Genomic DNA, 512850 nt, shown 5'->3' with positions numbered 1-512850 from the left:
GTGTTTAGGACATCCAGGAATTGAAACACGATACTGAATATCACAATAGCGTATACATATAAATGTGTACAGTTGTATATGGACTTATACTTCTGCTTGTGTTTGAGTAGGTGTGCGTATCTATTGTCTTCTCTGTATCTCTGCACACACACATGCACACACACACACACACACATACACACACACACACACACACACACACACACACACACACGTTGATGCCCTGCAAGTATCCAAGGCCAAACTTAGTGTCTTCCCCTAGGACCTCACATATATTTTATCCTGGCTAATGACACCATTCAGAGACCTAAGCCGGAAGCCTCCCCTCCAACCTCTCCCATTCCCCGGCCACCTCAGTGGTCAAGTCTTATAGCTTTGCTTCTGTCATGTTTCATCATCTCGTCCCTCTTTCCATCCCCACCTTGTCACCCATCTCACAATTCATTCAGCAAATAATTACTGAGCACACCATGTGCCAGGCTCTCCTCTACGGTCTGAGGATACTGCGGTGAACAAACAGACAAAAATCCTTTTCCTAATGGATTTTACAATAAACAAGTAAATGAGTATATAGCATGCTACACGAAGATAAATGCTTTGGGGGAAATTAAATAGGAAGGAAGACTAGAGATCGTGCAGCAGTGGCGGTAGGTGCTTCTGACTTTAAATAGGATGTTATCTGAACAAAAACTTAAGGAATTAGAGAGTTAGCTATTCAGTATCTGGAGGAAAGCTTTCCAGGCAGAGGGAATAGCGAGTGCAAAGGCCCTGAGGTGAGAGCAGCAAGTGATAGGGACTGGAGACACCATGTGGTGAAGAACTGAAAAACGGACACATAACTCCCAATGGAGGCTTAAGAGGGGTTAGAGTCAAAGCAATATAACCCAATAGGGAATTAATAATAAATTTTAATCATTAATACATTTATTATTAATAAATTATTACCCAATAGGGAAGAGAGCAACAGATTTTGGCATCAGAACACTTGGGTCTGAAACTGGGCTCCATCGCTTACTGCTGTCTCGATTTCCTATCGTTGCTCTAAGAAACTACTACGAATTTGGTGTAGTCTTTTCTGGAAACTCTAGGAAGAATCCATTTCCTTGCCTTTTTCAGCTTCAAGAGGCCACCTGCATTCCTTGGCTTGTAGCCCTTCTTCCGTCCTAAAGCTGGTAACATTGCCCCTGCTTCTGGCCTCACATCTCTCTCTGACTCCACATCTGCCTCCCTCTTTCACTTTTAAGGACTTTGGCAATCACATCAGGCCCACCCAGGTAATCCAGGATAATCTCCCTATCTTTAGATCAATTGATTAGTACCCATCATTCTATGCGTGACCCACCCCCTGGATCGAGGTTACCACTTACCTTACCATATTCACAGGTTACAGAGATTAGGATGTGGACATCTTTGGGGAGTCCTTACTCACCATGGGCATGTCACTTCCCTGTCTGTGCCTCAGTTTCCCCATATGTTCAAGAGGATAATATTAGTACCTCAGATCCATTCCTTTCCCTCTCCGGGCCACCGTGTCAGCCAGGTCACGTCAATGAGCAGCTCTCCGGTGGGAGACTGGAAGGGAGTAGACGGAGGAGTCAGAAATGTCTCTCTCTCTCTTTCAGCCTCCAGTGGCGGGGGCAGCGGCTGCCTGGCCACGGTGGCTTCAGTGCTCACCTGTCAGGACAACCATAGCTCCGGCTCCCACAGAGTGACAGGGCCCTGGGCCTGAAGTTTCCTTTGTCCTTCCGCCCCAGTGCCCACAGGGACTTCCTGCTGTTGCTAATTTCCAAGATGCCTCCTTATCTGTGTTGGTTATTTTACAGAAAGAGAGCATGTGGGAACGGGGGCGGGGGCAGAGAGAGAGAAAGAGAGAGAGAGAGGGAGAGGGAGAGGGAGAGAGAGAGAGAGTGTGTCTTCAACAGGCTTCACACTCAGCGCAGAGCCCGAGGAGGGGCTCGATCCCACAACCCTGGGACGATGACCTGAGCCAAAATCAAGAGTGAGGCAGTCAACCAACTGAGCCACCCAGGTGTCCCTAAACTTCTTAATATGTAACGCAGGGATATTCTTTGCAAAAACTGCTGAGATATGAATTATAGACTGTATCTGGTAAGAAGTGATCAAAGGCAGTTAACATCAATTTGGAACAATGTGTCCATTTTTTCACAATTTGTCTTGTTTCAAAACAAGGTAAATTAATCTTTGTTTCTCTTTGATTTTCAATAATGCAATGTAACAGAACTAAAACTAAAAGTTCTCCGTGAAGCAAGGATTATGAGAAAATGTATGGCATTCCTTTGGTAAACGTGTGTATGTGTGCATTTTTCAAATTTTCTGGCACATAGAATTTCAGAAATAGGAAGCAGAAAATAGAAAACATTTTAAAAGAAGGTGAGGCTTGACTATGACTATAGTCGGAATCAATATTTCATATGACTAGATAAATTGGTTTCCATAACCTCATAAAAGAACATCCACTGAATCTGAAAGAAACCATGTTAAAATTCGATCTGTGGGTTTTTGTTTTTATCTAAAGTATCTTGCAATATTGAGTAGTCTCAGAAAACATTGTAACTACACTGAAAAGAGAGTCATAAACCAATCTTACTTTAGCTGTTCTAAGTTATGTTTCATCCTAGGAGCAAGTATTGAGATTAACTGGAAAAATTGCTAATATTTAAACACATTTTAAAGAGCTGTTTTCAGCTTCGGCATCTCTTACCACTGTTGGTTTGCTTTATTCTCCAGGGACACTCTGTCAGGAGCGATACATTTTATGTCTAACGTGTTTTATGACAGGGGACAGGCGATCAAATGAGACTTCTCCTCACTCCCACTTGGCCACCATCCCTGATGGTCTGTGGGGCCTCCTTCCTAATGCCAAACTTCACCCCCTGCAGAAATAGGTATATGATGGGGAAACCCTAAGCCCCAAGTATTTATGGTGCTTTGATTTTAGTCCTCAAAGGAGCTTTCCCCAAAGCCGTGTTCTCAGTCATTTCTGTGTGGGTCCCCCTGCCCAAGACACGGCAAGATACAGGTGGGTGAATGGGGTGGGCTTCCTTCTGTTAGGAGGGAGAAGAACTTTGGGAATGCAGGTTCAGCCTCGGAGAGAGCAGATTTTAGCCTGGAGAAAACATGGCACTAGGGAACAAGAAACAGATTCCCAAATCCTAGCGGTTTGCATACCTCGCTTTGAAGACCTCTGCATGTGTATATAATAGATAAATACATGTATGGGGATTTGTTTACAAAAATAAATAAACACACAAATAGGACTTGATGCTCAACTCTTTTTCAAAAATCTTTACTGATGGCCGAGCCAGCAAGAAAGTTTGGAGAGGTGGCCTGCAGAAGAGAGGACGTAGGTGCAGCATCTAAGGCAGCGACACCACCAGCCTCCAAATTTGTTTCTCTACCCACCTCTCCTCTTCCCTCCAGGCCCCTCGGCCTCCCTCTCCTCCCCTCTGCCCTCTCCTTTCTTCCATGCCTGCATTCGCTGAGTGCCTGGGGCACTGTGCTAGGCACTGGGGCTGCAAGGATGGGCGCGTTTCCTGCAGGGTTTCCTTCTGGGTGAAGTCCACTTCGTGGACTGAGAACACCTGTCCGCCACACTGGCTGCCTTTGCTCTTGGTTCACGCGGCTCGCCCTGGAGGTGGCGCGGTGGGAGAACAGTCTGGAAACGGTTCTTGAGTTTTACGAGCAAGCTTCAAGGGGTCAGGAAAGATCTTAGGATATAGAACGTAGATTTGGAAATGCAGCGAGCAAGATAGAGTCACTTGCCAAGCAGGCAGCCAAGGGTGTTGCCCCTAAGACCTGATCCCTGATGCATTTCTGTACCTGCAGGGGCTCTCGTGTGCGCTCCGTCAGCGCACGCGCGGAGTAATCGGTCTACATCAGACAGACTTTGTTGACGGAAATCTGCCCTAAGTTGTTGAAGCTCAGCACAAGTATATTCTCCATCTTCTGTTACTTCGCGGGTTAACCTTGACTGTGATTAAATTGAACATTCTTTCTTGTGATAATAGGTCTGCTTTGATAATCCTCCCGGCCACACCCCTCCCTGGGTTACTATATAGTTTCCTGGATCCTCAGGATGGAAGGTCCCAAGGGTGTTTTGTCCTTTACATTTGAATTATTCATTGATTGGAACGTCCTCATTCGTCTATTAGGAATAGAGGACTACTTTTTACCCCTTTGTTGGTCCTGGTCTGGCTGCAAGATGGGTTTTGGGTTGTTTTGTTTTGTTTTTTTTTAGAGAGAGAGCAGAGGAGAGGGGCGGAGGGAAAGAGAAGCCCAAGCAGGCTCCATCCACGCTGAGCGTGGAGCCCACCTCGGGGCTCGATCCCACGGCCCTGGGGTCATGACCTGAGCCAAAATCAAGAATCGGCTGCTCAACCGACTGAGCCACCCCGGCGCTCCTGCCAGATGGCTTTCACTGGTAAGATGGTGAAGTCTGCAGTAGACGCTCTTGACTGTAAGGGCTTTATGTTTTTAGGATCCGGGGTCCTGGTAGTGAGTTTCTTTCTGACTTCTAACTCTGTGGCTACCACGGGTCTTCTACACCAAGTATGGTGTCCAACATCTGGGCCCTTCCCGCTTTCGTAAGGCATTTACCTAGTGCCCACACATTCCTTCCATTTTTGTACCCTCGCAGCTGCGATACACAATTTCTTAACTATGTAGAACTCCATGCCCCACTTATACCTGGGATATGTGTACACATTTTTCCACGGTTTTTGTTCACGTCTTTCTGCCAAGCTATAGATTATTTTGGCCACTAGTGGCATGTATTTTTGCAATGTTTCCAAACGGCTTCATTTTTCTTAACCCTCCACCTGCCCTTCTGAAGTGGTGTCTCTTGGGTTCAGCTTTGGCTAGTTCCGCCTCCCACCCTGCTTGCAAAGCGGTAAAGCCCAGGATAAGCTTTCACTGCCGGCTGCCCCCTGCATAGAACCGGTTTTGGTTTCCTCTGCCTTTGCTGATACCTTAGGATCTCACCCCAAGCAAGATGCCCGGAAAGTCTATATTCACACAAATCTACTCCCCAATTTATTATTGATTACTTCTGCTAGAGTCAATTCAAGCAGTACTCAAGGAGCCTTTTCTGATTCTTCTAAATTGTCTAACACGCAGTGAGTCAAGGGCACAGAATCCTGCCTACTGTGCAAACTGTCGTGAGCACGCTACGAGGGCGCACACACGAGTGTGTCTTTCCACAATGTCAAGTTGATTCCATCCTAAAGCAAGGCTGTCATACTTGTAAAGCGGGTCCAGGATTCCAAATTCAATGACATTTCACTATGCATTTAAGTTGACGTCATACGTGTCACACAAAGCAAAGCACAAGACAAAGTCACATAGCACACAAGATACAAGAGGTAAGAAGTTAATGAACCCAATGCGCTCAGTCTGCGAGCATGCGGTTGTTGGGGTGAGGCCTCCGTCTGGCCCAGGGCCGCTCTTTGGCCCCCGCTGCTTTTTATGTCGAAGCAGTGGAGGATCTCCGGTATGTTCGGAGATCAATGGACAGGGCCTTTGGTGGCCGTCGTCTTTTTGATGTGGTCAGATGTGAAAACTCACCCTCTGGAGAGTATGACAGTTTGCTCCAAAGTCTTCTCTTTTAAAAGACGTTTAATTTGTCTTGGGGCGCCTGGGTGGCTCAGTCGGTTAAGCGTCCGACTTCGGCTCAGGTCACGATCTCACGGTCCGTAGGTTCGAGCCCACGTCGGGCTCTGGGCCGACGGCTCAGAGCCTGGAGCCTGTTTCAGATTCTGTGTCTCCCTCTCTCTCTGCCCCTCCCCCGTTCATGCTCTGTCTCTCTCTGTCTCAAAAATAAATAAACGTTAAAAAAAAATTTAAAAAAATAATAAAAGATGTTTAATTTGTCTTGAGCCTTTCCAGGTCTTCTCTGGTTCTGCTGGTCATCATTTCTGGCTGTTGTCACCTGTGCTGGTCTGGGCGCTATCTGGTCTCAGCTGCAACGCCCGTGGCTGCAGACGTCACTGCTTGACATGAGCGAGACCATCTTGGTCTCCGCAGTAGCGTGATGGTTTAAGGGCACAGACTGAAGTCAGGTCGCTCGGATTTGACCCCAGCTTGCCACTCACATAGGACATCAGTGTGTGGCCCCAGGCATGACTTTTCCCATCTGTAAAATGGGTGTACTAACACACCCTATCCACAAAACGACTTGACATTTGTATTTACAACAGTACCTGCCCCATGTGTTAAGTACGACATATGTTTGTTAAATACTTTTTTAAATGAAGCGTTTGGGCAAAATGACCTGAGGTTTGATCATCTGTCACCAAAAACACCCCCCAGCTTTAGTGCCCAGGCTGCTTGTCACCGTGGGTATGTCTTCTGTGCTTGGTCACTGAAGGAGAAATGAACAGCGGCCAGTTGACTGAGAGGCCCGTGGGTGCATGCAGTTCAGAGAGTCGCCGGCAGATGGAGCCATGCAACCAAATTCTGCGCAGCGGCCGGTTTCTCCTGTCCAGACTAGAAGTTCCTTCGGGAGCTGGTCTCAGGTGCTGGGCTTCCAAATGACCCTGGGCGCTCCCCCGCTGCACCCTCTATTCACTCACTCTCTCCCCCTCCGCCCCCTGGGCTGGCCAGTCCTCTTTCCTACGATGGCCTTTTTGGCCTGGCTGGGAAGCCTGCTAATTGGCCTCTATCTGGCTAAACCCTGGCCCCCGAAGGGGAGCAGAATTTGTCACCCTGAAACATGCCCCTCTGGCATAAGAATTATTTAAAGCTGGTTAATTTAAAAAAAACGTTAAAGTTTATATTTATTTTGAGAGACAGGGAGGGAGAGCACAAGGTGGGGAGGAACAGAGAGAGGGCATCCGAAGCAGGCCCCACATGGTCAGTGCAAAGCCCGCCGTGGGGCTCAAACTCACAAACTGTGAGATCATGACCTGAGCCGAAATCAAGAGTCAGACACTTAACAGCTTAACGGACTGAGCCACCCGGGCGCCCCCAAAGCTGGTTATTTTTAAGAAACCGCAGACACAGGAGCAACTCTGATAAGTGGGTAGAAGTTACCCTTTTGTAAGAGACGTTTACAAATACAAGAGAAATCTCCATTCGTAAGGGCATCTCCCTCATACCCAGAAGAGCTACAGAGCAAATCTCTGGGAACTCTTGTCAAACGAGAAGGCAAAGGCTTAGATCTGCGTAACAAGCATGCCCTTGCTTTCTGTGCTTCCCTGCTAACCTCCCATTTTGTCTTTAGCTGAAGATGATATCTAAGGGGGTGGCTTGGGCCACTTCAGCGAGATACTCGGTTTTCTCCCCAGTATATAGGAGGTACACATGTTATTAAACTTATGTTTATTTTTCTCCTGTTAATCAGTCTTTTTATTACAGGGGCATCTCAGCCAAGAACCTAGAAGGGTATAGGGAAAATTATTTTCTCTTCCCCACACCCTTTAGGCACTTCTGGAATCTACTTCAGTGGCATCACTGTGCCACCCTCTGTCCCTCTCTGTTCAGGCTCCATCAGGCTGACCCCCCACACCAGAGGAAGGCCTGCCTGAGCTCCTCTTGGTGTTGGAACCAAGTCACCACATTGTCACTGGACCCCCGGTCCCACCCCCCCTCCTCCCCCCCTCCTCAACTTCATTTCTATCTTGAGCTCTGGATCATCAGAGATGAACTAAAGCTGAAGACTTCAGATTCCACCTGCACTTTTACTGGGAGCCCAGACTTGTGCCCAGATGATGCACAGCGATGCTTTGACTTCCATGTGTCACCGAAACAGGACTCAGTTGTTGCCTTAACTACCTTCATTTTGACCTCGGTCTGTGTTTTCTAACTGTTTAAGTTCTTCCCAGCTTACCTTTTAACTCAGGCAGAAGACCAGGCGGGCAAAGCATCCCATGGTGGGAACCGAAACTACCCCCTCCAGCAATAACAACTGTCCTCACGCCAGCAAGACCCCGCGTGATTGACCCCAAGACAATGACCAACCTGACCTCTACTGCCCAGCTGCATGGACCCACCGACCTTGGCCCCACAGTTTTCTTACATAACCCAACGAGTATTTTCAGCACTCTGGAGACATCGGGACACTAGTCTACTGTCTTCCCAGCGTCGGCCTCACCGAAATCAATCCCTTTCTTGTTTTGCCACCGTTTGTCTCTCTGCTTCTGGATTTTATCCTCGGCAAGTGGATGAACCTGGTCTGTCTGGGCCCCACTAACAACACTGCACTCAGTTGTGCAAGTGCAAGTTACCACTGGCAGAAGCTGGCAAAGCACCTGCAAAGTCTCTCGGTTTGATTTCTAACAGGTGCACGTGAATTCCTAATTATTTCAAAATTAAAAGTTTAATTTTTAGAAAAGTAGATCACTACCACTGATCAAGTCATTACTATGTGAATCCACTTCGCACACTTCCATCTCAAGTCTGAGATCTGAGGAAAAGGTATCGTCACCCCTATTTTATGAGGACACTGAGGTTCAGAGAAGTTAGGCAGACTTGCCTAGGAAGTGGAGCGGGTCGAGATTGGAATCGCTCAAAAGCCCAAGCACCTCCCTAGGTGGGTTCAGTGGGTCGGAGAAAGAACCCACATATTTAAAGAAAGATGAATAGAAACAAACAATCCAGAGGACAGGAAAGAGTGAAAAAATAAAAGGAACAGAGCCTCAGAGGCCTGGGATAGAATCTAGTGTTACAACATACACAGAAATGCAGTCCTACAAGGAAAGGGGGATAAAAGAGGCCAAAAAATTGTGGAAATGAATTGTCAATAACACCTCCAGCTTGGCGAAAAACATTAACTCAGAGGTCCAAGAAGTTCGATGAACTCCAGGTAAGATGGTCGCAAATTAAGAGACAAGGGGGAAGCGGCCGTGGACGCGTCTTCACGGAGGTGCTGGCCGCAGTCACGGGATCTTCCAAGGCGGGGGACGTGGAGGAAGGAGTCAGTCAGCCCAGGACTGACTCTGGGGAATGGCTGTCAGTAGAGAGGTGTCAGGGGGGCATGAGGAGGGGCAGCGAGAGGGCAAGAGGGGAGTCCTGGTAGTGTATATGTCAAGGAAGCGATGGGAAGAGAATTCTCAAGGGGGTCAATGGTGTCAGGTGCACAGGGCAGCATTGAGGAATAGGACAGGGAACCCAAAGGCCACCGGATATGGCCCTTAAGGAGATCCCTGGGGCACGGTCCACCAATGCCTCCGACCCTACCAATGGGAGTGTCAACTTCCTTGGGGCAATTTGGCAATATGTCAATGTTTTACAAATGCTAACTTCGACCCACCTCATTCTAATTCTAGGAGTTTATCCTGCAAAAATTACTGAGCATGGGCACATGGATTTCTGTTCCTTTGTTGCAATAAAAATAACAGCTGACTTGTGTTAAGTGATTACCAGGTGCTGAGTGCTTTGCAGGCAGTATCTCATCTACCTCAGTGAGGAAATGCTAGTTTTACACCCATTTTACAGATGAGGAAACTGACACAGGAAGAGGTTAAGTAACTTATCAAAGGCACAAAGGTAAAGCTCAGATCTTTCTGACACGGAACCCCTGCTCCTGAATGTGAAAGCAGCATAAAGTCTAAAAATAAAGGCTCGTATACATAATGGCATAGCTAACAACCAAAATATCACCTTGTCATAGCTTTTTTCCCTCCCGAAGTTCAGCTCCATGAGAGTGGAGACTTCATCTGACTTGTTTCAGTGCCTAAAACAGTGCTTGGCACATAATAGATGTTCAGTAAATACTCGTCGGATGAGGGAAATAAACCTATATAATAGAATGTTATAGATTATGAAAATTCATCTCTTTCAAAGAATAGTTAATGACATGAGAAAAATATTCATGATCAATGATTGTGATACTATTTTACATAGAGAAGGAAAATATAACACTAAATATATTGTATGGTCTCAATTTTGCTCACTTACTTATTATACATTAAAAAAAGAAAAGCTTGGGGCACCTGGGTGGGTCAGTCGGTTGAGCGTCTGGGTTGAGCATCCGACTTTGGCTCAGGTCATGACCTCGCGGTTTGTGAGTTCGAGCCCCGCATCAGGCTCTGTGCTGACAGCTCGGAGCCTGGAGCCTGTTTCAGATTCTGTGTCTCCCTCTCTCTCTGCCCCTCCCCTGCTCATGCTCTGTCTCTCTCTGTCTCAAAAATACATAAAACATTAAAAAAATTTTATATATATAAAAAAAAGCTTAAAAAAAAACACCAAACTTTTAACTGGGGTTGTATCTATCTGGTGGTAGAAAAATGGCATGCTTATATTTTCTTCTTTATATTTTTTTCGCTACTTTTTAATTTCCTATAATGAACATGTTACTTTCAGAGGTAGAAAAAAAGAAACATTATGTATGATGAGCGGGGGTAGGAGAATGGAGGGCATGGAAGTCACAGCAGGATGGAACGTTCTGGAGAAATAAAGTCTGGGGACGTGGAGTAGTGGCTGATTCAGCAGTCCTGCTGCAAAAATGAGATGAGTCAGACAGGAACAGAAACAGAAGCTGGGTCAGATGATGAGGCTTTTTCAAGGCGATGAGGATCCTGTGAACCTAAGAGTAAGAGGGAAAGAAGCCTGAAGAGCCAAGTCTGAAAACCCTGGAGGGGTGCGGAAGCGATTGCAGTTTAGATGTCTCTGCACTTGGCCAGACACAGTGGAGAACGGCTGAGCTGTTCACAGCTGAGCAGGACACCCCACTCCTTCAACCAGTAAACGGGGAGGCCCCAGCAGGCACCTGAGGCAGGGATGCAGTGATACAGGGGGTGAGTAGTAGATGTGGCAACCAAAAGACAGTGTCTGGGCATTATAAACCTCTGTCCCCAATAATAACCATCTAACTCTTGTGGGATAAGTGCTGAGAGAATAGGGTGAATAGATATGGCCAGGGTAGAGATCAGATAGGAGGGTCAGGGGCAAGATGTCCTGGGGCGGATGCTGTTGTGGGAGGGGAAGAACTTTTCCTCTACCCTCTTAGATTCAGTCAGTGGGGGCATGCAAATTAAACTGCGATAGTAACAGGAGACAAAAGGCTTATTTGTATGCATACCAAAAGGAGCTAACAAAAGAAATAGGTGGCTCAATAAATATGTAAAGTTAGAGGCTTATAGACCTAACTTAGTGGGACAAAAGTGGGGGGAGAACAAACAGATTTCTTTGGGAAAGACAAATGGATTTTTAGGAAAACAAATGGGAGATGATGTTTCTATACAGGTATGTGTAGCCTTTCCATCTTCTTCAGGACTGTGAAACTCCCCCCCCCCCCAGAGGGGTTTAGTGTAGGTTTATCTTCGGTCTCTCTCCTGGAAGTAGACTTGTCCCAAAGAGGGAATTCATGGAAGCCTCATTTCCTAGAAGTTGCTGCTGTTCATCAGATAAGTGAGGCTGAGAAGGCTTCTTTCTGCCATCTGTTGAATGTTAAATGTTTTCAGCTTAAAATAATCTTTACCCTAACTCTGGGGTTCTGAGTGGGGCCCGATAGTGTTTTTAAGACAAGATTTGAAAGTAGGTGGGAGCCAGGCAGAGATGTCTCCAAGCAAAAGTGGTGGGGTCCCCAGCAGCTAGTGGAGGTGCACAACAGCTGGATGGAAAGTTGTAGAATGTGGACTTAGGGTGCATCCCAACCCAAAGGCTCTCTGAATTTTCTGGGGATAAAAAGGCAAAGAAAATACAGGTTGGGAGCCAGAATGTCTAAGTTGGACTGACTGCCCATCAGCTGTATGGTTTCTGAGCCCCAATTTCTCATCTTTAGTTGGGGGTGATTTACCAAAGACCAAGAGCACCTGGGTCCAGGGGTCCCAAACAGACCAGGTTTGGTCACTTGCCCTAGTAAATCTAGGGGCAGAGGGAGAGAAAGAGAGGGAGAGAGAGGAGAGAGAGAGAGAGAGAGAGAGAGAGAGAGAGAGAGATTGGGGGCAGTGGTAAAACAAGACAGGGGTTTATTTCAGTGGGTCCATCATGTGGAAGACAGTGGACTAGTGTCCTAAAGCCTGTCTCCAGAGTGCTGAAAATACTTGTTAGGTTATGTAAGAAAACTGTGGGGCCAAGGTTTGTGGGTCCATGCAGCTGGGCAGTAGAGGTCAGGATGGTCATTGTCTTGGGGTCAATCACGCTGGGTCTTGGTGGCATGAGGACAGTTGTTATTGCTAGAGGGGGTAGTTTTGGTTCCCACCATGGGATGCTTTGCCCGCCTGGTCTTCTGCCCGAGTTAAAAGATAAACTGGGATGTAATCAGTTCAAAAGTATAGACTGAGGTCAAGACGGAGGTCTTTCAGTATCACGACCAGGATACTGGCATTGATGGAGGCGACACACAGGACATGCCCATCACCACCAGCATCCTGTTTACAGCCACACTCATTTTGTGCTCAGCCCCACCCCCTCCTCAACCCCTAGCAATCACGAATCTGTTCTGATTTCCATAATTTTGTCATTTCAAGAGTGCTAATAGAATTATACAGACTGTAACCTTGGGGATTTTTTTTCACTCAGCATATGATTAGCTTCCTAGGACTACTGTGGAAACCAGGTACCACAAACTGGGTGGCTTAACATACCAGAAATGTACTGCCTCACAATTTTGAAGGTGAGAAGTCCAAACTCAAGGTGTTGGAGGGACCTCACTCTCAGAAAAGCTTTGGGAGAATCTGTTCCACGCCCGCCACCCCTCCCCCCGCCCCATCGTCCTCTGGTGTGTCTCTTGGCTGTGGCTATACAACTTCTGTCTCTGTGTCTCTGTCTTCCTGGGGCCATCTTTTTATAAGGACACCAGTCATATTGGATTAGAGGCCCACCCTAGTCCAGCATGACCTCATTTTAATTATATCTGCAATGACTATTTCCAAGTAAGACCACATCCCAAGGTACTGGGAGTTAAGGCTTAAACATATCTTTCAAGGAAGGGAACACAATTCAACCTGTAACAACATAATTCCCTAGAGACTCATTATTAGCTTTTCTTAAAAAAAGAAACAACTCCCCGCCCCTGCCAATATAGAATTACCTGTTCATACATGTCTTTCTTCTAACACATTGTGAGCTATAGGTCTTTCCTGTCTCTGTGCCCCAGCACTATTTCTGGTATACAGTAGGCACTCAGTAAATATCTGTGGATGAGGCATGGCTGAGGCCCCCCGGATCTATCATGTCTGTATCATGCTCACCAAGTTCGGTAATGCCCTTCATCAGCTGCCAATCCCAATGTCACTGCTGGTGGTGGCATTAGCGATGTGTGCAGGTGTGAGCTCCTTTGTCCCTCCCTCCTTCTTTCCATTTCCCCTTTGACTGCCTCCAGGCCTCTGTCTTTCCTCTCCTCTCCAGTCTGACCAGTCTCTGAAAGCAAGGACTGGAATGGAATAGAAAGTAGAAAGAAAAAAAAATATGGGCAAGAATCCATTTTTTAGAAATATAATGAATAATTATGAAAATGATCAGAAATTTACGGCATAATGGCATTCTGCACCCGTTTTACAAGTGAAGCAAGCATGAATCTGATGTTGATTGTTTGGAGGTGTCTCTTTCGAGTAATTACTGTGGCAGGCTATACGAGAGTTTGATACTAAATCTCTCACTTCTCAGTTGGTTTTCATGGCACAATCAGGTCATTCTTGTCAAAGCTCTGGACCTGGGGTGTTCACTGGGCACATCCTCAGCACATCCTCCAGGGGCCAGGCATTTGCAGGAGGTGTGAGCAGCTCCCTGGAGCCCTGGTCATCAACTTCCCAAAGTCCTGCACTGTTGGCACGATTTGCGGTTCTGCTGGTGCCTCTGGATGGCAGCATCTGACAATCAGACATCAGCAAGAGACTGAGGACAGACCTAATGACCCAACATACCAGGAAGAGGCTACAGGGGAACAATGGTTGAGTGGGGACTGGTTCTATAAAGGCTGAACTCATTAGTAAAATGGTAGCATGACTTCCTGCAGCCTGGGACTGGTGGCTGCTGGGATAACAAACACGGGCATAATGAGGACCCCTCTGAGCCCCTCCTCAGGGCTTTGTGGTCCAGGCTGCTGGCAGGATGGATCTTCCTGGGACTTCACTCAACAAGAACGGAGGTTCAGAGCATGGCATTCCTGAGCCACCTTGGTTCACAGCCCAGCCCCTCGACCTCACAGCTGGGTGAACTTGGGCAAGTCCCCTGACCTCTTTGAGCTTCAATTTCCTTCTCTGTAAAATTAGGTTTTAACCGAGATGACGTATTGGAAGCCCATACTGTAGAGTTTAGCACATAAACGTCACTTACTACACATATTCCAGGATTCCACCTGACTCATTTACTCTCATCTACTCTACATACAACCTGATTTCTGGGCTCAGAGATCTACTTACTGTTTCCCAAAGGACTGTGCTTGTTCATTCGTTTGTAAAGGGAAGTGGAATAAGATATTAGTAGCAGTTCCAGAAGTTGGGAGGAACCCTAAAATGGAAGGGAGATGAGTTCTTCCACCTGCTAAGAGAGATGTCAGATACATCCCTTAGGGCTCAATCCTATAAACTCCCACCAGCAGCCATAATGGCACCTATCATGGAAGAGTAGACATTGGAAAGAGGAGGGCACCCGTGGAAGCCGGAAGCACTCTAGATTTTCCCTTCCACCTTCCAAGTGAAGTGAGCAAAACTCAAGTAGATAGAGACAGGTGGTTCCTGTGAAAACAGGGACTGTGTCTTATTCCCTGGCCACAGGTCTGCTAAATTGCAGACATGTCTGGGCACCAGGTTGTAGCATGGGAGAGAGTAATTTTGGTGGGAACTTGACATGTGTGCCTGGAGTTGGGGGACCCACATGGGAGCATGACTGGGGCAGCTCACTATGGCAATTGGAAAGAGATGACAGTCACGGGCAGCCTGTATACCTCTGGCCCAGAAAGTAGCTGGCTTGATCCTTCAGTGGATCCTGACCGAGAAGCTGTGTGCCAGCATGAGGAAGCCCTGGCAGGAACAGTCTTCATGGCAGACTCCCAGGGGGGGTCATGAGAGGTCAGCTGGAGAATGCAAAGCCAGAGTCAGGGGACAGGGCATGGTGGAGGTATCCACAGGGAGCCTCAGCAGAAGCCCAGTGTGCTTCATGGAATAGCTGGCATTTTGACCAGTGGATGTCAGCCAAAAGAGGATGACAAATAGCCCCAGCTAAGGCTCACTTCTCGAAATAAGATAATATCACTCCCTAGGGGACCATCTGTAAGCATGAAGATGCTTACAGTCATTGTCACAATGACTGGGTGGGGTTGCCCTGGCATTTAGTGGGCAGGGATTCTGGACATCTTGTGTGGCATGACACAGTCCAGCTTAAAGAAGAATGGCCCTTCTAAAATGCAGCACACTCTGGAATCACAAAAGACCCCAAAGAGCCGAAGCAATCATGGGAAAGAGGGACAAAGCTGGAGGGAATCACTCTTCCTGATTTCAAAGTATATTACAAAGCTATACTATTCAAAACAGCATGGTGTTGGCATAAAAGCAGACACATGGGTCAATGGAGCAGAATAGAAAGCCCAGAAATTAACCCACACATATATGGTCTATTAGCTTTGATTTGGCAAAGCAACCAGGAATACACAATGGGGAAAGACAATCTCTTTAATAAATGGTGTTGGGAAAACTGGACAGTCACATGCAAAAGAAAATTCACTAAAAATGGAGTAAAGATTTGAATGCAAAAGAAAAACAAAAAGGATTTGAATGCAAGACCTGAAACCTGAAACTCCTAGAAGAAATGATTGAGGGTAAGCTCCTTGAAACTGGTCTTAGAGATGATTATTTGGATTTGACACCAAAAACAAAGGCCATAAAGCAAAACTAAGCAAGTAAAAGGACTACATCAAACAAAAAAGTTTCTGCACAGTGAAGAAAACCATCAACAAAATGAAAAGGCAGCCTACTGAATGGGAGAAAATATTTGCAAACAATCTCTGATTAAAAGGCTAATATCTAAAATATATAAAGAACTTATATATAACACTCAGTAGCAAAAAAACAAAACCAAACAAAACAAAAACAAGCAATCCAATTAAAAATGAACAAATTATCTGAACAGACATTTTTCCAAAGAAGACACACAGAGGGCCACAAACAGATGCTCAACATCACGCATCATCAGGGAAATGAAAATCAAAACCACAATGAGGTATCACGGCTAAAAGGGATAGTATCAAAAAGACAAGAGGTAACAAATGCTGGTGAGGATGTGGAGAAAAGGGAAGCCTCGTGCACCGCTGGTGGGAACATAAACTGGTGCAGCCGCTATAGAGAACAGCACAGAGGTTCCTCAAAAATTTAAAAATAGAGCTACCATATGATCTGGCAATCCTACTTCTGGGTATTTGTCTGAAGGAAATGAAAACACTAACTTAAAAAGATATCTGCCCCCCTCCCAGCCAAGACACAGAAGCAACCTAAGTGTCCGTTGATGGATGAGGAGGTAAAGAAAATGTGTTTATAGTATGATGTGCGCACACACACACACACACACACACGGGAATATTATTCAGCCATAAAAAAGAAGGAAATCTTGCCATTTGGGATAACATGGATAGACTTGGAGGGTATTATGCTGAGTGAAATAAGTCAGACAGAAAGAGACAAATGCAATATGCTCTCACTTATATGTGGAATCTTAAAAATAAGAAACCACCTGAACCCATACATACAGAGAAAAGCTTAGGGGTTGCCAGAGGCAGGGGGTGGGTAAGGGGGGCTGTGAAAAGGGTGAAGGGGGTCAAAGGTACAAACTTCAGTTATAAAATAAGTAAGTCCTAAGGAGGTAATGCACAGCATGGTGATTCTAGTCAACAATACCGTATTTATATCGGAAAGTTGCTAAGAGAATAGATCCTAAAAGTTCTCATCACAAGAAAACAATTTTGTCTTTACTGTGTGATCATTTCATAATATATACAAATAGAGACTCATTATGTTGCACACCTGAAACTGATGTTATATGTCAACTCTGTCTCCATAGAAGAATAATATGCAACACACGCCCTTGAGGAGCTCAGATTTGATAACAGACTTTTGCGGCATCCCTGTAATCCCCCCTCCCAGGTGGTGTCAGCAGCAGAGTGGGAGGAGGGACGGCAAAAAAGGAAAGGCCCTGCCCCTTCCCACTGCTGGGGCGGAGGGGTCTTGAGCTGTGAACTGGGTCTGAGTTAGGGGAATGGGGGGTGCTTTAGACTGGAGCACGCTTTTTAATCAGAGTGACTCTTCCGAAAATAGGACCGTTCTTAATACCAGAAATGACCAAAAATGCTGGGATCTGCCTAAGATATCCAGGGGTGGGAAGGAGGCTTTTTCAAGGCATGGGCCAAAGCACAGGTTTGGAGGAAATTAAAACCATTTCTGGTTTGAACTCTCCCTGAATTTTAGTAAACTAGCTGTTCATTCACTCACTCATTTGGTATGCACTGAGCAGTTACTATGGGCTGGGCACTGGGCCTGGGGATGGGTGGACACAGTTCCTATTCTTGTGGAACATACGTTCTAGTTGATTTGCTTTTCATTCCTCTGTGCCTTTGCACAGGCTGTTCCCTCTGCCCAGAGTTCCTGGCTCTTTTCATCCGGATGAGATCCGATGAGATTCTTCCAGACTCAGGTCAGGCTTCACTGCCAGAGTGGCATCAGGAGCCCCTCCTTCCCATTCCCTCAGGACAAGTACCAGCTGCTCCAGTCACTCTCATGTGCCAGCTCCTCTCCCAGCCTCGTTACCCCCGGCACCTCAATGAAAACGCGCTCTGGATGATGGAAGAAAACTCTGCAATGACTGTGAGGTCATTGGGAAAAATCTACCTCCCTTTAGTTACTAAGCATGCCATTCTCTACTTCGAAACCCTGGGCCTCACCTTTCCCATCTGTGAAGTGGGTTTACAACCCTTGCGTTCTCAGGTGCAGTGAGGATGGAAGGAATGGAACTGGCTGCATGGGCAGCCCGTTCTGGGGGCTAGGCTGCTGGGCGCTTCACCCCAGGGGGTGCAGGATGCAAGGGCCTCGACGGGCCCTTCCTAAACAATGACGATGGCTTCTGAACTAGCCATCACATTGCAAACTCAGGACTCTGATGAGCTTGTAGGCATTTTCTAGAGCTTGCAGATTTCTGGAGTGACTCCTCAGAGGGGATTATTATCATTATTACTATTTATCACCTCGCTAGTTGCTTCTGCCATAATTTCCTGCTTTTCAGCCAAATTGGACCAGTTCTTGTTTCTTGCACCTGCCCTGGGCTTCTCACCTCCTTGACTTTACTCATACTTCTAACTCCGCCACTAGCTGTTGAACTCTTACTCAACCTGCAAGACCCACCTAGATGCCACCTGCCAATAAAGCTTTTCCTGATACCCTCCCCCTGCCCCCAAAGCTGTGCTCCTGCGCTCCTCTCTTAGGACTTTTTTATTCGTTGACTTAATTAGGGAGGTTGTACACGTCACATCTCTTTTCTGCGCCTGGAAGCTCCTGGAGTAGGGACCATAACTGTTTTGTGTGTGCATCCTGCGACCTGTACCTGACCCAGTGGCTTGTGTACAGGGGAAATTTGCACTTTCCAGAGAATGAAGCTGAGATCATGGGGGACACGGGTGAGTCCTGGGGCAGAAGCCAAGCTGACCACTGCCCCAAGTCTGCTTGGGTCTGGCTTTACCTGAACTTACCCACATCATGGCAGCAAAGCCACCCACCAATGCATGCCCATCCATTCCCATAGGCTCCCCCACAAATCGCAGGAGAAATCAGCTGTGTGCCTGGGGAAGCCCTCGTGGAGGTAAGATTAGCTACAATTTGTTAACAACAGCGTTCCCCCAAATGTCAAAACTGGGCTTTCTCTGTCTCAGCAAAGCCTTCTTGACAGAGCAAAGTCCCTGGGAAGGCAGCAGTCCCTGCGGCTTTGCAACAGCTGAAAAGCCAGCTGCTGGAAGAATTCCAGCCAAACGGCAGCCCGCGGCGGATTGACTAATTCGTGGAATCCAATTTGCAATATTAATGGTAAACATCCTTCCCCAGGTGTGTCGGTTCAACCCACTAGACAGAGAGCAGTGGAATTAGGAGCTGATTTCAAAGACAGCTGAGAGGCTGGGAGCCAGCTTGCAGGGTGGAGGTGGAAGTGGAGGTGCGGCGGGGCGGGGGGGCGCTGCCCCGGCAGGGGGCTCAGGCTTCAGGCCCTTCTGGTTCCATCTCCTTCATGCTGGAGTGGTCACAGGGCTCCACGGCTTGGTTTGTGCCCACTGGATTTCAAGTTGTTGTCATGGAGCATTTATTGGGCACCTACTGTATGCATGGCACACTGGCTCAGGAATTAAAGAACCTGGCTCTGCCATGTATGAGATGGCAACCAATTTTGCCTGTCTGGACTTTGTTTCCCTCACTGTAAAGTGGGGATGATGGTGACAGTGACATGAAAGCTTCTGTTTGATGAGCACTTTTAATGTGCCAGGCTCTGTGCCAAAAGTTTTCCGGCTATACCTTACCCAGTCCTCCTAAGATAGAACTCACTAACAGCGCCATTTTATAGATGGAAAAGAAAAAACAAGGCTTTGAGTGTGGACTGGTTTGGGTAGTGTCTCCTCTGTCCCCCGCCCCCCATTCATGTTCTTCCTGGAACTTCAGAACATGACCTTATTTGGTTATTTGGAAATAGGTGCTTTGCAGATGTCATTAGTTAAATTGTGTGTGTTAAGACTGGAGTTTATATTGGAGTAAGGTTGGCCCTTACTCCAGTATGACTAGTGTCCTTATAAAAAGAGGATTTTTAGCCTCACAGATCTGGAGGTTAGATTTTGGTTGTTTTAAGCCATCCAGTTTGTGGTAATTTGTTATGGCATCTTTAGGAAACCAACACAGAGACGCAGAGAGGTTAAATAAGTTGCCCAAGGGCACACAGCTGGGAAACAGAAACCCTGGGATTCCAAAGCAGACTCTGATTCCAGAGCCCCTGTGAGGAGCAATGAGTCTTTCTTAAATGAGTCGTTGTGTAAATCTACTCCTGGAATACAGCAAGAGCTAAGGAAATTCTAGTTGTTATTAGAGTTGTTGCTATTAGTTATAAGTTATCATGGGCTCTTTCCCTCCTCTGCACACTTCACGGGGTTGAGGGAGGGTCAGGAAGATAATGAACGCTTGGAAATCTTTCAAGATCCAGACAACTGTAAATTATATTATTGTTTTGTTTTGTTTTTAGTTCTGTTTGTAATTTTTTTAAATATGAAATTTATTGTCAAATTGGTTTCCATACAACACCCAGTGCTTATCACAACAGGTGCCCTCCTCAATACCCATCACCCACCCTCCTCTCCCTCCCACCCCCCATCAACCCTCAGTTTGTTCTCAGTTTTTAAGAGTCTCTTATGTTTTGGCTCCCTCCCTCTCTAACCTTTTTTTTTTTTCCTTCCCCTCTCCCATGATCTTCTGTTAAGTTTCTCAGGATCCACATAAGAGTGAAAACATATGGTATCTGTCTTTCCTGTATCACTTATTTCACTTAGCATAACACTCTCCAGTTCCATCCACGTTGCTACAAAAGGCCATATTTCATTCTTTCTCATTGCCATGTAGTATTCCATTGTGTATATAAACCACAATTTCTTTATCCATTCACCAGTTGATGGACATTTAGGCTCTTTCCATAATTTGGCTATTGTTGAAAGTGCCGTTATTACATTAGGGTACAAGTGCCCCTCTGCATCAGTACTCCTGTATCCCTTGGGTAAATTTCTAGCAGTGCTATTGCTGGGTCATACTGTAGATCTATTTTTAATTTTTCAAGCAACCTCCACACTGTTTTCCAGAGGGGCTGCACCAGTTTGCATTCCCACCAATGGTACAAGAGGGTTCCTGTTTCTCCACATCCTCTCCAGCATCTATAGTTTCCTGATTTGTTCATTTTAGCCACTCCAACTGGCATGAGGTGGTATCTCAGTGTGGTTTTGATTTGTATTTTCCTGATGAGGAGCGACGTTGAGCATCTTTTCATGTGCCTGTTGGCCATCCGGATGTCTTCTTTAGAGAAATGTCTATTCATGTTTTCTGTCCATTTCTTCACTGGATTATTTGTTTTTCGGGTATGGAGTTTGGTGAGCTCTTTATAGATTTTGGATACGTCTGATATGTATCTGACGTCATTTGTCTGATATGTCATTTGCAAATATCTTTTCCTATTCCATTGGTTGCCTTTTAGTTTTGTTGATTGTTTCCTTTGCAGTGCAGAAGCTTTTTATCTTCATGAGGTCCCAATAGTTCATTTTTGCTTTTAATTCCCTTGCCTTTGGGGATGTGTCAAGTAAGAAATTGCTGTGGCTGAGGTCAGAGAGGTTTTTTCCTGCTTTCTCCTCTAGGGTTTTGATGGTTTCCTGTCTCACATTCAGGCCCATTATCCATTTTGAGTTTATTTTTGTGAATGGTGTAAGAAAGTGGTCTAGTTTCATTCTTCTGTATGTTGCTGTCCAGTTCTCCCAGCACCATTTGTTAAAGAGACTGTTTTTTTTTTTTCCATTGGATATTCTTTCCTGCTTTGTCAAAGATGAGTTGGCCATACTTTTGTGGGTCTAGTTCTGGGGTTCCTATTCTATTCCATTGGTCTATGTGTCTGTTTTTGTGCCAATACCATGCTGTCTTGATGATTACAGCTTTGTAGTAGAGGCTAAAATCTGGGATTGTGATGCCTCCCACTTTGGTCTTCTTCTTCAATATTACTTTGGCTGTTCGGGGCCTTTTGTGGTTCCATATGAATTTTAGGATTGCTTGTTCTAGCTTTGAGAAGAATGCTGGTGCAATTTTGATTGGGATTGCATTGAATGTGTAGATAGCTTTGGGTAGTATTGACATTTTGACAATATTCTTCCAATCCATGAGCAGAGAATGTTTTTCCTTTTCTTTATATCTTCTTCAATTTCCTTCATAAGCTTTCTATAGTTTTCAGCATACAGATCTTTTACATCTTTGGTTAGGTTTATTCCTAGGTATTTTATGCTTCTTGGTGCAATGATGAATGGGATCAGTTTCTTTATTTGTTTTTCTGTTGCTTCATTATTCGTGTATAAGAATGCAACTGATTTCTGTACATTGATTTTGTATCCTGCGACTTTGCTGAATTCATGTATTAGTTCTAGCAGACTTTTGGTGGAGTCTATCGGGTTTTCCATGTATAATATCATGTCATCTGCAAAAAGGGAAAGATTGACTTTATCTTTGCCAATTTTGATGCCTTTGATTTCCTTTTGTTGTCTGATGGCTGATGCTAGCACTTCCAACACTATGTTAAACAACAGTGGTGAGAGTGGACATTCCTGTCGTGTTCCTGATCTCAGGGGGAAAGCTCTCAGTTTTTCCCCATTGAGGTATATTATTGTTAATATTATCAGAGACAATGAGGTCCAGAAATTCACAGCCCACCCAAGCATGTTTCGTCAAAGCGACACCAGTTCGTTGCAATGGGAGAGAGGTGGGCGACAAACCACACACTGTTGTCTTCTAGAGAGAACTTGAGCTTCTCCTCATCTATCTGCCCAAATGCTGCCACCTGCAGGGACAGAGGGGGAGGGAATGGCTCCCCAAGGCCACCCCTTCTGCCACATGACCATGTAGTTCTTCTCACCTCCGTGGGTGGTGCATGCTTCCCTGGCCTTTGGGTTGGCGGTGTCACTTGCTACCCAGTGGAATGAGACGGAATGACGGTGTGCTGAATCTTTCGCATTTCTACCTGCTCGCTTGTGCCTCTGTCATCAGCACAGGAAGAGTGTCCTGGGGAAGCTTGCTGATTCCAGGAGGACGATGAGAGACACCTGGACCACAGCCACTGCCAGGGAGCACAGCCTGGCTCAGCCAACCCCCAGCCGTGCACGCCTGAGGGAAATCAGTGCTCATCGTTGTACGCCATTGAAGTTTTGAGGTTGTTTGTTATGTAGCGTTATTACAGCCAAAGCAAACTGATACAACCTCCCATCCCCCCAGGGACTTCCTCCTTTATAAATCTAGGTGTGCAAATGATGGTCACCTGGAGCTTTGACACACGGTGAGACTCAGATAGCAGTGATGGTGTGCCCTTGAGCTTCCCTGGGGATTTGAGGATTAACAATATGGTCACGTGAATGACACCTAATGACTGTATGACCTTAGCTTCCTTAAACTCCCTGACTCAGATTTCCATCTGTAAAATGGCAATGGAAGTCTGTAGGATTGCTTGGAGTATTAAATGAAATAAAATAGGGATAGCACAGCACCTGACACACAGTAGGTCTCAGTAGTTCTGTAGCAAGTGAAATGGTTAGACCTCACACTGATTAGGCTTCAGTATGGGGGTGTGGACGTGTGTCTGTCTGTCTGTCTGCCAGCTGCCTGCCGCAACTGCACAAGGGCTCGGGGCCTGAGGGAGGCTTATTTGCCTATGAACCTGGACGCCCTTCATTCATGTCCTTGGAGAGTCTGGGCCCTTCCCCTTGCCCATGCTTCATGATGCAGCTTGTTCTGTGTGACACTGAGAGGTTAAAGAACAGTTAGGCATTGGGGGTGGGGGCTGGATTTGAGACCCTGATGCAGCACCGGGGAAAGGCATGATCTCAGGCAAGTTAAACTCTTAGGGCCTCTGTTTCCTCATCTGGGAAGTATAGGCCATTATTCCTGCCACACCATTCAGTACAGGGGAGGGTCAGACGTCCTCATGTCCTCACCTGTGGCAGCGTTTAGGACGGCGCCTCCTATCACTAACATCTGTGAGCTAGGCCAGACCAGGCGCCCTCATCCTGGGGTCTTACCTAACTAACCCCATGCGCCTGAACTCACCTACCGGTCCCCCCCACGGAAGCACATCCCTCTGGTGGCTCCATGTGGCAAGAAGGAAGAGGGAGTGTGAACCACTTTTTGCTTCAAACACCCACCCTCCTCAACAGAGGGTTCTCTCTGAAATGCCTCTGGCACAGAAACAGCCCATCACCACCTCCGTTCTCTCCCGTTTGTGCCTCCCTCCCTCCCCACACTGACCCTATGACCCCTGTTGGGATTCATCCAGAGTTGATTCCAGAGCTCAGCGCCTGACCTCAAAACTCACAATGAAATAGAGGGAATTAGGTGCAAACACAGAAATAAGAAATAAGAAATTATAAGAAATAAGAAATAAGAAAACAGTTGTCTGACTGCCATTTTACCAAACACTATGGGCCTGACATCAGGCTAAGCAATTTCTCTGCTTCATCTCACTGAATCCCCCCCAACAGCCCATGAGACGGGGACATGGGTGGTGTCATATCTACTTCTACAGATGAGGAAACAGAGGCTCTGTGCAAAGCCCTTCAGAGGACTGACGGAAGTGGGGAGGGAGCAGATGGTAGATGGTGGTAGTGGTGGGGCTGGGAAGCCCTCAGAAAGAGAGCATGCTTAAAGTGCCTTTGAGGATGACGAGTTAGGAGGGGCGGAAGAGAGAAACAGGGAGACAGAGACAGACAGAGAGATACAGAGGTACAGACAGAGAGATGAGAGACAGAGAGACAGATGGAGAGATAGAGACAGACAAGAGACAGAGAGAGGGACAGAGAGGGGACCAGGAAAAAGCAGAATGGCACACAGATGATTCTCACAGGCCACAGCCCTAAGTGGCTTTCCATCTGAAGGGGAATTCAGCAGCTGAGGTAGGAGCAGTTGTCTTTATGCCATTCAGCTCAAACAAAAGATTCTTTGGGGCTGTAGTAATAATGATAACAGTTCATAAAGTGCCTTTTTATTATTAATGATATGATAATTTTAACAGTAGTAATAACAGCAGCCACCTCTGCTGGGTGCCCGCTTCATGCCAGGCACTGTGTCAGGTGCTCTCATTATGTTCAGTGCTCACAGCAATTTAGAGGGTAGGTCTTTTCATCCCCTGCCCACCCCGGCCACAAATGAGGAAATTGAAGCCTAGATGGTCACACAAATGGCCTAAGTGACACAGCAATGAGCGACAGAATCAGGACTTGAGCACAGGTTTCCTAATGCTCAGAAAAGGGTGACAAAGGGTAGTCAGAGTTTGAGCAGGTGCAGAGACAATGCCCCCCACCTCCGCTGCTTCCCACTCCTCCTTGGGGCTCCAGGTCAGGGCTGGCAGGCTGCCTGGGCCAGAGACTGGGGCTGGCAGTGATCCCCTTGAAGGTCCAGCTGACTCTGCACTTGTGTTCAGGAGCTGGCTATGTTCCGTCTCTGCCCACTTCTCCCACCCACCTCCCAGGGCTCCCACCTGCCTCCTCCCAGCTCCATCCTCCAGGGACCACTACTGGGAGCCTTTATTGAACCTTTAACAGCATCTGGAATGGGGCCATACTCATAGCTCTGCTCTGAGTCCTCCCTGCAATGGGCCTGTGATTTTCCCCAACCATCCATCCATCCAACCATCCATCCAACCATCCATCCATCCATCCATCCATCCAACCATCCATCCAACCATCCATCCATTCATCCATCCATCCATCCATCCATCCATCCATCCATCCAACCATCCATCCAACCATCCATCCATCCATCCACCCACCCTAAATATGTTTATGGAGTACATACTGTGTGTCAGGTGCTCTGCTAGATACTGGCTTCACTGCAGTGAACAAGACAAAGAGCCCACCCTCACCAGACCTCATGTTCTAGTGGGGAGACACGCTGGAGAGGTAAGCCAATCGATAAATACCGTTAGTGTATGTGCAGGGCCAGATAAGATCAGTTGGTTCTCAGTGCCATTCTCTCACTTCCTCTTCCCAGTAATGACAGAAAGAATAAGGATGATGACAGCAGAAATAATAGCCACCACTTACTGATGGCTCATGGTGTGCTGGGCATTTCGCATGCATTAGCTCATTGTACCATCATGACAGCCGTACATGGTGGTGCTGTTATTATCCCCACTTTATAGTTGCAGAGAAGCTTTATAACTAGTCCAGTATCACACTGTTGGCAAGTCAAGGATGGGAAGAAATTCAAACTCAGGGTCTTTGGACCCCCAAAACCTTCCAACACATCCTCTCCCCAACCTTTGTGTGACTCATCCCTCCAACATATTTTTATAAATACCCTTAAATTCCTTTTTTTTTGAGGGGGGTTGGGGGGAAGGGCAGAGGGAGAGGGAGAGGGAGAGGGAGAGAGAAAATCTTAAGAAGGCTCCATGCCCAGGGCGGAGCCCCACATGGGGTTCAATCTTACGACTGTGAGACCACAACCTGAGCCAAAATCAAGAGTTGGACATTAACTGATGAGCCACCCAGGCATCCTATATACCCTCAACTTCTAATGCACCCACTATTTACAAGAAGCCTAGTGAGTGCTGGGCAGCTCCTGGATACTATATGTACCAAGGATGTCTCATGTTAGGTATCTTATAGGCAGGGGAGCTGAGTCTCAGAGGCTAAATAACTTGTCTCTGGTTACACTAATAGTAAAGAATGGAGCTGGGATTTTAGTTTTGGTCTTCTTAGCTCCAAAACCCTTGCTCTTTCACCATTTCACAGTGATCTGTTACCCAACAAACTCCTACACATCCATCAAGACCCAGTCTAAGTGTAAGCTCTTTGTGAAATCATTCTTGACTCTCTGAGGCATGGTTTTTCCACTTCTGTATTCTCATAATCCCTTTAATGTAATGTTAGTTTGTGGTTATTTGTTTACTTCTGTGTCTTTTTCCCTAGGCAGGGGGCTCCCAAAGGTATGGCATGCCTGGCTGTGCTCTATTAACAATAATCTTGCCTCTTCCTCCAGAGACTGGGGCTCTGTGCATTTAATTTCACTTCTGATTTTAAACTAATTTAACCTGTTAGCTAATTGTCTATTTGTTTCTGCCATTTACCACTAATCTAGTTCGTGTGGAACAGGAATTCAGTCCCAGTGGAGCTAATGGAACAAGCGTTCTCAAGGTCAAGCCCAGCCCTTAGAAGTATTGTGGACTCTGCCTTTAATTGCTTCTTCTCCCCTTCTCTGTGGGCACCTCAGTCTCTCTGGCTGTATCTTTCCCTTCTTATTAGAGACACTGGCTGATAAACATTCACCCCAAGTTAAAGTCCCTGGAACTCTGTTCTTCAGGGGCCTGTATTCAATCCAGGAATACCAAAGAGTGGAATTTCACTTGCCTGCACTTGGAGTAGCATTGCAGTGTGACTTTTGGGACCTCTCCTCTGTAAAACATATTAAAAATCATATTTTATGCGGTGCCTGGGTGGCTCAGTCAGTTAAGCATCTGACTTCGGCTCAGGTCATGATTGCACAGTTCATGAATTTGAGCCCCACATCGGGCTCTCTGCTGTCAGCACAGAGCCCACTTCGGATCCTCTGTCTCCCTCTCTCTCTGCCCCTCCCCTGCGCACTCTCTGTCTGTCAAAAATAAATAAACATTAAAGTTTTTAAAAAAATTATATGGTATAAAGTCAAATATAGTCCAGGGTGATTTATATTTTTTTCCTTCCCTCCCTCTTTCCTTCTTCCCTCCCTTCCACCCTCCCTCCCTCCCTTCCCCCCCTTCCTTCCATCCTTCCTGCCTCCCTTCCTTCCTTTTTTTTTTTTTTTGACATGAGATGCATCCTTATTGTAGAAGATCTGAGTTGGCAGAAGTCTCTAACCAGAATGTTTGGCCTCTCTCTCTCTTCTTTTTTAATGTTTACTTATTTTTGAGACAGAGAGAAAGCATGAACGGGGGAGGGGCAGAGAGAGAGGGAGACACAGAACCTGAAGCAGGCTCCAGGCTCCGAGCTGTCTGCACGGAGCCTGACGTGGGGCTCGAACTCACGGACCGGGAGATCATGACCTAAGTCAAAGCCAGATGTTTAACCGACTGAACTACCAGGCGTCCCTGGCCTCTCTATTTACTCTGTGTGTACAGGGGCTGTGGTTTCCCACATACAGCTAGCCATGTCCTCCCTCAGCCTCAGACATATGTATCTCCTTCAGCAATGATCCACTCCTTCCTCTGGCCCTGGGACTGCCACTGGCCACAAAACAGACACAGGTCTTCAGGATGACATCCCATCATGTAGTTCCTGGTACTGTCTCCTAATCCCCCCAGGCTCCCTTCCCAGTCTATGGCTCCTGCAGAGCCCTCTGGGGGTCCTCCCACTTGGTGGAGGTGTCATTGGGACACCTCAGACATTGACTATTCCCCCAAACCCACAACCTCTGTCTAATTGTGACAAAACATCAGACAAGCCCAGGCTGACGGACATTCTGCAAAATACCTGACCAGTATTCTTCAAAACGGTCAAGGACCTAAAAAGCAAGGAAAGACTGAGAGACTGTCATAGATCAGAGCAGACTAGGGAGACACGACGACCACAGGCAGTGTGATTTCCTGGCTGGATTCTGGAACAGAGAAAGAACATCAGGGGAAAAGCTAGTGAAACCCGAATAGGATGGTTTAGTTAACAGTAAAGTACCAATGTTAATGTCTTAGTTTTGACACTTGTACCAGGGTTGGGTAAGAGGTTGCCACTCAAGGAAGCTGGCTGAGGGGTATATGGGAACTCTGAACTATCTGGGCAACTTTTCTTTTCTTTTTTTTTTTTTTAAATTTTTTAATGTTTATTTACCTTTGAGACATAGAGGGACAGAGCATGAACGGGGGAGGGTCAGAGAGAGAGGGAGACACAGAATCTGAAACAGGCTCCAGGCTCTGAGCAGTCAGCACAGAGCCCGACTCGGGGCTTGAACCCACGGACAGCGAGATCGTGACCTGAGCCGAAGTCGGACGCTCAACCGGCTGAGCCACCCAGGCGCCTCTCTGGGCAACTTTTCTTTCTTTCTTTCTTTTTAAAAATTTTTAAAATGTTTATTTATTTGTTTTGAGAGAGACAGATAGAGCGTGAGCAGGGGAGGGGCAGAGAGAGAGGGAGACACAGAATCCGAAGCAGGCTCCAGGCTCTGAGCTGTCAGCACAGAGCCCGACGTGGGGCTCGAATCCATGAACTACGAGATCATGACCTGAGCTGAAGTTGGACGCTTAACCGACTGAGCCACCCAGGCGCCCCTGGGCAACTTTTCTATAAATCTAAAATTATTCCTAAGTAGAACATTTATTTTTAAAAATATCACAAAACATCCACAGGTAGGACATTTTTTTTTTGACCTTGGATTCTATCCTTTCCAAAGGGAGTATTGTATACCAAAAGCTAATCTTGTATTCATTGAATGTCAGGTCCTTTTGATGACTCTGGGCAGCTTGTGGTGTTTGGGGGCAGGGAGGAGCCCTATGACCCCATTCACACAACCCCTATGGGCGGGTATGTGACCATGAAAGCAAGTCTCACGCCAAATTCTGCCAAGCATGCAGGCCTTTATTAGTAAACTACCTAGATCGTGTCACAAATGGTTGGAATTTCAGGAAAAGTGTCTCTTTTTCAGGGACACAGATCTACCCCAGACACAAAAACTTTGAGCAACAAATATGCTTATGGCAGGGTAGGCAAGCCCTGTGGTCAAACCAGAGGTCCAGAGGTTTCGTGATCATAAGGGCTGGCCAGCGTTCACCCTTTAATCACCAAAGGGGTCCCGGTACCCCACCTATAACTCCATTAACCGAAGTATGCTTCTGTCATCGCTTATGCAAGTCAGGTAACCCTAAGGAGTTGTTACAGGTTTGGATGAACTTGTGGATGTAGCCTTGTCCACTACACTTCTCATCCCATAGCGTTTACAATATTACAGGGAGACAGTGTCTGCATAGAAAGCATCCCTGGGGAGCCTGGGTGGCTTAGTCGGTTAAGCCTCTGACTTCGGCTCAGGTCTCTGTCTCTGTCTCTCTCTCTCAACAATACATAAACAAACAAACAAAATTTTTTTAATGTCTCTTAAAAAAAAAAGAAAAAGAAAGCATCCCTTACTTACACAGGTTGAAACCTACTTTGCTTCTTTTTTTGTTCCACAACCCTGAGGACAAGTTAATAATATCAACGGAGCTCTAGAGTTCCGCAGGGCGGAAGTGAAAGCCACTTGGGTGCACGTGAGCAAACCCTGGAGAATGTTTACAGGATGGATGAGGAAAAGGTGTCTTGAGGAGGCACCATGCCCAGAGAAGTAGGGGCAAAATGGCAGACACAATCTCAGGGAGCCTGGGGCCCACAGAATCGATACTTCCAGGAGACGGAGTAAGTTCTGTGCAGAAGCGTCCCTCGGATCTGGTGATATGGAGGCTGTCGGTGAGCATATCTCATTGGTGACTACAGTGGTGTGCCGGAGGCAAAGCCTGAGCGTGGTAGGATGGGAGGGGACAGGTAGAGAAAGGAATGGCCACGCCAGACCTTGCTTGGGCAAGAGTGGCTCTGAAGGGAAGGAGAGAGACAAGGTGGCCAATCAAAGGGATTTCTTTTGTTTCTTGTTTCTTGTTTACTTTGTTTTATGGGAACTGGGCTTGCACGTGGTGCAGGTTAAATACGGTGTGTGGTTAAGTGTTTAAAGCTTTGGACTCAGCCAGACCTACCTCTTTGGTCCTCTCACTTTGGGCACCTTTATTTCTGTAACCTGGCACACATCACCCCTCTGAGTCACCCCAACTGAGTTCCTTGGTTGTAAAACAGGAATCCTAAGTGTCTCTATGGCACATGCCCCCAGTGTTTACAGCAGCGCTATCGACAATGGCCAAAGTATGGCAAGAGCCCAAATGTCCATTGGCTGAAGAATGGATAAAGAAGGTGTGCTATATAGATACAATGGAATATTACTCAGCAATCAAAAAGAATGAACTTGCCATTTGCAACAACATGGATGGAGCTAGAATGTATGATGCTAAGCAAAATAAGTCGGCCAGAGAAAGACAAATACCATATGATTTCACTCACATGTGGAATTTAAGAAACAAAACAGATGAACACGGGGAATGGAAGGGAAAAAAAGATAAAAACAAAGAGGGAGGCAAACCATAAGAGACTATTCAATACAGAGAACAAACTGAGGGCTGCTGGAGGGGTGTTAGGTCGGGGAATGGGCTAAATGGGAGATGGGCATTAAGAAGGGCACTTGTTGGGATGAGCAGTGGCCGTTATAGGTAAGTGGTGAATCACTAAGTTTGACTCCTGAAACCATTATTACACCATATGGTAACTAACTTGGATTTAAATGAAATAAGAAAAAAACAGTTCCTACGTCATATGGTTATTATGGAGACTGCATAAAATGATGTACATAATACACTTAGCACAATGCCTGGCACACAGCAAGAACTCAGTGTCGGCGGTCATCCCAGACAGAGCCAATCAAAGAAACCAAATGTGCACGACAGAAAGGGATAATGATGAAGCCCAGTCCTCAGCCAAGCCCCTAGACAGCCTCGCATCTAACACAGAGGGCCTGACTACCTCGTGCTGACTGTTGGTCTATCTGTCTTGTTGAATGTTTGATGAGGAGTGTGGTCAGAGAATGTGAAGGGCAGAAGCTGGGACTTCATCGAGCTCACGGAACAGGCAGGTTTGGGACCAGCACGCTACTAAGTAGTTATTTAATAAATGTCTATTTGTAGGGTGGCATCTGGTCTAAGAGAGGTGGAAAGGTTATAACATCTGCCAATCTCTTCCTTTACTTGGCAGTGGAGTCAAAGGGCGCTTTGTGGCGGAAATGCCCCCAACCGACTGCACTAACAGTGACACTGGGAACTGCCCTGCAGTGAGCCTGTCAATGCTGCTTAGGCTAAGACACTTATCAAGTAACTGGATTATGATTGTCCAGTGAGTGGCATCCACTCCCCACCCCCAGCCCACCCATTATAGCTTCTACTCATGGAATAATTGAGGGCTCTAACTAAGAGTCCTCTTATGTAAGGCTTTGAAGATGGAACTGGTTGGGGGAACGTTTCTTTAATTTTTCCTGGAGAGCTTCTGGGTAAGAGGCGATTTCTCTAGAAATGAAGAACAATTGTCTCTACAACTTTCGGCACAGAGAATGGATACTTGAAACGTCCAACAAGAAGCTGTCTGTCACTTTACACAAGGGGTTGTGAATCAACTCCCACCACCAATCTGAGAAGAAAGTAAAATAGGAAACAGGAAAATTTTTAAAATGTTTATTTATTTTGAGACAGAGAGCGTGCAGAAGTGGGAGAGAGGGAAAGAGAGAGAGAGAATCCCAAGCAGGCTCCACACTCAGCAGAGTCCAACGCGGGGCTTGACCTCATGACCTTGGGATCACGACCTGAGCTGAAATCAAGAGTCAGACGCTCAACTGACTGAGCCACCCAGGTGCCCCAAGGAAATGTTTTGAATCAACACACGTGGTTGTAACTGGATATTCCCACCCCCAATAACTCCGTATTTGAGAAATGTCTTTGACTTTTAATATATAATGGCATCCTTACTAGGAGTAATTTGAAGAACTCTCTTCCTTTGTGAAGCTAACTAGAGATATTTATTAGATTCAGCGATGGTGGGAGGGAGGGGAGGGTGGGTGATGGGTATTGAAGAGGGCATCTTTTGGGAAGAGCACTGGGTGTTGTATGGAAACCAATTTGACAATAAATGTCATATATTTTAAAAAAATAGATTCAGCGATAGGCTGAGTCTCATTGAAGGGGTATCGTTCAAAAGGGAAGGACAAGGAAGAAAACTTTGGGTTGTAAGTAACTTGTTCTGTGAGTGTTCTGCAAGACAAGCAAACATTTCTTTTCTCTTTTTTTACAATTTTTAAAATATTTTATTTATTTTTGAGAGAGTGAGCGAGCGAGCAGGGGAGGATCAGAGAGAGAGGGAGACGCAGAATCCGAAGCGGGCTCCAGGCTCTGAGCTGTCAGCACAGAGCCCGACACGGGGCTCGAACCCACGAACCGTGAGATCAGGACCTGAGCCAAAGCTGGACGCTTAACCAACTGAGCCACCCAGACACCCCAAAGAGGAAACATTTCTCATACATTTTAACTTGATAAACAAGTGATGTCTTGCCATACACATAGTACGCGACGCCGAATGTCACACGATCACAACTGAGCCAATGGTTCTTGAAGTTCACTTTGGTACACAAGTGCTTTGGGTTACAAGCATGTTTCTGGAATGAATTATGCTTGCAAATTTTTGCAAGGTTTTACTGTACTACAACTCACAAAATTTACAATTTTACTGTATTACAATTCACAGAAGGTTAGAGAAACTGATAGTTCCCCAGAATAATCCAGGAGAGGATGAGAATATGAGGTGGGAAGGTGTATTAGTCAGGGTGTCCAGAGAAACAGAACCCATAGGAGATAGATGGATGAATGATAGACATAATACAAAGAGATTTAGTATGAGGAACTGACACATGTGATTCTGGAGGCTGAGAAGTCCCCCAGCCTGTCGTCTGCAAGCTGGAGAACCAGCTAGAAGGCTAGAGAACCAGGGACTCTGAGGGGAGGAGACTGACGCCCCAGCTCCAGTAGCCAGGCAGACAGCAAATTCCACCTTCCTCCACCTTTTTGTTCTACTGGGACCTTCAAGGGATAGGATGATGCCCACCCACACGCGGGAGGTCAATCTGCTTTACTCAGTCTGTGGATTCAAATGCTAACCTCTTCCAGGGACACCCTCACAGACACACCTGGAAAGGTTGTTTAACCAGATATCGGGGCATCTGGTGGCCCCATCAAGCTGACACATAAAATTAACCATCACAGAAGGCAGGAGGGAGAGAGAAGACAGAAAAAATAGTATTATGTGCTTTTGGGTGGGGGGACACATATCAGGAATCACAAACGCATTCATTCACACAGGAAGGCATTTAAGGAGCCGTTAAAAAAAAGAGAATTCTGGGGCACCTGGGTGTCTCAGTCAGCTGAGTGTCCGACCCTTGATTTTGGCTCAGATCATGATCCCAGGGTCATGGGGTCGAACCCTACATTGGGCTCCACGCTGAGCATGGAACCTGCTTAAGATTCTCCCTCTCTCTCCTTTTCCCCCCCCCCCCCCCGCCCTTCTCCCCTGCTTGTGCTCTCTCCCTCTAAAAAAAGAAGAAGAAAAAGAAAGAGAGAGAATGCTAATTAGATTACTAAGAATCTCAGAGCCAGATGACTACAAACATTAGTCCCTCTAGAATTCACAGCAACCTTGGGAGTAAGGAGGGGAGAGCTTTGAACTGATCTCATCTAGATCTTAAGAGGCCAGAGGAATTCACATTAACATTGATCTAAGCATCTGAGGCCAAGTTTTTGACAAGTTCCATAGTGTAGAATAAAGTCTAAAGTCCACGAATCTCAAAAGAGTGGACTACGCCTCATTCATCTTTCTACCTCTAATGCCCAGGACAGTAGCTGACAGGTGGTAGAACTCACTAAATGTTTTCTAAATGAGTGAGTGATTGCATGAACACAGCATTGCACAGATCCGGCGCAAAAATGCTTGGATGAGCCGCCATAAAACCCCAACAGTAAAGCTGGCATCCCTGTTTAGAGCCTCTTTCAGTTCCATTAACTCATACTTAATAAATAATTTAAAATACACTGGATACCCTGGATACTTGGAGAGGCATCCATTTTACGAGCACTAATTAGGAGAGGCAGTGGAGAGTGGCTGGTCCAATAGGTAGAGTGACAGCTCAGAAAGTTTCCAGGGTCGCCTGGGTGGCTCAGTTGGTTAAGCGTCTGACTCTTGATTTCCGCTCAAGTCATGATCTCACAGTTTGTGAGTTTGAGCCCCACGTCAGGCTTGGGATTCTCTCTCTCTCCCTCTCTCTCTGCCCCTCCCCTGCTCTCTCTCTCTCTCCCTCAAAATAAATGAATAAAACTTAAAAAAAGAGAGAGAGACAGAGAGCTTTCAGGATGACTGTTAAGGCAAGAGGGAGACAGTCAAATGTCCATAAACACAGCATGGAGTCTTCAAGAACAGAGCAAAAGTTAATCCTTTCATTGTGTGCTTACTCCGAGTCAGGAACTTCTGGTCATATTACAGTCTTTAAGCTGCGAGGCTCAGCTGTAAGGTTAGGTTCACTATTCTGTTTCACTGATGGGGACGCTAAAAGTCAGGGAAATTAACAGACTTGCCAATATTCAAATCCGAATCTGTCTGATTTTTCCACCCCTTAGTACTGAACCTGTTTTATTTTATATCTTTATTTTAATTGTTGAATATTTAAAAACAACAAATAACTACAAAGAAGCAACTGAGAGTGAACCATATTGCAACTCAGAATTAATTACCGTTAGCATCGTAGTATATTTGTTTCCAGGGATGGTTGGTCTGTTTGTTTGTGTTTTGGTCTCTTAAGGAAAATCCCTCTACTGGATTTATAAAAATGAGCCGTTAGCATTCACCAGTTTTGTATCTAATTTACCAATCTTGTTCTGGAAGCCTTTCCTTCTCGGTGTGTGTGAGTGTGTGTGTACACGCACGATATATCTCCTATTGTCTCTTCAGGCAGGTTTGTTGTCCTCCATTGTCTGTCTCCTCTTGTTTGTTTTCACTGAGTTAAAGACATCTTTGGGGAGCCTGGTGGCTCAGTCAGTTAAGCGACCGACTCTTGATTTCGGCTCAGGTCAGGATCTCACGGTTCGTGGGTTCGAGCCCCGCACCAGGCTCTGCGCTGTCAGCACGGAACCTGCTTGGGATTCTCTCTCTTCCTCTCTTTCTACCTCTCCCTCTCGCTTTCTGTCTCAAAAAATAAACTAAAAAAAAAGAAATCTAATATTTTTGCGCACTGTATGTTTGTAGGAGACATAGGATTTTCCTGTTTTGAAAATTATGTTTCAACACATGGGCCACACCAAGAAGAGCGTGTAGGAGACAATGTAGGAGCTGCGGTAGGAGACAATGGACGGGTGTCTGATCTGAATCTTGTACTCACACTGTTCCCTCTAGGTGGGGAGGACAAATCCACCTCTCTCCTCAGCCAGGCTAAAATTTTCCAAACCAATCTTGCAAAATATAGTAGCTCAGGGTAAATTTAAAAATATATAAAAAACACACTATATAGTAAGTTATAGAGGATACATGTAGAGCTTCATGAAAATCTCTCTTGTAACAATTATGGAAGCTGTTAAAAAATACTCATGACCGAGTGTCATCCGAGACCAACTAAGCCAGAATCTCTGGAGACAGGAATGGGGCATCATGTTCTTTTAAAGCTCTCAAATGATTCTGGAGAATGCCCTGTTCCAGGGGAAAGACTGGACGGGGGAGCTGTAGACAGCAGCTTCCCTCTCCACAGAGGACAGAGTTTTCTCTCTTCTTTCCTTCCCCTCAGCCTCCCCCCTCAGGCTGTGTTAAGGAAGGGAAGGATCAGAGGCCATCTCCTTAGGGCTCTCCTCCGATTTACTTGGAGTCCATTTGGAGACAGAAACCACACTGGCAGTTTGAACGGGGAAAATTGAACAGAAATCATTGTTACGTGATGAAAGGTGGTTAACTACTCAAGGCAGGGAAAGAGGGCTCTCGGGTGTGGAGGCAGTGGCTGAACCCCTAGAGCTGAGGGGGTGGTCAAGGGAGGTCCCTGGAAACTGGGAGGAGTGCTCATCCCTCCCTCAAAGCTGACATCGAGTCCTCCCAAGCGAGAGTATGCCATTTGGTGAGCCCAAAGTAGAGAGGGATTTCAGGGCTTAGGATGGTTTCTGATTTTTTTTTCTTTAGGCTCTGAGGGGTTTAATGCATGAGATGATTAATTTAGTGTGTGAACTTGGCCAGGCCAAGGTACCCCCAATATTTGGTCAAACACCAGTCTGGATGTTTCTATGAAAGTATTTTAAAGAGGAGATTAACATTTATTTATGTATTTATTTTTATTTATTTATTTTTGAATGTTTATTTATTTTATTTTGAGAAAGAGTGTGAGTGGGGTAAGAGCAGAGAGGGAGAGAGGGAGAGAGGAAGAGAGAGAGAATCCTAAGCAGGCTTCATGCTGTCAGCATAGAGCCTGACACAGGACTCGATCTCAAGAACCATCAGATCATGACCTGAGCCGAAATCAAGAGTTGGGCCCTTAACCGACTGAGTCATCCAGGTGCCCCAATGAGATGAACATTTAAATGGGTGGACTTTGAGTAAAGCAGATTTCCCTCTAGGGTGTGGGTGGGCCTCATCTAATCAGTTGAAGACACAGAGAAAGTAACTGGTGTCACTGGAGGAAGAGGCAATTCTGTCTCTGGACTGTCTTCGGACAAGAGCTCCAACCTCATCTCCTCCCTGGGTCTCTAGACTGCTGGTCTAACCGTGCAGATCTGAACGTGTCAGCCCCCACAACTGCGTGAAACAATCCCTTAAGATAAATCTCTGTCTTGTGTATCTACCATGCCACTGGTTCCTTCTCTGCAGGTCCCTGGCTGACACAATGGGCCGCTGCCTGTCCATCTTGCCCAGGTTGGCTCTCAGCTCAGCACTCCTCTGTCCCACTCTTTCTCCTCTGGCAGTATGAGGCATCGATGCTGGTTACTGCTCTCTACCCCACTAGGTACAGCGTAAGTAGCTCCGTGGAAGTTTAAAGAGCCCTTGCGGTTAGTGAATATCCCGGAGGGGCCAGGGTAACCGGGAAGAAAAGAGCCAGAGACTCCAGTAAAGGGAGAAGAGTGGGAGCAGATGGTCCTTAGAGGAGGGAGAATTAGGAACAAGCAGTTTCCCCTAGCTCTTGCCTCTCACTCCTGACTTCCCTTGCACAGGGGGAGATGCTCACAAACAGTCTCTCTCCTTGGAATCCTTGATCTCCCTTCTTCCTTTCTTACCTCCTTATGCCTTCAGCAGAGAGCTTTTTGCTTCTTGTATCCATTCTCCCAGTCCTAGCCCTCATCTACCTCTTCCATGCAGACCTCCCTGACTTTCCCAGTCTACGTGGACTCCCACCCCTTCCTGATCACCCTGGGAATTTGTTTTTATAGTTTGTTTCAGCCCTTAGTTATGTAATGTGTTCTCGCAGTGTTCACTGTGTTCCTGAAGTCAGGGACTGCCCTGGGATTTGTTCCGCACTTTCAAACGGCGCACACAGGGCAGGCTTTGATATTTATTGAATATTGAACTGACTTAAAGAGCCTGTGAGACAGCAGGGGTGAATGCTGGGACAAGTGGGTGGGGTGGTGCCCAAGTTCACACACGGGTCAGAGAATGCCAGGAATCAATCATGGGGACAGATGCACCATGCAGGTTTTCGGGCATCTCAGTGGCCATCAGCCTAACCAGCCTGGATGCAAAAATCTCTGCTGTAGTTATCTCCGGTGTCCATAAATCCTTCTCACCACATCTGAGGCTGGTCCTGTATCCTCTTTAAGTCTATGCCTTTCTTCAGCCCCCTCCCCCCATCCCCCAAAGCAGTGGTTCTCAAATGTTAATACGCAGAAAAACTGATTTTCATTGGGGGAAGGCAGGAAATGCATATTAAAAATGCAGATTCCCTGGCCTATAGAAATTCTGATTGAGAAGGTCTGGGAATAGCCTGAAAATCTGCATTTAAAAAAATCTCCCATGGCGATTCTGAGGATTTTGAGGAAGGTGGTACATATTGGATGGACAGCTTCTGCTGCTGGTAGGTCATTCTGTAATGACTTAAATCCAAGGGCAGCTTCTGGGAAGACTAAACAAAATTCACTCATCAAATGCCCTAGGAATACACAGAAATCTACCAAGGACAGCTATGAGGTGATTAAAAAAAAAAATCCCTTAAAAAAAGTGCTACCTTTTGCATAAATCCGGGATGCTAAATCATTACCTTCATCTAATAGCTTACTGGAAGCATAGTTTTCAGCGTAGTTATTTTGCATCCGGGCAATTCAAAGTAATTAGAAATGGCTCTGAGATGCAGAAAAGAGATTCAGGGCTGGGAGGCATTGGGATCTGGCCACAGCGGTATAGCCTGATGGGGATACAGGCAGGACCCCGGGGGGTGGTGGGGAGTCTCCTACCTGTCCTTCCGAGCTCATGCTCAGGACAGCACTCTTCACTGGAAAAAACTGCCTGGAGGACTTGTTAAAACACAGATGGCCTCTGCATTTCCAACAACTTCCCAGGTGCAGGGGCTGCTGGTGCCCTTGAGGGGGCACTCTCAGAACCACTGATTTACTTTTACAAACTTGTTTTTAATGCTTATTTATTTTTGAGAGAGACAGAGCTGAGCAGGGGAAGGGCAGAGAGAGAGGGAGACACAGAATCCAAAGCAGGCTCCAGGCTCTGAGCTATCAGCTCAGAACCTGATGCGGGGCTTGAACTCACAAACCAGGAGATCATGACCTGAGCCGAAGCTTAACCGGCTGAGTGACCCAGGTGCCCCAGAGAGAGAGAGAGAATCTTAAGCAGGTTCGACACTCAGCATGGAGTCCAATGTGAGGCCTGAACTAACGACCTTGAGATCATGACCTGAGCCTGAAATCAAGAGTCGGACGCTTAACCAACTGAGCCACCCGGGCGTCCCTTGTTTTGTTTCTTTTTAACTTTTTACTTTGAGATAATTTTACACTTCCAGTCCAGTTGTAAAAATAGTACAAGGGTTTCCATATATACCTTTCACCCAACTTCTCCTCCTGTTAACTTCGTAACCACAGGACCATTGTCAATACTAAGACGTTCACCTTAGTACAATACTATGAACTAGACTACAAAATTTACTGGGTTCCACAAATGTCCTTGTCAGGTGCTAGAATCTGGGGTCCTATTTTGTTGTCATGACTCCTTACGCTTCCCTGTAATCTGTAACAGTTCTTTTTTACTTCTCTTTCATGAGCTTCAGACTTTTGAAGAATTCTCGTCCCTGTTTTGTAGAACGTCCCTCGGTTTGGGTCTGTCTGATGTTTTCTTTTGATTAGACTGCAGTTGGTGTGACGGATGCCTCAGAGATGCCGTGCCCTTCACGATGCGTCATTTCCGTGGCACATGGCGTTGGTATGTACTATTGTGGTTGCTCATTCTGTTCACTTGATTCATCTGGTGTCTGCCAGAATTCTCCACTGCAAAGTTCCTATTGCTTCTTTTTGTAATTGCTAAATATTTGGTGGAGATCCTTTTAGACTATAAATATCCTGATTCTGCTTCAACTCTTACCTCATTAATTTTAGCATCAACAGTCGATCTTGTCTGTGGCAGTGCTTACTTTCGTGTTCTTTGTTTTAGGTCTTTTTTAAAAGTTTTTATTTATTTTTGAGAGAGAGAGAGAGAGAGAGAGCATGAGCAGGGGAGGGACAAACAGAGAGGGAGACAGAGGATCCGAAGCGGGCTCTGTGCTGACAGCAGACAGCCTGATGCGGGGCTCAAACTCACAAACCGCGAGATCATGACCCGAGCCGAAGTCAGATGCTTAGCCGACTGAGCTACCCAGGTGCCCCTCTCCTTCATTTTTGAAAGATATGTTTGATGGATATAGAACTCTGGATTGAAAGACTTCCTTTTTTAAAATTTCAGCATTTTGAAGTTGTCACACTATAGTCTTCTGACTTGCATGGTTTCTGATGAGAGATCTGCTACAATTCTTACGTTGTTCTTGTGAGCGTAATGTCCTTTTTTTCTCCAGCTGTGCTTTTTTACTTTCTTTTCCTTTTGTTTCTGTAATTTGAATGTGGTGTGTGTCTGTGTGTGTGTGTGGGGTATATTTACATAAATCACCTGCTAGGCATTCTGGGAGTGTCTTGGATCTTAGTTTCTGTCATTAATTTGGGGGAAATTCTCAGCTATTATTTCTTTGCATATTTCTTCTGCTCTGTTCTCTTTTCTCCTTCTTGGATTCCAGTTACTTGTGTGCAAGTCCATTTTTTTTTAATTAAAAAAAATTTTTTTTTTTAATTTTTTTTTTTTTCAACGTTTATTTATTTTTGGGACAGAGAGAGACAGAGCATGAACGGGGGAGGGGCAGAGAGAGAGGGAGACACAGAATCGGAAACAGGCTCCAGGCTCTGAGCCATCAGCCCAGAGCCTGACGCGGGGCTTGAACTCACGGACCGCGAGATCGTGACCTGGCTGAAGTCGGACGCTTAACCGACTGCGCCACCCAGGCGCCCCTAAAAATTTTTTTAAAAAAATATTTATTTATATTTGAAAGAGAGAGAGAGAGTGGGGGAGGGGTACTGAGAGAAGGAGACAGAATCTGAAGCAGGCTCCAGGCTGTGAGCCATCAGCACAGAACCCAACGCGGGGCTTGAACTCACGAACTATGAGGTCATGACCTGAGCCGAAGTCAGACGCTCAACCGACTGAGCCACCCGGACACCCCAGTCATGGTTATTTAAGATTTCCTACCAGGGTATTTCCAACATCTGTTTCAAGTCTGAGTCTGGGTCCAATTATTGCTTTGTTTCTAGAGAATGTTTTTGAATTGTGTGTCTCATAATTTTTTGTCATTGAAAGCTGACATCTTGTCAGCAGAGACTGGGGTAAAGAGTCTGTATGCCTACATATGAGCATGCCTTTCCTACTAATAAACAGTGTGGATATTCGAATTCATCTACTCAGGACTTGGGCCGGATTTGAGGTTTATTGATGCTGTTATTACCCTCTGTGCTTCATGTTCCTGCAGCTATATCTTTTTTTTTTAAGTTTACTTAATTATTTTGAGAGAGAGAGAGAGAGCAAGAGTGCAGGAGCAGGGGAGGGGCAGAGAGAGAGAGAGAGAGAGAGAGAGAACGAACCCTGAGCAGGCCCCAAGCTGACAGTCTTGGGCCCGATGCAGAACATGAACCCACGAACCATGAGATCATGACCTGAGCCAAATCAACAGTCAGACACCTAACTGTCAGAGCCACCCAGGTGCCACCTACCCCCCGCCCCCAGCAGCAATGTCTTAGGCGTGGGTGTAACCGGATTTGCCAAAGCCATGTCCGTTGGCGTGAGCTTTAGGTCCTGCACTGTGTCTCAGAGAGGGTTTCTCTCATCTTCTCAGCTGTATTCTGTTAATTGTTTCAGTTTTGTTTGTTTGTTTTTGTTTTTGTTTTTGAGAGAGAACAGAAGTGGGGGAGAGGGGCCAACAGAGAGAGAATCTTAAGTAGGCTTCATGCTCAGCTCAGAGCCCATCTCGGGGCTTGATCCCATGATCCTGGGATCATGACCTGAGCTGCAATCGAGGGTTGAACACTCAACCCACTGAGCCACCCTGCTGTTAATGTTAATTGTTACCTGCACTGGTTAGCTCGGTAGGGAGGATGCGGGGAGTGTTTCTGTGGTCCTGATTCAGCCTCAGTTTTGGGTGGACACTGTGTCCTTGGCTGTCAGGGGTGTGGTCTTCTCCCCTCTCCTGCCTGTTCCCTGGCTGTAGCTGTTGGTGCTGCATAGTCCTGCCTTTCCCCCCAGGAGTAGGGATTCTTGACCCCTGCCTCAGTGATTTTTCACCAGTGCCCAAAATAAGCAGATCTCGTTGCCCTCCCTTCCCCTCATTGATGTTTTTGTTCCTTAGAAAAGACATGAGAGCAAAGTCCTGGTAGACTTTCTTCTCCCACATGGCTGCCGTGCCCCTCCCCCAGGATTGCACCATAGTGGACATTTTCTTGGAGCTCAGGCTGGACTTTTCTGTGAGCACCCCGTGAAGTCTAGGAGGAGAAGACCTACAAGAAATGGTGTGTTCCCAATTTCTGTGGCTGTCAGAGGCTTCACGCTATCCCCCCCACCCCAGGCTGCACTCATCAATTCACAATTATCCACAATTCATACTTGCTCTAAACTCTTCCGCCCCAGGTAAGTGAGCCCTTGTGATTCCTCCCTCTCTGTAGATGCCTGTTTCTCCTCATACTTTGGGCCAGCCGGTTGCCCTGCAACCTCAGTTCACAGATGGTTTCCCCCAAAGATGGTGAATATGAAACTAATACAGCTCTTTTTCATTGTTTGTCCAGGAGTGACGCTCCCTCTAGCTCTCCCCATCTAGGAACAGAGGGAACACAAGTCATCAAGCCATTAAATTTTCCTGAGCCTCGCTCTCCTCACCAGCAAAATGGAAATGGTGATGCCTCCTTCACAGGACTGTTGTCACAATTAACGGACTCATGGAACACATGGAAAGTCTTCAGGAAGTATGAAAGATTATGTCAGGTAAAGTACTGTTCTCATTAGATCCTCATTATTAATAAGATATAGTAATTTCTTGAACCCGAGATAATAAGCTCCCAAGTGGGGGGGGGAGTCTCAACCTTGGCTGCACGTCAAAATCACTAATGAAAATTGTGCAAAGTGTACTTCTGGGGTTCCAGTATCAGAATATTTTTTGGTTAGGTTTGGGATAGGACCTGGGGATCTGTCATGTTAATAGAGGTCCCCACATGATGCTGATGTTCTCAGGGGTGAGAACTCCCATCTCATCTGGCATGCTTCCTTCCCACATCATTAGCAACCAGTGTGTACCCAGGAAGCAGTAGCTAAATGTTTTTGAGAAGATGCCAAGATAATCTATCAAAGTAATTGGGTCACTTTTCTGTATCAGAAAACTGAATATTCCAGTACACTCTTCTGTTTAAATGAGGGGTGGGAATGTCCTCGTTGTGCCCCATGTGTTAGGTACATGGCTACAGATAACGCCGTTCCTGTGGGATCATGGAGAGTATGGCTTGTTTTGGAGGAAACTCCAAGAGGGCTGATCTTCAGTTGTAGTGGGGAGTCTGAGAAAATAAGGGAAAAGTCCACGTCCTGTGCTATGCCTTTCCAGAGAAACGTTCTTGTCCAACCATGCTAGCCCAGGAATGGAGACTTCTGTTGCAGGCAGCCTGGATCCACTGATCCCTGAGAGAGGGGTCAGACCTGTAAATCAGAAGAAATGATGTGACTCCAAGGGCAATGTTCTCTGGCCTCCTCCTTTTAACGTTCAAAATTCATCTGGAAATGGGTGGAAGTTTAAGATTGGGTGTTCTTTCTTCAGGTCTAGAATCAAGAGCCTGAAATGCAGAAGAGGTAGGCTGTAATCTTCCTTCCACTATGTCCTGGTGTGATTTTGAGATCACTTAATAAAAACAAGAACCACCATACGGAGCCATTCACTATGGCTCAGGGAGTATCTTAAGCCCTTTATCTATAAGGATGCCTCTCACATATTTCCATCAAAGTACCCTAAGGTGGGAAAACAGTAGATTAACTTCCAGGAGGCTGGCAGTTCAGTCCAATGCAGCCTTAAAATTTCCTAGAGGTCTTCTGTTTTATCACAAAAATTAATGTGAATTACATATTTTGTTCTGTATTTTTTTAATGTTTAAGCAAAAAAATGTCCTAGCTTTACGAGATACAACTGATGTATAACATTGTGTGAGTTTAAGGCGTACAACGTGATCATTTGCTCCATGTATATATTATGAACTGATCACTGCAATAGAATTAGTTAACTCCTCCACCCCCTCACATAATTACCATCCTTTTTTGTGTGGTGAAAACATTTAAGATCTCCTGTTTTAACACCTTTTAAGTATATAACACTTGTAAACTATAGTCACCGTGGTGTATGTCAGATCCCCAGAACTTATCCACTTTATTCTTGGAAGTTTGCCCTTTAACCAACATCCTCCTATTCCCCTCACCCCTCAGCCTCTGGAAACCACCAATCTACTTTTCTGTTTTTGAGTTTGGCTTTTTCGGGTTCCACCTGTAAGTGAAATCATATAATATTTGTCTTTCTCTGACGTATTTCACTAGTTTAATGTCCACCCACATTGTCACAAACGGAGGGATTTCCTTCTTTCTCATGGCTGAATAATATTCCATTTATCGATAGATCTAATATATATAAACTATATATATGTAAACTATATATATATATATGCTATATATAAGGTAGTTATTGTAAATAATGCTGCAATGAACATGGGCTTCAGACATCTCTTCATGAAAATGACTTTGTTTCCTTTGGATATATATAATCAGAAATGGAATTGTTGGATCCCATGGTAATTCTATTTTAAAAATTTTTTGAGGAACCTCTGTACCGTTTTCCATAGTGGCTGTACCAATTTATATTCACACCAGAAGTGCATAAGGGTTTCCCTTTCTCCACATCCTGTCCAGCATTTGTTATCTCTTGTCTTTTTGATAATAGATATTGTAGCAGGTAGGATATCTCATTGTGGTTTTGAGTTGCATTTCCCTAGTGATTAGTGATGGTGAGCACCTTCCCATATGTTGGCCATCTGTATGTCTTCTTTGAAAACATGTTTTCTCATGGTCCTTTGCCCACTTTTATTTTTTTAAGTAACCTTTACACCCAACATGGGGCTCAAACCATGATCAAGAGTCGCATGCTGCACCAACCGAGCCAGCCAGGTGCCCCCCTTTGCCCATTTTTAAATCAGATTGTTTGCCTCTTTGCTAGTGAGTTGTATGAATTCCTTATATTTTTGGGGCAGATGGATGGCAAATGTTTTTTCCCATTATGCATGTTGCCTTTTCATTTCGTTGTTTCCTTTGCTGTGCAGAAGCTTTTTAGTTTGACGTAGTCCCACTTGTTTATTTGTAGTTTTGTGGCTTGTCCTGTTGGTGTCATACCCCCCAAAATTGTTGCCAAGACCAATGTCAAGGAGCTTTTCCCCTATGTCTCCTTCTGGGAGTTTTGTGGGTTCAGGTCTTACATTTAAGCTTTTCATCCCTTTTGAGTTAATTTTTGTGAGTGGTGTAAGACAGGAATCTAATTTCATTATTTTACATGTGAATATCTAATTGTCCCAGTGTCATTAAAGACTGTCCTTTCTCCCTTGAGTATTCTTTGCACGTTATCAAAGGATTATATATGCACAGGTTTATTTCTGGGCTCCCTATTCTGCTCCATTGTTCTATGTGTTTAATGCCATTAGCATACTGTTGATTACTACAACTTTGTAATATAGTTTGAACTCAGAAGTGTGATGTTCTTTGTTCTTTCTTTCTCAGGATTGCTTTGGCTATTTGGAATCTTTTGTGGTTTCCTACAAATTTTAGGGTTGTTATTTTCTATTTCAGTGAAAAATGCCATCAGAAATTCAATAGGGGAGCATTGAATCTATAGGCAGCTTTGGGTAGTAAGGACATTTTTAGCAGTATTAATTCTTCTATTCGATCAACACGGAATATTTTTCCATTTGTGTCTTATTCAATTTCTATCATCAGAGTCTCATAGTTTCCAATGCACAGATCTTTCACCTCTTTGGCTAAATTCATTCCTAAGTATTTTATTGTTTTCGATGTTCTTGTAAATGGAATTTTATTTCTTTTTCAGACATTTCATTGTTTACGTACAGAAACACAGTTGATTTCTATGTTAATTTTGTATCCTGCAGCCTTAGTGAATTCACTGACTAGTTGTGTGTGTGTGTGTGTGTGTGTGTGTGTGTGTGGTCTTGGATTTTCTACATATAAGATTGTATAATTTTCCATCTTCCTTTCTGATTGGGATGCTTTTTTTGTCTTGCCGGATTGTTCTGGCTAAGACTTCCAGGACTATGTCAAATAACAACAGTGAGAATGGGCATCCTTGTCTTGCTTCTGGTCTTAGAGGATTAGCTTTCAACCTTTCACTGTTGAGTACGATGTTAGCTGAGGGTTTATCATATGTGGCCTTTATTATGTTGAGGTATATTTCTTCCAGTCCCAATTTGTTAAGGTGTCTTTACAAGGAAAGGATGTTGTATTTTGTCAGGTGTTTTTCCTACAGCTATTGGGAAGATCTTTGATTTTTATCTTTTATTCTCTTAATAGGGTGTATCACATTTATTGATTTGCGAATGCTGAACCATCCTTGCATCTCAGGGATAAATGCCACTTGATCATAAAAGAATGTATTAAATTAATTAAAATAAACTTCCTTTTCTTCCCAAATCTTGGAATAAAATGGGCTCTTCTAGAAGCCAATCTTGTTTATTCTTTGGCTTCCGGAGTGCCGTAATACATCACGTTCACCTTCAGGGACTTAGGTACCACACGAGAGCCCAGACCCAGATCATGCCATTTATCTGCTGATGCTGTAATGCACATACAACTATTCCCACACTGCACATGAAGAGAGACTAGGCTTTGAAACACGACGTTACTTTAAAGTTCTTAGAGCTGAAACTCAAACCCAGTCTGTGTAATTTTAAAGCTTATTCTCCAATCCACTGTCAATCTGAACCTCAGTTACTTTTTATGTAAAGTGTGATTATTTATTACTCTTATTTCAGAAAAGGCTAACGGTCGTTTGAAGGTAAGTGCCCTGCTTACTTCACAACGTGATAATGAAGGTAAAAATATTACCATTGTAGATGGATAAACCTTAAAAGCCATGAAGTTCTAGCAATATACAAGATACTATAGCTTTCCCCAAACATTTTACCATGTTGAATTGTACAAGCTAACTCAGGTAATCCTGAGGTGAAAGGACTCAGTGGAACAGAAATGAAGTTATTGTAGTCTTTTGGTTTAATATAAAACCATCACCAAGAGTGATGCCATTTAATAACCGAGAACCACTAATAAAGCACAGTGTGGTAAGCACTGGATGTCGGGGCAGGAACAAAACAAAATCCTTCACTGTTGGATTTAATGTCCTCCTCACCCTCGTCCCCAGCCCCCCAGCATGTGGACAGCCAGTGCCTGCTGCCTGGGCAGCTCCTTAGGGGCCACAGAGCCCTGCTCTGAGCATCACCCCGTTTGATCTGATGTTCTTACCATTTGCACATCACAGGTGCAGGGGAACTGGGGCACAGGGAGACTTGCCCACCCTGTGTCATACTGGAACTGGTATTCGTGGGCTGGTGTTCAAGCCCAAGAACTATTCTTCCCCAGGTGGCTAGCCTGACCTCAGAAACTACTGCACTTTGTTACTTTTTTTATATAAAAAATTTTTAAGATTAAAAAGTTTACTTCATTAAAAAAAATTTTTAATGTTTATTTATGAGAGAGAGAGGGAGGGACAGAACGAGCAGGGGAGGGGCAGAGAGAGAGGGAGACAGAATCTGAAACAGGTCCAGCTGAGCTGTCAGCACAGAGCCTGATGCGGGGCTCAAAGCCACAAACCACAAGATCATAACCTGAGCCGGAGTTGGACGCTTAACTGACTGAGCCACCCAGGCGCCCTATGTACTTTGTTACTTTTATGTAGCCCCCAGTGTGGGATGTGCACCAATGATCTAGGTGAATGTGGAATGATTTTAGGGGCCCTCAGAGGTGGGATGCATTCACACAGAAGCACAGAATGAGGAAGTTATCCCCTTTTCCATTGTCTCCTAGTCATCGTTCCATCACAACGCCTGTCTGGTGCTGGCATCTTTCACACCTCTCCCACACATGCCAATCTGCGCTTCTAACCGAGGGAAAAGGTCCCAGGGTTCGAGTCTTCGCTAGGATACAGGATCTGGATAGAATCTAATGATAATTTTATCTTCACTTTATTGGTTTTTACAAAGACTGTATTTTCTATTTATAACAAGTGACATGAGCCCTCCATTTAGTAAGACAAATTTCTTCTTAAAACAAAACTGGTCAAAACACAGTTGATTAAAAATATTAAGAAGATATTACTTCAGGTGGTACGGGAATATGGGAAAGCTTGTGCAAGTAGTGTAGGATGAGGGTCCCCTGAGACACCACATGTCTTGTGTCCATGGCCTCCCATGAAAGGCCAGTTCACGATCACAGCACCACAGACAACTGGGGATAGGCTAGCGGCGAGCCCAGCCACGGATGAAGTCCGAGAGCTTCATGGACGTCGAGTCAGTGGGTCCCTTCATCACCTTGGGGAGTCTCTGGGTTCCCGGACAGAGGCGTCCAGGCCAACCTTCTGCCGATGGTCACTCTCCTCCTGGCCAGTAAACTGCCAGGGCAGCCGAGCATGACTTCTGATGACGAGGCCACATGACACAGTCCAGAGAGAAGGGGACAGAGAGAATCGGTGAGGAGGCTAGAGACGTGCAGAGTGGGGACAGAGGTGACAAGAGAAAACAGCAATAAACATTCTAAGTGAGGACGGAAGGACCGCCTTGGAAACGTGAAGAAAAACCCATGAAGCTCATTACGCCCACGGACGTCCACGTGTGTACTCCCTCTCACACCTGCGTGTGCAGCCACGCCTCATTTTATTGCGCCACACTGCTCTTCGCAGGTACTGTGGTTTTCAGAAATTACAGGTTTGTGGCAACGCTGCATCGAGCACGTCTGTCAACGTCATCGTCCCAACAGCGTTTGCTCACTGGCCCTGGGTCACATTTTGGCGATTTTCACAATATTTCAAACTTTTCCATCATTAGTAGATTTTTAATGATGATCTGTGATCAGCGCTCTTGGAAGTTACTACTGTGATTGTCTCGGGGTGCCACGGACCACGCCCATGTAAGATGGCGAACTCTATGGATAGATGTTGTATGTGTTCTGACTGCAGATGCGGAAATAGCAAGAGAACGAGAATTAGAAGGGGAGCCCGAGGATGGGACTGATTTGCTGGAATCTCATGATAAAAACCTAATGGATGAGGGGCACCTGGCTGACTCAGTCAGTGGAGCATGTGACTCTTGATCTCAGGGCCACGAGTTCAAGCCCCACGTCGGGTATAGAGTTTGCTTAAAAATAAACAAAATCTTGGGGCACCTGGTTGGTTAAGCGGCCGACTTCAGCCCAGGTCATGATCTCACGGTTCATGAGTTCGAGCCTCGCTTTGGGCTCTGTGCTGACAGCTCAGAGCCTGGAGGCTGCTTCGAATTCTGTGTCTCCCTCTCTCTCTCGGCCCTTCCCCTGCTTGCACTCTGTCCCTCTCTCAAAAATAAATAAACATTAAAAAAATGATGAAAACTTTTTCACTTTAAAAAATAAAATCTTTAAGAAATATTAATGGATGAAGAGTTGCTTATTACGGATGAACCAAGACAGTGGTTTCTTCAGATGGACTCTTCCTGGTGAAGATGCCGTGAAGATTATTAAAATGACAACAAAGGACTTAGAAACGTAGTTGATAAAGCAGCAGCAGGGTTCGAGAGGCTCGACTCCAGTTTGGAAAGAAGTTTTACTGTGGGTAAAACGCTATCAAACAGCCTCACACACCGTGGAGAAAAATCCGTGAAAGAAAGAGTCACCCCATGCAGCAAACTTTATTGCTGTCTTATTTTAGGAAATTGTCACAGCACCCCCAACCTTCAGCAACCGTCACCCCTCTCCGTCAGCTGCCGTCGACACGGAGGCAAGACCTTGCAGCAGCAAAAAGGTTACAACTCATGAAAGCTCAGATGATGGTCAGTGGTTTTTAGCAGTCAAGTATTTCTAAATTGACGTAGTTTAAAAAAAATTTTTTTTTAACGTTTATTTTTGAGAGAGCAAGACGGAGCGTGAGTGGGGAAGGGGCAGAGAGAGAAGGAGACACAGATTCCGAAGCAGGCTCCGGGCCCCGAGCTGTCAGCACAGAGCCCGACGCGGGGCCCGAACTCACGGACTGTGAGATCGTGACCTGAGCCGAAGTCGGACACCCAACCGACGGAGCCACCCGGGCTCCACAAATTGATGTACTTTCAAAAAGACACAATGCGTCGCATACTTAATATACTATAGTACGTGGCAAACATAACTTCCATCTGCACTGGGAGGCCAAAAGTTGATCTGATTGGCTTTACTGCGATATTCACCATACTGCAGTGGTCTGGGACCTCACCCATCGCACCTCTGAGGTGTGCCCGTACCTACACCACAATGTTAGAGGATTTGTGGGCTCCAGATTTTGAACTCCAGCTTTACATTCATACCTAGAAATTCCCTCGTTGAACCAATTCGTGCCAAAGAGTAACTACAGAGACACCTAGTTTTGCCATTTTGGGGACATACGTTATTCCCACTCATCCATCGTGAATGTACCACACTTCTCTCCTTCCGCCGGTGCTCAGATGTTTCCATCAGGGAACCTCAACCCAGAGCAAAACAAACGCATTCTCCAGGACCCTGAGAGGACTCCTCCGGAGTCCTCCAAGGAGCATTTGTATCAGCAGGCGTCATCTTCCCAGAAGGTCACTGTACTGGATTGGAGAAGAAAGGACCTGCTTTGTGCCAGTCCCTGTCCCAGGCACGTGGTGATTAAGAAATCTCCTAGGGCAGGGACCCAGCTCCTCTCCCTATGCCCATGGTGCCTTCCCCCAGAGCAGAGCCCCCGGGGAGCTTGGTTTTGCAGTAGCTACAGGATGCTTCCTTTGAGAGCAACACAAAGTAAGACTTGAAGATCTCTGACTTTGGAGCCGCACAGCCCTTAGTTCGAAGCCCAGGCTGCTGTTTATAGGACTCCTGCCATTGAGTACTTTCAGCATTGTAAAAAAAAAAAAAGGGGGGGGGTAGGGTGCCAGCTGGAAGGAAAAGGCAACTCAGCTTAGGAGGGAGCAGTTGAGGGAGGTTCTAAAGCTGTGGGGAGCACGGGTGATGAGCCCAGATGTCGCCATCAGGACACCTGGGTTCTCCTAGCTGTATGCTGTCAGCCTTGAGAGTTCGGATAGGGAGCATTCCCTTCACGCCTCTGTGTCTTTCTTGTGTTTCTTTCTTGTGTATGGGATGGTCCCTAAGGTCCTCCCAGCTCTGATGAGTTCCGCTCAACATTTCAGTTTCACTGGGTATCGTTCTCGGCTTTATTGTCTTTACGATGCCGACTTTCTTCATCGTTTCTAAAAGTGCCGCGTGTACACCATCCCCATCTTATAAAAATAACAGCTATCTCTTATTAATGCTGCTCTCAGGTCTCAAAATGTTCTCTCCTGAATATACGAAGATCCAGAGTCCCTGTTCCCAGCACGGATGTTTTAACTGCTCAGGAGGTTATGTAACTAGACTTGTTACACTCCCAGGAGGCAGAGCCGAAACAAATTACACAAAGAGAAGCCATTCCTTATCTGGCCTAGAATGTTTCTCTAGCCAAGAATCCAAGATGATGCTCATATCCCCAAGGGTTGATTTCTTGTTTCTCTTTTCACTGTGCACAATAAATGCCTGTTTAGCTAGGCACTGCCCCCAGCCCCACTGTCCATAATGAGCACTCATGTAATCTTAGTTAATAAAGTGAGGATTTATTCAGTTTTCAGTTCTAATAAATAGTCAGCCATTATCTTTGCAATGGGCTCCATGCCCTGGTTAAAAAAAAAAAAAAAATGAAACGGTCTCTGTGACCACTGGAAGGAAGAACGTTAAGCTATATTCTTTCCTTGCAAAAAAAAAAAAAAAAAAAAAAAAAAAAAAAAAAAAAAAAAAAAAAGAGCCTGTCCACTACTCCACTACTCTTGGCTGCAGTTTAAAGGCCTGAAGCTTTCTTCTTACCACACCGAGGTCCCACAGACACCTTAGCCCAGCATTAGGATCTTAAAAATAAAAGAAAGGAAAAACAAAACGCAGAGAAGCAGACACAGAGCAGACCAGGTGATTTCCCCATCTGTCGCACCGTGGACATATCTGCTCTGAAGGAAGCCCAGGGCCCAGGCACCTTCTGAAGCATCCCCCCCCCCCTCTTTTCTGAAGGGGCTGGGAAGGGCAGTGGGTCCAGCCATTCAGGGTTCCAGGGGGTAAAAATGAGGATTTCCGTTCAGGATTTTTATTTCCAAACGAAGACCAGAGCAGCAGGGAAATAGAGACTCACTTAAACCCCCTTCCCTTAGGCAGTTAAAGCCCTGGAGGAAGGGGAGTAAGACAACCGTGCAATGTCTTAGGCTGCCTCTGGGATTCATTCTCAAGACTGAATTCAGACCTCACAGAATAAAGACAAGGAGAAGGGCCTCGGGCCTCGGTCTGCAGCCCTAGAAGGTGGCTGGCTGCCCGAGGAGAAGAGCTTTCTAAGGCTGGGCCTGCAGAGGGTGACAGGACAACTCCAGAGGGAACCCGCCCCGGCACAGAGCTGAGCCGGTGCCAATCCCCCCATCGCCCACCCTCCTGGCCTCCACGCCCAGCGGCCGCTCCTCGCTCCTACCTGTCCCCACTGGTCTCCGCCAACCTGTTGTTCATTATGGCAAAGGCCCCCACCCCCCCTGAGAACTCGTTGTCCCGGGACGGCGCGCTGGCCTGGGGCGGGCAGCCGTTGGCCGTCTCAGACAGCTGCTTCTGGAGGATGGCCAGCGAGACCTTGTTGGCGGCCAAGAAGTCCTTCATGGAGATCATCTCCCCCGAGAGACGCCGCCCGTCCGTGTCGCTGTCCATCACCCCATCCGTGTCTATGGAGAGGTTGCCCCGGTCCTGGATGTTGCCCGGCATGACCACGTTCCTCCGGGACCTCAGGAACCTCCTTTGGCATCGTCGGCAGCACCCGCCATCCATTTTCCTCAGGATCCAGTTCACGGACTGTTTGATGAGGATGGAGATGACATTGAACAAGGAGTAGATGCAGCAGACGCCCATGAGGATGAACATGAAGTTGGCAAAGCGGTAGAGGCCTTGGCTGTCATACTGGGCGTTCTGGCTGCTGACGAGGTCCCCGAAGCCAATGGTGCTGAAGGCCACAAAGCAGAAGTAGAGCGAGTCGAAGTAGCTCCAGCCTTCGACGGAGGTGTACATGGCCGATGCGCAGCAGGAGATGAGCAGGGAGGCCAGGCACAGGATCAGCATCACGTAGTACACGGAGGGCTTCCAGCCGGCCGAGCTGTCCCCCTCGCACCTGCCCGGGGGCCTCAGGCTCTCCCGGGACAGGGCCCCTCGTCTCCGGAGCCGTCGCTGGTGGCACGACTTCATGATGTAGGCAATGACGGTGATGAGGCGCTCCAGGAAGAGGTTGAAGAACAGGATGGTGCTCGCGCACCCAATGAGGCCGTAGAAGATCAGAAAGATTTTTCCTCCCACCGTCGCCGGAGTGGTCATCCCAAACCCTGCGGGAGACAAAAATCAGAGGAGAGAAGAGTGAGGGAGGCCTTTGCTGGGAGTGCGGCCAGGGTCTCGGCATAGATGACCGGCCAAGGACCCGAAGAAAGAGTTTCGTAAAAGCACTCGGTCCTAGCCGTTCTAGGAACAGAGGAGAGGACGCTCCCTTCCTTTTGAAGACGCTACGTGTTTCTCTGGAGCCGCCCGGCTGAAAGCGCGTATGGTGCCATCGTACAGATCAGAAAAAGGCATCTCTTCCTCCGGGTGGATACAGTCAGCGAAAAATGGCCGGGCGATGAGAATGCGAGCTGGATTTCAGCCTCCCCTCCTGACCGGGCTGGACGTCCTGTACAGTGCACAGCCTGAGCCACCATACTCAGCAGACACTGTTCAGACAAACAACAAACAGCTCATACGAAGAAAAGGCTCACACAGACTCCTCAGAATTCATTTATTCTACAAATACTTATTCAGTGCCATTCCAGGAACGGGGGATTGAACTCTAAGAAAGCCAGATCTGGTCCCTGCCCTCATGGAGCTCTAGCCTAGTGAGGGGATTACTACATCGTATAGGTGTTGTGCTGAAGGAGGTGCAGGGTCCTATGGGAGCGGCTAAGAGGGGGAACCCAGCTCAGGCTTGGGATTCTGAGAAGACTAAGCAGGGATACTTGAAAGCTAAAGAGGAGTGAGGCAGGCAGGGAGGAGTGTGTGCGTGTGCATGTGTGTGTGCGTGTGCATGTGTGTGTGCGTGTGCATGTGTGTGTGCATGCGTGTGTGGTGGTGCTCCAGGCAGAGGAACAGCAAATGCCAGCATACGTAGAAATGACAAATTTGCTCAAGATTTTCCCATCTTTTATTTTTATTATTTTTTTATGCTTATTTATTTTTAAAGGGGAGAGAGAGTGAGCAAGCGAGCATGAGCAGGGGAGGGGCAGAGAGAGAGAGAGAGAGAGAGAGAGAGAGAGGGAGACACAGAATCCGAAGCAGGCTCCAGCCTCCGAGCTGTCAGCACACAGTCCGACACGGGGCCATGAGATCATGAGATCATGGCCTAAGCCGAAGTCAAAAGCTCAACCAACTGAGCCACCCAGGCGCCCCTGTTTTTCCCGTCTTTTAAACAAAATCCTTCAAACACACACCTTATGCTTCGGGAGTGGAAACCGAGGTGTTGGTTTTTATAGTTTGATAAAATAGCAAATGTCTTTCTTGCCTTTGCCTCTGACTGTTCACAATTTCCACCTTCTTGATCTTTCTACCTAAGCACAGACATGTTACTAAGAATACCAGCTGTAGGACAACGGACATCACTAAGAACAAGGAGAACAAGAAAGGAGCAGTGATACATTCAGTATTTCTCACTGAGGGGTACCAAGGGTCAGCCCACTTGGAGGGACGTGGAATCCTTCCAAGCAAATGATTCAGTAACCATGAGAAGTCTGATCTGTTTGAAGGGAAGGGCATCAAAGTCTCGGAACACAAATGCCCTTCAAAAAGTAAGTACTGAACATGCCTCCCTGGGTGCAGCCTTGTATTTGAACCAAACCTTCTTGTTTCCATTTTTTCTTTATTAGCAGGTTCAGGTTCCTGACCTGAGCCCCATCATTGGGATCTTGAGGACTCATCCCTTATCCTCTTTACGATGACACCCTGCTTGTCCCCAAGCCAGCACTTTTCTTTGTTGCCCCAGCTCACCGTGGCTGCCTCCCAGGGCACTCTGGGAAGGGGTCAGATCAGACCTTGCCATGTGTGGGCTTCTGGGGTGATGACCTCCTCCTCTCCTCAGGCAGAGCCAAGGGGGCACCCCTCCCAAACACCTAGCCACACATACTGTGTAACCATCTAGTTTTCCAATTAAATTTGATCTTCCTTCCACAGTATACAAACATCTACAGGAGGGTAGTGTGTTAACAGCCTATAGCCAAGAGACCAGCAGAAGACAGTAAATCTAGCTTTTGAGCTGGATGGGACAGGATGATCTGGTAAGGAAGGATCAAGGGGCCAGGGATACTTTCGTGGGGAGTTACAGTTGTGGACCTTAACGGTAGAGAGAAAATTAGACCCTCGTCTCTTCTCTGGGAACTCCTGTTTTCAAAATGAAAGGCCGCTGGCAACTCTTGGTAGTATCGATTTCATTTATTAGATAGCTTCCTTATGTAAAAAGAAATACTTTGCCTTTGCTGTGTGTTCTCTTGTTAGTACCTTTAATTCTTTTGTTTTTAATGTTTATTTTTTTTTAATTTTTTTTCAACGTTTATTTATTTTTGGGACAGAGAGAGACAGAGCATGAACGGGGGAGGGGCAGAGAGAGAGGGAGACACAGAATCGGAAACAGGCTCCAGGCTCTGAGCTGTCAGCACAGAGCCCGACGCGGGGCTCGAACTCACGGACCGCGAGATCGTGACCTGGCTGAAGTCGGACGCTTAACCGACTGCGCCACCCAGGCGCCCCAATGTTTGTTTATTTTTGAGAAAGAGAGAGAGAGGGAGAGAGAGACAGAGTGTGAGTGGGGGAGGGGCAGAGAGCGAGCGAGACACAGAATTGGAAGCAGGCTCCGGGCTCTGAGCTGTCAGCACAGAGCCTGACGCGGGGCTCACAGACCTCGAGATCATGACCTGAGCCGAAGTCAGACACTTAACCAACTGAGCCACTAAAGGCGCCCCTTTACTACCTTTAATTCTTATCCCTAAGCTCAAATGAGGTGGTTGTAATAGTGGAAAATTAAGAAAAAAAACTTACTGAGTTTAATTTTTTTTAATGTTTATCTTAGAGACAGAGAAAACTTCCTGAGTTTAATGACTGAGCTGAGAGCGATATCCTTCTCTGCCCAGTGCAGAGAACACTGAGGAGTCACTGAGGTGTCGAGTAATTAGTTCCTGGTGATCTGAGGGTGTTGGGGCACCTCCTCTGGCCCAGTGAATTCCCAGAAGCAGTAAAGCTTACAAATCTTTCTGTGCTAAGAAGTGAAAATTGAGGGGCGCCCGGGTGGCTCAGTCGGTTAAGCGTCTGACTTGATCTCAGCACAGGTCTTAATCTCAGGGTCGTGAGTTCAAGGTCTGCATTGAGCTCTGTGCTGGTGTGAAGCCTACTTAAGAGGAGGAGGAGGAGGAGGAGGAGGAGGAGGAGGAGGAGGAGGAGGAGGAGGAGGAGAAGGAGAAGAAAGAAAGAAAGAAAGAAAGAAAGAAAGAAAGAAAGAAAGAAAGAAAGAAAGAAAGAAAGAAAGAAAGAAAGAAAGAAAGAAAGATGAAATGAAAAATGAAAGCTGGAGCCCCTGCCCCAAAGCTGTAAGGCCAGAGGAGTCTTCGGGATTTCTTCATTGGAGACAGAACTGAAGCAACAAGCAGAAAAAAGAGAAACATTTATCTGGGGGCCTTTTATTGACCCAACAATATTCCAGGAACTGGATAAAGGTATTGAAAATGGGGAAAGCCCAGGAATAACAAGGGAGAGGGAAGTGCTTGCCTCCCTCTGATTATTAATCAGAGAACGTGAGATTTAAATGGGCAAATGTTTGCTTCTCCAAAATCTTCCTTTCTGACCCCAGAGGTGGCTTAATTATTTTAGTCTTTGAGAGTAGAGAAGTTAAGAGTAGCTCTCAAAGTTTACAGCAGTAATTTATTAAGCACCTGTTAAGTGCAAGGGCCTGCACTAACTGTCTGGGCCACGCAGTGGTGAACTGGAGAAGGTCCTCGACCTCAAGGAGCCTAGCCTCCAGGCTGGGACAAATCCACGGCTATCTACAAAACAAGGCACAGCGAGTCAACGGCCAAAATAAGGCACGACGGAGTTATTATCCCGGCCTTAGGGTCTCGAACGCCACCTCACTTGGGCTGAGTGACGATAATCAGGGGCGTGACTGAAGCCAGGCTAGCAAGCTCGGTAAACTGACTTTTCCAATAAATGACATGTCTAGACATGTTCCAGGGCTTTAAAATCTCTAGAGTCTATCTTGTTTTTTTTTTTTTTAATCATTCGATTTTATTAAAGAATTGATAAGCCATGAGTTTTGATTACCTGCTGTATTGGCTTGATCACTGCCATCTTTTCAATCAGCAAAAGTAACAGAAAATGGCATAAGAGGTTGTGTGGGGGAAGCACCAGGAGGCAGCGTCCTATGGTTCGCAGTTAAGAGGTGTTTCCACAGCTTCTACTACTGTCAGAGCTTAGAAGTGTGGAAGCTAATAACACAGGCTTTTTCATAGGAAGCCTTCCCCTTTTTTGAGCCCCATAAGGCTGACCATTAGGGATGCCTTGGATTGGGAATAAGAAGCCTCACGGTCCTCCCTGGTGGAGGGAAAAGATAGGAGAATCACCAAAGACCTGCCCTCTGCCAGGTATCACCGGCCCCTTGCACCCTTGCCGGGAGTTGATTATTAGTCTACTCTTCCCATTTGACAGATGAGAAAAAGAATAGAGAAGCTGAGTAACTTGCCGAAAGGTGCAGAGCTGGAATTAGAACCTAGATCTGTTTTGTCTCCCAGGCCTGCGCTCTTTCCACCTGACTGTGCTAAGTGAGTGCAAGCCGCTGTCAGATGTGTGCATCAGGGGTAGCCTTGAGGGAGGGAAATTAACCAAGCGTCTATAGTTCCATGCTTTACGTAGACACCCAGACCACAGTGGCTGCCAAATCTGGTACCCAAATCAGGGGATCGGCTTGCATCAGAAACTGAAACCCTACAATTTTCATTTACTAAAACACATGTTTCTGAATGTTATGTGTGCCTCTTCCAACAAGTGATGTAATTAAGTTGGTTTTAAAAATGTGCTACACCCCATGCATTTTGGTCTCCTTGTATTTCATAGGCACACAAAGGAAACTGATTGTCACAGGTGGTGCTTTTCAATATATAATTTATTCTCTGTGCTTCACGTCTGAGGTCTTCTGATTCAGGTCCAACCCCTGAGTCTGGGAGCACATGAGCTAGCTGACGGGAGGACCAAGGGCTCATGAATTTGGTTTGGAGTCCGAGGAAGCTTGCCTGGAATCTACTTTGGTCTAGCTCCCCTGAACCATTTCAGATCTGCTTTACTGTGACTATAACCCCTAGGGCATCTGCTGGGCATCTGGTGTCCTTGGGGCCAGGAATGAAGCAGCTAGAGACTTCCCGGGTCCCAGTCAACCCCAACAGAGCCCTTCATTTAGACCATGAAGAGAGGAGGGCAGGCCTGCAGTCTCCCAGCCTTCTACATATATTCTGTTGACCACCATTCCTTAAAAAAGTTAATCAAGGTAAAAAAGTGAAAAGCTTTGCATTATGATATTTTTCAAACATGCACAAAGGTAGGGAGAATTCTAGAATAAACCCTCATTTCCAACTTTGAGCAATTGTCAACATTTTGCCAGGCATGGTTCTCCTATCCCACCCTACCTCCTTTCTCTGTGGGAGTATTTTCAAGGAAATCTCATCACGCCATTTCATGCATTAATAATGAAGCATCTGTAACTGACAAGGACTTTATTTTCCCAACATAACCACTATGACATTGTCACACCTGATAAAACTAACACTAATTCCTTAAAACCAAATAATACCCAGGCTATTTTCAAATTTCTCAAAAATATCTTCTTACAGATCTGTATGAATCAGGATGCTAATAAGATCCAAGCATCGTATCTTTTAAGCCTCCTTTATTCATTGACAGCATCCCTTCCCATTTTTTTTATGCCATTGATTTTTTGGGTACATGTGTCCTGTAGATTTGAATCACAATTCTTTCTAGAAACATTTTTTTTAATGTGTATTATGAGAGTGCCCTCACATGCAGCAGAGAATATCAAACACTGCATGGGGATATATAAATTGGCATAAACTGTCTAGAAAGCAATCTGGGAATGTCTCAGATATCTTAAAAATATTTGCGTCTTTTTCTGTTTTTTTTTTTTTTTTAGGAGTATGTCCCAAAAAATATCAGAAATGTGACTCATCATGTACATTGATATTCACCATGGCTTTGCTTTTAATAATGAATATTCTTAGCAATCTAAATGTCAGATAATAGGGAAATGACTAAATAAAGTAGCTATTAAAATGAAGCCATTAAAATGACATATACAAAGAGTTTTTAATGACTGGAGAAAATGTTAAGTGGAAAAATGCAGAGCCAAAGTGTGTCTGATGAATGACTCAAGCCTAGTGCATGGGGCATCCTCATTAAATATTTGTTGGATGAGGGAATAAACTTTCTAAACTACTTTTAACTACCTACATATATTACAACGGTGAAGAGACTCTGGTTGACAGTAATAGCAAATCATAAATAGAAGTGGCTTAAACATGAAGGGGACATATTATCTCATAGAACATGAAATTTGGAGATGGGAAGCTCCAGGGATTAACTGGGTGTCTTTCCAAATGATCTATGAACCAAGACCATTTCACTTTTCTGGTTCTGGCCCCATCAACATGTTAGCTAGTTCCTCCCCACCCCCACCCCATGCCAACAGCTTCAGGCATTAACTCCTCACACACTAATGTCCAGAGCCAGAAAATGTTGTGTTCCTGCCTTGTGTATGTCTTTATAATAGCAGTGAATCCTTTCCAGAAACCCCCTGGCGAAATTCCCATTATATATCATTAATCAGTACAAACCCACTTCTCAAACCAATTATCCACAAGAGGAACGATTTCCTCTTAGACTGGTCAGGGTTTACCAGAGTTCTCGGGAAAGAGATGGACCCCAGAACCGACAAGGTCCTGCCACAAACATACACAGAAAAAAACAACATAAAGAGAAAGAGACAAAAATTTTAATCAGGATATTTTGAGGTGGTGATAATTTGGGTGATTCAATTTTTCCTAATCCTTTACATCTTTCATTACTTTTAAACTCAGAAAAATACATTCAATATTCTGGATGTTTCCCTTGAAAGGGAGGCAAACATCTGCCCAAAACCATCATCTCTCTTGATTCATTTTTCTCAATACACTGAGAAAGCAAAGTTTGACTTGCATAAACTTTTCATAATCTTTTTGACTTGGAAATTTTAAGCCTTTTTTTGTGTGTGAGATGAAACTACATAGGGGTTTGTGGGTGTTTTTTAAAAAACACCTTCTGGTTTCAATTGGGATGGAAAGAGGAGGCAAGAACATACCCCATGGATAATGCTTAGGGGGGTGTGGGGGATGGGAACGGGGTTCCAGTGATGGAAGACTTGGGGTTCTTACCAGGCACAGTCTTTATGCGGATTGGGGAACCACAAGTGTTAGAGCTGAGAGGAACTTCACAGCCTTCTAGTCTAAGCTTTCTGTGTTATAGGTGGGGAAACTGAGGCACCAATAAACCAGGTAATCTTCATGAGGGGTGGAGGCTTGGCTTGAATCCAGGTTCCCCATCCAGATTGCCCTCCCTTACTCTTATTGCCTGTGGTAAACTGTTTTCTCCAAAGATGATTTTGAGCAAACTGCTCCCATCTCTGTAGACGTGAAGCTTATTTCCCTTCCCCTTGAATTTTGGATGACCTTGAGGTTTGTTCTGGCCAATCATATGGGGTGGAAGTCATGCTGCGCCAGTTCCAGGCTTAGATGCTAAGGAGTCTAGCAGTTTTCTCTTTCTCTCTCTGGACCCCTGAGCCACTGTGTAAAAAATGTGACCACTTAGCTGGAGAGAAGGCCCAGCCCTCCCCAGCCACTCTAGTCTCCTCAGATATTGGGTAAACCCATCTTGGGCATTCCAGCCCCAGGCAAGCATGAGATATATCATATCAGCTGGTACCTCATGGAGCCAGAGAACCACCAGTTGAGCCCAGGAGATCCACAGAACCGTGAAAAATGTCCATGGGTGCTGTGTAAGCCATTAATTTGGGGAAGTTATACATAGCAACAGATAATGAAATGTGCTCTCTCTGGGACTTGTGATTTTTTTCAATAAGGCATCTTCTCCCCACTATTTCCAGGCCACTCCAGCTTCTCCCTTCATGTTTCATTGATAATTAGGCATAAGGGATTTCAAGGAGTGTCCCAGCCCTGCAGCCCAGGAATGAATCCCACCTGATCATGGTGAATAATTCTTTTTATATGCTGTTGAAATCGATTTGCTAGTATCTTATTGAGAATTTTTGCATCCATATTCATCAGGGATATTGGCCTGTAGTTCTCTTTTTTTGCTGGGTCTCTGTCTGGTTTGGGAATCAAAGTAATGCTGGCTTCATAGAATGAGTCTGGAAGTTTTCCTTCCCTTTCTATTTTTTGGAACAGCTTGAGGAGGATAGGTATTATCTCTGTTTTAAATGTCTGGTAGAATTCCCCTGGGAAGCCATCTGGTCCTGTACTCTTATTTGTTGGGAGATTTTTGATAACTGATTCAATTTCTTTTCTGGTTATGGGTCTGTTCAAGTTTTCTATTTCTTCCTGTTTGAGTTTTGGAAGTGTGTGGGTGCTTAGGAATTTGTCCATTTCTTCCAGGTTGTCCAGTTTGTTGGCATATAATTTTTCATAGTATTCCCTGATAACTGCTTGTGTTTCTGAGGGACTGGTTGTAATAATTCCATTTTCATTCATGATTTTATCTATTTGGGTCCTCTCCCTTTTTTTTTTGAGAAGCCTGGCTAGAGGTTTATCAATTTTATTTTTTCAAAAAACCAACTTTTGGTTTCATCGATCTGCTGTACAGTTTTTTTTCAGATTCTACATTATTTCTGCTCTGATATTTATTATTTCTCTTCTTCTGTTGGGTTTGAGGTGTCTTTGCTGTTCTGCTTCTATTTCCTTTCGGTGTGCTGTTAGATTTTGTATTTGGGATTTCTCTTGTTTCTTGAGATAGGCCCGGATTGCAATGTATTTTCCTCTCAGGACTGCCTTCACTGCATCCCAATCCCACTGTTTGGATTGTTGTATTTTCATCTTCATTTGTTTCCATATATTTTTAAATTTCTTCTATAATTGCCTGGTTGACCCATTCATTCTTTAGTAGGGTGTTCTTTAAGCCCCATGCTTTTGGAAGTTTTCCAGACTTTTTCCTGTGGTTGATTTCAAGTTTCATAGCCTTGTGGTCTGAAAGTGTGCATGGTATGATCTCAATTCTTTTATACTTATGAAGGGCTGTTTTGTGACCCAGTATGTGATCTATCTTGGAGAATGTTCCATGTGCACTCGAGAAGAAAGTATATTCTGTTGCTTTGGGATGCAGAGTTCTAAATATATCTGTTAAGTCCATTTGATCCAATGTATCATTCAGGGCCCTTGTTTCTTTATTGATCCTGTGTCTAGATGATCTATCCATTGTTGTAAGTGGAGTATTAAAGTCCCCTGCAATTACCACATTCTTATCAATAAGGTTGCTTATGTTTGTGATTGTTTTATATATTTGGGGGCTCTCGTATTCGGTGCATAGACATTTATAATTGTTAGCTCTTCCTGATGGATAGACCCTGTAATTATTATATAACGCCCTTCTTCATCTCTTGTTACAGCCTTTAATTTAAAGTCTAGTTTGTCTGATATAAGTACGGATACTCCATCCTTCTTTTGACTTCCAGTAGCAAGGAGTGTCAAGAGGAGGTCTGCACGGGGTTTGGAATTTAATGGAAATTCCACTTGCAAATGGAGTAAGCTATTGAGCCTGTGTGATATGAAGGAACAGACACCAGCTGAGGGCACTGGAGGGGTGGGATAAAGAGGGCACTGTACCGTTGATACATATTTGGATGTTTTCCAGCTTGGGGCTATTATGAGTAGTATTTCTACAAACACTCTGGTGCATGTCTTTTGGTGAAATATGTACACATTTGTCTTGGATACCTATAATCAGGTGTGGGAGTGAGGACTCACAGGATATCATATGTTCAGCAAAGTGGATGCCCCGATTTACCCTGCCTTCATCAAGATTTGAAGGTCCAAGTTTCTTCATATTCTTGCCAATATTCTTGTGGGTACATAGTGGTCTTAATTAGCATTTCCTTGACATCTATTAAGTTGAGCCTCTTTTCATATGTTTTGTGGTCATTTGGGCATCCTTTTTAGTGCCTGTTCAATTATTTTGCCCATTTCCTTTTTTCTTGTTGAATTTTAGGTGACAGAAACAATGAAGGTCTAGGCCTTGAGCACTGCCTAAAGGGTTCCAGATTTGGTTGATGAATTTACTGCCCCATCTAAGCAAGAGCGCTGGTTCACACAACCTGTCTGGCCAACCTTATCTTGCACAGCACCCATTTCTCCAGTGGAGAATTATTTCTAATGTTTCCTGTGCTAGCCAATATTCCCTATGGCGCAGATTTTGATAACAATATTTATAGTGCTTAATAGTGACTTCTGGAATAGATACTCCCATTGATGGCTAACTGCTGCCAGGGTATACGCTGAAGTTAACTTACACAAACACACACTTACCTGTTTATAATGAAGTGTTTTATGGTAAGTGACCATGCAGACAATATAACAGCAGAAAATACTCATGTTAACACCCTGTGAAAATTTTCATCTGACAAAACCAGGGTTGGGACCCTAAATTGGAAACTCTGGCTGTGCACCAGATGCTGACACACTCTGTGCAAAATAAACAATTTCCATTCACCTCACACTTGAGGAACCCCTTACACACTGGTAAATCTAAGGCAAAGGTACTAGCTAATCAACTCAGAATCCTTTTTCAAGACCTTCTACAACTTTTTTCTTTTCTTTTTTTTTAAGTAGGCTTCATACCCAGCACTGAGCCCATGCAGGGCCCAAAGTGGCGCCCAACACAGAACCCAGCACAGGGCTTGAACTCATGACCCTGAGATCAAGACCAGGGCTGAGATCAAGAGTTGGATGCTTAACCAACTGAGCTACCCAGGCACCTGTAGACCTTCTACAACTTTTAAAAGTCACTCCTTTTCCATCCCAAATACCATTGTGGAGTTCCTCAAGATTGAATTCTGCCAAGAGACAGAATTTCATTTTGGCTTGATAGGATTTCACACTGGATCATGTTTGGGTTCACCATAACCTCTCTTACACAAACCAAAAAAAGCAGTCCCTACTAATTATTAAAATCATGCTAAGAATGTTTCTCCTTTGGCCTGATTCTTTCTTCACAAACCACCACTGGAAAATTACTCAGAACAAACAATGGGATGTAAAACTAGCTTTGTCTGTCCTGTATGAGTTTTCCTCCATAGTCCAGTAATATGCCCTGTGGATCCCATGTGCATAATGAATCAGGTCTGCTCAGTACAGCTTCAGGTCTGCAGGAGAAAAGCTTCCCCCAGGAGGGGCATGGAGGCCCTTCGATTCCATCCAGGTGCAGGTACCCAAGCCCTGATTCTCTCACCTAGTTGGAAATGAGCTGGAGGAGTAAGTGAAAAGATCAGGTAAGTGAACAGATACTTACTGGATGGTCAGATGGGTAAAACCTTGTCTTAGCAACTTATACTGAATGTTGAGAAGATTGGACCCCATCCCTTTAGAGAAAGAAAGTACTGCATACTAGTAATTTTTTAAAGAACACTTGAGGGAGGGGCGCCTGTCTCACTCAGTGGGTAGAGCATGTGACTCTTGATCTCAGGGTTGTGAGTTCAAGCCCCACAATGGGCATGGAGCCTACTTAAAAACAGAATAAAACAAAGCAAAACAAAACAAAACAAAAAAAAACAAAAACACTTCAGGGAGTACCAGAGTGGTGATGGATGTCCCTTCAAAGAAACTTGGGGTAATGAGAAACTGAGACAAACAAGTATGGTAGGATGCGTGTACAAGGACACGTGGAGGGAGAGGCACGTACACTGTGTGAAGAGATGGTGGTCATCCATATGTCACAGGTTATCAAAAGTGTGCATCAAGTTTTATGAGTCTTTTTTTCCCTTTTCTATTTTTTTATTTGTGGGAGGAAGGGCGGAGATGGGGAGAGAGAGAGAATCCCAAGCAGGCTCCACACTCAGTGAGGAGCCCGACACAGGGCTCTATCTCACGACCCTGGGATCATGACCTGAGCCAAAAATCAAGAGTTGGAGGCTCAACCCAGGTGCTCCCAGTTTTATGAGTCTTCTAAAGAAAATGCTTAAAGCAGGGGTTTATGAGGGTCAAGTGTTCACAATCATTACTTCCTCTTGGACTATTTCTAGATGTTGAGGAAAGGACCATTGGAGGCAAGGGCTGACATGACAGTCAAATAAGGCAATACTGCCATATTTTATCAGGTAGTGCACACTGAGCCAAGAACGTGGGAAGGGGGGTGGGTGCTTAGAAGATAGTTTCTGCCCTCCAGGAGCATCAAACCTGGTCCAGGAGATTAAGTACTAAAAGAACACACAAGACGGAAACCTGCACTAGGTTGTTTATCAAATCAAGTAAACTCCTTTTCTGAGCCACCTGCAAACAACATAAAAGTCAAATGGAAAACTTCCATCAAGCTTCAGGGAGGTTGGAGGGTCTAATCACACCTTTATTTACAGTGTAAAAATTAACTGAGGGGTGAATAAGGCAGAAGCAAACCACAGTCACTTTGGACAAAAGTCGTGAACTTTCAGTACACGTGAAAATTCACTGAGGAGCTTGTTAAAAACTGGGGATTTTCAGGCCTCACCCTCAGAGATTCTGATTCAGGAGGTTGAATGGGGGGAGAAAACCTGCATTTTAAGCTAGTTCCCAGGGTGATTTTGGTACAAGGACCACAGACACCTCTCAGGGAGACACCACTAGCTGGGGTCAGAACACAGGGCCATAAGGGTTGGAAACAAAGGTCATGTCTGCTTGGGGAAGATTCTAAGGTAGGGCCCCCCCACCCCGGCCGCCGCAAATCAGTGAAGTATTGGTATGATACTTCCAGGGTCCTAGAGGCAAAGGCAACTCTTAATTTCTTTGGTGTATCAATCAATATATGATGCAGAAAACATTTCAGATGGTACACTATAGCAGAATGAGCTGTCTTCATAAGACACAGCTCCTGTGGGATAACTGTGGTGCCAGGACCACAGCAGACATGAAGACAGCTCTCTCCTTCCCTTGGATGAGAAGGGCTTCCAAAATAATCAAGGACTTTCTACTTCCTACATTACCTATGGTGACGAATGCAACAAAGAGAAGGGAGAGAGAGGTACTTCCTTCCCAGGAAATCCATTTCTGGAACGGAACCAGGTGGGTGCTGGCTTATTTTTGTGAAGTGAGGTTTTGGGTTATTTGGGTTGGAGAGTGGGGGACGAGGAGATGCTGGAGGGCGACTGAGGGCCGAGGTGGGCATTGGTTCTAGATCAGCTTTCTGCCTGGCCATTTGCTGAGCACCTGCTGGCATGGGGTCCACCTGGGTAAAGGAACAAGAGGGTTCTAGGCAGTGCATCTTGACTGTGGCATTGAGCCATTGGTACCAGAACTACTCAAGGAGCTTGTGAGATAAGGAACCCCTGAGCCTTACCTACTGGGTCAGCATCCCAGTTTCCTGTCTGGATAGCGATGATTACCCTAGAGCTAGAGAATCACTTTCTACAGTTTTCCACTCAAGACAGGATCGCTCAGTGATGTAACAGGACCAAAGGAGGCCTAGCAATAATGTGCTGCTTTGGGAAGTTGATAACTGCACTTCTCATTTCCAGTTACACAGTTCATAGCTCCACCGTCCGCGGTGAGAAAAGCAATGGAAATACTGATTTTAGGAACTGCCTCCTTTGTTCTACGACCTAGTGGTTCATGAGTGCTGCATGAGGGTTAACCCCTCTGGGTCCTTAAGAACAAGGCCATCTGACTGTTTATTCCAGCTCCTCGAGTAGGCAGATTAATGTCATATGAGGATGATGGTGATGATGGTGGTTTACATGTCTGAAGCAACCCATTCTGAGCCAGGCACTATGCTTAGTGCTTTACATGAACTCATTTCCCCCATCCTCATGCCAACCTTGAGAAGTAGGAATATTACATACCCCTCTTTTAAATTTATTTATTTTTCTTTCTTATTTTATTTATTTATATATTTATTTTGAGAGAGCAAGCGAGCAAGCGAGCTGGGGAGGGGCAGAGAGAGAGAGGAAGAGAGAATCCCTCTGTCAGCACAGAGCCCGACATGGGGCTTGATCTCATGAACCATGAGGTCATGACCTGAGCCGAAATCCAGAGTCAGATGCTTAAGTGACTGAGCCACCCAGGTGCCCCTATGTCCCCCCTCTTGCACACGAAAATCTGAAGTACACGGAGATGACAAAACTCATTTGCAGTCATGGAGCTGGCTAGTTAGGGCCCTGGGTTCTAGTCCAGACTATTAATAAGTGTGTGATGGTACAACTTATTCTGGTTGTCCCTTTGGTAAAACGAGGACGGGGTGGCCCAGATGAACTCTAGGGACATTGAGATTCCAATATTCTGTGACTCGGGTGCGCAGAGCATGAATCAGGGCTCATTCTGTGTATCTGATCATCCCAGGAATCTGGGGAGAGCCCACCACGTATGTCCCAGGCCCTCCTTCTACAGGCCAGGCAGGTGAAGCTCTCATCTGCGTGAAATACATCTCTCTCTGCAACATTTCTCAACTACAAAGACATCACAGGCTAATTTAAAGCATTTTGCAAAGGGCATCCTGGGTGGCTCAGTCCGTTAAGTGACTCTTGATTTTGGCTCAGGTCATGGTCTCACGGTTCATGAGATCGAGCCCCTGCGTCAGGCTCTGCGATGACAGCATGGAGCCCGCTTGGGACACTCACTCTCTCTCTCTCTCTCTATGCCCCTCCCCCACTCATTTTCTCTCTTTTCTCTCTCTCTCTCTCAAAAATAAACATTAAAAAAAATTAAAGCATTTTGCAAAGCAGCCAGGGAACTGAAGGGAAACAACATTTCGGCAGCCAGTTACTGCTATGGATGCAAAAGTTAGGGGTTCTCAGGTTCAGAATATATTTGGAATTTGCTATTTTTAGGGCTACTCCTCTCTCACTTCGTTAACAGGAAAGCATCTTTGACAAAAGATGGTATCATCTGTAGTAAAGATTAAACTATTTTCCAGGTAATTTCTGAACTAGGGGATGTTTCTAGCCTCCTGGACCATAAGTAGCTTACAAGTCAAAAATGAGTGACTACCCTCCTGCCTATAAAAGCTGAAAACTGGGATGTGACACGTATGGATTCTTTAAATCATTTGCATTATTACCAACCACAGCAATTTCTGTGCTCAGAAGGTAACAGAAATTAGCCTCACGGGAATCAGAAGACGTCAGCGCCTGAAGAGGAATCTGACGAATTTCGTTTCTCTGAGAGAACATTGAGTCATGGGGGCAATCAGCTCTGTGTTTTATGCTTTCTCGAGCCCTTTTCCTCCTCTCAAACACTGAGCTAGTATGAAGGCTGGAATAAATGCTGTCACTAATTCTGAGTCTGCCCTCATTTAAAAGGGGGGGGATCATTTGATTTACTCATTTCAGGTAGGTGTCCTAATTCCAGTGCTTAACTTTTAAATTATGAAACTGCTCCTTAAAAGCAAGTGCCTATAATCACGTTCTCTCTTGAACAAAACTGTCCTCCCCCAGACTCTGAAGAAATGGTTCAATTAAGCAGAATGTTACTACAATGAGGGCACGGAACTAATCACAGGTCCCTCTTCTTCGGCATGAACGAGAGGATCTGGACATTTTGAGGGATTATGAAATATCTGCATTTTAATGGGCATCTGGAGGAAGCACAGGTCAATCTGACTGCCTTTTTGAATTGCTTGCTGCAGACGAGAGGGAGGTCAGGCTTCTCCAGAGAGGTGGCAGTGGGGATACATCACGGACGAAGCTCACGTCTTCTGCCTAACCCGAGAGGCTCCCAGCTCCCCTTCTCAACTTTGTGGGATCCCAGTGCTTCCGGAAATCCAGTCTGAAAGCCAAAGACCTACAGAATATTGGTGGCTCTCTCATCTGTTATGGTTTTACTAAGATGAATGAAACAATAAGGACGAAGCACGGCCTGGGCATACTACATCATATGAGATTGAAGAAATATATGTGTTATTCATAATATCGGGACATGCTCTCCCTAGTCTGGAACTCGCTACAAACTCTTGAAACTTCCTGCGTGTTATGGACCGATGTTCATGGACCCGCCAATTCATATGTCGAAACCCTCCTCCCCAGTGGCATGTACTAGGAGGTGGGGCTTGGGGGAGGTGAACAGGATTAGACAGGGTCATGACAGTGGAGTCCTTACGATGGGATCAGTGCTCTTCTACGAGTCACCAGGGAGAGACTGCCTGCTTTCTCTGTGCTCGGCCGTGTGAGGGTACACCCAGAAGTCAGCAGTCTGAAAACCAAAAGAGGGCTCTCACCCCAAACCCAACCTGATCTCAACTTCTGGCCTCCAAACCTGTGTGAAATAAATTTCTGACGATTATCAGTCACCCAGTCTACGGTATTTGTTACAGCAGCCTACGACAGCATGTTACTCTTTTTCTTTTTAATTTTTAATGTTTATTTATTTTTGAGACAGAGACAAAGCGCGAGTGGGGGAGGCGCAGAGAGAGAGGGAGACACAGAATCTGAAACTGGCTCCAGGCTCTGAGCTGTCAGCACAGAGACCGATGAGGGGCTCAAACCCACGAACCGTGAGATCATCACCTGAGCCGAAGTCGAATGCTTAACCGACTGAGCTACCCAGGCGCCCCAACAGCATGTTACTCTTACGCCACCTTGCATTACCTAGAATCTCCTAGAAATGTTAGGCAAACATCCTCATATTTGCTATGAGAATTAGCTCTCGCTCTAGGGAACCAAAGCTCCCTACAGAAAATGGAAGTGCTTCTTTCCTTGTCTCCTTTCTTTCTCTTCTGGCCTTCTTCGTCCCTTCCTCCCTCCCCTCCTTTCTTCCATTTCTTTAAAAGAGTCTTTGGAGACACTCAAACCTCATTCTTTTTAGAGGCACCTTCCTGGCTGTATCTACATGATACAATCATTTTTCTGTAATAAACTATTCTCTGAGGGGGCTCGATGGAGGCCTTTTCTTAAAAACATCTCATTCTGATATTATTAATTCCAGAAAGCAGTTATAACTTTCTTTTGCCCAAAGCTAGTAGAGAACCCATTTCAGAAAGCATTGTGGCATTTGCGGCACAAATGGAATTGGCATAATAATTCAACTGCCAGAAGAAATGTTTGAAAATACTGTTACACAATGGTATTTTAGCTAGTCATCGGGAAAGAAAGGGCTGATTCATTAGGATTTATTTTTCCATTGAAGGGACAACACCGAAGACAGACACCTCCCATGAACTCCCGGCTATAAAGCCCAAACATGAGGGTCTTTTTAGGAAGTTAAAAAATGGAAGTATGAAGATGGGGGCTCCTGGATGGCTCGGTCGGTTAAGCATCTGACTCTTGGTTTCAGCTCAGGTCACAATCTCACCTTTTGTGAGTTCTAGCCCCCCACTGGGCTCTGTCTGACAGTGCAGAGCATGCTTGGGATTTTCTCTCTCTCTCTCTCTCTCTCTGCCCTTCCCCGCCTCTCTCTCTCTCTCTCTCAAAATAAATAAATGAACTTAAAAATTTTTTAATTAAAGTATTTTTAAAAATGGAAGTATGAAGAGTTAGCAAGTCTGAGATGCCCAGTGCAAACCAGAACTCAGGTTCACCCCGGATCTGCTGTGTTGCCTGTCAACCACACTGTTAATGCTGAAGTGGGATCTGGTGGCAAAAACCTGTGGCTGGAGAAGGACCAAGTCGTCATCCACTGGGGAATGGTGTAAGGGATGAGCAGAAACATATTCAGACAGAAAGCATTTAGGGAACGTTTAAAGCCTACACTTTATCTCAGTGACCCTCCTGAGTATACTCTCACTGGAAGCTTTCACGAGGTAACGCGGAAGGATTTTCTTCTGATGACGTCGTATCTAGTTTTAGGCAGAATAGGCTCTACAATGAATGTTGACCTAATCTGCCCCTTTCCCCCTTAAAATGTTTTTTTTTTCCCTCTACCTTTCTCTTCTCTCCAGTGTGCATCCGAAGTGTTCCTTCTCCTTGATAGGTCATCTGTGTTCTTCGTCTCTACTGACTTATTCGTTGGACAAACCACAACTAAGCAGCATGTGCTACGCACTCAGCTAATTGTTATCCATAAATGAGACATCAGCTCCCAGTTTCCTTCAACTGTATTTCTTCCAGAGGTTAACGCTTTCTTTCTTCACCAGCTTCTGCTTTCTTGCCATTTTTTTCACATGTTTATTGGCCTCTTATTTTTCTTCACTGGTAAATTCCTATTCATGTCTAGTCCGTTTTCTGATGATAATACTTGTTCTTTTTCCTATTGATTTGTAAGAGCTCTTTATGTATTTTGAGAAAATTAACTTGTCATCTTGTATATATGCTGAAATATTTTCCCCAATTTATGCCTTTTAGTTTTACATAAATATTTTGTTGCTTTGCCAAAGTTTAATATTTATGTAGACAAAGCCATTGGTTTCCACCAATTTTCTTTTGTGGCTTTTGTCTTTGGGAGTCATGGAGGGAAAAGTCCTCCAGAAATATACTAGTATTCACTTATGGCTCTAATTTTTAAAAGCAATTTAATAATTAACGCCTTTCCAACTGCAGGGATCTAAAATTTTAAAAATAGTTTTTCTCAGCACCATTTATAGATGAAATTTGTATTGAGATAATTAGAGATTTATAAGCAATTATAAGAAATAACACAGAGTCTAGTTACACTTTACCCAGTTTCCCCCAATGCTAATATTTTGTATAACTACAGTAAATATCATGAGCAGGATGCTGACATTGATTCAATCCACTGGTCTTATATTCTCCCCCATTTACGTGTGTGTGTGTGTGTGTGTGTGTGTGTGTGTTTAGTTCTATAAAACTTTGTCACATGTGTAGATTCTTCAGAACCATTTTTAAATAGTCTTTTCTTTCTCTACTCTCTTGAAATGCCATTCAAAAAATTTATTATTATTTTTTAAGTAGGCTCCATACCCAACATGGGGCTTGAACTCCTGACCCTGAGATAAAGAGTCGCACGCTCTACCAACTGAGCCAATCAGGTGCCCTTTGACATGCCACTTTTATCAAAGGCAAATTTGTTATATTTGGCTCTGGATTCTGTATTTTTGTCCCATTGATCTGTCTGTTCCTGCTGGGACTGGTACCAAAAATCTAAACAGTTCCTTTTGAATATCTGTGAAAACTGCTTTCTTCTCTTCCTGCTCCTTTCTCCTTTTTCTTTTCAAAACTTCCCAGCTTATTTATGTTCCAATTTTCCTGATGAGCTTTAGAATAATTTGGTTAAGTTCCAGAAAAGATCTTTGGATTTTGATTGGAGTCGCCTTATATTTAGAGACTAATTTGTGGAGAAATGACATCCTTACCAAATTGAGTTTTTCCACCAGGAACACAGTGTATCTCTCTCCATTTATAGAAATCTTATAAAAGTGAGCCTTAGAATTTTGTCATTGCTTCATATGAATCCTGTCCAAATCTTGTCACACTGATTCCCGTTTCACAGCCTTTTGTAGATGATATGAATGAGTCTTTCCCTCTACCATACATATTTTTTGGTTGTTTATATTGATTTTTTAATTATGATAAAACATATATAACAGAAAACTTGCTATCTTAACCATTTTAAAGTGTACAAATGAGTGATACTGAATCCATTCACAATGTTGTACAACCATCACTGCTACCAATTTCCAGGACTGTGTTATCATCCCAAAGAGAAACTCCGCACCCACGAAACAATAACTTCCTGTTCTCCCTTTCTTCCAAGCCTCTGGCAACCTCTATTCTGCTTTCTGTCTCTATGATTCTAGCATCAGACAGGATATGTCCTTTTGTGTCTGGTTCCTTTCACTTAGCATCATGTCCTCAAGGTTCATCTGTGTTGCAGCAGCTGCCAGAACTTAATTCTTTTTTATGGCTGCATAATACTCCACTGTATGGATGTGCCACAGGTGGTTCACCCATTCGTTTTCAGCAGACATTTGGGTTGTTTCTATCTTTTGGCTCTCGAGAGTAATGCTATGAATACTGGTGTACAAGTATCTGTTTGAGTCCTTGCTTTCAATTCTTTCGGGTATATACCAAAAAGAAAACTAGAAAACTTAACATATCTCACAACTTATTATTAGGAGCATACAGCAGGGGGAAGGTATTGCATTTTTGGTTAGAAAAAATATTACCATCTCCCTCCCCAAGAAAAACCCCCAAACAAAACCAAAATATATGCACTCATCCTGCCAGGCCCTGGCAAAAGGCCTTTCCTGCTTCTGTGAGGCCCTGACCTCACTGTGACCATGGTTGATGAACTCCTGTCCATTCCTAGACCATGAGCTCAGCATGCCCCAGATAATCAAAACTTTAACATGTAATTGTTCATAAAAAAGCTGGTTCTCTGTGTTTTTGAATCTTCTGGATAAGTTTCTTTGCAAAAGGGATTGGTTAGAGTAGGCACGATAGATTTTTTCAACCTCGCCCAAGTGATGTGAGGCCCGAAGGCAAGAGAATTTATCTGAAGTGGCAGGTGGCCCCATCAATGTCTAGGTACTTGTCGGAGACCTGGTGGCTCACTTAGAGCATACTGCACTTCTCTTCTGCCTTCCTACAAATCAATTTTCTTTCTTTAAGTTTATTATTCGGAGAGAGAGAAAGCGCAAGTCAGGGAGGGGCAGAGAGAGAGGGAGAGAGAGGATCCCAAGTAGGTTCCGCACTGTCAGAACAGAGCCCAATACGGGACTTGAACTCACGAATCCTGAGATCATGACCCGAGCAGAAGTCAGATGCTTCACTGACTGAGACACCCAGACGCCCTTCGTTTTTCTTTCTAAAATGGGTGTTCTTGTTGTGTCATGGCCTACAGGTCTGGGGTGGGTTCCTGATCAGCCATTCTTGTATCCTGGTAGGTTTTAAGTCCCTTATAAGCAATCTTGTCCTGCAGTCCCCACCCCCACACGCCTACGCAAAGACACCTGACAGCTAAGAACACCAAATCTGGAACCAGACTGTCTGGGTCAGATCTGGGCCCCATCACCGTCCCAAGGACACTCAGCTAGAAAGGGCTGCAGGGAGGATGTGATCAAAAAAGCAGTTTTTGATCATTACCTTCATACTGACCAAATTACTTAACCTATGCTTCAAGCTTCTTCATCTGTAAAATAGATTCATAACAACACCTTCCTCATAGGACTTTTGTGAGGACTGAATGGCCTAATGTAGGGAAGACCTGGAATAGTGCCCTGGAGTTTGAGGAGCTCGCCCTTTCTAAGGGGCAGCTGTTACTGATGTGTGTGGTACCACCCAGTTGCACACGGTGTTGGCTAAGTAATGCTTTCTGCGGACCTGCATTTTCAGTGGGCACCTTGGGAAAATTTCTTATATCATTGCAACAGCCTAATCACATGGAACCCATGACACTCTGCCCTCCTGCCTTGGCCACGGGATCTGGAATAACATTTCCACTTGTATTTGACAAGGCCAGCCCCTAGTAATAGACAGCATGCAGTGGCCCAAAGCATCCACTGACTCTCTGGGCACATGGCCCTGGGAGCAGCAGGTGCCTGGAAGGAGAGGGGGGCCAGGCACGGAGTCCTCAGGCTCCATTTCTGATTTCTAACCTGAGCAAAAAGCCCATCCATGGCTGTGCTGGTTGGGGGCTCCAGGGGCTCCTTTATAGACACTCCCGTGATGAGGGGCCCGCTGACTCCCACAGGCCCAGTTGGAACAGCTCCAAAGTCAAGGGCTCAAAGAGGCCTTCCTTGTATGGCCTGGCCCAGTCTATGGTTGTCTTGCTTATTAGGCTGTTTGCATGTCTTCCCCCGATAGAACATAAGCTTCATGAGGGCAAGCACTTGTCTGTTGTGCTCACCACTCTGTCCTCAGCACCTAGCCCAGAGCAGGCAGGAGGTAGATGTTTGCTGAATACTCGGAGAGGAAGAAGGCAGGCGGGCAGGCAAATCCCCTTCTTCCTCTTCGAAGCCACCCATTCAGCCACTCCTGCCTCAGACACTGCGCTCCAAGAAGCCTTTCCTGATTCTTCAACCTGCTGGAAAAGTCCTACCTACCACTTCACAGAGCTCTGGTCTGACCCTACATTCCTACAGAGCAAACAGCCCGCATTTCTCGAGGTACCCAGCCTTTCCTTCCCCACAGTCTCGTTTTTCTTTTCTCTAGTTGCTGAGAGCCATGAAAACAAGACTGTAAACTATTCAAAAGTGGAACTGTGCCCATTTTTGAGTTCTATCTCTGCCCCTCCGGCCCCCCAGTGGCCAGCCCAGCTCTGGCCACATTCACAGGCCAAGGCGTGAGTCAATTCATGAATGCTTCCTTTTAGGAACGTGGACTTTTCTCACTTTCTGCCTCCCCATCAAGGACAGAAAATAAACAAATAATCTTTGCTCTCCCACTTCTCTCCCTGATAAACACCAGCTGGGAAGGCATGTTCGTGGGGGCAGATGGAACACTTTCAGCCCTGGTATCTTAGCGCAGCCTCTCACAGGGGCCCCTGGTGCTCTGGGCCACCTTCTCCCTGGGCCACTTACAGCTCTGCTTTGACTGTGGCTGTTCACTTCCCTTCTGACCTGCTTGTTTACCTCAGTCCAGGACATGGGACTAAACCTCACTAGGGGATTTCCGGGTGAAGGGGGCTGGTTTACCACTGTGACCATCTGATGCGTGGGGTGGGGGCGGGAGATGACATTTTTGTTGGTTACAGTGATCCTGAATCCTAAGACAGAATAAGTCTAATGGGATAAAAACTTCCAGCACAAGCGTAGCAGCCTATTTATGGAGAACGAGACTTAGCTCAATTAATATTCTGGTTAACTGAGAATTACAATAGATAGTAGAAACACACATGCAAATATCAGAGGCCATCAAAATGTGTTTATTACACAAATTCTGCCAGATTATATTTAAAACTATCCTCAATGGTACAGATGGAGTTTCAGAGTCTTGCAGTACATCATCAGCATCACTAAAATGAGCACAAATTCTTTTGGAATAGCACCGGTGGGGGTGTCTAATTATATGAGATTTTTCACCGCTTGATATCCAGTAAATGCGTTTCTGCACATTTATTTGTACGTAGAATAGCTCCGGTTTATCCGCCATCCAAACGTACTCATTAGGCAACATGAAAAGGTACAGCCACTGGAGTGGAGTCACATACAGCCGGCCGGGAAGGTGCCCCAGAGACGCAAGGATCCCACATGTGGATAGAGGGGAGGGGGAACGCCCCTGCCACTCATGCGTGGGTGACCTTGAACATGGTATTTAACCTCCATGTGCCTCAGTCTCTTCGTCTGTGAAATGGGATGACGATCATACTACCTACCAGTCATATCAACTGAAATGGGGTGTACCACACACCCACTGCCCTTCCCTCAGGTTTCTCCCTGACATTCCCTGAACATTTTCATCCCTGGCTCACAGTCGCCAGTCTCGCCAACTTATGTCAGAATTCTAGGCTATGTCAGTGTTCATACAGAATAGATGCTCCTTACGGACACCCTGGCGTGGCCTCTCCGGTCCCGGGCCTTCCCCCCCACCTCCCCGCCCCGGGCGTATTTGGTTTCTAGGATATAAGTCTTCTAGTTTTCTTCCTAACTCCGTGGCTTCTTCTTCTCAGTCTCCTTTTCTGGCTCTGCTGAATCTTTCTGTCTTTTAAGTGTCAGAGTGCCTGAGCCCTCAATCCTTGGGGCTCTTGTCCAGTCTGTATTAATTCCCTTGATGATTTCATCCGATGTCACAATTTTAAGTTCCGTCTAAATGCTGATGTCTTCCAGGTGGCATCTCTAGTTTGAACTTGTCTCCAGAACTCTAGGACTCCTCTATCCAACTCCCTCTTTTACTTTGCCACTTGGGTATGTGATAGTAATTTTCTAAACTGACAAGTGCAAATGGAGCACTCGACTTTCCTCTCCAACATGGCGCACTACCCTCTTCCCTAATTCAATAAATAGCAACCTTATCCTTCCGGTTGCTCAGGCCCCAAATGGTCACCCTGGACTCCTCTCTTCCTCTGACACCTCCCGTCCAATCTGTCAAGAAATCTTGTTGACTCTGCCTTTCAAAATCGAGTCCCAACCCAACCATTTCTCACCACCTTCCCTGGGCCAAGATATTCTTATGTCTTCCATAGATTCTTGTAGTAGCCTCCAACTGGTCTCCCTGCTGCTTGTCCTTACACATCCTACAACACCAGAGTCATCCTTCTGAAATATGTCACATGCTCTGCGGCCCCAAGCCCTCCAGTGGCCCCCATTCAACTGGTATGAAAACCAAAATCCATACAAGAACCTACAAAGCAGATCCAACCTGCCTCCTCCTCCCTAATCACACCTCTGACTTCTCCAGTCCCCACTGTCCCTCCCTCTGCTCCAGCCACAATGGCTTATGTTGCTCCTTCTATATCCCAAATCCACTCCTGTACCTCCTGCTCCCTCTGTTTTCCCCGTAGATAGCTGCAAGGTCCACCCCTTCACCTCTTGCAAGTCTTTGCTCAAATGCCAACCACTCTGTTCTAGTGATAACCCCTTCCCAGAACTCCCATCCCTCCTTCCTGCTTAATTTTTCCCATGGCACTTATCACCATGTAATATACTGTGTGTTTTCCATCTTTGTTTATTGTCAGTCTCTCCCCATGTGAATGCTAGCTCCACGAAGATAGGGGTTTTATTTTAATTATTGTGGTAAAAAACACGTAACATGAAATCTACCATCCCAATAAACTTTCAGTGTACATTACAGTGCTAGCCATGGGCACAGTGTTGTGCAGCAGATCCCTAGAGTTTGTTCATCTTGCATGGCTGAAACTCTATACCCACTGAGTAGCCACTCCCCATTTCCCCCCTACCCCCACTAGTCCCTGGCAACAACTCTTCTACTTTCTGCTTCTAGGAGTCTGGCCACTTTAGATACCTCCTATAAGTGGAGTCATACCGTACTTGCCTTCTTGGGGCTGGCTTATTTCACTTAGCCTAATGTCCTCAAGGTTCATCCATGTAGCATATGACAGGATTTCCTTCTTTTTTAAGGCTGAATCTTATTCCACTGTATGGATATGCCATATTTTCTGTACCCATTCATCTACCAATGGACGTTTAGGTTGCTATTGTGAATAATGTTTCTTTGAACATGGGAGTGCAAATATCTCTCTGAGATGCTGATTTCAATTTTTTTGGCATAAATTCCCAGAAGTGGGATTGCCGGATCATATGGTAGTCTTAGAGGTCAGGGATTTTTTTCCTATCTTGTTCATTGCTGTATCCCCAGGGCCTGGGACAATGCCTAAAACATGGTAGGTGTTCAATAAACATTATCACTTTATCTGCAACACTGTAAGTAGCCTGTTTACCTTCAACCCCCCCAGTACAACTTCCGCAACCATTCCCACGATAACTTTTCCAATGCAGCCTCTTGCAGAAAAAGGGTTTGCTAAGTGACTTAATAGGGTGAAGTGTTCAAGGAAAAGTAGTGAAATTACCTAAGAGAATAAGTAATTTTCAAATATCTTCAAACTAGAAATAACCATTTATATAAAGTGTTAACATTTTTCTTGTAAACCATCCTTATTGGTGACTCTGGCAGTCTAAACATTTGAACGGTCCTATTAACCATTTTTATGGTTATTATGTCTATCAGCACAACAACAGCTGAACAGGGATGACCGAGAACCAACCAGACTGTAGGCTTGGCTAGGCTAGTGGGCAGAGAGCATGGCATTATGGGTAGCAGAGGAAGCACAGTGGGTAGGGGAGCCGGTATTATGGGTAGAAGAGAGAATATTATGGGGAGGACAGCATGGCATTGTGGGTAGGAGAGTGTGGCATTGTGGGTAGGAGAGCAAGCACAGTGGTATTATGGGTAGAAGAGAAAGCACTGTGGGGAGGAGAGCCCAGCATTGTGGGTAAGCGAACACGGCTACTGTGGTAGGAAATCCTACCTGCAGCGTTGACAGAAATCATTCAGTACTGGTCACATTAAGTTGGCAACGTCAGGAGATACCAATGGTTTCAGACCAAAGCAAAGCAAACATGTGCTACCTAATTATAGACAGGTAGGAGCAAAGTACAAGAGTACTGACAGAAGTCAGGGCACAGGGTCAAACTGGAGACGAGTGACCAGCTAGAGGCCAGAATCCAAATGAAACCATGTGCTGCACACTGAGGTCATAAGGAAGTAGGCATGGATCCTGCCTGCAAGTGTAGGTGGGGGGGTGGGGGGGGGGAGACGGAAACTCACCAGCTATGAGTGGATGATGATGATGACGGTGATGGGGGGGCATTAATATTTATAAAACACTAGGGGCGCCTGGATGGCTCAGTTGGTTAAATATCAGACTTCGGCTCAGGTCACGATCTCACAGTTTGTGGGTTCGAGCCCCGTGTCGGACTCTGCTGACAGCTCAGAGCCTGGAGCTTGCTTGGGATTCTGTGTCTCCCTCTCTCTCTGCCCCTCCCTGGCTCATGCTCTGTCTCTCTCTCAAAAATAAACACACATTAAAAAAATAAAAATAAAACATGAGGTGCCGACTCTGCTCTGCGCTTTACATGCATTGTGTAATTTTAAGAGCCCATGAGGGAGGTACTACTGGGATTATTATTCCCATTTACACAGGGGATTTACGGAAGTAAAGTCAGTTGCCCGGAGCCGCACAGTTCATAAGAGGCAGAGCCAGTCTGAGAAATACAGTCTTTCTGACTCCAAAGTCCATGCACTAACCAATAAGCCCCACTGACTCTTGAGGTGTTAGGGGTACAGTAGGGGGGCACCTAGCTCTGACTGGGCTCTGGGGAAGGTCAGGGGAGGCCAGGCAGGTGCATCAGAGAAGGCTTCCCCTGGGAGGCGATGGATGCCTGAGCTGGGCTGTCCAGGTAAAAAGTGACAGGTGAAATGTTCCAGGGCAGGGAACTTCGAGAGCCAAGCAAGGAGCAAGTGAACTGTGCTGTACTCCTCACTCAGCTGGACAACCCAGCTTCCTCCATGGAAGAGCTTCACCAGCTCTAATATGAACTCGCCTTCTTGTTCTCCTTAGTGCTGTCCTCTCCTTCCACCCCTTCAATGTCAGTTTTCCTCAGAACTCTCTGTGTTCTGTCCTTTTCCCGTTTTCAATACACCGGACAGAGCTAACACATTCTCTAAGCTTTGGTTATCCTGGTGTCATTAAAGTTCTATCTCAACCCAGATTTTTCCAGTAAGCTCCAAACCTGCCAGACATTTCCATATTTTTAAATATTTATTTATTTTTGAGAGAGGGACAGAGACAGAGTGTGAGCAGGAGAGGTGCAGACAGAGAGGGAGACACAGAATCCGAAGCAGGCTCCAGGCTCTGAGCTGTCAGCACAGAGTCTAATGCAGGGCTCGAACCCACGAGCCTGAGATCATGACCCGAGCTGAAGTTGGACACTTAATTGACTGAGCCACCCAGATGCCCCTGGACATTTCCATTTTTAAATGTCTAGACACCTCAAACTGAAGTCATCCCCTTCAACCCCCACACCTGTCCCTCCCATTTGGGTGAAGAGTTATCACCATTCATCCAAACCAGAACCCCTGAGGTTAGCATAACCCCACGTCCTTCATCTGGTCAAACTTCACGTCCTATCAATCCCGGCACTGGAATATTTCTCCAGTCCCTCAATGCCATGTCCCCGGGCCAGCAGGGTGGCACCACTCTTGCCCCCCGCCACCCCAACATTCTCTGTGCTGCGAACCACGAACCCAGCGAGCTTCCTAAAACGTGACTCTACCGTGTTCCAGTGCTGCTTCACACTCTCCAGTAGTTTCCCAGTGCCCTCGGGAGAGAGTTCCAATTCCTCCCCTCATCTGGCCCGCCTCTGCCTCCTGGATCAGACCTCTTGCTCAGCCGTCTCATACCCTACATCCTGACGCACTGATCCCCAAGCAAGTCACGTTCTCACCGACTTCCTCATTCTAGCCTAGGACTCTCTTTTACTTACCCACTTATCTCTCTGGCTGAGTAATGTCTACAGGGTATTTCAAATCTCAGCTTAGACATCACGATTCAATGAAATCTCTGATAAGCGGGTTAGGTGTCCCTCCCGTGAGCTCCTGTGTACGGCCTCGGGAGCGACTTGTGCATGTCCCTGTGGCAGTCCTCCCTCTGTGCTGTAACTGCCGGTTTTCTCGTGTGTTTCACCCACTGGACTCCAAGCAGCTCGAGGGCTGGGGAGGGCTTGACCACTGTTATGTCACCAGCCCCTAGCCCCAATCTGGCATAGGGCAGGTGCTCTGTATGCAGTTGCGAATAAAGTTAGAAACCTCAATCATCCTCTGTCCTCTCCCAATTCCCAGAATCCGTGTGTACCTAAATTCTCACAAATGCCTCCTGAATTCTTCTTTCCATTACCATCACTCAGTTCAGGCCTTCCTCGGGCCTTACGAGGCCTCCTTGGGTCACCTCGTTGCCTCTCTTCCTGCCGAGCGACAGACAAATGAGGCAAAGCCTTTCTGGACCTCATCTCTAGGGGAGATGCAACTACTAACACATCTCTATCACTGCACTTTCAGTGTGCATTTGCAATTACATGCAAAATGCCTGTCTTCTGGATGTGGGAAATACATACAACAGAGTATTACTCGGCGATCAAAAAGAATGAAATCTTGCCATTTGCAACATCGTGGATAGAACTAGAGTGTGTTGTGCTTGGGCAGGAAGATGGCGGCGTAGGAGGACGCTGGGCTCACCGCGCGTCCTGCTGATCACTTAGATTCCACCTACACCTGCCTAAATAACCCAGAAAACCGCCAGAGGATTAGCAGAACGGAGTCACCGGACCCAAGTGCAGACGAGAGGCCCACGGAAGAGGGTAGGAAGGGCGGCGAGGCGGTGCGCGCTCCACGGACTGGCGGGAGGGAGCCGGGGCGGAGGGGCTGCTCGCCGGCCAAGCAGAGCCCCCGAGTCCGGCTTGCAAAAGCGGAGGGGCCTGACGGACTGTGTTCCGACAGCAAGCGCGACTTAGCGTCTGGGAGGTCATAAGTTAACAGCTCTGCTCGGAAAGCGGGAAGGCTGGAGGACAAAGGGAGGGTGAGCTGCGGAGCCCCCGGACGACAGAGCTCAGTTTGGCGGGGAACAAAGGCGCTCGCCAGCGCCAACTCCCCTGCCCATCCCCCAGCCAAAATCCCAAAGGGAACCGGTTCCGGCCAGCGAAATTGCTCGCTCCGCGCAAACACCCAACTCTGTGCTTCTGCGGAGCCAAACCTCCGGCAGCGGATCTGACTCCCTCCGGCTGCCACAGGGCCCCTCCTGAAGTGGATCACCTAAGGAGAAGCGAGCTAAGCCTGCCCCCCCCGCCGCCGTGCACCTTGCCTTCCCACCCCAGCTAATACGCCAGATCCCCAGCATCACAAGCCTGGCAGTGTGCAAGTAGCCCAGACGGGCCACGCCACCGACAGTGAATCCCGCCCCTAGGAGAGGGGAAGAGAAGGCACACACCAGTCTGACTGTGGCCCCAGCGGTGGGCTGGGGGCAGACATCAGGACTGACTGCGGCCCCGCCCACCAACTCCAGTTATACACCACAGCACAGGGGAAGTGCCCTGCAGGTCCTCACCACACCAGGGACTATCCAAAATGACCAAGCGGAAGAATTCCCCTCAGAAGAATCTCCAGGAAATAACAACAGCTAATGAGCTGATCAAAAAGGATTTAAATAATATAACAGAAAGTGAATTTAGAATAATAGTCATAAAATTAATCGCTGGGCTGGAAAACAGTATACAGGACAGCAGAGAATCTCTTGCTACAGAGATCAAGGGACTAAGGAACAGTCACGAGGAGCTGAAAAACGCTTTAAAGGAAATGCAAAACAAAATGCAAACCACCACAGCTCGGATGGAAGAGGCAGAGGAGAGAATAGGTGAACTAGAAGATAAAGTTATGGAAAAAGAGGAAGCTGAGAAAAAGAGAGATAAAAAAATCCAGGAGTATGAGGGGAAAATTAGAGAACTAAGTGATACACTAAAAAGAAATAATATACGCATAATTGGTATCCCAGAGGAGGAAGAGAGAGGGAAAGGTGCTGAAGGGGTACTTGAAGAAATCATAGCTGAGAACTTCCCTGAACTGGGGAAGGAAGAAGGCATTGAAATCCAAGAGGCACAGAGAACTCCCTTCAGACGTAACTTGAATCGATCTTCTGCACGACATATCATAGTGAAACTGGCAAAATACAAGGATAAAGAGAAAATTCTGAAAGCAGCAAGGGGTAAACGTGCCCTCACATATAAAGGGAGACCTATAAGACTCGTGACTGATCTCTCTTTTGAAACTTGGCAGGCCAGAAAGAATTGGCACGAGATTTTCAGGGTGCTAGACAGAAAAAATATGCAGCCGAGAATCCTTTATCCAGCAAGTCTGTCATTTAGAATAGAAGGAGAGATAAAGGTCTTCCCAAACAAACAAAAACTGAAGGAATTTGTCACCACTAAACCAGCCCTACAAGAGATCCTAAGGGGGACCCTGTGAGACAAAGTACCAGAGACATCACTACAAGCGTAAAACATACAGACATCACAATGACTCTAAACCCGTATCTTTCTATAATAACACTGAATGTAAACGGATTAAATGCGCCAACCAAAAGACATAGGGTATCAGAATGGATAAAAAAACAAGACCCATCTATTTGCTGTCTACAAGAGACTCATTTTAGACCTGAGGACACCTTTAGATTCAGAGTGAGGGGATGGAGAACTATTTATCATGCTACTGGAAGCCAAAAGAAAGCTGGAGTAGCCATACTTATATCAGACAAACTAGACTTTAAATTAAAGGCTGTAACAAGAGATGAAGAAGGACATTATATAATAGTTACAGGGTCTATCCATCAGGAAGAGCTAACAATTATAAATGTCTATGCGCCGAATACCGGAGCCTCCAAGTATATAAAACAATTACTCATAAACAGAAGCAACCTTATTGATAAGAATGTGGTAATTGCAGGGGACTTTAACACCCCACTTACAGAAATGGATAGATCATCTAGACACACAGTCAATAAAGAAACAAGGGCCCTGAATGAGACATTGGATCAGATGGACTTGACAGATATATTTAGAACTCTGCATCCCAAAGCAACAGAATATACTTTCTTCTCGAGTGCACATGGAACATTCTCCAAGATAGATCATATACTGGGTCACAAAACAGCCCTTCATAAGTTTACAAGAATTGAAATTATACCATGCATACTTTCAGACCACAATGCTATGAAGCTTGAAATCAACCACAGGAAAAAGTCTGGAAAACCTCCAAAAGCATGGAGGTTAAAGAACACCCTACTAACGAATGAGTGGGTCAACCAGGCAATTAGAGAAGAAATCAAAAAATATATGGAAACAAACGAAAATGAAAATACAACAATCCAAACGCTTTGGGACGCAGCGAAGGCAGTCCTGAGAGGAAAATACATTGCAATCCAGGCCTATCTCAAGAAACAAGAAAAATCCCAAATACAAAATCTAACAGCACACCTAAAGGAAATAGAAGCAGAACAGCAAAGGCAGCCTAAACCCAGCAGAAGAAGAGAAATAATAAAGATCAGAGCAGAAATAAACAATATAGAATCTAAAAAATCTGTAGAGCAGATCAACGAAACCAAGAGTTGGTTTTTTGAAAAAATAAACAAAATTGACAAACCTCTAGCCAGGCTTCTCAAAAAGAAAAGGGAGATGACCCAAATAGATAAAATCATGAATGAAAATGGAATTATTACAACCAATCCCTCAGAGATACAAACAATTATCAGGAAATACTATGAAAAATTATATGCCAACAAATTGGACAACCTGGAAGAAATGAACACATTCCTGAACACCCACACTCTTCCAAAACTCAATCAGGAGGAAATAGAAAGCTTGAACAGACCCATAACCAGTGAAGAAATTGAATCGGTTATCAAAAATCTCCCAACAAATAAGAGTCCAGGACCAGATGGCTTCCCAGGGGAGTTCTACCAGACATTTAAAGCAGAGATAATACCTATCCTTCTCAAGCTATTCCAAGAAATAGAAAGGGAAGGAAAACTTCCAGACTCATTCTATGAAGCCAGTATTACTTTGATTCCTAAACCAGACAGAGACCCAGTAAAAAAAGAGAACTACAGGCCAATATCCCTGATGAATATGGATGCAAAAATTCTCAATAAGATACTAGCAAATCGAATTCAACAGCATATAAAAAGAATTATTCACCATGATCAAGTGGGATTCATTCCTGGGATGCAGGGCTGGTTCAACATTCGCAAATCAATCAACGTGATACATCACATTAACAAAAAAAAAGAGAAGAACCATATGATCCTGTCAATCGATGCAGAAAAGGCCTTTGACAAAATCCAGCACCCCTTCTTAATAAAAACCCTTGAGAAAGTCGGGATAGAAGGAACATACTTAAAGATCATCAAAGCCATTTATGAAAAGCCCACAGCTAACATCATCCTCAACGGGGAAAAACTGAGAGCTTTTTCCCTGAGATCAGGAACACGACAGGGATGCCCACTCTCACCGCTGTTGTTTAACATAGTGCTGGAAGTTCTAGCATCAGCAATCAGGCAACAAAAGGAAATCAAAGGCATCAAAATTGGCAAAGATGAAGTCAAGCTTTCGCTTTTTGCAGATGACATGATATTATACATGGAAAATCCGATAGACTCCACCAAAAGTCTGCTAGAACTGATACATGAATTCAGCAAAGTTGCAGGATACAAAATCAATGTCCAGAAATCAGTTGCATTCTTATACACTAACAATGAAGCAACAGAAAGACAAATAAAGAAAATGATCCCATTCACAATTGCACCAAGAAGCATAAAATACCTAGGAATAAATCTAACCAAAGATGTAAAGGATCTGTATGCTGAAAACTATAGAAAGCTTATGAAGGTAATTGAAGAAGACTTAAAGAAATGGAAAGACATTCCCTGTTCATGGATTGGAAAAATAAATATTGTCAAAATGTCAATACTACCCAAAGCTATCTACACATTCAATGCAATCCCAATCAAAATTGCACCAGCATTCTTCTCGAAATTAGAACAAGCAATCCTAAAATTCATATGGAACCACAAAAGGCCCCGAATAGCCAAAGGAATTTTGAAGAAGAAGACCAAAGCAGGAGGCATCACAATCCCAGACTTTAGCCTCTACTACAAAGCTGTCATCATCAAGACAGCATGGTATTGGCACAAAAACAGACGCACAGACCAATGGAATAGAATAGAAACCCCAGAACTAGACCCACAAACGTATGGCCAACTCATCTTTGACAAAGCAGGAAAGAACATCCAATGGAAAAAAGACAGTCTCTTTAACAAATGGTGCTGGGAGAACTGGACAGCAACATGCAGAAGGTTGAAACTAGACCACTTTCTCACACCATTTACAAAAATAAACTCAAAATGGATAAAGGACCTAAATGTGAGACAGGAAACCATCAGAACCTTAGAGGAGAAAGCAGGAAAAGACCTCTCTGACCTCAGCCGTAGCAATCTCTTACTCGACACATCCCCAAAGGCAAGGGAATTAAAAGCAAAAGTGAATTACTGGGACCTTATGAAGATAAAAAGCTTCTGCACAGCAAAGGAAACAACCAACAAAACTAAAAGGCAACCAACGGAATGGGAAAAGATATTTGCAAATGACATATCGGACAAAGGGCTAGTATCTAAAATCTATAAAGAGCTCACCAAACTCCACACCCGAAAAACAAATAACCCAGTGAAGAAATGGGCAGAAAACATGAATAGACACTTCTCGAAAGAAGACATCCAGATGGCCAACAGGCACATGAAAAGATGTTCAGCGTCGCTCCTTATCAGGGAAATACAAATCAAAACCACACTCAGATATCACCTCACGCCAGTCAGAGTGGCCAAAATGAACAAATCAGGAGACTATAGATGCTGGAGAGGATGTGGAGAAACGGGAACCCTCTTGCACTGTTGGTGGGAATGCAAATTGGTGCAGCCGCTCTGGAAAGCAGTGTGGAGGTTCCTCAGAAAATTAAAAATAGACCTACCCTATGACCCAGCAATAGCACTGCTAGGAATTTATCCAAGGGATACAGGAGTACTGATGCAGAGGGGCACTTGTACCCCAATGTTCATAGCAGCACTCTCAACAATAGCCAAATTATGGAAAGAGCCTAAATGTCCATCAACTGATGAATGGATAAAGAAATTGTGGTTTATATACACAATGGAATACTATGTGGCAATGAGAAAAAATGAAATATGGCCCTTTGTAGCAACGTGGATGGAACTGGAGAGTGTAATGCTAAGTGAAATAAGCCATACAGAGAAAGACAGATACCATATGGTTTCACTCTTATGTGGATCCTGAGAAACTTAACAGGAACCCATGGGGGAGGGGAAGGAAAAAAAAAAAAAAAAGAGGTTAGAGTGGGAGAGAGCCAAAGCATAAGAGACTGTTAAAAACTGAGAACAAACTGAGGGTTGATGGGGGGTGGGAGGGAGGGGAGGGTGGGTGATGGGTATTGAGGAGGGCACCTTTTGGGATGAGAACTGGGTGTTGTATGGAAACCAATTTGTCAATAAATTTCAAAAAAAAAAAAAAAAATTAAAAAAAAAAAAAAGAACTAGAGTGTGTTATGCTCAGCACAGTAAGTCAATCAGAGAAAGAAATATCATATGATTTCACTCATATGTGAAATTTAAGAAACAAAATAGATAAATGGGGCACCTGGGTGGCTCGGTCGGTTGAGCGTCCGACTTCGGCTCAGGTCATGATCTTACAGTTTGTGGGTTCGAGCCCCGCATCAGGCTCTGTGCTGACTGCTTGCTCAGAGCCTTCAGCCTGTTTCAGGTTCTGTGTCTCCTTCTCTCTCTGCCCCTCCCCCGCTCACGCCTTGTCTCACTCTGTTTCTCAAAAATAAATAAATGTAAAAAAAATTTTTTTTAATAAAAAATAAATAAATAAAAAGAAACAAAACGGATAAATCAAATCGGGGAAGGGAAAGAAAAATAAAATAAGATAAAAACAGAGAGGGAGGCAAACCAGAAGAGACTCTTAAATATAGAGAACTGAGGGTTGCTGATGGGGTGTTGGGTGGGGGAATGGGCTAAACGGGGGATGGGCATTAAGGAGGGCACTTGTTGGGATGAGCATGGGGTGCTGTATGTAAGTGATGAATCACTAAACTCTCCTCCTGAAACCAATGCGACACTATATGTTAACTTGGATCTAAATTAGAAAAAAAGAATGCCTGTCTTCTGTGTCCAACTGGGAACTCTGGGAGGGCAAGGCCTATATGGCTATTGCCCGTTCATTTGCGTGTCTCACAAGATGAGTGATAACTACTAAGGCAAATATGATGTATGGATTACTCCCTGTGTAAAAACCTCCGTGAACTCCTGCTGCTTGTAGGATAAAATGTAAATCCTGACAGAGGAGGGCCTGCCAGAATCCAGCCTCTCCGAGCTCTCCCGCCACCTCCTGCTCCCCTCCCTGCCGCAGGGTGTGGGCCCTCCCCAAAGGCAGGCGTCGCTCTGCACCCCCAGCCAGTTGTGCCCTTCTCCTTGGTGTTCAAGACCACGTTCAAAGGCCACCTTGTCTGTGAAGCCTGGCTCAGCTTCTCCTGAAAGAGCCACTTCTCCTCTCCTGTTCCTGGAAGCATTTGATATTCACGTGGAATGATCTGTTTACAGGTTCCTCTCTTCTCCTTGGACCTGATGGGCCTAAAGGCCCTTGAACACGGGTTGATGATCTCGTTCACAGCCTCACAACTTACAGCAGCCCCTATAAGGGAGAGGGTGTCCTGGAAAGGGCTCCTGACTGAATGATGTGTGCTCTGTGGACTAATCCTGTGGTACTGGGGTGGAAATGTGAAGGCACATCCATAAAGAAATTAGAGTTCCAAAGGAGACCCCTAGAAGCTGTGATTTATGTGTGGAAAAGGTGGTGTTACAAACCAGAGGAGAAAGGAAGGCTTATTCAACCAGTGAGACTGGGAAAAGTAGATATATATTTTTTACAGAATCAAGTTACAACTTAACCACCCAGCATGGAATTAAATCATGAGTAGACCAAATTGTTAAATATAAAAATATCAAGCTTTAAAAATACTGAAGATAAATAAACACAAATACCTCAGTGACATACATTTGGAGAGATCTCTCTAAGCCAGAAATCTCAGAAGAAATATTGTAGCAGCCATGACTACATATCAGTTTTAAAACACCTTATATGTTGGGGCGCCTGGGTGGCTCAGTCAGTTAAGCGTCCGACTTCGGCTCAGGTCACTATCTCACTGTTCGTGAGTTCGAGCCCCGCGTCGGGCTCTGTGCTTACTGCTCAGAACCTGGAGCCTGTTTCAGATTCTGTGTCTCCCTCTCTCTCTGACCCTCCCCCGTTCATGCTCTGTCTCTCCCTGTCTCAAAAATAAATAAAACGTTAAAAAAAAATTAAAACACCTTATATGTTAAAAAATAAAAGGCAAGCAACAGTCTAAGAAAAGTTATTTATCATAAATGTTATAAAGTGCTAATACCTTTCCAATATTAAGTGTATGTAAATGGATAATAAAAACATGATTGCTTCCATGTTTATAGCAGCACTATCAAAAATAGCCAAAGTATGGAAAGAGCCCAAATGTCCATCGATGGATGAATGGATAAAGAAGATGTGGTATATATATACAATGGAGTATTACTCGGCAATCAAAAAGAATGAAATCTTGCCATTTGCGACTACATGGACGGAACTGGAGGGTATTATGCTAAGTGAAATTAGTCAGAGAAAGACAAAAATCATATGACTTCATTCATACTTTCAGAGACAAAACAGATGAACATAAGGGAAGGGAAACAAAAATAATATAAAAACAGGGAGGGGGACAAAATAGAAGAAACTCATAAATATGGAGAACAAACTGAGGGTTACTGGAGGGGTTGTGGGAGGGGGATGGGCTAAATGGGTAAGGGGCATTAAGGAATCTACTCCTGAAATCATTGTTTCACTAGATGCTAACTAACTTGGATGTAAATTAAAAAAAATAAAAATAAATAAAAATTCCACAGTTAAGTAAAAAGAAAAAAAACCATGATTGCTCTAGGATATAGGAAAGGATGTGTAAAATCAAAAAATTTTAATGTTTTATTTATTTTTGAGAGAGAAAGAGAGACAATTCCAAGCTGTCTCTATGCTGACAGCAGAGAGCCCAACACGGGGCTTGAACTCAGGAACCGTGAGATCATGGTGTAGGCTAAAGTCAGATGCTTAACCAACTGAGCCACCCAGGTACCCATAAAAATACTTTAAAAAAGAAATATAGGGGTGCTTGGGTAGCTCAGTCAGCTGAGCATCCACTCTTGATTTCAGCTCAGGTCATGATCTCATGGTTAGTGGGTTCTGCACTGACAGCATGGAGCCTGCTTGGGATTCTCTGTCTCCCGCTTTCTCTGCCCCTCCCCTACTCGTGCTCTCTCTCAAAATAAATAAATGTTAAAAAAAAGAAAAAAGAAAAGAAATACAAATGCTTTAAAACGTAGGAAAGAATTAACTTTCCTTTAGTGAAGAAATGGGAATTGAACCAATGTGTCATTTTTGCCTGTCACACTAGTGATTTTTTTCAATGCCAAGAATTAGTCACCTGTATACACTGTTAAGTGTTAATGAGAACCACATTGCTAGAAAGCAATCAGGCAACATGTGTACATCAAGAGCCTCAAAAACAGCCATTCCCTTGGGACCTTCAGGATCTGTTCTAGAGAAATGAGAAAATCAGACAGTGATTGCAAAAATGTTCAATACAACACTATTCATAATAGGAAATGATAATATCAACAGAAGTAACCAGACTAGGGCAATACTATATAAGTAAACAGGCAAGAAATGACGGATTAGGAGGCAGCCAATGCTTGATGTCTTGGTGAAGAGTTTTTAATGTTTTAAGAAAATGTCCCTCCTCCCCATCATTATGAGACTATCCATAGGCTCAATTATGTGAAAATGTAAAAAAAAAAATGATGTAAGGGAAATATGGTAAAATACTAATAACAAACTGTGGCTGAAAAACTCTTAGTAGGACTTCTGCTTCTGAGTGTGATGGCTAACAGGGCTGATGTCTACCCTCCTGCCTTAAACAACTAAAAATGTTGGAGAAAATACATGAAACAACAGTTTGGGGACATTGGACAGCAGGCAGCACATATGTGGAAGTAAAATGACAGCTTTAGAATAGAAAAAAAGTTGGGGAGGGGAGAAATGCAAATGCAAACATTTTAAGGTAATTATACCATATGCAAAGTGGAATAATACTTACAGACTGTGATAGGTTAAACATGTATATCATAAGCTTTAAGTAACCATGAAAATAACACATCAAAGAATTCTGGCTGGCAAGCCAACAGAGAAGATACAATGGAATCATAAAAAAACAACAACACTCAATCCAAAAAGAGGCAGAAAAAGAGGAAAAATACAACAAAAACTAGATGGGATAGATAGAAAACAAATAGCAAAATGGTAGAATTAAATTTAGTCATACCAACAATCACACTACATGTTTAAACATCTAATTAGACAGCACTGATTGCCACAGTAGAAAAAAAGACAAGAAAGATCCAACTATAGGCATACGCCTATAAAAGACCCACTTTAAATATAAAGACACAAAGAGGTTAGAAGTGACTGACTTTAGCTCAGGTCATGATTTCAGGATTTGTGTGTTTGAGCCCCACGTAGGGCTCTGTGCTGACAGCTCAGAGCCTGGAGCCTGCTTCAGATTCTGTATCTCCCTCTCTCTCTCTCTCTGCCCTTCCCCTGCTCACGAGCTCTCTCTCAAAAATAAATAAACATTAAAAATTTAAAAAAAGAGGGGCACCTGGGTGGCTTGGTCGGTTAAGCGTCCGACTTCGGCTCAGGTCATGATCTCACGGTCCGTGAGTTCGAGCCCCGCATCGGGCTCTGTGCTGACAGCTCAGAGCCTGGAGCCTGTTTCAGATTGTGTGTCTTCCTCTCTCTCTGCCCCTCTCCTGTTCATGCTCTGTCTCTCTCTGTCTCAAAAATAAATAAACGTTAAAAAAAAATTTAAAAAAAGAAAGAAGTGAAAGGGCGGAAAAAGATATTTCACATTTATACTAACCGAAAGAAAGGTAGAGTAGTTATATTCATGAAGATAAGTATAAGTTAGAGAAAGGAATATTACCAGGGGAATGAAGATCATTTCTAAGGGGAAGAAGTGTAATGCATAAAGGCACCAATTCATCAAGATGACATAAAAACCCTAACTCTTTATGGAACTAATAACAGAGATTCAAAATACATGAAGCAAAAATTGCTAGAACTGTAAGTAGAAATAAACAAATCTTTGATTATGGTTGAAGATCTGAACATACAGCTCTCCATAAATGACAGAACATCTAGAATATAGAAGACTTGAACAATATTATTGACCAAGTAGACCTAACTGATGTTTATAGAAAACTCCTCCCAACAAGAGGAGGATAGCCAGTCTTTTCAAGTACAAGGTAACCTTTACCAAGATAGAGAGTATTCTTGGCCATAAAACAAACTCAATAAATTTAAAAGTAAATCATAAAGTCATGATGAGCACCACATGATGTATGGAATTGTTGAATCACTCTACTATATACCTGAAACTAACATAACACTGTATGTTATCTACACTGGAACTAAAACAAAATAAGCAAGTCGTAACAAGCATTATTGGAAAATAAAAAGCATGTTGAAGACCACAATGGGCTTAAATAAGACAACAGAAAGAGAAATATAGGTGCAAAATCTACAATTATTTGAAAATTAAACAACATACTTCAAAATAACTTATACATTAAAGAAGAAATAGAAATTAGAAAGTATTTCAAATGGAATGAAAGTCAAAATATAGAAAATTAAAAGTTGGATGCATGTGAAACAGTTCTGAGAAGGAAATTTATGGCTCTCAATGCTTATATTAGAAAAGAGGAAGGGTCTCTAATCAACATTAGCTACGCCTTACAAAATGGGGGAAATAAGTACAATTTAAACTCAAGGTATGAAGAAGAAAGAACACAAAAAGAGAAGGTATTTAAAATAATTAAAAAGGGAAAATAGACAAAAATCAATGAAGCCAGTTTGATTTGTTGATAAACTTCTAGACAAGCTGACAGGAAAAAAAGAAAATAGACACAAATTACCCATATCAGGGGTCCTGACCCATATCACTGTCCTGTCAGTTCTAGTGCAATAAGGCAAGAAAAAGAGAAAAAAGACAGATTGCAAAGAAAGAAGTAAAACTGCCTTTACTCACAGAAAACATGACTGATTTTGTAGAAAATTCAACAGAATCTAAAAAAAAAAAAAAAAAAAAAAAAAAAAAAAAAAAAAAAATCAAGGACTAAAATATGAGTGTAGCAAAGTTGCAGGATACAAATACAATCATCATCATCTATACACGAGCTAAGAACAATAGGGGCGCCTGGGTGGCGCAGTCGGTTAAGCGTCCGACTTCACCAGGTCACGATCTCGCGGTCCGTGAGTTCGAGCCCCGCGTCAGGCTCTGGGCTGATGGCTTGGAGCCTGGAGCCTGTTTCCGATTCTGTGTCTCCCTCTCTCTCTGCCCCTCCCCCGTTCATGCTCTGTCTCTCTCTGTCCCAAAAATAAATAAACGTTGAAAAAAAAAAATTAAAAAAAAAAAATTAAAAAAAAAAAGAACAATAAGCAAATTGAATAAAATATCATTTGCCATTCTCTGCCCCTCCCCCGTTCATGCTCTGTCTCTCTCTGTCCCAAAAATAAATAAAAACGTTGGAAAAAAAAAAAATTAAAAAAAAAAAAAAAAAGGGGCGCCTGGGTGGCGCAGTCGGTTAAGCGTCCGACTTCAGCCAGGTCACGATCTCGCGGTCCGGGAGTTCGAGCCCCGCGTCAGGCTCTGGGCTGATGGCTCGGAGCCTGGAGCCTGTTTCCGATTCTGTGTCTCCCTCTCTCTCTGCCCCTCCCCCGCTCATGCTCTGTCTCTCTCTGTCCCCAAAATAAATAAAAACGTTGGAAAAAAAAATTTAAAAAAAAAATATCATTTGCCATAGCATCAAAAATATAAAATTTGACAAAAGATGTGTAAGATCTATACAGTGAAAACTACAAAACATTACTGAGGTATTAAAGAAGATCTAAGTCAGTGGAGAAACAGGTGCCATGGTTATGGATCAGAAGACTTGGTATTGTTAAAATGTCAATTCCCCCCAGACTGATTCATAGATTTGATACAATCCTCATCACAAGTTCAGCAGCACTGTTTTTGGTAGCAACTGATAAATTAATTAAAAAATTTGTATAGACATGCAAAGGGCCTGGAAGAGCCAAAGAAACTTTGAAAAAGAACAATGTTAGAGACTTGTACTACCTGATTTCGAGATGTATGATATAGTTACGATAACCTAAATGATGTGGTACTCGTGTAAAGATACATGCAAGGATGGATGAAACTCAATAGTGTCTAGAAATAGACCCACACATACATGTTCAAGTGCCTTTTTTTTTTTTAGAGAAAGCACATGCATGAGTGGGGGAGGGGCAGAGGGAGGGAGAAAGAGGGAGAGAGATAGAGACACAGAGAGAAAGAGAGAGAATCTTAAATAGGCTTCCACACTCAGCACAGAACCTGATGTGGGGCTCAATCCCACAACCCTGGGATCATGACCTGAGCCGAAATCAAGAGTCAGACACTCAACTGACAGAGCCACCCAGGTGCCCCTCAATTGATTTTTTACAAAGGTACCCAGGCAATTCAATTGAGAATTAAGATTGTTTTCAACAAATGATGCTAGGAAAACTGGACAGCCAATAAAAAGGAATAAATTATTGATACATGCAACAATACAGCTAAATCTCAAAATGGCTATCCTGAGAGAAAAAAAGTCATTCAAAAAAAAAAAAAAAAAAGAGCACATACTATATAATTCCAGTCATATACTATTCCAGAAAGTGCAAACTAATTCACAGGGACAGAGAGCAGAAGGTGGTTACCTGGTGAAGGGAGAGGGAGAGAGAAATGAATGACAAAGGAGCATAAGGAAACTTCTGGAAATGATGGGTATGTTCATTATCTTAATTGTTTAGATGATCTCACAAAAGTATAACATACATCAAACCCATCAAACTCTACATCTTGAATATTGTGTAGATGACTGTGTGTCAATTTCATGTCGATGCAGCCGTCAAAGACAAAATCTATGGCAAACAGTTCTCTGGTTATGCGATGGAGCCTTGAAATGTAGTGTTGTATCCTTGTATGTGTTTCCCCGGGGGCAAACGCTTCTGGGAATGTAGTTCATGTTAGAGTCACCTCCTGGACAAGAGGCAGGGGCTGCGAGGGAAGGTGGGCCGCTGGCAAGGGCCAGCTATCTTAGCTTTGACCTAGAGAAACTGTTAAGCTGTCCACCCCACCTCTGGGGGCAGGGGCACCAGGCTGGTGGAGTTATGTCCTCCCTCTCATTCACTCTTGGTGTGGGAGCTTAAATCGGCTCACTGAGAAACAGCAGACCTTCCTCTAACGAGAGAGGTGGTAGCTGTCAGCTGTGAGAGGCTCCACAACACCCCCCCACACCACATGCTGCTTTTAAGTTGCCATTATTTACTTCTTCCCCAGGAAATGTCAGCACTCTGCCAAAAGTGGCCAGAGGAATCTGCCCCCTTTGCTGATTCACTTTTCGTTACAGAACCTAAAACCTATGAAAGTCACTGGCAAATTTATCTTCAGTTCTGTTCCAATATCCTTAACCCTCAAACCCTACTGGACATAATCAATCTTCCTCAGATACTTCAGAGGCTCCATCAGGATCTTACAGGGAGTCCTGTGGGATTTTTAGAGGAGCAGCATTGAAATGAAATGGGTTTCCATGTATCTCTGTGCTTGTCCCGTTTTAGTACTGGATTTACCTCTTCAGGGAGAGGAGACGGGCATGGAGGGGACAGTGACTCATGGTCCCAGCGTCTCCACCAACGTGTAACAGTTAATAATACCATTCCCTGGCTCTATTTCCCCAGGATCTAGATGACTGGCTTCATTTGTTAGAAACGTTTAAATTCATTGCTTCTTAATGGGCTTTCAAGACCCAGAATGCTTTTTTGTTTTTGTTTTTGTTTTTGAGAGAGAGAGAGAGAGAGAGAGAGAGAGAGAGAGAGCGCGAGTGAGCACGAGCGAACAGAGGAGGGGCAGAGGGAGGGAGAGAGAGAATCCCAAGCAGGACCCATGCCCAGCATAGAGCCCAACCTGGGCCTTGATCTCACGACTGTGAGATCATGACCTGAGCCAAAATCAAGAGTCAAATGCTGAACTAAGCCACCCAGGTGCCCCAAGACCCAGAATGTTCTTAATAGGGGGTAGGTCTTCAAAAACCAGAAAAAATGAACAAGCCCCTCAGTCTTACACTATGTAAACGAGACCAGGTACTGGGAGAATCTAACTCTTACTTAAGGAGCCCTGCATGATGGCTCAGAGGCTCTGGGGTATGGCTTCCTGCCTGTCCTGGTAATTAACCTCTAACCTCACACCCCAAATCAGGGAGCCGTCTTGACCTTCACCGCCCTAGCGTCTCTCATGACGGCTTCTGAGGCTCCCCGGAGACTGTGGGTCCCGTGTCCCTGACATCTCAAATCTGACAACTCCCCATCTGTGCAGCCACCCCACACGGAAGACCTCACTGCTGTCCCGGATCACCGCAGACACTCTTAATGGACCCTCCGCTTCTGCCCTTGCCCACCTCCAGCACCATTTCCTTCCAGCGCCCAGAGTTCATGGTTAATTTTTCATGATGAGAGAGCATTTAAAAACAGAAATTGGAGGGGCCCCAGGGTGGCTCGGCCGGTTAAGCGCCGACTTTGGCTCAGGTCATGCTCTCACAGCTTGTGGGTTCGAGCCCCACGTCGGGCTCTGGGCTGACAGCTCGGAGCCTGGAGCCTGCTTTGGATCCTGTGTCTCCTCTCTCTGCCCCTCCCCTGCTCGTGCTGTCTCTCTCAAAAATAAACAAACATTAAAAGTAGAAATTGGATCTTGTCACCCCCTTGCTTAAAACCCTGCAGTGGCACCGCACTGCACCAAAGGAGGTAGCCGTAAGCCCCTCACCATGGCTTCCAGGGCCCCGCAGGCTCTAAATCTTACCCTGTCTCTCTCCTCCCTTGTTCGGTTTTTCTATCTCCCTTGCTCCCTGTTCTGGCTACGCTGATCTGCCACAGGGCCTTGGTATCTGCTATCCCCTCTGCCCAGAAGGATCGTCCTCAGGTCTTCATTCACACTACTAATTTCAGGTCTCCGTTTCAATATCCCCTCCCCAGGCCCTTGGCCACCTAGATAATAGCCTGCCCCTCCCCCCACTTGCAGACTGTCATCTCAGCCAGTGGCTTTTTTTTTTGTTTGTTTTTTACAGCACTTTCTTCTATCTCAAATGACCTCTTTATGCACTTGTTGCAGTGGAATGAAAGCTCCAGGAGCCCACGGAGCTCCTGGTCTTACTCTCTGCTCTCTCCAGGGCTAGGCAGATGCCTAGACCATCCTGGCTCCCATGTGGTCTTGTCCTTCTCGAGTCCTCTGAGCTACACGCTGTGTGATTAATGGACCCGAGACTTTATGCCTTGCTGGGCCTCGCCGACCTCCCTGGAGCCCCACTGTGGCTAAGTACCGCCTGCCTAGGCTGTGCTCCTTTCAGGCCATCCTTCTTCCCCTTCTTCCCCAGCACGTCCAGAATGCAGGAGCCCCAGGCCCTCGCCACCTAGGCCTCGCCATGGCATAGACGGTGCCCAGCCGCACCCTGGGGCACCCCATTTAGGGGAGCTCAAAGTTCCAAACCAACTTCTTTGGGGTGGTAATTGTGCTGGGCCATAGCACATAACAGAAACTTTGCCCCATAAGGAGCAACCACTTAGTAGTAATCAAGAGGATGCCACTAGCTGGTGTGGGAATTTATGTGCAGATGAGAAAGAGGCTCCCCTCCAGGCAGATAAAGCCCCCAGGGTGCAAGATGTGGAGTGCACGTTGGTTGGGTTTAGCTCTCTACTCAACTCTGCTGGGGGGGGGGGGGTCTTTGTTCAGTGCGCACACCACACAGCCGTACTTAGCATCTTTGAGTGGTCATCTCAGAGATCCCATGTCAAGCCCCATAGGATGGATTTTTAGCTTCCTTCCTTTTTTTTAAACCATTTTATTGATTTTAATAATTTAAGTTTGTTATTATTATTATTATTTGACAGAGAGAGAGAGAGAAAATGCACGAGCAGGGGAGGGGGATAGAAAGGGGGGAGAGAGAGAATACCAAGCAGTCTCCACACTGGTAGCATGGAGCCAGACACGGGGCTTGAACCCACGAAACGTGAGATCATGAGCTGAGTCGAAACCAAGAGTCAGATGCTTAACCAACTGAGCCACCCAGGCGCCCCAACAGAACACTTTTAATAGGCTTACTCTGGGGGAAGAGGAACAATGGTACTTACAGTTGATAAATTTCTGAATTGTCTAACTCGGTTTTGTTTACAATGAGCCTACGATTACTTTTATAAGCAGAAAATAATAATAAAGACATTTCTATTGGGGAAGAATCAGCGTGGACTCAAAAAACAGGTAAATACAAAGTCAGATCCATTGGTTTGAATTTCAGGCTCTTTTATAGGGAAAAGTAACTGTACGTAAAAACCTTTGTTTTTACTTCCTGTGATGGGTACTGACAAACGGGGAAATGACCCCGAGTGACTCAGGGCGGAGGACGAGTTACAGCCAAGGGCTGAATAACGAGGTGCAGAACATCTCCGCACCTCAACGCTGTCAGCGGCCACGCCGGGCAGACCCTGTCCTGTCTCACACTAACAGCTAAACCGCTTGCCAGGTACCAGTGAAACCAGTCTCTAATTATAAGGAGCCACAGGCCTTTCAGATGCACCATCGTGTGTCTAAGCAGTTCGTTACCACCGTGTCAGGCTGCTGCATGGAAAAGTGAATTCTGACCCCGGCTGACAGTCAGTCACACTGTTCACATTTTTACAGCTCATTTATTTCCTCCATTTTTAGGAATAACTTCACAGTAGTTTTCTTGCATGGGTTCCCAGTGTGGCATTGGGACGAGCTGGGGCACCTGGGTGGCTCAGTCGGTTAGCGATCCGACTTCGGCCGGGTCGTGATCTCGCGGTTCGTGAGTTCGAGCCCTGAGTCAGGCTCTGTGCTGACCGCTCAGAGCCTGGAGCCTACTTTGGATTGTGTCTCCCTCTCTCTCTCTGCCCCTCCCCCACTTGTTCTCTGTCTCTCTCTCTCTCTCTCAAAAATAAACAAACACTAAAAAAAAAAAAAAGAATACGAGCACTGGCCTTAGTGCAGAAAAGCAGGGGAAAGAATTTCGACAGCTAAGGTGAGGGTGTCCTTTGTTACTGGCCGGAAAAGGCAAGTGGACTGGAGCCCCCGAGTGTCCCCAGGGCAGCAAGGAGGAAGGAAGCCAAGGGCCACGAAGGCAGAAGAAGGTTCGCCACGACTTTGTGTGTTTGCTTCGGCTCTTCTTCTTTTTTTTTTTTTTTTTTTAAATTTTTTTTTTTCAACGTTTATTTATTTTTGGGACAGAGAGAGACAGAGCATGAACGGGGGAGGGGCAGAGAGAGAGGGAGACACAGAATCGGAAACAGGCTCCAGGCTCTGAGCCATCAGCCCAGAGCCCGACGCGGGGCTCGAACTCCCGGACCGCGAGATCGTGACCTGAGCTGAAGTCGGACGCTTAACCGACTGCGCCACCCAGGCGCCCCTACTTCGGCTCTTCTTAAACGGGCACAAACATAAAAAGAAGCAACATGAATCAGGAAAGACTCCCGCACTGCTCCTGACCCGTGGGCAACGCGTGATACAAACTGTACGTTCGCGGCCAGTTTTGCTGTTTTGTGACTCCTGCTTTGTTCTTTTTGTTTCCCTCTCACTGCCTGTCGGAGCCAGAAAAATACACACGCAGGTGCTAATGTAAGTAGCCTGGCGACTTGAAAACCCCACCCGGTAATAGCCGTTCGCCACCCCAAGTGCCGCCTAAGATCAGACTGGTCTGATGCACCCTCAGTTTGGCCTGGAGGGAGGGGAGCCTTCCCTCTCTCTCCGGTCTCCCCGCCACGACCCCAGTCCACTCCGGAGCCTACATTCAGCATCTATGCCTGCGAGCACGGAGGGTGGGGATGAAAGGCGCCCACTTCCAAATAGCTCAAAACACCTCTTTGGGGAGACCGGAGGAAGAAATCGTTTTGTTTTACTACATGATGCCATGTGCTGTTTATTAGAGTGATCACCATTGGTACAGACTATTCGTTTTCAGTAAGACTTTAGACAATTCAGATTTTAGTAAAAACAAAACAAAACAAAAATGGGTGAGGGGAGCGGGCGCTTGGATGGCTCAGTTGGGTGAGTGTTCGACTCTTGATTTTAGCTCAGGTCACGATCTCAAGGTTTCGTGAGTTTGAGCTCCGGGTCGGGCTCTGTGCTGACCGTGCAGAGCCTGCTTGGGATTCTCTCTCTCTCTCTGTCTGCCCTTCCCCCACTCACGCTGCCTCTGTCTCTCTCAAAATAAGTAAATAAACTTAAACAACAACAACAACCCTATAATCAATTAGTAAGCTTGTGTCCCTGTGCTAAGAGGCTTATGTTTTCTACTGGGTCCTTGTTAAAGGTTACTCTGTCCTGAGATCAGGAATCGCTTGGTGAGTCTCCAGATTCCCTGTCGCCAGACGCCCCACCTCAATCAGCAACCGCCTGCTCCCAGCCGCCTGTTTCCACGTAGAAGTGACCTGCTGTGTGGGAGACAAAGGAGCTGAAGCAAAGCTCTGTGATGGGCAAATGCGGGACCTGGAAAGTAGATCAGGGACCACCTACTCCATCCGGTTCATTCTGCAGGAAATGAGGGAAACGGCAGGCCAGAGATACGGCGCGTGCACAACTAACACACACACACACATTTCCTTGAGGGTCAGCCTTCTGCTTGTCCCTGTCCCATTTGCTCTCTCGCCCATGTTCTGGTTACTTTTCGCGACCCTCAGACCAACCTCCCTCTTGGGTAACACATTTCTATTTCCCAGCCGCACTGGGCTTGTCCGCCCACCCCACCGCTGCCCCGGGCCAGGTGTGTGTGCTCTGGGGGTGGCCTGTGTGGGCAGCAGGTGGCCTGAGGCCTGCCTCTGTGTTTCTGGCACCTGTGGAGTGGTTCCATTCATGCCGGGCGAGTCACGACAGCAGGATGCGTGTTCTCGTCTCTCCTGGGGGAAGGAGAGTGGCTTATCAGCATCCCTGGCTGTGAACGTGGACCCCTCCGAAGAGTCCTTTCAAGCACTCTGGGAAACTTCTCTAACACTCCACGAGCAATGCCATGGCCCTGCACTCAATCAGAAGTAAAAACTTAAACACAGGCCAGAAAAGCTTCCTTTTCGTGAAGAGGCCATCAGCACAATCTAGAGCTGAAAAGCAAACCAAGCGCTCCCCAACCTTCCCCACAAGGCCAGACATTTCTCACGCCCACACATGACGCAGGAACCACATCCTACCGATGACATTCCAGGCCATCTTCTGTCGAACGCCGGTGAGTTGGTGAAAATCACCGCCCTGTGTCGACGAAGGTGAGAAAGGTCTTCTCATACCTGGCAGTCATCAGCACACAGAAAACAATGGACCCTTGACATCTTTACGTTTTCATAATCTGCACAATCACTGACGTAGCACCCTTTATCAGCCTTGAAACAGTCTGAGATATGGGTGAACCTCTGTACCTTCCTGCCCTCGGTTCTCAGCGCGATAAATGTCGAGCACACGCCACGGCTGGTGAGACAGGCCCTGAGGCGGCCCAAGGAGAGGCTGGCCGCCAACACACTTCCCGTCTTTCCTTTGCCAAGAAGTCATCAAGCACATGGAGTGTTTTCTTTCATGAAACCCACTTTATCCTTATCTTTGTTTTCCCTTCGAATGCGTCCCAGTTGTGGGATTAGGCACAGATTTGTGTGTTTTTATTGGAAGCCCTGGGTCAGCGGCATGGAGGCAAGTGTCCCCCACATGAGCCACGAGGCCCAATCCCTCTCCTATCTAACAACGTGAAGACTTTAAAGTAAGTCACAGATGACTTTCAAAGTAAGCTGGGAGGTTTTAGTAAGCGTTGCAGCCAGGGTAAAACTCTCAAATCAGTCCTGGGCACGACTGATAGGCAGTCTCGAGTCCTACAATTCACACTGCGGGGAGCAGGGAGTACCCGCATATGTGCAAATGTCTTTCCTCGGCCATTGCTACATTCTCTAATTTGCTTTAATAACCTTTTGTTTATGGTAACAGTTACTATGTCATTCCTGTTTAAAAAATGTTTATTTATTCTGAGAAGAGAGAGAGAGAGAGCGAGCAGGTGAGGGCACATGAGCAGGGGAGGGGCAGACAGAGAGGCAGAGAGAATCCCAAGCAGGCTGCGCACTGTCAGCATAGAGCCCAACGTGGGGCTCGATCCCATGAACCACGAGATCATGACCTGAGCTGAAGTCAAGAGTCAGAGGCTTACCCGATGGAGCCACCCAGGTGCCCCTGACAGGTGTTATTCCTAACAAGACATATTTGTTGTAGAAGATTCAGAACATGCAGAAAAGCAGAGCAGTTAAAAAACGCTCACAATCCTACCATCCCGGAAGAGAGGGGACACATCTGTCTGCAGTTTGGAGTCCCATCAGTAAAGCGGGGGACAAACAGTCGTATAGCAGAATGAGGATTATATGAGTTTATCGAGAATTGAGCACGACATAAGGGCTAAAGCATGAGTTGCTATTATGGCTAATACCTTGATGTATTTCCTCTCAGTCTTTGTACACACTTGAGTGTTTACACACATCCATATTTCATAAGCTTTGAAACTTTCCTATGGAGAAATTTAATTTTTCTTAAACTTCCTACGTATGTCCAATTTCAGTTGGGTTCTAATATTCTGGGGCGATGGCCCATAAACTATAATGGGAAGAAAAGATCGGGAGTCAAAATTCAAGCCGTGTTATCTCTGTATATAAGGGAATAATGTTGGGGTGCCTGGGTGGCTCAGTCAGTTGAGTGTCCGACTTCAGCTCAGGTCACGATCTCGCGGTCCGTGAGTTCGAGCCCCGCGTCGGGCTCTGGGCTGACGGCTCAGAGCCTGGAGCCCGTTTCAGATTCTGTGTCTCCCTCTCTCTCTGACCCTCCCCTGTTCATGTTCTGTCTCTGTCTCAAAAATAAACATTAAAAAAATTTTTTTTAAAAAATATAAGGGAATAATGTTTATTCCTACCACCTGGACACAAGCTTACTGATGATTTTTCCAGAGGCAATAACGTGTTTTTCCCAAATTGTACACATTCTCGCCTAGTCTCCTATCTTATTAACTGCACAGGCTTTACAAGAAAGCTCTCTGAGGTGGGGTTTCAAGCTGCAGCCACAGGAAAGAAAGCAAAGCTCTGTGACCTCCAATGGAGATCAGATTGGCCTCCTTAGCCTCATCAGGTGTGAGGTTCACCAAACCCAACCGTGTACATAAAAGTGTCCCACGTGGGGTCATTTCATTCGTGAGTCTTCTGTGACGCTGGCACCAAAGGATGCTCTGTGGGAGGGACTGGCCCGGGAGCCATGATTCCAGCCAGAGTCAGGAGTTGGCATATCTAATCATGCCAGACATGAGCTGGACGCTGGGGATCGCACGGTGGCGAGGACCCAATATCTCTTTTCGAGAAGCATATGGAGTTACACTGAGGCAGCAAAGAGGTGGCCCGCCTTACGGGACATGGTGAAAAGTACTCTAGGGAAGGTGCTTTTAGGACGGCGATGTAAGGAAGTGCAGGAAGCCTGGTGGAAGACGCAGACTTGAGCTGAGTCTTGAAGCAGCAGGTGGAGTTTGCTGGGCAGACAGAGGGGGAGAGAGGAACCCAGAAGCATCACGTGTGGGCTTGGAAGGCAACCTGCCTGGGTCAAGCTCCAGCTCAGCTACTGGCTAGCTCTGTCATCGTGGGCAAGCCCCTTGACCGCTCTATGCTTGTTTTGCGTTGATTCTAAAATAAGATTTTTTTTTAAATCAGTTTTACTGAGATACGAGATATAATTCACAACCCATGAAGCTCACCCATTTAAAGTGTACACTTTATTTTTTTTTAATGTTTACTTATTTATTTTGAGAGAGAGAGCACGAGCATGAGCACGAGTGGGGGAGGGACAGAGAGAAGGGGAGAGAGAATCCCACACAGGCTCCACGCTGTCAGCGCAGGGCCCGATGCGGGGCTCAAACTCTCAAACTCATGAGATCATGACCCGATCTCACGAATCAGACCAAGACTTGGACGCCTAACCGACCGAGCCACCCAGGTGCCCCAAACAACAGCCATATTTTCATGAGAGAACAGTCAACAAGGACTACTGATGGATTCAGCTCTCAGGCGAGGACCTTCTCCAGCTTTGTCCCGGCTCCTTGGAGTGAGCCTCAACGAGCAAACCATCCAGTTCTCTGACTCCGGTAACAGACATTCCCCGCAAGTTCTAGGAGTCATTCACCGTGTACTTTCCTTGATAAACCTGCTAGAATACATTCCTTTTCTTGTTAAGCTCAGGAAAATATACCCAAACAGTGGAAAGAGCTCTGTCTTCAACACACTTATCTCAGGGTACAAATCCTTTCCTACGGTTTCAGTCATGTTGAGTACAGAGAAAGAACGTGAATAAAACCAAGGACAATGAAAGCACGGCTCAATGGAACTTTTCTTTCTTTTTCCCCCCAATGGAAGTTTTCTAAAGTGTCATGAAAAAACAAAATGCCACGGCCATGTAAGAAAACAGCTGGGCATTCTCAGAATAGGTGCACACCCTGTGGCCCAACCCCGCCCCACCCCCCACCCCCAGGTATTCACCCTAGGATAGTGGTTCCCAAAGTGTGGCCACAGACCAGCAGCACCAGCATTCCCTGGGACCTTATCAGAAATACACAATCTCTGGCCCTTCCCCAGACCCACTGAACCAGAAGGTCCAGGAATGGGGCCTGGCAATCTGTTTTAACAAGTTTCCGGGGGGATTCTCATGCACACTCGGGGGGGGGGGGTTGGGGGGAAACTACCAATCCAGTGAATGTCACATGGATACACCTGAGAACATTCACCAAGAATGTTACCAGTGCCACTGCTCATAATGGCAAAAGTCTGGAAAATAAACCCTCAAATGCCCCGAGTCAGGAGAATGGAGAAGTAGCTTGTGGGATAGGTATATGATAGCATATCACACAGAACCAAAAATAAATGCACTACAGTTATAGGCTCAGTGCACTACAGACAAGTCTTGGAAACGTAATATCGAGGGGGCGGAGAACGTTGCAGTCAACTGTATTCGGTGTGATGCTTCTTTTGTAACTCTCAAAGCCAAAAAAATGAAACAATATATTACTTAGGGTCATCTACGTAGGCGAGGAAAGTATACATTTTGAAAAACCAGAGGAACGATCGCGGGAGCCTGGCTAGTGGTCGTCTGCGGGAAGGGGTGGGGGAAGGGAGGTGGGGACGGGTAGGGAGATGATATCGTGTAGGTGTCACAGGGGTGGGGTTCACGGGGATCCATCCTATCCGAAGGATTTGGGAGCTAGGATAGAACAGGCAGTTGGGAGGCAAAGGCGATGATACACGGGGGACACGTTAGAAGCCTGAGGGCTCAGCATCCTGACTTTGTCATTTTTAACATCCTGGCCTGAAGGCCTTCCATCAGCTGGGGGCTGACAGACCAAGGGCCACAGGCACGGCACACTCGCTCGCCTCTTCAACCTCTGCCCCAGGGTAACCTACAGCTTCCTTAGAATTTACACTGCAGTTTCGCACCGCAAGATGCTCATGACAGTTCTGAAAAAAAAAAAAAAAAAGTATCCAGTTTCTTCTAGAAAGCTCTCCAAGATTCTACCTAACCCAAATCATTATTTCTTTCAAGAACCCCCCCCCCAAAAAGAACCTTATAGGACCAGAAGCTCCCCCTCCCGCCCAGTAGGAGTCCCTTAGGTGACAGGAAGCAACCTCGGTAAGAGACCGCCCTGGCCATGACCTGTAATCTGTGCCAATATGAAAACAAAAGACACCCTAACCCCAGGGCAGGTGCTGCCCCTGGGCCGGCCTGCTCCCTGTTCTGGAGAGCGTACAGTCCTTAATACACGGCTCTGTTCTTCGGGCTCCTGGGTGGCTCACTTGGTTTGAGCGACCGGCTCTTGATTTCAGCTCAGGTCATGGATCTCACGGTTCGTGGGATCGAGCCCCACGTCAGACACAGTGCAGAGCCTGCTTGGGATTCTCGCTCGCTCTCTCTGCCCCTCTCCCACTCTTTCTCTCTTTCTCTCTCTCAAAATAAATTAAACATTAAAAAAATAAACTGCTTTGTGCTTGCTGCCTTCCTCCCTTCTATTTGAGTGTGGATCCTCACATAAATCTTTTGGGGGACTCCAAGGGCCAAGACGTCCATTCACACGGCTGCAGCCTCTCTTACTGGTTAGTGACGTGGATGTTACACATGGCGTTCCCTCTGTGTCAACTATTAAGTTAAAAGGGGGCACGGGAAGCGGATGAATTCTGCCAAGTACCACACCATCTCTTGCCTGATTAGGACAATGATGCTCAGGAAAGGTATTTTGCAAGAGAAAGAATGAGAAAAATCTCCAGAGGGGAGCCAGGCTGGAAGGATTACTACCCTCCGGGGAACCGGTGGAGAGTTGGAGGCTGACACACGCAGAGAATCCCCCCTTTTCTCCTCCCCTTCAACCTCTGGGTCCAGAAGGGTAGGTCACGTGCTGGCATTGGCTCCTTTTCTGCCACCCTGTCTTGTCTGGATACCGCGTCCACGGGACCCGTGAGAGCCCACGATGTGCCGGGCAGCGGGGGTCAGTGACGAGGAGTGAGCAGACCGGCAGTGCGGAGAGGAATCAAGAGGAGACCCAGGTCCCCGAAACAGCAGGAACTAGACACAGAGGGGCTTTTCTGACTTAAGAACATTGTTTTAACCGCCAATTGAATCCTCCCTGGGACTGCAACTAAACTGCTGCTTGGAAAACTGTCAATCTTTCCTCGAATGAAAGAGTACGTTTCCTTTGAAGACAGGACCTAACCGGCTCACAAAGCACTTAAGTGTTCGTGCCATTAAGTCCACGGTTAAAGAGAAGATGCACCATTCCGGTTCCTAGGGAATAAATAGGAGAAAGCACCTGTTTTTACATCCCTGGGCTGACTGATTTAAAACTGTGGAAAGCGACTCTAAATGATAAGGGCTCCAGGTGGGTCTCCACAGGCCCAGGGTTGGGCCGGGTTCGCCTTCACCTCGGGCAAGCCCCAGAGCCCCATCTGTGTTCTGGGCCGCGTATTCTCCTTATTTCCATATTTTCTCCTCAGATGGTCACAGGCTGTACTTTGTTAAACGAAACAGGCTCTTGGAACACCAAATAGCTTTAATATACTATGATGAGTGAATCGTATGCGAAGCAGAGAAAGCAGCGTACAAAAAATAAAGCATGATGAGTGCTTTTGCTTTTAGACTCGCCGAGGAACAAATGTCTCCTCCCCCAGACAGAATCGCTCCGGGGGCTGTGCCCAGATCCACGCACGTAGGCCTCCTTTTTTCCCCCCTCCCCTTCAGCAAATGCAGAAAGGTGCGTCCTACTCTACAGAACATATATGGTACCGGAGAAGAAACACGTGTGAGGTACATATGATTTTCTTTCCACTTAAAAAACGAGAATTTTAGAACAGTTTTAGACTCCCAGAAACATTGTGAGGTTTCAGAGTTCCCCTATACCCTGCACCTGACTTCCCCTATGAGTAACAGCTTCTGGGAGCATGGCATATTTGTGAGCATTTACGAACCCCTACTGGCACATTCTTAAGTCATTAAAATCCACAGCGTATTCAGAGTTCCTTTGTTTTTATCTAATGTCCTTTTCCTACTGAAGGGTTCCATCCAGGACACCACCTTCTACTCAGGTGCCACGTTCTCCATCCATTGGCACCGCTGGGTCTGTGACACCTCCTCAGACTCTCCTTGTTTTTGGTGACCTTGAGATGTTGAAGGAGCGCTGGCTAGGTATCGTGTAGAATGTTCCTGCAGTGAGATCGGTCTGATGCTGTCTCAAGACGAGGCTGGAGTGACAGGGCTAAGATCCCATCTTTGGGGAGGAAGACCACAGAGGGGAAGGGCTATTCTTACCATATGACGTCAAAGGAACTCACTATCCACACGACTTCCCCCAGATGATGCTAGAACCTTGGTCACCCGGCTGAGGGAGAGCGTGCCAGCTTCCTTCACTATAAAGTTCCCACACCCCCAGCCAGCCTCTTGCATCCGGTGCTCTTGGGGCGAAGTCACTGGGCACCCCGACATAAGTGGGGGTAGCTGTGTTCATTCATCTTTGTCAGGGAGGGCATCTGCACACATTATTTGGAATTCTTCTAGTCTTCCCCATTTATTTGCCGAATCCTTTACTTAAATTAATATGGACTTCTGGATATTTACTTTATATCTGGGTTACTATCCAAATACTCATTTTTACTTCATTTTATTGCTCAACTACTTAATCTTATTTTCAAATTGTTCCAGCTCTGGGCATTAAAAGCTCTTTCAGTTGCTTCCTTTGTTTCTCTTCCCTTCCGAGCCTTGCCTTACTTGGTGCCGAGGATATCACCATAAACTTTCATCCTAAAATTAAGCAGGTTTGGGGGCTGACAGCGGGAGAGAATAGGAATTCGTTTGAAATCTGAGGAGCTACTGTTACGACATTTCCTTTATAAAAAGCCAACCCTTTCTAAGTGATCCGTCCTTTCTATATTTTATCTACAAAAACTCCCCTTTTCCTTCAATAGACAGCGACAGGTTCTTACTTCTTTTTAGCAGAAAATTTCTGCTAATAAATGCAGAATTTGGGCATCACACATCACCTACCACCTGGAGCCCTGGAATAAAAGAAGAAAAAAAAAAAACTTCTTGAGCCCAAGACTTGAGTTCCTCACAACTTGATTTGTTTCTCCCCTTATCAATTCTGCAAACTTGAGTTGCCAAGCTCCATGGCAACGGGGAGAATGTACTGTTAGTTTATTTTTCGGAGTTCAGCTGTGTTCATCCTCGACTGCTTCTGTAAACATGTTGCCACAAATCTACTGGCTTAAAGCAACATAACTTTATCACCTGAGAGTTGTAGAGGTCCGAAGTCCGACCTGGGTCTCACGGAGCAAAACCAAGGTGTCCGCAGGGCCACATTCCTTTCTGCAGCTGCGGGGGGGAGACAGGTTTCCTTGCTCAGTCAGCTTGTGGACAGAATTCAATTCCCTGTGGCTGTAGAAGTGGGGGGGCCCATTTCCTTGCTGGCCGAAAGCTGAAGGCTCTTCCCGGCTGCCCAGTTTCCCAGTTCATTGAGGCCGCCTGCACTCCCTGGTTGGTGACCCCCTTTTCCATCTTCAAAGGCAGCCATGGTGGATGGAGTCCCTCTCGTGTTTTCAATCTCTCCTGCTCTTACGTCCTCTTTCTCTGACTTCTTCTAGGAAAGCTTCTCTGCTTTTTTTTTTTTTCAACGTTTATTTATTTTTGGGACAGAGAGAGACAGAGCATGAACGGGGGAGGGGCAGAGAGAGGGAGACACAGAATCGGAAACAGGCTCCAGGCTCTGAGCCATCAGCCCAGAGCCCGACGCGGGGCTCGAACTCACGGACCGCGAGATCGTGACCTGGCTGAAGTCGGACGCTTAACCGACTGCGCCACCCAGGCGCCCCAGCTTCTCTGCTTTTAAGAGCTCGTATGATTGAACTGAGCCCAGGTGGATAATCCAGAATAATCTCCCCATTCAAGGTTCCGGGGATTAGCGTAGGGACATCTTTGGGGGGGCGCTGTTTGGTTTATCACGTCGCCACGGCGTCTAGTCTCTCAGAGGCCTTCACCCAATGACGATGCACGTTGATGAAGGAATGAGCGAGACAACGCCGCCAGCTGACTGCGTGCAGTTGAGGCCGGGGACCCGGGTGCCGCGCTATGGTGCTGACTGGAAGGTATTCCGGGTATAGCGCAAAGCGTCTGCTGGGCAGACAGCCTGATGGTTGGGAATAATGACAGCAACTCAGGTCTCACTTGAGTATTTCAGTTAAACAGGGTTCTCGGTCCTGGGTATACGCTGGAATGCCCGAGGGGCCTTTAAAAACCACCTCTGCCAGGGCATTCCCCGGGCCGGTCAACGGAGATTCTGGGGGCAATGCGTTGTTCAAACCAAACGAAACCCCTCCCAAGTGAGTCTAAGTGCAGCCGGGGCTGAAGGCCCCTGGCTCAGAATTAGCCATGTTTCATAACGGAGGACTTGCAATCTTTCAGATTCTATTACCTTTTGTCATCGGCTGAACTGTGTCCCACAAATCCCTATGTTGAGGTCCTAAGCCCCAGCATCTCAGAAAGTGACTGTATTTTGAGAGAGGGTCTTTTTCTCTTTTTCTTTTTTTGAGGATGAGATAATGAGAGAGCGTGTGAGCGGGGGAGGGAGGAAGAGGGAGAGCGAGAGGGAAAATCCCAAGCAGGCTCCACACCCAGCAAAAAGCATGACACGGGGCTCGATCTCACGACCTGAGCTGGAATCAAGAGTCCAGCGCTTAACTGACTGAGCCACCCAGGCACCCCGGAGATAGACTCTTTAATAAGGTAATTAGGTTAAAATGAGGTCATGTGGGTGGGCCCTCATCCAACATGAGTATCCTCATAAGAAGAAGTGACTGGGGCTCAGTCAGTTGAGCGTCCGCCTTTGGCTCAGGCCATGATCTCATGGTTCATGGGTTTGAGCCCCGCATCGGGCTCTGTGCTGACAGCTTGGAGCCTGGAGCCTGCTTCAGATCCTGTGTCTCCCTCTCTCTCCGACCCTACCCTGCTCACAGTCTTTCTCTCTCTCTCTCTCATTCTCTCTCAAAACTAAATAATATTTAAAAAAATTTTTAGGGGCGCCTGGGTGGTTCAGCCGGTTAAGCATCCGACTTCGGCTCAGGTCTGCTCTCACCGTTCGTGAGTTCGAGCCCCGCGTCGGGCTCCGTGCTGACAGCTCAGAGCGTGGAGTCTGCTTCGGATTCTGTGTCTCCCTCTCTCTGTGCCCCTCCCCCACTCACGCTCCGTCTCTGTCTCTCTCAAAAATGAATAAACGTTAAAAAAATAAAGAAATTTCTGTTGCTCCAGTCACCCAGTCTGTGGTGCTGTTTTGTAGCAACCCTAGCAAACTAACACAACTTGTAAGCATCTGGCGCCTCCGCTTTCTTACTAAGTGTAGGCGCCTGCGGCCGGCAGGGGTGAGGGGTGAGGGGTTGGGGGGTGCGGGGGTTGCCTTTCCATCTTTGTTTCTCCTAATGTTCATCATGCAGTTTTGAATACAGCAGTACTTTGGGAAATACAATCGAAGCAGCCACACCCTGGGTCTGCCCCAGCTCTCCCACTCGTCAGCGTGTGTGTGATTGTTGACTACGTCCCCAAGCTTCACGGTCTTCACCTGTAAAATGCCATGACCTCCTGTGATTGCAGAGATAACGTGGGATGGAAAACCTACCCAGCTCTTTCCACGGTGCGTGTGGTTTTGATCTTGACGGAGGGCTGGTTGGGTATGTGTTGAGAGAGTGCACCGAGTGTCACGGGGCAAAGTCCGTGCCAACTTTTTTCTGCTATCATCCCGGCTGCCATTTTAAAAATCAGTTCTCACACTGATCTCCTCCAAGTTACAGCTTTCTCCTTTTTTTTCACGTTTACTGAACGCCTCGGGCCGGGCTGGGAATATCACATTCCAAATAAGACCCCACGATTTCACACACGATCCTTAAAATATAAATGGCTTACAGCCCTTTTGGAAAACCACGTCAAATGATGGGTAAAAAGCAATGAAAATATTCATATCCCATTGCCCAGCAATTTCACTTCTGGTACTCAATTCTGAGGAAAAATACTAAACAGAGAAATAAGTCTATTCGTAAGTCCAGTACTCACAGCGTCATATATACTAGTGAAAAATCAGCAACGATCTAAGTGCCCAGTAGGAGAGGATAAATAAAATACAGTACGTGCTCAACACAGACTGTTATGAAACTATCAAAGTGTGAAAAATGCTTATATTTTAGAGCTTACTTAAGAAAAAGATGCAGAATACGTATGTTAGAAAAATGCATACAGATAAGGCTGAAAGAAAATCCAACGAGGTGCTAATAAAGTGGGTGCCTGAGCCGGTGGGATTTATGTGATTTCCCTCTTTCCTTCTAGTTCTCTGGAGTTTCTGATTTTTTTTTTCCTACGATGTGTATATACTACATTCATTATGGGAAAAAATAAAAACGGAGTTAATCTAAAACAACCAACAACAAAAAGAAACAGGGCCCAGGAGACCCCATTTGCTTGGGGACTCAGCTAGCCCGTGAGGCTGCACACAGCAATGGGACGCCAGTTAGCTAACCACGGGGCTCTGGCACGATGACGTCCCTCCCTGGACGTTTTCCTGGAGTGGGTGTAAAACACATCCTAAGGAAGTCCCAGCGCTTAAAGGGAGGCAAAGGGCAGACACTGCCAAGTGCTGCTTCGGCAACTTCTCTCCTATCCCCGTAACAAAACGTTCTCCTTAATTAATTTAACAGAAACCTGTCGACGAAAGTCAATATTTACATAAACCTGTGGCTCTGATAAGGCACGTATATTATTCGTACACTTTGCAGCACTCTCTGCAGAGTGGTCCCCACCCCTGTAGTGAGCGACACGGCCACCCGTTCTGGTCCATGAGCCAGAAGTCTAAGCGTTGACTCGCTGCCTCTGTCTTCAGTGCCACCTCAGTCCCTCAAGCCCTGCGGCTGAAGGACTCTGAATCTCTCTCCCTCGGCCCGCTTCTCTCTGTGGCCATCTCTCCCTCGACAAGTGCAATCATCTTCCAAGCCAGAGACTGGTTTTCCTTCCAAATACCTCCTCTCCTCTTTGTACAGCAACAGAGCCTCCTAACGAGCTGGTACGTAGCATTAAGGGGAAAACGACACATCCCTGTTTCCTTGCAATTCGCTGAGTGTATGCGGCAACAAGAAGTGATGTGGCAACTTCTGGATTACGTGTGTCCTCATCTTCCCCTGTCCCTTTCCCACGAGGGGGAATGAGGACAGGGCGGTCGTGATGTCCGGTTCCTTGCAGATTAGGAGGACACCACTGAGCCCCCAGCTGATAGGCTGGTGTATGAGATTCCTTTGGCTGCAGTAACAAAACACCACAAACTTAGTGACTTAAAACAAGACAAATTTATTGCCTTATATAGTTCTGGAGGTCAGAAGCCTGAAAACAGACACTGAGCTAACGTCAAACTAAGGGCAGAGCTTGTCCCTTCTGGATGATCTGAGGGGAGAAAGCTTTCCCTCGTCTTTTTCGGCATCTAGAGCCGTGTTCCCTGTATGCCTTGGCTCACGACCCCTGCCTCCACTTCAGAGCCAGTGGAGCGCCATCTTCGAAACCTTCCATTGTCACATCACCTTCCCCCGCTCACGAGGCTCCTCCTGTGTCCCTCATGCATGGATTCTTGTGATTACAACAGGCCCACTCAGACAATCCAGGATTCTCTCCCCACTTGAAGATCCTCAACGCCATCACATCTGTCCAGTCCCTTTTCCAATATAAGGCACTCTTCACAGGTTCCAGGGGTTAGGATATGGAGCTACGTGGGGCTGGGGGGAGGCATTATGCAGCCTACCACAGTCATTAATTTCTGATGAAAATGCACATGCGATTTTGGCGTATGACCCAGAAGGCATTCAAAGAATCGAGTGGCAATGCTTCACAAAATTCCTTCCATCCTCATTTGCCTATTCGTATAAACAAGGCGTCCTGGATATTCACATACAAATGAAAAAATAGGAATAGAATTTATACTAAACCCATCTTTTTCTAGCATGAAGCAACATTCATTCACTGATACATCAATTGCAAGAGAATTATAAAGCCCCGTTCATCTCATTTAGAAATGTGTTTCCAATAAAATCTCACTTTTTATGTTTAATGGTTATGTGTCCAAGTATGCTATACCTTCATGCGGTCTTGATCAATTGTGTAGGCTAATAATTGAATAATTCAATCAGAAAGAAGTTGAAAAAAATTTAAGCCTGATGGTCACTGGTAATGAGAAACATCACATTTCAACTTACGTATGTGCTTGTGTTGTAGAAGGGTGATTAAGACAGACTTACATATGAAATGTATTTATCAGTATAAATTTCTTTGGGGAAGTGGAATGGATATGCAGGTTCCACGAGAAAATGAAACGCTAGAAAATCTCGGACAGCTAAGGAACATCTTGTTCATAGGTTTTTTAAATAAATGCTCGTTGGTGGATATCAAATTGCTATGGTGGTTAGATTCCATCAGGTACATTTACAAGACAAACATGAGAGTTTTAAGTATCCATATAATGGATCAAAAAAGCCATCTCTACTATTTCTATTTCAGAAGAAATTCTAAAATGTTTCTTTTTGAGAGAGAGCACGAGCAGGGGAGGGGCAGAGAGAGAGGGAGACACAGAATCCGAAGCAGGCTCCAGGCTCCGAGCTCTCAGCACAGAGCCCAATCCAGGGCTCCAACACATGAACTGTGAGATCATGACCTGAGCTGAAGTTGGACGCTCAACCAACTGAGCCATCCAGGAGCCCCCATATTTATGAAGAAATTGTAGATGACATCTTAAAAAGGTGTTAGCTGTGGGTGCCTGGGTAGCTCGGTCAGTTAAGCGTCCGACTCTTGACTTCAGGTCATGATCTCACAGTTCGCGGGTTCGAGCCTCACGTCAGGCTCTGTGCTGACAGCATGGGAAGCATCCTTAATGCTTGGGATTTTCTCTCTCCCTCTCTCTCTGTCCGTCTTCCCACTTGTGTGTGTTCTCTCTCTCTCAAAATAAACATTTAAAAAAAGTGTTAGTTTTCTAAAATTCTTATAGAAAGTATGTGAACAAAAAGTTTGAAGAGAAGTGCTTATGGGGTCAGCCCGTTAAGAGAGCAACACCCACTCCAGCTGAGGTTTGTGTTTCACTTGAACCCCAGAGCTGAGAAGTCTCCTTGGGCCCTTAGACAGGTGGGTATCTCCATGGCTACGGCAGCTTGATCAACATGACGAGGGAAAATACCCAGACTCTTCTGTTCCTCGGCTCCTGTGCTCTTCCCTTACCCTGCTCAGCCAGAGACATTTGCATTTGTCTGCGGTTCATCAGACTCAAGGACTTAACACCCTGGTCACCAACGCTGTGCCTGGTGGTAAGAAGAGACCTCTTAATGGTTCCAAATATTAAGTTCTGACCATAAGTTGCCACACAGCTAAATACAGAATTGCGAACTCCACCATCAGAAAAACAAAGCAAGATTCCAGTGACCCGTATTCACAGCTTGTTACGAGACTACTTTTATGAGTAAAATATATACAAGGCGATTCTTTTGGGTAAACAGATAAAATTCGAAGTGAACTCTTTGAGATTACTTGTTTATCTTTGCTGGAATGGCACAAGCGCACACACGCACACACACACACACACACCCATCTGAAGAATGAATAGACTAGAAGCCAAGAATCAAAGTGTACTCAGCTTGAGAGCACTGGGCACACACTGGGAACACGGTGCATACTTGGTTGATTCAAATATCATGTACCAAAAACTAATAAAAGAAAAATGGATGGCTAGTTACTTCAGTAAGAATAAAAAGGAAAAAAGGAAAAAAGAAAAAGGGTATGAAATTTCTAAGCAAAGGTGAACTTCCGGAATCAAAGTAGATTTCATCGTCGTTTCATTTGGGCTGTGGGACTCTAAGCCATCCTGTTTAGGCCTGTATCTCCGCTCTATCATTTGCAACTTCTGTGACCTTGGACCAGAAACCAAATTTCCCTCTGCCTCAGTTTCTTCCAATGTAAAAGAGTTACGCTATCTCCCGAGGCTGTGAGGATTGAATGAAGGGGCCCTTCAGACAACGCGAACGATTATTAGCTATTATTCTTAAAAGTGAACGTTTCTCGAACACTGTATTCCCATCAGTGAGTCGGTCTTGGGATATAGTTGCCACTTCGTACTTCAGGTTGACCATCCAGCCCAGATGGGTTTGTTCTAAAGGGCTTTCCTTTAGAACAAAGGGCGCCTGGGCGGCTCAGTCCGTTAAGCGGCTGACTCTTGGCTTCTGCTCAGGTCACGATCTCATGGTTTCATGAGTTCGAGCCCTGTGTTGTGCTCTGCGCTGGGAGCACAGAGCCTGCTTGGGATTCTCTCTCTCTGCCCCTCCCCCACTCTCACTTGTCTCTGTCTCTCTCAAACAAATAAACAAACCTTAAAAAAAAATAAAGGGCTTTTGTGGGGAAGCCTCAGATTCCTCAGCATGGAAGCACAGCCAGGGACACAGAGAACACTCATTAAGGGGCAGGATCCAGGGGTGACTTAGGGTGACCAAACCCACCTGGCCAGGTAAGGCGTGCACCCGGGGCAGGCAATTCAGATGCCCTGTAAGAAATCTTAAATCAAAGACGGAAATTTAAGTGTAGCAGTGAGCTGGCTAAATGAGACTGTCAGGGGATTATTTTGGTGGTTCTCTGACACCAGTTACGAGCCACTTGTGGTTACCGGATTTACGAAAACTTAGGGGAAGAGAAGACCACTGTGGTGCACAGACCACATGGCCCAGGACTCAATCACTTGCAAGAAAGGGCCTCCTGATTTAAGCCCGTTTAAGCTGAAAAGGGGGGGAATGGCTTATATGACCAAACCACGAGAAAATAGTCCTTCTTTGGGATAGCTGGCCCCAGCCCCTGAACCGGTATAAAGACTATTTTCATCTTTCTCATTTCTGTTTTCTTTGCATGGTAGCTTGTTGGGAGATAATTCTAGTGTTTCTGCATATCTCCCGAGCTTTGTTCAAGGACGTTTCTAAAACTGCTCCGAGGCAGGGGGCAGACGTGCTTACATTCTGGGATTCGGCAATGCCGCCTTAGGTATGATACCAAAACCACAAGCAAAAAAGAAAGAACAGATACACTGAACTCCATCACAATTTAAGACTTTGGTGCATCAAAGGACATTATCAAGAAAGGGAGAGGACAGCCTGCAAAGTGGGAGAAAATATTTACAAGTCATATATCTGATAAGGGTCTAGTGATTAGGGTTGTGTATCCATAACACATAAGGAATTCTTACAACTCACCAATAAAAAGACAAACAACCCAATTCAAAAAATGGGCTATGGAATTGAACAGACATTCTACAAAGAAGATATAGAAGGAGCCAGAAAATACATGAGAAGATATTCTACATCATTAGTTAATAGGAAAATTCCAATTAAATCCACCATGAGATATCCGTTCACACCCACTATAATGGAGAACTGGGGCTGGGGATGGCTATAATAAAAAACAGGGGTGGGGGGAAGTAAGTATTGGGGAGGGGTGTAAGGAAACTGGAACCCTTGTACATTAAGGTGGGTCATAAAATGTTGCAGCTGCTATAGAAAACAGTACAGTGGTTTTCAAAAAGTTAAACACAGAATTACCCTATGACCCAGCAATTCCTCTTCTAGATATATACCCCCAGAACTGAAAACAAGTACTCAAATATTTATATGTGGATGTTCACTGTAGCAATATTTATAATAGCCCCGAAGTTGGGGCGCCTGGGTGGCTCAGTTGGCTAAGCGTCCAACTTTGGCTCATGTCATGAACTCGCGGTTTGTGAGTTCAAGCCCCGCGTCGGGCTCCATGCTGGCAGCTTGGAGCCTTGAGCCTGCTTCGGATTCTGTGTCTCCCTCTCTCTGCCCCTCCCCTGCTCATGCTCTGTCTCTCTGTCTCAGGAATAAATAAACATTAAAAAAAAATTTTTTTTTAAATAATAGCCCCGAAGTAGAAACAACCCAAACGTCCATCAAATACGAAGCACTGATATGTGCTCCCATGCGGGTGAACCTTGAAAACATTAGCTGAAAGCAGCCAGACCCAAAATGCCACATTTTGTATGAGTTCATTTCTATGCAACATCCTGGACAGATAAACCCACAGAGTCAGAAGGCAGATTGGTGGGTGCCAGGGGCTAAGAGGATGGAAAGATGGGAGAGTGACTCTTAATGGGTACAGTTTTCCTTCAGGGAGATGAAAATGTTTCAGAACTATATAGAGGTGGTTGCACAACATTGTGAATGGACTAAATGCCACTGAATTATACACTTCGCGATGCTTAATGTTATGTAAATTTCATCTCAATTTATTTATTTTTTTAACGTTTATTTATTTTTGAGACAGAGAGAGACAGCATGAATGGGGGAGGGTCAGAGAGAGAGGGAGACACAGAATCCGAAACAGGTTCCAGGCTCTGAGCTGTCAGCACAGAGCCCGACTCGGGGCTCGAACTCACGGACCGCGAGATCATGACCTGGCTGAGTCGGACGCTTAACCGACCGAGCCACCTAGGCGCCCCTTCAGTTTAAAGAAAATAAAGTTAATGTCTCCCCCTGGGAGAAAAGTTGAGCTTGTTGGCTTGTAGCCCCTTATAAGATGGGGGGGTTCCTGCGCTCAGGGCTCCCCAGTTGTGACACAGACCCACGAGGTGTGCAGCATTGACCTGGGCCTGCCATGCACTGCTTCTGCAGGATGTGTGTGTGCAGGGGGAGGGGCAAGGGAACCTGTGTGAACCCAAAGCTTATGCTCCCTGTAGGCTGAAATAAGCCATCTGAATCCACCTGGGTTTGTTGCTTCCTTTCTGGCAGGATCTACAGAAGTGTAGTAAGCTGACCTAGCAGAGCCCTGCTCCTGACAACCTCCTTGCTGCCTGAAAGGCGTCACTGTCCCCTGATGAACTCGGACCAACAGGGCCCGCGAAACATCCTTCCCAAGGGCGCAGGGTGCCAAAGCAACGAAACGTGCGATAGAAAATTCCAGTCACACCCTGTGCTTGCTTTCACCCACATAATGCCAAGAAAATCCGTGGGCAAGGAAAGTGCCAAATACTTAGTGACTTGGTGACACCGATTCCACGAATACAGATTTAAAAGCAAATTTCCAAAAGACATCAGGAGGTTCTTACCTGGAAGGGGAACAAGGGCTTCTTTAAGTGTCTTATATTTTTCATCTGAACTGTGGTTACACGGATATGTGGGAAGTGTGCAAACAATAAATGTAAAAACCCATCAAGCCATATACCTAAGATTTGTACACTTGGCTGCATATATGTCTTATCTCATTAAAAAATGGGGGGAGTGCAGGGATAGCACAACATACTTGGGGGTGCCTGGGTGGCTCAGTCGGTTAAGTGTCCAACTCTTGATTTTGGCTCAGGTCATGATCTCACGGTTTGCAGGTTCCAGCCCCACATCGGGGCTTTGCCCTGTCAGCGCAGAGCCTGCTTGGGATTCTCTCCCTCTCTCTCTCAAAAAAAATAAACTTTAAAAACATTTTTAAAAAGAATATACTTGGAATCCTTCCATTTACACAAATAAAAACTCTTGCAGAGCAAGCTAAACATTGTATCAGAGCAAGACACTGCTCTTCAGAATCTGTGCAATGATAGTGTGTGTTACAGCTCAGTTTCCTAATCCTGCTGATTGAAAACTCACCTGCAGTTTTCTAAAGATACCAGTGCCTGGGCACCACCCATGGAGAATCCAATTGGCCTGGGACGAGACGATCATTTTGTAGTTCCAGGTGGTTCTATCGGGGTGGACAAACTACGATCTGCGGGCTAAACCAGCCTGTTGCCTCTTTTTGTAAATAAAGTGTTACTAGAAACAAACACGGCACATTCATTTATGTAACATCCATGGCTGCTTTCACACTACGGTGGCAAAACTGAGCAGTTGTACCAGAGACCATTAGGAATTCCAGCTTAAAATATTTATTTACTAGCTGACCCTTTAAAATATTTACTAGTCTGCCGTAGGGCACCTGGGTGGCTAAGTCGGTTAAGCATCCAACTTCAGTTCAGGTCATGATCTCATAGTCCGTGGGTTCAAGCCCCACATCAGGCTCTGTGCTGAAAGCTCGGAGCCTGGAGCCTGCTTCGGATTCTGTGTCTCCCTCTCTCTCTCTCTCTCAAAAATAAATAAACATTAAAAAAAAAGTCTGCCGATCCCCAAATCAGACCAGACCCACACACCTGAATCACCTGGGGCGTTTATAAATCACCCAAATGTTCAGTGCCACCTGGAACCTCTGATGCCTACCCTCTAGGGATGGGGCTTGGGCAAGGTTTCTTTGCAAACTCCTGGAGATTTTCAGGAGGAACCCTGAGATCTGAACCATCGCCCTTGATGCTTTGGGGGTAATGCATTTCCTAGCGAAACTTAAGAACCAGCAACAGTGGGATGGCTCCCCCAGAAGCATGTGAGGAACTTCATGAAACTCAAATTCCCAGCCATCACCCTTTAGAGATTCTGAGTCAGTGAGTCTGGGGGAGGGTCCATCAACTGCAATCAAGACAGTAGCTTCTGCCCAGGCCATGCTTGGAGGGCACCTGAGTCCCCGCTCTGCACGGGAAACGATCGAAGGAGGACCACCAACGGCATGGAGAGGTAAGGGCCACCTCGCAGAAAAGGAAACCGGCAGTTTGGGGTCGCTAACAGCGAGGCCGGTGATCACCTAGCGATGAACTCCCTCAGGATGGTCGTGGCCGTCTGCTTCCAGAAAAGAAACTAGCAAACTCACTCAGGAGGATGACTCCCATCAGGAGCAGGCACCTCCTGGCAGCGGGGACACAAAGAAATACGCCATAAGACCCTGCCCGCAGGGTGATTAACGTACATGAGAGGAGAGTGGGTACGATGTACAAATGCAGGCATCTGTGTTAGAACACGTGTTATCTCCACCGTCCTGAGGACGGGAAGGGCTGCTGTAACTAAGGCAGGGCTTAGCTGGGCTTTTTAGGGGCCCACAGGATTCACAGTTAGGCGACATCAGTCGTTCTCGAACTTGGCTGTACTTAAACTCACCTGGAGAGGCTGTGGCCAAGTTTGGGTGCCCTGGTCCACACTTCGGGAGGTCCAAGGGAGCCAGTTTGAGGTGTGATGGATAGAGAATACTCTCTGAAACTTGGAGAAAGAATCGTGGGGAGAGGTCAGCGGCTGGCAGTGCACAGTCTCTAAAGGGGTGCTGGAGGGCAGGCATGGCATCAGATGGGATTCCCTAGAAATACACTGATATGGCACAACCCAGGGGGTCCACTGGGAAGTGAGCCACGGTGGTCACACGAGAGCTGCAGTGGGAATTCTGGTTTGCGTTTTCCTTTGGTCTGGGGTATTTTGACCCCATGGTATCTTGGGGAATAATTTTAGACCTACAGAAAAGTTGTGAAGATAATACAGAAAGTTCCTGAATACCCCTCACCCAGTTTCCCCTAATGTGAACATTTTACCTTACCATAATATATTTTTCAAAATGAAAAATACTAACATTGGTACATTCGTTGAAACCCAGACTTCACCAATTTTTCCACCAATGTCTTTGTCTGTTCCAGGATCCAATCTAAAAGGGCATCAGGTCATGTCTCATTTGGACCCTAGTGCTTTGGAAGGAAGACTTCCAGTGCTTTGCCTTTAAACTCATTTATCATTCTCTCTTTATGAATATATAGACTTTGATCTAAATTTTACCAAGACTGCAGAAATCACCTTGGGAAAATATTTTCCTCAATGAATTCCATTATAAACCACTTTCATTCTTCAACAATTTTTCTATTCTGTGCTGTTAAACTATTACCATGTTTCGCCCGTAAATTTTTTTATCAACAGGATTTTTTTTCTCATCTAAAAAAATTGCCAAAAATTATGGTTCATCAGTCCCTTTTTCTCTGTTGAGAGCTGTCTATCACTGCTTCTCTCAATCTGAGTTTTTCCTGATGACCATATTTCTACCAAGATCAACTTTCCTGGATCAAATTGTGCATATCTAGATTTTGCCAACATTATAGATTCCTCAAAAAATCAATTTTACATGTGCAAGTTTTCTTCTGTAGGTTTTATTTTTCACAGGTTTTTTCTTTCATGTCTCCATTTTTCCCAGTTCAATTGTTGCACTTTTAAGCCTTGCCAATAAATTTATATTTAAAAAAATTTTTTAATGTGTATTTATTTTTGAGAGAGAAAGAGACAGAGCGCGAGCAGGGGAGGGGCACGGAGAAAGGGAGACACATAATCCGAAGCAGGCGCCAGGCTCCGAGCTGTCAGCGCAGAGCCCGACGCAAGGCTCGAACTCATGAACCACGAGATCATGACCTGAGAAGTCGGATGCCTAACCGACTGAGCCACCTGAGCGCCCAACAAATTTATATTCTTTAGTTTCTCATTTGTGATGAATTTCATGATGCGCTAACTGCTGCCAGTTTCATTTTGCACTGGTTATTTCTACCAATAATATTTACTGATAACTTGGATTCAAGACAGATAATTCATATTTTTTTTAGGTAAGCCATGGAATCGAGTGGCACTTCTCAAATATTCCAGGAACTCCCTACTGTCCAGGATGAATCTATTGAAGCACTCACTCATCCAGTTCTGAATGCTGGAGCTCACTTGACATGCCACGGACCGGCAGAACACGGACAAATGGCGGGTGAAAAAGGTCAAATGGCCCACTTCATAAAAAATGTTTTCTCTTCCTTTTGATGCCTGTGCATCAGTAGCACCTCCTTCCCCGTGGAACAGAGTCCATGGCACCCTTGGAGTTGTGCCAGATGGCAGACTGTTGTATACCCAGCCATGGAAGATGAGCTAAAGATATCAGAACGAGGAGAGTAGGATGTTGGGCTGAATACTGAGCAGAGACAAAGGACCAGAAATGGGGCCAAGGCAGAGGCTAGTTATTGAAATCAGGGTCCAAGATCCAAGGATGATTTACTGAACTACTGATGTAGGGTTCCTTAAACTCCCTCAAGATGGAGTCTATTTCAGTCTGAAGCATGGCCTAGTAGCCCATGTGTGAAGGCTGCATAGACAAAGGTGCAGCTGGGAAATTACTAGAGAAAGTGATTCATCTGGGGGAAATCAGAAGCCTTATTGATTTCAGTAAAAATGTTGTCAGAAGGTTTAACTACAACGCCCTCGTGGTGGCCAACTGCCTGGACAGAGGGAAGGTGGCTTCACTGCTGGGGCTGCGTCACCCAGGGCCACGCTGCTACACTGGGGAAGAAGGGGAACATTCTGCATCCAGAGAAACAAAGACTCGACCCTTCTCTAGATGCCCCTTTTCCAAAGCAGTGCAGGTCAACATCTCTCTGCTTGGCCTCAGGACAACAAAACAAAACATTTCACCATTCTTTCACGCTGTCCTCTCCCACTGGCAGATTAGAATAAACGAAACCGTCAGAAAAAGGGCACAGCTGGGAAATAAAGAATAGTTGGGCTTGAGTAGTAAATAACAATTCCCCTAATGCTCTCCCTGGGCTAATCGAGCACATCCACTAAAGCCAATGAAGGCAAGGTCTTCTTACTTGAATGACAGATGGAACATTGAGACAAAAGCGAATAAATGCACAAGTGGCTTGAACATCTATTCAGCAACCACCCAGTCAAGAAAGTGAAAATCTCCAGAGCGCCAGATGAATGGTTGACTTTCCAACCTCTAGCTGATGTCCCAGGACAGTTTCGTGACTTGCATAGCATCTGATATTTGGATGCAGAAACATGGCTTTGTTCCATAAAGATCCTTAAGATCTAGAGACATCTAGATATGTGCTCAGGAGTTTTAAGCCTTGGTAGTTTAATTTTTTTTTAATGTTTATTTATTTTTGAGAGAGAGAGAGAGAGAGAGAGAGAGAGAGAGAGAACAGGGGAAGGCAAGAGAGAGAGGAAGACACAGAATCCAAAGCAAGTTTTGGTGGTTTTAAGGCAATACTGAGGAATTAATTATTACAATGTAGGTGCTGGAAGTTCTTGATCCAAGGCATCTGGGGTGGGGCTTGGGGGTACACGTTTTTGATAAGCACCCCAGAAGATTGGATAGCAGGTGGTTCTCAAAGATGCCCTACCTTGGAGGGAGACACGTGGAATCTACAGAAGTTTAGCCAAAGGAGGTGCCACAGAAATGCTTCAGGTCCTTGCTACTCAAAATGTGGTCGTGGACTCTTGACGGGAACGTAGAATCGTGAGCCCAATCCAGAGCACCTGAATCAAATGCATTTAAATGCAATCTTCCGGGTAATTCGTGTGCAACATTAAAGTTTTAGCAGTACATCTCTGGGTTCATTGAAGACCAAGTTGTCAGTAGGAGCGGTGCTGCCCCTGCAGGCCATTTTGGAAACATGTGTTTGTCAGAAGGATCTGGCATTCAGTGGGCAGGGGCCAGGGATGCTAGATGTCCTGTAGCGTGTGGTTAGCACATTAAAGAACTGTCCTACATCCTGCACGACTTTCAAACATCCCGCTGGACATTCATGTATATAAAACACCTGTATTTATCTGAGCTTAGAACTTAATTCTCGTTTTACAAATAAACATACCTTGGATTTTTTTTTTTTTGCATAATTTTAAAGACACAGAAATTTCCAGGAATGCAACTGGCATGGAAATTGAGGGAAGATTCAACAAATGTTGAGTTTTAAGTGTTACCAAGAGCTATTCACCATCTGTGATGGTTAATTTTATTTGCCAACTCTACTGTGCTAAGAAATGCACAGAGAGCTGGTAAACCCTTATTTTTAGGTGTATCTATGAGCATGACTCTGGAAGAGATTAGCATTTGAATCAGCAGACTGATGAAAGATAGCCCTTCCCAATGCGGGTGGGTATTGTCTAATCAGTTGAAGGCCTGAATAGGGGGGACGAAAGGTGAGAAAGGGCGAGTTTGCGCTCTCTGAGCTGAAAGAGCTGTCTTCTCCTGTCTTTAGACATCAATGTTCCTGGTTCTTAGTCTTTGGGACTCAGATTGGGACTTCTATCATCAGACTCCCAATATTCAGGCCTCTGGACTCCAGTTGAATCACATTACTGGCTTCCTTGGTTCTCCAGTTTGCAGACAGCAGACTGTGGGGCTTGCTGACCTTCATAACCACCTGAGCCAGTTCCTACCTGTAGGTGCAGCACCTCGCTGCCTCCTCAGATTCAGACCCTAGCATTTATTCACTAACACACATATTATTTTATTATAAAATATTTCCTTTGTTTCTTCTATTATCATTAGGTCTGTGTACTGTCTTTTTAAAATTATGCATATCAATAGCTTATTTTACCTATCACATTTCATCTCAAAATAGTGAAGAAATATTTTACTTATAAAGTTTCATTGCAGTATCATAAAAAAATTTGATATAAAAAGGAAGTTGTTGGGGTGCCTGGGTGGCTCAGTCTTAGGCTAAGCGTCCAACTTCGGCTCAGGTCATGATCTCACCATCCATGGGTTAGAGCCCTGCGTGGGGCTCTGTGCTGACAGCTCAGAGCCTGGAGCCTGCTTCAGATCCTGTGTCTCCCTCTCTCTCTGACCCTCCCCCATTCATGCTCTTTCTCTCTCTGTTTCAAAAATAAATAAACATTAGAAAAAAAAAAAAAAGAAACCAGGACTGGCCTCCTGCCCCTGTAACTGCCCTCCCCATCTGCCCAGCTATCTGGGGAGCTCCCTGTCTCCACTGCAAACTTTTTTTCCCCTGCTCTTGCCAAGGCCCTGGGATGATTTATAACATCATGCAGCCTCACAAGGAAGCACAAAACCTTTTCTGGACTCTCAATTATTATAATTTTTTTACCCAGGATCTTTTCCTTAGAAACGAATTATAAATTACAAAATAAACGGAGCCCTGGCTCTCTCTGGACACAAAATGCTGCCTGTCCTTGTCTGTTTGGAGTTGGACTCATGGGTCTTCAAGAAAGATGGCAAGAAGAAAAACAACTCCTTCCTTGAACTTGGAAGGCAATGGATTTTGTAGCCAAAGACACAAAGCCTAGGACTTTAAGCTTATTAATATACCACTGCTCTCAACAACAACCCAGGACCACAGGATGGGTGGCACCTAATCTGCATATACAGAGTGTCCCCAGAAATGTACAAGGGCTTACGTTGCTTGGGGGGCCTGGGTGGCTTGGTCGGTTGAGCATCGCCCCTTGATTTTGGCTTAGGTCGTGATCTCAGGGCCATGGGATCACGCCCTGCAAGATTCTCTCTCTCTCCCTCTCCCTTTTCCCCTCTGTCCTGCTTGTGCTCTCTCCCTCTCTCTCTAAAATAAAAAAAAAAAGAAGAAAGAAATTGTGTGCTCAAACATTGGTTGCTCTGCCACTTGCTTTATTCTGAATATGAACATCAAGTGACATCTTTTGCCTCTAACATTCATCATTTCAGGCAAGAGCTACACAGGAGATAAATTCGGCAGGGGGCCACTTCCCCACAGGTGGTAAGAGAAGATCTTGTGTCTTCAGGTGAGGCTGAAGGATGGTGAACCAGTTGCATAAAGAGCCAAGAGAAGAAAAGGGAAATCCAAAGGTGCTGAAGTTGGAAGGAGCTTAGGGGATTTGGAACAGAAAGAAGACACTGTGGGTGGGAGACACCATTGTTGAAGGTCTTGGAGGTACAGATGGATCCCCTCCCACCCCCAAGACTGTAAATGGCAAAATGGAGCTGGAAAGTAGTCAGTGCTCAAACTTAAGATGACAACATCTCACCAGGCAAAGGATTCCCTGGGGCTCTCCCACATTCCTTGCCAAACCTCAGTGGAGCAAAGCTTCCCTTGGGATTTTCTGGTCATCCTATGAGGACACACGGCTAGGGAGAGAAACTGAGAATGGATATGAACCTCGTGAGACAATTCTGCAAGAACTCTTCAGAGTATCACACAGAGGCTTCAAAGAAATTTTCAAAAGAGAAAATTACCAAGAAAATTATGAAGGACATGTCGTGACAAGGACAATGTGTCTTGTTGCCAGCTGGGTGCTCGTCATGGGAAGGGAGGAAACTGGCTTCAGAGAACTTGTGTTCTTAGTGAGGCTGCAACTCATCAAAGGCTGACCCATAGAATAATGGATTTGAACTAGCATCTATTAAAGATAATGTTATTGGGGCACCTGGGTGGCTAGCCAGTTGAGTGTCTTGACTCTTGATTTCAGCTCAGGTCATGATCTTACGATTAGTGAATTTGAGCCCCATGTCAGGCTCTTTGCTGACAGCGTGGAGTCTGCTTGGGATTCCCTCTCTCTCCCTCTCTCTGCCCTTTTCCTTCTCATGCTCTCCCTCAAAAGTAAGTAAATAAGCATATATTTTTAAAACAGATAATGTTATTGCTCTAAAGGAGGAAAGTGTCCAGAGAGAAAGCCTCAAATGACTCAGTTCCTGACACCTAAGAAGAACATAGGGAGGGGACAGACGACACAAAAAGAAGGCATGAGGGGTTGAGTGAGGCACTTAAAGGCTTTTATTCCATGGCGTCCTTGAATAGGAACAAGATTGCAAGGTTCAACTAAGCAGGAGAAAAGATGTTGAAGGGAAACTGGACAGAGGAGAGAGGAATGCGAGCTGTCAGCAAAGAGAAAGATCAGGAGAGAAAGTGTTTAGGATGACACTGGACAAAAGAAGATGAGTCCTGCCCACCAATGTGCAAAGACGGGGGCTTTAGGAAGCTGGGAGGTTGAGGTTCAACCATTTGGATAAAATCCATACTTCATTTAAGCTATAGCAGAAGAAAAGGAGAGTCTTCAGAGATAGGAGACACACTTCTAGATCTCTCTGGCCCAAGAGAGGGAAAGGGACTCCATTCTCTCCTTGGGGGGAAGAGGATGGGCTAGTCTCCATGTACTTTTCAATCTCCAAAACCACCTGCATTATTTTTCACGGGAAAAACCCCCTGGATAAAATAATTCATGTTGCCTTTGGAATTCCCTAAATGTTGACAAAAAGAAAATTCCTCAAACTCATATGTCTAACATCTTAGACTAAAGCTTTCCAATTCAACTGGAAAAGAGCAACCAAAGAAAGAGATAGAAGCTTAGTGTGAACATCCAAGGGAACACATACTGATTTAGAAGCTCCATGGAAAGGCTCCAGTTTCCAAGGACTATGTGTAGATAAGGGGAAGAATTTTACAGGAGGACACGGGAAAGAATATACCGGCCATGTCACTGACCGCCAACAACCAGGAAGAGGGCAAGAACAAAGACGACATTCCGATCGTGTCTGTCAGTGTAGGAGTTGAGTTTACGGGTTCTGGGGTACGACCATCCAGGACCGAGTCCTGCCTTTGCTACCAGGCATTTGAGCACATTAAGAGTTTTGCTTCACTCCTTTGAGATACTCTAGTGAACGGAAGAGATGTGTGCTGAGTCTGGCATCCGTGAGCTTTCTTTATGTTGACGGTCATTGTTAGCAGTACCACACCAAGACGTGCATCTCTGCCTTTAACCTGAATTAATGGGGCACCCACATATCCGGAGTCCACTTCGATGGGCCATTCCTGAATAGGAGACCCTGACCCCTTGTCTCAGTACTGGTTTTGACAAACGAGGCTAGGACACACTCACTGGAATCACTGATCCAGAACAAGATATCAGAGCCGAGACATGCTGGGGCTTCTGATCAGGATTCCAGAAAAACAGCCTCCTGCCCATTCTGTACTGGCTGTGATTTTAGCAAGAAAGAGCGATCAGAGCTAATACCGGCTGAGTGCCCGCTGCATAGCGGACGCGGCTCTAAATGCCTTACCTATGTCATTCCCTTCCGCCTCGGTACAACTCTGAGCTGTTATTATCGCCCACCTTGTTTCAGATGGGGAAACCAAGGCACAGAGGATCAAAGCACCTTGCAGGAGTAATCCTCTCAGTAAGCTGAAGCCCACGTCATTGTCAAGAATGTAGAGTCAAATGTACAGTCTGCTTGAGTCATATAGCCGAGGCTCGGGTGTAAATGTGATTTTAAAAGTGGCAGCTGTTCAGAATATTTTTCAAAATCATTGCACCGTTTCATGTATACAAATGAAAGCTATGAAAAAAGCCACTACTAATTTGGCAAAATTACTGTTTTCCTTTGTTCAATCTGCTGCTTCATACTTAGTGGCCTGCCTAATAACCTTGGGGCTGATTAGGCCTTTGTCATTCAGGAGGCAGGCAATTTTCTCTCCAGGAAATGGAAAAGCCTATGTCTGGAGGTCACCAGCACCAGCTAGAAAGTGGTTTATTAAGTGTAATTTCATTATGCAGAATCTCTTTCCAGTTCAGATTTCATTAGGGATCAAATATCACTGAGGCTTGAGAATTGGCCAATGACAAAAAAATTAAGTCACAAAAGCACAGCCATGGCGCCTATCACAGAGTTTTAAAGCAAACTCATTTCTTTGCGTCAGGGTTCCTATGCAAAAGATCCTTTTAGTTGCATTTATTATTATTTTTTTTTACTATGGTTAATACCTAACTATCCACGTGAGATTATCTACACTATTTACGCCAAAATGGGGTTAACTCCAAAGAAACTTCATCCAAGCCCTTAGGTACTTCCTAACATAGAAAAAGCAAATTAATTTTAATATTGAGTTGTGAAGAGAAAGGCAGGAGAAACCGGAGCCTTAGGTAAAATGCTAATAAAACAACAGCTCAAGGAAATCCCAAGCTGTGCCATTAGTCAAGTTGTCCATACCGATCAGGGCAGGGTGTATGCTGGGGGCGGGCGGGGAACCATTCTGTATGTCAAAGCCAAATACACACAAGTTTTGGGACTGTTTACACTGCTTGCCTCCTCCTGGAAGGAAGAAGCACGTTCGTTTGGTAGGAGAAAGAATGTGCTCCTGGGACTTTCTCCCTTAAGCAGATGTTCCAAACCCTTCTGAATAATTCTGTGAACATCACGCCCACCCGTATTTTACTTTTCTGCTCCGTGGCCAGGTTTTTTCACAAATGCTGGCTTGCTGCTTTGGTCACACAGAGTTCACTTTGCCTGTGATAGCAATGTCTTTCATCCAGAGTCTTCGAAACTTGCCTGAACAATCAGCACCTTTCTCCCAGTTGGGCCAGACAGAAAACACAATGATACAAAACCAATCGTTCAGCCAGAAACAACCCTTCTAAAAATTCATCGAAATAAACCAATCCTCACTCTCCTGGAACCCAAAGAACGGGCATTCTATTTTTCCTGGGACTTCTCATACCCTCCACTTTTAGGAAAAAGGAGGCCATTAAAACAAGAAACAGGGTGTCTCAGATTTATTTGGGACGTTGACTGAAGTCACCAAGGGCGTGGCTTGAAAATGCATTGGAGAGAGTTCCATTTCTGATCCTATGTACACTTGCTGTTGTTCATTACAGCGCTGGAGGCAACACAGAATCCCAAACAAAACTCTAGTTACCGAGACAGGAGACTGGACTAACATAGTTTAGAAATATTTCGTCTCAACTACGCGAAAACCGTACAGAGTGTTTGGAAGGAAACACACAAAGATGGAAGCCATCAGTCTGCTTAATGAGATAATGGGTGATTTTTATTCTTTAATCTCAAAGGTGAATACAAACTTGTCTTCTAAAGATCTGGAGCGGGATTCTAGTACTTTTCGATGGCAAGAGAAGCTGATCAATGAAACCAACTATGTTCCCAAAGCAATTCGGATGAGACTTTTATGGTCTCCAGAGGGTTCTCTCTGTGATGTAGCCATTTGACCTTCAGTACGTGTGGTCACGGACCTAGTATTGTTATATAAACTGCTGTATTAAAAAAATTTTTTTAATGTTTATTTTTTGAGAGAGAGAGACAGAGACAGTGTGTGAGTAGGGAAGGATCAGAGAGAGAGGGAGACACAGAATCTGAAGCAGACTCCAGACTCTGAGCTGTCAGCACAGAGCCCAATGCGGGGCTCGAACCCACGAACCATGAGATCATGACCTGAGCTGAAGCTGCTTAACCAACTGAACCACCCAGGAGCCCCTAAACTGCTGCATTTTAAAACCGTAACTAAATTTCATCCTAAGCAATGAGAGCGAGAACCACAGAGGTTTTTTTTTGTATGTATGCCTTTTCAATAAATAAAAATTAAATAAATGCCAATTAAATACCCATTAAAAATACGTTTTCCATATGGTATTATCTAAAATTGTGTGTGGCCCCAGTGGTACTTGGATAGCTCTGCAAAAGTAATGCTGGGTCCTCTGAATTTGTGTTTTAAACCTAATGAGGCACCTCGAAGTTAGAGCCTGACACATGCAGAAGTAAAGAGGGAAAGTGAAGCAGACACAAGAGGCCAAGAGAGACACCGAGTGATCCTCTCCTGGGGATCCTCCAAATTTTTCACCCTGGGACATCAAGAGAGGGCTTGGATCTTTGTGATGAATTCTCCCTGTCTGCTTAAGTCAGTCTGAATGGGTTTTGATAGGCATGTTTTTTCACCTTCTCTCTGGCGTTCAGGACGCTGCACAGGCTCTGCACCGATGGGTGATAACTGAACGTGACATGGTAGGGTTTCCCACCCCCCATTCCTTTTTCCAAAGGGGAGTCTGTGCGGCAATTTTGTCTGTTTTCCTGCCAGTGTTACATACTGGGTCTCTTGCGGTGGTTTAACCTGATTGCTTACACATATGGCAGCCTGGGGACCGGAAGCCTCTGCCTGCTGCAGCTCAACAGGGCTTTGAATAGTCTCCCATGGCCGGGGGAGGGGTGGGGGATTTGTAGCTGCCAATCAGATGGCTGGTTATAGGAGGCAGAGGTGTGTCTGGGTATATAAGAAGCGGGATTTATGCTAGGAGATAAAATATAGAAGATTTAGGGTTTCATCCCACCCCACCCCCTTTTCTTCCTGTGACATCCACATTTATTCCGCCTGAGCCAACCCCCCACCACCAAGACTCAGCTGATTGGATGAGGGATACACATGTGACCCACGCTTGGCCAATCAGATTCTCTAAAGGAAGTAGACGCAGGACTGAGAAAGAGGAGGCAGCCATTGCGCCTTGTTTCAACTGAGGAGGTTTGTAAACTGCACAGGCTGAGGGGTGGCCATAACGCAGCCAACAGTGGGGAGAAGGGGAAAGCAGAAGTGAAAAGCGAGAGGAAAGAATGAAGCAGACATGAAGAGAGAAGCAAAGGCAAGGGAGCGAGAAAATGGCTGCCCATTCCATCTGGCTTTCTCCCTCTGGTTTCAGGGCTCCTGTGCTCCCTGCCCCACGGTTCCATGAACCACCCCCAGATCCTTACAGTACATTCTGCGTTTTGTCTTGAGCGAATCCAAGTGAGTTCCTAAGTACTTGCAAGCAAAAGAGGCTTGACGGAGGCCACACACAACACGTGCTCCTGCCTACTGCTAATAAACTTGTGCCTAGTGTTTAAAGAGAATTATGTGTCGAAGCGTTTCACTGCATCCTGCCAGGAGGACTAAGACTTTAGGTGTCGCATCATCTGAACAAGTTTCAGAATAACTGCTCGGACTTGTTGGAGAAGCAAGAAGCCCTTCTCGGGTCCTCACCCCAACACATCTGAGAAAAACCAGGCTGATTAACAGCAGCAGAAGATAGGGGGATGGTAACACTGGCCCTCAAGGAAGGGCAAGGGTCACAGTCACCTAAGGAAGCCTTGGTGTTTATTTTAAATAGAGCCACCAAAGCTCCACCTCAGACCTACTGAATCAAAAACTCCCGTCCAGGGGTCAAGCCCGTTATACATTTTTAAAAAGTTTCCTAGGGGATTTTAACGTGCACCCCTATTGGGAAGGGTCACTTGATGCCAGGACAGAGGGACATCTGAAAAAAGAAAGGGCTCCAGAGCTCACAGGTTAATATAGGTACAAATAACATTAACCACAGTGGTTCCTTGACAGCCTTTCTGTACAGTGATAAAATTCCTCTCTAGCTGGGAAACGGTGACTTTCTTGCCCACAATAAGGACATTTAAACATCAAAAATGGCTTCATTTATGCTCAGTACCTGCTTCTTGGAGAGGCGGGGGAACGCGTAATCCATTTTTTAAACAATAGGACTTAAGTTGGCAATGTGCGTAAAATTTTAAAGTAACTTCTACGTTGCAGAAAATCGAAAGATAAAGATAAGCATAAAGAAAAAAGGTACATCTTAAAATCACATCACCCACTGTTTTGTAATTTCTATCACGCTGTTTAGATTCGTATCTTTATTTACCTTGTCAGACTATGTATGTATTTTTTCCTTTTGGAAATGGGACCACATTGTTTTATAACATTTTCCATTCTGTATATTATTTACATATATTTATGTCAAAAATACTTCATATATACTTCAATAAAAAATATATATGGGGGGCGCCTGGGTGGCGCAGTCGGTTAAGCGTCCGACTTCAGCCAGGTCACGATCTCGCGGTCCGTGAGTTCGAGCCCCGCGTCAGGCTCTGGGCTGATGGCTCAGAGCCTGGAGCCTGCTTCCGATTCTGTGTCTCCCTCTCTCTCTGCCCCTCCCCCGTTCATGCTCTGTCTCTCTCTGTCCCAAAAATAAATAAACGTTGGAAAAAAAATTAAAAAAATATATATATGGGTTGCCTGGATGGTCAATTAAATGTCTGACTCTTGATACCGGCTCAGATTGTGATCTCCTGGTGGTGAGATCAAGCCCCCAGTCAGGCTCCACGCTCAGGATTCTCTCTCTCCCTCTCTCTCTGCCTCTCTTCAAAATAAATATTTAAAATAAATATTTTAAAAATAACAAAAACATGTATATACTTCTTATAGTTTCATAGTATTCCATTTATGGATGGATTTGTGAGGATGACATGAGACAACGGATATGAGGGAGGTGATAGGTACTCCATAAAATGGTAGCACTTAGTACTGTTCCTATAATGTGCTGATAGTGTCCCTATTGATGGAATTATTAAGTTGTTCCCAGGGGTGGGGGTATTAATTTTTACTTTATTACATACATAATAGATACTTAAATGATTCTTTTCATTATCTGAAAACATTTTTCTCATCTGATTGTTTTTTCTTTTTATTTAAGTGTTAAGTATATAGAAGTTTTACGTTTTCACTGGTCACATCTGTCAATCTTATCCTTTGTGAATTCTAGGCTTACAAAACTAAATTCTCACTATGACACCATAATAAATCTCGATACATGATAAACATCAGTGTAAAAAATAATTAATAATTTAAATGCTTTCACCAAAATGGTTTAATTAAACCCAAGTTTGGGACAAACACGTTTCTAGACAAAACCTTAATTTCTAGAAAAATTCTCACTAATGAAGCACATCATCCCCAACAGGGACGATAAACTCCACATGCTGTAGCACATGCGCTATGTGGATGGAGTCCTGCCTCCTTCCAGCTGACTTGGGAAGAGGACTCCATCACGTTAAGACACAGGAAAAGGAAGTTAAGCAAGAACTCTGGTGTTTCCTCTCACAGATTACAAGAAAGAGAGTCCATTTTATTATGAAGATAAGGCACTTTGTACTTGCCTCACCGCTGATAATTGAGTGACAACTATACAGTGCTGCCAGAAGAAACAGTCATTTTGAGAGGTCCTATGAATGCCTAGTTCCCATCTGGTGGCAATGAAGGAAGGGTATAAGGATATCACAGTCAAAGCACATGGAAGGTTGTTTCCAGTTATTAATTACTTGACAAACATCTACTGAGGGCCTACTGTGTGCCAGGCACAGTGAAGACATACAGAAGTGAGTGAGAAAGACCTGGGGCTCATGGTTCCATGCAGGCAGTGAGACTGAAGTACCTGAGAGATTACCCACCCTTTTCCACAGAGGGAAGACTGATGCAGAAGTTAGGAGATGTGATGTAGCAAGAGAAAGAAGCCAGAGGGAAAAGTGGCACCCACCGAATCCGATTAAAACAAGTCCCAGGACAGCCAAGCTAATCTTACAATAAATCAGTATTCCTAAAAGTTCAGTTATAGAATAAGCACATTCAGAATATCAAGGAAGATTTAGGACTGTATCTCCAAGTTCTATTACTGAAGATTTGCCATAAATCTCCACCCATGGGCAAGGGGACCATCCCAGTCTTCTGGGAGAGGGAATGGGAGGAATCCAACCCTATAGAACTAGACGGCTCATAATGTTCTCCACGGGTGAATGGGAGGCAGAGAATGGAAAGCTCAAACAACCCCAGTCCTGTCCTCTCTCCACGGGGCCCTTCAGCCCTTTAGTGACATTCACACCACATCTGGTTTAGGCTGGGCACACTGGAGTGGAACAGGGGTTCCCTGGAAGGTAGCACTAAAAGCATCCACCATTCTCCTTGACTCAACTTTGATTTGTTGAAAATCAAGAGTGGCAAAGAGAAAACAGGTTCTATTTAAAAAACAAACAAACAAACAAACCAAACTATTGAGGAAGAATAAAATTAAGTGGAAATGGGCCTGAATCCACCTTCACGGATGTTTTGAATGAATCTTTCTTCATCAGTGCTTGGTGAACAACAGTAATACGACAGCATGTTTTGGGGAGTAGTGTGCTCAAGTAATTAACTAGTTCACAGTACAGTCAGATGCTTGTGAAGGTGACACAGCAGTCTAGAAGCACGGGCTTTTCTAGAAAAGAGCCAGATGGACCTGCTCCATCTGGGGCTGTGGGGCAAAGACCAAGTTCCTGAAGTTTCCATTATTTCTTCGTCTGTGAAATGGTGATGCCCTCCCTCATCTCTCAGACAGTTGCTCTGAGGTCCAAACGTAAATCAGCACTTAGGACAGCGCCTGGCGCACTGAAGATCTCAACAGATTTAATTATTATAATTGGGGTGCCTACTGGGAGTGTGTGCCCAGGGCCCAGAAGAGACTCAGCAGCTGGTACAAAGTAGGTCCCTAATAAATGGTGGCTGTGTGGTCTCCTTCTCTTTCAGGACATTACGATGATTCTTTAAAGACAAAGAAATGAAATGTCTGTTTTCTATATCTTGCATCCTACCCGTCTTTTTTTCTTTTTAATGTTTGTTTATTTTTGAGAGTGTGAGCAGGGGAGGGGCAGAGAGAGAGAGAGAGAGGGAGACAGAGGATCTGAATCAGGTTCTGATTCAGGGCCCCAAACTCATGAACTGTGAGATCATGACCTGAGCCGAAGAGAACATTTAACCGACTGAGCCACCCAGGCACCCTATATACCCATCTTTATTCCCTTGCAGGTTTTCCTGCTACTTCAAAATGCTCCTTTTGACATCTGTCCACCATGTTTCCTTATCTTCTGCCTGCAAACCACAGTATTTTTCTTTCCTCTTAACTGGCTTCAAGTGTTTAATAGGCTCCATTCATCAGTTAAAGACCCTCTCCCCTCTTCATTTAATACTAATTGTTGGAAAGAATGTGAATGGATGAATGTCTTTTAGCACTGGGTCCCTCTCTCCCTCCCAAACACATATCAGCTTATAAAAACAGAGAGGGTTTTTACAGAGGAGACATTAAAAACGTTTCACTAGGTTAATATTTGCAAAATGTATCTTTAAAACTGGAGCTCCCTTTCCAAAATGAAATTGGTTTTATTTGTAAATACCACTCTTGTCAATATTTAAGTAAGTACATAAGTAATGTGATTCTTTTTTAAAATGTTTATTTATTTTTGAGAGACAGAGAGAGATAGTGGGAGAGGGGCATAGAGAGAGGGAGACAGAGGATCCAAAGCGGGCTCTGCACTGACAGTAGGGAGCCTGATGCAGGGCTCAAACTCACGAACCACAAGATCCTGACCTGAGCTGAAGTCAGACGTTTAACTGACTGAGCCACCCAGGTGTCCCCATAAATGCAATTCTTAACCCCACTGCCTTTCTTCTTTTTTTAAATTTCAATTTTAGTTAACATACAGTGCAATATTGATTTCAGGAGTAGAATTCAATGATTCATCACTTACATACAACACCCAGTGCTCATCACAGCAAGTGCCCTCCTTAATACCCATTACCATCTAGCCCATCTCCCTCCCACCTCCCTCCATCAACCCACAGTTTGTTCTCTATCATTAAGTCTCTTGTGGTTTGTTTCCCTCTCTTCTCTCCCCCCTTCCCATATGTTCATCTGTTTTGTTTCTTAAATTCCACGTTTAATTGAGATCATATGATATTTGTCTTTCTCTGACGGACTTCTTTCACTTAGCATAATACATTTCAGCTCCATCCACATCATTGCAAATGGCAAGATTTCATTCTTTTTGATGGCTGAGTAATATTCCTGTGTGTGTGTGTGTGTGTGTGTGTGTGTGTGTGTGTACATATCATATCTTTTTTATCCATTCATCAGTCAGTGGATATTTGGGCTCTCTCCATAATTTGGCTGTTGTTGATACTGCTGCTATAAACACTGGGATGCATATACCCCTTCAAATCTGTATTTTTGTATCCTTTGGGTAAATACCTAATAGTGCAATTACTGGGTCATAGGGTAGTTCTATTTTTAGTTTTTTGGGGAATCTCCATACTGTTCTCCAGAGTGGCTGCACCAGTTTGCGTTCCCACTGACAGTGCAAGAGGGTTCCCCTTTCTCTGCATCCTCGCCAACACCTGTTTCTTGTGTTGTTAATTTTAGCCATTCTGACAGGTGTAAGGTGGTATCTCACTGAGGTCTTGATTTGTGTTTCCCTGATGATGAGTAATATTGAACATTTTTTCATGTGTCTGTTGGCCATCTGGATGTCTTCTTTGGAAAAGTGTCTACTCATGTCTTCTGCTCATTTCTTAACTGGGTTATTTGGTTTTTGGGTGTTGAGTTTGATAAGTTCTTTATAGATTTTTAGATACTAACCCCTTTATCAGATATGTTGCTTGCAAATATCTTCTTCCATTGCCCGAGCTGCCTTTTAGTTTTGTTGGTTATTTCCCTTGCTGTGCAGCAGCTTTTTATCTAGATCAAGTCCCAATAGTTCATATTTGCTTTTGTTTCCCTTCCCTTTGGCAACATGTCTAGTTAAGAAGTTGCTCTGGCCGAGGTCAAAGAGGTTGGTGCCTGTGTTCTCCTGTAGGATTTTGATGGTTTCCTGTCTCACATTAGGTCTCTCATCCATTTTGAATTTATTTTATTTTTGTGTATGGCATAAGAAAATGGTCCAGTTTCATTCTTCTGCATGTCGCCGTCCAGTTTTCCCAACACCTTGTTGAAGAGACTAGCTTTTTTCCATTGGATATTCTTTCTTGCTTTGTTGAAGATTATTTGGCCATACAGTTGTAGGTCCACTTCTGGATTTTCTATTCTGTTCCGTTGATCTATGTGTCTGTTTTTGTGGCCAGTACCATACTGTCTAGATGAAATCCAGAGTGGTGATACCTCCAGTTTTGTTTTCCCTTTTAGGACTGCTTTGGCTAGTCAGGATCTTTTGTGGTTCCATACAAATTTTATGATTGTTTATTCTGGTTTTGTGGAAAACGCTGGTGCTATTTTGATAGGGATTGCATTTAAATGTGTAGATTGCTTTGGGTAGTATCGACATTTTAACAATGTTTGTTCTTCTGATCCATTAGCATGGAATGTCTTCCCATTTGTTTGTGTTCTCTTCAATTTCTTTCATGTTAACCCCACTCCTTTCTGATTGACTTCCCACATCCCCTGACACTGGAAACTCCAAGACTTTCCCTGAGCCCCTTGTTCTAAATCTCATATTCCTAAATCACCTGTAGAAGCACCCCATCCCACCCAAGAACAGGGTATTAAAATGTTCAATACCCTTTAGGGATCCCTTAATACTCACAAATAATGAGGTATTTATGGTATAATCACTCTGGCAGGGCTGACATCTCTAGATGTTCTACGTTTCTGGTTTAAGAGCAGTTTTTCCCCCAGACACCGGGACACTATCCAAAATCAACATGGACGGTATCCAACAAGACCTCAGAGATGTTATTTTTCTTTTACTATGCTGTGTCAACTGCCTACTGTACAGGGCTTGATACATTCTTAATTACTCAACTGAGTTTCCTCTGAGCTTGTCACTTTTCACCATTTCCAGTTAATAGGTCTTAATTTCCCATAGGAAGACCTTTAGCCTGTCACAAAGTTCATGCTTTTCTGGTTCAATTCTCATTTATTAACTATGCTAAGGAGAAAAGCTCTTTTGTCTGCTGATTTGAGATGACCAGAGGGAGATCAACAAGAATGGAATAAAAACTTCACGCACCCCATCAGGAGAAACTTGATGGCTCTGTGATCAAACTGGAAGGAATTAAAAAATATATATCGTAGAGGACTCAATTTCACAACTCTTTTTTGATAAAAAGCCCAGAGACAAGATCACTTGGTTCTTAATCTCAAAAAGCCAAGAGGAACTTCAGCATTTACACGAAGGGAAAGGAAAGAAGTCAAATATAGAGATGAACGGCAGGTGACAGTCAGCCTAGGTGTGGTGGGACCAGGGTACCAGTGGGCTCCCCAACAGGAGAGGAGCTCATCTTCAGTGAGTGGTTGGCATATAGGGAGGGTTGTCTGGCGTAGTCAGATTTCCCAATTTTCCAGGAGAAATCAGAAATCAAGATTTTTACTAGAAATCTAATTTTAGGGGTGCCTGGGTGGCTCAGTCGGTTAAATGTCCGACTTCAGCTCAGGTCATGATCTTGCAGTTCGTGAGTTGAGCCCTGCATTGTGCTGTCTGCTGTCAGCACACAGCCCACTTCAGATCCTTTGCCTCCCTCTCTCTCTGCCTCTCCCCTGCTCATGTGCATTCTCTCTCTCTCTCTCTCTTTCTCTAAAAAATACATAAACATTACAAAGAAAGAAATCTAATTTTAAAAGTTGACAACAAATTCACATTTTCTCAAACACCATATCCTGGAACTGGCTGTTACAGACTCATAAAGAGCCAATTATGCAGATCTTTTCCCCACTCTAGCCTTCACGGACTTCACATTCATAGCTTGAAGCCAGCCACTTGGGGAATATTTACACCACACAAATAAGACGAATGCTGCAAATCAGGGCTTTGTTTGTTTTAAGCTGATTCTTACACATTGCCAGCACATTACCATCTACAGGTCAAATAGACCATGTTGTGTTCGGCCAAAGTTGCAACTCCTAATTTAAATATTAAGTAAGAAGTAGTATTAAATAACCATGAGGAAGTGTTACATATTCTAAGGCCAGTATTTACAACAAAGAGTACGTGTGCCACTGCAGCCATAGGGGAGGTGTGGACGAAGAGTCGGAGGCACATCCCAATCAGTTGAGGACACAGAGATAAAGACACAGGGAGGCATCTGAATCAAGCCCACCACCCTATACAAAGAGAACTCTATAAATAGGACATTTCCAAATGCTTGCTTCTTCCCCACTTCTCTGAGGGTGAGTGGTAATCTGTCCTCCCAACGATGGCCCACAAGACACTGCAACATCCTGAAAGGTTTTCTGAATCATCGGGAAAAGCTGAGACTATGCATAATGACTGAGCAATGCAAGCATCCAAGTCCATGTTCAAACAACTACAAATGGATTAACGCCCTTCACTCACCATGTATGGAGCAGGGATGGGAGGAGTTGCAAGTTCCCCTTTTCCCTGCATTCAAAATAGGCCTAACTTCGGTCCGGTTCTCAATTCCTGTTTTCTGTTACATGGAGCCTCCAGCGGTCTATGGAAGCCTATGAGTCCCTTCTCAGAATGATTTTTAATTTTTTTATATTTTTTAAAAAATTTATTTATTTATTCTTGAGAGAGAGAGAGAGGGAGGGAGGAAGGGAGGGAGCATGTGTGGGGGAAGGGCAGAAAGAGAGATGGGGAGAGAGAGAAAAAATCCTAAGCATTCTCTGCATTAGCAACACAGAGCCCAACTCAGGACTTGAACTCTCGAACAATGAGATCACGACCTGAGCCAAAATCAAGAGGGGATGCTTAACTGACTGAGCCACCCAGGGATCCCTCAGAATGATTTTTTTAAATGAATGAAATACAGTGCATAGGATTACAAAAGCAACCATATGAAAACACAGTGATTAAACTATGAAATGTGCATGTGATAGAGTGCATGTACTTCTTTATTAAATCATTAAACAACAATGACCATGATTTTGAGGTAGTGGTGAAGGGGCCATGGGGGCATATGCTGCATTACGAAGTAACAGGAATACATCTGGTTTCTACTGGAGACAAGGCTATGGGGGCTGTTCATGTGAGTCCTGCATTGTTGTCTGTATTCCTTCTTGAAGGAAATGCTAGAGGTTGCTTGGTTAGAGGTTAGTAAACATAAAGACAGAATTCTTTTCCCACCCAAATTTACAGACCCTCTGACTTGTATCCATGGTCCCAGGTTAAGAACCCCTGCAGTCAAATTGGGCACACAGCAGAAGCTCCATAAATTTTGACTGGACTAAACTGAATTTTATGTTAGATATGGGAGGGGTGCTGGGTGTCATTCTAAGGGGCTAAGAAGGGAGAGAAGACACTGTTCAAACCTAGTGTGGGACATCCAGATAGCCTCCTGACTATATACAGCCTGACAACTGCAGCTTCTTCAAAACAAGAGTGTGCAGAAAATATTCATCAGTAGCATCAAATTCAAATCCATTACTGACAAAAATAAATACAGAACCAGGACCATGGGTTTTATTTCAGTTTCCAGTAGAATTCGATCTCAGATGAACTTCTCCAAAATTTAAATCATGGCTGGACAAAGTCTGAATCAAAGTTCCACCACTTTCTAACTGTGTGGCTTTATGCAAGCTCTTGAACCCTCTGTGCTTCAGTTTTCTCGTCCAAAGAACGAGGAAAATGATAGCGCTACCTAAATACTATGTATCTATAGTATTTAGTGCAGTACCAAGGAAGGGGAAAACTACACGGTAGTTCTGGGACTAACAAGATTCTTGCAAACTGGTTAAGAGAATATTTCAATTTAAAGATTGTCCAAAATTTGGCAGTCTCTATACATGTTTAAAATAAAAACATCTTTGTAAAGCTGTTATACTAGCAAATAATTAGAAATCAATGACATGTCTTACAACAGGAGGGACAGAGCATATCCAGGGAAACTGCAGAATATAAGAACCACACATTCTATAGGCCAACATTATCCTGATGCCAAAATAGGACAAAGATCTCACAAGGAAGGAAAAAAAATAGGTGACTGTCTTTTTTGCATATAGATGCAAAAACCCTCAACAAAATACTAGCAAACCAAATGCAGCAACATATGAAAAGGACCAAGTGTGATTTATCCCCAGAATCCAAGGCTGGTTTGGTACCTAAAAATGTACTAATTCAATATGAAATATCAATAACAGAAGAGAGAAAACCACATGATCACTTCAGGTGTAGAAAAAGAATGTGACAAAAATCCAACACACCTTTGTGATAAAAAACATTCAACAAACTAGGAAGAGAAGGGAACTTCCTCAACCCAATAAAGGCCATCTACCAACAAACCAGAACTAACATCATACGTAATGTTGAAAGACTGAAGCATTCCCCCTAAGATCAGGTCCAAGGCAAGGATGTCCACCCTCCTCATTACTTCTACGCAATACTGTCCTGGAGATTCCAGCCAGGTATGAATTAAGAGAAAGAAAAGGTATCCAGATTGGAAAGGGAGAATGAAAACTATCTCTATTCATAAATGACAGGATCTTGTGTACAGAAAATCCTAAGGGACCCTCTAAAAAACTATTAGAACTAATATATGAGTGTAGCAAGGTCACAGGATACAAGACAATCTACAAAAATCAATTGTATCCTACATACTTGCAATGAACAACCCCAAATAAAATCTCATTTACAATAGTGCTAAATACTTAGGAATCTGTTTAACATAAGAAGTGAAAACCTTATACCTTGAAAATTATAAACCACTGGGGAAGAAAATTAAATGATCCCATGTTCCTGGATTAGAACCCCTGATATTTTTAAGATGGCAATATCTCCCCAGTTGATCTACAGAGTCAATGCAAGGCTTCATTGCAGAAACTGACAAACTGCTCTTAAAATTCACATGGACATTCAAGGGACTCATAACAGCCAAAACAATCTTGAAAAAGAAGAACCACGCTGAAGGACTCACACTTTCTGATTTCAAAATTTACTACAAAGCTACAGTCATCCAGACACCGTGGTCCTGGCATAAGGACAGACATGGAGATCAATGAACTAGAACTGAGAATTCAAAAATCAACCCTCTGGTTTATGGTCAACTGCTTTTTGACAAGGGTGCTAAAACAATTCAATGGGGGGAAAGAATAGTTTTTTTCAACCAGTGGTGCTGTAAATGGATATCCATGTGCAAAAGAATTACATTGGACTGGTAGCTCACATAAAAATTAACTCAGAGTGGATTGACAACCTAATTTTAAGAGCAAAACTACAAAACTCTGAGAAGAAAACATAGGTATGAATCTTTGTGGTGCTGGATTAGGCAGTGGTCTTAGCTAGGACATGGAAAACATCAGCAACAAAAAGAAACAGAAAAACTGGATTTCACGAAAATTTACAAACTTCTGTGCTTTGAAAGACACCATGAAGAAAATGAGAAGAAAACTCACAGAGAGGGGGAAAGTATTTTCAAATCATCTGATAAAGGACTTGAATCTAGACTATATAAAGAACACCTATAATTCAATAATAAAAAGACAACCCAATTAAAAATGGACAAAGGATCTGAATGACAGTTCTTTCAAGAAAGTAGACAAATGGCCAACACATGAAGAGTGTTCAACATCATTTGTCAATGGAGAAATGCAAATCAAAACCATAGAAGATACCACTTCATATCCACTAGAATGGCTATAATCAAAGAAACAATCATAAAAAAGTGTTGGTGGGGATGCAGAGAAAATAAAACTCTCAGACATTTTAGGTGGGAATATAAAATGGTACGGCCACTGTGGAAAACAGTTTGGCAGTTCATCCATACATTAAGAACAGAGTCTCTAGGGGCACCTGGGTGTCTTAGCCGGTTGAGCGTCTGACTCTTGATTTTGGCTCAGGTCATGATCCCAGGGTTGTGGGATTAAGCCCTGGGCTGGGCTCCGAGCTGAGTATGGAGCCTGCTTAAGATTCTCTCTCTCTCTCTCTCTCTCTCTCTCTCTCTCTCTCTCTCTCCCTCTCTCTCTCTCTCTGGGCACCTGGGTGGCTCAGTCGGTTAAGTGTCCGACATTGGCTCAGGTCATGATCTCACAGCTTGTGGGTTCAAGCCCCACATCGGGATCTGTGCTGACAGTTCAAAGCCTGGAGCCTGCTTCGGATTCTGTGTCTCCCTCTCTCTCTGCCTCTCCCGCACTCACACTCTGTCTCTCCATCTCTAGAAAATAAATAAACATTAAAAAAAAAAGATGCTCTCTCTCCTTCTGCCCCTCTCCCCCACTCGTACTCTCTCTCTCTCTCAAAAACAAAAGAATGGAATCATATAGAGATATGATCCAGCAATTCCAAACATAGGTATATACCCAAGATAAATGAAAACATGTGTCCACACAAAAACCTGCACTCTTATTCACCATTGTAAACCATTATTCACAAAAGCTAAAAAATGAAAACAACCCAAATGCCTGATTAACCAACAAGTAAAATGTGGTATATACATCTATATAACAGCACATTATTTGGCAATTAAGAAGGAGTGAAGTATTGATCCATATTACGTGAATGATTTGAAAATATTATAGTAAGTGAAAGAAGCCAGGCATCAAAGACTACATTTTATTCTTCCATTTATTAGAAATGTTCAAATCTACAGAGATGGGGGTAGACAAGTGGTTTCCAGGAGCTTGAGGGGAGAGTGGGGGTGATTGCTAAAGAGTACGGGGTTTCTTGGGGGGATGATGGAATGTCCTAAAATTAATTGTGATGATAGTTTAAAACTCTGTGAAATACTAAAAATCACTGAATTGTATGCTTTAAATAGGTGCATTTTGGGGCACCTGGGTGGCTCAATCAGTTAAGAATCTGACTCTCGATTTGGGCTCAGGTCATGATCTCATGATTTGTGGGATGGACCCCTGCATCAGGCTCTGTGTTGACAGCATGGAGCCAGCTTGGGATTCTTTCTCTCTCTGCTCCTCCCCCCACCCCTCAGGCTCTCGCACACACACTCTCTCTCTCAAAATAAATAAACTTAAAAAAAATAAATAGGTGGATTTTATGGTATGTGAATTTCAGCTCAATAAACTTGTTACCAAAAAACAAAAACAAAAACACCCACCAACAAGTATTAAAAAAGCAGTGGTTCCCTCTGGAGAGTAAGACAGGGGAGTAAAGGGAGCTTTGATTTTTCACTTTAAATACTTTGGAATTGGGGCTCCTGGGTGGCTCAGTCGGTTGGGCGTCCGACTTCAGCTCAGGTCACGATCTCGCGGTCCGTGAGTTCGAGCCCCGAGTCGGGCTCTGGGCTGATGGCTCGGAGCCTGGAGCCTGCTTCCGATTCTGTGTCTCCCTCTCTCTCTGCCCCTCCCCCGTTCATGCTCTGTCTCTCTCTGTCTCAATAATAAATAAACGTTAAAAAAATTAAAAAAAACACTTTGGAATAATGTGAAAATTTATTTAAATACGCATGTATTACTTTAGGAATTTTTTTTTTTTTTAAATTTTTTTTTTTTAATGTTTATTTATTTTTGAGACAGAGAGAGACAGAGCATGAATGGGGGAGGGGCAGAGAGAGAGGGAGACACAGAATCGGAAGCAGGCTCCAGGCTCTGAGCCATCAGCCCAGAGCACGACGCGGGGCTCGAACTCACGGACCGTGAGATCGTGACCTGAGCTGAAGTCGGATGCTCAACCGACTGAGCCACCCAGGCGCCCCACTTTAGGAATTTTTAAGAACAGAAAAAATAATTGTAAAAAAGAAAAAAAAGGCCACTTTGCCATTAATGCCATTAAGGGTGGGGTGTGGGTGTGTGGGTGAGTCATGGAAAAGGGGCAAACAAACACCCAAAAAAAAAAAAAAGAAAAGAAAAAAACTTTCAAACTTTTGTCTTTGGCCTGAAACTCCTCTATTAATGGAAATCGTCATGTACTTTCACTTTCTAGAACTCAGGTCTGGCTTGCTCCTCTCTGTGGTCTCAGCACCCCTCACCCAGCCCACGCCCTGCAAGGCAGGAGGAGATGAAAACCACAGAGGCTCTCCCTCCTTAAAGACTCCTTGTCTTCTTGTTCCTCTTAGGGCAGTTGTTGGATTTTGACCCCAAGTCAAAGGGGTCAAGGCATTTGGCAGGGGCTGGAGACAGTTTGGGGGCCCTCCAGGCAGAGGCCAGGGAGGCTGCTAACTATCTTCTAACAGGACAGCTCCACAGCAAAAGGTCATCTGGCCCAAAATGTCATAGTGACAAGGTGGAGAAATGCTATTCTGGGGTCACTGAGATTTTTAAGGAACTAGGCACGGGCAGCTTAGGTTTTCTGGGTGGGGACAGAACAAAGAGTTTCCTCTTAGCCCCAGGGGAATGCAGAACTGGACATCTCAGGGGTAGGGATGGGGGGAAGGGCTCAGGCCGGGGAGCCCAGGGGCTGGGGATGCAAAGAAGACAGAGACATAGGAGAGCGTTCTTGAACTTGCTGTTGTTAAAAGGATGAAGGCTGAAACATCAAAGGGGAGTCTGACAACAGGACTCCTGACCGCCCTGCTGCCCCACCGCCACCCCCCCCAACTCTTGACACAAAGAATTTTATTTTTGACATCAGAATCTCTAGTCCTAACCTCTTTCCTGACTTCAGGCTCTTCCCCTCCCCTCACCCCAACTGGTTACTGAACGTTTCCCTTCCAGGATCCCAAAGGCTCCCTGAGGTCAGGGACTTGCAAAGCTCAACCCAGGGTCCCTTCCACTGTCACCACTTTGGAATTCCGTTTCTGCCTCACACTGGTTCGTGTCCGGGTGCCATCCTGCCTTCCCTGTCTACCAAGAATCTTGGGAATCTGGGAATTGTTCCCTTTTTTACTTTCAATTGCATGCCACCCAGACCCTCCCCCATTCTTGCCTACACCAGAGGTAGCTATGTGACCCCGACCTCAAGAGTGTGGTCATGCCAAGAGTGTGTCATGCAAACAGGACCCAGGCAGGGCCCCCTGCAGAGCTCTGTTCAGGAACTCTGGAAAGATGGGGTCTTTTTCCTTCTGAGTTCTTGGAAGCTAAAGACAATGTCAACCTGCTGCTCTTGGTGCCAATTTCGCTGCTCTGAAGGCCCTGAGACCTACCCTCGTAAGAAAAATGAGAAGCTAAGACAGAGAGAGAGAGAGACAGAGACAGACAGACAGACAAAAAGACACCTGGTGACATTATTTAAACCCACAGACCTAGCCTGTGGATATTTTGGTTAATCAATTATCTTTTCATTTTCATTAACTACGTTCTTTTTATCAGAGAATATCAACAGCCTTAGTTTAACAAGAAGTGAAAAATTAAATATTCCTTTTCACCTGCATTATTTTTTTCCTTTGGAGACTAACATTATTGTTTTTTTTAATTTTTGAGAGACAGAGAGTGAGCAGGGGAGGGGGCAGAGAGAGGGGGAGACACAGGATCGGAAGCAGGCTCCAGGCTCCGAGCTGTCAGCACGAACTCGAACCGTGCTGCACGGGCTCGAACTCGAACCGTGAGATCATGACCTGAGCTGAAGTCGGATGTTCAACTGACTGAGCCGCCCAGGCGCCCCTGGAGACTAACATGACTAACGAGCTTGGTTAAGAAGAGAAGGAAGGGGGATGGAAAGAGGGGTGGAGAAGGAAGGCCTGCCAGCAGCCCAGGTTGGAGCCACGGCATCTGCCGGCCCTGAAGGCCCCAGGCCAACTCTGCAGCCAGTTCTGCTCCCCGCCTGCCTGGGCGGCTCCCCTGCATCCTGCCCTCACCAAACTCTACCCCATTCCCTGTGCGAGGCAAAGAGGCACCTGGTTCTGAGGGCCGCACCCAGGCTGTCCCCAGTGGACCTCCCACCTGCCCTTGGTCAGCCCCCTTCGCTGCTTCCTCACTGTCCCAGTCTGGCCTTTGGACCCTGTGGGCACAGGCCTGGGGGCTCCCTCACTGCTCTCCCTGCCTCTTCTCTCTCCTTGCAAGAGATCCGCGATGAGACTTCTGCCAGATTAATCTCTCTTTTTACTACGCGGTCCTTCCCCCGTCTCTAACAGCAGGCGGGCCTCACTGTGCAGAGTTCCTACCCTTTGGCCTGACAGTCAAGGCTCTCTGTGACTCACTCATTGATTACACTCCTGTGGCAAGCATGTTAGGTGCCTCCGACATTCCTTCCCTCATCGTTCTTTAGCAATTATTCTCTGCCAGATTACTAACTGGAACAATGATTTTGTTTCCCGGCCACGATTGCAGCTGGGCATGACCACGTGACAAAGTTCTGGACAGTGAAATGTAAGGGAAGGATTATCTGAGATTTCTTGGAACCCCCTGTAGTGGACACTGTTGTTTGTGCCCCACCCAGATACCCCGAACCCCTTGACCAGCTCCGTGTGCCCATCCCCAGGCTGCTGCGGGACTTACTGCTAACAGCTTATATCAGTGACTGCAGATGGCCACGTGCCTGTGACTGGGTCCCTCCCACCCCCAGCTATAACCAGTGCCTGCTGTGGGCATATAAAAGCCCAGTTCCCTTGCCTCAAGGTGGGACAGATTCCAGGGCATGATTTGTGTTCCAGAGCTCCATAAAATAGCCTCCTACTTGGCTTCTCCTTCCACATCCTTACTTCCCTTACCCACCCACTAGTCTCTTCTGAGAGCACTACCTTGACAAATCACTTCCACCTAAATCCTTAACCCAAAGTCTGCTTATCAGGAAAAGTCACCTAAGACATCTCTTTGTCTCTGCCTCTCCTTTCCTTCATCCTACTACCTGGGGGTGTAGATGTGATGGCCAGAGTTCCAGCAGCCACACTGAGCCCTGAGGACGAAGGTAACACCCTAGGGTTAGCTGAGCTGAAGAGGCCTGACCCCCTGATAACACCATACAGCCACGGTGCCAGCCCTGAACTGCCTCCATGCCGCGCAGACGTCTTTCCCGCATCAAGGGAAACTTCCTGTGCTTTACCACTGTTTTTGTGTCTTGCAACGTGAGGCTAAACAAAACTCCTAACTGATAAATTCCCTTACTTCCCCGTTGTGTGTGTACTTCAGAAAATGTCTCTTTTTCTCTCTCTCCCTCTCTGAGACTTAGATTTCCCAATTCCAAAGAGAGCTGGGAGAATGAGCAGGCCATCAGCTCTTTCCAAACAGCCCCAAGACCCCACCTTCTCCAGGAAATTTGTCTTAGTTGAAGCAACGGTGATGGTGGTTCCTTTAAGGGATCAATTCCCTGAATTCCGTTTCCATCGTCATCTCACGACATGCAACACAGCATATCCCTGCGTGGTCAAAGCAGGCCTTGAACACCTTTCTTCTCACAGGTGTTGGGTATTAGGTCACGGGCTGTTCAATGAAAGAAACTAAGTCTAAAAATACAGCAGGCCAAGAAATGGGATAGCATACTTCCCTGCCAAACACCAGAGACAGAACATCTGGAGCAGAAAATACCCACAGCCCCAAATTAATAAAACAGGCCTTAGTGAGGACAATGCTAGGAGTAGCACAAAACTCGGTTTTTAAGTGTTAGGTCCCAAAGAAAGGTTTCAAGATTCTGTTGGGACTGAAAGTGGCTTATAGGAAATACCCAGGGAAAGTAAGAAAACAAGAACCCCACAAATGAGTAACACTGGATGAAGAAAACCTACCTTGGGAGAAAAGAGAGAATAGAGTTAGCAACCAACCAAAGCAAAAGCCAGAAAAACAAAACTAAAAAAGTGGGACTGGATGAAACTGTAAACAGCCTGGGCACAGTGAAAGCGACCAGGAAAAGGCAGCCTCCTGGGTGGGAGAAGGGATTTGCGAGTCACAGAGCTGACAAGGGATTAATATCCACAATATATAGGGAATGCATACGACTCAATAGCAAACAAACAATGACAAGAGATTAATATCCACAATATATAAGGAATGCATACGACTCAATAGCAAACAAACAATCTGATTTAAAAATGGGCAGAGGAACTGAACAGACATTTTTCCAAAGACAAACATACGGATGGCCAACAGGTGCATGAACAGGGGCTCCACATCACTGGCCACGGGGCAAATACAAACCAAAACCACAACAAGACATCACCTTATACGCTTTCAGAAGGGCTATTCTCAAAACAAGAAAGAACGACTGGTGGCAAGGACATGGAGAAAGGGGAACCTCTGTGCACTGCCGGTGGGAATGTGAATCCGTACAGGCAGAATGGAAAACGGAACAACAGAGGTTCTCAAACAATTAGACATCTTGCCTTCGCTCTCTGTTTGGAAGCAGAAGCAAGGCTTAAGAATGCGCCATGGTGTCACGTACATGATCATCCAAAGCCTAAAAGGTCCAGAGGCAGGAGAAGAAAGAATTGACTGGACCAAGAGGAAGAGATCGGAAAGTCAGAAAGAGATGCGCTAAGGATCACTAAGGAGAAAAAGATTATGGCGGCGCTGCGCTCTCAGCTATCAGAGGCCATGACACAAGGCAGGTTCCCAGGTTTAAAAAAAAAAAAAGTAATCTTAAAAAGTGTTTCCAGAGAACAAGATACCAAAACAGGGAACCTGGGAGACAAGGCGGTTGAGGGACTAGAGCTGAACTCGAGCGCACAAGACTCAACATTCAATATCATTCAGAGAAAAGGGTCTTAAATTTATTTAGAAACATGAAAAATAATGGCAGAAATTGTTTTTACCCCTAGGAAGTTTAGATAAGGTTTCATTCTGATCACACTTAAAAATGACGAAAAGAATACGCGGGATGTCTGGGTGGCTTAGTCAGTTAAGCTTCTGACTCTTGATTTTGGCTTAAGTCATGATCTCATCGTTTGTGAGTTGAGCCTCGAACCAGGCTCTGCACTGACAGTGTGGAGTCTGCTTGGGATTCTCTCTCTCTCTTTCAAAAAAAAATATATAAACATTAAAAAAAAAAAAAGAATACCCAATCCACTGTAATAGAAAGGTATAGCATTGAAAACAACAGGGGCACCTGCGTGGCTCAGTCAGTTAAGCGTCTGACTTCGGCTCAGGTCATGATCTCATGGTTTGTGGGTTCAAGCCCCACGTAGGGATCTGTGCTGACAGTGCGGAGCCTGGAGCCTGCTTCAGATTCTGTCTCCCTCTCTATCTGCCCCTCCCCTGCTCACGCACTCTCTCTCGCTCACTTTCTCTCTCTCTCTCTCAAAAATAAACATTAAAAAAAAATTAAAACAATAAATAAAAGAGAACAGGGGTGCCTGGGTAGCTTAGTCAGTTAAGTGACCAACTTCAGCTCAGGTTATGATCTCAGAGCTTGTGAGTTTGAGCCCTACATCAGGTTCCATGCTGACAGGGGGGAGCCTACTTGGGATTCTCTCTCTCCCTCTCTCTCTGTCCCTTCTGCATGTGGTGTCTCTCTTTTTCTCTAAGTAAATAAGCTTTAAAAAAAGAGAGAACAGAAAAATAAGAGAAAAAAAGAACAAAAAAAAAAAAGGATAATTACATATGAGACCAAATACTAAATGTGCCAAATTCCCCTGCAAAAAGAAAAATCTAAAACTGGTTAAAAAAAAAACGTATTAAGTACTTTACTTAAAAATATATTAAAAATCACAACTAAAGAGATGGTCTAAAAGTCAGCAAATATCTGCTAACATAATACAGGAACTTAATCATATCTATGTTTAAAAATAGATATTAGCATAGAAAGCATGAAGAGCTAAACAAAGATATGAGTAATAACAAAAGTTATGTGAGTGATGACATCAATAATTCTGAATTTATATGCCCGAAACACACACTGAAATGTTATTTTGGGTGTGTTTACTAGGTCTGGAGGGTGTTCGGGGATGATGTTCCCTCCTGCTCCGAAATTCTGTAACCTAAGAGCAAAGCCAGCTGAAACACATACAGATACCAGGATACAAAGAAACACTCAAAACAGAAAAGAGAATTCTGGAAAATGCACATTCTCAAATCATTGTGTGATAATTTTAGAAATAAATCAAATCATAATTATATAGTCAACCACACAAAACCATTTAAAAAGCAATCTTTTTGAATAACATTTGAAATGAGTTAGAGCTAAACAAAGAATGGAGAAGAATATTTATCTCAACCACAGAGAGGATCTGACTTGATGAAAAACCATAGAAAAAGTTGCCAGTCAAACTGAGCACACATATTTGGCTATATAAAAATCTTTTTCTGCATGCCCCAATGTAATAGTCAATAAAAAGATAGCAGATCAAGATAAATATTTGGGGCATATATAAATAAATATATACAACAGAGATAAAAACTTGAGGGGTCCCCTCCGATCTCAGGATAGCTCTTAAGATACCGCGGAGAACCCTATGGGCCCCTTGGAACACAGCGTGAAAACCACAGCCTTGTAATGTAAGATCGATGTGATGTAAGATCAATGCCTTGTGATCTTCATCAGATGCTTAACACGAGGGAGACCCAAGACACAGAAAAGCTTGCTGTGAACTGGCCAAGAGCTCACAGGCAGAGTCAGGAAGTGACTCCTGGATCAAATACAGAAGAATTGGAGATGAGAGTCCTGGGGGCAGGAACATTCAAGGCACATCGGTTGTCAAGGTGATGGACTGAACAAGGTCACAAGTTCCAGAGAAGCATGAACTGCAGCAGGAGGTAGAAATCTCCACTTACGTGGACTCCTGGGAGGCACGATGGGCATTACCCAAACCTTTTACCCATGGAACCACAGATATTCTCCCGAGATTCTGCTAGCCAGACCATTTCTGTCTTCCTATATTATCCTAAGTCAACCCAAGGACCATCACAACTGAAAAAAGAGGTCACAGGATCTTTGGCCGGCAATTCTTCCCACAACAAGGGCCCGAAAGAAAGAAATGGCAAAGCAGTAGTGGTTCAAAGTGGAACCTTTGAAGGGAGCCTCCAGACCTCTTCCAGCTGGGCAACTTCAGACGCTACACAGAAGCTCTCTGGGGGCCTCAGCATCATGGTCAATCACATGAGAATATTAATAGCACTCACCCTCCTGGGGCTGTTATAAGAAATAAACATATATAGGGGCGCCTGGGTGGCTCAGCCAGTTGAGCGTCCGACTTCGGCTCAGGTCACGATCTCACAGTTTGTGGGTTCGAGCCCCACGTCGGGCTCTGTGCTGACGGCTCAGAGCCTGGAGCCTGCTTCGGATTCTGTGTCTCCCTCTCTCTGTGTCCCTCCCCCACTCATGCTCTGTCTCTCTCTCTCTCTCTCTCAAAAATAAACATTAAAAAAATTTTTTTAAAAGAAATAAAACATATATAAAGACGTGTGCTGTGTTTAACCGATGGTAAGCACTCAATACATTTCATAAATCTTATGATACACAAGATTAAAAACCCTATATCACCCCAAATCCGCCAATTTGAGGATCGTTAAATAAACCATTCTACATCAATCAGAACACAGGAAATTCTTGAGAAAGTGTATAGTAAATAATGTAAAAGAAAGAAAACAGAATAGTATGTACTTCTAGATTACAACACTTCAGTGTAGACATGAGGATCACAGGAGAATATAACTGCCCCAAGTCCTTTTAGAAATTAGAGGGCACATGATGAAACAGCTAATATGCTAGGCTCACCGTCACTGCTGATCAAGCGTCCTACACAAACAGGTACTCAAGTGAACTGTGAAATCCAGACATCACTATTGACTAAAAAGGGTTCAGAGCTTCTTGTCTGTCTTGCTTCCAAAGGGAAAGAAGCCAGAACTCACAGATGGCCAAAATTCCACCTGGGAGGCTCAAACTCTTGAGTTAAGCCATCATCAGACCTGCCTGGCCAGGCCAAGTCTGTTTCACAGTGAGAATCCAAATGCCTTTGAGAACACAGGCCCCGCTGTCCCCTGATGGCCCACACTCCAAGTGACACTCGTTTTCATTCGTGGCCTGGCCCCTGGGTTCACTGACCACAGGGTTTCCCTTTAAGGAGAGGTGATCAATAGAAGAGATACGGACGGAAAGTCTCGCTCTTTTCCGTCCTCCCTTCTTGCCACTTGCCGCGAGTGTCTCTTGGGCACTGCCTGCCACACGCTCGCAAAGCTGAAGAAATCAAGGACTTTCTGCTCACGGCCGGGCAGAAGGACGCCAAGTCCGTCAAGATCAAGAAAAATAAGGATAACGTGAAGTTTAAAGCCCGATGCAGCAGATACCTTTACACTTTGGTCATCTCAGACAAAGAGAAGGCAGAGAAACCGAAGCAGTCCCTGCCCCCAGGTTTGGCAGTAAAGGAGCTGAAATGAACCCGGCCCACTGATGTGAACCGTATTCAAGTTTTAAAAATTCTTAAAAAAAAAAAAACAAAAAACAAGAGAGATGGAGGGCAGGCGTGGTGACCAGAGAATGGGGACAACAGAATTTGAGCACTTAAGCTTCTACAGATGCAGGGGGTATGCTAACGGTGCGACCCTTCAGAAAAGTGATTCGATCTAGGAATCCAGATACGCTGAACTGAAGGAGGCGGAAGACTGGAGGGTAAAAGGAGAGCCACTTCGTGATGGAGACACCGCTTGACGAGGTGCGTCCCCCGCTGTCCTCAGTGAACTGTGTGCTTCTGGCTACGGTAATGTCCTCCTGTGCAAGCTGAGAGTGTCCCCATGTGTAAAGTCACTAATGCACGGTGGACCACAGTCTTGCCCTGCTCTTCTCGCCAGCCGCCTAAGGGATGGAATGCTGCTCGCTGGGCCGGCCCCCGGGCCATTTCTCCCTGTGGCGAGACCCGGTAACAGGCTGAATGAGAAAAAGCTACAACACGTTGGAGAGGTGAAGTCACTGGTGATGACAGAGGACAGAGAGAGATGGAGGAGGGGTGTGCGGGGGGGCAGGCCGGCTGAGAGAATCCGAGATGAGACGCCGCAGAACTCCTGTGACATATGGGAGACTATGAGAGAAGAGAAAGAACATTCCTCTGTTATAAGTACTGTTTTTTTTTTAAATTTACGTTTATTTCTTTTTGAGAGACAGAGACAGAGCACAAGAAGGGGAGAGAAAGAGAGAGAAGGAGACACAGAATCCGAAGCAGGCTCCGGGCTCCGAGCTGTCAGCACAGAGCCCGACGCGGGGCTCGAACCCACAGACCGTGAGATCATGATCTGAGCCAAAGTCGGACACTTCTTCGACTAAGCCACCCAGGCGCCCCAAACATTCCTCTGTTATAAATGGGAGACTCTAAGATTCTTTGGAGAGGGGCCCCTGGGTGGCTCAGTCGGTTAAATGTCCGACTTTGGCTCAGGCCATGATCTCAGGGTTTGTGAGCTCGAGCCCCGCGTTGGGCTCTCAGTGCAGAGCTCGCTTCAGATACTTCTTCAGAGCCAGCTTCAGACGCTCCGTCCCCTTCTCTCCTACCCCTCCCCCACTTGTGGGTGGGTGTGTGCCAGGGTGTGCGTGCGCACGCATGCACGCATCCGTGCTCGCTCGCTCTCTCTCTCAAAAGTAAACATTTTTTTATTTTTTTTTATTTTTTTTTTCAACGTTTTTTATTTATTTTTGGGACAGAGAGAGACAGAGCATGAACGGGGGAGGGGCAGAGAGAGAGGGAGACACAGAATCGGAAACAGGCTCCAGGCTCTGAGCCATCAGCCCAGAGCCTGACGCGGGGCTCGAACTCACGGACCGCGAGATCGTGACCTGGCTGAAGTCGGACGCTTAACCGACTGCGCCACCCAGGCGCCCCGTAAACATTTTTTTAAAAAAAGATTCTTTGGAGATATGCAAGCAAAAACTGAATTTACTTTCTCATTACTTTGGGCTAGTTGACCATGCTTCTTTGAATGGCACACCACCGTTGGGGCCCCAAGGGGCGCAAGAATTATTCGGGTTACATTCACGCCAGATCTGTCTCTCTCTTGCGGAGAAAAGTATGGGGGGGAGGGGGTGGCGGGGAAAGAACAGGATGGCATCCAGGACAAAAGATGGAGAAGGCACCATGCTCCATAGGAGAAGAATTTGGTGAAACCAGCTGAGATTAGCCCGTCTGTGGACGAGCCAGCGTGTGCACAGCGGAGACTGAGAGGGTTGTCCTGCAACAGAGCTCCCATTCCAAGATCCTGAAGTTTTCCAAGAAGGAAACAAATAACTGAAACAGCCCAGCGTTCGCAGGATGGACAGCGTTCACAGGTGAGCTTCTTCATGAAGTTTTAGAAGCTAGCTCCCGAGAGAGATGATCCTCTCATCAATCCCGGGTGAATGCAATCGCCTAAGCCACGCCCCCCGCTCCCTCCTTCCCCGTCACCAGGCACCACCACTCCTTAAACAAGGTGTCACCATGCACCGTCACTGTTCAATGGGACGATACAGTAAAACGCTTCGAAAGCTACTGCTATGGCGTGGGGTGGGGAGCACTTGGGAAAGTACCGAACAGAAACTAGCCCTCTTATACGATCCGGATGGAAAGGTATTTTCTAAGCACAACCACAATGGAAGACACCTCAAGGAAGTATAAAACTGCACAGAAATTAAAAGTTTCTAAATCTAATAGATGCTGAACAGAAAACAGAAGTGGGTGGAAAGTATGGCACAAACACCACAAAGGGCCAAAATCCTAAAAATCTAAAGCACACATATACGATGATTAACATGACACCACCCCCCTCGCTCCCGATGGCAACACAAGGGAAGAATTCGCTGGCTCATTCAGGGAAGATGAACGATAAGTGTTTTTAATAAGCACTTAAAACTAATCATCTTTAGTGTACATCAAAGAAACTCTAATTATGAGATACATTTTTACCAAATTACAACAATATGCTCAAGTCATATGGGAAAAAATGGCTATATGGAAAATAATCAGATACAAAATATGATCTATTTCCGTGACCTTAAGACGTACCTTTCCCCAACATTTTAATTTTTTACTGTTTTTGTTTTATTTTTTTGAAGTTTATTTATTTTGAAAGAGAGAGACAAAGAGCGAGTGGGGGAGGGGCAAAGATAGGGAGAGGGAGAATCCTAAACAGGCTCCATGCTCCGCACAGAGCCTGACACGGGGCTCAATCCCACAACCCTGGGATCACGACCTGAGCTGAAATCAAGAGTCAGACACCTAACCAACGGAGCCACCCAGGTGCCCCTCCCCAACGTTTTAATGTTGATTTATTTTTGAGGCTGGGGGGTGGGGGTGGGGAGGGACAGAGAGAGGGGGACAGAGGATCCAAAGCAGGTTCTGCGCCGACAGCAGAGAGCCTGACGCTGGGCTCAATCCCGAGATCACGACCTGAGCCGAAGTCAGATGCTTAACCGACTGAGCCACCCAGGCGCCCCGAGATGTTTTTATTCTTGCTGAGTGCCTGTTCGTGACGTCAGTTTATAGCTTTATACTGCAGAATGGTGTTTCTCAATATTTTGTTTGAACCGGATATAATTTGATTGCAAAAGCTCTTTCTTCAACTTTGTTCCCATGAAGGGAAAAAAAAAAAACAGATCCCAGAAACAAAATTCAGTTCAGCACCACGTAGCTTTGCATACTGACCAGGCCACATCACAAACTTGTCAGCCCAGCTCCTGAGCCCCACGAGCCTTGTGGGATGCTGCTATAGGAGCGCCTGTCACAAGCCACAGCCAGGGCCAGAAAGGGGTGCCAGCGTAATTATTTCTGTTAGACTAAAATGAATACGACCGTTGTTGCAAATCTGGAAATCTACCTTGAGTGTTACACCCCGGAAGCGGGGCTTGGCCGGTCTCTGCCAGAGCCTCCCAGATGGGCACAAGCCATGTTCCCCTTCTTAGCCCAAGCCAGAGCATCCTTGCATCTGGACAGGCTGCTCTGGGCTAAATCAGCTTGCTCCTCGAGTACTTAACTACCAGCTGGTGAGGAGGTCCACCAAGACAAGAACCGAGCACATCTCACCTCCTCTCCACTCCAGCCCGGCCACCAGTTTGCCTATGCTCTGAAGCACAGGGGGCCTTGCCCTAGTCAGCAACATCCCCAAGCCACAGCCGTCCGGACCTCAGAGCTCTCAAACTTTCATGTGCACTTCTAACAAGGTCCGGGATGATGCCGATACCACGGGTTCCATCAACCACTCTCAGAACAGCAAGGATCCCCGGAGGGAAGTGTCAGTCTTCAACCGTATGCCCACTCCCATCAAACGTGCCTCAAGTGCTCCCTGTACCGCCTACATCACAGCCATCTGGGGAAGTTTCTTAAAATGCAGACCCACTGCACGAGCAGCTCCGAGAGAGGGGCCCAAACACCTACATTTTAACATGCACCATACTCCCCTCACGTGAGTTCTTGTAGACGGCAAAGCTTGGGAACTGCCAGTAGAGAATTCTAAACGTCCTTACTGGGCCACACCACGGGGAGCTGCTGTGCCTGCCTTGCGTGGCTTCTGAGTTTGGCAGAAGGGCTTTTGCTGAATTGCACTTTGCCTTGAGGGGTCCTATGCCACGCAGGAGCACACACTTCTCTTTCATATTTACAGGCTAAAAGCTGTGGAGAGGATGACTCATCACAATACCTACTCCCATTCATGACCATCTGCGAGAAAAATTTCATTCGCGGCTAAAAAAATGTTGGGTGTTTTCCAAACAGCCAGCCTGGAGAAGAGGAACCATTTAACGGTTGTCTTTGTCTCTTTATTTTGACAACTGGAAGCTCAGAGCCAAACGTGGGGCTCCCTTCTGGCAATTACGCAGGTCCTTTTGACCTAAACCTCTGCGTATTAACAATACGGCTCAGCTCGACTCTCCCACTCACGTGTTCTCATCTCCCCAGTGTCTTAAATCCATCACCCTCCATTGCTAGTGCGCTGTACATATGGATGGGTGGTAGGCATCTGGGCTGTCCACCAATATCGAGTCCTACCCACTGCCAGACTCAGGGGAGTAGTGTGGTTCCCCAAGTCCTTGAAGTTGGGTGTGGCCCTGTGATTTGATTTGGTCAATGAAATGTGTGTGGAGGGGACTTGTGTCACTTCCAGGTGGTGGCCACTGAGTTGCTGGTACTCCACACTTCAGCCTTTCCCTCCCCTTCCTGGGCAGTCCTGCAAGCATGAGCTAATGAAGAAGAGTCACGACATAAAGGAAACCTGGACCACGGGGCGCACAGAGGACCAGTCTGGGCAGTCACCACACCCCAGAGAGCCTGGTGAGGGTAAGAAGTAAACTCCCATTGTGCTAAGTTGCTGAGATTTGGGGATAACCTAAAACCTAAACCTACCCTGACCATATCATAGGCAAATGACCTCAAGTCCTTTCTGGAGAGAAGCTGAGTTATAAATACACAGCAAATATAGACACAAACTCCTAACAAAAGCCTGTTCGAGAGAAAAGATATTTATAGAAGATTATGTTGAGGATACACGGTCACCCTACTTCTCTGAGTACTTCGGATTTGTTCTTGTTTCAATCTGATCACCAGCCTCTTTCAGAATCAACATCCCCGAGTTGTGTTTTCATAGTCTGCTCTTTTTAAACATACATACATAATATTTACCTATTCATTTAAGTGTATAATCCAATGGCATTAAATATATTCACTCTGTTTTTTAGCCATCATGGTCCCCAACAGAAAGGCCCTCTCCATAAAAAACCCTTCCCTTCTTCCCCCAGCCTCTGGTAACTTCTGTCCTACCTTCCATTCCTATGGAATTTCCCTACTCCAGGTACCTCATATGAATGGAATTATACAATATGTGTCTGTCTGTGTCTGGCTTATTTCACTAAGTATAACGTTTTCAAGGTCCAAATGTGTTGTAGCATACATCAAAATTCCATTCCTTTTCCTGGCTGAATAGTATTCCATCGTGTGTTCCTACCACATTGTGTTTATCCATTCATCTGTTGACAAACACTTGGGTTGTTTCCACCTTTTGGCTATAATAAATAATTCTTTTAAAAAATTTTTTTTAACGTTTATTTATTTTTGAGACAGAGAGAGACAGAGCATGAACGGGGGAGGGTCACAGAGAGGGAGACACAGAATCTGAAACAGGGTCCAGGCTCTGAGCTGTCAGCACAGAGCCCGACGCGGGGCTCGAACTCACATACCACAAGATCATGACCTGAGCCACCCAGGCGCCCCTACTCTGACTTTTAAATCAAAGGTCTCAGACAATTGGTGCATGAAATCCTCTGTTGCATTTTCAGGAAAACGTTGCTTGCTTGTGAACATCACCCACTATCCTATGCAATGTTGCCTATATAAAATCCCCAGGGGAAACATTTTTGAGGATTAGGTGTTGGGATAAGGTTGATGCTTCCTGTTTTTTGATAAGAATTCCAGAATGGATCATGATGCCACCGGGGAGCTTATAGCCAGATTTCAAACTTGAACAGTCACTGTTGATGCCCCGACCACACCTCTTGGGACCCCCTTTACCACTTCTGGGCACTCAGGCCTGACTTCAAATGGGCAGCGCCTGTATCTTTGTCAGAGGACTGCCCTTGGGCTGCCCACGAAGGAAAAAAAAAAGGCCAAAAGTACAGGTTTTCCCCATTATCTGTAAGTCTGCCTTATGCCGCTTTGCTTTTATGAAAGCCCTACGTTAGTATTTGTCATTGCTAACTGAAAGAAACCAGAGTGTTTTTACTTTAGGAAATGCTAATTGTTTCATCTTTTTACGCCAGTTCAGTAAAAAAAAAACATAAAAAAAAAACAAAAAACAAAAAAACAAAAACCACTCCACTTTGGGATGGTGGGGAAATCCCTACCTGGGAATTATTCTTGTGCTCTCCCTGCTCTCCAAGCCACTTTAACCAATTCCCGACAGGTGTGGGTATAGAGATACCCTGGTACCCTTACCTAGGGTCATTCTGGGCCACGAGCTTTGCATTGTTTCAAGCTTCCACTTGGGATTGAGTGCCAGTAGCCAACTACGGTTCCTGCCCTAACAGCAGACCCCACGGTGACTTACTTCCCTTTCTGGGTCACTTCCTCCTTCACCTGCCTGTGTCCCCTGCACCTGCCGATCCTCTCAAATTCTTGACTCAGTGTCTGCTTCTGAAAGGAACCTACATGAAGACAAAGCTCCCCTGTAGCAACTTTCCTAGATCCGTTTGCTTTCCACATTTCTGTTCTTCTTTACCCTGGTTCTGAAGTTTTATTTACATTTTTTAAAAAATTCTTCCACTGTATGCTTTCTTGCATACTTCAAAGTCTTTGCAGAATAAAGCATGGTGGAACTATTTTAGCCCAAGAAAAAAAAACAAACAAAAAACCCCCCAAAAAACCCCATCATGTAATGTTACACTTAAATACAAGATAAAAGATTTACTGAATAGAATCCCAATTTTTTTTTTAATTTTTTTTTCAACGTTTTTATTTATTTTTGGGACAGAGAGAGACAGAGCATGAACGGGGGAGGGGCAGAGAGAGAGGGAGACACAGAATCGGAAACAGGCTCCAGGCTCTGAGCCATCAGCCCAGAGCCTGACGCGGGGCTCGAACTCACGGACCGCGAGATCGTGACCTGGCTGAAGTCGGATGCTTAACCGACTGCGCCACCCAGGCGCCCCTAGAATCCCAATTTTAAAAAATACCTACGTACATATGTGTATGCACTGGACAAACGAAAAGCAAGAAATGCGCCAGTTAACAATGATTAACTTGGGGTGATGTCACTGCAGATGGTTTCACTTTTTTTCTTCTTTATGTTACAAGGAACGTGAAGCCTCCTTGTCTGTAAAACGAGGACACAGTCATACTTGCCTCACGGAGTTGTGTCGATCGAAATTAAGCGTAAGTGTAAAGCAGTAATTAGCTGTATCACATATTCACATAATAATCACAGTATGTGCCTAATATGTACCCTAATAAAGGGTAGCAGGTGCCGTAATTACGAAAGCAATTAATGAAACAATCTAAGAGGAAATGTTAGAATTGAGAAAGTAAAAAAAAAAAACAACAACCCATACTTCAGGCTTTGTAAAGAACATTCGCTTACATGAGCTCATTCTCCCTTGAGAACCCTTGCAGGAGGATCAGGGTTAGGGAGAGGGAGTGGGCAGGCGATGGAAACTAATATTTACTCAATGGCTAACATGTGCCAATGCCAAGGTGGCCACTTTGTAGATGTCTCAGGTGAGAAGCATGGGGCTCAGAATGGGTAAGAAACTTGCCCAAGAGGCGGGACCCATGGCTCCAACTCCAGACTCCTGGTCCAGTTTTCCTTCTGCTCCAACAGGCTCCATTGTGTCATTGCCCCTCAAGAGCCTGTGTCCGTACCTGCCCACCTGTCCGTGACATTCTCAGTTTCGAAGGCACCAACGTTCACCAGCCTATACATACAAGCTGCTCCTTCCTATCTCTATGTCCCCGGGGAGCGCCAAGGGGTGGCTTGTGGTGCGTGCGGTGGATTTAGCTCCCCAATCTCTCCCCAAGCCATCCCAAATGAATAGTCAGTCTGAATAAAAACACCGCACTAGCTATGCGGACACAGAGTCAAGGTCAGCTCCACAGTAATACTTCTCGGCCGGGTTGTTCACCCCAAGTCCTCTCTACGCAGAAATTCTGGAACCATCTTCAGAGACAAAGGAGTTGACACACTGGGGGATTTAGGGAATTCTGCGACGGGAGCCCGGCAGAGATTGCGGGCTGGGACAGGGAGCCGTGATGACTTGTACTCTCTATCCCCCCCCCCGCCCCCGCCCTGGAGGCACGTGTTCTAATCATCACAGAGAATGCTACCAGAGTATGTCTTGCTACCCTGTAGCTGTTGTGTCATACGTCCTTGCTGATGGGCAGGGGCCCGGTGTGGAAGGGGCCTGGGATTATGAGCGGGCCAGTGTAGCACAAAGTGCTTCAGAGAGAGCCCGTGTGTCCCTCACCCTGCCAATCCTCCCCGGCCTGCCTCCTACTCCCCAGCTGAAACCCTGGGCTTTTCTAGACTAACCCTGGGAAATCTTTCTGGACTAATCAGGGCTGAGGCTGATCTGTTATACTTTGTGCTCCCGCTCCTGGCAGAACATCGACCTAAGACAACCATGCGTGGGAGCTCCCAGCAAGTTTGCCTTATCACCCCGCCTCACTGACAAGCTCTCCTCCCCGGCACAGGGTCCAGAGCCACAGAGCACTCAACGCACCCTGCTGCTGTTCCCCAGGCTCTGGTGGCTGGCGGCTACCACCTTTGCGGGTCATTTTTCAAAGCCCCTCATCCGCTTCAGCTCCCTCCTTTCCTCAGAATTTCGATACTATCTTCCCCAACCCCCTTCGCGCTCGATTATGCTTCAAAGGTGAACAGTCTTCAGAGATGCGATACAAAGACGCCCAACGTTTTCCTTCTGCTGAGAATAAAGGCATAACCCACCATAGCCCTGTCACACTCTTGCTCAAAAACTCTCAATGGCTCCCAATTGCCTCTAGATAAGTTCTAGCTCCTCAGTTTGGCAGTCAAGGTCCCCCTTCATGCCTGTAGCCAGGAGACCTTCCTTCCACTACTCCATATAGATCAGGTAGCTCATGGGGCAACCCCCGAATGCAATTCTCTTCTCCTCTAGAGTGCAAAAACGCTTCAGTCTCCAAGCCATACCTAACACTAACTGGTTCAACCCGAAGGTCACCCCGCCCCCTTCCTTCCCATCGTCATTAGCACTTTTGCCTCCCTGGTTCCCATTTGGTAGTCAGTCCCATTCTTCTCTCTGTAGGTGTGAAGCCACGGACAATCTTTTTAATTTCGTGCGCCCCCCCCCCCCAACTAACCCTTGCCTCACGCAGAGTCCTCAGGCAATACATGTTGCTAGGTTCCTGTTCCGATTTGTAAGCTTTCCCCCTAAAGTCACAGGGACTCAAGCTCTGTCTCCTCACCTAGGCTGAAAACCCTTCAGAGCAATTCAAGAATCATTCAACCTCCCCCACCCCGCGAACTGTGCTAACAAGCAGGCCCCGACTCAGGAGGTCTGGGGAGGGGCTGACACCGCATTTCTAACCATCTCCCAGGTGATGCGGCTGCAGGTGCTCTGGGGAGCACATTCGGAGAAGCGGGGAGGCAACACCACCTGTTGATCAGGCAACAGCTCACATCTATGCAGCCCGGCTGAGCGCGGAGGCGGAAGACGCCAAGACCGCGAAGCGGCCAGCCGGGGAAATGCCAGCGGGGCCGGCCGCCCCTCCGCCCCCAGCGACGCCCACTTACCTATGGTGGACACGACGGTGCCCACGAAGTAGAAGGCGCCGGTGAAGTCCCAGCGCGGCCGGGCGCTGTCCACGCGGATGCCGGCCTCGGTGGCCTCCTCGTAGTGGCGGAGGAAGCCGCGCAGCTCCTCGCGGCTCAGGTTGTGGCGGCGGCTGAAGTTGGCCAGGCGCTCCTCCCAGCGCTGCTTGGCCTGGCGCTCGTGCGCCAGCTCCAACGCCGAGAAGACCGCGGCGCCGCCCAGCAGGTAGAGCACGATGAGCGCGGCGAGCAGCAGGAAGCGCGCGTTGTCCTCGTTCAGGTGGCCCGGGCCGCAGCTGCAGCCGCAACCCCGGCCGGCCATGGCCGGGCCCCCGGGGGCAGTCCCGCGCTGGGCGGCCGTGGCCGCGGGCCGACTCTCGCCCGGGCCGCCCGGGAGCTCGCGGCTCAGCCCGCCCCCGGACGCCCGACGGCCGGCTCGCCCATGACCGCTGGGCGCTCCCCCAGGCCGCCGCCTCGTCGGCCGCTGCTGCTGCACCAGCTCCCCACGTCCGCCTCGACTCCTGGTTTCAAATCCGCTTTGTCGCCTCCGTCCCCACACGCCTTGGAGTTCTAAACGCTCAAGGTCCGAGCGACCCGGGGCACAGTCCGCTTCTTCTTGGCACGAGGACGCGGGCGCTGTTTCCACTCGACGCGCGCCCAGCTCGGCTCGGATTGGGGAGGGGGCGTGGCGCGTCCTCAGCGCAAGTTGGGGCGGACTTGCATATCTCCCGAGGCGAAGGTCTCGGGGCCGGCGGTCTCCGTCGCTTCAACCATCGCTTCTCTAGCCGCCGACGGCCAGGGCGCGGGGTGTCAGTGTGCCGGCGCCGGTGGTGCCTCCCCAGATGGATCCGTGGTGCTGCGTGCCAGTCGCTGCGTGGCGCGGGGACTCAGGCCTCTGGGTAGTTACCCACCGGCTGCCGGGGCTTAGAGACCGGAGCAGGTTCCCGTTGGGCGCACCCCCAGGGACTGCGCGGAGCGGGGTCCGCGGGTTCCTACGCCGCGCCGGGCCCCCACGCTGCGCGGCATCCGGCGGGCGGACGGGCTGGAGGAGGAGACCAGAAAGGGAGGTTGGAATGAGCGGACCAGGGAAGTTAGGGGCATCTCCCCCGGGCAGCCTCCCTCTCCTTGCCCGGGCCACGCGCCCTTGGGTCCGGCGCGGGGGCGTCTTCCAATCCCACGTGTCCGCTCCGCCGGTGTGAAGCGCGCGTCCCTAGCCAGCCCCAGCTCCCGGAGAGGGGGCCGAGGACCGGGGGCTGGAGAGTTCCAGCCTCTCCATCCGGCCTTGGCCGCCTCAGTGAGCGCCAGAGATTTTGTGCTGCCGGGGCGCAGCGCAGAGCGTTCTCCCCCCACCCCATGCAGAGCAGCGGCGAGGCTCCCCAGCAAACGGGCCAGGGGCTCCCTCCCCGAGACCTCGCCTTTCAGGGGACGCCGGCGCAGCCTCTGCGCTGGACTCTCACCTCCCGGGGAGAGCCCCCTCCGCGCCGCTCTGTCGGGACTGTCCTCAGGTCCCCTCTTCGGCGCGGCTCTGCTCTGCAGAACGGCGCTGGGAGCAGAGGTCCACGCCGGGCACTGCCCTGCCTGGCTGGCTCGCTCCGACGCTGCAACAGGTGGAGCCACGCGGCTGCGGGCGGCAGCGTCTCCACCCCGGCCTCCGCCTCTCGGCCGCGCCGGGCCTCTCCCTTCCCTGGTCTCCGACCGCAGGTGCGGGCTCTGGGCGGGCCCACCCACCCGGGGGCTGCAGCGCTCCCACCCCGGGCGCGCAGATCCGGGGAGTGGGTGTTGAAGAGGTACGTTGGGTGCTTTGCGGGCTTGAGTGGGCCCCTTTTGGGCCAGAAGGGGGCGCTCCGTCTCCTCCAGACACGTCTCGCCCACACCTGTGTACTCAGCCACACACTGCCCCTCCGGAAACACCAGCCCTTGGCATGTGGGAGTGAATACGGATACAGAGAGGAATGGACGCGTGGGCATCTTCAAACTAAGTAGAAGTTCCCTGCCTCCCGAGAAAGTAGTCCCAAGCTCAGAGCCCGCCCATCACCCACTTAAACTCTCCAGGAGCGGAGAATAAACACAGAGCTCCGGATTCCAATACATCTGCCATCCCCTCAGTTCCGTTACCGACTCCTGAATGCCCCTGTTTTATTTAACTTATTGGGGGCAAGAGCTTTAGGTGGTAGTGAGTATGGAGACATGTATACAACCAGGTGTAAAGTCCGGCAATTACTCCCCTCCCTATTTTACTATGAAAAATTTCAATTTCAATTTCATTTATCCATTCCTCTTTCTATCCTTCAACCCACCTCGTTCGGATGCATTTCAAAGTAAGTTGTAGACGTCCGTGCAACCACCTCCCCACGCTGGCCAGTACCTTTCCCTACATATCATTAAGGAGAGTTCAATATTTACAGATTTTTTTTTTCTCGTGGGGTAAAACTTACATACAGTGAAATGCACAGATCTTAAGTGTACTGTTAGATGAGTTCTGACAAATGCATACACCTGCTCAGATTAAACAGCTGTCTATCCAACCTATCAACCAAGTGTCACCAACAGGTCAGTGTTCCCCATATGCTCTTTCTCAGCAAATCCCCACCCACATTCCTCCAGAAGAAATCACTGTTCTTTTTTTCTTTTTTTCCCTACCATGGACTGGTTTTGCCTTCATGGAGCTCAGTTTTGCTTGTTCTAGATCTTCATATAAATGGAATCCTACCGGAGTGCCTGGGTGGCTCAGTCTGTTGAGCGTCCGACTTTGGACAGTTCGTGAGCTCGAGCCCCTCGTCGGGCTCTGTGCTGACAGCTCAGAGCTTGGAGCCTGCCTTAGATTCTGTGTCTCCCTTTCTTTCTGCCCCTTCCCCGCTCATGCTCTGTCTCTCTCGGTCTCTCAAAAATGAATAAACAGGGGCGCCTGGGTGGCGCAGTCGTTAAGCGTCCGACTTCAGCCAGGTCACGATCTTGCGGTCCGGGAGTTCGAGCCCCGCGTCAGGCTCTGGGCTGATGGCTCAGAGCCTGGAGCCTGTTTCCATTCTGTGTCTCCCTCTCTCTCTGCCCCTCCCCCGTTCATGCTCTGTCTCTCTCTGTCCCAAAAATAAATAAACGTTGAAAAAAAATGAATAAACATTAAAAGAAAATTTATAAATGGAATCCTACCTTTCCATACTTTTACGTAAAGCATTATTATTATTTTTGAGATCTTCCCATGATATATGTCTCGGTCATTTATTCCTTTTTCTTGCTAGTATTTTTATTGTTTGAATATTCATACCCCTATTGATAGAAACCGGGGCTATTAGAATTTCTTGGCTATCCTAAAACTGTTAGGAACATTCTGGTACAAATTTTTGTGGATCCGTTTTCGTAACTCTTAGGTAAATACCTAGGAGTGGAACTGCTGGGTCATAGGGGAGGTGTGTCGTTTTATATGAAACTGCTTAACATTTTTCCAAAGTAGCTGTACTAACCAACAATGCACAATAGTTCCATATCCTTGTAAACATTTGGCAGTATCAGTTATTGTGATTTTAAACATACTGGTGGGTGTGCAGTGCTCTCTCATTGTGGTGTAATTTGCATTTGCCTGCTCTCTTAATGTGTTTATGGCCATTTGCATATCTGCCTTTGTAAATTATCTGTTGAATATTAATGCTGAAAATATTTCTTGAAATATTGTACGTTATCTGTTGAATATCTGTTTAAAAATGGATTTCTCTTTTTTATTATTGAGGTGTAGGGATTCCTTATATATATGTAGGAGATCAGTCTTTTCTCAGACACCTTTTTTTTTTTTTTTTTTTTTAGTAGCTTCACATCCAGTGAGGAGCCCAACGTGGGTCTTGAACTCAAGACCCTAAGATTAAGACCTGGTCAACCCACTGAGCCACCCAGGTGCTCCTCAGATACCTATCTTGCAAATATTTTGTCAGTCCATGGCTTGCCTGTTTATTTCCTTAATGATGTTTTCTGATGGTATGTTTTTAATTTTGGTGGAATCCAATTTATCAATCATTTCTTTTATGTTTGGTGCTCTTTTTATATTAAGAAATCATCACTTCCCTCCAGGGTGTATAGGTTTCATGGATTTTTCCTCCCAGAAATATTATAGTTTTAGCTTTTATAATCAGATTATGATCCATTTTGTTTCTATATTGTGTGAGGCAAGAATTAAGGTTCATTCTATCTATATGGATATCCAGTTATTCAGTGCCATTTGCTGAAAAAAACAAGTGTGAATTTATTTCAGAAATCTGCATCTTGTTCATTTTTCATCCCTCTTTATGCTAATGCTACAGTATTTAGATTGCTTGTAGCTTTACAGTAGGTCATAAAGTCAGGAAGTGTGAACCCTCCAACTGTGTTCTTTATTAAGATTTTCTTCGGATATTACAAGACCTCTACATTTTTGTAAAAATTATAGAACCAGCCTCTTAATTTCATCAGAAAAAGCCTTGTGGGATCTTCATTAGAATTGTGTTGAAACTATCCTGGGGAGTACTGACCTTTTAATTAATGAATGAGGTTTATTCCTCTATTTACTTCAGTCTTTTGGGTAGTTTTCATGTAGAAGTCTTGCACACTTTTTGTAAATTCACTGTAAAGTATTTTTAGGTGTTTTCATGCTATCGTAAATACCAAGATTTCATTTTCCAGCTGTCTGCTGTAGTATATAAACATTTAATGCAAATTAACTTGGTTCCTGCAACCTTAGTGAATTCACTTATAGTTAATTCCTTTAGGATTTTCCATATAATCATGCCATTTGAAATAGTTTTGTGGGGCGCCTGGGTGGCGCAGTCGGTTAAGCGTCCGACTTCAGCCACGTCACGATCTCGCGGTCCATGAGTTCGAGCCCCGCGTCGGGCTCTGGGCTGATGGCTCAGAGCCTGGAGCCTGTTTCCGATTCTGTGTCTCCCTCTCTCTCTGCCCCTCCCCCGTTCATGCTCTGTCTCTCTCTGTCCCAAAAATAAATAAACGTTGAAAAAAAAAAAAAAGAAATAGAGTTTTGCTTCTTCTTTTCTGAGATTTATTTTTCTTGTCTTACTGCAATGGTTAGGACCTAAGTATAACGGTGAAGAGGAGAGGTGGAAGGAGATATCCTTATCTTGTTCATGATCTTAAGGGAACGCCTTCAGTTTTTCACTGTTAAATAGAATGTTAACTGTGGGTTTTTCATAGATATTCTTTATCAGGTTAAGTTTCCTTTTATTTCTAGTTTTCTGGGAGTTTTTTTTTTTTTTTATCATAAATGAGGGCTGAATTTTGCCCAATGTTTTCTCTGCATCTTTTGCAATGATCATATAGTCTTCTTTATTCTGTTAATGTGTAATTTCATTAATTACTTTTCTAATGTTAAGCCAAGCTTGCATTTCTGGGATAACTTCCACTTGGGGTTCCTACTCTTATTTTCACTCTTCTACTTGTTCTGGGTTCACTTTGCTGCTTTTTCCTAGCTTTTTATGGTAGATGCTTAAGTCACTGATTTTAGATCTTTCCTCTTTTGTATTATTAGCATTTTAAAGTTATATTTTCCTGTTAGCCCTGTGCTAGCTGCACCCTAAAATTTTTGGTATGTTGTATTTTCATATAAATTTGTTCAAAATATTTTCTAATATTTCTTCTTTGACCCATGAGTTATTTAGAAGTGTGTTGCTTAATTTCCAAATATCTGGGTGTGTTTTTTTTTAAGACAAATCATTTATTTCTAATATTTTCACTGTGGTCAGAGAATCATATTCAACATGTTTCAATCTTTTTAAACTTATTGCTTTATGGTCCAACATATGATCTATCTTAGTGAACATACCATATGCACTTGAAAAGAATATGTATTCTACAGTTGTTGGGTATAGTGTAGATTCTATAAATGTCAATTAGGTCTAGGTAGTTGACAGTGTTTTTCAGATCTTCAGTCTTTACTGATGTTTGTTCTAGTTATTCTATTGATTGGTGAGAGACGAGTATTAAAATCACCAACCCATGATTGTGGAATTGTCTATTTCTCCCTCTAATTATGCCAGTTTTTTTATATACTTCGAAGCTCTGTTATTAAGTATAAGCATTTATAATTATCACATCTTACCGAAATAGTAACCCTTTTATTTTTATGAAATGTCTCTATCTCTGGTAATACCCTTTACATTCAAATTTACTTTATCTGATATTAATCTGTCACCAGAGGCTTTTTGTACTTAGCATTTGTGTGGTATCTTTTCCATTTACTTTTATCCTGTTTCTTTATGTATTTAAAGTGGATTAGTTGTGAACAGCATATCGTTGAGGTTTGTTTGATTGGTCTGGTTTTATTTTTGGTTAGGTCTGACAATCTACACTTTTGAACTGGATTGATTAGATCAATGATGTTCAAAAGAATTTCTGTAATGATGGAAATATTTTGTAAATATTTGTGCTGTTCAATATAGTAGTCTGATATGGTGGTGACTATTGAGCATTTGAGTGCCACTGAGGAACTACATTTTTAATGTTAATAATTTAAGTTGAAATATTACATGTGGGTAGTGGCTATCATCTTAGACAACACAGGTTGAGCCCATTTATATTAATGTCGTGATTTGTGGGACTGGATTCAAGTCTACCATTTACTATTAGTTTTGTTTGTCCCCACTGGTTTTTGATCCTCCTTTCCCATCTTCTTTTGGATTAACTGAATATTTTTTAGAATTCCATTTTATCTCTTGACTTTTTAGCTCTCTGCCTTGGCATTATTTTTAAGTGTTTACTCTAGGAAGTAGCTTTTCTTGGTCCTCTAAGAGTTACTATTGTACAACTTAGTGTAAGATATAGAAACCTTGCAACTGTACAGGTTCATATCCCACCCTCTTCCCAACGTTTACTGTGGTTGTTATTCAAATCACATCTCCATATGCTAAAACCTCACAATACAATTTTTTGCTTAAATAGCAATATACATTTTTATGCAAAAATTCAGATTTTATATTTATTCATTCTTACATTGGTCGAAATTGACGTCAGGAATTTATAGGCAAACAATAACTTATTTTCTACCTCCTAGCTGAACAAAAAATACACACAATGTGGCTTTATTGTTAGACAAGACTTGCAGTTTTTACATTTCTCACCAAGAGTGCAATATTGTCCTTGAACAAAATACCCAGATTACCAAGGAAACCATCTTTGGAGGAAGTGTTTAATAAGCATATTTTATTTAAATAAATCCTCTGTGCAGCTCACCAGCAGTGCCTTATTGGAAACATCAGTATTTCCATATCACAGTTCCCAAGAGGACTTTAAAGGCTCAAAATTCAGTGTCTCCTTTGGCGTGCTTCTCTCTTGATTCTACCCATCTCCATCTTCATACATTTTCTGGAGAATGTTCATCAGTCCCTCACCAGGATCTGTTTCAGTGTCACAGGAGGGCTTTTCTTTTTCTTTGTGTCCTTTCTCAGCCCGAGTCAAGTAGGCCCACTGCATGCTTTGTGCTTTCTTTATACAGAAGGTGAGGACTGTACAGTCTTGACTTTTTTTGAAGCACCTTCCACAGAGATGGGTTTCAAGAGATTATTCACAGTCATGGAGTAACTCTTCTCATTTAGATTCTTTACCAAAAGATCAAATGGCCTCTCTGTGAAATGCACCCGCACATTCTCAATGATGAGCTGGTGAACTCTGGTGACGTCTGTGAAAATCTACATTACCTTATCTGCCCGATCTCATCAGTCATTGCCGATTTTCACCGTATATCCCCTTGTAATGGGAGCAACCACGGCAGCTGGCTTTCCATTGTCAAGAAGTTCTGCTTTTCTCTGATTCCTACTGCATCATGTTCTTTGTTTCTTTCTCAATCTTGGATTTTTCAGTTGTAAGGGTAGCACGTACTCTTTTTCTAGTGGCCTTTTTCAGCAGTACCTTCACCTCTTCTAGATCTTTCTGAAGCTTCCAACTTCCATCTGCAATGGAGTGACCCTCGGTTTCTGCAATCAGCATTGATTTAAAGAAGCTTCCTGTCCTCTGGCTGGTATAGCGGGGCGGGGTGGGGGAGGAGGGAGAGTGGTCGGAATCTCTTTGGAAGCTGAAACTGTGGTCCCACAAGGCCAGTGCTGCAGCTGCACAGGGGAGAGAAGTGGGGGTGGGATGCAGAGCACACTCACCGGGTGCAGACCCACCTAGTGTGAGGCCCAGCCTGCCTCCTCAATGTAGATTTCTTAAGAGGAAAAAAAAGTCTTTTATATTTGTGCAGATATTTGCTCTTTTCTTTTTTTAATGTTTTTATTTTTAAGAGAGATTGGGAGGAGGGGAGGGGCAGGGAGACAGGGAGACACAGAATCCGAAGCAGGTTCCAGGCTCCGAGCTGTCAGCACAGAGCCCAAGGCGGGGCTCGAACTCTCCAATAGTGAGATCATGACCTGAGCCCAAGCCGGCCGCTTAACCGACTGAGCCACCCAGGCGCCCTGATATTTGTTCTTTCTGATGATTTTCCGTCACTCCTGAATACTTGAGCTTCTCTATGGTATGTTCTTCCTTCAGCCTGGAGAATGAACCATAGCATTTCTTGCAGTGCAGGTCTGCTAATTCTCTTAATTTTCTTTCATCTGATAATGTGGTTGTTTGTCTTCATTCCTGAAGGATATTTCCTCTGGATAGGATATACATTGCCAAGGTTACCTTTCCTTCTGCGCGTTGGAAACATTTCATGTTGTCTTCTGACCTCCTGTGCCTGAGGAGAGCTCGGCTGTCAGGTCACCGTTCCTGTTCCTGCTGGCTGCTTTCAAGATTTTGTCTTTGTTTGTCTTCACTAGTTTCAGTAGGAGGCACCCAGTGGGGTTTTCTGTTACCTTGTTGCTTATGCACTGAACTTCTTGAATCTGTACATTTGTGTCTCACCAAATTTTTAGCCATTATTGCTTTAAATAGCTTCTCTGCCCCATACTTCACCTCCTAGGATTCCAGCCCCATCGAAGTTAAACCGTTAGATGTTATCCCACAAGTGTCTAATTCCCACCTGCCCCGATTTTCAGCTTTTATTTATTTTTTTGGTTCTTCAGATTGGGTAATTTCTGTCTTCAAGTTCCCTGACCCCTCTGTCATCTCCATTCTGCTTTTAAGCCCATCTACTGAAACTTTTAATTTCAGATTGTGAGAAAACAGAAAATGCACAGATTGGTTCATGCCCCCAGTTCCTGAAACCCTTGTAAATTCCTAAGTGGTCACGGCACTAGGAACATCTTATGTTCTAATGGGGTGGCTCTGTGTGGGTTCGTGGACTGGGGCTGGTCACCAGAAAGACCAAATTGTGATTAGAAACTTGGAACTTTCAGCACCGCACCCCCCCCACCCCCGCCATTCTACAGGGTGGGGGAGTGGGGCTGGAAATGGAATTTATGATTGATCGTGCCTCTGTGAGGCAGCCTCCATAAAACCCCAATAGTCCTGGGTTTGGGGAGCTTCCAGGTTGGTGAACACATCACACAGGGAGGGTGATGCACCCAAACTGCACAGGGACAGGTACTCCTGCGCTCAGGACCCTTCCAGATCTCACCCTAGATACGGCTTCACCTGGCTGTGCACCTGTGTCCTTTATCATTCCTTTAACAAACTTGCAGGAAGTGTTCCCTTGAGCCCTGTGAGCTGCTCTAGAAAATTAATTAAACCTGAGGAAGGGTAATGGGAACCTCAGATTTATAACAGAGGACAGAGGAGCCAGAAGTACAGTTGACAACCTGGACTTGCACCTGGCATTGGAGGGGGGTGGGCAGCCTTGTGGGACTGAGCCCTGTCCCTGTGAGATCTGACGGCACATCCAGTAGACAGGGTCAGAATTTCAGCCGGAGGACCCCTGGCTGGCATCTCAGAATTGCTTGACATGGGAAACACCTGCACACATCTGCTGAGCACAAGTGTTTTGAGTGTGGTAGTCATGTGAGCGCACAGGGGGGAACCGCTCCCCTCCCCCCACTACACAGATATGATAGTTTCCAGTTCTAAAGTTTCCATCCAATTCTCTAAAAATGATCACTCTGCTGAGATTTGCTATCTTTTCATTCAACGTGTTGTTTTTTTTTTTTTACACTCCTGAACACAATTTTATTAGGTGTTTTAAAAATCTTTGACTACAATTTCTGGGTAGGTCTCCTTTGCCTGTCTTCTGAGAATGAGCCATGTGTTTTTATTATGTATTGATTTGGATCATATGCTAAGAATTGTTAACTGATATATAATTTATGATAAGCTGAAGAAACTCTGAATTCTGTTATGTTCCTCTGAAAATAATAATTATTCAGTTAACTTGGCTGAACTCAATTGCAAAATGTCTCCCCTTGCGATGGGAAATAGCTCAAGTTTTGGTTCAGTTATTTTAGCCTTGGCTGTGCATGAACAGTTCACTGGTCAGCCAGAGATTTGGTCAGCCAGATACACAGAATTTGGGAATCCTCTCTCTGGCTCTTTTCTGTTGTTTCCCTCTTCCTGCTCAGAGACTATGGTTGCTCCAAGCCCTGTACTCTGGGTCTTCCAGGCAGCAAGACTATAGATTTCCACTGGATGTTTACATGCCTTGCATGGTGCAGACTGAGAGCTGACCTCAGGCCCAAAGTGGTTAAAAAATAAATAAAAACAAACAGAAACAGGAAACTCACCTCGTGTGGTGCCTTTCTTCCAGTTGTTGACTCGCCATCAGTTTCTGCCTGCTTTCAGTCCCTTGAGCTGCTGGTTTTTAAAGACTTTTTTCCCCCCAGAGCTTATGTTGTTTACTTCTGAAAGAGGTGGTTCAACTGGAGATACTCGGCCCTGCCAAAAACCTGAAGTTATCTGTTTTCTCCCACAACATTTTTATTTTTGTTTTTTTTTAGAGAGAGCACAAGTGGGGGAGAGGGGCAGAAGGAGAGAGCGAGGGCTTCTTAAGCAGATTCCACGCTCAGCACGGAGCCTGACTCAGGGCTCAATCACAGGACCCTGTGATCATGACCTGAGCCGATATCAAGAATCAGACACTTGACTGACTGAGCCACCCAGGTACAACCACCCAGCCCAAAACATTTTTTTAATGAAATTTTCAAGCACACGCCAAAAGTACAAGAAATTTATAGTGGTAACCTAAATTGTACAATTAAAATTTCCTAGGCTTTATCATAACTGTATCCATAAATACACCGTATTTCTATGCATTTCAAAGTAAACTTCAGCCATTAGTACTTGCCCCTAAATCCTTCAGCCATAGGTATTATTAACTAGAATTCAGTTTAGTTTTTTTTAATGTAAAATTTATATACAATGAATGGATATCTGAACTGTGCATTCTCTGAGTTTTAAAAATCCATTTTAATGAGCTGTAACTTACAAGAAAAGTTACCAATTTGGTGTATAAATTCAAGGGGTTTTGTAAAATGTAACCAATGCCACAATCATGATAGAAGTATTTCTGTTGCTCCAAAAGTTCTGTCATGCAGCCAATCCTCTCTCCTCATTCCTGCACTTTTTTTAATATTTACTTATTTTTGAGAGAGAGCACATGCGTGCAAAGGGGGGAGGGGCGGGGGGGGGCAGAAAGAGAAGGGGACTGAGGATCCAAAGCGGGCACAGTGCAGACAGGGGAGAGCCCAATGCAGGGCTCCAACTCATGAACTGTGAAATCATGACCTGAGATGCAGTAGGGCACTTAACAGACTGAGACACCGAGGCGCCCTTCCTACTCTCATTTTTAAGGCCACCCACTTCTGCTCTGAGTGGGAACCAGGGTTCCACTCCAAGAATACGAATTAGCAGGAAGAGAGGCCATCCGTGGCCATACATGTCCGGGAGGACCAGAGAAGAAAATAATGGAAAAGTGGAGCCGGGGCTCAGGCTGGGGCTCTTCACAAGTGTTCCCAGTCTATCTCTAGAAAGGTGTTGAGTGGCTCAATGAGACCACACAATCCATTCTCCTACCTAAAGGTGGATTCTACCAGTCCAAGCACAATTGATGATGCCCATCTCTTGAGCCTGTTATGGTATCAGAGGAGTTCAGGGGGCAGGAGCCCATACCTGTCAGAACCTGTTTCTTCATTTTAAAATGTACTTCCTCCATGGGTGAAGTGTCAACTCACCCTTGGGGTTCACATTAACATGGACTCCTCAGTGACACCCTCAGTCCACACAACAGGCAGCAGGCCACATGGATACAGTACTTTTAGGGCAGAAGTACACAGATCAGTTCTGTGGAGTTGTTTAGGGTGTTTGAGAGACTAGGTCCAGGGATGCAGATTTCCTTGTGAACAGAGTCCCCTTCCTGTGGAATCCAGAGGCCTGATGGTGACCCTGCTGCAGCCAAGACCCAAATCTACTTGTCTTCCAGAAATAACTTGCATTTAGTAGTTGAGAAGCAGTATTTGGGCACCTAGGTGGCCCAGTGGGTTACGCATCAGACTCTTGAGATTGTGCCCCCCCCCCAACCCCGCGCTGAGCACAGAGCCTACTTAGGACTCCCACTTTCCTTCTCTCTCTGCCCCAACCCCGCTCGCATGCACACTCCCTCTCAAAATAAACATGAAAAAAAATCAGTATTTGTGGGAAAATGCTAATTTTCCCAAGGGCGTGGTTTTTGTTTTCTACACTTGAATTACCATCCTCTAAATGCTCCGGAGAGAGATCGCCAGTTCTCAGCACTTTTGAGAATAAGAATCATTACAACTTAGATATGTGGGGTTCTTGCCGGTGTTTAAGAGCACCGTCTCATTTGATTCTTAAAACAATCCCACGAGGCAGGAAGGGTAGGTATTAGCCCCCACTTAACAGATGAGAAAATGAAGACTTAAAGGCATCTCGTGACTTGCCTACGGTTTCATGGCGTGGAGGGAGCGGAGCTGGGATCAGACAGTTCTGAGTCCCGAGTGCCTTGGAGCTGAGTCCCCTCTCAGGCTTGTCAATCTCAAGCCATTACCCACGAAACCGTCTTCACTCAGGGTGGTAGAACTAGCAACCTGGGAAGGAATACATTTTATATTATAACCCTGAGCCCTGAAGAACAGAGATCTTCTACTATATTTAAAACTGCTAGTCATGACTCCCTAAATTGATTTCATGATTCACAAAAAGGTTGTGACTGACAGTATGAAAAACCACTGTTTCAGAAAACTCTGATTATAAAGATTTACTTATTTGTGCAGACTTCAAGAGAAACGTAGACTTGAAAATTTCCTTTGTGGTTTACCTCGCTTTTAAGCAAAATCTGCACACTTGTACACACTACTTAAGGATGGGACATAGAAAGGTTCTCCAGGCACAATATTGACACTTCACCTGGAGATACTTGTTGCTCTGGAGTGGACTTCAGGCATCTTCCACTGGTCTTTGGAGAACTCCACACCTGCACCCTTCTCGCCAGGGGCTGTCCCCTAATCTGGAGTGCTTGAGTGAGGTGTGTCAGGTGACTTCTGCCAGAGCTATTGGGAAAGAAGTGTTTTCTTTTTTTAAATAACTACCTGGAAGTAATGGGGGATCCTGGAGTGGGGTGGGGGCAGAGGGTATTTCAGCCTCCAGGTGGATAAGGCTTACTTGAGAATGACGTTCATATTCCTGAAAGCAGATGTTCTGGACTTGGAGATAGACTGTTAACATTATGATCATCTGGCTCCAGCATTTGTTAGACACTGTTAAAGTCTTTCATCATTTAAGCTTAATGAATCTGGTTTCTGTAACTATAAAAGCATCGTATTCTTTCATAAATATACCGATAAATTATTGAATAGACTCTTAAATTTTCATGTCAATTACCTTAAGAAAACACAATCAGCATTCAGCTACCATGTTAATTTCCAAAGCACCTATGAACAAAGAGCTACCAGAGCATGCACAGTGGCATCATCTGTGTCCTCAGGGCCACAAAGGAACACATACTAGCTGTGACCTTGACTCTTTCACCCTATCAAATGAGGTTAGTATCACCTGCCCCACAGTGCGATGTATATAGTTACCTTTGATTGGTTATACCTGTAATAAATTCCCTATGGATGCCAATTTCTCCCTTGCCTTTCCCTTCTGAGTTTCTCTTTATGTGTATTAAAAAGACTAGTCTGGATGCCTTCCGGTTGTTAATAAATCCAAGTGGAACGCTCTGAAAGACTAGCTACAAAGGGAACAGGGTCCAGTGTCTTAGAATGATTAATGTTGGTTAGACGAGTTTTGGCGGGGCTTCTGGTAGGCCTAAGAGAACAGCGTGTACTTGAGACGCAGCAGTTGGATTCTGCTTTGAGATGGACTTGATCGGAACTCTGTACAGAATACAGGCTTTACTGTGACTTGCGTTGCTTTGGCCCTGTACCTGTTTGTGCCACCCTCGTTACTGCATGAGGCACCCTCCTTTCATATCCTGGGCTGACTCTTGCCCTCCTCCTCCCCCCCCCGGCGTTTTCTTTGCTGCCTTCTCTTTTGACACTTGGCATAGCCCTTTCTGCTCTGTGCTTTAGATCTAATCCGTGGAAACACCAGGTTTCAGTCAGAGAAGTTAACAGAACGTACTTAACATGGCAAAGTTTTCAGCCCTCAATGCTCTCAGTTGAAAGGAACCAGTTCCACAGTCAGGTTCTTGCTTTAATTCAGTGGCTCAGCCCTGAATACTAATGCAGCGTTTCCTGGCTGGTTTTACACACCGATGGCTGGTTCTGTCACGCCAACTATGATTTATTACAGTGCATGAAAGCGTACTTGGTTTTGTAGTTACAATTACGTATCCCATAGATGAGGCCTGCTCCTTGGCTGGAGCTTGGGAACATCTGCCACGCTTACTGCCTGGGTTCAAATCCCAGCTTTGCCCCTTGCCAGCTGTGTGACTTTGGACCAATAATCGGTTTCCCCATCTGTAAAGTGGGGGTGGTAATAGTTCTGGGTTACTATGAAGATTCACCAATACAAATATAGCACAGTATTTGGCACACATAAGTGCTGGTCTAGGTTACCACTCGGGGACCAGCACGCCTCCATGTTGGGTCCTGGTTGTGGGCACTGCCGCTCTTCTCCCAGGAACACATAGCTGCACATCACCCCTTCCCTGCTCTCTCTCATCTTCTTTGGATTCTGTATCTCCCTCTCTTTCAAAAACAAATACATTAAAAAAAATAAAAATAAGAAATTGTAGTTTTGTTTATAGTACTTTGTCCTGGATATTGCTTGAAAAAAAGCGGGCTACTAAATTTGGAAAACTTGTCAAAAATTTTATAATGGTATCTAGGCATGTGTAGTTATAGCACACTGTCAACAGAATTTTAGATTTAATCCTATACAACAGGCTATTTTAGTTTTGCCAGTTTGAGTTCCTGCAGACTTTTTTTTATGCTGAAGACTTTTGCCACCATACTTTGTCATATCATTCATCAATTGTTACATTTTGTGAACGTAAATAAAGAATGCCTAATTTTTTGAGGTATCCATCAGTTAATAAAAGCAAGCATTTTCAAGGAATTCCCTTCCTTGAATTGTCAAGGAGTTACAGCTGATTTTTCAGTTATGAGAAACTAAAATGTCCTAAGATTTGAATCAAACACCCAGATCATCCAAAAACGGTTTCACACGGACTACTGTCATTTCCGTAGAGAGTAAACTTTTTATCTTATGTGGAAAAAAGTTGTGACAAAATCACATAGAGGATCCTTGTTTTCACATACTGAATCTGATGCAGAAACCATATTCATTGGAAGTCACAGAAGTTCTGTTAAGGATAACTACAGAACTTCTACACAAGAACCCAGGATAACAAAGCTGGGCTCCACTGCACTGCGGGACCTTATGGATGTCATTTAACAGAAGGATTAAATGTAAGGACGTGAGGATTAAATATAAAGCAAGCATAGGAGTGGAGGCAGGAAGAGCTCAGGAAACATCGGCTATTATGTGGAAAAATGACAGCCTTCAAATACATGAACTTTAAAAAAAATTTTGTAATATTTTTGAGAGAGTGTATGTGAACGGGGGAGGGGCAGAGAGGAGACACAGAATCTGAAGCAGGCTCCAGGCTGTCAGCACAGAGCCCAATGCGGGGCTCAAACTCACAAACGGTGAGATCGGGACCTGAGCCAAAGTCGGATGCTTAACCGACTGAGCCACCCAGGTGCCCCCCCCCCCCATCAGTGAACTGTAAGCCTGATTTATATCAACTATAGTTAAACGCAGGCAGCCTTTTCCAGAAGTGTGAGGACTTAAAAACCTTCTCCCTCTGTCACCCCATGAAAGCAGCTGGTGGAAGACCATTCTTTTCTTCCTAAAGGACTACATCGGAGGTGAAGGGGACACGGAACCCTCCTGCCAAAATGGCAAGTGACTTCTCCTAAGTTGCTATGTGTAGGAACTATTTTCTGCCTCAAAATTTTTTTAGGTCTCTTTAAATGCTCAAGCATTCAGAATATTCTGTTGACATTCATCATCGGGAATCAAAATCTCGTTTAGACCTTTAGGCTACATCTCCACCTTTGTAAAAGGAGAAGCCAAAATCAAGAGTCGGATGCTCAACTGAGCCACCCTGGTGCCCTGAGGAACTCTTTGATAAGTCAATAAATCTATAGAAGTTTATGAAAAGACAGGAAGTTGCATTTTGATGTGGATGTTTGCCCTCAGCAGATATATAGTCACCGGAGAGTGTTGCCATGCGATCTGAAGGAGGTTGGAGGAGGTGGGGGAAAAGGATAAAGGCAGCAGGCAGCTACAGGCAGGCACTAGGGGTGAGGGTTGGTTCCTCGAGGCAGGGAGAAAGGACTGTTAAACCCCGACGTGCGTTTCCTCAAACATTAACAGGCATGTTTGATGCTTTTTTGTAGCACTGTGGGCAATTCGGTCAGTCCCATTTAAAAAAAGGAACAGATGGGATAGAACTTGTTTTTTGTGTTCCCATGTTGATTACTCTTGAGGCATTATTTTCCATGTGTGCCATCAACTGTGCCCAGAAAGCTCATGTTACTGACCCTATACTGGCCTGCCTTCCCTGAGCCCATGCTGACCAGGACAAGGGGCACAGGAGGCTGCTGTTAGCAGTCAGGCCTGGACACCCGGAGTGCATAACCCTTGACTATGGACTTCCCCTAATGTTACCTTGATGTACCTACCCACCTGTTCTATAGAACTTATTTCCATTGGGCTCTTCTGGGTCCCCATGGGGTGTGGAGGAATGTTACCTTAAGTATGGCCCATGAACCAAAAACACATATACAGAACGATATATATATATATACATACACATATGTATACATACACATATACACATATACGTATATACATACATATGTATATATACGTATATGTATATATATGTGTATATATACATACGTATACACACACACAGAAAATGAGCATTTAGAAACTTTCATCAGAATCTGACATGCCGTACCAGCTGGTTGTGCTCTGTAAGAGGATCTGTCTACAACACCCTGGGGGGTAAAGGTTGCCCATCTCCTCAGACGCCACGTTACCTGGAAGCCTGAACCACCTGGCAGAAAAGAGGACTTGGATCCTGCCAGCCCCGGGTTCAAATACTGGTAAGAGCACTTTCTGGAAGTGTGACCTTGCACAAACACTTCACCTTTTTGAATGAGTCCCTTATCAGGAAAATGAGGATAATGCTAACGACTCAACTATGGCAGCCGCAGTAGCAATCCCTGGACAGTTCTCGCTCTGTGCGGGCACCAAGCACCTTCACATAGTAACTCCCCACTCTCAACCATCTGCAAGGAGGACTGACACCACTCCCATTTTACAGCTGAGGGGCCCAAGGCACAGAGAAGTTAAACAGCCTGGTGTAGGTCGCACGGCAAGTGGCAGGGCTGGGATTCAAACTTCGGCAGTCCCAGCCCAGCTCTGAGCTCCCACACACCTTGCAGTTACACGGAGCAGACGAGCGACGTGCCTGCGTGTCTGACTCCACACAGCGCCTCCTAGCAGGGGGCTGTGACCGCTGTCCATCTGCTGCCCTCTTGATGGGCTGAACCCACCCCGCACAGCCCAGGCTGAATCCCGCTGTAGAACAGGCTGATTCTTCAGTCCTGGGGACACCGCTCCTGTTGACAGAGGCCTGCTCGGTGCTGCCACCACCCCCACCCAGGATGGGACCACCATGCTGGTGAGAATCCTGGGGTACTTTGCCCATCCTTTTTTTTTTTTTTTTTTTTGCTTGTAAGTTTTATTTAGGTAATCTGTACAACCAACATGGAACTTGAACTCATGACTCCAAGACCAAGAGCCCCACGCTCCTCTGAGCCAGCCAGGCGCCCCAGCCAGTCCTCTGGACACACAGACCGCCGGCCACCCACGCCGGGCCAGCCCCGGGTGCCTTCCCAATGCCTTCCGGCTCACGTGATGTAGGGTTTGCATGTTCTGGGAAGTAGAAGGCATGGTCAGAAAAGGGTTAAGCCTTCGTCTTCTTACCTGGGTAATGAACTGGTTAAACTAACCAATGGCTTCTCAACTTTTTAAAAAGCAGAACACGTGCACACACACACCCGTCGATAATATCCTTGACAGAATCCCACAATCTAAAATAGGTGAAGCAGAGCTGCTCTGACAGGACGAGGGTGGAGGCCCGCAGCTGTCTTCTCTGTCAACGCACCCCCGCCCACCCTGCTGGCTCCTAAAGGTGAAAATCGTAGGCCTCTGAGGAACGGTCTGAAAAGCTATCTTCAAAAATCTTTCAAAATTAACATTCAACACGCTTCAAAGATGAAGGTGGTGACAAAATGAAATCAGCCTCATGTAGAAAAAAAATAAAAGAGGGTCTACATCTTAGGAGAACTTGATTTCTAAGTATGAAGGACATAGGAACATAAAGCAGAGAGAGACCCTCAGAGCTTTGACCCAAACCAGCTATGTGATGGGGGGCGTGGTGTGGAGGGGGTGGTCATCCTGAACCTTTCTGGGCCTCAGTTTCCTCACTTGTGAATCAAAGGCACCAAGTTAGGTCATCTTTCAGGGTTTCTTCCAAGTACAATACTTGTACTTTTGTATGGTTGTGTGTGTCTTTTCTGGAATTTTGTGGGGATCAAAGAGACACCGCTCCACTCGGAGGAATGGGCGAGGAAAGGGCAGGTGGTAAGGGGCAGCGCGACCCGCCCGTGCGCAGAGAGGGGGCCGGCACAGCACCGGGAGCAGGACAAGCCCCGTGAGGCTGCGGGGAGACGAGAGGCAGCAGGACCCAGGCGTCTCAACAGCTGCCGCCCCAACCTCCGCCAACCACGGACACCCGCAGACGCACATCCGGCAGCCCTGAGACACACAGCTGCGGGCTGGGTAATAAGCGGACAATCACATTCCTCCCCTGACAAGTTGCGTTTGAATCCAGAGCGCCTTTCCCGATGGAGCGCGACACAGAGTCCATCTTCAGAAGAGCTGGCACCACCGTGAGATCCCACATCGCTCGGAGGATGGTTTTACGTGTATTCTCTTAACGCTGTCCAGTTTTCATTCCAAAGTTTAGAAAAGTGAGTTTTTTTTTTTTTTTAGTGACACTGTTAATGACCATTAAAAGTATAACCAGCATCCATGTTCACAGGAGTGACTTGCAGTTTTGTAGGGGTGTAGATAAAACTTAAGGGTGAACGTCCAGTACAAACAACATCTAATATTTGGGGCTTGATGCCTTAAACCTAAATTCCACAGTACTTTAAGATTCTCAGGAGGGAACCCACATATTCCCGTGTGTATCTGGTGCTTTGGTATAAGGAATATTCCAAATCCATGGCCGATCTGGGGGGCAGGGCAGAAAAAACATATTACATATGTATAACACTTATTTGAACAGGATTAAAAAAATTCACTTACCTGGTAGGATAAAACCACCCATGTGCTGGAGTCTACGAACTGTTAAAAAGCTTTTCTGAACCAACCCCAGACAATAGTCCATTTCAGACAAAGGCTGTCGGTAAAGGTTTGTGCTAAGACCCAGGCAAGTGAATGTGGAAACAGGCAAGCAGAAGCCAGGAGGTACATTCCGGCTTGTCACTTACACTGACAAGTGACCTCACCTCCCTCAGCCCCAGAGTCCTTATCTGTGCCTACACCGTGGGACTGTCACGAGAGTTAAAGGAGATAAAGCCATGTAGTGTCCAGCAGAGAAAGAACCTTAACAAGGGCAGTTATTATTTTCTCCTTTTATGAAGCTGGAGAAACCAACAGTAACAGATGGCATGGTCATGGTCACATATAACCAAGGGGCTCATTTTCACATCCGTGAAATGGTTTCGTTCTGCTCCTTAGGTTAGGAACTGATGAGGCAGGAGGGTCTCTGTAATGACTGCAGGGCAATGTTGAAGAAGACAACACACCTTGATACGACACGATGGAAAGAACCCTGATGACCTATGTTCAAATTTGGCCTCAGGTTCCTCGTCTGTGAAATGGGAATTAGCTGCACAAGCAACCTCCCAGGATTACTGTGAAACATAAATGGGAGAACACCTGTAGAAGTTCCTGACATGTTGCAGGTGCTCCAAAATGCAAACTTTCCCCCCTTTAACTGAGGTTTCAGAAATTGAAAAAATCTGAACAAATCACTTCTACCATGCTTCACTGCTGCTAGAATCAAACCAATTCAAAAGAACCATATATGCCTAGGGTGTAAATACGCTGCGAGGGTGAAAAATAAATCCCCATGGAATCTCCCCGCTGAGTCTCAAATACACAACTCCAGAAGGTTGAGTGCTTACAGGGAACCAACCACTCGGCAGGTGAGCTGAAACTACCATCCACACGAGCAGCTGCTCAGCCCTGCCAGCCCGCTCTTAGGGGAAGCTCTCCCTTCCTCCCGAACAGAGAGGTAACACGGTAGCTCAGAGGATGGCCTGGCAAACAATGCGAGGCTCTCCTCACAGTTCAGTGTCGAATCACCTGTGGAATAACTGCAGAGCCAGCATGCGCACAGCAGCACCCAGCAGGACGTGCAGGTAAAGGATGCCAAAGATGGCAACAAGCCATCAGGACTCTGTTCTCCAATTTGACCTTGAGAGAGTGTAAAAGCCCGAAACCACACACAGTTAAACCAGCTTGTTAGAAAGCCAGAAGCCCGGCCCGTGTGGAACTGTGTTGCAAGCTCGCTTCCTACGAGGTGAGGGTTTGGCAGGGCTGGAGTCCCGGGAAGATGCTGCTGGAGACTCCCCGCAGCTACACCGGCCTCAACAGGGCACCAACTCTCTCCCACTGGGAGCACCTCTTCTGCGGCTACACTTCGCCCGTCTTTTCTGCAAACTGCTCTGTTGGTAACACGGGCTCTACTTCATCCCCAAGGCAGAGCACCCCAGGATCCTTGCTGTAAGAGCGGCTATTAGATTCACCACCGATGCAGGGTTTGTGATGCACACATCTGCCAGTCAGCCAGTAACTTCGAGACCACCATTGCATTTCCTCCTCTCCCTGTTGGCCAACAATGATCGAATAAGGTGACCGTGCTACTGGCAAATCTCTGGACACTCTGCTTTGTAAATGAGCAAATGTCTGTATCTGTGAGCTGATCACCTGCCATGCTGGCTGTCTCTCTGCTGGGTCTTTTTGCCCATTATTCCTGGAAATCAGTGTTAATACTTGCGGGCTTAGAGGAAAGCCTGTTTTAAGCAGCCCTCCAAAATTGTCCCGTGGGAGAAAAACGTGCCTCATCATATAGGCATGTGCAGATCTGAGGGATCTGTTGAGTGTTGGCTGGGAGCCAGGCACAAGGCTGTGGTCCCCGGGGGTGCAGTCCTGTGGGGCAGACACACAAGCAGGCAGGCCACGGTCCTGGAATTCTGAACTTCACGTCTGCGCTGTGGTTCCCAAAGCTGGCTGACGTGACAACTGCTGGTGCACTTCTCCACAACCCACCTCGAGGGACCTTGTTTCAGTCGGTCTGGGCGGGGCCCTGGCAATACACGCTTTTACCAAGTTCTAAAGGTGATCTTAACACAATCAGTCTGGGATCTGACAGTCTGGGATGAGAAGCTGTCTTTTTCCTGGGATACAATGAAACAATTTAAAACAGGAGTGTGATAGAAGATATGCATGGCAGCCTTGTAGAAGACAATGTCCAGTGGGAAGGGGCCCAAACCAGGGAGATGAACAGGTCATGATCTCATGGTTTGTGAATTAAACCCTGCGTCAGGTTCCGCGCTTATAGCGTGGAGCCTGCTTAGGATTCTCTCCCTCCCCGTCTCTAAATATATAAATATTTAAAAAAAAAAAAAAAAAAAAAAAGCTAAGCTAGAAGTTTGGTGTCAGCCTTCTGTTTGTACTATGAAACAAAAATAGATTTTATTAACAGAGATGATCAAAATCATGTCTAAAAACCTTTCCTGGTTCTATTTAAAAAAAAAGTCCTCATTTCCAAAGAGCTTTCAAAAACAGGTCTTTAAAAGTGTATCAACGATTTTATATGACTTCTTTTGCATTTTCTTTGGATTAGAAAGTTCAATCAGCTGTTTCCCTTTCAAAAACAGTTTATGAATCTGCCTCTACTATTTAGCAATAATTCTGATAGGTCTAGACTGAAGTTTCTGAATTCAAGAAATTATTGCAAGTGAATCAAGCAGTAGGGGGAGTGGCTAAACTCTATGGGAACCAATGGTTTAAAGCACTTGAGAGAAATAATCATACACTACGTATGTGCTTAATCTAGACCATGTGCATCACATGTGCCAAGGTTTTAATGACCTCTTCAAATGAGCAATTACATACACAGCTAATCAGCTTAGTTCCACACACTTAAAACTTAAATCTGAAATATACTAAACCTGCAAAAGATATATACAACTTGGCAAATACCACCTTAACCAAATGATCAATATTGACTTCATCAGTAATCAGGTAATTATCACGTGGCTCCTTATATGATGCACCAAGAAAAACACATTTCTTGCGTGGTATTCTTGGCAAGAGTACACAACCTGGATCTACTTGTGAAGAAACAGTGGACAAACCAAATGTATAACGTCCCTCACCGACTATAAAATAACTGGCCTGTGAAGGGTGCCTGGGTGACTCAGTCTGTTAAATGTCTGACTTCGGCTCAGGTCATACTCTTGTGGTTTGTGGGTTCGCGCCCCGCGTCGGGCTCTGTGCTGACAGCTCAGAGCCTGGAGCCTGCCTTGGGTTCTGTGTCTCCCTCTCTCTCTCTGACCCTCTCCTGCTCAGGCTCTGTTTCTGTCTCTCAGAAATGAATAAACATTAATTTTTTTTAATAAATGTTAAAAAATAAAATAAAATAACTGTCCTGTGCTCAGCAAAGTGTCACTATCATAAAACAAAAAGCTTCTGGAACTGTTCCAAGTTAATGGAGACTAAAGAGACATGATGGCCAAATGTGACACGTAACCTGGAACTTCCCTTTTGCTATAAAGGACATTATTGGGGCAACTGATGAAATACGAATAAATTCTGTAGATGATAGTACTGACTCAATTCCTTTTGATAACTGTACTGTAGTTATGTAAGAGTATTTTTAAGAAATATATACTGAAGTATTTGCTTGCAATTTTCTCTTAAATGGATCAGAAAAAAGTTAACATGAGAAAGGAGATATGCAAATATTCTAAAACACTGACATTTGGGGACCCTGGGTGAAGAGAACATGGGAATTCTTTGTACTTGTAACTTTTTTCTGAATCTAAAATTATGTCAGAAATTCAAAGAAAAGAATATTGTAGTTGACTCTTGAACAACATGGGTTTGAACTGCATGGGTCCACTTACACGTGGACTCTTTTCGATAAATATATACAGTACTCTAAGTGTATTTTCTCTTCCTTATGATTTCCTTCACATTTTCTTTTCTCTAGCTTACTTTATTCTAAGAATGCAGTATATAATACATATACAAAGTATGTGTTAATCGACTTTTCATGCTATCAGTAAAGCTTCTGGCCAACAGTAGGTTATTAGTAGTTAAGTTTTGGGGGAGTCAAAAGTTATATGTGGATTTTCAACTGCACTGGGAGTCGGTGCCTCTAACCCCTGCACTGTGCAAGGGCAAACTGCATACATATACTGTATGTATTTAAAAAAAAGGGGGGGATAGATCACTTAATAGAATATAACCAAAGCCTCTGAAGTTCTGTATGTTCCATTATTTTTTAATTTTTAAGTTTATTTTGAGAGAGCGCATGTGCACATGTGTGTGCATGCATGCAAGCAGGGGAGGGGCAGAGAGAGGGAGGACAGAGAATCCCAAGCAAGCTCTGAGCTGTCAGCACAGAGCTCAGCTCAAGGCTTGATTCCACCAACCATGAGATCATGACCTGAGTGGAAATCAAGAGTCAGATGCCCAACTGCCTGAGTTACCCAGGCACCCCTGGGGAATGCTTTTTCTACTGGAACTGAAGAAACTCTGGGATATTTTTAAGGCTCCTTGATCTCTTTCATTCTTGCTTTAGAAGTCCTTTGGAGATTAGGATTAAGTGGAGGAGGTGGAATTCTACCCAAGGTTCTGGGCTGGGGGTGGCAAGTACATAGCCCAAGGCCAGACTAAGGGAAGTCAAGCTTAAGTCAGTCAGTCCCCACCTCCGCTAAGCTTATTCAGAATTCAGGTTTAAGGCAAAAAAAAAAAAAGGAGCATGAAGAACAGACAGGGGAGAAAAGACGAAGTCACAGCGTAAAGCCAGAAGGTGGAAGGAGAGGTCTTCACGCTCATGTCCTGAGACATTGGGCAATTCAGGGACTGCCCTGCACAGGCCTTAGGCTCTTTTCATCATCAGCTCACCAAGGGGAAGGAGAGAAAATGAACACTGATCCACCATTATGGGCCAGGAACTGACCTGGATATTTTAAATAACAGCAACAATAGCTAACGTTTATGAACTGCTAACTCTGCACTAGATAGGGTGTTAGGTGCTTGACTGGTAAGATAGCATCTTGGTTACTCTTTTCAACAACTCTCTGAAGTAGACACTCTTATTTTCCCATTTTATAGATAGAGACACTAAGGCCTAGAGGAAGCAAACAACTGCCCAAGGTCACTTAATAAGTTGCACAGCTGGCAACACAGAAACACAGCCTGGTTCTCTAGCAGTAGTTTTCATTTGCGTGTGCAGGGGGTGGGGGTAGATTTTCTGGAATTGTGACAAAACCGATATAATCTTGCTAGTGAAAAATGAAAATGCATGAATATACAACAAATTTAGAGGATTTAACAAATTTAGAGAATTCAAACATACACAGCTTAGAAAAAAGGAAAAAGAAAAGCCTTCTGAAATTTACTATCAACACAACTGTTTATAGCTGTAAGTCACCCGCCAGAGGCAGCCGGCACACTAACAGCAGGAGACAGTACAAACTGGGTCAGATGTGTCAGTACAATCTAAGAAACAGGTCCATCGGCAGGGGCAGGTTTGGTGTGGTTACCATGAAAAAGCCAGAAAGGGTGAGTGAGGCTGGGGCAGTATCTAGAACCCAGCGAGCACCGTCCAGGGAAGAAAGGGACCCACTGTGCTGGCTGACTCTGTTAGGGAATTAGAGATTTTGAATCTTAATGGCGTGAGGTCATTAAAACTTTCCAATCAAGAACAAAGATCTTCCCACTCAGATTCAGCATTCACTCAAAAACGGTCGACTGTGGTCTGGCTCTCTGCGTAGGCACCTACCTTCCAGGAGAAATACGCTGGTTGTAATAGGACCTTTCGCCATTTTAAATTAACAAGCACATCCTGATTATACATCCGCTCTGTGTGAGTCTAGTAAGTGTGAACTCGCTTCAAAGACAGACATTCTGGGCCCGAGGAAAGTGGCCCTGCAGCCTGTGGGGCTGGGTCAGAACCGGACGCCATTCATGCCAGCCAGCTTGCCTCCAAAAACACCACGAACCTGAACCAACATTCCAATGACCTTCTATGACGGAAAATACTTGGTCACTGCCTTTAAGAAAGTCACAGCCTTGGGCAGCCAGGGCATCTCCCTTTTAAGAGGATGGGAGGTATCTGTGAAGTCAAAATTATTTTCATCAAAATATTAAGCCATTATTTATTTTCACTTTTTCACGAGTGTACAGATGCTTTGTTACATCATATCACAACAGAGCAGTTATGAGAATTTAACTATCTTTCATTAACCCAGCTAGTAAAGAGGTTTGCAAAAATTGTAGATAATGCCATTTTCCTCACTTTCTTTTTTTTGGGGGGGGGAGGGGAAATTATATATATATGTGTGTGTATATATATAATTAGGTCTATTACTATTACTTTAAAACTAACCAAAATTCTTGGTTTTAATTTCTAATATAGTAAACATCAAGAGATCTAAAAACCCATGTAAATAAAAGCTCTTTGTGGTCCTTAATAATAAGAGTGCAGACGGATCCTGGGGACCAACCGTTTCAAGAACTACAGCACTTGCGGCCCCAGACAGGGCAGCAAAGGGGCCTCCTCAAACCTGCGTTTCCAAAGTTTTCCATGAGCCAACCTCCCACTGGGAGACCAACGGCTCTCTCCTCGGCACTGTTTCTCTTTTGGTGTAAAACACGGACACTTTCCCTTCACCTGTGTCCTACCTTTACTTCCATACAGTTCTGGAGGAAGATCATATGGCACAGGAAAGGAGGATGTTGGCTCCTTGCTCCCTGAGAAGAATTTCTGTTTTACTCTGAAGCTGTCCAGGCCCTGCAGACACACAGAAGGAATCTATGATTGCACCGTATTTGCTGAAAAAGACAGATTTCATGCAGCAATTATATCTTGATGGTACTCACAACAAAATTCAAATTATTTCAGAGCTATTTTTTGATGTTTCACAGGTCAGATATATTCACGACTCCCCTAAATTAATCTTTCCGAAAATAAAAGGCTCACATTTTAAAAACTAAATTATAACCAAGTTCACAGAAGTTTAATAGAGAAAAGAGAGGGAAAAACAATTTTGGATATTATAGCCTATTTCTACTGACTGCTATGTACAGTTTGAAGGAGTGTGTAGAAGATGCTGCATATAAATACCTCAAAATACTTTCAATATTGCTATAGTAACAGGCTGCTCACTCTGGTGTAAGAATAAAAGTTGCCTTCATGTATAACGAAAGTGTTCCAATATGATATGATAGGAATATGAAAACAAAAACTCTTCAAGACTCACCAAAATGGAAGGTTTATTCCAAGAACTCCAGAATAGGGTATTATTTTTGGATCTTATCAGGGTACAAGTTAACGTGCTGTACTTAGGCTGATGTTTCTAACCACCACTGCCTTCCAGCACTGGGCCTGTGCAGCAGGGCAGGCGCTCAATACGTTAGACTCATTCTCCTCTTGCCTCCACACATTATCATCCTCTTCTGGTTTCCTTTATGGATTATCCTGGCACCTTGCTTGCAAGGCAGTCTGTCTGTCTGTCTCTCGTCCCTTCTGTCCACACAACCAAACAGGTACCTACCATTCATAATCTAAATACCCACATATTCAACAGGGTTAATGTCTTTGGAACCCATACAAAGAACTCGAATAGTTCTTAGTCTTGGGGATCACATAACTTAGTAGGGGAGGCTGCTCGTGGGCACAGAGTAGGACATGGTAAGAGTCGGGAGTTATGCTAACCGGGGCTTCAGGCAACCTGAGCTCTAACATTGCTCTGGCATTTACTGAGCTGTGAAAACGGCTGATATTTGCATTTGTTCGTTCAACACATTTTAAGTGTTATTTAGAGAAAGTGAGAAAGTGCGCACACTCGAGTGCACATGAGCAGGGGAGAGGCTCAGGGAGGGGGGACAGAGAGAGAATCCCAAGCAGGCTCCACGCTGAGTGCAGAGCCCGACGCAGGCCTTGGTCCCATGTACTGTGAGATCATGACCTGAGCCAAAGTCAAGAGTCAGATGCTTAACGGACTGAGCCACCCAGGGGCCCCTCGACACAGTATTTCTTGAGTGCCGCCTCTGTGTCAGGCATCAGTGCCAGGCACTGAGTGCTTAAGAGTTAAAGATGTCACTGTCCCCGTCTTCATGGGGGTACACAGTCTAGTGGGGAGGCATCAAACATACGCATTTATCAAAGTAAAGTAACTACAATTTGTGATGAGCACTGTGAGGAAAAACAGAGGAGTACTGGGAGAGAACAGGAGACTTTAGACTTGGGGGAAGGAAATGATCAACAAAAGTCTCCCTAAAAAAGTGACTATTTTAATCAGGATCTGGAAGAGGAGTAGGGTTAGGAGAGGTGAGAGTGGAAAGAATATTCCAGGCAGAAGGAATAGCTTCTGAAAAGTCGCAGAGGCAGCAAAGAGTTTGCATGTTCCAGGAGCTAAAAACAATGGTCAGTGGTACACCTGACCACTTACTTACTTGGGCTCAATTTTCTCATTTGTAAAATCTGAATAAAACATCTGGATGTCATCATGGTAAAATGTCTTTCATGTCAACACCCAGTCTTGGTGCGCAGCTGGTGTTCAAGCAACGCTGAACTGCAAAATTAGGATAGAGGTACCTTGCTTGCTTACTCTACAGGCTTTTGCAGAGAGAAAATCAATGCCTAAGTGCTCTGTACCCACGAAGGCCTATAGAAAGGTAAGTGCAATGAAGAAAGGTCCAGAATGATGAAGGTGGAGACTATTAACACAGTGAAAGGCAGTAAGTGATAGCCTGCTGAACTCTAGACAGAAAAGGAAGAAATGCCTTTTGCCAGTAGTAGGATAAGGAAAGGCTTTGTAGCAAAGATTACAGCTGGGCCTTCAGAAATTGGTCTAATTTTGATAAACAAAGAGATGGCAAGAAAGAACATCAAGGGAGACCGGCATAACTCAAGGCAGAGCTGGAAAAGCATACAGCAGCCACGTGAGGGGGATGGGGAGTGAATAACCTAATGCACAGGGAGAAGACTGAGGAACACTGGAGAGAACCAGATTCGTCAATGTTTTGAACGGGAAGCAGTATGGACATCTGTGGCTCGTACCTATTTAACTGGGCCCAACCCCATGCCATGGTGACTCAGGATATCCGGGCATGTGGGCCAAGTCTGAGCCATTGGCGGGGAGACCATCCTTCTGTTGGGGAGCTCATCTGGTAAGATGGGAGCCTTGAGCTGCTGGGGGCTCTCACGTATTTCAAAATTAACTCTGATAATATGGCCCCAAACCCCTGGATTCAGCTGTGCCTGAAGCAACGGACTCACTCTCTGTGTTTGCCTTTTTTCTTACACTGTTTTAGTCGATTATCTGTCACTTACAAACCAAAGCATCACAGGACCCCAGTTAAAGAGCGTGGTCCTTACTCTAACATACAGTGAGGAGTTGCAGGGTTTTGAACTGTGAAGTTCCAATATAAATGCAGCCGGGCACAGATGAGAACAGACCCAACTGGGAACTGTGAGAGCCAGAAGACAGAGCGGCTGCTACGCCACCGGGAGATGGATTAGTGCACGGTGATGTGGATACAAATATCAAGCATCGTAACAAAAGCTGAGACACAAACGAGGGGAGTTCGGGAGAGTGAGGTCAGTGGAAAGAGAAGGAAATGGATTTGAAAGAGACTGAAGGAAAACCCAATAAAAAATCAGGGACATACGAGGGCAGAGGAGGAAGCGGGCAGGGAGACCAAGGACACTTGGAAAGGGACACTGCAGCCTGCCCCTCACCCACACTTCCACCCTGCAGAGGGCTGCTGGGCCATCTGCACAACAGTCACACTGGCATCCCTCTTCACAGCTTACCTTCAACAAGTTCTGGACCTTAATCTATTCTTCCGCATTATCACTTACTTGCTGTGTGACTCTAGGTAAATTACTTAACCTTTCTGGGCATGAGTTTCCTCAGCCATTAAATGGTATGTTGAGAGTAAGTCAGTTATTCAGAACAGTGACTGGCACATGGATATAAATTAGTATAGGAAGTATATTCAGGGTGCTCTTGTGATGAAATTACTCCTATTTTACAGGGGAGGAAGTACATTTGGAGGTTAAATAGTCGCCCAAGGCCATTCATCTATTAAGTCGTAAGGCTAGAAATCAAACCCTGACTTACTGATTCTTAGTCTTCTGTTCTTCAACTAAGCAAACAAATGGTCTCACATTCCCCACCAGGAGCCACAACAAAAGAATTCCTTGAAAATTTACGAGGTTATATTAAAGCAGGCCAAATCAGGATGCACCAAATTCTGGAAACTCTGGTTCTTGACATTTTTGAAAAGAGGCCAGAGTTTGGGAAATGAGGTCAATTTAATGACTATGAAGTACTTTACGTGGAGTTTTACATAAAACAACTTCCCTCTTCTCTGGCTCCTGGTCTATTTCTGTTATTTTCAAACAAATCATGGCAAAGCACTGAGAATCTTTATGGTCTGGCCCAGATCTGATGCCCCAACAGGTTTTGGCACATGCTTCCATCCGTGGTGTCTTACTTCACATAGAAGAAGCTTTGAGCCATCCATGTCTGACAGGGAGCAATATGTTTTTTTCCTGAATGCCATTTCTGATCCAAATTCTAGGGTATTACAGGGGAAAAAAAAAAAAAAGAAGTACCACTTTTCCCTTCAATCTGGATGTCAAATAATTTGAGGCTGTCTTCTAATTATCATTATTTATATATCAGAGTGATATCACTTGGCGTTTTATAAAACAGAGGAAGGCACCCTCCCAGGCACAGATACTTAAAAGACACTTAAGACAATATATTTATAAAACACCAGGTGAGAGGGTGGACATCTATCACACTGGAGAAATTACTGGCTTTTGCCTTCAGCTCCGGGAGGAAAAGAACTGTTATCACCATGACGGATTAGGTTTAGAGGCTTAGCTCAATCACAGAGAACAATAAACACGCTCAAATTTCATCTAGAGATGTCGTTTACTTTTTAGCTGCATCCAACTAGCATCCTCAAACAGTAAAACCCTATACAAGGCATCAAGTTTTCCTGGGTAAAAGAGCAAGAAGAGTGAACCTTCTAGAAGGTTCTTAATCAAAGACGGACTAATTGACCAGGAAGCGAGTTACAGGAAGGTAGCTGTCTTGTCCTTCCTATAACGCAGTATATGACCAAGTGCAAGTGTTTCCAGGTGGGAGCTTAGAAAAGTCTTCACGGAGGACAGTGAACCCAACAGGCCCGAGAAGGGTGGGGTTTTGACAAGCAAAGGGCTACGTCCCTGTGGTGGGGGGCAGTACAGAAGGAGGAAAGGAAGAGCGTCCCGTCACCATGGCTACGATGTCAAGATGTGGATTCACTGCATTCACCTCTGCCTTCCACCTTCCGCTGAACTGCTTGGGCTACATGCTGACACGGCTACTGCTGACTGCCAGGCACTGTTTCAACAGGTTACGGGCAATTAGCTCTCGATTCTCAAACGATGCTACAAGTTCGTTACTGCACTGTCCCCACCTCACACGGAGGAAAAGGAGGCCTATGGAAGTAACGGGTCCAAAGCCTCTCCACTGTCACTCTGGCTCCTCTAACACCGTGCGCTCCTAGAGAGTTCCTCTGCTCGATCCTTGGGATTTCTCCAACCTGTTCTTCTTTGCTCTCTTTCCACATTATTTCAGTTTCTAATGGAGGCAAACAGTGGCGCGGGATCAGTCAACTCGTAAGTGGCAGTGTGCCACCAGTGCCACAGCTCATCTCACGCATCCGCCAACAAGCACTCACGGGTGCCCGGAGCCCTGGGTGTGTGGGGGGGAGGGGGGGAGGGGGGAAGGGGAGAGAACAGAGGCCGGGAGGCATGCTGCTCCAGGTGACAGGGGGCCGTGGTGTCACACAAAGGATTCTGGATGTCGTCTCGTGGGCCAAGAGGAGACGCTGCAGATTTAACGTCAGAGGAACACAGACCCCGGCAGGGGCACAAGGAGCTTCAGAAGTGAAGCCGTAGCCAAGATAGGGAGCAAGGGGACAGACGGAATCAGTCCAGAGAAGACGACAAGGACCTGTAGCAGCAGGCGGCAAAACTCTTGCTAGGGCAGAAGGGACAGGCTGTGGCAACCGGGCAAGGACAGGAGAGGAGGAGAAGAATGCCAGAATGGGGCTTTCCCGGCTCAGTGGGAGAACACTAAAGCTCAGGAAAAAACTCCACCTGAGACGGTGTTGACCAGCTGTGGCCCCTTGGGAAACCCTTAGTCCCAGCCTCAACAGACAGCAGGAGGGCAGAAGCGGTGCGGGAGGGGAGGAAGCTAAGAAGGTGGCTCCTGTGCATTTCATTAGTTCTTCCAGCCAGGCCACAGTCCTAGGAGAGCAAATACTTGTGGCATTTACCAATTCTGGCAACAAAAAGACAATAAAATAGTTTAACCAGAACAGGAAAGAGAGACTTGAAGACAAAGTTCCTGTGGATTTGACTGAAGCATTTTTGACTCAGATGACAGAAAAGAGAACCTGCCATCTTGGGGGCAAATGAATCTAGGGCTCAGGAGGGGCCGGGGTGCCCCTCAGCGCTAAGGCAAGTGCAGGAAAGCTCAGGCTACCTTTGTCTGGAGGAAACCAACTTGGATATTGATCTGGGGTTCTCAGATGGTCATGGACATTATTTGCAGAGATCAGGAGCAGGTTGCTGCAGTCACAAAGTGTCAGGCAGGTTCAAGCCCAGGACAAGTCAGCGCCTGACAAAGTAGGTGCTTAATAAACACCAAAATGTATGAAGTCCGTAACAGAAAACTTGGATCTCCTGGATGTACTCAAGGATGCCTTAAGATCTGGAACACAGCTACCAATCTTGGAAATTATCGGATCTTTCCTATATTCTAATTTTCTTGGACCTAAATGAATTAGTCTAATAGTTAGATACATTTAAAGGGACAACCCCCCCTGCCAAATTATATACTTGATAAGTTAATATTAGATCCAAAAGAACAGTCTTTAACCACCTACTGTGTAACAACAATAGCTGAGTGCCAGGTACACAGTCAAATGTACCCTTGACATTAATCCCTAAAGCTCCTGAAAGTGTTCACAAAGGAAAAGCTGTCGACTACCTGGCTCTAATGGCAAGTTAGGTTCATCCTGAAATGATGTGTTTACTAACTCATTCATTTAAAAGCAGGAAAAAAAAAATGTGAACAAATCAATGTTTGGTTACCAGAGACTTAGCTTTCAGATCAAGCCCAGAGATTTCAAATAGCATCTTTATTTTGATGAATGAAAAATGGTGGCTCTCCATCCACTACTTTGAGGCCACAGAAAATGTCCCTTCACTCAGCCAATGACTAGTTCCTGAGTGACAGGTCCTTATTTTGTGGGAAAGTGCAGAGCTGAGGTTCCTTCTAGGTGACTGCCTCAGCAGTGTCTGAGACCCTTCATTCTGTACCCAAAACTTGCCTGTTTGCAATGCTAACCTCAAGGCAGTGTTCTGGAACACAAGGATCAGGATGCCCTACTAAACAAGGACAAAAGTGGCAACTCCAGTTGCTGATAACTCAGAGACGTGGGTGTTTTGGACGTGGAGCTCTGCCTAAGAAGCACAAAGATGGGCTGACCTCAAGAAACCGGATTCTGGATGATGTCCAGTTAGAGAAATGATTACAGAACTGGGTATTAAGTCTATTTGGCAAACTTGTAACGGAAAACGTTAAAAGGCAGGTCCTGCTAGTACTAAAGAGGGAAACATAAGGCCTCATTTTACAACAACCTGCATTCTCATCAGGAACCATTCTGACATTAATGGCTACAGAAATTCTGAGAACATCTATTAAATATATAGGCATCGGCATTTGTAAGTACCGCAAGGGACTCTTAAGTGTACGTATGCACATGAGCTTTAATTAGGTGAGTGATTCTACGGTGCGTATTACTTATGAACATACCTGAACACCTATGACACACAACAGCCACTGTGCTAAATTATGTGGTTTCCGGAGCTACTGACTTCCATGTTTGTTCTCCTCACAGAAAGGACAGTGTGCCCTCCAGGAACTTAAAGGAAGTGACATCAACTAACAGATGCGCCAAGCTCTACGAGAAAGCGGCTCAGAGTCTAGTCAAGGAGACACTCAAGTAAACAGTAACACGGGGGATATGTGATGAGCCAAGGTTCTAGAAAGCTGTGGGGTGGGGGCACCTGGGGTGGAGACTACGGAGGCAGGGGGTGTGGGGGGGTGTAGGGGTGCTGTTCCTGACACAGATTAAGGCTGGTGAATGAGGACATGGTGATTATCAGGTGTCTACTTGACTAGGCCACTGGATACCAGAAGACCAGTTAAACATCACTCTGGGTGTCTCTGCGGGTGTTTCTAGATGAGATTAACATCTGAATCAGTGGACTGAATAAAGAAGACTGCCCCCCCACCCCGCAGTGTGAGGGGGGCATCGTCCAATGTGTTGAGTGCCTGAGTAAACAAAAAGGTCACGGAAGGGTGAATTTGCTCTGTTGGCTGGGACACAGGTCTTCCGAACACAGTCTGGGATCGAAAGCATTAGCTCTCCTGACCCTCAGGCTTCCACACTCAGACTGAACCATATCAACAGCTCTCCTGGGTCTCTGGCTGGCAGATGGCTGAGGCTGGGCCTTCTTAGTCTTCAAAATCATGTGAACTAATCCCTCACAATTCATCTCTTTCTATATGTATCTACACATCCTTTCGGGTCTGTTTCTCCGGAGAACCCCAACACAGACTGGCTCGACCCATAACGGAAACTCGTAGTTCCACATGGCTGGAACATGAAGGGCCAGAGACGAGAGAAGTGGTCAGGCCTGAGTAGTCAGGAGTCAGGGCCTGAAGAGAAAAGGAGACCATGCTAAGGAATCTGGCTTCTATCTTACAAGATTTGAAGGTAGGTGACACAATCTGATGTGTGGTCCACAAAGATATTCTGGCAGCCGGGTGGAGAGCAGCCTGGAAGCAGCCTTGGGAAGGATGATGGGAGGGTACTATGGCAGGGACTGACAGTCTCTGGTCACGGTAGCAGCAGGAATGCCAGAAGTGACCCATTATCAAGCAGCATTAAGGAAGTTAAGTAGCATTAAGCACTAAGCTTGGGTGTAAAAGAGGAGTCAGAAATGACTTTGCACACTTTGAGCTAGGATGATGGGGTGAGGGTAATAGTAATCATTAATCAGTTGTTTTAATAACGTAGCTTAAGTGATCAAGGGGATTTGAGGAGATCTACAAGGCCCTTATTATTCTCAGGCATCTTTTGAATAATATAATTTAAATTATCATGATTGGAGGTGTATTTTATAAGCTTCAAATTCTCTGAGAAATGGCCTGATGAGATCACTAATAATGCTGCTTAAAAAAGTGGCAGCTTTCTATTGTCTGTATGGGACAAAGTACAATTCCAGTGGGTCCTGCCTGCCAGTCTCCTTCCAAACAGGAGTCCAACCTCAAGGCCTTGGCCCACATCCCAGCCCCTTCCCAGGCACACGGAATGGCCTGCTGCTTCTCGAACATAACATGCACTGCTCTTTCTGGCTAGAAGCATCCTCTCTCCTGACGGCAGGCTAAGCTCATACTCACTTTTCAAGACCCAGGTCAAATATGATCTTAAAGAAGCCTTCCCCGGGGCCCCCAGGTCTTTTCTCAGAGTCTTTGTATTCTGAACCCCACACACTATAGCTGTCGTCATGTACTATAATAACTTGTCTGCTTCCTGAAATTCTCCAGGAGCTTTCATGAGAATGAAGACTCCAACTTGTTCCTCCTCCTATCCCCAGGGCTACTGAACTGTAGGCATGGGGAGCTGGTGGAGCTGAACCAAGTGACTGAATGGTCCTTCCAGGCAGCCAGAATGTTCAGTTATGAGCCTGGGATACATCCTGAGGAGGGGGCCGTGGAGTTGTTGTACTAGACAGTCTCTCTTTCAGAAGCTGAGTGTCTCGTTCTGTGTTCGAATTACCCCAGCAAAATGACAAATCACCTCATGGCAGGGATCTCTGGGTTACCCTCAGAGTCAAAACCGTACATGTTAATTCTGTGAAGGCCAAGCAAAGGTCCACTGGCTTTCCAGAAACTTCACACACCGGTAAGTGACATCGATGCTGTGATAGAGTAGCTTAAGGACAAAGGCTCCTATGCTGCAAAATCCCGACACGGTTTTATGCAGACTGATAAAACACACATCAACTCACTTCCGGGGGAAACCCTCTGGCAGTAGCTATCTCTGGGGTGGCTTCCTAACTCACAACATCGGCCCTTCTCTGGAAACAGGCCCACTATTGGGACAGGGTCAGGACAGTCGAGAGGTGTGAAAGGCAGACCTAAACTTGAGCTATCTGTACATGCGGAACGGCCGGCAAATGAGTGGAGAAGCCACAGGGGAGGAGTCACCAAGGGCAGCGACCCAGACAGGCAGCGTACCGCAGGCGTCCCTGGTGCTGGACCGGCTCCACCCTCCCAAGTCTCCGCTAGGCCACCGATTCCATGACCTTCCCCTTCACATCTCTTCAGGAAACTGCCCCCTTCTGTGGGCTTGTGTAAGCTCAAGCTGGATGCTGTCAAGAGCAAAGAAAAAGACCCAAATATCCACATGCAGCCCTTTGGGTTCTGCTCACTCAGGCCAGTTACTTCTCTCACCGGTCGTAGCACCTAGGCCACACATGGACATTTCTCAACAGAAGCGCCTTTTCAAAATGCCCTGATAGCTCAACTTGACCAGGAAGCTCCTTGGGAGGGTGAGGTCAAGCACTTCTGTGTACTGTCCACATGCCTCATTTTGGCACCTTGCCCAAATAATTTATGGTTCAGTGAAGGACACAGACAATACACCCAGAAACGTCTGATGACAAGACAGGGACAGTCTGGGGTCCTTACGAGTGTTATGTAAGAAGCCTGCTATAAAGCACTGTACTAGGATCTGTATCTCCAGACAAGCCAAGGAACTTGGACTGCTGGATAAAACCCTATCTATTTAGTCACTACATTAATTATATGGTCATCCTGCTTGGGGCCTCACTCTTGAATCTGTCGGCCTAGCATAGTAGGGGTGGAATCCATTTTTTTCTATTCTTGCCTGATAGTCTTTGTAAATAACTGAATCTATTCTACCTAAGATGTGCTATAATGGGGGCTCTTTCTTATTCCAACAGTATAGAAGAAAGAATCTAATTTGGGGATTCTAAATGACTGTGCCCAGTTTTTCCTCTATTAGCTGGGTCTAATGTACAGTCAGAAACTGAATCAGAAGTAAAATTAGAAGCTTAGAAGGGTCTAGAGGACCTAAAGCACAATATACTTCTTTCCCACTACCATTTTCATGATGAGGAATTGAGTCAGAATAGTTAGAAACAACTACAATTTTCCAAATGCGGACAACAAAAGCCAAACAAAAGGGACCTGGAACTTATTCCATTGCTTAAATTATTACTGGGAGATAATCTTGGTCTTAGTTCAAAGCTACAGTCACTAAGTCACACCAAATTACTGCCTATTATCACTCTAGTGTTGTGAATTTACTACTTCCTGTGATAATGCTGAAACATCACAGGAGGGATCAGTGAGAGACTGTGGTTTGAGGGCTGGAATCCGGACAGCTGTGGAACCCTTGGGAAGTCACATCCTTGTCTACAGAAAAAGGGGAACCATCTGCCTCCAGGGATACGGAGGGGAGTCTTCAGTTGTAAGTGCTGTCAGGATCTGCTCTGACTCTGTAGGAAAGCAACAAGATGTGCTAGAATCTTATATTACCCTCTGGAGAGGCCTATTTGACCGTCTTGTAGCAAAACCCCTCTGAGCTGGAGAAGAAAAGGATGGATAAAGACTGACGAAGGAGGAGAGAGGGAGAAAAGAACTTCACTACAGCGGGGAGGGGATAGTGAGGACGCTTGGGCAGGGTGGAGTGGGGATGCTTGTTCTCTGGCATGCCGTGTCACATAGATCTGGATTGAAGCCTGAGAACAAGCAGGCAGTGCTCCTTCACTGAATCTTCTGGTCTAGTCACGTGGTTTACGATGGCGCTGCATCATATGTATGTTTATCGTAAGCTCAAGTATAGCAGGTGCCGAAAAAAGAAAACAAGCATTGGCCATCTTGTCATGTGGGCAGTTCCGACTGCATTCCACCAAGTATGTGAGGGGTGAGACGGTGGTCTTGGGGTCTGTATGCCCCTTAGAGTGAGAAGGTCTCTCTGGGCCAAAGGTGATTTTAATATTTAGAAATCAGGGCCCGTGCGACCAGTTCTGACGTGAAAACCAGCCACCTGTCTGGTGTTCAGCTGCAGAAACAGAGCTGTTCCAAGCTGGGAGATAAGCTGGCTGTGCCGGACACCTTGAGAGAGTCACAGCTTCCAACACGGTGTGTTTCCAGGGGGCTTACCAGTTAGTCTGATTGCACAGGTCCTGTGACCCCCTGAATTCCTACTCGAGTAGCTGTTGTGAGCCTCCTAGCCTCCCGACTCGGGCTCTTGACACTCCCCTAACCTGGGATACCCTGCCTGCTCCTCTCCCTAAGTATCCGTCAACCTTCCTCAAGCCTTCCAGCTTCCAAAGACCTCCTCCAAAGGAACGTCTTGTTCTTGGCTGAGTCATCCCTTTGGTGACCTGTCACTACCGCCTTGTGACACATCTTCACGTTATGGTTTGCAATATTTAAATATTGTGATTAACTGGGGCGCCTGGATGGCTCAGTTGGTTAGGCGACCGATTTCGGCTCAGGTCATGATCTCACAGTTTGTGAATTCGAGCCCCACGTCGGGCTCTGTGCTGACAGCTCAGAGCCTGGAGCCTGCTTCGGATTCTGTGCCTTCCCCTTTCTCTACCCCTCCCCTGCTCATGCTGTGTGTCTCTCGGCCTCTCAATAACAAATAAACATTTTTAAAAAGTTTAAAAATAAAATACATACATACATACATACTGTGATTAACTTTACCCAAACCAATTACCCTCAGTCTCTCACCAGGTACACTCCGCGAGAGCAGCAATCGTGCTGCACCCAGAACAGTGAATGCTAAACGTATCTGTCAGCACAGGCTTAGGTTAGAACCCCGGCCTCAGGTCACCGGGACCAAAGGAAGAGAACATACACACCCGACCTGTTCCACATGCGACCACTCAGGCAGTTTCAAGCGTGAACTTACAAATGCTGATGGCAAGAAAAGGACCCCAAGCTCATAGGAACGGATCATCAGCTGGGCACCATTCTTCTCTAATGCTCCCCAGGCGGCCTTGGACAGATTCGCGCTGCAGGGACAAAGACACAGAAAGGGCTGACTCGATGAGGTATTCCAGTGCAGGTCAAACTTTCGCAGCTGCAAGACCCTGGTCAAAAACACAGATAGCTGCAATCACATTCACTCAGTGTTTGGCAGAATAATGCGTTTTTTAGAAATGGAATGTTAAATCCTGCCGTGCTATAATCCCCAAGATGTATCTAATCAATTTGGGATAGCTTCATCCTCCCTGCATTTTCCCCCGAGGACAGCTATTAAAATGATCAGCCTTTCTTAGATTATTTTTTCCCCTGTCCAAAGGCCTTTCTTTCCATGACTCTGGTGTAGCCAGGGTGCCTGACTGTGTTACATAACAAAGTAGCATGTAAGAAAAAATCACGTCAATATAATCTTACATAACATCTTACGCTTCACACTCCTTTTTTCTGCCTTTAGTTTGGGGCAGGAAGTGCTCATTTCTACTTTCAATCTAAAGAAAACAACTGAGGGTACCTGATTGGCATCTGTATCCATATAGTAATGGTGTGTTCAGAATCATGTTTTATACGGGCAGAGAGTGGTGGGTATGCCTAAAAATGACAGGATGCAGCGGAAGGGAGCCTTGGAAATGACCAGAGAGAAGGTGCCAAGATGCCATCAGGATGCTCGGAACAGACCTAAGCTCTGCAGCATCTTCCCTAGAAACATGCTCTCCTGCACCAAACCAGGCCGAGGACTCTCACTTACCACTCACTGTAAACTCATCATCAACGGGTTTTTCCTCAACAAGGCTCACCCAAATTCTACTTTGTTTTAAGAACATGGACTATTCTCAGCTATTCAGACCCTTAGAGCCTGACTTCATGGAAAACAGAATTATTTCAAGATTCATTCACTGGGGCATCAAGTATTCTTCTAAAGCAAGCCATAATAGGAAATCAGAGAGTCAAAGAGAAACAGTTACCAAGTAAGGTGAAAAGTGTCATCTCTGTTGAAGGTCCTATGGGAACAGAGAAGGACTACGGAAATCAGAGCTAAGAAAACCGTTAAAACAATTAAGCTAACAAAGTAGATGGACAGACATCCCTACCTTCTTTAATGGACCATACTGAGAACAAGAAACTATACTTTGATGCTCAAGGGCCACGATCATGAATACCATGGTCTATGATGGATCATAAAGATGGAAAATGCAGGGGTCATAGGACCCTAGGAAAATGGTTTACTTTCCAAGTCCAAGATGATAGCCTGCTTTTAGGTCTCTCACCCATTAGTAAGACATGGTGACCTCCTGGGCAAAGCCACAGGTCTAATGGCACAACCAACTAGTGAGTGTGAAGTAGGAGCAGTCTCCTTTGGAATATCTCCCCCACTTTCTATGTTAGTGCCTGACTGCTCCCTTGACTTGTAGCATCTAACCATCACAGGCCAGAGGTACTTTCTAGCAGGCCGGTTTTCATTCTTTACTAGTCACATTTTCTTCTTGAGGGCTTATTCCCAGGTAAAGATCAATGGAGGGGCTCAGTTGGTTAAGTGGCCAAATTCGGGTCAGATCATGATCTCACAGTTCGTGAGTTCAAGCCCCTCGTCAAGCTCTGTGCTGAGCCTGGAGCCTGCTTCAGATTCTGTGTCTCCCTCTCTCTGCCCCTCCTCTGGTCATGCTCTGCCTCTCTCTCAAAAACAAAGAAACACAAAAAAGGTCAAAGGAGACTATGAAGATCCCTCTTCAGATGGTTTCTTCCAATCCCTCCTTTGTATTTAGCTTCTAATAGAATTCTAAGCATCCGGAGCCTTAAACTATATCCTTTATAATTGGACTGAAAGTCACTTGTAAGCTCTTGAGGTGATAAATCAATATTCCTTGAAAGAACATCTCTAATGATTTTTTTTTTTTTTTAAATATCTAAATACACTCTGGATCACTGGTACCCAGGGCAGCCAGGACAAGGGGTATTTTTCCCAAACTCTAACCCTGCCTGCAGTGTGTGTGGTGTAGACAGGTACCTCTAAGTGTCCAGCAGAAACCCAGGTATCTTGTGGGTGTCACAGGGACACCATGAGGTTGCCTATGACAAACTCTTTTGTTCCCAAAACTCCAAAGGAGTTATAACTTTTCTCTTCCATTCAGGATCTATGCCCACAGCAGGTCTTGGCTTCTTGCTGTGGCCACTGCCATTACTCAAGTTCATTTCTACCTTGTTCTCTGTCCTTGTTCTTTCAGTTTTCTTCTGACTCCTACTGGATGGAGCTGCCCTCTCCCTTGCCAATGCTCAGGTTTATTTTGTTGTTGCTGGGGGTCAAATGATGCTTCATCAAAGAGGGTTGGGTTTTTCATTTACTTATATTCTTGAGGGTATGGAAGGATTCTGAAAGTTGAGGATTCTAAAGGACAGCCAAAGTTGTACTGCCCAACAGAAACTTTGCCCAAGCTGCTAAGTAAAGGTGAATCAAACTGGCTTCTGGGGGACAGGTGGGTGGCAGTCACAGTTCAACCAGAGAAGCAGAACCACTAGAGTGTGTACAAAATACATATAATTTACAGAAATTTGACTTAAGTAATTGCAGGAGCTTTTAAAGCAGTCTCTAAAGGCCATCTTTGCCCTGATGCTGGAGTTTGAAGTCTGTAGGGCTGACAGAAGTCAGGGAAGGATGGATACACAGGAAGGATGGATACACAAGCTAGAACCACAGGCAAGGAGCTAAAGCCACGAGTAGAGACTAAAACCATGCCTATTCATGTTGCCTCTGGCACTGGGGGTGTAGGTGTCCTGCAGAAGCTGGGCCCTTCACCACGGAGCTAAATACACCAGATGAGACCCAGGTGTTAGAGAAGCTGAAGCAGGATCCTGCAGAGGGTGCAAAAGTCACAAGTCCTGCCGTTGCTTCTTGCCAACAGAGTGAGCTGGCTCAAAGGGACAACGTGTGGGTTATAAAAAGGGCTGCTACTTCCCATCTGCCCTCCAAATCTCCAACAACAATCTCATCGGGGGCCCACCCCAACCAGAAACATACAAGGGAATTCTGGAAAAACGAAGTTCAGCCTAAGCTGAACAGACACATTGCAAACCCACGACAGGATTTGCTGCCGAGTCCCCAACTAAGTTACTCAATGGTCAGTTATTCAACTCGGCAATTTATAGACCCCTTAATGACAGAGCCCATCTGGCAGATGACCCTGCCACAGCTCATAGAACATGCCTGCTAATTAGGGACCTGATCTCAGTCCCCAATATGGAAATTTTGCCCAACACTTAAACCTTTAAGAGTATGTTTAAACTGACTGACAATGTGTAACAAAGTTCCTAAAGGAAAGCTCAGGAAAGCATCGGATTCCACCCAAGATGCATGGAGAAGGCAGGCAGGCCAATGTTGAGAAAAGATCCGGGGACCCCCAATCAGGAGAGAGGATTTCTGTCCGGCTTCCCCACTAACAGCAACATGCCAAGGCGCTCTTCTTCCCAGACATTCATTTCTTGTCTCTAGAATGAGGGGGTTTTGGTCCATGAGGCCATAATCCCTTCCTGGACAACAGTCTACAATGACTAGACATGTTCACATCTAACTAGACAGCTGCCCTCCCCCTATGTATTCCAGCCAGAAAGAATCCATGATTTTCACTGGGAGTTCACTGCTGGGAGCCTTATCTCCATGTTCAGGGGAACATGCTGGGGAAACAGCCATGCAACAACGGAGAAGGGAGCAATGAAGGTGACCTCTGAGACAATCTTTAAAAGCTTAAAATTTGGTATCTCCAGTAGTATCATCTGCCACCTCCAAGCCCGGCCTCCCCACCTCCCCACCTCCAAGCATTTGGTTTGAGCGGCTCATTGAGTTTACTTTCGAGATTCAGAACTTTACTTACATATTTTCATTTTTACTTGAAGTATTGTTGACATATCAATTTTGAGTAGACAACAGTGATTTGACAATTACATACATTACAAAATGCTCACCACAAGAAGTAGGAGTTCAGATTTTGTTAGAAGGTGTACAAAAACGTAAGGATGACTGTTATGGGAACATGTGTCCACTGAAAACATTTCTTTCATCATTAGCCCTCAATCTAGGCAGCAGCTGCAAAGAGTGCAGACAAAGCTAGCAGACTGAGCTTTTAGCAAGACATCTTAGACGACCAGGGCTGGGGGATGGGATACTTTCACAGACAGATGCAAAAAACAGAATGTTGGCAGCAGATGTAAGAGGAGATGTGGACAGAAAGGCTGTGTGACAAGGAGAGAAAATCACAAACTCTAGCTAATGGTGCTGTCACTCCTATCCTAAAACTCCGCAGGCAGTATGCATGTCCCCCCACCCCACCCCGGTTACCTTCTGTTTTGCATTTGTATTGCATTTTTTTTCTTGTATTGCCCTTGGGCTCTGTTGCTTTCTATCTATTGAAAGAAAGTTTCACGAGTGATGTGGGAAGATACTCACCGTGAAGATTCAAGCTGTACATAGATATACATAAGGAAATAAGGCTTAATTTTGATGGACTCGGTCACATTTCCTTCTAAAAAGTCTTTCCAATTTAGACTGTCACCAACAATGTAGAAGACACTCTTTTCTTAGATCCTTGAGAACACTGGATGGGTATCTATGAAAATTTTTGCTAAATAATAGGCAAAATAGATCTCATTTCAATCTGATTTCGGATTACTAGTGGTGGTCAGTATTTTTAACCATATTTATTGGACATCTAGGTTTAATTCTATGAAGTGACCATTTTAAAATTATGTTACTTGTCTTTTTTATTAGTACACAGGTATGCATTAGCTTCCTATAGCTGCCCTGCCATAAATTTAGTGACCGAAAAACAGCACAGATTTACTATCTTATACTTGTGGAGATTACAAGTCTGAAATGGGACGTGCTGGACTAAAATCAGGGCGCTGGGTTGTATTTCTTCCGGAGGCTCTAGGGAAGAATTCATTTCCTCGTTTTTTCCAGTTCTTAGAGGCCACCTACATTCTCTGTGTCTCCAATTCCTCCACCCTCAAAGGCCAACAAGGTCAGCGGTCATACTGTCTTCACTCTGGACTTCTCCCTCTTCTGCATTGGGCGCCTCTGTGATTACACTGAGCCCTTTCAGGTCACCTCCCACATGATAAGGTCAGTTGATTAGCAAACTTAATTCCATCTGCTACCTTCACAGGGTCTGGGAATTAGGACATCTTTGAGGAGCCATTACTTTGCCTCCCAGGGCTTTTCATGTATTATAACTATGCTGCAAATGTTCTCCCAGTTTGTTATTTATGAAAATTCTTTATATTTCAGAAGATCTTGCTTGCTTTTTTTCCTTTTTGAGGAGGAGTTATCCAAGTTGGAATTTTTTCCTTTACATCTTCTGAGGATGAGGTCTTGTGTAGAAAACCTCATCCATCCTCAAAGGGTGCCTTCTGATGAAATCAATTTCTAAAATATTTTTGAAGTCCAAAAGCCCATCAATTTTTTAATGGCCAAGTGCATTTTTTGTGCCAACTACTAAATCTTTGCCTACTACAATGGCATGAGAATATCCTTCAGTTTTCACAGCATAGTTTTAGCTTTCTTACTTAAGTCTATCATCTATCTGTAATTAATCAGTTTATGGCCTAAGTTAGGCCATGCCTTGATTATTCTGCATCAATATCCAAATGCCTTACCACCATTTACTGAAAACAACAACCTTCCTCCAGGTGCCTTTATCAAAAGTCTCTGATTACATCTATTTCTGGAGTCTATTCCATTGATAAGAATATCTAATCTTATATTAATACCAGTCTTATTCCCATTTTATGCCAAATCTTCAAATCAAGTACTGTAAGTATGCTTCTTTAAAACCATCCTGGCTATTTTAGATCCTTTGTATATATGTGTAAGTTTTTTTTTTTTAGTGTTTATTTTTGAGAGAGAGAGAGAGACAGAGTGCAAGCAGGGGAGGAGAGGAAAGAGAGGGAGACACAGAATCTGAAGCAGGCTCCAGGTTCTGAGCTGTGAGCATAGAGCCCAATGTGAGGCTTGAACCCACAAACCGTGAGATCATGACCTGAGCCGAAGTTGGATGCTTAACTGACTGAACCACCCAGTTGCCCCAATATACATGTAAATTTTGTATCAGCTTGTTCTTCTCTAAAATTCTTCTGCCACTTATAAACACCTTGCATATTCAAATTTTAGAATCAGCTTGTTGAATTTTTACAAAAACTCTGCTGGGATTTTGATCAGGATTGTAATGAAATCTATCAAAGAAGCTGGGAGCAACTGATGTCAATATTGACTCTTTTAATCCATGAACAGGTTATATCTCCATACATTTAAATTCTTATTTATTTATTTATTTATTTATTCATTATTTATTTCTGTTTGAAAGTTTTTTTTTAATATATGAAATTTATTGTCAAATTGGTTTCCATACAACACCCAGTGCTCATCCCAAAAGATGCCCTCTTCAATGCCCATCACCTACCCTTCCCTCCCCCCCCCCCCCCCAATCAACCCTCAGTTTGTTCTCAGTTTTTAAAAATCTCTTATGCTTTGGCTCTCTCCCACTCTGACCTCATTTTTTCCCCCCTTCCCCTCCCCCATGGGTTTCTGTTAAGTTTCTCAGGATCCACATAAAAGTGAAAACATACGGTATCTGTCTTTCTCTGTATGGCTTATTTCACTTAGCATAACACTCTCCAGTTCCATCCATGTTGCTACAAAGGGCCATATTTCATGCTTTCTCATTGCCACGTAGTACTCCATTGTGTATATAAACCACAATTTCTTTATCCATTCATCAGTTGATGGACATTTAGGCTCTTTCCACAATTTGGCTATTGTTGAGAGTGCTGCTATAAACATTGGGGTACAAGTGCCCCTATGCATCAGTACTCCTGTGTCCCTTGGGTAAATTCCTAGCAGTGCTATTGCTGGGTCATAGGGTAGGTCTATTTTTAATTTTTTGAGGAACCTCCACAGTATTTTCCAGAGTGGCTGCACCAGTTTGCATTCCCACCAACAGTGCAAGAGGGTTCCCATTTCTCCACATCCTCTCCAGCATCTGTAGTCTCCTGATTTGTTCATTTTGGCCACTCTGACTGGCGTGAGGTGATATCTGAGTGTGGTTTTGATTTGTATTTCCCTGATGAGGAGTGATGTTGAGCATCTTTTCATGTGCCTGTTGGCCATCCGGATGTCTTCTTTAGACAAATGTCTATTCATGTTTTCTGCCCATTTCTTCACTGGATTGTTTTTTGGGTGTGGAGTTTGGTGAGCTCTTTATAGATTTTGGATACCAGCCCTTTGTCTGATATGTCATTTGCAAATATCTTTTCCCATTCCACTGGTTGCCTTTTAGTTTTGTTGATTGCTTCCTTTGCTGTGCAGAAGCTTTTTATCTTCATGAGGTCCCAATAGTTCATTTTTGCTTTTAATTCCCTTGCCTTTGGGGATGTCAAGTAAGAAATTCCTACGGCTGAGATCAGAGAGGTCTTTTTCTGCTTTCTCCTCTAGGGTTTTGATGGTTTCCTGTCTCACATTCAGGTCCTTTATCCATTTTGAGTTTATTTTTGTGAATGGTGTAAGAAAGTGGTCTAGTTTCATTCTTCTGTATGTTGCTGTGCAGTTCTCCCAGCACCATTTGTTAAAGAGACTGTTTTTTTTCCATTGGATATTCTTTCCTGCTTTGTCAAAGATGAGTTGGCCATACTTTTGTGGGTCTAGTTCCGGGGTTTGTATTCTATTCCATTGGTCTATGTGTCAGTTTTTGTGCCAATACCATGCTGTCTTGATGATTATAGCTTTGTAGTAGAGGCTAAAGTCTGGGATTGTGATGCCTCCTGCTTTGGTCTTCTTCAAAATTACTTTGACTATTCGGGGCCTTTTGTGGTTCCATATGAATTTTAGGATTGTTTGTTCTAGCTTCAAGAAGAATGCTGCTGCAATTTTGATTGGGATTGCATTGAATGTGTAGATAGCTTTGAGTAGTATTGACATTTTAACAATATTTATTCTTCCAACCCATGAGCACAGAATGTTTTTCCATTTCTTTATATCTTCTTCAATTTCCTTCATAAGCTTTCCATACTTTTCAGCATACAGATCTTGTACATCTTTGGTTAGATTTATTCCTAGGTATTTTATGCTTCTTGGTGCAATTGTGAATGGGATCAGTTTCTTTGTCTTTCTGTTGCTTCATTATTAGTGTATAAGAATGCAACTGATTTCTGTACATTGATTTTGTATCCTGCGACTTTGCTGAATTCATGTATCAGTTCTAGCAGACTTTTGGTGGAGTCTATCAGGTTCTCCATGTATATTATCATGTCATCTGCAAAAAGGGAAAGCTTGACTTCATCTTTGCCAATTTTGATGCCTTTGATTTCCTTCTGTTGTCTGATGGCTGATGTTAGCACTTCCAACACTATGTTAAACAACAATGGTGAGAGTGGGCATCCCTGTCGTGTTCCTGATCTCAGGGGGAAAGCTCTCAGTTTTTCCCCATTGAGGATGATATTAGCTGTGGGCTTTTCATAGATAGCTTTTATGATGTTTAAGTATGTTCCTTCTATCCCGACTTTCTCGAGGGTTTTTATTAAGAAACGATGCTGAATTTTGTCAAATGCTTTTTCTGCATCCATTGACAGGATCATATGGTTCTTATCTTTTCTTTATTAATGTGATGTATCACGTTGATTGATTTGTGAATGTTGAACCAGCCCTGTATCCCAGGAATGATTCCCACTTGATCATGGTGAATAATTCTTTTTATATGCTGTTGAATTCGATTTGCTAGTATCTTATTGAGAATTTTTGCATCCATATTCATCAGGGATATTGGCCTGTAGTTCTCTTTTTTTACTGGGTCTCTGTCTGGTTTAGGAATCAAAGTAATACTGGCTTCATAGAATGAGTCTGGAAGTTTTCCTTCCCTTTTTATTTTTTGGAATAGCTTGAGAAGGATAGGTTTTATCTCTGCTTTAAATGTCTGGTAGAATTCCCCAGGGAAGCCATCTGGTCCTGGACTCTTACTTGTTGGGAGATTTTTGATAACTGATTCAATTTCTTTGCTGGTTATGGGTCTGTTCAAGCTTTCTATTTCCTCCTGATTGAGTTTTGGAAGTGTGTGGGTATTTAGGAATTTGTCCATTTCTTCCAGGTTGTCCAGTTTGTTGGCATATAATTTTTCATAGTATTCCCTGATAACTGCTTGTATCTCTGAGGGACTGGTTGTAATAATTCCATTTTCATTCATGATTTTATCTATTTGGGTCATCTCACTTTTCTTTTTGAGAAGCCTGGCTAGAGGTTTATCAATTTTATTTTTTCAAAAAACCAACTCTTGGTTTCATTGATCTGCTCTACAGTTTTTTTAGATTCTATATTGTTTATTTCTGCTCTGATCTTTATTATTTCTCTTCTTCTGCTGGGTTTAGGCTGCCTTTGCTGTTCTGCTTCTATTTCCTTTAGGTGTGCTGTTAGATTTTGTATTTGGGATTTTTCTTGTTTCTGGAGATAGGCCTGGATTGCAATGTATTTTCCTCTCAGGACTGCCTTTGCTGCATCCCAAAGCATTTGGATTGTTGTATTTTCATTTTCGTTTGTTTCCATATATTTTTTAATTTCTTCCCTAATTGCCTGGTTGACCCATTCATTCTTTAGTAGGGTATTCTTTAACCTCCATGCTTTTGGAGGTTTCCAGACTTTTTCCTGTGGTTGATTTCAAGTTTCATAGCATTGTGGTCCAAAAGTATGCATGGTATGATCTCAATTCTTGTATACTTATGAAGGGCTGTTTTGTGACCCAGTATGTGATCTATCTTGGAGAATGTTCCATGTGCACTCGAGAAGAAAGTATATTCTGTTGCTTTGACATGCAGAGTTCTAAATATATCTGTCAAGTCCATCTGATCCAATGTATCATTCAGGGCCCTTGTTTCTTTATTGACCATGTGTCTATATTATCTATCTATTGTTGTAAGTTGAGTATTAAAGTCCCCTGCAATTACCACATTCTTGTCAATAACATTGTTTATGTTTGTAATTGTTTTATATATTTGGGGGCTCCTGTATTCGGCACATAGACATTTATAATTGTTAGTTCTAGATGGATAGATCCTGTAATTATTATACAATGCCCTTCTTTATCTCTTGTTACAGCCTTTGATTTAAAGTTTAGTTTGTCTGATATAAGTATGGCTACTCCAGCTCTCTTTTGACTTCTAGTAGCATGATAAATAGTTCTCCATTCCCTCACTTTCAATCTGAAGGTGTCCTCAGGTCTAAAATGAGTCTCTTGTAGACAGCAAATAGATGGGTCTTGTTTTTTTATCCATTCTGATACCCTATGTCTTTTGGTTGGCGCATTTAGTCCATTTACACTCAGTGTTATTATAGAAAGATATGGGTTTAGAGTCATTGTGATGTCCGTAGGTTTCATGCTGGTAGCGATGTCTCTGGTACTTTGTCTCACAGGATCCCCCTTAGGATCTCTTGTAGGGCTGGTTTAGTGGTGACGAATTCCTTCAGTTTTTGTTTGTTTGGGAAGACCTTTATCTCTCCTTCTATTCTAAATGACAGACTTGCTGGATAAAGGATTCTCGGCTGCATATTTTTTCTGTTCGTCACATTGAAGATTTCCTGCCATTCCTTTCTGGCCTGCCAAGTTTCAGTAGAGAGATCAGTCATGAGTCTTATAGGTCTCCCTTTATATGTGAGGGCACGTTTATCCCTTGCTGCTTTCAGAATTTTCTCCTTATCCTTGTATTTTGCCAGTTTCACTATGATATGTCGTGCAGAAGATCGATTCAAGTTACGTCTGAAGGGAGTTCTCTGTGCCTCTTGGATTTCAATGCCTTTTTCCTTCCCCAGATCAGGGAAGTTCTCAGCTATTATTTCTTCAAGTACACCTTCAGCACCTTTCCCTCTCTCTTCCTCCTCTGGAATACCAATTATGCGTAGATTATTTCTCTTTAGTGCATCACAAGTTCTTTAATTTTCCTCTCATACTCCTGGATTTTTTTTCTCTTTTTCTCAGCTTCTTTTTCCATAATTTTATCTTCTAGTTCACCTATTCTCTCCTCTGCCTCTTCAATCCGAGCTGTAGTCGTCTCCATTTTATTTTGCAGCTCGTTAATAGCATTTTTTAGCTCCTCCTGGCTGTTCCTTAGTCCCTTGATCTCTGTAGCAATAGATTCTCTGCTGTCCTTTATACTGTTTTCAAGCCCAGCGATTAATTTTATGACTATTATTCTAAATTCACTTTCTGTTATATTATTTAAATCATCTTTGATCAGTTCGTTAGCTGTCGTTATTTCCTGGAGATTTTTTTGAGGGGAATTCTTCCGTTTCATCATTTTGGATAGTCCCTGGAGTGGTGCAGGACTGCGGGGCACTTCCCCTGTGCTGTCTTGAATAACTTGCGTTGGTGGGCGGGGCCGCAGTCCGACCTGATGTCTGCCCCCAGCCCACCGCTGGGGCCACAGTCAGACTGGTGTGTGCCTTCTCTTCCCCTCTCCTAGGGGCGGGATTCACTGTGGGGTGGCGTGGCCCGTCTGGGCTACTTGCACACTGCCAGGCTTGTGGTGCTGGGGATCTGGCGTATTAGCTGGGGTGGGTAGGCAAGGTGCACGGGGGCAGGAGGGGAAGGCTCAGCTCGCTTTTCCTTCGGAGATCTGCTTTGGGAGGGGCCCTGTGGCACCGGGAGGGAGTCAGACCCGCCGGAGGGATGGATCCGCAGAAGCACAGCGTTGGGTGTTTGCGCGGTGCAAGCGAGTTCCGTGACGGGAACCGGTTCCCTTTGGGATTTTGGCTGGGGGATGGGTGAGGGAGATGGTGCTGGCGAGCGCCTTTGTTCCCCGCCAAGCTGAGCTCTGTCGGCCTAGGCTCAACAACTCTCCCTCCCGTTGTCCTCCAGCCCCCCTGCTGTCCTCCAGCCCTCCCGCTCTCCGAGAACTGTTAGCTTGTAACCTTCCAGATGTTAAGTCCCACTTGCTGTCCGAACATACTCCGTCCGGCCCCTCAGCTTTTGCCATCCAGACTCGGGGGCTCTGCTTGGCAGGCGGGCTGCCCCTCTGCCCCGGCTCCCTCCCGCCAGTCCGTGCAGCGCGCACCGCCTCGCCGCCCTTCCTACCCTCTTCCGTGGGCCTCTCGTCTGCGCTTGGCTCCGGAGACTCCGTTCTGCTAGTCTTCTGGCGGTTTTCTGGGTTATTTAGGCAGGTGTAGGTGGAATCTGAGTGATCAGCAGAATGTGCGGTGAGCCCAGCGTCCTCCTACGCCGCCATCTTCCCAGAAGCCTCTCTAAATTCTTTCAACAGTGTTTTATGTAGTTTTCAGTGTAGATGTCTTCCACAGCTTTTGTTAATTTTTAGCTATTTGATGCTTTTGATGGTTTTTAACTCCTTATTTACAACCTACAAATAAAGATACTTCTACTTCCTTTATGATCTTTGTGCCTTCAAATATCTCATCTTATTATACTAGCTATATTACAAAACAAATTTCATTTAGTCTTCAATCTATTATATCCATTCATAAAGCTTCTCCCCATACTACTATACTGCAATCATTCAAAGACACAGAAATCCTCCACATTATCAAATCCAATGGAAATTTCTTTTACCTCATCTTATTCGATCTCTTAGCAGCATGAAACTTTCACACCCCATCCAGAATCCTCCCTTAAAAAGGAAGCATTTTTCCTTGAGTTTCCAAAGGTAAACTTTGGTTTTCTACTTTCAATCTAATCTCTCTGGTCACCTGTACCCGATCTCTAAATACTGGAGTGCCAGGAATGTGTCTTACCCCATGTCAAAATACTAAAAAACATTGGTTCCGGGCTCTTGAAAAGATGGGCAGAGACAGACCACAGAAGATTCTTAACGTCTCAATGAAGAGACACTTAAAACCCCAAGTTTCACAACAATAAGAAAATAATCTCAATTTATCATGAGCAAAAGCCAATAGAAAATAGTATTAGATTTCCAAGCGCTTCAGGTAATTGGTTAGATGGAAATTTAAAGTTAAATGTATTTAAAATGATTTGAGTAAAATAAAAAATGATACAAAAATGCAAACGTGACAACAGCAGTTAATACCCAGCACATACTACATACCACCCACTGTTTCATCTGTTTTTTATCTTTTAATTTATTAATTCTCATTCTAAACTATTAGATGTCTATACTTATAGTATATCTATAATATTATCCTAATTTAACTGAGGAGAAAAATCAAAGTTAAATAATTTGCCCATGGATTCACAGGTAGTAGGTGATGAAGCACGAATGTGAACCCTGCAGCCTGACTCTAAGTTATAAACCACAAAGCACAGTGTATTTTTACAAAGTCCCAAAGTGAAAAACATAGCCACTGAAATCAGAAACTCAATTGATACATAAAATAACACACCAGTTGCAGCTACAAACAAAATTAATGGACTAGAAGAGAGATCTTAAAGATGTTATGTAGACAGCAACCCAGAGGCAAAGCACTGAAAAATAAATTGCTAAAGATTGGAAAGGTTTAACATGCATTTAGTAAGAGTTGCAAAAGTAAAAAAAGGTAAGTTATGCTCCGAGTAATCTTGGAGAAGTATTGAAAAACCAGATTTTTAGACTAAAGTACGACACACGCTGCCGAGACTAGGTAAAAAGAAAACCCCATCTATTGATCTGTTGTTGTAAAATACAGAACCCCAAAGATAAAGAAAAATCTTAAAAGTAGGCAGAGGCAAAAGACAGATGTCCCATAAAGGAATAGTAATTCAATAGTAATTTCTCAACAGCAACAAATGAATTCAAAGCCAAAGAAAAAGAAAGTGGGAGAATGTAACGGTCAACTTAGCATTTTAAATCCAGTTAAATTATCAAAGATGAGGGCAAAAATAAAGGTAGTTTTACAAAAACAACTCAGAGCTTATTACCAGTGGAAAGATTTTAATGAATTTCAGGATATAGTTCAGGAAAGAAAACTAGATTCAGAGGGGCTAGAGGGGAGGGGTGTCAAGGGCTGGGTAAGATAGGTGAGAAGATTAAGAGTACAAACTTCTAGTTATAAGGAAGTCATGGGGATGCAAAGTACAGCATAAGGAATATAATCAATAGTATTTAATAACTTTGGTAACAGATGATAACTACACTGATGGTAAGCATCTTGCAATGTGTATAACTGGTGAATCACTGACTTTGTCCACCTGAAAATATTGTATTTCAACTACACTTCAATAAAAAAAAAATTTATTGCGAATTCCGGGTGTGATGAAATAACTTGATTTAAAAATTGGCAAAGGATCTGAACAGATGCCTCGCTAAGAGATATACAGACGGCAAATAAGCTTAAAAGATGGTCCACATCCTTTGTCATTAGGAAACTGCAACCTAAAAGGAAATACCCATACACACCTGTTAGAATGGCCTAAAATCAAAAAACACACTGACAACAAATATTGGCAACAAGAACTATCATTTTCTGCCAGTGACTATGCACAGTGATAGAGCCATTTTGGAAGACAGTTTGGCCGTTTCTTCCAATTAAACATAAAGTTGCACCATACAACCCGGCAATCCTGCTCCTTAATATTTACTTAAAGGAGTTGAAAGCTTATGTCCACACAAAACCTGCACATGGGTGTTTCTAGTAGCTTTAGTCTTAATTGCCACAACTTGGAAGCCACCAAGATGTCCTTCAGCAGGAATGGACAGCAAGCTGTGATACATATCCAGATAATGGACTCTTATACAGCACTAAAAAGAAATTAGCTATCAAAGTCATGAAGGAACCTTAAATGCATATTGCTAAGTGAAAGGAAGCAATCTGAAAAGACCATATCCTGTGTGATTCCAGCATTAGATGGCATTCTAGAAAAGGCCAACTATACAGAGTAAAAAGATCAGCAGTTGCCAGAGCATGAGGCAACTGAGTAAGTAGTTAGGGAGAGATGAATGGGTGAGGTGCAGAGGAATTTTGGACAGTGGACTAGCCCACTATAACGTAATGGTGGATACCTCTCCTCACACTTTTGTTAACCTCCACAGAATGTACAGCACCAAGAATGAACCCTAATGTAAACTCTGGAATCTAGTTAATAATGATGTGTCAACAGTGGCTCATCAACTGTAACAAAGCTCTCACACCAATCCAACTGTGTTAACAATGGAGGAAAGGGAGATGATAAAGGGTACTTTCTGCTCAATTTTTCATTAAACTACTTAAAAAAGATAGTCTGTTAATTCTGAAAAGCAACGAACTAGTTACGTACATGAAGAGACAAGGGACTAAATTATTTGTAATTTCAATTTAATCCCAATAAAAATCCATTGCTTTACTTCCCTAGAGCAAGATGAGACTGTTGAGTTTCTACAAAAGAACAAATAGCCAGGGCAACCTATCAAAAGAGAACAGGGTACGAGAGCTGACTCTACCACACAAAACCATCGCCAAGTTTGGAGCTCAAGTGTCTGCTGTAGGTAGAACACAGCTTTTTATCTCCTCTCTGATGTACTAGGTGAACTGTCCTCATCCTTAGTCTCCTTTTCTTCTCTTTCTCCCTCTTCAAGTCTCTGTAGTCTGACTTCCACTCAGTATCTTTAACTGCCAAATCCAGTGGTCTTTTCATACTCCTTATTCTTCTTCTAGACTGGCAGTTCTCACCTACGAGCAGTTTTGCTGCTAAGGGCACATTTGGCAAGGTCTGGAGCCATTTTCCGTCGTCACAACTGTCGACTGCTACTAGCATCTAGTGAACAATGCACAAAGCAACCACCGTAACAAAAGTCATCTGGTCCCAAAAGTCAACAGGGCCATGACTGAGAAACTGCTTTAGACTTCTCTGCAGGATGGATAGTTTTCTCCACCTCCTTTCCATCTCTCTTCCTTGGCTTTCTCTTGACTCTTCAGCTTTTTATTTAGTGCCCGTCCTACCGCGAACCCTCTAAATTCATGCTCTGCTCTTGGCTCGTTCTAGTGTCTTCTATTCCTTGGGGACTTTCCCCGCTCACCAACTGCAACCCATTATGTTGACAAGTATGACTTCCAGACTTCATCAGCTTTGACCTCTCATCAAATTAAACTGACATCTCCATCCGTAAGCTGGATTTCTCTACTGGGAGGTCACATCGTCACCCCGAACCCAACACTCCAAAAATAGAACCCATCAGCACCCCTTTCCCCTCTGAAAAGCAGCTCCTCTCCCGCATTCCCCTCTATCCATAGTCTCATTCAGTCAGGCTCAGAAATCTCATGCATTTTGGACTTTTCTGCTCCAGAGTGACTACGTACAGCAAGTCACCAAGCTATTTCACTCTTGTAACATCCTCTATGTCCAGTGATCTTAGTCCTGCCCCTTTTACCCTAGAGTCTGGATCCAGATGGATTGCCCGCTCCCTGGTTTCTCATTCTACACCCTCCTCCAGGAGCTCTCCAAGTATCGATGTGTCCTTTTTACTTAAGCATAAATATATGGCCTGGCATTTAGGGCCCTCCTCAGTCAGACCAAATTTATGTTTTTCAATCTTATTTCCTATTATGCCTTTTCCTGACTCCCCTACTCTTAACTGAATTTAATGACTGCATCCACATGTGCAAAAACATTTCCTAGTCCGTGATGCCTACCACCCTACCCACTCCTGTGGCTGAGCCCCTTCCTCCCCCACAAACCCCATCTCTTTCAAGAAGCTGTCTGTGGCTACTGAAGTCCACAGATGTCTCCCAACTGAATCCTGCAGATGTTACACAGGCAAGAAACATCTAATTAACTCAAGAAAAGAGACGACTATACAAAGGCCTAGAAGACAGAGATTATCAAGACTATTTTATTCATTATGGTCATAGAATTAAAACTTCTAAATCACAAAATAGAGAAAAAAAGTCTGTTGAAAATTAAGCACAAAGGCAGAGTCGGGTGGTGGGTAAGAGTGGAATCTGAGCTTGCATGCATTTCTATCACAATTAGTGCCAAGTGTCAATCTTTAATTTCTGTCCCTGGAAAACGTGGTAATGTACTTGCCTCATGAAGGTACTGTGTGGATCCAGAGGTGTGTAAAATGTCTCTGGCACATAAATGATGCATAATAGATGTTAGCTATTACCATCACCAATACCTTGCTAAATTTACGGGAGGCTGATTCTGGTCATCCTCTCTGTTGTGACTAAGCAATAGAATTCTCCAGAAGGCAGGTCCATCCAGGACTCCTAAATCCTAGATTTCAGTTGCAGATAGGTCTAAAGTTTCTTCACTGGACTGCTTTACTGATCTCTTAATCCTAGCCCCAGTCCCAGGACAGAAATCTAGTAAGCTCCTATTTTATTCTGTCAAAGTAATCAAGAGGATTTTGTTCCCCTTGATATAGATATGTTCCCCAATTTAAAAAAATTGTTTTAACGTTTATTTATTGAGACAGAGACACACAGAGCATGAACATGGGGGGGGGGGTGCAGAGAAGAGGGGGAGACACAGAATCTGAAGCAGGTTCCAGGCTCTGAGCCATCAGCACAGAGCCTGACACGGGGCTTGAACTCACAAACTGCGAGATCATGACCTGAGCCGAAGTCGGTCGCTTTACCAACTGAGCCACCCGGGTGCCCCTGTTCCCCAATTTTTAACGTACATCTGAGTGACCAGGAATTTAATGGTGTGGTTAAAACTAAACCAATTCTGCACATGTCCACCAATCTTGTGAGATTAAGTACCAAGTGGGGCACAAAAGGTCAACTGTCTTGGGGGTTGATATGTTGTCATATAGATACAGGGCATTAACAAAGAAACGCCCAAGGAAAAGACAAATGAAAAGTGATTATGACCCACGTTTTCCCACAGATAAGCAAGAGCAGGACACCAAAGGAGACCTGATACTTGGGTGTGGGCTTTAAAGTCACAGTCTGACAAGTCACCGAGTACTGTGAGAAATCTATTCGCAACCTCGTTTTGTTCCTCACACAGGCATATTACGTCCTCAAGCAAATGCTTCCACATCCATGCTGAATTCAGAAGGCTAGCTTTCATTCCACTGCATAGCTCAGCTCAGCTGTCAACTTGGTCTTTAAAAGGATCCGTCTACCCTTGATCCCACAAATGGAATTACATGGGCTTTAGAAGTCATCACATCAGTATCCAGAATCCAAAAGGACAAAAAATACTGTCAAAAAGAATCAAAAGTTGCTTTGCAAATCTAGGTCAAAATTGGTATTCGGAACATCCTATCAAAGAGTTTCAATGTGTGTTTATCACAGTAACCACTATGATAACCAAAAACTGCTTACTATTTCATTTCCTATAGACATGTTCCATTATTTTGGTCCATCTCCTATGGTGGAAAGCGAATACAAAGAATTGAAAAGAGCAACGGATTCGTAAGATTTGAGTTCTGGTTTTATCCAGTTATCCCCTTGGGGTTATGTCCTTTGGATGCCACCTTTTCATCTGTGATATGGGTTTAACGCTGTTTGTTCACTTCCCTGGTTAATAATGAGGAATGAATGAAGTAATCTAGGTCAAAGTCCTTAGTAAATTGTGAAAACACAAAGGTAAGGTTTGTAAACTATTCATAATTAAGAAGAACTATGAAATAGGAGACTGGGCCCAGGAGATTATTATAATGGCTTTTCAATCTTTAAAAAAAAGAAAAATCTGGAGAGTCCTTTGTCCAAAGGACACATTTAATGCAGACAAAAGGCAAATGTCCCTAGGTGCACCCGGAATTACCTGCATTCCCCTCCCACTACCCTCTGTGGTAGTGAGCTCTGAAAGGGGTTTCCAGAATCCTTAGGGCTCCAAGGAACATGGCGCGAAAATCCCTGGTTTAGTCCCATCTCTGGTTTTACTCATAGGGAAACAGCCCAGAGGGCTGAAGCAAACAACAGTGGTTGCAGACAGTAGACTGTTATAGACAGGTAACACTACAAGTCCAATGTACAGTCACTTTTTGTTCAATTACCCTAGTGGCCTTCAAAAGCTTTCTGAAGAGCAGTCTCTCCCTCATGTCCCAACAAAGTCTGTGTAGGCAGGTCCTTGCCTTTGTTTGCCCGGGTCCCACAGCCGTGCGGCCTGCTGGGAACCCTTCTCATCCTTTTCAGAGTCTCCCAGAGAACAGCACAAAGTAGTGGTGCTGCTGAGCAGATGGATGGTTTGTACTAGCACCTTCTGAGATGGCCTAAGGAGCAGCCTCCTTGGGGTCAGTGACCAGCCCCACAAAGCTTGATGGGGTCTCTCTCTTCTAGAGAGCTATGCTCACAACCCTGCAGGCAACCCAATTTCTCCTGCTCTCTCAACCTGATCCGAGTCTTTCAGAGGCTTCTGTAATTAGGTCTCTGGGTGAAGACCCCTCAGTTTTTCTTTTCCACTGGCATCTTTACCATGTTTGGAATTCCGCATCAATTGCTCAGATTTTTCTGCCTCTATGCTTTATTGCCTTTAACCCATCCCATAAACTAATTCCAGAAAGAGCATGACTTAGAAGAAACTAAAGATCTGGGTTCAACTTCTAGTTCAACCATTTACTAGATGAGCAGCCTCAACTCTCGTACCTGTTTCTACTTCCATAAAATAGCTAGGATAAGATCTGCTCCATTTAGATCCCAGAGCACATGACAACATTATGATGAGAACAGTGTGTCAATCATAAAGCCTTGAACGACAGGCTTTACCAGTAATATTGTCATTAACAGTGTGGGTTGTCTCACCCTTGTTCAAAAACATTCAGTGATCCTTATCCGCAAAGTCTGAAGTCCTCTGCCTGTCACACAAGATCCACAAGCCTGGCCCCATCCACCATCAGGCTTCTCTCTCGTCCTTCCCACCCAAGGCTTCATGCCAACCCAGATGATCTCTACCTCCCCCAGCACATCTGGTCTCAGGACTCAAGAACAGGATTTCTTCTACCTCAAGTACCCCTTTCTGAAGCTTCATCTAGTTATTTAATGCAGGAGAGGTCTCTTTCCTCTGAAAGACACCGCACCTTATTAGTAACACCCTGGATGCATTTAACTGCTACAGTGTAAGAAATTCCCAGGAACCCTTGCACGCACACACACAACACCTACCTGTCTCTCACTAGGGACTGATCAAGCTCTCAGTACCTCAGCAGATCTAGCTACTGACATACCAAGCTGAGGGACACCTACAGGCTCACAGGCCCAGCACAGTCATCAGGAAGAAGTACTGAATACGTATTTGCAAATGGCAAAAAAGAGGAGTAAAAGAGGTCAATGGTTTAACCCGTCCCCCCACCCACCTCTCCTCTGGTAACCATCAGTTTGCTCTCTACAGTTAAGAACCGGTTTCTTTTAAAGGAAAAAAAAAATGTTTCTTGGTTTAAGTTTATTTTGAGAGCGTGCATGCACAAGTGGGGTGAGGCAGGAGAGGAAGGGAGAATCCCAAGCAGGCTCCATGCTGCCAGCCCAGAGCCTGACATGGGGCTCAGTCTCCGTAACTGTGACATCATGACCTGAGCCGAATCCAAGAGTTGGCTGCCTAACAGACTTAGCCACTCAGGCACTCCTGCCTCTTTTTTTCCCCGTTTGTTTGTTTTGTTTCTTACACTCTGTATGTGAGTGAAATCATATGGTATTGGTCTTTCTCTGACTTGTTTCACTTAGAATAAGTGCATTACATACAGTACGATAATATACTGTAATAAGTAACCTCCACATCTATTTTCCATCATCTTCACAACATTCCCCAAATGAGATAAAACCCAGTTTAGAAAATTCACTAGCTCCATCCACTCGCTGGGGAGTGCACTTGTGATGAGCACTAGGTGTTCTACGGAAGTGTTGAATCACTATACTGTACACCTGAAACTAACATTACACTGTATGTTCACTGGAATTTGAATAAAAACTTAAAGACATGACACAGAAATGGTGGAGACCACATACACACAGATTTAGCAAACAGCCATCTACAACCTGTAAGTCAGGAGAAACCAATCCTGACACCCTGATTTCAAACTTCTACCCTCCATAAGTGTGAAAAAATAAATGTTGTTTACACACATACATACACATACACACACACACAGTGAATCGTAACAGGAACAGAAACATCCCAAAGGCAGACGCCGTGGGTGGCATTAACGACTATGCAACATGGCTCAGTTTGGTATAAACAGATTAGATGAGAAGTTAGAGGATTAGGTACTCAAGACATCTGTCAGCTGCCTGGAGGTTGACCAGTAAATGGGAATTGGATGGCCAGTTTGGAGGAGTGTTTTCAAAAAGCACTGAAGCTTTAGCTGCTATCCGCCACCGAAGCCTGGCACAAAATGAAGGCTCAGTGAGCACTTGGTCAACGAACTAAGAGGCAGGACACACAGAGGCTGAGAAAAAGCAACCAGGCACTTACTGCCAGCCCACAGTTCTCTGCACTCACTCAGCAAGGGCCACAAATGATTGCTATGGCAGAAACTAAAACCTTTACAGGTTGGGAAAGCTGTGGCAAAGCAATGGGTAGGAAGGTCCAGCATTCTGAAGGGCAGGGTAAGAGAAGTCAGGGCAAGACCTGGTACAACAGCACTAAAAGATGTCAGCAGGGAAGAGGGAAGGCTTGGCAGGTACTTAAAGAAAAGGGGGCTGCAGTCCGTTTCTAAGCTGTGTGTTCTCCCCACCATCTTAGCCAGCAGTGCTGATCCCAAAGCAGAAGGACAACAGAACTACACGAACCAGAATACGAGTTCCTTGTGGGCAGGGATCATGCCTGGCTCGCTATCCATAACCAAAGCCTAGCGCAGTGCCTCGGACACAGACAAGAAATTGTCCCGCTAGACTATCTGGGTTTGAATCCTATTCTACCACCTTACCAACTGGGACACTTCAGACATGTTATTCAAACTCTTCAGGCTTTAGTTTTCACATCTCTAAAACGGGAACGTTACTATTATCTAGCTAATTGAGAGGATTAGAGGAGTTAGAATAAAAAAGTACTTGGTGAACACAGCACAAGGTCTAAACTTGAACTGTTGTACACCTGAAACTAACTTAACAATCTAAAACAAGAACAAAACTAAAACAAAAACCACTTGGTCGGCTTATAGTAAGCACCAAACAAGTATCTGGTATTACTTATGATGGGTTTCCTTCGGGGGCTAGAACCCGGTGAAGGACGCCCAGATAGAACGTCCTCCTCTCAAGCCACAGGGATACTTCGTGACTAGCAGTGCCCTTGTACCCGGATCTAAAGGTCCTAGGTCAGGGGGGTCTCACACTTTTTCCTCCTCAGGGATAATGCTCCATCAGACATGCTTCCGTTAGCATGAAAAGGGGCATGCTCTGTCTCTGGTCTACTTGTACCAGAATCCAAGAAAGTAAGGGTGGGGATATGACCTCAAATCATCATTAACGCGTAAAGGAAGTCAGCCACAGGCTTTCATACTGATACCATTATTTTTAATAAAGGACATGAGGCATAGCAACTAACCCCAATATCTTGGAGCCACAGTGCCAGGCAACCAAGTCGACCCAATGACATCTGCAGAGATTTTTTTGTGTGTGACCCAATTTGATTCTCACTGGAAAAAAAAAAAATAATCAAAGGAAGAAATAAGACTGTTCCAGATCCAAAGGAACAGACGATAGAGAAGTACTGCACGGCAATGCCGAAAATCAGAGCAGGGTACAACGTCTTATGTTTCCTCAAAAAGTCACAGTGGTTTTACAGTTAAGCACTTGTCTCATTTCCCCCCAGAGTGGCAGCACCAACATTTCTGCTTATCCCCAACCAACCCGCAATGCCTGTCGGTTGCTAGGCAACCGTAACTGCGATTGCTTTCTGCCCACCCACAATGCACAGCTTTCATAATTGTTCTCGTCGGGTTTGCCAATTACTCCTAGGAACTATCTTTTTAGCCAAGGCTGCTTCTCAAGTTCGTCTTCTTGCCTGCTTGGTCCTATGGTGAAATTTTAACACTGATTTGTCATCATGTCTCAGTAATTTCAAGAACAGGCTGCCCAAACATGGGATGATTTCATGGTAGGATCAAAAACTATAAATAGCTTGACATAAAAGCAACCAGACAAAAGAGAAAATTGCCAGCCAACATAACATTTTAATATGTTCAAGCTAAAGTACCAGTTTTAAGGTTATTTGAATAATATACTTCTGGCTGAAGGTACTGGTTTTGATTTCATAGAATAATTTTCAACAATTTGTAAATTAATCACATATACAACTTAGAAAAGGCTCTAACTATGGACAAGTCTTTAAATCAACATATCCTTCCACACATATCCTTTCAAACAGAAAAGCTTTTTAAAAGCTGCTTTCTTTTAAAAAAATTTTTTTTTTTAAGTTTATTTATTTATTTTGAGAAAGAGACAGTTTGGGCAGGGGAGGGGCAGAGAGAAAGAATCCCAAAAGCAGGCTCCACACTGCGAGTGCAGAGCCGATGGGCTTGTACTCACATTGAGATCACGACCTGAGCCAAAAATCGAGTCGAACACTTAACTAAGACACCCAGGTGTCCCTTACACGGTTTTCTTGAATCCTTAGGGAACTTATGAACAACGACCTAACACAGAGTTGTTAACACAGGCCCTAAAAACCAAGCAGTTACATACAGTATAATCATATAGAATAACAGGAAACCTCCACATCTATCTTCCATCATCATCTTTGCAACATTCCTGAAGTGAGAGAAAACCCAGGTTATAAATGGCATTCCCCAAATTTAAGTGGCAAGGCTAGTAAGTGGCAGTCCCAAATAGGAATGCGGATCTTTAGATTCCATCTCGGTATTGTTTCCTCAACAGTAGGTTGGCTGTCTGGGTAACATCAGCCATCCTCTGAGGTACCTAGGTTTGACGGTTCATGGGGTTAAAAGCTATTAAATCCAAGACACTAGTAGTGATTTGAGGCTGAGGAGCAGGACGGCTGGGGAACAGGAGTGGGAAGACAAACTTTTTCCACCTGCCCTTTTCTCGTTATGTGCATATATACACCTATGTGAACAACATTTTGTGAAGGGCTCTCATTCAAGTACATATAGGTCACTAACAATACGCTGTGCACAGTGTTAGATGCTGAGGATGTGAAGGTAAAACCTGGCAGCTGTCTTCAAACAGTTCATAATATATCAAGGCAAAGGAACCCACAAAGAACCAAGAAGGAATACGTAAAAAAGACCAAGCAAAAAGTGCTATAGGGGCATCCAGATGGTTCAGGCGGTTCGGTGTCCGACTCTTGATTTTGGCTGAGATCATGATCTCACAGTTCATGAGTCTGAGCCCCACATCAGGCTCCACGCTGACAGTGCAGAGCCTGCTTGGGATTCTCTCTGCCCCTCCGGTGCTCATGCTTGTGCTCTCTCAAGATAAATTAAAAAAAAAAAAAAAAAAAAGTGCCATAAAAACACAATAGAAAACAATGAATTATGTCTGCTGAGCTAGAAAAATTTTCAAAGGGGAACACCTGAAATAGACCTTAAGGATAAGCACAACCATTCTAGATAGTACAAAAAGAAAAACTTAGAACCTGAGAATCAGTGAGCAAATGAATAGCAGTTTGATTATAGGGATTATCACCCTCTCAAAAACTTCTGGGTCACTATAGACCAGGCACTGTATGAAAACGTAAGACATTACACAAAATTACCAATAGGATGAGTTTTTTAGCTGGACAAGTATAGATAGGAACTACAAACTCACTTTCTTTTAGAGTAGGACAAAAACTTTTCAAGTATCCAGTCCAATCAAATAGAAACTTCATTAAAAATGGTTTCAGTGCAGATATTAGAATTCTCAGTGGCAACCATATACTAAAACCTAACCCAGGATCTATGCAAAAGGCTATCAGTGAGAACACATAATCAAAGAGAGGCTATTAAAACTTTGAGATTCACGTATATTTAAAAGAATAAATGGAAGACGAAAGCCACAGTAAGGCTAGCCAAGCGTTTTTATGATTTCAATACCGGATCTTCAGTAGACACTTTCCGTATCTGTGAAATGTCATCTGAGTAAAACAAAGTCTCCATGACCAAGAAACCTCTACTTACAAAACGTGTGGAGAAATGACAGGTAATGGGATATGATGAATACACTATATGCAATGAGTGAAGTTCACTCATAAGGTGGTAAGGTTTGTTTTGGTTTTTTTTTTTTCTTTAGACTAGGAAATTAGATCTTTTGGGATTCTACTGATCTTTCATAAGACTTACTTTGAACGATTCTACATAGCCAAGTCAATGTAGTTCTCTAAAGCAATTACGCTGCAGGGTTACTCCCTCACTCTAATAAAGCAGTCTCTTTTGGCTCCAAATAATTATAGAATTTCATTTTTCAAATAGTCTTTGGATGCTGAGGTTCAGTCTTTTGAGTAGGTTCAACGGTAGTTTTGCCTATGAGAAAGAAACCTCAATTTTGAGAATAGTAAGAAATTATTGCAAGTCAAGGCTGGGGAATAGTATAGAGAGATCCACCTGGGTAATAAGTACCAATGAGACCTATGGAAGGCAGGATTGGAAGATGGCCCCCAGAATTCCTGCTCTTGCTCCCGATGTCACATCTGGTATAAACCTCTCCCTTGGAGCATGAGCAAAACTGTGAATATGATGGCATTTCATTCCCGTGATCAGCTTAAGAGTAAGTTGGGTTTACCAAAAAGTTTGGGAGGACAATGGGTGAGCCTGACTTTATCAGATAAAGCCTTGAGAGAGGAAGAAGGTCCTTCCTAAGGACCGAGATTCTCCTACTGGCTTCAGAGAAGCAAACAGCTATATTGCGACCTGTCCATTGCAGACAGCAATGGCACAGGCACCAGAGGAAGCACTCTGGAGCCAAGAATGCCCCCTGGACTGTCACCAGGAAAGCAGGACCCTCAGAATTCTGCCAAGAACCTATAAGCTTGGAAGAGCTGATGCCAGGCCGTCAAGGAGATCATAACCTGGTTCACACCTTGATCCAGCGCAGAGATCGTGTCCAGACTCCTGACCCATAGGAACTGCAGGATAATAAAGTTTGTTGGTAGCTCATTAGACATCAACAGAAAATATGAAATACAAGGCCAAAAACAATGTGCCTTAAATTCACTCTGAAGGAAATTCTCAAGACTGCCAGGAAGATCTGAACAATGACAGTATTTTTGGTAAAAGTACTTAGTGTCAATGGGTGACCACCTTGAAAGGCAATACTTTGATGTATGAATCTCGATTAAGAAAAATTTTCATTATCATGTCAGTCAAGATTCATATTGGTTATCATCCATCTTTATTACTTTTTTTTTGGGTGAACTTGTTTTAATTTTGTGGCACTTAAGAAGGAATTATTCATCCCAAATATGAACATTAATATGGACTGATAATACATCAAAGCAGAAAAATGGCAAAAAAATTTAGATTTATGTAGCTTTTGATGTATTTATCTTTTGCTAAAATCCAATTCATAAAACATAATCCATCTGCCACTTTGTTGATGGACTGTTAGATTTGCTAGACATTATCACTTCATTTGGACAAGAACCCACGGTTGTCTGTATAACTATGTCTCATCTCTCTCAAGTAGGAAAATGTATTAAATGAAAGGGAAGCAGCATTCATAGATCAGTTATTCATCAAGTTCTGAGTTTATTTTCAAAGACAATACCATCCACCAGGAGAGAATCTAGGGAATATTTACAAATACAGAAGGTTTTTTTTTTTTTTTTTTTTTTTTTGCTTTCACCATGATGTGCCATTTGGTATGGGAGGGCCACATTATTAAATATCCTATAATACACAGGACAAGTCACATGACAAAATGATCTTGACCAAAATGCCAACAGTGCCCTGCTGAGAAACCCGTTGAGTATAAGCTAAATCCAACTACATTAAAACCATGTCTTATTCCAGAAAGCCTAATGGAACAACACCTTTAACAAGATATTTTTTTTTGTTTTTGAGAGAGAGAGAGAGAGAGAGAGAGAGAGAGAGAATGAGAACCCGTGCTTGTGAGGATGGGAGGGAGATCTTAAGACCCCATGTGCAACGTGGAGCCTGACACGGGGCTTGATCTCACAATTGTGACATGGTGACCTGAGCTGAAATCAAGAGCTGGATACCCAACTGACTGAGCCACCCAGGTGCCCCAAAAGATATATATTTTAAGGGGCCCTTATTTGTTTTAATCAATTCAAATGGTAAGTATATGGACATAGAACTCCCTCCATAGACCCAGGACTAAAAGTTCCAGGAAACCCAGGTGACATCAAGACAACACCAATTCTACCTCTCAAGCAGGTAAAAGGTAGTTTGGCGGCCTGCTACTGCTCTGACTTCACCTGCCCTCCCACCCCATTCACTCCAGCAACACCACTTTGGTTTAACTCAAAGGCAATGACCATAGCAGTGTATAAATTCCTACCTCTACCCCTCTGCTCAGAATGCTTTCCCCCAGCTATATCCATCCACATGGCACCCTCCCTTCCTAAATATCACTGTCAGTGAGGCCTTCCCTGACCATCCTATGTAATGAGCAGACTCCCTCCTCAACCCAAGCGCTCACTACCCGACAGTACCATGTTTGGGGGTGTGCCTGGGTTCTTGGGCCCTTGTTTAACCTCCCTGTGCTTCAGTTCCCCTATCCACAGACAGGACGGATACCTACATGTAGAAGTGGTGAGGATTACAGGAGATGTGGGTAGGGGAAGAAAAGTGTGTGTGTTTAAAGTAAGTCTACAACAGTGCCTGGATCTGATAGCGAGGATTAAATGTTGGCTCTGAACCTAAAAACAACCATAGCCAACTTCGAAGTTACACTTTTACTTAACTCTTTTCCTTTAGTGGCGAAACAAAACAAAAAACCTTCTCAGCTCATTTGCTGGCAAAAGTTGACCTAAACAGACATGAGGCTACTTGCAATGCCATCTATTAACATCCTTAGTGTTATATATACCATGTTATCATCCTAAATTCCAAATACCAAAATATATCTAGTCCAAAGTATTGAGTAAAAGACTATGACCCTGAATTATTCTACTTTGTTCTTCTCTATAGCATCTACCACCATTCGATACAGGTAATTATACTTGTTAACTTGGGGGAACTCCCAGCACAACAAAGCCAAGGGCTATTTTATATAATTCTAGCACCTGGAAGAGTGCTTGGTCCATAATAAGTGCTTAATATATACTGAGTGAAGGTTTTGTTTTTTTGGGAAGGTTAACTTCTATGATGTCATACAGAACATGTAACATTTCTCTTAGGTAGAAGAAAGATTATTTCCAGAGAATGGTGACCAGTTGCTCTTTAACTCGGGAGGTAAAATTTGATCTGATCTGTTTGGCAGTGGAACAGTGGTAAATGTGAAAAGCCCACTTGGTATGTATTTCTGGTATTTCTCTCAACTCCCAGAAATCAACCTTTTGTTACACTCTCCCCCTGAAAACGCCACAAAGGCTCGGGGTATTGATAATTAGTTCTAAAGAAAACGCCGAAACGTCCTATCTGCACACCAAGCTTCTGAGTACAGCTCCAACAGACCATTCCACATGACATCCCCACTGTAGGTCAATTTGCACTCCAAGTGAACCATCCTCCCACTGAAACCAGTTCCATTTTCTGACTTCCGTACTGATGAATTGACCGCTTTCATCTCCCTACCACCATACTCCAAGCACAGGAATCACATGTGAAGCCTCTCCCATATTCAACTATGGGCGAAGTCTAGGCAGCTCTTTCACTGTTGCAGCCTCAGCGTTGGGCTTCAGTAGCTTCCCTGTTCACAAATCCGTACCGAGGGCCCTCACGTGCCAAGTGTGGGGGCAGGTCAGTCAAGACATGGACTTGACTCTGAGTCTGGAGTGGAAGCCAATGATTACATAGGCAACCACACCGAAAGAGAAAGGAAACTGGCCAGCCAGGAAGCTCAAGACATTATGGAAAGCCCCGGGCTAACTGAGGAAAACAAGGGAAGTCTCAAGTCGTGTTGAACCGAGAAATGAAAGACAGTTAAGGCCTTGCTGGGTGAAAGTCTATTTACTCACAATACTCAGAAAATTGTTACAGCTGCACTTAAATAATGTGCACGAGTTGTTTGATAAAACCTTTTTTGTTCTACTGTAAATACCCAGAGAGCAGATACAGCATTTTTGGGAATCCCTTTATCCCTGTGCCTAGAGTTGGCAACTTTGCCACCGTGGACAGAGACTTGCTGGGTAATAGAGGGAGGCCTCAGCTCTATGGTCCTGTATCTCACCCGTGGAAGGGGACACTTCCACCTCACAGGCTCCTGTGACGACTGAAACAACGCAGCTAAAGCGCTAGAACTTTCTCCCACAGGGCAACTGCTCAAAGAAGATCAAGTGTCGGCCACCTGGGTGGCTCACTCGGTTAAGCATCTGACTTCGGCTCAGGTCATGGTATCTCGGTCCGCGGGTTCGAGTCCCGCATCCAGCTCTGTGCTGACAGCTAGGAGCCTGGAGCCCTGCTTTGGATTCTGTGTCTTCCTCTCTCTCTCTGCCCCTCTCCTGCTTGTACTCTCTCTCTCACTCCTCAAAATAAATATTAAAAAAAAAAAAAAAAAAGTCAGGTGTCTCCCTCGACCATTTCTTTACCCCACAGAGCAGAAAGGCTTTTTAAACATCTCCTGACCGGTGCCCGACATTTTATCAGTGATTCTCCAGGTGACTAAAAGTCTCAGGACCACCTTGTGATTGGTGTGAGTGCCTGATGGCGGATTCTGAGGGTCCCATAGTTATGTGATTTCATAGGTTGAACTGCTACTGTAAAGTATTACTATCCCATACTTGTTACAGTGGGTTCACGTGCTTTCAATGAAATATTACAAATATCGTTACTTGTAATGTTCAAAATTAAACCTAAGTAGGGAAGGTAAGTATCATTCGTTCAACATCTACCATTCCCTGATGATAGCTGTTCTATGTGACCTGCTCCAAGCCTCTGAACAAAACTTACAGTTAAAGGTCATAACCTACTTTGGTTGAGGAGGAAACTGGCGCTTGGCAAGGTTTACTAATTCACAAATGTTAAGTGGTTGCACCGAAATTTGGACGTGGGTCTTTTTAATTCCAAACCCATGTTTTTCCCACCATCCTGACTGCCTTTCTTCAAAGGAGATTGTGGGGTATTTTCTATATAGATAGTACCCACACACACAACACAGTCCACATCTGCATGCTGTTCCCCAGGAACACTCACCTCTGCCATTTAAGCAACCATAATCTCTCCATGCTTCCCAGCTGGCCCATTCACCTCTATTCTTATTTCTAATAATCCACTCTCCTTGCAGCAGCTTGGGTTACAAGACACACAGCAGATCTACTGTTAAAGTGTTTCCAGGGCACTTTGGATAAGATTCTTACTCTGGCCGTCAAGGCCCTCTCGATCTGGCATGGCCTGTGCATAGCCACGCTGGACCACTCCAACATCCCACAGACTCTACAATGGAGGGCCCACTCCCACCTTTTATCAATCAACTCAGCACAAACATCACTTCCTGCAGGAGACCTTGACCCCTCCAGACAGGCTCCAACATCACCCCATTTTGTTTCTAATCCTCATGTGAGATTTCATGCTAACTCCTGTGTATACAGTCTGCCTCTCTCTCCTACCTCACTCTGGCTAAAATGAAAGCTGTTAGGATAGGTTGGCTGTCTCTTGTTCCACATGGTATATACAGTGCCTGACACAGGGCAGCAGCATGAAGCTGGTTTCCCTGGGCACATCCTTCATGCTTTCAAGCAGTTAGTGAAAATATAGGGTCTTGAGCTCTATATGGCTTTACTAGTGTCTCTGAGGGCCAACAACTGCGTCCCTTTAATTCTTGATACCCAGAACCCCGATTTCTTGAAGAAATGGAAGTCATGCTATACCACCCTTGTGTCCTCTCTGCCTGGCATACCACTGGCATTCAAGAAATGCATATTGAATATTATGGGCTACTCAAGATGATGACTTGGTCCCAGATCCGCACGAGCCGATTACTTGATCTTCCTCTGTTCCAGTAACCAGTTCACAACACTGGCACACGAACTACGGGGAGGGAGGTTATTTCGAAGGCACTTCGAAGCAGGGACACTACTGTTACAAGCAGTGCCAGATAGTAGTTGCTGGCTATATATTTTAATCTGGGTCTTTAAGGAAACAATTAGGATTCTTGGAGACAGGAAGGCAGCATGTGTGAGGCAAATGGCCATCATTAGCAGAGGCATTGCAGTGGAGCAAACATGATGCGGGGACACAGAGACCACCCTGCCTGGAACACAGTGTCTCAAAGGAGAAACAGAGGATGTGCGTACAAGGAGCTGTTTGGTAAAGATGCTTTCATCCTAACGGCTGAGAAGGCAATGCACAGTGGTCACACTACACTGTCACTAGTAACTCCGGAGCTTGTATTTTACTTCCACTTCTAGTCTTTCGTTATACCCTGTCAGTGTATCACGTTTAACTTCTAACTGTAGAGACTAACTTTCTTTGGTCTGTGGGTCATGTCACGGAGTATGTCCCTTCATCCATACAGCTGTTGTGCAAATAAGAGATCTGAGGCTCAATGAGGTTAAGAAACTTGTTCCAGGAAAAAGACCTGTTCAATAGTAGGCATGATCACACAGTACTATTTGGCAACATTAAAGCTCATGGTCACTCTTCTCTACAAGGAGACAAGACAATGATGTAGGAGCTACAAGCTCCAATGGCAGTACCTGCATAAATGCTCTAAGGCTCTGGGGAAGGCAGCAGGAGGCTGGCAGAGCCCCCCCAAGAGAAGGACATCAGGCCTGAACACATTTTTTAGTGTTTGTTTATAGTTGAGGGGGGTGGGGTGGGTCAGAGTGCGAGCAGGGGAGGAGCAGAACGAGAGGGAGACTCGGAATCTGAAGCAGGCTCTAGGCTTTGAGCTATCAGCACAGAGCCCAATGCGGGGCTCGAACCACGAACCGTGAGATCATGACCTTTGAACCAAAGTCAGCCGCCTAACTGACACCACCCAGATGCCCCGTGAGCACATTTTAAAATATTTTTGAGACAGAGAAAGCAGAGGAGGGGCAGAGAGAAGGAGAGAGAATCCCAAGCAGGCTCCACAACTGTCAGCACAGAACCCGACGTGGGCTTGAACTCATGTCCCTGAAATCATGACCAGAGCCGAAATCAAGAGTCTGACACTTAACCCACTAAGCCACCAAGGCTCGCCCCACTGAGCATAATTCTTAGGAGAGGGGTAGCAAACAGAAAAGCAGAGAAAAAGAACAGAGGCAGTGCGAGGGAGCTGATGGAAGGTTGATTACAGGGGCACAGGCAGCCAGGTTGGTTGCTTCTGACAGTTGAGGTTGGGAAGGGCAGGACAAGGTGAAAATGGTATGGTGAGGGTCTGAGTGCCAAGGACGAAAATTCATCTTTCTGCAAGATGCTGGGTCACTGACAACCAGGAAACGAAAGGTGGCCTGGGAAGCAGACCATTTGCGTGATGGGACGGCAAAGAGGCAATCACCTCACAAGTCCAGGTGGTGAGTATCTGAGTTGGTAGTTTCAGGGACCAGAACAATAAAGCGAGACCATTTTAAGGATGAATGGGCTTTGACAGTCCTATACAAAGCATCCACATGCCCACCTCAAGCACAGAATCGATCTCTTCCTATTTTAACTATTTCTGTGTCTGTCATCTGAGAAAAGCATCTTAAAGGACTGCTTCAGTCTTACTGTTTTTGTCCTGAGGGCTCAGCATCCACAGGAGGAAGGACCCCAGTGAACGTTGCAGAACGTGCAAAGGCAGAAACAGCAAGAGGATGGCTGGGCTGTAAACTGGAGGATAAAGGAATGGGCAGGTGCCACCAGGGCCAGGAGGGAAAGACATATTCTTCTTGAAAAGAAGAGCTCAGTTTGGGATGTTCTGACTTGGGGATAAGGTGGCAAACCAAGAAACAAAAATTGAAGCGAGTTCCTGATACAGGTCACTTGTATTGTGGATCTACACCCTTGTTATTGTAGAAGGGCTGAGAGTGGGCTCCAAGTATTTTATTTTCAGGTGTCTCTCAGACATCCTTTAATACTGAAATGCCAGGTGGTATTTTATTTATTTATTTGATGTTTTTTATTTATTTTTGAAAGAGCGAGCGAGCAAGCAGGGGAGGGGCAGAGAGAGAGGGAGACACAGAATCCGAAGCAGGCTCCAGGCTCTGAGCTGTCAGCAGAGCCTGACGTGGGGCTTGAACCCACGAATTGCGAGATCATGACCTGAGCTGAAGTCGGACGCTTAACTGACTGAGCCACCCAAGTAACCCCCTCCCTTTCTTCTTTTTTTAAATACCACAGAGTGTGATGCAGTTCTTGACTTAACTGGTCTTCACAGAAAACAGGTACACTTCCACTGTTGACGAGGAGAGGCATCCGAAGGCTGGGGTGAGGAGTGCCAGCTGAGGAGTCCAATTTCTTGGGTTCAAATCTTGCTGCCACAAGGTAACTACTGTGTGACCATGGACGGGCAGCCTACCTAACCGCTCTTTTGCCATATCCTCATGGAGCAGTTGTGAAAATTAAATGAATACGAAAAGTGCTTAGAACAGTGTCTGGTATATGAAAATCAAATAGTTGTTGCAATTCTTCCTTATACATTTTGGTAAGTAGACAGTTTTTAGCCTCGCTATTCTGGAACAAAAGTATAAGCCACAAATCCGTGACAAATTTCAAATTCTTAACAAATTAACTTCTAAGTTAGAGTTTAGTAATATCTAGTCAACATGAAAGCACACATTCACATAATACAAACTAATATTCAATAAATTTACAGTTGATGCTTTTTGGACTTATGGCTAAGAACATATGGTGCCATAGCTTGAGAAAATCCATTCTGGAGGTATGGGAGTATCTTCTTTCGCCTAATTGCAGACTCCCTCAGATTTGCCCTGAAAAGCCCGTGCACTTTTCCAGCTCCATGGCCTTCGCACCCCTTCCTCTGCTCAGATTTCCCTTCCAATCCATCTGGTTTTCTGAGGCGTACTTCCAGGCCTACTTGAAATATCACTGCCTTACCTTCAGCTGGTCTCTGACCCACCCCGACCCCACCCCAACTGGATAATACATTTTTTAAAACATTTTTGAGAGGAGAGAGAGCACATGTGTGTGCATGCGCACACACGGCAGGGGGGGGGGGGGGGGGGGCGGGTGGCAGAGAAAGAGGGAAACAATCTGAAGAAGGCTCCAAGATCTGAGCTGTCAGCACAGGGCCCGATGTGGGGCTCGAACTCACGAACCGTGAGATCATGACCTGAACCAAAGTCAGATGCTTAACCGACTGAGCCACCTAGGCATCCCCCCTCCCCACAATAATACACTTCTAAGGGTGCTTCCACCAGATCGTTACACAGGTAAACAACTAGCATACAATCAGTGTTCTATCTCTTTCTGCAGCCCCCGCATGGCATGGGTCATGTCTTGTTCTACTCCTGGAGCTGAATGAACACCATCATTAAACTCAACTACAAAAACTTTGCCTTCAGAAAAGGGTTCCTCAGTGTTACTCTCAACCCCCCTTCATACCCTTAACACAGGATCAATAAATACCCAACTTCAGTGAAGCACAACCATCTTTTAACTCCACCCTGAGGAAAAGAAAATCCCCAAATAGACGGTAAATTCAATTTTCCAATGAAGCAGACACTCGAGATTCCAACAGCTACACCAGGGCGCAGGCCTGCCCTCCGGGTTTTGTATTTTCAAGCTCCCACGATCAATCACAGGTCAATTCCTTAAAAGTAAATCCGTGTGTTTATCTCACTTGCTAGTTCTGTTTCTTTGGAGAACCATGACTAACTACAGAAATGTACGAGGGAACTGTCCCTGCTTTCTCTGGACTCAACCTTCCCATTTTCACGTGAAGGCCAGCACTTCAAACATCATCTCCTCTTCTTTATCCATGGATCCCCAGCACCAGGATTTCCATCTCTAACGTCAAAGACCCACATTGAGGACTCTTACACAAAGGAGTCCTATCCATTTACATCTTGGAGGCAACGTTTGACCAATGGAGGAAGGAACAAAAACACTTCTGGTCACTGTGTGCTTTTCGGAGAGTTCTCCAGGCAACAGGTTTCCCAGCAGGATAACATGATGCTGCCAGCTAGATAAGACTAATTTTACCAAACAATGTTTGTGTTTCTTTATGCATCTTTTCCTACATGGAGGAAAATCAGGTAAGATTTTAACCAAAGTTCAAAGTATAGCCTTCAAATTCAATTAGACATTCAAAGTGGTATGACTTCAGAAAGAACCTTGACTAGTACAAATAAGTATTATAATGGACGGGATCACTAATCAGAGAATTGTCAGACCACACTGAGAAAACTGTTCCGTCATTTAAGGTATTCTGCACAAAACAAAATAACAAGAGCTGTATAATAAAGTAGCCCTTGGGATGAACGATGGCTCACTAGTCAGGAATATTTCCAGTGGTAGCCATGTTAGAATTGGAAGCAGGTAGAGATTTCATCTGGTCTCCCCAACTTATCACCAGGAAGTGACAGTCACACACAGCATCAGGATAGGAAAAGCCAGGCTTTTCATATTACAACTTAATAACATGGTTTACTTTTTACTACTTGAAACTTAATAACTTAGCTTAAAAGATAATTACTGAACAGGTGAGCTGACATTAAAATGTGAGCTCTCTCAATATCTAATTTCTCTGAATCATGTTCAAGGGTCCATAATATATCCAAATTTATTTCCTTATTGGTTAGCTTTGTAGAAGGCTAGGTAGCATATTGATAACTTCTCTTAACTGAGGAATATTTGAACAGTTTACCTTTTAGGGTGTTATGTAAAATACAAGTGTGGGAGGGATTAATAAAAATCTCATACTCACTTACCCAGAGGACACACACATTTCAGATCTCTGTTCTCCCTGGCACTATCCATCTCAGGCACTGGCCTCTCTACCCAGGAAGAGCACAACCAAGAAACCTACTTCTTTTAAAAAAAGTTTTTCAGTTTATTTATTTTGAGAGAGAGAGTGCACACAAGGAAGGGAGGGGCAGAGAGGAGAGACAGAATCTCAAGCAGACTCCGCACTGTTAGCACAGAGCCCGATGCGGGGCTCGAACTCAGGGACTGCGAGATCATGACCCGAGGTGAGATCAAGAGTCAGATGCTTAACTGAGTCACCCAGGCGCCCCATCAAGAAGCCTACTTCTTCAGAAGCTACAGTTTCTCTTTGGGGGAACCTAGGTGGCTCAGTTGGTTAAGTGTCTGACTTCGGCTCAGGTCATGATCTCCGGGTTCGTGAGTTCGAGCCCCACAGTTCGGCTCTGTGCTGACAGCTCAGAGCCTACAGCCTGCTTTGGATTCTGTGTCTCCCTCTCTGTCCCTCCCCCACTCACACTCTGCCTCTCTCTCAAAAAAAAACAAACATTAAAAAAATTAAAGAAAAAAAAGTTTCTCTTTAAAGACCCACAGCAAAGAAATGCATACTAATTCCCCTTGGCCATCCTTCAGTCTCGATGGTGAAGCTTGGACAAGCATAACCACGGCTGTCGTGTCCTGGGGCCTATTAGGTCATATGCACTGAGCCTCTAGCATATCTCATTTCACTTAACCGCCCCAGGAGGCACCCATTACTTTGCCCATTTTATATAATAGGAAATGGACACAGCTTAAGTAAATTTCCCAAATTCACAGAGCTAATAAATGATAGAAAAGCATCTTAAATTTTTAGGAGCCATATTTTCATTACCCTACGGTGCCTCACAAACTGTCCAGAGGCCCACTCTTGCATCTAATGCATACCACTAAACACAGTTCAGGTCACTGTTCCTGATCCTGAGCCAGGAAGGCCACTAATTTCCAGAAAGTAGGAAGGGAACTTGGTTCTGCTTGTAACTGGCTCTTTTGTTTCAAAGTTTCTTCTTGAGTATTCTTAAACCTTTGTTTCAAAGTCTGTTCATTAAAGAAATTATTCTACTTAGTCATACCTTAATTATTCGCATTGACATCATTGGGTCACTGAATCATTAAGAGATGCCTAATGGCCTTTGGTCAGACTAGGAGTCAGGAACTAAAGTTCTAGTCCAGTTCTCTTTTTCTGAGAGCACAACAATCTACCTTGCTATAAAAATGAACATAAAAAAAGCTTAATAACGAGTTTCTTATAGAGGGTAATGAAAATTGTGAAATTAGATTATGGTGATGATTGCACAATTCTAGGAATATACTAACTCAGAATTTAAATAAGTGAATCTTAAAGAAAATTATATCTTAATAAAGACGTTTTAAAAAATTAAAAAAAAACGCATTGGAAGAGACTGGATTGGTCAAGTGTCAATTTTCTGAGAGAAAGTAACTAAGGAACACTAGTTTTACCGCATCGTTTTTGTTCTGGATTTACCTCAATTGTTAACTTGCCTAATTCCTACTATTGAAGTATTAAAAAACAGGAGTAAACACAAATTTTGTGCAAACCTTAAAAACTTCAAGACTCCTAAAGTCAGGCAATGATTACAGGCTTTGTGAAGGGGAAGTCACAGGCCTCTTAATAAGGCTCAGAAGACATACACACACTTTGAAAACTAACCATTTACAACACCACCTTTTGGAAACCTAATGGAAACCTATTCGGTATTCACAGCAGGAGTTACAAACACATTTAAAAAATTCTTCCCATCAAGAATATAAGGCCTACTTACCTTGTGACAAGGAACCAGGCAATTTGACTGAAGTCTGGAGATAGTCTCATGTAAGTTTTAATATGGGGCATAGCATTGCTGCGGCCAGATGTCTCAGCCGACCATTTGCTAGTGACAGGAAAAATATATTACTAAGAAGAAAATATAAACCCATCATAATCCTATTAGGACACTTCATGAAAAGCAAAATCCCGTAATCTAAAAAGTGAGTACACAGTTCTGTGCTAGAACCTGTGGTGTTTTATTAAACTGTTTAAAGAACAGAAAAAAGCACTGTGACCTCTTGGTATACAGCCTTCCAATCTCTTTTCTGCCACTAAGACTCATATATTCACACACGTATTTACTTCAGTTGTGACTTCAACTGCCCATCTGCATGTCTTGTCTCTTAGGTGGACTGGGAGCTCTTCCAAAGCAGGAATCATGCTCCCACAGCGTATTACTAAGTACAGGCTCAGTACAAGCTTTTTGAAATAAAGTACAAAATGGGAAAAAAGCCAACAAGATGAATATTAGAGCAATGTTGAAAAGCCGGAGGATAATTCAGAAACACTGGAGTCCAAGGATGACGATCATGTAACTGAGTTTGGTTTCTAGGTGTGCAATACTGCAGGACTGAGGTTCTGTGGGGGAAAAAGGACCTACGTCGTGAGGTGACCATCTCTGCTTACAAATTTAAAGAGGATGGTTCCTCATGAGAAGAGACTGAGGCCAGAATTGGGATCAGGTAGACTGTTCTCTGGATCATTAAATTCACCTGAATGAACAGTGAAAAGAACTCAACATAAGGGAATGTCCTCTGTAGGGAATAACCTCCCAAGAGACCCACAAGGGGACACCAAGTTAGACTGTGAGCTACCGAGATGCAATCTGCCTTTGTTTCCAACTGTGTGGTGTGGTGTAATTAACACCCGTTGAAGCAAGAAACTGGGCCAAGAACACACAGAACAAGTGTCCTGGATGGGCCAAGAACACGCAGAGCAAGTGCAACCCTGGAACAAGAGAGGGACGAAAGACCTTCCCTTCACCTGGCCATTCAACCACTGAGCAAACCAAATACTATCCTACATCCTGGAGAAAGCAGTGTGGGTTTCACCCTATGCAAGCTGCAGTCACAGTACGTGCATGTGCCAACAGAAGAATTACATTCTGGAAATACGAGCTACAATGCTGCCAAATCACTAGGTTTTACGCCCGTAACTCATGTACCATTGACAGTTATACTCAAATAACTTTTTTTAAAAAGGTGCTTATGGGGCACCTGGGTGGCTCAGTCAGTTAAGCGTCCGACTTTGGCTCAGGTCATGATCCCGTAATTTGTGAGTTCAAGCTCCACACAGGGCTCTGTGCTTGACAGCTCGAAGCCTGGAGCCTGCTTTAGATTCTGTGTCTCTCTCCCTATCTGTCCCTCCCCTGCTCACACTCACTCTCTCTCAAAAATAAATAAACATTAGAAAAAAAAAATGCTGCTTACATAAATTCTAAACTACCCAACATTATCTTTTTTTTTTTTTTTTTTTTGAGTTCCAGTATTTAAATAGAAACTTCACAGGGATAAATTTTACTCTTTGGTATTAAAAACCTATTCCAAATAGTGTTCAAGATCTTGTTTAAATTATTTCTATCACTAACATATGTAGATGAAAAAAAAAACATAGCTACATTATGTAAGGTTCTTTTTTAAAACATTAGACTGATGATAAATAACGTTCTTATTCCTAAAGAAACAATAGCAGCATTCTAAACCAATTACTTACTGCAAATAGGAGTGGAGCCAATTCTGCTTTTCAGCTGTCTGGATGCTATAGGGAAGAGAGCCACCAGCTTTTAAAAGAAAACAAAGTAAGAATTACAGAAAACAACTTGAGGATCCTTCATTAAGAATCTATAGTAAATACTGGAAAAAAAAAAAACCCCAAAACAAAAAACAAACCACTTCCTATTTCATCTCATGGAACAGTACTTGGAAAAAAAAGGTCTATACTTGTCTTTTTTTATTATTAAAAAAAAAAAACCTTTAACTTTTTTTTTTTTTTTTTTTAATATTTATTGACAGAGCAGGAGTATGCTGGGGGGGTGGGGGGAGTGGGCAGGGAGAAAGGGAGACACAGAATCCAAAGCGGACTCCAGGCTATGAGCTGTCAGCACAGAGCCTGACACGGGACTCGAACCAACAAACCGCGAGATCATGACCTGAGCCTAAGGCGGATGCTTAACCGACTGAGCCACCCAGGAACCCCAAAAAGGTCTATACTTGTATTAGGTATGCTCCCTCAGTGGGGTTTCCTTTCTTAGGGATACATATAAACGTTTATGACCTGAAAAGAGAAAGGTATTATTTAATCGCTCAGGGGTGGTAATTTAACATCTCTAACAGCACAGATTTGAAGTGTTACAAAAACTATATAAAAAATCCCGGCCTATCCTGCAGTCCTCACGAAGGTGAGAAATCCTTGCCCCCACTCTGGTCTGGAGCATCTCCGTTTTGGCCCAAGAACAGGTCAGCTGGGGAGGTAGACTAGGACAAAACGCGGTCCTCCTGCCTCCTTCACCTTTTACCCTCTGCCCTTTCTAAGCAGAGTTTGTATTAACATTCTCACAAATGTAATGGAATCATCAATAAAATTAACATGTTCAGTCAACAGTGAAGTTTTTAAAAAGGAATTCTAAAAGCCCTATTCTTGCATAGGAAATAAAGATACAGTTCCAGTGGCACCTGGGTGGCCCATCGGTTAAGTTCCCAACTCTTGGTTTCAGCTCAGGTCATGATCTCACGGTTCGTGAGTTTGAGCCCTGCATGTTGGGCTCCATGCTGACAGCATGGAGCCTGTTTGGGATGGTGTCTCTCTCTCTCTCTCTCTCTCTCTCTCTCTGCCCCTCCCCTGATTGTACACACTCTCTCAAAATAAACTTAAAAAAAAAAAAAAAAAAAGATACAGTTCCAAATGGAAACACAATTAGTAGACTATTTTTGTTCATGTTTTAAAGGCAGAAAGTACCATTGTAGATCCACCAGTGACTTTGCAAACACATATTAGAACTTCCCCATAAGTGGGGCGCCTGGGTGGCGCAGTCGGTTGAGCGTCCGACTTCAGCCAGGTCACGATCTCGCGGTCCGTGAGTTCGAGCCCCGCGTCAGGCTCTGGGCTGATGGCTCAGAGCCTGGAGCCTGTTTCCGATTCTGTGTCTCCCTTTCTCTCTGCCCCTCCCCCGTTCATGCTCTGTCTCTCTCTGTCCCAAAAATAAATAAAAACGTTGAGGAAAAAAAAAAAAAAGAACTTCCCCATAAGTAATCTATCTCCAAAGAAAGCTTTAAATTTCTCTTGACTCATCAAATAAGACATGTCGATTCCTCTACTGCACAAAACTAAAAACCTATTCAGGACCAGTTATGAAATAGCTTTATTGGAAATACCATGTTTTCCCCCATTAAGAAGTACATTTTGAATGGATCCAACGTATTAGAAGCTGACAAAGGACAAGACAAACCGACACATCACCATGTCTTTGAGTCCTGTTATAATAATTTTGGTTTGGCCATTACGCAAAGCTGATACACTCCAAACCTTACCAAGCCTTTTCTGGCGGAGTTGTATCTAGTATTACAAGCAATAAACGGACTAAATTAGTCTAATTCTGAGCATTCTGCTTCCAGCCAATGCAAGCAAATGCCAATCAGGTTTCCTTTTTCCAGAGGCAAACACTGCTTGGGTTTTTCGTTATCACCTCCTGAATGTGCTATCTGAAGGGCTTCGGATTCCACATAAAAGCTCGCTGTCCAGCACTATGCAAGAGAAGTCGCAAACAAGGTTGAAAGTTGCCTACAAAATCATCCAGACACTTACAGATGAAGTGCTTTAGAAAGTACAGATATCAACTATGTGACAACAAAGGTGCATCCCAAGATTAAGCAGAAGTTTTGGACCTTAAATAGATCTGTATCTGGGATTCAAAACTGGAAGAACCACACAGAGCCACAGATACAAGCAGGGAAGATATGGAGAGAGAGCTCAGAGAAAGGCATGTTAGAATTTCTCTGGAAAGGCAGGATGCAGCAGGGAAAGGTGGTTTTATTTGTCAGGACAAGCCCCCCACTGCTGGCAGAAGTGACCACCTTATTGTAGAAACGAGAACAGAAAGTACTCCGAGAGTTACTGTTAACCTACCCAAATGGCCCAACTGCATGGTACCATCTTTGGAACATGGCAGCACCTAGTAGTACGCATTTCTATGATCCTTAGCCAGTTCGGAGAAAATATTCTCTAAATTTCTTATCAGTACTTTTCTCCAGAAGAATGGCATTTTTATTACCTGTGTTAAAAAGTTTACCAGGGCATTTATGAAATAAACACAAAAATTTCAACTCAGACGGTTTCCATTAATTACCGGGATAGCCTTCTAAGCTGGTCCGCACATTTTCCACAGAAGGGTAGATCTAAAAACAAAGGAAAGACAAAACAAACTCATAATGTACGTCAGAGAAACTTTCTTAAAAGGAATGTTTCTAAGAAAATGAAAGTCTCCATTAGAAATATTTCTTTTACAAAATTTGAAAAAGTACTTTAAATTTTAAAAAGTTTCATCTTATGAAAAAATTGAACTTCTAGTCAACTACAGGAAGTATATATATTTGACGGAAAAAAACCACTTCGGTTTGAGTACTCTTCCCTCAAAAATACCAAGTTCACGCAGAGTTCAGTGCAAAATTGTGTATTCAAAAGTCTCTAATACTCATTCTGTTGGCAATGCTTTAGCAACTATATTTTCTTTTGCTTGAAAACCTGAAGGAATGAAAAATCACAGGTTCATCTGTGGCTGAAGCAGCACACTCCCAGCACCAGATGACGCCAGGGCCACCTGATCACCAGTGCTGGTGCTAACGTGCTGCCATTTCCACCCCAGACTCATGGAAGAAAACCTGCATGAGGAGGACGGATTCTCGTTCTTCTCCTGGACTAGCGCGCGCGCGCGCGCGCACACACACACACACACACACACACACACCCCCCCCCCCCCCCCTGAAGCGGGAAAAGCACTCACCAGATGGAGGGGAGCAGCACTTTTCCCTGGGGTCCTGCTCTCCTTCCCCTGAGTCACCAAGCTTTCTTTAAACTCCGAACACAACCATTTTGATTCATCAGCTCCCATAGAGCCAATGCTTGAAAACTGACCTACTATTGGCCAAGACTCTCCTTTAGGTATGGATGAGGCATGCTCTTTCAGAAGCTGTCAACAGAAAAGGTTTAACAACTCAGAACACAGCTTTCTGTCCTTGGAACGCAATCAATAGAAAAATGCTGAAAATATTAGAGATCAATTTCATCCTCACACTTTTTCTTCTTTGGAAAATACTCTTTCAGTACTAAAAATATTTTAATGGAGTAGGTGGATAGAAGCATTCTTCCAAAACTCCATGACTTTATTAAAGTAAAACCATTTTTTTTTTAAAGAAAAATGTAGAAATGTCAGATAAATCACTAGCCTGCCATATGAAATGGGATCTTGCTTTGAAATAACTGTTTAATACTTAAAAAATAAAAGCTATTGGGTATTTTGACTCCTATCAATTGAAAGAGATTTAATTTAACACTTGGGCTCCACATGGTGATGCTGTAAAAAAAAAATATGTTTACGTATATACAGACCACCTTAAGCACTGCAGGTGTGTGATCTGCAAAGCTACAGAAACAGTTCAAAAACATTTGGAAATTTTAACTACTTAAACACATACAGAGTTATTACCTAGAGGCTGAAGAAAAATGAGGCCCATATTCTGATTGCTTAGTTTAATATGTAGTATTTTAACACAGCTTAGACGTTAATATTTATAAACACACTTGCCCTAAAGCCTAGGTCTCAATTTCCACCCTAAGGCAGCATGGTGTAAGCAACAGGCCCGAACGGTAAGCTCCAGGACCCACTTTCTGTTCTGGTGCTCAGCCCCTCATTGGCTACATAGCCCTGGACGTGTCCCTGCACATCCACTTACAGGTCAGTGGAACCGAAGTCTGATCATTCCCGTCTTCCCTGGAAGGCAGCTGTGATGCAACATGAGCTTGTGTGTGAGAAATGGTCTGAAAACTCTAAGATGCTCTTTATCTTCCAGGAAGACTGTGATCCTTGACAATGTGTACAAGAATCTAGCCTGTCGCAACCATCAGTCCACAAACTGGTAACCACTAACCAGCACAGTGAACGTTCAACGCGGGCCTTGCGTTCTCTATTTCGTCTAACCCTTGCGAAATTCTGTGTGAGGTATTATTATACCCATTTTATAGACGAGAGTCAGGTCACAGGACTTGTTCATAGGTGAGGATTTGAGCCCAGGTATAGGGATCTACCTCAAAGCTATGGACTTAGTAGGCTCTAATGCCTTCTCTAGGCTTCTCTTGGCTTCAAGACCTCACCTGCTTGCAGCTGTGGTCTCATTTCAAAAAAGCAAATTACAGTGTCATTAACCAAGGCTAATTCTCACATGACAAACAGTTCACGGAAAAAGGTGAAGCTTTTAAGAAAGCCACTTCAGGTTCATTAATGTCAGTACTACATCTCCTAAACAGAGATGAAGAAAACCTTAATGTTTAACTTGCTTGTGGTTTTAATTTGGTGAAGACTTTTCTTTGTTCATTTTCATAGCAGCAGCAAATGCCACTTTTGTCGTTAACTCTTACAGGGACTGGTTAGTAAACAAAATACACGCTAGCACAGCTGTAGGCTTTACTCAATAGTATTTTTCTGTTCTTGGTTGAATTTGTCATGTTAAAAATCCTTTACATGCTGACAACAATCCAAAACTACAATAGCTGAATAAACGAGAGGTCTCTTTATGAAATAAAAACTAACAAAGTCCTTATGCTTTTGCCATTTAGAGCAGTCTACACTTCTAAAAGAGGCGGCAAGACATTAAGGAGCAAGTAATCACCGAGAACTACAATCAACTGATCAAGTTCACTCAGAATTGTGCTATTATGAAGCTGCCATCAAAATGTAATTATAAAGGAAAAATGTAAGTTAAAAGAACAAGTTAAAATAGTAAAAATTCTGTTACCTTCCTAAGCCTAAAATGTCCCCAATTATCTTTTTGACTTCCTTGAAAGCGTCCTGGGGTTGATCCAATAAGATAAACACTAAAAGGATATAAAATGCAAGTTAATAGAGCACAGTGATGGGATTTGTAGACCCCCAAATCACAAAATACACATAAAACTAATGTAATCACGAAATGTTCTGAGAGACCACCTATTTTCTTCAGATGCCTTCTCAGAATAGTAACTGATACTCAAATGGATCTTCAAGAACATCAAATCATGGTGGAACGTTCACAAGGTTTAAGGTACCAGGCAAAGAAATAAGTGACTTTCAGATACTCCAGAGGGAGGCTGATGGTGAGCATGAAGATTTACTGGCATCCACTTCAGTGCCTCAGATCTAGGAGACACAGACACGGAGACAATCTGCTCTCATATTATTAAAGGACAGCCAAATACCATTCTACCTCTTTCCAAGGCCCTTGCAGTACAGACACCATGTGGCTCTCAAGGTATTCACCTACTTTAAGAACCCCAAATTGCTAAACGATACGTACTTGGTTTCAGAGAGATCATGCTCGTGGATAACATCTATCCACTCCTTGAGAGAAGGAGCATTATAAGCCATTAAGTAGCTGATAAGATCGGCTTTAAAATGTGTTGTCGAGTCTCCAGATCTGTGGGTTCCGTGGACAACTCGTGGGTATAAGGGGCTCAACCATATTCTGGAACAGAAAAAAACAACAGGAATGCAACTGAACACAATGGTATCGCGTGCTGACTGCACATTCACCCTAAGGAAGAGGCAAATCTCATCGGCTGTGTCCACACGGTAAGTAGATGGATCCTGAGGAAACAGGAAGCACAGATCCCCTCACACCCACTCCAGTGGCTTCCATCGTATTCAGAATGCTTCTCAATTTAACACCTCACCATGAACTTAGGAACCCAGAATATTTGGCCTCTGCCCACATCTCACAACTGAATGCTCTATGCTTCCTCTCGCACCACACCGTTATTCTTTGCCCCCAGCCCCACCTCTGTACTGCTAAGGCCTGGTGACAACACAGGTGATAGCTCTTCTAGTTGCTGTAGTAAATCCACACCACCTGTGGTGACCCAGCAAGCTACACCAATGCAGCTCTTCAGCCAAACGGAAAAGTCATCTACACGAAGAAAAATGTGTATACAAATCCGATTTTAGTAAGGAAACTCCTTTTCATGATGTATATGCTACAGCAGTTGGAGGTATTTTCATATCCTGTACTCTCCTGGTGTCTGGAAGGAGTGACACCACATTTAATGATACTACGTTTACACTGACCTCAGACTTTCAAATTATCTAGTGAGCAAAATATTAAACACATCTTTCATCAATTCTCTTCAAAAGGAAAACAATGCCCTTCTCCCAAACTTTTACATTACACCCACAAGTGGGAAAAGCGTATCTAAACCCCACCCTTCTGTGAAGTGCTCCAGGACAGATCACAGACAAGTATGGCTTCAAACCTCTTGTGCTCAGTTTCAACTGCAAAACCACGTCAGCCATTCTGCCTCACAGGACACGTGTGCTTCACACCGGAGGTTATGACCAACGTCAGGCTTACCCAAGTACTGAGGATCTATTTGCTGTCCCTGCTTTTCCCCTCCAGCAGCTATCCCACTGAGCCATATTTAATCCCATTTATTATCCCATTAAGCCCAAAGAGAAACTACCCGATTCCTTTCACTGGCAGCCCTCAAAGGAGACTGGCGAGACGAAGGCCCCCAGGGCAGGAAGCATCCAGAACCGCAAGGACCCTGGCTGCATGTCTTCTGAACTCTGCACGTGTTTCTGGCAGGGTAGCAGGTCATACCTTCCCTTCCCACTTCAAGAAGACCCCTTGTACAAGGGGTAACACGTGTGACAAGGACTGTAGCCCAGGTTCTGGGGCCAGATCTGGGTCATTTGGGGTCAGGCCAAGGCCTTCCGGGAGCACCTGCCTCTCTGTGTAAAATGAGCCCACTGGGCTGGATGAAGAAGTCTCTCCGTCACAAATAGCAATTCAGAGCCCACAACCTGGTGGGCTCCTCCCAGATTAGAGGTTCACTCTCTGGTGTCTGGGTGGATGAGGAACTTGACAGATGACAACTTACTAACCCAGGATACTGAGATGCAAAGTGTTTTTAGCACTTTACCAAGTAAGATGTGAAATCATTATGGCCAAATAATTTTAAATGTGAGAAATTAACAGGCAGACCAAGCAGCAGCTGAAAGGGTGGTTGGAACACCTGTATAGCAGAAAAGGATCAGCGGAGTGTTACTAGAACCATCAAGAAGGTTACACAAAAGGACTGCTTTTAAATGTCTTACAAAAATTACAACCCACAACACAAAAATGCAAGTTTGAGAGACCAGAACCTAGACTAAACATGAGGTAACATTACCCTACTCAGAGGTGGTGGGCAGAGGGAAGTTGAAAGATTTCATACTCTTGGTACTTTAACTTTTAAACAATAGAAACTATCACCTGGTCAATTTAAAAAGTTAAATGAAAATAAAACTATTTTTTTAGAGAAAATTTTATTGTCTTTAATGTTTATTTTTAGAGCGGGAATCCTCTATATATCCAATATTTTGGAGAGACACAGGATCTGAAGCAGGCTCCAGGCTCTGAGCTGTTAGCACAGAGCCCAATGTGGGGCTCGAACCCACAAACTGTGAGATCACAACCTGAGCAGAGTCAGACGCTCAACCTACTGAGCCACCCAGGTGCCCCCAAAAAATTTTAAAGGAAAAAAATCCGAATACCCAAATCCTTACCCTTAATCCATTTCCCCAGAGCAGCCATCCTGGAGAGACCTAAAGAACATGGCTCAAGCTTCTCACTCCAAAATAAGCTGGAGGCCACAGGTAGGATTATTTGAGCCACACAGGCCAACTTCACAAACTCCGTATGACTCATGGGTTCAAAAACCCAACCCAGCAGCTCAGAAGCTCTAGGAGTGGCAAAGGCATAGTTGACCTCAAACCCAGTGGCTGAGGCTTTTACAGACCATGGGGATGCCCTCCACCCTGAACCAGTTGGAATTAAAATATGCTTCTCAAGATGCAATTGAGTGGGACACTCAGAAATTAGAACACGCTTACAAGAGAACTATCAGGCACTGGTGATGGGGCTCTAAGCCACTTGCCGTGGCGGGGAAAGAGTGAAGAGAGAGAACTAGGGATGTCGGGCTCAGGGAAAAGCCTGTCTTTCCAACTTGAAGGCAGTGAAGGGAGAGAGGGTACTATTGTTCTACATGGCACTGGGGTTGAAGCAAACCCATAGGATGGAGGCTGGAAGGTCCTGTGTTTCAGTTCAACCTACAGTGTGACTTGGGCTCTGCCAGAGCTAAGAGCTCTAGCCCAGCCTGGGCGGTGACAGGGAGGACGAGAAGGCAGAGGAGGAGAGTGAAGGACACGCAGACCCTGGAAGAGGCCAGATGAATCCTGGACTTTCTTCTAACCCCAGAGAAAGCAGAGATGTACAAAATGACGTAAACAAATGGAAATCAAAGCCAGCCACAATCAAGAGTTTACCAAGAGGGAGAATAGTTAGAACTTGATTTGGGCAAGTTACTAAGTAACAGAAAAAAAACCAAGCTCCTCTTTTAAAAAGAACTCAAAAGACCAGATCTAGCCTGAGTATACCAAGAACAGAGTTGGTAACAAAAACACAAAAACCAAAGAACAACAAAAAAGTCAGTTTTTCCTCTTGGAGATTCACAACTATATGAACCTATTAAAGGCTCTAAAAAGATATCAATTTAGCTTTCTTTTATGGAAAAATAAACTGGGGATGAGGAGAAGTTTTCAGCATATGATTAACCATGAAGTTTCCCTTCAATACCATTTGGGAAATGACAAGCCAGAGTACAAGTGGGGAAAAGGGTTAATGGAAACCAAGGAAGTTACTGATAGGTCTCACCAGAAAAATAATGGGTTCAGACCTTCCATTTTATACCATCTTTCCTGCCTCAGATCCTTTGCACAGGCTTGCTCCCTGTGCTTGGCTGTTGAGTGTGTAATCCCATTTAAAAGTACATTTACATATATATTCATCATGGATGTGTATGTACTAAACTGTTAACACCCGTTACCTCAAGAGAGTGGAGCTGAGGAGAGGTAGTAAAATACTATTTCTGTGTAGGTCTCTTTTTTATTCCACATGTGTGGGTGTTTTTTTGTTTTTTTTTGTTAAACACAATAGCAGAATAAAGTGAATGCCACCCACAGCCACTGCCGTGAAATAAACAGAAGCCCACAAACCCCTGAGTCTTCTGATGCCAGTCAGCATGGATGAGGTTAGAGGTATGTATGACAACCCGGAGGCCTTCTTCGTACAGCAGTAACATCATTTTCCTTTAAAAACAGAAGAGAACAAAAGCATTAACGCTACTTTCAAAACACGTACTATTTTTCAGTGCAAATATCATGGCTAAAGGAATTTTTAAACTCTTCTATTACTGAAGCTTCTAATACTTATAATCTTCATTTCTTCTACACATCAAAATCCAAGTCTACTTAAGTGATGGGTAGAAAACCACCTTCCAAAATGCTCTGAGTATTGAGAAGTGAACCTTTGCTATGTCCCACCCACATGGCCAATCCTGAGACTTTGAGCCCTTCCCCTCCAGTCTGGCTCTTTATCTATTCAGCATTATCTGCTACTATCTGGGACAATGGGAATCTTCTTGTCCGGTGGTTTTCAAAGTATGGTCACCATCTCCCACTACATCATGGCTAGCATTTTTTAAGAAAAATGGTAATCAAGTTAGAAATTCTAAAATACACCGTAGATATTTAAGTAACTCTTGTTTCAGCACAGGAGTATGGACACGTGTAATAGACTGAAATGTACATGGTCTTTTCTAATGTGGGATGGACTTTAAATGCTTCACTGTCCTAGGACTGACATTTTCTCACACTCCACAGATGCCACACTTCTTCACCAATGTGTCTAGCCTGAAATAAGGCTTTCCTGTTCTTCATTTACTCAAGTCAGACCCAGGTGAGTCCTCCCTTTGCCGTGGGCCTTCCTTCCCCAGGCCTCCAGTCATCAGAGTTCTCTTAATTCCAGCAAGAGAAGGAACAGGAAACAAACCGCTTTCTATTTGAAACTGGGAGACTTTAGCTCCATTCATCAGTTGGAGACTGTATGACCCTAGGAAATCATTCAGTGTACCTCAGTTTTTCACTTACAAAGTGAAGGATCAACCCCTTCCTTGCTGTGGTGTTGTTGCGAGAAGAAAATGTAACTAACATGCATTCTTGAAACCAACTCTCCCACAAGTGTATTTCCACGACTCCTTCGTTGCTTTATTATGTCATCTACTACTACTTCAGGAGGGTTCCTGGCTTCCCAATGGTTTCCTAATTATTTCAGGAACCTAAGTTCTCTCAATATAACTAGAGACTCCTCAAGGCAGTAGCTCCACCTTCTATGCATTGGGGCCAAAATGCTACTCAATACCTACTGATGTCAGTTCAGGCACGGGGGGCAAAATGGACCACTGGTTCTCTCCAAATAACGTGAATACTTGGACAGGATAGGGTCAGCATAAGAAGGTATGGCAAAGAAAAGAGGAGATACATAGCTCTGGCCAAAATGAGAATTTAACCCAAGCCAGCAAACAGTAAGTTAATGCAAAGCTGGAGAACTGACAGCTGCTGAACCAATCTTTCCTCCATTTATGAAACGTGCTCCCCGAAATCTGGGCAGATTTACATACACAGTTGCCAAGTTAGCAGCTGACTGTAATTAAGACGACGACCAGTTATGAATTCAAGATGGAAGTTTCACAAATATTTCCATTAATCAAGGCATCAATTATCAGGAAAATCATGTACTGCTGTCAGCGAATCCCACCCAACAGAATCCTGAACTAATCTGAGGGGCCCCAGATCCTCCTCAGACAAAATGGCATAAACTAACAAAATCACGAAAATGGATAAGGTAGAAGAAATGAAAGCACCCTTGGAGAAATGCTGACCTACATACTATCTGGTAAGTTGTGGGGGAAGCAAAAGGGACAATTCCCCAATCTGAAACCATTCCTGTAAAGGGGCGAGACGACAGAGCTACGCAGAGCCTGTGTGCCAGGCCTTCCAGAGGCTCCATAGCACAGTCCTCACACCCGTCCTGGAGGCCCTTGCAGTCTCCGCTTGCAACCGCACAGTCTATGGCTAGAAGGTAATGGGAATGATCAAGGTTCCCCAATGAGTCCTAAGAGCCTGTCTGGATCCCCTGTGCCTGGATCATCTCACTGGGCGCGGCTTCAACAGGGAAGAACGGGCCACAGATCCTTCACACAACCGGTGTGTGAACGGACGGCTGGCTGGGACAGTGTGGTCTAGGCAAGATGAAGCAGGAAGTCACGTGTGCTGGGAGGCCTGGCTACAGCTGCCAGCAGAGAGAGGTGCCCTGCCCACCCCACAATCTGCCACTGGCTCCCAGTTAGGTGGAGACATTCACTGGCCAGCTGCTTTGGCTGCCCTCCTTCCCTGCTATGGATTCTCAGGGCCAGAGGCATTTTTCCTCCCAGCTCTGGGGGTCATTGAAAACTTCCGAATTCTAAAGCACTGGGTGACAGGCCCTGGGACTGCATGGCATCCTACAGAAACCTGGAGCAAGCATGTTTATTGTACCTAACAGGACTACGACAGGGGCTACATTGTGGTCCTCCCTCTCCAGATGCCTTGTGCACAGTACATGGTCAATGCATGCTTGCTGAAGTGAATGTCATCTCAAAGACTATTTCCTGTTTACTGTGGTAACCACACACTGTCAAGTTGGGGAGGCACTTTATACCCAGCACCACACAAGCCGGAAGGTTTCCTCTATTTCTAAATCCTAGGTTTGCCCCTCTCACCAAAACACTACGAGCTGCGAGAACTATTAAGTCCCAAGACATGAGAACCATATTTCAGTATAACAGGTATTTAATGAATGCCTGAAAAACTTTTTCTTAAAGTTTATTCATTTTGAAAGACAAAGTGAACACACAAGCAGATAAGGGGCAGAAAGGAGGAGACACAGAATCCGGAGCAGACTCTGCGCCAGGAGGGCAGAGCCCGATGCAGGGCTTAACTCATGAACGGTGAGATCACAGCCTTAGCCAAGATCAAGCATCACATGCTTCACTGACTGGGCAACCCTGGCACCCCTCTTTAGAATTTTTTAAATGAGCCACTGAAAGTCACTAAGACCTGAGTTAAAAAAAAAAAAAAAAAAAAAGACAATTTTAATCTCCTAGAGATACTGGCATCTTAATATAAACTACACAGACCATGTGTCTGGGAAGGGCTCTGTTGTCATTACTTCTCTAGGCATTTACAACTCCAAGTGAGCAACTCTGTGGAGTGTAACCTGCTAAGTGTGTATGTGTGTAGCGGGGTGGGGGGGGGAGGGATGAGGAAGGAAAAGACCAAAGAAAAAAATGAGGTCAATTTTAGCAGTGAACAAATGAGAATTAAAACTTAAAATGGGTTTGGGACACCTGGGTGGCTTCGTCAGTTAAGCTGCCAGCTTGGAGCCTGCCTGGGATTCTCCTCTGCCTCTCCCCTGCTCACTCTCTCAAACTTACAAAAAAAAAAAAAAAAAAAAAAGGAAAGAAAAGAAAGGAAGATGGAATTCGCAGGCTCCCCGCCTCCTCAGCGTGCAGGTGCATTGTGGTGATGCCCCTGAAATGCCAACTGCTGGCAGAGAACATGTGGCCAGGGCAGAAAGCTGGCACTAAAGATCTAGTAAACCACGTCCAGGGCCCGAGTGAGTAACAGTATTTTAGAATCTGTGTTTAATGCTAGGGTTCCAGCTAGGGCAACGGACTAGGATCCATTTGGCGCAGTCCATTACTGGTAGAATTGTCTACCCATGACAGGGCGACAACTGCCATCCACCACTTGGGTCCCTCGTGATGCAGGGTGGGGAGCCTAAGATGCCTATTCAGTCTATTCAAGGCTATTGTCTATCTTTTGCTGAAATTAGCACTGAGCTCACAGGATGCTATATGAGTAAATTTATACCTGAGCTAAATGCTTAAGTTCACAATAATCCTCAAACCCTGTCCTGTTAGAGGCTACTGATTAGGGATAGTTGGTAAATAACATTTATCCAAGGGCATCTAAGAGCAGATAATGTAGGGCCGATATGTACCCTCTTAAAAAACGGCTCCATTCTTCCTGCTATGGTTCCATTTTAAGATAGACTGTACGCTTCAAACTGTATTTTGCCAAAGAATGGTGAACAGACGTCCTTATTTCAAGTCACCATAACATCAAGAAAACAATGGCCATACCAAGACTGAGGGCTAATTCCTCTTAGGAGATTGCTTGCCGCCCTAGAGACTGATACCTGAAGGAATACATCTGCAACACCAACCCATTTCCACTGCTGGTCTAGAAGAGGCGGCTCTGTCCTGTTCTTTTGAAAACGCTTTCTAGCAAAATGTGATTTATACAAACAGGGACAACCATATCTTTTTCTTATTTATAGAATATGTAAAAAGTCTCAGCAAAACAGGAGTCAAACTGATCATTAGACACATTATGTCAGGTAGGAAGTAACAGAAGTTTTTCTTGTCTAGTTTACAAAGTCTCAAAATTATTCCAAAACAAGTTTCTGATAGCGCTTGAGCAGAGACGGCATCAGCTTCTCCCGTCAACTCTGTAGAATAGTTTTTCTTGACATCACAGCTGACCTAACAATATTCTATTGAACGCAACTCAGCATCTTAAGCAATCACCAGACCTTTTGTAAGTTGTGGAATCCACAGGAACATGACTGACACGTACAGTCATCCATAACCACGGACCACACAACCATAATCTATTCCCCACCCCCCAGTTGGCTGTAAGAAATGCCCTAAACAGAAAGAAAGCAGAGACCGCATCATGGATTCAGACTTTCATGTTGAGAGCCAGAATCCAAGGACTTTGTCTTGAGACAGTGAACAGTTCCACTGTCTCTACTTCCTTATTGATAGCTTTTTTCCCCCCTGGCAAAACTGTCAGCCCTAAGTTCCTTTAAGGGCACTTTTAGAAAAGCATCCTTTGCTCTACTAAAATCATACCCTCCCCATTTCAAAAAAAATTTGCTTACGTGTGGTGTGTTCCAAATGCAATATCCAACTTTGCCTAGGATAAAAAAAAGAAGTTGAGTCACTTTTAATAAACTCAATATCCCTATCTACTGGAAATTAAGTTAGAAAAGATTCAGGACAACTTTGTTTTTACTGCCCTCTAGTGGAAAGGCCCTGGATTGACAATACAACTTTGAATAATCCTATCCAGTGAGGCTCATTAAAGTTAGCCAGAATGATTTTATACATACTGCATTTTAACAAAGTATTTTGAGACAGAGCATGAATGCACAAGAGATGGGGTGAGAGAGGGGGAGGGGGTGGGAGGCAGGGAGAGAGAGGGAGGGAGGGAGGGAGGCAGGGAATCCCAAGCAGGTTCCATACTGTCGGCACAGAACCCAACGCAGGGCTTGAACTCATGACCAATGAGATCATGACCTGAGCCCAAACCAGACACTTTCACTGAGCCACCCACCTGCCCTGATACATACCACACTTTTAATTACAATAATCAGAAACAAGAAGCCTAATTTCTTTAGTTGAAAACAAAAAAACAAAAAAACAGGCAAAACAAATGAGAACCTATGCAAAGTTTTACAATTAGATATCTGGTTTATACAGAAATTAAAGTTATCAGAGTTTCCAGAGTATATTTAAAAGAACTCATGTGGTAGCAGCACACATTATCATGTTAAAAGTTGTCTTCTATTGGTAACATAGCAAGTGCTGAAAAGAGGTAACAATTTTCCTATTACAAAATGGTACCTTCACAAATAGGGGTATTAAATTTAAGTTTAAAACATTTTAACACCCAGTATAGCAAGACCTTAGTTAAGCAGAATATGCCCCGAGATGTAGGCCATGAAAGAGTTAAACAGAAAGGCCCCAACAGTGAGGAATGTAGGTGGGACACAGATTGCATCTTCACAACTTTGCAAGACTTAAATCTCTAAGCCTCATCTTTTAAGTCTTTCTTCTCCTCTTTAAAATAAGGATACTGTTAGGGGATTCAGAATTTTAGGAATAAATGACAATAACATGAAGTGTCTGGAAGAGAGGGCCTGAATGGGGGAAGCACTCTACAAATGGAAGAAAATACTATTAAAATCAAGCCCTCCACCCCAATAGGGCAGATGTGTGGACCTGTTTGCTGGAGGCAGAAATGGGCAACTGGAACACACAAGTGAGTAGGACACAGCCTGTCTTGGGGTTGCTCAGACAGGTGGCCCTGCTCCGTACACTTTTAAACTCCGTGTTTAGGGATGCTCACAGACCAGAACCCATTTGTGTGGTCTGCCAAAGATGACAGGGTAAACAATAGGTCTTTAAAATTACAAAATTAGAATGAGGACTGCTTCTCTGTAAACTGATGATTAGCTCAGAAAGAGCAATGGTCGGGAGACTTGGCTTTTGAGTTTAGTTTTGCTGTAAGTTGTTGCCTCTCTGGCAAAATTTCAGTACAAGCACATGGATGATAATTTCAACAGGTAATAGTTAATGGGGCAAATGCACCAAATCCTTGGCTCAACAACCTAGTAAAGAAGACTATTAGCAATCCATCCTAAAGATGAACAAGTTAGGCTTGAAGAGGTTAAGTGATGGACTCCATGACGGTAGGTGGAGAACTGGGATAGAACCCAGGGGATATGACCTTGACCACCATAAGGCCTCAACCTCTGGCCCAGGCCCCACATATGCAAAATGTGAGTATCTGTTGATTCTGTGCCTGGTATGCCTCCATTTCATCAAATGACACTATGTTGCCAAAAAAAACAAAATAGCCAAGAATTCATCTTATAGACAAGGTATAACGGTATTTTAACAAGTTATGATGGGGCCACAATCCTACACTTCAGACTAGAGCTGGGTGGGACCTTCTGAACAGCTCTTTGCAAGAGGTAAAGAACACAGTGGGTCGTCATGCCCTCTAGTGGCCGGCCTGGTACAGGCCACCAGACATGCCCCACACCTGAACTTTCGTGATTAGGTACCTCGTATTTGAAAAACTTTCTATGTCCACTGATTTCATCACTGGTTTTTAGGATTCCTTTGTTATTTTCTGTCCACTATTAATCTGATGAGAACTATCCTACTACAATTTAACCTCTTCTTGTTTTGGAAGCATAAGCACAACAATGGGATTTTACGCAACTTCGTAGCAGAGGCTTATCTATGTAGAAGGTGAGCCACAAACATGTTGGGTAAAGGAATGCCGGTTTTAAAATTCCAGCTGTAGAAAGTACTGTGGGTTATATCACAGGAAAAATGAGACAGGTTCCAGATTGATCAGAATGAGATTTCTCACTTTCAATGTTTAAAAATAACCACATATGCACAGGTAACATTTTGTAGTTGAAACATTAAAAGGAATTGGAACTCTTACATTTTATACGGACGGGAGAAAAGACACTGGAAAGAAAATGGGAAAAAAAAAATAGGTTCTATGTAGTTCACTCTGGTCAGTGCACTCCAAGAGCAGAAATCTTGAGGCAATTTTACCATGGCAGGGAGACAAAGGGGCTTATGGGAGGGTCTTATCACGGCTGTTCACAAACGGACTGATGAGCCTCCTGAACAGCAAAGGTCAACATCACACCAGCCACTTCAGAACCACTATTTCCACAAGAAGGAAATCCTACTATGAAAAATGCTTGCTTCTCTCTCCCCAGTTTGCCTGCTTCTTGCATGAAGTGCCACACGTAATATTCTTTCAGGCAATGGCATCAAAAGCAACCAGTTATGATCAAAGTCCAAGACTTACATTATATTTTTACGTACTGGCTGAAAAGCATTAGGACAGAATTAGGGAACTGTATCAAGAACCTGGCCAACTTTTTGGCCTTGTCTGCTTTGCTTTGGTCCCAGCGAACCAAACAGATATACCTGTTACAAGACCACTTAGGGTCCCCTCATTAAGTTTGGATCATTTCCATCACGACTCACACAGCTAGTTTTTTAACAGGCTTAATTTGTTCATCTGTCCAGTGTAGACCTTGGATGCAATTCAGGTGGAAAATTTGAGAGGACTACAGGTCAACTGTCAGCAGCAGCTAATACCAGTCAGATAAGTCGTCAAAATAACAAGTTTCAAGTTGCACTCACAGAAAACAACAGCCACTGAATTGCATCCAGATAACCTGGTCAGGTTCGAGGACACTGGCAAACTAGATGCAAACAGGAGTACCAGCAGGTTGGGGAAAGATTGGGATTGTTACAACTAAAGAATGCTTGAACCTGAAAGAAAACTAAGGTACAATGGAGAACTTTAAATACAAACATCAGTCACCTCTGCAAGAAGATTTCTTTTATGTGGCTCCAGAGATGGGAAGTCAGGACCCACGTACAAAAAGTAAAAGGAAATGCTGAGGATTAAATTTTCTGTGTCAACTTGGCTAGGTCACAATACCCACGCATTTGGTCACATGTTGCCATGAAGGTATTTTAGATGAGGTTAACAGCTTTAATATTTTGAAGTTTTTGTGAGAGAGAGAGACAGAGTGCAAGTGGGGGAGAGGCAAAGAGAGAGCACATGAGAGAGAGAGAGAGAGAGAGAGAGAGAGAGAGAGAGAGAATCCGAAGCAGGTTCCAGGCTCAGGGCTGTTGGCACAGAGCCCAAAGTGAGGCTCTAACCCACAAACTGCGAGATCATGACCTGAGCCAAAGTCAGACACTCAACTAACTGAGCCACCCAGGCGCCCCTAGATGAGGTTAACATTTAAGTTAATAGACCAAATGCAACAGATTACTCTTTGTTTGGGACCTCAACCAGTCCGTTGAAGGCCTAAGTGAAGGACCAACTCCCTCAAGGCAGAGAGAATTCAGTCTCCAGACTGTCTTTGGACTTAAGCTGTGGCATCTACTTTTCTCAGTCTCCAGCCTGCAGGCTTACCCTTACAAGATTTGGGCTTGCCAGGCCCCACAATCATGCGAGCCAGTTCTAAAATAAGTCTTTCTGCACAAACATACCCTATGGGTTCTGTTCCTCTGGAGAACCTAATACTGAGATACCAGGTCAACATAAAGAAATATCCTTCCAACACAGGGCTACCCACACACAAGACAGGTCATCCCAGGAAGGCTTTAAGCCAAGGCTAGACAAGTATCCGTTGGTGATGGAGAAAAGATTCTTGCCCTTAGATGGGTGGACAGACTCCATGTCTACATGTCCTTCTAACAGAGTAAGCATGATTGCAAACAGAAGTAGCTCACCTGGCAGAGGGAAATGTTTTCGTAAGGCTTGGCCTGGGCATGTAAGTGAGCCTTGGCTTCTCGTTTATCTCCATGCACAAGCAGGATTGGTTTCTTCCTGAAAGGAGATCAGAAATATTTAGAATACATCTTTTCTAAAGCTGGACTCTTGGCCAGTTAAGGAATGCTAGTTTCCTTACCACACGTGTTTCTGGCCTTAGTGGTAGCTGAGTACGGAGCTAACTGAGGACAGAGCTAACAGAGTACTACTAATGAGTTAATCTTCACTAACCAGTTACCTTTACAATGGGGTCATGTGGCCTGATCCCGAAAGTCTGTTGTGACCCAGAAAATTCCTAATTATCATCTTTGGTCCAAAAGAACACAGTTTGCTCTGTATTCATGGGTTCAGGCTTAGACAGATTAAAAGATAAACAATTATTGTTATCTAGTATGATGCTCTTTTCTTTCCCTTCCTTTGGACCAAGTCAAAGAGCATTTCCTCATTAGACTTATATTTACTCAACTCCTGTGTACTAGGTACTATCCTAGTCCCGGGAGATACAACAGTGAACAAGCCCAGGCCCACGGCATGATGCAGACTCATTAAGAGGTGATTATGTTTCAGTGAAACAAGGCATCATCTTGTGGCCAAATGCAGCTCAATGAAATTTAAGCGTTGTGTGGGACTTCTAGGAGGCTGCTCAGAGGGAGCAGAGCTGGGATGTGGCCCTTTTGTCCTTTTTCCTTCCTGCCACTTGGAACACAGACCGGTGACCTGAAGCTCTGGGTGCCATCCTGGACCATGGAGGCATCTGAAGACATGCACCAGGATGGTGGGACAGAAAGACAGAATGGGTGGCTAAGTCCCTGAGAACCACGGCAGCCCCCAATCCAGACCACGAATGTCTACCATCTAGACTTGTTAGGCTGGAGAAGTTATTTCCTCTCATTTAAGCCACAGTTATTTTTGCTTTTCTGTGACATCCAGCTAAAACTAATTCTTTGTGTCACAGGTCAAATACAAGCTTTTGATGGTCCAAGCCGCTTGGGAAATTTCAATAGCATTTTATCTACTATTACTAGAAGTCTCCAGAATCTAATGTCCTAAATGCACCAAGGACTTTGAGGACCCTTACAGTCATTTTCCTGTAGGAAAATTCCTACATTCCTCCATTCCACCTGCTGCTATGGGACTCTGCTAGGTGAATGTCAGAAACAAGACAGGTGGCAGGTCACTGTGTGATGCTATCTTTATTTTGTTTGCACTAACACCAGGCTAAGGAACTGTGAACAACACTGAAAAATCCATCACTTCCATAATCTGGATAAAGGAAGGTTCTAAGACTCCCTTCATTAGCTCCTCAACTACAGGAATCATCATTTGCAAAGCAAAGATTCTTCGAACACTGCTGTGCTAAGTGCAGCATGGCATGCTTCCAAGTCTAGAAAGCAGGTCGCAATGATCTTTTCCTTCCCACTAATGTCAAAGTTCTCTTATTTAGGTTGGCATTTGTCCTTCTGTGCTTCTGGACACAACAAGACAAATGCAAAAATTTGTATTAGGAATGCATGTGATTAGTTAGAAGAGCTCAACAAATGCTGTTTTCCCTACGTAACTCTGATTTTGTATGCTTAATAGTTTCAAAAGATACTCTAAGATGAACAGCAGTTGCTTGAGAAATGCTAATCTTGTGTTTTAATGTCCCATTACAGTTACGATCTTATCAGTCATATTGTGGTACTCACCTGAACTGTGGTGGATACTGTTTTACGAGCCAGTCCACATCAAAGCAGTAGTTAAACTAGGCAGGGAAAGAAAAGGAATGGAGTTATGGGTAATTCAGCCAAGCAATCTGTAATGAGAATAGTTTGGCAACTGAATTGAAGGCAACTCTAGACTAATAAACTCAAAGTATTTACAAACCTGGACATTGATGCTGGAGTACTCAAACCTAAAATACATCTTGAAGGCAATAATACCCGATGCAAGGGATCTGAATCAGTGGAGTAGTGCGTGAGAAAACAGGGTCTGAGGCAAGGATCCCGCATGCTTTGGCAGTATTTGTATTTCTAAATAGTCTTACTATGTATTTTCAACAGCCTCAGATTAATTTAAGTAAAAGGGCTTACAGATTTATCCTTTTTCCCCTAGGTAATTATAAACGAGGCCTTTTACAAAGGAGCATTTCCTTTAAGCCTAACTTATGAGCTAGCTTTGTGAATAGGCCTCTGGGACTGGACACTCACTAGGCTTCTAACAATTCTATCTTGACTCCAAGTTCTGCACTGAACTTACCTGTGGGGACTCCTCCCCATGCCTTGGTAATCCTTGGCCCTCTACCTGGACATAGCACCTCAGTCTAGCTAAGAGAACACAAATTCACCCCATGTTCCATCTGGAGACTAGGATTTCAGAGGTCAAGCTGAACAGAAACCATTCAGACAGCTTTGCTTTCTTCATGGATGTGACTGGTTTTCTATTTGAGAGCCTGGAATCATGAACGTAATTCATCAACACAAGGGGACCAGCTCTATAAAGGAGGAACAATCAAACATGCCGAAGTAACTGTAACTTCTACTCCATTCTTTTTGGTAGGTGTAGGAAACCCTTTTCTAAATTGAATCAAACGACTTGGCCTTCACCCACCTACCCAAACCTCCCCAGGAGTTTGGTCCCTGGTCTCCCAGGGACCAGAGTCCCAGGAGATTAACTGTATCCCCAAAAGTCTCTCAGGCTGGAATTTCCAAAGTGACTTCTTGTCCAGTCAGTCCTTGTAACCCTTGTATCAGGACAGCGAGAAGCTCTCCTGATAGAGGCATCCTTGCTCCATGCTGATGGCTGGATACCAAAACTGTGGCTCTTGGTGCCAGGCTCCTGGTATATGCCATCTTGGGGACCCTGCACAGGACTGAGATAGGACCTCATATTTTCCCGTAAAGTTCTTTATCCCTTTTCATCCAAAGAAAAAGCTTCACCATAAACTCACCTGAGCTGAAGACAGAAGTGTCCCAAATAGAGGGGATAAAATATCTGAGAAGACAAAATGTTTATGTCTAATAAATGATAAAAATCTGGTAAAAATCACAATTGATTTAGTCATGGACAGTCAAAATTTGGCTGAGAGAACAGGGAACTGAGCAATGACTACAAAACTAGACTTTAATGCTCCCTAAAACTCAAGAGAAAATTTCTGAGCTATTTATTGAGTTTTAACAAAATACAACGTAAAACTAAAACCTCCAACTTCAGAACACAATGACTGGTCAATTCTAGAAATTGCCAATAACGACAATAATGATATGTGTTGTTCTTTCCAGATTCTAGTTTTTATCTCCTTCAATATTCAAGTCCCTCTCTGAGAGACCTCCCAACCCACGACTAGCAAGACCGTCTTCTGCAGCCTGAGAGCACCTACTTCCTCACCTACAACTCCAAGCTCTCATTTCTAGCATTCCAGCTCATCTCTAAGGGGGTCCCACCTCAATCTTTCCAACTAGACTTCAAGTAAGATCAAAAAGGTCACTTCTCATAAACTGTACCAGGAGAGGAATTACACGGTCATTACCACCAACTGCCGCATTTGTACAGGACCTATTAGGTGCCAAGTACTGTTCTTATGTCCGTGGTGTTGACAGTGGATTTTGTGGAGGTGGAGTTGGTCATTCCCCTTTCGTGGAGGGGTCATCTCTGCTTAGAAGGCTGTCCACAGCCACAGAGCTAGGAAGGGCCAGTCAGAATCTGAAGCCAGGCTGCTATCTGGCTTCAGCACTTGTACTCTTAACCATCAAACTGCCTGAGGATTAAAAGTAGGCTCATTTATTTGACCCATGCTTATTGAGCCCTTCCTATCTGTCACGTGTCAGCAACATGCTGGGGTACAAAGATTTCAGCAGTACCCTTAAGGAAGCTATCTTTACGAAAGAGGTATACACAAGGAATGTACTGCAATTTCTTGATGGCATCCCATATTTCACCCCTCCTCGACTTTGAGAATTTGCTAGAATGCCTCAGAGAACTCAGGAAAGCGTGTTACTTACTAGACTACTAGGTCAGTATAAAAGGATACAACTCAGGAACAGCCAGATGAAAGATGCATAGAGCAAAGTATGGGGCAAGGGGTGTGTCCCGTCCACCTCCATGTGTTCACCAACCTGGAAGCTCTCCAAACCTCTTCACAGGTTTTTTTTAAGATGGTGGCTTCATTAGACAGGCACGACCGATGAAATCATTGGCCATTAGTGATTAACGCCCGCCAGCCTCTCCCCAATTCCTTGGAGATAAGGGGCAGGACTCAAAGTTCCAACTTTAATGACACAGTTGGTTCCCCTTGGCAATCAGTCCTCTATTCTTAGGGCTTTCCAAAAGTCACCTCATTGACCCAGGAGTGATTGAAAGGGGCTTGTTATGAGTAACTGAAGACCCTTCCTTGACCTTTATTACTTTAGAGCTATTGGAGGAGCCTGGGACAAAAACCAAGTACAACCAGGAACGAAGACCAAATACATACACATCACAACATCACATAGAGACACCCTGGGAAATAAGCAAACCAAGCAAAAACTATCTTTGGATTCAGAACTGCAATCTATTTGCATGCTGGTCTTCTTTTTAATTCTTCACCAGGAACCAAGACCTGGCTTCCAAGCAGTGGTTCTCAGACCTGACTGGGTATTAGAATCCCCTGAAAAGCTTCTTAAAAACACATCGCAGGTCCTGCTCCCAGAGTGGGACTCAATGAACCTGGGTGAAGCCCGAATTTGCATTAACTTTTAGGAGATTCTACCACTGCTCACCCATGGACCAAAGAACTGCTGCCAAGCATTTGCTATTGCATTAAAGTAGTAAGTTTCATCTTTACAAGTTCACACAATGTTTAGAATTGTCTAAATATTCCAACTGGATTGAGCAACACCCTGATTTCCTGACCCAAGGAAACAGCTTACAGTCAAACTAACGCATTTGCTTGTCAAAATGCTTTTTTCCCCTGAAAGTAGCTAAGACTGCTAACGAGGGTTCTTGGAGACCATTCTGGGTTACCCTCCTTGTTTTGCCATGGGGGACCCTCTTAAGTGCAGTTTGACAGCTCCTGGACACCCAGCATCCACTTACCCTTGATGTGGAGGGCTCCAGAGTTATCCTTTGGCTCAATGCCCGAGACTCTAGTGAGATAAAATCGGAAGGGGTTCCCTTTATCCAACATGTCCCAAATGTCTTGGCCTTCCCCTGAAGTTTCATACTCCTCTTCCTCCTCCTCGAGCCTGTGGTGTGCAGGAGGGGTGGGATTTCCAGGTCTTTGGGCAGCACTGTCTTTAGGAGAAGAGATGCCTCTCTCCTCTCTGACCACAATGTTCTTAGCCTGCTTCTGCCGGGTTTCTGGTTGCAGCTCATCATCGCTGCTAGAGAGACACCAACCTAGGTCTTCCTGGGAACCACTCCTTTGCCTTTTGGGAGGTGAAACTTCTGAAACTGAATCTGTGTTGCTGAATTTCACGGGTGATCTCTTCCTTCTATGGGCAGCTTTCCTAGCCTCGGAACAGGTGTATCTTGGCTCATTTGCTGCTCCCTGCCCAGCATGAGGGAGGGAAAAAGTAGAGGGCTCGTCTAGTTTTGGCTTTTCGTCTTCACTTTCATCACTACTGGATATTGTCCATTTTCCATAATCGCCTTCCTGAGACATAGTTCTGGAAATAAAAGACAAATACTGTTTTTCCATTCTCTAGGCCACTGACAAACTTGCTCTCAAATTCCTGTCAGTATAAGTTTCTGCAACACGCACAGCACACTTGACACTTAGATGCTGAACCACATAACTAACATCAGCTGTTTTACAGGTGTTCAGACACACATTACCAGATTTTGCTACAGGACTTTGGCAAATAAAGTGACAGCAAAAATCCTACTCACCTTCTCCTTTCAACCCAGACCTTGTCCTTGGAAGCCTGAGGAAAAGAGTGGGGGCCAAACTTCAAAAATCAAAATGTTCATTCTTGACCCTAAATCTTTTAAACTGGTGGGTACTTGAGGTTAAGATAATTTAATGAATTTCAAGAGTAATTCTGACTATTCAAATTTTTGAGGTTAAATTGGAGTTTACAAATTTATCCTTCACCCAAGCATGGAGCCCACAGGACTTTAGCAATTCCTACTCCCCTAAAGCTACTTACCATTATGCTTAACAAAATTCTCAAGACCATGTCAAATGATCAATTCTGTATATACATTATATAGAATTACTACCATGAGGACCCAGCCATCATATTGGCATTGACCTACATCAAACTATTAAAATCTACAGAGAACTTATGCTGAAGCAAAACACTCCTTTACTCGACCAGAGTCGAATTTCTACTTTTTAAAAAATGTTTATTTTGAAAGAGAAAGGGGGAGAGACAGAAAGTGCACACACGTTGGGGAGGGGCAGAGAGGGAGGGAGAATCCCAAGCAGGCTTCGCTGTCAGCATAAAGCCCAACTCCAGGCAGGCTCGATCTCACCAACCATGAGATCACGACCTGAGTCGAAATTAAGAGCCAGATGCTTAACTGACTGAGCCACCCAGGTGTCCCCAATTTCTATTTTAAGAGGAAAACATATGAACTACTTTTGGTCTCGTTACCTACACAAAATCTCACCAATTCATGTGTAAAGACCTATCTAAGTACATTTTCCAGATAGCTCAAGGACAGCTCCTTAGTGGGTTCTTTTAAGAAAAACAAAAAACAAAAAACAAAACCATTCTCATACAAGACCCAAAGGAAAACTGAACCTAAGAGTCTGTGCTCAAATTGTCAACATTTCTCCTTTTAAGAAACTGAGGTCACATATCCAAGTAGAGTACACCAACATGGACTGTAGCACTCTGTTCACAGGACCGCCAGCCCTCCCCGCAAAATCCCCAAAACCTTAATTCTACACCAAAAAATTTGCAAATGAATACACTTTCAGGTTTCAAGCTAAAAAGGTTTAAGTAGGCCCTTAACCAAGGTGGGGCCTGAATCCATGACCCCAAGATCAAGAGTTGAGTGCTCTACCAAATGAGTCAGCCAGGTGGCTATCAAGCTGATATATTTAAGGTACTTATCACCTATCACAATTTCTTTTTAAAATTTTTTGAGTGCACATGCACTCACATACACACGTGAGCAAGAGAGCAGCACAGAGAAGGGGACAGAGGATCTGAAAAGGATTCAGCACTGATAGGCGAGAGCCCAATGTGGGGTTCAAACCCACGTGAGAACATGACCTGAGCTGAAGTCAATGCTCAACCCAACAAGCCACCCAGGTGCCTCTCATTTTTTCAATTAATGACCAGTTAAGCTAGGTTTCTCCTATAAGTTACCTATTTCTGAGGTGTTTTTAAAGCAGAGTGCATTTGGGGTGCCTGGGTGGCTCAGTCCAGTGAGCGTCCGACTTCGGCTCAGGTCATGATCTCGCAGTCTGTGAGTTCAAGCCCCACATCGGGCTCTGGGCTGACAGCTCAGAGCCTGGAGCCTGCTTCATATTCTGGGTCTCCCTCTCTCTCTCTCTCTGCCCTCTCCCGCTCATGCTGTCTCTCAAAAATAAATAAACACTAAAAAAAATAAATAAATAAAGCAGAGTGCATTTACACAATGATCTGACCTGTTCTTCAGGGCTCAGGGTACCTATTAATATCGCCTGCCATGGCTGTTTTACAAAGCCCCAGGGACCGTAGACCTCGCTTTGCTCTTGTACTAGTGGCCCTAGACTCCGAGTCTAAATCTTTTGCTTTCTCAAAGTGTTCTGTCCAGCCTACTTCTACATTGTTAGAACTGAGAATAGGCTTTGCCCCTAAATGGTTTCTAGTCTGCTAAGAGTTAAGAAACCAGGGGCGCCTGGGTGGCTCAGTCGGTTAAGCATCTGACTTCAACTTAGGTCATGATCTCACAGTTCGTGAGTTCAAGCCCTGCATGGGGCTCTGTGCTGTCAGCTGACAGCCCGGAGCCTGCTTCAGATTCCGTGTCTCCTTCTCTCTCTGCTCCTCCCTCCGCTCATGCTATGTCTCTTTCTCCTTCAAAAATTAAAAAAAAGAAAGAAATCAGATAACCAAACTTGTTAGAACTATTCGAGTTAACAGGATCTTAGCCATGTTTTCCTCATGAAAGCTATTTAGACACTTACTACCAAACACATTTAACCAGTTCAGATTTTTAAAATCTTGTTTTCATTTTTTTTAAACTTTGGTTTCTCTTGTGTTCTAGACTCTTGGAGGCTGCTGGATAGAGGTATTTATGCTCTCACAATTCACTCTGAACTGAAGGAACTTTGAAGGAATGACTGTTGTGCCCAGTTTTGTGACTTTAACAAATTTAAGAATAGGACCACCTCCTTAGGAAGAACCGTTAGCTCTAGCTTTCAATGAATTCTCAAACAGCAGTAAAGCTAGGCACTTAGTAATAAAATCTTCAATTAAGAGTCCTCAGAGGCTGTTCTTTTTCAATTCCTTCTTATTCTAGAACAGTTTTTAGGTGAGAAAGGGTTCAGCTTCCAGCCTAAGTTGTATGCAGACACCTTAGAGCCTACAACTATTCCTCTCCCAGATGAATTACATCTAAATTAAGTGGAATTTAAGAGTCCAGAGAACTCTGTAGGAGTCCAGATACTCCTCTTTAGTGACCCAGCTATTTTGAATCCTGAAGTGTTCTAGAAAAAGTAGCTAAAACTGCAAACTTCAGGATTATTCTGATCTACTTTTTCTAGAACACGTGGAGGAAGGAGAAAGACCATTCCCCCAAAAGTAGGAGGAGTAGATAAAAAAGTTTTGAAAAAGACATTTCCTAAAGAAAAAAAAAGTTTTTATCTGCTGTACACATGGTTTAAGTTTTGAATTGGCTCACACTCAAAAGTAGGAGCTGTTTATGGGGCACCTGGGTGGCTCAGTTGATTGAGCGTCCGACTGCAGCTCAGGTCATGATCTCGCGGCCTATGAGTTCCAGCCCGCGTCAGACTCTGTGCTGACAGCTCAGAACCTGGAGCCTTATTCGGATTCTGTGTCTACCTCTCTCTCTGCCCCTCCCCCGTTCGTGCTCCGTCTCTCTGTCAAAAATAAAATAAACATTAAAAAAACTTTTTTTTTTTTTAAAGTAGAGCTGTTTAGTCATTAAAGGCAAAACACCTTTGGAATTAAAAAAAAAAAACACACGAAACATAACAAGTCATTACATCCAGCAGGTTACCAAGCTCTTCATGAAATCAAGGTGTTTAGCCTGATGATGGTTGAAACTTCAAGATCAAGAATTTACTTTGGAGGACTCGGTCTGGTTCCAGTATCAGAATTTTACTTCTCTGCCACACAGGCATTCTCCGAGCCATTTTTTATCAAGTTATAGTGTTACAAAGATAGAACTCAAGAGGAATCCTTCAATTGTTTATCGTTGGTCTTCCCTGGGCAGTGACCGGCACAGGTCTGACATCACAATTCGGGTAAATGGTGTCGCAGAAATGAGACAACTGCAATACAGATGGGCCAATTCTGAGACCCAACATTCACTCGGGTCTGCAAAGAGCAGGGTTTCCCGAAGTGAAGGTGACTTGGATGGACACGAACAACAGTAACATCACGTTATAAAAGTACTTCCTTTGGGGGCACCTGAGTGGTCCTTGTTACCCATCCTACTCTGGACTTCGGCTCAGGTCATCCCACAGTTTGAGAGTTCGAACCCCTGGGCTCTGCATAGACAGTGCAGAGCCTGCCCGGGTTTCTTTCTCTCCCTCTCTGACCCTTCCCCTCTGCTCATGCACGCATGTGCTCGCTCTCAAAAACGAACATTAAATCAAAATAACTCAAACAATAAAGAAGTACCTCCCTTTTCCATTCCTGTCTCTTTGACAGAGTTGCAGTGTTGTAGAAATGCCTCAAGAGACTTTGGGCTCTTCTGCCCAGGACTTTTTTTTTTTTTTTAATCACAAAGTACCTTCTAACTTCATTTCATTTACACCAAAATAAAGCTTAGTTTTAAACATTCACGTGAAATTGTATTCTAATGCACACTTTTTTTTTTTTTAATTATTTTTTTTTTCAACATCTATTTATTTTTGGGACAGAGAGAGACAGAGCATGAACGGGGGAGGGGCAGAGAGAGAGGGAGACACAGAATCGGAAACAGGCTCCAGGCTCTGAGCCATCAGCCCAGAGCCTGACGCGGGGCTCGAACTCAGGGACCGCGAGATCGTGACCTGGCTGAAGTCGGACGCTTAACCGACTGCGCCACCCAGGCGCCCCTAATGCACACTTTCAACAACAGTGCTGGTAGGTATTACAAGGGAGACAAAAACTGGGGAGGGTGCAGGCAAACGTGTGACCAAAATACTGACAGAAATAGGGCAAACAGCATTAGGCTACATTGCCAAGGAGGATGAAAATCGCACATTCTCCCACCCAATGCTAACTGCGAACACTAGAGATTCTTATGGGGGGTGGGGAGGGCTGTGGACGCAAATGCATACTCCTCTCAAAGCTGCTAGCTCCTCCTCCCCCCCCCCCCCCGAACCCCAGCACACCAGACCCAACTGGGGCATATCTTTTCTGCACTCCAGCAGCTCCTTGCAGAATGTGCAGACCCTCAGGAGAGTATAGGGGTCAGGCTTCTCAACAAAGGCCCTGTGTGGCCACCCTTGGGCAAACATGGACCCTTATCTCAAATCCAGTCATTACTAGGTGGTCAATGTGCAATTGGGCAAGTTACTTTACTGCTAAGACAGTTTCCTCCTCCATAAAGTGTGTGCCCATAAAGTGAGTATCATACAGACCTCCCAGAATTCACTCGTACAACAGATCTTTATCGAACAGCTACTATAGGCCAAGCACTGGGAATGACGAGTTAACACAGAAACTCTTTTTGCCCTACAAGGACTAATATTTGGGCGGGGGGGGGGGGGGGAAGAACCCAGAAAAAACAAGCTGTCTTTCCAGACACTCACAGCATTTTTCAAGTAGCAGAGAATAACAGGGACATAATTACTTTGGAATACTTTCTGGATAAATAACACTTAAGTGAGATCTGGAGCATGAAAAAAACCCCAGCGGAACAAAGGTGGTATTCCAAGTAGAGGGAATCCAACTTGACAAAGCCTGGAGGTGGAAACAAAGCTGTAATAGCTCCTAAAGCAGACAAAAGGATTTGGGCAAAGCAGGCAGTAGTTCTGGATGAAGGGAGTGGGGAATTAAATCAAGTGTTAAAGATTCTAGATTTCAGTCTAAAGGGGGAGGGCCCATTGAAATGCTTTGATAAGCAGGGGGAGTACCCTGGTACACCTTTTTTTTTTTTTTTTTAACATTTATTTTTGAAAGAGACACCAAGTGCAAGCGGGAGAGGGAGAGGGGGAGAGGAGAGGGGGGAGAGAGAAAAGAAAGTATCAGAAGCAGGCTCAGGCTCCGAGCTGTCAGCACAGAGCCCGACGCGGGCAAGATCACGACCCGAGCCGAAGTCGGACGCTTAACCGACTGAGCCACCCAGACGCCCCTCGACTTAGCCTTTTAGTACACGACGTTCCCTAATTGGGGGTGAACAATTTGGAGACGAACCCCGGAGTGAGGCGGCCGAGGCGGTGGGGATGCAGTGAAACGGACTGATTCGGGGGACGCCGCGGCAGTAACGACAGAGGCTACCCCCTCCGTGCGCCGACCTCGGGCCAAGCACCCTTAGAAGCGCTCTGCCGGGAATAAACTCCTTTCGCGCTCGCACCAAGCCTCTGCGAAGTCCCGCGACTAACTGGCTCCATGGAGGGGGCAGCCGAGCCCAGGAAGGTTCAGGGCCTGACACAAGGTCAGAGCCCCCACGCACGCCAGCATCACCACCTGCGGACACCACCCACCTACCGCGGGGAGAAGCCGAAGTGAGAACCCGAGCGCTGGGACCCCTCACACCCACACTCCCCGCCGGACCCTGCTCTCCGCGGCGCCCAACAGGTTCTCGGATTGAGGAAGCCGAGGCCCGAGAGGGGACGTTCCCCAGGGTCTTGCCCAGCTACCCCCGCTTCTCCCAGATTCCACCTCCCGCCCCGCCGGGCCCCAGAATTCCCGGGACCAGAGCAGCCCCAGCACCGCGACCAGGCCGGAAGGAGCAGGGTCTCGCCGACCCGGCTCCCGCAGCAGTCGAACACGAACCTGAAACTTCCACTGCCCACAGCCACCAAGATCCGCGCCTCCTCAACCGCGGCGCGCGCCTGCGCGCGGTTTAAACCCTCCCGGCCGAGGCTAGCACCTCTCGGCCCTGCCCCTTCCCGTTCCGGGACGCCGGCCGCTGGGTCCTAAAGACCGCCGTGTCCTAAGGGACTACCGGGGCTTCCTGCAGGAAGGGGTGCAAGGGAGCCCCCCCTCCCCCCCGCAGCCTCCAGCTCTCGTCTCACCACTTGACCACTTGTCCTAAAAGGAAGAGAGAGAAAATTAAGTCTTCTCTCTCCTCTCTTAATTAACAAAACGCATCCCCTTTACAGGGGTTTTCATAGAGAGCTTCAGGCTGCCTGGAGCTCGAGGCAGGGGGTATTTACTTAAAGGTACAGGATCAGCTGAGGGCTGAGACCTGTGTCCTCGTAGGAGCGGGGGCTCGCTGGGACGCAAGCTTGTAAAACTTGCTGTAAAGGAAAAGGTTAAATGAGCTCCCATCACACTCAACCGCGAATGCCTGTTTCTTTGAAACAGGTGTGTGTTTAATCTTACTGGTTTGCCAGAACCGAGGTCTGAAACAAACTTTTGCAAAACGGAACATTCCCCATATTCCTTGAATATCATGTTTATGATAACTATTTTCAGAGTTGTTTTTTTTTTTTCTTCTTTCAAACTAGGCACCGCTCCCAGAGGACTGAGTGAAAAACTCTGTGGAAACGTCCCAAGGACTTGGTTCGTTTACTCAACGTCTGCTTTGTGCCCGGCATCGTGCTAGGTGCGGGTTATTGGGAGGACAAAACAGACATAGTGACTACCCTGGAGGGCTCGACCCCAATGAATAGCCGATCCACACGTGAATCATGGACTTGTTTCTCTTTGGTTGCTTTTATGCTTTGTTCACATTTTTGTGTTTCCTATAATGCTATAATGTTATCCACAGTGCCATAGATAAAAATTACCAAAGTTACTTACTGCAAGGTGTGGGGGGCAGAAACATGGGAGGAATCCTGCAAGAGACTTTGAAGCAGGACCTAGGTGCGCGGGAGGCCATCCGCGCGCGAGGAGTTAAGGGGGAAAGAATGGCGGAGCCAAGGCTGGGGGCGGGCTCCGGAGCCTCTCTGCCATAGGCTGTTCCAAGGAAACAGGCCTAAAGCCTCTGGCCAATAGGATTGCTGGATCAACGTCAATGGCTAGCAGGTCGCCCAATGGGAGAGGACATTGGGGGTGTCCGGCCAAGTTCGGCTTCCTTAGCTGCGGGGAGCTTGGCCAGAGGTCTGCAGCTGCCGGGTTCTGGCCTCGGAGGTCGCGGGTTCTGCTATCCCGATTCGGTTGTGGCGGTCGCGATGTTTTTCTCTGAGGCTGGGACCCGACCACGGACGTGGGAAGCCAGCCCCTCAGAACACAAGAAGTGGGTGAAAGTAGGTGTCCGGAGAGCTGGTGCTCGGATTCTAACTTGACCAAGAACTCTCATTTCCGTCACCTGCCTGGGTCTTACTCAGCTCGGTTGCACTGACAAGGAGTGAACTGGCCTTCTAAAGTGTCATAGTTAATGACTGAGCCTAGACCTGCAAGGCTTCTCGCTCCCTGTCCAGTGTTCTGGCTTTTCCAAGTTCCTTCTTTTCCCCGCTACGTAGTCTATTAATAATAACCTCTACCCTGTATCTATCTCACCTTCCTAATTCTAGAACAGAATTTTAGGTAGAATTTACCCCAGTGGTTTAAATGAATTAATTTGCGTCAGTCTAGCGATTGATTAAGTCGTTTGCACTTTTGGGGGGTAAATTTTAGCACATTAAGAATTTTGGAAAAGTAAAATTAGAATAATCAAACTCCATTTCCGAGCCCTCCTGCTCAGCTGAGTTTTAGATTTTGGAGATCTACATAAACTAGTAATAAAGATAATAGAACAGACGGTTTCCATCTAACTGAAGATATTTAATGTTCTTTAGGTGTTTAAAGCATGCGATGAAGATAACAAAGGCTATCTAAGCAGAGAGGACTTTAAAGTGGCTGTTGTAATGCTGTTTGGGTACAAGCCCACCAAGGTAGAGCTTTCTTCCTATATTTGGGAATGGGTAGACAATACAGTTGGGGTAGTTTGTAAGTAAAGCGCAGTGGCTAGTTTAGGATGTTTATAAGGAAATCCCTGCCTTTCAGAGCAATTTCAGAGATATGTCCAGTGCTGACTTTTAAGAACCTAACTCTGGGATGAGAGATGCCTGGCTGGTTCAGTCCAGTAAGTGTCCAACTTCCACTCAGGTCACGATCTCAGGGCTAGTGAGTTTGAGCCCCACGTCAGCTCTGTGCTGACAGCTGAGCAGAGCCTGGAGCCTGCTTCAGATTGTGTCCCTCTCTTGCTCTGCCCTTCCCCTGCTTATGCTCCAACAAACATTAAACAAAAATAAAAAAAATAAAGAACCTAACACAGGGATGAATTCAAGTTCATGAAGCCAACGCACCACTGGTTACTAATAATAAGTACAAGATGCTAGGAAGGTGTCAAGACGGAAGGCTGGGGGAGGGCATTGGTAACAGGAAGAATTCATTTAAATTATAAGACATATATTTATATGGTCAAAAAATTCAAACTATCCAGGCAAAGTATGAAGTTGAATATAAAATCTCTTTGCTACCAAAGAGTCCCACTCCTCAGGGGTTATCATTTACAATTTTTTATGCATCATTCAAAATTTCCAGTGCATAACATGCTTGGCATTCTATTGAAAAAGTGGATGCATTGTATGCCTGTTTTATTTTGTTTATTTTCACTTAAGAGCACACACCACCATGTTTTACTGTGTTTTTTTTTAACTTTAATTTTTTTTAAGTTTATTTATTTTGAGGGAGGGAGAGAGAATACCAAGCAGGCCACTCACCGTCAGCATGGAGCCCAACACAGGGCTCAAACCCACGAAGTATGAGATCATGACCTGAGCCGAAGCCAAGAGTCTGACACTTAACCAACTGAGCCACCCAGGCACCCCACACATCACCATGTTTTAAAAAGTAGTTGCATAGTATTCTTTTTAGCCAGTTTCCTGTTTTTGGTCACTTAGATTGCCCCATTATTTTTCATTCCTACAAACGTTGTGATGGGCATCCTTTTATATGGCTATTGTGGATGTATATCTGTGGAATAAATTCCCGGAAGTACAATTGCTAGGTAATTTGAAGTTTTGTTGGATATTATTCTTCAGGAAAGTTTGCCCTCATTCACTAATAATGAGAGTTGAACTGAGCTTCAAGGAACGTCCTGCCTTAGGAGGGCAAATTTCCTGTTCCCCTTTGTCTTTGTGCTGCTCCCTTTGTTACATTCATTCTAAAGATGGATCCGTCTTGTTAAGGTGCTGAACTGAAATTCATCAGAGACAAGAGCTTGTCCAGGTTTAAGAAATTCATTTGCAGCCATCAAACAGAGGGCTCTGGAATGCCCTCCCTCATGCCCTCCTTAAACCAAACAGCTTGGCAATCACTTTGGCCCAGCTGTTCCTCATGAGTGGGCTCTGCCTGTCAGATTACCAGCCCAGCAAAGCCAGGGACCAGTGATGTCTCACCTCTCCGTGCTTCATTATGCTTGAATGTATCACCACTTCACGGTAAATAAGTTCTGCTGATACAAATATGTCCCGTGAATGGATCAGGTGGGCTCAAGGTGGTTCACCTACTAGCAGATGCTTGGTTACTGAGAAGCTGATCACGGAGCTCGGAGTGGTAGTCAGGGCTGACTCCCAGAAATTGCAGCTCTCCTGTTAACCTGCAGGTATTTCAGCTAGAATTCCAAAGCAGGTCAGCTTAATGGGCCCAGCCTTTGAAGCATTGTATTTAACCTTGCTGGAAAGATAACTGGTTTCATTTTGCTTTGATCAACCTTGAGCCTACTTAATTGGCTTTAACTTTAGACTATAAGTGAGGAATTGAATGACAAGTACAGTGATGCGCTCACATACATATATATGTACAGTTCATGAGATTTAACAGATTTTTACTTGTATTTTCATGCGTGGTTGAGGTTTGGTGGTTTTGTTGTTTTATTTTGTTTTTAAGAGTACTTGAGAAGGTGGGAGAAGGATAGGGGGAAGGAGAGAGAGAAATTCAAGCAGGGTCCATACCCAGAGTGGAGCACAACGGGGGGCTCAAACCCAGGACTCTTAGATCATGACCTGAGCCGAAATCAAGAGATGGACCCTCAATCCACTGAGCCACCCAGGTGCCCCTTGGCTTTTATTTTTTAATCAAATGTCTTTTGACTGCAAATGACTAAGCAGTAAAGTGATAGCAAGTCACCGGTACACCTGTCAATCGTTTGTATGTGTCAATCATTTTGTTAAATGACAATGTACACCCTCTGTGAAATGTAGCAGATTTTTACCTTTATAGTGGGTTGAGGTTTGGGGTTTAATTTTATTTAATTTTAAAGATCTTATTTTTAAGTAATCCCTACATCCGACATTGGGCTTGAACTCACAACCTTGAGATCAAGAGCCGCACGCTCCTGACTGAGCCAGCTAGGCACCCCTAGGGTTTTATTTTTGAATATTGCTTTTGAGCAAATGAAATATTTATTGAATGCATGGAATGTAATAAATCATTTATACACTCACGCAGTTGTTTACACAATGAAATCTATTAAGTGTTCCTGTTTAATAAAATGAACACTTGCTAGTTGCTGGAGATATAAAGACGAATAAAATATAGTCCCTGTTGTGAAGCAGTTCACGGTTTAGTGTAGAGAGACTTATAAAACTCTGTAATAAATACTGAGATGGAGAAGAACAGAAAGAACCCAAAGTGAAAGGGACAAGGAAGAGGGTCTTGAAATCCTAGTATAAAGTAGGAGTCTAGGCATCACTTAGACTGGAAGAGCTACCTAGACTCTTCTGATATGAGGTGTCCAGAAGCACTTTGTGGTGTTGGGAGATGATCTGCCCTGATGACTTGATGTGGTTGGTGGTTAAGAGAGGGGTGTGAAACCAGGACTATAGCAATAGTGATGCCACCAAGTAGGAAAATTAAGGAGTAGGCTTAGAGGAAAGTCAATGACTTCAGTTTGGGGCACATTAAGTTTGAGGAGGCTCTGAGCATCCTCAGTGAAGTCACTCATTAAATATTATGCTGGTGTTGAGATCATGGTGGTAAAGATCGGCTCTCAGATTGTGCCACTGCTTGTAAATGTAGGAGTCTGGAACTGGGTGAGGAATTGAGAGGTAAGGGCTGGAGACAGTTTGTGGACTCCTCAGTTTACAGGTGCTTGATCATGAGCCTGGGTGGCATTGCCCCAAAACGGTGTTACACAGCGTGAAAGACAGTGGATCACTGGGGGTACCGACAGTTAAGGGTAGGCAGGGGCAGGAGGAACCAGGAAAGTGCAGGGCATGGAATCCAAGGTAGAGAAACTGTGTCAGGTATTGCCAACTTTCTCATTCCATAATGTTTATAATGCCCTTGTAACAGTAAAGGGAAGTGCTTATATTTTAATATATAGCGAAAGCAGTTTCCTGACACTTATATAGGGTATGTTCTGAAACATGTTTAAAAAGCCATAGGAGGGGCGCCTGGGTGGCTCAGTCGGTTAAGCGTCCGACTTCGGCTCAGGTCATGATCTCACGGTCCGTGAGTTTGAGCCCCGCGTCGGGCTCTGTGCTGACAGTGCGGAGCCTGGAGCCTGTTTCGGATTCTGTGTCTCCCTGTCTCTCTCTGACCCTCCCCCACTCATGCTCTGTCTCTCTCTGTCTCAAAAATAAATAAACGTTAAAAAAAAAAAATTTTAAAGCCATAGGAAAAGAAAAATGTGCACTAGGCCAAATGTTAATAGTGGTTCTCATTGGACGGCTGTTTTTAAAAATGTTCTTCATAAAAAAAAAGAATAAATAAAATTAAAAAAATGTTCTTCACAATCTTATATATTTTTTGTGGTTTCTACATATTACTTTCATAATCAGGAAAAAAGAGGTAAAAAACAAAGCCATAGAGCTCATTGCAACAATTGCTTTTATTTGTCTAAAATTGAAAAGTTACCTTTTAGATCATGTGACAGCCAAGTTGATGGTATATGCTTAAACTATGTTGGTCAATGGAATAGTATTGGGGCCATTAGGGTCTGTAGCAGATTAGCATATTGTGTCAAATAGGTATATAGATATTTCTTCCTTTAATGCCACTTAATTTTTTATTGATTTTTTTAAAGATTTTTTTTTTAAATTCCAGTTCGTTAGCATAGAGTGTAATATTAGTTTCAAGTGTACAATATAATGATTCAACACTTCCCTACAACACCCGGTGCTCATCACAAGTGCCCTCCTTAATCCCCAGTCACCTGTTTCACCCATACCCCCCCCCCCAACCCTAGATACAGATGGAAGAATAAAATGACTATTACAGCTGTCTTGTCCTGTGATATTAGTTGTCTGCTGGACTCAACACAGTTTGTTTCTCATAAAATAGAATCCTTCTCCACACCCCAGGAATTAAGAACTCCCACTGTGAAAACATTTGATGAAATTATATGTGCTTTTCTTTCTTCTTTTCTAGATAGAAGCTGATTCTGTGATGTCTTCAGTAAATCCAAACACTTCTGGTAATATGAAAGTTAATATTAATTTTTAGACTTCATAAAATCAAAATTAAGAACAAAAATAGAGACTATAAAGCACATCTTTGTCTTGTTCTGTTTCAAAGAAAGATTTTGGTTCTTTAATGTATTCATAAGTGTAATAGGATGTTTATTGTAGGGAAGTTTGAAACCATTGAAAAGCATAAAGAAAAAAGTGTTGCTTGTAATGTGAACATCCAACTGTTGATCAGTATTTTCTGACTTAGATGAGCAGAAGTGGCACTTTACTGAAATGGAAAGACTTGAGGAGAAGGTTTGGGGTTGGGGGAGAGCCAGAGTTCACGTCTGAAAATGCTACGTTTGAGAAATTTCAATCTGTGATATCCGGGCATTCAGGCTGCGTGAATACGGAATTCAGAGGAAAGCTGTGGGCTGGAGAAATAAATTCGGGAGCCGTTCGCATGTAGATGGTGTTTGAAGCCCTGGGGATGGATGAGATGACCTAGCAAGACAGAGTGGAAGGAGAACCTTCAGGAACCGCCATCATTTGAAGTCAGGGAGAGAGTTAGGAAATGGCAGAGGAAGTTAGAGGTGGGGAGGGGCGGGAGGAAAGTCAAAGGTATCTGATCCGAAACAAGGAGAAGGGGATTATTTCCAGGAAGAGGGTGTGGTCAACACCTTGGAAAGGTCAGGTAGGTTGTAACTGAAGTGTCCCTTGGAGTTGGTGACCTGCAAGACCGGTTTCGGTACCTGGTGACGGCAGAGGCCAGGCTGGAGTGGTCAAAGGCAAACCAAACCTTGAGAAAGTGTGACAGTGTAAGTAGAAGTCTTTCAGTAAGTCCAGAGTGCCTGGGGATCAGGAGTGGTTTTTTTGTTTTTGGTTTTTGGTTTTTTGCACATGAAGATGTTTCTGAGCTTAGCAGAATGCTCTAGTGAAGAGGGAAAAGGAATATGAGACAGACAGAGGAGTACCTGTTGTTTTGGAGATAGGGGCCAGAACATGTTGGATTGGCTTTTTAAAAATTACCTTTTTGGGGAAATAATTTAGCACTTACAAAAAACTGCAAAATAAAAATAACACCGAGAACTGTATACTCTTTACCTCGATGCACTTACTTGTTGACATTTTAACCCTTTGGCCCTTTCTACCACTATCCCTTCCTCTCACTGCTCTGAACCTAAAACCACAGCACACTTACCGTAAACTTAGACCGATACTATATTTTTGTCTCATTTACTGTTTATATTCCGGTACTGTCATTTGATCTGATAATGTCCTTAAACACATCATCCCTCATCTAATACAGGAATTAGTCTTGGGTGCCATGTCTCTTTAGACTCCTTTCATCTGGAACATTTCTGTAGACTTTTTTTTTTTTTCTTGGCTTTTTATAACATGGAAATTTTGAGGAACTAGCCCAGCCCTCACTATTAGTTTTTTTTTTCAATATATGAAGTTTATTGTCAAATTGGTTTCCATACAACACCCAGTGCTCACCCCAAAAGGTGCCCTCCTCAATAACCATCACCCACCCTCTCCTCCCCCCCACCCCCCATCAACCCTCAGTTTGTTCTCAGTTTTTAACAGTCTCTTATGCTTTGGCTCTCTCCCACTCTAACCTCTTTTTTTTTTTTTTCCTTCCCCTCCCCCATGGGTTTCTGTTAAGTTTCTCAGGATCCACATAAAAGTGAAAACATACGGTATCTGTCTTTCTCTGTATGGCTTATTTCACTTAGCATAACACTCTCCAGTTCCATCCATGTTGCTACAAAGGGCCATATTTCATGCTTTCTCATTGCCACGTAGTACTCCATTGTGTATATAAACCACAATTTCTTTATCCATTCATCAGTTGATGGACATTTAGGCTCTTTCCACAATTTGGCTATTGTTGAGAGTGCTGCTATAAACATTGGGGTACAAGTGCCCCTATGCATCAGTACTCCTGTATCCCTTGGGTAAATTCCTAGTAGTGCTACTGCTGGGTCATAGGGTAGGTCTATTTTTAATTTTTTGAGGAACCTCCACAGTATTTTCCAGAGTGGCTGCACCAGTTTGCATTCCCACCAACAGTGCAAGAGGGTTCCCGTTTCTCCACATCCTTGCCAGCACCTATAGTCTCCTGATTTGTTCATTTTGGCCACTCTGGCGTGAGGTGCTATCTGAGTGTGGTTTTGATTTGTATTTCTCTGATGAGGAGTGATGTTGAGCATCTTTTCATGTGCCTGTTGGCCATCCAGATGTCTTCTTTAGAGAAGTGTCTATTCATGTTTTCTGCCCATTTCTTCACTGGGTTATTTGTTTTTCGGGTGTGGAGTTTGGTGAGCTCTTTATAGATTTTGGATACTAGCCCTTTGTCTGATATGTCATTTGCAAATATCTTTTCCCATTCCGTTGGTTGCCTTTTAGTTTTGTTGGTTGTTTCCTTTGCTGTGCAGAAGCTTTTTATCTTCATAAGGTCCCAGTAGTTCATTTTTGCTTTTAACTCCCTTGCCTTTGGGGATATGTCAAGTAAGAAATTGTTACGGCTGAGGTCAGAGAGGTCTTTTCCTGCTTTCTCCTCTAGGGTTTTGATGGTTTCCTGTCTCACATTCAGGTCCTTTATCCATTTTGAGTTTATTTTTGTGAATGGTGTGAGAAAGTGGTCTAGTTTCAACCTTCTGCATGTTGCTGTGCAGTTCTCCCAGCACCATTTGTTAAAGAGACTGTCTTTTTTCCATTGGATGTTCTTTCCTGCTTTGTCAAAGATGAGTTGGCCATACATTTGTGGGTCTAGTTCTGGGGTTTCTATTCTATTCCATTGGTCTATGTGTCTGTTTTTGTGCCAATACCATGCTGTCTTGATGATTACAGCTTTGTAGTAGAGGCTAAAGTCTGGGATTGTGATGCCTCCTGCTTTGGTCTTCTTCTTCAAAATTACTTTGGCTATTCAGGGCCTTTTGTGATTCCATATGAATTTTAGGATTGCTTGTTCTAGTTTCAAGAAGAATGCTGGTGCAATTTTGATTGGGATTGCATTGAACGTGTAGATAGCTTTGGGTAGTATTGACATTTTGACAATATTTATTCTTCCAGTCCATGAGCACAGAATGTTTTTCCATTTCTTTATATCTTCTTCAATTTCCTTCATAAGCTTTCTATACTTTTCAGCATACAGATCTTGTACATCTTTGGTTAGATTTATTCCTAGGTATTTTATGCTTCTTGGTGCAATTGTGAATGGGATCAGTTTCTTTATTTGTCTTTCTGTTGCTTCATTATTAGTGTATAAGAATGCAACTGATTTCTGTACATTGATTTTGTATCCTGCAACTTTGCTAAATTCATGTATCAGTTCTAGTAGACTTCTGGTGGGGTCTATCGGATTTTCCATGAATAATATCATGTCATCTGCAAAATGAAAGCTTGACTTCATCTTTGCCAATTTTGATGCCTTTGATTTCCTTTTGTTGTCTGATTGCTGATTCTAGAACTTCCAACACTATGTTAAACAACAGCGGTGAGAGTGGACATCCCTGTCATGTTCCTGATCTTAGGGAAAAAGCTCTCAGTTTTTCCCCATTGAGGATGATGTTAGCTGTGGGCTTTTCATAAATGGCTTTTATGATCTTTAAGTATGTTCCTTCTATCCTGACTTTCTCAAGGGTTTTTATTAAGAAAGATTGCTGAATTTTGTCAAAGGCCTTCACTATTAATTTTTTAAGAATGGTCCTTGTTTTGTGTTTGCCTGATGTTGGGGTTAAGCATTCTGAGCCAGAATACCGTTTAGGTGGCCTGTCCCTCGTTGGGAGCCACATCTGGAGGCCCACAATGACCATCTGTCTCTCATAGATGGTATTAATTTTTGCCACTAGGGAAGACATTGTCCAGTTTCTCCAGTGTATTCTGTTTATCTTTTCTTCCCTTGCAACTAACAAGCGGTGTGTGGAGAGACACATTGAAGACATTGCAAATATTTTCCTTCTCATCAAAATTTGCCCCTAGATTTGGTAACTGTTCATGATTCTCGTCTGACCCAGTTTTTGTCATAACAGTTGCAAAATAAGGATTTTCTAATCCTAGTGCTTCAGTTAAACCTTGGCTATAAGCAGGAGACCTCCCTTTTTCTTGATCAATCCATCTGTTTATTATCAGCACAGACTCATGAATTGCATGTTTTTTAATGATTTATACTCCATTAATTATCGTTAATTATTTTAGTTTTCACCTTGTCACAGACTTGGGCATTGAATGCCTCCTCAAGTTGACTCCTGTGTCCTTTTGACTGGTTTGGCTTTTTCTTTCTTTTAACAAATCTTTTTATTTATAAATGGTAGATTTACAAAAGAGTTTCCTGGATTCGTTTTTTGTATGCAAGGTTCAGTACCCCATATGGACCATGACTCTTAGAACAATATTATTGTTAGGAGAACGTGTTTTTGACAAACTCCCTAACTTGATGGAATTTCCCTTTTAATTTCACGTAAAAATTTTTGCACACTCAAAATGCTCAAATCTTGTGTCTGTAATGTTCAATTCATTGTAACTTCTCTTTTTTTTTGAAGGAGTTTATTTATTTATTTTGAGAGAGAGAGAGAGAATGAGGGCACGAGCGAGCAGGGGAGGGGCAAAGAGAGAGGGAGAGAATCCCAAGCAGGCTCCACACCCAGCCCAGTTCACAGCCTGGCTTGAGGGTCGATCCCACAACCGTGAGACTATGACCTAAACCAAAATCAAAAGCAGATGCTCAACTGACTGAGCCACCCAGGCGCCCCAGTTGTAACTTTTTTTTTAACATTTATTTATTTTTGAGAGACAGAGACAGAGCACGAGTGGGGGAGGGGCAGAGAGAGAGAGAGAGAGAGAGAGAGAGAGAGAGAGAGAGGGAGGGAGGGAGGCACAGAATCTGAAGCAGGCTTCAGGCTCTGAGCTGTCAGCACCAAGCGCAATGCGGGGCTTGAACTCATGAACTGTGAGATCATGACCTGAGATGAAGTCGGATGCTTAACTGACTTAGCCACCCAGGTGCCCCTGTAACTTCTTCATGATGCCTTCCCTACATATTTTCCTCTGGATTGCTATATGAATTTTTGAATCTAAACTGATTTCTGTCTTCTGGCAGAAGAATTTCCCACATTTTTTGCATTGGTAGCATTTCTCCCTATTAGCAGTCCCCTAAATGGTGAGTGATTTTCTCGATTCTGTCTGGGTGAAGGTCTTCCCCACATGTTACATATATAGCGCTTCTCCATTTTGCAACTTTTCTGATAAAGCCAGTGGTATTGCTGCTGAAGGCACTCTCAGATCATTCATTATTTTCATGGACTTTCTTCCTAATGTGTGTTCTCTGAATTAAGGATTTGCCTTTACACAGAAGGTTTTCTTTCCCCAGCCATTCTTTGATGTAGAAAGAGGTGTCCTTCTGGAAGAAAAATTTACCATGTTCTTTTTTTTATTTTTTAATTTTTTTAACGTTTACTTATTTTGAGAGAGAGAGAGAAATTACATAAGCCGGGGAGGGGCAGAAAGAGAAGGAGAGAGAGAATCCCAAGCAGGCTCCAGAGAGAGAGGGAGGCACAGAATCTGAAGTAGGCTCCAGGCTCTGAGCTGTCAGCACAGAGCCTGATGTGGGGCTTGAACCCACAAACCGTGAGATCATGACCTGAGCCGAAATCAAGAATCAGATGTTTAACCAACTGAGCCACTGAGGCACCCCAAGACTTCCCATGTTCTTTACAGCTGGAGTGAATTGTCTAATGTAGAGCCAAGATTGACTTCTGACAGAACTTTTCCCCATATTCAATATCAGAAGATTACCCCCAAATGTATTATCTCATGTTTAACAAGATCTGACTTCAGAAAAAGCTTTCCTTGTCTATGTTACATTCATGTAATATGAATAATATCTCTCCCGTATGGAGAATTTGAAGGGTAAATTATCCTTCATATCCTTCAATTATCCTAAATGAAGGCAGGTTTTCTACCTTCATTACCTTCTAAAGGTTTCTCATGTGTGCATATACTCTGATACAAAGTGAGGACTGATTCATGTGTGTGTGTGTGTGTGTGTGTGTGTGTGTGTGTGTATGTGTTTCCTTGACGTTTGAGAGAGGTTTGACTTTGACTTGTGGCTGAAGATATGTTCGTGAAAGTTACAAAATTTCCTTTATGAATTCTCTAATTTTTGAGTTCTGACTTCAGGCAGAAATATTTCTCACGTTTGTTGCAGTCACAGAGCTTCCATTTGAAACTAGTTCTGATGGCCACTGGAGGTTTATGCTTTGGAAAAGAGTTTCTTTCCATTCACTATGTTCGCATGGTCTCTTCCAGGCCTGAGCTGTCTCATATATAATGAAGAGTACCTGGATATGGAACATTTTCTCAAACTCCTTATGGCCCAAGGATTGCTTCAAAACTGGAATATTTCAATAGTGAACACAGTCTTCCCTATGAGGCCTTTCTGACTTTAACGATATGCTCCTGCCCCTGCCCCTGCCCCTGTATGCATTTTCTTGCATTTAATATCAAGGATATTACATCTGTTCTCACATCCACTTCTCAGTCAGTTCATGAGGATGCTTCTTTTCACATGTGTCTTTTCCTAATAATTAACTTTAAGATATATTTCAGGGGCACCTGGGTGGCTCAGTCGGTTGGGCGTCTGACTTCATCTCGGGCCATGATCTCACGGTTCGTGGGTTCAAGCCCTGCGTCGGGGTCTGTGCTGATGGCTCAGAGCCTGGAGCCTGCTTCGGATTCTGTGTCTCCCTCTCTCTCTACCTCTCCCCCGCTTATGCTCTGTCTCTCTCACTCTCAAAAATGAATAAATGTTAAAAAAATTTTTTTAAAAAGATAAATTTCAGAAGGTCACAAAGTAATCTAGCCATCTGAGAAATTCAGGGGAAGGTCTGGGGGGGGAAAGAGATCAAAGTGCAGATGTTTAGCAACTGGCTCCAAAATTAGTGTGAAGGGACCCTCCTCAGTCTACAGATTTCCAGTCTTTTCCCCTCATCTTCTTTTTTCTTTCTTTTTTTTTTTCTCTTTTTCTCCCCCAGTTCCTCTCCTGGTCTTGGTATCAATGGCAAATGAACCTTCTCAGAGCATCATATCCTTCTTGTTAAAGGAAATAGACTTAAAGTCAGGGTGCTACCTTTCCAACTAGCTTTAATTCATGTTTATTTGAAAGGGAGACTCAAGACCACAAATACTCAAAAGAAAGAATAAAGTCATCCTAGCAAGAAATCACTGCTGAACTCTGATTGCTAACATAACTTTTTTTTCTGTTAGAACTCTTCACAACTGAACAAATTTCAGGCCATCAGCTCCATCTTTTGTCCCTTTCCATACGTGAGTCACCTTTTACATGTTATTTTTCTTGCAGGAAGAGGGTTTATGCACAGATGAAATGTTCTGTCAGCTATATTATCTCTCTCTTTCATGTTTTGATCTTGAAAAAGAACTGAAATGTGGCCTTGGCTTTCTGGGAGCTATTTATTCAGGTAATCAGTTTTTCCATCGTCCTTCTTGGTAGCCTTGACCTGGGAATTCTCCAGCTAGCTATGGCTCTTTTTTACATCCAGACAAGGTCATGCCACGTCTCTAGCGTGCCACCCTAAAGGATTCTCTGTTCAGGCCCCAGTTCCTGGGTGAGGAAGACCTAGCTTCCTGGGTGAGGTCCATATGCACATTCTAGATTGACCCTGACTCACCAGTCTTGACTATGCACACACTTCACATAGTACCTAAACCTGGGTGCCCAGGCCCTATTTTCCAGGAGCTTCTGGTCTAACAGGTGGGTCGTTTCTGTAGATTTTCCTTGTTAAAATTAAGAAGAATGAAAAGTTAAGTCAAAACCTTTAGAAGTTAGAGGAGATCGTCTCCAGAAAAGTCACACTGGGAGAGTCTGAAGGCAGCCAGGGTAAGTAGCAAGAAGGCATTTTAATGCCTGTAACCTAACAAGCAAGAATCCATCAGCAAAAACTGTTTAGGCGGCAGGAATAAGGAATTATGTTAGTGGGAGACAAAAAAAAAAAAAGTCAATTGTTTAAGAAGCAACAGATCACTGTTGGGGTGGTTCTAATGTATACTAAAGCTACCTATTTTAAAGGGTTGTATTTTGTTGCAGTGCTCACACTCTGGGATACATTTCATTCCTTCTGTAAGTATAGAGCACCAAAGAAGGTTGCAACTAAAAGAGACCTAAAAAACTGTTATTTGTTACCTTTTCTTAAAAAAGAGGAAATTAACGGGGGGTGCCTGGGTAGCTCGGTTGGTTGAGGGTCCCAATTCGGCTCATGTCATGATCTCACAGTCCGTGAGTTCAAGCCCCACGTCGGGCTCTGTGCTGACAGCTCCGAGCCTGGAGCCTGTTTCGAATTCTGTGTCTCCCTCTCTCTGTGCCCCTCCCCTGCTGGAGCTCTGTCTCTGTCTGTCTGTCTCTCTCTCTCTCTCTCAAAAGTAAATAAACATCAAAAAAAATTTTTTTTAATGAGGAGATTAGGCTCTAGAGAGGAATAATAAAATATCTCGATCCTGGCATTTGATGGTTCTTTATTTGCAAAATACTTCTACATGTGTTGTAATATTTATTATAGATAATAATTACAGCTATGATTTTCTGAATGCGTACCATGTGCAGGCTTGTGATTGAGTGCTAGGCACGAATTGTTAAATTTAATACAACTCTATGATACCAAGATTAACCTCATTTTATAAGTTAAAAAAAATACCAGTGCTCAGAGAGGTTAAGTATGCATAGTGTAGCTATCTAAGTCACAGACCACAGAAGTCTGATCTCCAAACTTACCCTCTCAACCATTGGCTAAACCCTTGATTTTAATGGTGCCATGGGTCATATTAGTCATTAGACAGAGTTGAGGACAGTGTTCATCCCCCAGGAACTTAATCAACAAGTTGAAGTCAGGAGTGGATCAGTATACAGAAGGTTCTGTGCCATTGTTGGAGGTTGATAACAGATTTGGTTCTGAGCTACCTAATGTCCAGAACAAATAGGGAATGACAATCCAGTGATCATCGTCCATACAATAGAAACTTCTTATCTAGAGAGAGAGTTTTCCCTGGTACAGTATATTTCTTTCACAATGTCACATGGAAGAGAGACTGATGAATGGACATTGATGTTCCACAAACTGTTCGGTAAATACACTGGTGAATTTTGTAAGGCTGTTCCTTAAACTTTCTTCCTTGTGGGCCAGTGGTTTAATGTCAAACACATCTGAATGGCTCAGCACGAAGGGCAAAGAAAGACCACGTGTGATATCAGATGATTTGACTTCATTGTATGACAAATTGTTGAGCATTTTATATGAATAACAAAAAATAAGATTTGTAGGGCTTTTGCTTAGTATGCCAAATGCTGTGAATAAGAACTACATGAACATTGCCCCCACTGAATCCTTACACAGCTGTCTGTATGTGTTTATCCCGGATCCATATAAAATACGCCTATGGAAAAACACAAAGTACATCAGAATTTTCTTTTCACAAGGTGATTAGATCGAGCTTTTTTTTTTTCTTTTTGCTTTCTTACTTCCCTCTTAAAACAATGAACATATTTCACTTTCATACTTAAAGAAGAAAAAACCTTCCAGGAACTTACTTTTAACCTTCAACTTAATGGAAAAATCAAAGAGACTGGTTCAACATAACAGTGATTGTGGACTATTTGACTCAATCGTGCTCTCCATTGTCAGTTCAATTGGAAAATAATTTATGCATGAGCTTAATGGCCAGTTGGCTTGTATACTTTTATTTATTACTATCTCATCTGAATTGTTTGGAGCTCACTAGTTGACTGTGAACTGTATTATTTTCGTAAGTTTAAATGTCCATTTTCTAGTGTTTTAAATTCTACTGTAAACACCTTTTTTTGGTTGTGGATGTTTTCTTGTTTTGGGCTGCTGCCTGACGAACTAAAGCCACGGTATAGTATAGTATTATTTACTGACCTCTTAGTTTTTTCCTGTGATCAGGAAATGCATACACATCACGCTTACCTTATCTTGAAATCCTAACCATAGGGCCATTTTGTGGTATTGTCCATAGATGTTCACCCCTAAATGAATTTATCTCATTACTCATTTAGAGGACGCTGACCACGTTTCACTGTAGGGTAGAAAAAAAGTAGGAGACACAGACACTGACCTAAGATAGGGAACATAAAAGGGTATTGTCACTTCATTTATGGCCAGATGTCAAATAATTACTATGGACAAGAAAACCTCTAAGAGATTGGAGGAGGGAGATGCAAGGTGAGGGCCAGAACTGGACGGAAAAGGATGGGTGGGATTTGCAAAGGTGGAGAAGCAAAGAAGAGGACATAGTGAAATGAGTGAATGCAGATGCCAGCTCTGCGCTTGTCTCCTGGCTCCTGGTGCTGTCTGTGCTAGGTCAGTGTGGATGCGGAACTCAGCGTGGATTAACTTACCCAGCACACTCTTCGTAAAAACGATGGATGTCATGGGACTGCTGAGGCGTTTGCTAACAGTACAGAGAAGGGCTTTATCCCTCACTCCCCACAGCTAGAAGTGGGAAAGGCCTGGCTGGTGCTGTCTCCTCTGTAAGGACTCTGTGCAGTCCACTTCTGTGCACTTTCTCTCGCAGACCTTCTTCCCCCAGGGCCCACGCTAGCTCGGAGGCGGAGACTTCCCCCAGATCTCTGGTTGTAAGACCCCCCCCCCCTTCCCTGCCTACCCACCCTCAGATTTGCATATCCAGAGCTATCAACTGTCATACTGTTAATAATGAGTCCTAGCATAAATGGATTCTACCCTCCTTGGAATATTTTTACCTCCCACACCAGCAAGGAGTATAGTGCCTACCTATAAATGAGTTGTTGTGTCAGCAGAGTAAGTTACCCTGATGGAAACTGAGTGTTAAGAAGGGGGATTGAGGCCCACTCTGCCTAGATGGAATAATGAAGCTTTAAATTCCGGAATAAGGTGTCAGGACTTTGCAGTGATAACACTGAGGAACCTGTGCAGGTTTATGAGCAGGAGATATAGGAGATATACATGATAAAAGCAGGAGATAATACATGATAAAAGAAAGTAATGATTCCAGTCCCTGTTTGACAGAAGTAAGGTTTTATTGGTTCAGATTCCTCTATTATAACCTGTTTTTTACTCTTCCTTTTCATTTTCCTCCCAATGATATGGTAAAACTTGACTTCTTCCATTAAAGTAGATTCTTTTCTCTTTATTCCCTTACTCTTATTCAGGAAGCCAGAAGAAAATATCAGTTCTCTGAATTTACTTATCCACCTTAATATGACAGCACACCATTATTTTTTGTTTTCCTTTTCAAATTTTTGTTTAAATTCTAGTTAACGTACGTGTAATATTAGTTTCAGGGGTAGGATTTAGTGATTTATCACTTACAACACCCAGTGCTCATCGTGTGTGCCCTCCTTAATCCCCATCACCCAGTTAGCCCATCCCCGCCCACCTCCCCTCCAGCATCCCTCAGCTTGTTCTCTGTAGGTAAGAGTCTGTTTTATGGTTTGCTTCTCTCTCTTTATCCCCTAAGAAACAAAACAGGGGATAGCTCACCATTGTTGATGCCACTTTCTCCTTCTGTCCTTACAATCTTTAAAAAAAAAATTTTTTTAATGTTTATTTACTTTTGAGAAAGAGACAGAAAGAGCATGTATGGGGGAGGGGCAGAGAGAGAGGGAGACGCAGAATCCGAAGCAGGCTCCAGGCTCCGAGGTGTCAGCACAGAGCCTGATGCGGGGCTCGAACCCACAAACTGTGAAATCAAGACCTGAGCCGAAGTCAGTCATTCAACCAACTGAGCCACCCAGGTGCCCCTGTCCTTACAATCTTTTTATGGGAACATATTGTGTCCCTTCTTTTCCTTCATGGCCTCTGGAAGTCACAATCTGAATTTTATTTCTCAAGGTAGAGAAGGCTTGCCTTACACCTTTTAAAAAGCCACTTTATCTTTTTAAAAGCTCATTTTTAGGCATTTTCAAGCCCCAGAAAACTTAATATATGGCACAATGAACATGAACCCTCCTTTTTATACTAAATCTAGGAGCAGACCTACCGTCTAAATAACTTGACATTTTTATTGTTTTCTCCTTCACTCTCCTCAGGTTTATTGCAGTTTCTAATTTAAGCTCACTGTGATAGCCAGAAACTAGATGCCTTCATTTTCAAGAGGATTTCTCTGTGGGCCCTGAAGCATAGGGTCAGTGGTCTTTTGAACCTCAAAAATATATACATAATGGAACTTTCAAGGAAAAATTTATATAGTTTTAGAATATATCCACCCCTATGATAAAAGATGATTATTCTCCTAGGAAACTACTTAAAAAGGTAGAAAAGATAGACATTCCTAGCCTTCCTCTATGACATATCTATATCAAAAGTAGTAAATAGCTTGCAAAGTAAAATATATGTGTTTGTTATAGAACACGAAGAGTCCGTTTTGCTAAGAGGAGTTTATAAAATGGAAGGACGTGTTTTCCATTGGTAAGGAAAATGCATAGACTTGCAGAGCCTAGAAGGATCTGTAAAGGTCACTGGTGTCAGTGGTCTTTAAGTCATGGTCCTTAATCCTGGGTCCTGTGGGGACACTTCCACAGACACTGCTGGACAGGGAATGGTGGAGGGGCCACCTTGCTCCAGACAAGATAGCTCTGCCTTCATTTCCTCTGCACATCAGGCTTTCTGGTTTACACCTTCCCTACAGCTAAAAACAAACAAACAAAAAAACCCCTGCAAACTACCGATAGAGTCCAACTACCCAGGTGTTTTCTGAACACCTTTTGTAAACAGGGTAATAAGAAGCTCAGATAAACACACAGGTCTATGTGGTTCCTGATGTTGTCACGATCCTAATGTGTAACTGCAGTAAAGCGTATTTAGGTAACCGTTATTAGTGGAACAATGCACATAGGAGACCCAACGTTGTATTTGAAGTTAGAATTTTCTGAACATATGCTTTCACTCCAGGGGCGAACACAGTAATGCATTTGTCATTGAGCATGAAATCTGAGGGCAATAGAATTATTGCAAGTCTCTGTGAAGCGGTAATCTTAGGTTTGAGTGTTGTGACAGCAGGTGGAGCTAGCAGTAGAAAGTGTATTTCTAGGCCATTTAAAGAGCAGCAAGATGTAGAAAACTTACACGAATGTGTTTGCATCTCGGAGCTGCAGGAGTAGCAAACCATTATGCGCTGACTGCGGAAGGTGATTGGGCTGCTACAGTGTGAGAGCGAAGCTGAATGAAAGTTTATCCTTGTTAGAAAAGGGGCTTGCGTTTGGGTATGTGTTGCCATGGAAGATTAAGATAAGGGCATGGGAGTGGAGGGAGCAGTGGGGATGTGTTTGCGTGGTTTAATATTACGTGATGACCCTTATTAAAACATAACAATCTGACTGTAGCCCAGGTCATGATCTGGTGGTTGGTGAGTCTGAGCTCCACATCGCTCTGTGCTGGCAGCGTGGAGCCCACTTCGGGTCCCTGGTTTCATCTCTCTCTGCCCCTCCCCTGCTTGTGCTGGCCTACACGCTCTGTCTCTCAAAAAATAAATCAACTTAAAAAAAAAAAATGTATCTTGTCCTATGGGGAAAATAGCGTAAAAGAACTTGATTACGTATATAGAGTTATTTGTGTTATTAGATTGTTTTCCTTTTCCAAGTGGGAGTAAACATAGTTGGCACCCACATTTCCTTCTAGGAAAAACTAAAGAACATTTGCTTTTTATCCCACGAGATTATGAAATAAAGACCCTCACTGCTTTATGGCCTCAAATACCAATGGGTTTTCTGAATATGTACTTTAAAAGATATCACTACTCATGTACGTGTGTGTGTGAGAATCACACATAGAACAATGGCATTGTCCTGTTTGTTTCTTATCATTTCCCTAAATCATACACAATGGTAAGTAAAGAGCAAATATTATGCATGCATTTCCTTTCTCTCTGAGTTTCACTTGTTTTTTACTATACCATAGGTATTAATAAGTTGGGGTTTCTAAAAGGATGGTTTATTTTGCTGGCTAGGTGAATAGAAAGTAACCTACTTTTTGGCATTAGTACTACAGACTTAGATCTTTTATTTATTTATTTTTTTAACATTTATTTATTTTTGAGACAGAGAGCATGAACAGGGGAGGGTCAGAGAGAGAGGGAGACACAGAATCTGAAACAGGCTCCAGGCTCTGAGCTGTCAGCATAGAGCCCAACGCGGGGCTCGAACCCACGGAGTGCGAGATCACGACCTGAGCCGAAGTTGGACGCTTAACCAACTGAGCCACCCAGGCGCCCCGGGAGATCTTTTAAAACACACATTGTAATGCTCTTTGCTGAAAACTAGAAATAACATTTTCCTATTCGTTTATTTACTTATATAACAAACATGTAATCCATGCCTACTGTGCATCAGGTATCACGCTACACACTAGGGATAAAATTTTAAACCCCATACAGTGCTTTCCCTTAGTGCTTCTCAGGCAGCGTGTGTGTGATCAGATAATTACCATAGGACCTAATAGATTAAAAAATTACCCAACAATTGTGTTATGAACAGAGGGCTGTTGGGTCACAGAAAAGGCACTCAGCTGGGAGAAATCAGGGAAGACTTCAAGGAAGAGGTAATGCATTAATTACCTACAGAAGGAGATGTAAACCGTCAGTAGGATAAAAAGGAGAAGCTCATTGCAGGTAATGTGTGTGCCCAGCTCTTGTGAAGGTATGAAAGGACCTGTTGCCTTGGGGAAGCCTCAGGAAGTTTGCGAGGGAGGCTGGAAAGGTGGACCGGGCAGATTGTGAAGGGCTTCGTAGGGCATGGTGTGATCAGTGACTATACGATTCAGGAATTTTAACTAATCTAGATGCTGTCTAACTGATTAACTTCTGGTGTTCATGAAAGTAAAACAGATTTGAAAGTTAACAGATTTGATCCTGTGGGAACATGGCATGACTAGACTTCAGTTTTATCCTCAGTAAGCAGTCTAAATATGTTCTCTGGTCTCACAAGTGACGAGATGAAAACAGAGCCGCGTCACTGCGTGTCCTTAGCTGTGACGGGAAAGGCTGCTAATTCTGCACAACACACATTTACTGAGCACATGGCAGACAGTCTGGGAGGCGCTGGGAGGTGTGCCCTGTTGCCTAGGGTATACGCAGCTGCCTTCTTGACTTGTGCCCGTGGTTCCTCGCCAAAGCATCAAATAGTTGACATGTCCACACTGCAGCTCTCCCCGTCATCTCTAAATGACTCCTCAAACCTCAACCTAGGGATTATTCTTGGTGTCTCCTTCCTTCTGACCCACTACGTCTCACCCCTCATCTTTCCCGAGCTGTGTTGGGAAACTTTCCATTTCCTCTGTTCCCACTGCTAATGGTCTGGCAACCTCTTCTCCGGCCAGTAGCCTCCTGAACTGGTCTCCCCTTTCATTTTGCTTCCTCCCTTCTCCTTTTTTGAGAAAATGGCCATGAAGGTCCTTAAGAAATTTAAATCACATGATGTCACTTCCCAATCCACACCTTTCATTGACTTGCTATCGTACCCCAAATAAAACCCAAACTATTTCCTGTGGCCCACGAGGGCCTGTGCACTCTGGCCCTGCCTGCCTTACCGAGACCGACCCAGCCCTCTAATACCACATTCCAGCCACAGGGGCCATTTTGTTCTCCCACTTCCCACCGCATGGCCTTGGCACATGCTGTTTCCAGTTGGTACCTTCTCATCATAGATATTATCTTAAATATTCCTAACACTTAGCCCTCCTTCATCAGAGTCTACTCTGCAGGAGGAGTCCTGTGATCCTTTTATAACTTCCTGTTTTCCCTCTCATTCACATGCCACGATTATGATTATATATACATTTGCAGGTGAGCCTGTATAATCTGTAATCACTGTCTCCCCACTAGACCAGTAACTCCCTTGGAACTGCAATCGTGTGTGTTCTCTTTATCCTCTATTTTCAGAGCTTAACACGTGTGTGGCACACAGCACACAGTGGGTCCTAAAGAGTTGTAAGAAGAGCATTTAAACATAAAGATAGGTTGGCTTTTTAAGTTTCTAAACCTTTAACTACAAATAAGCGTGAAAAATACAACTTTTTTTAGTAAAGTATAACTGACATATAGCATTATATTAGTTTAAGGTATTTAGCATAATGATTCAGTATGTGTATGTGTAGTGAAATGATCTCCACAATAAGTCTAGTTATCACCTGTGACCATACAGAGTTACAAAATTGTTTTTTCTTATGATGAGAACTTTCAAGATCTCTTAGTGACTTTAAAATATGTAATACAAGGGGAGGGGCACCTGGGTGGCTCAGTCAGTTAAGCATCCTACTTCAGTTCAGGTCATGCCCTCATGGGTCATGAGTTCAAGCCCCGTGTGGGGCTCTTTACTGACAACTCAGAGCCTGGAGCCTGCTTCGGTTTCTGTGTCTCCTCTCTCTCCCCCCCCCCCCCCCGCCCCAGCCACCACTTGTGCTGTGTCTCTGTCTCTCAAAAGTAAACATTAAAAAATATGTAATACAATATTATTGACTATAATCACCATGCTGTGTATTGCATTCCCATGACTTATTTATTTCATAACTGGAAGTTTGTACTTTTTGATTCCTTTCACCCATTTTGCCTACTCCCTTTCTCAGCCCCTCTGATAATTACTGATCTGTTCTCTGTATCTCTCAAGTTTTTTTATGTTAAATATAATTTATTGTCAAATTAGTTTCCATACAACACCCAGTGCTCATCCCAACAGGTGCCCTCCTCAATGCCTGTCACCCACTTTCGAAACCCTCTCCCCCACCCCCCATCAACCCTCAGTTTGTTCTTAGTATTTAAGAGTCTCTTATGGTTTGCCTCCTTCCCTCTCTGTAACTTTTTTCCCCCTTCCCCTCCCCCATGGTCTTCTGTTAAGTTTCTCAGGATCCACATATGAGTGAAAACATATGGTATCTTTCTCTGCCTGACTTATTTCACGTAGCATAACTTGTTTTGTTTCTTTAGATTCCATATATAAGTGGAATCATATGTTACTTGTCTCTGCATAACGTCCTCCAGGTCCATCCATGTTGTGGAGAATGGCAAGATCTCATTCATTTTATGACTGAGTAGTATTCCATCGTGTGTGTATATAACCACATCTTCTTTATCCATTCATCCATCAATGGAAACTTAGGTTGCTTCCATACCTTGGCTAGTATAAATAATGCTGCAGCGCACATGAGGATACAGATATCTTTTCAAATTAGTGTTTTTGTTTTCTTTGGGTAAATACCCAGAAGAGGAATTGCTGGATCATATGGTAGTTCTATTAATTCTTTGAGGAACTGCCATACTGTTTTCCATAGTGTCTGCACCAATTTACATCCTTACCAACATTGCCCGAGGGTTCCCTTAAGAAGACTATTTTCTATGTTGTTGTTGTTGTTGTTTTTTAATAATTGAAACTATTTTAGGAAAGGTACACAGCCCAGTATTACCTCACCATTAAGTGCAAGTTCTTAGAAATTAGCATGTGGTTATCGTACGATTTGGGGCTATTTTTAAAATAGTGATGTATTCTGTAATGGAAATTCTGAGTTACTAAAATGAACGGCTCTTTTTATATATTTAGGGCTCAGTTCACTACAATGCTTAAATCCTTGGCTCTACTCTTTAGACCTACTACAAAGATCACATTAGAATTCATTTTAATAGACATTGTAATCACAGTATCCAACCTCGTAGGATCGTGCTGGGCTCTTTTATTATGAGAATCACAGGAAGCAGAGCCTGAGGCTGCAGACTAGTGGCGGGGTGCACCCAAGGCTGCGGATGGTGCCGGCTCTATTGTTTATGGAACATTCTCTCCACCTTTATCTCTGGCGTGCAATTGGTATTGACTTTTGAGAAGCGACTTCTTCGCCCCGATCTCCCAGTTGGAAAAAGAAAAAACTGCCATAATGACATCTGGCCAGGAAAAAAGGGATCAAAGAACCATAAGGAAAGAAAAATTAGGACGCCTTGTTTAATAAGTAGTTTCGGGCCTGTCTTTCACATCTTCTAGAGGGAAGAGTGTTACGCTTTTTTGAGGTCACCATTCCTTTATTCCCTGGAAAATCTTAGTGAACTCCAACCGTGCCTATCGTTGTTGCTACTGATTGGTAGGGTTGGGTCTGTTTAGCAAAATGTCTTTTCATCCTTATAGATCTTTAGGAATATGCACTGTTCGTTAAAACTAACATAAAGTTTGTTCATAATATGTATCACTTTTCATTTATGTTTGTTCTTAAAGAGGAAGATGGTCATCTTTGGCAAATTGTTTTTCCTAACTTCTAGGCCTATCACTTGAGGAGTTTTTAAGTATTGTAAGAAAAAAGAAGGAAGTTCAACTCCATCGGAACGAGATTAGACACATCTTCACAGCTTTTGACAGGCACTGTAAGTATCTTTAAATCATTTTGATATAAAAAAAATTGCTATTAAGACAACTTGCCATGTACTCTCAGTAAATAAAATAATCAATATACTTGGAAGATTATTTTACTAAATAAAATGATCGATAGACCTGGAAGATTATTTTACTGTATTCATTAGCCATCATCTAGATGTTGGGGCGAATTTCTTTCTCTATCACAGTCTTAAATTCTTGACATTTGCCATGGATAAAATAATATTTACAGTGATGTGATTGTACTTGGAATTTGCCTACTTTGTAATGGGGACAGCAAAAGGGCTGGCCACATGGGGATATAGGTCATGAGCCACCTACAGAGGTGTGGGGGATCATTTGACCTTTTTCCTTTGACTCTTACCTTGACCCACACATGATCGGAGGAATTGTTTTCTCACACTGGTTATGGCCAAGAGAAGTGGCTTCGAACCCCACAGATCACACACAGGATGGACTCATGGAGTCCAGGGTCAGCGTCTTCGCTGCGATGATGGTTTCCCTCTAAAAATTCATATATTATAATTCTAACACCAAGCAAGAAAATAAATGGATTTCGAAGAATAAATTGTTCTGGCAGTTCACAAAGACTTGAAGCCTAATATGCCATTATTGCACCGTATGTCTGCGGTCCATTCCCTGGCACTTAAAGAATCAGCAAATGATAGGGCTAGAAGTGGCCTGTGAGACCATCTGGGACTGCACAGAAGGAGAGTGTTACCAGATTCTTACATTCTTCCAGTGAGACGGTCTCAGATTACCTTATATTTATTGCTTTTCCCCAAGTAATGAAGTTTCGCGCAAATATGGCGGAGATAACAGTTCCTAGGTTTTATAGAAGTAAGTGAATGTTTTATATTTTGATTTCAAAATAGACCGTGGATATTTAACATTGGAAGATTTCAAGAAAGCATTTAAGCAGGTGGCTCCCAAGTTATCAGAACGGACCATTCTGGAGGTATTCAGGTAAGGCACCACAATCTTTATGTACACCTACCCCTTGATTTACCATTTGCCTTTGCAAGGTTTCAGTCTTATGGAGAGCACGTATTTATGCAGATTCCCCCCTATCTGTACGCTCCATAGTGGAGTGCTTGCACACCAGGGGGTTGTATAGAGACATTCGTTGGTAAGGGTGGGAGAAGAGCAGGGGAGAGTGGAATGTCTTTGTGGATGTATGTATTGACCAAGAAAAAAAAAATGAGTCTCTATTAACGTTTAACATGGATACTGGTGTTCCCCTGCGGTCTATTTCATCAGACACAGGCCCCACCTGGGTCTTGAGTTGTCTCAAGAGGAGAGCGGAGTAGAGGTTGCCTGGTGGCGGCACCCTCGTTCATTTGTTTTCAAAGTTGTTGGTACGCGTTTCCGTTCATACATCCCCGAGAGAGGAGACATAATGGTTGTATTATGTCGTTTTTATAGACGAGTCCCGACGACGTAGGCAAGTGGCTTATATGCAGTTTCTGTTAGGAAGCTGCAGAACGAAGTAGTATGAATGGCACAAACATAGGCTGACGTGACAGGGTGGGAGGGCTGAACCTTCTCTGGGTCTTTGCGTGAGCTTTCCGTCAACTGTTACCAGGTGCGTTAGTTGGTGGTCCATACTACAGCAAGAGCCAGAAAACACAGACTCACAAAACTCAAGAAAGACGGGCGGGTACTTCTCCCACATGAACACGGGCAGTCCAGAGCTGACTTGATGGCAATGTAGTCACGAAGGACCCTGGCCCCTTTTCTCTTACTGTTCTGGCTGCCTCAGTACCAGGCTTCTCCCCCTTGCTGCAACATGATTGCTTAGATTTCAGCCATCACATCTGAATTCCAGCTAGGTCAGAGGAAAGGGAGCAAAAGATATCCCCTTCCTCTGAAGGCTATCCATTGTTTCTACGTATATTCCAATGACCCAAACTTTGTTCCAAGGCCACAGGTAGCTGCAAGAGAGAAGGGACTGAAAAATGTAGTCTTTGCTCTGAGTAGTCATGTGCCCTCTGAATTTTGGATATAGAGGAAGGAGAGAGGGGATAGTAGGAACATACGGCCGGTGTTCCCATTCAGGATAAAAAAAAAATTCATGAAATCTGACCAGAAGCCAGCCCTGCTCCATAGGAATTATCAAGCAGGTTATTTGAAGTAAGGATCTGTGCTCACTGTCATTAACAGTGACCTGTATGAAGCTCTTTGACTGCAACATTCACAAGTCAGTTATCGAACAAGCTATTGAAGGAGAGCAAAGGAGTTAAAGCCACATGTAGACAGAATGCCATAGGACAGTATTACTTAGTTGATTCTAGAACAACAAGACATTTGAGATTAGTAACATCTTTGGATACGCTTTGTGATGAGATGAGTAATGCGCCTCAATGTATTTCTTTTTTTTTTTAATGTTTATTTATTTTTGCGAGAGCGAGACACAGAGTGCAGGTGGGGGAGGGTCAGAGAGAGGGGGAGACACAGAATCTGAAATGGATGCCAGGCTCTGAGCTATCAGCACAGAGCCCGATGTGGGGCTTAAACCCACAAACGGTGAGATCAGACCTGAGCCGAAGTCAGATGCTTAACTGACTGAGCCACCCAGGTGTCCCAAACCTCAATGTATTTCTACACATGGAACATAGAATTATTATTTTGATTTTTCTTTTACAAAAAGACAAGTGCCCACGTTTGCTGACTTTTATGTGTTAAACAGTCTCAGTAGGTGCAACCTCATACCTCAAGTGTATTTTTGAAAAATACACTCAAATACACTTATCCCTTCCACGTAGAAGTAGAGTTTTAACAATGAGGGACAAACAACTTCTCAAAAGAAATCTGCACTTCTGGGAGCATATTTTTGAACGTGAGTGTTTGGAAATGTGATTCTATTTTAAAACATGATTTGTCACCTATTAAAGCCCTTCACACCTGCATGTTCAATAAGTTGGAAACGGAACGTCCTAACCCAGTGGAAAAAAATCTTCTAAAGTTTCAGTGGTTTTAGAACACAATTCCTGAAGAGATAAAAATTGAATAACTGTAATAAGCTTTCAAGAGCAACTAATATCAGGAGAGATGGACATCGACTAGCTAAATTTCAGTTAGCAATAACAACAAAATAATAATTTTTAAAAAAACCCACAAAACACCCCTAAACCTTTTCCTTATAGGAGGATGGAATTGTAAATCAAGGGACTCAGTGTCATGGTGTCCCTTTCCTGTTTGGGTCCACATATCTGCATGAGGTATCTCTGACAGCCATTAAAACCAGGTATTAAAACAAATTGCTCAATCATAAAAGATTAAACTGAAATGTTCAGAAATAAAGTATATTAAATCACTTCGTTCTTATTAGTATTGTTAACAATTTTAGTGACAGCAAAAAAATCATTTGCCACTAATAGTAAATATTTTTATCTTTAATTCTTCAGAATTTCTATATTATGACTTGTAATGTACATGCTATATTAATAGCACATGTGCATATAACCTGTAAATAACTGTATCACATGCCCACAGATCTTCCTAGGATTATGGATCAAAACAGTTTGGAGACCATAGCCAAACAAGACATTTTAGTTAATTGAAAGTGCCCATTTTAAACTCTCATTTTTATTATTTTTTAGCACCATAGACCCTAAACCAGAATAAATGATGCATAATAAGCATTAAAGTTGTAAAACCAAATATGGAGAGAAAAATAGTTCCTCTAAGTGTAGATCGAAGTAGGCCAAAGACCCAGAGATGTCTGTCTTCCACAAAACTCTGTTTCAGTAGTGCCAACAATTTTCTTTTTTTTTTTTAAATGTTTGTTTATTTTGAGAGAGGGACCGCACGTGGGCAGGGTGGGGGTGTGAGGGGAGGGGCAGAGAGGGAGAGAGAGAGGGAGAGAGAGAATTCCAAGCAAGGCTCCATGAGCCTGACCTGGGGCTCAATCTCACAAACCATGAGATCATGACAAGAGACAATATCAAGAGTCAGACGCTTAACCAACTGAGCCACCCAGGTACCCCAACAATTTTCAAAAGTAAGGAAAAAAATCAGCTGCTGAGGCTGTTAGTAGTACAAAATTACATAATATTTCTAAGGTTGGACACTCAGTTTTTGCACACCTGGAGTAGAGTTTGACTTAATTGACCACTGTGAATGGAATTCATTACCCAGGTCCATAGTTACCCAAAAGAAAGCTGATATCCAAAGACACTAGAAGAAGACAGCCAGAGATGGAGAATCCTAATTAGAGTCATCTGTGGTGTGAATAACTGAAGAAATTTTCATTACCTTCCATTCATTTACTGCCATATTTTTCCTAAAGAAACTTCTAAAGATCAAGAATGGTCTCTTTCGGAAGTAGTTGTCCATATCACACCTTCATTTTTTAAGCCTGACCAACGAACCACAACAATAAAACCAGCCAAACAACCAATTCAAGAAGACAGACTTGGGGGGCGCCTGGGTGGCACAGTCGGTTAAGCGTCCGACTTCAGCCAGGTCATGATCTCGCGGTCCGGGAGTTCGAGCCCCGCGTCGGGCTCTGGGCTGATGGCTCAGAGCCTGGAGCCTGTTTCGGATTCTGTGTCTCCCTCTCTCTCTGCCCCTCCCCCGTTCATGCTCTGTCTCTCTCTGTCCCAAAAATAAATAAACGTTGAAAAAAAAATTAAAAATAAATAAATAAATAAATAAAGAAGACAGACTTGGGGCATAAGGCATCAAAGAATCATTTTGGTTTTAATGTTGGATCATTCATTAAAGTGTCATAAGAGCTAAATGAGATACTTGTAGAAGGTTTGTGAATTGCTTTCTAAGTATTCTGGGAATGTTTACATTATTGATTTTATCATGAATAAAAGCAATGTGTTTTCTTTTTAAAAAAATTTTTAATGCTTATTTTTGAGCGAGAGAGGCTCAAACACAAGTGGGGGAGGGGCAGAGAGAGAGGGAGACACAGAATCTAAAGCAGGCTCCAGGCTCCGAGCTGTCAGCACAGAGCCTGACTTGGGGCTCAAACTCATAAACCATGAGATCATGATCTGAGCTGAAGTTGGGTGCTTAACTGACTGAGCCACCCAGGCACCTCAAAAGCAATGTGATTTTTAAAAATACATATTGTCAGGGTTTATAACACTCACATTTTTAATGGGTATATATAGTATAACATTTATGATTAGCAGTCATAATCTCTTGTTTTAGTCTTAATTCTACAGTTATGTGGATTCAAAGCTCACCTCCAAGCCTTGTGCCATAGTTTATGCTTAGCTGAAGTCTGTCCTCTAGTAGGGATCATGAAAACTGTATTCTCTGGTGTCTTTCGTGTTTCAAAATGTTGATATCTGGGCTATCTTTGCCCTTAAATAAAAATACATAGTGGATTGAACATTAGCATTTTTGAGTCACTTTCTTTTTCTTTGAGAATGCTGATTATGCTTACGTTGGAAGTCCTTTTAATTTTAAAAAAAATTTTTTTTTAACATTTATCTATGTGTGAGAGACAGAGAGAGACAGAGCATGAGTGAGGGAGGGGCAGAGAGAGAGGCAGACACAGAATCTGAAGCAGGCTCCAGGCTCTGAGCTGTCAGCACAGAGCCTGATGCAGAGCTCGATCTCACGAACCGTGAGATCATGACTCAAGCCGAAGTCGGATACTTAACCTAGTGAGCCACCCAGGCACCCCAGAAGTCCCTTTAATTTTCTATTAGTGTCTCTTTCATTGGCTTGTTTTGCTCACTATATCTCATCACATATTTTCAGCAAAGTCTATTCTTTGTGCTGTGATCAATATGGCTTTTCTTTTTTCTCTGCTATGGTTTTATTTTTCTTTTCTATTTCTTTCTTAAGTTATATACACTGATGTTTAATTTCCTTTTGTTATTTTGCTGTATCATAATGTTTTCTAGTATCTTCCCTAAGCCTTTCTATACATACTTTCAATTCTTGTTTTACAGAGGTGTTTGTTTTATTAGGGGAAGCAATGGTTTTTGAGATTTTATTTTTATTTTTTCAAAATGTATTTATTTTGAGAGAGACAGAGAGAGTGAGTGGGGGAGGGGCAGAGAGAGAGAGGGAGAGAGATAATTCCAAGCAGGCTCCACACTGTCAGCACAGAGCCCACTGCAGGGTTTGAACTCAAGAACTGTGAGATCATGACCTTAGCTAAAACCAAGAGTCGGACACTTAATGAACTGAACCACCCAGGCACCCTGAGATTTTATTTTTAATTAGTGATTGCTTGGGGGCTGCTAAGTATAGCTTTTTTCATATAAATTAAAGAAACAAGTTTTCTACCACGGAAAGGGTTTTGAAGAACAAATTGCTGCTTAAACCAAGAGATGATACATTACACAAAAAACAAAGACAAAAATTGGTACTAGTTTATCTTATCTCTAAAGATATCATAAAATGTTTAATATATGGATTTCAAAACTTGAGAATCCTTTCAGTATTTGAAACTTTGCTTTCCACTTAGGACTGATAATCGTGATTTGTGTACTAAAATAACTGAGGCTGTATCAGAGGTGTTGTTTCATTATTCAGAAGTTCTTAGGGAATTCTTTTTTTGAAGATCTTTTTTTTTCTTTTTCCCTACCCACTACAAATGGCAGAAGAGTTTGAGAACTGTGGGTAGTATTGTTGGTACAGTGGAATGAATGTGAGAATAGGCTGTTTCTAGCACTAAAAGGTTAAAACAAAAAATATCTTTTCTCTTTAATACTGCTGGAACTTAGAGAAGATTTTATAGTGGTGGTGTTTTTGTTGTTGTCGTTGTTGTTGTTGTTTTTGTTTTTAACATTCAGTGATCTTCAGTGCCTCTAACAGGTAGGATTAAAGCTATTTAACCTGGCTCTCCAAAATCTGATTCCTTTTCAAACTCCTCTTTCATTAGCCCCAAATTCCTGTGTTTCCCTTGGCGTAATGCTTGTTCCTTTGAATGTGTGATGTGTATTTGAACTTCATTCTGTTTCCCCTATTGGTAATGCCTTTCTGTACTTTCAACCTGCCCAGATTAGACCTATCTTTCAAGGTCCTGCTCAATAAAAGTTTCTTTTTCTTTATATTGAATAGTCTTGTCTCCTTTCACTAAATTTTGGTACTATTTATGGTTGTATATTTTTTCACTTACTTGATAAACAAAATGCAGCGTTTAGGATTATTTTCATATGATACTGCAAGCTCTTTGAGTTTATGAGCTTATCCGTAACCCGCTGGCTCCAGCATGTTGCCTCATGCGTTGTAGTTACTTAATAAATAATTGTTGGTTCATTGTCACTCCGAATATCCAGTGACAGTGAAATTCTCACTTGCGTTTTTTTTTTTTTTTAATGGTTTAATTTACTTCTTCTAAACTAGGAAAAAGTACTTTAAAATGAAATCAGGAGCTTTGTAACCACATGTGGCTTTGCCTTCCATTTTTCTCTTTTTGCATGTGGTTTTCACAAATTAATCTCTGATGGCCTCTCTTTGCTTTATATTGTGGTCGCTTGCAATTCACAATTTAGCCTCAGCTGTTATCAAGGAGCTGGCTTAATGTTCTTTCCTGACTTTGCCTGCCATCAGCACCCTGTGATACTTCTGGCAGGCATTTTTCTCTGCATGGGTATATTTACTCCTCCATGCCTAGGAGCCTTCTCCATCTCATTGTAAGCACTGAGATTTGCACTTTCCCACCACCTGTCAATTGGTGAAAAGCTCTGGGAAGCTTCTGCTTTCCAGCCATGAAATGAAATGTGGATGTGCAGAAGGCCCACTTCCTGACCCACTGTCTCAGGTTCTGAGTGTGCAGGCAGATTGCCAGACACTAATGTCATGTTGGAAATATCGAGGCTCCACGAGGCTCTCTAATCATGACCGGAGACATTTAAAGTTATATCTGATCATTTTGGTGTAAGAATCCCATTCTTCATGTTACGTGGGAAGGTCAAAAAACAAAGAACATCTAACTCTCCTCTTCTGGTTATTAAACAATGGTCGACAATAAGAGCATCACGACTCGTTGATTAATATGTTTTCAATGTCAAAGTTTCAGTGGGAGTAGGGGATTAGGAGGGACGGCTATCCTCTTGGCAGAAAGATCAGATATGTCTCCTATCGTGGCCATTATAGAGGCAAGGGTTGTCACGAACTTGGGTAAAATAGACTAACAGACAGTTCTGTTATGCTAAGTGGAAGAGAGTCTTACAGAGCCCAGGGCCCAAAAGGAAAGTCATTGAAGATAGCATTTCTTTTCCAATTTATTTGCATCTCTTTTGAAGTGATATTCCTATATTCTTTAGCTTTCTATAATTCCTTTCTGCCGATAGCACACTTGTTGCATAGCATTTTCTTGGACAAGAAAAAATTTCTCAGTCATTATTTTGTGCATCAGAACAATTCTCTTCTAACTGTAGTCATGTGACCTCAACAAGAGCACCGTTCTTATAGTGAGTACCTACTGGGATGAATGTGATTATTGGCCCAGCAGTATCTACATGCTTCTGTGCCTAGAAAAGTATTAAAAAAGCCTAGAAATCATATGTCATTTTTTTGTAACCATGCATAGGTAGTCATTACCAGCCATACCTATGTAAGTATAATGGCCAAAGAAGTAGACTTACTGAGTTGCCAATTTTTATTTTACCAATTTTCCTATCTTCTCGGCAATGGTAATGCCTGAATTTTTATTTCACTCTTTGGTTTCAAAATCTTATTGTCAGAGATTTCCTTTTCTGATGATCCTCGTGCATATGGCTCCTGAGTGGACAGTATTAATGAGTGTGAGCTTTTCAGGCTGACCTCAGAATTTCCCCTCTCTGGGGATTTCACATGTAAAATATTGAATACAACTACTTAAAAAAATCCAGCTCTCGGGGCGCCTGGGTGGCGCAGTCGGTTAAGCGTCCGACTTCAGCCGGGTCACGATCTCGCGGTCCGTGAGTTCGAGCCCCGCGTCGGGCTCTGGGCTGATGGCTCAGAGCCTGGAGCCTGTTTCCGATTCTGTGTCTCCCTCTCTCTCTGCCCCTCGCCCGTTCATGCTCTGTCTCTCTCTGTCCCAAAAATAAATAAACGTTGAAAAAAAAAAAATTAAAAAAAAAAAATAAAAAAAATAAAAATAAAAAAAAAAAAATCCAGCTCTAGAAATAGATTCGAATCATTTTAAGAAAATTCCAGCTTTTCTGAGGGCTTTTAATTGATTTTTGTACCATGGAGAAAAATTATCTCCTTGGGGATCGAGTGCGGGCTTGGGGCATTTTCTTGAGTGGACACCATGCACCGAGGGCGGCCGGTGACCTGGAGGGAGACCGTGAATATAAATCAACATCAGCCTGGGGGGGCCTGGTGGTAAGACAGGAGTCCATGTCCGTATCTGAAGCGCTGGCCAATCAAACAAAAGGTGGTGAGTTGGGGAAAAGACTTCTATCCTTGCATCTGCAGATTGTCCGTTTCCCAGTATTTTAGAACTGGTGCCACAGGAATCGAAGCTCAGAATCTGGACAGGATACAGGTAGAGAAGAGCGATGGCCTCATTACGTAGATTTTCAAATAGAACATGCTATTTTGGTTTCTTTAGTTAAGCTAACTTCGTTTATGTTATCAAGGATATAGTATTTGATTGGAAGGAATATTTAATCCCTCTTACATTTCAGATATCCAGATTTTGTAGTCCTGTTTCATGTTAAACCCACCCAGATGCAAATTGTACTCACCTTCACAGCCCAGCTGTTGAGGGGGCACCGGGGTGGCTCGGACGGTTAAGCGTCGGGCTCTTGACTTCAGCTCGGTTCATGATCTCACGGTTCGTGCATTCGAGCCTTGTGTCGGGCTCTGTGCTGGCAGTGTGGAGCCTGCTTCGGATTCTTTCTCTCCTTCTCTCTCTGTCCCTCCCCTGCTCACATGCCCTGTCTCTCTTTCTCTCAAAATAACTAAATTAAAATAAAGTTCTTATCCTGAAAGTTGGCCCTACCCTACCCACCACCTTCCAACCCCCAAAGGGAAATTGTCTTCACCCTCTGCTTTAAACTTCTAATCTGTCATAAATATCTTTCTCCTTTATGCTTATTCATAGTTAATTTGGATACCTATAATCCAGTATTAGGGCACGAGCTTAATGTGAGCAGGCACAGAAAAGTGTTCACTATCACGCTAGAGACAGCACAGCGCAGTTTCGTACATGTTGAACAGATGACTCCATTTTATGTAAATGATGGCTTATGTAGCGAATGGGCTTTCTCTTCTCTATATTTTTTGCTTTGCTCTCTAAATGCTACACCCAGCGCCATATTAAGGTCACGTTGAGCAGTGAGCCCCAGGGCCGGGGAGCAGGAAGACTTGAGTTCTGGTCCCAGTTCTGCCACAAATCACCGCACCTCTCTGGCCTGCACTCTCCTCATCTCAGAAATGAGGGTGTTGTGTTATATTATCTGGCAGGCTTCTTCTAGTTCCAGAACCCGCTGGTGGGGTCATCTATCATGGAGAGTGGCATGGCAGTCTCCTTTATTTTCTCTGTGTATCACAGATATTATTCAGAAGCGACCGCCGCCTGAATACAGATGTGGTCTGTCAATGTGACAAAGACTGCTCTCAAGAGGAAATTACTGGGTTTGACAGCTATCCAACCCTGGGTTTGGTTTTTGAGGTGTCACTATAACAAGTGTTATGGCCGACGTATCTAATTCCTCATCTACATATATGGTCGAATACGCTGTTCCTGCTGTAATAGCATGAGGGCTATTTTTCTTTTACTCCAACTGTCACATAAGATACTGCTGCCATGGTTTCTTTCTTATGACCAAATGTTGCTAACCCTTTCAGTCATCCCTGAAGTTATTAATAGCCACACATCATGAATGTATTCATGCCATTTTCCTTTATAGAAAGAGGAATCCATTTCTTAGGCTTTTCTTTTGTAGTCGAGAGCTAACTTCTGGGTAAAACAATCCTAATGATACTGTGTGTTGTATTAGTAAAATAAGAAAAGCTCGTATTTAATAAAATAAATTTATATTTTACGTGAGATATTTAATATTATTTTAAGATGCGAAAAAAATAGGCTCAGGATTAGGAGTTCCACTTAAGAGTTCTGATTGTCCTTCTTATCTATCTCCTACAATGAAATTAAAATTTTCAGTACTGTGTTTTTACTGTGACATAAGGACCTGTGATTTGCCACCTCACATCTAGCCATTTTGTCTGCGTGCCTCCTACCCAGTCCTCCTCTATCAGGCTACCTTGAATAGACACACACTTGCCATTTAAAGAGCCTTCCAGTGACCAGCAGCATCAGCACCAAGGAGCTTATTAGCAACGCCTAATCTCAGGCCCCACTCCAAACCTACTGAATCAAATGTGTTTACTTTAACGTGATCCCTGAGTGATAGACACGCACGTTCAAGTTGGAAAATCACTGGTTTACCCTTCCAGTTACATTTTGCATGAGGAAGATTAGCGTTACTTTTTTTTTTTAGCATTATTTTTTAATTTTACTTTTTGAATTCAGTAGTTTTTCATTGCCTGCCAGCTAACCCCTAGAGTCCTTGGCCTGTCATGCAAAGCCCCTACACGCACACACACACAGAGGCCTTGTGTGCCTTCTTAGCGTGTCTCCCATCGTTTTCTCAAATCAGAAATTCTCCACCATTCCGATCTGCCTGCCATGTACTGATTTTATCATTTCTCTTCTGGCATTTTTGCTGTTGCCAGGTTCACTGCCCTCTCTGCTCTGACTCCCTCATCCACATGCCTGAATGGCATCCATTCCTTAGAGCTTAGCTGAACTCTGTCTTCTATGTAGCCTTCCCTGATCACTCCAGCCCAGAAAGTTTCTTTACCTTCCTTAGAACTCCTGTAGCATTAAGGTATCTAATGATAGTAAGCACGATAATACTAGCCACTAACACTTACTGTTTACTGTGTACCAGGCACTGTGTTGAATGAATCCCTGTAGGATCCTCATGGGTTAGGCCCTATCTGTCCTCATTTTACGGAGGGAAAAGTTTGGAGAGGTCACAGACTTGCTCAAAGTCACCGGCTGGTGAGTAATGGATCCGAGACTCAAACTCAGGCGGGTTAACTACCAAGCTTGTGCTGTTACTCACTGTTATATTCCCTTCTCTCTTCTTTAAATGGTATAATCGCCCTGAGGACAGGAACCATGCCTTTTATCCCCACAATACTGAGCATAAACATGAGGAAGCAAGGCACACCTGCTCTGCCCAGAAATGCTCTTGTTAAATCAGTTGCATGATGAAATAGCTTTTCTCTGTTCATATGAATTGGTTTGGTTTGGATTGTTATACTTGAGACTTCATTTGGTTATCTGCACTATAAACAAAAGGAATCCTTGACAAAATATACAAAAGGAAGCTGATGTAGTGTTTTATCACATGAAACCGGAGCATTCATCCCAGTTCAGGTTGCTTTGATAGGAACCCATGTGTTACGCATTTTGCCTTGGGAATTACATCATAATAGTGTTTTGCCAAATAACCTGTGAAAGCAAAAAAAAAATTTTTTTTTAATGACATATGGGTTTTTATCATTTTAACTGGGGTGGGGGTGCTAATCTAAATCCATGATTGTTTCTTGGTAAGGTAGGATTCTGCTCTGGTTCACTTGGAAGACCTTTCTCATCAGTAGCTGTGAGTTCAGCATTGTGTTTTATCATTTCTGGCTTGACCACATTATCTGCTTGGCTGCAATCTGCTGCTAGAGACAATCAGGGTGAAGTAGTAATTAAATGCACCATGGACTTCGCGTGGCGCCTCTTAGTTCCTGTTCTTTCCCTCGCCTCTGCCTGTCCCAGTGCCTAAGTTGACCCCGGGAGAGGCAGGGTAGGCCCTAATACGGATAAAACTTTACCTTTTTAAAAAATTGAAGTGTAATTAACATACAGCGTTAGATTAGTTTCAGGTATACAATCTGATTCAGCAATTCTATACGTTACTAGGTGCTCATCATGAAAACATACTCTTAATCCCCTTTGTCTATTTCACCCATCTCCCCACTCGCCTCCCCTGTGGTAGCCACTAGTTTGTTCTTTGTGTTTGAGTATCCAACTCTTGATTTTGGCTCAGGTCATGATACTAGGATGGAGAGATACAGCTCCACGTCAGGCTCTGCACTGAGTGTGGAGCCCACTTGAGATTCTGTCTGTCCCTCTGCCCCTCTACCCCGATCACACTCTATCTTAAAAAAAGAGAGAGAGAGAGAGAGAATCTATTTGTCTCTTTTTTTCTTTGTTTCTGAAGTCACATGTTGAGTGAAATCATATGGTATTTGTCTTTCTCTGACTGACTTAGCATTATACTGTCTAGATCCATCCATGTTGTTGCAATGGCAAGATCTCATTCTTTTTTTTATGGCTGAGTAATGTTCCACTGTACGTGTATACTGCATTTTTTTTTTAATTTAAATTTTAGTTAACATACAGTGCAGTATTGGTTTCAGGAGTAGAATTCTGTGGTTCATCACTTACATACAACACCCAGTGCTCATCATAATAAGTGCCCTCCTTAGTAGCCATCACCCATCCAGCCCGTTTCCCATCCTACCTCCCTCCATCAACCCTCATTTTGTTCTCTATCACTATGACTGTGTTATGGTTTGTTCCCCCACCCCTTTTTTGTCCCCCTCCCATATGTTCATCTGTTGTGTTTCTTAAATTCTACATGAGTGAAATCATACGGTATTTGTCATTCTCTGAATGACTTACTTAGCATAATACACTCTAGCTCCATCCACATCATTGCAAATGGCAAGATTTCATTCTTTTTGATGGCTGAGTAATATTCCATCAAATATATCGACCACATCTTTATCCATTCATCATTCGATGGACATGTGGGCTCCCTCCATAGTTTGGCTATTGTAGATAATGATGCTATAAAATTTGGGGTGCATGTATTCGAATCTGTATTATTGTATCCTTTGTATAAATACCTAACGGTGCAATTGCTGGGTCAGAGGGTAGTTCTATTTTTAGTCTTTTTAGGAAACTCCATACTGTTCTCCAGAGCAATTGCACAGTTTGCATTCCTGCCGACAGTGCAGTAGGGTTCCCCTTTCTCTGCATCCTCACCAACACGTGTTGTTTCTTGTGTTGTTAATCCTGACAGGTGTGAGGTAGTATCTCACTATGGTTTTGATTTGTGTTTCCCTGACGCTGAGTGATGTTGAGCCTCTTTTCATGTGTCTGTTCATGTAGCTTGAAATCCAGAATTGTGATGCCTCTGGTTTTGTTTTTCTTTTCAGGATTGCTTTGGCTATTCGGCGCCTTCTCTGGGTCCATACAAGTTTTAGGATTGTTTGTTCTAGCCCTGTGAAAAATGGTGGTGGTATTTTGATGGGGATTTGCATTAAACGTGTAGATTGCACGGGGTAGTATAGACATTTTAACAACGTGTGTTCTTCCATGAGCATGGAATGCTTTTCCATTTCTTTGTGTCCTCAGTTTCTTCCATAAGAGTTTGATAGTTTTCAGAGTACAGATCATTTACCTCTTTAGATAGGTTTATTTATAGGTATTTTGCTGTTTTACACCCCATTTTCTTTCATCTATGAAGTTGGGTTGCTTCCATATCTTGGCTATTGTACATAGTGCTTCAGTAAAATAGGGGTGCATATATCTTCTGGAATTAGTGTTTTTGTTTTTGTGGGGAAAATACCCAGTGGTGGAATTACTGGGTCATATGGTAATTCTATTTTTAACTTTTCAAGGAACCTCCATACTGTTTTCTATAGTGGCTGCACCAATTTGTGTTTCCACTGACAGTGTACGAGGGTTCTTTTTTCTCCACATCCTCGCCAACACTTGTTATTTCTTGTGTTTTTGACTTTACCATCCTGACAGGTGTGGTTTTGATTTGCATTTCCCTGTTGATGAGTCACGTTGAGCATCCTTTTATGTGTCTGTTGGCCATCTGTATGTCTTCTTTGGAAAAATGTCTATTCAGATAACCTTTACTTTTCCCAGTCCTCTCTCCTGCTTTTCACTCACCTCGACCCCCACCCTCGTCTATGGAACTTAGGATTTTAGGATCCCAGAACTAGTTACTGGTGGCTGAACATGGCTGTTGGAATCTTGTGCTGGACCCCATCATTCTTTCCCCCCCAGTGTATCTGCATTTTCCGCCTCTGTTGTTTTTGGCTGCAACTAAGCCCCCAGAATGTCTAACACCACTTTCCCCTCCTTATCTTCACTTGTAGTCTAGCCTCAGGCTGAGCCTCTGTGGAAGGGGCTTTGGTTTTGACCTGCCCACAGCCCGGTATTGCAGAACCCGTGTTCTCAAGTGGCCTTAGGTAGTTAGTTGGACCTGCTCCTTGCCAGTCTGTGACCTGGAGCGAGCTGACCGTTTGTCTTCTTTGTCCAATGCTTCCACCCCCTCCCCCAAACACACCATGGTACGTTTCCCTCTCCCTCTCCCATCCAGAGTAATGTCTGTGAACTCTATGTCCACCTTCCTGGATCCCGGTTCTTAGATCCCCTGCTGCCTGCTTTGATCCTCTGATGGCCAATCCCAGAATGGGACCACATTCTCAGTTCAGGCAGAAACTGCTGTACCTACTTGACCACAGTGTTTGGCACACTTCTGTACACAGTTTCGCAGCCCTGGTCCTGTGTAATTCCAGAATGCTTTCCTTTCCATGCTCAGGTTTGGCGTTGCTGTCACTCGAAGTCATATCCTGCCCTTATTAGCATCCAGGAGAACTTGGTCTCATCTGTCTTTGATTTCCTGTTTCAGGGATAGCAAATTGTTGGCAGGAGAGTCAGCATCTTCTCCTGGACCCACGGTCTGTACTCATCTGAGGGGCCTCAGAACTTTTGGCATTACACCCTAAGCCAGTTCCTCAGCATTGTCACACACGATCAGATCAACTTGCTCTCTGTCATCGTTGTACCAAAACTTTCCTTCTGCTCTGCAGGTGAGCTTGCCTTTCTGCTTCATGGACAGGGCCGTGGCCTCTGCCCGGGTTATGTCTCCTGCCTCCTCTTTGCCCCCAAAGCTCTCAATTTGCTTTCAATTCTAGTTGTAAGGAAGAGGATCTCTTCTGTTTTTCTAATCTGTTTTTCTGATCTCTTTTTCTAATTCCCCTCCTTTGTTCTGATCTCATCCCCTCCGCTTTTTCTGATCTAAGACCTTTCTCCACCTGCCATTCCCTCTCCTGTGTGTATAACTTCCATAGCTGTCTGCACATGTACTCTCATCCCCCAGCCTAGAAAGCTGCCCCCACCACCTAAGTCCCTCCAGGTAGCTCCCCCTATTCTTTTTCTCAGGTTTCATTCTTGTCAGCTTCTCAGGGTGTTGAGCATCTTGCCAGGGAACCCTGTCCTTGATGCTCAGACCCCCTCAGCTTTGCTGGCCTGTATCCGTCCATTCTCCTGTTCATTAAACACCTGCTAGAGTCATCTTACTGAATCCGTGCAGTGATCCCACACATCACCTCTTACTCATACCCATTCTACAGATAAAGCTGAGGCCCTTTATTGCTAATTTCAAGCCATACTGGACCTAATTCTCAATTATTTTATCTTTTGGTTAAAGAAGAAAACTGATGGGGTGCCTGGGTGGCTCAGTTGGTGAAGCATCCGACTTCAGCTCAGGTCATGATCTCACAGCCCATGGGTTCGAGCCCCGCATCAGGCTCTGTGCTGACAGTTTGGAACCTGGCGCCTGCTTCAGATTCTGTGTCTCCCTCTCTCTCTCTCTGCCTCTCCCCCGCTCATGCTCTTTGTGTGTGTGTGTGTGTGTGTGTGTGTGTGTGTGTCTCAAAAATAAACAAACATTAAAAAAAATTTAAAGAAGAAAACTAACATGGGAAACTCACAAATAATAAAAACATTTTATTTGATGGCACTCATGTTGCTGGTACTTGTTAATGGTCATGTGTTTTTCTTACACCTCAAATTTATATCTTTTGATTTAAGAATACCACTGCCTGATAATGGTAGAGTAGGCTGAATTTGCAGTTAAAATAAAATATCTGAACACACTTAGCCTTCAGTATCATTCAGGAATTATGTTAAAGAACCTATGTAGGAACAAAAATAGAAGTTACAAAATGTATTTCTCAACCCAAGTCAATATTATTGTTGAGGTTTCTTGTAACCCATTCATGACTTCAAATAGAAATCTTCTCTGCCTTGGAGCTGACATGGCAAGGCTCTAACCCAAGGAGAGGAGAGGAGAGGGCCATAGAAAAGTACACTCTCACTCCCTTTTTGCAGAAATTTAACTGTGTTTGATGGAGTATTCAATGAATACATGAATGAGTAAACAAGTGAGCGAAGGAATAGAATGAAATTGATCAAAGTTTGCATCTTCAAATTATGTGTTAAATTGGGTAGAGCATCAGGGGCACCTGGCTGGCTCAGTCGGTGGCACCTGCGACTCTTGATCTCAGGGTCATAAGCTTGAGCCCCATGTTGGGTGTAGAGATGACTTAAAAAAATTGGGTAGAGCATCTGCTGGTCCTTAGTTTTATCTGAGACTATTACACATTGTCTTCTTTACTGGGCTTTCAATTGCAGATTTAAACTCAGAGAGTTTAAAAAATATGAACTTGACCACACATTTGTATGGATATTTAAACTGCTATCATCATAAAATTATTACAGTAGTTTCAGACTCTATCAGAAAGCTTTTAGTGGAACTCTACCATCGGAGTGAGATTTGATTAATTGGACGGAACCTTCTTTTTCTTTCTCTCTTGTGCATTGCCTTGTAGAGTAGTAGAAAAGTTTCTGTAGTGACCAAATTTGTTACAATATTGGTGCCATTCATTCTGTAGGTTAGAAGTTGGTCCTGACAACAAGTTGCTGGATGTACTTTTCATGGACAAATTGGTTGTTTGGGGGAAATCACCAGACTTAGTTCTTCAGGAATATTTATTTTCACTGACTGATTTCATTGTATGGAGATCAGATTTGAACCCTAAGGGCTTAGTTGTGCTCTCTTTGTACTGTTATTCATTGCTAGATGTGGTTCAGTTAAACAGGAAGGAAAGATAAATGGAAAGATAGTGGTGTATATATATGCATGTCAGATGCAAATCAGGAATCTTGGTGGAAAACTCAAAAGTTTTTATTTTATTTTTTAATAATGTTTTAATGTTTTAATAATGTCAAAAATGTTTGTTTTTGAGAGAGAGCACAAGCAGGATTGGGGCAGAGAGAAAGGGAAACAGAATCTGAAGCAGGCTCTGGGCTCTGAGCTGTCAGCAGAAAGCCCAACACGGGGCTCAAACCCATGAGCCGTAAGAACATGACCTGAGCCAAAGTTGGATGCTTAACTGACTGACCACCCAGGTTCCCCTAAACTCAGAATTTTTAAAAGTGCAATTACCTCCTCAATCATTTTTATTCCCAATTAAATTAGTGTTTGATATAAACACTATAGGCTAGTGTAGTATTCAGGACCATTTAGTTTCCTCTCTCTTTTAGTTTCAGATTTTCATTGTAGTTCTTAGTCTTTGTGTTTTGAGGGTGCGATTACGGTGTAAGAAATCAAATTAGTGTTAGTGGGTAGATTCAGTTTTCCCTAATGACTTACTAACCACAATATATCTCCTTCTTATGTAAAAAAGCCAAAGCGGATTACTACTTATTTGACTGACAAGGAAAGGCATTTCTAATTTTATTTAGAAGCTGAAGTAAATTACTTTACCACAAATTAAATGTGAAATAAACATATGATCCTCTCTTAATGAACAAAGCAGGTTGAGAACCAAACAAGTTTGTAGTAGATCTCTTTAGCCAGCTGGTGGTGCTAAAAACTCTGATAAGAAACTAATTGGAAAGAGAGGAGGTTAATCTGGAGCCTTCCTTAATAAATGTTATTTTATTAGTTTTTGAAAAATTAGTACCACAAGTCTATGTATTAGTACCAAAGTATTACGTCTTCTAAGCTTAGGAAGCAACCCAAATCTCTTGGATAGACAGCAGGATACATTTCTAGTAAACTCTTGTAAAAATGTCATTGGCTCCCACAGTATTCACATATTGGAAATTACGTGGTTGTGTAACATCTGGCTTCATCCTGGAAATAGCCTTTAGCCTGTTGTCTAGGGAATTGAAGTACGGACAATAATGCATGTCCGAGAAGCATACCTGGTTCTACTTACGATCCAAATTTAGACTTGAGAAATATTGATTACTACTTTTTACCCTTAACATGCTTCTTAGGGCTAGGTTTTTTGCTTAGCTCTTTTTAACCCCTTGTTTTTTTAATGCCAAAGAAGTCCAGTAGAGCGATAGTCTGTTCCTTGAATGTGTCCTGAGATGCAGGTAACAGATCAGAGAGGCCTTAGAGTCAGGGAGGGCAGGTTTTGAATTTCCCCACGCATTTCATAACCGTCTTCCTGTAGTCACTTACATACATTCTTTACAGCTCAGGTGTAAACATCTTTTTCCCCAGAGTTGGCATAAGCATTAAATGAGACAATGAGTGCTCCTTGGGTGTTGTTTCCCTGCGCTGCCCTCATTCGAGGCGCAGGCTGGGACTCAGTCATCTGAGCCTCTGCTGTCCCCTGGACTTAGCCAGGCCTGAGGACAGCAGGTCCTCTTTGGGTCTGATAATGCCTCGTGCCCCACTAATGAAAAGATATTTCTAGGTTGTGAAGTTCCACAGGGATTTTGTAGACTCACTGGCTCACAGAAGAGATAGTTGATCTGGTTTTCAGATATGTCCCTCTCTATCCTGGTGATACTTACCTGCAGGTCAAAATCTGCCTAAGCATTGAAGACTGGGGAAGGGAATACAAGATTGCTGAAAGCTGTAGCAAAAGGTGGTCCCTCAGAGTTGGTTTATCCATTCATTTGTTTGTTTCACTCTTTTTGAGACTTACTGTTCCAAAGATGAACTCCAGAAAAGCTTCAAAATATCTCTAAGAGCTGCAGACTCCAAGAAGCAGGATGCTTCCTGCTTGGCAGGAACTGATAGGAAGCCCTTATCTGTGTAACAGGAAGATTATTTAAACATTCTTTACAATGTTAGGGGCACCTGGGTGGCTCAGGTGGTTAAGCGTCCAACTCTTGATTTCAGCTCAGGTCATGATCTTATGGGTTTGTGAGAACGAGCCCCACATTGGGCTCAGTGCTGGTGGTGCAGAGCCTGCATGGGATTCTCTCTCTCCCTCTCTGTCTGCCCCTCCCCTGCTCACACACACTCTCTCAAAATAAATAAATAAACTTAAAAAACCTTCTGTATAATGTTATAAAAATCAGTTATAAGATTACAAATTTTTTAAAACTTTTAAAAACTCAGAATAAAATTTATTTAATTTTCCGCAGCATATTCTGCGTATAGAAGTTTGAAACAAGTTGGCAGAGGTTTCATTGTGATGGTAGAATCGTTAAACACTAGTAACTAATAGTATGGCTGTGTAAGGTACGTAGTTTTTAGAAAGGGCACAGCTGATATCTTTGGTTAGAGCTCATTGATTCGGTCTTTGCTTTTCTTTGATTTAAAGATCACAGAATTGTGGCATCGAATGGTGGCAGAGTCTTGAGACGTCATGTACACCATCTCTCTCATAGCTAAGAAGATGGAGGTCAACGAACTTAATGGCTTACCCAAGGTTACAGAGACCTGGATCAAAACTCCGGTCTCCTGACTCCCAAGTCAACGGCTGGCGTGTTCTTTTTCTGTCCTAACTTCTACACAAGGAGTTATTTTCAGTGTAAATAAAAGCAAGTGTGTGTATGTTCAGCCTTCATAAACTTTCATACTAAACACAGAGCATTGTTTCTGCCCGGTTATCACAGTGGAAACTTTGTATCCAAGACAGCTAATTAAGATGCTCCTACCTACATTTTGGAGCAGAGTTAGGGGAGGGCCGGGAGGCACATCATCACACACAGTTCTCAGAGCAAACAAGTGCCTGTGTCTGTTACCCTTACAGAAGCAGGCGGGGTTTTCATTCCCCGTCTGCCTTACCTGCCCTGCTCCCCATCTCTGGCTAGATGAATGACATCCCCTGCTGCAGGTGTATTAGTAATTTCTGAGTTTGTTCCCCACTAAAAATGACCTCATTGTTTTGTGCTTCTTTTCCATACTTATACAGTAACAGGAAAATAAACCAGCTCTGAGTACAGCCCACAGCAGAAATCTTGTGCTCTTTATGCAAGTTTGATTTATAGACGTGTACTGCAGAGCAGAGTGACTATGAAACATTCATCTTCCCACTGCTAGTTGCCATGGAAATCAAGTACACAGAGCAGTGTCATTCCAGTCCTGGTGATGCCCGCAGTAGTTTATTCCTTTGTTGTTCTCGTTTCTTAAGCAACAGCCTCGCATTCTTTCATCGTTACAATTAATCATGCACGCAAGTTTTTATCTTTCATCTCAAATAGAAAGTACTAAAAATGTCTGACAAAAATAGGGAGAATTTAAATACCCTTGTGGCTTTAAATATGCATTTGTGATTTTCCCCCTCAGTCCCATTGGAAAATAGGTCATGTAGAAAAAAAAAAAGCACATATTAATGTACAGAAATTTCAATCAAGAGAGCAATAGAGAAATCTGAGCAAAAAGCAATGCTACACTCAGGAAATCTTCAGGAGCTTCAGACTCTCGGGCCTCCCGGTGCTTGGAACTAAATAAGTCTGCATTTTGGGTAATGCCAACCAAAAACAGCCCTTGAGCTATATATTATCACCTCTCCTTTTGTTTTGTTTAGTTAGCCTCCTTATGAGTTTGAACAACCTGAATATTTGCTGGATAGATGATGGTAGATTTTTTTAAAGAGTAGGGAGGCTTTTTTCTTTAAAGGTTAATAAAGTTCAAGATTTTTTTACAGAGTAAGTAAAAGGAATTCTGGTTATTCTTCCTTTTTTTTTTTTTTTTTTTTTTTGCCCCAGTTTAACTTAACGTAGTTCATAGTACCTACCGTGCCAACAATTAGTAAATATTTGCCAATTATCTGCCTTATTTCATGGAGCTTCTGGCCAAGTCTCTTGGTTAAGAGAGCATGTTTGGAGTAAGTGTTCCTTTGCTTGTTGGCTGGGAGACCTTTGAGAAATATCTCAATTTACCTTGGTTCCCTTAACTGTAGAGTGTGCAGCTATAAATTAGGATAATAATGGGTTGTTGATAACAATTCTTGCAAAGCACCTAGGTCCTTGCCTGGCACAATATGAATGCTCCGGTGGGGGATAGTGTTGGTGGTGGTGATGGTTATTACTGGCAAGATTACTGCTCTCACTGCTGTAACTATGCCAGGCCAGGGCTGAGTGCTAACATGTGGAGTGAGACTCCCTTGATTTCATCCCCAAAGCCCAGGACTCTGTCTTTAGGGTCGAGTTCACAGGTGATTGCCAGTGCTGTTACTTGGGCTGTATAGACTCCTTTTATCTCAACACTTTGTCTCCTAGGATTTTGGTATTGACAGGGGTATTGACAGTGGGCCTTTTATCTGCAAATTGGCCATCAATGTCAATGTTGCAAGTTTCTGTGACTGGACCTGTTTCTTACAAAGGGCTGTGTTGGGGTGGAGGTGGGGGGAGTGGGCTACCTGCTCCTGTCTTGCTAGGGGAAGGTTCTAGTGTTTGTCTACAGAGCCTGAAATAGCCTCTGATCTGCCGTCTCTCCGCCCTCAAGCTCCCGTGTTGCTTTGCAGTGGCTGCAGCCCTCCTTCAGCCCTTCTAGAATTGAAGTTTTCCGAACGGGTGGCAGACGCTTTCTTTGTTGAAATTCACTCTCCTTGGCAGTCCTCCAGGGCACACGGCAATGCCTATTTATTTGATTTAGCTTTTGTTTGGTTCGCCTTGTATTTGGTCTGTTTTGCTTTGTGCAGATCTTTTTCTCTCCAAATTTTCATGTTTCGATTCCTTGGACCTCATTTCTATTTATTTTGCTGGCTGGCTTCGTAGTATTGCTAAAAGTTGTTTGCTTTAAGCGATCACAAAATGGGTAGCCTTAGATTCATTGGTCTTTTCTCTCGCCAGCCTGATCCATAGCATGGGAAGTAGCTCACTTTGGTTAATGATAAGAACAAAATGGCCTTTGTGTTTTCCCCTTTGCCACATCCTAATACTATACCACAGTGTCCCCAGTTCTCTTTCTTTGTCGTTTCCTCTCCCCTAGCCAGTAGGCTCATGTCAGTTTCGAAAAAGAGACAGTAGTTGAACTCTTCTGAATCCTGTTTTCTCCCTTCCCGGGTGTCCTTCCTGCTTCTTCCCACAGGTGAAAGACGCTAAAAGTCAGACTCTCATATCTTTCGTGTGAAGCTCTCAACACTCAAAGTGCCATGGGTACTCAGAATACACCTAATACATTTTTTGTAAAGAACTACTACAATTTAATTTAAAAAAAAAAGAAAGAAAGAAAGCTGTACACCACACCCCACCACCCCAAACAGGCAATTCATAGAAGAGGAAACCAGAAGAGATGCGCAAACACAAGGAAATACAATTTCACACCTACCACATAAGCAAAAATGTAAAAGTCTGACGATATCCCGGAACACTTACACATTGCTGGTTGGGATGACTGCATTGGACACAGCGTATACAGCTTTCAAATCGGCAACTGAAATTTAGACCCTCTGTGGATACTTGGTAATGTTTCCAGATCCTCCCTGGATGCCTGATCGTATGTGTGGTCCTCACCGTATACTTAACGTGCAACATGACTCCTGTCTTCTTGCCCCCAGTCACGTTAGGAGGGGTCTCTGCCCTGTGCACTTCTGTCCTCAGACTTCTGTCTTTTTCTGTCTTAGAAATAAATATGTGTTATCATCTACTGCTTTGCAGACACTGGGAGGATATGAAAGGAAACAAGACAAGCACTGCCCTGCCCTCGAGGAGCTTATAGTCCAGTTGGCGAAATAGGTAGTTAGTATCCAAGATGGTTAATCCGGAAAGGTGACTGCAAAGCATTATGGGAATGTACGTGAAGGATGCCTAATGGGGGCTGAGGATGGACATGGGGCTGACTTCAGAGAAAGCGATCGCCAGTGTGAGAGTGAAGGATGGAAACAGGGAGGGAGAGAGTGTCCTACGCAGAATGCATCTGCAGAGGTCAGCAGCAGAGCCTGGCGATTCTACCAGCTGAGAGTTCCTCCATACAGCTGGTCTGTTACTGAATCCGCTCGCTCTCGTTTGTCCGGGTGGGTGGCTAGGGCCAGGAGGCTAAACACAGAGTGATGGGGCTGGAAAGGTAGCCACAGGACAAATCATGGAGGGTTTGTACAGTTCAGGAAGTTTGAACTTTGTCCTGAGGACAATGGAAAATCATTGACAAAGTAGGGAAGTGACGTGATCAGATTTGTGGTTTGCAGGGTGGCGAGTGGATTCAAATGTGTCAGGCGTAGCTTCTATCAGGGTTGATCCCAGGGACCACCTTCCCATACTCCTCTTCTCCTTAACCCCACTGCGTGTCCTGATCAGCAGTCCAGCTTCTTGCAGTTTCCTGATTAGCACAAGGACTTGCCCTAAACTCTAACCTCTTTTCTGGCTTCCTGTCCTCACACCCAGAACCCTGCCTTCTCCTAAGCTTCTAGCTGCACTTGTGCTAAAATAAATGAGTCATCTGGGACATCCACTAGATTATCATCGTGTGGCCCGGAGAGTCCATTACTTTGCTGACTAGCTTGGGTCCCCGGGGACGTGGAGGCCAACTTGGATGTAACCTGAGCTTTGACTTCTGAAATTCATTGCAGTTCACACACTTGGCCTTTCCTGCCCAACCAGACCAGGTCAGACTTGACCTGGGAGAATTCCTGTAGCCTCTTATTTCACTAGCTATTCCACGCTGGTTTCCATTACACTCCCGTGTAGGACAATAAAAATGAGAAGAGGGATTGAAGTGAGACGAATTGAACTAGCCAACAGACTTTGGGGAAGTTACATGACCTCTGTGTGTGTCAGTCACCTCATGTGTAAGATGCAATTATGAGAGAACGTACGTCACAGAGCTGTTTGGGGGTCGTACGAGGGACCACATGGGAGGACACCGTGTGCGGCCCCTAGTAGGCACCCACCGTTCATTAATGTTTTAGTGAAGGTGTCCGGCCCATCATAGAGCAAGAAACAGGAGAACATAAAAGGCTTTTGAGTTCAGGAATAATTTGCCACCACCGAATGGATATTCATCTCGAAAGGTCTTCTCCGCCTCTCCACTACGGATAATGGAGAGATGACAGTAATACTACACCCTTCCCCTGCCCAGTCAGGGGTCCTGACCAAGTTGGCTTCATTTCAGATCTGAGATTTTATTCTGTTGATTTTGTTCCAGAGATCGGCTGCATTTTCGTGAAATGAAATCCCCTGTGCATTTCATCAATTGTGCTTTCTTCCAAAAGACAGTCACGATATTTGTCTCAACTTTATAGTTTGAGCCTCCCAGGACCAGCCTTTCTTGCTTCTTAATAGTGATAATAACAGCCACTAGTTGATCAGAGAGTAGATGACAACTCTCTCTCTCTCTCGATTCATTCCACAAATGAGTTCCATGTGTAAGGCACTAAAGAGGGTCCCTTCCGGTCTATAAGAGCAAATCAGACAGGACAGTCTTTCAGGGAGTGACTGTAAGATTAGGTAGAAAACAGTACCTACTGCAGAAGCACAGAAAGCTGAGAGGATTTAATTCCAGCCAGGGCAGTCCCAGAATTTAGCAACGGAGTCCAGATTTGAAAAACCCTGGGAGGAAAGGCACCCAGAGAGAGAGAGAGAGAGAACAGCACAGACAGTGAGCAGATGGAGGGGAGTGGGAGGCAGTGGTCGCAAGGACGTGATAAAATAGTGAACACGACGCGGGTGCCAAGCCCTGTCCCCAACCCTTTGCTTGTCGTTAACTCCTTTGATCCTCACAGCAGCCCTGGGAGGTGGCGACTGTTATTCCTCCCATTTTACAGATGAGGAGACCAAGGGGGGCAGAGCGGCTGGGTGACTTGGCAAAGGTCACCTGAACGGACAGAAATTGGCCCTGACCCAGACAGTCTGACCCCAGATTGGAAGCGCAAATAAGCACATCCGTCATGCAAGGGAGAACCTTTTTGTCTTTCCCTTTTATATCTCGCCCCATGTGCACCCTTGAAAGGGATTTTTGAATCTCTTTATCAATCAGGTCTACTACAGTTTACAGATTTTTGAAGGAATCATTTTATTTAAGGGCTCTTTCCAGTTCAGTTTCAATGGAATAAAGATCTGGACAGCATATAAATTTTCACAGTAAAAAATAGAGCTGTATAATCTATGGCTATAACCCTTTTCAGAGACCTAAGGCTGTGGATATATGAAAACACTTTAGCTGAATTGTACACCCTTTTTATAAAATTCCCTGATTTCTGACAATTTGGTCATAAAACCTTTTGATAAAAATCTCAAAAACCTCATACTGCAAAACTGTAAAATGTGACTGTGTTAAGGGCCAAAAAAAATTCTGTATTTTAGACTGTCATGAACTGTTTAAACATCATAATGGGAAACATTTATGGCTTAAATAATTGAAGTCCACGTTTCTCAGAATCCATCTACTCCTCTCAACCTTTTGTTAGACCTTCAGACAAATCACCAAAGTGACTGGCTTGAGTTTCTCCATTCCTCTGCCTTCTCCATGGTGGGGGAGTGGGATGTGCCCTGGGCTGTCATTCAGCTGTTCAGGCTTGGAGCCCGTATTGTGGGGAACTGACTCGGGCATGTCTGTTAACTTCCCTATACTTCGGTTGCCTCTCCTAGCTTTAAATACCTTGATTCTCTGTTTTCATACCTTTTGTTGGATTACTCTTTAAAAAAGATTCTTGTTTACATTTATTTATTTTTGGGAGACAGAGGGAGACAGAGCACAAGTGGGCAAGAGGCAGGGAGAGAATGAGACACAGAATCCGAAGCAGGCTCCAGGCTCTGAGCCATCAGCACAGAGCCCGATGCGAGGCTCGAACTCACAAACTGTGAGATCATGACCTTAGCCGAAGTCGGACGTTTAACTGACTGAGCCACCCAGGCCCCCTTGTTGGCTTGCTCTTTAAAGAAAACAGTGATTCTAATGTCTTTGGCAAGAAATAAAAAAAAATGCAAATAATTTGCTCATCAGTGTCATCAAACATTGTCAATTTCAGCATTATTTAACAAATGTTTATTAAGCACTTACTATGTGCATGATAAATTATGTGTTTCGCTGCCCAGCATTACCAGTCATGGCAATGTTAAATCCTCAGATTTCTTGGAATTTACCTTCTCTGTTTCCCCATTCTCATGTCTGCATTATATACTACAGAATCTTATACTCTTTATTTAATCTTATTTTCTTATATCCCAAGCAAACAGAGCCAAACAGAAAACTCTAATCTCAAAGGGATCCTTAGCATGTTGCAAATTATGATTAAATCGTATTCTTTCCATTTTTTTCGGTGTTAAGTGCCCCATTTCAACCTACCGGAAAAACCATAGCCATCAGATGTTCGCATCTAATCCAGATGGGTCAGCTGACATACTAGTTTTAATGGTTTGCAGTGATAAATTTGTCATCGGATCGGAGCCTTCTCTGGGTTGTAAATTGCTCAGACTCAAATGCTATGGAAAATTTACAAGGACTGCCGTTAGAATAGAATGTTTTAAGTTACCTCAGTTGTACTTGGTGGGGGCGGGGGGGGGGGACCTGGTAAGGGGTGTATCAGATAACCATAAGTTCACGTGGCAAAAAAAACAGCAACTGGGCTGCTTGTCAAATAATAAACTGGATAATGATGATGGCAAAAGCACCTGTCATTTTTTGATTGCCAGGCATTGCCACTATTCCATTCACTCCTCACAATAAGCTAATGAGTTGTACACCATTGTTATGATTCCTATTTCACAGATAAGAAAACTGAGCTTAGAGAGGTTAAATAATGTTCCCAAAGCCACACGGTTAATGAATAGCTGGCAATGCTCTAAGTTGCTTGTTGTCACCCTCCGTTCATCATATTTAAAGTGAGAGCCATTATCCTTATCCTCAAGTCAGCTCTTTCTTTCTATTTCTGTCAGTGATACCATGATTTTCCCAGCTTCACTTGTGCAGTCAGCATTGATCTTTCCTTTTCTGCCCTGGCTCTTCATTTGTTCAGCCACTGGTCCCTTTGCTCGTGCAGTGTCTTTCTGCTGTCAACCCCTCTTGCCATGACATTGGTGTAGTAAGTGTCTGGGCCCCACTTACAAGGGTGCGTGCTAAAGTCACCCTCTGCCCCCTCTCCTCAGGTTCTTCTAACTTCTCTCCTGATGAGCTAGGACCTTCACTCATCATGTGCATGACTCCTTTCTGGGATGTCCCTTCCTCTGCATCCTTCTCTGTGAGCCCTTCCGGCGAGGTTGGGTTCCCTCCTCTGTTGCGTGACCTGATGTGTCCGTTCCTCAGTGACTGTCCCCTCTTCTCAGTGTTCGTGATGGTACTTCTTTATCTCATTGTGCACTGAGCACGTGCCACCTGCCTTGCATGCCATACGGCTCCTCCTGCCTGTGATCTGCCTCTCTCCCCCAGTGGTGCTTAGGACCCCTCATGAACATCTGGAACATTGCTGTGTGCCCGGAAGTGCACGTTTCCAGGCCCCACGTGCATGTATGAGGACAGCAGCTTTTATGGTAACTGTATGGTAATTCATTGAGTCACGAACTCTCCCATTAATGCCCCAAACCTTATTATTCACAGACCCAGTTCACTGGAAAAGGACACAAGCATTCATGAGGCGTTCGGTTGTTTGCAAAGATGGCGGTAACAACTCCCTCCACCCCTTCCCTGTGGGCACCCTCCTTTGCAGAGTACCATGGCTCCTCCCGTCAAGAGGTGGAGTTTTCCTCCACTGTCTGAGTCTGAGCTGACTTTGTGACTTAATTTGACCAAAGGTTGTGGCAAAAAGTAGCAAACCACCAAAACCTGAGGGTCACATTGGGAATCCCCCTCTCCAAGGATCCCTTCGGAAGCCATGCCTTTAGCTCCATCAGCCACTGAGGTTTCGTCCCACTGTGTGCACACAGAGGTGGTTTGAGAAGCTTCTTTAATGACAGTGCATTTTAAAGTTCTGCACCTCGGGGCGCCTGGGTGGCTTAGTCAGTTAAGCATCCCACTTCAGCTCAGGTCACTATCTCGCGGTCCGTGAGTTCGAGCCCCGCGTCTGGCTCTGGGCTGATGGCTCGGAGCCTGGAGCCAGCTTCCGATTCTGTGTCTCCCTCTCTCTCTGCCCCTCCCCCATTCATGCTCTGTCTCTCTCTGTCTCAAAAATAAATAAACGTTAAAAAAAATTAAAAAAAAATAAAGTTCTGCATCTCTATAGAAAGGGTCTTAAAAGTAGGTAATAAATTATGATTGTTTACACACTCTAATACTACAATTCTGTGTTGTCTCTATAATTTCCTAAATGTAATCCAAAGCTAACATTGATTTTAAAAATGCTAATATTTTCACAAGGCTCAGTTAAAAAAAAAAAGCGCTTGTGTTCTTGGTTTGCAAACACCTGGAATTTCCCCTCCCTTCTCTCCTGCCCATTCTGTGGAAACAAGGCCTGTATTTGCCAAATAGCAAAACAGCCTTTATTTGACAACGTACATTTTACTTTTGTGCCGCCGTTGAATCCCACTAACATTTTCTTTCACGGAAAATGACCATTTCTTCCAAGAGTATGTGATTTTTTTTTCAAATGCATGAAGTTTTAAAAATGAAACTTCATTTCAGACAGAATGATCTTTGGTTTTATGAAAGTGGAATATTTTTTACGGTTCTGTGGCTGTTCATCATTTTAAAACCTATTAGTTGTAACAGGTCAGCTTGAAAAATGAGGAGTTTTAAATTTAACTTAGACAAAATACCTCACGATAGATTCTGAAACTGCGCCAGTAAAACTGTGTTTAAATGATTCTTGAATTTGTTTCTTAAGGGATAGTTTTCTCCTTTAAATGTGTATTTGGTAAAGCACAGTAATTGAAATTCTGGTAGATGTGTAGGACTTCCAGATTCATGCATAACGCAGACAGCACTGTTTGCGGGGCTTTGACTCCTAATGACTGACCTAATGTGTTGTGTCTCCTTTCTCTGGCTGAGAGAAGGGATCTCATTTATAAGCATTTTATTCAGTAATATGTTCATATTGCATTTTGCCTCATACGATTTCTCAGACTACAAGAATACCTGCGACATACGGAGATAGCTCCTATCGTCGCTAGCAAAGTACAAGGTAATTTGGATAGAAAATACGTAATGTAATAGCTGTAGTCACAGAATATAATTAAATTAGTGCCTAGTGTAAAAATAGTGAAAGGATTTATTTTTAGTTTTTAATGGATCAGATGAATGTGATTAAAATATGTAAATTAAATAACAGCATTCATTTCCGTGCTGTTCTCTGTGGCATCGGCTCTCGCTAGTCTGTATCATAAGGAGTCCATTTTCTTCTCCCCTCCCCCATTTTCCAGTAAACCCAGTATTCAAGACCGTGAATTTGATAAAATAGGGAATGCATTTGTTACATGCTTCAAAGCCTTAAAATGGAGGGATTCGTTCATCCATTTAGGAAACAGTTTTTTAGTACCTACTGTGCACCTAGTCCCTTTCAGGGTGCTTGCGGGGAGAGCTGTGAGCAAAGCAAACGAGGTCCCTGCTCTCAAGGAATTGAGTTTAGTTGTAAGACGACCGACAGTAACTGAGTAAACGAGTTAACCTCAGATACGGATAACATGCTATGAGGAAGGTAAAATAATACTTGAGAGAATGACTGAGGGGGAGGTGGGTAGTTTTAGACGGGGAGGCTAGGGAAGGCCTTTTTGAAGGGTAACCTTTGAATGAGACGGAAGTGATGAAAAGCTGACTGGGAGGAGAGCCACCCAGAAACCGGAAGAACATTTGAAAAGGCTCTAGGGACACCTGGGGGGCTCAGTCAGTTAAGCGTCTGACTTCTGCTAGGGTCATGATCTCGTAGTTCGTGGGTTCGAGCCCCACATCGGGCTCTGCGCTGACAGCTCAGAGCCTGGAGCCTGCTTCAGATTCTGTCTCCCTCTCTCTCTGCCCCACCCCGCTCACTCTCTGTCTGTCTCTGTCTCTCAAAAATAAAAGTTAAAAAAAAAAAAATTGAAAAGGCTCTGAAGCAGGTGTAAACTCGGCAGGATAGGGAAAGTAAAAGACAACCAGAGTGGCTAGATTGCAGTGAGTGAGAGCAGGATTGGGGGTGAGACTCGAAAAGTAGATGGGGGCACAATGACACACAATGACACATGAATGCCCCTCCACAGGATGTTATATCATGCAATTACTATATTTTACTATATCATATCACGTTCTGTATGTTATTATATATCCTATCGTATTGTGTACATGGTATTACTATTACTTATTTTTGTAACCTTCTCTAAGGTTATAAACCTTGTAAAGAGAGAGATGAAAGGTTAAAGAAAGACATTAAGGGTCCTCAGGAAGTGTAGGTTTTCTGAGCATTTCCGGTAGACAAAGTCACAGCAGTGGGCCATAGTATCCTTTTTTGTATCCCCACCATCTCCCCACATTAGTTTCTAGTTGTCAGTGAAGTTCAGTTCAGTGGATGTCCAGAGTCCATGCTGGGCACAAGGGACTAAATCTCCTGGGCTGTTACGGATGAACGTGGCAGAAAATGTGATAGACCCTCCCTGGAAGGCAACTTGCCTGGATTGTATCGATCATTTCAGTCCGTGGTCAGCTACCTTTTATAACGTGTCTTTTTTATCCTTAGGTTACAAATTGTAAAATGATTTGAAGGACCAGACGCCTAATCTAAATGTCAGTGATTTGTAATGTTAATGTAGTCTTCATTTGTTCCTCTTCATTGGAGACACAAGACTTGAAAAAATGATTTTGAGACCTGCATGGGCATCAGTCCCCAAAGGGTTTATCACTTGAATTATTTTTCTCCTTGAGGAAGGAACTTGTTAAAAATTAGCAATTTAGGGGCATTGGGTGGCTCAATCAGTTAAACGTCGACTCTTGATTTCGGCTCAGGTCATGACCTCACGGTTCGTGAGATCGAGCTTTGCATCAGGCTCTGCACTGACAGCATGACGCCTGCTTGGGTATCTTTCTCCCCTTCTCTCTCCCTCTCTGTCTGGCTCTCACCCATTCGTGTGAGGGCACACTCTCTTTCAAAATAAATAAAGTTTATTTAAAAAATTAACAATTTAGGGGCACCTGGGTGGCTCAGTTGGTTAAGCGTCCAACTTTGGCTCAGGTCATGATCTCATGGTTTGTGGGTTCGAGCCCCACGTTGGGTTCTGTGCCGACAGCTCAGAGCCTGGAGCCTGCTTTGGATTCTGTGTCTCCCTCTCACTCTGCCCCTCCCGGACTTGTGCTCTGTATCTCTGTCTCTCAAAAATAAATAAACATTTAAAAAAAATTAACAAGTAAATACAATACATGAAAGCTTAAAAAATATGTGCGCTTTTAAATGAAGCAACACAGATTTGTAGACTCTGTTCTATTTTGCTTATGATTCAGGGTGTCTGAGTTAGACTAGGGGATCAGGAAACAATACAGCCCATCTCCTTTCTGTGTGTCTTCAGACCATCTTAGTCACGATATACTGACTTACAGTTTCCACTGAATTAAACTTTCTAGTGATTTATAAGACATTGAAATGCATTACTAAGAACACTTACTGAGTCTTCCTTCAGAGATAATTAATAAAAAGATTTTGTTATCAAAGGCAACAATTTAGGGTTCCTTCTGGCAAAGGTAAGTTCTAGAAGTTTCCATGGTTTGCTGCTAGTAACCCCATTCCTTGGATGATTGCTTGGCTTTATTCTTTCTGACTCTCATTCTGTGGTTTAATGGATTTTCCCCGTTTAAAATAAAACTGTAGAAGCCAGTGCTACATTTAGTGTCTTATGTCCAGGCATGGGCAATGTCTCTTTTCACTGACTTTGTTCCAGGGGTTCTGGAAAGGAGCTGACCAGGCCTCACTGTGACAGGGCATAGTTTTTTCAGCTCCACCCCTCATTCTCTTGTAGATGTACGTGTGGTATGTCAGTGTGTGTCACATATATGTAAAATCATCGAGGCAGAAAAAAAAGTGCATATAAGAAACAAAACATTCCATTTCAAATGTGGTTGAAACTACCCTGGGGAGCCCTGCCTACTGGCCTTTCCCTTCCTCTGCCCCAGAGATAATCACTATCCTGAATTTTTAAGCTCACTCACGTGTGCCTTTATATTTTATGACACAGATTTATGTGTTTTAGGTAATATATAGTATTGTTTTATTTACTTTTAAGCCTTACATAAACTCAGATTGCTTTTTCTCTAATCGTTATATTTTTGAGACTCACTTACGTTAAGATACACGTATTGTTCATTTTCTTTTTCTGCTGCAAAGTATTCTGTTGGGGCTGGAGGGGCACAGTAGCCTAGCACCCTCTTTTGCCATCCAGAGTAAATCGGGAAATAAATGCAAGTGTTACGAGTAGTAGCTAAAAATGTCAGCACTATCTGTGGGATGGCTCTGTTGAAGGGGTGGATGTGCTGGATTGCAGCCAGAATTAAATAGGTTTCCCCTCAGACACAGGCACCCCACATGAAAGCCTGCCGCTCCGGCACTGGGGAGCAGAGCACTGCGCATGCCCCCACAGTCAGGTGGCTCTTACAGAGAAAAGGAGGAGGTACGCCAATTAGGTAAGTCGCTTCTCTAGGAGGAATGGGTGAGGACCAGGGGAGAGGCTGGGAATATTACTCCAAAAGAGGTTCCTCCGCATGGAAATATAAAGATGGAGAATCTCTGCGAGATTGACCTTACTTATCAAATTCCTTTACATTATAGAAGTTAAGGCTTAAAGTTTAAATCACAATGCCTAAATTCTCATTTTTTGCCTCCACTAGTGTAATTACATGAAAGGCTGTATACCACAAAACACCTCTGATCTATCAAAAAGCAAATTCATTGACCACTTGGAAACTGTCTATGTGTAACAAACCTTTTCCATTTTAACTAATCCGATGGTAATGCTGTACTAATGCTGTATTAATGCTTTTATTCTCTCCTCTGAGCCTGTAGACATTGTTGTCATCCAAAGGCACTCAAGTACTAAATTACATATCATGCTACTTAGATAAGGAAATTGCATCGTGATTTTCTTAATTCTTTGTAAGAGTGGTTTCTTAAAGGGTCACAGACTTTCACCAATGGAAAGATCCCTAAAACTTGGTACAGTCTCTTATTTTACACGTGTGAGGTTAAATGACCCATCCAAGGTCACACATCTAAGCAGACATAGGTCAAGGTTGGGACTCAGGTCTGTCAGCCCTGGTGCAGCGGGCTCCCCATTGCAATGGTGTCTTAGTCCATTCAGGCTGCTCTAACAGAAGACTACGGACGGGGTGGGGGGTGGGGATAGGGGAAGGCTTAAGCAACGGATATTTATTTCTTACAGTTCCAGAGGCCAGAAAGTCTAAGATCTAGGGGCTGACAGTTCTGGGGTCTGGTGAGAACTTGCTTCCTGGTTCATAGGCAGCTGCCTTCTTGCTGTATCCTCACATAGTAGAAGAGGCAAAGGAGTTCTCTGGGGTCCCTTATATAAGGGCGCTAATCCCAGAATGAAGGCTCCATCCTCATAACCTAAGCATCCCCGAGAAGCACCCCCCCCCAAATACCGTCACATTGGGGATTAGGTTTCAATATATGAATTTTGAGAAGACATAAAACATTCTGTCTATGCAAATGGATTATAAAATTATAGCTTTATTCTCTATTTTTATCATGTTGATGTGTATTTTTACAGCTAGATTTCCTTGACTGATAGGTTTCGGTGCATTTTGCTTTTCATTGCTGGCATCTTTTTTGTTTCTCAACACTGAAGGAACTGTTTATCATACTTCATTAAGTTAGCCTTATGGAAGTAATGTGTACTGTTTTCCTTCCTTATTTTCTACTGGTGTTTACTTGCTAGTCTCTCCAACAGGTTGTGTAAATAAGTGAAGTGTGAAGATAAATTATTCCAAAATGGTGTATCAACAGTTTGCGTACATTAAACCTATGATGTAATAGTTTGAACCTGATGTCATAAGATGTAAATTTGTAAATGTACATACTTATTTTTTTAATATACTTTTTCCATGCATAGCTGTCTTTTATTTAAGTTAGTGTGTTTAATAATACAATGAGCGCATTCAATCCAAGAACTAAAATACTACCGTTAACTCCCATTTACCTAGGTTCCCCTCCATTCTGTTTCCCTGCTTTCCTCCCATAGGACCCACTACCCAAAATTGAGTGTTTATTATTCCTTTGGTTTAAACACACACACACACACACACACACACACACACACACACACACAAATACATATATGTATATACACATACACACCCATATGTATTTCCCTAACGTTTAAACTTTCTCATTTTAAAACTATATAAAAAAGGTGTCAAATGTATGTAGTCTTTAGTGACACGCTTTTTTCACTCAGTGATATGTTTCTAATATTTATCCCTGTTTTGTGTGGAATTAGAATTCACTCATTTTAAATGTGTGTACCGGTCCATTGTATGAATTTACCGTAATTTATCTATTCTTCTATTGATGGGCATTTTGTTTTTCCCCCTAGTTTTGCCTGTTTTTGCTATTACTAGTAACACTGTATGGAGAGTCTTTTTTATTTTTAATTTTATTTTAGAGAAAGAGCGTGAGTAGGGAGGAGGGGCACAGGGAGAGAGAGACGCTCAGCACAAAGCCTAATGTAGGGCTTAATCCCATGACCCTGGGATCATGACCTGAGCCAAAATCAAGAGACAGACACTCAACTGACTGAGTCACCCTGGTGCTCCCTTTATGGACAATCTTGTACCATAATTCCTCATGCCCATGTGCAAGTGATTCTCTTAGGAGTAGAATCCCTGGGTTATGAGGTATGCAAATGTTTACTTAGATAGTGCCAGCGTTTTATAATGCCAAATGATATTTCCAAATCATCCCATTAATTTGCAGTCTCATCAATGTATGAGAGAATCTGTTGACCTGCACCCTCTCCAGCACTTGGTATTATTAGACTTTTTAATCTTCTCCAATGGAGTGGGTATAGTATCTTGCTGTGGGCTTGATTTTATAATTATATTAATAGTGGATCATCTAACATATGTCTTCATGTTTATTGGTCTCTTCTGTGACATATCTGTCCATGGTTTGTACCTCTTTTTCAGCTGTATTTTTTATTGATTTGACCGTGCTCTTTATAGATGTTCTCAGTACAAATATTTTGTCATTTTAACAGATACATTCTCCCATTTTGTGGCTTATCTTTTCACTATCTTCAGATATCTTTTGAAACATGAATTAATTTGGTTGAATTTATGAATCTTTTTTGTAGTAGGGTGATTGTGTCTTTTTTAAGAAACTCTTATTTCAAGGTCAGAGAAGCACCCATATTTTCTTCATAAAAGCTAAAGTTTTGCTCTTGAAAATCAAGTCCTTCATACTTTAGAGTAGATTTTTGAGTATTGCGTGGTGTGTTGGAACTTTTTCCATATGGTTGACCATTATTTTCAGCTTTTTTTTTTGACTGTGCCCTTTTTTCTGTACATCTCTGCCACACTGCCTCTGTTCCTGTGTTTTCTGTTCTGTTTGATTGGTCACCAAACACCAATTCTGCGACGTCTTCATAAAATCTTAATATCAGTAGGGCAAGTGTCCCTCTTTACTTTTCTTCTTCAGCAGTGTGTTGATTATATCCCGTTCTCTGCTTTTCCATATAAATTCTAGAGCTGGCTTGTGAAGAGCCAAAAAAAAAAAAAAAAAAAGACCCTGTTCATATTTTAATTAGCATTTCATTGAGTCTACAAATCAATTTTTCAACTTCTAGAGAATTAATATCTTACTAACATCGTCTTCCTATCCATGAATATGGTGTATTTTCCATTTAATTATTTTTTTAAAACCTTTCCAAAAAGTTTTCTAATTGTCTATACCATCATACCACCACTATCACTGTCATAATCATTATATTTTTCAGTTTTATAAGGTTTTCTAATTTCCAGGCCTTATTCTATTATTTTGTATTCAGTATTCACAACAACCTTATGAGGTAGGTCCTAGTAACAGGAGATATTTTACACAGGAAACTGAAGCACGTAGTGGTCAGTTGACTCACCTATGATCAAACAGCTAGTAAATGGCAGAGGCAGGATCTGAGCCAAGGTGCTTAGTACAGAATTTGTGTTTTTCATCACTAATCTGTATTACAAATAGATTTTTTCTTGTGTTGGATTGAGTCCTACATACTTTATTGAGATATAATTGACATACAACATTGTGTAAATTTAAGTCATACAGTGTGCTGATTTGATACATTTATGTCTTGCAATATGATTACCACAGTAGCATTAGCTTACATTTATATCATGTCACACGATGATCATTTCCATTTTGTGGTGAGAACAAAGTCTAGTTCCTTATCAGTTTTGAAGTTCATCATACAGTATTTTATAGTTTTTGTTACTATTCAAATGGTAGCTTTTGAAAATCGTTTTAAAATTACTTGTAAAAACAAATAGAAACATACTTGATTTTTGTATATTGATATCTTGTTAAATTTGTAGATTTTTATGGGTATTTTTATGAAGATAATACTATCAGTGGAAGATAGTAACCATTTTCTTTCTTTCCAATTCTTATGTCTTTAATTTCTTTTTCTTGACTTATGCACTAAGATGAAGACTTCCAGTAGTGAAGTGTCTTGTTCCCAAACTCAGAGGGAAAGACTTCAACATCTTATCACTTAATTTGATCATAGCTATAGAGTTTTATAATTAGATCCTGTGTCAGATTAAGGAAGTTTCCACCTAGTCTAGTACATAGAGTTTTTAGCAAGAATGGGCATTAAGTTTTATTACATGCCTTTCCTATATCTATTGAGATGATGATAATTGGTTTTTACTTTAATGTGTTAATGTGGTGAATGACATACCTGAATTTTAGTTTAAACCCTATTTGGTCATGCTATTATCTTTCTTTCTACGTAGTTAGATTCAGTTTGTTAATATTTTACTTAAGGTGTGTGTGTGTGTGCGTGTACACGCTATTAGTACAAGACCACGTTAAAACAAGTTTTCAGACTGAAATTTCTGTGCCACTCAAGGTACGCTTAGATCCAAAGTGCCAGTCTACATGAGGGTCAGTCAACATCCATAAGACCTCTTGGATACGGGTTATCATTTTTCCTTTCATTTTTTTCTTGCTACTTTATTCAGGGCAACTTCCATGTAGCCCTATGGGTATCAGCTAATGTGGGGAAGTTACCCTGTGAGATAATCCATAGTGGGCAAGCCCTGGGTCTTTACTGCTGGTCTCTTCTCCTATGAAGCCACCAAACCAAAGCCCAGGTGCAGATGTGGACCCTCACCCTCAGGGCAAAAGTGGTTGGGGGAATTTCCACCAACCACTTTGGGTTTGAGCTACCCCAAGCATATGGCCTGGCCCCACCATCTTTTAAATTCAATGCCTTTAAGGTAGTTTTGTTTTAGTTCTTATGCAGCATTTTTTTTTTTTTTTTATTTATTTTTGGGACAGAGAGAGACAGAGCATGAACAGGGGAGGGGCAGAGAGAGAGGGAGACACAGAATCGGAAACAGGCTCCAGGCTCTGAGCCATCAGCCCAGAGCCTGACGCGGGGCTCGAACTCACAGACTGTGAGATCGTGACCCGGCTGAAGTCGGACGCTTAACCGACTGCGCCACCCAGGCGCCCCAGCATTTTTTTTTTTTTTAAGTGGGGGAATTGATCGGACTATCCTGAAACAGAAACTCACATACATTATTAAATACGTTTTCTCTCAAACTTTTTTTTTGTAAATTCTCTTTTCCAGATATTGATTTATTGGGCAGAGCATTGGGTTTACTAAGTGTTGGAAAAGACTAACAGCTTATTTGTAAGAGATGTAGAAAATATGTAAAATTAGTAACGCATTTCTAGTTTGGTGGTTCTGGCATTTCAGTTGTGTTCTATGTTCTGTTGCTACCTAAAGGATATGCCTAAGTATTTCTCACCACTATGGTTCCTCTTTTGAATATCATTTAGAAGGTGTAAGCTAGGGCCACCTGGGTGGCTCAGTCAGTTAAGTGTCCAACTCTTGATTTTGCCTCAGGTCATGATTTCATGGTTCGTGAGATCGAGCCTCACGTCGGGCTCCACCCTGAGTATGGAGCCTGCTTCAGATTCTCTTTCTCCCTCTTTTTATGCCCCTCCCCAATAAATAAAATTTTAAAAAAACTTTAAAAAAAAGAAGGTGTAAGCTAATTACTTACTTTCATGTGATGTAAAAGCATATTGTCAGGAAATAGTGATATAATTTAATGAACATGCCACTGACTTTCAACTTTTTAATTTCATCTATTTATGAGAGAAACAGTACAACGTTTTCTGTTTTCATCAAGGTATTATATCTAAAAACCACTTTTCTTGAACTTGTCTTCAAGATTTATTAACATGCATTTTTACTATACTTACATCAAGTATAAAATAATTATGTTTGACTGCTGATGGGTCTCCAAGGCCGCCACCACCAGGTTTGATGATTCGCTGGAAGAGCTCAGCATGTAATTTATTTACGGCTACAATTTGTAACAGGAAGAGGATACAAAGCAAAATTAGCAAAGGGAGAGGCACGTGGGGTGTAGTCCAGGGGAGACCAGGTGCAAGCTTTCAAGGGTCCTCTCTCAGTGAAGTCACACCAGACATGCTTAATTCTCCCAACGGCAAGTTGTGACCACATGCATCAGGTGTTGCCAACCTGGGAGGCTCATTCAAGACTCAGCATCCGGGAGTTTTATTGGGATGATTATGCAAACAGTCTCTACCTGGCGTGTACCAAAATTCCAGAATCCCAGAAGGAAAGCATGTGTTCAACCTAAACCATATTGTTGCACACGTTGTTTTAAGCACAGCGATCCACTCTTAGGAGTTGATGTTGGTGAGAAACTTCTGGAAATCCAAGTTCCCAGATGCCAGCCAAGGGCTATCCTTATAAGCAGGAGAGTAATCAACTCTTTTTTTGCACACAGACTTACAGCTAAAGTTTTTAAAGCACTTGCTATGTGGCAAGCACTGTTCTTTATTCATTTCATCCTCACAACAACCGTTTCCTGGGTGAGGAACTGAGACACAAAGAGGTTAAGAAACTTGTCCATGGTTGCACAGCTAATACGTAGTAAATCAGGATTCAAACTCGGGTTTTAGGTTCTGTGACTTATCAAATGTTTTATGGTGTGTGTTTTCTCATTTTCATTTTGTCCCACCTCATGGATAACATGTTTCACACATTTCCATAAAACTGTCATTAAAAGAAATTGTCTTCGGGGTGCCTGGGTGGCTCAGTCGGTTAGGCGGCCGACTTCGGCTCACGTCATGATCTCTCGGTCCGTGAGTTCGAGCCCGCGTCGGGCTCTGTGCTGACGGCTCAGAGCCTGGAGCCTGTTTCAGATTCTGTGTCTCCCTCTCTCTGCCCCTCCCCTGTTCATGCTCTGTCTCTCACTGTCTCAAAAATAAATAAAACGTTAAAAAAATAAAAAATAAAAGAAAATTGTCTTCATATAACCTCTTTTATTCTTCAGTGTTGCTTCATGGCTCTTAATTTTTAGGTTTGAAAAATTATTCTCATTATCATACACAAACCTTTCTTTATCTCCTAAGCTTTTCTCAACCTTTGTGTTTCTGGATTAGAGGATCTGAATCAGTTTTTTTCCATATCCCTACAGACTGCTTGTTTGGTCCTTGACCACTAATTTAGTTCCACTATTCTTTCTATACCTCCTTTTGGTATCTTCTGGGCTGTAGCAATTAGGACTGCCAACAAAGGAGGTACCACTGCACCATGGTTTATGAACAAAGACAGGGCAGTATTTTCAGCATTTTATTTCCCTCCTTGTAATTCTCATCATTGTGCTAGCCATATTGTCTACTCAGGAGATTGGACAATGACGTAGAGAATGGTCTTTAAATGCCCCTAGATGACCATCTGGGATATAGCTGATAACTGGCATGACTGATGGAGCTTGCCTCTCTGTAAGTGTACTTTAGATTATTTCTTTTCTGACTGAAATGAAGAGATCCACTATTTATATCCGTTCCCAAGAAAATACATTATAGCTTCAAGAAAAGTTGGAGTGTTAACACATGTGCTGAAATATGATACAGATGTTTAATGTCCTACCGTAATATTATTTCACTGTTCAGAATCACCTGCTTTTTTGATCCCTGCCTAAGCCTGCTTGCTTTATTCCATAACACCTGTTCCCAAGAATATATTTACAGCCTGTTGTCTTTTCTCAATGGTTGGTACATATGTTAGGAAAAAGTTGAGTTTTACCAGTGTCATTCAGTAAATACCTTAAGGATTCCTTATTATTTATTTTCAGTGATTCTATTTCAGTATCATGCTGTAATAATTGTTTTTACTTAAATACCATATCAGAAGTGTTGATATATGACTGAGCTGTGAAACTTATTTAAATATTCATGGATAGGAAACAAATTATTTCTAGTTTTAACTTTTTTAAAAGAATCGTAAAACTTGCAAACTACTGCATGATAATAAATGTCCTTGTATTTCTATAGGCTTAGAAGGCTTATGTCTATTTTGTTAATGCTAATGTGGTCTCAGACATCTAGACACCTTTGCTACCTTCTATTCGGGTCTTTGCAGTTGTGGTTCCCTGTTTAAACATTGCATTAGCAGGAGCACTTGGGTGGCTCAGTTAAGCATCCAACTTCTGCTCAGGTCATGATCTCGCAGTTTGTGAGTGAGCTCGAGCCCCGCGTCGGGCTCTGTGCTGACACCTCAGAGCCTGGAACGTGCTTCAGATTCTGTGTCTTCCTCTCTCTCTCTGCCCCTCCCCTGCTCACGCTCTGTCTCTGTCTCTCTCAAAAATAAAATAAACATTAAAAAAAATTTAAACATTGCATCAACGGTAAAAGCCTTCCCTGTCCAAAGTGACTTTGCCCTGCCTCACCTCCTCACCACTCTACTAAATCTCTACTACTGGTGTTATAGCATTCACAGCACTTACCAATCTCTGACACTATCTTTTCTCATTGTTTGTTTCTCACAGTTGAATATAAAATGATGTTATCTATTCTATCTTGATTACCTCTGGAGGTTCAAGTTAGCCCAAAGCACGTGATGGCTTAGTTCTTGTTGAGTGAATCAGTGAATTTGTTAAAGACCACAGAAAAATAAGTTATGTACTCATAACCAGTAAAGAAATCGAATTAGTAGTCAAAAATCTCCAAAAAAACAAGAGTCCAGGGCCAGATGGCTTTACAGGGGAATTCTACCAAACATTTAAGGAAGAGTTAACACCTATTCTCTTGAAACTGTTCCAAAAAAATAGAAATGGAAGGAAAACTTCCAAACTCTTTCTGTGAAGCCAGCATTACCTTGATTCCAAAACCAAAGATCCCACTAAAAAGGAGAGCTATAGACCAATTTCCTTGATGCACATGGATGCAAAAATCCTCAACAAGATATTAGCCAACCAGATCCAACAATACATTAAAAAAATTATTCATCACGACCAAGTGGGATTTATACCTGGGGTGCAGGGCTGGTTCAATATCCACAAAACAATCAATGTGATTCATCACATCAAGAAAGGAAGGGACAAAAACCATATAATCCTTTCAGTAGGTGCAAAGAAAGCATTTGACCAAATATAGGATCATTTCTTGATAAAAACCCTCAAGAAAGTAGGAATAGAAGGATCATACCTCAAGATCATAAAAGCCATATATGAAAGACCCAATGTTAATATCACCCTCAATGGGGAAAAACTGAGAGCTCCCCCCTCGCCCCAAGGTCAGGAACATAACAGGGATGTCCACTCTCACCACTGTTATTCAACATAGTATTGGAAGTCTTAGCCTCAGCAGACAACACAAAGAAATAAAAGGCATCCAGATTGGCCAAGAGGAGGTCAAACTTTCACTCTTCACAGACGTCATACTTGATATAGAAAACCCAAAAGATTCCACCAAAAAACTGCTAGAACTGATCCATGAATTCAGCAAAGATGCAGGATATAAAATCAATACACAGAGATTGATTGCATTCCTATACACCAACAGTGAAGCAACAGAAAGAGAAATTAAGGAATTGATTCCATTTACAATAGCACCAAAAACCGTAAAACACCTAGGAATAAATCTAACCAAAGAGGTTAAAAATCTATACACTGAAAACGATAGAAAGCTTATGGAAGAAATTGAAGAAGACACACACACAAAAAAGGAAAATATTCCATGCTCCTGGATAGGAAGAACAAATATTGTTAAAATGTCAATACTATCCAAAGCAATCTATATATTCAATACAATACCTATCAAAATAGCACCAGCATTCTTCACAGAGTTAGAACAAACAATCCTAAAATTTGTATGGAATCAGAAAAGACCGCAAATAGCCAAAGCAATCTTGAAAAAGAAAACCAAAGCAGGAGGCATCACAATCCCAGACTTCAAGCTGTATTACAAAGCTGTAATCATCAAGGCACTATGGTACTGGCACAAAAACAGACACTCAGATCGATGGAACAGAATAGAGAACCCGGAAACAGACCCACAAACATATGGCCAACTAATCTTTGACAAAGCAGGAAAGAATATCCAATGGAATAAAGACAGTCTCTTCAGCAAATAGTGCTGGGAAAACTGTACAGCAACATGCAGAAGAATGAGCCTGGACCACTTTCTTACCCCCATACACAAAAATAAACTCAAAATGGATGAAAGACCTCAATGTAAGACAGGAAGCCATCAAAATCCTCGAGGGGAAAGCAGGCAAAAACCTCTTTGACTTTGGCCGCAGCAACTTTTTATTCAACACATCTCCAGAAGCAAGGGAAACAAAAGCAAAAATGAACTATTGGGACCTCATCAAAATAAAAAGCTTCTGCAGAGCGAAGGAAACAATCAGCAAAACTAAAAGGCAACCGACAGAATGGGAGAAGGTATTTGTAAATGACATACCAGATAAAGGGTTAGTATCCAAAATGTATAAAGAACTTATCAAACTCAACACCCAAAAAAACAATCCAGTGAAGAAATGGGCAAAAGACATGAATAGACACTTCTCCAAAGAAGACATCCAGATGGCCAACTGACACATGAAAAAATGCTAAATATCACTCATCATCAGGGAAATACAAATCAAAACCACAATGAGATACCACCTCACACCTATCAGAATGGCTAACCTTAACAACTCAGGCAACAACAGATGTTGGTGAGGATGCGGAGAGGATCTCTTTTGCATTGCTGGTGGGAATGCAAACTGGTGTAGCCACTCTGGAAAACAGGATGGAGGTTTCTCAAAAAACTAAAAATAGAACTACCCTGCAACCCCGCAATTGTGCTACTAGGTATTTATCCAAGGGGTACAGGTATGGTGTTTCAAAGGGGCACATGCACCCCAATGTTTATAGCAGCACTATCAACAATAGCCAAAGTATGGAAAGAGACATCGATGGATGTCCATCAATGGATGAATGGACAAAGAAGATGTGGTGTATATATATGTGTGTATATATATATATATATATATACACAAAAAGAATGAAATCTTGCCATTTGCAACTACATGAATAGAACTGGAGGGTATTATGCTAAGTGAAATTAGTCAGAGAAAGACAAAAATCATATGACTTCACTCATGAGGACTTTGAGAGACAAAACAGATGAACAAAAGGGAAGGGAAGCAAAAATAATATAAAAACAGGGAGGGGGACAAAGCATAAGAGACTCATAAATATGGAGAACAAACAGAGGGTTACTGGAGGGATTGTGGGAAGGGGGATGGGCTAAATGGGTAACGGGCATTAAGAAATCTACTTCTAAAATCATTGTTGCACTATATGGTAACTAACTTGGATGTAAATTAAAAAAAGAAATTAAATAAAATGGTTTAAAAACAACAAAAATAAGTTATTTATGTTAGATATGATATATGATCTTTATCATTCAAGCGTGTAAGATTTTCTTTGGGTTTCTTAGACCTCAAAAAGGGTATCCAGACTGACGTTGGATTTGGGTTCCAATAAGCAACTAATGAAAAAATAAATAATGGTTCTATTTCATTTGTAGGCTTGGTTAAGTTTTCTGATGCTTTGGGCTCTGAGGATTGTGTATTTGTCATAAATTGTCAAATCTATTTTAAACTGGGACTCCTACCAAATTTCAAGATACCAAGTGCATGCTTTCATTTTTTGTGTGTGCTCATTATAAATATATTAAACACAGAAAGGTATAGATAGTAATGCAATGTAACTCTTGTGCATCAGCCACCTAGCTTTATCCAGTCTTAACATTTGCCATGTTTACTTCAGATTTTTAAAAGAAATAAAATTGCACATGTAGAGTTGAAAATCCCTATGCATCCTTCCCTGATTCTTTACCCTTTCTCTCTAGAGTGAACTGTGATACTCTATATTTTGGTATTTATCAATCTTGTACATGTTTAATACAACTGCATAGATATTTATCCGTAAACAATATGTTATCTTGTTTTGCATGTTTTCCAGTGTTACATACATGGTATCGTATTGTTCATAGCCAAGATCTTGATTTTTTCGCCCAACATTAAGTTTTTGAGATTCATCAATAATACATGTAGCCCTTGGAGTTCATGCATTTTCATTGCTATATAAAACCTCACCGAAAGATAATTCTACATTTTATTTATACACTTTCCTATGGATGGACATTGATACTGTTTTTAGTGATTCGCTATTTCAACTAAATGCTACAGTTTAGCGTTCTTTACCTTTCCACTTACTCACACGTGGAAGAATTTCTCAAGGGCAGTGCTTTACAGTCTTTTTCACCTTATTGCCCTCATAGACAATAAGAGTATTTATAAAACACATTTATGTAGACAAGTTGCTTTTGACTGAAGGCAGACTGCCTGCCTGCCCGAGAAGAGGCTTTGGGGCTCAATATGTTGTCACACCTGTAAACCATCTCTGGCGTGGCCTAGGGTGGTGGTCTTTGTATTTCTCTAAACGAATTCTTAAAAACAGTGTACTTCCTTGTTCATTTTTAGATTGGTAGCCAAAACTTTTTAAATGTTTGCCAAGCATATAACTTCCAGTGTATTGTAAATACTGAGATTTCAAAATAAAACTGTCGTATCACCCTTAAGTGTATCCAGTGGAATCTAAGTATCATTGTGATTTGAAACTCATCACTTTTCCCTCAAAAATGTGTGAAGAGGGGCGCCTGGGTGGCGCAGTCGGTTAAGCGTCCGACTTCAGCCAGGTCACGATCTCGCGGTCCGTGAGTTCGAGCCCCGCGTCGGGCTCTGGGCTGATGGCTCGGAGCCTGGAGCCTGTTTCCGATTCTGTGTCTCCCTCTCTCTCTGCCCCTCCCCCATTCATGTTCTGTCTCTCTCTGTCCCAAAAATAAATAAACGTTGAAAAAAAAAATTAAAAAAAAAAAAACAGTGTGAAGATTTAGATTCTTCTTTTTTGAACTCCTGTTTCTATTTTTTTCTCCCACTAAATTTTACCCTAATGTAAATTTCTTTCATTGCTTTAGTTTTCTTTCACTTCTAATTTTTAAAAATGAGCCTTCTTAAGGTATAATTTACATATCACAGAATTATATTAATAGGTGTACAGTCATGAGTTTTGACAAATATATATATAGCTGTGTAACCAGCCCCACAATCGACATATGAAATATTTCTATTCCTTTGAGTTCCCTGCCTCTCCTCCCAAACTCTGACACCACCAATCTTATTTCCATCCTTGTATTATTGCCTTTTCCAGACTGTCACATAAATGGAGTCGCACAGTAATCTCTTGTATCGGTTTCTCTCACTTCACATAATGCGTTTGAAATTCACCCCTGTCGTCGCATGTGTCAGTGGTTAGTTCCCCGTAATTGCTGAGTCACGTGCTATTGTATGAATTCTACTACAGTTTGACACTGGGTTGTTTCCAGTTTGGGGCATTTATGAAAAATGCTGCTATGAACATTTGTGTTCCAGTTTTTGTTTGGATGGTTGTCTTCGTTTCTTTGGGGTTAACTAAGGCCATTTCTGAGTCACGTGATAGGTTTATGTTTTAATTTTAGAAGAAACTGGCAAAGCATTTTGTATTCTTACTAGCGAGATACAAGATTGCCAGTTGTTCATTGTTGCTGGCACTTGGAATTGTTAATTTTTTATTTTGTTTTGTTTTTTAGCCATTTCTAATAGATGTATAGTGGTATCTCTGTGTACTCTTAATTTACACTTCCCTCATGACTTAAACAATTTTTCTTGTTTTTGTTGGCCATCCATATCTCTTGTAATGAAGTAGATGTTCAAATCTTTTGCCCATATTTTAAAAAAATTTTTAAGTACTAAGTTGTAAGAGATTTTAACATATGCCAGATACAGGCTCAGTCTATGACTTTTATTTTTGTGTCCCTGAAGCCACCCGGGTATCCCTAAAAGAGAGAAGTCTTTTATTTTGAAGTCCAAGTTATCAATTTTCAACTGATTCATGATTTTTTTTTTTTGGTTTTAGATTTTAGAAATCTTTGCCTAATGCCAAGAGTGATGGTTTGAACTTGGCTAGGCCATACTTCCCAGTTTTTGATCAAACAGCAGTCCAGATATTGCAGCAAAGATATTTGTAAGATGTGATTACCATTTAAATCTTTACAGGGTCACCTGGGTGGCTCTTTTGACTTAGCATCTGACTCTTGATTTTGGCTCAGGTCATGATCCCAGGGTCTTGGAATTGAGCCCTGTGTCAGGCTCCACACTGAGCGTGGGGCCTGCTTAAGATTCTCCCTCTCCCTCTTCCTCTGCCCCTTTCTTCTGCTCACGTGCTTGCTCTCTCTCTCAAAATAAAAAAATAAAGTTAAAAAATAAAAAAAAAACGTTTAAATCATTAGACTTTGAGTAAAGCAGATTACCCTTCATAATGTGAGTGGGCCTTATCTAATCACTTGAGGGACATAAGAAAAAAGACTCAGGACCTCCAAGAAAGGTTTCTGCCTCTAGACAGCCTTTGGACTTTAGGGACTGTAACATTAGCCCTTCCCAGGTCTTTGTTATTTTACACTGGTCTGTTTGTCTGTCCTCTTGCCAATAGCACACTCTCCTGATTATATACCTTTTTAATAAGTCTTGATAATCTGGTAGCATAACTTTTAGAGCTTCGTAATTTCTTTGGAATTGTCTTGACTGTTCTTAACTCATTGTGTAAATTTTCAAGCTTACATTCTTAACTACTGTGTTCTATTGCCTCATAAGTAATACTTGTTTCATTTTAGTGAAATAGCGAAGATAACCAAGCTGACTAATCCCCAAGCCTGTTCTCTTAATAACTACACTAACTGCCTCTCAGTAAGCCATAGAGTTTATAGATAGTTATAGCTGGCATGTTTCTATCATTTGTTTCCTTTTAAGTAGTCAACATTTTTTTCCATTTTATTATTTAGTTTTTATTATCATTTTTCAACTTATAAACCACCTTCAAGAGAAAAAAGTGGAAGTAAATTCTCAGTTTAGGATCAATTTGAAATATGAGATCCTTTGATTATGAGGTCAGTTAATAATTTGAGTTCTTTCACTTGGTTATGCAATCCAGTATTCAAGAGAAAGGAGTCCTACAATAAATATTAAGAAAGATATACTTGCAAAATTTAGAATAAACGGAAATAAAAATTATTAATAGGCCAGATGTGAAACAGAATAGACCTGTAGTAACCTATATACCCATACACGTCTGACATTTCTGATAGAACAGGTTTGTTCCAGGGAGTTTATATATATTGAATCTTGTTTAAAGCTCTTCTGTAACTCTGTGACATCCCCGTGTCATAATAGGAAAAGAAGTATCACTTGTCTCTTTTTAGAATTAGAACAGCAAGGGTCGCCTGGGTGGCTCAGTCAGTTAAGCGTCTTACTTTGGCTCAGGTCATGATCTCACAGTTGATGAGCTCAAGCCTCACGTTGGGCTCTGACAGCTCAGAGCCTGGAGCCTGCTTCAGAGCCTCTGCTTCCCTTTCTCTGCTCCTCTCCAGCTTGCACCCTCTCTCTCCCAAAAGTAAATAAACATTGGAAAAAAATATTTTAGAATTAGAATAGCAAGGCCTTATAAGGTTATGGCCAGATTGAGTCAAGCTGAATATTAGGGAACCCTGAATCATAAACCCATCCACATCCTTCTTAGAAATCACTGTCAGGGGCACCTGCGTGAGTCAGTTGAGCAACCGACTTTGGCTCAGGTCATGATCTCACAGTCTGCGAGCTTGAGGCCCTGGGTCGGGCTCTGTGCTGACAGCTCTGAGCCTGGAGCCTGTTTCAGATTCTGTGTCTCCCTCCCTCTCTGCCCCTCCCCACTCATGCTCTTTGTCTCAGAAATAAATAAACATTAAAAAAATACTTAAATGAAAGAAAGAAAGAAAAGAAAAGCAAAGAAAAGCAAAGAAAAGCAAAGCAAAGAAAAGCAAAGCAAAGCAAAGCAAAGCAAAGCAAAGCAAAGCAAAGAAAAGAAAAGAAAAGAAAAGAAAAGAAAAGAAAAGAAATTATTGTTGGGGCGCCTGGGTGGCTCACTCAGTTGAGTATCTGACTTCGGTTCAGGTCGTGATCTCATGGTTCGTGAGTTCAAGCCCCGCGTCGGTCTCTGTGCTGACAGCTCAGAGCCTGGAACCTGCTTCAGATTCTGTGTCTCCTCTCTCTCTCTCTCTCTCTCTCTCTCTCTCTCTGCCCCTCCCCCACTTGTGTGTGCGTTCCCTCTCTTTCTCTCTCTCAAAAATAAATAACATTAAAAAAAATTTTTAAAGAAATAATGGTCTCTAACAATAATAATGGAACAAGAGTCCGTATGAGGCCACCAGTATAAGTTAGCCTCATTTGGTAAAGGTGACGCATACTCTGCATTCTTCAAAAATGTTTATTCAGACATGTACATAAAAAGAAAATTATGGTACATGTTCGTAACTAATTGAGGTGTTCGGGTGTTTTTTGGTTGCTTGGTTTGGGCGGGGGGAGCTTTTTTTTTTTTTGGCAGTTTACCGTGGCTAAATAAATTAAATACATTATAGGTCATTGCAAAATTGAACAAATTTACGTTGAGTAAGTGATGTGGTTTTATCAGATTATACCAGAATTGATATTATAAGAGAGTAGCAGGTGCCAGGGTACTGAGACGAACCGACATCCGCAACAACAGAAGTGATCAAAGGAAAATAATAAGAAATGACCTAAATTTCATCAAAGAAGAGGTGTCTTTCTAATGTCTTTAAATACAAATGAAAGTAGTAAGACAAAAAGGAGAGACTAACAAAGAGAAATAGTCCTGTGAAATGAGTTTGGCCACCAGAGCTTAACAAAAACAATAGAGCATAGACAAAATGGGGGTAAGTATTGAATACACTAGCCCCTGAGTCATGATCAAAGGACAGGAAGATGGGTGTTTTGGCAAAAAGAAAGGTCAAAAGAAAGCAGAAAGTGCAGTTGAGGTCAATTCAAATGAGGTAAAGGAGTAGAGGAAAATAATACCAAGTGGGCCATGTTCAAAGGTAATGAATGTATATCCTACTGTTGTGCACATCGCTTAGCAACAAGCAATTGAAAAACAGAATGAAGAAGGAAGTACAAAAAGCAATTAAGGAAAGAAAAGAGGCATACGCCTTGTGAAGTAATCAGGTACAAGATGAAAATGAGAAAAGCCAAGATGAAAAGTGAATTCAGACCTCAAAAAAAGTTAAGATAAATACTCACATTTGTTAATTGTCTCTTGGGTCAGCTAAAAAAAATAAAGTTAGACACTGAATGGTAATAGCCATTAAAATAACTGCCCAATATAGATGTATTGATTGCCACCAAAAATATACTCCATATTCTTTCTATAAAACATTGAAAATACATTTAGATATTCATATGGTTTAATATTTTAAGAAAGTATATCTTAATTTAGTACAACAAAAGCTGATCTGTGAAAATGATTATTTCAAAAATATTATTTAGGAAGGCATTTGGCAATGATTTCTGTCTTTCATTTTATTATTTCAGATACGGATGTTGCTTTGTACATATCTAATACCTTATTTAAAATATTTGGACAGTAGGTAGCCTCCAACATGTTTGTAAAGTTCAAAAGTACCTTTATGTAAATAATAGCTTCTAAAGGCCAGTAGACGCATTTAAAAATAAGCAAATAAATCAATTCATCCCATATTCGGTAGGGAAAATAGAACACATTTCCAATATATAAATTTAGATTTGACCTGTAAACACTGAAAGCAATACAAACTCAAAGACCACAGTTACCACAGGGTTCATCTGGTGAAAGATACTGTCTCAAAGTATTCTTCAGAGCTATCTTCTAGTCTGTCCTAACTGCAAGCTAAAATGTGTCTTCTGACTTTTGAAAGAGCAGACTCTCCAGGCTTTTTCTTCCCCACCCATGAAGTAAGTGATCAGCATTCCACAGTGTTGGAGAGAAGGCACAGACTTAATTACAGACATACAAACGACTGCACAAAAAAAATGGCAATAATCAGGCTCTTTTTATTATTGAGTTTTGGGACCTGAATGTCATCACTCATGGTATAGCATAACAGCCCTTTCTGCCAATTAGAGTCCTTACTGCTCACTGTTTGGAGAGTGGTAAATTAAAGTGCACAGTTGGCTCTCAAAACAGTTCCTCAATGTCTTAATATATGAAGGGGTGCCTTTTGAGACACTCTGGTTTTCAGATAGTACTCAAAATTTACCCATTGCTGAAGCTGAGTACTTCTAATTACAGCAGCAGATCAAAACAACTGCTATACCCTTTCATAGAGTAAAATACCGTATCATTAAGCCTGAGACACATTGATCCTCGGGCACCATCATATTATGTACCCCTAATGAAAGAAGAAATTCTGCCCATTAAACCATGACACAATGCTAAGATACCAATGATTGTAAAGTGCATCACAATTTGAGAGATTTTTAAATTGTGGAAAAGGTGTCCTGAAAAAGGTGTCAGATAATATGCACCTTAAGCCCAAACAAACATTTCATAGCCACCTGGTTCTGAATTGTTTTCAGGTTTTGTGTATTAAATCCTATCTCCACCCAGTTTACTTTACTCTGCCCTTTAAAACCCTCTTCTTGGCCTCGTTACCTTATTTCCCCGGATGTAACTTTGACTTCGCTCAAAGAGAGTTTTGGTCACCTCCCTGGAGAGCTGGTCTCTGACCCTTGGGTCACACAGCCTTTCCTGACCTAGCTCAGCCTCGTTAGAGGGTGTAGACGTGCACTGTGGATGCTCACCAGGCTCTTTCTTTCCTTGCGAGCAGAACCTGGGTATCGGGGTGAAGACCCAGGGCCCCGATCTCTACACAGCCGTGGTAGAACTTCCATTCCGGGTGGGTCAAGCTCCCCCTAAATGCCTCGTGTTGTGCGGGTGGCAGAGGCTACAACGATGGCAGGTCACTGCAGACAAGGAATTTGCAGCGTGGTGGGAGAGTAAACGTACAGAGAGCAACTAGAATTCACCCAGTTGTGGCCATGAGGGGCGACACCGCTAGGGGATAAAGTTCCTCTCCACTTCCTTTGTGATTTACCGTCCCTCTCTTCTTTTCCTCTGACCCAGCTTACCCCTTCACAACATCGGATGGCTGTGATCTCCCTCACCCCGCAGAGTAGCCTGCGGGCTACCTCCACCCATAAACACTCTTTGAAAAGGAATTTGCTCTCATTCAAATCAGCCACCCCAAACAGGAGCATGAACAACTCATTGTAAGGATGACATCGGAAGTCTTGGAGAGATAACCCTCTGACCTTCGTGTATGACCTCTGCAGCCCCCATCTGCTTAGTGGCTCCACTCCCTCCCTTTCTGCAGCACCAGCACCACTGCTACTGGTAATAATAGAACCCCCTCTGGAGCCCGCATTACCTCCAGCTCCAACTCAGCCAAGGGTGATCTGTGCTTGCCGTGTTCATTTCCCCAGTCTCTTCATTGCTCAACTCAGTACAGCGTGGCTTCCACCTCTGAGAGCTCTGCTGAATGATTTTGCAGAGTTCACCAGTAATCTCCTAATTACCAAATTCAAGGAATACTCTCTAATCTCTGACCTCTTTTCAGCCTTCACCCTGGTGACCACGCCCTCCCTGGAACATCCTTTTCCACCGGTACGTGACAGTGCTCATTCTTGCACTTGGTCCTACTGTATCCTTTGGTGGCTGTATGGGACCTTTGGGTCTGCCTGTATGACCCTTCCAATTGTCTCCCCTTTACCAATCTCATTCCTCTGGGAGATTTCATTCACAGTCTTCCCTTCCATGTGGAAGACCCCCCCAGCTGCATGTCTTTATCACAGTCCTGTTTTCTGAATTCCAGCCCTATAGCTTTCTCTACTGCTAAACATCTCTCTTTCTGGATGTCTCCATCGACCCCTCAGACTCCACATGTTCTAAGTGCTTTCTGTTGTCCTCCCCTTCAGACCTGCTGATCTTTTCTTGTATTACTCTTCTCGGTTCGCAATATCACCATCTACCTAGTTACCCACTCCAGAGTCCTCTAAATCAATTTCTTCCCTTGACCACTTAAAACCAACTGGTCATCAGACTTGGTCTATTCTACCACCCAGGTCTGTCTCAGATGATTTTCCTCCTCACCATCCTTGATCCATGCTGTGCTCACTTGCTGTAACAAATGCCACAGACTGGGTGGCGTAAGCAACCAAAATTTATCGTCTTACCATTCTGGAGGCTGGAAGTCTGAGATCAAGATATCAGCGGGGTTGGTTTTTTTCTGAGGCCTGTGTGTTTGGCTTGCAAATAGCTGTCTTCTCTGTGTGTCTTCTCCTGGTCTTCTCTTTGTGTGTCTGTGTCCTATTTTCCTCTTTTCTGGATACCAGTCATAATGGATTAGAGCCACCCTAATGACCTCACTTTAAACTAATTAACCCTTTAAAGATCCTATATCCAAACAGAGTCATGTTCCGAGGTACTGACCTTGAGGACTTCAACATGAATTTTAGGGGACACAATTCAGCCCATAGCACATGCCCTCATCATGTCCTTACAAGCTAATATGTGCTCTCTCAATTAGTTTCCCTACTTCCAGTATCCTTTCCCTTCTAAAATATCCTCCATACCACCATCAGAAAGATTATTCTGATTTCAGATGTGAGCACATGAGTCTCTTTGCTTCAAACTCTTTAATGGCTCCCAGTTACATAGAGTATAACCTCTAGATTCCTTCAAAGGGCATTCTTCCATGACGTGGTTCAGCCACTGTCCTATTCATATAGTACTCCAACCACTCTGAAATATTTAAAGTTCTCTAAAGGTTTTAGACCTGCATCTCTGCCTTTGCACATGTAGCACTCTGTATCTGGAATATTCTTTTTTTTTTTAATTTTTTTTTTTTAACATTTATTTATTTTTGAGACAGAGAGAGACACAGCATGAACGGGGGAGGGGCAGAGAGAGGGAGACACAGAATCGGAAGCAGTCTCCAGGCTCTGAGCCATCAGCCCAGAGCCTGACGCGGGGCTCGAACTCGCGGACCGCGAGATCATGACCTGAGCTGAAGTCGGACGCTTAACCGACTGAGCCACCCAGGCGCCCCTGTATCTGGAATATTCTTAATTACCTCCCTCTGGCCATCTCCAACTCATTTTTTTTTTAATTTTCTTTTTTTAATGTTTATTTATTCTTGAGAAACAGACAGAGCATGAGCAGGGGAGGGGCAGAGAGAGAGGGAGACGCAGATTCCAAAGCGGGCTTCGGGCTCTGAGCTGTTAGCACAGAGCCCAACACGGGGCTCAAACCCACGAACCACAAGATCACGACATGAGCCAAAGTTGGATGCTTAACCGACTGAGCCACCCAGGCACCCCTCCCACTCCTTTAAGACTCCATGCAGGTAGCACATTCTGTAGGAAGTCCTGCCATAGAGTAACCTGGAGGAGATACGGCAAATAGCAATAGTACAAGCTGAGAGAAAATGTTAATATATGAAAAAGCATCTCTTTCATATGAATGTAATAAAAAAGAATATGTTAAATGTAAATTAAGCTAGTTGTTATAGACTTTTCTCATTCTGCAGAGCCCCCGGAGCTTTCCTAAAGGACAGATTAGGAAACTTTCGTCTTCCTTTTCATCATGTACTTAGCCATCAGCTCAGGACCCTCATCGTACTTAATCACTTCCTGACGCCTTCCTAAATCTGGAGCGCCATCCAAAGGGTTGTGGTGAAGTTCAGCGCACTCCCTCTCAGCAGCCTCTGTTCTTTAGCTCTAGACACTCAGTAACAATGCAGCGTTCCCCCAGCTTTTCCGAAAATATGAGCACAAATTGCAAGAAATGCAGTACACATTGGGAGGTGTCAGTACATTAGGAGTGACGTGAAAAATCTGATGGAGTCAGGGGGAACAGGTGGACATTGCAGGATAACATAAAGGGGAGGTCAGTCCGTTAGTAATGCAAGGAATATGATGGACTTAAAGAAAAGGTATAAATTACAGGGTAATGTGAAGAAGAGGTCAGTACATTAGTAACATGGGAAAACTGGCAGATTTGGGAGGAAAAAGTGCAAATTGTAGGATAATGCACGGTAGTGGCTTCACTGCAATGGTGAGCTTCCATCCTATCAAGGAGGCCCGCTGGCCGTGCAGCCACTCCTAGAGCTTCCGGTATTTTTATGGTTCCGTCTTACAGCAGAGCTTTATGTCTTTTAGAACTCTTGATTAAACTCCAAGCTAATATTACAGAGAAAAATCATTATTCTGGCCTAATAGAGGAAAAAACAGAATGATTCCTTCCAAACTTCTGAATGCCTGAACCTATAAACCTCGTATTTGTCAACCCTAATAGACACACCCCTTTGGGGGGAACCCTTTGCTGCACACAGACACACATTCCTCCAAGAGGCTTTATGAACAGGACTGCCATATCTGGGCTCAAGATAGAATTTAAAACCATCATATAATAAAACTCTTAAAGAACAATTTTAAAGCATAGCAGATAATGAGAGACTATTCTCAGTGGACCTCTCTTGTTTTGAAACATCTTAAAAAAAAAAAAAAAAGAAAAAGAAACATCTTGCGAGTGGGGCGCCTGGGTGGCTTAGTCGGTTGGGTGTCAGACTTCGGCTCAGGTCATGATCTCGCGGTCCGTGAGTTTGAGCCCCGCGTCAGGCTCTGTGCTGACAGCTCAGAGCCTGGAGCCTGTTTCAGATTCTGTGTCTCCCTCTCTCTCTGCCCCTCCCCCATTCATGCTCTGTCTCTCTCTGTCTCAAAAATAAATAAACGTTAAAAAAAAAAAAAAGAAACATCTTGCGAGTGAGGCACTGACTTTCCTTTTTCCAGGATGTCTTTTCAAAGGTGTTTGGATAGCGAACAGGCTTAGAAGATAGAGTCAGGGTCTTCCTCCAGAACAAAAGGTAGGCATGCTTATCAACCATTTAAAAAGAAACCGGCTCCCTCAACTCAGGCTTCCCCTTCCGTAATGCAGCCCTCCATATGTGTAGGCACCCATCTGGGCCCATCTGCATCATCCCATAGGACTCAGGGTAAAGAGAACCGACACAAATGTGCTGACCCCCATGCTGCTTGCTGCCGTGGGTAATGGAGTCCTTTGTCTGTGAGCCAGTAATCATGGGTCTGCTGCCAGCATCCATGAATCTGTGGCAAGGCTACCTTGCTAGCTTGCAGGGAGGCTGAATTCCCAGGCCCTTCACAATTTTTAACAGTTTGATCAACAGTTTAACGGTTTGGGATGCTGACTGTGACATGGCTTTCTGGAAGAAGGAGGAGGAAATGACGGTCTCTAATGGGAGTTGAAGAAAGTCCATGGGAATTAGTAGCAATGTGTTGACCAAATTAGACGGGCAACCAGGCAATAATGGTCCTCTGCTTTGTCACTTGTTAACGAAGAGGACTGGGGAGGCGGTGGCAATACAGTTATGGAGACAGTGTCTGGGTTGCTGCTGACTCTCTTCTGGGCAAGAGGACTTCTCACCAATATGGTGGGCCGCCTTGAGTCTGCTCGGTAGTAATGACTGATGCAAAGATTTGTATTGGGTGGGCAGAAAGTTCTACTCCTTTTTCAGACAACACCTACATAGACTGAGTGAGAATGAAGGGAAATTTGTGAGTGCTCTAGGCAGAGACCAAGAGTAAGTGGCCTTAGAACTTTGGCTCTTTCTCTTGGGAGATCAGGAGCAGGGCACATCATGCCTATTAAGGAAGGACGGCAACAGCCAAGCCATATTATGGCTCGGCTTCTCCTGCATTCTATGGTGCAAACGTAGATCCATTGGGAGATAAGGTCTCAAAGTTTTTGCATTGTTTAGCCAACTAATTAACATATATTTAGAGGTCCCTATTTGGAAAATAGTTATTTTGAAAAGCAAGGGAATGATGCATTCAAAATTCAGGAGAGCAGTTTCTTCGGAACGTGAGGCACAGGGCTGGATCAGGAAGGACCTCACAGGTAGCTACAGTAACGTTGGTCATTTTCTAGTTAAGTTGGGGATGAGTTTGCAAGTTTGGGTTTTATTATCATGCTTCATAAGGCAGTTATTTGTCACATATATTTACTCTTTGTTCCAAGAATTACATGGTACATTTTGGCAATACGCTGAGTTTTTAATTAGAATTACTGGATTTCTATGGATTATGTAACAGCTGTTAGATTTCTGTGTGGATATTTGTAGGGTGGAGGTTAATGTCTTCCCATAAGATCCCTATAGCATCCAACAGGAAAAGGGTATATCTACATACCTTAGTGGGAGAAATTCTGGAGAGGTTCAGTGTTTTTTACCTTTTTGGATAATAGATAGGTCCTGAGATTACAGTGGCCCCCCTTATCTGCGTATTCACTGTCTGCGGTCTTAGTTACCAACACTCCCCCGCAGTCCAGAGGCAGATGGTCCTCCTGATGTGTCTTCAGAAGGTCAGTAGCAGCCTCACACTACATCTCAGCGCCTGTGTCATTCACCCCCCTCCCCTCATCACGTCCGCATTTTGTCATCTCACATCATCACAAGAAGATCCATTACAGCACAATACGGTATTTTGAGAGAGAGACCACATTCACCTAACTTTCATTACAATGTTTTAATTTTCTATATTATTAGTTATTGTTGCTACTGACATACCCCATTTTATCGCACCTTGCTTTATTGCACTTTGCAGGTATTGCTTTTTTTTTTTTTTTTTTTAAATAAATTGAAGGTTTGTGGCAACCCTGGATCAAGCACGTCTGTTGGCGCCATTTTTCCAACGGCATTTGCTCACTTTGTTTTGGTAATTCTTGTGCTATTTCAAACTTTTCCATTATTACTGCTGTAGAGATCTGTAATCAGTGATTACAACTTGCGGAAAGCTCAGTTGATGGTTAGCATTTTTAGCAGTAAGGCATTTTAAAATTAAGGTGTAGACATTGGGCTTTTTGTGTTGTTGTTGTTGTTGTTGTTGTTTAGACATAATGCTATTGCACCCTTAACAGACTACAAGTAGAGTGCACATGTAACTTTTATGTGTACCGGGAAACCAGAGTTCATTTCACTTGCTTTATTGTGATACTGGCTTTATTGCGGTGGTTTGGAACCAAACCCACAATATCTCCGAGGTATGCCTGTAATCTCTTACTGTGCCTGCTTTATAAATTAAACCTTATCATAGGTATGTACGTGTAGGAAAAAAACAGTGTGCATAGGGTTTGGTATTACCTACCGATTTAGACACCCGTTGGGGTCTTGGAACGTGTCCCCCATGGATAAAGAGGGACGGTTGCGTTGCAGATTAAGTGCTCGCGTATTTGCTTAAGCTAAGACTAATTAGAAATTATTTTAGTTGGAGGTCTAATTCTAGATACAGTTCATTTTCATCATTCCTAAAAATGGCTTGTGAGTGCTTTCTATATTTATAGTGCTGAGGGGACATTGCCCAGGCATTTGAGAAATTGGGAAAATATTATGTGTACTCTACCAACGTCTCTGTCCTTGGGGATTGGGGAAGCCTGTCTTATTTCCCTTCCAAATTCTGTCTGCTATAGAGTCAGGACAGGGAAGAGTTCTTCGAACCTGCTCAGGAGGCCAAACTCTAAGGGGAATTTTGTGCCTCCGGTGTCTTCCGAGAATGAGTGCAGCGCCTTGCTGGCAGCTTCGTCTACAACGAGGCTTCCGGGAACCTCATCCCTTACCACATGTGTGAGGACTGCACGCTCCTTGGTCTGGCTGACCTTGAGGGTCAAGACATTGATTTCTTTGTGAGGTCACCTTTGGGATCTTGTCATCATACTACTAGCTAAATATTTTTATCGCCTACTATAGACCAAATGCTGTTGGCACTTTGTTTCATTTATTCTGTACATCAACCTGTGGTGGCTGTTATCATCCCCCCTCTTCTACATCGAAGCAGAGCTTTGACATCTGACTCTTTTAAAAAAAAATTTCTTTTAATGTTGATTTATTTTTTTGAGAGTGAGAGACAGAGCACGGGTAGGGGAGCGGCGGAGAGAGAGGGAGCCACAGAACCCGAAGCAGGCTCCAGGCTCTGAGCTGGCAGCACAGAGCCCGATGCGGGGCTCGAACTCACAGACCGTGAGATCATGACCTGAGCCGAAGTCGGACACTCAAGCCACTGAGCTGCCCAGGCGCCCCGAAGCACAGCTTTGGGATAGACGAGGTGACTTTTCATGTTCTCCTCACCAGAATGCAAACTAGGTCTTATAAAACTTGTGCTTTAGCAATGCCAGAGCCTTGTCATTTAATTCGCTAATTCTAATAATATCCTGTGAGTGTACAGACTTTTCCATTCTGATGGAAATCAGAGTGCCGTAAGACGCGCGATCGGAAGTGGTGTGGTAAGGACAAGTGGGCCAACCTCTGTAGCCTCTGGGCAGGGGGGAGGCTACGTTGGGGGTTGCTGAGATCCTATCACCCCTCTTTTTAATGAATGCCATTAAGTTCATTTCCTTCTCATCAAAACAGTGTCATCAGTATCTGGATGGCTAATGTTTTGAGATAAGCAGGATTTAACATTCCTAAAGTGTGAGCGGGGGGAGGGTGGAGGGAACAGGCACATGAGGGATATTTTTATTTTGCTGAGAATGGTTTTATTTCCTTACCATGCTGGAATGACACCAAGTGTCCCCAAGTTTGTTTCTATAAGAAAGCAAGCAGCATTTGAACAGTGCTTTGTTTCTGATACTCTCGTGAGTAGCGTGAAGGTCCTTTCCTCCTGATCCCTATGAGGGAACTCATTTACTTTAAGTGAAATGAGTATCAAAGGCAGAGTTTAAAGTGTCTGTATCCTTGGCTTGCAGATTTGTCTTTATTTGGCTACCGAAAAAACAAAGACTTTAATCTGACCCACAGAATACTTAAAACACGGCACTGCAGTGAAAGATAGCAGGAGTGAGCCTCCCCCAGGAGGCCCCCCAGGCTGGCGACGTTGTTGAAGGTGAGTGCTCGGTGCCCGAGAACCCAGGAGGAGAACCCCCAGTTACAGTAGATTCAGGAGAGCATTTTACAGAAGACAGCTCACTGCCTAATTCTGTGGAGTGATTTTCTCTTGATATATACTTATACGTGCCTCATTTTGGTAGGGCTTGATGCAAAACCAAAATATCTTTCCTTGTAGGAAGAATATTTCACGTCATAAGCTCTTCCCGAGGACCACACAGTCTCATACACGGTCACTGTTGAAATATGATGCATAATTTGAAGTGCAGGCCACCCCATCCTACAAATACATGAAGGCCTTGGATGGTGATCAAAAAGAAAAAAAAAAATTTGTCTCAGTCCTTCTGGGCTTCTCCTCAGGGCCAGTTCTCCAATTCAGTGGCCACGTCACACGCCGTGGATCCACCAGCTAAACAGTTGCTTACGGCACACTGTTCATGGACATAGCGGAGAGTTTTCCCCTTTGGAAGAAACAAAGTATAGTCCCCAGCTAAGAATGGGTTGGTTCCCAAGGTTTGGGGAAGTGGAATCTGGAACCTGGAACGTAATACCCAGAAAGTGTAATAAAATGATGCTTAATTTCCCAGGCTAGCCCACCAGGCATCTTTAATTCCTAGTGTGGTTGACCCACACCCTCAAGCCTGTGTGTCCTGTTGGTGTTAAAATACAGAAAGATAAATATCAAAAAAAAAAAAAAATACAGAAGGAAAGGGGCGCCTGGATGGCTCAGTTGCTTGAGTGTCCAACTTTGGCTCAGGTCATGATCTCGCAGTTTGTGGGTTCAAGCCCCGCATTAGGCTCTGTGCTGACAGCTCAGAGCCTGGAGCCTGCTTCGGATTCTGTGTCTCCCTCTCTCTCTCTGCCCCTCGCCCCCTCATACTCTGTTTCTCTCTCTCTCAAAAGTAAGAAAACGTTGGGGCACCTGGGTGGCTCAGTCGGTTAAGCGTCCGACTTCAGCTCAGGTCATGATCTCACGGTTTGTGAGTTCGAGCCCCGCGTCGGGCTCTGTGCTGACAGCTCAGAGCCTGGAGCCTGCTTCGGATTCTGTGTCTCCCTCTCTCTGACCCTCCCCTGTTCATGCTCTGTCTCTCTCTGTCTCAAAAATAAATAAAACATTTTAAAAAATTAAAAAAGAGTAAACAAACATTAAAAAATTTTTTTTTAAATAAAATACAGAAGGAAAAGGAGGCACAGTCTCTCCTCTGCCTTTCTGGGCTCTCGGGTCACCCTTTCTTTGTTGTCCTCATACCTCAGAGATCTCCAGTGTCCTTGTATCATGGTGTTCCAAAATCACCAGCTGCTTGTTCTCCACTCCCCACCCCCTAATTTCCTCATTTTAGCTGATCTCAGCTGGATGGTAGTAGGGATGTATTTTGATTAAACTAATTCACACTGAAGTGTGCATGACTGATAGCCCCTTAATCCTCCCAAAGGCCTTTGCATTATTAAGGGAAAATGCTTATTAAATTAAACAAGTATAGATTATTCAGGACCTAAAATAAAGTGAAAGAAAAGATTAAGGCAGAGCAAGGGACGTTATGTTGGGATGTAACCTGGAAGAAGGGCTCAGCATGGAACTTGCTCCCTGGGGCTAGCTTCCCTAAGCCAGTCCTGCTTTTTATCACTTCTTTCTTTGTGCTGCTTCTGAACTCAATAGTTCCAGGAAAGGCCAAGTGTTAATATAGTAAGGCAGCAGTAGAAGCTGCATTGCTGGAGATGAGGTTTGGAGAGTGGGCTAGGGAGGGCCAGAGCACTGGCTGAGGACATAAATGACCAAGTGACTGTAGGTATGAATTATGTGCAAGGCATGGACACTGGCCTAAGGAAAGAGACTGAGGCATCACACTAAATAGAGATCGTGAGATCATTCAGCATATTCAGGGCCTGTCAACTGGCAATGAGCAAGTAGCCCTGTTTCTGCCTTCATACTTAGGTACAGTCTATTCAGGAGAGTAGACCTTAGGTAAATAATCACACAAAAACTAGGCCATCACACATCTGTCCCCCTGCCACATTAGATAAAGCAAAGGCTATCATGACCGCCTGTAAGTGGGGGCCCTGATGGACATGGGGGTTGCATGGCTTTCCCAGTGGGAGGCGGTTGTTTCAGGAAAGACTTGGGGTCAAGTCAGGGCAGCCACATGAAGAGGGTGGGGAGAGCATCTCAGGGAGAATGCACAGGGTGCATAACATCCATGTTCCAAATTGGAAGGAGCCCCCAGGGGAGGCTTAGAGAGGCAGGACCCGTGGGCTCAGGAGCCCAGAGAGAGACCAGCGCTGGTCGCCAAGTGTTGTAGCCATGTCTGGGGCTTGGAATCTCAAAGGTCTGAGGTTTGACTTCAAGCTTTTAAGCAAAAGAGCGGCCCCCACACATAGAGCATGTGGCCCTGACTCTACACGTAACTGAGGTTTAGAGAAGGGAAATCTATTCGTGGATTTTTTAAAAATTTTTTTAAGGTTTATTATTTATTTTTGAGAGAGAGAGAGACAGAGTGTGAGCAGGGGAGGGGCAGAGAGAGACACAGAATCCAAAGCAGCTCTAGGCTGTGAGCTGTCAGCACAGAGCCCGACGCGGGGTTTGAACTCACGAACCGGGAGATCATGACCTGAGCTGAAGTTGGAGGCTCAACCGACTGAGCCACCCAGGCACCCCTACTCGTGGATTAAAATTAAAATCTGAAGGGAGCACAGGACATGCTGTTGTTGTGTGATTTGTAATTTGAGGGGTGCCCATCAAGGCCCCCACTTCAAAATATCTTTCCAATCACTCCTGACACAGTGTCTAAAATCCTGTAATTTAAAACTCAGGTCCCCTAACAACCAAGGCTTAGGCATAAGGTGACATTAAAAAAAAATTGTTCAGAACCCTAGTCATCCTTTTCTAAAGTGCCTTTTTCTTCTCTCTGTGACATCTCCTCCTTCAGATGCCCAGAGCTCATCTGTCAGTCTGTCAGTCAACACAGGATTTCAAGAAAGGACCCGATAGAACTTGCTCATGAACTTTATGATGCAATTTTCAATCGGTCTGTTGCCTTCTCCTAGCATGTAAATGTGCATCCGTTGTAACTCAAATTGCCTTAAGTGATAAATGAAATCTGTTGGTTCGCACAACTGAACCCAGCAGAGGCGAGATGGGCTTGGGTGTAATTTTATCGAGGCTGGGGCTCCGCTCTGGATCTCTAGGATTCTTCAGCCTTGCCCTTCCTCCCCCGTGTCCAATGTGATTGGTCTGATGCCCTTGTACTGACTGCAGTGTCTCCAACCCTCACAGCCACCGTATCACCAGCCTGAGCTGCGAGCTGCTCTCCTCGGGAGGGTCAGAAGTCCTGGGCTTCTCCCTGAGGTGGTGGGACCCCCCTGAACCAATGATGAGGACCAGGAGTGTTTGCTAATCTGAGAACCAGTCACTGTGAGCAAGGGGGTGGCGTTCTGATAGCACCCCTGGAGCTGTGGGCCGGATCCTTCCCCCCCAAATCCCAGGGCTGCTAGATATCAGCAGTGGGGGTAGGGTCAAGTGTGGTCTAAGGCAGTGCCAGACAAAGCTGATGGCCCAGGGGTATTTCTATTTTAAACTTTTTGTCTACTTGTAGAATGTTAGAGCAATGTGGGCATCAGCAAGCAGATGGGAAGGGAATTGTTTTCAGAGTGGGCGTTGGAGCCATCTAAGTGTCCTTTGTCCTGACATTCAGTCACCAATCTGCTAGTACAGCTCAGGTTATCCAGTGAGTGTTGTCTGTGACATTCCTGTGCTGTAAGCATTTGAGCTCAGATGTCTGTGACCTTCAAAGAGGCTAAGTGTGTGGCTGTGGTAGATGGAGTTCAAAAAAGATGTAGGTCCTGTTTGTTTAGGACAATTATGCATTATTTAAAGCTATTTTTAAAAATTACAGTGTCCCTCATTGGATGTGTTAGAATAACTTCATAAACTGGAGTTTGGCAGGAGGGGAGGGAGGTGCAAACGAGGGCTACTGCTTAATGAGAGGTTTGATGGTCTTTGTTCTCTATCTACCTTATCTAAGTTAAAATAGATTTTTAAATTCAAATGAATGAATTTTCAGATTTTTTTAATGGGAATGGTTTTATTTCTTTTTTAAAAAATTTTTTTTTAATGTTCATTTATTATTGAGAGACAGAGACAGAGCATGAGCATGGGAGGGGCAGCAAGAGGGGGAGACACAGAATGGGAAACAGGCTCCAGGCTCCGAGCTGTCAGCACAGAGCCCGACGCGGGGCTCGAACTCACAACTGAGAAATCATGACCTGAACCGAAGTCGGATGCTTAGCCAACTGAGCCACCAGGCGTCTCGGTTTCATTTCTTATAACATTTACTACAAGGCTATATTGAATTTTTCAGAAATATTCCCAAATAAGGCAAAAAAAAAAAAAAAGGGGGTGTGTGCGTGTGTGTGTGTGTGTGTGTGTGTGTGTGTATGGCATTTAAAAATTTTAATCCCAGCTCTTTTCTGCCTGACCAACTATATGTTGTTAATATTCACATAGATGTTAAAATAAAAAGGAGCATACACATCCTCACCAACGAAGATGATGTACAGGAGGCTTCCTATTGCTGGAGATACAGAGAAATAAAAGGCACACTTCCTATCCTCAGGGAACATCACATGTTTCACCCGGGAAGAAAGGCAAAAACATGGAAAATAAACAGTGGCAGGTTATCCACAGCCCAGTGCCACCGAGCGAGATAAAAGGAGGAACAGTTGCCGGGGTGAGAGGGCAGGCCCACGGGGATGCAGAGGATGGGAGAGGTGTGGTCATCATCAAGGAAGGGGAGAACATCTCAGGCCAAATAAGTTTACTTTTGCAGTTAGTTGGCTTTTCTCCCGTCTTCCTTCAACTTGTTATTACAACGTTGCTTAATTCCAAGATTTTCCTTGCTGTTGATATTTTCCGCAGAATTGTTAGATTGGATCATTGTGGATCCCCTCCAATCGTTTGTGTGTTTTCTAACCTTTCTGTAATGATTCCCTATGATCCTTTCAGAATTGTTTTGCGACGGTATCCTAATGTAATTCTACATTTCTCTTACAATGATGACGAAAGTATTGTCACAAGCAAACTAGAAAATAAAAGTATTAACAGTTACATTTCTCATGAAGTAAATGTAGGGATAGTTACTTATCTGTAGGTGCTAAAAACTGTCCCAGATACACAGTCACTATTTGATAGCATCTTAAAATGTTCGGGGCTGTCGCTTACGGATGTCTTGGCCTCCTGACACCCTCAGGTGAATTTTATAAGACGTGAGAATTTCAGAAAACTGAATCTGACTATAACCAAGTTGGCAGAGTTCTTAGCTACCTTTATTTAACGTTGAGTTGTTGGATTATTCTTCAATTAGTAAATCTAGAAGTAAAGCTGAAAGTTTCCATTTAGCGTATGTTTCTCCTTTTAAGTTCTTTCCTGTCCTTTCCTGTTCATTTCCTCCTAGCAAACCCGTGAGCTCCCGTATTTGGCTGTGAATTCCTCTTGGACTGGGATGGTTGAATCCCTGGAGCTTTGGACAGCGCTCAGTGAGTGCTCAGTGAATGAATGAAAACAACATTTCACACAAGAATAGAAAGAAATAATGCTGAGGAAATTAGGTACAAGTACATCTTATGATTTAATTTTCCCACATGATTTTGAACAATCTATCTTGTCATAGCAACTTCCTGCTAGTTTTACCTAACCAGGAGCTAAACTTGATATAATGGCAGTGAGATTTATAAGTCTGGCAGAGGATGCTTGAACGTCAATTATTTTGTAAAGCAGACCTGTTATCTGTGACATGTTACCACATCGATGATATGGGTGCTCAGATTTTTAAAAGATCTTTGGCTTCCTCTTCTGCATAATTAAGTTCTTTTCAGAACAACTTATATATTGTAGATTTCACATATGTGTTTCAGACTAGTCAACACAACTAAAATTTGATCGTGATTACTGGCTTTTCAAAGCCTTCCTTCATTTCCCAGCAGTCAGCTTCCTGTCAGAATTCATTTCCCATTTGGAAAATCTCTCTCTGACCTGCAGTGTTTTGGACACAATTCATCCTTCACAAATTTGAGTCTACCCATTGTCATCAATCTGTAGCTTCTCAGATGGCAAAAGACCCCTTTTTATTCAGAGTGATAAAATCTATCTAAAACATCAGAGGAGAGAAAACTAAGAAAAATATTTAGAGATTTTGTCCCCGTGATTTTTCTAATTAAAAAAGCTTTTCAGTGTGTATCTATTTCTGTTATTAAGCTTTAAGAAATCAAAGTAATAACCGTTAAATTGAAGCAAGATGTGCTTTCCATTCTCCCTCAATCTTTACATGATTAAAATTAAGCTTTGGCATAGCTGCAATATAATTCAGTTCAATTTAGCAAATATATATGGAAACCCTTTTGCTGGCTCCCCATTACTGTGGTGTCTACCAGAACTGCCTTTTAGTTTCAATAATTGAGTGTGAGATGTGAGCATTCCAGATGTGACTGCTGGGGAAAATAAAATCCAGTATGGAAGTAGGTTAGACTTTGAAGGCATCATCCAAGATGGTGGACCGTAAGAATGTATTAGTTTTGGCTTGCAAAAGGGAAAGTCTTTCCATGTTAGGGGCACCGAGGTTGGGTTTAGCAGGGTGTGTACTGATTCTTGAACAAGAAAGGGACATGATGAGGAAGGTCTTCATCTGGCTGCAAGCTATACCATAGAATGAAGAGGTGGCTGGTCCACAGGAAGCCGTTGTCACTGGGGCCTAATTGATGAGGTCCTGCTTCAAGGGGAAAGGAAATGGACATGTGAAAGGAAGTCAAGTCTTAGAAATATTACCCAAAAAGAAGCTGATAGCCTCAAGAACTGGATATTGGGAAGCAATGCAAAGAGAACTGCCAAGATTAGCTCCAAGGGCTGGGAGCCTAGGCAAGTAGGACAATCATGGTGCTCCATTAGCATAAATGGAGGATTAAAAAGAGAAGTGGACCCGGCAGAGCACTGAGAGGATACCCATGGTGAGGAGGGAAGCCAGACGAGGAATAGTCAGAGGAGATCCAGGAAACTGGATCATGGGGACAAAGGGAAGACACTGTTTCAGGAAGACAGAGTGAACAGAGAAGAAGTAAGAGTCTGAGTTTGATTTTGTATAGGAGGACACAATCCTGACCTTTCAGTCACTTCAGAAAAGTGGTGGACGGGATGCCAGATGGCAAAGACCCTGAAAAGGGAGAAAAGTTTGTGTTCTTGCTGAGACCGTACTACAAAGTCCTTCATTTATTTCCAGTAAGAAACCCTTTTGGAGGAAATCCACTCCTTACCCGACTAGTAACAAAATGCTAGCCTGTTATTAATACCTGTAGGTTTAAAATGTACCTATTTTCACATTGTAACTCAAAAACATTATTTTTACAAACCATTTGGAAATAACGTTTTTATTTTCTTTGATTCTTCTCTTTCAAAATTTTGCTTATCCCTTTCTGAGATTTATTTCTAGGTCATTGATTCAGATTCCAAAACTAGTATTTTCTGTAAGCTTATTTTATGCCTACTAGACTTTAAATTCAGACGTTTTCCGACAGTAGCAACCAAAATAGCTTCAAAGATGGTTTTTACATCCACCTTACTTTTTCTTTCTTGATTGTGTCTTTTCAAAAATGACCCAGATTGATAGCTTCTGAGATAGTGTGCTATAGTAATGACACAGCTTTTTAGAATTGAGAAATATACTTTGGCCTCATTCTGGTTCTTGAAGACACCATTTACTCCTGAGAGGAGCCAGTCAAGAATAAAGTACATTAGAACTGGAGTCACAGGAACTAGGTTCTGTGCCTGTCTTTGTTACATGACCTTGGGTTAACATCTAGAGTTTTTCATCTTTGAAGTGAGAGGATTATAGTAGAGGAACAATTAGGTCTCTTTCCAATGGAAAATCTCGGAATGCATGAATCGACTACTTTATTCTTTAACTTAATCATCAAGCCTACCATGTAGTATGGTTCCAAATTTGAAGATGTGGTCGGGTTCCTTGTAAGCTCCCCCTTCCCTGTTCCCTAAAGGTAGTGTATCCTCCGCTTATGAGGGACCATCATCTCCCCCTTCATGTGGCCAGCTCTTACCTTCTTACCCTGACCTCATGGTGCCTATTTTCCCATATTCAGTGGTACCCCCCCCCCAGCACCAAGCACCTCCAGTACAGATCGCGTGTTCAGTAAATATTTGATGATCGAATAAATGGGTTGCATTCTATTTTTTAAAATTGAAATATAGTTGACACACAATGTTATATGAGTTTCAGGTGTACAATATAGAGATTCAACAGCTCTATAGGTTACGCTGTGCTCACCACAAATGTAGCTACCATGTGTCACCCTACAGCACTATTACATTATCATCAGAGATCAAGAGAACTCTGTTCTCTTCCCTGTACCTCTCATCCCCATGACTTGGGCCATACTGTTATTACTGTCCACCCCTCCGGCGGAGAGATGCCAGCCTAAGCATTGGAATCGATTATGAGTTTAAAAACATGGAGATCTCCGGGTCCCACTCCCCCGCCTCTGGTATTTGAGTTTCTAGAAATGTGCATCCACATTTTAAAATCTCCCCATAGGTCTTGTTCACGGGAGACACATTTGTCTACATTCTGTGAGTTCCTGGATGTCAGAGACGATAGTTTCTGTCAGTTCATTCCCAAGCCCTAGGGTAATTTCTGGCACAAATTAGGTGTAAATGATTGTGAATAAATGAACCCCAATTTTGAGATAAATAATAAAATGTCCTTTCTTTTGGTAGCAGATATGATACCTTGAAATTTTAAATACTGTTTCACATTACCCATAAGAAATTATATTTTTAAATAAATGAAATTATTTGAACGCGCTGATCACTAGTTCTGATAACGCTCAAAACCCATGCTTTGTTGTCTAGGATTACTTTGCTCTATTTGCCCAATTCTTACAATTTAGTAATGAGTCATTTGCTTCCATTACAACTCGCCTATGTGCCATATACCTTGTTTAAATTGCTTGTTTGTTTTTTTAAGAAGTTACAACCCACCACTATCTTTTTGTTCTCTAGTTCCAGTATTTCAAACTGTAGTTTCTTTTGGGGGGTGGGAGACTTGAAACAGGGAAGGAATAGAACCAGCATTAACTCTGTGTTGTCTTGCCACTCACAATTCTGTGCTCCAGAGAAAAGAAATTGAGGGAATTGTTTTTTAATGAAGGAAATTATGCTATCCTGATGACAAAAACCCTATCCCTAATCCCCTATTGACTTGAGTCTTGGCTATCTATTTTTGCACTGCAAATGACCCTGACACTGAGCAGATTAAAGCAATAAACACTTAGCATCTCAGTACCTGTGGGTCAGGAATCTGGGAGTGGCTTAGCTGGTGGTTCTGGCTCACATCCTCTCATGAAGCTACATTCAAGATGTTGGCCAGAGTCACAGTCATTTGAAGTCTTGACTGGGGCTGGAGGATTCGCTTACGGGGTGGCTCACTCAGACACCTGGTGATTTATTTAGTGCCTGTTGTTTACAGGAGGCTCTCTCGTCAGGGCTGATTGAGTGAGCCAGGAGGGGGAGAGCGTGGAGGAAATCCCAGTGCCCACACTTAAAGGGAGGGCTATTAGGCCTTAAATAATTTGCAGATGTGGCTTAAAACCACCACAGCTTATAACATAAAACACTGTTTGCTGCCTGTGATACTGTCCAGAACGTAAAAGCAACTGTGAACCAAGTTATTCATTTCATTTCTTATCCATGAACAGATGTTGGATATCCGAATTTCTGGTTCTCGCTTTATTGTTTCCGGTGTCTACTTCCTTTTTCTTCTCTTGTGTAACATAACAGATCGTGTAAGATAATGAGGTACGGTGGTAAAAATCATGAAGTGTTAGAATCAAAAGGTGTCATTTTCTCTCTCCGTTCCAGACTACAAGCTTTTCCTGTCTAGAAATCAATTCAGAACGTATCTTCTCTGAGGAACCTTCTTTTTTTTTTTTTTAATTTTTTTTTCAACGTTTTTAATTTATTTTTGGGACAGAGAGAGACAGAGCATGAACGGGGGAGGGGCAGAGAGAGAGGGAGACACAGAATCAGAAACAGGCTCCAGGCTCTGAGCCATCAGCCCAGAGCCCGACGCGGGGCTCGAACTCACGGACCGCGAGATCGTGACCTGGCTGAAGTCGGACGCTTAACCGACTGCGCCACCCAGGCGCCCCTCTGAGGAACCTTCTTAATGGAGGTGGGAAGAAGTTTGAGAAAACTGTTTCCCAGTGAACCAGTGAGCACCAATTACACGGTACACGTGGATGACTGTAAGAGCAGGTGCCAGAAATAACAAGCCTTCAGAGAGGAGCATCTTAAAGGGAAATGGGAGCTTCTCCCAAAAACGGAGCCAGTGACCATCAGATATTTTGTTGGCGATTTTATAGATGTGAACTTTCAAAAAGATAAAAGAAAAGCTGACCTAACTGACCTCTTAGTGGGATGGAGGGGTTAAAAATCAACCAAAAGGCATTTATTAAGTGAGCCAGGTATCAGGCATCGGGTTTGTACCTAATTACCTCATTTTCAACGAGTTCTCTTTCAATTCTTCTCCATCATCCCCAGTCGGTCTTTCCTCCCTCTTGTACTCTCTCTGCCGCACTAGACTGAAACTCTAGGGTAGAGCTGGAACGTTCACCTTCGGTCCCAGGTGCTGGAGGCAGGGCCCTCAGCCGATGTTTATTGTCGTTAAACTTAACAAGCCATATTTATCAGTGGGTACCATTATCTTCTTTTTTTTTCTGAAAAAAATGTGCAATTTGACCGAAGGCCCACACTTACCAGGTGGCAGAGTTTGGGATTCAGATTCGGGGCTGCAGTCTATGCTTCGGCACAGATGCTCTTGGGAAGATTCCATGAGGCAACTGTGCCGGGAGGCCCCATGAGCGTCCTTACAGATCTTACCTGGGAGAAATTATGTAGGAGGTATTTCTGTGTTGACCCAGAATGAGTCACCGTGGTTTAAGAGAGACTGCCAGGAGATAGTTTTTCGATCGGCTAAAAGGATCTTGAGAATCAGCTGGCCTATTGTGTTTGGGCTAAAAGCGAATTTTTGGTGTTACCTGATGTTTTTCTGCCTCTCAGTGGGATGCTAAAAATTCCTCTGTAAGTGCTAAGGGAAATCCCATCCCTTTTCCTATTTTTTTCCCAGAGAGTCTACCCTGGGTGATGAAGGAATCGACCATGGTATCTAGGTAAAAGTGGGAACCCAGTAAATAAGGAGATTATGTGTCAGAGCCCTTGGCCAATCTGATCAGTACTAAGAAGAGGTCTTCTTGCAAGAGTTCAGGCCCCAAACTACGGGAATGGAGAAACAGCAGATGCATGAAATGGGGTTTTGCATCCAAATCCAGAGGACCGTAGTGATTGGATGTGCAGTGGAGGGAACTAGGGGCTCCCAGGCTCTGTGCTGGTCGTCTGAGTGAATGGTGGCTCCATTCAGTGTGACAGAGACAGACACTAGGGGAGAGCAAGTGTGGGACTGATGATTGCATCAATTTGGGATTGATGTCCAAGGAAGGTGTTCATCCATCTAGAAATGGGCGTGGAGGTCAGATGGCTCCATTAAAAAGAAGTTGCCCCCGGATATCTGGGAGCGCGCCTGGGTCTTAGATGTGTGTCTGTTGGTGTCCCATTTCATGGATTGTTGGTACAGAAAAGAGCCGAATGGCACAGGTAGCCTTTCTGGGCTGTGCTGTGCTGTGCTATTGGCAGTCTCCTCTGCTGCCACACATGTGTCAGTGTCCTGGACGTCTTGGGGAGCAATGAGTGACCTCCTGCTTGAGGTTGTAAAAGGGAGTTGCCACATGGCCCTGGAAGACGAGGGCCCTTCTCTCTGCCAGCCTCCCATAGGTTCTTACACAGAGCTTGCTTCTACTCATTATGATCTGGCAGTCTTATATACCTCCTTTTGGGTGGGTGGGTGGGTGGGGCGGGGGGGTGTTGGCTTACAATGTTGTCTGTATCTGTGTTGAAATGTCACTCATTTTTCTTTTTAAAAGACAACCACAAATTCATGCTTTATTTTCTTGGGAAAATACTTCTAAAGAAAAAACTATAGCTTGGGTTTTCTACGTGGGTGTTGGTGCAGTTGGTTGTAATGAGACATCTTTGATTAGTCACTTGCTAGCTGACTCTGAATTATTTTAGATGTGCTGGCTTTCTGTTTTGTTTTGTGTTTTCTTTTTTAATTCAAAGAGTTATCTTGAGATGTAACACGCTTAGCTTTTATTATGCTCTATAAAATTTCCACCTTATTTTGTGTAGGTATTCATCTGAGAGCACAATTAAAACGTCTGACTTCAGTTCTTTCCTTGCAAATGCTGCCTAACACTTCCGTCTTTCATTAACCGAAATTATTCCTATGTAAACAAATAACAATTGCAGATTGCACTGCCTTCGTTCCTGTGTTATGAGGATCCTTTAAGTGCATTCCTTGTTTAATTATACTCTTAAAAAAAATAAACGTGACATATTTTTGTCATTTGGTACAATGCCAGTAGAAAACGAAGGATCACTTCTTACATTTCTAACCTTTTGCCCCTTTTATTTAATATTCATTTGGAGAGCCAGTGTGGCCGGTGGTGGAGTGGGGACAGGCTTTGGTTCACACCAACTTGAAAATGTCAGTCCTGCTACATCTTAGTGGTTTGACTTTGGATAAATTGCTCGAGTACTTCTCTGTGCCTTAGTTTCCTGCATATAAAATAAAGAATAATATTTGCCTCACGGATTATGGAGAATGAGGCATACGGTGCAAGTTGAACAGTACCAATCACATAATAGGTGCTCAATCAATGCTGGCAATATCTATTTTTATACAGTAGAAGTAGCTGTCTTATCCAGTTCACCAGCTTAAAAGAAGCTTCCAGTCCCATATGCAAAGCAGTCCTGCAGATGCCCATAACATGTTGACTGCTTGTCATTGGGAGGCACGTCTCTAGTACACTCCTGTACTTCTACTCAAACTGAGGTGTATTTGTTCCCAAACCTGTTTGTGTTGCTTGTTCTCAAACCTACCTATGCCAGGGGTGCCTAGGTGGCTCAGTCGGTTAAGCATGCGACTTCGGCTCAGGTCATGATCTCGCGGTCCGTGACTTCGAGCTCCGCGTCAGGCTCTCTGCTGACAGCTCAGAGCCTGGAGCCTGCTTCGGATTCTGTGTCTCCCTCTCTCTCTGCCCCTCCCCCGTTCACGCTCTGTCTCTCAAAAATAAACATTCTTTTAAAAGTTAAAAAAAAAAGAAATGGTTAAGAAGGTAAATATTATGTAATGTGTATTTTATTAGTTTTTAAATTTTTAGAAAAAGCTGTCACATCAGCTGTGGGTGAAATAACTGTTAGACTGCAGGGCGGGAGGGTGGGTAAAAAAATATTTAGAGGGATTCCACATGTAGATTGCCTTCTAGTGGTCTTTCAGTTTGCATACTTTGAGGAAACCAGAGTAGGAAATCATAGGTAATTCATTTCCAGTGTAGTTTATATAAGAAAGAGGAGAAGGCATGCTGATCCTTGGACCCGGTCTCAAAGATTGCAGGCTTTGGGGCGCCTGGGTGGCGCAGTCGGTTAAGCGTCCGACTTCAGCCAGGTCACGATCTCGCGGTCCGTGAGTTCGAGCCCCGCGTCGGGCTCTGGGCTGATGGCTCAGAGCCTGGAGCCTGTTTCGGATTCTGTCTCCCTCTCTCTCTGCCCCTCCCCCGTTCATGCTCTGTCTCTCTCTGTCCCAAAAATAAATAAACGTTGAAAAAAAAAAAAAATTTAAAAAAAAAAAAAAAAAAGATTGCAGGCTTTGACACAAACCACAGCTTCAGGGAACAAATGCAGGCTTATGTTTCAAATTTAAAATTAAACACTTCATTTATGGATGTGTGTAGATCGGGCCTTGGGAAACAGACCCCGAGACAGAGACAAGTGTTCAGGAGGTTTGTTGAAGGTGCTCCTGGACCCAGGCCTGTACGGGAGTCGGGGAGGCAGGGTTAACAGATAGTGAATTGCACCAATGCCGTAGGGAATGCTGGGCTCACCACCCAGTGCTGGGCATCTGCAGGACTGCTTTGCATACGGGACTGGAAGCTTCTTTTAAGCTGGTGAACTGGATAAGACAGCTTCTTCTACTGTATAAAAATAGATATTGCCGGGGCGCCTGGGTGGCGCAGTCGGTTAAGCGTCCGACTTCAGCCAGATCCAGCCACGATCTCGCGGTCCATGAGTTCGAGCCCCGCGTCGGGCTCTGGGCTGATGGCTCAGAGCCTGGAGCCTGTTTCCGATTCTGTGTCTCCCTCTCTCTCTGCCCCTCCCCCGTTCATGCTCTGTCTCTCTCTGGCCCAAAAATAAAAAAAAATAAAAACGTTGAAAAAAAAAATTAAAAAAAAAATAGATATTGCCAGCATTGATTGAGCATCTATTATGTGATTGGTACTGTGCAACTTGCACCGTATCCCTCAATCTCCATAATCCGTGAGGCAAATATTATTCTTTATTTTAAATACAGGAAACTAAGGCACAGAGATGTAGCAGAGAGATCGGTGCTTGTCCTCCTGCACTGACCAGGCAATGGGTGTGGGCTGCCCCTGGGGAAAGGGGGCCCTCAGCCTTAGTGAGGCAACTTCCTCTGGCTGGGGGTGAGCCCCTTGAATTTCTCAGTTGAACTCTCAGCAGGTAACAGTTCCAGCAGCTGGGGGATCTGATGGCAACACCCGCAGCATCCACAGCCTTGTGTACCGTTTTTTATGTGTTTCCTCCCTTTCAACAGACTTTTAAAAAATTAGCCGATTGGCTCTTGGTCCAGATTGCTTCAGATAAGAGCATCTTCACTGATTAGGGGCAACATTCTGAAGGTCTCACCGTGTTTGATGTTCTTTACATTCATCAGCTGTCCCGTTTGTGATGTAGAGAGACCGTGTGGCTTAACGACACTGACAAGTGTGTGTGATGTGTTTGAAGCTGAACTGATGTTTGGACTCTGTGGACTTTGAAATACTTTCCAGTATATACTGTGAGATTCGTGAGCCCTCAAATTTTTGCTTTTTAGGTTTCCAGATGTCGTTGGCCTTTGATGATTTTTGTGGGGGGTCAGCCTCTATTTTTATGCTAATAGTCATCTTCCTTTCCTGCCCTATGACCCATAGGTCTTTATCTGCATAGTCTTCACTTACTCTTCCATCTGTCACAAGTAACCAGCCGCCCTTTCCCCTCGGACCTGCGTCTCTTCATCTTGATCCCCAGGCTCTCAGTGTGAATGATGGCCAATCTCCAGGATGCCCAAATGTCATATCTGAATGTACTCTTTCAATCCTTAGGACAGTTTATGTAGTTGTTCTTGTTTATTTTTTAACGATCTTAACCATTTTTAAAAACTATTTACTGATTTTGAGAAAGAATGCTAACGGGAGGGGTGGAGGGAGGGAGAGGGACGGAGAGAGAATCCCAAGCAGGCTCTGCCACAGAGCCCGACACAGGGCTCCATCTCACGATCATGACGTGAGCTGAAATCAAGCATCAGACACCTAACCTCCTGAGCCCCCCAGGCACCCCAGCATTTCCTTCCTTTTAAAGGCTGGATAATATTCCATCGTATGTGGACAGCACACTTGTTTATCCATCTGTCCAGGGACAGTGGGGCCGCCTCCACCTTTTTAGCTCTTTGTGACATACGCTGCTATGAACACGGCCGTGCGAGTTTTTGTTTATTTTTAAATACGAAGCTCTTTTGTTTTTGTCAGCTTGCTTTGCCTCGAATTGTAAATGGTAAAGAAGAAATATGAATCCCTTTGCAAGTGTGACCATAAGTGGAGCACAAGGATACTCTGATTACCCCCACAGTGTCTATTTTCCTTCCGTGCTTTGGCGTGTGCTGACATTTTAGTAGGAATACTGTTCAGTCTCATTTATACTTTGCCCTTCATTTAGCCATGTTTTGTTGTTTCCTTGGTTTCAAGTTTTATCTCTTTAGGTGAATTGGGAACTGAAGCCTTTCATTTGACTTGTGATCTTCTACATTCTGGAAGCTCATACATGTAATCGTGGAACAAATAAAGCAGCTGGAGAAAATCTTTCCTGAACAAAACCCAAGTGGGGCATTTGGGTGAGAGCCAAGATTCCAGCAGCTACAGAGGGAGATGTGAAAAGGCTGCCTATATTACAGCACTAACAAATCACTTCTGGCCCGATAGGAATGTCCTTTAAGTAATGATCAGATAGAGGGTAGGGACCTTTACACATTTAACTGCCTGACCACAAAATAAAGTGTTTACTGTGACCTTCCAAGGTCTCTCCACCAAGTTAATTACTGTGATCCACCTGAAGGAACAGCGGCATTGTGAGTGACTCAATGGGCTCAGCGTAAATGGAAATTCTGAAGCTGCTTAGTCTGAGCCTGGCCTCCCACTAAACTGCTGCGGGGTACTAGGCAAGACACTGTGTCTGTAACTTCCTGGGGTTCCGCTCCTCCAACCAAAATTCAGAACTGTGACGCACAGTTAGCTACTAAACAATAGCTAATAATAATAATAAATGAAACCCTATGTTAACTGTCTCATTTTGGAGGAGAAAGTTTATTGTCCAAAGTGATCCAATAATTAAGTAAAATTTCACTGGACATTTTGAAAAGGTTGGTTACTCATTTTGTTTACGAACATACAAATGTGTGTGGACTGACATCAACAAAAGCAAAAGCTCGGAATGAATGTAGGTCTTCAAAAAACGTAAAGGAGCATTCCAGGTTCTTCACCATCGGTTCATTCAGCCAACATTACCGATTCCCTGGAGCAGTGCTTCTCAAACCTTAGGTGCTTAAGAGACACCTGGAGGGCTTTTTAAACATCCTTCCTGGGGCCCATCTTCGTAGTTTCTGCCTCAGTAGATAGTGTGGTGGGGCCTGAAAAATTTGCATATGTCACACGCTCGCAAGGAATATTGACACTGCGGGTGTGCAAACCATACTTTGGGTGCGAGAGGTCCGGAGACACTCCAAACGCCCGAGTGAAGAAGACGCAGTCATATCCATAAGGCAGATAGGATTAACAGGAATACTTTGCAGTGTGAGTAACTGCTTTGTATTACTGGGTGCGCGTGCATGTGTGTGTTTTAAAGGCATCTCAGGGAATGCAGCTCGTACAGAGGTACAGAGAACTGAAACCACATGACGTGTTCAGGGACATAGAGTTTGCGTTAACTGGAGCAAGGAGCTCAAGGCTGGCCCGTGGGTGACTGGGGAGAAGGGGGTGAAGGGGAAAGTGCAGCAAGAGGGATGCCAAGAACTAGGTAAAGCTCTGATCACAACACGTCTGTGTACCATAAGGAATCTGGTTGTTTCTTTAACCTGGTAACAAAGGAAATGAAAAAGACAAAAATCTGAAGAATCATGAAAGATTTCAAGGAGGAAGAGTTAACAATAGCATAGAATTTGGCCAAATATAATTTAGTCAACCCAATAATCTTGCTGAAATCACACTGCCGTTGAAAGTGAACCTCTCTGGAGTCTGGTTTCTTGCATTCTGGTGGATTTTTGTACACCATGTGATGATTTCTGTGGTCTTAAAAATTACCCATTTTTCATTATTTTCCAAGCTCTTTTTCTATCCAATGAATGGGCAGCCAGTCCAGAATTGTTTACAGTAGTGAACAATTGAAATACAAAGACATTAACAATAAAAATATCTTACAGAAATAGGCTTTTTTTTATTATAGAAGCAATGCATGCTTACTACAGAAACTATAGACCAAAGGGGGGGAAAAAACCCTCACATAATCACACCTGTTATTTAGAAAATCACTGCTAAAACCCCTGGAGACTAAGTTCCCAGATCCTTTTCTATATCCGTGTGCACTCTTTGCTATTGAAATAGGGTCATACCATATGTTGTGAAAAACTAGCAAAACGTGTTGAAGCAGTCTGCCAGTCGTTGGACGCGTACAAAATTCCACCTTAATTCTCGCTGTTTGACATTTAGTTTGTTGAGTATCCCCCGTGGTGGTTCCCTACTCAGAAAGATGAGGAAGAGGAGTCAGCCAGGCAGAGATGATGGGGTGGACAGAAGGACATTCCAGGCCCGAGCGGAGACCAGGGGGCGAGGAGGTGTTGGCCCCCGAGGAATGGGAAGTTTCCTGTGTACCTGGAGCCCAGACAGGGAAGACCGAGAGGCCTGGAGGCTGCAGAGGCTGTGACCTTACCACCAACAGCCTCTGCTTGGACGTCCTGGACAATAATTGGCCAGAAGTAAGTCACTCAGGAAGAGAGTAGAACAGACAAAATGTGTGTAGCCGATCGCTGAATGGTATTCTTTTCTAGTCACGTCGTTTTAACACGTTTCCACCAACGTCATTTTGACTAAGTTGTTTCTGGCAAATTGCTTTCAATCAAACTATCTGGATCCAAATGAACAGGATTCAGGGGCTCACTGGAACCAGCGGTGTGCCAGAGCCGGCCCATGCGGGCTCCCATGCCAGTTCTGCCCATCTTTGCTCAGCTCACATTCAGTGACATCGCCTTGGGAGCTGGAAATCAGCAAGTGTTACAAATCAGGGAATTTTCTCCCATGAACACCAGTTCCCCAGCACACGACATAGCCGAGAGAGACGGGAAGAAGTCCAAAATAAAGGTCTTGGGTTTTGGCTTGGGACTCGAACACTGACGTGGTTTACCAGAGCGAGGAAGCATTAACTTTGGAGTCAGAAGGGCCAGGGTTTGAATCGTAACTGTCGTTTTCCTGTCACTTCCAGCAGAGTAATTAACTTCTCTAAACCTCAGTTGTTTTATATATATATATCTGAAATAGGGTCACTAATATTTAACTTACAGATCAGTTGTCAAAATGTATCCTTGAGAGACAGAAGCTCTTATGATGATTACTGTAATGAAGGAGGAGCATGAGGGCATTAAGTTGATTTTGTAATTTGAGTTGAAGTTTGAGTTCCTTCGGGAGTTTTGGGTAGAGAATCCTGTAATAACAACAATCGCTAACGTTATGGAGTGTTAATTATATGCTTCTCCATGCATTATTTAATTTAATCCCCAAGAGAACTCTAGAGGTGGATACCAGCGATATAATTACCCCATTCTGTAGTTGAGGAGCCTGAGGTTTAAGTGAAGTAACTTTCTCATGGCTAGATGGCTGGTCAGTGCAGAGACAGGAGTTGGAATGCAGGTTTATCTGAGTTCAGAGTCTGCCTTCTTAACCAGTGTGCATATGGGGTCTCCAGTCAGCAGAGACGTCTAAGGTCCACGGTATCAGTTTCTGAATCCTATGAGTTGTGGAAGTCTTAGCTTTGAATGCGGTCACACTGCAAGGGTCTCTAGAGTGAGAAGAATGCGATGCAGCCTGGATATGGAAAAGGGAAATACCCTTTAGAAGAGGAAGCAGTGTCAGCAGTTGGACATGCCAATTAAAGAGGATTCCTTGGATTTGGTGATATGACCAACCTCAAGAAAACCAGTTTGGATAAGATCATGGAAACAGAGGCCAGCTTGCTTTTTGGGTTAAGGAGTGAGTTGATGAGGAGGAAGTGGAGGGAACTGGTGTAAAACTATTTTTGAAGACGAAGATGCTAGAGAAGAATTTGGAATCTGGAGAGATATTTCATAACGTAGATGTGTTAGGAAGAAATAATAAGTAGAAGTGGAGGCAGAGGAATATGACCGAAGGAGCCAAGTCCCTTAAGAGGCGGGAGGAATGGGATCCAAAACCTGTTTGAGGAACTATGACTGGATCAGTACTGGGTTTGGGCTTTGTAGGTTGGGTGGGCTAGAAGAAGGAGCAGGTGGAGCGTTGAGGATAATGGTCCATATAACTAAAGGCATGGCACCATAGACTCTAGGCCAACTAGAGAAAAAGTAAAACTAGGCAGGTACTTGAAGACTAAGAGAATGTAGAATGGTCAGGGTCCTAGGAGTCTCAAAAGATGCTGAAAGAACTTGAGAATCAAAGAGCAATAGAGCTGTAGGAGTGGGGAGCTGTATACAGTGGATTGGATCTTGACACTGGATAATTCATACGTAGAGAAGTTCTGTGTCATTGACAAGGCCCCTGGTCTAGCGTGGAAGGCCAGTCTTTGAAGCAGAGTAGAGATGAAGTTTATCAAAATTGGGGAGATCAAGGGACTCTAGGCCTAGAGTTCTGACTGAGACCTGACACCGGCTGGTATCCTCCCGACTCTTCACCCAACAAGACTGTATCTTCTCATAATTCTTTGTTAGGAATCCAGATGTTCATGTCTAGAGATGTGCCTCCCAGTGAGGGTGTAAATCCTCCTGATGGAGAGCGGCGTGTTCTTTGACTGGTGCCCGAGAGATCTGATAGAATCTTCTTTTTCTCAGGATCCTCTCCCTGGGATTGGTAGCAAAAGAATATAAAAGTCCTAGATCTGTTTCTTCTCCTTCTAGGAGATGCACAGCTTATGCTTTCAGAAGAATAATGTGAATAATAATAGCTGTCATTTGTTAAGCACCTGCTACATGCCAGCTACTATGCTAAGCACCTTATGTAGATGGTATCTTTACAGCCTTAGAACAACTCTCCGAGATGAACACAGATTAGAAAACTCCTTTGCCCAAGGTCACTCAGCCTATAAATGATGGAGCCAATATTCAAACCCAGGTGGTCTGCCTCTAAAACTCAAGACCCTCACTATGCAAAACTGCCTCTCAATGTCTCGGAGACCCAGGTCAGCCTCATGTAGGACATCAGTATATTCCTGTTTATGAAGGAATGGGAAACTAGCCACCCTTGAGATCCCTTGTCCTTGTCCCATAGACACACCATTGGGACTAGGGCTCCTGACTGGCCTCTATCTCTCCATCTTCAGCCTGCTTCTCCATGGAATATACCTCACATGCCTTTGAGCAACCATCACCCCATAAATCTCTGCTTTCCTACAACAGTGCCCCTCACTGACAGGGGCAGAGAGAGATATCTTCCCAAAGCCCCTTGAAGTTAAGCCTCTGGGCTCATTTTGAAGAGAGCTGAGCAATGACATGAAAGGCATTTCATTCTATCACTGACTCTTAGAAATATTGGAGGTTTGTTTCACACAGATACATTACTGTGATAGAGCTTGGCTGTTCAAAGTACAAGGAACCCTTAGTTCAAGAATGCTCAGAAAAGTAATATAAGAGGTATGCCAAGAGAAGAAAGCATTTCTTTTGTAATGATAAAAAATGATTTGTTCAATGGGACAGACCTCCTTGAAAATCATATTAATTTGCTTCTAAATAATTTGCTATTTGCTGAAAGCTGTTTTCAGCCAAAAAAAAAAATACCTTGTCCTGTACACGCCCAACTCTAACTTTCATATTTAAAAGATGCATTTACCAAAGTCTCATACTTGGATGAACTTCTGATGCATAATCAGAAAGTAGTGACGGAAGAGAAATGGATGAGCACACAATTCAAAACTGTTCTATGTTGAGCATTTCTTTTAGCATATGTTCATTGACCACTTGATTTTTTTTTATTTTGACCCATATCTGCAAGAGTGAAAGAATATTTCATCTTATCTTTCAAGAAGACAACCAGCAAGACAGTTTTGTTTTACCTCCAAAGTTAGGTATCTTCCTAAACATTATCCTTGTGTACCAAATCCCTAATCCCTCTAATCCTGCCTCCTCTAGGGTGCACAGTGTGAGGCAGAGCTAGTGAGAAGTAAACCTGCACGGTCCATCCCAGAATGGTCCAGAAAAAATGCCGAGGAGGATTTGCCTTACTCCTTATCGTGGGGCCTGGGGCCAGAGGGCTGATATCCAAAGCCGGGTCCCAGAAATAATAACAAAAATGCAGCCAGAAAATTGAGCTGCAGCCAGGACTTTATTAAGGCACAGGTGTCAGCACCCCACGGTCGAGGCAAAACCAAGGGTTGGGTGGAAGGAAGCAATCAAAAAGCCCCAGAGTAAAGAGCAGGAGAATGAGCTCTGCGGAAGGAGCTCAGGATGGAGGTCCGGTGGGGAGAGCCAGGGCCCCGGGCAGTGTTGTCGCAGGCACCCAAGCTGGCTTGTATCTCCTTCCTTGTGTCATTCATCTGGCCCAGAGGCCCTCTACAGATGATCCATGCCCGACGGGGTGTGTGAGGTCAAAACGACTTTCCTGATGCTCAGGCGCTGTTTACCTTGGTTCACACTGCTGACATTTGCATCGGTGCTGCAAAAGCTGTGGTAGATGAACCCGCAGGAACTGTTCTACCGGTCTGTAGCATGAATCAAGGCAGTAGCACCGAACTGTGCTCGTAATCATTTCGTTCTGCATCACCTTGCCCCTCGGTGGGGGGGAATAATTGCCAGTTTCACTTAAGAATATCCTTAGTGAGGGACGCCTGGGTGGCTCGGTCGATTGAGTGAGTGTCTGACTTCAGCTCAGGTCATGATCTCGGGGTTCACAGGTTCAAGCCCCGTGTCGGGCTCTGTGCTGACAGCTTGAAGCCTGGAGCCTGCTTTGGATTCTGTGTCTCCCTCCCTCTCTGCTCCCCTCCCCCCCGTTCATGCTCACTCTCTCTCCGTGTCCCTCTCTCTCTCTCTCAAAAATAAATAAACACTAAAAAAAAAAAAAGAATATTATTGGTGAAGCAATAAGAATTATTTTACTAGGGGCTCCTGGGTGGTTCAGTTGGTTAAGCGTCCAACTTCAGCTCAGGTCATGATCTCATGGCTTGTGAGTTTGAGCCCCACATCGGACTCTGTGCTGACAGTTCAGAGACTGGAACCTGCTTCGGATTCTGTGTCTTCCTCTCTCTCTGCCCGCACTCTCTCTCTCTTTCAAAAATAAACGTTAAAAAAAAAAAAAGAATTATTTTATTAAATCTCAGTCCTCAAGCACACATCTTTTTAATATGCTAGGAAGTATTTGTACAGCATTTGGGTTACATGCCGGAGCATAATGGTTGTCTCCAGGAAAAGCTCTTTAAGTTGAGATCTGAACCGGCTACTGTTTTAATGAAACACTATTTTTATTTGAAAGAATGACTGACAAGCTATCGTTACTCAGACTTGAGTATTTGGTCAGCATTTTCTCAAAAATGAACGATGTGAGCCTGTCATTTCAAGAAAAACAACTGACAGTGTTTGTTGCCAATGATAAAATTCAAGCTTTCAAGTGAAAATTAGAATTTGGGAAACTTGTATCCACCACTGTGAGCTTGACAGTTTCTCAATACGTAAAGACTTTTCTGGTGAATTCAATGGTGATATTAACAAATGTGATTTTTTTTTATATTGTATAATGAAAGGTGTTAACATTTAGAAGATCTGTGTAACTCAGTGAATTAATATTTCTCAGATAACCAATACATGATATTACAAAATCGTGCTTGGGTAAAGGATCTATTGAAAGTACAAGATATACCACTGGATTTTAATGTAACAAAGTATGAAAAGTTAATTGATATGGTTTCATATTCTACATTGCAGCCAGACTTTAAGAAACTACCACATATTGAGTTACAGTCTAGCATCAGAAAAGAATATCTGCAATTATCTGAAAAGACTATTAAAATACTCCTACCCTTTCAGCTACATGTCTGTGTAAACTGTATTTTTCCTTACATACTACAATCATGCCACCACAAAGGGAATTCAGAAGCAGATACGAGAACCTAACTGTAATTTGTTAAGCGATATATCGAAAAGACTTGCATGAATATAAAATCTCTTCTCGCTGTTTTGTTTTGGAAAATTTACCTAGTTTTCATTTAAAAACATGTTATTTTGGTTAAAAATGCAGTGAAATTATTGTCATTTTTAATGAAGTAATATTTTGAAATTTTCTCAGCTATAATTTCTAGTATGATAAATATTGATAAAGGCTATAAAAACGGAAGCTCTTCAGGGCTCTCGAGTTTTAAGAGTGTAAGGGAATCCTGAAGCCACAAAGTGTTGAGAACCACAGATCTAGTGTATATTGAGTACCTACCATACCTGGGCCTGGGCTCACGCAGGGACAGTGTGGTGTACTGGACAGACGTGGAACTTGCCCACAGGACTAATGGTCACCTACAGTTAAACAGTAGTTCCCGTGGAGTGTGGGAAGTGCAGTGATGGGAGAAGCACCAGGTGACACAGGAGCACATTGCTGGGGCACTTGGCCCTGTGTAAGGACGACTCCGCAGGAAGTAATGTCTCTGCTGTTTCTTTTTTTTTTTTTTTAACATGTATACTTTAGAGAGAGAACACACAAGTGGGAGAGAAGGGCAGAGGCAGAGAGAGAGAATCTCAATCAGCCTCCACGCTCAGCGCAGAGCCTGATGCAGGGCTTGATCCCAGAACCCTGGCATCATGAGCCACAAATCAAGAGTCAGATGCTCAACCAACTCAGCCACCCAAGCGCCCTCTACTGATTCTTGTAGGTTGAATAAGAGTTAGCCAGGCAAAGAAGAGAGGTTGATTGCTTTGGATATATGGAAAAGCATGTACAGATCCCCATGCAAGAGATCATGGCTTCATTGCAGAAATAAAGGAAGTCGAGTGTAATTGGAGCACAGAGTAGAGGCAAGCTATGAAGCCAGGCTAGAGGACGGCAGCCAGATTACGAGGGGTTTTGTTAGATCAGGAGTTAGGGCCTCCTTCTAGGGGAAATGGAGAATCTTGGACTGTTTTTAAGAAAGGAGAGTGACATCAGATTGTGTTTTAGACAGATCTCCCTGACTATAGAGAATGGATATCTAGAGGTAGGGGGACTGGTTAGGGGTCATTGTGGCCATCAAAGAGAGCTGATGGAGTCTGGGCTATGGTATGGCTGAGGTGTTGGGGAAATGTGGATGGATGTAAGAGATATTTTGCATGGAGAAGTTTACAGATCTAGGTAAATAGTTGGGTTGTGATTAGAGAAGAGTGGGGTAGGCATCAAGATCAAATCTAGAGTTCAGGTTTAGCACTTGGGAGTAATGACAATGTTCACTGACAGAGGGAACATAAAAAGTACAGCTTTAAAAAGGAGAAGATGCACCTGGGTGGCTCAGTCAGTTAAGCATCTGACTCCTGATTTTGGTTCAGGTCATGATCCCAGGGTCGTGGGATTGAGCCACACGTTGACCTCTGCGCTGGGCATGGAGACTGCTTGGGATTCTCCCTCCTCCTCTCTCTCTGCTTCTCCCCCACTCATTCTTCATTCTCTCTCTCTCTCTCTCTCTCTCTCTCTCTGTCTCTCTCTCTCAAAAACAAAAACAAAAATTGTTTTAATTTAAAAAGGAGAAAGATGGAGTCCATTTGGGCCACCTTCAGGCTGTCCAAGAGTAGATGCCCACTCATCATTTGGATCTGCAGTTCTGAAGTTGGCGGGGAGGTGAATCTGGACTTGAGGCATAGATTTTGAGGGACATCAGCATATGAACAGCAACTGAAGCCAGGGGCTGAGTGAGATCTCTCAGAGAGAGGATTTAAGCAAGAAGGGAAGACTGCCTGGGGCGCCTGGGTGGCTCAGTCGGTTGGGCGGCCGACTTCGGCTCAGGTCACGATCTCGCGGTCCGTGAGTTCGAGCCCCGCGTCGGTCTCTGGGCTGATGGCTCAGAGCCTGGAGCCTGCTTCCGATTCTGTGTCTCCCTCTCTCTCTGCCCCTCCCCCGTTCATGCTCTGTCTCTCTCTGTCTCAAAAATAAATAAACGTTAAAAAAAATTAAAAAAAAAAAAGAAGGGAAGACTGCCTAAGAGAGAACCATAGGGCACACCAACCGGGGATAAAAGGCACCCAAAGAATTAGGGGAATCCAGAGACAGATGGGGTCATTGAGACCGAGGGAGAAGAGTTTCAAGAAGGGAGGAAGCATCAGGGGTGACCAGTGCTGTCAGGAGGTCAGTAATATGAGCATTAAGAGTATCTTTTCGATTTAGCAACAAGGAAGTTATTGAATCATTGACCGTACCCAGAACAATGTCTGTGGAGTGGTAGGCTCCAACAGCTTGAAGAGAGGGGAGAGGGTTGGTGGAAGAGAGAGGGGAAAAGATCGCAGAGGGTGTGGGAGGTGGGAAAACGGAGAGGGATTGATTTGAGATTATTATGATTCTGTGGAGAGGAGCCCATTCAAGAGGGAAGATTAACGACACAAGAGAGAAGGGGGAAATCAGTAGAGCGAGGCTCCAGAAGAGTCAGGAGGGGAGGAGATTTGGAGAGCAGGTGGAAGGAAACCATGTCTCCAACAGGGAACCAAGTTCCAATCAAGGCATGATGTAGGGAGGGCATTAGCATAGATTAGTTTAATTAGAAGTGGAGGTTCCACGATGCTCAGTGAAAAGGTTTAGGAGTAGGAGAACAGTGGGAGTTTAGAGAAAGGACCAAAAGAAAGAAGAAAAAAACGCAGCAGCGTGAGGAAGAAGATGAAGAGATAGGAAGGCCAGAGGGGCTCACCAGAGTGACCAAGCTCAGCAGTTATGAGGAGAGAGGCAGGATGCATAGAGCTGTATCTTATTTTAGATACTGGTAATTTAATTACAGCAGTCTTATCTTTTTACACAGTGATGCATTTTTATATCACAACCTAAAAATTACTCTCAACAATGGTGATTTTTTTTTTGTTTTGCTGAAATGTTATTTTCTGGCCAATTCAAATTATCCTTATGTGTTTCTGTTGTTTACTTTTATGTTCACCAGGTTAAATCTTCAGTTATGCTACTGCCATTAAGAGTTTCCTATGTAGAAAAATCTATTCATTATGAACACATTTATTGCTTCATTGAGTTGCCTATTTAAAATGCAGAGAACCACAAATTAAATGTAGTGCTTTTCCATTTTGAAAAAAAGCAGATGAATGGGTACTATTTTCTTGAATACATCATGTTTGTCTTACATAATTAACAGTCCAGATTCATAGGCTAACAGATGCCAATCCTTGCTTATTTTGATATTTGTTCCTTACTGAAAGGGATGCTTCCTAAGACTTGCGTGTGCCATGCTGTGCATCAGAGGAAATGATAAGGCAGATGTAATGGAGACAGTTGCTTGTTGGGGGGCAGCTAAGTGGTCAACAGAGAGGCTGGTCTCCAAAATCTATTTCTCTTGAGGTTAATTATACAAAGTATAAAACAACTTCGTTGAAATTGTGAAATAAAAATATCTCAAGCAGCTTCCATATAAAATTAACCCATTGAATACTATTTCCAGATTGCAAGTCTACAGCCCTCTATTAAACATGCATTATCTGTAAGACTTTGGTATTTGTTCCAGAAACATTCTTTAATGACATATCCTAATTCCTCTCGATTTCTAATGTTGGTAAATGTGGGCATGCCTGTGTTGAATGTGTGTTAAGTGTGAACTACAGTATGGTACAAGGGCACCGTTAAATGAGAAATCTGCTGGGGCGCCTGGGTGACTCGGTAGGTTAAGCGTCTGGCTCTTGATTTCAGCTCAAGTCATGATCTCACAGTCATGAGATAGAGCCCTGAGTCGAGTTCCAGGAGCCTGCTTGGGATTCTCTCTCTCCCTCTCCCATGTACACATGTCTCTCTCTCTCTCTCTCTCTCTCTCTCTCTCTCTCTCTCAAAATGTTTTTTTAAAAATCTGTCATTAATGCTTAGTGGATCTAATCTGGGGGTCATTGTATTTTTTTTTCCATTTCTTCCTATTGTAGCCTCAAAGAGGCCTTGTGTTCCATTTCTAAACCCATATAATGGATTCTCCTCTTGGCGAAGCTGCAACATGTTGATGGAGGGGGCTTTGTCTTTGACACCACGTGGTCCCGCCTAATCCCACCAGGCTCACGGCCCTATTATCCAGTTAAAACCACAAGCCCCTCTGTTCTCTCCGGTTGCCTCATCCCCATTCCACTTTGATCTTCCTTTGTTCGGACCCACCTTCACTTTCCCCTCCTTCAGACTGTCAGAGGACATCTCTGATCAGTTTTCCCCCATCATAAATGAACTTTGCCGCATCCTTAACCGGCAAGTAAAACATTGCATCTGCCTTCTTGCTTTAAGTGGCATTGGGCTCTTTCCTAAGAGCTCTGCTCACGTGGTCTTTTGAGCAAACACGGCTCAAGACGCAAGATGCTGTTTGGAGACCATCATTTCCTACCCTGTGACAAACCCTACTCTTTTGCACTGTCATCCACCAACCTCCACGTCACCTGAATCACCTAGAGCCTCCCCCAGGCCCAACGCCCTGACATCATCTGGGGGCTCCCCGGCGCTTTAGCTCTTCAGTTCCTCCACGCTCTCAGTTCAGTGACCTTCACCTCCATCACTTCAGCTGTCTGCTCCCTTAGCCGTACCCTGGATCGCTACAGGAAATGCATCATCTCTGAAATCTCACATCCAGATATCTGTTTTCCACGATTTAGAACCTCTGATACAATATTAGGTAGTAGGAATGTTTAGTGGCATCCATATTGCGTTTCTGGCTTTTCATAAGAACGTTTTTAAAGTCTCACCACTTCGTGTGTTGTTGCTATATAGGGTTTTGCTGGAAGGAAAAATCCCTTATAGTCTAAATCTGCTAAATTTTTCCATTATAAACAGGCACTGGGCTTCTTTGAATGTTTTTTCCTGTACATGTGAGATGCACATATTGTTTTTCTCCCTTAATCTGATATTTGCAGCACTAAATATTTTCTCCTCCAGTTTTTCTCTCCTTCTGAAACTTCTTTGAGTTTAAGGTCTTTGCTTTCCCTTACATCACCTGTGTCTCCTTAATTTTCCTTTTGGTTTTTCCCTCTCTTTTTTTAGATATCTGTACTGCAGTCTGGGAGATTTCCAGTTTTATCTTACAGCTCATTAAATCTCTCTTAAGCTGTGTCAAACCTGCCAGTTATATTCGTTCATTCCAAGATTTTCAGTTGGTTCCTTTTTCTTTCTATCTCTTCTATATTTCATAACCTTAACGTTTTTTTAATTGAGGTGTAATTGACAAATAACATTAGTTTCGAGTATACAACATAATGATTAGATGTTTGTACACATTGCAAAATGATCACCACAATGTTAACATTCCTTATGTTACATAGTTATAACAAATTATTTTCTTCTTGTGATGAGGATTTCTGAGGTCCCCTTTCGTAACAACTTTCAAATATGCAGTATGGTACTATTAACTAGTCACCGTGTTGTGTATTCCATCCCCAAGGCCTTTTATTTTATTTTATCCACGATCTTCTACATATTACAGTCTCATCTGATACCTACCATTCTTCCATTATGATTTTGAGGATTTGAAGTCTTCTTCAGAGTGTTCTGTTCTGTTCTGCTTTCTCAGATGTGAGTTGTTTCGTTCATTGGACTGTCTTTAATCACGCTGCACATCCTTACATATTTTGTAATTTTCTTTTCTTTTCTGGAGGGCATAACTCCCCTATGGATTTGTTTTACAAGGGTTCCTCTGAGGGGTGGTTTGGAGATCCTTAGCTCTGAAACAAGCCATAAATTAAGCATAACCTGGGAATCCCACTGCAGGGAAGTAACAGTCTCTGAGCTCAAGAGGAGTACAGACTCAGCGGCTAGTCAAGTATAGGCATCTTGCCTTCATTTCTAGTCGCAGGTAATTTGGGGACTTAACCCCAACTGAAATAACAGAAAACTAATCTCATCCCACCCTCCCCACTCCCTGATATCTGTGGGGCATATTCAGTCCCTTTCTTCTGCAGATATAGAAACGCGAGACCCCCGCCCCAATTTCACAAAGGCCCCAGAGTCTTAATCGTTATTTACCACCGAGGGTCATTCTCTTCTCCGATTTACAGAGGCATTCTTTTCTTGTTTTTAAAAATGGTTTCAATTAGTCGAGGCCCTGGCAAACAGTAGAATCTCGTTCAGATACTTAAATTCAAGAGATTTTAATGAGGAAACTATTTACAGAAGTATGGGCAGGAATAAAGAATCCAATAAGGTCATTTGAGAAGGCTGTAACCACACCGAGTCCTGCAGACGCACAGGAGGAGATGTGACTATTGGCCTTCAGGGATGGCTTGCACTGCGACAAGGGGCCTCCTGGTAGAAGCTGAGTTCGGAGGGAAGGAGCCACTGTTAGAAAGCAGGCCCGAAACTGGGAGGGAGCAGGAAACAAATATCCCATCCTATCTCTTCATACCCTCCTATCTCTTGCTGGTACCTTATGCCGGCCAAATGCAACTAGAAGGCAGGGAGCCCAAGTCATGTAATCCGGAGGGGCACAGAGCAAAGCAGAGAATGCAAATAGAAAATAAACAGAACAAGGCTTATGGGATCTCACAAAATATTTTACCTGTTGTTTCTGTATGTTGCCTCAGACTGAGAATTTTCAGCAAGTGTTTACTCTGCCATGTTGACTCAGAAATCTAAGAATCCCTATTTCAACCTCTTACCCAGATGACCCCCTCGTTCAGGCATACCCCTGACGTTGGCACGCCTGGGACAAGAGTACATGTGGAATCCCACGCGTATGTGTATGCGTATGTCTATCTATATAGCGTATCTATCTATATATTGTAAAGCAAGGTAAGCTATTAAATTTGTTCTCTCTTCCTACCTTGAAAAATATACTTTAATAACAAGCTAGAAGGCAAAGGTTTGATTTAGAAACCATCAATTCCTTGAAGGTCCACATGGGACATCAATGGCCCCTGTCCCCTGGCTCTGCTCCCAGTGGCAAGGGGTCTCACACACTTATGTGAACAGCATCCCTCACTCCAAGCTTCATCCACATCTCTTACAAACAGCCACCCTTTGAGGAGGCCCCCGGGAAGAGGCCCACAGAGACACTGAACGTGGGCCTAGGGCTTTTTGGGTAGGGAATCAATCCTAGGGCCCCAGGTACCTGGAATGTCCTCTCAAAGGTGGAGGGTGTAGGCTCGGGTCGGCCCATCCTGCAGATTCTTTGTTATATGGAGAGGGGTAAGCCAGATAAGGGCCAGAGCAGAGCCCTTCCAGAATGTGGGGTCCAGGGCAGGGTCCCATCTGGCCCGGGTCTAGTACTGGTCCCATTACACTTGATCTTAACTTCATCAGGCCCTCCAGTACCTTCCCCCTCTGTGTTTTTCTCGGACGGTGAGGCTCCTGTGAGGCTGCCTTCCTTCCCTGTCTAGGGTCTAGACTCTTGGCAATGCCCTCAACTTCCCAGCACCCCCCGCCCCGTGTTCCTCCATCACTCCAGCCTGGCCAAACCACAGCCACAGCTCAGCTCGACTCTCTGTCTTCTGCCTTCCGCTGAGGTTCCTGAGTGCCTGCAGTATACACAGGATACACGGTATAAACGCGTCCATCCCACCTGGGCCTCTGTGCCACCGTGGGTCCTTCGTTATCCAGGCAGCTCTTTCCTGGTTCCCACAGGAGTATTTTCAAACCTTTGCCGCTTATGTCGGGCTCCTGCCCCACCATCTTCCCTATCACACTCAGCAAGTGGACTTGCTTCCCATTTCTTAAGAAAATTGACGTTTTAGGGCATCTGGGTGGTTCCGTCAGTTAGGTATTCAACTTCGGCTCAGGTCATGATCTTGTAGTTGGTGGGTTCGAGCCCCTCATCGGGCTCTGTGCTGACAGTGTGGAGCCTTGCTTGGGATTTCACCCTGCCTCTCTCCTCTCTCTCTCTCTCTCTCTCTCTCTCTCTCTCTCTCTCTCTCTCCTCCCTCTCTTCCTCTCTGCCCCTGCCCCACCTGTGCACACACTCTCTCAAAATAAATAAATCAACTTAAAAAAAATCCAGGAGCACCTGGATGGCTGAGTCGGTTAAGCGTCCAACTTCGGCTCAGGTCATGATCTCACAGTTCGTGAGTTCAAGCGTCGGGCTCTGTGCTGACAGCTCAGAGCCTGGAGCCTGCTTCGGATTCTGTGTCTCCCTCTCTGTCTTCCCTTCCCCCACTCATATTCTCTCTCTCTCTCTCTCTCTCTCTCTCTCTCAAAATTAAATAAGCATTAAAAAAAATTTTTTTTTAACCCAGGCTTTAAGAAAAAGGAAGAAAGAGAATTGAAGTTCTCCAAGCAGGAATGTCTTTCACTCCCTGCTCCCTCTGTGTTTCTACTGTATGTTGTCCATAAGGACCATGGTGATGAGGAGGCTGGAGATCCCACCACTCACCACTGACCTGCCACTACGAGTCCTTCCCTCCTGCCACAGTGGTGAAGGTGCTGTTCCCTCTGCCCCACAGTGTCGGATAGACCCTTCCACAGGAGCCCCTGTCTCCTTCCTGTGGACCCAAGTGCATCAGTTAGCCACTCTGTCTGAAGCTACGCGTTTAGGCCATGCCCACCCCTCTGTTCTCGCATCCAAATCCCTTCCAGTCCACTGCGACCTCTTTTCTGCCCCAGGGATGCCGCCGTAACCGCTCTGACCAGGTTCGACAATGGCCTCTTTGCTGCTAAAACCAGCGGCTGCTTTAGTTGCTCTCCATAGCATTTGACACATACAAGCTCACCCCCTCCTAACCATGCTTTTTGTCCTTGACCTCCACGCTCTTCTGCTCTCCTGGCCAACTTTCCCAGTCTCCTTCCCTTGAGTGCGTCTCCCTCAGAGTCCCGCCCTCACCTGCTTCCCTTCTTACTCATTATACCCCCAGAGCCTGACCCGTACAAGGTGCTCAGTCAGTTTCAAATGACATGCGCAAATCAAGCTGCTGGTTTCAAATTCAAGCAATATACTCAAAAGTCTTTAAAAGTTTAAGCAAGAAGGAGCAAACTTTTTTCATAAGGATACGCATTTCCAATTATAAATGATGTATTACTTATTGCGACTGGAGTCCACTGAGGGGAAAAAAACCATAATAGCTTATTTCAGAACTAATATGGCTATACGTTAGCAACAGAAATGATGTAGCTATCTTATTAGAAATACAACAAAGAGATTACTTAGCAGCTGTCTACCCACACTGTCATTTCATTTTGCTCTGTGGTTTTTGGCAGAGAATCTAAAGAAGGAAAAAAAAATAATTAAGCCACTCTCTGTTCTCTCAGACTAAATGATCTCTGCTGTTCTGAGAAACAAATCTTAAAAGACAATGTGTATTCCATGATTATTGGAAATAGTACATCTTCAGAGTATTTTTTTCCCCCCTGGAGACGTGCGGTTAAACGCGATGGCCCCTTCCCGTCCAGGTCTTGTAAAGTTTCTCGTAGCTTTATGTGCCATACGCAGAAGTTGAGGGCCCAACGCCGGCCTGGGGGCCATCATTAGATCTTGAAACCCACTTTGAAAGAAAGAATTCCACAGAGATCTATTTAGGGCTCTCTTTTCATTGAGATAAAGAGGTACCACATGTAGAGCATTCATTTGTTTATTCATTCATTCAACAAATAATTATGTTAATAGCCACTTACAGTCATCTTAGAATGGATATTATTTAATGTGTGGAAAGCTGCTTGGCAAAAGAGATGCTGAGTTTATTTTTAACTTTCTTGGGTCTTTACCTGCCAAGGTTTCTTTCCCCCACCTTCAGCATCCACTCTGCATGGGCACATGTGTTGTGTTGTCAGGATTCCGTCTCTCCCTGCCATAGTCATCGGAACAATGACCTGGGTCATGGTAGCTTTGTGCTACTTCTGTGCTTAAGCAGAAGGAAGGCTCTTATCAGTCCAGGAAAATTAAATCAGAACTCAGGACTCCATTGCCTGCTGATTTGTACAGTTCACCCATTTACAGCCTGAGTATGAACTAAAAAAGTAATGTGACCACTTCGATTTTTATGCACGTGAGCAAGAACATGAATCTGGCTAACAGATAGTTGAGACAAGTGCAGAATTCATGGGGGAAACTATTCCTGCTCTCAAGGCACATGGCAGAACTGAATACGGCACATAGCCCAGGGAAGGAACTCGATGCGTGTCAGTATAAGAGTGTAAAAGTCATTGTCCCCAGTGACATAAATGTGTGACTTTGGCTGCGTGTGAGGTCACGGGGAGTGGTGAGGCTTTTGCCAAACCGAAGAGCTCCCAAGTTGCCTAAAGGCATCCATCCAATGTTTACAGCAGCACTATAAACAATAGCTAAACCACGGAGAGATCCCCTGTGTCCATCGACGGATGAATGGATAAAGAAGATACACACACACACACACACACACACACACACACACACACACACACACTGGAATATTACTCAGCCATCAAAAGGAATGAAATCTTGCCATTTGCAATGACTTGGATGGAGCTAGAATGTTTTATGCTAAGTGAAATAAGTCAGAGGAAGACAAATGCCATATGATTTCATTCATATGTGGAAGTTAAGAGACAAAACAGTTGAACATAGAGGAAGGGGGAGAAAAGAGAGAGAAGTGGGGAGTAACCCAGAAGAGACTCTTTTTTTTTTAATTTTTTTTTTTAACATTTATTTATTTTTGAGACAGAGAGAGACAGAGCATGAACGGGGGAGGGTCAGAGAGAGGGAGACACAGAATCTGAAACAGGTTCCAGGCTCTGAGCTGTCAGCACAGAGCCCGACGCAGGGCTCAGACTCACGGACCGCGAGATCATGACCTGAGCCGAAGTCGGCTGCTTAACCAACTGAGCCACCCAGGCGCCCCCAGAAGAGACTCTTAATGATAGAGAACACACTGAGAGTTGCTGGAGGGGAGGTGGGCGGGGATGGGCTAAGTGGGTGATGGGTATTAACAAGGGCACTTGCTATGAGCACTGGGTGTTGTAGGTAAGTGATGAATCACTGAATTCTACACATGAAACCAACTTAACCATATATGTTAAATAACTAGAATTTCGATAAAAACTTGAAAAAATAAATTGATAAACCCTATGCCAGCCATACAAAGACGTGTCTAGAGATTCAATCCTGCCCAAGATTGAGTTTTCAATCTCTGTATCATGCCTGTCCCTTGACTTATTTCCTGTCTTCCCCTTGCGGTTGCCTTGGTTCACACTTCCTCTTCCCAGTGCCGGTCACCCCAGATCTCCTGCTTGCTGCCTCAGACAAAAGCTGCAATTAGAAAATTTCTACCTGTCTTTACCCAATGTGCCTGGATTTGAGAGTGTTTGCGTGTGTATGAACCAAGCAGCATTTAAAACCCTGTACAGGGACATCTTGGTGGCTCAGTCAGTTAAGCATCTGACTTCGGCTCAGGCCATGATCTGTCTCATAGTTTGTGAGTTCAAGCCCCACGTTGGGCTGTCTGCTGTCAGGGCAGAGCTCACTTTGGATCCTCTCTGTCCCTCTCTCTCTGCACCCCGCCCCCCGCCACCGCTCTCCCTCTATCTCTCTCAAAAATGAATAAACATTAAAAAAATTTTTTTTTTAAATAAAGGGGCACCTGGGTGGCTCAGTCAGTTAAGCATCCGACTTTGGCTCATGCCGTGATCTCACAGTTCATGGGTTCAAGACCTACATCAGGCTCTGTGCTGACAGTTCGGAACCTGGAGCCTGCTTCAGATCCTGTGTCTCCCTCTCTCTCTGTGCCCCTCCCCCACTTAGGCTCTGTCTCTCTCTCAAAAATAAACGTTAAAATTTTTTTTAATAAAAATTAAAACTAAAACACTGTAAAATTTTTTTCAATCTTTGTTAGTTTTTATATTACATATGTGATACATGTTCTTTATTGAAAACTTCTAATAATACAGAAATAAATAAAGTAAAACGTGTTCATTCCTTTCTCCCCTCTGCCAATCCCATTCCGCAGATAGATACAATTAGCTGTCTGTGGTGTATATATCCAGATTTTTTTTCTGGGCGTATAAGCTAACACAGACAGGCACATGCTTACAAACATAGATTATTTATAATTTCATTAAAATGCTACCGTACCATTCTGCAACTTGCTTTTTCATATAATACAAACTTTCGTACTAGTACGATTATATCACATGCTTCATAACGGCCGTTCCTTCAGTAGTGTATTGGTGCAGTGCCTTACTTAACCAGTCCCTATGAGTGACGTTTAAATCGCGTCTAGGGGTCTCCTATTTTTCTGTTCTTACTTAGCTCTGTACGTGGATATGCCATAGGCATCTCCATGGTCAAAACCCAACGCCTCATCTTTCCCCCCAAAACCACCCTCTTGTAGTTTTTCCATCTTAATTAATGGTATCTGCACCCTTTGTGTCGCTTATGCCAAAAACCTCGGCATCACCCCAAGCTCCCTTCTTTTTCTTGCATTTCACGTCCATCATGTCAGCACCCTGTCCAGGCTGCAGCCACCAACCTGGGCTCCCAGTCAGGCCCCATGCTTCTGCCTTTGCTCTGCGTCTGTCCTCAATTCTGTCCTCAACCCAAGGGATCTTTAAAAAAAAATTTAATGTTTATTTGTTAAGAGAGAGAGACAGAGAACGCAAACAAGGGAGGGACAGAGAGAAAGGGAGACACAGAATCCGAAGCAGGCTCCAGGCTCTGAGCTGTCCGCACAGAACCCAATGTGGGACTCGAACTTACGAAACCATGAGACCATGACCTGAGCCGAAGTCAGATGCTTAACCAACTGAGCCACCCAGGTGCCCCTCAAACATGCATCAGGTCAGGTCACTCCTCTGCTCCCAACCCTCCGGTGACTTTTCATCTCACTTGCATAAAAGCCAGTGTCCTTACAGTGGTTGACAAGGCCTTAAATGGTCCCTCCCCTTCTCGCACGATTTCCCCCTACCCCCACCCCTGTCCCTGCTCATGCTGCTCCAGCCACCCTTGCCTTCTCGCTTTCCCTCATTTAGGTGTGTTCCTGTCTCAGGGCCTTTGCACATGCTTTGCTTTCTGTCAGCAGTGCTCTTCCCCTAGATATGCACAAAGCTTGCTTCCTAGCACTTTCAAGTGTTTGCTCAGCTGCCCCTTCTCCGTGAGATCTTCACTGGCTATGGTATTTATAAAGAATATACTTCCCAGCCTTTTTTTTCCTTAAGTTTATTTATTTATTTTGAGAGAGAGAGCATGAGCAGGGGAGGGGCAGAGAGAAAGGGAGAAAGGATCCCAAGCAGGCTCTACGCTGTCAGGTACAGAGTCTGACTCAAAGCTCGAACCCACAAACTGTAAGGTCATGACCTGAGCCAAAATCAAGAGTTGGACGTTTAACTGACTGAGCCACCCAGGTGCCCCCAGATCTCTACCTAAGTTCCAGACTCGCTCATAGTTAGCCATCTCTGCTTGGGTGACTCCTAACATCCCAAACTCAACATATCCAAACATTTTTCTATTTCAGTAAATGGCTTCACCATCCACCCATTGATTCAAGCTAAAATTGCCCAAAGGTCTTCCTAGAATCCTACCTTTCCTTTATCTGCCTCCCTATCCCACATCCATGATGTAGTTCCTCAGCAAATATCACTGGTTCTGTGTCCACAGTACTTTTGGAGGTGCTACTGAAAGTGTGGTCTGCAGATTGGTGCTGGTCCATGAAGTCTTACTCATCTGTGACAAGTTAGGTCTAGAAATTGAGAGTAAGCACTGGGAGGCTTCCATAGCAGTTTCAAATTGCTACGATGGCCAAGTTCACCAGAGTAAACTCATCTCACTGAACAGGGTATAGACCACCTCAGTATTGGCAAGCTCAAATGGTGAGTCATAAAGTACAAGTTGTGTAATAAATAATCATGTGCAATAGAACCATATTGTAACGTGATATTTTATGAGATTTGTCAACTTGTACCCTAAAAGTTTATCAAGATCTGTGAAAACGTAAGCATTTATTTTTACAACTTAGATTTACAAGTTTTAATTTTTAATTGGCAATTTTCATTTCATGATTTAACACTATTAATTAGGGAAATAAAATTTATATTAGCTACTTTTCACCCTCACTTTGTTGAAGGCAAAACAATCCCCACCGGAGGTTGTTTTTGTTTTGTTTTGTTTTTTGTCTCAGGAGGTTTGGTGGGGGGGGGGGGGCAAGAAAATACTTAGCTTTTTTGAATGTAGCAAGAGTATAAACCAAATGGTGAAAATGGAAGCAATTCTGAAAGAGAAAAGACCCAAGAGTTCATATTGGTTTTCCCTGAAACTATGATCCCTCACCTACAGAGTTCAGTTTATAGCCATCATTGATGTTGACATCCTGAAAACCTAGTGTTTAATTATTTGTAGACTTGTAGTGGCTACAAAGCAATGGAACCATCAAAACGTGTGAGTCACCGACTTACAAACGTTAAGTTCAAAACCACAAAAATGTTTTGAAAGAAAGAAAGAATATTGGCCTAAAAGTTGATTGAAGCAGATGTTCAATATTTTCACATATAAACATTAGGGCTTCCTCAGGCTTCTTAATAAATAGTATTTCAGCTTGCCAAGACTAAAATCCGTATACGGCGGCCAAGACCTTGGTGGAGAGTGTATTGGAGGTATTTGTTTGGAAATGTTGGGTGAATCCACAGCAAAGAAGGTAGCTCAAGCACTACCTCTGGGACCTCCATCGCTCAGTTGTTCAGGAACTGGCCAGTAAAGGGAACGACCAACTCACAGAGCGTCTCCAACCATCAACATAGTTTTTCATTGCGGCACGATAATCTCACTCATCTTCCTGTTTGTGATGATGATAGGAAGGGAGATTTCTTTTTTTTCAACTTTGTTGCCAACTAACATAAGCAAGTCTGAACTATGTAACACTAGGAAGGATTACTTTTGTCTACAAGGATGGTTTGGAGTTTACATTCTGCGTAGGAGTACATTCTAATGGTGCTGAGTAGTTACCCTGATTAAGGAGCTCACATGAGAATACAAATCAAGTACTGTTTCTCTTGTGAGAAAGAAGAATGATGGAACTAAACAGTAGGCATCGTGTCCTACTAAAAGTCATGAATTAGGTAAAAGCTGGTGTGTTACATCCTGGATTATTCTCTCGTGTTATATGATACTTTGGAACCAGATCTATTATGGCATGCTGAGGTCTGATGATAATTGAGAGAACAAATGTTTGAGAATGTTTGATCTACAGAACAACTCACCATTTCTACAAAACCAGAGGACGGTTTGGTCCCAGCTTGTCGAAAATGTGAATTGGACAAGCAGGGTTGCTTAAGCTCTTCAGTACTTTTAATGGTCTCAGTGCTTCCATGCAAAGAAGAAATGCAACATGTTTTTCAAGATAAGATCAAAGGGCAAAAACGAAAGTTAGAAGCTTGCAAGAACAGTTTCTACAGATTATTATGACACATATTCCATAATTTAACAATTATCAGTGATGTAGGTGATGATCTTGATATTGCACATCTGTGAAAAGCTATCACAAAACACCTTAAAGTTTGATAAAGCATTTTAAATTTTCTTTTCCATCAAAAGAAGATCTGTGCCTAAAAAATTCATGGGTCCAGAATCCATTTCTTTCATCAAAAGATGATTTAGATGTAACTGTAACTTACAGGATACATTGCTGAAACTGACTTCTATTTAAGTATTTAAAGGACTCTGAAAACTTAGCAGCACTTTCTTCATTTTAGATAAAATTTAAAAGGGAATAAACTGAGTTTATTAAAATTGCTCTAAAGTCTCTTACTCCATTCTGGGAGACTGCAGTGTCTCCTCCTTACTCCTCTTCCTCTCCCTCTCCTTCTTAATTATTATCAAAATAAAACATAGAAACCGTTTAAATCTACACCATCTCCTGCTAGTGGTCTTGGCGATCTGAGATAAATTATTAATCAAGACTCAAGTCTGTTTGCCACACTAAAAACTTTAAATATTTCTATATACTGTTCATTCAGACTGTGCCTATAACCATTTAATATAGGGATTCACGTTTCCTTTAAGATGAAAAAAAAAGCTACAGATGTAATAGTGAGCCTATTATATCAGTGGCCCATATGCATACTTTTAGCAAATCAGCAACATGTACAATTTTCCTACTTCTTTCTTTTTCTCTATATTATGTTTACCCTGGTTAATATTTATTGCACTGTAATTTCCTGTTTGTTAAACTAATAACACAAAATTGCAGCTTTTATCTTGTATGTCTTGTTTTAATTTTGTTTTCCTAATAATTCATTTTTATTAATTTTTACAAAGTATCAGTTTGCAGCAGACTGGAAAAATTTTAAAAGGGTCCTTCACCACAGAGAATTTAAGCAGCACTGCCTTATGGAACTGAATATAAAATGAGAATTAATTCCCTTTGTAAGAATTAATTCTCTTACAAAGTCTCTCAGACTACCAGACATGCTCTCAGTAACTTTATTTTAAAAAGAAAATCAAATGGGGCGCCTGGGTGGCTCAGTTGGTTAAGCATCTGACTCTTGATTTTGGCTCAGGTCGTGATCTCACAGGTTCATGGGTTCAAGCCCAGCATCGGGCTCTGCACATCCCTGCTTGGGATTCTCTCTCTCCCCTTCTCTGCCCCTCCCCCACTTGCTCGCCCCCCCCCAAAATAAATAAATAAATAAAATAAAATAAAATAAAATAAAAATAATAAAAAGAAAATAGTAGTTGAGCCTGAAGCAGCCTCTGGCAATGTGAGGTTCTGATGCCTGCAGAGATCACCTGATGAAACTGGCAAATAGAGGAAGAATGAAAGTTAACACAGATACAGTTTCTGTGCCTGGTGTTGTAAATTCATAATTGCAAATATTGGCTATCATTATAGACAAGCCTTTAAAAATCATTTTAAGAGCAATACAGTAAATGGTTTCATATTTGGAGATCACATATATAATTCTCAGGTATTATATATATTATATAATATTTTTAAAAACACACCTTTTGTAATGTGATGCAAATAGCTATAAAGTGGCTTTACATAAAAATGTACAATGTCAGTACCAGGCACGGAATTACAAAGTCCTGTACCCCAGTAACTTTAGCAGATGTGAAGGTGACCACATGCCCTGGAAAACAGAGGTAATATGGTCTCCCAAGTGGCTCTGGTGCTCATGAAAACATTTCTGTGAAGGTGCACCTGAAGAACGGACATATTGTTTCATGAGACCTGATTGCAGAAAAAGCACCGAGTGCTAGTTGTTTTTGTTTGTTTGTTTGTTTTGTTTTTTAAAAATTTACATCCAAATGAGCTAGCATATAGTGCAGCAATGATTTCAGGAGTAGATTCCTTAGTGCCCCTTCCCCATTTAGCCCATCCCCCCTCCCACAACCCCTCCCATAACCCTCAGTTTGTTCTCCATATTTATGAGTCTCTTCTGTTTTGTCCCCCTCCCTGTGTTTGTATTCTTTTTGTTTCCCTTCCCTTATGGCCATCTGTTTTGTCACGTAAAGCCCTCATATGAGCGAAGTCATATGATTTTTGTCTTTCTCTGACTAATTTCACTTAGCATAATAGCCTCCAGTTCCATCCATGTAGTTGCAAATGGCAAGATTTCCTTCTTTTTGATTGCCGAGTAATACTCCATTGTATGGATATACCACATCTTCTTTATCCATTCATCCATCGATGGACATTTGGGCTCTTTCCATACTTTGGCTATTGTTGATAGTGCTGCTATAAACATGGGGGTGCATGTGTCCCTTCGAAACAGCACACCTGTATCCCATGGATAAATGCCTAGTAGTACAATTGCTGGGTCGTAGGGTAGTTCTATTTTTAGTTTTTTGAGGAACCTCCATCCTGTTTTCCAGAGTGGCTGCACCAGCTTGCATTCCCACCAACAATGCAAAAGAGATCCTCTTTCTCTGCATCCTCGCCAACATCTGTTGTTGCCTGAGTTGTTAATGTTAGCCATTCTGACAGGTGTGAGGTGGTATCTCATTGTGGTTTTGATTTGTATTTCCCTGATGATGAGTGATGTTGAGCATTTTTTCATGTGTCGGTTGGCCATCTGGATGTCTTCTTTGGAGAAGTGTCTATTCATGTCTTTTGCCCATTTCTTCACTGAATTATTTGTTTTTTGGGTGCTGAGTCTGATAAGTTCTTTATAGATGTTGGATACTAACCCTTTATCTGATATGTCATTTGCAAATATCTTCTCCCATTTTGTTGGTTGCCTTTTAGTTTTGCTGATTGTTTCCGTTGCTGTGCAGAAGCTTTTTATTTTGATGAGGTCCCACCCAGTAGTTCATCCACGTGCTAGTTGTTAAGCTGTGGCTTCTCCGCCCCAAACCTGCCCTTCCTTGCCCTTTGCGTGGTAAGACTGGAACCAAGACTCTGGAAACCACCTTTCTCCTTTAGCAGCTGCCTCTCATCCTGTTGGGTCTCCTAGGGCTGCAGAGAATACCAGGCAGCTAGAGGGGAAGCAGTGGCTCCTTCCTGTCAGTACTCTCAGTTCTGCTGGTTCCCACCCTGCAGCCTCAGAGATGCCAGCTGCAGCCCCCAGCACCCTCTGCAATGGGCTGGGCTCCAGCTTCCCAGGCCTTCTAGATCCATCTCTTCTCTTTGTTTCTTCAGTCCTGAGGACAGTGGAGGCTTCAAGGATTCATAGTTACTACCATTTGGGGGGCACCTGCGTGGCTCAGTCAGTTAAACATCCAACTTCAGCTCAGGTCATGATCTTAACAGTTTGTGGGTTCAAGTCCCATGTTGGGCTCTGTGCTGACAGCTGAGAGCCTGGAGCCTGCTTCGGATTCTGTGTCTCCCTCTCCCTCTGCCCCTCCCCTCCTTGCACTCTGTCTCTCTCTTTCTCAAAAATAAACATAAAAAAAATTTGACATAGTTACTACCATTTTTTTACAACCTTTTTTAAAAACTGTATCGTTTCTCTTTCGCCTTTGTAGCCCTCCAGTACCTGTCTAGCCTATTTCTTATAATAAATACTCTCTTTTAAAATAACTGTTGTGTTTATTTCCTGACTGAATCTGACTGATCCTGACTTGGTACCGGAGGGGGCCCAGGTGGTCTGGGGTTGGTGTGGTTGCATCTTGGTTCCGAATGCCGAGCTGAGCCACTCACCAGTGCAAAGTGGAATGTTAGTAATCTGGGTCACACGGCGGCATCGTGATTCGTCAGCCCAACCCATGAGGTGGGTGGTGAGGTGTCGTGCTTCTGAAGCAAGTAACTTGAGGCCACCGTTGTAGTAGCGATGACACTAAGGGTACAGAATGGTCTCTTTCTGCCTGGGCGGTGTGTTCCTGGGGGAAAAAAATGACAAACTCCAGTCTTTAAACACCCAGCCCAGGCCATAAATGGCGAATCTCAAATGATTCTACTTGTCTCCTCTCCACTATCACTACCCTACATGAGCCACCCCCTTCCTCCCCTGATGTTTGCAGTGGCCTCCCCCTTATAGTCCCCCATCCTGAAAATTCATCTTCATAGGGACCAAAGTACCTTATATAGCACTTGCCACAGTCCGTACCCATCTCTGGTGTGTACTTGTACGTGTGCCTCTCCCCCAAACTGTTCTCCATCCAGCAGAGACCTGTCTGACCTGTTGGCTAATGTATTAGCCAGTATCTATGTAATATCTACCACACAGTAGATGATCAATCAATATTTGTTGACTGAATGATCCTGGGAAATAATTTTCCATCAGTTAATTTAAAATTTTAGTCACAAAGCATTTCCAGCATGCAGACAAATCCCATAATCAACCCAGATACCTGCCAACCAAATTTAACAGGTTTTCGCGTTTGGCCATATTTACTTCAGACTGCACTTTCTTCTCTCTTTCTCTCTCTGTTTCATTTTTTCAAGAACCGTTAAAGAATAAGAAACTTGTCCATTTCATCTACATTCAAAATTATTAACACAAGCTATACATGCTAGTCTCATAATATCTTTAATGACTGTAGGGTCTGCCCCTTACTGTCAATCCTGATAGAAGTCATTTGTGGGGGCTTTTCCTTCTGATCAATCTAGCTAGAGGTTTAGCAATTTTATTGATCTTTAAAGAACCCTCTCTGGTTTCATTCATTTTCTGTATTTTTTCCATTTTCTAGATCAATTGATTTTTGCTTTTCTATTCATTTATTTTGCTTTACTTGCTTCTATTTATTTCCTTCTATTTATTTTGGTGTACTTGCTCTTTCTACGGCATCTATATAGATATAGATATATAGATATCTGTAGATACTTCAATCACTGATTTTAGTCTTCTGTTATAAGATTTAAAACTTTATATTTTGGAGCACCTGGGTGACTCAGTTAAGCATCCGACTCTTGATTTCAGCTCAGGTCATGATCTCATGGTTTGTGAGATCAAGCTCCATATTGGGCTCTGCACTGACAGCTCAGAGCCTACTTGGGATTCTCTCTCTCCCTCTCTGGCCCTTGCCTGCATTCTCTCTCGTTCTCTCAAAAATAAATAAAATAAAACTTTATATTTCTAAGCATTGCTTTAACTGCATGCCACAGTTTTCTTGTTTTCATTATCATTCAGTTCAAAACAGTTTTCTAATTCTCCTTGTGTTTTCTTCTTTGACCCATAGCTTATTGAGAAATGTGTTGTTTAATTTCCAAATACCTAAGAGATTTTCCAGATTTTTTGTTACTGATTTTTAATTCAAATCCTTTTAAACTTACTGTAATTTTCTTTTTAATGTCTCATCATCTGTCTTGGTGAGTGTTCCATGAGCATTGGAATGGAATGAATATATTTTAGATGTTGAGAGTAGGGCTCTTTAGATGTCAGGTCAAGTTGGTTGATGGTGTTACTTATTCCTATTATTATTACTGATTTTCTGCCTCTGTTTTCTATCATTTATTGAGAGAAGAATATTAAGATAATCATCTATAATAATAGATTTGTCTGTTTCTCCTTTTAGTCTTCTCAGTTTTAACTTCATGTAATTTTAAAGCTCTGTTATTAGGTACATATACATTTAGGATTGTTATGTCTTCTTGATTAACTGATTCACTGTCTTATCATTATGAAATATCTCTTTATCCCTGACAGTCTAATTCCTTGTTCTGAAGTGATATTGCTGTAGTCACTCCTTTTTTTTTTTTTTTTAGAGCATGAGGGGGTGAGTGATGGTATGGGCAGAGAGAGGAGAGAGAGAATCCCAAGCAGGCTCCACACTGTCAGCACAGAGCCCCACTTGGGGCTTGATCCCACAGCCATGAGATCATGACCTGAACTGAAATCAAGAATGGGACGGGGGCACCTAGGTGGCTCAGTCAGTTGAGCATCTCTGACTCTTGATGTTGGCTCGGGTCATGGTCTCAGGGTCATGGGATCCAGCCCCATGTTGGGCTCTGCACTGACAGCATGGAGCCTGCCTGGGATTTTCTCTCTCCCTCCCTCTCTGCCCCTCCCCCACTTGCTTGCACACGCTCTCTCACTGTCTCTCTCAAAATAAATAAATAAACGTTAAAAAAAAAAAAAGGTAGATGTTTAACTGATTGAGCCACCCAGGTGCCCCAGTCTCTCCTTTTTTTGTCATATGTTTTTTATTCTTTTGCTATTGACTAATTTATATCTTTCAAAGTGGATTTCCTAAGGATAGGGTGAAGTTGAGTCTGCCTTTTTTAGTCAGCCTATCTCTACTTTTTAATTAGAGCATTTAGTGTATTTACATTTAATGTAATTATCCATCTGGTTGGGTTTCAGCCTCCCATCTTTATACTTGTTTCTGTTTCTTCTATTTGTCTTCAGTTTTCTTTCTTCCTCCTTTCTTACCTTTATTTCTAGCTCTCTTCTTTTCTATGTATAGATCCAGTTTTCCATTTTGTATTATTTTTCGTAAGCCTAAAGAGTTTCCTTAAAATTTCTAGTAGTTCATATCTACCGGTGACAAATTTTTTCACCTTCTGTTTGAAATTTTAAAATTTTTACTTTCATTTTTGAAGGATTTTTTCTTTCAGCACTTTAAAGTTGTTGTCCTAACTGGTTTCCATTATTTCTGATGAGAAGTCAGTGGTAATTTTTATGTGATTTTCTTTCTCTGAACCTATGTGTCTTTTTCTCTGACTGCTCTGAAGATTCTGTGTTTTAACCATTTTGGTTGTGGTATTCCTTTTTATAGTATTCTTTATCCTACTTAGGATTTGTTTAGCTTCTTGGGTCTGTGAGATTTTAGTTTTCATCAAATTTGGACAAGTTTGGCCATCATTCTTTTAAAAAGTTTTTCTTCCCCTATTTTGTGGTCCTCCAATCACTCATATGTTAAACCAGTTGATATTGCCCCACAAGCCACTGATGTCCTTTCAGCCTTTTTTTTTTTTTTTAAGATTTAGTTTGGAAAGTTTCTATTTGCATTTATTTAACCTTACAGAAGTTTTCTTTTAGAAAGTCTAATATGCTGTTGCTCCCATCCCATGAATTATTTGCTTCAGGTATTATACTTCCATCTCTAGAAATTTCATTCAGTTCATTTTTATAACTTCCATTTCCCTCTTCATTATGGTCATAACTTAAAAAAAAAAATCAGGGTGAGGGGTGCCTGGGTGGCTCAGTCAGTTAAGCGTCTGACTTCGGCCTAGGTCGTGATATCGCAATTTGTGAGTTCGAGGCCCGCGTCGGGCTCTGTGCTGACAGCTTGGAGCCTGGAGCCTACCTCAGATTCTGTGTCTCCCTCTCTTTCTGCCCCTCCCCTGCTCATGCTTTGTCTCTCAAAAATAAATAAATGTTAAAAAAAATTTTTGTTTTAAATCTTGGAGCATACTTATAATTAAAAGTTTGTGTCTACAAATTCCATGATCTTTGTTGTTCCTGGTTCTGTTTCTGTGGACTGACTGATCTCCTTATGGGTCACATTTTCCATTTCTTAGCATGTATAGTGATGTTTTTATTTGATTCTAACATTGCTTTATTGGCTTTCTATCGCTGTATAGACAACTTGCCACAACATCACCAGCTTAAAACAGCACCTGTTTTTGCCCTGCAGTTGTATAGGTCCTAAGTCTGGTGTGCTCATTTGGGTTCTCTGCATGGGGTCTCAGAAAGCCAAAATCAAGGTGCTGGTTGGGCTGGGCTCTTACCTGGGCTGGGCTCACGGAAAGAATCTGCTTCCCAGCTCATTCAGTTGTTGGTAGAATCCAACAACTGGGTTCTACAACTGGATTTTCTTGTGGCCGTAGGTTGGAGGTCCTCCTTTTCTTGCTGGCTCATAGCCAGGGTCTACTCTCTGCTCCTAGAGAACACCTGTATTCCTTTTCATGTGGCCCTGTCCATCTTCACAGCAGCAACACACACAGAGCAGTGGTGTGTTAGAGCCTTCCTGTGCTTTGAATCTCTCTGACCTCCTCTTTTGCTTCCAGCTGGAGAAAGGTCTCTGCTTTTAAGGGCTCATGTGGTTAGTTTAAGTCAAGCTGGCTTATCTCACCTCAATAATGTGACAATCACAAGAGTAATATTATATCCCATTACCTCACACCCATAAGTTCTGGGAACTAGGGAGTATGGAATCTCGAGGTGCCATCCCTAAAAATTCTGTTACCACAATATGAATGTTATGATGTTAAGAGTCAAGATTTTGATGTCTTCTTTTATAGAGTATTGAAACTTGGTCTGGAAGCCTTTAAAATCTACTTGTAAATCAGCTTGATTTTCAAGGCCTATTTATAAGCTTTGCTACTAATTTAGACCTAATCCTGAGGTGTGGCCATTCTGGTGTCTACTCAGTAACCTAGGTGTCTAACAAGATCACTCCAGTTTCACTAGTAGGAACCCCAACATGTACAAGCCCTCTATGAGGTCTGGAGGGGGTTCAGCTGTAAATTCCTTTCCCAAGTCATTGGATTCTCACCCTCCTCATGTCCACAGGGTGTATTCAAGGAAGACCCATGCAGATTTCTGGAGTTCTTTTTCTGCATAGCTCTTTGCCTACAGTACTCGACCCCACAGATTTCAGACCTTTGGCCACCCCAACCAGGGGTGCACAGAAGGTGGGGTGGAGGGAGCAGTCCAGCCTAGGGTGCTGGAAGTTTGAAGGTACGCTGTCTGAAGATAATTTTAAAATAATTATAAAAATGACTAAAAGTCTGTCTTCTTATAATTACCACCGTGTCTCTGTAATTCCGATTAATCAGTCATAAAATACTGCTGGGGTGAGGGTGGGGGGTGGGAGGTAGGACTTTTGTTGGATTATGTTCTAAACAACTTCTGAGGTTCCTTTTGAGCTTTAATAACACATATGTAAACTTTAAATCGCACATTATTATTTCTTCACTGTATTAAACAGCTACATGTGTTCATTTAGGGAGTGCGTTTAGCACAGTCCAGAATCATTTGAACTGGCTTCAGCTATAGTTTGTGTTCCCATCTCCTGTGACACACGAAACTCCCATGGTTAAAAGTGAATTTGGTGAAAGCAGTGATAGCACATGGCTGTAAAGACAAAGAAACTAGTTGAGTTATTAAAATCTGTCATAGTATATGACCACATAGGAGATGAAATTTGTGTGTAAAATGTGAAATAGTCAGAGTGGGAAATGTGAGCCATCCTATTTGGTATGTATAAATCTTCATTTATACCTGACCTATTTTATTTTATTAAATTTGAATAACATTTTGTAGAGTGATATTTATTTATTTATTTATTTTTGGCACTGTTAATGGTTTGTTTTAAAACCAGAGAATGATGATCACATGGTTATGGCTGGAAGTGATTTTGTCATACAGCGGACAGAGTGTCAAAAATGACATGCTTCTTGTCGCAACTCAGCTAGTCTACCATCCCCTGCTTGTGTTTACCTTCTCGGTACCTCACTCCAGGCAGGGAGCCAGGGTCATCATGGGGTGCTCTTCACTTGTTTTTCTTCTCGGGGATTCTAGGTCTTGCTCTCTGTTCCATCTCTGAAAGCCAATAAAAAAAAATTTGTTTTCATTGTTTATAGTGGAAGAGCTAGTCTGGCGCCCTCCAACTTGGATTTAATTATTTGGTTATATTCCTGTTTCCTGGACTGGCCCATGGGTTCCATACGTGTCGGAGCCATATGGTATTAGAGTTTTCCAGAAAAACAGAACAGGAAGCATATGTAAGGGGAGAGAGATTTATTTTAAGGAATTGGCTCATGCAACTGTGGGGCTGGCAAGTCCAAAGTCCATAGGGCAGGCTGCTGGTTGGAGACTCAACCAAGGTTTCTTTGTTGCATTCTTGAAGAAGGACTGCTTCTTCAGGAAACCTCACTCGTTGCTCTTAAGGCCTTTAACTGATTGGATGAGGCCCACCCACATTATGGAGGGCAATCTGCCTTACTCAAAGTCTACTGGTTTATAGATTAATCCCATCTACAAATTTTCTTGTCAGCAACATGTAGACTGGTGTTTGACCAAACAACTGGGCATCATAGCCTAGCCGAGTGGACACATAAAATTAGTCACCACACAAATTTTATTTATTTTTACACCCCTAGGTCCTAGGGTGGTATATAGGAATTAAGAGCTGAGAAATAAGCTGGAGTTTGGGGATAAGGAAATAATATTGGAAATAAGGCTGGAAGATTGCAGTATCTCTGAGAGACTTATGTGAAGGAGTTAACTGTATTATGTGGGCAGAGTGGGAGTCTTCTTAGAGTTTTTATGAGGGAAATACATGATGTCGCCTGTCTTGAAGGCAGTGTGGAGACCGAGGTTTAGTGTGCAGAGTTGTTATGGTAGCTAGGGGGAGAGAATGGCAAGGACCTGAAAAATGCAACGTCCTGGGGATGCAAAGATCAGCACAGCAGTAGTGGGACCAGTCGGAGTGAGCAGAGAGCCCATAGAGAGAGTGTAAAGAGAAAGGAGAGAGGCACATAATTAATATTTTGTTGGAGAATTCCACATTTACATTTCCTTTGGTTTCTTTGTGTCCTTAATGCCGGGACTTCCCAAACACTTTGGAGAAAGCTTTAGAAAGATGTTGATAAAACTAAAAAAACAGGCCAACGTGATTCTTTGTGAAAAAAGAAATTTATTCCAACAACTCCACATTTATACCTATAATCCCGTACTTTAAAAAAAATTTTTTTTTTCAACGTTTATTTATTTTTGGGACAGAGAGAGACAGAGCATGAACGGGGGAGGGGCAGAGAGAGAGGGAGACACAGAATCGGAAACAGGCTCCAGGCTCTGAGCCATCAGCCCAGAGCCCGACGCGGGGCTCGAACTCACGGACTGCGAGATCGTGACCTGGCTGAAGTCGGACGCTTAACCGACTGCGCCACCCAGGCGCCCCATATAATCCCGTACTTTAAACGGTTAAGGTTTCTCTGTGGCCTATTCCCGTCTTTAGTCATAGGATTTTGTATAGTTATAATAATGCTGTATGTATCATTTCATGTTCTCCTCTAAGGAAGTCTGTATCCATATGACCTTCACATACATTATATTTAATAACAGAAAAGCTTCATGGTAAATTGACGACTCATCATTTACAGAGCTGTATTCCTTCCGGCAAACATAGGGATTTCCTACTGGGTTTTTGCCATTAAAAAAGGTGGCGGTATCCATGGCTTCCTACCTAAAGCATTTTCAACATCTTTATTGCAGTATAATTGACACACAATAAACTACGCATATTTAAAGTGTGCAGTTTAATAGTTTTTGACACGTATTCACTCATGAAATATCACCATAGTCAAGATCATGAAGATGTTCATCACTATCACAAGTTTCCTTGTATCCCTTTACAGTTATTCCCATCTCCCTGCTCCCCCTTTACAGGCAAACACCAAACTGCTTTCTATCCATTTTCTAGGATATTATATAAATGGAACCACACGATATGTGGTTTTGTCTAGCTTCTTTGACACAGCGTAATTATTTGGGATTTATCCATTTTATAGTATGTATCAGTGGTTTGTTCCCTTTTAATTACTGAGTAGCATTCCACTATGTCAACACACCACAGTTTATTGATCTATAATGGACATTTAGATTGTTTTGGTTTTTGACTGTTGCAGACAAAGCTGCTGTGAACATCTGGGCACAAGTCTTTGAATGGGTATGAGCTTTCTTTTCCCTTGGCTAAATACCTAGGAATAGAATGGCTGGATTATATGGTAGGTGTATGTTGAACTGTCTTTTCTTTTCTTTTCTTTTCTTTTCTTTTCTTTTCTTTTCTTTTCTTTTCTTTATTTTTATTTATATTTTATTATTTGTTTATTTTAATCAAAGTATACTTAGCATACAGTATTATATTAGTTTCAGGTGTACAACATGATTCAACAATTCTGTACATTACTCGGGACAGTAAGTGTCGTCACCATCTGTCACCAGACAACACTGTTGCAATCTTATTGACTATCTTTCCTATGCTGTGCTTTTCATCCCCGTGACTTATTTATTTTAGAACTGGATATTTGTACCTTTTAATCCCCTTTATCTATTTCACCCATCCCCAGCACCCACCTCCCCTTTGGGAACCACTAGTTCTCTGTATTTAAAAGTCTGTTTGTCTCTCTTTTTTTATTTGTTTGTCTTATTTCTCAAATTCCACATACGAGTGAAATCATATGGTATTTGTCTTTCTCTGGTTGACTTATTTCACCTATCATTATATGCTCTAGCTCTCTATCCATGTCGGCACAAATGGCATGATCTCATTCTTTTTCATGGCTGAGTAATATTCCAGTATGTATGCGTGTGTGTGTGTGTGTGTGTGTGTGTGTGTGTGTGTGTGTACACATACATATAGTATCCATTCATCTTTTTTATCCATCCATCTATTGATGGACCCTTGGGCTGCTTCCATATCTTGGCTATTGTAAATAATGCTGCAATAAACATAGGGGTGCATATATCCTCTCAAATTAGTGTTTTCATTTTCTATGGGTAATAACTAGTAGTGGAATTACTGGACCATATGGTATTTCTATTCCTTTAAAAAATTTTTTTTTAATGTTTATTTATTTTTGAGAGAGAGACAGACAGAGAGTGAGCAGGGGAAGAACAGAGAGACAGAGAGGGAAACACACAATCTGATGCAGGCTCCAGGCTCTGAGCTGTTAGCACAGAGCCCAGCACGGGGCTCAAACTCATGAACTGTGAGATCATGACCTGAACCGAAGTTGGATGCTTAACCGACTGAGCCACCCAGGGATCCCTGGTATTTCTATTCTTAGTGTTTTGAGAAACCTCCAGACTATTTTCCGTAATGGTTACACCAGTTTGCATTCTCACCAACAGTGCATGAGGGTTTTTTTTTTTCCCATCCACATCTTTATAAACTCTTGTTATTTCTTGTGGTTTTGATTTTAGCCATTCTGACAGATGTGACGTGCTATCTCACTGTGCTTTTGATTTTTGTTTTTCTGATTAATGATGTTGAGCGTCTTTTCACATGTCTTTGGCTATTTGTGTGTCTTTGTTGGAAGAAAGTCTCTTCAGGTCCTCTGCCCAATTATTTGTTTTTGGGTGTTGGTATAGAAGTTCTTCATAAAGTGGGTATTAACCCCTTGTCAGATACATCATTTGCAAATATTTTCTCCAGTTCAGAAGGTTGCCTTTTCATTTTGTTGATGACTTCCTTTGCTGTGCAAAAGCTTTTAATGTTGATGCAGTCCCACTTGTTTCTTTTTGCCTTTGTTTTGAGGAGACATCTAGAAAAATGTTTCTACAGCTGATGTCCAAGAAATTACTGCCTGTTTTTTTGTCTAGGAGTTTTATGGCTTCAGGTCTCACACGTGGGTCTTTAATCCATTTGTATGTTGAATTTTTTAAGAAACTGCTAAGCTTCTGTAAAGTGTTTTCAGTCCCACCAGCAGTGAGTGAGACTTGGAGCGGCCCTACCTCTTCATGCATAATTGCTCTTTGTAAATGTAGCCATTTTTAGAAGTTTGCAGTGTTTGCCTCATTATGGTTTCCACTCATATTTTCCTAATGACTAATGATTTTGAAAATCTTTTCACGTGCTTATCTTCCATCCATGTATCTTCTTCAGTGAAGTGTCTTCTCAAGTCTTTTGCCCATTTATTATTGGGTTGTTTGCTTTCTCATTATTGCATTTGGAGAAATCTTTATATATTACTTGATCAGGTACAAGCTTTGCACAGATTTTCTTCTAGTCTGTGGCTTATCTTTTCACTCCCTTCACAGTATTTTTTGAAGAGCCGAAGTTTTTTAAGTGTGTTTTTCTTTGGATACACAGAAACAGGATTTTCGGAAACAGGCTTAAAGGGTCAGAGAGTATCATCTTTTGTGTGTGCGTGGTTGTGGTTACCTCCACAGAGGAGAGTGTTTGAAACACTGTTCTTGGGTAATGGCAATGTGTTCCTTGGGGTCCTGCCAACTCCGGACTTTATCACTTGTCTTTGTGTCTGCTATTTCTGTGAGTGTAAAGTGTTACATTGCAGTTTTATTTCACTCTCGTGGCAAGTTGGCAAGTTGAACATTGACTTAAATTTAGTATATTTAAATGTTTTTTCTTTTGTACTTTTGGCCATTTATCATTGGGAATGTTGACTCCTTTTTAGAAATTTGTAAGAGCTTTTTATATAATTTAGATGTCAAAATTGATATACAATGTTTATCACAAAATAGTTCCATATCAATATTTGCCTTTTCTCTTAGTTTCATCCCCTACTCCAGCTACCACTTATTTGCAATTTCTCTTGTTTTTTAAACAGTAAATCCAAGTGGCCACTTAGATTTTCTGTTTTATTCTAAATTTGGGAAATTGTATGTGAAATTTTTCTTCACTATAATTTTATTAGGGCTTTATAATTTTGTTTCGTGTAAAGTAAGGGTTTAAGTTTATATTTCTTAATATTATTAAGGAATAACTTAAGCAGCTCTCCTTTTCTGCTGCGCTCAGATTGCCCTGTATTAAATTCTCATATAACTTAGGTGCTTTTTCAAAATTCTCCACTTGGTTCCCTGGTTTCTTTTTATTTATTTACTTATTTTGTTATTTTGTCTTTGACAGAGAGAGAGCGAGAACAAGCAGGGGAGGGTCAGAGAGAGAGAGGGAGACACAGAATCGGAAGCAGGCTCCAGGCTCTGAGCTGTCAGCACAGAGCCTGATGCCGGACTTGAACTCCCAAACTGTGAGATCATGACCTGAGCCGAGGTCAGATGCTTGACCGACTCAGCCACCCAGGCACCCTGGTTCCCTTGTTTCTGAAGTCAGCAGTATACACTGATGTGGGTTGCTTTATGACACAATCTGGTATTTCCTAACACAAGTCCCGTCTCCACCCCTGCACTTATTGTCAAAATTAATCTCTGGTAAGATTTTTAATTCTTATGTAACAAATTGCCCTCTTGTTATTGGGGAAAATGTATCAAATATGTGAATTAACTTGAACTGTTGCCATGTTTACAATATTTTTATTTATTTTTCTTCTACACGATATTTGTAGTTTTATTTATGTTGGGCCGATATAGCCCACCTTAGGTTAGTTACCAAGTAAGTACTCAATAAACATGTGTTAAGTACAGATATATTTTGTCCTTGTTATAAGGGAAACAGATTTTTGAAGCAAAAATTTAATAGTTGTTTTTGCTAAAAAGGAATGCTACTTGTTCTTTTGGAATGGGTTTTATATGATAAGTATTCTTGAATTCTTTTTTTTCTGAAATTTTTCGTAGATTTCTTTCAGTTTCCTGTGTTTGTATAATCATGACTTTGGCAATTAGCCATGTTTCTTTCTTTTCAATTTTTCTTGCTTGTTTTTCCTGCCTTATCACCCTGACATGACCCTCTACCAGTTTATTAAGTAACCTGTCTGATAAAGAGTATCTTTGTTTTGACTTTGCTTTTCGGAAACATGCCGCTAATATCTGTACCTCCATTAAGAGCAACAATGGCTTTTGATTTTAAAGTTTTTGTTTTGCTTAGTTTTCAGAAATTAAGAATCAAGAATGTACATTATATTTTATAAAATTCCCTTTTAAGCCTTCTAATATACAAATACAGTTGGCCCCATAACAACATGGGGGTTTCCGCTCCCTTGCAGCTAAAAATCTGGGTATAATTTTTCACTCCCTAAAACTTAAACCGTGATAGCATACTGTTGACCAGAAGCCTGACCTCTAACATAAACAGTCGATGAACACTTGTTTTGTATGTTATATGTATCATGTTCTGTATCCTTACAATAAAGTAACCTAGAAAAAAGAAAATGTCATTAAGAAAATCAGAAAGGGGATGCCTGGGTGGCTCAGTTGGTTACACACCCGACTTTGGCTCGGATCATGATCTCAGCGTTTGTGAGTTCGAGCCCTGTATCCAGCTCTGTGCTGACAGCTCAGAGCCTGGAGCCTGCTTTGGATTGTGTCTCCCTTTCTCTCTGCTCCTCCCCTGCTCATGCTCTGTCTCTCTCCTTCAAAAATAAATAAACATTCCAAAAAAAAAAGAAAAAGAATATCAGAAGGAAGAGAAAATATATTTACAGTAAAGTATCTCTGTTTATTGAAAACAATCTGTGTGCAGTCAGGTCAGGCTGGGCCAGGGGCAGCCACGGGCCTGACCTAGGGGGATGGTGATGTTCTGCAGCCTGGTGGCCTTGGTTCAGAAAAGGTAACAGTACAGCTGCCTCACCTGCCTGGGGGTGTGCCACCGGCCTGTCACCATCAGCAGCTGTGTCCATACACGAGTGCCTCCCTGGCCACCAGAAGGTGCTTGGCAGAGGGGCCCCCACGGGGAGGGATCTATGCCTCCCTGGAGGGGCCCAAGGCTCACAGCCACCCAAGTGCACCTGGGAAGCCCAGCACGCAGAGGACTCTGGGGGTGGGGACCCCTGGGGCCTGGAGCTCCCTGCGCAGCACTGTGCCTGCCCTCTGTGTGCTTTCCTCTGCTTCAGTCCAGACCCCTGGTCTTGGGACCCCCGGCAGGCTACTACTGATGGCCTCTGTGAACTTCCCCAGATCCTCAGAGGGCAGTAAGAGAGACCTCAGTACCTGTCACTTTCTAGTGGATTCCATGGAGACTGGGGCAGGCAATCATAAACGAACGCCTTGTGGCTTTAACCCTTTTTGAAAAATCTGCATAGAAATAGACCTTCCCTGTTCAAACCCCTGTTGTTCCAGGGTCAACTGTAATTATAAGTGGCAGCAAAGTACGCTAGGGGTGAATGGAGTGAATTAACCGTATTATAAAAAGAACAAGTCTTTTTTGGGTCACAAAAGTTTCATCGTTTGCCGTGAATTTCCCCAAATTTTCTTTTTGCGGAGACATTAATTAGCATTTGTCTTGTTGCTAAAGCTCCTAAAGACTTCGCATTCTCCCCTTGCCTCGGCAGCGCCTCCAGTCTGCTCATTTGACTTTTCCTCGTGATTCTCATTGACTTTTATTTTTTCATTTAGGTGCTCTACCAATGCAGGCAAAACCCTAATTTTCGGGACATTCGAGGGTAGTCATTCCCCTTGAATGGGGGATTTGCTCACCGTTGCTCAAAACTCCAGTTTATAGCTATCCGTGTAGTATTAATTAAAAACAATTTCGTAATGAAATTCCTCTAATTTTGATAGCAGTGCTTCTGCTAAACTCAAGTTTTGCTAAAGGGCTCTTTCCTTAAGCACAACCCGGCATCTGCGGGAGAAAAACATAATTAAGAACTTGAATGGAAAATTTTCAAATGTACACTTACTGCATAATTTTTAAGCACTAATATTTTGAAATGTTTTCGTGTTTTCTTTTCTCACCCCCAAATTATTGGAATGATGTCCGTGCTATTATTCTGCAAGGATCTGGGGAGCACCCTGGATGGGAGGAGGACCAGGGCATTCCAGGTCCATATCTTATGCAGCCTGCAAATCTGCATGGCTGTGAAAAGCTGTGGAGCGATTGCACAGCAAAGTGATCCTGATCCAGAGTTTACCCCACATCCCCACGTAATCCGAGAACGAGTTGGAAGTGAGGAGTCCTGAGATCTCAGTCCTAGTACTACATGCAGCGCGTACATAGCTTTGAGCTGGTTGTATTCTGCAACTTGGCTTTTCTTTCAGTGTCAAATAGGACCGAGGTGGATTTTTGACAAAGGTCTTCTTTACCTCCGAAAGCCCAGAATTATTATTAGCTGGGTGTAGAACCCTGCTATCCATAAAGAGACCGGGTTTTCTATCCTGATTTTGTTGCCAACTGAACAGGTAACTTTAGGAAAGCTGTTTCATGCTTCTGAGCCTTCATTTTCTCATCTGTAAAATGAAGAAAGTAGGTTGGGTAATTTCTAAAGTTCCTTAAAGGGAAAGAATGACTAATGCCATTGCTCAGGCCAGAAGGTCGGAATTTGGAAGCATGGCAGGCAGGTTAGAGAGGCCTTTCTTTCCTCCCATGTTCCAGAGTATGTGAGACTCACGAATGGCAGGCCCTTAAGCCCTCAAGACAGAGCACTTCAGGAGGGTGGGAGTGGGGGGCAGGGAATCAATGGAGATGGAAAGTTCCCGTCTGGGGACATTTGTTGAGTCCAGTGCTCCAGAGATTGTAACACCAAGCACCAAGTGGAGTTATTTTATCCCTGTGGTTCAATTCTAACTAAGAAAAGGCTTTTGTTTTGTTTTCTCTTCCCCTGGGAGCCGTGTTCAGTAAAACTTCCATACGGGGATATATTTATTATTAAGGAGTGTCAAGTGATCCGAATAGTCAGACCATGCAGTCACAGAAAGAAAACTATGGCGGAGGAATGTGCACCCAGACGGCAGCACCCTGGACCCGCGTTGCCCGCTGCACGTTCGAACACGCTCATTCCTTTAAAAGTTCTGTCCATAACGTCTTTCCTTTCATTCCTTTCTTATAAACTCACATTATGTAAGCCCTCGGAGTGCTAAATGTTTTTCCTTTGTTGGCCATCACTCTCTGGATGATTTTATCAAACGTGAATTTTTCCCTTAGCTATTGATTGCATGCAGGGGGGAGCTGGCAGGGTAGACAAGAGGTGGCTGTGTGTTCTCTGAGGGCTCAAGCATTCTGGTGTGTGTGTGTGTGTGTGTGTGTGTGTGTGTGTGTGTGTACGTACGTACGTGCGTGTGTTTGGGCGCGTGGGCAAGCGTATTGGGAGAGAGATGGTTACAGAAGTAACAACTGCTGCTCGTAGACTACTTTGGAAATAGGGAAGGGTACGAAAAAGAGAATACAAACCAACCACATTCCTACCAAACCAAAGATAATCAGTGTTAATATTTTGCTATTTATTATTTCCTGTTGCTCTCCAGGATTTTGTTGTTAAAATAAATGCGAGTTTTGTTTTATTTTTTACCTCTTTGCTTTGTGATCATGTTGCTGTTTTCACTTTTTAAATACCTCTACAATGAGTGTGTTTGTACTTTTGTTATTACCTTAGGAGAGGTTCCTGGATGTGGGGGTCCCATATTAGGGAGTATGAACTTATTTTGTCATTTTTACAACTCTTGATTCTTCTTGCCATTTTGCCTAATTAGCAAAGTTTCCTGATTAACAAATGACAGTCTCTCCAGCAGCATGTGCGTCCCTAGCCATGTTCTGAGCAATGACCCAATGTTACCTCCTTTTCACATCTTTGCAAGTCTAACAGCTGACAATAGTATCTCATTTTTTGTTTTATTTCATTGATTGCTTATAACATTGAACATTTTCACATGTTTTTCATCTCTACTCTTTCTTCTATTCATGCCATTTGCCCATTTCTTCTTCTTCTTTTTTTTTTTTAAGGTTTATTTTTTTGAGAGAGAGACAGAGTGTGAGCCGGGGAGGGGCAGACAGAGAGGGAGACACAGACTCTGAAGCAGGCTCCAGGCTCCGAGCTGTCACAGCAGAGCCCGATGCAGGGCTCGAACTTACGAACTGTGAGATCGTGACCTGAACTGAAGTCGGATGCTTAACCGACTGAGCTACCCAGGCGCCCCCCATTTTTCTTCTATGAGAATATGTACCTGTTTCCATTTTTTATCACAACTATTTTTCCAGTTTTTCCTAATTTTTTATAATGTTTTGAAGTACAGACGTTTTAGGTTTTCATATATTTAAATCTGTGATCTTTTCCTTCACAGTTTTTTCCATTTACTTTTATCCTAAGAATGTTTTCCTCATCTTGAGACCAGGTTAAGATTCACTTCCATTTTCGTGGTTGGTTTGAATCTGTGGTTTGAATTTTAAGACTCTCTGGCACTTTCATGTACTTAGAATTCATTTTAGTATATATCGTGGAGTGATGATCTAAATAATTTTGTTGCCGAAGAGCCAGTTTTTCCATTATCATTTATTAAACCATCCCTATTTATCTCCAGTGCCTTCATTATCATATTCTGTACTGAGTTTTTTTTTACATACTGGGGGACCTCTCCAGGCTGTGATCCGTTGTATCCCCTGGTGTCCTTACGCCAAAGACACACTTTTTCTCCCCAGTTGCTATAATATGTTCTCAGACTTAGTATTTCTTGTTTTCAAATCATTCTCAGCTCTTCCTCCCTGTTTATTTTCCAGATGAATGGTAGAGTCATTTTCGTGGAGTTCCAAAAACCTCCCTTTGGGGTTTTGATGAAAATTGCATTCAACCTATAAATTAATTGGGAAGAATCTGGCACCTTTACAACATTTCGCCTTCCCAACCAGGAATACACATATGGCACGTCCCCCCACATTTTCAAATATCCTTTTCTACGGCTCAGTGGAATTTTGCGGTATTCTTTATACAAATTCAACACATTTCTTTTTACGGTATTTCCAGATTATTTTATATTTGGGGTACTTTTTAAAAAACAGAATCTTTTCCCCCTTCGGTTTAGATCCACTAGTTTTAATATCACTTTTCCCCAATGATTGCCAAGTACTGACAGTAATCTAAGTGAAAAGCATATTTGTTTCTTTCCAAGCTTATAAACTCAGAGATTTAGAACCGGCACCAACCGCAAATATAGTTGCATCTATGATAAAAGTGAGGTCATGAGAGGTAAATTGATTTATTTAAAGATCATACAGCTTGTGAGGTGAGTGGCTAAACAGGCGAATGGTTCCAAATGTTCGTATTCTCCGTGTCAGGGACATGTAAAGCTTAAATATCCAAAACCAAACTCACCGTCCTCCCCCTTGTGGTCATCTCCTGTGGCTGCTGTCACAATTCACCACTGACTTAGTGACTTAAAACAGCACACACGTATCGCCTTTTAGTTCTGGAAGTCAGAAATGCAAAGCGACCCCGCTGGCCTAAAATCAAGGGGTCAGCAGTGCTGCCTCACTTCTGGAGGCTCTAGGGGCAAATACACTTCCTCGCCCTTCTGGAGCTTCCGGAGGCTGCCTGCATTCCGTGGCTCGTGGCACCTTCCTCCATTTTCGTAGGCGATGTCTTCACATCTCCCAAGTTCTCTCTGACTCTTCCTGAGTCTCCTACTTCCCTCTTCCACTTTTAAGGGCCCTCGAGATTCCATTGGATGCACCTGGATAATCTGGGATAATCTCCCCCATTTTAAGGTCAGCAACCCTAATCCCACCAGCAGCCCCAGTCTTCCTTTGCCATGTGGCATCACCACACGTTCTGGGGATTAGGCCGTGGACGTCTTTGGGAGGGCCATGGTTCTGCCTACCGCAGCAAGGAGGAACTTTCAGAATTTCTACTTAAGCACATTAGCTCTCTCCTTGAAGCTCGCCACGTCTTCCTGTGCTCTTTGGATTATGACCGAAACCCTTACGTGGCTTGCGAGCTCCAGAAAAGTCTTATCCCCCTGGCCCCCCAGCCTCATTCGGCTGCACCCTCTTCCTCACTCTGTACTCTGGCCACAGTCACTCTTTCCATTCCTTGAACATTTCCTGCTCTCTCTTGCCATGAGGCCCTCACATAGGCCATTCCATCTGCCTGGAAAGCCCTTCTGCACCTCCCAACTAGCTCTCATCCCTCAGATCTCGGCCCCGTTCTGCTTCCTTAAGATCGAGGCCTTGACCTCCCCGCCCGGTCCTGCATCCCACCGTCTAGTAGCACCTTCTCTCTTTCCTTCAGGGCACTTAGCACAGTGGTGATTTTACTTTGCTCAGAATTACTTAATTCTCTCTGGTAGGCTAAAAGCTGCAAGGAACTCTGTTTCTTTGTTGCTCACCCATATATCTTCAGAACCTAATGCCCCTGGTCCCTAGTGGGCTCTCAGTGTGTGTCCCATGAATGAGTAAATGAACTCACTAGCCTATTTCTAAGAAAAAGCATTTTTAGTGAATGTGTTCACTGACATATTTATAAAAACAAAAAGACTGGGGCTTTTTCAAAGTCAAACAAATAAGTAAATTATTAAAAATCCATTTGATAAAATCATATATAGCCATTAAAAATGAAAGTGAATGAGGCATCTGGGTGGTTCAGTTGGTTAGGCATTCGACTCAGCTCATGATCTCACGTTCATGGGTTCGAGCCCCTCATTGGGCTCTGCCCTGTATGGCGCCTGATGGGGATTCTGTCTCTCCTTTTCTCTCTGCCCCTCCCCTGCTTGCTGGCTCTCTCTCTCTCTCTCTCTCTCTCTCTCAGTAAATAAATAAAAACTTAAAAAAAAAACTTCACAAAATGAAAATGAAGCCATAGCATTGGGGGGGCGAGGGGGGGGAATGTTTATATTGTGTTTAAAATAGAAGGATATTAAATACTCTTATGCTAATCAGCAGGAGAAGTACCAAAATGATCATAGCAATTGGTTCTATAGATCATGGGATGGTGAATATTTCTTTTTTCCTGTGTCCAAACTTTCCAGTTCACGTGTTCAGATACTCAGCACACATTTCTTGCATCCACTGTGGGCCAGGCACTGCGTCAGGTGTAGAGAACACGCAGTGAAGATGTATGTGGTCTCTGCCCACTGCAAGGTTACAGCCCAGTAAGGAGGAAAACTAATAATAATCATCACACAGATGGACTAGTATTTATGGACCGTTGCTGTATTCGAGAAAACATGGGTTCTTTTACCATAGCGTGCACCACAGGCTAAAGAAAATATTTTTATTTGGGGGGTCCGTTACCATTACGGCATTAAAAAAATTTTTTTAATGTCTGTTTATTTTTGAGAGAAAGAGACAGAGCATGAGCAGGGGAGGGGCAGAGAGAGAGAGAGGGAGACGCAGAATCCGCAGCAGGCTCCAGGCTCCGAACTGTCAGCACAGAGCCCGACGCGGGGCTCGAACTCACGAACCGTGAGATCGTGACCTGAGCCGAAGTCGGATGCTTAACCGACTGAGCCACCCAGGCGCCCCTATGGCATTAAAATTTTTAATTGTGGAGGGTGGGGAATTGTAGGAGAAATAATACCATTTTCTTTAAGCTTTGAAGGGGATACCCTAACTTGTCTCTCCAACTCTTCGTCACCGCCTTTCTGTACATTCTAGAAGGAAAACCTTGGGAGTCAAGGTGAACTTCTTTTGGTTAACTTAGTTCGACGACGTTAAAAAGATTTGTGCAGGTGGTCATCAGGATGCCATTGATGCCTGCCCAGTTCAGACTCCTTCCCAAGCGTTTGGTGGGTCCTCAGCCCCCACTTCTAGGAAACCGAAAAAGCAGAGTTTTGCCACCATCAGTTCTCTTGGTTTCATCGTCTCACACTTACGCACTCAGTGACTGTGCCTCTGTGCTCGAGCATAATGTAAATACTTAATTTGTTTAATAAATATCCTGAAACATCCTCTTTGAGTTGTTACTAGAAGGGCACGAACCTTTTAACTCACTTAGTCAGCGCAGTTCAACACTTAATGTCTTTAATGATGATCTAGATCTTTTTTAGTGGCTGAAAATCTCCGTAATCAATGATGTGGCCCTGCCTGGAGGCATGAAAGACTAGATAATGGGCAGAAAATGTCACGCTGGATGGGGCTAGTAATTTGAATCCCTGAAATCAGTATTAGCGTGGCCATTTATAGGAGAGGCCGGTTTCTTCTCAAGGCTAGAAAGAGCCCACCAGCACCCCAGTATCCCTTAGTGATTTACGCATTGCTGAAACCCTCATGATGAGCCAGTTCCTTTGCTCAGCGCTTCTCCCCCATCCACCTACCCAGCAAGGTCAATGCCATGCCAGCTTCTAGTACAGTGGTCACCCACCTCAGAAGTAATTCTCGGTGCTGGGCAGGAGGGGGTATCATGGAATCTGTGAGACCTTATTAAGGAGGGTGCATCCTCCTATCTTCCCCCATCCCCGTATCAACCTTGAGAATTTCATTTTCATTTCAGGGATAGAACACAAGTCCTGTTTTCTAGCTGTTACATGAGGAAGCACTCCCAGGTTTCAGTCCTAAAATATCCCCTCTGAACTTACACTTGGAGTCCCTTGGTCTTAGCCTAGGATTTGATTAATTTAGCCGTGTGCACATTCTCTGCATCTCATAATATTCTAAACACTTGTCATATGCCCTCTGAACCTTCTTTATCTCTTTCGACTGAAATTCTCATATTAAAAGCCCTCGTGGTCATTCCGTTTGGCGTGACTTTGTGATTATAGGTAGGCTTTATTAATAGAGAGCTTCTGATAATGTGAGGGAATTGTTTCATTATGAAATGTTATTTATTTTCTATGTTGTTTATTACTGTCCACAGACCCAGAGGTTTCAAATGGTGGGAGCATGTTGTAAACGAAGGCATAAGTAATTTATTATAATTATTCTGAACTAAGGCCAGATTTCCTACTGGCTCAGTGATGCACATCAATTGGAAATGGGCTGAGATGTAAAATCTTATTTTCCTAAATGGATTATTTAAAACTAAAGTGTAAACAATTAAAAGCATTAATTTTTATAAATTGTTACACCCTCATTTAATGGAAAAACAAAAACAAAAACCTGACCCGATAGAATTTTAAAACAATGTTTCTTTAAGCTATATAGAGCAAGTCCCTCGGATTTCTGGTGAGGCTCCGCTGACATAGTGTGATTTGGCCATGTCACAGTCCCTAGGGTGACTGTCAGGTCCTGTGCTCTCCTTTGAAATGTGAGTGCTTTTAATTAGATGGGGCAATGGCTAGTTTTTGTTTCTCTGTTATTATATTATTATCATTCTGTTGCCAGAACTCCTAGTCTCATCTAATTGTCAGGAAGGCTGGAGCATGTGGTTTAGGAAGAGAAGGAAATAAATTTCGTTGAACACGTGGCAGGCTCTGCCACGGAATCAAACTTTACTGATGTCGGAATGGATGACCCGTTATCCCAGCTCCTTGTCTTGCTTCCTCTCACCTTTGGTGAGTTCCTATATGCACGTTCTGGATGCCATTCTCGCTCATTGATTGCTGGGCCTTAATCACACTTTTAATTACCGAAGCTCTGTGTTATGTTTTGATACATGTTTATTTCCTAAAAAGTATTCTCAATCTTCTGGTGCATTTACTTTTCCAGATAAACTTGCGGTACAATTTATCAAATTTCCTTTAAAAATGAAACAAACAGGGGCACCTGGGTGGCTCGGTCGGTTAAGCGCCCGACTTCGGCTCAGGTCATGATCTCATGGTCCGCGAGTTCGAGCCCCGCGTCAGGCTCTGTACCGACAGTTCAGAGCCTGGAGCCTGCTTCTGATTCTGTGTCTCCCTCTCTCTCTGACCCTCCCCTGTTCGTGCTCTGTCTCTCTGTCTCTCAAAAATAAATAAACATTAAAAAAAATAAAAAATAAATAAAATGAAACAAACCAACAAACAAACAACTAAGCAAACAGAAAACCCTTCCTGTCGTGTATCATTAAAAACATGTTCTATTTGAAAACATGACACCATTAGAGAAGATAAGCATTATTTGACATTGGTGTCTTCTGACTCCGAGGAAGTACGCTTTTAAAAAGCAAGCTTCCTAGCACACAGTGGCTAACAATGTTATTAGCAGGGATTTATAAACGGCTCGAATGTTTATAGTTCATATTTCAACTTCAAGTCTGTTTGTTGCATTAGCAAAATGAAGCTCATTAAGCCTTATTCTTTTGGTCCATCTCTCCAAGCCTCTGAACCCACTAATACTCAGCTTTCTTGTCTGGAAGTATGTAATCTTTCCCACATTACACTTGAAAGTTCAGCTCATTCCTAAACCTCCAGTCAAGGATATGAACTTGTTGCTTTCAGAGAGGCCACATCTGTGCACTGAGCCATTACGCCATCTGTTAAAGTGGTCAGAGTTCATTTTATTGCCTCCTTTGTGGAAGGACTTGTACTGTAAAAGCGTGTGTTATTGAAAACATAATTTTCCTCATCATTATGCTTTCTTTCTAGCCGGATCATAACCTGCGAGAAATCTATTGAGCAGAGAGTGAAAAGCTCTTCAGAATAGCTGTTCTTAAGAGATTAAATGATGGCCATCTCTGTCCCATTTCTTTTATCTCATAATCAAGTTCAAGATGATACTAGATATCTCAGCTGAAGTGATTATATATTTGAAATAGAAATGGCTTTATCTCCATTCATATTTCACACTGTTGAAGGCAGGATCATTTTTCCCCCATTTACATTCATATATGTGTATGGTTCTTTACAACTGTCTGCAGGGTTAAAGATTCAGAGTACTTTTTGAAGGCAAAAATAGCTAACAGGAGTTTGGTTGTATTTTTGAATTTTCTATGCACAAAGACACTAAGTTAAGATCCAGCTTAGATCCGTCAAAATTTAGAGCTGTATCAAATCTTGGCAAGTCATAGCCCAACCATTCTATTTGACAGGTGAAGAGCTTGGGATTCAGAGCAGCTAAGACACTTGCCCAAGGTCACACAGCCTCCCTGAGATGAAAGCTCACTCCTAGGCCATGTCTGCTGAACCACGCTGCCCCCCAGCCCGACCCCCACCGTATTCAGAGTGAGCCTGTCATACAGATCTGCTGTGGGGAAAGAATGGAAGAGCTTGTGACCCTAAAGCATAGGAACCAGATTTTTTTTTTATAATTACTTCAAAGATGTTCACTTTGGCTTTTGTTCTTTATCCTTAAGGCTGTCTGATCTGTGCTATTTTCTTACATCACCATTTCTCTTCCAGAGATTCAAACTGAGAAAAAAGACCATGTCACTGTTTATTAGCGGCTCTGCTAAAACACTTGACAGGGAAGGAATATGAAACTATTTGCCGGAAGTGAGGCACTGGGCCGTATGTTGATTGCATTTATCCACATGCCCACAAGTAGTCAATAATCAAGCATACTGAAATTACATTCTTTCCTCCTTTTAAAATATTTCTAGCTTTAAATAAGCCTCCTCATTTTTAAAACCTAGTAAATAGGAACAAGTGAGTCATTATTTATAGTTAATCACTTTTGCCAGCTGTGACTGCATTTCACATCCATTTTTCTTTTTTGTCTTGGACGGGGGAATCTGTCCTGTCGCTCTTTAAGGAAAAAACCATATTGGTCCCACCAATAGCCTCACAGTTAAGGCACTGCAAATAGGGATTTTTGCCGGATACGGCAAGAAAAGTAACTTCTTTGAATGCAGGATTGTGGAGAATAATCCAGAATCTTGAGATAGCACCTAACAGGAAAATCTGAATTATTTCCGGGTTCGTTTTGAAGTGGAATAATCATTTCAAAAATACCGTCTTTATGAGTGCCTATTCTATGTCTACCCAGTTCCAGATACTGCAAGGTTCAGAAAAGATTTCAGACGAGATCCCTGGTATGTCAGGACACTTGCACTGAAAAGCGTCAGGCGTGCATTTCAGACCATCTTGAACAACCAAGCAACACTACTGGGTCAGGTGACTAAGAATTCTGACCTCAGGCTGCTTCCAGCCTGGTTTGATTAGGCTCCAGCTTGCTCTGCTGTTCTGACTCCTTCACCCCATTCGCAAAGCTGATAATTGACATTTACAAGCACGTGCAGAAACTTTTGGATCCATGCACCCTTGGCTCCCAGAACTGTGGAGATTGCATCGGTGCGGTAGGAAAAGGACTATGGTCGTACCAAGCCTCGCCTCTGCATCCCAGGAAGGGCTTCTCCTTCGCCCACAAACAAAACTCCTAGGCTTCATTATGGTTGAGCCAACTCTTCACCAGTCCATAGTGGCCAAGGGAGAGATGTCATGTCCCGATTGGCCAGTCAATCCTTGAACCCAATCGCTGTGGTTAGGATGGTAGGATTATTCGTCATTGGCTGTGGATCCCACTTCTGGAACTTGGGATGGGAAACCATCCCCCCCCCCCCCGCCCCGCCAAATCACATAGCTGCTGAGCAGCACAGAGGGTGTAGGATGGATGCTGGGGAAGGACCTAACAGCATCCGCTGTTGTCTTTCATCTAGAAAGCCGAGCCTGGTCCTAATGAGGCCAAAGTCTTGCCTGGCTTGTGTCATTCTTTGTTCCTGACGTGATCTGGCCATCCTTTTATCCTTCACAGTTCATCCTACATGGCCAGTTCTAACACCTACGACTCATGGCCAGTCCATAGCTGTACCTCTGTATCCAAAAGGCCCTCTCTTCTACTTAGGAATGTATTGTCTCATGCTGAAGGAACAATTAATTGTTGACAGACTAAATATCATTAAATAAGCCATGTATATTAGGGAATGCCTCTCCTGTCATTTTCTGGTGACCCCTGACATGGCAGTTGTCTGGAGCTTAAAACTTCAGAGCTCTTCTTAGAGGCACTATTTCATTGGCTCTAAAAAATTTTCCAAGTAGAGGAACCCACTGATCTATTTCAAGTAGTGAGGTCCCTCTTACCTGAATGAGACCCTTAACATGGCATGTTATTGCTGATGACGATTCAGGTGCCCCATGGGAACTTCACCTCTCGAAATAAACTTTCTACTATGTCTCAGCCTGGGATCTTACTGAAAGTTTGTTTGTTTGGAAGATGGCCGCAGGGAGCCCGAGCAGAACAGAGAATGAAGGCCAAAGCCCCTACAAAGGGTCTGTTAACCGTTTGTTAACAAAGAGTTTGTCCCTTCTGGAAGCAACTAGAGCTCAATCCCACGAGAACCTCCAGTGAGCCAAGACTACGACCGCAGAGCTGTCTGCCTGCCTGAGGGACAGGAGCGAGCTGATATCCACTGACGCCTGTCCCCTCACTGGGCAAGGGTCGTCCCGTGGGGTGTGTTACCTCCTCAGTTTTTCATCCTTCCAGATTGCATGTATGTGAGGACCACACCCAGTGTTAGCAGTCCCAGGAAGCCAGTGAGAGATACTTGGTGTGGGGTGTCCTGAGGGGAGGCCCTCCAGCCATGGCTGGGCTAAATGATGGGGGGCGAGAACACGAGGTGGGCACGTGGGGAGTCAACCTCACACTGCACAGCCAGAGTCACGCAGGCGCCTAGAAAAGACCAGAAATCATCTACATATCTTTTTTTTTTTTTAATCTCTCCTGCGTGTCTGAATGGCTTTTCTTAACACATGTCTTTAAAAAGGTAAAATTAATAAACACATTACCAACTGGATTGCCATAGAGCCCTGCAGGACTCTCATCAACAAAGAGGCAAGCACGCCCGTGGAAAGAACCAGCGGGTTCCTCAGAAGAGAAGGCTGCTTGCGGGAGAAGCTGTCATCATCACATCTTCAATTGGCGGGTCCTCTCATCCCCAGCAGGGGCTTCTTGCTCGGAGGGTAATTTTTATTCTCACTGTTCAGTCAGGATGACAGCTTTGTCCCTAATGTGATGGCAGTTTTGACTTTAGTTTAAATTATTCCATAAAGAATCAAAGAGAGAGAGAGATTCTCTCTCCTTTTTCCCCACCCCAAAAATTCCACTAAGAAAACTTTTCTAATTTAAATCTTTGCCTCCACATTAAATTTCTCATTCATGTTTCAGGTGAATCAAATACACCGTCAACTTTCAAAACCCTGTGTGACTATCACAGTGACTCAAAATAATTGCTGTCTGTCAGTGTGTTTGCTGGGAACACAGATATGCCTGTCACTGGCTCTGTTATCATACCACGAGCTTGCCTCTCAAGTGCGGTCTTCTCTGGGCTCAATTCAGAACCTTAGCGTCGGCAAGCAGAGTGTTGAGGCAATTATCTGCATAATCCATCCAAGGAACATGTGTGCCTCAGCTGCCCCTGAAATCACCTGTTTAAAAAAAAAAGAGTCTTTAAAGCAATTATTTTAGTAAGTATAGATTTAGCTGGAATGTTCCAAAGAATCGTCTTCCAACTTTGGTTCCTCTAGCTTAGTGCTTTTCAACCAGGGATAATTTTGTCCCTCAAGGGACGCTTGGCAATATCTGGAGACGTTTTGGGCTGTCAAAGCTGGGGAGCGAGGAGAGAGTGTGTTACTGACGTCTCAGGGGTAGAAATCAGGGATGCTGCTAAAATTCCTGATCCCTGCAGTGCACGGGACAGCCCCCAATAGAGAATTATCCGGCCCAAACCCTGCCCTAGCTGGTGAGGCTTTATGCCTTGTAAAAGACGGCCATCTTCTTAGAAAATTGGGACTAAAAGAAAATATTCCTTCGGTTGAAAAATATCAATAATATTAAGGAATATTTTAAGACAAAGTAACCCGTAAGAGAAGTTTCCACTTAACATTTCACATTCAAGTTCTGCCCAAATGAGTTACATGTTTCTCAGATTGCAATTATAATACATTCTAGTTCGTATTCTTGTTGGCACTTAGAAATGTCACTTTTATAGTCTATCATTTTATTTTATTATTTTTTTAATGTTTATTTATTTTTGAGACAGAGAGAGACAGAGCATGAATGGGGTGGGGGGGGGGGGGGAGTCAGAGAGAGAGGGAGACACAGAATCTGAAACAGGCTCCAGGCTCCGAGCTGTCAGCACAGAGCCCGACGCGGGGCTCAAACTCACAGACTGCGAGATCATGACCTGAGCCAAAGTCGGACGCTTAACCGACTGTGCCACCCAGACACTCCATTCCTCATTTTTAATTTTTAAAAATCATGTATGTAATCTTTTTTAAGTAACTTGGGCAAAAGCACGTACTCCAATCTGAAATCTGGCTTTGGAGACCTGGCCAGGCAGCACTCTTAAATTATTTTACAAAAACTTGTTTTCCAAGAAATTACTACTTTGAAGACATCACAAGAAATGGTTATCCCGTAAATATTTTTGTACAAGAAACGTTTACTACTTGTGAAAAACACTCTTTACGTATTTTTAAAATTAGAAAAACCCCTATGTTTCTCTTCAGAATGTATTAAAGCAACACTATGTCCTACCTTAGTAAAAGATTCACAGTATGAAACCCTGGCTCCTTGCAAGGCAGGGACGTTGGAGTCCACACAGCGTCACAAAAAGGAGAGAACAGAATCTTGCTTAACCAATCAGGACAAAAGAGACAAATGTTAAAGCTCATGCTGATGAAAGTAATTATAACCACTTATGAGTCAGAAAATGTTTATAATTTCACAGAAAACTTCCAGAACCTAGCTAAATGGACAGAGTCTGGTCTTGCCTGAAATTCTCAAGATAGCCCAGTATCCGCCTGGGTGTTTCTGTACTTCACAGTTCAAATAGCGTCGTCTGGAAGCCCCAGTCTACACCCTGCGGGATTTTAAAGCACTTCCCACGCTTTTCTACAGCTCCTGGAAGGCCTATGACTCTGAGCTCTCGTTTCTCTGCATTAATTCCGTTGATGCATCTGACCATTCCCCACTTACTTTTCTTGCTTGCTTCTGCACCTGCTCAGGTGGAACTCATCTCCTAACTCAGTCTTCAGCCTCTAGGTCCACACAGACCCCCACCCCACCCCAAACACCATCCCTAGTAGAGTGCGAGCCTGTCGCACCCCTTGGTGAAGATAGGGGAGGTTATACCAAGTAATACGGACGCCTTTGAAGCACACGGTACACGAAGCGGTTGATTAAAGGGCTTCTGATCGCTGCATCAGTGCAGGCTTTCTCATGGGCCATTTCCCTTCGTATAGCATCCCAGCCTCCCGCTTCTCAGCGGCCCCTTCTTCGCGCTCTCCCTTTTATCTGGCTTGTCATGCCCTTCCACCCCGAGGGTCCTCAGTTGTTCGTGCTGAGTTACACAGAACAGCTCGGCTCTCCTGAGTCTCTGCTCCACAAGTCAGTCCCTTTTGCATTTCAGAAACAAGCCAGCCGGAAGGCCTTTAATTTAGCTGGACCGACATTTCTGGAAAGCCGTTATTGTTGTTAACAGCATTTATTTTCCCCTCGTACATCCGCAGGAGCCTTAATTCCTTTGAAAAGCCAGTTCTGAGATAGAAGCTTACATACTCGTCTGCATCCGTGTCCTCGTGTCTGGTGAAGAGCTACCACATAGCTGGATTCAAGTGCCCAGGCTTCGGCTCTCGGGCAGGGTAGACTCAGACGAGACAGGTGTCTGCCTCAGTTTCCAATGTCTTGCTCTGTATCTATCTCTGTATTGTTCAGCCCGACACTCAAGGGACTCCTTCCATCCGTGTTCTGCTCTGCAGTCTCATTTTCCAAAATTCATCTCTCGCTTGGTCTCTCTTGTACCTAGTCTGTGTTCACAAAATGCGATTGGGCGTGGAGACCGTAACTGACTCTCGCTTACGGGTCCCCGAGGGGTGGTTCCTGGGGGCCTTCTGCGGTGTGTATTCTTTCTCTGGCTAGTTTCCAGACTCCATAAAAACAGTGATGAGGTGCTCTCTTTCTTTGACCCCCACCCCCCGCCCCAGCCCCCTCCCGGGAGGTAGTAGATATTCCATAATGTTGTCAACTCTTGCTCCAGATTCGTTGGTTCCACAAATTCTTCCACCCTGCAGACATTTGTTGTCTCCCCTGGGCTGAGAGGTGGGGACACGGCCAGAAACCAGAGAAAGTTCTCCCCGTCCCTGAGTTCATTTCGAGTTGGTGGAGGATTTTAGCGCGACATGTTGTGCTGCTGACGAAGAGATGGCACCCTCGCCTCTCAGAACTAGAGGGAACCGTTGAGGGTGAATGCGGTGAACGGAAATGGTGCAACTTGGTACCTAATGACGTCTCCTCGTCTCAGTGCACACTACTTCTACCCACCAGCCATGTCTGCCCTTCTGTCACGCCGTGATTCAAGTGTGGGTGCTGTGAAACCTTCCCTCTTCAGAGTAATTCCACCTGCAATGAAAAACAGTATATTTTAGCTTTTCAAATTATAGCTCTGAAATGTGAATTTCCTCTTCCCTCTCCTTGAGACAGCCAGCCCTCTATTATATTATATTATATTATATTATATTATTATATTTACATATGTATATACGTGTGTGTGTGTGTGTGTGTGTGTGTGTGTGTGTGTATAAGTATATGAGGAGGAGGAAAAGTCAGAAGATAGAAAGTATTGTACCATGTCTCATTACAAATATAAACATAACATTCCTCCATTCATTACGTGAATAAAATGCCACCACAGACCTTGTGAGTAAACATTTCCATTTTAACACTTCTTGGTTACACTATGTCCATTTTCTGCTGGGAAGCTTTGGCAAACGCAGCGAGGAAAATAAGTTAATGTAATCACAATGAAGGTTGTTCACTGAGAAAAATCAGTTAAAGGGATTCCCTTTTCTGCAAGCATTCAGCATCTGGGTAAGTGAATAAACACACCAAAAAAAAAATATATATATATACTTTTCTAGGTCGTCCTCTTAACTCACCCTCCGAGATTTATAGTGCAACCATACCAGTTCAGAGTGGAAAGAAAAAAGGCCGGTTATCTAATCCAATTCCTTGGGGGAAATACTTAGGCAATATTAAGAAATCTTCAATTATCTAATTTAATAAAAGTGATGGTTGCTATTCCATAGTCAGCCACATGTGATACTGATTATTTCTAATCCCTTAGAAGAGAGCTGACATTCTGCTTTTGGTCCTGTATAGCGTGAAATCATCATGTGTATGTTACCAAAAGGAGTCGCAAGAATAATGGCGTCCGCAGTCTGTAGTCATTTTATACTAACACACTGCAACATGGTTCTGCCCTGGGGCAGAGAAGTAGGGATTTTCTCTACTTCAAAAGAATGAAAAATTATCATCACTACCCAGAACCATTATAGACTTCAGAGACTTTGGCATGAAATATTCAGAAAGTTTATTTTAGAATTCAATATTTTAAAAGCCTGCTTTAAAACTATTACAGTGATTAGTGGCTCTGTTACTTGGGCCAGTCTTTGCTGTAAAACGCCCTCTGTCGTGGTGGATGTCAATAAAACGGACTTTGCATCAACTACAAATGCTCCACGTAAGGAATGTAATGCCTTGTTTTCGAATGCCGTCCCCCCTGCCCCCAACCAGGAACTGTGACCACTACTCATCAGGTATCCTCTCAAACATACTTCTTAAATAAACGTTACTCGTCCCGGTAATGGTCGAAATGTGTCGCTAATGCCGTGCGATGTGAGTTCTCTTACCCTGTGGTGTGGGCGCTATTTCTGTCCCTGTCGAGGGAGCGATGGTCCTGTCTCAGCAGTTCTAGGGACACACAGCTGAGGCCACCCACACTCTCAGCCAACCAGCCAGAAGCTCACATCTTCACGGCTTCTCATGGTCAGTCAGCAAAGCTTCCTAGGTGTTTGTGCGGATTTAACAGAACTTCCGAGGCCACAAGTGAAGCCAGTGGAAACATCGGCAGCTAGAGTTAGCCACGTGAAATTGCAACACAACCACTTTTCTCTGGAATATTCTATATAAGTAGAGAGGCAACGTGCAATAGAGTGCATAGAGAGCCTTGGTTTGGGAATGTAATGGTCTTTTTTTTTTTTTCTTAATGTTTGTTTATTTTTGAGAGAGAGACAGAGACAGAACACAAGTGGGGGAAGGCAGAGAGAGAGGGAGTCACAGAATCCAAAGCAGACTCCAGGCTCCGAGCTGTTGGCATAGAGCCTGATGCAGGGCTTGAACCCACAAACCATGAGATCATGACCTGAGCCCAAGGTGGACGCCTAACCAACTGAGCCACCCAGGCGCCCCTGGAAATGCACCCGTCTTGATCTGAGGTCCGAGTCTGCTACTTGAGTAGCAGTGTGGTCTTGTGAAACTGATGTACCACTCTCAGCTCAGTGTTTCTGTCTGTAAAGTGGACCCATCTGCATCATGCAGACATTCAATGAGACGAGGAGCGTACAGGGCAGTACAGGGCAGGTATCAATCACTCTCATTATCGCCGCTTATTCCCAAAACGTTTTTCTTCTCTCTCGTTGGTTTATTCCACATTTCTGTTGTGTAATGCATATATATTTATTGACACATCACAGAAAAAACATGCAGGATGACTAGAAGAAGAACATCATTTCTGCTTTTCTTTAAAAACCTGTGCATTTGGCTTCATTCCTTTAAATGTATGGAACATATTATTTTCGTTGGTTTTAATCAATACCTTTTCCTTTCCGTCCCACCTTAGGTATATCGATGTAGGAAAAAACAAATAGGCATCACCTTTTGCCTTCAAGTAGGGGCCTCTCCCAAATAGACATGCAAAGCAATAAAGATTCTGGAGTGTTCTTGATGCGTAAGTTTGACAAAAATAACTTGTAAATAGCTAAATAACTTTGCATTTCATTTTCCAGGGAAGTAGATCAAGACTCAGACGATCTTGTGAGCTTTAAAGACTTTGAATATGCCATGAACTATGGACGAAATGAAGCCTGACTATGGTGAACTGCGTTTGGCAACTTCTGGGGAGACAAAGAGATTGTAATGTATATTTCCATGTCAGGCTCCACCCCTCTGCTCTGCTAATGATGTAATAATAAGGTTGCGTGCTTGTGATTAAACTCTTGGTCATGGTTTGCAGATGCTGATACTGCTTGGTTTTTTGTTTTGGTTTGTTTTTTTAATGTTTTTATTTATTTTTGAGAGAGAGAGAGAGACAGAGCGTGAGTAGGGGAGGGGCAGAGAGAGAGAGGCACAGGATCTGAAGGAGGCTCCAGGCTCTGAGCTGTCAGCACGGAGCCTGACTTGGGGCTCGAACCTACGAACGGTGACATCATGACCTGAGCCGAAGTCGGATGCTTAACCGACTGAGCCACCCAGGCGCCCCGATGCGGACACTACTTGTGTCTCAGAATCCTAGAGGGGGTCATGACAGATCATCTTCCATGCGGCCAGCAGCCCTGAGCCAGGCTGGTGCTGGCACTTCCACTGGGGCCGGCCCCACCTTCCCCTTCACTCTCAGCCCCCCACACCCACCTACACTACAGGCTCCCCTCACTAGTCCTCCCCACTCCACACACGTGCTCCCTGATTCTCAGTGGTTCCTACTGTCTGGAGAGAGGTCACTTTTTCCTGCTGATGGTACCCGTTTCCTTCACGCATTCAGCTTTGGTCGAACAAGGAATGGCACCCGTGTGTACTGAGCGCAAAGCATGGAGAAAACAAAGACTTAAGATTTCTTTAAGATCTTGTACCCAGTGTCAAAATCATCACTGCAAAGTGTCCCCAGTGGCACTCGCTGTACAAGATAAAAAAAAACCAGATTGGGCTGACACAAGCAAGCCTTCTCCAGCTCCATACAGAGGAAGACCAGAGTGTAGGAAGGAAGGATATCGGAGGCCAAAGGTTTATTTGCACAGCCCTCTCGGATGACTTGGGCCTGGGGTTCCTGCAGGGACCCAGCTGCCCCCTGCGGCACACTTCCCGGGGCTGGGTGGCTCTGCCTGCGTCAGGGGCCTTAGCCATCTGTGTTCACACACTCCATCTTCGGCCCGTCTGTATGTGGGATCCGATAATTGCTGCACTGGAACAAAAACTGCGACACTGGACCTTCAGCGCTTTTAAATAAATACCGGTATCAGTGCCGGTATTTTGTCTGTAAGTGTTCTGAAATCATAGCATGAACGTTAGGAAAACATCGAATATAATTCCCACTTTAAAAGTAGTACATGTTTAAAGATCAAGTAAAACTGTACATTTGTAAAATAGAAACATTAAACACGCATCGATCTATCACACACTATTAGCAAATACACTTAACAACCGGGTCTTAAACTGTTATAAGTCAAAGGAGCCCAAGGAGACAAAACAATATAATGTGATGTTCTTGGAATAGAAAAAAAGGACATTAGGTAAACACTGATAATGAATGGACTTTCGTTAATAGTAAGTACTATCTTCACAATTTTTCTGTGAAGCTAAAACTGTTCCACAATAAAAAGGTTGTTTAAAAAATCTTATTCTGGGGCGCCTGGGTGGTTTAGTCCTTTAAGCATCCGACTTCAGCTCAGGTCATGATCTCGCGGCCTGTGAGTTCAAGCCCCGTGTCGGGCTCTGTGTTGACAGCTTGGAGCCTGGAGCCTGCTTCGGATTCTGTGTCTCCCTCTCTCTCTGTCCCTCCCCTAATCGCTCTCTGTCTGCCTGTCTGTGTGTCTCTCTCTCAAAAGTAAATAAACATTAAAAAAAATAAAAGATCTTATTCAGAAATTAACAAACTAAACATTATCAAAAATGAAGAAAATTTTGAAAATCATTGAGAAGTACAAATGAAATATTGTTTCAAAAACAAAGAGGATCCAGGGTATCTTCGAGTATTATGTGTGTTTTAATTTTTTTTTTAATGTTTGTTTACTTTAGAGAGAGAGAGAGAGAGAGAGAGAGAGCTTGCGTGGGGGAGGGACAGAGAGAGAGGGAGACACAGAATCTGAAGCAGGCTCCAGGCTCTGAGCCATCAGCATAGAGCCCGACGCAGGGCTTGAATTCATGAACCGTGAGATCATGACCTGAACCAAAGTCGGATGTTTAACCGACTCTGCCACCCAGGCACCCCTAGTATCGTGTGTTTTAGTACACATTGTTCCAGCTGATGGCAAGTCCTCTCTGACTCTGGATAAGAGTTTTGTTCAGGAAGTCTTTTCATCATAACTTAAATGGTTGAGTCATTGGTCTTCATCTCCATATATAAGTGATACTGATTTTTAGATTTTTTCAATATCAAAATTAGAGTAAACCACCAACAAAGCACCAGTATTTCAGTAATTGTCAGAATACCACAACCTCGTATTGCAGTCTATTTGGACCTCATTTCTCCTGGGAAACATGACAACAGAAAGAGAGGATTCACTTTCTCCAGTTGCTTTGGGAGGCAAGAGGCCAGGCTTGGAATAGCTATCAGGCAACTCCCTTGACCCTGGATTAGTCCAGGCTTTTTTCGGTCTCAATGACAGAAACCTAGTCAAACTAGCTTAGATGGAAAGGGAACTTACTGGGAAATACTGGGCTAACTTAGGGAGGGCAGTGGTACAGCTGAGTTTCGAGATAACTAGGACCTGCAGTGCGAGTACCTCCGGACTCTGCCTCTGTGCCGTAAGCACCGTCGGCTTCACACTGTTCCAAAAAGCAGTCTTCCCATGATCTGGCCAGTTCCAAGTCCAAAGACCTCAGCAAGGAGACCTGGTTGGCCTCTGGATCAGTCAACTCTGGTTCCTCTAGAGGGTATAGACATGGTCACTGGGCACTCCCAGGTGTACTGAGGGCTGGTCACAGGGAGCAGACAGCCATTCCATTTTCTTTCTTAGAAGAATTTGCACCTAGTCTAGGATGGAGAGCCCCCCCCCCCCCCAAGGATTTGCTGCTTAGGAGGATCCAGGCTCTGAGAGCAAAGACCAAAAAGAAAGGGGAGGTGAGAAGCTGCTCATGTCACCTCCCCCTCCTTATCACTCCCCCTAGGCCCAATCCAAATCATCCTGTAAGCTTTCCCCTCAGCTTCTCACTTCCAGGCCCCAGTCCTGACCCTCATCCCCAGGCCACAGGATGCTGTCTGTTTAGTGTGTTTAGTGTGTTACTGTTTAGTGTGACCTTGTTGGTCTACCCTCCATTGAATGGTCCAAGGGTGGGCATTTATGCAAGTTGATCAACTCCGTTCCTTCCCTTGGAAGACATCAAGAGCGAGAGTGAGTGATACATAGCAGCGCTCCTCTGAGTGGCTGAGCGGGTGGTTATGACTCAGGAGCAAATGGCAGACATGTTTTCCACCACGTGGCCTGGAAAACTGAGGCAGCTGGTTTGCAATGAGGGCAGAAAATGAACTAGTGAGAAGAGAACAAGAAAGAAGCTGGGGAAACCCTTTGATACTTGGTTTCTGGTGAAAGCGTGTGTGCAAAGCCCAGTCATAACCCTTTGGGTCCTATGAGGTAACGCTGTATCCCTCCAATAAATCTTTCTCCTCAAGCCAGCTGGAGTTGCTTTCTGTTATTTGAAACCAAGAGAACCCTAACTGTTATAAGCATAGAGCCAAGGACAGAGTCCTAGGTAACATCAACATTTACTGGGGCAGCAGAGAAAAGAGTCTTCTAAAGAGAATAGGAAGAAATAGTTGAAGACGGAAGAGGAAGCTGTTTGCACTTCTCTCTCCAACACCCAAGCCTCTACTTGACCTATCACCATAATCAGTTTCAGTCTTCCCTTGTGAGAACACTTCTCAAAGAGCTCACTGGTGATCTCCTAAAGGCCGAATCCACCGGCGCCTCTCAGACCTCACTGCACTCGTCCCTTCTCCTGGGCCCCTCTCTCTTCAGTCTCCATGACATCACCCTCTTGTGGTAGTTCTGTGCCCATTTTTCCTACTGTCTTTTACTGATCCTTCTATGGCCTCCCGTAAGTGTTTGTATTCTCCGTTCTCCTGTAATTGGCCAGTCTTCCTGACCAACATTCTCCAAGGATCATTTCATTTGCTCTCAAGACTTCAGCTAACACCTTGATGGCTGTGACTCCACAAACAAATCTTCATCATTAGTCTTGACCTCTGCTCAGCCCAGACCTGTGTTTTCATTTGCCTGTTGGACATTTCCACCTCAATTACAAACTCATTGAACTAAAACCAGACTTGTTGTTTCCTCTAATTTTCAAAATTGGTTTCTCACTCTGCTTTTTCTATTTCTGTTCATGGCAACCACCCGGCCACCCACCCGAGCTGTCATCCAAGCCAGCTGCCTCGGGGTTCTTTTCAAGTCTCCCCCATCTTCCTCCGCTCTGACACTCAGCCAGTCGCTGAACCCATCTGTGTCTGTGTCTGCGGTAACTCCATGCCATTGTCTCCTATCCCATCACGGTCTCCCCCACTGCGTTCTGATTCCCACCCCCATTCGTTGCTCTTGTCATTGGTATAAAGAAGAGTAAAGGATGTGCTGATAAGTAAGAAACAGACCCGGCTGTCAGGAAATTTTGTCTAGCATGTCCATTATCTTCCCAAAGCACAGACAATATTATTTTTTCTCCTCTCAAAAGCTTTTAGTAGCCACCTTTTCTACTGGATAATGTCTCTACCTTTAATATGTCATCCAAAGCCCTCTATAGTCAGGTCTCAACTTACACATTCAGCTTCATCTTTCCCAATACCTCTATCCTCCCATCCCACCACTGGGTGACTCACACATGCACACAGTCCCTTGGCCCCCAAACACCAAAATGGCCCCAAATAGGAAAGTAACAGATAGCCTCAGAATTAATATCTGATGAGAATATAGGAAAATGCAACTATAAAATAATAAGATTCAGTTAAGGAAACATTGAGCCACCTTCATCCTAATGAATATTTCTCCCTCACAGTTGTCACCTTCAGAAGAGGGATGGGGACTAATTATGCTAACTATTTTGTATTTTTAAAAATTGTATTCTTGAAAATTTATTGAGATGGATATCAGTCATCTTCTTTTACAAATGAGGAAACAGTCTCTGAGAGTCTAAGTGACTTGACTCAGGCCAAGTGATGAGGGTAGGTGGAGGGTGTCAGGGTGACCATTCAAACCAGTCAGCCTGACTAAATGCAAATACTTTCCTACCATGCTTCATTGCCTCCAGTGGGAAAATCGTGACATTGGCCCATATTCTATATTTACATTTTGGTTTTGATCCAAACTGAGTCTATCCAGATTCACTGGCCACCCCAAGTCAAGCATCTAGCACATAATAGGTATTAAATATTAATTCCCATCTTACGCATCACCAGGCTTAACCCAAACTCCATTGGGTAATTAATCAAATGCACTTTCCATTGGGTTATTAATCAAAGATTTGCCACCAGAGACAATCTCTTTTAAAGTGTGCTGCAGGCTTTAAAGACAATTTTCAAAGAAGAGTTCTAGAAATGCTCTAAACAATGGAAACATTTTTAAAAATAGATGTGTAGTATGTTTCTCCAATCACCCTACTTGGTGTTCACACTTCACTTACAGAAGTATAATTCAGGATTAATAACAAAACATTGGTTACTTTACTTTTTCTTGTAACTTTTGAGAAATCTGTTTAGAACTGCAGAATTAATTAAAATAACACATGAATTGAAATTTAATGGCATGAGAGTAGCCACTCACAAAGTGACCTTTCTTACACACAAATTTAAATTGACTTAGCCCCATGGATTGAAAAGTGGCTTAAAGCAATTTAACACAAAACAGTTGAAGTGCTCAATCTAAATTCCTTAGATTACTAAATTGGTAAAATACCCAGAAATGTGAATCAAAAAGAACATTATTGTAACTTCACAGAAAATGCAGATTAATTTACATGAAAACATAAAGTGAAATACAAATCAACTATGGTATGTGACTTGAAGATGAACAGTTTCAATAAATATTGGAAAACGGTTGACCAAGGGTCTAAAAACACATAGTGTCATAGGAACACTAACAGGCACTGTAAAGTAGAAGTCAGGTTTGGCCGTCATCTTCATTTCATCTTCATTTCAAAGAAAGAAGCTGACCTTGCTTTCGAATGTTTCGAAGGTCAAACATGGCAGCAATAGTCAATTTGTTTACTAAGCTTTCCCTACTGCTATCTGTATCGGACTGCTCGTCAGATGAAGTTTGTTTATTCGTGTCTTTTTTCCTCTTTTTCCTTCCCTCTTCTTTCTTTTGTTTTTACTATCCCTCTCACATTGATAAATAGAATTAAATACATCGGGCCATCCAAGATTCAATCTGACCTGCTTTCTTGGCTGATAGGCAAACTTAGGTCAACAGGTTTCTTCCCCCTTACTATAAATAGAAAACAAAATTCCAGGGTACTTTGTGTCTTTCATTAAATATGGAAACTTCTTGACCATTATCTCTTCAAATACATCTTTTACCACATTCTTGAAGAAATGTCCTCTCGGGCTCCAGTTATACATACATTATACTGGTGATATTATCTGAAATGTCTTTCTGTTCTCCTCCTTCCCCTTCCCTCCTCCTCCACCTTCTTCCCCTTTCTCCTCCTCCTCCTCCTCCTCCTTCTCCTCCTCCTTTTCCTGCTCTTCCTATCTCTCTTAGTTTCACTTTCCATTTAGTAATTTTTACTCTCATTTATTGCTGGTGGGAATGCACAATGGTACAGCCGCTTTGGAAGACAGTTTGACAGTTTCTTACAAAGCTAAGTGTAGTCTCACCATATGATCCAGGAATCATAATACTCCTACATATTTACTCAACTGACTTGAAAACTTCTCTCCACACAAAACCTTGCACAGGAGTGTTTATAGCAGCTTCCTTTATAGTCACCAAAAACTAGAAGCTACCAAGATGTCCTTCAGGAAGTGAATGGATAAACAAAATGTGGTACAGCCATGCAATGGAATTATTATCCAGATAGCAAGTACACAAATTGAGCTATCAAACCACAAAAAGACATAGATCTATCTTAAAATGCATGGCGAGTAAAAAAAGCCAGTGTGAAAAACTATGATACCAATAGGACATTCTGGAAAAGGCAAAACTATAGTGACGACTAAAAGGTCAGTGATTATCAGGGTTTTTGTCAGAGTGTCGGTATAATAAATGGAGCACAGGGAAGTTTTTTTTAGTGTGGCAGAAATACAAGATAAGCCTGGAGCATCTTGTTGTGCTAGAAAGTAAGGAAGTGCTCAAAAAGCAAACAAATAAAAAAACCCACATAAACAAGAGCCCCTTTGTTGACAGGGGGGATGACAAAGGTTTGTAGGAACCAACAGAAAGAGCTCCCAATGGCCACAGCTGGAATAATGTGAGCAACACCATTGATAAAGCAGTTTTGAGTTGCAATCCAAAGTATAAAATAAATGTCCGTGAGGCCACGCTGATTGAATGAAGAAATACTGATAAACGATTGAGTCAAGAAATAAATGGAAGAGTAGAGACAAATCTCCTTTGCAGAAGAATTCCAAATAATCAATGTAAGTACTCAGCCCTCAAAGAGAGAGAGCATAACTCTCCATTCCTTAAGTGTGGACTGAATATAGTGACTTTCTCCCAAAGAGTACAGTACAGAAGCAGGGCGGGGGCTGGGGGGGAGGGTGGGGGAGGTGGCACAGAGTTAACAGTGGAGAAACCTGACAATCACTACCCCAGCCGGGTGATCAAGGTCAACATTAACAGTAATAAACCATGCTGATACTATAAACCCTTACATAGGTGATGAAAATGGCATTTTACCTCTCTAGATTTTCTCCCCCAAACCCACAACCCCAGTCTAATCATGTCCTCATGACTCAAGATGCCTGACTAATAATACTCCTCAAAAATGTCAGGATCATCAAAAACAAGGAATGCCTGAGAAACTGTCACAGCCAAGAGGAGACTAAGGAGATGTGACTACTAAATGTAACGTGATCTCCAGGATGGGATCCTGGCATAGGAAAAAGAAATTAGGTAAAAATTCAGTAAATCTGAGTAAAATAAGGACTTTAGTTAATTTTTTTTTTTAATTTTTTTTTTCAACGTTTATTTATTTTTGGGACAGAGAGAGACAGAGCATGAACAGGGGAGGGGCAGAGAGAGAGGGAGACACAGAATCGGACGCAGGCTCCAGGCTCCGAGCCATCAGCCCAGAGCCCAACGCGGGGCTCGAACTCACGGACCGCGAGATCGTGACCTGGCTGAAGTCGGACGCCCAACCGACTGCGCCACCCAGGCGCCCCTAGTTAATATTTTTGTATCAATATAGTTTCATTCATTATAACAAGGTATAATAGGGTAAACTGGGTTTGACATACTTGGGAACTCTGTACTATTTCATAATTTTTCTGTAAATCTAAAACTTCTAAAATCAAAAGCTTATTTAAAAATTTCATATTTTACTGTATGGCAGAAATTATATCCCATGCTACTGTCTAAATTCCTAATCAAAGTGTAGATAGATATCAATTAAAAATATGCAAAGGAGGGATGCCTGGGTGGCTCATTAGATTGAGTGTCCGACTCCAGCTCAGGTCATGATCTCATGGTTCACGGGTTCAAGCCCCACGTCGGGTTCTGTGCTGACAGCTTAGAGTTGGGAGCCTGCCTCAGATTCTGTGTCTTCTTCTCTCTCTGTCCCTCTCCCACTTGTACTCTGTCTCTCTCACTCTCTCAAAAATAAATAAAACATTCAAAAAAACTTTTTTAATATGCAAAGGAATACATAACTTTTTGATATAATGTTATGGGATACATTAGCAAAAAACTTTGAAGACCACCACTCTATATGGTACCTTTAGAGGACTCTTTGAACTCTCAAGGGTCAAGCCTTTGCCATAGGGAAGTATATTCACAGCCTCTTATATGATCTGGGTTGGTTTCTGACAAAGAAGAGACCTCATGTAGTTTAAAGTACCTGCTTTTGAGTTGCATTTGGAGAACCTTCAAAAAAAACTAAGAAAAAAGTCCCCAGCTTTCCTATTATATGACTTTCAATATACATTTCAAGGAAAGAAATCCCTTAGCTTTGGACCTATTGAAAAGAAAGCCCTTTATTCTTCTTTTGAACTTCATAATTCCTCACAACACTGAGAAAACTGTAAGGGGTCATCCCCCCACAAGATATGCCTGTGTCGTCTCAAAAGGCCTGTTAATATGGCCAACACATGGAAACAACTTCAATGTCCATTGATGGATTCATGGATAATATATATATGGGTAATATATTTTATAAATATAAATATATATATATAACAACTTCTGTATCCATGAATCCATCAATGGACTACAAATATTACATATATATGTAATATTGTAGAATAATGGAATATTATTGTGTTTTATATACATAACATGTGTTTTATATATACATAACACACCTTTAAAAAAATTTTTTTTTAATGTTTATTTTTTGAGAGAGGGAGAGAGACGGAGCGTGAGCAGGGGGCGGGGATGCAGAGAGAGAGGGAGACAGAGAATAGGAAGCAGGCTCCAGGCTCTGAGCTGTCAGCACAGAGCCTGATGTGGGGCTCGAACCGACGAGCTGTGAGATCATGACCTGAGCTGAAGTCAGACACTTAACTGACTGAGCCACCCAGGTGCCCCCATAACATACCTTCTTTAACCATGACTCCATTAATGGATTATACATATATCTATATAGAGATATGTAATATTATGGAAGAGTGGAATATTATTATTCCACTGAATATTATTCAGCGATAAAAAAAAAGAAAGAAATCTTGCCATTTGCGACAACAGGATGGACCTTGAGAGCATTATGTAAGTAAAATAAGTCAGAGAAGGCAAAAATCCTGTGTGATTTCAGTTATACATGGAATCTCAAAAAGCCAAATGCATAGAAACAGAAAATAGAAGAAGGGTGGTTGCCAGGGCCTGGGGACTGGGGAAAACGGAGAGGTGTTGGTCCAAGGGTACAAATTTCCAGTTATAAGAGGAATTCGTTCTGGGGATCTAATATAATGCATGATGACTAGAGATAACAATATTATATACTTGAAAGTCGCTAAGAAAGTAGATTCCGAATGTTCATACCACGACTTTAAAAAAAAAAAAAGGTAATTATGTCAGGTGATGGAGATATTAACCAACCCGATTGCGCTGGTGATCATTTCACAGTATAGAAAGCGTATCAGGTCCTCGCATTGTATACCTTAACCTTCCATAGTGTTATCTGTCAATTGTATCTCAGTAAAGCTGGGGGAAGCAGCCTGTTAACGGATGGAACCCACCAGCATGTTGTGACCGGCTCTCCTTTGTGCTTCCCGCACTCGTGGCAGCTTGGCCTCAGCGTGGATGGCCGTTGCGAGATGACTCAGAGACAAGTTTGGTTTTACAAAGTTTGTATTTTCTTCATTCAAGGTGTAACGGTGGCTCCGTTCTGTTCAAGCTGCTGTAACAAGAAGACCATAGACTGGGTGGTTAATAACCAAAAATCGTTTATTTCTCAGTTCTGGAAGCTGAAAGTCTGAGATGCTGGTGCTGGCAGACTGAGACTGGTGAGAGCCTACTTCCTCATAGCCGCTCATCTTCTGTTACCTTTCTTCCCTGAGGGCTCTCCTTCCCCGTTAAAAGGGCATTAATCCCATTCATGATGGCTAAAGCCTCAAGATCTAATCACTTCCTAAAGGCCCCACCTCCTAGCAGCAACACCTGGGGGTTAGGATTTTAACACATGAATGGGGGGTGGGTAACAAACTTTCAGACCAGAGCATTCTTTTTACAAGTGTCCAAATTTTTATTTATCACTTTAAGGTGGCTTTTATAATTCTCTTACATTTCCTTACGTTTTAATTGCTTGTATAAAATAACATATTGTTGTCTTTTCTTTTTTTTAATGTTTATTTATTTTTGAGAGAGAGAGAGACAGATCGTGAATGGGGGAGGAGCAGAGCAAGAAGGAGACACAGAATCCGAGGCAGGGTCCGTGCTCTGAGCTGTCAGCACAGAGCCCTACGTGGGGCTCGAACCCACGAACCGGGAGATCATGACCTGAGCTGAAGTCGGACACTTAACCGACTGAGCCACCCAGGTGCCCCAATGTTGTCTTTTCTTGATTGGTCTTTGTAGGTATTTATCAGTTTTATTAATCTTATCAAACATCAACTTTCAGATTTGTGTCTTTATTTTTGTTTCATTGCTTCTGTCCTTATTTTTTCTCTTCTACCTTCCCATTTGCTTTTTCCCCCCTTACCTACTTGAGAGGCTAAGATCATTGATTTTCAGCCTTTTTTCTTTTCTTATACTTACATTTAAAGCCATAAATTTCCTAAACCACTGCTTTTGCTACATCTCACAAGTTTTAATGTGTCTTATCTTCCATATCCTTATCTTCAAAGTATTTGCTAATTTTTGTTTTGATTTCTCCTTTGGTACATGGGCTATTCAGAAATGATTTGCTAAATTTTCAAAAATAATTCTGGTTTTCTAGCTTTCATTATTGATTTCTAGCTAATTGTATTGTGGGCAGAGGACTTCTTTTGAATATTTTCAATCCTTGAATCAATTCTCTTTTAAGTCCTTTAACTTTCCAATGAGCAAAGACATCGTTCCATGTATTTAAATAACTGTTTAAGTATAATTAATTAAACTCTATAATCTGATCAATCTTAATTTTCATGAATGTTCCAATACTACTTGTGAACCTGGACTTCAACATAAAATTATACATCTAAACCAACTTGTATTTTAACTTAGAAACACAGAGTGGATCTATTCATCAGTCTAAAATTCTATCTAATGCAGCAGTCACCAGGAACAGGTGGCTACTTAAATTTAATTGTTAACTAATCAAAATTAGATAAAATTTGAAATTTGGTTCCTCATTGAATAGCTGTATTCAGGAGCCATATTACAAGTGTTCAATGGCTGCATATGATAAGCAGCTACCATATTGCACAGTGACAAATAGAACATTTTTCTATCATTGCTCGGAGTTCGATTGGGCAGTGCTCCCTACACACTCTTATAGGGTGCTGGCCAGCCTTTAGATTGGCAGCTCTGAGCCCTGATCCTGGTTCGATCAGGTGACAGTCATGTGGCACCAGCATGGTAATTTATGCAGAAATGACCCCCATATGAGAGACTCTTGTGAGAACTTAAAAAGTGATTGTGGGGGTGGGGAGGAGGTGCCGGGGTGGCTCAGTCTGACTCTCGGTTTCTGCTCAGGTCATGATCTCACCGTTTGTGAGTCCGAGCCTTGCATCGGGCCCCGCGCTGTCAGCTTGGGATTCTCTCTCTCCCTCTCTCTCTGCCCCTTGTCTGTTCACTTTCTCTCTCTCTCTCAAATAAATAAACTTAAAACAAAGAAGAAGAAACTGATTGAGGGATAGAAAAACATTCTGAGGCTAACTCCTGATCAAGTCCCACGACAGCACCACCTCCTGTATGCCAATTCTCCTTACTCCTTTAAAAGAAAGACTAGTCACACTTTCTTCTAGACGCACTGCAGTCTCTTCAGAGTTCTGCCTGTGTTGCGGTGTAATTGGTACATTTCATATCTGTCTCCAATTTTGGATTGTGAGCTTCCTGAAGCCAGGACTCTGTGTCTATTTTTTTTTAACGTTTATTTTATTATTTTTGAGAGTGGGGGAGGGGCAGAGACAGAGGAAGACAGAATCCGAAGTAGGCTCCAGGCTCTCAGCTGTCAGCCCAGAGCCCGACGTGGGGCTCGAACTCACAAACCGCGAGATCCTGACCTGAGCCAAAGTCAGATGCTTAACCGACTGAGCCACCCAGGTGCCCCTGGACTACGTGTCTTTTTAACGTTTGTGTCCTTAGTGTTGACCAGGCCTGCTATATGATGGGATTGGGTACACTGAAGAATGGGGGGAATATCTCTGAGAGGCCGTGTGATTTGGAGCTAAGAATCAGAAGATCTGAATTCTACTCTCCACTCAGTGCATGTGCTCTCCGGCAAGTCAACCCCTTTTCCCGGACCTGTTTCCTCTGTCTTATCAATTTTACTATAAAGGTTGACTTAGATAAAGTTCCTCATTGCCCATTCTACCTAAGTAGGTGCTATATGAAACAAAGAGCGCTATGGCTAAGGAAGCTTGGGGATACTTGACCAAAGATGAGACACAGGTATTCTTTTTACTGTAAGAGTCCCCCAAACTTTAAAATGCTAAGGTGCCTTTATGGCACTCCAAGAAACAGGTAGAATGCACAGAGTTTCTCAGACTCATTTGATGACATTGGAACTGTGTGCATGTGTGTGTCCAGAGAGAGAGAGCGAGCCGTCTTAAAGGACTAATGTTCCACGGATCATACCTTGGGAAACGGTGGGTTAGTTGGCCTCTAAGGAATCTTCTTCCAGTTCCATAGCTTTATGGCTTTTACAAAGATGCTGCCCAGTTTCACTGTTCCTGATGCCCAGCGTGGATAATGGTATGGCTGTGAACTCCCAGAACCCCACACTTAATCTTCACTCCCGAAGCCCCAGCATCCTCAAGCTGTTGCAGCCCCTGACCTCCCCAGGAGAACAAACTGGAAGGACTGTACTTGAAATGCCTGTCAGGAAGGCAGGGGCCGAGGTGCAGGCATTGAACTTTGGACCTCTGATCGTGAGGTAGTGTCAGTCCTCATCTAGAAGAGTAGCTGCTTCGCAAATTAAAGCGTAAGACAGAGAGAATGATTTTATTTTAATTTAAATTGATTTTCCCAGTTCTGCCACATTTTTTTCATGATATCACAGGTGTCGCTGTTTAATGTATCCAATTTGAGCCATAGCTTAATATACCAGGCTTTCCTGCCCATGAATTCTTAGAGCAGCAACAGATTATGAATGTTATGTTAATAAGAAAGCAATAATGAAATATTATACAGAGTTCGTACTCCATATATTATTAATGAAGACCTTTGTGTTTTGGTGGGCCTGATACTTTACGATGTGGTTGCCGAATAGATTAGAAAATGTTTTTGCCATCTCAGCAAAAAGGCCCCAAATCAGGTTACGTGACTAGAAAGTATTAGCGACAGGTAGCAAAAGGGGCTATGAGGCATTGTGGGATAGGAGGCAATGAACTTCTTTCAATCTGAGGTGCCAGCAATAGGAATATTCTTGTTACTCAGGAGTGAAATGAACTGTTCTATCAGCTGCCTTGGAAAAAAAAAATGGAAGAAAAAAAATAGAAAACAATAGGGCTACTGTTTAGTCCTGTGCTGTGCTAAATTGCCACATGCACTGAAACTTAGTAGCACTGATCGTGAAAAACAATGTTTATTGTATGCCGGCCCTGGGCTGACACTGTTCGAAGCACTTCTATGTGTCGTCATATTGAATTCTTGTGGCAACTTTAAGAGGGGGGCATTATCTTTATTCTCATGACGGGGGATAAGCACAGAGATGTGAACGAACAGTCTCTAGTAGTAAGTGGCAGACGTGGGGTTTGAACCTGGACAGTCTGTCTGAGCCTATCATAACCTCAGCGCGGAGAATGGGGACCTGTCCTGTCAGGTCTGAGCTCCGGGGACGCACCGCTTCAAGTATGTCCAGTAACGGACTCCTTTGCCTGCATCTCAGAGGTCACTTCGGGTCTCACAGTGCCCCCCCCCCCCCGCCCCACCTGCCACAGGGCAGACTATTATGTTAGTATGGGGGTAGTGGTCCAGAACGATCTTGCTATCGTGATGCTATACTAGAGATGTCCACAGTCACATGCTCACCTAAAAGGCCATTTTGTTCTTCACGAGACCAACATCACCAGGGGATGGGTGACCCATCAGAAATTACACACATGCACCCCCCCACTTCCTCGCCACCTGCCCAGCATGCCAGTCATATACTCAGGTGGGTGAGATGCACCCGGTCTCACCCCCCTCAGACCCTTAGGAGGAAGAGATTGCGTGACCCACAGACTCCAAAATCCCAACAACCCTGTCGCCATCTTGGCTTCTCCCCACCGCCACCAACCCCCCACCCTCACTGGGCTTTGCCAGACACATGGAAATTCTGAAAAGCAAAGTGCCGTTTTCTTCAATCATTTGATTTTGAAAATGGAAGAGATGATACAAAGTTGACTTAGCCAATGCCCTTTCTGTGCAGATACGAAGCCCATTGTAGCTGTGATTTAAATACTAATTATATGCCAGTTTTCATTTTAAGGGCTTTTTTTTGTTTGTTCCTTTACAGAAGCAGTCAGGGGAGTGACTAAAAGCTTATTCATTGGCAGGATTTTTCTTTTGGAAATGAACATGCTGGCACAATTTTAATTGGGTTTTAGTTGTTGTTGTTTTAATTCTCACAGTGATGGCTTGGCTATGTCTTTTGGGACTGCAGAGGGAAACTGGCATCTGGTGTTTGAGGATTCTGGGGATTTGCACCATATTTATGTGTAATAACTATACAGTAAATAAACAGAATGAATAATTAAGTGAATAATGAGTTTCTCGGAAAAGACGATTCTTCTGAAGACTTTGACAGAAATTCTCACGTGTGTCCCCCCCTCCCTCCTGTGTGGCGATTCCATGCTGCTTGCACTGTGTCACTGCCCCCACGGAAACCAGCAAGGACACTTTCCGAGCTGAAATCAAGCATGCCGTTAATCAACGTGGTTTGAGAGAAACAAGATATTTTCTTTCAATTGCAAGGATGTGGGATTTATGTCTTTTAGAATTATCTTTCTTACTCTAGAGAGAGATATTTGCCTCTTTAAAAATAAAATCCATGAGATTAAATTTCATTGAATAGTTTCTCTCGGAGGGACTAAAAACCTGAAATTCCAGGAATTCGCTGTATCTGGTGAAATTACCTAAATGCATGTTAATACCCATATTAGCCAATACAAGGTGCCCTTGCTTCTAGATGCATCCCAGTCCCAAAGTGAATCTTCCCAGAGGTGAAACCACTGGGTAATTACTGCTATTTCATGTGCATGTTCATGCATTCACTCGTTCAGAAGTTTTTACATTCATTCATTCATTCATTCATTCATCCATTCATCCGTTCAGCAATCCATTCATTACTGAGCACCTATTACATGCCCGACACCGTGCAAGGCTCCGGGGACACCGTGGTGAGCAACATCAGACCTAGTTCTAGTCCTTAGGGAGACTGCCTCCTTATCAGGGAGACGGAAATCAAGTGACGAAACGAAAGGTAAGTTGCAACTACGACAGGTTCTACGAAGGAGGCGGTGTTCAGCGCTCTCAGGCCCCCATAACAAAATACCACCGACCTGTGGCCTAAACAGCAGGAACTTATTTTCTCACCGTTCTGGAAGCTGAAAGCCCAAGGTCGCAGAATCAGCAGATCTGGTTTCATCCGAGGCCTCTCTCCTTGGCTTGCCAATGGCCACCTTCTCTCCTATCGTCTTCCCCTCTGTGCACGTACAGATCTTTATCCAAATTTCCTCTTATAGATATTAGTCTGATTGCATTAGCCCCCCCCCCCCAAAATGGCCCTATCTCCAAATACAGTCGCATTCTGAGGTATTGGAGGTCAGGGTTTCAACAGATGAATTTTGGAGGACACAATTCAGCCATAACAGAGAGGTATCTGGTGCGTATGGAGATATTAACAGGGACAGGTCAGATACCCAAGCAGGGACATAGGGTGGGCTTGCTGAGGATTAAGAGGAGGTAACTTAACAAAGACGAGGAGAAGGGTATTCCAGGAAGAGGGAGGATCACGCACCTAAGCCCTCCAAAGAGAGAGCATGGCAAGAAGCAGAGACCAAGGGGAGGCAGACCATGGTGGCTGAGGAGCCCTGAGGCAGGGCATGGGCCTTGGATAGTGCTGACATTATAGACGGGGGCTGAGCCACGCAGGGCCTTGTAGACCAGAGCAGTGACTTTTGTCCTTTTCCCAAGACCTGTGGGAAATCATTGAAGGCTTCTAAGCAAGGACAGAAGTGCCATGACCACATTTGCCCTTTGGAAGTATCAGTCTGCCTGCAGTGTGGACAACAGATGGGAGAAGTTCTGGAGGGCATTCAGACAGACACTGGCTACGGGAATACGCTGTAGGCATCCCAGCAAGAAATGAAAGTGGCTGGATCCAGGAGCTAGGGTAGGATCGGGAAGAAATGAGTGAGTTTGCAAGAGGCAGGGGGGCAGTGGATTAAACACGGTGAGGCACTGGGTGACAGGAATTGGTGACAGGTTACACACATAGGGCACGGGGGAGGAAGAAGATGACAGGTTGTCTCCTGCATTTCTGACTCCCATAACTAGGTAAACAAGGTGCAAGCTAATGGGATCGAGAACACCTGGAGGAGGCCCATGTTCGAGTAGAGTTTTGATCGTATTGACATCAGCAGACACCTTGGCCATTTTTGTGCCTCAGTTACAGACACCCCTTTCCCCTACAAATGCTGCTCTCCCTGGAACATTCTTTCTTGCTTCTACTTTACCACGTAACCACTTCACCTCTCAGCCCAAGGGCCAACTTCCTCAGCAGTAAGGCCTTCCTGAATTCCTCAGATTAGGTTACGCGTCACTTTCACACACTTCTAACCCCTGCATTTTACCTTCAAAGCAATGGTTAGAGCTAAAATTACATAGTTAGCTGCTTCACTTCTGTTCCTATCACTAGAACGGAAGGCCTCTGAAGACCAAAGTGATACCTGTGTAATTGATACAACAGACTGGTGGTTCTAGAACCAGACTTAATAGGTTTGAATCCTGACTTCCCTACTTCCTGGTGGTATGAATTGGGGCAAGGTCTTTAACCTTGCTGTGCCTCAGTTGCTTTATCTATGAAGTGTGGATTATGACAGCACATCCCTCATAGAGTTGTTGGGATGATTAAATGAGTTAATTAGCAAAAAAGTGTTTATAACAATACTTGACATATAATAAACACTAATAAATGTTAGCTATTCTTTTTCATCGCTGTATCCCTAAGTATTTGACAGACAGATGATCAGAAAAATGGGTGGACCAACGAATAGGTGGATTGAGGAACAGGTAAGGTGGCAAGAAATAAAACACGATCCATATTAAGCTATGGTGAATGAGCGCAGTGGAAAAGCAAGAAAGCCCAAATGGGTATTGTAAAAAGAGGGGCTGGCTCACACTTCAAGACTTAGCTAACTCCCAAGATCTTGGGCCCTATCAAGGTAAACTTCTCCTGTATGCTCACTTTTTTAGGCAGGGCCTTAGGGAATCTCCATCAAGCATTCTTCAACAGTAAACCAACTTATTTGTTTCTTGACTTCAATCGATGCGGGGAAATCATCACAACCCAACCATCCCCTTCTTAATTAAATTGAATGCACATTTCCCAACTTCACTGTGAATTTTTTTAAAAGATAAAATAAAAATAAAAAAACAAGTACAATGATTTAAATAGTAAATTGAGGGGCACCTGGGTGGCTGAGTCAGTTAAGCGTCCGACTTCGGCTCAGGTCATGATCTCGAGGTCCGTGAGTTCGATCCCCGTGTCCGGCTCTGTGCTGACAACTCGGAGCCTGGAGCCTGCTTCGGATTCTGTGTCTTCCTCTCTCTCTGCCCCTAACCCATTCATGGTGTCTCTCTCTCTCTCTCTCTGAAAAATAAACATTAAAAAATTTTAAAAATATAAAAATAAACAATAAATTGAAGTCTTAATTCATTCTTGTGTTCCTCCCTCAAACATTTATGGAATTCCTATTACATGTCAAACACTGTGATGGGTATGAATGAGGTAGTTACCAAGTCAAATCAGATACTGTCCCTGTCCTTGAGAAGCTGGAGTCCTGACAAACTTTATAAAGAGATTTTAATTTTTCTTTTTAGTTTATTTATTGAGAGAGAGAGAGAGAGCGACAGCACATGGGAGGGGCAGAGAGAGGGAGAGAGAGAATCCCACGCAGGCTCTACTCTGTCCGTTTGAGCCCAATGCAGGGCTCGAACCCATGAAACGTGGGACCATGACCTGAGCCGAAACCAAGGGTCAGACCTTGTAATTCTTGTTTACCCCCATCTACTGGATCTCCAATAGCAAAGCCACCAGGTAGAAGAGCCGAGGCTACTTTGTCCCAGCCGGAAGGTATTTTCATTGCTGTCGCTCTGTTTATGAAAGCAACTTGTGTCTCGTGGCTTCTTTTTTGCCCAGAGGATTCTCTTTCTGTAATTTATTACAAAATTCGAGGCCATTTCATTAGGGGGAAATGCGCCATATCATTATTATAACAACTCTCCCTATTTTTGTTCAATTTTGAAACTGATGAGCTAAAGACTATTTTTAGCTCAGTCATGTGAGATTATTTGTTTCCTTCTGAGAAGTTTTTCCTTCGGACTAGTTAACATGAATTTTATGCTCACTTATTATGTCACATGCTCCAATTCAATTTATTTTAAAGCAGATTCTTTGGGGAAAACTGTAAAGCTAATTTGAATTGATTCTTCAGAGATTCCATTTTAAATGACGCGCTATAAAATTGGCAGACAAAGTGAAAAAATGGAATTGAATTTTCTTCTTCAGCTACTCATTGGATTCAGAAATCTTGCCTTTCGACGCTGCCAAGGGTTTTGATATAATGTTTTATGCAATTTTCATAACATTTATCTTAAACTCAACCGCCTTTGGTTTGGTTGTTCAACTCAAAATGGTTTCCTGATATTTCCACCGAAAAAAAGCAGAGTTCTTGCTAAAGGAAGAACTTGGTGCTTTGCTACCAGCCTCCTGCCGTCCACAGCAGTGCCCGTCTATAAAACATCTGGTGTAATGCAGGTGTTTTCATTCTGGAATCGGTATGGAGCATTTGTGGACAAGCTTGCTGAGGGAGGCGTGGAAAACAACAGCATCCCCCACTTCCTCCCACCTTGCACAATTTATATTTCTCCCTTTCATATTTGATGGATTTACAGCTTGAGGAAAGCGTGGGAATAACAGGCAACTGCCCGATGGCTTAATTTCCTGTCCCTCACGGACCCCGAGAGACGCCCATTGTTCACCAGGGCGGCGGGCTCCAGGCTAATCAGAAACAGCCGTCAGCGGGTGGGGAAAAGGACCCTGGGTTTGGTACATCTGATTCCACTCGATGATTTATATCCGATTATTAACAATCTAATGGAAAATACATGGAAAACACATGTCTACAATTTCACCTTGGGACACACATGTTTTCTTTGATGTGTTTTTAAGAAGGAGTTTCATTTCACACTCCTCTTTCTCTCAAATTCCCCAAATCGCAACTATCGTTGCCGTGGACCCAGCCGGTAGACTCAAAAGGAGACCCACGGAGGGTCTTCCCCCAGTTTTGCTCTGCAGCGTGAAACACTTGGGGTTGTTTTCCTCAACTCAGGTGGGTCTTAAGAGAAGCAAATCATTGCTGCCTGTGTTTTTGTTCCGATTGCAAAGGAGGTAATTGTGTGAAGTGAGTGCACCTGTCAGTGTGTGACGGAAAAAGCAGACCTGGGGCCCACGTACCCATGAGACATACGATGCTTAGGGCTCACGATACTTGTGGGCCCACCAAAGTTTTTTTTTTTTTCATTTTTTTCTTCAACGTTTATTTATTTTTGGGACAGAGAGAGACAGAGCATGAACGGGGAGGGGCAGAGAGAGAGGGAGACACAGAATCGGAAACAGGCTCCAGGCTCTGAGCCATCAGCCCAGAGCCTGACGCGGGGCTCGAACTCCCGGACCGCGAGATCGTGACCTGGCTGAAGTCGGACGCTTAACCGACTGCGCCACCCAGGCGCCCCCCAAAGTTTTAATTAAAGTAAAACGCATGTAATAACGAATAGATAATGAAGCCAGCCTAGATATTTGTTTTTATACTAAAAGAGCCTTAAAATATCAATTTTAATATATACATTTTTAATTTTTTTTAACGCGTATTTATTTTTGAGACACAGAGAGACAGAGCATGAACGGGGGAGGGTCAGAGAGAGAAGGAGACACAGAATCTGAAACGGGCTCCAGGCTCTGAGCGGTCAGCACAGAGCCCGACACGGGGCTCGAACTCACAGACTGTGAGATCATGACCTGAGCCGAAGTCGGACGCTTAACCGACTGAGCCACCCAGGCACCCCTATATATTTTTTTTAAGGGAGGAAGGGAGTCCATGAAAGCAAAGTGTCTCGGGCCCACGAAAATCATAACGCACCCCTATGCAGAACAGCTAAGAGGAGCAGGGGGGCAAGAGATTGATTATAGGCTCAGACCCTCTATGACTGCGGAAGGTTGGTGGAGAGGTCTGAGCAAGCCTGGGCAGGTCTCTACATGTGAAATTGTACCTGAACACGCTGTCGGTCACAAGGTCAGCGTTTAGAAAGAAGAGCTGGCTGTGAAGGTGGGGTTCTTCTCAACCAGGGGTGACCCCCCACCCCGCCCCCCCATTCAGAAGACTTTGGCAACGTCTGGAGGCAATCCGGCCTGTCACAACTAGGGGCAAGTTGGCTGCTGGTATCCAGGGGCGCCGCTAAACATCCCACAAGGCACAGGACAGCCCCTGCACAACAAAGAATCATCCAGAATTATCAAAAACAGCAGTAGTGCTGAGGTTGAGCCACCTCGAGGTTAAAGGGAGCTGCAGGGCCCGTTAGAACCCACGTCTGTCTCTCTCCCACGACCACCAACTTCCACGCTGGGGGCAGGGCGACCTGCAGAGGGATCGGGCCCTTCGCCCCTGGAGCTAGGCTTGCACCTGGCCGAGGACTTGGAGAAGCCGAAGAAGGAGACCGAGCAGCTGGAGGCCTGGCCGCGGCCCCGAGCCACGAGGTGGGCCAGCCGCTGAGCAGAAACGCCCTGCAGCCTGCGGGCCCGCTGCTTCACTGCAGGTAAATTCCCAGAATCCCACGCTAATTTCCCTCGTGGCCGAGCCATGCAAGGAAGGGGACTCCGGGGAATGTGATCCCCGCTAAGGTGGCATGGCACACGGCCTCCCTGGTAGACCGCAAGGAGTTCTGCTCCCAAGCGCTTTTCGCCAACACAGCGGCTTTTTCCTCACCGCATTCCCAACCTTGCGTGCATTGACATTGCCCGCGGGGCGGGGCGCCTGGGTGGTTCAGTCGGTTTGGCGTTCGGCTTCGGCTCAGGGCCTGATCTCGCGGTTCACGAGTTCAAGCCCCGCGTCGGGCTCTGTGCGGACAACGCAAAGCCTGGAGCCTGCTTCTGGTTCTGTGTCTCCCTCGCTCTCTGCCCCTCCCCCGCTCACACTCTGTCTCTCTCTCTCAAAAATAAATATCAAAAAATTTTTTTAATAAAAAGAAACTGCATCTGGTGTAAAACCGACTTAATCTGGAGCACCTGCTGTGCATTAGGCTGATGGTAGAATCCCGGCTGGAGACGCAGCTGCCCGGACAGACCACAAGTCCCAGCTTCCCCTGAAGTTAGATGTGGCCGTGTCACATGACGCTGAGGGCAAGCAGCTGTGCCCAGCTCCAGAGCTGGGCCTCCAGACACCAGCTGTGCCCCCCTCTGTGTGTTTCTTCCCCCTTCCCACTAGCTGGGACCCGGGCGTGCAGGCGATCCTGCTTCAACCATACAAGGACAAACACAGCACAAGATGGAAAGATTCCGTGGTCCAGAGAATCCTTACCTTAAGCACCTTTTTTTCTTAAGAAGTTCTGGGTGAGTATGTTAGTTACTTAGGTTGTAGATGATAAAAGCCACCTAAAATTCACTTAATCCAAAAAGGGAGCGTATTTGCTCACATAATTGGGAAGTCTGGGGTAAGAGTTTCAGGCATAGCTGGATCTAGGGGTTCAAGGGATGTCATTAGGCTCTCCATCCCTCAACACTGGCTTTCTGCTGAAGTCCAAAGAAGAGGCCATGGAGAGATCCCAAGCTTATAATTTCCTTATAGTTCATGACCCAGAAGAAGACAGGAGCTCCTCTCTTTCAGTGTGTGTGTCTGTGTGTGTGTGTGTGTGTGTGTGTGTGTGTGTTTTAATTTTTTAAATGTGTATTTTTGAGAGAGAGAGAGAGCACAATTGGGGGAAGGGCAAGGAGGGGAACAGAGCATCCGAAGTGGGCTCTGTGCCAACAGCAGAGAGGCTGATGTGGGGCCTGAACTCACGAACTGTGAGATCATGACCTGAGCCAAAGTTGGACATTCAACCAACTGAGCCACCCAGGCGCCCCTCATTGTGTATTTTTAATTATGCAGAGCAAATGCTGAACGGTCCGGCTGCGGTCACAGGCTCACCCTTGAACCACTTACTATGAACCCCAGAAGAAAGGAGGTTGGAATAAATCTGTAAAATCAGTAGCTGCTACAATCCGCTCAGGAACGCAGCCAACATCACCAGGAGTGAAGACAGCGCTGATGAGGGGTAAGGTCAGCGAATATCAACTGGGGTTCAAGGGAGGGAAAATCATGCTCACCTGGGGTAGGAAAGGCTTCACAGCAGAGGTGGCATTTGAGCTGGGCGTTGAAAGACTAAGACTTTAGAGACAGATAAAGAAGAAAATACTGTACTTTCATTCCTGACCATTTTCAAAAGCTCAGGCAAACTCAGTAACCCTGTGGGATGAAAAGGATCGTGTTGTTTTTCTTCCCTTTGCCGTTGGTTCAGGATGAGAAGGGTTTCCCTTTGAGCACGGAGTCCTTCCAGAGACCGACCAAAAAGGGGGGAGAGTCTGGATGTTGGAACACAAATCTCTAACACAGGCACTCACACGTACAGCAGGAAGAAACATTTGGTTCTCCGTCACCTGAAGAAAGGATGGTAAGTGTGACTGGCAGTTCCCTTAATCACTCCAGAAAGGCTTGTTATATAAATAAATGATTCAGATACGAAGTGACTTACCTTAGGAAACACGCATTTCTTTTTTTGTTTGTTTGTTTTTCATGTTCTAGCCTGGTTTCTTTCAGGCTCGGAGTGGAATAAGCTTGTAATTTTAATATACCCTTATTAGTTCCCAAACTGTCTCATGTTGGGATTTTAGGAATACATATTTATGAGGTTTCAGGTAGCTTAGTGACTTCCCAAACAGTCAGGCAACCAGAGCCTGTGGATGATTTCTCAGCCTTTGGGATGAAAATGACCCTCCGGCCAACCAGGGTGCTATTGGCTGGATCAAGCCAGCTGCCTTAAAAGATGGTGGTGGTGGTGGTGGTGATGATGATGATGATAGCGGCAACTGTTGACCTTACAAGTGACACAGCCAGGATATAAACCCCATTCTCCCCTGTTCCGGAGAGACTGTTGTGCTGTCTTTCCTAAATAATTGAGGTACCTTTCACTTGTTCCAGGGCTGTAAGAGCATCCAGGGACGTATTGTTTCCTCGCTGTTTGACGATGAAACGATTCCTTGGGATACAAAGCCCTTCTTGTTCGCAAGTTTGCATCTTCACGCCAGGAGTAGGAGGTGCACTCATATTTGCGCTAAACTGAGTCTCTCTGGACCAGTTTGTCCTTAAGAGCGCATTGAGAGCAGGTCAGCCACTCAGCATCCGTCATCTGTTCCCTTAGGGGGCTGGAGCCATAACACTCCTGTAAGGACTCTGAGTCCTGTAGGATTCCCAACTTCAGGCGGATGGAGCCACGTAAACCAGTTTCACTTAATCGGGTTGACTTCACGGGTGGGGTAGATTATAGTAGCGTTCTCGATCATGTGCCCCCCATCTCAGTTCGCACGCACTGTCGTGTGACTTGCGGTGTCCCTGGTGGCTGGAGTATACCTCCCCACCCCCTCGATATTGCGTGTGGCGCCATGACTTGCTTCCTCAGGAGCCAACTGAGATGCGAGCCGAAGAGACAAGGAGCCAGGGAGGAGCAGAGGCCTTAAGAGACTTTCCTCTTCCTCCCTTGCTCGTCCGCCTCCCTTCCTTCCTGTCTGCCGTGAGAATGGCGTGTCTCTGTCATGTACGCTCGTTCCGCCTAGGCTGTCGTGTGTAATGTGAGAAATACACGTTTGTTGCTGTAAGCCCCTGAGATGTAGGCTTACTTGATACAATGGCATTAACTAAATGAAAGCTGACTGGTGCAAATGGTCCCTTACTGGGCTAAACCTTTCAGTGAAAACTGGTCCACCTCTCTCTCTCTGTGTGCGGATATGGACTGAGGTTGTGGCAAATCTGTCCTGGAAAAATTAATCCTAAATATAGGAAAACTCCGGAACTACAGTCAGATTAAAGAAAAAATAACAAGAAGCCAGTTTTGCCTGTGAAATTTGCAAAGGCTATAAAAATAAGAGTATTGGAGAGAGGGCACTGCAAACAGGCATTCTGCAACATTGTTAAAAAGGGCATAAGCGGGGCGCCTGGGTGGCTCAGTCGGTTGGGCATCCGACTTCGGCTCAGGTCATGATCTCGCGGTCCGTGAGTTCGAGCCCCGCGTCAGGCTCTGGGCTGACAGCTCAGAGCCTGGAGCCTGTTTCAGATTCTGTGTCTTCCTCTCTCTCTGAACCTCCCCCGTTCATGCTGTCTCTGTCTCAAAAATAAATAAACGTTAAAAAAAAAATTTTTTTTTAAAAAGGGCATAAGCTAATATAATGGTGCTAGGAATGAATCCAGAAAGAATGCTAATAATAATAGATGCCATTGGGGCGCCTGGGTGGCTCAGTCGGTTGAGCGTCCGACTTCAGCTCAGGTCATGATCTCGCGGTCCGTGGGTTCGAGCCCGCGTCAGGCTCTGGGCTGATGGCTCAGAGCCTGGAGCCTGCTTCCGATTCTGTGTCTCCCTCTCTCTCTGCCCCTCCCCTGTTCATGCTCTGTCTCTCTCTCTCCCAAAAATAAATAAACGTTAAAAAAAATAATAATTAAAAAAAAATAATAGATGCCATTTAGAGAGGACCTTTATGTGCCAGGCACTGCTATTTGAAGTTTTACTTATATATTTTTTCATGTTTTATTTATTTATCTTTGAGAGAGAGAGAGAGAGAGAGAGAGAGAGAGAATGAATGGGGGAGGGGCAGAGAGAGAGGGAGACAGAGAATCCCAAGCAGACTCTGTGCTATCAGCACAGAGCCTGATGTGGGGCTTGAACCCACAAACCTGGAAATCATGACCTGAGCTGAAATCAAGAGTCAGATGCTCAACTGAATGAGCCCCCCGGATGCCCCCCAAATTTTATTAACCTTACTTGAATTAATAAAATGGGTTTATGTGTACTAGTTCACTTAATCTGCATAGCAACCTTGTAAGGGAGATATTATTATTAAACAATATATTTCAAAAGCCTTAACAAATTATGTATGTTCTTTGACTCACTTCTGGGAATGTATCCTAAGGAAACAATTAGAGACGGGGTATGAGCTTTTAATATAAGAATGTGGACAGCAGTATTGCTTATCATTATGAGGCTCAGAAGCAATACAAATATTCAGAAAATGAGGATCTTTTCAATAAATTGATCCATTTAAAAGTGATATAAAAATATATAGCAGACAGGAAACAAATAAACAGTGTAACTTATAATACTGTAGTCCTGCACTGTCCTTTACAATAACCACTAGCCATATGAGCACTTGAAATGCGGCTAGTCTGAAATGAGGTGCTATAAGTGAAGAATCAGCATGGAAAAAGAATGTAAAAAAAAGAATGTAAAATATCTCATTAATAATCTTTAATATTGATTCCAATGTTGAAATGAGAATATTTTGGACATAGCCAAGTTCATCTCACTTGCTTCTTTGTACTTGTAAAATTTTTATTTACTTTTTAAAAATAACAATGGTTTATGTTTAAGGTGTACAACCTAACATTGTATATACAATAATGTTTGGATACACATATACGTATCCACAGCAAACTGATTACGGTGGTCAAGCTAATTGACATGCCCATCTCCTCACATCGCTCCTCTTTTGTGTGATGAGAATGCCTGGAAATCTACTCTTTTAACAAATTTCTAGTACACAATGCGGTATTATTAACTACAGTCACCACGCTGTGCATTAGATCTCTATATTCAATCATCCTACATAATTGCGGCTTCTCTCGCCAGTGTCTCCCCATTTTCCTCTCCTCCCTGGTGACCACTATTCCATTCTCTGCTTCTATGTATTCGACTTTGTTAGATTCCACATATAAGTGAGATCATGAAATATTTTTCTTTGAGGGTCTGGCTGGCTTCGTGTAGCAAAATGTCTTCCAGGTTTATCCGTATCATTGCCAATGGCAAGATCTCTTTTTTAAAGCCTGGATATGGATAATATTCTATTGTCTGTATCTACCGCAATTTCTTTATCCATCCTTCTGTTGATGGACATTTGCGTTGTTTCCCTGTCTTGGCTATTGGGAATAATGCTGCAGGGAACATGAGACTACAGATACTCTTTCGGGTACTGTTTGCATTTCCTTTTGGTACGTACTCAGGAGTGGGGTTGCTAAACCGCACGGCAGTTCCATTTTTAATTCTTTGAAGAACTTCCCTACTGATTTCCATGATGGCTGCACCCATTGGATTTCCCACCAGTGTACGAGGCTTCCCTTTTCTGTGCATCCTCCCCAGAACTTCCGTTTCATCTTCTCGATACTAGCCATCCTAACAGGTGGGAGGTGGTATCTCACTGTGGTTTTGACTTGCATTTCCCTGAGGATGAGTGATGTTGAGCATCTTCTCATGTACCTGGAGGCCATTTGTAGGTCTTTGGGAAAATGTCTATTCAGGTCCTTTGCCCCTTTTAAAATCTGGTTGTTTCCTTTGCTATCGAGTAGTCTTTGTACTTAAAAATGGGGCTATTAGAACATTTTTAAATTTCATATGTGACTCACATTTATTTTAGGTTTTGCAAACCAAATGGCCTCTGTTACAACTATTCAATTACCACTGTAAGGCACAAGCAGCCACAGACAACATATAAATGAATGGACATCACTGTGTTCCAATGAATGGACATCACTGTGTTCCAATAAAACTTTATTTCTAAAAATGGGCAGCTACCCAGCAGAGGCTGTAATCTGCTGAACCCTGGTCTAGACTAGAGTTTCCTAATCTTTGCCCCATTGACATTTGGGGCTAGACAATTAGCTGTTAAGTGCCAATTTATGGATATTTAAAATTCATAACCGTCACCACAATAATGGGTGGTATTTACTTTGTTCTTACCATGTGCTGGGTTTCAGCCTCACGTGGTTGTCTTAATCTCCCATAAATTCTGACAGGTATCGCTGCCCTTCTGCCAGTTCCACAGATGTGGAAACTGAGGGTCAGAGATAACAAGTTATTTGCCCAGTGCACACAGCTAACAAGAGGTCAGTTGAAGCCGCAGTCTATATTCTGTGAGCCGAGAGGTCACAGCCCTCTCAGAGCTGGTGATCTAAACCACGAGGTTGTGTACATTGTCCCCTTGGGATTCAAGTCTCATTTTAAATGGAAAATATATACACCCTCAGAATTTTGTTTTTAAGGAATCAGTCTTTGTAGAAGACTCATCATCGGTGGGAAGCTCTTAAGCATGTCAAGTTCAAGTGCAATTTGAGCAATTTAGTAGGGAGGGAGGGAGAGGTGGGGCAATGGTCCAGGCAGAAACTGCTACTGAGAGCCCTGTGGCCTGTGCTAGGCTCTGGGTCATCAGAGGGAGGCTCTGGCCTGTGTCTGGAGGGACTGAGAGCATGGCGGAGAGAGCAAGACCAGACTCCCGAGGGAAGGCGTCGGCAAGACCTAACGGAGCACCTTCACACGTGAGGAGTGCTGGGAGGGAAACTGAGTCAGAAGGCTAGTTCTCTGGCACAGAAATGCCAGGCAGCAGCCCTGTGTAGTGACTGCAGATGTAGTTCCACTGACTGCTGTGTTTGCGTGTTGCTCAGTACCACTCTGGGCTGATGGGCAGAGAGAGGCATGGATGAGCCAGGTGTCAGGGATGGGGGCAGACAGGTATGGCAGAGGCTGTGGATGGCTTCTGGTGCCGTGCTCACCTTCTGCCCGCCTACTAGAACTCCCAAGTTTTCACTGGACACAGGGTCCCCAGTCTCCCTTCCAGATCAGTGTGGCCATGCCCTTCCTTCCCTGTTCTCCTTCCTGTGGTACACATGCAAAGGCTGGAGCTCAGGCAGCCATCTAAGACCATGAGGCGAACCTGCTTTTGAAATCGGTGGAGCGAGAATGTGGATAGCGATGAGGTCCCTGATAACTGCAAAACTCTGACCTGCTCACTTCCACACACGGTTTGTCTTAGACATCTCAATACAGATGTGTAATATCAATACGTATATATGATATCTCAATACAGTTCTGTCTTGGCTAATTTATAATTTGGGGTTTGTTATCATTCTGAATTAAGCCGAAGTTAATTTTAACCAATTTAACAAGGACTGATGCATCAATAACACTGGCCTCAGAAAGCTGGCTTCCCCTCGTATTCCCCTCTCTGTAGCATAGGTTCTACATAGACCAATTCTAGTTTTAATTAATAGGCATTTAATTAAATCGCTTTAAGTGAATGGCAGCAAACCCACTCACCAGTGTTATTATTCTGTCACTGCTTGTGACCGCCGCCTTGGATTCGGTTCAGAGCCCCGCCCATCCCCACCCCAACCCCTGCCAGCATCTCTAGGTACAGGCACCACAGAAGGAAAGACTGACCTTAGAAACAGAGTGCTTTTGTCCACAAGCAAATTCAGAGGCACAGGCATCTTTCCCACATTCTCAGCCTCCTTCCCCGTTCCAGTCTCCCCGTCGTCAGAGGCACCTCCCTGGTCTCTCTTCTCGTCTCTGACCAAGCTCAGTTCCTGCCTCTACCCCTTGATGTCCTGGATCCCAGCCCCTCCTGCATCCCCTGAAACTGTATCCCACCCGTCATCCCATCTCCTGCCCAGAAAACACCCCCCGCCACAATAATCCACTATCCTCTGTAAGAATGTAACCTTTTTGTCTGTGTGCTCGCTCATATTACAGTTCTCGGTAGCGGTGGTGGAGAAAAGTAAAGTAGCGTTGTGGGTACGGTGCCTCAGGAAGCAGACTTTGAGACAGACGTGTCCTAGGGAGTGCTTTGGAGGACAATACCTGTCAGCAAAGGAAACACTGGACAGAGAAAGGAGCTGAAGTTCAAAGCAGTTGCAAAAGAAGCCTCACCCTCTGGAGACGGGATGGCCCTGCAGAGGTGTTTTCAGTTGAGGCCAGGGGCTGAGTGCTTTAGGCCTTCGGGTGTCTTAGCAACACGTCACAGTATCCACCACAGGTGCACTGAAGGATTTCGGCTGATTGTGGTGAGACTCTTGGGATGGCTGACTGCGACCCAGAATCAGAATGTTCTTTACAGGTCCGTAGATCATCGGTCTCTCCACGACAAAGTCCTATTGACTAAAATCAGGCAGGACTAATGACGACGTGGCAACTTGTTTTTGTTTACACCGAGACCGTGCTTGATCTTGCTATGATCAAAATGTTTGCACCCTTTACCTCTCACACCCCTTTCCCCAGATCCAAGTTAAAACAGGAAGTGCACGGGCTCCTGGAAATCTGTGAGAGGAGCATATGAAGGCGCCCAGTGCATTCGATGGAATGAGTAAGATGCTGGAGATATTCGTGAGTTGGTGAAGACAGAATAGGTTTCTTCTCTCAACAACAAAAAAGAGAAGTCTAGGAAAAACTCAAAAAGGTACAAGAAAATCATCGTCCAAATAGAGGCAAACTAAAATGACCCGCGATTTTGAAAAAAACGGATAGAGTGTAATGAAAGAGAATCAGTCTGGCCATGCTTCGGGGAATACTCTCCTTTGAATCACTCAAGAGTTGCGACATTGGACCCAAGAGGAAGAAATGTGGTCCTCACACAATCCTGGGCTCTCTAGGAAACAACACCTACCTACTCAAAACAACGCAAATGCAGTTTATTGGATTCAGCTGATAGACTTGACCGATAGACCATGCCAAGAGGACTTACAGGTATAGACCCGAAGGTACTGCTGTCGATCAGAACAATGGAAAAGCATAGATCGAGCTGACAGAGCTGAAGGAGGAAAGGGGGGGGGGGGCGGCTGATAGCTTCATCTCACACTGTGTGGAGTTAAGAAACACTGTCTCCAGTTCATGGAATAAGAAACAGAATTTCACTACATTAAAGTTTTGAAAGTAACAATAGAAGAATTAAAAAATAATAGTATGACTGGGGTGCCTGGGTGGCTTAGTCGGTTAAGCATCTGACTTCAGCTCAGGTCATGATCTCATGGTTTGAGTTCAGGCCCCACGTCGGGCTCTGTGCTGACAGCTCAGGGCCTGGAGCCTGCTTTGGATTCTGTGTCTCCCTCTCTGCCCCTTCTCCACTCTCAGTCTGTCTGTCTCCCTCATTCTCTCTCTCAAAAATATATCAACATAAAAAAATAAATAATAGTATGACTCCCAGACCTTGGAAGGAAGAAGGGGAGGTGAAGGCAGAGTAAGTAAACTTTCATCTTCCAATATTGACCAATAACGTATGGCAGTGGTAAGCGATGAGAGAGAGGAGTAGGCATATTATCTATGGTTGCAGGGTAACCACCAGAAGACACAAAGATAGAAATGGCCAAGCAGTTGCCTTCGGGACGTGGTTGCCGGTGGAGGTGGTCTGAAGGAAACGATGTTGCTTCTGTAGTATTTTTTGTTTTGTTTTTCTTGTTTTTTTTTAAATTTTTTTTTCAACGTTTATTTATTTTTGGGACAGAGAGAGACAGAGCATGAACGGGGGAGGGGCAGAGAGAGAGGGAGACACAGAATCGGAAACAGGCTCCAGGCTCTGAGCCATCAGCCCAGAGCCCGACACGGGGCTCGAACTCACGGACGGCGAGATCGTGACCTGGCTGAAGTCGGACGCTCAACCGACTGCGCCACCCAGGTGCCCCTTCTGTAGTATTTTTTGAATCCTATACAGGTATTACTTTCAAATTTTGAAAAATAGGTATAATTTAAAAATCACCAGGCAAAGTTTAATTATCGATCAGAAGGTTTCTTGGGAGGTATAGACTCGGTGCGACTCGGGGGACAAGTCTCCTACACTGTGGGAAAGCCCGGTGAAATTCCCCTCCCCGGCAATGCAGAACATGTCTTCGGTGTTCCCCCAACTTCTGGGCCTGTCCCCCTCCCCCAGAAAGAACTGGCATATTTTGATGTGCTGGATTCCATTTTCTTTACTTACCCCTCCTTTGTGTCCCGATGCCGAGGGCCAATGTGAGAGTCGTCTGAGTCCCCCCAGAAGTAACACGTTTCAATCCTTTGTTGCTCAAAATAGGGACTTAACTGGGACAGGGGTTCCCAGCTGTGGCCCCACGTGAGCCTCCCTCCTGGAGCTTTAAAAACCCACCCTTGTCCAGGCCCCACACCAGACCCATTACGTCTATGGCCCAGGCTTTGATAGTAACATCCACAACCAAAAAGCTCCCCGAGCTGAGAATCTCTGGCCCAGTCCTCCGTGTGGAGACTCTGTTCATCCGGGTGTTGAAGCAAGTTCACCTCGAGGTCGTGCAAGCTTCCTTCATCATCACGGTCCTTGCAACCATGGTCACAATTTTTTCTTCTGAGCGCTGCATTTGACACCTCCTCCTACCTTTAAGCTTTCTCCCTCAGTTTCTTTGACTCCCCTCTCTTCCTGCTTCTCTTCCCTTCCGTCAGTTCGTGGGGGCACCCCTCCTCTGCCTTCTTGGGACTCTTCTTCCTGGTCACACTCTCTCAGGGGTTTCAACTACCTTCTTGACCACCACGGTCCTCATACTGAGGATGGCTTCCAGATCTTCACCTCCATCCCGGATCTCTCCCCGGAGCCCCAGGACCGGATGTCCAGTCACCTACAGGACATTGCCACTTGGATATTTCAGATTCTTCATCCAAAACCTGCCCCACGTGGCACACATTATCTACTGCCACAAATCCTTTCTCCCATCTTCTTTGCTGTGTTGAATGGCACCAGTTACCCAATCTCCTTCAATCAAACCCAAATTCTAGGAATCCCCTAGACACTTCCTTTTCCCTCCACCAACCAACATTCAGTTCATCCTGCCTTTTTTTGTAATTTTTTTTTAACGTTTATTTATTATTGAGAGACAGAGCATGAACATGAGCAGGGGAGGGGCAGCGAGAGAGGGAGATGCAGAATCTGAAGCAGGGTCCAGGCTCTGAGCTGTCGGCACAGAGCCCGATGCGGGGCTTGGACCCATGAACTGTGAGATCATGACCTGAGCACAGAACCTGATGGGGGGCTTGAACTCAAACCACAAGATCATGACCTGAGCCGAAGTCAGACGCTTACCCGACTGAGCCACCGAGGCGCCCCTCGGTTCATCCCCTCTTAGTTAACCCCCCTGCTACATCTCTGTGGCCTGGCACCAGTCAGTCCATCATCATCCGTTTCTTGGATGTCTGCGACAATCTCTTACCCAGTCTCGCTGCCCTAATTATGTCCCCTTCCGATGCCCACCTTGGCCAGAGCGATCGTTCCAAAGCACAAATGTGATTGTGGCAATCTCCAGCTTAAAACCCTTCCATCACTTCCTCGGGGTGTTCCAAGTCCAAACTTAGAAAGGTCCACAAGGCACGCAGTAACTCACACCTCTGTGCCTCTCCAGTTTCAACACCTGCCCCCGCTAACAGATGCCCCATGCGTCTTGCCACGCTGAGTGCCCCCACCCCACCCGCAGGCCCCCTAATCTGCCGGCCGGCTTCCTCCCGTGCTTTCCCCTGTGGACTCTGGGCCTGGACCGCCCTCCCTGACTCTCAGCTGTCTCCTACTTGTGCTTGAAAACTTTGCTCAGGCCTTGCCATCTCCAAGCCACCTCCTTCTCCTTGGTGCCTATCCCAGGGCCTGGAAAACATTCAGGAAGTGTTTCCAGAGTGAGCGAATACATATGTTCTTAATTTCAGAGAGGCAATAGAATTTCTATGTGAAGAAAGTGAAAAAGATGTATAATTTGTCTCTACCTCTCAAATGCATTGATTTTTTAAAAAAAATTTTTTAATGTTTATTTTTGAGAGAAAGAGACAGAGTGTTGAGTGGGGGAGGGGCAGAGAGTGAGGGAGACAGAATCTGAAGGAGGCTCCAGGCTCTGAGCTGTCAGCACAGAGCCCGATGCAGGGTTCCAACCCATGAACCTTGAGATCATGACCTGAGCCAGCAAAGTCAGTCACTCAACTGACTGAGCCGCCCAGGTGATCCTCAAATGCACTGATTTTTAAAAGAAGGCTATCAATGTACTCTAAAGTCTTAGGGGTCCCACGGAGCCTTCTCAAAAGCTCCCAGAGGAGCTCTTTGTTTAAAAAAATTTTGGGGGGGGGGGGAAGAGTGTGAGAGCCTGGGTGTGGTGCAGAAGGAGAGAAAGAATCCTAAACAGGCCCCATGCTGAGCTCGTGGACTCAGGGCTCAATCCCATGATCCTGGGATCATGACCTGAGCCAAAATCAAGACTCAGACACTTAACTGACTGGGCCACCCAGGCACCAGGCAGAGTTCTTTAAATAAAACTACTCTTGGGGAGCCTGGCTGGCCCAGTCAGTTAAGCATCGACTTCAGCTCAGGTCATGATCTCACGGTTCATGGGTTTGAGCCCCATGTCCGGCTCTGTGCTGACAGCTAGGGCCTGGAGGCTGCTTCGGATTCTGTATCTCCCTCTGTCTCTCTGTCCATCCCCCACTCATGCTGTCTCTCTGTCTCTCAAAAATAAATAAATGTTGGGGCATTTGAGTGGCTCAGTCAGTTAAGTGTCCGACTTTGGCTCAGGTCATGATCTCATAGTTCGTGGGTTCGAGCCCCATGTTGGGCTCTGTGCTGACAGCTCAGAGCCTGGACCTTGCTTCGGATTCCTGTGTCTCCCTCTCTCCCTGTCCCTCCCCTGCTCATACTCTGTCTCTCCCCCTCTCTCTGTCTCTCAAAAATAAATAAGACATTAAAAAGTTAATAAATAAATGTTAGAAAAAAAGTGTTAATTAAAAAAATAATACATAAATAAATAAACAAATACATAAATAAATAGAACTATTCTATTTATTTCATGCTATTCATTTCATTTATTTTATATGGTGGTCTTCTGAGAAAGGTCTAGTTTGAACAAAGTGTTTTGTGGCCAAGACATATTTGAAAACCAATGGTCTAAATTATTCAGATAGTAAGATGAAGTGCAATTTCTGTTTGATTTACTCCCCCCAAAAGTTCTCATCTCTCTGTTTCTTTTTAAAGAGATGTTTAAAATATCTCCTGGTTTCATTTAGTGTCTTAGTGACATATTGCTTTTTCTTTTTCTTTTTTTTTTTTTTGGTTTTAAATAGAAATTGTTATTTTTAATTGATAGTATGATGAATATGGTCACAAAAAGGAATTCAGTGAAAAATCAGCCTCCCCACATACACTCATCTTCGATCGTTGAGACAAACCATAGCCAGCCTCAGCACATAATTCCAGTGACTTCCATGCAGGGGTCACTGCTCTGGTGGACAGGGGCCCATCCCCGTGCTAGGCACAACGGAAGGATAAGCTGTCTGCATACCACTGATGGTTTAATCATTAAGAACTTAGACTGGCCTTGGAAAGACACCTGGCCCTCCTATCCAATGCCTGTCAGGAAGAAGGACGTAATATCAGCTCTCCCAATATCAAAACCACTTTTTGATAGACAGCTTCTAGCATTTGCTTGGCTCACATCCAAATACCCGTTTCAGTCAGCTTATTAATTTATCTAGGGGTACATTTTTCCCCTAATACATTTTGGAGATGTCATCAGGAAATTACACTTCTTAAAATGCGACTCTCTATGGGTGCTTTACTGAGATTTTTTTTTTTTTTACCTGGTTAGAGTATTTGATATATCAATAGATAGTGTTGGGATGATTGACTCTCAAAAGGGAAACAAAAGGGAAAAAAATCCTACTTATGCCCATCACAGAAATGAATTAAAGATGTACTAAAGATTGGGATGTTCGGCTGGCTCTGTGGGTAGAGCACACGACTCTGGATCTTGGGGTTTTGAGTTCAAGCCCCATGTTGGGTATAAAGATTACTTAAAATCTCTTTTATAAATTTTTTTTCAACGTTTTTATTTATTTTGGGGACAGAGAGAGACAGAGCATGAACGGGGGAGGGGCAGAGAGAGAGGGAGACACAGAATCGGAAACAGGCTCCAGGCTCCGAGCCATCAGCCCAGAGCCCGACGCGGGGCTCGAACTCACGGACCGCGAGATCGTGACCTGGCTGAAGTCAGATGCTTAACCGACTGTGCCACCCAGGAGCCCCAAAAATAAAATCTTTAGGGGCTCCTGGATGGCGCAGTCAGTTAAGCGTTGGCTCTTGATTTCCACTCAGGTCATGATCTAACGGTTCAGGCCCCGCGTTGGGCCTTGAGCTGACAGTGCAGAGCCTGCTTGGGATTCTCTCTCTTCCTCCCTCTCTGCCCCTCCCCCAGTTACTCACTCTTTCTCTCTCTTTCAAAATAAATAAACATCTAAAAATAAATAAATGAAAACATTTTAAAAAAGATGTATCGAAGATCTAAGCATGGGAAAATTCCTCTAAAAGTATTAGAAGAAAATAGAACACCTCTAAAAAGTCTGGAGAAGGAAAGTGGTGGGTTTTGTTTTTTTAAGACGACACACAAGAAGGCAAATAATGAACAGAGGTACATCTGATTACACCTAATGAAAAATCTTCTGTCAACGTAACACCACAAACAAGATTAAAAGACAAGCGGTAGCCTTCGAGAAGGTCAGAAGAGCTTGCAGACGGATCTGTTATTATCTAGAATGCAGATGATTCCCACCAACGCGGCAGAACAAGACATACGACAAACGGAGGAGGAAGCAAAGGATCTAAGCTGAGAATGTAGAGACGGGGAAGTAATGGACGATGGCTGTATGAAAAGACATCCCACTTCATATATAATTAGGGAAATGCAATTGAGACAACAAGATTTTTTTTTTTTTTTTTTTTTTTTTGCCAATCGTACTGGCACAAATTTTAAAGTTCGAGAACATGAAACGTTGGCAAGGCTGTGGGGAAGCTGGCGTGCTCCCTCGCTATTGTGGACAGTATAGACAGATACAGACGCTTGAGGAGGCAAATTGGCAGCATGTTGCAAATTTGAAAATGTGCCTCCCCTGTAACACAGCCATTCCCTTCCTAGGTATTAGCCTAGAGATACTCCCACACATGTGCACACAGAGCCATGTGCTTAGTTTCCATCTAAATGTCCACCAGTAGGGGAACGGCTGAAAATACCGTGGTGTTGGTATCCCATGCTGCCTGTGTTCGTCTGCCAGGGCTGCTGTAGCAAGTGCCAGAGACCAGGTGGCTCACACGACAGAAATTTGTTATCTCACAGATCTGGAGCCGAAGAGTCGGAGAGCAAGGTATCGGCCGGATTGGTTCTTCTCTGAGGCCTCTCTCCTTGGCTTGTAGACGACCACCCTCTCTCTCTGTGTCTTATGGTTTTCCCTCTGTTACGCACCTGAGTCCTAATCTCTTCTTACAAAGACAGCAGTCATATGGGATTAGGCATACTGACCTCATTTTAATCTACACAAAGACCGTGTCTCCAAATACAGTCACGTTCTGAGGCACTGGGGCTCAGGATGTCAACATACAAATTGTAGGGAGACAAAATTCATCCCATAGCACCGTCCTTCCAAGGAACTAGCAAGATCCACGTGTGACAATGCAACCTCATCTCAGAAAACAATGTTGAGTTGGGAGAGTGTGATACATAATGGTACATATCATATGATACCACTCCTCACTTACAAAACACACACGTGAACCGACACAAATATCTCCTGCATGTGTGTCAACATTTAATGTTCTGGAAGGATCATTCAGATGCATTAGAAGTTGCCTCTCTGTTAGTCAAACATGACTTCAGTCGTAGTATTTTATTTCCTTAAGAAATATTGCCAACAAATACGGTGAAATGGGAATGGTTTCTAATTCTGAGTAGCAGAATATGAGAGTTTAGTTACAATATTCTTTGACTTTTCTGTATCTCTTGTATTTTTAAAGCAGCTTAAAAAATCAAAAATGGATGACCAACTCATCCGTCCTTCAAGATACTTTGAATGTATTTTTGCGTGAAGTGAAGACCATGAAGGAGCTGCACATTAAGACTTCTTTCCACCTCTGCCTTTCTAGAAAAACATTGCTCTTTCTCGCTGCATTTTGAGGCCACACAACTACAGGATGCTTTAGGGATCAACCCTGTGGGCTTCCTTTTGAATTTGGTATAGGAAGGTGGTCGATGATCTTGTCTACTATCTCACACTATTTATCACTTGTGAAGACTAATTTATTCTGGAGATATTTTTCTGAGCTGACTAAAATCCTTTTAGATTGAAGAGGGGCATAAATAAATAAATGAGTATAATATCAAATGCAATAAACATTTCTCTGCTGGTGAATAACAGGCTTGTCCCTTTAGAAGGATGAAAGCAACCTTTACTGAACTCCTACCATGTGCCAAGCACTCTGCTGGAGGCTTTAAATAATTGTCATTTAAATATTAATTTTTATGACCTTAGGAAGCAGGTTATGAGGAACGATGAGTTTAAGTAACTTGTCCAAAGTCATAGTGAGTGACTAAACCAGACTAATTTCAAACTGTAATAGAATATTTTGAGGAAAAGCTATTTGGAAAGCCACGGCGTTTCATGATTGTAGAGGGGATGGAAGAGGTAGGAGACAATTTCATGTTAACTCATGGAGAATCTATTTCTAGTGCAACAGTCCAACGGTCCTATGATCCCAAGATTTTTTATCCCAATATTGACATGAGGCAATTAAAGTTCAGAAAAGTTACATATATCAAAATGCTCAAGATGACATAACAAATGAATCGATGAGATAGGTCTATTTGCAGATTAAGAGGAAAGGTTCGAGGTGAGGATCTTCCATGGAAAACGCTTATGCTGGCCCTACTTCCTTTGTCCCATTGATTTGGTCAGCTGGGGCTGCCATAATAAAGTACCACACACCGGAGGGCTTAAACAGCAGAAATCTGTTGTCTCACAGATCTGGAGAGTAGAAGTCTGAAGTCAACAGATATTGACAGGATTCGTTTCTTCTGAAACCTCTCTCCTTGACTTGTAGATGGTTGCTCTCTGCCTGTGTCGTCACATGATCTTTCCTCTGTGTATGTGCCTATGTCTGGATCTCCTCTTCTTATAAGAGCACCAGTCATATTGGATTAAGGCCCATACTGATGACCCCCTTTTAACTTAATTACTTCTGTAAACACCCTATCTCCATTATGTGAGGGTGATCTGGCCATGACATCTGTCACCCCTCTGATGACCAGGTTTGATTCGGCTGATCTGGCTGGCTAGGCAGGTGTCCTCCTCCTTCCTCACCACACCATGTGCGCTTGGTCGAAGAGAACGACCTTCCCCAGTAGAGGAGAACTGTTCTTCGGTCACGGGTATACAGGTAGCTGCACAACTCTGCTAGAATCTCCAAGCAGGTTCTCCAGGTCCATTTGTAGGAGAAGGAAGGGAAATCAAGCTCCCAAGACTCCACACACATCCAGACACTGCATGTAGCAGTCTGCTTTTCTAAAAAAAAAAGAAAAAAAGAAAAAAAAAAACCTACCTCCAAACACAGTCATATTCTTAGGCATCTGGGTTTAGGGCTTCAATATATGCATTTCAGGGGACCACAATTCAGCTCATAATACCCACGATTCATGGTTAGGCTCACTCCATGCTACTGAAGAACAGGATATTTTTAGGAAGCTTCTATGGTCTGGAGAGTCGGTAGTCCAAAAATGAATGAATGAATGAATGAATGAATGGATGAATGAATGAATGAATGAATAAATAAATGGAAGGAAGGAAGGAAGGAAGGAAGGAAGGAAGGAAGGAGAAAAAAAAGAGCCCTACGTTTAAATCTCTAGAGGGATGATTAGGGCAAAACTGCCCTTTTCTTAATGAATAATTCCTTATGAAGCGGTCTAATTTCATTTGATTCACATTGCGTCTTCCTTTAGTTATTCCACTGTTAACGTGTTCAAACACAGCTGAGAAGAGAGAAACCATTTCTTCTCTGCGTGAACGAACTCCTCTAATACCCAGATGAAAGCACCTTGGGGTTCCCGCCCAAATTTACCACCAGACTTGAAAGGGTAAAGCAAATGTCTGCTTGGATTGGGGATTCTCTTTGTTAGCATTTCCTAAACGGTCTTTTTGGGAAGGGGCAGTGGTCTCCCCAAACCCCTCGAAATGACCGATTTTTCCCCGGAAGAGAAGTCTTCCAGGAAATCTCCTCTTACCTTGCCCAACCATCGAGTGATTTGGCAATTGTCTGCAAAGGATAAGAGTTTTTCTGACAAGTGATCTGTATCTGTTTTGAGATCATCCACAAGGAAAGGAAATCTTGCCCCCACTGTCTTATTTTTAAAAATCTCCATTGCAGAAATGACACGTGGCTCGGGACACTGTTTTCCTCATTTTTATTGACTTTCTCTCTTGGCGTGTATTGAGCCTCACAGCTTTAATTATCACTTATATACAGATGATATTCAAATTTACACTTCATTTCCAGCCCCTTCAGATGATGTCACCCTTCGCCTCGCCCCAGACTTGGCTCATGTCTTGTCTTGGATGAGCCACAATTTTCTCTGATTGAATATGGATGAGACAGAGGCTTTGCAGTTTTGTTGTAAATAAACTCTAAATGCATTGAAGTTAATTTACCTCATTGATAGCCCAGTCTTCCAGTTAAGAGCCAGGGGGTTCAGTGACTGACTCTGAATTATCCTCCTTCATTCATCAGAGACTACTCGGCCAAGGGATTAATCTCCACAAAATATCCCAGAGACATGTGACAGTTTCCATCACTCCTAATTTTGGCCAGAATTCTGGTTATCTCACGGCTGAAATTCTGCCATGATCTTTGGAAAGGCGTCCAACAAACCTCCTGTTTACGGTCTATTTGGAATATGGCTGCCCTTTGGCCTTGCTCTGTGTACACAATCCCAGGATACATTTTCCTTCAGGCAGCTGTGCTAGCTTCTTGTGCACTGAATAAAATGTAATTTGTCAAGATCTTGGCCAGATTGTCTGCCTTCACATAAACTAGCTTTTGAAATGACTTAAAATTACGGTCTCGCTTTTTCAAGAGTCGCTTGCTATTTTGTTTCATCATGTGGTTGGAGATGTACCATGCATAGCACCCCGACACTCTCTAGAACATGCTAGCTTGAACAAAAATGTGTATTTGAAAACACCAGGAATGAGCATTAGCCTATGAAGGCCTGGCACGTAATAAGCCATAAGTCCCCGATAAATACTCGACGGAATAAAGACCGAGTGAATGAATTTGTAATCCTTTGACCCATTTGTGGGTGGTTTTCTTGCTGCTGTAGTTATGTATAATATATTTTTATCTACTTTTAGATTATTATGTAACTGTGCCTGTGTAATTATTATTTCAACTAGAACATATTCGAAATCTCCATTAACATGACTGAAGGGTATAAAATAGAATCCTTGGAGTTGTCAATTAGCTGATTTGTCTTGTGTTGCTTTTCTTCATTATTTCAGTGCAGCTAACGGTTCATTCAGCACATTTTAATTAAAAACAAACATGTGGGTCTGCTAAGAACTCAAGTGTAGTGCAGTTAGACAGGGATGGCAAATATTTCTAGCAGTGACCATATGATATCTTCCATTCATCTCAGCAGTAATCTTCCAAATCTAATTATTGGGAGGACGGCAGCTGCAGCCAGTTAGGTTTTTCTTTATTTTTACAGAGAGGTGGGTTTTTTTTCAGCCCGTTGCGTTGTAGAACATCAGCTGCTGCCGGAGTCCCTTGCAAGGCTGACATCCCAGCATCTACAAGACTTTCCTCCATCGAGACACTTCCCATTTGTTCCTGTCCACGTGCCTTCTGGCCTAAAGATGTTCCAGGGAAATGGCTAGCCCTCCGACAAGATCTCTTTCGCTTTGTACGGATATGTTAGGTCTATTACTGTGACCCGAAGGTCCTAACCATGGAGGACGTGTCACCAGGGAAGCCTCGGTAATAGATACGGCGTCACCTACATGAAGGCCGCCGCGTGCCAGGGGCTGGTCTGGAGCTTTGCAGACTCAAGCATGATTCCGTCAGCTTAGTCACTGACTGAGGGCGCAGAGGAGAACGTATTCATTTAAAATGAGAATGATAACGGGGCGCCCGAGTGGCTCAGTCAGTTAAGTGTCTGACTCTTGATTTGGGCTCAGGTCATGACCGGAGAGTTCAAGCCCCTCATAGAGCTCTTTGCTGGGTGTGGAGCCCGCTTGAGATTGTCTCTCTCCTCTCTCTGTCTTTCCCACGCTTGTGCATGCTCTCTGTCTCTCAAGATAAATAGATAGATAGATAGATAGATAGATAGATAAGAATTATAACAATTAAGAAATATTCACTCCTACGGAGTGTCCCTCTAGTGTAATAACTGAGAACGGGGACTCTGGAGTCAGACTGCTGGAGGTCTAAAACTGTTTGTGCTGCCCACTAGCTGTGTGACCTGGGGGCCATTGCTCAACTTCACTGCGTGTGGCAGACTGACTTTAGGGTGGCTCCACGATCTCTGCTCCTAGGAGTCACGACCCTGTGTCATTCCCCTCCCCGCAAGTGTGGGTGGGACCCGTGATGTGCTTCTAACCAATAGAAGGTGGCAAAGGTAATGAATGGGATGTACATGATGAGGTTTATGTGATTATGTAAGAGCACAGCACCCATTCTGCTAGAGTCTCTCTCTGTCTCTCTGTCTCTCTGTCTGTCTCTCTCTCTCTCCTGGGACCTGTGCTTTGGGGTGCTGAGCTGCCACGTAAAAAGTCCAGCTACTCTGAAGCCACCATAGTGGAATGACCACATAGAGAGACCTCATCGAAATAGAGAAAGATGTCCAGGGAACCATCTGTCTTCCAGCCCTAGCTTCCAGCTCTTTGGATCTCTCCAGTCCGGGCCCCGAACAAGTGTGTGAAGTGGACTTCCAGATGATTCCAGCTCCACTCACATGCTGATTGCAACTGTAAAGAGATCCTTGTGAGAATCGCCCGGCAGAGCTCAGTCAACTCCCAGAACTGTGTGAGAGAAAAAGAAATGATGATTATTGTTTTAAGCCACGGTTTCAAGGTAGCTTTTAAAAAGATACACGTACCAAAACTCACATTAGAGTGTGTGTGTGTGTGTGTGTGTGTGTGTCTATATAATCATACAGACGTATATTCTGTTTGACACACATATAGTCACACAGCTTGTTAACAAAAGGTATCAATGCTATTGTCACATTTACGATTATATCGCAGACGCTTGCCATCCTACAGTCAGCACACATGGTTTTGGTTATTTTGCAACTCCAGGATCCACGATGTGTGGTCATTTGTAATTTTGCTGAGCCATGAATTTGAGACTCAGGTTTGTGGGGGAGAGCATTTCTCACTGGTGAATGGTGCTAGCTGATTACCAGCACAAACAGGATTTTGTTTTCTGCTGGTCGTTCTTATGCAATACATCTTATGATGTGAGTTTTAAAACATGCTTTGGTGAAACAAAAGGCCCTAAAACATCTCTTAGTGGTGAAAATGAGGAAACAAAGAGGCCTGAGAGATCTACCCGCTCCCCAGTAACAAGAATTTCAAAGAGTGGAGTGTCAAAGGTGATGGCAGTGTGGCTTATGATATGAAAGCAGTTGGAGGGGAACAGGCCCCAAACCAGGAGCAAAGTGGATTAAGCCATTTTGGTGAGAAGTCTGATCAGAACATTGTAGTTTACAAAGTCATTAGAAGCCTGAAATCATCGTTCGTATTTTTCAATTAAAATATAGTGCCTTTGGGGAGGAAATTATATGCTGTTTATATTCACCAGTTTGTGGGATATTTGAAGGCATAGGGACATGTGTGTCCTGAATTTCAACAGAATGTAGTCCTGAAACTTCATATGTCACAGGCTTGTGCAGCGTTGAGGAAAGTGTAAGTCATGGTCCTTGTCCTTGAGACCCATACAGTTTAACCAGGTGATGGGTGAGGAGAGAAGAGGGGAAATAAGCAAACAATGTCAAGTTAAATATGATCATTCTCATGTATGCTGGTGAATGTCACCCATGCTAAGGTGGCATAGAGAATAGGGGCTTTTAGTTCGGAGGAGAAAGATGGAGAACTTTAGATCTCTCATAGGATAAAGTCCAAGCTCCTCGGCCTGGCATTCAAGGCCTTCCATAATCTCTCCCCAACCTTATCTCCGACTTTCTCTCTTAATATCCGCCATATAAAACAGCCGTCAAGTCAGTTTGGCTGATTCATTAAGAAATACACCTGCATCTAATTTACGCCCTCTTAAGTAGTTTGAAATAAAATAAAAGGGAAATGAGCGGCACACACACATAAAATAATTTTAGAATAGTACAATTTATGTTGCCTGTCAATTTTTTTTTTTTTTTAAACAGAAAACTCCTTAGCAGTACTAAGTGAAAAACCTCTCATGCATGACCCACCCTGCCCCTGCCCCTTCCCCTTCTGGCTGGCTGGAGCAGAGTCAAGCCCCAAGGTCACCTTGGAAGCCACATGTTGAAGGTGACAGAGCCTCCAGGTCCCTGAATCGGTGTGTGCAGGAAGGTCACCTAGCAACCGGGAAGGCCCTCGTCATCTCTCACGTAAAGTGAGAAGTAAGCATCTGCTGTCGTTGGCCTTGGAAATCTCGGGTTTGTTTCTTACAGCAGCTAGCTTCTGGGGTAGTCTGCATCGTCTTAAGTGACATGGTCAGTGACTATGAAAGAGTGGGAGAAAGCTATCACTACCAGCGTCAAAACAGAGGTTACCAGGGGTGCCTGGGGAGCTCAGTCGGTTAAGTGTCCGACTTCGGCTCAGGTCATGATCTCATGGTCCGTGAGTTCGAGCCCCGCGTCGGGCTCTGTACTGACAGTTCACAGCCTGGAGCCTGCTTCGGATTCTATGTCTCCCTCTCTCTCTGCCCCTCCCCTGCTCATGCTCTCTCAAAAAATGAATAAACGTTAAAAAAATTAAAACAAGCAAACAAACAAAAAAACCCAGAGGTTGCCAACTGCACTGAGAAAAGGTTCACAGGACAGTTCCCATCAAGAGTATGGATTCTGGCACCAGACTGCAGGGCTGGAAGCTGTTTCTACCATTCACTGGGTATGTAACCTTAGGCAAGTAAGTGTGTTAGGTGGGGACATGGGGTTCTCCAGGGAAACAAAACCAATAGGATGTGATAGGGAGAGGGAGGGAGGGAGGGAGGGAAGGAGAGAGAGAGAGAGAGAGAGAGAGAGAGATTGATTTATTTTAAGCAATCTGCTTATGTGATTGTGGTGGGTTAGCAAGTCCAAAATCTGATAGGGGAGGCTGGCAGGCTGCAGACACAGGAAAGAATGGCGGTTCAAGTTCAAAGGCAGTCTGTTAGTGAATTAGGGAGAGCTGATGCTGCAGATGAAGTCCAAAGGCAGTCTGCTGGCGGAATTTCTTCTTGCTCTTGGAAAGGTCAGCCTTTTGTTCTATTCAAGCTTTCAGTTGATTGGATAAAGCCTCCCCAGCATCATGGAGGGCAATCTGCTTTACTCAAAGTCCACAGATTTAAATGTAAATCTCATCCAGAAACACCCTCATAGAAACATCCAGAATAATGTTTAACCAACTATGTGGGTTCTGTGGCGCAGCCACTTACGCCAGTTGGCCCAACCAAATGGACACGTAAAAGTAACCATCATAGGAAGTTACTCAATCTCTCGGTGCCTCACTTCCCTCATCTGCAAAATGGGGATTATAAAGAAGCTATCCTATTGGATGAACCTGAAGACCCAGTGAAGAAAGGCCTGTGTTTAGAATAGTGTCTGCACGTAGCACTCTTGACTATTATTAATAATTAGTAGTAGTTACTATTTCCACAGGCTTCAGCCATATGCTCTGCTCTGATGAAAAAGCTAAGAAAATAGTTAAGCAGGGCCACCAAGAATAATGGGTGTTCAGCTTCTCAGCTGACATGAAGAAAGTCTTTATGCATTAGAATTCTTACAGTGTAGAAACTCCAGACTTGTATACCAGCCTTTTCAGGCTGTATTGGCCACTCCTCCATTAGTGAGTGGCTATTTTTTTTCTCGTTGTTATTCCATGAATAAATTTTAATATATTCAATTTCCCCCATAAACTGTTTCTTTACTGCTCACATTAATGCAATATGGTGAAAACATTTGCATGACTAGAATCTTTTGCAATCTACTGGAGCATTTCTCCTGCTTCGCTTTTCCTTCATTTCTGGTAAGAAAATTCATTTTTGCTTCACATGGTTTTGAATTAGCTGTCACTTCTCAGGAATGCAACGTCAGCATAAATCAAAAAGCTGATGGAGAGTGGAATGATTAAGAATCTGGCTTGGGGTTAGCCAGAATTGGGTGCAAGCCTTTCCAAGCCCTCGCTTCTTCACAAAGGACTATTGTGAGGGTTGAATGTGCAGTGCCCGGCACTCAAGAAGCACTAGGCAAATGGGAACTAGGATAGTTTCTTCCATTAGTAATTCTCTGTGTTGTGACAAGATCCCTCCTTGTGCTGGGGAGACCTAACATCCTGGAGCCTTGAATGACCATGTGGAAGAAATCACCTACCAACCAGGATTACCCCTGTTAATCTATTATACATGCAGGGAATAAACTCCTATTATCATTAGTTTCCTGGGGCGCCTGGGTGGCTGAGTCAGTTAGGTGTCTGACTTCAGCTCAGATCATGATCTCACTGTTCATGAATTTGAGCCCCTCGTCAGGCTCCGTGCTGACAGCTTAGAGCCTAGAGCCTGCTTTGGATTCTCTGTGTGTGTCTCTCTCTCTGCCCCACCCTCGCTTGTGCTCTGTCCCTCTCTGTCTCTCAAAAATGAGTAAACATTAAAAAAAATTCATTTGGGGTTTCCTTATTATAGCACCTGGTTTGTTGGGCACTATGCATCACCTTAACCACTCTGGTCGGTTAATATTGCAAGAAGGCCGCCACCATCCATGATGTTCTCTCCACCTCTGTGGCTGCAGAGGCCTTGAATTTCTGTAGAAAGTGTCTGCTATATAGCTTATTTACTCCCTGTATCTACTAGCCAATGACAGTGCCTCTCTTTTTATGGAAATGTCCTGCTTCCCCAGTTGGGCAATATTGTAGGTATTGATTTCAGGGTGCAAGAAATGTGATTTTTTAAATTTAGTTTCTGTCTTGAGTTTCCATGCTACTGGCACAGCAGAAGAGGAATTCTAGTTAATTTGAGGTTTTCCTAATTTCCTTAGGAGTTGTGTCTAAGTTCTGGGCTGTGGAGCTGAGCTTCTGGTCTTCAAGACCATCGTCTGGTGAGGACATCTTCGTTTCTGCTTGGCGTTTTATTGGTGGTTAAGTGTGTAGTTTTCTCTCATTCTTGATTGTAAGGCTTCCCGCCGTGGGTCCCAACATCAGCATTTTCATGTTGCTTTCATGTATGTGACGATAAAGAGGCTTGTGTGAGAGTCCACGGTGTATGGAAAGCCATCTGTGGGGCAATGGGTAGAAGAAGGGACTAAGCACACATAAAAAAATCAGTTCATACTTTAATATTTCAAAAATAGAATTCCACAACAAAAAGAAAGGCCCTCGAGGGCCAGAACTGTAGCCTAACCATATCCTGGTACGCTATCCAGCAAATCAAATTTACCTCAGTAAATATTTGCTGCTGGCATTAAATGATAAAGGATAGCCAATGGGCCATAGAAGCAGAGGGAGAAAATATTCCCAGTCTTTTTGGAAACCAGTAACTTCTATGGAAAGCACTGTTATGGCCTGACTACGTGTCCCTCCTAGTCTAGTCACACTGGAATAACCAATCTCCTTGTTTTCCTCCTGCCAGAAACAACTAGACACACTCATAAAACATATGATACAGTTATTTCCAGACCCTGGACAGCAGGCCTATAATCCCTGAGAGAAGAGGAACAAAACAAGGAGGGAAGAACTATCGGGGAGCTATAAACTGAAAGTTTCTCAGCATTCACAGTTATCTGGGAGACAATTATCTGAGTTCCATCTAGTCAAGGTGGAGAAAGCTCACTGACCACTCTCTTTGTTTTCTATGGCTACTGTAAAAAAGTGTTATGCATTGAATGACTTCAAACAGCATAAATTTATTATCTTACAGTTCTGTAAGTCAGAAGTCTGATGCAGATCTCACTGGCATAAAATCAAAGTGTTGGCATGGTGCATTCCTCTCTGGAGGATCTAAGGAAGAATTCACATCTTTTCGTCTTTCACCTGCTTCAGCCCACCTGCTTTCCTTGATTCACGGCCCGCTTTTTCCACCTCCAAAGTCAACAACACTGAGCTGAATCCTCACACTCTCTCCCTCTCTGGTTCTGTCCTCTGCCTCCCTCTTCAGTGTTTAAAAACTGTTGGATAAGCCAAGACAATCTTCCCATTTTATTTTATTTTATTTTTATTATTTTTTAATGTTTATTTATTTTTGAGACAGAGAGAGACAGAGCATGAACAGGGGAGGGGCAGAGAGAGAGGGAGACACAGAATCGGAAACAGGCTCCAGGCTCTGAGCCGTCAGCACAGAGACCGACGCGGGGCTCGAACTCACGGACCGCGAGATCATGACCTGAGTCGAAGCCGGACGCTTAACCGACCGAGCCACCCAGGCGCCCCAATCTTCCCATTTTAAAGTCAGCTGGTTAGGAAACTTAATTCTGGCTGCTCCCTTAATTCCCCCCTTGTCATGTATCCTAATATATTCCCGGGTTCCAGGGATCAAGATGTGGACATTTCAGGAGGGCTTTACTCTGCTTACTGCAACCACCGAGGCACTTATTAGAGACCTCAGAAGTCATGCCATAGTACTAGAGATGAACTAGCTCTAAGGTAATGGATACTTTAGATCCAACCTAACAAAGCTATAAAATAAGTTCAAATGAATTAAGTTAATCTACAAGTAAATTAACACTTGCCAAAATAAATTCCAAACCTCTTTAAAGAAAGACAACACGATCCAGACACAAAATAGTGAGATGTTTATAATCACAATCAAAAGTTACTAGACATTCAAAGAAGCAGGAAGAGATGATTCATAACCAGAGGAAAAATAATCAATAGGAACAGACCCCGAAATGATAGCAATGATAGAATTATCAAACAAGGACTTTAAAATAGTTCTTATAAATACAGTCAAGAGGAAATGAAATGAGGTAAGAAATGCAAACTATATAAAAGATGAATAGAATTTCAGTGGAACCAAATGAAATGACAAATTCAATGGATAAGTTTAATAAGGGATTGGACACTGCAGAAGAAAAGATCAGTGAACTTGAAGAAATAATAAAAGAAACCAGACTGAAACACACAGAGGAAAAAAAAATCTGAAAAAAATAAAAATAACGTTAGTGACCTGCAGGGTAAGATCAATAGTGAAATGGGAGCCCTAGAAAAGGGGCAACAGAAAATCTACTGGAAGAAATAATGGCCAAAAGTTACTCAAATTTAATAAGTAGAAACATAGGTCAAAGGGGGTCAATAAATACTAAGCAGAAAAAATACAAATAAAAGCACATCACGGGGCGCCTGGGTGACTCAGTCGGTTAAGCGTCCAGCTTCGGCTCAGGTCGTGATCTCGCGGTTCGTGAATTCGAGCTCCGCGTCGGGCTCCGTGCTGACAGCTCAGAACCTAGAACCTGCTTCGGATTCTGTGTCTCCCTCTTTCTCCACCCCTCCCCTGCCCACACTGTCTCTCTCTGTGTCTCAAAAATAAATAAATGTTAAAAAACATTTTTTTTTAAAAAGCACATCACAACACATCACAATCAAGTTGCTGAAAACCAGTGATGAAAATGTTCTTAAAAGAAGCCAGAGAAAGACACATTATAAACAGGGCTCAAGGACAAGAATATCCACAGACTTCTTGTCAGGAACAATGCAAGCCAGAAGACAATGAAAATGCATGGTCACAGTGCTGGAAGGAAAAAAAGGTCAAAGTAGAATTCTATATCTAGAAAAACTAACCCACAAAAATGAAAGCAAACAAAGGCTTTTCCTCCAGGAGACCTATACCATAAGAGATGTTAAGGTAAGCTTTTCAGGCAGAGGAAAGTGATACCAGTTCGAATCTGGATCTGTACAAAGGAATGAACATTGGAAGTGGACAATGTGTGTATAAAGAGAAAATATGTGTTTGGCAACAGTTGCATAAGGGACCCAAAGAGTGAAATGGAAGTATATTATTGTAAGATTCTTGGGTTGTACAGTGCAAGATATATCACGATTCGAAAGTAGACCGTGATGTTAAAGCTGCACATTGTGAACTCTATACCCTACTCCACCGAAAAATAAAGCAGGTAGATATTGATAATAAGCCAGTAGAGAGAAAAATACTCAATCCAACAGAAAGCAATGAAAGACAGGGTGTGTGTGGAAATAATAGATAACCAAGTAAAAAACAAAATAGCAAGATGGTAAACTTAAATCCAACCATATCAGTAACTACATTAAATGGAAACATTTTAATTAAAAGTCAGAGATTGTCGGGGCGCCTGGGTGGCGCAGTCGGTTAAGCGTCCGACTTCAGCCAGGTCACGATCTCGCGGTCCGTGAGTTCGAGCCCCGCGTCAGGCTCTGGGCTGATGGCTCAGAGCCTGGAGCCTGTTTCCGATTCTGTGTCTCCCTCTCTCTCTGCCCCTCCCCCGTTCATGCTCTGTCTCTCTCTGTCCCAAAAATAAATAAACGTTGAAAAAAAAATTAAAAAAAAAAAAAAAAAAGTCAGAGATTGTCAGACTGGATAAGAAAGCAAGACCCAATTAAACATTGCCCACAAGAGATCTAATTTACATATAACAAAGATTAACAGAAAGGAATGGAAAAAGATATACTATGCAAATAATAACAAGAAATCTGAAGTGGCTATATTAATATCAGACAAGGTGAACTTAAGGATAAAGAATATAACCAAAGAAAGAGAGGGACAATTCACAATGATAAGAGATCAATTCAATAAGACAGCATAACAATACTAAATGTTTATTCACAGAGCTTCAAAATACGCAGAACAAAACTGAAAGACCTGAGAAAATATTTTAAAATCCACAGTTATGAGTGATTTTGAAAATAAACATAGTGCGGTTTTCTTTTTCAACAATTGGTGATGGGGAAACTGGATGGCCATATGCAAAAGAATGAAGTTGAACCTGACACCACATACAAAAATTAACTCAAAATGGATCAAAGACCCCCCAAAAAAATCAAAGACCTAAATATAAGAGTTAAAACTATAGAACTTTGAAGAATGCACAGAGACATGACATAAAATAGGCAATGATTTTATGGATATGACACCTAAAGCATAGGTGACCAAAGACAAAATAAAGAGGTCTACATCAAAATTTAAAACTTCTGTACATAGAAGGATACTATCAACAGAGCAAAAAGGCAACATACGAGGGGCACCTGGGTGGCTCAGTCGGTTGAGCGTCTGGCTTCGGCTCACGTCATGATCTTGTGGTTTGTGGGTTTGAGCTCCGCATTGGGTTCTGTGCTGACAGCTCAGAGCCTGGAGCTTGTTTCAGATTCTGTGTCTCCCTGCCTCTCTGGCCCTCCCCTGCTCATGCTCTGTCTCTCTCTGTCTCTCAAAAAATAAATATTTTAAAAAATGATAAAAAATAAAGGCAACATATGAAATGGGAGAAAATACTTGTAAATTATGTATCTGATAAGGGGGTTGATAACCACAATATATAAAGAACTCTTACAACTCAACAGTAAAAAAAACCCAACAACCTGATTAAAAATGAGCAAAGAGGGGCCTGGGTGACTCAGTCGGTTGAGCGTCCAACTTCAGGTCAGGTCATGAACTCGTGATTTGTGGGTTCGAGCCCTGCATCGGGCTCTGTGCTGACAGCTCAGAGTCTGGAGCCTGCTTTGGATTCGGTGTCATCCTCTCTCTCTACCCCTCCCCTGCTCACGCTCTGTCTCTCTCTCCTTCAAAGATAAACATTAAAAAAAGTAAAAAACGGAAAATAACCAATGTTGGTGAAGATGTGGACACATTGAAACCACTTTGCATTGCTGGTGGCAATGTTAAATAGTCCAACTGCTGTGGAAAACAGTATGATGGCTCCTCCAGTAATTAAACATAGAATTACCCTATGACCCAGCCAGCAATGTCATTGCGGGGTACACACACACAAGAATGGAAAGCAGGGACTTGAACAGATATTTGTACACCCATGTTCATAGGAACGCTATTCACAAGAGCTGAAACGTAGAAGCAGTCTAAGTGTCCATCTCTAGATATGGGTAAACAGAATGTAGTCAGCATGGTACATAGAATATTATCGAGCCTTAAGAAAGAGGGAAAGTCTGACAGGTGCTACAACATGAACAGACCTTGAAGATATCCCACTAAGTGACATAAAGCCAGTGGCAAAAATACAAATACTCTGCGACCCCTCTAACGTGAGGTCCCTAGACTAATCAAATTCGTAGAAGCAGAATGTAGGATGGTGGTGTTCAGGGTTGGGGGGAGGGGGGGGGATGGGAAGTTGCTGTTTAATGGGTAGAAAGTTTCAGTTTGGGAAGATGAAAAGCTCTGGAGAGGGAGTGGGTGCCGGTTGCACAACATGGTGAATCTACTAATGCCCGGGGGAGTGTATGCTTTCCAATGTTTAAGATGGCAAATTGTTTACTGTGTATATTACTACAATAAACAAAGAGGAAGGGGGGGAGGGGAGAGTTAAAATGTTTGAAAAGAGAACCTCCATATGTTTTTGACTTTTTTCTTTCTTTCCTTCCTCCCTTCCTCCCTTCCTTCCTCCTTTCCTTCTTCCTTCCGTCCTTCCTTCCTCCCTCCCTCCCTCCCTCCTTTCCTTCTTCCTTCCTTCCTTCCTTCCTTCCTTCCTTCCTTCCTTCCTTCCTTCCTTTTCTCCTTCCTTCCTTCCTTCCTTCCTTCCTTCCTTCCTTCCTTCCTTTTCCTGTTTTTCCACATCAGAGGGAAATTCATATATTGCAATCTGGCCCGGGTCCCCCAACTCTGCTCTAAGAGAACTTCCATGTGCTAGAAATCTTCGGCCAGGGGGCCTGTGGGTCTGTCGGTATGCTGGCGTGTGAATGTGTTTTCTCTTACTTCCCAGTTTCATTTAGGGGACGGCACCTCACCAAGGGCTTAAACAGGAAGGAGAAATTACCGACACTGTTATTTTCTTTTACAACAGCTTCAAGATTCATGCCAAAGCTACCATTATCCTTTTCCCTGTTGGATTCCGAGGAGAGGGGACCTTTGGCTGGTTCTGTGGCTGCAGACAGAGCCCCAGGCCTCCTGGTCCTTACAGGCTCTTTCAGTTATATGTAACCTGTCCTAAGGGGCGCCTGAGTGGCTCAGTCTGTTAAGTGTTGGGCTTCGGCTCAGGTCACAATCTCACGGTTTGTGGGTTCCAGCCCCGCGTCGCACTCTGTGCTGACAGCTCGGAGCCTGGAGCCTGCTTCGGATTCTGTGTCCCCCTCTCTCTCTGCCCCTCCGCCGCTCATGCTCTGTCTCTCTCTCTCTCTCTCTCAAAAATAAATAAACATTAAAAAAAAAAAAGTAACCTGTCCTCCAGGGACCCTCTGTTTATCCATGGTTGCTCAAGTGAATTCAAGTGTTAGGCCAAATCCCAGACCTGGACACAGACTTCCTTTCTGAATGACTGAATAAATGATTATTTTACCCAATAATTAATAGACCCCATGGATAGTTCATTCAACTTGGTAACAGTTCAAATCTGATGCCAAAGTGGTGCCTTTACATAGAGCAACAGAACTCTGGCATTGACATAATAAAATGGGAATAACAATAATAACGATATTGGCTAATATTTGGGGTGCTATTCACGTACTGATTTACTTAATCCTCCACAATAAGGCAGGTTTTCTGACTATTCCCATTTCACAGATGAGAAACCTCAGGCACGGAGTGGGGAGGTCCCTTTCACTGTTACACGCTCATCCCTAAACTTGAATTCCTTTCTCGTGACACCCACTTTCATCAGGGAATGTCCCACTGGGAGTCAGACTAGTGTGAGGCTTGCTCTGCATTGCTGTCCTATTCAAGTTATTTTGCTAGGAAGCCATGGGAAACCGCCTCAAATTTGCTGAGGTAAGCATGGGAACTTGTTGGTGACCATGGGGTATAGCCAGTTGCAGGCACAGCTGTATCCAGGTGACCAAATGGTGGTTAATCTGTCTGTTTGTCTCTCTTTCTCTCACACACATGCACACACATGCTTTTTTGCACCTCTAGAGGCTGCTTACCTCTCTGCTGACAAAGTTAAAATGTCTAGCATCAAACCTACATCCAAAAGTTTAAATTCTGGTAGGAAGACAGAGCTTTTCCCCACCTTAGTAGTCCCAGCGTGAATCCTGAATTTTGCAATTGTGTCTCATAAGCCTATCTTGAGTCACCCAATATACCTAAACCAATCACTGTGGTCAAGTGGAAGGAAACCCTGCATTGTCCTGACCCGAGCCAATTGTTCATCTTCGTGTCTGGGGGTTAGCGAGGGGCTTGGCTCAACTGTGTGAACCCAGGGTGGAAAAAATGCCAACTTAGATGCTATTATCCAAAGAAGGAGGGTGTGCCTGCGTGCAGGGCCGACCGATGTAACATTCGCTATTGAGGCCAGTAAATCAGTCAACGGTAGATAGACCCTGAATATCATCTGATTTCAAGCTGGAGTACAGGGAATCTCCATTTTATTGGATTGGATATCCAGCATCCTGTGTTTTCCCTACAAAGCTTGCTGACCAAAGTTCTCCTAAAATTCTAACAGCTTTGAATTCATGACTCATGGATCACCTAAGACACCGAGTCACTGCCATATTTTTACTTTCATTTTGATATTCATTCAACAGATACAGACGGATACTAACTATACGTGGGGATCTTAAAATACAGAAGTGAATCAGCGTCAGGGCCCTCGCTTAACATTTCGGCCAGAGGCTTATGTCAGTTGCCATTTACTGTGGGTTTGCTTGACTTTGTAAATCACATGAAGCTTTTGCATTTAATGTTGGATTTTCCTATTACACCATGGACAGAATTTTAAGTAGTAGCAGGTAGTCAATACATGCTTGCTGATTGATTATATGACAGTGAAGATCCATCCTTCTGTATGTATTATTTCTTCTCTGTTGTTTATCTGCCCCTAGACCAATCAGGTCACGAGTGATGGAAACCTCAGCGATTTTTCCGGGGACGGTGAGGTAATGCTATTCCCTATAGGTGGTGAAAGTGGAAATTACTTGCTGTGGGAACCCCACGTTTATTAAGCATTTGTGTGGTGGTAAACGTGTGTGGGAACAGGAAGTCTCACAACTGTCTTCCTTCCCTTTCTGTATTTTTGCTAACTTTGATCTGGAATTTTAATCTTATTGGGTGAAGTTATTTCTGGGGAGGGGTTCAAAGACTTTCCAGGATCTCTGCCTTTTTGAACATTAGCTTCTTTGTGGTGTGTTTTTTCCTAATTATTCCAAGTATAGTACAATGACCATGAAAGCAGGAAAAAAACATTTTATGTTCTTGAATTTGATTGCATATACACAGCTTCCATCTAGTACCTCTCTGGTTCTCAGGTTCATTTCAATGTCCTTTTCAAGGTGCCTGCCAAAATTATAGTCATTCCAATCCAAGTTAATATACATTTAGGAAGTAAGTTGGTTCATTTTGATTTAAACACAGGACTTCAATATCCATGTTTACACGACTCAACACTTCTAGTATAGCTATTGGAGATGTTAGGCTACTGCACGTTATTTAATATATTTATTAATTCATTTATCAAGTATTTACTGAACACCTATCATACATGAAGGTGGTCAAAAGTACAAACTTCCAGGTATAATATAAAATAAGCAAGTCTTGGGTTGTAATATACAGCCTGGTGATGGCAATTAATTAATAACATGTATATTTGAAAGTTTCTCTGGTGCCTGAGTAGCACAGTCGGTTAAGCGTCCGACTCTTGATTTCGGTTCAGGTCCTGATCTCATGGGTTTGTGAGTTCAAGCCCCACATCGGCTCCAGGCTGATAGTGTGGGACATGCTTAGAATTCTCTCTCTCCCTCTCTCTCTCTGCTCCTCCCTGCTTGTGCTCTCTCTCTCTCTCTCAAAAATAAATAAATACACTTAAAAAAAAGTTTCTAAGAGAGTGGATCTCAGAAGTTCTCACTGTAAGAAAAAAAATGTCATTACATGTGTCATTATGTGTGGGACAGATGTTAACTATACTTCTTGTGATCATTTGGCAAAATATACATACCTGTCAAATCATTACGTTGTGCACCTGAAACTAATATAATGTTATATGTCAATTATATCTCAAAATAAAGAAATATATTCATTAATTAATAGGGTCATACGTCACGTTCTATGAAGAAATGTAAAGCAGGGTGTGGGGCAGAGTCGGGGGAGGGCTTTTAGATTGGCCAGCGCATCAGTCGGGGGCGGGGGGGGGGGGGGCTGCCGTAACAAAGTATCACAGACTAGGGGGCTTAAACCACACAAATGTACTTTCTCATGGTTCTAGAGGTTGGAAGTCCAAGATCAAGGTATAGGCAGGTTTGGTTTCTTCTGAAGCCTCCCTTTGGAGGACAGATGGCTGTCTCCTTGCTCTGTGTTCACTTGGTTTCCTCCCTGCACGTGTGTGTCTGGTGTCTCGGTCTGTGCCAATCTCCTGTTCTTATAAGGACACCGGTCATGTTGGATTAGTGTCACCCTTACAAACCCATGTTAACTTCATCACATTTTTAAAGGCGTTGTCACCAAATAAAGTCACATGCTGAGATATTGAGAGAGAGAGAGCTTCAACACATGAGTTTTGGGAGGACACAACTCAGCCCAGAGCAGGGGCCTCAGGGAAGACCTCTCTGAGAAGAGGAGACATCTGAACAGAGACCTGAATGAGGAACAAGTCATAGCTGTTGGGTGAGCCTTCCTGGGGGGACAGCGCCTCTGGCAGGGGGGACAGTGAGTGCACAGGTTCGAGGCTGGAATGTCAGGGCAGGGATGATGGCCAGAGCTCAGTGAGGAAGGGCAAGTTTGTCACAGGTTCAGGCAGAGGCCAGCTCATGAGGAACCTTGGAGGGGAGGCGAGAACTTAATTTTTTTCTTTTCTTCTCACTGTCATAGGAAGTCATAGGAGCATTTTGAGCAAGTCGGAGGCATAATCTCACATATGTTTTTAAAGGATTATTTTAAAATTTACAACAGATTTTCTGTAGACTCCCAAGAATTCAGTGGGAAAGATTATACTAATCATGAAACCCAGCAAAGTTTCTCAGAATAGTTAAGATGCAGACCCCAGAGGTTACTCTCCACTGATTTTTTATTTTTTTTTTTTATTTTTTATTTTTCTTTATTTTTTTTTTAGCAATTCCTTCTCTCAAGGGTTAAGGTATCAGCTAAGAATTGTTTGGAATACTGGATTACTGCCAAGATTTCTACTGCTACATTCACTGATGCTGAATTTATAACAAGGGAAATATCTGGCTCGATTTGTATATATGAAAGAATACCCTTTTCTTGAAGAAAAACGTGGGTTAAGATGATCTGGTCTGTATTTATTCATAAGGAGTGATGTTAAATTGACATCACTTGGGACAGCCCGAGTCAGGGGAAACTCTGAGGTGTCCCTTCCCTGTTTGACAAAGGTACAAGAGAGCGAATAGCAATTACTTTGGAAGTTTTGAGCAACTTGTTGCCCCAAAATAAGGGACGTCCACAAAGCACTTCCTACGCACCATACATACGCAGACCTTCTCCTGAATTAATCAGACTGGGCATTCTCAAGCCCCACGTACAGGGGCCAGGACACTGGATTATACTACAAACCATCAAGGTATTTCTTAAGGTGCTTAAAATGGCCACATCCATTTTTATAGCGCATTTATGTTGTACTCAGATGCAAGCCCAATACTCAGTAGAAAACATATCCATTGAATAGACTAGTAGCCATTTTCATGGGAACTTGTAAACACCAAGCATCAATCTTCACTCTATCTGCGCTGAACTTTGTGACTGAGGGCGGCCTTCCAGGATCCGTAAAAAGTTTCCTCATGTGAAAGAGTATAAAGATATCACACACACACACACACACACACACACACACACACACACACAGAAACTTCCTACTGAAAGAACCTAATTAGAGTTAGTAAAATTTTAGCTGAGGTCAGTTACATTTCAAAAATAACACTCGATCACTTTTTCAGTCTTTCTTCTCTTTGAAACTCAGTATCTGTTTTATGAAGGGGGGCATGGTAAGTATGACCTAAGCATGAACAAAGGTAACCTGTCAATGCCGTGAAAATCATTAGAGATCATTGGAAACAACTTTAATACGAATATGAAACCTTCCCTCACCGCCTTCCGCCCCCAGGGACAGAAAACGGACTAACCTATTCTGGCCAAATAATGAGAATCATATATGTGTGAATAAAGTCCTTAGTCCTTGGATTCCTGTATCTAAAGCGTGTTTGAACATTCCCCTAAAGACTGTCTTCAGACACCCGAAGAAACCAAATGCACAAAGGACCACAACACCTTTTCCACGGTCTTGGTACCAAAGGATAGAACGCAGAGCATAAGCCAGCAGGCTTCGGTCAAGTTCTCAGTCAAGGATTTGGAGGCGATCCTCGATGGCTGACTTAGAAGGACGGTTGCAGCAGTAATGTTGCTTCATTTGCTTTAATAAGCAGAGTTCGAGATTATTTATGATAACACAATCAGTGGAATGTGTCCCGTGCATTCCGAAAACGCGAAGCCTCACTTTTGAGTCTGGCTATTAAGTCCTTGCTGTGAAAGGGTGGCAAGCGTTATTAAATTGTTAGATTAGCAAGGTTCTACTGCATTTTCACTTTAAGCCAGAGTGCTTTCACAGCTGAGCTATAATGCTCTGAAAATGCCTACATAACAAGATCCAGACGTGGAGCTGAATCCCAAATGGTAAACGGCCAACGGCATTTACACACTATTACCTTGCTGAAGCCATAAAAAGTCAGCGCGTCTGAAAAGACACCGCGTCTAAATCCAAAGACATAGAGGAAGCCAACGCAGGAAATAGGGGCTCTTTTCATAATAACATACCTTTACAGGGCGGGAAGGCACTTCCATTTTCTAGAGAATACCAGCATGAACTCCAATCCCTTCTTAAGAAGGCAAGTAGAAAGAATGAGCCTAAATTATCCTATTGATGACTAAATGTTACATTTAGCTCCCTGGCGTCCATGGAACAGAATTTCAAGGAATTTCAAGGAATCGCATGTAGCCTGCTGGCCAAGTGGACTTCTAGCATACTTGAGTAAACACGAGGTTTCCTAATAAGCTGCCTTTCTGAGAAATCTAAAGTATTAAGTGCTTAAGTTCCCAAAAACTTGAATTTATCAGGCAGGAAAAGGCATCAAATTATAAAACAATAGGGCTAGAAAGAAAACCCAAATGCACCTTACGGCAGATAGCTAAAGGAGTTTGAGAAATCACATTTCAGAAAACTACATCACAGTTGCCAGTTCAGGCTCTACTTTGCCAAGGTGCCCGGATCCACGAATAGGTTGAGTCTTGCACAAGCCCTATTTGCCTGGCTTGATTCAAAGTAGTCTGTGACTTCCTGTCCTCGCGTGATTACTGCAGTTGACAGGCGTGACCCTGGCCGCCGGCTGGGAAACAAAGAACAACGAGACCTGGCCTTGGGCTTAGGGCGTCGGAAGTGAATGTGTGCACCTGCAGCAAAGGTGAGAAATGGTGGTGGGATTTTAGGGGTAGGTTTAACTATAAAGTTAGGAAGAGTTTACGGACTTGTGACCTAGGACAGAAAAGTAATTTTTTCCCTTTGCTTCGTTACTTGAGATAGCTTATCAGGAGAGTTTAGGGCAGGGCCAGTGTGGCAGCCACATTCCTGAGTCACATTATCAAGAATGTGGCGTCTAAAAAGATGAATGGGGGCGCCTGGGTGGCTCCATCGGTTAAGTGCCCGACTCTTGATTTCGGCCCAGGTCATGATCTCATGGTTCGTGGGATTGTGCCCCACGTCAGGCTCTGTGCTGAGCGCGGAGGCTGCTTGGGGTTCTCTCTCCCTCTCCCTCTCTCTCTGCCTCGCCCCCTTCTCTCTCTCTCTCTCTCTCTCTCAAAATAAATAAATAAACTTTTTAACAAAATAAAAAGAGGAATGAAATCTATCAGTAACTGCCTGGGCGGCATCCAAAGTGACTTAGGGGGAAGCTACTCCTGTTTCCTAGGCGGATGAATGGTGAGATTTCATTGGCTATCTTTGCGAACTTTGAGATGCTAAAATGAAATGAAACCTTTGCCCATGACCCGAAGCCACAGTCATTGTTTGGATAATAGGTACAAGCTCCAAGAATTCTTTGGATGCTAATGGTTCCGTTATTTCACAAACTGACATTTTAGTACATTGATGTCCTTGAGTGTATTGGCTAGAAATGTTTTAAAATGAGGAAAGCCTGAAAAAAATAGAATGAATGTCGTATCGTAAAGAGAATAAATAAAAATAAGTTTCTGGCTGGGTATCTGTTATCACATCACCAAGGAATGACTGGGTAGATTTTTCACTGTATTGGGCGACGTGTATAACTAACTTTAATGAGGGCTCCCTGACTTGCACAGGGTTTGCCTGGGAGTTAGGTCCTTGAGGGCTACCTCAGAGTGAATGACAGTCGTCCCTCAAAAAAAGTGGAAGCTGGTACAGTGTGTAGGCAGGGGCCATGACTGCCAATGGCCAATGGAGAGACGCACCATAGGTATTACCTTAGGTCAGTTCGCCCAGAAATGAACTTGGAGAGGCGTATTCACGTGCGAGGAGCTGTTCCCTAGGGCGAATCAGTGTGGGGGGGTAGGGAAAGGTGGGAAGGGCAGACAGGCAGGACAGAGAACAAGAAGAAGCCAAGCCAGGAGCCATTCAGACCAAGTCCCCGCCTTGGCCTGCCCCTGGGAGAGTCGTGGAATACAAGTTATGCCTCAGACCTTGTCCTCACTCTGGGCCAAGAACTGGACTTTCACGGTGGGCACCAGTCATTGAGCAAGGCGCCCCCGCCCCCAAGGAAAGTGTAAGTTTCCGGGCACTTCTGAGTGGAGTCTTCTGAAGGGTCCCTCACGGGTGCCAGCTGCTGGAAGCAAACATACAAGCCAAGAACAGGGCATCTAAGAATGGAAAAAGGATTTTGAGGGGGGCAGGTGGAGCCCCAGCGCTGCTCACCACACGTACTAAAGCCTGTGGACGGGACAAGAAATCGATGTTTCAGAGATGAGCCCAAGGGTCTAAGGGAGACACCAAACTGCAGAAGCCGGTTTACAATTGAGCTGCTTCTCACCAGGGCAGCTCTGTTTCCAAACAATGGCTGGCAATTCCCCTGAGCGATGCTTGGAGGCCAGCGCCTCTAGGATCTGTGTCTGCTGAACTTGTCCGTCTTGGGTGGGGACGGGGGCGCTGTGTGTGGGACTGCTCCAAAGACTTCGAAGGCCCGTCTGACCTGAAGCAGCTAGCAAGCTTCTTTCTTACTCCACCCGTGTCTGGCGGAACCCCCTTTCCCTTTGAGGACTGGAGGCACGGAGACGATTCTCATCCAAAAGACCACACGATCAAGGGGGTAGGTTCGGTGATGCAAAAACAGTCAAGGTGTCACGAAGACGGTGGCTGACTAGGACTAGACGAGCCGTGGAAGGCTTTTCGGAGGTGATAAAATGTCCTTCTGGCCTTGAACGCCAGCAAAACTCAGGTGGCAGAGAGAAGGCAGGGCGTCCCGGCAGAGGGGGACACACTGGGCAAAGGCACAGACGTGCCCCCGACGTGCACTCTTACGGGGCAAGTTGCAGATGGGCTTAGCTGAGGTCAAGAGTCACAGGCCAGAAGGCTGACTGTTGGTCGCGCCCCGGGTCTGAAAACTGGGTCACGGTCTGAAGCCGTCTCCCCGTTCGTTCGCTTCAACTTCTTTCTGATTCTCTGCCCAAGTCCCCGCTCAGACTTGCTTTCCATCAAGCTGCGTCGAGCACCGGACCATCCTCCTAATTAATACGTGCCAGGTTCCGCGAGCTGACAAGCTTTCAATACAAAGAAACAAACGATACGAGCCAGGACAAAAAGCAGAACAAAATAAAGACAGCAGGGGGTGTTTTGAGTGAACAGCATCACAGAACAGGCAAATTTCAGAGACTTTTTGGAACAGGGGAAACCTGATGTGTTAATTAGGAGTCTATTTCAGTAATAAGACTGCTCAGAGGAAGGCGATGAAAGAAATAGAAGGGGCCGCAGAGGGAACCGCTCGGGCAGAAAGGGAGTGACGGTGTGAGAGGGGAGGCAGCTCATTATTCTCTGTTGTCTTCCGTGCGTCTGTGGTCTGTTGGCTTCGAAGACAGAGGACTTAGCCTTTTGTGTTTTGTAAAGCACCTCAAATAAAGAGCTTCGGGTATAAATAGCAATGCGGTTTCTGCCCCCAGGACCCAATTCAACAGGAAGTATTGCAGCCCTCCCAGCTCCAGCTGGTGGTGGATTTGGGCTTTTCAGAGCACATTCTACTCAGAGGAACTGTTTGCTGCTGAGATGGGCCAATAGGAAGGTTCAAAACCACAGGAAGGGCGGCAGAGGAACGCCGTGCCAGGGCGCCCCTGATGAGGAAAGGGGGTTTGTGGAGCCAGAAGCCTTCATCCAGCCTTAGTCGGCCTGCCTTCTGGGATTTGAGCCCCAGCCCAGCAGTCGGACCGACGTGGTCCTAACCCCGGCTCTGCACTTGCTGGCTCCGTGGTCAGGTCTTCCAGCTGGTGCTGCTGAGCCGAGAAAAGACAGTCTATCTTCCCTGCTGCTGCCAGACCGATTTTCCAAAAGCGCAGCTTCGAACGTATCTTTCCGCTGTTCAGAACTGGCAGTGGCTCCCAGCTGCTTCGTAGAGTCCGTGTGCGGCTGGTTTGGGGGACGGAGTGAGTTACACTTCCTAGACCGCACTCTCTTCTTCTGTCACTGCGTTGTTGGGCTGCTGTAAGAACTAAAGAAGATGATCCATATAAAGCACTTGGGACATAATAAGTGCTCAACTAACAATACTTTTCATTGTTGGTCAGGGGATTGCTTGATGCAAAACCCAGCTCTCCGATCCCCCAGAGAGATGGTGTTGGGCCGATTTCTTAATTTCTCTAGGCCTCAGCTCTGATCTTCAGAGAGTTGGATGTGTTGATGCATCTAAAGCATCTTGACCAGTACTTAGTGCTCAGTAAGTTTTAGTTTTATATTATGATTATCACTATCACAGCATCAGCATCACCCTCATCATTTAGATCTGGGAGGGAAAAAAAGTGCATTGGGAATATGCTTATTGAAAAGAATCTCTGAGCGGTGCCGGGTTGGCTCGGTCAGTTGGGCATCAGACTTCAGCTCAGGTCACCATCTCACAGTTTGTGGGTTCAAGCCCCGCATCGGGCTCTGGGCTGACCACTCAGAGCCTGGAGCCTGCTTTGAATTCTGTGTCTCCCTCTGTCTCTCTGCCCCTCCCCTGCTTGCACTCTCTCTCTCTCTCTCTCTGTCCCTCTCTCTCTCTCTGTCTCTCTCTCTCTCTCTCTCTCTCTCCAAAATAAACATTAAAAAAAAAAAGAGTCCCCGAAGTTGCTCTGAGAGTCAAGGAGAGGAAAAGGGGACTGGGCTCTCTCTGCCCTCCTCTCCACAGAGATTTCTGACAAACCCCTAGGTGGCTGGGACATTTATGACCAGGGAGAGAGAGAGAGAGAGTTGGATTGATTTTAAGGAATTGGCTCACATGATTGCAAAGGCTGGCAAGTCCAAAATCTGCAGGGTAGGCCAACAGGCTAGAGACCCAGAGAAGAGTTGCAGCTCAAGTCTGAAGGCCAAGTCTGCTGGCAGAATTCCCTCTTCCTCTGCAGAGGCCAGTTTTCTATTATGGCCTTTAACTCACAATGTCGGGAGGGTTATCTGCTTTATTCAAAGTATACTCATTAAAATTTTAATCTTATCTTTAAAATGTCTTCAAAAAAGCATCTAGAATAATGTTTCACAGAATAGCTGCGTACCATGACCAAAGCAAATGGACACATGAAACTGACTACCACACTTCCTCAAATGGTTTTTGGGCCATCGACTTCCCAAACGGGCCCTAGCGGGGAGCACGAGCAGAGTCGCTGTGGGGGGACTATGACGCACCCCCGGCAAAGCACAAAACCTCAGGTCCCTGTGTTGGGGGCTTCCTAAAATTACCAGCATGAGGACGTTGAATTCCCAGGATAGCAGCTGGGAAACTTCCATCAAGGAGAGTTGGGTCTTTATATTAAAATAACTCTGCGTCCACAACCTGGGTAGGCCTGGGGACGTTTAGGTTACAGTTTCTTCTTAACTAGGTAGATCCTGAAGACTTATCTAGCCATCTGTCTATCCAGTGGCCAGCATATGCTGGGACAGCGTGCCAGTATTCAATAATTGCTCAATGAATAAGTCTTTACAAATGTGTATCTGGTAGGGGCATACATCAGTGGCTTATTCATTAGTAGTTAAACTGGAAAGAGACACTTGACTCATGTTAGTCCAGTGGTCCATGCACAAGACCTTGACAACAGCCCCCCGCGGTAAGGGAAGGAGCCCCACGTGGGGTCTCAGCTCCACGTCTGTCCATGGGAACTTGGGAGAGCCTGCCACCCTCTCCAGGGCTCTCTTTCCTGATCTGTAAAATTAGGACGTCAGCCGAGAGGATGGGTGGGGTTTTTTCAGCACTCACATCTACAATTCAATAAGATCACCCACATGGTGGCCAAACACCAGGACATTGTGCGTGGAATTCATAGTGGCAAAAAGAGATCAGGGAGAGACACCAACGGATTCCTGTTCCACCTTCTCTACTTGATTTCAGTGCAGTTGCCTCTGGGAAAGAGAAGACCAGGTGGAGGATTCTTTGCCATCACGAGATCTCATCACCTTTTAATAAACTATTAGTTCTAATGTTTAAAGAGGTGTTTTTAAATTACCTAAAATTATAAAAATGTAAAGACACATAAAGAAGCAATTTTAAGATTCCATAATCTCCAACCCCCCACATAAGCCTCTCAGCTGCCTTTTTGGGATACATCCTTCCAGAAATTTTCTATGAATATATATGCAATTTTGCGTTGTCAAAAAATGAGACCGTGTTATATATCGGTTGTTCCATATTTTGATCTCTTAGGATTTTAGGACCAGTCTTCCTTCCTGGTTTGTGTCTTAGTTATTTTTCTCTTCTTCAATCTCTGAAGTATCCTCACCGTGGTATCTCAGATTCTGTTTTTATTGAAGCAGGGGGTTTAAGCTTTTAAGAAGCAGGGATTTGGGGCACCTGGGTGGCTCAGTGGGTTGGGCGTCCGACTTCAGCTCAGGTCATGATCTCATGGTTCGTGGGTTCGAGCCCCATGTCGGGCTCTGTGCTGACAGCTCAGAGCCTGGAGCCTGCTTCGGATTCTGTGTCTCCCTCTCTCTCTGCTCCTCCCCCACTCACGCTCTGTCTCTCTCTCTCTCTCAAAAGTAAATAAACATTAAAAAAAAAAAAAACAAAAAGAAGCAGGGGTTTGCCTCTGTGGCTGAAGGAGAGTCCAGGTCAAAATATGGAGAGCTTTTAGGAGAACCAAAGCAGGAAGGAGTTTTCCCAGGTGAATTCTCTTCAGTCATGGGTTGAATTATGGCTCCCTCCCCACAAAATATGTTCAAGTCCTAGCCCCTGGTACCTGCACTGTGACCTTATTTGGGAATAGGACCCTTGCAGATGTAACTACATTAAGGATCTTAAGGGCATTCTGGATAAAATATTTGCATATTCGCAGAAGGGTGGGCCCTAAATCCAGTGGCTGGTATCCTTATAAGAGAAAGGAGAGGGAGTTTGAAACACAGACACAGGAACACACAGAGGGAAAGGCCAGGTCTTCATATGGAGCAGAGATTGAAGGGATGTGTCTACCAGCCAAAAAACACCAGGGATTGCTTTCAACTACCAGAAACCAGGAGAAAGGTATGGAACGATTCTCCCTCAGAAACTCTGGAAGGAACCAATCCTACTGACACCTTGATGTTGAACTTCTGGCCTGCAGAATAATGAAAGAATAGGTTTCTGTTGTTGGAAGCCACCACGTTAGAGGTAATTTCTTCTGACAGCCCTCAGAAGCCAATATACTCTCTACATCGTATGCTCTTTTCTTTCATTTTGTCCTTGTTTCCTGACTTCCTTGTAAGCCATTGAATGCCTTTCCAGCAGACCTACGAAGTCAGTCCTGGAAAGTAGGGTCAGGCCTTCTTCAATTTCCTGAACAAGAATGTCATTGGAGTTTTCCCCCAGAATAAGAACTACGTGATACACAAAGAGGGCCCTGGCTCCAAAAATTCAAACTGATAAAGACAGCGTAAGATTCTAAGCAAAACTTCAAAAGTGATTTACAGTTTACTAAGTATTTAGTTCAAAGCCCGGCGAAATCCCTCAAGTAAAAATAAAGCCACGACTTCATCAATTCCCGGGGCCAGCTTTAAATTCACCTGTATCCAGGAGAGCACTGGGGTCTGATTAGGAACACACCCAAATGATTAAATCTCGTCTCTTCTCTTCGGTCAGACTGTTATTACTGCTGGTAACAGCTGCGGAGGTAACAAAGGCAATCGTGTAAACCGCACGGAGAAAACTCTGTTCTAAATGAGTAGCATTTCGGCTCATAAATACTGTATGTTAGAAGAGTTCTTCAGATCCTCTTAGCTATTTTTCTGTCCTGTACTAGCACTACAAGGAGCAAATCTCACTATATCTACCCTGCCTTGTGTTATTACGCCAGCAGAAAAAATGCACATCACACTTTCTAAGCAAAGTTGCAAAACAGGGTGAGGGGTAACATCACTGAGCCCGTTACTCCCGTATAATGACAAGGGTCTGTAAGAATTGAGAATCGATTGACTTGGGGCGCCTGCATCACTCACTCAAGCGTCTGACTCTTGACTTCAGCTCAGATCGCGATCTCATGGTTCGTGAGTTCGAGGCCCACATCAGGCTCTGCGCTGACCTTGTGGAACCTGCTTGGGATTCTCTCTCTTTTCCTCTCTCTCTGCCCCTCCCCTGCTCTCTCTCTCTCTCTCTCTCTCTCTCTCTCTCTCTCTCAAAATAAATAAATAAATAAACTTTAAAAAAAAGAAAGAAAATCGATTGACTTAGAATAAGGATGATCTCAAATTTTGCTTTAAATTACAGCAATGAATTACATGTGATATAAATTACAAAAGTTAATTTACTTTGAGGACATTTTCCATCGTGCCAACAGCTTTTTTTTTACTTAAACTGTCATTCATGGTGAATGAAATTTGCAAACTGTACAAATTGCGATTTGGATCCGCCCAGAGTGGAGAAACGAAGGTTAACAGGAGAGAAGAATTCATTCAATGGATTTTTATTTTATGTGTTTCTCATTTCTTCCACAAACCAGGCCCCTGGGCTGGGTGCTGAGACGCCAGAGAGGAATCGGAGAGTCCCCCACCCCCACCCCTACCCCCCCCCCCCGCCGCCTTCTCGGAGCTGGCTGTCCAGCAGGAGAGTGGGGCAGTGCTCAGGAAGTGGCACCTTGGTTAAGGTGTCCACTGGGAACATAGCAGCCCTGAGGAAAGTGCCAGCTTTAGCTGAGACAATGCTTCAGACACAGGCAATGTCTTCGTGGGTCAGGGCTGGCGGGAGGGAAAGGAAGGCAAACAATACAACGGGAGCCACACGTGCCAAGGTCAATGCCTTTGGAGGTCATAGAAAATCCGAGACACAGAAAAGTGCAGAAGTGTAGGAATATGGAGGCTGGAGGGCAGGGAAAACTTTGAGCTGAAGTCAGTCAGAGGACTAGGAAATGGATGATAGAGGCCTTGGGTTTCAGGCCTTGGATCGTTCGAGGGACCTACAGAGGCAGTGAAAAGTTTTCAGCACATGTAATCAACAAGATTTGTGTGGCACGGCCAGGATGGCAGTTGAAGAGAGGAGAAAGGCAAAAGGAAACACTATGGAAATAAAGCTACGTCGCACCAGCCTTATCAGGGAGCAAAAGTACCACCTACAATGTCGGAGTCCACTTTTATTGGGTAAAAGACGGCCACGTATAGTTGCTGGAATTCTCCCAGACACATTTGGTCTGTGTTACAAGAAACCAAAGCAACTTCATCATCGAAACTGGTCATAAATAATCTCTTATTCTGACTCTAGTCCCTGAAAACAATGAAAAATGACGCAAGACGTTAGCTGCTTTCCTTACTTTGAAATCATCGCGTGGCTAAGGTCCGTGGCCTTGAAAGACACCGTCTTTCATTTCCCGTGCTTGTAGGAGGCAGGTCTAATGACGGGTGATGTTTGAACATTTCCAACCAAATTCCCTCGGCTGAGGGTGGTAAGCAACTTGTGATTTTAAGCGATTTAGCCGTATTTGCATATACGAGCAAGCACATTCTTTGAACTAGCCCACTATATAACCTCACTTATCCCTGCAGGTAATAAACAGCTACAAATACGGAATTAGATATAATCCAGGGTTCTCTGTGCGTGCATGTGTAGTCAGACCAATAAGAAACAGACGCACTTATTAGGGACAATAGCTGCCTTCCGCTTCACTTACCTCTTATGAATGATTTCTGCTCTCAATTCCAAGTCAAGAAAAACACACCATATTTCCTAGCTCGTGCTATCCAATAAGCACCCAGAAGGGCTAATATTGACAGCAGCGATACAGAAATGTGTTGGTGAGAGATGTGTGAGTCTGCTGTTGTAACATCCAGAAACAGAGCATTCTATATGTCTTTTTTTTTTTTTTGTCTCCACATGCTATTCAAAGGCCTCTCATTCATTCTTTCTTTCATTCACTTACTCATTCGACCAGCTTTTTAAGGCTTCTATTGTAGCTATGTTTTAAACATTCAAGGTGGGATTTCACATCGGCTAAGATACGTTCCTGCCCTCCAACCATTGACGAGTGGCCGAGGAGTTAGAATGTTCTATGGTGCTTCAGAAAAGGACAGTGTTTCGTGGCACTGAGCTCCTTCTCTTCCCAGTTCTGAAGGCAATGTGGGGCTCTGGAGCCAGAGGATGCCAGCCGCGCCACTCACAAGTGTCAGGCCTTGGCGAGTTATGTGTTCTCCCCGAGACTCATTTTCCTCAGCTGCAGTGGCAATCCTAACAGAGCCTAACTAATACGATTGCCGTGGGGATTACATAAATGAAGATTTGTAAAGTGCCTAGAACAAGGCCTGGCACGTAGCAAGAGCCCAGGCAGTTTTTGTCATGGTCGTAACAATATTTGTTATTGTCGTTCCTGCCTAGGACGCATTTGCTGTGAGCCTACTGTGTGCAGGGCAAACCCTAGCTGCTGTAGGGGACCCAAAAGCGGGCATCGCATTCTAGCAGGTAGATAAAACCTGCACACAGATAGCCATCCACAGGACAGATGTGCCCAAGCCTACCGGCCAGCTGCACAACGCTCATATTAGTTAATGTATTGCTGTGCGACAAATTGCCCCAAACTTAGTGGCTTAAACCAACATATGTTTATCATGGCACAGTTCCCAGGGGTCAGGGATCTATACATGGCTTAGTTGGGTCCTCTCTTCAGCTCTCTCACAGGCTGCAATCAAAGTGTTGGCCAGGGCTGGGTTCTCCTGTGAAGGTTCAAGCAGGAAACGATCCTCTTTGTAATGCATGTTGGCAGAGTTCAGTTCCTTGAGGGTTGTTGGGCTGAGGGCCTCAGTTCCTTTCTGGCTATTGGCCGGAGGACTCCCTCAGTTCCTGGCCATGAAAACATGCGATCCAAAGACATGATAGAGAGAGAGTCTACCAGCAAGATGGCAGTCACGGATTTGATATAACCTAATCACCGCAGGTAACGATCTGCTCGGGGCAGTGAGGGGAGCAAAACTCTCCTTAGCACTCATCTTCCTGAGGCTCTAACGCATGCACTGTGCCCTCCGTCAACACACAAATGGAAACCCAGCCTCTCCATATCTCCCCAGTGGTGTCTTCAGAGTTCCATTCTGGTTGGAGGCAGAAAGAAGGTCGGCTTAATTTATCGTCTTGTCAGCAACCAGAAGCTTTAAGTCACTTGTTCATATATGAATCTTTGTTTCTTTAGCAGTTGTGGTTCTCTGCCTAGACTCTCTCAAATCCTCCTTGTTGGTTCAGCAGAGCCAGCCCCTAGTTTCTATAAGCTTTGCTCCAAAAAGTTCGTACCTGTAACTTTCTATAGAGAGCTAACCCGTGGTACCCTGGAACCACGGTACTCAGACGACTCCAGAACCCAGAGAGCCTGGGAACTTACAAATGCCCATGGGGTCCTGTGGCTACTGACTGACTGGAACAGACATATAAAAACCTGGATCCCTTAGTTTTTGGTAAGATAAACTCCACTTGGTAATTTACTCTCAAAAGCCCCTCGAGGGTTAAGACTGAGTCTGGAACTTTATTTGAAATCACAACCATGCCTGGCTAATTTTTGTTCCCTGTTCTGCTTTTCCTACCCCCTTACAATTTCTCCTGGGGTAAATTGCTTAATTACTTGCACACAAATCCTCTCTTTGGGTTCTGCATCTGGGGAGCCTGCCTAAGACACCTGGCACCACAAGTCCCAGGAAGCTGACTCTTAGGATTCTAGGTGCAGCTCATTCACCAGCAAGAGGAAAATGGGGATCCCATGCCCAGTGGTAGGAGGCATTCTGTATTTTTTTTTTATTTGTTAGAAATTCAACATATTTTACACAAAAGAAAATTGCATATGATAATATCTCATTTTACTTAAATTTAAGGACATATATACATACCAAACTTTAATTAGTACTGTATGATAAAGCATCAAAGAAGTCAAGCAAAAGGGGGGGGCAGGATTCCTGGGTGGCTCAGTCAGTTAAGCATCCGACTCTTGATTTTGGCTCAGGTCATGGTCTCATGGTTTGTGAGATCGAGTCCCACGTAGGGCTCTGTGCTTGGGATTCTCTCTCTCCCTCGCTCATGCTTGCTCTCTCGCTCTCTCTCTAAATAAATAAACATGAAAAAAAGCAAAAAAAAAAAATGTGTACCTCATATTAATTGTGGCATTCTGTATCTTTGTACCATGGCAGTTACTGAGAATTCCACTCTTGGTAAATTGTGACGGGATACAGATGGGGGGGGGGGGGGCGCGCACTGACGGTGCGATATCTCTCGCTTTCAAGAAAAACAGAGAAAATAACAATTATAAGGACCATGGACTTGGGTGGAATTGGGCTTGAGCAATTCCAGAACATATGGGTAAATACCAAGTGGAGTCCCAGGTCTCCGTGTCAGCTCCCAACAAATGCATCTCTATTGGCTCACACCCGTGGCCTCACAGGGTATCCCCCGTGACCAGCTGAGAGAAGAAAGATCCCAAGTTGGGCTCCTAAATGGTCCGACTCAGTACCTCGGTGCACACCGAAAATGGACAGATGCTGTCCTATAGCCTCACCGACGGGGGGCTCTGGAGAGACCAGTGAGGCTAGTTTGCAAGACGCCCAGCTTTGGACACTGCACCTGGTGATCCAAGTTGTATGAAGAGAGAGGTGGCCTAAGGGAAGGAGATGGGTTTCGAGGCGTAGCAAATGACTCCACTGGTTTGGTCCTGGGACCGGAAGAAGCATCATTGGAAGATGGGGACCAGGAGGTTTGAGGGAGAAGGACCAGGAGTAGTGAAGATCTTGGTATCGCACACCGGTGCCTCCCGGAGGGCGTCCGAGGCAGAAGAGGCCTTAAGCAACCGGGTGGGCAAAGCGACTCACCCGGTAAATGTCAGCCAGCCTTTGTCCGTAGCTACTGTAGCTCCTTGTGCAATAGACACAGGCCTATGGAGGGACTAGCTAGAGAGACGGACGCGCTGCATGAGTCAAAAAAACACGGGCTCCTTATCACCAAAGCTGATGCAGGGCCTGCCACTGGGAACGTTTGACCTGTGAGAACAGAGACTGACTCTGTGTCCCCAGCCTGGCGCTCTTCCTTCAGGACACCAAGCCGAGACACGGTGGCAAGTTAACTACGTAGGATGCCTTTCACCCTGGAAATGGCAGCATTTTGTTCCGCCTGGGATGGGTATAAATTAGTGTGTGAATTCGCCTGTCCTACCCGCAGTGCCTTGGCAAGATCTGCCGCGTGAAGAGTCGGAATGTCTGATTTACTGACACGGGATCCCCTAAAATTTTCTGCCCATTTTTTTGGCAAAGGGGGTACGATCATGGGCACATGTCTGCGACACCGCCAATCCACGATACGCCATTCGGAAGCTTCTAGCGTGATAGATTGTAACCCCATTTTGAAGGCATAAGTAGGCACTAACTTCGAAATGCTACTCTGTGAGGTTGGGCATTCATTCAGAATGCAGTGTATACCTTACGCTGAGAGCCATTATTTTGCTTTGTGTCTCCAGCGAGTTGAATACGTGGGTCTGGAAACCAAGGGGTGGAAAGAGGAGGCGTCTGGCTCACTCTCACTCTCAGTGACCTTTTTGGGCAATGCATCCTTCCCGTCCTAACTCTAGGGCATTGGGTCTAGAAGTTCCAGTTCCCAGAGGGAGAACACCTCAGCTGATTCACTGGCGTCTCTCTTGCTGCTCCCACACCCCGTGTTAACTGAAAACAGATCATTGCAGGAGCCACTGCCTGATAAAGATATGGTGGCAAGGAGCTCAGACCCCTCAAGGATGAAGATTTGGGCCACCCTACCAGGCAAGCTACCTAGTCTGGCAGAGGGCTAGTTGAGGGTGAGGGGAATCTAGAACGGATGGTAGAGACAAAAGGACGGATGTTCACTATAATCAAGGCACCAGCTATAGCCCCGAGGGCTGTGATTTGTCCTCTTAGCTCCATGATCAGTTAGAATCTTGAAAAAGCTGTGACAAACTGGACTAGACTTCATGTGAGGAGCACATCAGTCTGAGTGGTGCGAAGGGTGGAGTCTAGTGAACGCTTTTGGTACATTGCCCAGATCCCCTTTACTGGTTCACTGTACCTGTCCTCAAGCCTTTGGGTACTTCTCTCCTGATGACTCCCACCTCCCACCCCCTTCCAAGAACTACCTTCCCTTAGTTTATTACAGGAGCCACTTCACCCAGAGTCATTCAGAACAGGAAGTGCTGGCTCATCCCCTCCAGGAAGGCCTGTAGCCGGTGACTGACTGGTGCACGGGTATAAAAAACCCAGCTCCCTTGCATCAAAGTGGGATCAACCCACTAGGTAATTTGGGCTCCAGAGCTCCCTTTGGATCAAGCTGAGTGAGGTTGGATCTTGACCTTAAATAGCTCCCTTGCTTGACTTCTCCGGCCCCGTTCTGCTTCCCTTTGTCCCTTACTAGTTTCTCCTGAAAGCACTTCCTAATAAATTGCTTGCACACGACCCTTGGCAACCCAAGACACTTCCCTGACAGAATATAAATTCTTTGTGGACAGACACGGTTTCGGGAGACAAAAATCTTTTAATCTCCCACGTACCTAGCCCAGCATGGGATATCTGCTGGGAGTCAACACTGGTTTTGGCAAATCTCTCTTAGATTTTCTCCCTTTGGGAAGAATCTGAAGCTCCTAACTGGTGACTGTGATATACATTACAGACAGGGGCATCTGTAAATTATCAGTGATGTATCAATGCAAACTGTATGTCCCAGGTTTTGGGGGGGGGGGGGTAATCTCAACCTTGACTTGATGTTCTTCAGTCCTCTTGTCTGACCACTTCCAGACACCGTGCCCCAGCTGGGGTGGTGCATGTGTGTGGAGAGCCAAAGGGAGGACGCAGCTGAGGGCGAACACTTGAGCATGCCAGTAAAGCAAGGACCTTGAAGTTGAGCAAGACTGGACTTCAAATCCTGGCTCCACCCCAACCAGCTGTAAGACCTTGGCCACATTTTATTCATGTTGAAATGAAGTCACTAGCTCCTACTAGACGGGATTGAAAATGAGTTAATGTATGCAAAATGCTCGGCTTTGCATAGTAAAGCTCGAGGAATGGTTCCCTTTGGAGAGGGGAGAAGGGTGGGTCAAGAGCCCTCGGCGCAGTCTGGGGACCTGACTGTCCCCACGGAGCCAGTCCGGGTGTGGGGGGGGGGGTTGGCAATGCCCAAGTGTTTTCGTTCATTTTTTTTCCTCCGAGGCACGGGGCACAGTACTTGTAAGCCATCGGGAAAGGGGCCATCGTCTCGGCCGGAAGGGCCGGCCTGGAAGGAGAGAGGCCCTGAGACCCTGGGCCAGCACGTGGCTCCGCCGCGGCCGCTCCCGACCCTCCCCCACCTGCTTCTCTGCAGCGCCGGACTAGGCGAAGTGTGGAAGCCCGGCGACCGCGCCGCGGAGGCGGACTCCCACAGCCCGTTTCCTAGCAACGCCCGCCCCGCCCCATCCCGCCCGGCCTGGCGCGCCGGCGCCCGGAAGGGGGGACTGGCCGCCGTTGCCATGGCAGCGCGGCCGCCGCGCCCCACGCCCGCGGCGCCTGCGGGAAGCGCGGGCTCCGGGCCCCCGGTGGGCGGCCGGCCGGGCGACGTCCCCGCCTCGCTCGCGTTCCTGCGGGGCCCAAACCCCGGGCTCGCTGGGAGCCGCGGGGGCCCCCCCGAGCCGCCTCCAAACGTGGCGGGGCCGCAGCGCCTGTTGGCTCTGGCTCACATCCCGGCCGACTGAGCCGTTCAGCGGCCCGGACGCTTTCCAGTTTGTCTCGTGGGGACGGAGTTGGTCACCCGGGTCGGGTCTAGGCCGAGTGAATTGGGTTTGGAATCTCGAACCTTTTTTCTCACCTACGCCAGAGAGGTACACACACACACACACACACACACACACACACACACGCTAACGTCTCAACCGGTTCCCTCTAGTCTTTCACCTGAAGGAGCTTCTTTAATCTTGGAAACAATACGCAGGAAAAGGAGCGGCTTCCAAAATCAGCCTTTTAAAACAACACTGGAAATAAGTATCATATTTCTCGAGGGCCATTTTAAACTCTAAACGTCCATGCCTGGAAGGGTATTCTGGATTCTGGACTTGAATTTGCATTCTTCTAAATCCCTCTCTGCAATGAGCTGCGTTTGGAGAATTCAGTTGTGGGATATTAAATTTAAACATACACCCCTCTAGCTAGTGTTATGATTGCTCTGCTAAAGGACCCACTCACAAAGACAAAGCCACACGGTTCTCATTCTCTGGCTTGAGAGTATTTTTAACAGAGGCGGAGTCAGTCACGTGTCTGTGAGTTTAATCAAATTGACAAGGGCTCCGAGCAAGAAACCCTTGCTATCAGCGTTAGGAACATGGAGATACATTCTCTTTTGACTTGCTTGAATCAGGGCTTTGCAAGTGGAATCTTCTCTTGCATATATATTTTTCTCGATCTGCTGCAACTGGAAAATTTAAATCAAAATCCTGTTTCTTATATTCATTTCTCTGGTAAATGTGTCTAGGCTGAGATTATGCATTTTCTTGATCAACGAGGAAGTGCGCAGCAATCACTGTGAATCGAGCACCTTGCTGATTGAGCAACACTTGAACCTGGAGGCAAGAACGACCATAATGAGAATCCTCCACAGTGTGTTTCACAAGCATGTTCCCAGCTAACCTTTTTCCACTCCAAAGGATCATTCACTTGGAACTTCTTCTTTGTCAGAGTATTAAATCTCTTAGAAAATCACTTTCACATATTTGTAGTTTGAAAATGTGATTGTGGTTGGGCAAGTGCTCATATCATTTCTCTTTCTCTCTCTCTCTTTCACTCCTAGATGACTTTTTCCTAGAATCAAAACAGAACCTTTAATTTGCATGTTGGAGAGTAGAGGATAAATTCTGAAAGCCAAGTCAAGGATCTGAAACTAATAGTTCGTGTTAGCACCATGGGGAAAAGAAAGAACCTATAGAGCTACGTGTACCTAATGACTTTTTTTGTGCATAAGGCAAATTGCTAAGATTATCCGCTTCAGATTTGGTAGTTCTCAATGTTACAACAGCAGAAACGATAACAATGAATTGGAATATTAGCCTTTGCAAACATCTTATTGGTAATTTTCATAGTGTCTGATTATTTGTCTTAAAGTTTTTTACACAGAGGTTATTCATCAGTATGAGCCCAGACCAATTTGATTGCAAGATATTGATAAAGGTCCACATATGCCTAGTGTGGCAAATAGAACTGACCAGATTAGCCATTTAACTGGTTGGTTGTTCTCTGTGGATAGAGGTCTGGTTACACACGAGTTAGCCCAAGCTTCACTCTTGAGATTTCATTAACCACTTTGGAGGGTTAAGTAGACACCAGAGGAGCCCATAGGATTTATTACATGCCCTACTCTATTAATAACATTTGAATTTTAAGAACCTCACTATATTTTTCCCATTATTTGCTAATGTGGAAATGATCTCCATACAACCATTCCAGTCAGTTTCCCATTTCACAAGGTTTCTCCCTTTTCTTTTATGGTTACTGTTTCCTCGGGAACCAAATACATGTTTCTCTGGGTATTCCAAGTAGAGCGTTTATATGAAATCTTTAGGCCAAATGGCACTAAAGTGAAGAAGGAATTTCCACTAATTTATATGGGAAATTTTTTGAATGTTCCCAGATCCCCAAAATAAACTCCTTCAGGCTTTTCTGATGACTTAGGACACATCTTGCTAACGGATGCACAAAATAAATGGAGATAAAGTACAATGCTCAGACACCGGTCAAAGCTATGACGGCTTGCTGCTGACATAATGAACACGATTGAAGGGGAAAGAGCTTGGCGAGGACCCTCTCGCGGGGTGGGGTGCACACTGCCCGTATGACAGTTTGCAGCAAAACACTCAACAGTATTGTCACTTTTTTTTTTTTTTTTTTTAACTCCTTTGGTAAAACCAAAATCCTCTCCAGATTTCTTTCAGTTAGCAGAGACAGGTACTAAGGTAGGTCTTTTGCAAAAGTGAAGTGGCCTAATGCAAACTTTTGGAAAGCGGGGGTACCTGTCTTATCAAACACCAGATCCATTTTTGCATGTTCACCTTTTCCACTTTTCCAAATAATTAGTGACCTTAAACTTTGCACATCTAATCGTTATTACTGACCACCAGCGTCTTATCTGATCCCGCATTAAACTCGATTTACTGTTTTATCTACACTACTTTAATCTTTCAAAGGCTTATCATCATATGGACTCCTTAGTGAAATATTTTATCATACGAATAAACTAACCTTTCTGCATTTTTCCAGATTCCTCTACTTTTGCTCAGGTACCTATGTACCTTTATCCTTCTTTAAATATTCATGTTTTCCAGTTTCATTTCTTATGCAATAGAATAAACCAAAATGCTTATCTTGTTACTACAGAAATGACTGTGTTACCACAAAAATGTGGAATGTTCTTGTCTAGTGCTTCATGTCTTATGTTTAGCTCTCCTGATCTCAGTAAAATATTATTGCTTCTGTTGCTAGAAGATTCCCCCATAAAAGTATTTCTTCCCATCATGCCACAAGGCCACCTAATATTCTCAAATCATTCCTTTGGATTTAAATTTTTTTTAATGTTTATTTCTGAGAGAGACAGAGACAGAATGTGAGTGGGTTAGGGGCAGAGAGAGAGGGAGACACAGAATCCGAAGCAGGCTCCAGGCTCTGAGCTGTCAGCACAGAGCCCGATGCGGAGCTGGAACGCACAGACCGTGAGATCGTGACCTGAGCTGAAGCTGGTCGCTCAACTGACTGAGCCACCCAGGTGCCCCCATTCCTTTGGATTTAAAGAGGCCATATAGCATGGTAGTTAGCAGACAAGACTCTGAACCCAGGCCCGGACTCAAGTCCTAGTTCTAACACTTATGAGCTCTGTTAGGTTTGGGGACTTTTGAGGATTAAAGGCGTAATTCTTGTGAAGTTCTTGGCATGTCGTCAATGCTTCATACATGTCAGCAGTAGGTATCACCATCGTTATTATTATCAATATAAAAATACCGTTTCCACTGTTACCAATGAACTTAGCCTAAATTAGTTTATTAAACTCTCCATCGATAGACGGTATTCGCACAGGACGTGAAACAGACATTTCGACGAAGGAGGGGGGAAGGGGAAAGTCCAGAGCACGAATCAGCAGCTGGAGGGGGGCCCACAGGGTTATCCCAAAAAAGCTAAAGCACAGCGTGGGCTCCCGGGGCTCCTAAGGTGATAAAGTAGAATGAAAAATAGAGCTAACAGTATAATGATGTTGATAAAATTAGTCACAACACCATCAGACGACGCCATGAGAGAGGGTTTTAAATCTATGTTAAGACTGTGAGACCTACCATATAGGAAAAATATGAAAAAGTGGGGTATTCTGACACCTGCTAAAGACTTAAGACCCGGATGGAAGATTTTTTTTTTTTTTTAATCGCTCATGTCTCCCCGGCAGACATCAGAATCCACTCTAGAGAGCCTAAGCAGAAAGAAATTTCTTATAGGGTGATAATGGCTTCCAGACTTGGTGTTAGGATTGAGGAAAACACTCTAGGCTGAGCTTCAGGAGCGACTCCCCACCCGGATCTGGGCCGTGGCGGAAGCTCTTGTGCATCAGGAAGCCGCCCGCCGACTTGTGAAGTTGCCCCCGCAGCTGCTGTCTGGGGAGCAACAACGGTCAGCCATGATCAGGCGTCTGCCACCATCAGGACACCCCCACAACGGGAAGTCTCCCACTGGGGCTGCCGGCTCCAGAGCCACGGTGCCTCACGGAACCTGCGCCGACAAAACAGAGGCCCTCCTTTGACACCTGCAAGGCCAGTGACCCCACACCGACACCTGCGTGAACCCTGTGGAAGAAGCACTCCGTGGCTCTTTGGCCTCGCTCGCCAGTAGAGATAGCGGAACCCCACATCGAACCTGGAATCACACAAGCACGCGGTGAGAACCTAAGTTATAGCCTGAATTTTGCTTCAAGGAAGTCTGAAACATGAGCGTGTGGTGTTCCCATCTCTGCAGTAAAGGAAGGAATAAGATAAAGAGGATGGAATGGCTGCTGAGCTCTAATCCACCGCGTCCACTATGGGCCACCGGTTTGGTGGTTAAATGTCCATATAGATTCTTCTTCCCAACGTAAGCTTCCAAATGATAGCAGTAACATCCGGGCTTCCCTAACATACAAATGCACTTGTCTTCTCCCCAAAGGGAGAACGACTCTTCTCTGCGTCCATCCCTGGGTCATGTTCATTTTCCCTCCAGCTTAGTCACAGTCCAGTCTTGATGTCCCGCAACCTACGGGCTGGCTTGAAAAATTAATCATGCCCTGCAAGACCCTTCGTTAAACATTGAAGGCAAAGGGGAGGGAATAAAAAGGAAGGAGGCTAATATATGTCAATGGCACAGAAACCGCAAGGGAAAAAATGACAGCCTCTACAGTCATTTCTGTTCATGGTCACAAGTCCACAGTCGGTATTTATAACTTCCTTCCTCTACAACGCATTGCATGCGGTCTTTGTTCCCAGCAGGTTTGCTCCGTGGGCCAGACTTCTTGGCCTGCTTGCAGGACCTAAACCTTCGCGCTGGAGGTATCTGAGGTTCTAGATTTGCTGACGACTTCTCTACCTTTTGCCACCGGATGTGGCAGTACCAGGGGCTACTCCAGAGAATCTACTGGCTTTCACTGTTTAGCAGCAACCTTTATTTTCCTTGATTGTCGGAAACCCAGCGATCGTGAGAAACCCAGTGACCAGGTGAAAGTCTTAACTTACAGTCCGGTGGGATCGTGTGTTCCCTGAATGGAAGAGTCCACAAATCTCGAAACAACAACTTAAAGTCACAGACGCGTAAATAAACATTTGCCTATACCATCAGGCTCGACCATGAGAGGTGGCTTTCTCTGTTTCTGTCCCTCGGTTTCCAGATCTGTAAATCCGCTGATGGGAGAAACACCACCACATAAAAGCCGCTGGTTTGGAACATATACCACATGCTGAAGGAAAGCACCTTGCACGATATGGCTCAGCTGTCTCCAGCGGGCCACTCCTCCTCCCGTATGGCAGCCCTCTGCCTGATGGGCACAGAGTAAGGTCAGCGAGTCCCATGGAGGTCAGCCACCTGCTTTTTAAAAATCCGCCTATAAAATTAGTTTCTGGGTCAGAAATAACATTATGTGGAATGTCATGAGAATGAATAACACGTTTGGCGAATCCATGCGTGGTGTTTGAGCCTAGGTTCCACCCCCATTCCTGCTACCGTGGATGCTTTGTGGGCATTCTGGGGTGGTTGAGGAAAGCAGCTGACTCACATCCATTGACTAAAGCATCTTGTCCACCTTATTATCTAGATTCCCTGATGCAGTGCTGCTCTTTTGTGAGCAAACCGATGGGATGCATCACACCCCGGTCTATAGGAGGCGGGTCTATGCACGTACCTATTCCCAAGGAAATTCACCATGAAACCAATCACCTGTTCCTTTTTCCAAGTCCCTAAGCGTCTGGTCATACGGACCCTACTTTTGATATCTCTCTTTCCACACAAGCTGAACACCCGGATGAATCATTTTAAAGTTCTAACCATTGGGAACATTGCTGTTCCCCACCTCCTAGTGAGTCTGGAGTAATGCTGGGGAAACCCACTATCAATGGGGCTTGCATATTATGCGGAACCATCCATGAACTGGGCTCAATTTTCTTTATCTCTTTCCCTTCAAAATAAAAATGTGTTCTAGGGAATTTCCCTGAGGGCATGCATGTGTGTTGAAGGAGACGGGTACCAGGGGTTATGCTAGGGGAATGGGAATCATCTGCTCGTGCACCTGGGGCCATCACA

General features: G+C 43.9%; 4 protein-coding genes and 1 pseudogene across 8 annotated transcripts; 2 read left to right on the top strand and 3 right to left on the bottom strand.

The window, feature by feature from the left end:
• Positions 1-51975: 51975 nt before the first annotated feature.
• Positions 51976-164570, bottom strand: KCNK13 (potassium two pore domain channel subfamily K member 13). Its single transcript, XM_030319771.1, has 2 exons — positions 164231-164570; positions 51976-53526 (listed from the first exon to the last, which is right to left on the bottom strand). Exons 1-2 carry the CDS (start codon positions 164568-164570, stop codon positions 52634-52636), a joined length of 1233 nt encoding a protein of 410 aa, XP_030175631.1. The 3' UTR covers positions 51976-52633.
• On the top strand, positions 128393-154468 carry LOC115516100 (60S ribosomal protein L38-like). The gene is made up of 3 exons (XM_032593467.1): positions 128393-128461; positions 147105-147126; positions 154203-154468. Exons 1-3 carry the CDS (start codon positions 128393-128395, stop codon positions 154400-154402), a joined length of 291 nt encoding a protein of 96 aa, XP_032449358.1. The 3' UTR covers positions 154403-154468.
• A 6986-nt stretch (positions 164571-171556) lies between the features above and the next one.
• On the bottom strand, positions 171557-183578 carry LOC115517097 (annotated as a pseudogene).
• Positions 182321-274202, bottom strand: TDP1 (tyrosyl-DNA phosphodiesterase 1). Of its 3 annotated transcripts, XM_030319767.1 has the most exons (17): positions 273149-273212; positions 272515-272856; positions 266136-266707; positions 264013-264056; positions 262772-262827; positions 261044-261140; positions 256855-256889; positions 252024-252116; positions 248290-248457; positions 247753-247831; positions 245745-245930; positions 245091-245139; positions 242462-242528; positions 240705-240812; positions 203078-203180; positions 190667-190775; positions 182321-183910 (listed from the first exon to the last, which is right to left on the bottom strand). In XM_030319767.1, the coding sequence occupies exons 3-17, from the start codon at positions 266701-266703 to the stop codon at positions 183837-183839; spliced, it is 1836 nt and encodes a 611-aa protein (XP_030175627.1). In that variant the 5' UTR covers positions 266704-266707; positions 272515-272856; positions 273149-273212; the 3' UTR covers positions 182321-183836. The 3 variants fall into 3 exon arrangements, with proteins under 3 accessions (XP_030175627.1, XP_030175628.1, XP_030175629.1); XM_030319768.1 differs by lacking the exons at positions 272515-272856; positions 273149-273212 and adding an exon at positions 274121-274202; XM_030319769.1 differs by lacking the exons at positions 272515-272856; positions 273149-273212 and adding an exon at positions 266931-266960.
• Positions 274203-274383: 181 nt separating this feature from the next.
• On the top strand, positions 274384-432508 carry EFCAB11 (EF-hand calcium binding domain 11). 3 transcript variants are annotated; one of them, XM_030319764.1, is made up of 6 exons: positions 274384-274566; positions 275098-275193; positions 279677-279722; positions 297997-298098; positions 298984-299074; positions 432287-432508. In XM_030319764.1, exons 1-6 carry the CDS (start codon positions 274492-274494, stop codon positions 432366-432368), a joined length of 492 nt encoding a protein of 163 aa, XP_030175624.1. In that variant the 5' UTR covers positions 274384-274491; the 3' UTR covers positions 432369-432508. The 3 variants fall into 3 exon arrangements, with proteins under 3 accessions (XP_030175624.1, XP_030175626.1, XP_030175625.1); XM_030319766.1 differs by lacking the exon at positions 432287-432508 and adding an exon at positions 326674-327063; XM_030319765.1 differs by lacking the exon at positions 432287-432508 and adding an exon at positions 318521-319144.
• Positions 432509-512850: the final 80342 nt, after the last annotated feature.

The sequence above is a fragment of the Lynx canadensis genome, chromosome B3 (genome assembly GCF_007474595.2).
Source record: "Lynx canadensis isolate LIC74 chromosome B3, mLynCan4.pri.v2, whole genome shotgun sequence".
NCBI classification, from domain to species: domain Eukaryota; kingdom Metazoa; phylum Chordata; class Mammalia; order Carnivora; family Felidae; genus Lynx; species Lynx canadensis.
This window is presented reverse-complemented; position numbering and strand designations above follow the sequence as displayed.

Bases quoted from the DNA above. Each gene is read 5' to 3' on its own strand.
- LOC115516100 (XM_032593467.1), top strand. From the start codon at position 128,393: ATGTCACTGACCGCCAACAACCAGGAAGAGGGCAAGAACAAAGACGAC. The intron at 128,462-147,104 runs GTAGGAGTTGAG...CACCAGAGGTAG, and splicing joins TTCCGATCGTGTCTGTCAGT to CTATGTGACCCCGACCTCAA. The intron at 147,127-154,202 runs GTGTGGTCATGC...ACGCTCGCAAAG, and splicing joins ATGTGACCCCGACCTCAAGA to CTGAAGAAATCAAGGACTTT.
- KCNK13 (XM_030319771.1), bottom strand. From the start codon at position 164,570: ATGGCCGGCCGGGGTTGCGGCTGCAGCTGCGGCCCGGGCCACCTGAAC. The intron at 53,527-164,230 runs GTAAGTGGGCGT...TGTCTCCCGCAG, and splicing joins CACCGTCGTGTCCACCATAG to GGTTTGGGATGACCACTCCG.
- TDP1 (XM_030319768.1), bottom strand. From the start codon at position 266,703: ATGTCTCAGGAAGGCGATTATGGAAAATGGACAATATCCAGTAGTGAT. The intron at 247,832-248,289 runs GTACGTATCGTT...ATATCCTTTTAG, and splicing joins CATGATCTCTCTGAAACCAA to TGTTTATCTTATTGGATCAA. The intron at 190,776-203,077 runs GTAAGTTCACGC...GTGTGTCTGCAG, and splicing joins TTTTCTTGCCATCAGCATTT to GGCCTGGACAGCTTCAGAGT.
- EFCAB11 (XM_030319764.1), top strand. From the start codon at position 274,492: ATGTTTTTCTCTGAGGCTGGGACCCGACCACGGACGTGGGAAGCCAGC. The intron at 279,723-297,996 runs GTAATATGAAAG...CCTAACTTCTAG, and splicing joins AGTAAATCCAAACACTTCTG to GCCTATCACTTGAGGAGTTT. The intron at 299,075-432,286 runs GTAAGGCACCAC...TTCATTTTCCAG, and splicing joins ACCATTCTGGAGGTATTCAG to GGAAGTAGATCAAGACTCAG.